The sequence below is a fragment of the Macaca thibetana genome, chromosome 18, assembly GCF_024542745.1.
Source record: "Macaca thibetana thibetana isolate TM-01 chromosome 18, ASM2454274v1, whole genome shotgun sequence".
Lineage (NCBI taxonomy): Eukaryota > Metazoa > Chordata > Mammalia > Primates > Cercopithecidae > Macaca > Macaca thibetana.
Genome location: NC_065595.1, coordinates 22377761 through 22954476, shown reverse-complemented (window position 1 = coordinate 22954476; position 576716 = coordinate 22377761). Strand labels below are relative to the sequence as shown.

The following is a 576716-nucleotide window of genomic DNA, read 5'->3' as shown; positions in this document are numbered from 1 at the left end:
CAAGATTAAAAGTGCTGGATTTCACAGAAGCTAATTCCTAGAACTGATCCATGGAAAAAAGATATTGCTCCCTAGGTGCTTTTCAATGGAGATCTCTTTGTCTTTGGAATAGGATGGTTCTCCCTATCTTTTCAGGTAACTTTAAACTCCAAGAGAGAAGAAAAAATACAGGAGCCAGTCCCAGGCTGGGTCTCTATATGGCAAGTTCTTTCTCAGAACAAAGTGAGTTAGAATAAAGAACAAATACTCTCCCTTCTAAGAGGGAAACAGATTCTTCCAAATCCCACCCCAGCCTCCTTGCAGACTCCAGGAGCTTAGTCCTAGAGCTTGGGGTGGGAGCGAACCCTATCTCCCCTTGACACAGTGGCAAACTATGAACAATGGGGCATAGATTGTGGAGTCAGCTAGGCCTGGCCTCAATGGCTAAAGTCCATGCCTGCTATACAGTAACTATGTGACTTTGAGGAAGGACCTGAATCACTCTGAATTTCCAGGGTTGCCATTTTTCATGATGGGGACAAGGCAGTGACATTTGCAATTTTATCAGGGTTGGATTCTAAAGTCAGTGCCTAAGGAAAGAATCCCTGTTGGTGGGAGCTACCCTTGAAAACCTCTGAAATTGGCCGGGTGTGGTGGCTCACACCTGTCATCTCAGCACTCTGGGAGGCCAAAGCAGGCTGATTGCTTGAGTTCATGAGTTCAAGACCAGCCTGGGAAACACGGCAAATTCATTTCTCTACAAAAAATACCAGAAAAATTAGCTGAGCATGGCAGTGCACACCTGTTGTCCCAGCTACTCAGGAGTCTGAAACAGGGACATTGCTTGAGCCCAGGAGTTTGAGGCTGCAGTGAGCTTTGATTACACCACTGCACTCCAGTCTGGTAACAGGGTGAGAACTTGTCTTAAAAAAAGAGAGAAAATTTAAACACAGAGACATGTACAGCGGGAGGGTGAGATGAGGACACGGGAAGTGGCCATCTACAAGTTAAAGAGCACCTGAGGCTACCAAAAGCTAGGAAAGAAGATAGAACACATTCTCTCTCACAGCCCTCAGAAAAAACCAATCCTGCCTTGATTTTGGACTTCTAGCCTCAGAACTGTGAGACAATAAGTTTCTCATGTTTAAACCATCCAGGTTGTGTTATCTTGTATGGCAACCTCCAGGAAGGTAATACATACTTGCATGTGTACAAATCAAATGTACCTTTGATGAGACTCACCAGAAATACCTTCCTTGTAGAGTTTTTGTGAGGTCAAATGAGCTAATGTGTATGAAGTGCTTAGTTTTACACCTAGGACTTATTAAATACTCTGTGAACTCTTACCCCGTTCATTCAGGTAAAGAGCCAGGAGACCTTTGGTGTCAGTCCTCAGTGAGTGGGTAGGTAAGGGACAGCTCTCTGGGCCTCAGTTTTCTTCTGGGCAAAATCAAAGTTTGGAGATGTCCCTTTCCTTCCAGCCCCGATGCTCTGGACATCCACAACACTTGGAGCTACAGGACATCAGACAGGATGCGACATCTGAACTTGACCTTGAATGGGCCACCAGGGCACTACCTCTGTAAATATTTCAGGATCATTCTATGCTGGGCCAGAGGCTGACATACAGTGACTTCCTTGGGCTTCTTTTACAGAAACTAAAACATCAAAAGGACAAAACTCAGTGTCTTAAAATTGATGCCTAATACCTCTCCCTTTCCCATCCGTTCACTACCATTGTTTCACTTCTCTGGTTTGTGATGTCTGTAGAGAAAGTTCTTTTTTCTACTGATTTATATTTTTTTCAAATAGAAAATATGAATTCTACTGTGTTCTAAAAAGTATTCAGCTAAGTGAGGTTGAAGGATTGGAGTCCCTTCCCCTAAGAGCGTCCTCACTCCCTACCCTGAATCGCCATGTTCTAATTCCTATGACTTGTCACCATAAACCCTTGGACATCAGCAGAGCCAGGTTCATCATTAGCTGGGACCAGGGCAGGATGAAAATGTGGAGCCCTGGCCAGGGGTAGGGAATTCAGTCTCCCCTTCTCATAGGTCTGGCTCTTCACCAGCTGGAGATAGGCAATCTCCAAAGGACTGCAATTTCTGCTCTTGGACATGCTCAGTATCTGAACTGGAGTTGAATGAGACATTCCAGCCGAGCCATCTGCCAAATGCAGATGGCCCTTCCAGCCAGGATAAGGATGGCTGTTACCCCAGATGCTGCAGGGCACACACCTGCCTTCTGCCCTCTCCGCACCCACACTCCGGCCCTGCCAGAGGCAACACCTAGATGAAGGGTGGCAGTGGTTGAGAGGAGGGGAGGCAGAAAGGGAGCAGGAGGTTGGGCAGGGCCTGAGATGCTAGGGGACTGGGGAATGTGCAGTGAGAACCACTCCAGGAGAGGCAGGGAGGCCATGAGAGGTGGCCTTGTGCTGGACTGAGGTTCCAAGTCCCCAGCATGTGCTCCATTATTCCACTGGACAAATTCCGAAACAAAACAATTAAGAATTTCAAGACTCGGCAACCACAGATCATCAGATCCCAAACATGAGTCCTTTCTGAGTGCAGGGCCCTGTGGGATGCATGGCTGAATGTCCTAACATACCCATTGTTCAAAACAAAGGTGGGGAGGTGCAGGCATGGGTTTTAGAGGTGGGACAGACCTCAGTTCAAACTCTGATTCTCCTGTTTCCACCCCGGGTGATCTGAAGATGGGGATGAAGTGCATACCAAGATGGCTGACCCTCAGTAAGGGCTCACGAAGAGGTAGCTGTTACTGATAGAGGGCTGGGTGATATAGTTTGGATATTTATCCCTTCCCAATCTCATGTAAAATATTGATCCCCAGTGTTGGCAGTGGGTCCTAGTGGGAGGTGTTTGGGTCATGATGGTAGATCCCCCATGAATGGCTTCACATCATCCTTGCAGTAATGAGTGAGTTCTTGCTCTATCTGTTGCTACGAGATCTGATTGTTAAACAGTCTGGCACATCCTTCCCCTCTTTTCTCTTGCTACCTCTCTTTGCCATATGACCCGCCTGCTCCACCTTTGCCTTCCCACCATGAGTAACAGCTTCCTGAGGCCTCACCAGAAGCTGAGCAGACGCTGGTGCCATGCTTGTACAACCTGCAGAACTATGAACCAAACAAATCTATTTATAAATTCCCCAGCCTCAGGTATTCCCTTATGGCAGCGCAAAATGGACTAACACACTAGGTTTCCAACAACTATGCTTCAGGAGCCAGGTGCAAAGGCTGGCATCCACACTTACAAGATGCTCCTGTGAATGTGGTAGGAATCCAGGAAAATGAGAGAAGAGAAATTTAGACAGACACAGAGGAAAGACTACACAGAGACCAGCTTATAATGGGCTGGAAAGATCAAAGGATACCATGTTTCTGTTTAGTGCGCAGGAAAGTAAAATAGCTGTGGGTATCACTTGTCAAGACACACTTTACTTTGGTCTCTGAAAATGAAAAAATAGACATCCGCTCGGGGTTGGGGGATGGGAATAGGGACAATGACAAGAAATAATCCATCATTTGGGGAAAATGAAGCTTATCTGTGGGTTTACTTATCCATTTGAATATAGTCAAAATGCTCTGGAATCCAGTGAAAGCAATCACGGTGATGGATTTTTGCACTCTGTCACACAGTGCAATTAAGGGGTAGGATCCAGCCAATATCTTAAGGCTATTAAGAGATTCATATGGAATCTGGCCATGCTTTCAATGACTTGGATGAGGTTGCATCTCATTTGTGGTGCCCTCACACAAAACATGCCTTCACCATCTAGCCCTGGTCTGGTCTATGGGCACCCTGGGCACACTAGCTCAGGCCAGATGCCGGAGGAGGAAGGTGACGGCAGAGGAGTGAGAGAAGCCTGCCCAGCCTGCTCCCCTGAGACTCTGCAGCACTTTAATACATCACTATTGTGGCCCCTGTCACCTCTGACAGCAAATATGATTTTAGCTGTCAGGCAGCTGACAGAAAACAAAACATAATTTACAGCCAAATTTGGCCTGCGGAAGCGCACACCTGGCTCCCAGAGGTGTGAGCTATGTAAACACACCCATGGGCAGGGTTTGGCTGGGCCAGCAAAGGATGGGTGCAACACCGCTCCCAGGGCTCAGCAGTGCTTGCTGTTGGAGGAAGGGGAAAATGGGAATGTAGTCACTATTTCTTATGACTATAATTTCTGAAATATACTTTGAGAATTTTATTACTAATAATCCATTCTGCCATAATCATACTGTTGGCAATAAATTTCCTACTGAAATAAAAGACCATTTTTTGTGAATTCCAGGGGGAAAATGATAGTTTATTTTTTTCACTGTCTGCTTTGCCGATTGAACCTTTTAAAGTGACTTGGGGAATTTTCCTGTGCCCTTGGAAAAGGACACAATTTAAAAGTCCCAAATTCTCATGCTGGCTGCTTGGAGTTGGAGGGGATCAAAAGGGAGTAAGACAAATATCTGGGAAAGGATTGAAACTTGAAGATGTCAAGATTCCTTTTCATCTGGGAGCAATGAGCTCCCAGAACTGAACAGTGTGAGTGCATATATATATGTGTGTGCCCTAATGGAAGCAAATTTGCATCAAAAAATAACTAGAATGAGCCAAACAGAGAGTAGGAGGTCGCTGTTGGAAAGTGGAAAATGTTGCACGGTGGATTCTCTTCAAGGATGCTCATCAGCTTCACTGGGCTCTGGGCACTGACCCTAGAGCTGGGAAAGTTGGCTTCTAGTTTGGTCTATTCTTGATTCTTTGTACAACTACCATTTCATATAGGGTGGTAATGAAGCAGTCAGGAGCTGGATCAGACACACCTACCAAATTCAAATTCTGGGTTCATCACTTACCAGCTCTATGACTTTAGATAAATCACTTAACCTTGGTAAGCCTCAGCTTTCTCATCTGTTAAATGAAGATAGAAGTATACCCACTGCAGAAGATGCAGAATTAAAGGAGATGAAGTATGCTGAGGTGCAAAGCACAGTAGTCAGCACAAAGTAGTTGCTCAGTAAATGCTACTATATGTGTTATTCAGTCACCCATCATTTAACAATGGGAAGACATTCCAAGAAATGCAACATTAGGTGATTTTGTTGTACAAACGTCATAGAGTGCACTTATATACACCTAGATGACATAGCCTACAAAACATTCAAGTTATATCATGTAACCTATTGCTCCTAGGCTACAGACTTATACAGAATGTTACTGAACTAAATATTGCAGGCAATGGCAACACATTGGTATTTGTATATCAAAATATAGAAAAGGTGCAGTAAAAATATAGTATTATAATCTTATGGGACCACCGTCATATGTATATGCAGTTCACCTTTGACCAAGATGCTGTTATGCAGGCCATGACTGCACGTTGGTTCATCCAACAAAAGCAATAATTGAGCACCTCTTATGTGCAAGCACATACAACTACATAAAGGTTAGACATATAGGTCCTGCTTTCAAGGAGCTCTGCAGAGGAGCAGATAATACAAGGTAAGAAGATGTAAGACCCAGGAGAGGATCATTTGGACAAAGTGCTCTGGAATTGGCAAGATGGGGAAAGAAAATGAGTCAGGGAAATTGTGCATATCAATTAACCTGTTTTTTCATCTCTCTACCTATAAAAAGGAATAATGACCCTCTATTTTCTTACCTCTTAGAGTTGGCAGGAGGCCCCGAGCAAATTATAGACATAAACAAGTGTTGGAAAATGCAACCCACTCTCAAAACCAGAGTCTGACACAGGTGATGGTGACAGTGACATAGGTAAGAGTGAGAAGAGTTCTCAGAAACTTCGTAGATTGGTCGTTTAGATAAACCATGGGCAGTTCCAGGTGCTCCAGCTTCACAGAAGATAACCTGGGGCTTGAGAATTGTGTCAGGATTTCAAATTCCCAACTCCACTGTAGTGCAGGCTCTCAAAAGAAGCACATTTGACTGAGCACACCTTAGGAGAACTTGAAATATTACATGGAAAAGTGGTACAGGGTGTAAACTTGTCTCTCCCTGAATCCTCCCCCTGCAGAAAGGGCTGCTATGAACCACTCAGGGAGCTTAAGAACATAGATAAGAAACCCAAGTACAGTCTATGCAGCCACCAGCCCTTACAATGACACTGGTCTGAATCCCAAGTTTGATTATTAATAGCTGCAATTTTGCGTAAAAATATATCCTCCTGTTTGTGTATTGTCCAATAAAATATGTATTTTCCATGCCTATTTATATGTGTTGTGAAGAGATAAAGAAGGAGAGGGTCTGTTGATAAATATGGTATAGACACAGATTGTTATTGCACTAGTATGTTCATTTCATCCTTGACAAACATCTATTGAAGGGTGTTAGAACTGTGTCCCCCAAAATTCAGACATTCAAGTTCTGGCCCACAGTACCATAGAATGTGACTGCATTTGGAGGCTGAGTCTTTAAGGAAGTAATGAAATGAAAATAAGGTCATTAGGATGGGCCCTAAGTCAATCTTACCGGAGTCCTTATAAGAAGAGATTTGGACACACATCTTTTAGCTTTCAGAATTGTGAGAAAACAAGTTGCTGCTGTTTACCACCCAGTCTGTGGTACTTATTATGGCAGCCCCAGTAGATGAATGCACAAGGCTACTATGTGCTGTGTGCATTGCTAGGCATTGGAGAGGCAAGAAAGAGCAAGACCCTGTGCCCACTTCTGAGCCAAAGAACTGAATTCAAAAAACAGTGAGGTAGGCAAATGCTTACAAATACAGCGGGGCTGATGCACCCGGAAGCCCCAGCAGGAAGCAATGGGCAAACAGAAGGGAGCACGGATAGGGTAGCACGGAGGGCTCCTGTTGAAATGATTCAGACCCCAAATTGTGGCATGACCTGGCTCATTCCTCATTCCGAGTTTTGTGTTGGCTAATCTTTAATTAATGAATCACATCTCTTGGTGTAGAGGAATGTTATTTACCTACTGGACTTGTCCTTTTTTTTTTTTTTTTTTTTTTTTTTTTTGGCAGTAAATTAAGCATTACATTCATGAGACTGCAAGGTCTCTTCTCGTTTTCTAATTCCACTGAGCAGCCTGGTGAGAGGCAAAGCCAGCTGCCATTCCAGACAGTCAATCAATGAGCTCAGGAATGTCCATATGGAGATAGCAACAAGGCAGAAGGAAAGACGGCAAGGAGGGAGGGAGGAACAAAGGGAGGGAAGGAAGGATAACCTTTGTCCAAATTTCTCAGAACTCCAGAGAAAAAGGCCATGTCCACAGAAAGCCCAAACATCTAAACATAATGTGGGTAAAGCCAATTGTTAGAATATTTGGTCTACAAGCAGCTGAACAGACACCACCACCCGGAGGTTTCTGCATTCGTCCTGGATGTATAGTCTTCTTACCCAGACTCATCCCGAAGAAGTGGAGTGTCTCAGGGAAGTGAACACAGATGAAGGCAGACATTGAGCCCCTTTTCTCCTTAATCAGAGGCCAGAGGACTGTGCCCCTTTTCTCCCGAAATAACATCACATCAAGCTACTGCTGTCAGCTGAGCCCAGACCCACCCACCAATATGTACACCTGTATCAGCCACCCATACTCTGTTCCCACCAGCAGCATGGGTTTCAAGAGCACACGGAGGCTTCCAAGAGCACAATCCAGCTGGTGGTCTTCAGACTGTCAGTGCATAAGTAGCAGCAGCAGGTGAGTTAAACAAGCAGATTCTCAGGACCCATGCCAATGATCAGTTACCTTAAAAACAAATACTCCAGGCCGGGCGCGGTGGCTCACGCCTGTAATCCCAGCACTTTGGGAGGCCGAGGCGGGCGGATCACAAGGTCAGGAGATCGAGACCACGGTGAAACCCCGTCTCTACTAAAAATACAAAAAATTAGCCGGGCGCGGTTGTGGGCGCCTGTAGTCCCAGCTACTCGGGAGGCTGAGGCAGGAGAATGGCGTGAACCCGGGAGGCGGAGCTTGCAGTGAGCCGAGATCGCGCCACTGCACTCCAGCCTGGGCGACACAGCGAGACTCCGTCTCAAAAAAAAAAAAAAAAAAAAAACAAATACTCCAGTCTGGAGTGGAGGGCAGAGGCCACTTTTTTTTAATACTTTAAGTTCTAGGGTACATGTGTACAATGTGCAGTTTTTATACATAGGTATACATATGCCATGTTGGTTTGCTGCACCCATCAACTCATCATTTACATTAGGTATTTCTCCTAGTGCTATCCCTCCCCCAGGCCCCCACCACCCAACAGGCCCCAGTGTGTGATGTTCCCCACCCTGTGTCCAACCGATTTCATTGTTCAATTCCCACCTAAGAGTGAGAACATACGGTGTTTGGTTGTCTGTCCTTGTGATAGTTTGCTCAGAATGATGGTTTCCAGCTTCATCCATGTCCCTGCAAAGGATATGAACTCATCCTTTTTATGGCTGCATAGTATTCCATGGCATATATGTGCCACATTTTCTTAATCCAGTCTATCATTGATGGACATTTGGGTTGGTTCCAAGTCTTTGCTATTGTGAATAGTACCACAATAAACATATGTGGGCATGTGTCTTTATAGTAGCATGATTTATAATCCTTTAGGTGTATACTCTGTAATGGGATTGCTGAGTCAAATGGTATTTCTAGTTCTAGATCCTTGAGGAATCGCCACACTGTCTTCCACAATGGTTGAACTAATTTACACTCCCACCAACAATGTAAAAGCACTCCTATTTCTCCACATCCTCTCCAGCACCTGTTGTTTCCTGACTTTTTAATGATTGCCGTTCTAACTGGTGTGAGATGTTATCTCATTGTGGTTTTGATTTGCATTTCTCTGATGACCAGTGATGATGAACATTTTTTCATGTGTCTGTTGGCTGTATGAATGTCTTCTTTTGAGAAGTGTCTGTTCATATCCTTTGCCCACTTTTTGATGGGGTTGTTTGTTTTTTTCTTGTAAATTTGTTTGTGTTCTTTGTAGGTTCTGGATATTAGCCCTTTGTCAGATGGATAGATTGCAAAAATTTTCTCCATTCTGTAGGTTGCCTGTTTACTCTGATGGTAGCTTCTTTTGCTGTGCAGAAGCTCTTTAGTTTAGTTAGATCCCATTTGTCTATCTTGGCTTTTTTTTTTTGCCATTGCTTTTGGGCCAAAGGCCACATTTTTTTAACAAGCACTAGGTGATGGTGATGGGCAGGACTTGGAGAAATACTCATCCAGCAGGACCCTTTGAAATACAGATGAGCAAATTAAGGGTGCAAAAGGTATGATGACTTACCCAGGACCACAGAGCTGCTGGTGGTGAAAGCCATCAGAACTCTGTCATGCTGACCAAAAGTAATGCTATCAACTCAAGACAGTCCATTCGGTGGTCCACAGGGCTGTGCCTGTTTTCCCCACTGCCCAGGACCTCTCACCACTTCCCAAAGTCTTCATTACAAAATGGAACAAAATCAGAGGGAGATTAGAGTTTGGGGCAAGCATTCTCTGAATGAACATTAGGAGTGCTCTAAACCCTTAAAATATCTCCATTTTTTTTTTCTGTCCCCATCTCCTGTCTATTGCAGAGGATTTGCATCAGTCAACTATGTGGTATGTGTGATTGCTGGAATGAGCAAAAGGCTGGTCTAAGACAGATAGTCAAATAGTCACATAAATTTTAAGAATTAAATTCAAATAATTTCAACATGTGTGCAATTAATACTTTTGCTTCTAGCAACTTCTTTGTATGGCAAGGTAGTACCATAAGCTTTAGCGCACAAAAGACCATTTTAAACACATTCGTTTAGGGTTGAGAAAATAATCTTTTACAAGATTATCAGAGGACTCCAAGAGGAGGGGATTTCCTCCTCGTGTGCTTGAACTTGAGAAGACTTTCAACATAATGGTTGACATATAAAAGACATTTATAATAATTACTTAGGCACTAATGACAGTTTGAACAATAAGAAGCCTTGGTTCCAAACTTCCTTGATCAGCAGTGTTTGCTGTGACTAAGGGCCCTATAGACGGCAGGCATTGACTTTGCTTAACCTTTGCACTTGTAATAAAAATGCAATAAAGTAATTGGTTAAAATAAAGACATGTCTGATAAAGAGTATTTGCTTTTTAAGGTAACTGATTAAAATAGAAGCATATCTGATAAATGAGTTTATGGGGGCGGAAATCCATGCCTTGCTAATTAGTCAAGATTCTGTTTCCTACATGGACTTTTTTACCCCTTTGATGAGAAATGAAGCAGTGGAACGATGAAAATGCTGTACAGTACTAACCAATAAATAATACGTGTGTTCATCAAAGAATAGGCAGTTGTTCACATGTTTTAAAACGTCCTTGCTTCACAACACCAGAAGATACAGCATTCAATGGCCTATTCAATCACAAAACTGTGCTTCCCATCAGGACACCAATATACTTTGACCTTCTTTGCCATAAAGCTGAGGACACTGACAGGAAGAGCAAGACTCTCTAAATCTCCCCATTACTCAATTCATTGTGATCCACCCTAGAGTTGAAAATCTATGACTGTCTTGATCAACCTTATTTCCCTTGAGAATTTGCTCAATGTTACTTCCCTTTAAAAAAGTTCCAATTTTAATTAAAATTTTATTTCTTAACTATTAAATATATGAAGGACGACATTCTGTATAATTATGAGCAGACCAGAACAAATTACACATCGAAATAGTAATAAGAATGACAAGAACAAGGGTATCATAAATAAGCAGGCATTGATTGCTCACCTCTCTGTGTCCCCCTAATAGCAGTTAATGAACCTGGAAGGCAGCCATATTGACTCTGGGCACTGTACAGAATAGAGGCCCCCAGGACCCAGGAATTCATGCTCCCTGAGCTGCTATGGGCTAGCCCCTAGTGACTAACTTTAATGCAGGTACTTGAGGTTACAATCTTCTGCTGGGATAAACCGCTTGATCCAATTTGGGAGGAGCTACAAGTTAACAGGTCTGTGGGGACCTGTTCTTAGGGCAAAAGAGCTGTTCTTTACAGAACCCAGCAAAGGGAGAGAGAAAACTCTCAAGTCATGGTGCAAGCTTGCCTGACACCCAAACCTGGGAGCATCAGATAACGGCTGCAGACAAGATAAGCCCTCGCCTTCATGATCAATTGGTACCTCGAAAGTGTCTGTATAGATACAACCCTCTTCTGGGAAGAAGAATATCCCCCAGAAGAAACCTTTTAAATGCCCAACACTTCCAAACCTGACTGTGTCATGCCTTCTCTTTCTCTCAGGGTTAGAAATAAATGCACTTTCTAAAAGACTTGCCTATTTACTGAGGACTCTCAATTAACCAGAACCCACCTAATTAGAATTTTTGTTTAACTGGATAGTTCCCTCTTGAATAAAAGTGTTTAATAATTCAAATAGCAAACATTTGCATGGTACCGACCATGCTCCAGGCACTCCACTAAGCACATTACCTCTAAGCTGCATGATTACCCGCAAATATGAGGCAGGTGCTACGATTACCCCAATCTGGCAGATGACAAGTCTGGGGCTCAGAGAAGTCGCTGCATCTTTGCCCAAAGGAATGGAGAGTGAGCCCTGGCCTCAGAACAGGGCTTCTTAAGTTCAACACATCCTCTATTTAAAAAGGTGTAATTCTGACTCCAAGGCTGGACTTTTCAAAGCCCAAAGAAAACCTAGAGGCTTGGGAAAGTTTTGAAAACATTAGGTGTTGAAGTGAACTGAATGATGAAACTTCAGTTGCCCCAGAAATTCAATTAATGTGTCTACCCCATTAATTAGCTGGTTCTCTACAGTCCCTCTACATGGGCCCCCCCACCCTGGAGTTACCCATCTCAAAATGTCCCCCACATCTAAAGTGACTTAGCAGAAACACTCCTAGCCAGGCACTAGAAGATTTGGAATACAGCTAGATGTTAACATAGAATGCCCAGACTCCCACTCCAGTTCCCAGAATTATTTGAATGTCACTCATACCAAGCTGGCCTGAAAGGAAATCTCAAAGATTTCTTTAATAGACTCTCAAATGATTAAGATTGGGTTCTGTTTTCTTCACTTCTAGCCTTAAAAGAAGAGGCCTGACCACCAAGCGGCCTTTTACTATATCACCATGCCCTGAAAGAGATAATGTAACTATTTTATCACCAAGGAGAATAACTAGAGCTGTGAAAAGGGCTGGTGGAATTACCATGTTAAAGGAAGTAAAGTCGTTCTCTACTCCTTTCCCAATGAATACTGAAACACACTAACCGTGTCCATCAATAATATGTAGTAGCAATATATAATATTAACACATTTACTGAACACATTTATGTTCCAGGATCTATTCTAAGTCCTATATGAATATTATATCATTTGATTCTTATGAAAACTCTATGAGGTAGATTATATTACTCTACAGATAGAGAAACTGAGGCACAGAAATGCTAAGTAACTCATCTACAGATAGTAGATGATGGAGGATTGAGTCTTGGCAGGCTGACACCAGAGCCTAGGATGAAATTAGATTCTTAATGAATAAATATAAATTTGATTAATTGAGAGACTCCCATGTTTTGGTTGGTCACCTTGTACCATAAGTGCAATGCGCTGAATGTTTCTGTCCTCCCTAAATTCATATGTTGAAATCCTAACTCCCCTTAAGGTGGGACATTTGGGAGATAATTAGATCACAAGGGTGGATCCCTCGTGAATGGATCTGTGGCCTTATGAAAGTGACCCCAGAGAGCTCTCACCCTCTTTTCCACTATGCGAGGACACAAAAAGAAGATTGCAATCTCCAACCTGGAAGAGGACCCTCACTGGAACCGACCATGCTGGCACCCTGATCTCAGACTTTCAGCCTCCAGAACCGTAAGAAATAAATGTGTGTTATTTATAAATCACCCAGGCTATGGTACTTTGTTAGAGAAGCCCAAACAGACTAAGACAATTAAGTACACTGTACATATTAAGTCCCTGAAAGACAAACATTTGTCTAGTTCTCTGATAAGGCTGGAATGTCTAGTTACACAAACATGAGGCCAACCCCTCCTGGGAGAAACGAAGGAAGATGAGAAGACGGAGTTGCTGGAAGCTGGAGGGCAGAGTGCGGCTCTGTGATGATGCCTGCTCCAAGTCTTCACAGAGTCCCAAGGGCCCAGATGGCATCACATTTTGTGGCAGACACAGGTACCTGGACTACCTCTGGTCTGGGTACATGTACATTCTCTGTACATGTCCTCTGAGGTCTGAGAAAAGTTGTCCTCTCACTCTACTGGTTGTAGCTGAAGTCAGAAAATTTGGGGACTGGAAAAAGTCTTAATTCCTTCTCATGTTTTTCCCTGCAGGTCGAAGGGTACAAATGTGAAAAACGCATCTCAGAAACAGTCTTGCTTTCCTAAAGTTCTTAAGAACTGACAGGGAAATTAAATGACAACAATGTTCTGGCTCATATTCACTGGGGACTGGAAATCCACTTTTTACAAATCCACTTTGAGATGTCCCCAGGCTGCCCAATGTCCTCCTGAAATGCCTCTTCCTCCTATGGTGTGTTTTGCACCAACTCCCAATGTTTCAGGCTCTGTAGAATCCACCAAGGTTGCTTTGGTGATGCTCAGTGCTAACCACGTCCTTCTTGTCTGTGGATCTGAAATCAGAAGCCAGTGCTACCCAGAAGGACTGCCCCGACCTGGCCTTCTTTTGTTGGGTCTCCACATGCTACCTACCAATTCAGGTACTTTGTGGAAGACTCTGCAGAAAAACTCAGAGATGGCAACTCACCTGTGTTATCATCACCTGTTACTTTTCTCCCCTTGAATTGTGATGATCAACCTAAGCTTTTGGAATTGACATTTTAGTCAAATGCCAATTTCCAAAATTGTACATCCACACAAATGGTTAAAACCAAAAGACAATAAATATATTAAAGATGCGCATACTCTACCCAAATGGTTAATTCCATGGGGATTCCTTAAGAAAATGTTATTTCCAACATCTGATGGAGCTAAAATTACAGGACATGTTTATCTTGAGTGATACACTCCATTCAAAGACTTTTCAGTAGAGATTCCTAGGTCTCTGAACCCCAGACAATGTACCTCTCTATTGTAATCTTCTCTGTAGTCCATTTTCCTCATTATGCCAATTCTCTGACCTCTTCCTCTCTAAGTATGCAGTTAATAACTGAGGACAAAGATACAAAGGCTTACAAGTGACCCCTACATGATTCTAACTCAACTTGGGGGCAAAGAATTGAGTCAGCCAGGCCTCTGATTTGCCCCTACACCACAGGATTACCAATTTGGTGGATACTATATTCTAAATTAAATTGTTTTCACACTAAATTGAACAGCTCCAGCATCAACCAGGGCATGAAGAGTGTATTAGGATTAGTTCTTGTCAGTAACTAGGTTAGGTTCACTATAACTTTTTAGGCCTTAGAATGGAACAGTCCCAGCTGTAAAATGTTTACCCCAACCACTCATAACCATGCCCCTGTGTGACTACCCTGTGTGTCCGTGAGTTTTTCAACAGCTCCACTGTTCCACTGACCTATTTATTTCTGGCTCTCAATTCCTTTTGCAGCAAGGGAAGAGAGAAAGTGTTTTAGCAACAGTAGCCTCATAATCCTAAATCCTTCTGAAGAGGAAAGTGATAATAATTAAATGCAATTTTACTTATGTTAACCTATTCATGGATGCAGGAATCAACTCGCTAGGGAGTTGCTGGCAAACCACAAAGAAATGAACAGCAGATTCTTCTTTCCCAGGCCCCTGAGTTTTTGACCAGCCTCCCTAGGATTCTCCAGGTTCTAAATGAGCCATGAGAGGGTTCCCAGGGGTTTCCTGGAGTGCAGAAGCAGGTGGAGAACTGCAATTAAAGCTCAACTGAAGGCGCAAACACAAAGACAGTTTAAGTTCAAAGTGCTTCCCCACCCTGGCAGTTGCTCAGGTGGGAGTAATTGAGGACAGGGAGGAAAGTGACAGGTGCTAGACGCCAGCCTAACAAGAACAGGCTCGAACTTTGAGGATCTGCAGGGCAGGAGAGCATTGCTCATCCTCTTTTCAGCAAAGTGCAAAGAGCTGCTGTGTGCTTGCAACGTAAAGTGCACTGAAGATGCGCCTAGATGTGGGACTTCAGAGAAGAAAAACTAAGATGTGGGCCAGACAGACCTCCCTCCTCCAATCCTTCTAAATCCCAACGATACTCAACAAGCTGATTTGGAAAAATGATTTCCTTTACCCTGTGCCTAATGTCCTTAAATGTGAAAGGATGTTGCCATTCCCAGATGTTTTAGACAATGTTGGGAGAACAACACCAAGGCCATTCTTTTTACACCTATAACGCATTCTTTTTACACCTATATTTTCAAATTCTTCTGGGAATTACGCTTCTCATTTAAATTGAGCCATGGAGAAGCCATGAAACTAGCCTTGCTCACCCAGGCAATGTGTACTCCAAAGCTGATCCAAGACCAAGAGGCATCTGGGGCTACAGATTCCTCTTCACCTTCTTTTTTAAAGAGGAAATAAATTGAAAAGCTCACATTAACCCCACTTGTCTGAGGCTGATAGAAGACCCTACAGAAGAAGAACCACAGAGTTCAGAAAGGCACACTCCCCACCTTTCCTGACTTCTCCCTTCTACCTCTTCACATCACAATCCCATGCATTTATCTCTTTCAAATGAAGGAAATAGCACTATTAACCTATCAGGAGTCCTTGACTGATTGATTGAGGAAAGCTAATTTCATTGAAATAAGCTCGACCTCTAGAACCCAAACTGTTAGCAGCTCGATCCTTGGAAGCCAGTAACTGCTCTATCCCATGGAATCTCCAGTGTCATACTATATGCAAACTGTCAGATATTTTCCTTCTATGTTGGGCATATGAATCAAATTGGATCATTGTCTCTACCCTTCCTTGCTCTTCACACCTTTAAAGCTCCCCAAGGAGAAGGATCTGTGAGTTTTCTTGGTTGGTAGCAGAGCATGTGGACATTGTCAAGTTGCCTTGTAAGAATTGAATTGAAAGAATCTGTAAAGAGGGAAGGAACCAGAAGAGATGATTTAAACAACCCTTTCCAGTTCAGTATTCCCTAATTCCATGATGCCTTTGAAAGGAATGCCCATTTAAAGTCTCCTTCAACTGGAGGATTTAAGACCTGGGATTCACATGCTGCTTCTCAGGAAGTGGGTTTGGAACAAAGACCTAGGCTTCCAAAGTTGGTCGATGAGCAGAGGAACCAAGGGCAACTGACAGACAGTAAACATCTTTTAGAGCAATTTGAAGCAATTATTATGTAACTTCTGATTCATCAGAGATCCAGCCCACCAACAACAAGATTTTTAAAAGGAATTTGAGGCTGTTCTGCTGTTTAACATGAAACACAAGACAGAAATTGGTGTCACGGTCTATGTCCTTGTTACTACAAATAAGCAGGTACGCTTCTCTCAAAATATCCAAGGCTTTTGTTATAGAGCCAAAATTGATCAAAGGTTACTGCAATCTAAAAACAAAAGAAAGAAAGGGAGAGAGAATTCTCCAGTTGCCCGGTTGCTAAGCAACCCTAGTCTGTTCTGGTAACTGGGTCTGGGGGTCTTTGCTTTCATTTGCAGCTGACTTTCATTCCATATATAATATATACCAGCATGTTTATTCTCCTGTAAATGCCCAGCAAATAAAAAGCGATAAAGCCCTTTCACTGAAATTATTCATGTGCTAAAAGCTTTCATCCACATCACTGGTGTGACTGACAATATCATACCAGCAAGCTTCCAGAATTAGTTCTTGTTCTGGCTTTGTACTCCTGGGCTTTCTTTCTTTAATAAAAGAAAAAGAGCTACAGTTTTATTTAAGCTTTCTATAGTCTGGCATTACAGCTCTTCAGTACCAATGATTAAGATGTCATGTCTATTCCAGGCACGTTTATTCTTCTAGTGGTTGTCAACTTTCTAGAGAAAGTACCTTTTACGTGATTTTTTCCTCTTTAAAAACTTTGGTTTGCCTCTAGGACTGATCTGCAAGAGAGAATTTGAATGAGTTACTTGTCCATCCTGGGAGCCTTTTAAGGAAATCCGAATGGCATATAACAACCTCAGCACTGTTTCTCAAAGTGAGTACCAATGATCACTTATATCAAAATCAATATTCAGGAGTCAGACCTGGGAATCAGATTTTCTCAACCATCACCCATCATGCTCTCCTTCTCATCAGGCGATTTTGATGCATGCCTACATTTGACCATTTCTGACGGAAAGAATGCCTACATGGTTTTATTTGCACAAATTAATCAATCCTGGCAAACTTTATTTTAAAATCAGAGATGGGGGGTGGTGTCTCTTCAGGCAAAGGCTTTAGGGTCCCTCAGAAATGACTGACTCTTAGAACTAACACCGTAGGCACTGGCAAGCAGACTGGCCCCCTCTTGCCAGGGAAGGATGGCCTCCCACTAGACAGAAGCCTGACAGTAAAGATGGTCACACATGTGAGGCCTGGCTGCAGGCCACACACACAGAAGGGGAAAGCTTGCTGGTAAACTGTGTTGCTGGCCCTTTCGCCTTTCCCTTTAACTAAAGATTGTGCTTTGACACTAAAGATTAGTACCCAAAAGTATATGTAGCGGGTACAAATTTTCTAAGTCACAAATTCAAGTGTGAGAAGGTATCACTTTTTTCCCCTCTAACAGGATTTGATTTCTCTCTCAATACCCTATTTCTACCAGATGGCCAGAAGCACAGTCTTATTAATTCAGGGAAAACACTGTCGAATTTGGTGATATCTCTACCATTTCAGGTTTAAAACTCAGTGCCATTGAGGATTTCCCACCCTCTCTTGTGCCTTCCTGGAGCTGATCCTACACTCCAGGAAAGGAGGGAGCAGGCCTTGTGCAATGTTGCTGTGATCTCCGTAGAAGTGAGTGGCTTCTCTCTCTCTCGGCCTTTGCAGCTATCATGGGTGGCTCATCCTCCCTGGTTCTGGCCACAAGAAGATCCCTTGCAGGCTGGCCAGCTCTCATTCTCCCACAGAGAACCCAGAGATTAAGCCGATGTCCTCCTCTCCACATACCTCCTCCCATAAAACGTCCACTCTAACAATACCCACCCTGATGGTTTGGGGGACTTGTCTATGACCCTTGCTGGGTCCCCAGGTATTGTTTTGGAAGTGAGTCATGCAAGTCCTCTCCACTCTCAGATTTCCAAATTTTAAAAGGAGTTTCAAGAAGAAGGAGGAGTCGGGTGCCTTGCCCTGAACATAACTCCCTGTCTTCCTTCTCATCAATTTCTTCTTCCCTCCTCCAACCTAAAGTTTCCACCTCCTTGTTGGGGTGAACAGTGGGGAAATAGGTGGCTCATATCAGAAACCGGGCTCTTAGATGATTAAATCTAAAAATGATAGGGATGGAAATGAGTGAGGGGTAAGTAAAGGAATTGCAGGAATAAAAATGACCACCTGCAAAAGATAGCCCTTTCCATCTTATCACACCACATGTACACTAGGTCCCTGGCACTGCATTTATTGTGCAAAATGAAAATACGCTGTCAACAAAAATACGTTTAAGTTTACTAAGACTTTTGGTTAAGATGGAGCTCCTTGGTTAAGTATCCAGTGAGGTGCCTCTGCAGTAGATTTCAAAGTTTTTGTTATTTTGCTCTCAAGCTGTGGCAGTCATGGAGACTTTTGAAATAGCCTCCTGGCTGATTGATTGTACTACCATGGTTACATGGGAAAAAGCTCCATCTCCAAGTGACTCAAGCTAAAGAGAGGAAATTACCAACTTGCATAATGGAGACATGTGGAGGTTTCAGGCACAACTGGATCAGGAAAGGCAAATGATATTATTAGGGCTCAATTTCTCCATTTCTCAGCTCTGCATATTGCTGCCTGATCTCATGCTATGCAAGATGATTGATGGTAGCTCCAAATTCACAACCCCATAGCTGAACAATCCCAGTGGAAATAGGGATTGACATAGCTCTGGCAGAAAAGTCCTGGGAAAGGTTCTCCCCTTCCCCAGGACTTCCCCAGAGGTAAACTCCCAGCTCTGCACTAACCACTGGGCCAGGGGCATGGCTGTTTGGACAAAAAGGAACAGGTTCTGCTCAAGAAGAAGGAGTCCTGTGGCCAGGTGAGAAGGAGTGTTCTGAGCAATTAGCACTAAATGTTCAGCACCCTGGAGACCTCACCGCTATTCTTTCACCTCTTTGTACCAACAGAGCTGCTATTCCAAAGCATGAATAAAACTTCATAACCCCTCACCTCAATAGGCATTTCCACATTTAATAAACATTTATTGGACACCCACTCTGTGCCAGGCTCTGGCCAGGTCTTGAAAACAACCATTAGCAAATAGATAAGGTCCTTCTAGGTGGGAGCCTACTTCTCAAGACACTCCTCCTAAGCTCTGATTTCTGTCTGTCTCTCCAGCCCCATTTCCTTTTCCAGGCCAACAGTCACCAATTGCAGCTATAGGGGCCTCACCCCCACCCCATCTGCTCCAAGTTACACTGTTAGTCTGGACCAGGTTTTCTCGTCATGTATGCAGTAAATACTTCCCATCTGTTCTATCTTTCCCACCTAATTCATCCTTCAAGGCCAGCTCAAATGTCTCCTCTTCCTGGAGCCATCCCTGATTGCCATCTGGATTAATTGTTCCTCCCTCTGCACTTCCACAGCACTGGAGTTCTTATGCAAGTTGTGCACGTCTTCCATCCTGTCTGGTATTCTGGTTATTTGCATGACTGCTTTCTCCAATGGACTGCCATCTCTTGAAGGTCATCATGTACCTTTAGCCCCTGATTCCCACCCCAGAGCCCAGCTCGATGCTATGCATATAACAGGCACCCACTAAATACTAGTTAAATGATACAACAAAAGCTAAGCAAAAAAAGTACTCCAGTGATACCTGTCCATCAATCTACCCTCCCCTTCGGCATTGGCTGATGTTGAGCCAGGCCACTGTGTGATGCACACATAGTTATAATATATCCCTGAGCTCCTCTGGTGAAACAAATGTGAACATTGTCATCAGTCTTCCCACTTCTAAACATGCTGTCCCAAAACCTGGTGGCAGAGCAACGTGACTGAAGATGGGGCAGAGTCTCTCCTGTTGCCTCAGAATTCCAGTGAAGATCTAACACTGAAGACAAAATGTGTTAAAATAGTCAACATTCTTAGCTCAGAAAACTAGCAGTTGAGTTCCTTCTTCCTCAACATTCTTAGCTGAGAAAACCTCTGGCAGTTGGGATCCTTCTTCCAGAGCTGACAGGCATCATTTTAAAAACATCCCTATCACCTCCAATAACCATTGAAAAATCATTGAACTGTAAGAAGGGGTTAGTGTTAGGAGAAGCACATCCTTTCTAAGGATGGGAAAGGAAAACGAAGTGCTTCCCCTCCCTGATGCAAGAGAGGCAGCTTCATGAAACTTCCTTATGAAAATGGGAGTGTCTGTAGGAAGAGGGACTCTATTTACATAACTCGGGTCTGAAAAATAGTCTCTGCAAAACCTCATAAAGACAAGATCTCAACATCTTCCCAGACAACCCATGTGATCTCCCTTCCCTTGTACTTTCCAGGCCTTTTGTGAACTTTAGCACATTGGAACATGTTTGGCCTCCCTCAAGATACTGTGAGGCCAACCGGTGGTGATATCCAACTCTCATACCGCACTTTATACTCTTCAAAGGCTTTCACATATATAGTTGCTTGTTTAATTCTCACATATATAGTTTCTTATATAATATGTTTTCACATATATAATTGCTTATTTAATTCTCACAGGAAACATAATTTACCCTAGATCAGACAGACAATTTAGGTGGTATCACCTAGAACCAGCCATCCTAACTCCTGAATCAGCAATTACTCCTTCCGCTGGAACATGCAGATATGTTCCTGGGACTGTCTTTGGGCAGTGCCAACACAGATGTGCAACCACTGAGCAGGCCTGTGTATGACTGTCTGGTGTAGAACTAGTTATCTTCCCATCACTACTGCTTATTCAACCAAATCTAAAGCCTTTTTTGTTAAAAGAATGATATTCCCATAGGCAGAGTATGTGATCTATACAATCACAACAATTCATATCTAGGAAGATTCTACTTTGTTTCAGGCACTGGGCTGACATCTGTTCTCTCTTATCTTTTCAACATTGAGAAGTAGATGTCATGATCTGTCCTTTATAGATGAAGAAGCCAAGGCCAACACTCCTCTCCCAACACTGGACATCTGTGATTACTGGGGCCATGCTTGTCAGGTGTCTAAAACTTCCTGTAGGCTACTCCTTTGGGTTGCATTGTTGCCTGCAGAAGGTCGTCATTCAAATAAAAACCAGTTTGCCCAGAGAAAGCACATAACAGACAATCAGGAATGAGGAAGGCCTTGAGGAGATGGGACATTCAACAGATGCATGTGATGAAGGAAAAAGGTTTACAGGAAGGATTAGGGGCTCAGCTAGGTCTGAATAAGATTCCACAGTGAGACCAGGACCCCAGCGTTAACAGAAAGGTAGCTGAAAACCAGACATAGTAGACTGAGAAGGAAGCTTCCATTGGTTCAGGTTTGCCCTGAGCCAGTCTTCTTTTACAGAATCTATCATTGAACAAATTCAAATCTGTGACTACCATAGCGCTTCTTCTCTTTCTAACAGGTCCCCACAGCCACTAGCCTAGGAGTAAAAAGAATTCTCTTCCTGAGGGTTGCCATGACCAGCATCCCCAAAGAAATCCTGCAAGGCTTCGCAAGCTTCGAGTGGTTTAAATAGTCATTGCATCCATACATTGCCCTCTTTCATCACCACCTTTTATGCAGCATTAATTATTTTTCCTTTTCATTCATTGAAAAAGCTTTCAACCAGAGAGAATCCTAATTAATTTGAGGCAAGAATAATTTTTCCTACATCTTGCTGCTTCCAGTCTGTGATTAAAAGGGGCAATTTCAAAGTGGCCATCTTCAAATCTCACATATAATATTGAGTGGTTCTGCTAAATAGCCTTCAGATGTGCTGTTCATGTGTTATTTTGATGAGAGCTGGCGATGGTGTTAATTTCTGATAGAATACTACAGAATGCTGGGTCCTCTTTTTAAGAGATATCTTTGTGTAATGGGAAGGACTCTAGCACCTCATTTCATCAGACTCAGTTAAGTAACAATGTCATATATTGCTCATGGCCTCTCCTCTTCTGTATATTCTCACACAGGTTGTATACCACATACCACATAGTATACAACTTTATGGTATGGCTTCTTTCACATACCATATATTTTGCCTTTCCAACTAGAACATAGTCTATTTCAGAGTGGGGCCAAGCTTTTTCCTAACATAACAGATTGGATTATCTTGATTAAAAGTATCATCTCAATTTTGCTAGCTTGACTAGAAAAGAGAGATCATTTAATTTTTTAAAAAGAATCTTGTACATGGGCCAGGTGCAATGGTGCATGCCTGTAATCCCAAAACTTTGAAAGGGTGAGGCAGGAGATCAATACCAGCCTGGGCATCTTAGTAGAACCCAGTCTCTACCAAAAAAAAATTTTTTTTTTCAATTAGCCAGGTGTAGTCCCAGCAATTCAGGAAGCTAAGGCGGGAGGATCACTTGAGCTCGGAAGGTTGAGGCTGCACTGAGCCATTATGGCAACACTGCACTCTGGCCCGGGCCACAGAGTGAGATGTGAGATCCTCTCTCTCTCTCTCTCTGTCTCTCTCTGTCTCTCTCTCTCTCTCTCTCTGTCTCTCTCTCTCTCTCTCTGTCTCTCTCTCTCTCTCTCTCTCTCTCTCTCTCTCTCTCTCTCTGTCACACACACACAGAGAATCATGTATGTTTCATGGCTTCCATGGGGGACTAGCACTGGAAACAGAAAGCCATTCTGACCCCAAGAGGTGGGCATGCTGGGGTTCAAGTCTGCATGTCATCTGCAGTTAGAGGGTCAGCAAAGCCAGGGTAAAAGAGAAATTACCCAGGGAGAGAGTATAAGGTGAAACAGGAACAAGAGCCTGGGGTAGTTTTTGAGCAATACTATTCAGTGGCTACATGGAGACTTCAGCAAGAAGCGTTTCTGTGGAGTGATGGGGGTAGAAGCCAGGAGAGGTAAGATATGAAAGCAGGGTAAAGAACTAGAAACAGCAAATATGGGCAAGCTTTTTTTTTTTTTTTTTTTTTTTAACTTCAAGTTCTGGGATACATGTGCAGAACGTGCAGGTTTGTTACATAGGTATATGTGTGCCATGGTGGTTTGCTGCACCTATTGACCCATCCTCTAAGTTCCCTCCCCTTGTCCTCCTCCCCACAACAGGGCCTGGTGTGTTGTTCCCCTCCCTGTGTCCATGTATTATTGTTCAACTCCCACTTATGAGTGAGAAGATGCAGTGTTTGGTTTTCTGTTCCTGCGTTAGTTTGCTGAGGGTGATGACTTCCAGCTCCATCCATGTCCCTGCAAAGGATATGATCTCATTCATTTTTATGGCTACATAGTATTCCATGGTGGTATATATGTACCACATTTTCTTTATCCAGTCTATCATTGATGGGCATTTGGGTTGGTTCCACGACTTTGCAATTGTAAATAGTGCTGCAGTAAACATATGCGTGCATGTGTCTTTATAGTAGAATGATTTATATTCTTTCAGGTAGATACCTAGTAATGGGATTGCTGGATCAAATGGTACTTCTGGTTCTAGGTCCTTGAGGAACCGCTATACTGTCTTCCACAATGGTTGAAGTAATTTACATTCCCACCAACAGTGTAAAAGTATTCCTATTTCTCCACAGCCTCAGCAGCATTTATGGTTTCTTGACTTTTTAGTAATCACCATTCTGACTCGCATGAGATTGTATCTTATTGTGGTTTTGATTTGCATTTCTCTAATGATCAGTGATGTTGAGCTTTTTTTCATATGCTTGTTGGCTGCATAAATGTCTTTGAGGAGTGTCTGTTTATATCCTTTGCTCACTTTTCGATGGGGTTGTTTTTTTCTTGTAAATTTGTTAAAGATTCCTGTAAATTCTGGATATTAGACCTTTGTCAGATGGGTAAATTGCAAAAAAATTTCTCCAATTCTGTAGGCTATCTGTTCACTCTGATGATAGTTTCTCTTGCTGTGCAGAAGCTCTTTAGTTTAATTAAATTCCATTAGTCAATTTTGGCTTCTGTTACCATTGCTTTTGGTATTTTCATCACAAAGTCTTTGCCCATACCTATGTCCTGAATGGTATTGCCTAGGTTTTCTTCTAGGGAAAAATATGGAACACTTCATGAATTTGCATGTCATCCTTGCACAGGGACCATGCTAATCTTCTCTGTATCGTTCCAATTTTAGTATGTGTGCTGCCAAAGGGAGCAGAGCCCAGCTTTTAAGAAGTGTGTCAGAGGTTCCAAGATGGCCGAATAGGAACAGCTCCAGTCTACAGCTCCCACCGTGAGCGACGCTGAAGACAGGTGATTTCTGCATTTCCAACTCAGGCACCAGGTTCATCTCACTGGGGCTTGTCGGACAGTGGGTGCAGGACAATGGGTGCAGCCCACGGACCATGAGCCAAAGCAGGGTGAGACATCACCTGACCCAGGAAGCACAAGGGGTTGGGGAATTCCCTTTCCTAATCAAGGGAAGCCATGACAGACGGGACCTGGAAAATCGGGTCACTCCCACCCTAATATTGCACTTTTCTAACAGCTTAGCAAATGGCACACCAGGAGATTATATCCCGTGCCTGGCTTGGAGGGTCCCACGCCCACAGAGCCTTGCTCACTGCTAGCACAGCAGTTTGGGATCAAACTGCAAGGTGGCAGTGAGGCTGGGGAGAGGCACCCACCATTGCTGAGGCTTAAGTAGGTAAACAAAGCAGCTGAGAAACTCAAGCTGGGTGGAGCCCACTGCAGCTCAAGGAGGCCTGCCTGCCTCTGTAGACTCCACCTGTGGGGGCAGGGAATAGTTGAACAAAAGGCAGCAGAAACTTCTCCAGACTTAAATGTCCCTGTCTGACAGCTTTGAAGAGAGTAGCGGTTCTCCCAGCATGGAGTTTGAGATCTGAGAACAGAAAGACTGCCTCCTCAAGTGGGTCCCTGACCCCCGAGTAGCCTAACTGGGAGGCATCTCCCAGTAGGGGCCGATTAACACCTCATACGGCCGGGTGCCCCTATGAGATGAAGCTTCCAGAGGAACAATCAGGGAACAACATTTGCCGTTCTGCAATATTTGCAGTTCTGCAGCCTCTGCTGGTGATACCCAGGAAAACAGGGCCTAGAGTGGACCTCCAGCAAACTCCAACAAACCTGAAGCTGAGGGTCCTGACTGTTAGAAGGAAAACTAACAAACAGAAAGGACATCCACACCAAAACCCTATCTGTACGTCACCATCATCAAAGACCAAAGGTAGATAAAACCACAAAGATGGGGAGAAACCAAAGCAGAAAAGCTGAATATTCTAAAAATCAGAGCACCTCTTCTCCTCCAAGGAATGCAGCTCCTCGCCAGCAACAGAACAAAGCTGGACGGAGAGTGACCATGATGAGTTGAGAGAAGAAGGCTTCAGAAGATCGGTAATAACAAACTTCTCTGAGCTAAAGGAAGATGTTGCAACCTGTTGCAAAGAAGCTAAAAACCTTGAAAAAAGACTGGACAAACGCTAACTAGAATAAACAGCATAGAAAAGACCTTAAATGACTTGATGGAACTGAAAACCATGGCACAAGAACTACATAACGCATGCACAAGCTTCAGTAGCCGATTTGATCAACTGGAAGAAAGGGGATCAGTGATTGAAGATCAAATGAATGAAATGAAGTGAGAAGAGAAGTTTAGAGAAAAAAGAGTAAAAAGAAATGAACAAAGCCTCCAAGAAATATAGGACTATGTGAAAAGACCAAATCTACGTCTGATTGGTGTACCCGAAAGTGATGGGGAGAATGGAACCAAGTTGGAAAACACTCTTCAGGATATTATCCAGGAAAACTTCCCAACCTAGTAGGGCAGGCCAACATTCAAATTCAGGAAATACAGAGAATGCCACAAAGATACTCCTCGAGAAGAGCAACTCCCATAATTGTCAGATTCACCAAAGTTGAAATGAAGGAAAAAATGTTAACGGCAGCCAGAGAGAAAGGTTAGGTTGCCCACCAAGGGAAGCCCATCAGACTAACAGTGGATCTCTCTGCAGAAACCCTACAAGCCAGAAGAGAGTGGGGGCCAATATTCAACATTCTTTAAAGAAAAGAATTTTCAACCCAGAATTTCATATCCAGCCAAACTAAGCTTCATAAGTGAAGGATAAATAAAATCCTTTACAGACAAGCAAATGCTGAGATATTTTGTCACCACCAGGCCTGCCTTACAAGAGCTCCTGAAGGAAGCACTAAACATGGAAAGGAACAACCAGTATGAGCCACTGCAAAAACATGCCAAATTGTAAAGACCATCAATGCTAGGAAGAAACTGCATCAACTAATGAGCAACATAACCAGCTAACATCCTAATGACAAGATCAAATTCACACATAACAATATTAACCTTAAATGTAAATGGGCTAAATTCTCCAATCAAAAGACACAGACTGGCAAACTGGATAAAGAGTCAAGACCCATCAGTGTGCTCTATTCAGGAGACCCATCTCATGTGCGGAGACACACATAGGCTCAAAATAAATGGATGGAGGAAGATCTACCAAGCAAATGAAAAACAAAAAATAAAAAGCAGGGGTTGCAATCCTAGTCTCTGATAAAACAGACTTTAAACCAACAAAGACCAAAAGAGACAAAGAAGGCCATTACATAATGGTAAAGGGATCAATTCAACAAGAAGAGATAACTATCCTAAATACAGCCAATAAAGGAGCAACCAGATTCATAAAGCAAGTCCTTAAAGACCTACAAAGAGATTTAGACTCCCACACAATAATAATGGGAGACTTTTACACTCCACTGTCAGCATTAGACAGATTCACGAGACAGAAAGTTAACAAGGATGTCCAGGAATTGAACTCTGCTCTGCACCAAGCAGACCTAATAGACATCTACAGAACTCTCCACCCCAAATCGACAGAATATACATTCTTCTCAGCACCACATTACACTTACTCCAAAATTGAACACATAGTTGGAAGTAAAGCACTCCTCAGCAAATGTAAAAGAACAGAAATTATAACAAACTGTCTCTCAGACCACAGGACAAAGTAGAACTCAGGATTAAGAAACTCACTCAAAACTGCTCAACTACATGGAAACTGAGCAACCTGCTCCTGAATTACTACTGGGTACATAATGAAATGAAGGCAGAAATAAAGATGTTCTTTGAAACCAATGAGAACAAAGACACAACACACCAGAATTTCTGGAACACATTCAAAGCAGTGTGTAGAGGGAAATTTATAGCACTAAATGCCCACAAGAGAAAGCAGGAAAGATCTAAAATGGACACCCTAACATCACAATTAAAAGAACCACAGAAGCAAGAGCAAACACATTCAAAAGCTAGCAGAAGGCAAGAAATAACTAAGATCAGAGCAGAATTGAAGGAGATAGAGACACAAAAAACCCTTCAAAAAATCAATGAATCCAGGAGCTGGTTTTTGGAAAAGATCAACAAAATTGATAGACCACTAGCAAGACTAATAAAGAAGAAAAGAGAGAAGAATCAAATAGACGCAATAAAAAATGATAAAGGGGATTTCACCACTGATCCCATGGAGATACAAACTACTATCAGAGAATACTATAAACACCTCTATGCAAATAAATTAGAAAATCTAGATGAAATGGATAAATTCCTGGACACATAACCCTCCCAAGACTAAACCAGGAAGAAGTTGAATCTCTCAATAGACCAATAACAGGCTCTGAAACTAAGGCAATAATTAATAGCCTACTAACCAAAAAAAGTCCAGGACCAGAAGGATTCACAGCTAAATTCTACCAGAGGCACAAGGAGGAACTGGTACCATCCCTTCTGAAACTATTCCAATAAATAGAAAAAGAGGAAATCCTCCCTAACTCATTTTATGAGGCCAGCATCATCCTGATACCAAAGGCTGGCAGAGACACAACAAAAAAAGAGAATTTTAGACCAATATCCATGATGAACATCGATGCAAAAATCCTCAATAAAATACTGGCAAACCGGATCCAGCAGCACATCAAAAAGCTTATCCACCATGATCAAGTGGGCTTCATCCCTGGGATGCAAGGCTGGTTCAATATATGCGAATCAATAAACATAACCCATCATATAAACAGAACCAAAGACAAAAACCACATGATTATCTCAATAGATGCAGAAAAGGCCTTTGACAAAATTCAACAGCCCTTCATGCTAAAAACTCTCAATAAATTAGGTATTGATGGAATGTATCTCAAAATAATAAGAGCTATTTATGACAAACCCACAGGCAATATCATACTGAATGGACAAAAACTGGAAACATTCCCTTTGAAAACTGGTGCAAGACAGGGATGCCCTCTCTCACCACTCCTATTCAACATAGTGTTGGAAGTTCTGGCCAGGGCAATCAGGCAAGAGAAAGAAATAAAGAGTATTCAATTGGGAAAAGAGGGAGTCAAGTTGTCCCTGTTTGCAGATGACATGGTTGTATATTTAGAAAACCCCATCATCTCAGCCCAAAATCTCCTTAAACTGATAGGAAACTTCAGCAAAGTCTCAGGATACAAAATTAATGTGCAAAAATCACAAGCATTCCTATACACCAATAACAGACAAACAGAGAGCCAAATCATGAGTGACCTCTCATTCACAATTGCTTCAAAGAGAATAAAATACCTAGGAATCCAACTTACAAGCGATGTGAAGGACCTCTTTAAGAAGAATTACAGACCACTGCTCAATGAAATAAAAGAGGACACAAACAAATGGAAGAACATTCCATGCTCACGGATAGGAAGAATCAATATTGTGAAAATGGCCATACTGCCCAAGGTAATTTATAGATTCAATGCCATCCCCATCAAGCTACCAATGACTTTCTTCACAGAACTGGAAAAAGCTACTTCAAAGTTCATACAGAACCAAAAAAGAGCCCGCATTGCCAAGACAATCCTAAGCCAAAAGAACAAAGCTGGAGGCATCACGCTACCTGACTTCAAACTATACTACAAGGCTACAGTAACCAAAACAGCAGGGTACTGGTACTAAAACAGAGATATAAACCAATGGAACTGAACAGAGCCCTCAGAAATAATACCACATATCTACAACCGTCTGATCTTTGACAAACCTGACAAAAACAAGAAATGGGGAAAGGATTCCCTGTTTAATAAATGGTGCTGGGAAAACTGGCTAGCCATATGTAGAAAGCTGAAATTGGATCCCTTCCTTACACCTTATACAAAAATTAATTCAAGATGGATTAAAGACTTAAATGTCAGACCTAAAACCATAAAAACCCTAAAAGAATACCATTCAGGACATAGGCATGGGCAAGGACTTCATGTCTAAAACACAAAAAGCAACGGCAACAAAAGCCAAAATTGAGAAATGGGATCTAATTAAACTAAAGAGCTTCTGCATAGCAAAAGAAACTACCATCAGAGTGAACAGGCAACCTACAGAATGGGAGAAATTTTTTGCTATCTATCCATCTGACAAAGGGCTAATATCCAGAATCTACAAAGAACTTAAACAAATTTACAAGAAAAATATCAAACAGCCCCATCAAAAAGTGAGCAAAGGATATGAACAGACACTTCTCAAAAGAAGACATTTATGCAGCCCACAGACACATGAAAAAATGCTCATCATCGCTGGTCTTCAGATAAATGCAAATCAAAACCACAATGAGATACCATCTCACACCAGTTAGAATGGTGATCTTAAAAAGTCAGGAAACAACAGGTGCTAGAGAAGATGTGGAGAAATAGGAACACTTTTACACTGTTGGTCGGACTGTAAACTAGTTCAACCATGGAAGACAGCGTGGCGATTCCTCAAGGATCTAGAACTAGAAATACCATTTGACCCAACCATTCCATTACTGGGTATATACCCAAAGGATTATAAATCATGCTGCTATAAAGACATATGCACATGTATGTTTATTGTGACACTATTTACAATAGCAAAGACTTGGAACCAACCCAAATGTCCATCAATGATAGATTGGATTAAGAAAATATGGCACACATATACCATGGAATACTATGCAGCCATAAAAAAGGATGAGTTCATGTCCTTTGTAGGGACATGGATGCAGCTGGAAACCATCATTCTGAGCAAACTATCGCAAGGACAGAAAAACAAACACCGCATGTTCTCACTTATAGGTTGGAATTGAACAATGAGAACACTTGGACACAGGGTGGGGAACACCACACACCGGGGCCTGTCATGATGTGGGGGGAGGGGGAAGGGATAACATTAGGAGATAAACCTAATGTAAATGATGAGTTAATGGGTGCAGCATACCAACATGGCACATGTATACATATGTAACAAACCTGCACGTTGTGCACCTGTACTCTAGTACTTAAAGTATAATAAAAAAATAAATAAAAATAAATTTAAAAAAAAGAAATGTGCCTACCAGCTGGGCATGGTGGTTCATGCTTGTAATGCCAGCACTTTTGGAGGCTGAGCTGGGAGGATCACTTAAGTTCAGGAGTTCGAGACCAGCCTGGGCAACAAGCAAAACACTAACTCTACAAAAAGTGAAAAATTTAGCCAGGCGTGGTGGTGTACGCCTGTAGTCTCAGCTACTTGGGAGGCTTAGGTGGGAGGGTGGCTTGAGTCTGGCAGGTGGAGGTTGCAGTGAGCCATAATCACACCACTGCACTCCAGCCTGAGCAACAGAGCCAATCCCTGTCTCAAAAAAAAAAAAGAAGTTTGCTTACAAAGCGGAGGAAAGAACAAGAGTGGTAAATGAATGGCACTAGAATATAGTAAGTTTTCTCTCCCATGTTTAGAATGAGCCCATCATATAAATGGAAGGTTCTACAGATATGATTATAAAGAGCATCTTCTTTAAATATGTACACTCCCCCATCCCACCTCCACATATGCACATGTGAACCCTGAAAGATCCAATCCTTCAAAATGGATCCCGGCCGGGCATGGTGGTTCATGCCTGTAATCCTGGTGCTTTCGGAGATCAAGGCTGGAGGATCGGTCACTTGAGACCAGGAGTTTAAGACCAGCCTGGGCAACATAGTGAGACTCCATCTCTATGAAAAATTTTAAAATTAGCTTGGCACGGTGGTGCATGTGTGTAGTCCCAGCTGTTCAGGAGGGTGAGGCAGTATGATTGCTTGAGCCCAGGAGTTCAAAGCTGCTGTGAACTATGCACTACTGTATTCCCACCTGGGTACCATTCCTTCTGAAACTATTCCAATCAATAGAAAAAGAGAAGCCCACTTGATCATGGTGGATAAGCTTTTTGATGTGCTGCTGGATTCGGTTTGCCAGTATTTTATTGAGGACTTTTGCATCAATGTTCATCAGGGATATTGGTCTAAAATTCTCTTTTTTTGTTGTGTCTCTGCCAGCCTTTGGTATCAGGATGATGCTGGCCTCATAAAATGAGTTAGGGAGGATTTCCTCTTTTTCTATTTATTGGAAAAATTTCAGAAGGAATGGTACCAGTTCCTCCTTGTACCTCTGGTAGAATTTGGCTGTGAATCCTTCCAGTCCTGGACTTTTTTTGGTTGATGCATAAAAAATTAATAATAATAATAAAATAAAAAGATGGATTCTGAGTGGTTAACTGCACCTGAATTCAAAATAGGGCAAGCTCTATTCTGTACTCTGAGTTCCTAGAAAAACCACATTTGCATAACTTTGGTACTTTTATAGCTGCCTGTTCCTGCTTACACCATCTGAACTAACCAGTAGGTTGTAGATCAGTGACCTACAATGACCAATCACAACTCAGCATTAACCAATCAGAACTAAGCAAGTCTACATCCTTCATTTGCATAAGCAAATCAGATTGGGAACCCAAGTAGGAACTTTCTCTATAAAAGACCACTTCTCCCTTTGTTTTCCAGACTGCACTTCAATTTTTTGCTGAAGGCTGCATCTACCTATTGCATCTATGAAGCACTTCAGTACTTGGTCTTTCTAGCAGAAAAATTCTCTGGATGAAAAAGTAAAATCCAAAGTTACTGATTTAGCATCACCATCTAGCCCAACTATTGTGGTTGGTGGGCCAGTCACACAATGACACTTAAAACGCCTCTCTGGAGAAGCACAGGGCCTCCTTCCACAGGGAATGATGGACCCAATCCCCTGATGCAAGCACTCCCAGGACTCACACGGTCCTTGTCCCATGAAATCTCAAAGGGCTAATTCCACCAGGCTCCAAAGTTCTGTGCTTTTTGTCTCGTATACAAAGACCCCCTAGTACTTCCTGTGTATTTTTAAGCAGTAGTTTGCACCATCTATTTTTAAGTCGGACGGACAGGTCCGGGGGAATTGTGACTTGCCACTAACAATGGCAGAATTGGGCCTGGACCCCACACACCCCAAGGCAGCACCAGGATCCTCCTGCAAAACAGACAGGCTGCTTCATTCCCCTCTTTTGGTGACGACAGCTTCATTCTTGACTCGCAGCAAACATTAACTCAAAAAGCTTTGATAGGTTACTTGTCCATACCATAGCCACACCCATTAAATTACAAATGAGGAAAACTGAGGTGCAGAGAGGATCAATGACTTGGCTAAGTGCACTGAGCTGGAAGTAAAACCAAGATCTGGCTGGGCGCGGTAGCTCACACCTGTAATCCCAGCACTTTGAGAGGCCAAGGCGGGCAGATCATGAGGTCAGAAGTTCGAGACCAGCCTGATCAACATGTTGAAACCCCATCTCTACTAAAAATACAAAACTTAGCCAGGCATGGTGGTATGCACCTATAATCCCACCTACTCAGGAGGCTGAGGCAGGAGAATCACTTGAACCCAGGAAGCAGAGTTAGCAGTGAGCCAAGATTGTGCCACTGCACTCCAGTCTGGGTGACAAGGTGAGACTCCATCAAAAAAACAAAAACAAAACAAAAAGCAAAAAACAAGACCTCCCACCCTCAGACCTGCATATTTTTGTTTGCAACAAGCACCGGCATGCATGAGTAACAGACAGGCCTGGTGTATCCCAGTGGCTCAGCGGAAAGGAGTGAAGACCCACTTTCTTAAAAACCTCAGAGCCCTCTAGAGACATGACATTATCCAACGTACTCCCTCTGGAAGAGCCCTGAGCTTCCTGAGCTATAAATATTGAGTCTTGTGAGGTTTCCTCTCAGAGCTGAGGTACAGCTAATGAAGTTTCACATTCGTGCTGAGTTTGACCTAAAAAAGAAGTTTAAACTTTCAGGCCCATAAAAATGAGGAGTTTTTTCTTGCCCCAATCTCAATGAGCCAACAAGGCCTTTCAAGAAAGAAATTCCCACAAATGGAGACTGTTGAGGCATCAGTGGTTACTTCTGATCACCACGGAAACCCCCAAACCACTACATCCCTGGCTTCCACAGGGGTAGGGCTGTCTCACCCTCCTACTCCATCTTCTCCAAAGATGGGATGCTGCTGAGTCCACCAGCTTTTATCAACCACTCAGCACTTAAAGTCTACTCCCCTCATGTTCAGCTCAACTTGGTTCCTTTGTGGTCTTCGCTACCGCCAAGACCCAGTTTTTGGCAGTCTAGAAGATTTCAGTGGCTTACATTTTTCCTTTTATCCCAACTTCTCAATGGCCTACAGCCGTCTGTTCCCTGCCATGATCCCAGGGAGTTCCACCTGAACATCCTGAAACTCCTCCTCAGTTTCTGTGGCAGGTGCTCTGCAGGCTGCACTCCCAGCCTCTCCCAGCACCTCACTCTCCACGGCCACTTTCACTTCTAAGATCTTTGTCTAAAGCTTTCAAGAAAATTAAAGGGCAAGCTAGTTACACAAAGTAATGTGACCTATGCCCTTTAGGCCCATCGCCTCGCCTGCTTTGCTGCCCATTCTCCCTAAATCTTTGCAACTTGATCAACCTGATTGTCTGTCACCATCACATTAACCGAAACTGTATTCTTTAAGGTTAAATCTCAAGTGCTTTGTCTAACCACCCTGCTCTCATTTCTGAATAGCATTTGACACAGTTGACAACTCCCCCACCAACTCTTGCCCTCCCATGCATTCACACAGGTGCACACACAGGCACACAGACTTCCTTAAAATTCTCTCCCTGGTTTTTGTAGCTTTCCCTGCAACCTTCTTGCCACCTCTCTCTTTCCAGTCCAATGATTTTCAAACCTTTCCCCTCACAGATTCTCCATCTTAACATATCAAAAACCAAACTCATGGTCTTTCTTTGAGACCTACCATCCTGGCTCTTGAGTTTCATTACCGTCTTCCAGCCCACCAGACCGGATACCAAGGAGTCATCTTTGTCTCCTGCTATTCTCAACCCTCACATTTAATTAGTCCCCAAGTCCTGCCAATTCTTCCTTCAAAACACCCCTATACTAATACCATCATCTTCATTATCACTCTGTTCTCTCCTTTCTAATCCATGTGGCCCATCTCTGCTAGATTAACTCCCTTAACACACGCGTCAAGCCTCATCAATGGTGATTCCTATTTCCCATATGAAACTAAAGTTCTTGCTCTAAACTTAAAATGCCTGAACATGCTGGTCCTATCCTGCTCAATTACCCTGATTTCCCATTACTCTAAAGCATGAATTCATTGCTGCAGTCAAACTCTACTTGTTACACTTCTCCCTTCATGCAGATGAACATGATTTGCACTGCCACCACCACCACAGACGTGAGCCACCACATCTGGCCAAAAATTATTTTTTAATGATCTACACCAGTGACTGGCTTGAGGGTAGGAAGAAGGATTCTGGTTTTCTAATAATCCCCCTCAGCCATCCCTCCCTTTCTTTAACATGAATAACTGATGTTTCTTCAATTTTAGGTAAAAGCTGTGGAGCCAATACAGGTGCAGCATTCCCTTCTACCCATTGGCAATTCTGGAATCTCCCTTGTTCTGTTAATAGACCAAAAAGAAAAAGTTGTTATTACATTGAGTATTTACTGACCACAATGTAATACAGTTAGAAATCTACAACAAATAGATAACCACACAAAAAAATCTGAAAACAGATTTTCAAATAACTCCCAAGCTTGATAAGAAATACAAGAAAATTACAAACTGTTCACAACTCAAGAACACTACATGACAAAACTTATGGGATGCAGCCAAAGTGGTACTTAGAAGCCAATGAATACCAATAAACAAGTTTACTAGCACAAAAGATTGAAGTTAAAGGAACTCAACTTTCAAATCAGGAAGTACAACAACAACAAAATGATCCAAGGAAAGTAGATGAAAGGAAATAAAAATAATTTTAAAAGAAATTATAAATTAATCAACAAAACCAAAACTTGTCCTTTGACAAGACCAACCTTTAGCAAATTTCACTAAGAAAGAAAGAAAGTATACAAACACGTTGGGCCTGAGAAAAGCAGGAAGCTAAATTTCAGCCTGAATTTCAGTTACAAAGCAGGGAACTGCAGTCTCAGGCAAGTTTCTTAACTTCTCAACACAGACCCACCATCTGCAAAACGCAGGTAACAAAAAAAACAATTCCTACCTCAAAAGTTGTTGTCACAATTAGATGAGATAGCATATGCAAAGGACGTAGCACAATGTCCGGCTCACAGAAGCAGACAATAAATAATGCTATCATAATGACATTTTAATGTAATAAACCTAGACGAATACAGCAGTAGGTCTTGGTCCTGGGTTTGCATCAGGATTACCTGTGATGATTTTTAAAATTCATGATGAATAACTATTTTTATTATTGGGAAAGTCTAATTTTCTCATCACAGGAATCATTTTTTAATTCACCAGACTCTATTGTCCACACAACTGTGTTCCACAGATACACCCAAACTTGGAGATTTCTGATTCTGTCATCTTTTTTCCCAGGCATTTCTTTTCTGATTTTTTCCCATGTAAGCTTCAAGGATAGGAAAGCTTGACACTGGAAAATTTTCCAACTTTTTCTTTTTCATTTCTTATTCCTTATGAACAAGACTCCATATTCAATGGTTAGATTGGGCACCAAAATACATCACTCAAAATAAAAAGTGTTTTAGTTTGGGTTTCCTTAGAAGCAATCCCTCAGACAAGAGTTTTTGAACATGCAGTTTATGTGAGAAGTGTTCTCAGAAAGCATAGTAGGCTAGTGGGAAATTGAGCAAAGTAAGCAAAGGAGGCCAATAAAGTTCATGAATGCCCAGGTTGCCACTGTGGGAAACTGAGACTCAGTGCCTTTGAGGGCCTCTGGGACAGTGAGTAGAACACACCTCAGAATTGTTCTACTCAAGGAGTGAAGAAGCTTAACCACCAACTTTCATTTGGCTTGGGTTGAGGGGGGCTCTTGAGCAATTCACTCCAGTTGCAGAGAAAGCCCTCAAGCAGAATCATGTTTGCTTGCAGGAGGAAGCCATTGGCCTTTAGGAGACTCAAGGGGCTATGGGCTTCTGCTACAGAAGCCAACCAATGTCAACCCAATGCTCATGCCTAGGGTAGCTTGTGCCCACATTGAGGGGTGAGCAACATACTTTGGAAATTCTTTCATGCTTCCCTTCTATGCCAGATTACCTTTTATTTAACCATCCTAGTCTTTAGGAAGCTCTTCACAAAGATGAAAAGATTTGTGTTTTTTAATAAAAGGACTTGGAATTTAATATAAGTGATCTACAGGGTGCTTCGTGACATACATGCTACTAATTGCTCCCTTACCTTTTGTGTTACCCTGTTCCAAAATTATTGTTTCTTAAAAAAAAAAAATCACAGAGTTATCTGTGTGATTGAATGGTGCATGTGATCATGGAAGGTCATGATATGGGGAGGTTCCAGCATATTTAGCAATTAATACGCCATGCTCAGAGATCTTCAAGAGTATTTGCAACCTTTTTTAAAATTAATCTTCACAGAACTTCTAACAGCAAAAATAGCACTCACATATTTTTTGCTTTTAGGAATCTCTCAGAAGTCTCTCATCACTCTTAATCCATTTTTTCATAGCTTCTGCTATAATTTATTTTATTTTATTTTACTTCATTTCAGTTTTGAGAGGGAATCTCGCTCTGTAACCTAGGCTGGAGTGCAGTGCCGCGATCTTGGCTCACCACAACCTCCGCCTCAGGTTTAAGTGATTCTCCCACCTCAACCTCCTGAGTAGCTGAGATTACAGGAATGCACCACCATGCCCAGCTAATTTTTGTGTTTTTACTAAAGACAGGATTTCACCATCTTGGCCAGGCTGGTCTCAAACTCCTGACTTCAGGTGATCCACCTGCCTCGGCCTCCCAAAGTGCTGGGATTGCAGGCATGAGCCACTGCACCCGGTCTTCTGCTATAATTTAAACGTGTGCCCTCCAAAATTCAGAAGTTGCCATCGTGATAGTATTAAGATGAAGGGCCTATACACAATGATTAGGTCATGAGGACTCCCTGGTGAATAACTTTAAGGCCTTTATAGAAGAAGCTTCAGTCAGCCTTCAGTTTATCTCACCATCCTGCCATGTGAAGATACAGGAAGAAGGTCCTCACCAGATGCTAGTGCCTTGATCTTGGGCTTCCCAGCCTCCAGTACTGTGAGAAATGAACTTCTGTTTTTTACAGACTAGCCAACCTCAGGGATTCTGTTAGAGCAGCACAAGCAGACTAAGATAGCTTCCTTACAAGACCAAGAATGTAGGTGTCCCCATTTTAATATTGGAACACTGAGGCATAGAGAGGTAAAATAAATTGCAACAGGTAGCAAAAGGTCTCTTTATTATCATCCTCACTTCACAGGACTGTTGTTTCCTCTGCTGAAGAACTGGCTGTGGCTGAATTCTCTCACCAGCTTTTGGCAAGGTTGGATCTGAGCATGATGGCCCATCCCAATAGAAGCAAAGCCATAGCTTATTGTGGGGACAGAGGTAAGTTCGGAGCTTCATCAGAGAGCCTTGGGACATGGGATGTGCCTTGGAGTAAACTGGACTCACTTCATAAACAAAGATATAAAAACTTCTATTTCCCAAAGAGAGTTTTACTTCACTTTAAAGAACTAGGCAGTCTCAGTTGCTTAAACTGCATCCAGAAGGCCCCATGGGAAGTGTCTTCACAGTCAGGTTAAAAGCTTTCTGCTGCACAATGAGACACCATCCATTGAGTTTACAATCCCACCAACAGTGTAAAAGTGTTCCTATTTCTCCACATCCTCTCCAGCACCTGTTGTTTCCTGACTTTTTAATGATTGCCATTCTAACTGGTGTGAGATGGTATCTCATTGTAGTTTTGATGTGCATTTCTCTGAAGACCAGTGATGATGAGCATTTTTTCATGTGTCTGTTGGCTGTATGAATGTCCTCTTTTGAGAAATGTCTGTTCATATCCTTTGCCCACTTTTTGATGGGGTTGTTTGTTTTTTTCTTGTAAATTTTTGTTTGAGTTCTTTGTAGGTTCTGGATATTAGCCCTTTGTCTGATGAGTAGATTGCAAAAATTTTCTCCCATTCTGTAGGTTGCCTGTTCACTCTGATGGCAGTTTCTTTTGCTGTGCAGAAGCTCTTTAGTTTAATTAGATCCCATTTGTCAATTTTGGCTTTTGTTGCCGTTGCTTTTTGTGTTTTAGACATGAAGTCCTTGCCCATGCCTATGTCCTGAATGGTATTACCTAGGTTTTCTTCTAGGGTTTTTATGGTATTAGGTCTAACATTTAAGTCTTTAATCCATCTTGAATTAATTTTCGTATAAGGAGTAAGGAAAGGATCCAGTTTCAGCTTTCTACTTATGGCTAGCCAGTTTTCCCAGCACCATTTATTAAATAGGGAATCCTTTCCCCATTTCTTGTTTTTCTCAGGTTTATCAAAGATCAGATGGCTGTAGATGTGTGGTATTATTTCTGAGGACTCTGTTCTGTTCCATTGGTCTATATCTCTGTTTTGGTACCAGTACCATGCTGTTTTGGTTACTGTAGCCTTGTAGTATAGTTTGAAGTCAGGTAGCGTGATGCCTCCAGCTTTGTTCTTTTGACTTAGGATTGTCTTGGAGATGTGGGCTCTTTTTTGGTTCCATATGAACTTTGAAGTAGCTTTTTCCAGTTCTGTGAAGAAAGTCATTGGTAGCTTGATGGGGATGGCATTGAATCTATAAATTACCCTGGACAGTATGGCCATTTTCACAATATTGATTCTTCCTATCCATGAGCATGGTATGTTCTTCCATTTATTTATGTCCTCTTTTATTTCACTGAGCAGTGGTTTGTAGTTCTCCTTGAAGAGGTCCTTTACATCGCTTGTAAGTTGGATTCCTAGGTATTTTATTCTCTTTGAAGCAATTGTGAATGGAAGTTCATTCATGATTTGGCTCTCTGTTTGTCTGTTACTGGTGTATAAGAATGCTTGTGATTTTTGCACATTAATTTTGTATCCTGAGACTTTGCTGAAGTTGCTTATCAGCTTAAGGAGATTTTGGGCTGAGACAATGGGGTTTTCTAAATATACAATCATGTCATCTGCAAACAGGGACAATTTGACTTCTTCATTTCCTAACTGAATACCCTTGATTTCTTTCTCTTGCCTGATTGCCCTAGCCAGAACTTCCAACACTATGTTGAATAGGAGTGGTGAGAGAGGGCATCCCTGTCTTGTGCCAGTTTTCAAAGGGAATTTTTCCAGTTTTTGCCCATTCAGTATGATATTGGCTGTGGGTCTGTCATAAATAGCTCTTATGATTTTGAGATACGTTCCATCAATACCGAATTTATTGAGTGTTTTTAGCATGAAGGGCTGTTGAATTTTGTCAAAGGCCTTTTCTGCATCTATTGAAATAATCATGTGGTTTTTGTCTTTGGTTCTGTTTATATGCTGGATTACGTTTATTGATTTGCGTATGTTGAACCAGCCTTGCATCCCAGGGATGAAGCCCACTTGATCATGGTGGATAAGCTTTTTGATGTGCTGCTGGATCCGGTTAGCCAGTATTTTATTGAGGATTTTTGCATCGATGTTCATCAGGGATATTGGTCTAAAATTCTCTTTTTTTGTTGTGTCTCTGCCAGCCTTTGGTATCAGGATGATGTTGGCCTCATAAAATGAGTTAGGGAGGATTCCCTCTTTTTCTATTGATTGGAATGGTTTCAGAAGGAATGGTACCAGCTCCTCCTTGTGCCTCTGGTAGAATTCAGCTGTGAATCCTTCTGGTCCTGGACTTTTTTTGGTTAGTAGGCTATTAATTATTGCCTCAATTTCAGTGCCTGTTATTGGTCTATTCAGGGATTCAGCTTCTTCCTGGTTTAGCCTTGGGAGAGTGTAAGTGTCCAGGAAATTATCCATTTCTTCTTGATTTTCTAATTTATTTGCACAGAGGTGTTTATAGTATTCTCTGATGGTAGTTTGTATTTCTGTGGGGTCGGTGGTGATATCCCCTTTATCATTTTTTATTGCGTCTATTTGATTCTTCTCTCTTTTCTTCTTTATTAGTCTTGCTAGCAGTCTATCAATTTTGTTGGTCTTTCAAAAAACCAGCTCCTGGATTCATTGATTTTTTGAAGGGTTTTTTGTGTCTCTATCTCCTTCAGTTCTGCTATGATCTTAGCTATTTCTTGCCTTCTGCTAGCTTTTGAATGTGTTTGCTCTTGCTTCTCTAGTTCTTTTAATTGTGATGTTAGAGTGTCAATTTTAGATCTTTTCAGCTTTCTCTTGTGGGCATTTAGTGCTATAAATTTCCCTCTACACACTGCTTTAAATGTGTCCCAGAGATTCTGGTATGTTGTATCTTTGTTCTCATTGGTTTCAAAGAACATCTTTATTTCTGCCTTCATTTTGTTGTGTACCCAGTAGTCATTCAGGAGCAGGTTATTCAGTTTCCATGTAGTTGAGCGGTTTTGATTGAGTTTCTTAATCCTAAGTTCTAGTTTGATTGCACTGTGGTCTGAGAGACAGTTTGTTATAATTTCTGTTCTTGTACATTTGCTGAAGAGTGCTTTACTTCCAATTATGTGGTCAATTTTGGAATAAGTGTGATGTGGTGCTGAGAAAAATGTATATTCTGTTTATCTGGGGTGGAGAGTTCTGTAGATGTCTATTAGGTCTGCTTGCTGCCGAGATGAGTTCAATTCCTGGATATCTTTGTTATCTTTCTGTCTCGTTGATCTGTCTAATGTTGACAGTGGGGTGTTGAAGTCTCCCATTATTATATGGGAGTCTAAGTCTCTTTGTAAGTCTCTAAGGACTTGCTTTATGAATCTTGGTGCTCCTGTATTGGGTGCATATATATTTAGGATAGTTAGCTCTTCCTGTTGAATTGATCCCTTTACCATTATGTAATGGCCTTCTTTGTCTCTTTTGATCTTTGATGGTTTAAAGTCTGTTTTATCAGAGACTAGTATTGCAACCCCTGCTTTTTTCTGTTCTCCATTTGCTTGGTAGACCTTCCTCCATCCCTTTATTTTGAGCCTATGTATGTCTCTGCATGTGAGATGGCTCTCCTGAATACAGCAGACTGATGGGTCTTGACTCTTTATCCAGTTTTCCAGTCTGTGTCTTTTAATTGGAGCATTTAGTCCATTTACATTTAAGGTTAATATTGTTATGTGTGAACTTGATCCTGCCATTATGATATTAACTGGTTATTTTGCTCATTAGTTGATGCAGTTTCTTATTAGCCTCAATGGTCTTTACATTTTGGCATGTTTTTGCAATGGCTGGTACCGGTTGTTCCTTTCCATGTTTAGGGCTTCCTTCAGGGTCTCTTGTAAGGCAGGCCTCGTGGTGACAAAATCTCTAAGCATTTGCTTATCTGTAAAGGATTTTATTTCTCCTTCACTTATGAAACTTAGTTTGGCTGGATATGAAATTCTGGGTTGAAAATTCTTTTCTTTAAGAATGTTGAATATTGGCCCCCACTCTCTTCTGGCTTGTAGAGCTTCTGCCGAGAGATCTGCTGTTAGTCTGATGGGCTTCCCTTTGTGGGTAACCCGACCTTTCTCTCTGGCTGCCCTTAAGATTTTTTCCTTCATTTCAACTTTGGTGAATCTGGCAATTATGTGTCTTGGAGTTGCTCTTCTCGAGGAGTATCTTTGTGGCATTCTCTGTATTTCCTGAATTTGAATGTTGGCCTGCCCTACTAGGTTGGTTGCCCTACTGTATGATATCCTGCAGAGTGTTTTCCAACTTGGTTCCATTTCCCCCTCACTTTCAGGCACCCCAATCAGACATAGATTTGGTCTTTTTACATAATCCCATATTCTTGCAGGCTTTGTTCATTTCTTTTTCTTCTTTTTTCTTTAGACTTCTCTTCTCGCTTCATTTCATTCATTTGATTCTCAATCGCTGATACTCTTTCTTCCAGTTGATCGAGTCGGTTACTGAAGCTTGTGCATTTGTCACGTATTTCTCGTGTCATGGTTTTCATCTCTGTCCGTTCGTTTATGGCCTTCTCTGCATTAATTATTCTGGTTATCAATTCTTCCACTCTTTTTTCAAGATTTTTAGTTTCTTTGCGCTGGGTACGTAATTCCTCCTTTAGCTCTAAGAAGTTTGATGGACTGAAGCCTTCTTCTCTCATCTCGTCAAAGTCATTCTCCGTCCAGCTTTGATCCGTTGCTGGCGATGAGCTGCGTTCCTTTGGAGGGGCAGATGCGCTCTTATTTTTTGAATTTCCAGCTTTTCTGCCTGGCTTTTTCCCCATCTTTGTGGTTTTATCTGCCTCTGGTCTTTGATGATGGTGACGTACTGATGGGGTTTTGGTGTGGGTGTCCTTCCTGTTTGTTAGTTTTCCTTCTAACAGTCAGGACCCTCAGCTGTAGGTCTGTTGGAGATTGCTTGAGGTCCACTCCAGACCCTGTTTGCCTGGGTGTCAGCAGCAGAGGCTGCAGGAGATAGAATACTGCTGAACAGCGAGTGTACCTTTCCGATTCTTGCTTTGGAAGCTTCCTCTCAGGGGTGTACTCCACCGTGTGAGGTGTGGGGTGTCGGTCTGCCCCTAGTGGAGGATGTCTCCCAGTTAGGCTACTCAGGGGTCAGGGACCCACTTGAGCAGGCAGTCTGTCCGTTCTCAGATCTCAACCTCTGTGTTGGGAGATCCACCGCTCTCTTCAAAGCTGTCAGACAGAGTCGCTTGCGTCTGCAGAGGTTTCTGCTGCTTTTTGTTGTTGTTGTTTAGCTGTGCCCTGTCCCCAGAGGTGGAGTCTACAGAGACTGGCAGGCCTCCTTGAGCTGCTGTGAGCTCCACCCAGTTCGATCTTCCCAGGGCTTTGTTTACCTACTTAAGCCTCAGCAATGGCGGGTGCCCCTCCCCCAGCCTTGCTGCTGCCTTGCCACGAGATTGCAGACTGCTGTGCTAGCAATGAGGAAGGTTCTGTGGGCCTGGGACCCTCCTGGCCAGGTGTGGGATATAATTTTCTGGTGTGCCCGTTTGCTTAAAGCACAGTATTGGGGTGGGAGTTACCCGATTTTCCAGGTGTTGTGTGTCTCAGTTCCCCTGGCTAGGAAAAGGGATTCCCTTCCCCCTTGCGCTTCCCAGGTGAGGCGATGCCTCGCCCTGCTTCAGCTCTCGCTGGATGGGTTGTAACAGCTGACCAGCACTGATTGTCCGGCACTCCCCAGTGAGATGAACCCAGTACCTCAGTTGATAATGCCGAAATCACCTGTCTTCTGTGTTGCTGGCGCTGGGAGCTGGAGACTAGAGCTGTCTAGCTCTCTAGCTGTCCCCCCGGCAATTTTAAAAGAAAATGAAATCCTTGGCATCTGTTGAAAACTGATTTGAGACCGGGCGCGGTGTGGCTTACGCCTATAATCCCAGCACTTTGGGAGGCCCAGGGTTCTATATTTTAATTAAAACTTTAAAAAAATAGTTGAAAAATACAAACAAAAGCCCACTCCCAAATCCAAATAAATTTAGAATATTTAAAAGAATGTGCCACAGATTATAAATACAAATCTAAAAAGTTTTCAAAAATATTTTGATCAAAAGCAATATCCTTAGAATAACTACATAACCTCCCTCTTTGAGCCTCCCTGGGGTGTGTGTTCAACCAGGCTTATTAAAACCACAGTAAGAGTTGGTGTATTTTGGGGTCCTAACAGGGCAGACCTACCAAATCCAAATGAAGTTTTCAGTTCCTACTAGACCCTTGAGACCTGTGTAGACACAGCCTTTAGCCAAATGGCTTGTCTTCTCAGTCTAAGGCAGGTGAGTACCTGAAGTCCTCTGACTTCAAACCACATATTTAGATGTCAAATTCTTTTTTACTATTTGCTATTTGGAAAGTATGTAATGTACCCCTCCACCTTAAAAAAAAAAAAAAGTTATTATTTTCTGTTTGTGAAAATGAGTTATCCAAAGGAGAGAAAGGCAACGAGGCACAAAACTTGCAGGACATGAGCTTCTACAGAGCATTTGGGGTTGAGAGGTTATCCTCCTTGATTACAGATAGAGCAGGGGTCCCCAATCCCCAGGCCATGGACTGGTACCAGTCCGTGGCCTGTTAGGAGCCAGGCTGCATAGCAGAGGGTGAATGGTGGATAAGAAAAGTTTCATCTGCATTTACAGCTGCTCCTCATTGCTTGCATTACCTCCTGAGCTCCACTTCCTGTCAGATCAGCAGCAGCATTAGATTCTCATAGGAGCACAAACTCTATTGTGAACTGCACATGTGAGAGTTCCAGATTGTCGGCTCCTTATGAGAATCTAACGCCTGATGATCTGAGGTGGAGCTGAGGTTGTGATGCTAGTGCTGGGGAGTGGCTGCACACACAGATTAACAGTAGGAGGGAGGTTTGACTGCTCAGAGACCATAATAAATCAACTGCTTGCAGATTCATATTAAAACACTATCAATGAGTGGCAAGTGACAATTAAGCTGCATCTGGTGGCAGACTTCATAGTGGCAAGTGAGTTGACGTACTTCAGTTGTACAGCTGCATCTGGTGGCCCTAAAAGCATATTTGAGACAAGTTCAAATCTCCATATGATCTGGATTAAAGTCAAAGTAGAATACCCTGAGATTGCCACAGAAGCACTGAAAAGCCTACTTCCATTCCCAACATCTTATCTTTGTGAGGCAGGGTTTTCTGCAGTGACAGCAAACAAGATGAGATGATGGAATAGACTAAACATAAGCAACACACTTCAGGTGTCGCTGTCTCCCATCAGCCCCATATCGGACTGCCTAGTTGCAGGAAAACAAGTTCAGGGCTCCCACTGACTCTGCATCATGGTGAATTATGTAATTATTTCACTATATATTGCAATGTAATAATAGTAGAAATAAAGTGCACAACAAATGTAATGTGCTTGAATAATCCCAAAACCATCTCTCCCTCCACCCACCACCCAGTCCGTGGAAAATTTGTCTTCCACGAAATTAGCCCCTGATGCCAACAAAATTGAAGACCACTGAGATGGAGGGCATTTGTTTTTTGAAATATAAGTTACAAACAAAAGTAACAGTAATTCTGTGATTTGTAGTATCCCTTTAACTTTGCAAAGGGTGGGCATATCCACTTATGCACTCATTCAATGTGCCTTTACTACAGAGTCATATTTTATGAGGAGCAATAGGTTCTGAAGAAAGTGCATAAGGTCAACATTGCCCTTATAAATCCCTTAAGTAATTGTGCAGCATACACGGTCTATGCATTCAGAGTTGGCTCGTGTTTAGACACCATGCTGTACAAACATGTGCTGTACAAACACTGGGCTGATGATCACATCCAGCACCACAACGTGCTCACTCTAAGCAGAGAAGGGGACAGAGACAGACAAAAGAAAACCATGAATTGAGTCTCCTGTTTCACCCTCTCTCACCAGAGCAGGAGTCCACGCACTTTTTCTGAAGAGAACCAGAGAGCAAATATTTTAGGCTTTGTGGTCTCTGTCACAAGTCCTCAAGTCTGCCATTGCAGCACAAAATTAGTCATGGACAATAAGTAAATGAATGGGCATGGCTGTGCTCCAATAAAACTTTATTTCCAAAAGCAGGCAGTGGGCAGGGTTTAGCCCACAGCCTATAGTTTGCAGCCTGTTCTTCTTGACATATACCCATTGCCTGGGATTGGCAGCAGAGTAGCAGGCACTATTTAGATTGTTTTCTTTCTCTATTTCTCTATGCAGCTAAACTTACAGAAATGAAATACACAGATGATGCAAGCCTATTATACTGAACATCTGTGTCAGGAGCCATGTGGAGTGCTGAGACATAGGAAGAACAATATCTTGCCCTCACAGGGGTCTTAGATGACTGTGAGCTGTCCATCCAAGGTTCATAGTCCTTCTGCTTTTGTCCTGTAGAGTTGTCTCTGGGGAGCAGCTGCTTGCGGCCTCCTTTGCATCTAGGTGGAACTGTGTGACTATCCTCACCAGTGAAATGTGCGCAGAAGTAACATGAGCCACTCATAGCGAAGATGGTTAAGAAAGAGCTGTGCTCCTCCACACATTTATCCCATTTTCTGGCTGGACTTATACAACTCCAGGGGTCTAAGGAATGACAGAGCCACTAGATAGAAGGAGCTTGGGTCTCTGGATTCCTAAATGGAGGTACCCATCAATCAAGCGGTTGATAAATGTACTTCTATTGTAAACCTCTAAAACTTGGGGGTTTTAATTGTCATGGCCACTAGCAGTACCTTAACTAGAGCAATAGTCCAGCAGAGAGCACAAACTATGAAAACTGTCATCACTTAGGTTAGTGAGAGCTGTATAAACAACGTGCTGGGAGGGTACTGAGGAGGAGTGATGGGAGAGCAACTTCTACCTGAGAATTCATGCAAGATACATGAAGAGTCAGTGAGACTGGAAGCATCAGCTAATCCATCTTCACAAACGACCCTTTTGACATAATAGGACTCTGAGGTTTGGAGAGGTTAAATGACTTGGGCAAAGTCACTGACCATTGGCAGAGTCAGAACTCCTGACTCAACTCTGGTTCTCTTTTCCCTGCATGACACTGTCTCAAACCCATAATCTGGAAGACTGATGGGATGGGCCAGGGAAGAGTTTGACCAGAAGCTGCATCCTCTGTTCCTCTCCACCAGACAGCTAGCGCCCTGTTTCCAGAGGCAGTCCTACTCAGGGATTCATGAATAAACCAGCTCCTTTCCTTCCTCAGGAGCCAAGCAAATCAGGACACATGAATTTAGGCTGTAGGAAGGGTCTGGTCCACAGGGCGGAGGTGCTCCCTGCAGCGGGACATCCATGCCCATGGCAGAGGCTGACTGACCCACTCACCGTCCGCCAGCAAGACAGGCAGCGTGGGAGTCGGAAGGCAGACAAGAAAATGGAGCACGGCGGGGGCTGGGGTTGGGGGAGAGATTAATGGTTTCTATTTTTTACCATGAAAAAAGATTTTTGACATTAAGTAGAAGAATTTTAATACATCTGCACACACCAAAAAGCCAGTTTCCCTGATGTGGCTCTTCCTGGCATTCTTCCTGGTGAGATAAACGGCCCACACTTCACCTTGCTTTTCCTCTCCCTTGAGCATCTCAAAAGCAGATTTCTTCTTTTCTCCTATTGAAACAACCAGGCCTTGGCTCAAAGGGCTATGAACCACAGGATGAATAAGTACACACACACACACACACACACACACACACCCCACTGCACACCACAAACATGCAGCTATCCAGGACACTCTGTTTTTGCCCATTTTAATTATGCTGAAAACAAATCCATCTCCTTTGCACTCATGCAAGTGTACAACATAAGATGTTTTGCAACTTCATATCAGATAAAAACTGGACCTAAACCCACAGGTCTGTTTTAAAGAGCAGCAGAATTTCAACCAGAGCAGATTGAATTAAGGCAAACAGCTTTAAAAATATATTAACTATTTTAATTCTTTCTCCCCATTCCACTTCTCATCCATTTGTATCCACACACACAAACCAGTCTGACTGAACACACTTCAAACCAGCTGGAATACGGGTGGGTAAATTGATGTGACCTTTCTGGCCATAGGTATCATACAACTTTAAAATATACATTTCCTTCAACTAGTAATACTACTTCTATGAATTTATCCCAAGAGAATAATCACACAAGCATGCAGAATTTTTTTTGAAACAGGGTCTCACTCTGTCTCCCAGGCTGGAGTGCAGTGGGGTGATCTCATGAACGTTCAAGTAATGTCCATTCATATAATGTTCATTTTTCTTTTCTATGTTCTCGAATTGTTTTTCATCAAACAAAAATTACTTATACTACAAGAAGTAATAAAATAACTAAAATAAATGAATAAAATGGAGCATAGTGACGCAAAGGAACTTTTGATAACCAAGATGCCAACAGCCGCTGCAGCGTTCGGAGCAGAGTGGCCTAAATGGACATGGCCGGTTCAAAGTACGCTGCTAACTGACGTTTAAGCCCCCTAGTCCTGTACTTGGGTTGCCAGGGCCCCTTGTCATGAGGCTTCTTTGAGGATTTATAACATAAATATATATTTTTAAATACAATTATAGTAATTGGAAGACGCTTCTATTCTACTCTTCCCTATATAGGCAGAGAGGGGAATAGGGGCCCTAGAGAGAGGGGCTTGCCTGAGTTTTTGTTGTTGTTGTTGTCGTTTTTAAGCAGAAGGAGCAGAGAGAACAAAGAGTAACCTGCAGTCAGCAGGTCATCTGATGGATGCCCTGGCCATCAGAGAGGGGCCCGGAGCACCATGGATCCTGGGAAGCCATCCAGGAACTGGCCGGCAAGGAGAGCTCCCAAGTCTGAGTCTCCAGGCTGAGGAGCAAAGGCTGCCTTGGTGGCATTAAAGAAAGGTTGCAAGATTCATCTGTTTAATCAGCGAGCTCCCAGATGATGCTTGGAGTTTGATATGGATCATTCCTGCCTCTCTCAGATCGATCAACAAGTATTGATTGAGTGCCTACTGTTTGCTGGGCTTGACGCTAGGCATTTTGGGAGATGCAGAATGAGTATAGAACAAGGTCTCTGTCCTCTTCAATTAGCACCACAAGCCCATGCGTAGCAAAGTAGAAACTGCCTGAGTGTGAAGATGTGAGCAAAAGAAATGTGGGCGACAGAGCACACTGAGATCAGTGAGGCCAGGAGAACTTCAGACAAAAGAGGTCAGACTTGGAGCTGGATTCAGGAGAAAGGAATATGACTGGTAGAGGAAATACGAATATGTATTACAGTAATGCTGGCTACATTAACAAACACTCTGAAATATCAGTACATTGACACAATAGAAGGTTATTTCTAGCTCACATAAAGTCCTTGTGGCAGTGGGGATGAGAGCCAGGACTCTTCTCCATGTAGTCATTCAGAGTCCCAGGCTGCCCAGAATTCCACTATCTTCAATGCCTGCGTATTGAGGCCAGCCGGAGCCTCAACATCCAGCTAGCAAATGGAGGAAAAGGTGGGCAGGAATCTCATGGGAGGTTTATGTAGTCCGGGCCTGCATATGGCTCACATCACCTCTCCCACATCACATTGGCCTAAAGTCAGTTTATTGTCCTGCCTAGGTGAAAACAGGATGAAAGTGGGGTGCAAACCTTTGGTGGAAGGCTAGCCACAGTAGACAAAAGCCAGAGGCAGGACCCAGCATGGCCAAGTGTGAAGCTGCAGGGAGATGCCCTGTTGGAGACCAAAGTCAAACATGGACAAGGAGAGGTCGGGAGGAAAGAAACAGACTCTAGCAGCAATTCTAAGAGCAAGACCCTACCCAGGCTTCTGATCCCAGACAAATTATAAGTCTGGAAAGTTTAACTCAGGCAGAGGCCTGCATTGATGACCAGCACAGTTGGGTTTGGGGACTTGAATGACTTCAGGGAGGGCCTGTGCTAATACCTAATATGTCATGATGGCCACTTGCAGTGTCTCCAACAGGGCCCAATACCCCTCAGCACTACAGGGTTGGCCAGGAATGCCAAGGAGTTTGCAACCTCTTCTTTCAACATAACTTAGGTTTTAGAGAATGTTCACGTTCCTGATGCCAATCAAAGAATGTTCACTTTCCTGATGCCAATCAAAGAGACACCATGAGGAGCCTAATTGGGACAGAGGGTCTTGGGGGTTCCTTAGATACCCTGTGACAACCTGGTGAGTGGGTTTTCAAGAAGGCTCAAAGCACCCTATCCCTGAAGCTATGGGGGACCTGCCTGTGAATATTAGCTCTAAAAACTCATTGAGATTTAAGTCCCACTGTATCCCAAGGCAAGAGTGGTGATGAGGCGTTATCCTACAGCTCTATGAGTTCCTATGTTTATGTTATTTTTCAGTGACGGCACCGTGGATAGTGGCTTCAGACAAGTCACCAGACCTCCCCAGGCCTCACATTTCTATAAAACATGTAAGTTTGACACCATGATCTTTAAGGATCTTGTCAGCTGTGGCATTCTGTGGAAGTGAGTTCTTTCCACACAGGAAGCCCACATATGCCTTGATAAGATCTTAGAAATTTTAGAATTAAAACACAGAAATCAAAATGGGTGGGGAGGGGGTCAGAACTTTAGAGGTTATTAGCCTAGCACTTCCCAAAATGTGTGTTAGGAATATTAGTTCTGTAAACTAGGATGTGTGAGTATGTGGTTTGTCTGTATCTATACCTATATATATATATACACACATATATATATACACACACACATAAAACATATATCTTTATATGACATATACATACATATCTTTACTGTATTTCTATATATACATACCATATGTGTGTGTATACAGTATATATATGGTGTAAAAGTTGACGTTCATACTCTTATGCCAATATGCCAAGCACTGTGCAAAGAGTTTTTCATGCATTGGTTCTTTTATTCCTCGCAGCAACCATGTTGTCACCACTATCCCTATTTTACAGCTCAGGAAATTCATGTCTAGAAAGGTTTAGCCCCTGCCCAGGGCCACAATAATTCTAAGTAGAAGGGGAAGATATAAACCCAACCATGTCTGACTCGACTCTGTGCTTTCAGCCATTACACCCTGCTGCTTCCTGAAAGTCTTTGGTCACATCAGTTTGAGAATTGCCAGCTTAACCAAAAGTTAAATGGGTCTCTTTGCTGTAAAGGTTCGCAGAGCCCCTGCCTGATTCTCACAGCGCGCACAGGGTGACATGGGGGTTAGGAGCTCAGAATCTGAGGTGAGATTGCATGGCCTGGAAACCAGCTTCGTCCCTTACTGGCTGTGTGACCTTAGGCACATCGCCTAGCCTCTCTGTACCTCATCTGTAAAATAAGAATAACAACAGCATGTGCTTCATAGTTGCCTGCAAGGGTTAAATAGTTATTATGTTTTGAGATCAAAACCAAGTACTATTTAAGTGATGGCTATTACTAGAGTGGGCAGTGCTGTTGCCTAAATTGATCCTTGAGCCCAGTTCTCACGTAGCATCTCTCGGGGGTGGTGGCATGAACTGGGTCATCCTTCTCACTTAACAGTGAGGAAGCTGAGGTGACAGGCCTGGCTCAGGGTCACATAGGTTGCTAATGCAAGAGCCAGCTGAGCTAGAGGTCTGGTCCCCAGACTCCCAGCCAGTGTTAGCCCCCAAAACCCACCCTGCCTCTCTCTAGCAGATTTAGACATTTTCTGCAAATCTAGTTACAGAATTGTAGCTAAACATAAAATCACACAGTGCTAGCTCCTCCCCCCTCCCCACCCCCGCGCCGCATTTAAAGTGTCTATCTAATGTCCAATGCAGGAACTCGGTTTTACTCAGAACAAAAGCGACGTGGAATAAAGTCCTCTGCAGTGGCAGCTGTGTCCCCAGAGGGTGGTCTCTCTGACAGTCTCACTACTCCGGCCTTTGAGCTGCCTAAGGCAAAATGACACTATCCACCAGGAGCACTGGGCATTTGCAGCCACTGACATCCCGACATCTTGCAGCTGGGGCAGCTGTCTCTGTCGTAGCTCCGCCCAGAGCACGCCCTGGGAGCTGGGTCTGCTCACCCCACAGAAAGGGAGAGAAAGAAGGAAGGAGGAAAGTAATCCCTCTTGGGATCTACGGGGGAAGCATTTTAGAAAATAGAAAGGATTAAATGTGACAATGATCATAAATTAAAAGTAAAATCAGATAGGGTTTAGGATGAAAATCATCCTATTAGGATGACGTCCCTTCGATTTTTATGATTTCTTTGTGATGCTCTATGTATCTCACTGCTCTGGTTTGTGCAACAGGAATGTGTAGGGTGTGTGTGTGTGTCTGTGTGTGTGGAGAGAGAGAGGGAGACAAAGAGTGAAAGCAAGAAGGGGAGTGCAACAGAGAGCTGGAGAGAAGCCTTTGAGCTTCAGGGTTCCGTTCTGTCATTCTTTCTCCAGCCAAGGCATTGTTTTGTTTCACCTGCTCCCAGTGGTTTAGTTATGTCTGCCTGTCTGTTTAAAAGGTCTGAAATAAGCACCCAACTTGCTATCCTTTCTTCATCTTGACTGTACATGAGAGGGCTCATAAGTTCAGGTACAATATTCTCCTTTTTGCACTCTAGATAAAAAATATCTTCCTTCCTAGGTTATTGATTACTATTGATTACTTATAAGGTTCTGAGTACAGTGAGAATCTCCGTGGACCAGTGCTCCAGTGTACATCACTGCCTCTTAAAGGCAGAAGACTCTGAGCTCACTGCCTACTGAACGGTCTACAGCTCACTGCCTACAGCAACGGTCTACAGGCATTGGCTTGGTTAAGAGACTCAAGTTAATGGATTTCACCCATAAAGTCTGTGAGGTCTCCTTGCCTGGTCTTGTCCACTTCTGGGCAGCAGACACATGAGAGAGGTCTTTGAGCTGCTGAGAAGGAAATATCGCTCTCAGGCCTGCCCGCCAAATAATCACAGCCCGTGACCATTCAGCCTTTACAGTGGATGCTGCATACCTACAAACTGATGCAATTAAGTAAGAGTTTGCTGGGATCCTTCACTTGAGCTCAAATAAAGTAGTTTTCCTTTTATACTAACCAAAAAAGATACTAAATAGGTACATTCTATTCATTGCTTTCAAAATATCCAGGAATTTCTGACTGAATGAAATCATATTACTGTTATCCCTCTTTTGATGACTTAGTGCTATGTGTAGATTCAGGCAGAGTCTGTACATGGCATAGAGATGAGAAAAATGGGAAAATGCCAAGAATGTCTGACCTTGTCCAATGCAACTCTGTACATCTGTTATTATTCATCTCTCCCAAGAGATGTTTTAGGATCAGCAACACCTACTGTGCAGGTGGTCACAACTGAAACAGCTCAGGGGCAGTCATTTACTCAACAAGAGTTCATTGAGGACTTACTATATGCTAGATATTGTGCTAGATACCAAATACCCAGCTACCAAAAAGAAGGATAGAGTCCCTGTCTTCCGGAGTTCTCATTAAAGATTTTGGGAAGTGGGACCATAACATCCCTTTCCCTGGTTAGGCAGGTGAGGATATAGAGATCCAGAGAGAAAGGTGAGGATACTGAGACTCAGGTTGCCTGAAGCTACCTGCATTGAGTTCCTGAGCTAGACCTGAAACCCAGGTCTACCAGCACTAGGCTAGGCCCTGACGCAGCATGCTGCATGTCACCTCGCATTGAAGAAAATGACCCCAGTTGACTTCCCTGTGCCTGTGGCAAGCGGCTGGTCAGAGGGCCATGACAATGGGGATCCAAAGGAAAGTCACATTTCAAAATTATGATGTTGCCGTGGCTTCTGCTTTTTGTGTGCTACATGAACATGCAAAGTTATCACCAGCTTCCAAAGGGCAGCTGCTGAGGGCTGTTGATTACAAATAGCAATTTAAAAGGCAAAAAGGTCCTGAAAATATTTATAGAAATTGCTTAAGAAAAGTATCTTTTCTAGACGAGAAGAGACCGGCTCTTTTCAGATCCCAAGGAGCTTACAGACAGAGTAAAGAGTGAATTGACCTGCGGTGGGGCTCAGGGTGGAACTCAGCATGGAAATCACTCGCATCGAATTTCTAGGCCTCCAGACCATCAGTGTCCCCCGCAACTGAGATCTGGAAACTAAAGAGCCACAGAGGTGCAGCACAAGAAGAGAATAAATAATGATGCAAGCTATTATTTGTTAAGCACCTTCTGTATGCTTGGAGTTTCATTACATCAACATGTCCTTAAATTTCATCACAACCCTGCGAGGTGTGTATTAGTTACCCAGCCAGTAAGTGGTGGGATGTGGCTCTGCACCTGATGCTAATGATCATTCTTTATCCACTGCACAGCAATAATATGGAGAAGTTTTCCTGGGAAAGAGTGATGGGAACAAGGAAGGGGGCAGAATTAAAGGAAGGGGAAAGAGAGAAGGCTCAGATTAAGAATTAGCAATATTTAATGAGCACATGCAACACATAAGCATTCTGCCAGGCATCTGCTACAAGGACATCAGGTAAACGAGTACCTTTTGCCATCCCCAACCAGGTTGTAGGCCCAGTATTCACCCATTGCCAACCCAGGAACTATGGCAACATCCATGACTGCTCCATGTTCCTCATCCTCCACTTCCTGTGACTCCCATTTATCCTTCTGTGTGCGATCTATCTGCTCTGCTCATTTATAGAATGAAGATAGTCAGGTGCCTACTTCATTCATGCAATAATGTATAGATAGCAATTAACACAGCAAGTTCTCAGTAAATGTTAGTAGCCATCATTACACTTTCTTTACTAGTATGTTGAAATAATAGTGAAACTGACACCTGAGTCTTCCAAGAATAAGATCAAATGCAAGGAGACCTAGGGGTGGGTTTGAGGCCAATTGGTCTACCCTCTTTTGGTAAATACACTTTGTGATTCCAAGTATGTGCATTTTTCCCATGTAGAATTCCATTCTCCTATCTTTTCAGCTCTTTTAATTTCTTCAAGACCTAAGTGACATGCAAGCATTCAAGAAATGGACATCCAGACAGCGTATTTTTAGAGCAGCATTGTCCAGTACAAATATAATGTGAGCCACATATGTAATTTTAAATTTTATGGTAGCCACATTAAAAATAATAATAATTATTACTTAAAAATTTTATTTAACCTCACATTTCCAAAAATTATCATGTTAACATGTAATCAATATCAAAATTACTAATGAGGTATTTTACATTATTTTGTTTGTGTAAGTCCTCAATATCTGGTGGTTATTTTATACCCACAGCACATCTGAATTTGCACTAGCCACATTTCAGTGCTCATAGCCACATTTGTTTAGTGGCTACCATTTTGGACATTATACCTTTAGAGAAAACTGACACTACTCCTTTAAATATCATAACATCTCCTGCATTAATTGTGGGTGTGAGGGTAGATCATTAGAGTAGCAGGTGGGCCTGCTGGTTTCTCTGCCCCCAGGGAATGTGTAAAGAAGGAGCCTGTCCATGGCCAAAGCAAATCATACAAACCCATCTAAGGCCCTGCTGATAATACATTCATAGAGTTTCACACCCCAGCACACAAACAGGCTCTGGCTAAATAGGCTTTTCAAAATACTTTCAGATCCGTAACCACTCCTCCCCAAAACCAGCTTCACAGAGACAATACCTCTGCCTCCCACCACACCCTTTGAAAATGAGCACCAAAAGCACCCACTTTCTCTAACTTCCTGATAAGGACACAGATTTGAATAATTTCTTCATTCTTTGCAGGTTTCCTGGGCACCCACTGTACTCTGAGCATCATGCTAGACGAATAAGGCATGGCTTCTGGCCTCAAAGCTTCAATAGGGAACACAAATAATATTAAGAAAAGCCTTTTGGTCTCTTTTGGAATTCTAATCAGAATGATCATGAATGTGTGCTAGAATGGGAACTTTTATGGCTGCCTGGCCTGAGAACTTGCTTCTACTCTTAGTTTTGGTTTTCTTTGTTCATTTTCTGTATACTTCCTCTCCTCCAGGGTACCTAAGTCAGCTGCCCTTCACTCGTTACCACCAGGAAAGTACCAAGTCATTCACAAGGGATACACTCCCAGGACCAAAATACCTCCCATTATGTACCCTCTCCAACACTGGGTGGTGGTCAAATTTCAACATGAGATTTGGAGGAGTCAAACACACCAAACTATAGCACCTGTCTTCATGAGTCAGTTACGATCATCATCCATTTTACTGTTTCTTTTGTGGACACTTTCATGAGTCTTCTGGGAGATCCTTCTGGATAGAAGGAAAATTTAAAGGCAAGCAGAGCTCTTGATTATTCTCAACGTCTTACAGGTAACTGACCACAGTTGTCTCAAGGCTCGTCCTCATGAAGGAAAAGGGTCAGAGGCAGCGCTAGGGAAGCATCCCTTCTCCAGATTAACTGGGTGGCCATGGCTTTGTGTAGGTTCCCCAGGGCCACTCAGATAGCCTGGAGAAGGGATGCTTTTCTAGCTCTACCTCTGACCCATTTCCTTCATAAGGACCATCACGCTCCAGTGGACAGGGGCATGAAACTGGGGAACACAATTTGGCTTCAGATAAACTTTGTTTCAAATCCCTACCACCACTTCCCTATGATGCAAGCTTGAGAAACTTATTTTCCTCCATGCATCTCGATTTTGTTTCTTATAAAAGTTTTCTTAACTTTTATTAAATGGTTTAGTTCTTGCCATTCCTCATAACCTACCCTGAGGTCTTCTAAATTTCTTTCAAAGTGTAACTTATAGTCCTGATGACATAGCTAATTTTTAATTAAAGTCTTTATAAATGTAAAGTTACAGTCAATACAGGATATGGTCACCATCATTGCCTTTTTTCCTCTTTCTGAAACGGGGATCAATAATAATTGCCACTCAAACCATACCTTTAATAAGTAAATGATACCTAAAATATATAAAGAGCTCCTACAACTCAATAGTAAGAAAATACATGACTTAATGAAAAAATAAGCAAAAGAACCAAGTGGATATTTATCAAAAGAAGATATACAAATAGCCAACAGGTATATGGAAAAAATACTCAACATCACTAATCATCAGGGAACTGCAAATTAAAACTACAATGAGATATTACTTCACATCTGTTGGAATAGTCATTATCAAAAAGACAAAAGATAGTAAGTGTTGGTGAACACGTAGAGAAAAGGGAACCCTTGTATACTGTTGGTGAAAATGTAAATTGGTATAGCCATTGCAGAAAATAGCATGGAGGTGGGCCTCAAAAAATTAAAAATAGAAATGCCATCTAATCCAGCAATCCCACTGCCAGGTATATATCCAAAGGAAACAAAATTAGTATGTTGAAGAGATAACTGCAATTCTACATTCTCTGCAGCACTATTCACAATAGTCAAGATAAGGGATCAGTCTAAATGTCTGTCAACAGATGAATAGATAAAGAAAATGTTATTTTATACACACACGCACACACACAAAATACAAGCAAGCCAGCCTTAAAAATAAGGACATCATGTCATTTGTGACAACATGGATGAACCTGTAAGACATTATATCAAGTGAAATAAGAAAGACTTAGAAAGATAAACCAAATGTGAAATCTCACTTATATGTGAAATCTAAAAAAGTTGAACTCATAGAAGCAAACAGTAGAATGATGTTTACTAGGGCTGGTGGAGGGAATTGGGGAGATGTTTTGCAAAGGATGCAAAATTTCAGTTAGACAGGAAGAATAAGTTCAAGACATTTACTGTACAACATTGACTATAGCTAAAACAATGTATTGTATACTTGAAAATTGCTAAGAGAGTTTAATTGTTCTCACAACAAATAAATAAGTATGTGAGATAATGTATATTCATTAGTTTTATTTCACTATTCCACAACATATATGTATTTCAAAATATGCTGTATGCACTAAATAAATATAATTTTTATTTTTCAATTTAAAAAACAAATAATAAACAGAAAAAAATAATTTCTACTACTTATTAAGCATTGATATGTGACAGTCACATTATATTACTGAATCTACCAGCAAGTCAATGATGAAAGAACCTCCATTTTGGAGATTCTGTATTCATTTGACAGATAATTGTTGGACAACTACTATGTCCCAGGCATTGTCCCAGGTGCTAGAAATAAGCATTGAGCAAAACTATAATTAAACTTCTCCCCTCATGAAGCTTACATGCTATTTGGGGAGAGAGACAATAAGAAAAATATATAGAATATCAAATAACAATAGGCCCAATGGAAAAAATTAAGCAAGTTAACAATCATAGCTAGGGTGGTAAGGAAAGTTCTCGCTGAGAGGAAGGTGGGGGCAAGCCATAGGGATACCTGGGGGAAGAGCATTTCAGACATAAGAAATAGTGAGGGCAAAGGTCCTGAGGCAAGAATGTTCTCTTCATGTTTGGGGAAGAGCAAGGAACTCTGTGGCTAGAGAGAAATGAACAAGTGGAGATGTGAAAAGAGATAAGGTCAGAGGCATAACAGGAAGTAAAAATGCAAATCACATAGGGCCTTGAAGATCTTTGTAAGACTTTGACTTTTACTCTAAGATGGAAATCTGTTCAAAGGTTTGGAGCAGAGAACTAACAGAATCTGAAGTGCATTTTGAAAGGACCATCTGACTGCCACGCAAAATAGGGAGGGTAGTAAGAGGGAAGCACAAAGTCCAGGAAATGGTTGAGTCCTGGATACACTGCTATGGAGAGCCAACAGGATCTGCTGATGAATTGGACATGAAGTGTGAGAGAAAGAGAGAATCATGGCTGACTCAAACGTTTTGGCCTGGGCACCTGGGAGGATGCAATTGGGATCCAGAAGCTGAGACGGGGAAGTTTGGAGGTGAAGATCAGAAGTTGAGTTTCAATGATGGTGAGTAGAGCCATTAAGTTGACTGTTGGATCTGACTCTAGAGTTTGGGATGAGAACCAGTGTAGAAATAGAAACTCATGGGTCATCAGCATATTGAAAGTTATTGAACTTAGATAAGATGATCAAGGGAGGAAGGGAAGAGAGAAAAGACAGGAGGTCCAAGGACTGAGCCTGTGGCCCATGCCAACATTTTGAAGTTGGCAAGATGGGGCAGATAGCAAAAGATTCTAAGGAAGCGCAGTCAGTGAAGTGGGACAGAAGCCAGAAGGTTGTGGTGTCCAAAATATCAAGTGAAGAAAGTGTGTCCAAAAGAAAAGAAGGAGAAACTGAATAAAGTGCAGGTGTTGTGGCAAATAAAATGAGGACTGAGTGTGGATTGTTGGTTTCAGCGACATGGAAGTCATCAGTGACCTTGACAAGAGCAAGACCTTCGGATTGTTAGAGGGTAAAAGCCTTATGATGCTGGATTCAAGAGTGAATGGAGGTAAGTGATTAGATAGCAAGTGCAGTCACTCTTTGGTGTCCATGAGGTATTGTTCTAGGGCCCCCTACAGATACCAAAATTCACAAATGCTCAAGTACCTCGTATAAAATGACATAGTATTTGCATGTAACTATGCACATCCTCCAACAAATTCATCTCTAGAATACTTATAATGCCTAATACGAGACCTACATATCATGTCACTCATATGGATTCAGCACAGTACTCAGCACAGGGGAAATTCAAGCTTTGCTTTTTGGAACTTTGTGAAGGTTTTTTCTGAATATTTTTGATCATAGTTGGTTGAATCCATGAATGTGGAACCCATGGATACAGAGTGCCAACTTGTATAGACAACATTTCAGATGTTTTGCTGGAAAGAAGAGCAAAAACGTGAGGCAATGGCTAGAGATGGGCAAGAGAGTTTTGTGTTTTATTAAGGATGTGATAAATTACATGTTGACATGATGATGGGACTAGCCCAGCAGGGAGGGAAAAAATTGATCATGCAGAAGAGAGAAGGACAATCTCCAGAACCATGTTCTCGAAAAGGGAAGTGGGGATGAAATCCAATGCACAAATTGAGGTTTTGGACCATAGAGGAAAAGAGATTGCTCATCCCTGGTAAGATGAGGAAAGGCAGTACTTTCTGGGCACTGATGCATAGGTGATTGGATTTGGTGATGGAAATGTGTGCAAGTTTCTCTTCTGCTGGCTTCTACCTTCTCAGTGAAATAGCAAGCCCAGGTCATCAACTGAGAGAGGAGATGGGGAAATTTGAGAAGAGAGAGTGGAAAATAGTGAAATATGAAATAGTCGGAATGAGTGAACCCTGAAGATGTAGAAAGACTGCTTCCTGGAAGTTACTGGTCATGAATTCAAGTTGAAACTAGTCAGTGTGGCTGCATGTATTTCTCCTGTCCTGTTCAGTTGTGTAGTTGTGAAGCAAGGACACAGTTGGATTTCATTAGGGTTGGGCTTTTGAGAGAGAGTAGCTAACAATATGAGGATGTCTGTAAGGATATAAATAGAATGATGAGCCATGAAAACTTAAGGTGGGTGAGGAAGGGAATGAGGACATGGTGGGGGAGGTGAAAGACAGTAAGAAAGTGGTAGGCTCAGCCGGTTGTAGTGTTAAATCAAGTTTAGCCTACAGCTGCCTCCTTGCATATTTTAAGTCCAGCCTAAAGGTTTCTCTGTACATCATGAACTGTAACCTAAATAGAATTGTAAATAGACTATAGCCTATTCTTGTGCCAATCATTGAGTTTTGGTCAATCAGTTGTGGCCAACTGTTCAAACCGTGTTCAAATAAGACAAACACCATCTGTAACCAATCCGGCTGTTGCTGTACCTCACTTCCATTTTCTATGCATCACTTTCCTTTTTCTTTCCATAAATCTTGTTCCACCACATGGCTGCGCTGGAGTCTCCGAACCTACTTTGGCTCCCCAGGCTGTCTGATTGATGACTCGTTCTTTGCTCAATTAAACGCTTTTAAATTTAATTTGGCTAAGGTTTTCCTTTTGATAGTAGGTACTGGGCAAGAAGCATTATCGAATTTGGGGAACAGAGAGAATGAACTGACACATGTGATATGGTGGTCACAGAGCGAGATGACTAGAACTGAGAGACTGATGGTAATGACAACCAGAGGTATGACTTGGGAGGACTGTAGGCAGGAGAGTGAGATGAATCGGATGCAGGGAGATTAAGAATCAGGTAGGCTAAGGTAAGAGAGGATCGTCTAGTAGGAATTATGGCAGGAATATTATTGGAGAGAGTAATAGCAAGCTGGGAGATAAAAACTTCAAGGAACACAGGGGATGATTGTGGGGTTTGTGAGTGGCTGCAACATGGAAAGGAAGTGGATGGCAGTGTAGGGTGACATGAGATCAGAGCCAGGACTTTAGAGAGGCAACCGGCGTAAGATCTAACAGCACAGACTGGAGCCAGTCTGCCTGGGTTGGCATGCCAGCTCTGGCATTGATTAGCTCTATAATCTCTCTGAGTCTCACTTTCCTAGTCTGTAAACTGAGGACAATAATAGGACCAAACCATAGCACGTTGTGAGGACTGAGTGAGTGCAGGACCCTCTCAGTACATGGTGAATGTCATCCATGTTTGTTGCTCTTGTTACAAAGGAGGAAGACAGAGGATGTGGAAACTGAGGTGCCCAGCAATATTTTAATAAGCTGTGCAAGGTCTCTCATGTGGTAGGTTGTTCTGAGACCTCAAACTCAGTTCCATTCAGCTCTGAAGTCCATTCTGAACCTCTAGGCTCCACAACTCCAATTTTTAATGAAAGACAGTTACAGTCACAGCACGGCCAACACATGTGACCCCTGGTCCCCAGACTGAGCAAACTGTGTGGTATATGGGAGAGTCCTTTGCTCCCTCCCCCCTCTCCCTCTTTAGCGGCCTGCTGCCCCTCCACTCTGCCCACCTTCCCCTACAGTCCCTGGTGGTGTCCCTCCTAAAGCCCTCCTCTCAGGAAAACATCTGATATTTATTCATGCTAAGATACAAAGACTTGAAATAAGATGACTCATTTCCCCTAGACCTTAGCTTTGAAACAAAAGGAATCAAGTACAAATAATGGATTTCCCTGATGAGAAGGAGGCCTCTCAGAATGCAGCTGGGCCTTCTAGGATCCCCTAAAAACCCTGCCCTGCTTTTCCTCAGGGGGTTCCCCTCATGACTGACAACATTGACCTGTTGAGCAGCTGCTGACAGACAGATGTGAGTGCGGCACTGTGATCTCTGGGGTGGACCCTGGAGGGCCAAGAAGTGGGGGTCAGCCATAAGAACTGAAGTTAAGTGCCCTCACAGGAAATCACCTGGGCTCAGAGACACACAGCCATTTGCTGAGATTACAAAGCTGCTTACTGGAACCCGGGTCATCTGATGTCCAGCCCTGAACTCTGTACCCTGCCCCACACAGAGGGACAGACTCAGGAACTGACAGCCAGACAAAGGATAAGGGTTTTGTTATCCACACTTAAAACACCTTTTTTCATGAAAAGAAATGAAGTTGAGCCTTCCCCCTCACTTTGCTACACAGAGTTTTGTCAGTGCACTGTATGCTGTGAGGACCAAGTATAGTTTTTTTTGTGAAAAAAATAACATGGTTATTAGAGACTGTGAAGGAAACAATCAAAAAGCTGAGTTAGAGGCAGAGCAGAGAAACTAAATTGTCCTTCTCCTCTCTGCGGCACTTCCGGGCTATCCACCCAGGCTGGGAGGAGCAGTGCTCCTTTGTCTGTGCCCTGCTCCCAGGTACAGGTGGCCTGGGGTGGGGAGGGGTCTAGGTGGATCAGGCAGATACAAGAATGTAATGGGGAAGGAAGGAGAAAAGGGAGAAGAAAGAAGGGAGGGGGAGGGGAAAGGAGATGGAAGGGGAGGAGGGGGAAGAAGGAGGAGAAGGAAGGGGAGAAGGAGAAGGAAGGAGAGCAGGAGAAGGAAGGGGAGGAGGACAGAAGAAGGAGGAGGAAGGGGAGGAGCAAATGAGGAAGAGGAGGAGAAGGAAGGGGCAGAAGAGAGGAGGAGGAAGAGGAGGAAGGGGAGGAGGAGAGGAGGAAGAGGAGGGGAGGGAGAGAAGGTAGGGAGGAGGAGGGGAAGACATGATGATAGTAAGTGCTTATGTTACCATGCAGAGTGCCAGGTACTCTCCACTCTCCACAGCACTTTGAAGCAGCTGTTTTTATCGTCCTCACTTTACAGATACAGAAACTGAAGCACAGGGACATTAACAAAATGGGAAATAAATGTTTCCTGGCCAGGGAAGAATGTGGAAACTTTGTCATTCACTTCCATCTCCTGGTCCCTCCTCATTGGTGCTTGACTTTAGCACAGAAACATTACTGGGTATATGCCCAAAGGATTATAAATCATTCTACTATAAAGACACATGCACATGTATGTTTATTGCAGGACTGTTCACAGTAGCAAGGACTTGGAACCAACCCAAATGTCCATCAGTGATAGACTGGACAAAGAAAATGTGGCACATATACACCATGGAATACTATGCAGCCATAAAAAAGGATGAGTTCATGTCCTTTGCAGGGACATGGATGAAGCTGGAAACCATCATTCTCAGCAAACTAACACAGGAACAGAAAATCAAACACCACATGTTCTCACTCATAAGTGGGAGCTGAACAATGAGAACATATGAACACAGAGAGGGGAACATCACACACCAGGGCCTGTTGGTGGGGTGGGGCACTAGGGGAGGGATAACATTAGGATAAATACCTAATGTAGATGACGGATTGATGGATGCAGCAAACCACTATTGCACACATATACCTATGTAACAAACCCACACATTCTGCACATGTATCCCAGAACTTAAAGTATAATAAAAGAGAGAGAGACATAAACTCGCTATCCTTGCTTTCTCAACTCCTGATTCCTCATCACTCAGGCAGCTTCAGCCCCTGACTGCACCCTTAAAATGATTTCAAGTGAACTAGTACTGGTTAACCCAGGGTTCCCTCCTCACCCCTCTTGCTCTCTGTCACTCTTTCTGTGTTTTGTTGTTGTTGTTGTTGTTGTTGTTGTTTTGGAGGCAGAATTTTGCTCTTGTCACCCAGGCTGGAATGCAATAGTAATGGTACAATCTCAGCTCACTGCAACCTCCGCCACCCGGGTTCAAGCAATTATTGCACCTCAGCCTCCAGAGTAGCTGGGATTACAGGCTCCCACCACCACTTCTGGCTAATTTTTTAATTTTTAGTAGTGATGGGGTTTTGCCATGTTGGCCAGACTGGTCTTGAACTCCTGACCTCAGGTGATCCACTCACCTCGGCCTCCCAAAGTGCTGGGATTACAGGCTATGCTTGCTCTTTTGTTCTCTCTTTGAGACATCCCTGAACAGCCCCTCCTGTGCCACCACTGGGGATGTCCTCTTCCTTCATCAGTGATTCTGAGGTCTCCTACTTCCCTGAAACTCTGCCTTGGCCACTTTCACTAGTTCCTCTTCCTATGCATATCTCCTAAATTAGCACTTCCCAAAAGTTTTAAGAAAGTTTTAAGGGCACAAACAAAGATTTTGGTGTCAATAGTCTGTTAAAGTCCCAACTGTACCTTCAGTTAGTTGTGTGACCTTGGTTAACCTACTACTACAGGGGCTATTACCACTCCCTGTAGGAGTTCCTTATATATTTTGGATATTAATTCTTTGTCAGGTGTGTGGTGGGCAACTATTTTCTTCCATTCTGTAGGTTGCCTTTTCATTTTGTTGGTAGTTTTCATTGCTGTTCAGAATCTTTTTGTTTGTTTGTTTGACGTAATCCCACTTGTCTATCTTTTGCTTTTGTTGCCTATGTTTTTGGTGTCACATCCAAGGGATCATTGCCGAGACCAATATCAAGAAGTTGTTTTTTCTGATTTCTTTCTTTTTTTCTTTTTTCTTTTTTTTTTTTTTTTTTTGAGACGTTGTCTTCCTCTGTCGCCCAGGCTGGAGTGCAGTGGCGCGATCTCGGCTCACTGCAAGCTCCGCCTCCCGGGTTCACGTCATTCTCCTGCCTCAGCCTCCCGAGTCGTTGGGACTACAGGCGCCCACCACCACGCCCGGCTAATTTTTTTGTATTTTTAGTAGAGACGGGATTTCACCGTGTTAGCCAGTATCGTCTCGATCTCCTGACCTCGTGATCCACCCTCCTCAGCCTCCCAAAGTGCTGGGATTACAGGCGTGACTCACCACACCCGGCCTTTTTTCTGATTTCTTCCAGGAATTTTGCAGTTTCTGATCTGAGGTTTAAGTATTTAACTCAATTTGCTACACAGGTACCATTTATTGCAGATTCCATCCCCATTGTTTATCCGTGGTACCCTTGTTGAATATCATCAGTTGACCATATATGCATGGATTTATTTATGGGCTCTCTATTCTGCTTCATTGGTTTATATTTCTATTTTTATGCCAGGAGAATATTGTTTTGATTATTGGAGACTTATAATATAATTTTTCATATTTTTAACCTTTTTTATTTAAAGATCTTTTTTTTATTTCTCAGTCAGGCCACTGCTCTTGATGACTATTATGTATTCTTTTCTCAATGCTTAACTTATTATCTAATCAATACATTGTGTATATTTGTGGGTGACAATTTACGTTTCAATGTAATATAATTTAAAATCAGAAAGTGTGATGCCTTCAGTTTTGCTCTTGATCAAAATTACTTTGGCTATTTGTGGTGTTTTGTGGTTCCATATGAATTTTAAAATTTTTTTTAAAAAAATACCATTGAGATTTTTGTGGGGATTGCATTGAATCTATAGATTACATTAGGTTTTAATGATATAGATACTTCCAATTCTTGAACACATGATAGCTTTACATTTATTTGTAAATGTAGTGTTCCAGGTCTCAGAGGAAAAGGTCTTAGTTTTTCACCACTGAGTATGATGTCAGTTGTGGTTTTTTTAAATATATGGCCTTTATTGCATTGAGGTAAGTTCCTTTATACCTAATTTGTTGAGAATTTTTATCATAAAAGGGTGTTGAATACTACCAAATGCTTTTTTTTCTGCCTCTGTTGAGACGACCATGTGATTTTTATCCTTCATACTGTTAATGTGATATATCACATTGACAGATTTGCATATGTTGAACCAACCTTGCATCCCAGGGATAAATTCCATTTGATCATGTTGTATGATCCTTTTAATATGCTGTTTAATTTGGTTTGCTAATATTTTGTTGAGGATTTTTACACCCATGTTATCAGAAATATTGACCTGTAGTTTTCTTGTGATATCTTTATCTGACCTTACTATCAGAGTAATGCTGGCCTCAGAAAAAGTTTGAAAGTCTTCCCATTTCTAATTTTTGGAAGAGTTTAAGAAGGATTCTATTAACTCCCCTTTAAATGTTAGGCAGAATTCACCTGTTAAGCATCTCATCCTGAGTTTTTCTTTATTGGAAGGTTTTTGGTTACTGAATCAATCTGTTCATTTGTTATTGGTCTGTTCAGGCTTTCTGTTTCTTCTTGATTCAGTCTTAGTAGGTTGTATGTTTTTAAGAATTTAGCCATTTCTTCTAGGTTGTCTAATTTGTTGGGGTATAATTGTTAGTAATAGTTTCTTATTATCTTTTTATTTCTGTGGCTTCAGTTATAATATCTCCTATTTCATTTCTGATTTTATTCGTTTGAATTTTCTCTTTTTTCTTAGTCTTGCTAAGGTTTTGTCAATTTTGTTTATATTTTCAAGGAACCAACTTAGTTTCGTTGATTTTTTCTATTGTTTTTTTCACTCTTAACTTCATTATTTATACTCTAATCTTTATCAGTTTTTTTCCTTCTGCTAATTCTGGGGTGAGTTTGATCTTTTTTTTCTGGTTTCTTAAGGTGTAATGTTAGGGCATTTATTGGTATCTTTCTTCTTTTTTAGTATAGGTATTAGTCACTATAAACTTCTCTCTTAATACTGCTTCTCTTATATCCCATAAGTTTGTTACTTTTTTTTCATTTTTGTTCATCTCAAGATATTTTCTAATTTCCTTTTTGATATCTCCTTTGACCCAATGACTGTTCTAATTTCCACGTATTTGTGAATTTGGTGATTTTCCTTCTGTTATTGATTGTTAGTTTCATTCCATTGGGGTCACAAAAGACACTTTGAATGATTTTAACCTTCTTAAACTTGTTAAGACTTGTTTTGTGACCTAGCATGTTATCTGTCTTGGAGAATGTTTGGTGTATGCTTGAGAAGAATGTGTATTTGGCTGCTGTTAGATGGAATGTTCTGTACATGTCTGTTAAGCCCATTTGGTCTGTAGTATTATTTAAGTCTGCTGTTTCCTTATTGATTTTTTTGTCTGGATGATCTGTTCATTACTGTACTTGGGGTATTGAAGTATCCTATTATTGTATTGCTATCTATTTCTCTCTTTAGATCTGTTGATGTTTGTTTTGTGTATTTAAGTGCTCTGATGTTGAGTGCATATATATTTATAATTATTATATCTATCTATTGAATTGACTCTCTTATCATTATGTAATGACCTTCTTTGTCTCTTGTGACAGTTTTTGACCTAAAGTCTACTTTGTCTCATATAAATACAGCCACCTCTGCTCTCTTTTTATTACCATTCGCATGGGATATCTTTTCTCATCCCTTCATTTTCTCCCTATGTGCGTTCTTAAGTTCAAAGTGAGTCTTTCGTAGCTAAGAGATAATTGAATCTTGTTGTTTTTATTCATTCAATGACTATGTCTTTGGATTGGTGAGTTTAATCCATCTTATATTTAATGTAATTATTAATAAGTAAGAGCTTACTATTGCCATTTTGTTCATTATTTTCCATCTGTTTTGTAAATCTTTTGTTCCTCTCTTTCTCTCTAGTTTTCTTTTGTGATTTGATGGTGTTTTTGGTAGTGATATACTTTGATTTTTTTTTTCCTTATCTTGTCTGTATCTGCTATGGATTTTTTGGGAGATTGCCATGAGGTTTGCACAAAACTTTTCATTGTTATAGAAGTCTATTTTGAGATGGTAACAATTTAATTTCAATTGCATACAGTAATTCTACACGTTCACTCTTTTGCCTTCACATTTTGTTATTAATGTCAGAATTTACTTTTTATGTTGCTTATTCTGTAACCAATTTTTGTGGCTATTCTTAATACTTTTGTCTTTTCACTTTTATACTAAAGTTTAAAGTGATTTCAAGCCAATTATCAACTATTCTTTCTGGATTGTCTCATTTCTTCCCACAGCATTGGCTTATGATTTCCCACTGTTGACTCCTCACTGTTCTTCCCATCCCTCCACACCCTTCTGGCCTCCAGACCTACATTTCCAATCATCTACTGCTAGTCTTCTCCATCTAGATATCCTGCAAGTTTACCAAAGTTGATTAAATTAATTACACCTCCCAACACGCTTCAGCACTGCACTCACCAGGCTTCAAACCTGACCTTCCTCCTATACTCCTACCTTGGTTAATATTGCCAGCACACAACCAGCCACCCAAGTAGGAAACCATCTTCCAATCAACTCTTCATATCCAAGTGGCCATCATGCCATCATGGGTCTCCAGTAAAAGTGTATCTTGGATTTAGTCCCTCTTTCTGTTTCATTCTTTATACATGAGGAGACTCAGGAGGCTCAAAATCATACCTCCCTATATACTGACAGCTATCTCAAATGCCTCCAGTAGGATTTTGTTCCTTTTAGCATCAAATGCAAATACCCATAAAAGACAGTGAGAATACTGGGTCCCTGGAGTAGACAAAATACCTTATTGAAGAAAAAGGCCCCAAACACTAGCTTCTTCATGATACTATCTCCAGATGACCTTAAAGAGATCCAATAGCTCCAAAATCATGAATTTTGGAGGCTCTGATGCAACCATCTCCACATTTTCAAATCAAAGAAGAAGAAGAAATCTATCCAACCTCTATCTATCAATCTTTTTTCATTCACTCATGCATCCATCCATACATCATAACAGGTGATGAACAATGGGCACAAGCCACCATCTCTGGAATCATAAAAACTATTCAGAATTACAGAAATAGAGAGAGATACAGAGATCATTACATTTCTTTATATTTTACATGTATAGGCTGCTTTTCACTTATTGGAAGTCTTCTGTGTATTGAGTGCTATCATAAGCATTGAGGATACAATGATGACTATACGTAGCCTTGGTCTTTGCTGCTGTGGAGCTACTCAGAGGGATGGGGCAGAAAATCAGGACATGGCTGAAGCTGCCCTTAACTCACACTTTCCATTCCTCTCTTCTGATACTAGTTTTCTCAGTTTTGAGATAAGGTAGGGGAGTGAAGGAAATAAAATGCCATTGGAGTATTTAAATAGAGCAACGATGTTAAAATGAAGATTGATCACTAGCACAGGTGGAACAGTTCACTCCTGTCTCAACACACTTTTCAATCCACCTCTACTCAGTGCTAAGAGTCCCAAAACAGAACAAGAGGGGAAGGCTCCTGGGGTAAATGGTATTAGGACAGGGAAGAAAGGAGGCTTGACTCAATGACTCTGTTTTTCCCCACAGGGCTATGTTGAGATGCAACTGGGAACCACAAACAAGTTCAAAGAGAATCAGGAGAGAAGGCCCCTCTGCATCAGAACAATTAGAACAAGTGGCTGGCCCCTTGCAGCACCTGATGGGATTCTGGTATACCCCCACCCATGCTTTTGACAAGGGAATTCTATCTTTCTCCTAAAAAGTGATGTTTACCAAGGGATTCACACATATCGGCCATTCCATGCCCCATTGTGCTTGGATTTTGCTCTCCAACCTTGTCCCAGGGGAGGCCTGGACCCTGTAGGGCAACACCACACAGCTCCTGGGAAAGTGAGAAATCCAGCTGTCTCCAAGGACCACATGACTCAAACAGCTATTTTGCTGGATCACTGTACTAAGCAGTGTGGGAGATAAATCCAAATAGAAGCCTAGTGGCTCAGCCCCAGTGTGATGGCCTCAAGGCAAAGCATAAAGTTTTTTCCTCTAGCCAAATATAGTCATGTGTCACTTCACAACTGGAGTATGCTCAAAGAAATGCATCACTAAGTGATTTCATCATTGTGTGGACATCATAGAGTGTACTTACATAAACCTAGATAATATAGCCTCTTACACGCCTAAGCTATACAGTATTATGTATTGCTTTAAGGCTGCAAACCTGTACAGTATGTGACTTTACTGAATGCTATAGCCAATTGTAACACAGTGTTAAGTATTGGTATATCTAAATATATCTAAACATAGAAAAGGTACAATAAAAATATGGTGTAAAAGATAATAAATGGTACACCTGTATAGAGCACTTGCCAGGGATGGAGCTTGCAGGACTGGAAGTTGCTCTGGGTGAGTCCATGAGTGACTGGTGAGTGAACATGAGACCTTGAACATTACTGTTCACTACTGTAGACTTTATAAACACCATACACTCAGACTACATTAAACTTATTTAAAAATATTTATCTTTCCTCAATTCCAAATTACTCTTAGCATACTTCAGCTTTTTTACCTTATAAACTTTTGAATTTTTAGCTTTTTTATTCTTTTGTGGTAACACTTAGTTTAAAACACAATATATTGTAGAGCTGTACAAAAATACTTTCTTTACATCTTTATTCTATAAGATTTTTTTCTATTTTTAAATCCTTTATTTTTAACTTTTTAAACTTTTTTTGTTAAAAACTAAGACACAAACACACACATCAGCCTAGGTCTACACAGGGTCAGGATCATCAAGATGGCATAGGTGATAGGAATTTTTCAGCTTTGTTTTAGTCTTATGGGACCACTATATATGCAGTCCATTGTTGACCAAAATGTCATTATATGGTGCATAACTGTATTAAACTCCTAGCGGACCTTCAACTCTGCAGAAGATTACTCAACAGACTAACACTTAATTGAAGCTTTGTTGTTTTTAATTTAGTTTGACTTTAGACACATGGTCCAACTTGGCCTTGGGTCTGGGATTTACCAGTGCCTCTCATTCATTTCATCATGTTGATTACCACTGACTTTTCCCAAATTCTGTTCTCCATAGTAATATGTGGCTCTACTATGGTTCTCCCACTTCCTTTGATGACATACTAATATTGAAGGGGAAATGGAAGCCCTAGTTCTGAATGTTATGATCCATGATTGCCCCTCTGTCATATCCAGGGCTGGTAGGCTATGAAGATGGGCCGGGGGGGATGTTGTCAGCAATCAGGGGTAGGCATGGCAAGGACTGTGGAAACAGACCTGGTTGAGGATCTGCCTCCAGGATATAAGTGGGTCAGCCAATGGCCAGGAGGCAAGAAGCATGACCAAGTCATCTCCTTGCAGGTCTGAGAAGGCTCAATCTGGTCAGTGGAGGCTGTTGACAGAGCTGAAACCACAAGGAGATTAAATGAGATTGAGTACAAGGTTATAGGCTCAATATGGAACAGGAGATTCAGGCAGGGGAACTAAGGCAGAGTCCAGGGGTTTGGGGTAGGTTAATATGGGAAAGAAGGGGGCAAAACTGTTTATTTTGTGAGATCTGTTCTATCCTTGGCAGCTAACCTAATTCTGGTCCCCTGGGCTGATGTGCCAGGTCTGCCTCAGTCAGGGTTATCTGTTGTCTGGATCAGGGCTGAGCACATGGACAGCAATGGCTCTTGCACAGAAGTGCGATGGAAGAAGTGGCTAATAGCAGCAATTTGGGGAGCCAATTATGTGAGCATCAGACCTTCCCCAGATACCCCCACCTCACTGGTGGTGAGGAGCTCCCCATATGTTGCCAGGGGAGTCTGGCTGGGACTCTAATAGTGAATGTCCTTTATTACCTGCAGTTTGGCAGGGAAGGAACAGGCAGGAATAGACCAAGGTTCCTATAAAGCTACAAATACATCATCTCAAAGACTGACCCATTAAATGACTGTAGCTTCTAACATCTTAGTCTAATTCAGTTTCTCACATTAACAGCTTACTCTCATCAAGTCCCCAAAAAGAATGGAAGCCAGGACAGATGAGTTTGATAAAGATGGCAATGGTTCTCAGCCCTGGTGAGACATTAGAATCACGCACCCCAGTCCCAAAGTTCTGAATTAATTGATCTTGGCAGGGGGACCCAGTATATATTTTTAAAGTCTCCTGGGCAATTCTAATGTGTAGTTGGAGTAGCAACCCTCTGATTTAGGGCACTGTGCACTTCCAGGGGGAGGGAGGAAGTATGGAACAAAGGAGCCCAGAGTGAAAGGAGGTCATGGGAGACTAGGAAAGCTTCCTCCCATCCAAAGAGTTTGCCCAGTGTCTGTCCTGCTTTTGGGTCCTTAGGCCACTTCTAAATCTTTTCACTTCTAATTATTTCCCAGCAAACCCCGTCTCCTTCCCCAGCTCAAAGCAGACTGCTATAAAGGAAAAAGGAGTGGAGTAGACTAATGTCTCTTTGTTAAGAAAGTTCCACAAGCATTGTTTTACTGCTTTATTTGGAGTCTGATTTTTTAATAAGACCGGGCAAAAATGGGCATTAGTATTCGTATTAATCCATTTTCATGCTGCTGATAAAAACATACTCAAGATGGGCCAATTTACAAAAGAAAGAGGTTTAATGGACTCACAGTTCCACATGGATGGGAAGGCCTCCCAATCATTGTGGAAGGTGAAAGGCACATCTCACATGGCAGCAGACAACAGAAGAGAACTTGTGCAGGGAAATTCCCCTTTATAAAACCATCAGATCTTGTGAGACTTAGTCACTATCATGAGAATAGCATGGAAAAGGCCCACCCCCATTATTCAATTACCCTCCACTGGGTCCCTCCCACAACATGAGAATCATGGGAGCTACAATTCAAGATAAGATTTGGGCAGGGACACAGCTAACCCATATCAATATTCCACACATCCACAGATATGGATCCACACATCCATATCAATGTTCCATACATCCACAGAGGTAACCCTGGTATTCAAGGAAAAACAGCACATAGCAACAGACCATTCACATTAGGATTACATTTGGTGCTTTTTCCCCCCCAACAGTGTTTTTGTAATTGAAATCATCAAATGGGAGCATTAAAAGGACCCTTCAAGGCCATCTGGTTCATCAGCCCATGCACCCCATGAGGAATCAGCAGGGCTGCATTCAGGAGACATGAATTTACCTTTACCCCAACCTGAGTTTCAGTCCCAGCTTGGCCACTTGCTAGCTGAGCCACCTTGGGCATGTAACTTATGTTAAGGTCCCTCAGTTTACTTGTCCATAAAATGGGACTCATGATAGCTGCCTCCACAATGCCACAGAGTGGTCGTGAAGAAAATGAGCCAATGACAAATATTGGTCCACTTCCCTTACTAGAATTTTGAATATTGAATGCGATATTTGATCCTCCCACCATCACCACACACAAAAGCATTTTAGCACCATCAGTTTCTGTCATTAGCATTTGGGATGTTCTGTGGTATCAACCTCATTTGATGAAGTTGACTAATGGGCTACCTAGGTAGAAGCAGAAAATATCTTCTCCTAGCATTTTGCCACAGTGCCAGGAAATTCATCATTATTGCTATGCCTTAACTAGAAAGCAGTATGGTTAATAAAAAAAAAAAAAAAAAAGGAAGGGGACCCACACTCGGAGTCAAAAAATTAGGTTCTGATCCCAGTTCCACAAATGTGTAGCTGTGTGATCTTGGGCAAACAACTTAAACTTTCTGAGTCTCAGTTTTCTCATCTAAAGATAAGGATGATAAAACTTGCTCTGCCCACCTAGATATGATGAGGGCCAAATGAAATTGTATATGGCAGTAGTTCCCAATCAGTAGCAATTCTGCCTCCACCCGACCCGAGGTACATTCGGCAATATCTGGAGACACTTTTGATTGTCACAACTAGTGTGGAGAAGGAAGGGATGCTGCTAAATAAACATCCTGTGTTGCAGAGGACAGCCTCCCACAGCAAGGAGTTATCCTTTCCAAACTGTCAATAGTCCTGTGGTTGAGAAAGGGCTTTGTAACTTTGAGAGGCTCAGGTGTCATTCTTAAACGACAAGTACCTATGAGGAGATTCACCGTGGCATTCAGAGTCATTGCCACCTTCGTTCAGCTAATTTCTCAGACCCCTTTCCTACAGGACACAGAACTAAGTGGAGGGCACACCCCTCTAGGAAGTCTTGCTTAGAGCAAGAGTGCAGGGCTTAGCAGGCTGGCCCCTATGGAGGGCAGGTCTCCCGCCAGCCAGGGACACTTAGAACAACCCAAGACAACAAGGGCTGTGAGCACAGGGTGGTTAACCCAGCATCTTCATGTAGGTTTTTCAAAGATGCCTCAAACCCAACATGACTCATATCAAATTCATGTTCATCCCACACTCACTCCTTCTCCATGGTTCTCTGCATCAGCAAATGCTACCACCCTTCATTCATGAGTTTGCTCAGGCCAGAAATCCAAGTATCTATGGATTCCATCCACTTCTCTACATCACCTACTCTCTCTCTCTCTCTCTCTCTCTCACACACACACACACACACACACACACACACACACACACACACACACACGCTGCTTAAAAGCCATCCAAATGCTTTTCGGATAAAGTCCAAAATTTTTAACACAGCCTGGCCCCTGGCCTGACTCTCCAACTTTATTTCTCAGCATTCTCCTCACCCCTGGTGCTAGCCAATCAGTTGTGGCTTATTTTAGCTCCTTGAAACCACCATGCCACAGGGCCTTTGCACATTCTTACCTAAATCTTAGACACTCTCCCATTTTCTTCCCCCAATTAACTCCTACGCTTCCTGCAGATTTCAGCTTCCAGCTTCAGCTTCCAGTCATTACATTTTTAGGGAACTGTTTTCTGACCTCCTTGACAAGCCAGTTCCCTCTGTTAACCCTCTTATGACCCCACCACCTCTCCTCCATAACCCCTACCCTGCTGGTAGTTTACATTTGTAAAAGTCTTGGATCAAAGTGCATCTCCCTCACTAAAGAAAACATTCCACTAGATTTGCTAACCATCATATTCACCACATAGCACACAGTGCCTGCCACATAGCAAGAAATGTATAAATATTTGTTGAATACCTGAATATGGATACCAAAGGCAAATTTGAGGCCAAATATAAAACAAACAAACAAAAGGCAGAAAAAACAGTCTTAGGTTCATTTTAATTTTTGAACCTCTTTTGTGCCAAGACTAGCTTTTGGCCTAATGGAATATTTTTATGTTAAAGTGTCTGAAATGCTGTCTGATGCTTCTGAGCACACTTAGGCAAACATGTCTGGTACAAAGAGAGATTATCAGGCAATCTGCTTTCCCCAGCACCAAGTCCTGTTCTCCTTGGGCACATCCCAGCAGCTGCTGTATCCACACACAGTCCTTCTCAATGATCTTTTTCTCCCGGCCCTTATCGAGGCAGCTTCAAGCTAGGAACAATGTTCCCACTCAGCTATCAGGCTGATCCTACATGGGGGTCCTTTTTAGGAGATTCTCCTTAAAGTTATCTGACAGACCTGTACTTTCCTCATCTGTGAAATCCATAACTAGCAACAAAGCAGGAACCAGCCTCTGCCCACCAAGGCCCACGGGGGTGGCTCTGCAGGTGAGGGGATGATTCTCCCGTCTCCCGTGTGGTGGAGCCCACAAAGGGAGTCTAGGCTTTCTCTCTGCATTCTACTCCAAAGGGCAGTTCTCAGATATAGCAACTGTGAGTGATATATTTTCCTGGAAAAATACTGAGCTGCTGTTCAAATGAGATTTAAGCCAACATGAAAGATGGAATGTGCTATTTTTTTCTTTCCTAAGGTCCTCGATGTCACATCCAGCAAAAGCAGGTTGCCCATATCATGGCAATTATTGTCTAAGCTCTTATTTTGAACAAAAGGAAATTTTGTGTGTGTGTGTGTGTGTGTGAGTGAGAGAGAGAGAGAGAGAGAGAGAGAGAGAGAGAGAGAGAGAGAGAGATTGACCTGGGGAAGGAGAGGCAAGGAGGGAGAAAGGAAGTAGAAAGAAGAGGCAGACAGCAGAGAGAGAAAGAGGAATGATGAAGGGAAAGAAAAAGGAGTTCATTCCAGGGAATATTTTTTTATTAAATTCCAACACAAGGAAGCTCTGTGTACATGGGCTCCCCGTTTTCTCCTTCTGAAGCCTGAAGGCAAACCAGGATGCTGTGTCAATTACAGAAAAAAATCAATGAAGATACTGTTCAGGAGTCCTTTTCACCATTCAGTGCGGATGGTATCCTTCACTTTCTAGCACTGATTCATTTACTTTCAGCCTCTCTGGGGGCTGCTGACATATTGCTATCTCTGAAGAATCTGAAGCAAAATCACCTTTGTTTCCTACTGCAACTTGTTCCTCCGTGCAGTTCGTTAGAGGAGCTACCACATGACCTCCCTCGGATTGCAGGACTGAAGGGTAAGACCTTGCTGGGCTTGCCATGGGCTTTGGTGCCTCCCTCCATCAACCTGCCATCTCCCACTGAGGCACCCAGGGCCCAGTAAGGCCTCCAGCCTGTAGGCTAAGAGCCTCATGAATTTTCAAACCCTGTTTCCTCTACTGTGTCTATCTGGACTCTAAAACAAATTCCTGCTGCAGTACTAGTACCCTCCTACCTCAATAGCATTGTAGAAGGCATCTTCTAGAGAAATAAAACCTATTCCAAAGCAATGGCATTGATGAAGGAAGCCCAGGCATTAAGACACAGAACATCCCTGAAGCAGGCCCTGGAAGTGAGATATGGAGCCATCTGCACAACTGGATTTCCACTATGACAGCGCCATTCATTTGAGTTAAGTAATGCCCTTCTCTTTTGGTCCCATTTTAGGTTTAGAACATTTCTAGAGAGGTTAAGCCTTCAGTCCTTGTACTAGTTTCTTATTGCTGCTGTCACAAATTATCACAGACTTACAGCTTAAAACAACACACTTATTTTCTCTTACAGTTCTAGATTTCAGAAGTCCAAAATGGGTCAGCAGGACTGCATTCTTTCTGGAGGCTCTAGGAAAGGATTCATTTCCCTGCTTTTTCTAGCTTCTAGAGGCTGCCTGCATTCCTTGACTCATGAACTTCCCTCTCCATTTTGAAGGCCAGCACATAGCATCTTCCCACATAGTGCTCTCTCTCTCTCTTGCTCTCTCTTTCTCTGTTATCACATCACCTTTTCTGGCTCTGTTTCCTTTGTCACTACCTTCTCTATCTTTACCTTCTTATGAGGACCATGTGATTACATCAGGCCCATCCAGATAATCCAGGATAATTTCCCCATCTCAAAATCCTTCAATTAGTCATACCCGCAAAATCCTTTCTGCCTGTAAGGTAGTCTGTTCACAAGTTCTAGGAGTTAAGACATGGACATTTGGGGAAGGCATTATTCTGTCTGCTACACTCCCCACCTTTTTAGTATAAGCAAATAAGGTCACCCAATTTCTTCCCAGTTGGTGATAGAGATCAGTGGAGAGACCCAGGAGCGGGCTAACAGGGGAATGAATGGTGTGCACTAAAAAAGGGGGCAAAGAGCACAGAGTTGAGAGGTAGAGGTGGAATAGCATTGATTTCATTGATTTTTTTCTTGACTTTATGAGTCGTGTAGAAGGATTGTCAGCTAAAATGTTGCTATAAATTTATGGTGTGCGTTCTCCCCACCTCACCTCTACTCAAACACAATGATGACAGAAAAAGTGAAATCTGATTTAAAAAATTTAAAAGACGCAAAACATCCCCACAGACCAGGAACAACAACAACAACAAAAAAACAGAAACATGGTTGAAGCACCAGGCTTGATGGGCCTCGAGTTCAAAAGGATGTACTTGTTACCGAGCAACCAATGGGCTGACGGCTGCCTGATGTGAAGCCAATACCTTGGCATCAGCTTTTCAGCAAAGAAAAGCTTTATTGCAAGTCAACTGGCAGTGAACAGGAGGAAATGGTCAAATCTGTCTCCCTGAGCTGGGAGCTGGGTCGGGTATTACAAGCATAGCACAATGAGGTGTGACCTGATTGGGTCTTATAATAAGATGATGCCAGGGCTCCATCTGATTGGATCCTGAATCCTGTCATTCAGGGTCTCCTTCTTAATTCAGTTCTTGTGCCTCCATCTTAGTACTTAGATTCTGCCCATGGTTGCATACTTGGTTCATCTGCTCATGTTCCAATTACATGAGCTTCAACCTGGAGGTCCATGGCAACTGCAAAACAATTCACAACTTAGTCACATAAACATTTAACTAAATCGGTCTGGTGTGGCTACATACTCAGTCAACTGAGAGGGTAGTCTCTGTGGAGTTAAAGGGGCCCAAAGTTCCACAAGGTGAGGCTGACACTGAAACCAGAGATGGGCTGGATGTTCCCTGCTTGTGAAAGGGATAAGAAAAAGTTTTCCAGACACTCCTGCCAGGTGCTGATGCTGAGTTGAAGCTGTGCACACCTAGGGAGGCACAGCTTCCTAACCAGGACCTGGGCCAAGCCACCCACTGTCTCGGTGAACACTTTTGAGATATTGGCAATATTACTATGGGCTGGGATTCTCAAGCCAACAATTATTTAGTTCTGATAGGGTGTTCCAAAGGGCCAAACTGCTAGACAGAACAATCATTCTGGTTATTACTGTTGCATAGCAAATCACCCAACAATTCTGTAGGGTAAAACAAGTCATTTTACTTTATTAATGGATTATGTAGCTTAGGAATGCAGACAGGGCACAGCAAAGATGTCTAGAGCCTCTGTTGGAGGTGGCTCAATGGCTGCAGGCACCACCTGGAGGCACCTTTGTTCACATATCTGGAGGTTCATGCTGGCTGTAGTTTGGGACGTTAGCTGAGCTGTTGGTTGCCCTCTACATGTGTTCTCTCTGTGAGGGCTATTTTGGCCTTCCTGATAGCATGGTTGCTGTGTTCCAAAAGTGAGAGTGAGCATCTCAAGAGAGCAATGTGGAAGTGCATGGCATTTCTTTTTTTTTGTTTTTTTTTTTTTTTTTTTTGAGGCGGAGTCTCACTTTGTTGCCCAGGCTAGAGTGCAGCGGCACAATCTCGGCTCACTGCACGTCTGGGTTTCAAGTGATTCTCCTGCCTCAGCCTCCTGAGTAGCTTGCATTATAGGCACCTGCCACCATGCCCGGCTAAATTTTGTATTTTTAGTAGAGATGGGGTTTCACCATGTTGGTCAGTCTGGTCTTGAACTTCTGACCTCAAGTGATCCATTGGCCTCGGCCTCCCAAAGTGTTGGGATTACAGGCGTGTGCCACCGCCCAGCCAGTTCATGGCATTTCTATGGTCTTGACTCAGAAGTCACAGTGTCACCTCATCATAATCTATTGATTGAGGCAGTCACAAAAGTTGGTTTAGGATCAACGGGAGCGGACACAGACCCCATCACTTGTGAGGACCTTTCATCAGATTCTAACACAAGCACGTAAGATGGGACGTATTTTTTGCCTAATAACTTGCTGAGAAGTTTTGAGATACCAGAAATATTACTGTGGGCTGGGATTCCCAAGCCAACACTCCAACACTTAGTTCTGATTGAGATACCCCAGGAGGCAAGTAGAGATACCTACTAAAATATTAGATAGAGAATAGGGGATGGGAGGGAAAACTTCCGCCTCACTCAAAATGAGTCTGCAAACTAATATTCCAAAACCTGAAATGTAAAATAATGCTAAAAAAAGTAACCAGAAAAATCAACAATTGAGAGATGAAATCACTTCACAAAAAAATTTAAATAACTGAGCAATAAGAAAATGATTTTTTATTAAATACTTCTGTGATAATATCCTGAAATAATGAAAGAAATAGTATCTATTAAAAATAATAAGAGATTATCAAATTAGAAAGCAGAATTAATCAGAACAGGTGACTATAAAAGGTAACTGCAGGAGTCTTAAAAAATAAACCACAATGGATGAGATAGCTCTAAACTTGATATAGTAAAAAATATAATTAGAAAAGTTAAATATAGGACAAAATAATTTGCTCATAGTATACAACAGAGAAATAAAAGGATGAAGACACTTAAAAATGTTTAGAGGGAGAGCTTCAGTTGTGGTAATAGTATTATTATATCTTGTTTCAGACTAACTCTGTCACACACAACAATTATAAACTCTGTAAAAAATATTAAACACTTGAAGACACTGAATAACACCAAAAAGCAGGCAAAATCTGGAAGAGATATGTCCCTTGAGAAGCAGAGGCCATGTTGGATGACATATAGCCATTTTCAGTTGAGAGCAGACTGCAGTCCATACAGTGAAGAGTCACTAGATCTCAAGCAGAAAGCTGCAGTCTTAATAACTTCAGGTGTCAGAGAATAGAGTTCCAGGGCAGCTGGAAATTAGAGAAGGAAATCCTGGAAAGGAGGGAGTCATGGTATGTGGTGCCAAAAATCTGCATACAAACTCCCCTTAAATTATTGGCTTACCCCTAAAATGCATATTCACAATAAGGATTCTAAAAAGACAAGCAGAAATCAAGTTGAAATGGTAAAATAACTAAGCAGAGATATCAGATGCCCACCCCAAGAGAGTGAGACCTATCAAGTTGGGAAGGCTTGCTAAACACCTTGAACTTTATACAGACACTCCATCTTACTAAAGGCAAAACCATGCCTCCACAGGTTCAAAGTGATCAGTCAGTGATTTAACTCCACGTTAGAATTCTTCAGAGGAGGGTAACAGAATTCAGTCACCACAACATATCATCACAATGTCTAACATGCAATCAAAAATCACTAAGCATGTGAAGACATAGCAAATGTGACTAATAGTCAAAAAAAAAAAAAAAAAAAGTCAGTAGAACAGACTCTCCCTCCAACCCCCAGCCCCAATGATTCAGGCATTTCGATTATACAAATTTTGATATTTTTCTACAATAAAATTCTGCTTAGCAAAAGGAAAAAAAATGGACTACTAATACATGCAACAACATGGTTGAATCTCAAAAACACTTTAAGTGAAATAGACCAAACACAAAGATATATGCTGCATGATTCCATTTATGCAAAGTTTGAGAACAGGAAAAAACTACCCTATGATTAAAAAAAAACAGAACAGTTGTCTGTAAGAAATGAGAATTGACTAAAAGGAGGCATAAGAAAATGTTCTTGAAGATGGAAATGTTCTTAATTTTGATTGGGATTGTGGTTTCACAGGTGCATACACTAATCAAATAGTACACTTAAAATCTATGCATTTCAGTGTGTACAAATTTTACCTCAATTTAAAAGGTAAAAGAATAGTGGGGAAACATAGAGGATAGACTGAAAAATTTGAAAACACGTGTAATCAGATTTCTAGAAGAACTGAAGAACTGATGGCAAGACAACACTCAAAGAGGAAATGGCTAAGAATTGATGAGAGATACTGACTCCTCAGACTGAAAGTGTACACCAAGTGCCAAGCACAATAAACAAAGATAAATCCCCACTTAGACATAGCATTGTGAAACTGCAAAACATTAAAGATAACATCATAACAGCTATGAGAGACAGGGAGAAAGAAAAGATTTTCTACAAAGACATGCTCATTAAACTGACCTCAATCTTTTCATCAGCAGCATGGATGCCAGAATACAAGTGAATAATATCTTCAAAGTGTTGAAGGAAAATGTAATAAAAGCCATATACCTTGCTAAGTACCATATACCTTTCAGAGTCAGGGCAAAATAAATACTTGTTAAATATAAAAAACTAATAGTTTTGGTTTTTTTAACCACTCACATGCTCCCTGAATAAACTACTAACGGACATTTTCCAAACAAAAAAAAAAGCCAAATTAGAAGCAAGGTGTGGGGCTAATCAGAGAACTCAGAAATAGCAGAACATATTGGCAACTGCCACTAGCTAGTAACTACAGTCAGTCAAAGACACTTTTAATATTTTAAAAGGTAATTAATACAAAAGTAATGAGTGTTCATTGTAGAAAATTTGAAAAATACAGAAAATTATAAAGAAAGCATAAAAACCACCCGAAGTCCAGCACTCAGAGATCACATTGCTGTTTCCACTAGTCATGTACCCAAAACTGAGAACCTGTACCAGTGCATGTTCTTTTCAAGAAGACATTTAATGACATACATTATTGCATTAGATGATTATTCCACAATGGATATAAACAATCTGCCTTTTGATTTGTCCCTGTATTTACTATTTTCCATAATGTTGCTATAAAAAAATCTTTGTGCATACATTTTTGTATGAGTCACTGGCTATTTTGTTAGGATAGATCCCTAGCAAAGGCAGTTCTATAAATTCTGTCTATTGTAGCAAGACCTGGCCTTGTTGGAGCAGATGGAGCATTCAGTTCCTCTCAAATGAAAGGCGTCTGGGCAGCATAAACAACCCTGTATTGAGAAGCCAAGATGGGATTTTTTATCTATCCTTGGCACTGACCAGGCCAATCAATTGCTGCTCTGAGCTCCAGGATCCTCATATGTAACAACGAATTTAGGTAGAGCATTTGGCAGGTCCCTTCCTGCTATAACCTTCTACACCACCCAGGCAGATATCCTTCTGCTCAAACCGCCAATAATAAGGCCTGATCATGTCCAAAAAGAGGCCCCCTTTCCCCAGAAAAGGGTCTGGCTCTACAACAGTGGAAACATTCTCCCTAGTCCCAGCTCCCAGGGCAAGTGACACCATGAAGCAAGATCTGCTTGCAGAGAGAGGTGAAGCTGAAACCACACCCCTGGGTGGGATCAGATTTCCCCAGTAAAGACTGACCTCGACACCCAGAATGTGCTCCTGGCCCAGGGTGCTGTGCTGGAGGCCAAGTCGGCTTCTCTCACATGCTCACTGGGGCTAGAGTTGGCCTATCTCCTCGGCCTCTGGCCCTTCAGGTTGGACAGACGCACGAGCAATGTTCTGGTGCAGCGCTTCCCACAAGCAGAAGATAAGAAGACAAATCCCTGAGGTCTGAAAATAATGCATAAAAAAGACCTACAGCAAAAGAGAAAAGTCTGTTTTTCACTTTAAAATGCATGTGCTTTTTCTATCTTATTTCATAAAGTTTCTGTATTTATTTTAGTGTAGAAAACGTTTTCCCCACTCTTCAAGTAAAATTGATACCCCCAAGAAGATGCGCCACATTCATTGCGCGGCTTAAAATAACCCCAGCACACACAACACCCCCCACCAGTGGAAAGTGCAAGTAGCTGGGTTAGAGAAGCAGGAGTTTCCTCTGCCTCCCACCCTCTGTGCTTGCTCTCAATAGCCTGGCTGTCCTCAACCTCAGCACTGTTTCCGGTCCTCAGCCTGGAGGCTACTCCATGTTGTCTCTCCTGTTTTTTTTCAGTGGTCACATTTTGAAGATGCTGAATGTATAATTCTGAAAACCAGCTGTCCCTGAATGAGCTATGCCTCGAAGTAACTCCATAGTTGGTGACAGGATGTTTCACGGTATAGGACTATTCCACATAAGTGAAAAAAAAAATAGATTATCATCATCTTGCAACCCTCTAATGAATTAAAAATCTGGGTCATGATCATCAATGGCGGCTCACACCAAACGGGAGACAACCAGACACCTTGGAACTGCTGACACAGCACCGCCTATAAAGTACCCCAGGCAAACAGTGGTAAGATGAAAAAGTAAGTCAGGAGTATATGAGGAGGTGCAGGCTGGAAATATGAGTTTGGAAACTTTCAGCATGAATAAATGTTTAAAGTCCTGAGCTTTGAATGAGCCATGGGTTACGTTCATCTAGGGAATTAGTATAAATAGAAAATAGACTGAGTTCTGAACTCTGGGGTCCTCAGACCTCTGGCTGAGAGGCTGGAGAAATGAGGACAGTTCAAAAAATAATTCTGAAAAGTCAGTGAGGGAGCAGGAAAGCCCGTAGGAGCAGCAAGTCCCTAAATCCAGAGACAAACCTATTTCCAAGACGGAGTGATCGCAAGTGTCCAGTGATGCTCACAGCCTAGTAAATTCAGTACTGAAGATGGGCCATTAGATTTAGGATCTAAATATCTGACCTCATGCTACTCCTGGCTTCTGATCTCTAGCTGGAGTCTTGCATGACTGAATCCAATCTAGAGTCAGAGGGCAAGGGAGCCCACAGAGGCAGTCCAGAATGGAGAGGGGCTATAGGAGAGCACCCAGGAGACAGCTGTCACAGGAACCTCGCCTCCTTCAATCCTCGTCCTTTTGGAGCACAGACTTCAGAATTGTAGGGACTGTGTTTCATTAGAGCCAGAGTCAAGCTATCATCACCATCTTCATGTTCTTCATCTTCATCATCATTCTTGTTTACCCAAAAGGAATCTTAATCATTCAAGGTGCCTTGTTGCATTGTGGCAGAGCCAGGATAACATCCCAAGGCTTTGGACTCCTGGTTCAGTACATTGTACCATCTTCCCCGACATCTCCCCAGTCACCCTGCTCCTGTGACCACATGGATGATTTACATTTATTCATCAGTTAACCCATTCTTGTGGCTGGAAGTTTAAAATAAGGACCCCTGCACAGAAATCCCCCAAGTCTGCACACTCTGTAGCTGTTTGTTCTTTCTTTTTCTTTTTTTTTTTTTTTTTTTTTTTTTTTGAGACAGAGTCTCGCTTTGTCGCCCAGGCTGGAGTGCAGTGGCGCGATCTCAGCTCACTGCAAGCTCTATCTCCCGGGTTCACGCCATTCTCCCCACTCAGCCTCCTGAGTAGCTGGGACTACAGGCGCCCACCACCGTGCCTGGCTAATTTTTTTTTTTTTTTTTTTTTTTTATTTTTAGAGACGGGGTTTCACCGTGTTAGCCAGGATGGTCTCGATCTCCTGACTTTGTGATCCACCCGCCTCGGCCTCCCAAAGTGCTGGGATTACAGGCGTGAACCATCACACCAGGCCTGTTCTTTCTTATTTGTACCACCATTCTAAAGTCCCTGGAAACTGGGAACACAAGGGCCACACTAGGTCCTGATGAAATCCCAAGGTGAGTGGGAACTGTCATTACCAACAAAGAGCTGCCTCATCTAAGTGGCCTCTCGTTTCAGCAGGACACTGTGTGCTGTTGCCATGCCTGTGCCTGCTGCCAGCAAAGGCTGCCGTCCAGATTGGCTCCTTTCTAGACATGTGCAAGGAAATGCCCTGGGCAGGCAAAGGCTCCACTGATTTTGAGATGAACGGGCTGTTTTCCGGGGGTTGATCCCAGGAAACATGAAAGTGGAGACCACCTGGGGCTTCAGTCCACCCTGTGATGTTATTCTTGAAGATTAAGATAATTTAGGAAGAGTAATAAAAAATGTGAGCTAATATTTGTTGTGTGTTTGTGATGTCAGGCACTGTTCTAAGCACTTTGTGTGTGTTTTCTGGCTGAATTATTGGAATAGCTTTTGGAGGGACATGCAGCTATTACCCTCACAATCCAGTTACTCCACTGCCCCACTCATCTGGATGACTGTGTCACTCCTCCTCTCTCCCAAAGCTGCATGTGTACCACCTTCCTCATTATTGCTTTCATCTGATGACTCCACTGAGAAAGTACTACATCTGGTCTTATTTCCAAATTAGGCCACATTCACAGATATTGGGGGTTAGAACATCATATATTTTGGGCGGGGACACAATTCAACCTACAACACTGTCCTAAAAGTTTGTGCCCATTGAACTGCAGGCAACACCTGGGAGGTGCTCACAGATTAAGCAGAGTGGAGCACCATAGGGGGAGTCAAAGAAAAGGCTGTGCTGGCCAGGCGCGGTGGCTCAAGCCTGTAATCCCAGCACTTTGGGAGGCCGAGACGGGCGGATCGCGAGGTCAGGAGATCGAGACCAACCTGGTTAACACAGTGAAACCCCGTCTCTACTAAAAAATACAAAAAACTAGCCAGGCGAGGTGGCAGTGCCTGTAGTTCCAGTGCGTGCTGGGAAGGAGGCCTGAGCCTTAAGCCCAGCAGGAAACACATGAGTACAAGTGAGAAGCTGGGCTTCAGGAGGAAGATGGAAGTGGGTTGAAGCCCAGCTCCCCCATTTGCTGCAGTGAGCCTTAAACTTTTCAAGGAATCACAGATGCTCCTCCCTCAGAAAAGTGCTCACACACACACATACACACAAACACACACACACACAACTGAGCTTATGATTTCAGGGGTTCATGGTTCTCAAACACCTGAATCTCAGAAGAAACCCAACTTCCATGCTTTGTGACATTAGGCAAGTTACTTAGTCTCTCCGACCTTCAGTTTCTGCACTGATGACATGGGGATGTGGTCATTACCTGCAGGCAGTTGGGAAGATGTGTGAGAATTCAGTGCGGTGATATCTGCAGTGCACGTGATGCAGTTCTGATCTCCAGGGGCCCCAGGGAATGGCAGTCATTGCTCGTGGCTCTCTTGCCACCCTTCTTTCCCTCCCTGCCGCCTGCTGCTCCTGCTTCCTGGGCATGGACTCTCATTTCCCTCCTTCTCTCCCTCTCCCATTTGGACTGCAGATCTTCAGCCTATTGAGCTTGAAGAAGGTGGAAGCTGGGGCAGAGAAGAAGTGCAGGGTGATGAGGCGATGTCCTACTGCTCTCATCCATTACCATTAGAAGCATCTCTCTGCAAGACGTCCCAGCTGACATGGACTGGGAACCATATTTTTAAAAAATAAACATCAGACCTTAAACAACATATCATGGGCACTGTGTCAGAATATCTCTGGCCAAATTAAACCCCAGCTTAACTGGTGTGAACAATATGGAATATTTGATTTTCCTTCACATAGCTAGAGGTTCTGGTGAATGGAAGCTACAGGATCAGTTAGTTCCATGGCTCATGACATCCTCAAGGGCCCAGCTCCTTCTGCCTTTCCACTGTATTATCCTCGGTGTTAGCTTTGTCCTCAGCTGTCTCCCTTCATGGTCACAAAATGGCTGCCATTGTTCCAGATCTCCCAACAAACACAATGTTCAGGGGAAGAAGAGGGACTGCTCTTCCTTGGGTCTTATTTTAAAACTGAGGTAATCTTTCTCAGAAATCCTCCCAGATAACTCCCTTCACATCTTGTTGGCCAGAAGGGGCTTGCGCTCCCCTGAGAGTATGTGGAAACAATATGGAATTAGGATAGTGGGATTAGACTCATCATAAATTAATCTTTTTTTTTCTTCTTTTTTTTTTTTTTTTTTTTTTTTTTTTGAGATGGAGTTTCTGTTGCCCAGGCTAGAGTGCCATGGTATGATCTCAGCTCACTGCAACCTCCACCTTCTGGGTTCAAGCGATTCTCCTGCTACAGCTTCCCAAGTAGCTGGGATTACAGGCGTGCACCACCACGCCCAGGTAATTTTTGTACTTTTAGTAGAGACAAGGTTTCACCATGATGGCCAGGCTGGTCTTGAACTCCTGACCTCAAGTGATCCACCAGCCTTGGCCTCCCAAAGTGCTGGGATTGCAGGTGTGAGCCACCGCAGCTGGTCCCAGAAATTGATCTTAAGAAGAAGATGGGTGTTAGAGCATCCACCGACAGTGCCTGTTACAGGTACCAATCAGGAGGCTCAGCATGTTCTGAGGTAATAGAAGATGCAGAGCTTGTGGATGAGTCGAGTTTCAATGCAATGATCCAATTGTGAAGCACAGTATGCAAAAGATTGCTTAATCCTAAATTGTAAATTAAGGGGAAAATGTATCATTAATGAGAGCAGACAAGAGAATAGCCTAATTCTAAATCTTTATTGGAGAGTGGAGAATGAGGGCAGGAAACTGGGGATGCTTGCTTAGGGGAGATGTCAATAATAAAGTGAACACATCTTCAGCATTTAGTATATGCCCAACACAATGCTAAGTGCGTCACATGCATTAACTCACTGAACCCCTTCATTTGTCCCGTCATAGTTACTGCAAGTTCCCATTTGGTGGTGAGAAAACTAACCCACAGAGAGGTTAAGTAACTTTTCCTAGGTCATTAACTTGGTCCACTGGTCCTTGAACTAACTTGATTCTGGTTGACTTCAGCCCTATTCTGTTACTTAATCCCTGGCCATTCCTCCTTCCTAACCTCATAAAACAAAACTTTCTAAGAAGACAAATATGAGTTCCCCAGATAGTAAAGCTGGAGAAAGGAAGTTAGGAAGTTCAGGCAGAAGGGGCAACAAATCAGGGAGATAAGAAGGATCAAATACACCCCCTAGAAAGGTATTAGCAGGTTTAGGCAGGAGGCAGTTAGGACCTCTGTTAGTTGGTCCAAAAATAAAGGAAGAAGCAAATTGAAAAAAAAAAAAATTTATATATATATATATGTATGTATGTGTGTGTGTGTATATACATACGTGTGTGTATATATATATGTGTGTATATATATATAATTTTCAAAAGAGGAAGTATTAGTATTAACATTAATATAATTAATGATGGATGAGTGTTGCCAGAACAGAGTTTCATGTCATCAGCCTTAAGAAAAACTGAGTTTCTATAAAGGATTCTTGGGATTTGGAAATGAATCTAGAAAGCCACTCAGTGTCCAAGAGAGTTGGCTCACAGGCCATACTTGTAGTTCCTCCATATCTGCCAGTCAATGTTTTCCATTCTCTGCCTCCATGTTCCAGAGGGAACTAGGAGCCTTCTTCCTTGGTCACCACACGGGCTATTGAGCAATGGGTGGGCGGACCACAGTCATGGGTGTCACAGCCCAGAACTGCTTCTCACCAAGGGCCATGGGCAGGGCAGAATCAGCTAAATAGATCCTAACACAAGGCAGGATAACAAAGAAGGGAGAGTCAAAGCTGACCCAAAGAACTGGGATGATGAGGTTACTGGAGGCAGCAAAGTGGATGGAGAACATTTAAAAGAACAGTTTGTAGGAGGAAGGAAGGTGCTCAGCTTTGAATAGTTGGTTTTGAGAAGACGATGGTACATCCAAGAGATGGCATTAGAGGGGCAGAACTAGAATGCACGGCAGGACTATATACACAGAGATGAGATTCAGTCACATTGATATGACCATTCATTCCGTTATTGAGCATGTATCTGGCAGTGTCCTAGGTTCTAGAGCTGCAGCCATGATTAAAACAAAGCCTCTGCCCTTGCGCAGCATGCAATCGAATATCCAAGCCCTTGAAAAGAAATGATCCTCTGCACAACTCTCCATACTATTTTCTGTATCCTGTGTGACCACGTGAAGAAAAGGGTGAGGCTGAGTTGGAAAAACACAACAAAGATGGTGAACAAACAAAAACTGAAACAGGGAAAGTGCCATCAGAGAACAGAGAACCGAGAAAGTGTCATTTTATGGAAGCCAAAAGAGGAGTGAGTTTAAAGAAGAAATTAGTATCAAATGGCCCCAGGCTAGCAGCAAAGAAAAAAGTCATTGAATTTGACATGAGGGTTGCCATTGGTAAGCTTCTAGCAATGGTTTTTGATTCTCACTGTGCATCAGAATCACCTGAGGAGCTTTGAAACACACAGATGCCTGGGAGCTAATTTCAAGACCCAGACTCAATTGGTCTGAAGTGGGACCTGGGCATCAGTATTATGTTTCAGTGATTCTGATGACGCTGAGAGGCAGGTAGAGTCAAGAAAACACTGCTTTAAAGAAAGGGATTCCAGCAAATGTTCATTGGCTCCATTTAGCCTTTCCACAACATGTACATAATTCAAAACATCAAGTTGTACACCATAAATATATACAGGTGTGATTTGTCAATTTAAATAATTAATTAGGGGAACTCTGACAAGGAAAATAAGAAAGTGATTCTTGTAGAGTGATAGCAGTAGAAGCTAAATTGCAGAGATTTTTAAAAGGGTGTATTTTTTTCATAGAGAGACTAGCAGTCTTAACATCAGACATGGATGTTTAGCCTCAGTCTCCTGCCTTACTGTGTGATTTAACCTCTTTGTGTCTTATCTGTGAAATCAGGATAGAAATACTTGCTGTGCCCAACTCACAGTTTCCTTGGGAGGTCAAGATGGGATAATAGATGTGAGAGTACTTTGAAAAAAGATTGAAGTGCTATAAAAAATGTAAGATTTATATGGTTGTCAGATTTTTTTTCCCCAAAGATGGTCCTGAAGATAGTGATTATCAACTGTAAAGACCTAAGTGGAACGAGCATCCCTTTCCACACTGAGCTCACAAAGTCAGCACCCTTTGATAAATGCTCACAGCTACTATCTAAAGGTCTAATGCTGTTTGCAACTCTCGCTTTTTCACAGCTAGCTTTGCACTGGATCTATAATAGATGCAGTGTCCATAGTCTTGCAAATTCTGCCTAAAATTGCTGAACAACACAGCCTTCTGGCATAACACTAAAGTTGAAGAATGCTGCTGTAAAGGTTAAAAAGGAAGTTTACCGTGATAAGGTCCCCATTAGATTGTCAACCCTGTGGTTATAGAGAAAAGGGAAAGCAGAACAGATTGAGAGACATCTGTAAGAGCAAGCAATGCTGCAGGATCTGAAGAGCCTGCTTTCTCAGGCAGATGGTGAAGGGTTGGCAAAGATCTGAGCCAAACCCAGCAGTTTTTTTCAGTGACCACCTTGAGGTCTACTTGAGTACTTGGATACACCCACCTACATAATAGATGCCATGCTGGGTCTCCAAGAAATGAAGCAATACTTCTCTCAATCTTCTGCAAACTCTGACTGCCCTTGGGGTAACACCTGTACCCAGGTGAGCAGTGGAACTTCTTTGTGGTGACTAAGGTCCAGGAGAGAGGCTTTCTTTAATCATAGATTATCTTAGATATGAAGAGTAGGATTACAAAGTGCTTTCTACTCACTTTCAGGCTGACATTTTCCTTAGGGGAAAATACCAAAAAAATAAATAAATAAATACAATTCTTTGCCAAGGTAATAGCATACTTAATAGTTGAGCTTCTTTTTTCCAATTAGCAGCTTGAATTCAGAGCAAAAAGAAAACGAAGGACAAACTGCTAACTAGGAGTGAAGCCAGGTGTCAGATAACTGGAGAAAGCATCAGAGGTATCCCGGGGAAGATCAGTTACCTTCATCTCTCCTCTGAGCCTGCCCTGGCTCCTTCTACTCTGGTTGCAATTAGGACAAAGGTGCTAATTACATTCTCCACCTGCAACTCCTCTGCCGTTCTTCACCCAACTTCTTCCACCAGCAGAAAGGCTCACTTCAAAGTTGCCCTTTTCCAAACTGAAGTACAGACACCCAAGCCAGCCACCCCCTCATCTTACACCACCTCCAACAGGACTCAGAGCTTTTTTCATGTAAAACTGTAAAACCACAGTGCAAAATGGGATTTTGAAATGAAGATGTAAGGCTGCTTCACAAGGGTACATGGATCTTCTTATCCAGTGAAAAGTCACTTTCCCTGTGCTCAAACATCCTTGTAAAAATCTTACCAGGAGGAGAAAGTGGTACAGAAGCCAATGGAAATACCAAATCCATGGCTCCTTTCTTAATGACAAATAACTACTTTGAAGAAGGATCCTTCATGCCCCAGGGTACAGGAGCCTAAACCTCTGACTTGGGAAGAAATGAGGAATAATATTGTAGTCATTCAGTCCTATATTAAAATCTCATCATTTAAAAAGCTGCTGTGATCTTGGCCAAGTTATTTAACCTCCCTATCTTTCTCCTATATTAATGGAAAAGAATAAAAATATTATCATACAGCATTATTGTGAACATGATTTGAGATAGAACATGCAGGGCCATAATATCAAACATGGTGTAACTCAATCTTTTTTCTTCTTCTACTGAGACTGAGTTTTTCAATATTAGAAAGTCCAGTGACCTCCTTACTATGTGAATTCCCTGTGAACACAAGACAAGAAATCGCAGCCTGGGGTATGTGCTTTTAATTGGAGCAGGGGGCCCAGAGCCCGGGGAAGGAGGTGCTTAGCAGTTTATTCTTCAACAATTCCTATCATTTCCTCTGTGGAAGCAGTACTCATCAATAAATCAGCAAGTGACAGGACATTTTTCAAAATTGCATGGAAATGTTACCATTTTATACTGTTATAATGATATACAAACAAAAGCGTATTCTTCCCCTGCTCTCAAACATACGTTGTTGACAATTATAGTTTCAGAAGCACAAGGCACAAAAACTGCCCCAAAACTCAAGATGAAGGCTAAAATTAGATTTTTTTCAAAGACCTCCCCTGACAGTACCTCGTAATGTTATTGTGGCTGTTGTAACCATGGGTGATTGCCTATACACACAGTTGGTGCAATGAAGAGACACAATAGCTTAAAACTAAACTGCAAGATTATTTTTCAAGTAGCTTCTCCAAGTATAATACCTTAGCTTCTAGAAAAAGTAATCGTTGCTAACATTTGAAAAGTCAGAATTCTATGCAAGGGTCTGGGAGATTAACACAATTGAGCATAATAGCTCCTTTCAAACCATTTCCTAGGGACTAGGCTGCAAAAAGCCTTAAGCTTTAAGATGGCTTTCCAAATATATTTTATTTATTCGATGAAGAAAAAGACTATTTGAAGTTTCCATATTCCTTTCACATACAGACACTTCACTGAGCTTTAAGAGATGCATTCGTCTGTAGGCGCAAAATGAGTAATTCCCCAGCTTCTAGAAAATGCAATCAGTGCAAACATCTGAAATGTTAAAATGTTGTGCAAAATGTCTTTTGTAGAAATATAGGGAAAAAAAAACCTGAAGTAAATATCATTTTAAACTGGTCTCAGCATTTATGTTTAAAAATGAATACATACTCATATGCTTAGTATCTGATGCATAGATCATCTCCGGACAGCAACGGCAGCTGCTTCTTGGGAGGGTAACTGAGGCCCTGAGAGATAACAGTGGGAGGGCGTTTGTTCACAGTGCATCCTTCCTCGGCTTTATATTTTGTACTGTGTGTATGTATTAATATTAATCTAACTTAATCTAACTACTTAATTTAATTAAACATGGCCTCTTCAATAAGCGAGCCAGCTCATCCATCCCAGTGGGGCAGATCTTTCTCCACCATCAGTACTGGATGCTGACCTTCTCCCTGGCCTGGACCTCAAGGATGCCATACAGCAAACTTCCCTGACTTCTTTTCACTCTGAGGACTAGGTGGGTGCTGTGCTGGCACTAAAAGGATACAATGAAAATAAGAGGCTGTCTCAGGGCAGTCTGCACAGGATGGCTAGCCCTCCCTTCCCAGGCTCCTGCCCTACTCGGCTTTCTCCAGAGACCAGAAGAGGCCTCTGCATATCTTATGTACCACTCTGGTCCTTTCCTTGTTGCCCCCACCCCTCCACCCTTGCCAACGTGTACTTCCTTCCTCAGGAACTCTGAGACACAATGAAAAAGGGAGAAGGTGAAATTCCCTCTTCCTCTGGGCTCTGGAGTACCAGAGAAATACATTGGGGCCACATCCTCTTCTGGAACACACTAGCAATATGACCTTGATAAAGTCAAGCTCACTGAGCCTGATTCTGAACTCTTGAAATGGTGGTGGTCTTTATATCCTCAGGGGAATGGAATAGAGATTGAGTGAGATCAGTTATGTAAAATGCCCAGCGTTATACTCAACACATAGCATGTGAGCAGTAAGTATTGGATGATATCATCGTCATCATTGGCAGTAGAAGCAATGGTAGTTCTCGCCGCCAAAACATGATTGTTTCAGCCTCGCAGGCCTGTACACATCTCCAGCTCTCTGTCCTGGGACTCACTTACATGCAGTGTGGATTAGTGGAAAGGGTGGGCTTTCCAGCCAGAGGCACTTTACCTTGAGCAAGTCCTTAACTTATTTTAATGTCAATTTCTTTAACTATAAAGTGCCCACTCATAGGAGTGGAGCAAAGATTATAGATAATATCTACAATGCCCTAGCACCTAAGTACCCTACATACCTTGGCTGTTTTGACTTTACTCCAAGGGGCTGATCTATTTACTGGCTCCTGTCACGCCTTGCCCTCTTCAGCCTCCACATCTTTGTTCAGTTCTCTTGCCCTGCCTGCCCCATCCTCTCTTTCCATCTCCATATCTGGAAACTTTCATGCTTCTGTTTCATCTGAGATTTTATGACACTTTATGTGACCACAGTGACTTTTCCCACCATTGAATTCATAGACTGCTTATATTCTATAGGGAAAGAGGAGGTGCAAATCCAGAAGACCCCAAGGCCCTTCCTCTGAGTCCTCTGTTAGACTTATTAGAAACCAAGGTGCTTGGCAACAGCCATCAGAAAGGATTCCGGTCACATGCAGCCAAAGAGCAGCTCCTCAGTGGACTCCCTCTGAGTTCCCCACACGATTATCTCCGTGCTGTCTGGGAAGGGTCACTTGCCCTCCCGAAAGTCAACTCCCTAATGCCTTATTCAGGGGTGTCTCATAACATAAAATGGCCAATTGGTTCATTGATAAATTAAGGCACACTGGGGCCTCTAGCACATGGACAAGCTGGAGGGCCACGAGGCGCATCGGCTGACATCCACAGGAGCAGCTGGTGTCTCACCTCCCCACGGGCCTGGCTCCAGCTGCTTCGACATCCATTCAGTGCAAATCACATTGAGTCATTCCTCTCTGTGAACTTTAGATGGTTCTGAGCAGTGCTGCGAGAGGATCCTGAACAAGTCCTTATCATGTCCCACAGGCCCATCCTGATCTGACTCTAACTAGCTTTCTGGGCTCTTCTCTTACGGCAGTCACCTCCTACCTCTTGCTCTTCCCCAAGCCCACCATAATCTTTCCTGCTTCTAGTCTTCCCTTTACTTGGAATGGCCTTTCTAAACTTCTGTACATAATGAATCCTACTCGTGCTTTAAAATCCAGCTCAAACGTTGCCCTCTATGAAGAACTTTGCTAACCTCCCAGACAGAGTGTGTTGCCCAGTTTTCTCAGCAGTCCTCTGGCGTGAAGCTTTTCGCGTAGTACCTCTGTTATGTTTACATCCTTCTCCCCAAAAAGACCATAAGCATCGTGCATCGTGGGGTCAAGGATGATTTTATAACCCCTGAGTCTGCCAAGCATGGTGTCTGATAACCGACATTTCATGAATGATTAAAGAAAACAGAAATAAATGAATGAATAAACAATGCTGTTTTTGTTTTGTTTTGTTTGAGACAGCCTCATTCTATCACCCAGGCTGGAGTACAGTGGTGTGATCTCAGCTCACTGCAACCTCTGCCTCCTGGGTTCAAATGATTCTCCTTCTTCTGCCTCCTGAGTAGCTGGGATTACAGGGGCCCGCCACCACACTCGGCTAATTTTTGTATTCTTAGTAGAGACAGGGTTTCATCATGTTGGCCAGGCTGGTCTCAAACTCCTGACCTCAAGTGATCTGCCCACCTCTGCTTCCCAAAGGAACAATGTTGTTTCTAACAAAAGACACCAGCTTTCCTGGCCTTCCCACCTAAATGGTTCCTGGAAATTGATCTTGGCCAATATGGGTTGGTGAGGGGCTAGCCAGGGAGCTGAGTCATGTTTGCAAAAGGTGGGCACTCATGAGAGTGGAAGAAGGGAAGTAAGTTCCTATGTCTACAATAACACTCTCCTAGAAAACACTAAATCTGGGGCATTTTTCATTTCTGTGATGCTTATTTTCACTCTCCTATACTCTTGCACAGGGCTGATTTCCAGTGAAATTTGATAAGTGATATTTTGTAAAAATGTCCTGATGTTTAAAAATTATTAGATAGCTACAATCTCAGGCCTGAAAAATCCCTTATCCAGTAGCTACAGCTGTTTTTTGAAGCACCACCACCAAAATTATTTCCCTGGTAATTATTGAGCAATCTGTTTTCACCCATAAGCCTGGCACATGTAATAAGGATGACTGCCTGCCTGTTTATTTTCTGGCTAATTTGGTCCCTTTACATCATATGACCTTCAGTGGCCTGTATGCAATATGAAAATCATCCTCCTAGGACTTTCTTTAGAAGGTTCACAGAGATGTGCTAAGCATAAGTAAGACATCAGTTTTTAAATCCAGGCAAAGCAAACCCATATCAGATGTCTCAGGAAAGCCTGTAATGCTGTTTTTCTTTTTTTTTTAGTTATACTTTATGTTCTGGGGTACATGTGCACAACATGCAGATTTGTTACATATGTATACATGTGCCATGTTGGTGTGCTGCACCCATTAACTCATCAGTTACATTAGATATATCTCCTAATGCTATCCCTCCCCCCTCCCCCAACCCCACAACAGGCCTCAGTGTGTGATGTTCCCCTTCCTGTGTCCAAGTGATCTCATTGTTCAATTACCACCTATGAGTGAGAACATGCGGTGTTTGGTTTTCTGTCCTTGCGATAGTTTGCTCAGAATGATGGTTTCCAGCTGCATCCATGTCCCTACAAAGAACATGAACTCATCTTTTTTTATGGCTGCATAGTATTCCATGGTGTATACGTGCCACATTTTCTTGATTCAGTCTGTCATTGATGGACATTTGGGTTGGTTCCAAGTCTTTGCTATTGTGAATAGAGCCACAATAAACATACATGTGCATGTATCTTTATAGCAGCATGATTTATAATCTTTTGGGTATATACCCAGTAATGGGATGGCTGGGTCAAATGGTATTTCTAGTTCTAGATCCTTGAGGAATCGCCACACTGTCTTCCACAATGGTTGAACTAGTTTACAGTCCCACCAACAGTGTAAAAGTGTTCCTATTTCTCCACATCCTCTCCAGCACCTGTTGTTTCCTGACTTTTTAATGATTGCCACTCTAACTGGTGTGAGATGGTATCTCATTGTGGTTTTGATTTGCACTTCTCTGATGACCAGCGATGATGAGCATTTTTTCATGTGTCTGTTGGCTGCATAAATTAAATGTCTTCTTTTGAGAAGTGTTGGTTCATATCCTTCGCCCACTTTTTGATGGGGTTGTTCGTTTTTTTCTTGTAAATTTGTTTGTGTTCTTTGTAGGTTCTGGATATTAGCCCTTTGTCAGATGACTAGATTGCAAAAATTTTCTCCCATTCTGTAGGTTGCCTGTTCACTCTGATGGTAGTTTCTTTTGCTGTGCAGAAGTTCTTTAGTTTAACTAGATCCCATTTGTTAATTTTGGCTTTTGTTGCCATTGCTTTTGGTGTTTTAGACTTGAAGTCCTTGCCCATGCCTATGTCCTGAATGGTATTGCCTAGGTTTTCTTCTAGGGTTTTTATGGTTTTAGGTCTAACATTTAAGTCTCTAATCCATCTTGAATTAATTTTTGTATAAGGAGTAAGTAAGGGATCCAGTTTCAGCTTTCTACTTATGGCTAGTCAGTTTTCCCAGCAGCATTTATTAAATACAGAATCCTTTCCCCATTTCTTGTTTTTGTGAGGTTTATCAAAGATCAGATGGTTGTAGATGTGTGGTATTATTTCTGAGGGCTCTGTTCTGTTCCATTGGTCTATATCTCTGTTTTGGTACCAGTACCATGCTGTTTTGTTTACTATAGCCTTGTAGTATAGTTTGAAGTCAGGTAGCGTGATGCCTCCAGCTTTGTTCTTTTGACTTAGGATTGTCTTGGCAATGCGGGCTCTTTTATGGTTCCATATGAACTTTAAAGTAGTTTTTTCCAATTCTGTGAAGAAAGTCATTGGTAGCTTAATGGGGATGGCATTGAATCTATAAATTACCTTAGGCAGTAGGGCCATTTTCATGATTGTTATGCTGTTTTAAAAAGGGAACTGAAGAGTTTCTTGATCTTCGCTATTCTCTCCAAGAAAATATCTCACCCAAGTATGTCCTTTCCTATGCACTCTGTAGCAGGACATATACAGCGTCAGAGAAAAAGACACTAAAAACGTACCCAAGCTGTTAGCTCATATTTATTAACTGCTTAATATAGGCCAGGGTGCAAGGCCTTTATATGCTTTGTTTAATCTTCCCCCAAACCCTGGGAGACTTTTATCCCAGTTATGCAGATGAGGAGACTGAAATACAGAGAAGTTGTAACTTACCCAAGGTCACCTGGCTATGTATGCCAGAGTAAACATTTATTTTAATTGATACATAATAATCATACATATATAGGTACATAGTGATATTTTGATACATACAATGTATAGTGATCCCATCAGGGTAATTCGCATATTTGTCATCTCAAACTTGTATCATTTCTTTGTTTTGGGGCATTCAATATCTTCTCTTCTAGGTATATGAAAATATATAATACATTATTGTAACTATAGTCATCCTATAGTGCCATAGAACACTAGAACTTATTCCTTCTATCCAGCTGTAATTTTGTATCCTTTAACAAATCTTTTATCCTCTCTTCCCCCTACACTTCCCAGCCTCTAGTATTCTCTGTTCTACTTTTTACTTCTTTGAGATCAGCGTTTTTAGCTTCTGTGTATGAGTGAGAACATGCGGTGTTTAACTTTCTGTTCCTGGCTTATTTTACTTAACATAATGTCCTCCAGGCTCATTCACGTTGCCGAGAATGACAGAATTTCATTCTTACTTATGGCTGAATGGGATTCCATTATGTATATATACCACATTTTCTGTATCCATTCATCTGCTGTTGAATACTTGGGTTGATCCATATCTTGGCTATTGTGAACAGTGTGGCAATAAACATGGTGGTAGATAACTCTTTGAAATACTGATTTCTGTTCCTTTGCATAAATGCCCAGTAATGGGACTACTGGATCTTATGATAGTTCAATTTGTAGTTTTTTCAGGTACGTCTGTACTGTTCTCCATAGTGGCTATACTAGTATGCATTCCCACCAACAGTGTATAAGAGTTCCCTTTTCTCTGCATCCTTGCCAACATATGTTATTTTTTGTGTTTTTGATAATACCCAGAGTATGCTTTTGAAGTCAGGTCTTTCTGACTCCAGAGTCTGAAGGTGTAACACTACCCCGGGTTGCCTCTCCATAGCATGTTCCCTGATTTCTTGTTCAAGAAGATTTTTTCTAATAGGTGTCATTCCTAGATGGCTCTCTTAAGATCTTACTCCCTTTTGGCATTTTACACCTTACTTATACAATCATTTAAAAAAAAATAGCAATTCAAAAAAATACAATTCAAGTGTTCATCATATCCAGGCATGCAAGCCTTTTCTAAATTTTTTTAAATAATAAAAAAGTCCCACGGAGGGAAGGAGACTATTTGTGTCCTTCTGACACACACTTTTAGATTTTGGTCAAAAAGTCTAGTGGGTGCAAAGTGACCCCCTTTGTCATTAGAAACAAATAGGAGCATTCTGTGTGCTACTGTCCACAACCACACAGATATGTTTCCCAAGGGAGCTCATCAGGTCTTCAAACATTTAGCAAGCATAACGTGTGTGAGAGACAGTATTGGAGAAGGAAGACAAGCCTTGCTCTGCAGAAGCTTACAATCCAGGAGCTCACCCCTTCAAGGAATTTACAGACCCCAGACAGATAATAACATTAGGTCCATGAAAGCCCACAGGGCAAGAAGTTCAGGAGAGAAAGAAGTCATAACCACCTTGGAAAAATCTCAACTTGTTTTATCAGAACTCAAAGGCCAATTTCTCACCCCTAGCTCTCTTCATTAGCGCTTATTGACCAGTATTAGGGAGTACTAAGCCAAGAGTAAAGCTAGGGTGGCAGAGGCCATAAGCTAATTGCAAAGGACAGAGTTAAAAGAAACATGCGAGTTTCCCCTGAGCACCTAATTGCATGACTGAAAATGGATTAATTTGTATTTCTAATGGATATTAAAACAAGAAACATGTGAATATACTAAAACAAATTTAAGGTCAAGCAACGCAAAGTGTTAGTGCGTTTTCCTTCCACTCTCAGAGGCAGCCTCTCTTATTTGGTTCTTGGGCTCCTTCATAAAAAGATCTGCGTTTTTTAATGGCCTCAGCTTCTGGAAGGCTCAGGCCACTTAGTCCATCAGGAGGCCAGGCCCGAGGGATGGGTCTGAAGAGTGGGCAATGGAAAGTTAAACCAGGGCTGACTTCACCAGGCCGTCAAGTCAGGGGCAAGCACATTGTCCTTCCACTGGAAGACGGAAAGGGGAGAGGAAGGCAGGCCCTCCCTACTCACAGGTCACCTGGCAACTTTGCTAGGCACTACCCAACCTTTAGGGATAAGTGAAGTATGTCGTGGGCATAAAAGGCGGACAGGGGAGTCATTCTGGCAAATTCCAAGAAGGTTTTAAGGGCTCCCGAGGCAGGCAGGCCCAGTTGCTGTTTGGAACTTCCTTTGGGGTGGAGGGTCGGGGGGCAGAGGGCCAGGGCCCCCGCATGAGGGGACATGCTTTTAAACAGCTGCCTTCCAAAAACCATTCTCCCTGCTTCTCTGAGAAGCACCCAGCTGTTGTTTATACTCTAGGACAGCAAATCCGGTTATTTGTCTCCCTATTCCGTGATATTATAAAGTAATGAATGGTCCATTAAACTAAGTTTGGGATCTCGTCTCCCTATAGCCACCTCGCCGGCACCCTCAGCCGGGGAGGCCGTAGGCGCAGGCTGCAGCCTGTCAGCCTCATTCCCCCTCCCTCCACCACCTCCCCCTACTCCCTCCCTCTCCTGCACCCCCTCCCCCCGGTTATTTGGGAGATTAGAGTTCATTAATTAAATTCTGTGCTTAGATCGAACTGTAACATTATTCCAATCACATTTATCTTGCAGGCGGCGGCAGAGATGGCAGCCTCGCTGGAAACGCGCGGGGGAGCCTGAGCCGGCTGCCGGGGACGCACGGCGCTGCGCGCTCCTTCGCCACGCCGCCGCGCAGCCCCTCCATCTTCCTGCTCGGCGCCCGGCCCCGCGCGCCCCTGCCTAGGGGGTCCCGCTGCTCTCTGGGGCTCCTGCCGGCTCCAACCCCCGGCCCCTGTCGCCCCCCCCCCCGGGTCCCCCTCCTCCGCCACGCGCGCGCGCGCGCGCACACACACACACACACGCGCGCGCGCGCGCCAGCGAGCTGCTGGCCGCTCAATGGACCGATTTCCCCGGTTTCCCTGAACCCAGCCCAGCCCGGGATGAGAAATTGCAAAATGGCCCGGGTCGCCAGTGTGCTGGGGCTGGTCATGCTCAGCGTCGCCCTGCTGATTTTATCGCTCATCAGCTACGTGTCCCTGAAAAAGGAGAACATCTTCACCACTCCCAAGTACGCCAGCCCGGGGGCGCCCCGAATGTACATGTTCCACGCGGGATTCCGGTGAGTGCGGGCCTCTGTGTTAGCGCCCTCGGGAATTTGGTTGCTGGGGTGTTTGGGGAAGGGGAGACGTGGGGGAGGGGTGTTTTGGTTTCTCCGAGACTCTTTGGGCCAGATAACTGCGCGGTCTTTCCACTCCTCTCTCTAATTCTCCCTTCCCCCTCCCTGGTTTTTTTTTTTTTTTTTTTTACCCCAAAGCCCCTAGAAACCGTTGTCCAAATCGATGTGATTGCATTTCTCGTATTCTTTCTCAGCATCCCTTCCCTCATTTCAGAAATGGAGGCTGGGGGAGGCTTTCAGGAGGGTGAGGGTGGAGGGAAAGACGGTGTGTGTGTTCGGGAGGGGGTGGCGAGCGGAGATGGACTGGCGTGAGGGGAGCGCCCTCCCCGCGCCCTGTCCTCAGACTCCGCGGGCCGGGCCCGGGGCGGTGCGGGCGGTTTAATGGCGCAGGCGCCGGACTCCCCTCGCGCCCTCCTCCTCTCCTCCCCCAGCCCTATCAAAGGACACGCGGGTTTATTCTCAGGAAGCCCCTGGGGCGTTCTCCCTCGACCCTTTCCCTCGCTGCCACCGCCCCCACCCCCTTTCCGGGATTCCTGCATCCCCCGCCCCCTGCGGGAAGCCAGCCTCGGGAGGGCCGCCCACCCTCGCCAGGTCGGAGTCACCGCCAGGCGCTGGGCCGAACTGAGAAGGCGCCAGGCGCAGCTTGACGCAGCTCTGCGAGAGCCCCCGCCCCTACCTGTGACCCCGGGAACTCCCCCAGCGGGGCATCCTGACGGGCAGGTGACAACTACAAAGTGCCACCTGTGGTCGAAGCTGGGACCGAGGCGAGGAACCCAGAGGAGCCCCGCTTGGACCGAGGAGCGGAGTTGGCCGGCGGCCCCCCGGGACCCCCAGCCAAGTTATAGGAAGTGAAATCGGACGTGGGCTCGGGAAGGAAGAGGTTAAGGCAGGAACCACCCCCAGCCTTTCCCTGGGTGTCCGGTTTCCTCTGCCCTTTCTCCAAAAATCAATTCTCTGGGGCTGCAAGGGCGTAGCGGGTCAGGCTGGCGGGGCGGCCGCTGTCCGCGGTGCTGATTCCGTGGTCCTCGCAGCGCCGCGGGCTCCAGCCCTGCGCCCGGCGTGCGCCCTGCTCTCCGCATGACGGCCATTTTATGGTCTCTCCGGCACCCGGAGGGATGGACAATGCAGATGGGGTTCCCTAGTTTTCTTTCTTTCTCTCGGGTGTGTGTGGGAGCAGAGGGCGGACCAAATGAGAGGGGCTCCGGGGCGGAACGGAGCCCGCGCGCGTGCCAGCCGCCGCCGCCCCGGCCGCTGGACTTTAATGGCTACCTTGGCTTCCCTGAGCTGAGGCCAGCACGTTTGTCTGTGCTCATGCTCCTCTCCAGGTCACAATTTGCGCTGAAGTTTCTAGACCCGTCATTTGTGCCCATTACGAATTCTCTCACCCAGGAACTCCAAGAGAAACCTTCTAAGTGGACATTTAATCGGACAGCGTTTTTACTTCAAAGGTAGGATAGGAGGAAAAGATCCAAAAGGTGCTTTTAAGAATTCTAGAGCTCGAAACAAAACAAAACAAAAACAAGCAAACAAAAACATCTAAAACAACAAACATCTATACCCCCCACCCTCACCACCAGGTGTATCTGCATTGTTTTCTTGGCATGACTGCCCAAAACAATGATCAGGAACCTTCTCCTGAGTATGTAGTGTCCTGTCACAAAAAGGACACATCAGGACCAATTTGAATAGAAAAAAAAAAAGGGTATTTCACTTTGGCTTGATTGAGCACCATGATTTACAGGTAACAAGTCTGGCAAGTACTGCCAAAGCCATCTATTTTTCAAAAACAGACAAAAGGTTAGTTGCAAAAAGACCACCCAATGCATTTTCATTCCGTCCCTGAAAAAAACTTGAAAAATAGAATAAAATGGTATTGTTTCATTGAAACACACAGAAAATGCCATAATCTGTCTCCATCACATTACTTGTGAAAATGCTGGCCCAAATGTATGTAGGTATTTAACTATGGTTTTGTTTTGGTTTTGCCTGTTTTCATTGTCTTTACAGCTTTACTTATTGTAAAGCTAACTAACTTAATTCATACTAATTGTAGCAGTTTCATTTTATACACGTAAGATGGTTTTGGGGTTTTGTTTTTTTAGGTGGAAGGAAGAAGGATGAGATTTGTTAAAATGTATTTATTCTACTCAGTGATTCTGGTCTACTCTTAGCAAACCACAATAACTCATTACTCCTTCCTTCACGGTGGGATTATTATACTGCTAAATGGGATGTGAGCCATCTAGTGTATTCATTAGAAGTGTGAATACTTATTTTACGAACCACGCTATTTAGGGAGTTGTGTTTTGGTCTTAGCATTTCTAGTATTGCTTGTTTTCTCTCTTTTACAAGTTTAATCTACGGGCAGAATTAAAACAAATTCAGTGGATATTCATGGTCTCATGAAAATACTGTTTAGATGAAAAGTCAACATACAGTCATATGATTAAGATTAACATTTTAAAAATACTTATGTTTAATTACAAATTAGTTCATGAAAATTGATCAATTCTAAAACTCTGGAAGTGTTTTTTTTTTTTAATAATTGGGAGGGTTTTAATTCAATGTTAATTTTATGGACAACTCGGAAAATTTTTATGGGTAGAACACATTCTAGCTTTCCCCAGAACATGTTTCTAACTCAATAAAAAATATTCTTCCCACACTAGGCCATGTGACCCAAATGACCAGTCAGAAGAATATTTCTTTCTCAAAACTTCCCTCATTTTAATTAATTAGATAATCTTTAATTAAATTTTTTCCAGTAGCATTTAAAATCTGCCTTACTTTTTTAACAACTTGTAAGAATGGTACTGGTAACTTGGGAAATTTCAAAGATTTCAGTTGCTGTTGCCTCTGTTTTGAAGAATAAAGTCATTTTTAAAATAAAATTCCAAGCAATGTGATGATATGCAAAGCATTTCATTTCATTCCTGCTACATTTTAGGCAAAAGTTATAAGAAATTCAGTGGGATTACTTAACATTGGAGAATCTAGCAGCAAGTAGCATGTTACTGGTCTCTCTTGAATATTTTAAATAGCTAAAACTTTAAGAAGAGATACTTAATTTTACTTAAAGCTCAATATGAAAGCAACCTGAAATTAGTTCTAAGTATCAATCTTGCCTTGTTTATGTAGTGAATTGTTAGAATATGGACGTATTTTCAGGATTTATAATAGCCTTGTCTTCTAAGGATTAGATTTCTTTTTTTTTTTTTTTTTTTTTTTTGAGACGGAGTCTCGCTCTGTTGCCCAGGCTGGAGTGCAGTGGCGCGATCTTGGCTCACTGCAAGCTCCGCCTCCTGGGTTTACGCCATTCTCCTGCCTCAGCCTCCTGAGTAGCTGGGACTACAGGCGCCCGCCACCACGCCCGGCTAATTTTTTGTATTTTTAGTAGAGACGGGGTTTCACCGTGGTCTCGATCTCCTGACCTTGTGATCCGCCCGCCTCGGCCTCCCAAAGTGCTGGGATTACAGGCGTGAGCCACCGCGCCCGGCCAGGATTAGATTTCTTCAACTAAATTGTGTTTTTATATAATCAAGTAGAAAAAACCCCGTTTCATTATTCAGAGGACCTTAATGAGATTATCATCTCATTTGTATTAAATATTCAGCTACACCCACTGCTATTACCATCTTCTTTTTCAATAATATATAGTGCTGTCCTGACTCATATCTATTTGGCTCTTATTTGGACACCAGTGATATTTGATACTCTTTGAGCACTGCAGTCCAGTAGCAAACAAGTAGACCCTACTTGTTTGTGCATTAATGTGAGCTATTTCAGGCCTGTGTAAATTGTCTCCCTGTATTTTCTGACATAATTTGCCCTATACCTCCCTGCTGATCAAATAAGATACACTCTTCATGTAGAGCAGAAAACCAAGGTATGGCAGCTAAAACTGTAAGTTACATTTACAAGCCTCAAAGAATACACCCAGAAACTGACTGAAAGATTAGAATATGCATAGATTGTGAAGCAGTCCTCCCTTCAAGGACCACAATTATGTATGTATAATCTTTTTTGGATTCAATGAGCCTAATATTCCCTCTGAATGAAATGTCAGCATAAGACGTAAGATGAAAAATCAATTCTTCTGAATGGAATGCTTTTCATGAATTTTTTTTTTATTTTAGGCAAGAAATTCTTCAGCATGTCGATGTAATAAAAAATTTTTCTTTGACCAAGAATAGTGTTCGGATTGGACAACTGATGCACTATGATTATTCCAGCCATAAATATGTTTTCTCTATTAGCAATAACTTCCGGTCACTGCTTCCAGATGTGTCACCCATTATGAACAAGCATTATAATATTTGTGCTGTGGTTGGAAATAGTGGGATCCTGACAGGGAGCCAGTGTGGACAAGAAATAGATAAATCAGATTTTGTTTTCCGTTGCAATTTCGCTCCTACGGAGGCTTTCCAAAGAGATGTTGGAAGAAAAACCAACCTTACCACCTTCAACCCCAGCATCCTGGAAAAATATTACAACAATCTCTTGACTATTCAGGACCGTAACAACTTTTTCCTCAGTTTAAAAAAGCTTGATGGGGCCATTCTTTGGATCCCTGCATTTTTCTTCCACACTTCAGCAACTGTGACCAGGACATTAGTTGACTTTTTTGTTGAACACAGAGGTCAATTAAAAGTCCAACTGGCTTGGCCGGGAAATATAATGCAACATGTCAACAGGTGTGTATATTTTATTGCATTTTACTCATATTCCGCCAGATGGCAAATCAATGTTGTAATCTCTTGGGGGTGGGAGCCATCCAATTCATTAGTTGTTGTGGTGAGTTTAGTAGTAGTTAGAAGAAACTCATACCTTTTGTAATGAGTGAATGAATTAATCATTCTAGCTAAGAAGTTCCATCTACCCACAGCTGGTAACCAAGTGTCAGATGGAAGGATTGGTGCTTCATCAGTTTCCTGTCTCTTCTCTGTCTTCTCCCTTAGTAGGGCTATGGAGCAGTCATGGAAATCACCACAAATCAAGAATTTTCTCTAAATAGATAACTATATTCCAAGAATGCCAAAGGCTAAATTAGAGACAAATCAAGTGTTTTTTTTTTTTTTTTAGAAACAATGAAGTTGATTTAAATTTATGTGTTTTGTAGATGTTCAAGGTTAGCAAAACACCTAGATAAATCATAAATTGCACAGTCTGCCTTTATAATCTGGTATTTTAGGACAAAAACATGATAAAAGTATTCTATAAGCATATTGTTACCTCTTGGAATTTGATAGACAGATCAGTCAGAAATGCAATATTTTCATCTAGTCTGGTGATTTTCAATTCTGGTTGTATATATAATCACTTGAGAGCTTTAAAAATACTATTGTCTAGGCTCTGCCTCAAGAGATCCTAATGTAATTTATCTGGTGGGCAGGGAGGTGGAGACCAGGTACTTGGTATTTTTTAACAACTCCCCTGATGATTCCAATATGCAGTCAGAATTGAGAACCACTAGTCCAGGGCATTTTATAAAACAAGATTAATTGTAGAGTTTTTTTTCTTTTAACTCATCTGGAGAAAATTATCTCAACTTCAGTTTCCCCTATGTAAGTAGCCTCAGTGTCCTAACATAGCCCTAGATATTACTATAAGTTGGGGTGGGTTCTGGGACACCTGGTAAACAGAGAATTCTGAAGATCTTTGTTCCACAATAGATTTTCCCCATCTTGTAGCCTCCTAAGATGTAAGATCTGTTTAGTTGACCTCTCATAGGAGGAGGAATTACAGCCTAATAAACTGGTTTGTATCTCAGTGGTAGAGTGATGCCATAATTTATGGTCCAAACTGGAACTTTTTCTTTGAGAGAAAGAGGGTGCTATTAATAATTGCAACACAGATAACTGAAAAACTAGGACTGTCCTAGTTCCCCAGGATATATGGTCACCTTTTTAAGTGGTAATGTAGCCCAACTCCTAAGTTTAAAGATGAATCAATTAAGGTGCAAGGAGCAGAAGTTATTTACCCAAAGTCACTGCCCTAAATGAGCAAGACCAGCGTTAGAAGTCAGGTCTCCTGCCGACCTGTCCCATGGTCTTTTGATCTCCTCATTTTGCTCCCCTTTTGTTCAGTTTAAGTTTGACTACACCGAAAGGGTTGTCAGAGTCATTCTAGCTCCTTAGACAGGAATATGAAAACCAAGATTGAACTTTTAAATCTCATCTGAAAGGGGAAAGGTTCACCTTTGAAATCTTCAGATAGTGAATAAGAAACTACATGTGCTTAGAAACTTCCAGAAACTATCCTGTGTGGCTGCCTGCCACAAAAGTGGAGTTAATCATAATGTTTCACAGCCACTCAGGCCTCAAAAAAATACATAGGTTCAATGAAAACTGGAAGGAAATACAGTCCGCAGAAATCTGACTAATGAACAGTTTCATTCTGCCTGCATCTCCAATGATACACACACCACAGAGAAGCCTCAAATATTTGGTGGTGTCAGCAGGAAGGTTTCTGAGTATTAATATTATTTAAATGTGGAAGGACTAATAACTATAACTTATTATTTACATTTAATGTATCTTACACACTTTCTGAATTTAAAAAATGTAGCATGCCAGATTGTGGCATGCTGAAGATGGGCTTGGGAATCCCTAGTTAGAAGACAAAGAAGCAAGGAATACAATTTTTTACAAGAGAGAAGAAAAATAAGCCTCCACAGTCTTTCTAAACCCCGAATGAAGGGCTTATTTCTAGGTTTGAGAAAGGAAGGGACAGAGGAGTTTCCCTTAGATTAAACGACCTCCTTTACCCTAACCAAGAGCCCTTTATGTAAAAAAAGCACAGTCATTCTTTTTGGTGGCCTTCTGTTGTGTCACCGCTGAGTCAGAGCCACACCACTCTTTAGAAAAACCCAGGGGCAGCTTCAAAGGCCAGCTTCAAAGGTGTGCAAACAGTATGATCCCAGGAAATCCCACGCTCAGAAAGGCCCAACACTTAGCTTAATACTTTGCTCTTGCACTCGAAATTTTCAATACTTTTTGAACCAAGAGTCCAAATTTTTATTTCTTGCTGGATCTCACAAATTATGTAGCCAGTTGTTCCCAGAGGTTGTTTTTGGTTGCCCAAAAGATCATTTCAAAGCAAGCACTATTTAAGTTACATTAACAAATCCACTACCCAGCCCAGTCAGATTGACCTTGCTGATTGAAACCTTCATCGCCGACCTTTGAATCCACATGTACTTATTGTTCCACAGGTACTGGAAAAACAAACATTTGTCACCTAAACGGCTGAGCACAGGTATTCTTATGTACACCCTTGCATCAGCAATATGTGAAGAGATCCACTTGTATGGATTTTGGCCTTTTGGATTTGACCCCAACACAAGGGAAGATCTTCCATACCATTACTATGACAAAAAAGGAACCAAATTTACCACCAAGTGGCAGGAGTCCCACCAGCTGCCTGCTGAGTTTCAGCTGCTGTACCGAATGCATGGGGAAGGGCTCACCAAGCTGACTCTGTCACACTGTGCCTAAGAACTCCGAACGGAAAGTGCCAAATGGCTGTTTAAAAAGTGCCCCAAATCAAATCGAATAGTCTTCAGAATAGAACCCTAGAGAATGTCTTATAAGGATTGTCTGCCATTTAAAAGGAAAGATGTCTTTTCTCTTTTGCACTGCTCTTTTAAGAGTTTTAGCAGATTTAGCAGGACAGATGCACTGAAGCCACATGGTTTAGACTTGATTGATAAAGGGAATGCTGCATTTGGAACTATGCTGCTAACGAAATGGTTTGAAGTATTTTCATGTTTGGATTTTAATAATAAACTGCCTCTCATTTTCATGAGGACTAGAGCTATAGTTTCTGCAGCTCTGCTCAGATAGTCCTCATAATCAGAGGCCTCGGGCCAACTGGGGCAGGATCTGTTTTGCTGGTGGGATCAGACTCTGAAAAATGGAAATGTAAAAAACTGGTTTGCATATCTCATCTTCTATCTATTTCCTTATCTCTGTCTCTGTCACCATCTCACTCCCTTTCTCTGCAACTAATCCCTGCCCTACCACCTTGCAGTTTAATAGTTTGCTAGGAATCCTATTGAATTCGCTTTGCTTGTATGTGTTGCATTTGTACTTGATGTGTTTAAGGTTCTGGGTAACTTTGATGCTTCATGTCAAAATGAGCAATCACGATGGACCCCCTTGTGATTCCTTTTTTAAAAAAAAAAAAATGTCTCCGATGCAGTCCTCACCAGTCCATTCAGTCATTCTACAGCAGGATGGTTGGTCCCTCTGTGGTGAGTGGGATATAAGGCAGTGCATCTTTCATGATCACACAGAAAGCCTATGTTGTGGGTAGCATTGTGTCTCTTGACATAGGCATTGTTATGGCAAATAATAGCACTGTGGCCACATCTGTAAGGCCATTCCAGCCTAAGTTTAGTGCCTCCCATAATCCCAACCCATGCACTGGGCTGCGTGTGCTCTCAGAATATAGAGGCAATGAATTAGCTTAAGACCCTGGGACACATAAAGGAAAAGGAAGAAGAATATTTAGAAGTTGTTATGGAATTCTGTGTATCCCAAAGTGTGGTAACCGTGTTACCCATTCCAGCTGGGTTAAAGTGGAGGAGGAGCTTGGCCAGGCCAGGCTCCCAGGTGACTAGTGCTGAGGTGTGATCATTTTCCGTATCATTCTGTGCACCACCACCAATGCAGAACCATTTGTTCTCTTTGAGAACACTGTAGCACTGGATATTCCCTCTTTCCACTGAAGTCAGATCTATACAACTACAAATTAAGCACTTCAAAAGAAAAAGCCATTGTGCAGTGGCAAGAGTTGGAATCCAAGATTATGTAGACCTGCGATGAAGGAAGTAGCTGGCCATTGTCATTTTCTTTATTTCAGCCTTGTGAGTAGAAATCAAATCATTCCCATCCCTGGCTTTTTACTGAGCATCACTTTGTTCTTCCAGTTCAGCCCAAAGTCTGGCCAAGTTGATGTTAAATTTTAATAAGAGTTTTTATCTTCTTTCCAAATGCCAGTCAAGCATATTTGTTATGCATTTGAGCGAGGTAGCTCATTCTTTTCCTGAAATCTCATCCAGATTGCCTGCAATACGACAAATAACTCTAAAAAATGTGCTGTAGTTCAGTGATCAGCTCATTGCCCCTCTTTAGGAAGGTATGATCATGCGTAAAATTAAACCAAATATGGTAAGGAAAGACACTATCCTTATGCTCATGTTCTGCCTGGTCCTAAACCTGCCTTATTATTCTTTTCAGAAAGCAATCTAATTAAAGCAGCTTGCATAGATCCAGATACTAACTAATGAAAGGAACACCAAGTTCAAATGTGTTACCAATTGTGACACACGTTACAATATATTTATTAGAGGAGACATTAAAAACATTTTTTAATTCAGTGGTATAATTTGATGGGTATCATAACCACACTGTTTGTTCCCTGTCCCTTTGAAGAGGACTGTACTAACATCCTCACACTGTGCTCTGTTGGGATCACTGAGAGATTGACAACTGACAGAAGTGTTTAGTTGGCTGTTCCTGAGCACTTAGTTCATTTGGTTATAGCTAAGTGATATTAATGCCAATATTACATGGGCCAGATTCTGACTCTGGAGTTTTAATCCCAATGTGCCCGTTAGTTTTCACTAAATATAAATGCGTAGACACTATAAACCAAGAAGGTTAAAAGAGGAAAAGACCAGAATCTCTAAAAAACAGTTTATTGTTCTGTAGTAGACAATTTAAATTTTATCTCATCATAATGCCCAGGATTTTTATTTAAGTTCAGGGAGATTTTTAAAATCTCATTGCACTCTTGGCTCCATCTTAACCTTAGAGTGGGAGGACTTTCCCGTCCCCCACCACCGTGTTATCTATCATTTTAATGAAAACTCAAAATAGTGAGGAAATGAACTTCTCTTCAGAACCTGCGGGGTTTAGAGATCAGGCTCATCTCTGCTTATAAGGAGGACTTTCTGGAGATGATCCCAGTAGATCACCCTTCTCTTTTGAAGAACAGCAGCTTCTAGCTGATCATGCAAAATCTCTGTTTTTAAAGACTGTTTCAAAGATTAAATCTATACAACCACTTTTATGACCAAAAAAGTTGGTGTGTCCCAAGTGTCCTAATTAGAAAGGCAGCTGGCTTTCCTGCAGCTCCCAGGCTTGTGTAGTCAAGTGCAGTGAACTGGGCAGTAATCAGCTCAGGACCATTGGCTGTTTCCTCCTCATTCAGCTACAGACACATGCCCTGGCTTTTGCATTGACCTTGCTTTGTTGGTTCTAGACTAATTATATCCTTTTGTCAGAGCCTTTCCCTTTTTTAGGCTACTCACAACAGAGTCCACCTTCAGCTATTGGAATACATTTTACGATAAAGCCCCCAAGTCTTTCTACCCATAACACCAACACAGAAAACCAATTAAGTTGCAGAGGGGGGAAATAATCACAAACTTTTGGCAACCTGCTTAATGCTAGACCCTCTGTTTTCATCAGTTATTCTGAGTGTCATGTGCAGACGCAGATCCAAGGGAGACAGGGTTAAATGGTGGTGTAGAGAATTCCTCCCACACCCCAAAAAATCTTTCCAATATTTGATTATTAAACTGTCTATCATTCTTCCACCTTGTGTCTGTGTCTTAAGTATCTGTGACTATTGTAAAAGTGCTGTATGGTTAGTAGTGTGTGCCTGGCAGTGCTGACTATGACTGCTGTGCCATCTTGTCTGTGACCTTGATGTCAGGAACCTGGCCATGGGGCTACCAGCAAGGATGTGCAAAGGAAGAACTGCTGCCCCTGCCCTCAGCCTCCTTATGCCCAAGCCACTATTTATCCATGAATGTGAATGCCAAGAGAAACCTAATTTGGTTGGGAAGCCAAGGAATGGGAGAACATTTCTTCTGATTTGAGTCAAGGCACTAATTATTAGACACTCTCAGACAGCAAAGCGGTATTGACCTGAGGTCAAAGGAAGCAGGGACAACACTGCAGAATGCTAGGACACTGGAAATTAAGAGGCCTTCAGCTTTGCCAGTCTTGATTCTTGACTTTACAAATGAGAAAATTGAGAAACAGAGAGGCTAGGTGATTTGCCCCAGATGACATAGTCAATTAGTGGAGAAATTATGATTCCTCCTCTAGTACTTCTTGGCCTTACCAGCATCAAATGAAGCTGGGCTCACAGGGAAAGTGAGTTTTGGTCTGGGATCTGCAGGGCACATAAAATAAGTTAGAATGGCTATAAAAGAGGAAAAAAGGTTCTCCCCTCCCTCCCAAAAATTACTTCCCAACACAGAACAATAAAGGAAATGCTTATGTGGGTATGCAGCTGTCCACCAGTTATTACCTACCTTCTCCCTGAGATGAAAGAAAACACCCTTGGCAAATCATGATTTGATAAATAACAATTCAGTTACTGGTGGTTCATGCTTGACAGCTGGAATCTTACCCAATAAGCTATTCATCTTAATAAAACCTTGTTTAGTAATGTATATGCATAATTTAGAAGTTGAAGGCTGAAAATTGTTGTGTACTTCTCCATATATATATAACTTTCATCGGGGTCCCTTGAGTTAAGAAATGCCTTCTATTTTATAGGTAATCTCAACAGCAGACTTTGAAATATTGTGTTTGGTTCAATATGCTAAGAAGATAGACAAATAATAATAATTTTGTGAGTCTTCATGTGCAAAATGACAAACTGAGCAATTTTCTGTATAATTCTGGATTCTTAAAACCTTTTTTCCCATAATTGTTTGAATGCACTAGGCACAAGTTTCTGCTTAAGCCTCTACTTCCCCTGGAATGTGTAGAACTGTCATTTTGCTTGCAAAGGGGCTATGTGTTTGTGGCTGGCAGCCCAGATGGAGCACCCTGGGTGTTGGGGATTGAGGGCACCTTGGCCAGCTGATTGACCTGTCTGGACTCTGTGGCCCAATTAATCAAGGCCACAGATCAGTTGGTACTAAGCATCAAAATGACTCATTATGCCCCTCTCCGATCGCTTTGCCACATAGATACATTTGAAATGGGAAACATTTTAGAAGTCATTATTGTATTATATATTGTCGTGTTATGCAGTATTTCTGAAAATTTATTTTTATTGTGATGACTTATGATTGAAGACGTGTATGAATAGATGTTCCTCAGTGAAGCCTATTCTCTTGTTGTTGATGACAGTGGCATCAGAGTGAAGAGCTGTTGCTGAGTAACTGACTTCAGTTTAAGGTTACCCTGGGGTTCTGGGGTTAGGACCCGGATTATGCAGCTGATTCCCCAGCAAACACAGCTGTATGAAATAAGCAACTCTTCAAAATACAATTCTTGCCACTCACTCTGGACCTTTGATTCATAATGTCCTGGGATAAGTCCAACTTACAAAGATTCCCAGGTGATTCATGTGGCCAGCATTTGGAAACCAATAATATATACATTGGGAGTCATATATACCATTTTGAACCAAGTAGCTAAAGCTTATCTGTCCTTGTGTGATTGGTTTCACATATTCCTTGAGGTTATCATGGTAAATGGCAATATAGACACAGTCTTAGTGACTCAACAATTCAGCTGTTTCAGCTGAATTGACCAGTTGCTAATTTATAAGCAAATAGTAACTGATCAATTTAGTCAGAATGGATGCAAGCCCAAAGACAAGGTGGAAAGCATAGCTTTAATATACAGTTTATCTCAAGGCCAGCTCTTCATATTTCCCTCTTTATATTTCAAACTAAGAGACAGATCTCAGGTCACTCATCTTTAGAACTGGTGAGAATGAGAAACAGGGAACTTAAATGATACATTCAGATTCAATTTGGAAGTCATTCCCAGAGCCTAAAATATTTATCTAAGGGGTCTGATTTATCAACCTCAAGTAGTATCCAGAACACGAAGGTATTCAGGCTAAAATGAAACCAATCAAAAAAGGAAATTCAAGAGGCTCCAGTTCTAAGACCAACCCAGTATAACAAGGGTGATCAGTTATCACTTGCAGCCTTGTACCACCTCTGTTGGATAATGTGCCACCATCCTAATGAAGCTTTGGCCAGACTTCTTTCTATAGCTGTGCACATAGAAAGGCTTTACACAACAGTGATACCAAAGAGTTCCTTTGATTTTCCTTCTGTGTGATTCTCAGACAGTTTTAGCTCTTTGGTGTGCTGCCAAATGTTTAACAACTGGCTCTGGAAAACAGTGGAACCCAGATTTTTAGCACCTACCAATTTCCATGGTGTAAATACTCTCATCCCAGCCAATTTCAAGCTACTAACTTAATGTCAACCAGCTGAAAACACAACAATATGTTTTCAAGAGCCAGTATAAGTTGGCTCCAATACAGCTTGAGCTGGCTCCAGCACAGCACTGCCTGAACAATTTTTAAGTCAGTGAGTACCAAATAGGAGAGGCTAGCAGAGGCTTTGGAGGGACTTTCAAATGTCCGCTCCACCAAGGGGAGCATTTCCATGTTGGTTCGTTTTACTGATTTTTAGTGAAACAGCGTATTATTGGGTCCTAAGGTGTTCAGATATTCCACGTGACTCTTAGGAACCTCTCAACAGACTCCCTGGTAGCTTAGGAGATTACCAACTGTGGCTTTTCTAATTTCTAAGGGTGACCCTCCAGGAAAACATTCTTTAATTTAACTACCAGTTAAAATCATGTTTGTCTGATCTTTTTAAAAAAATCTATACCTATAGTCCATCACTTGTTTCCCCAACTTTGTCATTTTCCCTATCCACTTGCCCCTCATCCTTCTGACATAGTAAAAAAAAAATTACAGGTACCCACAAAACAGTGCCTGCAAAGGAGCAGGTGAAGAACAAGGCACCCAGTAAGCTCACTTAGCCCCACATATCTGGAAAGGCTCTGAGGTTCCAAGGTCTCTACCCCACCAGGGGACACCCAGTAAACATCATGCGGAGAGTTTAAGTTGCACTCAGCTGGAGTTGATTTGCCCTCAGAAAAGTTTCCAATGGTCAAGAAATACCACTGGGTAGGAATATCTCTGAGCAACTTCATTGCTGACTGGGCAAACTTTGTAGGATAAGGTGTCATGTGATGCTTTGCAGTTAGCTAAGCTAATGTTAGGCTGGACCATGAAAAACAAAAATCAACTAACACGCATTTGGCCACTGCAGTCCCCTGGCATTGAGCAATAGAGCAACTGTGCTTTCTCACCACTAGTTGTGAGTGTACTTCCAACTGAGTATTTAGAAATCAGAGATTGGGCGTGGTGGCTTACACCTGTAATCCCAGCACTTTGGGAGGCCAAGACGGGTGGATCACAAGGTCAGGAGATCGAGACCATCCTGGCTAACACGGTAAAACCCTGTCTCTACTAAAAATACAAAAAATTAGCCAGGCGTGGTGGCAGGCGCCTATAGTCTCAGCTCCTCAGGAGGCTGAGGCAGGGGAATGGCATGAACCCGGGAGGCAGAGCTTGCAGTGAGCTGTGATAGCGCCATTGCACTCCAGCCTGGGCGACAGAGCAAGACACCGCCTCAAAAAAAAAAAAAAAAAAAGAAAAGAAAAAGAAAAAGAAATCAGATACCCTGGTAATCCACAGAACAAGTTTTGTTTACAAATTGGAAGTTTTTCTGGTAGAAGTCATTCTTATGTGGGCTTCATTAAATCTTTTGGAAGGTAATGTTCGGAAAAAATATGCCTGATTCCTAGGACACAGTGAGTGGTCATAAATTGCTATCTGCATGTAGTAAATCAAAATTAGATAATGAAGGACCAACTCTACTTTCCTTACTGTAATAAAATACCCTACAGGTTCTGTAAGGCATTTCTAAACTGGAAATGCTTGAAACGCAAGTTGGACATTTTCTATACTATGTGTAAAATGCCAGGTTATACTTCTGTTTTCTTTCTTCCTAATGGTCATTGAAATGAGCTTGTTTCTCTACATTGAGCAAGCTACATTTTATTTTAAATGAGTCAGGCACACGTTCAAATGTTTGTCTTTATTCCCACGAAATTGCATGCAGCCTGAGCACAAGTATGCCTTCACCCTCTGGCTCTTTTCCTGACACCAAAGAGAGAAGTCCGCAGCTACAAGCACAAGGGACTTGTGTTTTATTATGAACAAATTCACAAGAAAACCATTACTTGAGGAACCAGCCACTCTCATAACATTTTCAGTCTTAGGGAAGAAAATTGTTAGGGAAGAAAAATTGGCAGACAGTGGGAGAGAGGTTTGGTCAACGTGCATAAGTGGAATAAAGTCATTGAAGTACTTGCAAAAAGAAGAAGGAGATTTCCCTCTGAAATATGGAATCTAGACCATTTTTTAAGAGAATAACTGTACCCCATGTTAGAAATGCTCTTTAGCCATATTTCAAGATCCAGATCTGAACCCATATTGTACAGAAAAGCACAAGAGCCCTTACAGCCAAGAGCCCTGGGAGGAGTTGATTGACAGGCTGAGATCCAGTCACCAAGCATCATTAGTTAGCAATGAAGTTCTCCCAGGACACCAAACAAATGTATTGAAACATCATAATATACTCTCATTTACTCACATGGGACAACCACCTAAGTCCATAGCAAAACTTTACAGATCTAGATGCTATCTCAAGTCAGGATTCCAGATCAACATCCTCCATGTGGAGATGAGACAATTGAGGTTCAGAAAGTTAGAGTGACTTATTTGCCCAGCTAGCTAACTGGAATTAGACTCTAGGTCTCCCAACCACTGATTCTGCTACTCCACACTGTGCTGCTTCCATTGGTTACATGGACATTGACAATTCATTGTGAAAGCATTAATTAGAAGTCAAGACAAAAGAAATGTTTGTGATATCTTCTCTTACTTAACATACTTTGGTTTCACCATTTCATTTTAGCATTTTAAAGTATAGTGTGTCAGTATAGAATGAAGAACAAAGCTCTTTAAGAGTAATGATGAAACCAAAAGGTAAAAAAGTAGAAGAATAGCAAATGTAAGTTATTAAATAAATGAGCAAGTATGTGTCAGGGAAAATAAATGCTTCTTATATTGTTAATACCATGATTCCCTGCCCGCTCACCCCCTCACTCACACACTTGATGCATTTGTCTTAGAAAATGCCATTTTGAGATACTGGTATTGAAGACTTCCCTCTTTCCCAACTCTATCAGAAGTTCTCTTTCTCTTTGGAAGAAGCCAAGGGCCTTACGAATCAGACTGACCTCTCTTGTGACAGGCAGCCTCGCCTGCCCTTGGAAACAAGCTGCCAGACTGTGAGGGCCACAGAGACCCAAGAGAAGCCAGCACTGCTAGACTGAGGAACTTGTAAATATCTTCTGCCTTCTTGGTGAACAAGGACAGAGGCAATTGTGTGTATATTGTGACTGTAGTTTGTGAAGAAAATGCAACGGTTTGCTTTGACAGCTCCTCAGATGTACTTGTTAAGTGTGAATGTGCCTGCCTCATTGCCTTGTGTTCCAAACACAGTACTGAATGCGTTGTTTTTAAATAAACTGTTTTGTTGTGCTTTGGGAAACACTGGTGGTTGTTTGTCACATTCAGAAGACCTCCCCCCGCCACACACACACACATACATGTGCTAACACGTACTCACATTTCATCCAGTGAAGAGATTGAATACTTCCTTCTGTTTTATATTTTCAGCGTTTTGAGGTCCTTTCCTTGGAAATTTGTAGGACCCCAGAAAGGTTGAGCTTGGCTGTCTACAGCCACGAACAAGCAGGAAATACTCAAAGTCCCCACACATAACTTTTCCATTGGTCCTTTAAATGCTAATCATGTGACAGGCCTGAACATTATTGATAATAATACATTACTCTTGAATGTTACTATTACATACATCATTTTATTTAATGAATAATCAGGTGAGGGAGAGATGCTGAGGGAGTTGTCCCTGCTGTGCAGTTAGTGACAAGTCAAAATGAGAACTCAGCCTGACTCCCAGTCCAGTGCTCCTTTCTCTGTACCTTTCACCCCATCCCAGGCTCTCTCTAGATCACCTCCTCACAGAAACTTCCCCAACTGCTACTGTTAGCCTCTATCCCTTTCCCTGTGCTGGTTTTCTTCATGCCACTTTTTAAATGATACTATTAACTTGTTTACTCAATGTTGATCTGTGTCATCCAATATATTATAAGCTCTACCTTCAACAAAGCAGGAAACATTGCCTGTCTATTCCCACTACACCCCCAATGCCTAGAACAGTGCTATGAGCTAAGTAGACTCTCAATTGATATTTATAGGATGGATAGATGGAAGAATGAATGGACAGATGGGGGAAGGAGAGATGGACAGATGGATAAATGGATGGAAAGGTACACCATGGCGTCTGTGTAACACTTCAACTCTTTCTCATCCTCCTCCCCATCTTTGTACCCACACCACAGACACCAAAAGTCTTAACTTTTCTCTGACTGTGCTGCCTCAGATAGCATTGTGAACAAAACTCAGTAAGCATTTATGGACTCAAGGAATGAACGAACAGTCCTAGGAATTATTTTTCTCAACATCTGTGCTCCAATGTCAAAAATGTCTCAGCATATCAATGCACAGAAACACATCCTGTTCTTGTTCCTGGTTGATTTCAATTTCCAGAAACTCAAGTAGGGTAAAAAAATATGTCATGATTGAAAGCATTCCACCTTCAGTAGACAATGGTTGCATCTGAGAGGTCCTGTGGGTCTTTAATTCAAACATAAAATCCTTACTGTTCGCTGCACATAATACTGGGCAAGATATGAACAGGATACAAAATTAGCAAAATCACAGTGATTATCCTAAGGAACTTAAAAAATCTTCTTGGAGAAATGGTGCAACATACTACAGGAGTAAGTGTATCTTATAAAGAGAAAGAGAGAGACAGAAAGAAAAAGATAACCCCATAAATTTGAGTGAAGACAACAAAAGTTTTAGAGGTCAAATGTAATGCTCAGGGCTTATATCTTCTGAAAACTATTTGCCTGGCTGATGATCCCTGGCAAATACACACACACACACACACACACACACACACACACACGCATGCACACACATACACAAATGGTAAGTTCTGAAACAAAACACTTCACAAACTTCAGCAAAACATGAAATTGACACCGAGTATATTGCAGGCTCTCTGCCTGGAGCTGATTAGTACAAATTACATTTTTAAAGTAGAAATGTTTTTTTCTAAGAAAATACATTACCATAGCTTGATCAAGACAAGAAAGAATTTTTTTAGAAGAGATACAAAGAGAGAGAACCCCCCCTTCATAGAAAATCCAACCTAGCCCAAGGCCCCCAGGCCAGTAAAGATGCTGGCCTTCTGATTCCATCTAAGCAAGAGTGTGAGTTCCCCCTCGGACTAGGTTCACATGCAGGTTGAGGATCCAGGGCTGGCTGGTATCAGCTTTAGCTCCAGAATCATTCCCCGTTTTGAGTGTGCAATTCTTGGTAAGTGAGGTTGGCTCAAGGAATATGATGCTCTGAACATTAACTCATACTGCTCAGAATGGCAGCGCTGATCAGGAACTTAGAGATTCAGTCAATTCAATGCTCTCATTTCCAGATGAAGAAACTGAGGCTTGGGAAGAGAAAGTGACTTATTTAGATATGCTCTCCTAGTGAGCAAAATAGTTTAAGTACCTTATCAGTTTTTATAAAAAGACAAAGAAAGTTCTTTTTTATATCAACTACAAATTCTCAACTCAAAAGTATTCAAAATGACAGTCTGCTCATTTCATTTAAATTAACTTATTTTTATTATTACTAAATCATCAAAAAAATTAGAAAATAAAGATAAGCAAAAGAATATTTTTAAAAGACCTAAACCTTTCATCTGTTTTTTTCTGAGTGTGTGTTTGTTCTGTACAATACATACTATTGTGTTTTCTAGTTTTTTCTCACTTAAAATTATATCAATGACATCGTTCCATGTCATTAAATATTCTATGATAAACTCAAAACATGAAAGCACTATAACTTATTTAACCTCTTCCTAATTACTGTTTTAAATGTAGGTTCCTTGCAACTTTACACTGCTATAAACAGTGCTCTGATGAACATCTCTGGAATTAAATGTTTGGTTATTTCCTTAGATAAATCCCTTGAAGTGGATTTTCAAGAGGTATGAACAAATTTTGTAACAAGAGTCTTTTTCAGGAATATTTGAGAAAGAGCTCAATGACCAAATTTCTAAATCTTTATTTTCCTAGAAAACTTACCAACATTTTAGAAGAAAAACATGTGTCACCATTAAGGAAGACTTCCTTAACAGAAGGATTATGCATTTTTGTGTACTAAATAAGCAAAATAAATAAGCTATTGTTGTGTGCTTCTTCAATTCAGTTACCACATCTCTTGTTTAGAATCTGGGAGAACTTCACACACTCAAGACAGAAAGCCTATCCAGTTGCATTATCATTATTAATCAAATAAGAAGCATCCAGGACCATCTGGAAGAGACGGACCTTCAATACAATGATAGACAGCTCTTTTCCTTATTCTGAGAGTATGTTTATTGCTTACTCAATCCTACCAACCTAATAATGCTTCCAATTCACATTAAGCCCAAGAAGTCAAAATGAGGAGGCTGAACTAAACAACCTACGTGGAGGCTACACAAATCCTGTACATCAGTTGTTTTTGTTGAACCTCTTTTAATCAATATTTCCACTTCTATAGGAGAGATGTGAATTTGTTTTAAGCAAATTCAAACTACAAACATACAGATTTTTCAAAGCAGATATTATTAAGGGTAGCCAAAGCAGTCACCACAGGATTCCCTATCTACCACTGTCGCTCTCTTAAGTAAATCTGTATTTCTGCCCAACTAAAAAATTGTAAATATGGCCGGGTGCGGTGGCTCACACCTGTAGTCCCAGCACTTTGGGAGGCAGAGACGGGCGGATCACGAGGTCTGGAGATCAAGACCATCCTGGCTAACACGGTGAAACCCTGTCTCTACTAAAAATACAGAAAATTAGCCGGGCGAGGTGGCGGGCCCCTGTAGTCCCAGCTACTCGGGAGGCTGAGGCAGGAGAATGGCGTGAACCCGGGAGGCGGAGCTTGCAGTGAGCTGAGATCTCGCCACGGCACTCCAGCCTGGGGGACAGAGCAAGACTCTGTTTCAGGAAAAAAAAAAAAAAATCGTAAATATATTTATCTTCGTGGGCCTTATGGCTTCTGTTGTAACTCCTCAGTTCCACTGTGCAGCACAAAAGCAGCCATAGATGATATATAAATGGATGAGCATGGCTGTGTTCCAATAAAACTTTATTTACAAAAACAGGCAGCAGCCAGATCTAGCCCATGGGACCACAGTTTGCCAACCCCTGCTTTAAGAAACAAGCTCCTTACTGTATGTAAAATATTTCATTTGACCTTCAGCGTATCAGTCTCCCAGGGTGGCCATAATTAATCACTGCAGGCTGGGTGTCCTTTTTTTCTTTTTAAACAGGGTCTTGCTGTGTCGCACGGGCTGGAGTGCAGTGACATGATCACAGCTCACTGCAGCCTCAACTTCCCAGGGTCAAGCGATCTACCCACCTCAGTCTCCCGAGTAGCGGGGACCACAGGTTTGCACCACCAGGGCTGGCTGATTCTTTTATATTTTGTAGAGATAGGGTCTCACCATGTTGCCCAGACTGGTCTCAAACTCCTGGGCTCAAGCAATCCTCCCATCTTGGCCTCCCAAAGTATAGAATTACAGGCGGGAGCCACTGCACCAGGCCTGACTTGGTGTCTTAAAACAATAGAAATTTACTCCCTTGAGGTTCTGGAGGCCAGAAGTTTGAAATCAGCGTGTCAGCAAAGTTGATTCCCTTTGGAAGCACTGAGAAAGAATGCATTTCATTCTTTTCCCTTGCTTCTGGCAGCTGCCAAACCCTTGTCATTCCTCGGTTTTTAGAAGCATAACTCCAGTCTCTGCCTCCATCTTCACATGGGTTTTCTGTGTGTCTGCGTCTGCTCCCCTTCTCTTCTAAGAATTTAGTGCCCATGCAAATCCAAGATGATCTCATTTCAAGATTCTTACTTTAATTACATCTGCAGAGACCCTTCCCTCTGGAAGACATTCTGAATGTCCAGGTGGACATAATCTTTTTGGAGTCACAATTCAACTCACTACATCCATTTACAACAGGACCCCTCCACCAAATAATTCAAGGACTCACAGAGTAGAGCTCAGGGAGCACAATTCAGTGACACACAGACTCGGATGTACTCTAGATGTGACTGGTCCCCTTCAGAGGTAACAAATCTACCTTGCAAAAGTCAAACAGCATTATTGGGTGATGGAAGTTATGTCCTCAAATTATATTTTATAAAACTTTCCACTGTATTAGACAGTAAATATGTGTGCTTCCAACAACAGATTCAGAAACAAAGCAAACACCACCTCCAAGATCAACAAATTCCAAAGATGTTCCTAATATACAAGAATTTGTGTCCCACACCAAAGACATGCTCAGAGCCAAGGATATTGATCTCATATGAGTTTTCCAGCTGGGCTGCATGCACCAAGTTGAAAAAAGAAAACATGGATAGAGAAAATATGAAAGTTGATCAACCTATGACATGAAGTGATAAGTTCAGAAAAATGTCTAAAATGTTTCAGTGGACACAGTTGTTCAACATCTTAAAGATCAATTTAAAACTCATTCTCATCTTTGAAGCAGGTATCACAGATATATAGATATAGATTTAAACAACTTTAGTCACAAACACTAATATGTCTGATTTAGCTTCCAGAAACCTTTGTGACCAAATCAGCAAACAAAACCTATTGGGAACTAAGGTGGAAATTTAGTCGGAAATAATTTTCTCAGAAATGGAACACATTGAAACTATCTTTAACAATGTGTAGAAAATAGAAACAGTAGCTGATTAAATGACTTAAAGGAGAGAAAAGTCAGAATTCAATAGGAAATCAGAAACTAAAATGTCCACAATACTTGTTTCCTCCTATTGGAAGTACTGTGTTCTTCAAAATGAAACATGAACAAGAAAATTTTCTGCCTTCAAGTATGTCAATACCAGAATGGCTGCTTGGATCCTTCATCCTTAGGAGACAAAAGTATATGTAATGTGAAGAACTCTAAGAGGACATGGCCTAACTGATCTTTCCTGGAGATAGCCTAGAGTATCCAGATTGGAGGCGCACCACATCACATACCCCCAACCTGGGTATCTAGACCAGGGAAGTATCGTCTTGTGCCAGGGACCACTACATGGCTTATTTGTTCTCATTCTTTGATCCAGCCCTAGGAGAAGGTATTTCCATGTGATGGATCCAGCAAACACTAGGGGAGGGAGAAGGGAGGATGGAAGAGGTAAGTTCAGTAAATCTTTGGTACAAAAGGAGAAGGGTGGGGTTGATCTGGATGTTATCTAAAGAAGAGAATCATGAACTACAAACCAAGGACAAAGGATTATTCTCTTAGCTCTTTGTAATTCCCTGTGTTCCTTATTGATGAATACCTAGACTGTTTCCATGTTGCAGGTAGAGTTTCCTCTCTGACAGCCCCTTTAAATAGTCTGTTATGGGCCGGGCACGGTGGCTCACGCCTATAATCCCAGCACTTTGGGAGGCCAAGGCAGGCAGATCACGAGGTCAGGAGTTCGAGACGAGCCTGACCAACATGGTGAAATCCTGTCTCTACTAAAAACACAAAAATTAGCCAGGTGCAGTGGCGGGCACCTGTAATCCTAGCTACTTGGGAGGCTGAGGCAGAATTGCTTGAACCTGGGAGGTGGAGGTTGCAGTGAGCCAAGATCATACCATTGCACTCTACCCTGGGTGACAGAGCAAGACTCCATCTCAAAAAAAAAAAGTGGTTTGTTATGGTCTGAATGTTGGTGCTCCCCACCCTATTTCATATGTTGAAATCCTAAGCCCCAAGGTGAGAGTATTAGGAGGTGGGACCTTTGGGAGGTGATTAGATCATGAAGGTAAAGACCTCATGGATGGGACTAGTACCTTTATAAAAGGGATCCCAGACAGTACCTTGCCCCTTCCACCATGGGAGAGCACAGAGAGAAGGTGTTGTCTGTGTATCAAGAAGTGGGCCCTCACCAGACACCAACTCTGCCAGCACCTTGATCTTGAACTTCCCAGCCTCCAGAAGAGTGAGAAATACATTTCTATTGTTTATAAGCCAACCAGTCTACTGTATTTGTTATGACCACTCAAATGGACTAAGACATGGTCCCAGGATGCTGCTTCAGGGAAATCCTCCTCTATTTATTTCTTTCTGCCTACACTAACCTTCCTCACACATAGACCCTGTAGTTCCCTCTCACTCAGCTCCCGGCTTGGTGCCCCCTTCTCCGCTGCCCCTGTATGGATGTAACTCCAACTCCAGATTTCACCTTGTTTTGTAACCAAGATCACTCTTGAGACGCACAAGCCACAATCTCAGTCTTATTACGGTGCCCCCCAAACCTAAGCCAGGCCATGGGAATGACTGACCAAGCCCACAGCACCCCAATAACCAAGCCCATTTCGGAAGAGCAATCAGACAATTATCAGAATAATCCCAGGAGCTGGGAACTAGAAATCTAGCCTCCTCTGCTGCCAGTTTAGGGACATAAAGAAGCCCAAGGGATAAAATAGGAAGTAGCATGGTGATGAAGAAAGAAAAATTAAAAGAGAAATTAACTGAGTCTCTCTAGGTAGGGAGAAAGTATCTGTAGAAAGAGAGTCAAGAAGCTGGAGTGGGCAGATTCCTGATAACATCATAGACAAAAATGCATCTTCAAAAGCATATTCATGATTTTGCATTTCTAGCAGTGTTTAAGTCAGCCACATGAATTTCTGCTGTTAGACCACTGAGATTTGGGGCTTAATTTATTCTCAAAGCATAACCTAGCTTATCCAGATTAATACAATACCTTAGACTTTAACCTTTCAAAAACAAATATGACCAAAGGATGGTTTGCACATAGAAACTGCCCTAATTTAACCTATTGGTATCCAGCTACAGACCTGACCTCCCCTCAGTAGGCTTTCATTCCCCACTCCTATTCCCTCCTCTTGATGTGGAATTATTCTCCGACTCTGCCCTAAAGTCCCCACCATGGATGTCATTCCTTGTATTTGTTGCTTCTTTGGACTTTAGCTCATCTTGCTTTGGATTTCTGCTGTGTACCTTGTAACCCAACTAATGTAAGTTCTCTGGGGGCCAGGACCACCTCCCCAACCTCTTCATGTCCTTTACTCTGATGCATTCATAGCAGGCACACAGTGTTTGCTAACTACACAATTGCTGAGATGTACCTGTTACTCTTCTTACAATCATGTCTGTGAAGTCCCTGTAGCAGCTCCTCCTGTCTCCTTGGCAGTATCAGTTCTATCAACAGAAAGTGTCTCATACAGTTTCAGAAACAGGAGGATAGTGTAGCTCGGTTTGTGGTCTTTGTACTAAACAGCAGATTGTAGGATAATTTACTCCTCAGTGATTGGCCTGTCTCAAGCCCAGCCAGAAAGTTCTGTTGTCGTCATTATTGCTTTTCTTCAAAAGTAAATTGCTCTGAGAAGTCAGCACAGAGTATGATGCTAATAGAATACTAGAGATAGTTTTCATGAGTCTACAGATCCAGAAATCCCTTTACCTTCCAATGTTCGATCATGACACTTCCCTCTTATCCCTTTAATTAGCATGTTAATTAACAATGGCTGGCTGGGTATAGTGGCCCACACCTGTCATCTCAGCACTTTGGGAGGCTGAGGTGGGTGGATTGCTGAGCCTTGGAGTTTGAGACCAGCCTGGGCAAAATGGCAAGACCCAGCCTAGGCAATATGACGAGACCTCATTTCTACAAAAAAATACAAAAATTATCTGGGCATGGTGGCCCACACCTGTAGTCTCAGGAGGCCAAGGTGGAAGGATTCCTTGAGCCTGGGAGGTCAAGGCTGCAGTGAGCTATGATCACACCACTGCACTTCAGCATGGGTGACAGAGTGAGACCCTGTCGCAAAAAACAAACAAACAACAAAACAATGGCTATCTCTGCACGTTGAGATTTTTGTGCCTTTCTGTATTTTGTAAATTTTCTCCAGTGAACATTTATTTTTATGATCTGATTTTATGATTTATGAACATTTATCTTTTGCCTTCTCCCTCTACCCCCATGCCTCCTCTCCCCCACTCCCCATAAAACCTGATGATTTCATTCAGAATACAGTTAAAGACATGCTAAAATTCCCTCAGGGGATATCAAGTCCTCACCTATGGCTCAGTCCTAGCAGTAAGTGACCACCCTGACTGGGTAAGTACTGTGATGGGCATCTTCATCCATTGACAAAAATGTTCAGCCAAACAACAGAAGCTAAGCAAGAGAAGTCAATAGGCCCCTACACTTGTATGGCTACACACAGGAGTCTCAGTCTCCACAGAAAGTTGTCCCAAATCACCAACTTGGGCTGGATGCCAGTGGTGCCCCCATTAAGATTCAGTGTCTTCCTGGTGGGGAGACCCAAAGTGGGCACCAGCAGCTCCATGAACCAGGACTCAAATCAGGGAGCAGGAAGGAAATGAACTGGTCAACACAACCCCAGCCTGCTTCTTTCCACTACTTAGAAACAGGACAGCAAGAGATGATACTTTCCAGGTGAACAGGCACCAAAAGTGTGGGTTTCTTAGATTGAGAACCAGAGAATATTTAGAATATTACCATTGGAATTTAGAATGGAATTCAGACATTTCAGAGGCTCAGAGAAGCAAAACGATGTCTCTTAAGTCACACAGCTTGTAAATGACAGAGGCAAGACTGGACTCTAAGTCCCTTGAGACCTCAAGTAAATTATGCTTCAATAGGAAAGAAAGAAAATCCAGCCTATAGATGTGGAAAAACACAGCAATGTTAGCAGTGTCTGTGGTCATGAAGTCACAGAGATGCAAGATTGGACTCTAAGTCCCTTGTCATGTAAAGGCATGACATCACACTAGAAAGAGCACAGGGATATCAGAACCAAGTCTGCCTCACCTTCCTGGGACCAGAATTGCCCCCTCCTGGTTCCTTAGCCCAGGATAGATCCGCTGGGTCATGTTTGGGTACAAAGAGATCCTATATAGCAGCCCAGAAATTGGAAGACTGCTTCCTGTTTTATCTAACAGGCTTGATTTATTTATAAATAAACTTATTTATAAGAGTCTCTGTCCTCCTAACTCTGAGCAGGATGTCTGTTTCCCCTTCTAAATTCCACTTCTCTCCCATGATCCTAAGGAGGGTCACTAACTTTTGGAACATTATCCAGTTGCCTCCTAAATATTTTCTACTCCCTATAGCACTTATATACACATGTATATTACTTATTAGATGCCTTCTAGGACTGAATTCTAATATGTCTCCTTTAGTAAATTGAATCCCATCAACTTGATGTTCTAATATTTCAGAATGGCTAGAACCTAGTCACTTAGGACCTTTTCTTCAGTCCCTTCAAATCTTTGGCAGCCAGAAGTGACACTAATAGTTTTTATTCTCTATGGCTCTTATAAATACAGATTAATCCATTGCCTTTCAAGATTTTTTTTAAAAGGTGACTGTTGTAAAGAAGATTCATTATTTTCATATTATCAGAGCAGGGGAAAGCAGGATCCATTTTTCATCCTATTGAGAAATTAACTTCATTTTAACAATAGTTTTTGAACCTAGAAATGTCAATGTCTTCTTCTTAGGAAGTCTGTATTATTTCACAGGCATGGAAGGCAGCAGCCCATAGACTGGAAGGACTGGAGGCCTTTCTAAAATCCCTCTCACTGCTGTGCAATATCGGCCATGCTGATAGATCCTGATGTGGCATCAGATCAAACGGAACCCCTGAGATCACTCATACGACCCAACTCCTGGATGCAGACTGTCACCTCATATAGCCTGAGACATTTTAGAAATGCTTAGTTATAGAGCAGCAATTCATCCCTCTTTTCCCAGGACAGGAGCAGTTCCCAATTCTTGTACTGGCATAATTATCAATAGAGCTTTATTTGATTCATTCTAATGTCATGATTTGGGCAATATATAATAAAATGGTCATCCTGTTTACTGACCATCTACTCTGGCCACTTCTTTTCATACAAGGGGAAACTAAACCCCAGGGAAATGAATGACAGATATCAGCTCCCAAAGGGAGGTGATGGCACCAACTGACCACCCCTAAGCACCAGCCAGCCAGGCTGTACTGGCATCTCCATGACTTGATGACTACAGACACTCTGCTAACATTGCTTGTTTTTCCATATCTATAGGCTGGATTTTCTTTTTTTCCTATTGAAGTATAATTTACATATTTAAAATACAGATTTTAAACGTTCAGTTTCATGAATTTTAACTCCCAAAACAACATACAAAACATTTCTGTCAATCCTGAAAATTTCCACTGGGCCCCTTTCAGTCAATTCTCCCATCCTAAAGGAAAACATATTCTGATCTCTGGCCCCACAGATTATTTCACCTGTTCTTTGACTTCATATAAAAGGAATCATACAGCTTATAGGTCTGGAAGGGGTGGTGGAGGGAATGTAATCATTATAAAATATACCCAGTTAGAGCCTTTTCTCTAATAAAGGCCCACTCTCCAGAGGAAAATATTTTGCCAGGGCCTTATACCAGCTGGGGGAAGAGAATTTCTCCCACTCTAGCCTGCTGTAGCCTTTCTGTCTCACCTGAGAGAGAAAAAAATTGCAATCCACAGAGCTCAGAACTTCAAGAAAATAGATTAGGAGTGGTGCAGTCAGGGAAAGGAAAGGAAACTGGAGGGAAAAAGATTATGACTGAAGAAACACTTGTGAAGTTTGCCTCTCTGAGACACAGGCCCACTAAAAGACTGAGATTTAGATTAGAGAATGTTCTTTCCTACATATACCTTACTACTACACCAGAAGAATACTAGTATTAAAACAGGGGCGTACAGCCGAAAGAGCCGCAAAAACATAGGCACTGTCTGAGAAGGAGGACTTAGGCCCACAGTCAAGAGGACACAAAAACAAGGATAATACAAGAAGCTGAAGCCTCTGGCACGTGTGACTACAGCACATATTAGACACAATCCAAGTCTTAGTCAAATTAACATAAATTCTCACACTAAAGGCCTATTTAGGTCAGTTTCTATTACCCAAAGCAGCATGCTTGGCTTTCAAGAAAAAAACTACAAAGCAAAACAAAATGAAGAAAAAACAGAATCCAAAGAGACAATCATTAGGTCAAGAGTCAGAAATAATACAGATGTTTGAGTAACAGGGAATTTTAAATAACTATGATTATTATGATAAGGACTCTAATGGAAATAAAAAACAACCTCAAAGAACAAATGGGTAATGGTAGAAATGGAAACGCTAAGAAAGAATCAAAAGGAAATACTAGAAAGTAGAATGGTGGTTACCAGGGGCTGGGAAATGGGGTTTAGGAGATGCTGGTAAAAGGATATAAAATTTTGGTTAAATAGGAAAAATAAATTCAAGAAATCTATTTCACAACATAGTGATTATAGTTAATACCATGTATTGTATTCTTGAAAATCACTAAGAGATTTTAAGTTTTCTCATCATAAAAAATGATAAGTATGAGGTAATACATATGTTAATTAGCTCAATTTAGCCATTCCACAAGGTATATATGTTTCAAAACAACATGTTGCACATAATAAACATATGCAACTTTTATTTGTCCACTAAAAATAATTAATTATTTTTAAAAGGAAATGCTAGAAATCAAAAATGCTGTAATAGAAATGCAGAATGCTTTTGATGGGTTCATCAGTAGACTGAACATAGCCAAGGAAAGAATCAGTGAGCTTGAAGATAGGTCAATAGAAACTTCCCAAACAGAAATACAAAGAAAAGAAAGAGTGAAAACAATAGTAACAATAACAGAACATTCAAGAACTCTAGGACAATATCAAATCGTGCACCACATGCATAATTGCAATACCAGGAGAATAAAAATGTAATGAAACAGGAGAAATATTTGAAGTAACAATTGTTGAGAACTTTCCAAAATTAATGACACCAAACCACATATCTAGGAAACTCAGAGAACACGATATTGTTCAGTTCTGCTACTTTATCACTGATTTTTCTGTCAATTGTTGAGGGGGTATAAAACGACCAATTATGACTGTGTCTTTGTCTGTTTCTCCCCTTAAAAGGTCAATTTTATGCTGTAATATTTAAGTTATCTCATTAGGCATAAGTACATTTAGGAATATTATATTTTTTCATGAATTGGTCCTTTTATCATTATAATATATCCCTCTTTACCTCTGGTAATACTCTTGACTTGAAGTCACTTTTTAATATATTAATAAGTAATATATTAATTAGCTACACAAACTTTCTTATGCTTAGAATATGGGTGGTATAGGTTTTCCAACCTTCTACTTTTGATCTGTTTATATCTTCATAAAGTGTGTTTCATGCAAAAATTCATTGATTGCATGTGTGTGTGTTTATTTAATCTAACAACAAAGGTCTTTTATGTAGGATATTCAGATAATTTACATTTAATGTAAAGTTTATTGGAAACAATATATTTGGACAGATGCTTCATCAAAGAAGACATGCAGATGTCAAATAAGCACATGAAAAGATGCTCAACATCATTAGCCACTAGGGAAATGCAAATTAAAACACAATGAAATGCCACTACATACTCATTTAAGTGGCTAGCATCAAAAAAGCTCACTACCCAAATATTGGTGAAAACACAGAGAAATTGGTTCTCTCAAACACTGCTGGTGCAAATGTCACATGATACAATCACTTCAAAAAACAGTTTGGTAGTTTCTTAAAAAGTTAAACATATATCTACTCTATGATCTTGCCATCCTATTCCTTTGTATTTACCCAAGAAAATAAAGCACAGGTCTATACAAAAGTTTGTGCACAAATGTTCACAGCATCTTCATTTGTAGCAGCCAGAAACTGTAAATAACCAAAATGCCCGTCAGCAGATGAATGGATAAAAACACAGTGGTACAGCTCTACAACTGAATACTATTTAGCAATAAAAAGAGAGGAGCTAGTGATAGGACCACCAACCTAGATGAGTCTCAGTGTAATTATGTCAAGTGAAACAAGCCAAACCTAAAAGAGTGCATACTGCATGACCGTATTCACATAAAATTTTTGAAAATACAAACTAATCTGTAGTGACAGAGAGCAGACCATTGGCTGCCTGGGAATGGAAGGGTAGGTGAGGAGGGTTGAGAGGGAGGATTACAAGTGGACAGAAATAAACTTTTGGAAATGGTAGATATATTCACTACTTTGTGGTGAAGGTTTCATGGGTAAATACTGATGTCAAACTTATCAAATTTTATACTATAATATTTGCAATTTATTGTTATGTCAATTATAGCTCAATGAAACTCTAATATATTTTTTAAGTTATTTGGAGTCCAGTTGGTTTCTTATCCCTGCCTTTGGTGTGTTCTCCCCCTGCCACTGCCCTATTCTTCTTTCCTAGGAAAAGCTCATCACTTTCTGGGTTATATTTCCTTTAGGTTTCTTTCCATCCTTGGCTCTCTGATCTTTTATAGTAAAGTTTATGTAACATACGATTTATAATTTTAACAATGTTTAGGTGTACAGTTCAGTCGAACTAAGCACATTTACATTGTTTTGCAACCATCACCACCATTCATCTCCAGAACTTTGTCATCTTCCTGAGCAGAACTCTGTCTCTGTTAAACAATTCCCATCTCCCTCTTTCCCCGACCCTGGGCAACCATCATTCTACTTTCTGTCTCCATTAATTTGACTACTCTAGGTAACTCATATAAATTGACTCATAGAATATTTGTCCTTTTTTGGCTGGCTTATTTCACTTAGCATAATGTCCTCAAGGTTCATCCACGTCGTAGCATGAGTCAGAATTCCCTTCCTTTTTATGGCTGAACAATATTCCACTGTATGCAAACCACATGCTGTTTATCTATTCATCCATTGATGAACACTTGGGTGGCTCTACTTTTTGTCTATTATGTCTGATGAGTTTTTTAAGTTATGGTTTTGTAGCTTATCTGGACTATTCTTCTTTTTAAGGTGGAAACAGTGGTATTTTGCAACCTTCTATTCCCTGACAAGAATTAGAAGTCCTCTATATATTGAGTCATAATCTCATTTTTTAATCTGGCACAAAATCCTAGAATTGAAAAGATATCCATGGCCTATCAAATAAAGAACAATAACAAATCATAAAAAAAGCCGTAAGTAATAAAGCCTCCAATTTATAAAAGAGTTTATGTTTTTCAGTGTCTGTGATGAGATACCTGCAGCACAAATAGGTATGCGGTCACAGCTGGGTAGAAGCTAGAATTTACATGCTTCAATTCTTAAGTCTAGTTGCTCTCCTGCAACATTGTGTTGTCTCCATAGCATTAGTGGGAGATGTAACATCAAATTGAGACATGATTTCACCAATTAGTCCATTTTTAAATAAACTAATACGTAAATTTAACAAAATTCCAATAGAAATTTCAACCAGATAATGGTAATAGAAGGCAGAGATCAAGGCAAAGGCCAACTTAACTTGACAAAGTGACTATTAAGCTCAGCCCGAAGAATAACCATGAAAAAAAAATCCAAAAATTATTGAAAAACAATTAGTAATGAATGACTAGCCTTGGCAGATATTAAAACATATTAAAAAGTTACTATAATTAAAAGTGTATTGTTAGTGAAGGAGTAGACAGAAAAATCAATATGTTCTGTTCTTGAACAGAAATTATGAAAGTAGATCCAAGAATTCAGTACCTGATTATAATGACATTTTAAATCAGTGATTAAACAAACGGTATTGAGAAAAATTGGCTAAGCACCTGGGAATGAATAATAAGAATGTTACGGTCATTCAGGTTTCCATATCTAAAGAGAGGTTGTTGTTGCCATTCTCATTGTACTGTTGCTTTTAACACAATCTCTCATGTTTCCATTAATATAATCTGTCCCATTGTATTTATTTTTTTTTTGTTTCATTCACCAGGAAATTTTTACCAGATCACTCAAACATTTAGATAACGAATCACCTTGTAAATAGTCACCCAAAGAAAGCAACGTTTTTTACTGGCAAATTTTTACAAATTGGGATTTCTTTCATAGTACAAGCTGCAATGGGAAGGCGAGGGAATATTCTTTAGATATTTTCAAGACTGACATATTATTTGCAAATATTCAACAAACACAAATTAAACTCATTCTATGGGTCCATCAGTGTGCTAAGTCCTGAGGATACAAAAATGATAAGGCTCAGTCCTCCCTTCAAATTGCTGTTTAACCCATCAATTATGTCAATAGACTGTCTGTGATATCATCACCAATTTGCTCATTGTTAGATCACATTGGTTATAATAATAAGAGCTCATTGGGTAAAAATATGAAATACTAGGCAAAAATCTAAAATTCCAGAAAAAGTATTCAATATAGCTTTTGCTTATTAGATCTGTGCAGAGATTAAGCAAGATTGTTAGCATCTGATACCTGTGTCTGAGGATGTTCACTCTAGCAGATCTGCTGAACAAGATGGATCCTGCAGTCTTTCCCCCCTCGCCCCACAAAGCAGACACAGCTGGATGCTTTATCATTGCTCTACCCTCTCCCTGAACGAATCTGACAAGCTGATCACATTAGGCCATGACATACAAAATATGGCATAATTGTAGACTGTAATCATCATGATGATAGCTGACTTGATAAGAGAGGTCAAATCCCATTTTTATATCCTGAATTTCTAAAATATTGTTTCGTCAAAAAAATCAATTTCTCATTTTTCTAGCGTTAACTTGAAAAGGGTATAATTGATCAAGCCTAAATCCCTTATATCACCCAGGACTGTGTGAAAGGCTCAGACCCAGCAAGCCACTTGAGTTAGGGCCCAGTGAACAGCAGTTGTCTCCAGCATCTAACACCCATGGGCCTGAATGGCTTCAAAGCAAGAACACGTTTTACATCCTTTGGTTAAGACTGTGGGGAAAACACAGGCTCATGGAATATAGATGCTCAGCTGGCTCATTTGGGTTTTGTGGTCCAATTTGTGGATGAGATATTTATAAAATCCGGTGATTACAATGCCATCTCATTAACATTCGTTAAATGAAAACCACAAAGTGCAGGATGAGAACTCCAGTCTGAGTCTGAGGGGAGAGGGAGGAAGAAGATGCATAGGGAGACTAGTTTTGCTACCTCAGCACACGCTTAAAGAGAGACCTGAGACAGAGGACCTCTCCCACTTCCTTTAAGTTAGACACTCACATGACTGAATGACAAAGGGAGGGAAGAGGTAGGAGGGTCACTTTTCCAAGTCAGTTTTGTTCCATCTCTGTGCAAACCAAATCGAAGTCAAGGCCAACTTGATTTTCCTATGAATTCAAATTATCCATTCCTTGTAACATTTAGCCAAGGAGACATCTCCTCCAGGATGTCTGCCTAGATTACATTTGCCCCCATGAGATCTTTGCATGCTCAATGAGGCTGTGTGGACTGGACTCCACTCACAGTATTTCAGCACACAGCTGCTGTTCCTGCCTTGTGACTAATTTCTGCCCCCGTCCCTGTGGGGAGCAGTGTGGCTTCACAGAGAGAACCAAAACTATGCTGTCAGAAAAGCCTGGATTCCAGTCTCAGCTCTGGCACAAATAGTCCCAGAACTTCTGATAATAGCCACTTTGCAAGAATGACACAGGGGCAAGGATTGGTGGAGGAGAGATTATGCAAATTCTACAATATCTATCCAGCAAGTGGGCACTCAAAGGTAGTTATAATTATTATTATTTTATTAATATTGCTGACTTTTCTCTTTTAGTCAATCTCAAAGTCACAGGCGGTTTAGATAATGCATTCTATGTAGACTCAGCAATAGGATAATTCATTCAGTGGACAGTCAGTAAACACTAAATAAATGTATGAATGATGCTACATCCACCAGGAGAACATTTAAAAGTTGGGCTCCATCTTCAGTGATTTATCAAATTTAGTGATTACGGCTACGCTGTGTGCAGAGGCTTTACTCAAGGACTCTGCAAAATTTTCAGACAGGTCTGTCTTCCTTCTTTGCCAATTATATAAAAGTCTAGATCTCCAGTTTTCTTCTCTCCTAACACCCTACTGCACCTAGTCCCCATGACAGGCACAAATGCACATGCACGCACACACATGCACACATGCATAGAGCCAAGATTGAGTCAATGGTGCTGACTCACTACATGGGGAGCCAGAAACTTCAAAGGAATATGCAGGGGCAGAGACTACCGGACTTTTGCCACACAGTCAACCAAAAATCCCGACCCATGTCTGTATCTTTTGTGTATTTGGGAATGACAGGCAGAGGGCCATCAGCTAGAAAGAACTGTTTCTGTGACTTTAATTCCATGGGGCCTTTTGTGCTTTTCTTCTGCAGACCAGTGCTGCATGTATAATTAACCCTCTGCAGGCTGAGTAACTGAAGCTGTCCAGTAGAAGTGGAAGACTGAGGCTGTTCTCCTGAGGGCCAAATAGAGACCAAGAGGAGGAAGTTACCAGTGCTAAGACGATTTTCTAACCCTACTAGCCTGAAAGCAATAGAATAGGCTGCCTTGGGAGATAACAAAATTTTCAGGATGATAATGACAGGAACTGTTGGAGAGACTCTTGCATTGGGAGAAAACAGAAGTGGCCAGCCTTTAGGGTTCTTCAACCTTCTCAGATTCAGTAAGCAGGCACCACTGAAAGGCCAGGAGGCAGAGGTAAAGTGAGCACCTTTGAAGCAGTAGTTTTGGAGCCATTAAGAAGCTACTGCGCTTCCCTGTTAATTATGTCTAGGTTCATATGAGAGAGTAGATTGTTATACACAGAGTCACATCATTCTATTCATTAAATCCTTTCACCAAGGGAGGAAGAGGTTTGGAGAAAATATTTTGTTTTATTTTTCAGCACAAGAATCTTAAAAGCCTTGACTTGTCACTTAATGGTTCCTTCCTTACAGCTGGAATATCCTTAAACTCCCTGTTCGATCTTCCAAACACACATTCCCTTTGTCCCTAGGTTTCCCTCTCAATTCCACCCTATGAAGCATAAGTAGAATAAGCAGCAGACAGCCTGGTATGATTTTAAAGGAATGCAAATTCCCTTGCATCCAAAGTCTAGCTCTGAAAAGACTGGTAACAAGACCAGAAGATCTAAATGAGGGCAGGGTTGGGGAGGAAGCCAGTATGCAAGGTGAAAAATGGATCATAGAGTTAAGAGAATGGCAAAGCCATGAGAAGCATCAAAGTAAGGGAGGGGAGCTGAGTAGCCAACAGTTCTAGAGTAGAGTGAAAACACTTCCTGAGTGGCTACTTTGTTCTGAGTACTGCACAGTGTACTGAAATGTCAGCCAGGTCTGTGCTCGCTCACTAACTCAGCTTACTCACGGTCAGGTATTTAAGTCCATCGGCTCTGGTTTTCTCCTTTGTTTTGCCAGGGGGTTAAATGAGATAATTGTGCACAACATAGTCCTTGGCACATACATGTCATTTTTCTCACCCTCCCTTTACCCTAGTTCTACAATTTGACAAAATTGACTCTTGTATTTTTGCTACAGGTTCCAGCTGTTCCAGACAACCACCCTCCCCAAAGCACACTCAATTTCAGGAAGGTGCAAAATTCTACTAGCCCTGGGCCTCAAGCAAGCATCCATCTCCAAAATCTCAGCAGAGCGGTCCTGCAGCCATGCTCAATGGTAAATACTATTTTTCTTTGAAAATAACGACAAGGGGCTGAGCAAGATAGCAGAATAGAAGGTTCCACCTATTGTCCCCCCTGCAAGGACAACATTTAACAACTTAACATTTAACGATTTAACAACTATCTACACCCACAAAAAAGCACCTTCATAAGAATAAAAAACCAGATGAGCAGGCACTGTACCTGGTTTAACTTCACGTTGATGAAAGAGGCATGAAAAGGTAGGAAAAACCATCTTAAATAGTCGCTTGCCACCCCTCACCCTTCTCCATGCAGCAGTGGTGTTGTGTGGAGAGTAGTTTTGCTTGCTGAGGAGAGGGAGAGTACAGCAATTGTGAAGCATTGAAATCACCGGTGCAGAAAGAGAAATCAGACCAAACTCAGTTGATACCCACACACAGATAGGGCATTTAAACCAGCCCTAGCCATAGGAGAATCACCGATCCCAGTAGTCAGAACTTGAGCTCCTACTAGCCTCACCGCCACAGGCTAAAGTGCTATGGGTACCTAAATAAACTTGAAAGGCAGTCTAGGCCACAAGGACTGCAACTCCTGGGAAAGTGCTAGTGCTGAACTGGGCCCAGAGCCAGTGGACTGACAGGGAACATGACTTACTGTGAGATATTAGCTGGGACAGTTAAGGAAGTGCTGGAATCACCCCTCCTCTAACCCCCAAACTGCACAGATCACAGCTCCAAAGAAGACTCTTCTTTTCTTCCACTTGTAAAGAGGAGAGTGGAGGGTGAGAAGGACCTTGTCTTGCATCTTGGATACCAGCTCAGGAACAGCAGGATAGGGCTCAAGTCACAGTCTTGAGGCTCCCTTTCCAAGTCCTAGTTCCCAGATGATATTGCTAGACACACCCTGGGCCAGAAGGAAATCTGCTGCCTTGAAGGGAAAAAAAAAAACCAGTCCTGGCAGGATTAATCACCAGCTAACTGAAGAGTCCTTGGGCTCTGAATAACCAGCAGCAATACCCAGGCACTATATAGAAGGCCTTGGGTAAGACTCTGAGACTCACTGGCTTCAGGTGACAGTCAGCACATTCCCAGCTGTGATGGCTACAGGGTGAGACTCTTTCTGCTTGAGAATAGCAGAAGGAAAAGGAAAAGGAACTTTGTTTTTCACCTACGTACCAGGTTGGCCACAGGAGGGTAGAGCACCAAGTAGGCTCTTATGATCCCCAATTCCAGAACTTGGCTCTTGGATGGCATTTCTGGACCTGCCCTGGGCCAGAGGGGAGCCCACTGCCCTAAAGGGTGAGAGGGTGAGATCCAGGACAGGCAGCATTTACAAGCTGACTGAAGAGCCCTTGGGCCTTAAGGGAACATCCGCAGTAGTCTGGCAGTACTCCCCATGGGCCTGCGGTGGTGATGGCCATGGGGTGGGGCTCCTCTGCCTTTGGAAAAAGGAGAGAAGAGTGGGAAAGACTGCATCTTGTGGTTTGAGTGCCAGCTTAGTCATAGTACAATAGAACACCAGGTAGACTTCTAAGGTTTTTGACTGTAGTCCCTGGCTCTAGGATGGCACCACTGGACCTACCTTGGGCCTGGGAGAACTTGCTGCCCTGAAGAGAAGGACACAGGCCTAGCTGGCTTGACCATCTGCTGACTGTAGAGTCCCAGGACCTTGAGCAAACTTATAGGCAGTAGCCAAGGAGTGATTACTGCAGGCCTTGGATGAGATCCAGTGCTAGGCTGGCTTCAGGTCTGACCCAGTACAGTCCTAGGGGTGATAGACACAGGGGTGCTTATGTCACTCCATCCCCAGTTCCAGATGACTTAAAACAGAAAAACAGACTTCATTTGTTTGGGAGAAGGTAAGGGAACAGAACAAGAGTCTCTGCCTGGTAATCCAGGGAATTCTTCCGGATCTTGTCCAAGACCATCGAGGCAGTACCTCTGTGAGCCTGCAAAAACCACAGCCTTACTGGGCTTGGGGTATCCCAGCTTAGATCACAATACCCAAGTTCTTTCAAATATCTGGAAAGCCTTCCCAAGAAGGACGGGTACAAACTAGCCCAGACTGCAAAGACTACAATAAATACCTAGCCCTTCAATGCCCAGATACAGGCAGACAACTACAAATATCAAGACCATCTAGGAAAAAAGAAAGCACCAGGGACCAATCCTGGAGAAACAGAAATATATGACCTTTCAGAAAGATAATTCAAAATAGCTGTTTTGCAGAAACTCAAAGAAATTCAAGGTAACACAGAGAAGGAATTCAGAATTCTACCAGATCGGTTTAACAAAGAGATTGAAATAATTTTTAAAAAATCAATCAGAAATTCTAGAGCTGAAAAATGTAATTGGATTACGAAATAATACATCAGAGTCTTTTAATAGCAGAAATGATCAAGTAGAAGAATTAGTGAGCTTGAAGACAAGCTATTTTAAAATACACAGAGGAAACAAAAGAATGAAAAACAGTGAAGCACACCTACGGGATCTAGAAAATAGCCTCAAAAGGGCAAATCTAAGCATTATGGCCTTAATGAAGGGGTAGAAAAAGAGATGGGGTAGAAAGTTTATTAAAAGTAATAATAACAGAGAACTTCCAAACCTAGAGAAAGGTATCAGTACCTAAGTACAAGAAGGTTGTAGAACACCAAAGAAGGCTACCTCAGGCATTTAATAATCAAACTCCCAAAGGTCAACAGAGAGAAAGGATCCTAAAAGCACAAGAGAAAAGAAACAAATAACATACAATGGAGCTTCAGTATGTCTGGCAGCACACTTTTCAGTGGAAATCTTACTAGCTAGGAGAGAGTGGCATGATGTAGTTCAAGTGATGAAGGGAAAAAACCTTTTACCCTAGGCTAGTATATCCAGTGAAAATATCCTTCAAACATAAAGGTTTTCCCAGACAGATGAAAGCTAAAGGATTTCATCAACACCAGACTTGTCCTACAAAAAATACTGAAGGCAGTACTTTAATTAGAAAGAAAAGGATATTAATGGGCAATAAGAATAATCTGAAAGTACAAAGCTCACTGATAATAGTAAGTACACAGAAGAATACAAAATGTTATAACACTTTAACTGTGGTGTGTAAACCACTCTTCTCTTAAATAGACAATGAATCAATCAAAAAAATAACTGTGACATCTTTTCAAGAAAAAAACAGTCAATAAGACATAAATCGAAATAAAATGTTAAAAAGCAGGGGGACAAAGTTAAGGTGTAGTGTCTTTATTAGTTTTCTTTCTGCTTCTTTGTTTATACAAACAGTGTTAAGTTGTTATCAATTTAAAATAATGGGTTATAAGATAGTATTTGGAAGCCTCACAATAACCTCAAACTAAAAAATATGTGATGGACACACAAAAAGTAAAAAGCAGGAAACCTAAATCATATTGGCCAGATGCCTGTAATCCTAGCATTTTGGGAGGCCAAGGCAGGCAGACTGCCCGAGCTCAGGAGTTCAAGACCAGCCTGGGCAACACAACAAAACCCCATATCTGCTAAAAAATAAAAAATTATCCAGGCATGGTGGCATGTACCTGTAATCCCAGCTACTTGGGAGGCTGAGGCACAAGAATTGCTTGAACCTGTGAGGCAGAGGTTGCAGTGAGCCGAGATCAAGCCACTGCACTCCAGCCTGGGTAACCAGTGAGACTCTGTCTAGAAAAAAAAAAAAAATCATATCACCAGAGAAAATCACCTTCAAATCACCTTCACTAAAAGGAAGATAGGAAGGAAAGAAAGAAGGAAGAGAAGGCCACAAAACAACCAGAAAACAAATAACAAAATGGTAGGAGTAAGTCTTCACTTATTAATAATGACATTGAATGTAATGGACTAAATTCTCTAATCAAAAGACATAGAGTGGCTGAATGAATAATTTTTTTAAAAGACCCATTGATCTGCTACCTGGAAGAAATACACTTTAACTATAAAGACACACATAGACTGAAAATAATGGGATGGAAAAAGATACTCCATGCCAATGGAAACAAAAAAAAAAAAAAGAGATATACTTATATCAGACTAAATGTATTCCAAGACAAAAACTATTAGAAGAGACAAAGAAAGTCACAATATAATTCAGCAAGAGGATATAACAATTATAAATATGTATGAACCCAACATTGGAGCACCCAGATATATGAAACAAATATTATTAGAGTTAAAGAGAGAGATAGACCCCAATACAATAATATCTGGAGACATCAATACTCCACTTTCAGCACTGGACAGATCTTCCAGACAGAAAATCAACAAAGAAACACTGAACTGAATCTGTACTGTAGACCAAGTGGATATTTACAGAATATTTTATCCAACAACTGCAGGATACACATTCTTTTCCTCGGCACATGGATCATTCTAAAAGATAGAACATATGTCAGGTCACAAAAGAAGGCTTAAAACTTCAAAAACTGAATTAATAGCTTTATAGCTATAAAAGTGTTTACATCAAAAAAGAAGAAAAACATTAAACAAACAACCTAACAATGCATCTTAAAGAAGTAGAAAAGCAGGAGCAAACCAAACCAAAAATTAGTAGATGAAAAGAGATAATACAGATCAGAGGAGGAATTAATGAAATTGAAATGAAGAAAACAACACAAAAGATCAACAAAATGCAAAGTTGTTTTTTTGAAAAGCTAAAATTGAGAAACCTTTATCCAGGCCTAAAAATAAAGAGAGAGAAGATCCAAATAAATAAAATCAGAGACGAAAAAGGAGACATTACAACTGATACTGCAGAAATTTAAAGGATCATTAGTGGCTACTACGAGCAACTCTATGGCAATGGATAAATTCCTAGACACATGCAACCTACCAAGATTGAAGAAAAAATGGATAAATTCCCAGACACATGCAACTTACCAAGATTGAACCATAAACATATCCAAAACCTGAACAGACAAATAACAAGTAACGAGATTAAAGCCATAATAAACTGTCTCCCAGTAAGAAAAGCCTGGGACCCAATGGCTTTACTGTTGAATTCTACCAAACATTTAAAGAAGAATTTATACCAATCTTACTCAAACTATTCTGAAAAATTGAGGAAGAGGGAATAGTTCCAAATTTATTCTGCAAAGTCAAGTGATACTCAAACTATTCTGAAAAATAGAGGAAGAGGGAATACTTCCAAATGTATTCTACAAAGCCAGTATTACTGTGATACCAAATCAGACAAAGACACAAAGGAAGAAGGAAGGAAGGAAGGAAGGAAGGAAGGAAGGAAGGAAGGAAGGAAGGAAGGAAGGAAGAAGGGGAAAGGGAAACGGAAGGGAAGGGAAGGGAAAGGGGAAGGGAAGGGAGGAAAGAAGGAAAGGAAGAAAGGAAGAAAAAAGAAAGAAAGAAAGAAAGAAAGAAAGAAAGAAAGAAAGAAAGAAAGAAAGAAAGAAAGAAAGAAAGAAAGAAAGAAAGAAAGAAAGAAAGAAAGAAAGAAAGGAAGGAGGGAGGGAGGGAAGGAGAAAAGAAAGAAGGAAAGAAAGAGAAAAGAGAGAGAGAAAGGAAAGGAAAGAAAAAAAGAGAAAAGAAAAGAAAAAGAAAGAAAGGAAGGAAGGAGAAAAGAAAGGAAAGAAAGAAAGAAAAGAAGAAAGAAAGAGAAAAGAAAGAAAGGAAAGAAAAAAGAAAAGGAAAGAAAGAAAGAATTACAGGCCAATATCTCTGATGAATATTGATACAAAAATCCTCAACCAAATAAAAGCAAATCAAATTCAACAATATATTTAAAAGGATCATCCATCATAACTACCAGTGGGATTTAACCCTGAGATACAAGGATGGTTCAACATACGCAAATCAATTAGTGTGATACATTATATCAACAGAATGAAGGACAAAAACCACATGATCATTTTAACTGATGCTAAAAAAGCATTTGATAAAATTCAACATCCTTTCATGATAAAAATCCTCAAAACTGAGTATGGAAGGAAGATACCTCAACATAATAAGAGCCATATACAACAGACCCACAGCTAGTATCATACTGAATGGGAAAAACTGTAAACCTTTTCTCTAAGATCTGGAACATGACAAAGATGTCCACTTTCACCACTGTTATTCAACATAGTACTGGAATTCCTTGCTAGAGCAATCAGACAAGAGAAAGAAATAAAAGGCACCCAAACTGGAAAGGAAGAAGCAAAATTATCCTTGATTGAAGATGATATGATCTTCTATTTGGAAAAACCTGAAGACTCCACCAAAAAACTAAGAGAATTGATAAACAAATTCAATAAAGTTGCAGAATACAAAATCAATACACAAATATCAGTAGCATTTCTATATGCCAACAGTGAACAATCTGAAAAAAAAATTTAAGTAATCCCATTTACAACAGCCACAAATAAAATTAAATACCTAGGAATTAACCAAAGAAATGAAAGATATTTATAATGAAAACTATAAAACATCGATGAAATAAACTGAAAAATGCCAAAAAATAGAAAGACATTCCATGTTCATGGATTGGATCAATATTGTTAAAATGTCCATACTACCCAAAGTAATCTACAGATTCAATGTAATCCCTATCAAAATACCAATGACATTATTTACAGACATTGAAAAAACAATCCTAAAATTTATATGGAACCACAAAAAAACAGGATAGCCCAAACTCTCCTGAACAAAAAGAACAAGACTGGAGGAATCACATTACCCAGCTTCAATTTATACTTCAGAATGACAGTAACAAAATAGCATGGTACTGGCATAAAAATAGACACATAAACCAACAGAACAAAACAGAACCCAGAAACAAATCCACACACCTACAATGAACTAATTTATGGCAAAGATGCCAAGAACATACTCTGGGGCTGAGAAAACTAGATATCCATATGCGGTAGAATAAAACTAGACTCTTATCTCTTGCCATATACAAAAATCAAATCAAAATGGATTAAAGACTTAAATCTATGACCTCAAACTATGAAACTACTACAAGAAAACATGGAAGAAACTCTCCAGGACATTGCTCTAGGAAAAAATTTCTTGAGTAATACCCCTACAAACACAGGCAACCAAAGTAAAAATGGACAAGTGGGATCACATCAAGTTAAAAAGCTTCTGCACAGCAAAGGAAACTGTCAACAAAGTAAAGGGACAGCCCACAGAGTGGGAGAAAATATTTGCAAACTACTCATCTGACAAGAGATTAATAACAAGAATATATAAGGATGTCAATCACTCTATAGGAACAAAATCTAATAATCCAATTTAAACATAGGCAAAGGACTTGAATAGACACTTCTCAAAAGAAGACATACAAATGACAAACAGGCATTTGAAAAGGCACTCAATGTCATTGACCATCAGAGAAACGTAAATCAGAACGACAACTTATGTCCAGTTCTAGATGAAAATGGGATGAACTAGAATAACTTCCCCAGTGGTAAGGAGTCTGGACTACTAACAGTTCAAGTATAATTGTCTTTATCCAGTTGAATGGACCTCATTCATTCCATGAACAAATATTTATAGAGCACCTACTATGTGCCAGGCACTGGTGTAGGTGCTGGGGATACAACTGTGAATCAAACATAAGCTCTGATCTCTTGGAGTTCATATCTTAGCAAGGAGACAGACAATAAACAAAGACAAAAAGAAAGAACAAAGGGAGGGAGGCAAAATGCATCACTACCTAAAATTAAAAGCTGGGGTCATATGTTAGAGTGACTAGATGACGTGAATGACAAGCAGCCAGCCATGCAAACATCTGGGTGACAGCTATGAGTTCTTGCCTCAGGTTTCATAGAATCATGTACTTTTCTTACTGAAAGGGACCTCAGTGATCAACCTCAATACTCCATTTTTTTAATATAATGAAATTGAGACTCAGGCAAGTAGCATGATGTCTCCAAAGTCACTCTGAAAATTACACAGGGACTTCCCTGTTTATTTGAGAGAAGGCTTAAACAGACAAAATGATAATTATTCAACAAACATGTATTGAGCCCATACTTTTTTTTTTTTTTCCGAGCACTGTGATGCCCACTCTAACTTCTTCAGAGGAAAAGGAGAAATACACAAGTGAAGTAAGCAGAGAGCCTTCTGTACTAACTGCAGGCCTGACCATTTGATACAAAGTAGCAAAGACAAAGATTTACATGGGCTGATTTACCCCAGGAGGCTGAATAGAGGAGGTCGGATGAGTAGGATTTTGATAAGCAGAAAAGGCGGGAGGGCGAGTCCATCAGGAGAAACAAACCAAATCAGTGCAGAAAAGAGGAAGAATGGGGCGGGGAGGACTGAGGGAAACTAGGGAGTAGTTGAGGAGGGGTGGGGCATCAAGACTGGGGATGGTGACACCTCAAACACAGAGAGTTGGGGGAAGAGGAGTTGTAAGACACATAAACATCACCAGGCTACCCTTTGCCCATCACTCAGTACCTATCACCTTCCAGTTTGCAGAGGTGCTAACATTTGAGGTACTTAAACTCATCTTGATCCTTTTTTCTCATCCCCTTCACTTTTTCTTCATAACAGATGCTGCACTGGGTACCCTACACATACCAGCTCAAAATAATACCAGTTATCCACTCATTCATTCAGCACTTCATGCCTCCTGTGTGTCAGGCACGAAGCTAAGCACTTTATAAAGAATATGTCTTGTAGGCCTCACAGTAACCATATGAGATAGGCACTAGTCATTACAATCTTAGCTAGCAAACTGAATCTCAGGCAGGTTCAATAAGTTGCCTGGGGTCACACAGCTGGAAGACAGTGGAGCTAGGATTTTAATCTCTGTCTTTTGAACACCAAAGCCCAAGCACTCTCTAATTGTTACTATGAAAATATTCAAATACAAAATTATATAGAAAGCAAAATCAAACTTTGCCTCCTTCATCATCTAGCCATCAGCCAGTCCTACCTGCCTGAAGACTAGAGGTATTTTGGCTACTTCTGAAATTCTCTTTTTTCCTCTTGTCAAATTTCCCAGATGTAGCTCAACTATGGACAACTTGTACCAACATTTGTTTCACAAGCTATTACTAAGTCCTCCACACAGGAAATATGGAATGTATTTCTGCAGGTCCTTGAGCCTTTGCAGGTGGCATAGTACTATCAGTATCATATCTTTCTGAGACACACAAAAAATAATTGGTTAAAAGATGGAAGTGGAACAACAGGGATGAGGCATGAACAAGTTCAGAGGACACATGTAAGCTTCATGAACAGGTGGTCCAGGCCCACATGTCCTCCACCCCTGCTGCCCCAGCATCATTCATTCACTGTGAGGGAGTCCTTCAGGACCAGCTGATGTAGGAGAAAAAAGGCTGAGTTACTGCTGCACTTCAACACACTCTTGGGTGACCCAGAAGCCTGCAATGAAGGCAAATCTTCCCAGCAGTCAGAGCTTCAGGTGTTGCCCCATCACCCACCTTACATGGGAAAATAAGTGATCCAAGGCTAGGCTATACAATAACTTATGGACAATAGCCTAGCTGGTTATTCAGAGGTTTGGCAGATCATTTGGAAGACTGAGGACAAGAAGGTCTAGGAAGAGGCATGTGAATAACCTATAGGAAAAGAATATGAATGATGAAAATCTTTATATTATTTGTTGATTCTCATTACATAGCATCTCTGGTGGAAGACACCAAACCACCAACTTGACAGAATGAATTGGCCAACTGACTTCAGCCTATTTTTTTTCATCAGCCACCCCAGTGCTGGGACGGTGCTTGATCACACTTAGTAGCAGTAATTGCACGAATGAAGCCTATGCATGGCCCCAGCTTACCAAAGCTACTTGCAGCTGCTACTTGCCACTGTCATCACCAAATGTCCAGCCTGCCAGCAATAGAGACCAGTGCTGAGCCCCCAGTGGTGGTACCATCCCTCAAAGAGATCAACCAGGCATTTCGTGTCAAGTCAACTACATTGGACCTCTTCTACCCTGAAAAGGGCAGCAATTTATCTTGGCTGAGATAGATACCTATTGCAGCTATGTGTTTTCCTTTCCTGCCATTAGGCCTGGACAGTACTGCTATCCAATGATCTGCAAGGTGTTTAATGCACCAAGATGGGATTTCACAAAACACTACCTCAAGACCCAGTGACCCATTTTACAGCAGAGGTGGTATTACAAAGGGATACATGACCATGGAATCCACTGGTTCTATCACATACTGCACTACTGAGAAGACACTGGCCTGAAAGACCAGTGGCATGCCCTCTTAATGATACAGCAAAGGGGCCATTTTGGATATTATACCATGGAAGGATGGTGCACTATCATCTAGGACTCATCATATACCTTAAATGACCTATATGATTCTGTGTCCCCAGCAGGTAGAATAAACAGGTCCAGGAACCAAGAAATGGAATGATTTACCAACAGTGCATCCAGTAACCCTCCTGGGATATTTGTTTTCTATCCACTCAGGGTTAACCTCTGTCAATCTAAATATTCTAACTCCCTAAAGAGGAACACTTGTACCTAGGGACATAGTAAAGAGTCCCTTTGAACTTTAAGCTACAGCTGCCACTCAGTTACTTTGGGATCCTCATACCAAGAAACTAGCAATAAAGTAAAGAAATCAACCAACCACCTAGCAAGGGTAATCGACCCTGCCCAGCAGGAGGGGCTTTGCTTCTGCCACACAATAGAAGTAGGGAAGAATATGCTTGGCAGTCAGGTGGTCCACTAAGAGGTGTCTTGATGTTTCCATGCTCACCATGTAACGGTAATGCATAAGAATAGCAACCATAGACTGAGAAGTGCACAGTAACTTGAGGCTCAGGGCCCTCTGGGATGAGGGTTTCATTACTTCCAGCAGGTAAGTTACCTAGACCAGCACAGGGAGTAGCCAGAGTTGAGGGGAATGAGTATGTTTTTAAAAAAAGGAGGAGGGCAGTAATAAACCTTGAGACCAAACTGCAGCAGCAAATGCTGTAGTATTTCTCACTAAACTTTCACTTGTAAGCTCCCAGGAAACCAGACCAATCAAAATCCAATAGAAGATGTTCCCAAACATAGCGCAGTTATTATAAGAAGTAAGTGGGTTTCAGCGACATGAGGGCTGGATTGGGTGCACACTAAGGAGATCTCCACCCAGATCCCCTCTTCAGTACAGACACACTCAACCCTTTGCTGCTAAGAATAGTGAGCGCTGGGGACTCACAGCTGAGTTACCCACCAGCAATTACCTCTGCTGCAGGGAACTGCCTCATCCAGGATGACGGCCCCTCCTAGGGAACAGCCTATGGCCAATGACTGGCTTATGAAGGGATACGAAGGTCTGGCCCCATGCTTCAAATAGGATTAGCTCTAAGAGGCTGTCCCAGCTCCAAACCTCTGTGTAGAGACACCCGAGACTTTTTTTGCCACAAGAATACAGGTCAGTTGCTTCATCACCTTACAGATGTATATCCTGAAAACACTTGCAATAACTTCCTGTGTCAAGTCTATTTCAACTCTGTTTCCAAGTCTGTTTCCCAGTACCCAGTCTCAGGCAGCCTCACTCACACCCATTACCACATGGCGCAAGCAGAACAGCACTGGAACGGAGAGCAGGAGAGTTTATTATCTTGGCCCCGTCTCCTTTAAGTTCTCCGTTATTCAAACCTACCTACCCTCTCAAAACCTAGGTGGGTAATCCTCCCTCCATGCCTCATTTTGAATCTATGAGGGTACAGAGATTATTAAATAAACACTTTGCAAAACACTCTGCTCCTTCTAACAAAATGGGCCAGTAAGACAGTAAGGTAAGGACAAATGTCAGAAAGTTCACATGCTGGTGTCATCACAGACTGGTTCATGAGAAAGGGATAAGAAGACTAGTTCATTAAAGTCAAATGACGCTGTGAAGGTCATTTAACCTCCATGACCCTGTTTTCTAATCTATTTTAGAGGCTTGTTCTGACTACCCTCAAAATTTTCATGAGACTCTTCTTGGTAAAGATAACAATACCTACCTCATGGGCTTCTTAGAAAGACTAGTTAAAATCATATGTTACAATATGTGGCACATGGTAAACACACCACATATGGCTAAAATCCAATGATAAAATGCCTGCAAATGACTTTGAAAACTCAAACATGCTACAAAAATGACAGTAATTATTATAACAATGCAACATATTTAATATGTAATGTTTTACCTTTTTTCAGAGGGTTGGCATTGTGTCTCTAATATGAATACGGTTCTTTTTTTCCGTTTCTTTTAACTACAAAGCAACTAGTGCAGTGTATGCCACTTGATAATTGCTTAAAACCTTTTGCCTGACTTGCAAGGCAGGAATCAGTGAGTAATACCATGCCTTGGTAACCTGTCACTGCTAGGAAGTGCTTCTGTAATGTTCTGTGGAAGAGAGATTTTTTATTTTTTGCATTAGACTTGAAAAGGGGAGAAGAGCTACATTTCCCCAAACCACCTGAGACATCACACAATGATTTCAAATGTACTTCTATTTATCTGAAAGTATTCTATTCAAGAGTTACTTCTAACCACCTGATATTTCAGGGTGCTGGTATATGTGCACCCGTTTTCCTTTGCATTTTATTAAATGAGAAATCAAGGATTGTAGCTATCCTATGCTCAAACTTTTTAATGGAATCAAAATCCTCTAAGATTATCTTAAATCCGGGTAATATTTTTAAGTGGGACCTGAATTTAGCCAAATAGCTGGGTGGTTTAGAAACATGTCTATCTGTCTCCTTAAAGTGATTCCATGAATTTGGATCTCTGTGTCACTGATTCACTTCAATGTTGGCATATATATTATGAGGAAACACATTGATAGAAATTCAAGAAACCCTCAAATAAATGCCAATATGTCTCTAGAAAAGGATGATTTAGACAGCCCTAAGCTAAGTATTCCCTTCTCATGAGTGAGGCTAACTTTTTCCCTTATCCTTCATCTCTCTCTCTTTATCTATTATTAGTGTCCCAGTCTCTGCATCAACCAAACAGCTTTCTTTTCCAGAGTTATCTCAAATCTTACTTTCTACTGCCTTTCTAATACACATTAATTTCCAGAACTCATTTCACTTGCAAAACTTGGAATGTCCCCCATATAAATAATCACTGCAAATGCCAGGAGCTTTGTTCAGCTTGATTTCTCCCCCACAGGACTGAGACCAAAGCATGAGCTGCCACCTGTTATCATGGAAAAAGTTGTAATCATTATAGAATAACTACCTAAGATACTCTGTAGCATTTGGTGTTTGAATGACAGGTCTCTATTTCACAGAAGAAACATACTACAGAATTTTTTTCACTCATTCCTATTATAAAATGTTGTTTCTTCACATTAATGATCTATATCGATATTACCCTGGAAGACCTATAAAATTCACTCATACTTGATTAATTTGAGGCACTGATACCCATGAATCACAGCAGCCATATCTCAAGCTGAGTTTTGCATAGCACCTGAAAACATATCCTTGAAGAGTTCCATTCCCTGAGTTACTGCTGTATGCCAGAACAACATGAGAGAAGCATTAGTGCTGAAGTCTTGATGGTTGAGTCTATGTTCCTTTTCAGGATAGTGCCTGTTTTTTCACAAGATCTTCACAGTATGGGTTGAATCACTGCATTGTTATAGCCAACATTTGGCCACTCAGAAATCTAGCCACCACCAAAATATGTCAGTTGCAAAATTATCATCAGTCTTGTCTTGTCTGACTTTAGTCTTCGAGATGGCTGAGGGTGTGAGGCAGGGGGATCCCTGAGCCAAGACCAAGAACTGGAATAGAATACGTAATAGTAGTCCTTGCTTTGCCACTTACTAGCTGTGAGTTTCATTAGCCCATTGACCTTTCCTGGCTTCAGTTTCTTCACAGATAAACCATGAATAATAATGGTTGCCCTGTATTCTACCACAGTGGATTGTAGTGATACATAAATGAGATAAAGTATGCCATAATACTTTGAAACTGTAAAGTGATATAAAAAATTATTATTATTAAATCTCCAGCAATAGGTTCTTATCACAGCCATAGCTGGCAGGACGCTATTCAAACCTAGAGATCCATTTCTTCTCTCTCTCTCTATCTATTTCTCTATCTACATACTAACTACTTATCTATCTATCTATCTATCTATCTCTGTCTCACCAGATAAGGGAAAAGTTTCCTCAATTAGAGGGTATTTGCTTCAGAATTAATGTTATATGACTTGTAAATTACATTCAATAACAATAGTTCACATTTGTAGAGTCTCCTTCCTATTGCAAAGCACTTTAAAACTGTCACCACCTGGAATTTTCACAGTAAAATCTGTCTTGTCTCATTCAGTTTTGTATTCCAATGATCAGCAGAGTAATTTAAAAATGTTTACATCTTGATCAAATGAATAAATAAATCCAAAAGAGAGAGAGAATTGACTAGGAAGCAGGAGAACTATTTCTAGTCCTGTCGCAGACAAGTGACTTATCCTCTCTGGATGTTATATACCTCATTAGTGAAATGGGGATAAGTACAGCTTGCCTCCTAATGCAGAAAGCTAGAAGGGAGTATAATCCTCTTATTCTATAGATGAAGTGAGGATAAGTGACTTTATGCCCTGGAGTTGGTAAATACTTAACGTAAATATATGTTACACCTCACAACACATTATTGTTTTGTGTAATCAATGTTCACTTATTTACCCACATATTTGTTATTTCCAATGCTCTTCACTCCTTCCTGCATTTGTTTCCAGATGTCATCATTTTCCTTCTGCCTGAAGAGCTTCAGAGGTCTGAGGGCAACAAAATCTCTAGAATTGTATTTCTTTTGCCTTCACATTTGAAGGATATTTTTTCACTGGGTATAAAATTATAGATCAGCTGCTTCCCCCAGCACCTTAAAGATGCCATTCCATTGCCTCTAGCATTCATATTATTATTCTGCCAATTATATTTTTGAATTATTTTTATGCATTGTCTTTTTTCATGGACTTTCCAAAAAATTTGTTAGATGAGAGTTTTCTCTGTATTTATCCTTTTCAAAGATCATAGAGCTTTTAAAACTGTTACTTGATGCATTTCATCTGTTTTGGAGGATTTGGGGAATTATGTCTTCAAATATTGCTTCTATCCCAATTTTTCCCTCATTATATTCTGGAAATCCAATAATACATGTATTAGGCGTTTTCATTGAGTTGAGTAAATTTTGTATACATGTTTTTCTATATTTACACCCTTTTTCCCTTTCATGCTTTAGCCTAAATGTTTTCTACTAACCAGTCTTTCGGCTCCCCAAGAGAGTGACTTGGATGTCTACCACCACCTGCCAATAATGAGGCAGTCTTCCTACTCTTCCCTGGGAAATGTCAGAACAAACTAGCTAAAACAAATGTTTAAATAAGATCCAAAGTCTCATAGCACAATACTCAAAACATCCATGTTTCAGTGAAAACTCACACAAATAACAAAGAAAATATCAACATTAATTTTAAAATAAGAGCAATAGTCACCAACACTAAGATGACACAGATGTTAGAACTGTATAACAAAGATTTTAAAGAATCCATTGTAACTATTCTTCACTGAGCAATTATAAACATGCTTGAAACAAAAGAACAAATCACCTCAAGAAAGAAACACAAGACAATCAAATGGATTTTTTTAAACTCAGTGGATGAGTTAGACAACAAAGTAGAGTGGGTACAGGAAAGAACCAGTAGAACAGAAGATAAAACAATAGAAATTATCCAATCTGAACAACAGAAAAAAATAGACTGGAAAAAAATAAATAGAGCCCTAGGGACACATGGGACTAAAACGAAAGAGCTAAAATTCATACAATTAGAGTCCCAGGAGATAAAAGGGCAGTGTTGAAAAAGTACTTGAAGAAATACAGCAAAAACTTCCAAATTTCACAAAAGACATGCACTAAAGATTCAAGAAACATAGTAAACCCCAACAATATAAACCCAAAGAAATCCACACTAAGACAAATCATAGTCAAACTTCTGTAAACTAAAAATAAAGAAAAAAATCTTGAAAGCACAGAGAGAGAAATGTATCTTGCCTATAGAGAAAATATCATTCAACTGGCAGTGAATTTCTCATCAAAAATGATGGGAACCAGAAAAAAACATGGCACAATATTTTTCAAGTGCTGAAAGAAAAGACTGTCAACCCAGAATTCCATATCTGCATAAAATATCCTTTAGAAATGAAAGATAAATCAAGGCAATCTCAGATGAACATAAACTAATTTTTTTGCCAGCAGGAATGGCTTTTAAAAATCCTCTAAGTAGAAATACTATTAGAAAAGAAAAAATATTGGATTATCAGAAAGAAATATACAAAAAAGCAAAAATATGAATAAATATATTAAATTTTTCTTCTACTCTTCTCAAAATTATGGTTGACAGTTGAAGCAAAAATTATAACACATTCTGAAGTAGTATTAAGTAAATGTAAATGAAATATTCAAAACAAATATAAATGGGGGAAGGTAAGGTATGTAAAAGAAAGTGAACTTTCTACACTTCACTTGAACTGGTAAAATGTCAACAATAGCAGGCTGTGATAAGTTATATATATGTAATATAATACCTAGGGCAACTGCCAAAACTATATAAAGATACAAATTTTAAAATGTAGTAGATAAATCAAAATAGAATTTTAATAAATTTTCAAGTAACACACAAGATTATCAGGAACAAATAGAAAAACAGACAACAGAAAGCAAAAAATTAAGCACAATATCAATAGTTACATTAAGTGTAAATAATCTAAATATATCAATTAAAAGACAAAGATTAGATGAGTGGCTTAAAAACCATGACTACAGGAATTCGAGACCAGCCTGACCAACATGGTGAAACCCCGTCTCTACTAAAAATGCAAAAATTAGCTGGGCATGGTGGTGTGTGCCTGTAATACCAGCTACTCAGGAGGCTGAGGCAGGAGAATTGCTTGAACCCAGGAGGCCGAAGTTGCAGTGAGCCAAGATTGTGCCACTGCACTCCAGCCTGGGCAACACAGCGAGACTCTGTCAAAAAACAAAAAAAAACCATGACCTAACTGTATGCTGCTATCTACAAGAAACGCAATTCAAATAGTAATATAATGAAATACATTGCAAGTAAAATGATAGAAAAGGATATATCGTGTACATATTAATCAAAGAAAGCAGACATGGCTATATTAATATCAGATATAGTAAATTTCAGAGCAAAGAAAATTACCAACAGGAGGAACATTACATCATGATAAGGTCAATTTAACAGGAAGACATAGCAATCCTAAAAAGTTTTCACCAGACTCAGAGCTGCAAAATATGTTAAGCAAAAACTGATAGGACTGAAAGACAAATAGGTAAGTCCACAATTGTATTTGGAAATGTCAACACCTCTCTCTCTCTCAATAACTGATAGAACATCTTTTTAAAATGAGCTAGGATACAAAACTCAGTAATATCATCCACCATTAGGAACTAATCAGCACTTATAGAACACACCACTCAAAAACAGAAGTATACACATTATTTTCAAGCATTTATGGAACATAAGCCAACATACAATATATCATGAGCCATAAAGCAAACCTCAAAAAATTTAAAACAATTGGCCAGGTGATGTGGCTCACGCCTGTAATCCCAGCAGTTTGGGAGGCTGAGGCGGGCGGATCACCAGAGGTCAGGAGTTCGAGACCAGCCTGGCCAACATGGTGAAACCCCATCTCTACTAAAAATACAAAAATTAGCCAGCATTGTGGTGGGCGCCTGTAATCCCAGCTACTCAGGAGGCTGAGGCAGGAGAATCGCTTGAACCCGGGAGGTGGAGGTAATCGCGCCGAAATCACACCATTGCACTCCAGCTGGGCAACAAGAGCAAAAATCCATCTCAAAAAAAAAAAAAAAAAAAAATTTAAAAAAAATTGCAATGATAGAGTGTGTTCTTTGTTCATAAAGGAAGTAAACTAGAAATCAATAACAAAAGTAACAGGAAATCTTCAAACACTTGGAAACTAAATGATACACAATTCATTAAGGAGTCCAAAGAAAACGTAAAGATACACAGAACTAAATGAAAATGAAAATTCAATATATCAAAAGATGTACGATGCAGATAAAGCAGTGCTTACAGGGAAATTTATAGCACTAAATGCTTACATTAGAAAAGAGGAGAAGTTTCAAATCAATAATCTAAACTCCCATCCCAAGAAGTTGGGAAAAGAAGAGCAAAATAAACCCAAAGCAAGCAGAAGGGAGGAAATAAAGAGCAGAAGTCAATGAAATTGAAAACAGAAAAGCAACAGAGAAAATCAATAAAACAAACAGCTAGTTCTTTGAAAACAGATCAATAAAACTGACAAACCTTTAACTAACAAAGAAAAAGAGACAGAAGGCACAAATTACCAATATTAGGAATGAAATAGTGGATATCCCTTCAGACCCTGCAGAAATCAATAGTAAGAAAATCATACGAATAATTCTACGCATATAAATTTTAAACTTAGATGAAATTTACCAATGCCTCAAAAAGCGCAAATTAACATCCAGTATGAAATAGATTGAATAGTGCTTTAACTATTAAGAAGATTGAAATTGCAAGTTTAAAATTCTCAAAAAAGAAATCTGCACGTCTAGGTGATTTCATCAGAGAATTCTACTAAATGTTCAAAGAATTAACATCAATTCCTTTTTTAAGTTTTTTTTTGATTTTTTAATTGACAAAATTGCATATATTTATGGGGCACAACATAGTGTTTTGTTGTTGTTGCTGTTGTTGTTGTTGAGATGGAGTCTCGCTCTGTCACTCAGGCTGGAGTGCAGTGGGGCGGTCTCGGCTCACTGCAAGCTCCGCCTCCCGGGTGCCCGACATTCTCCTGCCTCAGCCTCCTGAGTAGCTGAGACTACAGGTGGCCGCCACCACGCCCGGCTAATTTTTTGTGTTTTTAGTAGAGACGGGGTTTCAACATGTTAGCCAGAATGGTCTCAGTCTCCTGACCTCGTGATCCGCCCGTGATAAGATAATTTTTGTGAGTCACCGCACCCGGCCAAAATGTTTTGATATATGTATACATTACAGAATGTGTAAACCAAGCTAATTAACATATCTATTACCTCACATACTTATCTTTTTTTGTGGTGAGAATATTTTAAAATCTACTCATTTAGTAATTCTCAAGTATACAACGCACTGTTATTAAGTACAGTCACCATGTTGTGCAATAGATCTCCAGAACTTATTCTTCCTAACTGAAATTTTATATCCTTTGACCAACACGTCTCCAGCCCACCTTCCACAAGCCCTTGATAAACACCATTCTGTTTTCTACTTCTATAAGATAATTTGTGTAGATTCCATATTTAAGTGAAATCATGCAGTTTTTATCTTTCTGTGTCTAGTTTATTTCACTTAGCATGTCTTCCAGATCATGCAGTATTTATATTTCTATGTCTGGTTTATTACCTTAGCATAATGTCTTCCAGATTTATCTATGTCACAAATGACAGGATTTCTCTCTTTTTTAAGGCTGAAGAGCATTCCATTATATATATTTATCCCCTTTTTTAGGATGAATATATATATGTATATATATTCACACACACACATATATATATGGTGTGTATAAGTGTGTGGGGGTGTGTGTATATATACACACACGTATATGTCTGCTCGTTATCCACAACTTTGCTTTCTGTGGTTTCAGTTACCCACAGTTAACCACAGTCCAAAAATATTATATACAATAAGATATTTAGAGAGAAGTAGAGAAAGATCACATTTACATAACATTTATTTAAGTATACTGTTGTAATTGCTCTATTTTATTATTATTGTTGTTAATCTGTTGCTGTGCCAAATTTGTAAACACTATCATAGATATGTATATATAGGAAAAACATAGTATTTATAGGGTTTGATAGTATCAAAAGTTTCAGGCATCCATCCACTGGAGGTCTTAGAATGCATGCCCTACAGATAAGGGGGGACTACTGTGCCACATTTTCTTTATCTATTCATCAGTCAATGGATCCTTAGGTAGATTCTGTATCTTGGCTACTGTGAACAATGCTACAATAAACATGAGATTGCAGATATCCCGACATATTAACTTCATTTCCTTTGAATATATATTCAGAAATGCAATTGCTAGACTATATAGTCATTCTGTTTTTAATTTTGGAAGGAATAGCCATTTTTTAAATAATGGCTGCACTAATTTACCTTTCCACCAACAGTATAAAAGTATTCCCGTTTCTTCACATCCTTGTCAAATTTTATCCTTGTCTTTTTGATAATAGCCATCCTAATAAGTGTGAGGTGGTGAATTAAACACCAATTCTGTGAAGTCTCTTCAAGAATGAAAGAACAACTCTCAATTCATTGTATGAAGCTAGTATTATTCTGATATCAAATACAAAGACAATATAAAAAAGGAAAACTACAGACCAATATCCTCATGAATTTAGATGCAAAAGTCCTAGCATCAAAATATTAGCTAATGGAATTCAGCAGTATATAAAAATAATTAGACACCATGACCAAGTGGGGTTTATTCCAGGGATACAAGGCCAGTCCAATACTAGAAAAACAAAATAAATCAATGTGACCAACCATATTAACAGGCTAAAGAAGAAAGATTACATTATTATATCAATCAATGTATAAAAAGTATTTGACAAAATTCAACCTCCATTCATGGTAAAGCTCTTACAAAAATAGGAATATAAGAGAACTTCCTCAACTTGATAAAGAGAATCTGCAAAACCCAACAGCTAACATTAAACTAAATGGTGAAAGACAATGTGTTTAACCCTAATATTGGGGACAAGGGAAGGATAGCCACTCTCACCACTCGTATTCAATACAGTACTAGAAGTACTAGCCAGTACGACAAGGCAAAAAAAAAAAAAAAAAAAAAAAAAAAAAACAAAAAAAAACAGTTATACAGATCAGAAAGGAAGAAATACTTTGATCCTTATTTGCATGTGTCTAAATGTTTGTATAGAAAATCACAATGAATCTATTTTTTTAAATTAGAACAAGCGAGTTCAGCAAAGTTGCAGGAGACAAGGTAAACACACAAATCCATTGTATTTCTATAAATAGCAATGAATATATGAGTATCAAAATTTTAAATATAATACTATTTATAATTTTTGTCACCCAAAACAAATAAAATTATTGGAGAAAATGTAACAAAATATATATAGGACTTGTATGCTGAAAACTGCAACACTGATGAAAGAAGACATAAATAAATGAAGAGATATGTGTACACAGATTGGAAAACTCAACATACTAAAAGATACCAATTCTTCCAAAACTGATGTATAGGTTTAGCATAATTCCAACCAAAATCCCAGCAAGATTTTTGTAGATACAGACATGATTATCCTAAAATTTATATGGAAAGGTAAAAGAATAAAACAGATAAAATCATTTTTTAAGGAAAGAATAAAGCGGGAGGAATTATTCTGCCTGATTTCAAGATACTGTCTAGCTACAGTAATCAAGACAGTGTGACATTGGTGAAAAGATAGACACATAGATCAATGGAACAAAATATGGAACTCAGAAACATACCCACATATTTATACCCAATTGATTTTTCACAAAGGTGCAGACACAATTCAATGGAGGGTAAGATAGCCTTTTCAATGAATGGAGCTGAAACAATTGGTCATCCACAGGCAAAAAATAAAATTAAGAAAAGACCTAAACTTCACACCTTATACAAAATCAACTCAAAATGGATCACAGACTTAAATGTAATATGTAAAACTAAAAAACTATAAAACTAAAGAAAAAAATGTGAGAACATCAGGCTCTAGGACCAGGCAAAGTACTCTTAGCCTTAAAACAGAAAGTATGGTCCATAGAGAAAAAATTAATAAATTGGACTTTATCAAAATTAACAATGTTTGCTCTGTGAAAGGTCCTGTTAACAGGGTGAGTAAACAAGCTGCACACTAGGAGGAAATATTTGCAAATCACACATCTGACAAAGGACTACTATCTAGAACATAAAAAGAATTCTCAAAATTCAACAGTAAAAAACAAAAACAGGTAAAAAAAATCCAGTTAGAAAATGAGCAAAGGTATGAACATTTACTGAAACACATACACAGATGACAAAAAAGCACACGAAAAGCTGTCCAACATCATTAGTCACTAGAGAAATGTAAATTAAAACTAAAATAAGACATTATATACTTACCAGAATGACTAAAATGAAAGTATCAATACCTAAGCTGGCAAAGATATAGAGAAATTGAATCACATATTGCTGGTGGGAAAGTAAAATGGTACAGTCACTCTGGAAAAAAGTGTAATTTCTTTAAAACGTGAAATATGCAACTACCAAATGACCTAGCAACTGCAATACTGGGCATTTATCCTAGAGAAATGAAGATTTATGTTCACACAAAAACCTGTACATAAATGTTCATAGCAGCTTTATTCATAAGAGCCAAAAACTGGAAACACTATTCAAATGCTGAATAGTTAAACAAACTGTGGTACATTTGTGCCATGGAATATTAGCCATAAAAAGGAGCATATTACTCATATACACAACAAACTAGATGGCTCTCCAGAGAATTAAGCTGAATAAAAAGCCAGTCTCAAGGGGCTACATGCTATATGGTTGCACTTGTGTAATATTCTTGAGACAACAAATTATAGAAATGGAAAATAGATTAATTACTGGTTTCCTATGGATAATGAGGGAATGGATATGTGAGGGAAGTGAGCATGGCTATAAAAAGCCAATGCGGGGGATCCTTGTGATGATGGACATTTTCTGTATCCTGATTGTATTGATGTTAATATTCTGATTGTGATATTGTACTTAGTTTTGCAAGATGTTTTCATTAAGGAAAACTGGATAAAGTGTAAAAGGGATCTCTGTATTATCTCTTACAACTACATGTGAATCTACAGTAATCTCAAAATTAAAAGTTTAGTTTAAAAAATTGGGAAGTATAGAGTTACCAATCACTTTGATGGGAAGACTGTGAGAGCAACTTTGGGAAGTAGAAATCAAGAGTGCTTAGACAAGTTGAGTTTTAGGTCATTATTAGAGACCCAAATATCAAGTGAGCGGTTGGATATATTTGACTGGAGTTCAGAAAATAGTTCTGGACTCTATATGTAAACATGAATATCATTGGCAAATCAATGTTACTTAATGCTATGGAAGATCTCCTTACATAAGGAGGAAAAGAATATAGAATCAAAACAAGAGAGAATCTAAGATCAAGCCTTAAAAAATTCCATCATTTAGAAGTCAAATAAAGGAGATAGAACTAGCAAGTCTGGAAAGACCGACCAGAGATGCAAGCAGAAAAGCATGTTGTCACAAAATAACAGTCGAAGGGTGTTTTGGGCCAGGCGCAATGGTTCACACCTGTAATCCCAGCACTTTGCGGGACAGAGGCGGGCGGAATGCTTGAGCCCAGGAGTTTAAGACCAGCCTAGGCAACATAGCAAGACCTCATCTCTACAAATAATAAAAGTAATAATAATAAAATAGCCAGGCATGGTGGCACACCTGTAGTCCCAAATACTCTAGAAGCTGAGGCGGGAGGATTGCTTGAACCCAGGAGGTCGAGGCTGCAGTGAGCTATGATCATGCCACTGAACTCCAGCAAGACCTTGTCCAAAAAAAAAAAAAAAGTGTTTCAAGAATGCAAAGGTGTCATACACAAACTGTAGGTGAGAAAATACAAGATAATGGGACCAGACTTATAACAATGAAATTGCCTAGTCTCTGATTTGCATGATCTAATGCAAAACCTTCTGTGCAATATTTAGTCTTTTTGTTTTTCTCATTTTTTTTTCCGGACATAGGAGACAGAGGAAAATCATAGGCTCTCTTTTTGGCCCCAGTCTCATCACCTCAACTGACACTACTTCCTAACAAAAACATTCCATTTTTTTTAAGGCGGGGCTTACACTTACTCTCCTTCATGTTCATCTCTTGGACTCAACCTCTGCTGTCCTCTGCTATTCTTCTACATTCATTATCTCCTACCATTCTGTCCCTGCTCACACTGTGTGCAAACATCCTAAGTACATGCCTCACTGGTTTGTTCTTCTCAGCCTCTTTTGGTATTCTCCTTACATTTCCAAAGAGTTCCAGATCCTTACATTTTCCCTATTTAGATCCACTCTCTAGATTATCTCAACCAGTCCTATGGCTTTCACATGTCACCTATACACAGACAACTCTTAAAATTTCTGTCTCTAGCCCCAACTTCTCACTTTGATTCCTGACTTATATCCAATTGCCTGCCCAATATCTCCTCTTGAATGAATATTAGACACTTATAGTTAACATGTACAAACACTTGATTTTTCCCCATTCCCAACTTGTTCCTCTCTGTCTTCCCCAGCTTTCATGGAGCTCCCTAATAAATGATGTGATAGTTTTAAAACATGGTCCCAAATTCTTTGATGTTCCAATGTCCCCTCCTCCTTAAATATGGAATAGGCCTGTGATAAATTCTAAACATAGAATATGGTGGAAGTGGCATTATGTGACTTCTGAGGCTAGGTCATAAAAAACCATACAGCTTTTTCCCGGCTGTCTTAGAATGCTAATTCTACGGACACTTCCTAATGGAATACTCCTTCTTAAAGCCCAGTCATCATGCTGTGAGAGGCCCAAGCAAATGGAGATAGCAAAAATGACTGTTGTTTAAGTTCACTACTTTGGGGCATTTTGTAGTGATAGAGAACTGGAACCGATGGAACTGATGGTAGCTTTATTGTTTCAATTTTTCAGACCAAAACTCTAAAGTCATCCTTGACACCTTTCCTTTTCTCACACTCCATATCCAAACCATTAGTAAATCCTGTCAGCTGTCTCTTCAAATGTGCCCTAAGTCTGACCAATTATCACCAATCTGACCAATTCTGACCAATATCTCATCTACAAAGTGAATCTCTCCTAGGCAGAGATTCTTGGTGGGAAACAACAGAAACTGACTCAAGCTAATTTTCACAGAAAAATATTAGATAAAAGGAACCCAGATTACTCACAGAATAGGCTGAAAGGGATAAGAACCAAGTTCAGAAAATGATCTGAAATGAGTGGGGGACAGGTGTAAGAAGCACAGCCAGAGAACCAGCTGGGTTGATGAGTTGCCTCTGTTGGACACAGAATGCACCACCACACTAGTGCAAGTTGTAGGCTGTCTCCACACCATGGAGATCTGACATCCAAGGAGGTATCTTTTTGGTTGGTTCTAAATGACATTTCCGAGTCACAGCTACCAGGGGATGGGGAAAAAGAGAGTTTGGGCTTTTTGGATTTCATAGTAAGAAATAGGATCCTATCTTCCATAAAAACTCATTTTACATTTCACAGTGCATTCTCTAAACACAATAAGTGGGTACAAATTCTGAGCAGCCAAGTAAAAGTGAATGTCTAAGGGTTGGGTGAGGAGAAAATGAAACATTTTCTATCACAAACAGGCTCCCAATGTATGTTAATGTGTTGGAAATATAACTATATCGTGAATTAAAGCCTTGGATTCAAGTCCTGTTCTACCACTTACTAAATGTGTGACCCTTAACCAATTCCTTGAGTTCCCAGAGATTAAGTTTTTTCATCTTCAAAATGGGAACAATAATATCACTCCCACTTATCTTACGTGCTGTTTTGAGGATCAAATGAGTGTGTGAATACTTTGAGGAACTCTTAGTTCTCATTCATCTTTGTAACATGGTTGCCGAGCTTAAGGCCAGTCTGGAGTAGGTGTTCCATAAATGTTCCCTCAAGGTCCCGAATTAGCAATAACTACAGAAAGGATTTCTAAAATGAAAGCCATTAATTAATTTATGCAAATAAATCATCTATATAGGCCAGAAAAGTATGATCTTGTCATCCAGGGCCAGTCATTTTGTTTGTTTGTTTGTTTATGACAGAGTCTTGCTCTGTCACCCAAGCCAGAGGGCAGTGGCGCGATCTTGGCTCACTGCAACCTCCACCTCCCAGGTTCAAGCAATTCACCTGCCTCAGCCTCCCAAGTAGCTGGGATTACAGGTGTGTGCCACCATACCCAGCTAGTTTTTATATTTTTTAGTAGAGACGGGGTTTCACCTTGTTGGCCAGGCTGGTCTTGAACTCCTGACCTAAGGTGATCTGCCCGCCTCAGCCTCCCAAAGTGCTAGAATTACAGGCATGAGCCATCATACCTGGCCCAGGACCAGTTTTAAGTAATATCAAGTATGCTTTGGGAGGAGGCCCTGATACTGATCATTTTTGCCACTGGCCTCTTTATAAAATAAGTATAGAAATAGCAAAGCAACTTATTGCTTCGTTATATAGTACAAATTTGGCTCAAAGAGCAAATTCCTTCTGTGACAAATTTTAGGGACTCATTAATAGTTCTTGGGAATTATTGTATCATGGGGAAATTATACAGCTTATTGTCTAGATCTCTGGCCAATGGATTCAAGTTATCCTGAGAAAACAAGAACTATCAAACTATAGGATAACTAAGAATACAAGTGCACAATCTCTTAACCAAATCCTTTAGAGATAGATGCTTTAGAATTGAGAATTTTTCAGATATTTGAAAGAATTTAGTGGTAAAAATTATACATTACATAACCCCCAGCAAAGTCTGGGGCAGCACTTTCTCATCAAATACAACAATATTTCTGCACAGGTATGTGTGAATACTAATTCTAAGTGGAATAAAGACTGTAAAAAGGCTGAGTGCAATGGCTTATGCCTGTATTCCCAGCACTTTGGGAGGACAAGGTGGGCGGATCACTTGAGGTCAGGAGTTCAAGACCAGCCTGGCCAACATGGTGAAACCCTGTCTCTACTAAAAGCACACACATACACACACACACAAAATAGCTGGGCGTGGTGGCATGCACCTGTAATCAGGGCCACTCCAGTGGCTGAGACATGCAAATGGTTCAGGAGGGAGGCAGAGATTGCAGTGAGTGAAAGGGCGACTGAGGAGGCTCTATTTAAAAAAAAAAAAGACTATAAATAGCTTCATATCAGTTCAGTTATGGTTACTTCAACATATGAAATTCAAAAAAACGTTTTGGTTTTTAGAGCTTTTTGGAATTTTAGAAATGCAGACAAGAAATAATTATTTTACTTTTCATAAAGATAGTTTTATAGCGTTTTGAGATAGAAAATGCTCCACTATGTACTTTTAAAGTCTTTATAAGCTTGAATATTAATATTACTCTAACCCTTAAAATTATCTACATGAAATTACTTTCACAATATCATTTTAAGTTTTATTTTTAATTGAAAAATAACTGTACATATTTAGGGAGTATAACATGATGTTTCGATACATGTTTACATTTTGTAATGATCAAATTAGAGTAGCATATTTGGCAACTCAAATATTTATCATTTCTTTGTGATGAGAATACACAAAAACCTCTTTACTATTTCAAAATCTATAATACATTGTTATTAGCTATAGTCGCTCTACTGTGCAATAGAACACCAGATTTTATTCCTCGTATCTAACTGTAATTTTGGGTTTATTGACCAATGTCTCCCCTTTCCTCTTCCACTCCTCTCCCCCAGCCTCTGGTCACAATAAGGTCTTATATGACAGACCCACAACTAGTATTACACTGAATGGAGAAAAGCTGAAAGATTTTCCTCTAAAATCAGGAACAAGACAAGGATACTCACTTTCTCCTCTTCTATTCCACATAGCACTGGAAGCCTGGAAGTCTTAGCCAGAGTAGTTAGGCAAAAGAAAGAAATTAAAAGTATCCAAGTTGGAAAGGAAGAAGTTAAATTGTTCCTGTTTGCAGAAAACATGATCTTACATATATATAAAAAAAAAACCCTAAAGACTCCACTAAAAAACTATTAGAACTAATAAGCAAATTCACTAAAGTTTCAGGATACAAAGTCAACATACAAAGTTCAGTAGCATTTTCATACACTAACAGCAAAAGATCTGAAAAAGAAATTTAAAAATCCTATTTATAACAGCTACAAAAAATAAAATACTTAGAAATAAATGTAATCAAGGAGGTAAAAGATCTTTACACTGAAAACTATAAAACATTGATGAAAGAAATTGAAGAAGACATAAATGGAAAGATATTCCGTGCTTATGGATTGGAAGAACTAATATCGTTAAAATGGCCATGCTGAAAACCAAACACTGCATGTTCTCACTCATAAGTGGGAGTTGAACAATGAGAACACATGGACACAGGGAGAAGAATATCACACACTAGGCCCTGTCAGTGGGGTGGGAGGCTAGGGGAGGGATAGCATTAGGGGAAATACTAATGTAGATGACAGGTTGATGGGTGTAGCAAACCACCATGGTACATGTATACCTATGTAACAAACCTGCACATTCTGCACATGTACCCCAGAACTTAAAGTATCATAATAATAAATTAAAAAATTAAAAAATTAAATTTTATTATAAGTTTGAATAAGGCAATAAATCAATTAAATCATCTTTAAGATATAATTTTTTTTTAAATGGCCTTGCTACCTGATATGGTTTGGATTTGTGTCCCGGCTCAAATCTCATGTCAAATTGGAGGAGGGGCCTGGTGGGAGGTGACTGGATCATGGGGGTGGATTTCCCCCTTGCTGTTCTCGTGATAGTGAGTTACCATGAGATCTGATGGTTTAAATGTGTGTGGCACTCCTCCCTTCTCTCTCTTCTTACTCCACCATGGTAAGATATGCTTGTCTCCCCTTCACCTTCTGCCTTGATTGTAAGTTGCCTAGACCTCCCAGCCACGCTTCCTGTATAGCCTGTGGAACTGTGAGTCAATTAAACCTCTTTTCTTAATAAATTATACAGTCTGAGGTAGTTTTGTTTGTTTGTTTTGTTTTGTTTTTTTCTGAGACAAAGTCTCACTCTGTTGCCCAGGCTGGAGTGCAGTGGCACAATCTCAGCTCACTGCAACCTCTGCCTTCCAGGTTCAAGCGATTCTCCTGCCTCAGCCTCCTGAGGAGCTGGGATTACAGACATACACCACTACGCCCAGCTAATTTTTGTATTTTCAGTAGAAACAAGGTTTCTCCATGTCAGTCAGGCTGGTCTTGAACTCCCGATCTTAGGTGATCCACCCACCTCGACCTCCCAAAGTGCTGGGATTACAGGCATGAGCCACCACACCCAGCCCAGGTAGTTCTTTATAGAAGTATGAAAATGGACTAATAACTAATATACTACCCAAAATGATCTACACATTGGTTGCAATCCCTAGAAAAACACCAATGACATTCTTCACAGAAGTGGAAAAAACAATCCTAAAATTTGTACAGAACCACAAAAGACCCCAGATAGGCAAATCCATCTTAAGCAAAAAGAAGAAACTTGAAGGTATCCTACTAACTGACTTTAAAATATACAGCAAAGCTATAGTAACCAAAACAGTATAGTACTAACATAAAAACAGACACACAGACCAGTGGAATATAATTGAGAGCCTAGAAATAAATCCATGTATCTACAGCCAACTGATTTTCAACAAAGGCACCAAAAGCACATAAAACTGATATTCACATGCAGATTAATGAAATTAGACTCTATTCTTTTACCACATACAAAAATCAACTCAGAGTGAATTAAAGACTTAAATTTCAGACCTGAACCTATGAAGCTTCTGGAAGAGAACACAGGGGAAAATCTCCATGACATAGGTCTGGGCAAGGGCTTTTTGGATAAGACCTCAAAGCACAATTAACAAAAGTAAAAACAGACAAGTGGGATTACATCATACTAAAAAGGTTCTGCACAGCAAAGGAAACAATCAATAGAGTGAAGAGACAACTAGCAGAATGGAAGAAAGTATTTGCAAATCAGATATCTGATAAAGAGCTAATATCCAAAATATATAAGGAACTCAAACTACGCAATAACAAGAAAATAAATCCTATTTTAAAATGGGCAAAAAACTTGAATAGACATTTCTCCAAAGAACACATACAAATGGCCAACAGATACATGAAAAAATGTTCAAAGCAAGCCAAAGCTCTCTAAACATCAGAAAAATGCAAATTAAAACCACAATGATACATCACTTCATGCCTGTTAGGTCGGCTATCAGCAAAAACATGGAAGAGAACAAGTGTTGCTAAGGATGTGGGGGAAAGGGAACCCTTATACACTGTTGGTAGTATTGTAAAGTTGTAAAGTAGTAAAGTAGTATAACCATTTTGAAACAACAGTATGGAGATTCCTCAAAAAACTAAATATAGAATTACCATGTGGTCCAGCAATCTCACTACTGGGTATACGCCCAAAGGAATTGAAATCAGTATGCTATAGAGATGTCTGCACTCCCATGCTCACTGCAGCACTATTCACAGATAGCTAAGATATGTAAACAACATAAGTGTTCATCAATGGATGAATGGATTTTAAAATGCATTATACATATGAAATGCAATACTATTCCCCTATTTCAAAAAAATAGGAAATCCTGTCACTTGAGACAACATTGGTGAACCTAGAGGATAATATATTAAATGAAATAAGCCAGGCACAGAGGGACAAATACTATATAATCTCCTTCATCTGTGGAAACTAAAAAAGTTGAACTCATAAGTATTATTCTTTTTAATGTTTTAATTATTCTTTTTAATGTTCAATTCAGCAAATCCTGGGATTCAACCAAAGAGATCATCTATTTCAACCTGCCGCCTAATTCAGCTGATTCCTACTAATAGCATCCTAGCCAGGTAGTCAGTTAGCCTTTGCTAAACAGTCATATGAGTGAAGAATTCACTCCTTCATGGGGCAAGCTGCTGTCCTCTAAAACAACTTTAATCATTGGAATCAAAATCAGCCCCTCTGTCACTTTTACCCTTTGGTCCTAACTCTCACTTAGAACAGGAAAAACTACCCCCTCTGCCACGTGACAGCTATGCAAATATTTGAAGTGGCAGCCATGCACCACATTATTGGCCTCTTCTCTAGGCTAAACATTTGCTCTAACTCTTCCACGTAAAGCATGGTTTCCTCTTCCCTCACATCCTAACGACCCATGTAAGCGTTAGTTTATTGATATCTATATTAAAATTAGGTACCTAGAGTTAGATTCATCTCCAGCCCAGAAGACAGGGAATTTGCTACCTTTCTAGCAAGTTGTATACCATATTTCTAGTAATGCAGCCTAAAAATGCATTATCTTTTTTTTCATGCTGCATAATACTGTTGAGTCATTTGCATTTATAGTAGATAAATGCTTCCATCTTTCTCACATGCATTCTTGTCACAATCCAGGAACCTCCCTTGATTTCTATTTTTTAGCTTAAATAAAGGGCTTTATATTGGTCCTTGTTAAATTACATGATGTTGGTTGTAATTCTAACATGCATATTCCATTTTGAATCTTGATTTTGTCTTTCAATATGTTAGCTATGGTTAAAATATTCTCTCTGTCATCTAAAAATCTGATGAGCATCCGTCTAACCTTCAGTAAAGACTTTGCTAAAAATATTGGACAAGATAGGGATCAAGAGCGTCACAGCATTCGACTAGAGACTTCCCCCCAGGATGGTATCCTCAAGTGCTTACTACCTAAAGAGCCAATAATCCACATAGATCAATAGCAGTACCAAGCTTTAGATACCATGTACCAAATGAAGAAGCAAAAACAAACCATAGACATAAAAAAAAAAAAGAAAAAAAAATCCCACCACCATCAGAAAAGCTTCCATACTTTAGTAATTAATTTCAAACACAACTCTGGCTACAATAGGGTATTTAAAAAGATGTCTTCCCTTTCTCAAAGAATTAAAAACAAAACAGCCATATGATACAGCAATCCCACTACTGGGTATATATCCAAAAGAAATGAAATCAGTATGTTGAAGAGATATCTGTATTCCCATGTTCATTGCAGCATTATTCACAATAGCTACACATGAAATCAACCTAAGTGTCCATCAACAGATAAATGGATAAAGAAAATGTGTTGTGTGTGTATATATATACACACAGTGGAATACTATTCAGCCTTTAAAAAAGAGGAAATCCTTTCATTTGCAACAACATGGATGAACCTTCAGAATATTATATTAAGTGAAATAAGCATAGAAAGACAAATGCCACCTGATCTCACTTACATGTGAAATCTAAAAAAGTCAAACTCATAGAAGCAGAGAGTAGAATGATGGTTACCAGGGGCTGGGAAGTGGGAGTGGGGGAAGGGAGACATTGGTCAAAGGATACAAAATTTTAGTTAGACAGGAGAAACAAGTTATAGTGATCTACTATACAACATGGTAACTCCAGTTAATAACAATGTACATATTGTATACTTGAAAATCACTAAGAGAGATTTTTTTAATATTCTTGACATTAAAAAAATAAATATGTAAGGTGGTACAAATGATAATTAGCTCAATTTAGCCATTCCACAATATAGACAAATTTCAAAACATCATGTTGTAAACCACAAACGTATAAAATTTTTGTCAGTTAAAAATATGAGAAAAAATTCTTTCCTTCCTGAAATGTGTGTATATACACACATACATATACTGTGTATATATATATTACATGTATAACATGTATATACAAGATATATAACATAACATCTATATACACACACACACACTAGGATCACAACACAAAATGAATTTCCTACTATGGGTCTCACCCAGAAAGTTTACAAACACAGTATTAAAGTATGAGTGGGATTTGAAGTAGCACAGAGGAGAGGAGAAGCCAAGGAAAAATCTTACCCCATTAAGGATGAATAAATTCCTATAAAATGTAACTCCTTCACTGACCACTGTACTCACCCCACCCCAACTACCACCACTGTAAGCCACCCCAATATGCAGAAATCAATATTTTAAGTATATATATTTTTAAATGATTGTTTGGTATTCCAAGGTATTTCTCACTTTTAAAATTGGTCATATGAGGGCTCAGTTACAAAGCAAGTAACTATGGTTTAATATGCGTTCATTTGATGGACACCCAGTTTTTAAAAAAAAAACACCAAGAATACAAATACAAAATATTCAGGGTTTCTGCTGTTTGCTTATATTGTGTAACAAAACTAATGTTAAACATGACCCTCGAAACTGTCCTGGCATCCTTCAGTCAGATACTATGATAAGTAATATGAGCCCATAGTAAATTTCACTATAGTTCCACTTGGAAGAAACAAGGTCTAAACAAGGATTTTACCCCATCAAATACTTTTTCCTAACTTCTTGGATGGGAATAACATAAAATCTCTTCAGAAGAAATACCCACTCAAAAATCTATAGTAAATTTTAAAAAGTCACATAACTCTGAAGCAATTCTGGCTCAGTGATCACTTCAAATTATGACTGTTTCTGTTCCTCTCTCTGTCCTCAGTTTCTTTTGCCTTTCTTGGTCCGAAAATACAGAGAGGAACCAAAAACTCAGTACATAATTTGAAACTAAAAGCAACAAACCCATTCATTGAAGTATAATAGGTCATTTGGAAATAAAATTCATTTTTTAAAAAGAGAATCCTTGTTTGGAATCCATTTTTGGAATATGAAGTCAATCATTATACCTTTATCCCATCAGAAATAGCTTTTTAAGGCTATAACCCCCAAAACTATCTGGATTAAGAATTAAAATATCTAAAGAGCCCATAGGAAATTAACCCAATCATCATTAAAATCCCATTTTAATAAAAGGGGAACCATATCAAATCAGACTTTACATGTGGAAGGGACCTTGAAGAGCATCTACAGAAGCAAATGCAGGCTCTCGGTCACACAGCTAGACAATAATAAGATTGGGACCAGAATGCAGGCCCCGCCTCTTGATCCAGGACTTGTTTCCACTGCATCCTTGACCTTGAGAGGGTGATGGAATAGACCTAATTCCTCCTAAACCGTCATTTATAACTTCCTCTGACCAACATCCAACCATGTCAAAGAGAACAAGAAAAAACAAAAAAACAAAACAAAACAAAAAACAGGTGGAAACTTAGTCCATTACTTTGAGATGGGATCTGAATATTTTTTCTCTTTATACAGAAAATGGAGTTATCATCACCACCTCACTAAAATGTAAGGTTCATGAGAACAGGGACCATATCTAACTTACTCATGGTTCTCTTGTGAGCACTTATGTGGTGACATATTTTTGGGTGCTTTTTATTTATTTGTTTTTGTTTTTACTGCCCACTATTCAAACACTCTATTTTGAGGTGACTCCCTAAAGTGTGCAATACAGGTGAAATGCAGTGCCCCCTTCTCAGTCCCTGGCAGCTAGGACTCTTGTATATGCTCTAGGAGAGGTCACACCCTAATTGGCTCTTATAGAAGTGACACAAAAACATAGGACAGTGTGGAAGTTACTCTTAGCTGCGGCAGCAGCAGAGACAAGTGGGTCAGCAGAGGCTCCCTAACCAGTCTCCTGCAGGGCATGATCTTTGCTTTGTTCCTATTCCTAGTCTCCCTTGGAACTAGGAATTGGTTCCTGCTTGACTCTCCTGCCTTCCTATCACTTCTGTGAATTATTTGGTTTCTTTCTCAGACGTTCTTTCCTACTTGTTTGTCTAAGGCAGCTTCTGTTGCTTGCAACCAAAAATTCGAATAGGCACATAGTAAGCACTCAAATAAGTCTTAAATGAACATAAAATTAATGAATCATTATCATAATTTTTGTAGAACACTTCACAATTTCCAAGCACTCTCTCATATCCTAATTACTGCACCTGGTTACTGTCTCAATTGTCTTCCAGTTAAGTTATTAATATTTAACAAGGGCAAATCCTTCTTGATGCAAGAGTCAAGTTAAAGAAAATTTTAAAAATCTAAACCAGGCTTAGACATGATTTTTCCAAAGTATGCTATGCAATCTCATGGTATTAGGTACCACTATGAATGGTATCATTTAAGTAAAAAGGAAGCCTAAAAAATGAAATTTAGAATACAAGCTGGGGAGTAAGAACTGGAAAGTATAGGGCATGAAATAAAATTTAAAACTTTTTGAAGGAGGCTGGGTGCGGTAGCTCATGCCTGTAATCCCAGCACTTTGGGAGGCCAAGGTGGGTGGATCACCTGAGGTCAGGAGTTCGAGACCAGCCTGGCCAAGATGCTGAAACTCCCATCTCTACTAAAAATACAAAAAGTTAGCCAGGCATGGTGGTGCGTGCCTGTAATCTCAGCTACTCAGGAGGCTAAGGTACGGGAGGCAGAAGTTGCAGTGAGCCAAGATTGCACCACTGCACTCCAGCCTGGGCAACAGAGTGAGACTCTGTCTCAAAAAAAAAAAAAAAAAAAAAAAAAAAAAAAAGCTTTTTGAAGGAAATTTGATATGCAAATAGTTGCACAGAAGAGATCTAGAAATGGTAACTGAAACTTCAAATATGAGCTGGCATTCGCCAGATGCAATAGCGTCAAAGAGCTCTAGAAAAGAGCACTGAAACTTCAGATAGGAGGTTCACCCACCACTCATCAGGTGCAGTGGGTGTAGAAATGGTTCGGTGTGGAGGTCTAGAAATGAGCACTGAAACTTTAGATAGCAGCTGGCATTCACCAGGTACAGTGGAGGCAGAAGCGGTTCAGACACTGAAGGAGCAACAACATCTACAAAGGCAAAAACTATGTCCTTTCAAAACACAAAGAATTTTTGCTTTAATCATATAGCTCTAACCAAGGTGGGGAGGGTTGTGAATTCTTAAAAATGTCTCCACTCACCCCACCTCACTTCACTAGAAATTGAAGTCAACCATAACCCACACCCTTCTCCAAGAATTAAATGGGAAATTTTATAATTACAAATGGTATTTCAAAACTTGATGTTTCAGAATTCCATTAATAATTCCACTACCTTGTTATCAAATTATGTTGATAAAGTAAAGAATTTGACACAGTGCATCCTATTTGGTCTCTGTCAACACGAAGTCCCCACACCAGGTTTCCCCAGTCTGATAGTTGGAAAACCGTTACAAAATCCATTAGTCCATCTCAGTAAGGGAGACAGGAAAGGCCATTTTGCGTGCAGTGACCTATCCTAAGCCCCATGGATTATGAAGCAGGAGATGTAGTGGCGAGGCTCCCTTTTTACTCTTTGTATCTGATCTCCAAGGAGTCAGTGCTCAACTCTTTCCAGGATAAAGTCTGAAGAACACATTTCACCAACAAAAAAGATAGTAAATACTTGACTCGTTTCAGAGAGAGAAAAATATGAAACACTGAGGATGAAGCGTTTACATCTTTCATGTTTTTGGACAACACAGTCTATATGTTTCCTGCATAATTTATGATTTCTTTAAACTATAGTATTAAAAATAATTTCAAATTGTAATGAAAAGTCATTTGGCTTTAAAACCACCCAGGAAGAGGATATCAAATGCATATACTAAAAGACTACGATGCGGCTTCCAGTGCTTTTCTGATATAGATCATAATAATTTAAAAAGGCTTTTGTCAGGCTGTCTGAATACATCAAATACTTCCTCATTTCTGTGTCTACTGTGAGACTCTAACTATAGTGGCTTCTCTAGCAGGTATTCTCCGCGCAACTGTGCCAAATCGCTCTGAGGACACGCAGATTCTCCTTCTCAAAACAGACATTCCGGACTGGGTCCTAGAACAGGGAGAGGGGCGTTGACCCCCCACTGCCCTCTGGTTCTCCGCGCACCAGGACTTGTTGCTCCGGCGGGAACTCGCGCGGATCCACCGGCTCGGCACATCCTGCCTACAAGGAGGGCGGTGTGTGCTGGGAGCTGGGCCCCGGGCCGAGTAGTCCGTGCCGCAGCGGAGAGCTCCGGCCAGCGCGGCCTCACCAGCAGCTGACCTTCGCCCGGCCCGGCCCGGCCTGGAGCCCGGCCGCGGCCTCCCTAGGCCTCTCTAGACCGGGCGCCGGTTCAGCGAGGACCGGAAGCGCCTGCCGCCCTCCCTTCCGCCTCCAGGCCGCGGGCGCCAGGCCGGGAGCGGGCTGGGGATGCCCTGGGAGTGCGCCGGGGGCCGCCCTCTTCCCCGCAAGCCCGGAGGGGGCGTCCCTCCTGCCCCCACCTCGTCTTCAGTTCCCCAAGTGCTTCCGCCGCCGCGTGGATAGGAGAACAGACCCGAGCCGGGAGCCAGGCCTGCGGCCCCTCGAGCACCAGCCACGTCTGGCCCGCCGGGCCTAGCGCGGAGAGAGGCCCTGGGGCTTGGCGGCCGGGGCCGGGAGAGGTCGCACGGCCGAGGACACTCGAGGGCCCAGGCTGCCTCCCCGCCCTTTCCCGCCCCTCCCCTCGGCCCTGGAATCAATAGTGGCCGCTGACTTTTCACGACAATTGCAGCTGTCTAATTCATCAGCGAATAATTAAATCAGAGGCCGCCGGGCCTGCCTGGAGTTGGAGACGAGGGGTCGTTCCTCTCAGATCCTCTCAAATTGGGGAGCCAGTGGGCGGCGCGGAGGGCGGACAGGCCTCGCCCTGCGCGGAGGCTGCGAGAGTCGCCTGGGCCCGGCACCATTCCGAGTGTAGGGGGAAGTAAGCCCCCAAGTGTGGGGAGCAAAAGGGAGTACGAGGGCACAGGCGGGGGCCCCGCCGAGGCTGGACTCCCTGGTCAGCCGGGCTCTCCTGACCGGTGCGTGGTCCGGGTGCCCGGCGTGGAGCTGCGGCCGTGGGGCCCGCAGACACCCTCCTCGCTCAGACTTCGCGAAGGGCGCGGAACTCCACCCTAGCGAGGCGCTTTGCCTTTGAGGAAGATGGAGACGAGTCGGGAGAAGCGCCTAGAAACCGCATTGATTTAGACATCAATCCTGGCCGGCTCCCTCCGCCTCCTGAGCTGCGGGGCCGCGCCGCCCGGTCCCCAGAAGCGGGCCTAGGGGCCGCCGGGCTCCGCCGAGCCGGCGAAGGTAGCGGCCTGCGCCGCCACCCCGCGCCCGCAGCCTCGACGCCGCCGCCGCCACGCCAACAACGATTCCTCGAGGCCAACAGGTTACTCACAGTCCTCCGAGTCTGCAGCGCCGTCCGCGTCGCTCTCCCAACCCGGTCGGCGGGACGCCCTCTGAGCTGGTGCTCTCTCGAGGCCGCCGAGCCCACTGAGCCCGGCCGGGGCGCTGGTTCGTGTGAGCCGCGGGGAGCGGGTCCCGCTTCTCCAACGACCACGGCCCCGGCGGCTGCGAAACGGCCACCTCCGACCCTTGAGTCCGCCAGAGTCGCTTTCCGTTCCACGTTTGCAAGCAAAACATTCGTAATAATGACATCGAGGCACTTTTCCAAACTAAAATGATCCTAAAATAATCTGAATGTACTCTGTTACTTTTGATCGTGTTACCCCAAAAGGTCAGCTCAGATTCACTTGGTTCTTTAATTTCTTTGGGAGATGATACTCGAGGAATCTGAAAAAATATACGATTTTTAAAAACGATCTGATTCGCATACCTATTTCAACCTCTCGGTTGGCTTTGTTAGTTTCCAAATAGAAATATCACCTTTTGAAATCGGAGATATTTCTCAGGTTTAAAATCTAGTCAAGTCTTTTTTTTAATACTCCGTATGAAATTTTTTCCATGGTAGCTAGACAATTGAAATTATACACAAAGATTTTTTAACTCTTGGGTTTTCATTGGAAGGGGAAGTAATAGTTTTTGTACTAATGCCTAAACAATACTGAATCTTCAATCAAAAATTATTCCCAGAGCAAATAAATGATAGTTTTAAGAGGGCAATAAATAAAAGCAACACCCGTGCTTTTTGTCTCAGGGCAACTTGAAAACAGCTCCACTTTCAGGGAGTTAAATTTGTCCTTTTTACAATCAACTGCAACTTTTGCCTTCCTTTGGAAAGGACAACAAAAAGATTTCACGCACAACTTGACCGGAACAAAAGGACATCATGCCAGTTTTTCTTTTGTGGGATGACAACTGGAGGAAAGGAAAAGTTTATTTTAACCATACTTGAGTCATACTTTTGGAACGCTCCTTTAAAAAGAAAATGTGATGGCAGATCTCACAACTTAAAAATCGAAGCTATGGGGCTTTGGGGCAGAAGGGACAAATAGCGGGAACAAAACTGAAAGTCGGTGAGGAGAAATTTTGTCTTCGTTCTCAAACTATGTTGCCTATTTAAAATGCAACTTTCTTCTAGAGCAAAATCCCCGTTCCCCTAAGAGCTGTGCTCCCCCCCCCTCCGCAAAAAGAAGCCCTTGGGTATTTGCAGGTTCGAATCCTCAACCTTCCCTCCTTTGAATTTCATCTTCCCAAAAGAGTAGAATTATTTCTCCCACCAGCTTCTGCAGCGTTAGCAGCCGAAAAATCGGGTGGGTGGGGCGTTGCAGAAAGGGTCTGCAGTTGGCCCCGAATTCGGAGGAAGGAAAGTCCCTGGAAGGGACTGCAGTTCCAGCCCCCGGTCCTGGGGACCGGTCCAGATCAGAGGCCCTGCCACCCACTTCCACCCAAACTGCTCACGGGAGGGGGCTGTGGAAACCCAGAAAGGGCAGGGAGCCGAAGAAGCAAAGAAATGTATGTGTGTGTGCGCGCGCGCGCGCGTGTGTATGTGTGTGTGTGTCGGGGAAGTAAGCGGTTCCCGAAGACACAAAACTTCAACAGTCCCCTATCTATATGGGTAGAGGAGGGCGATCAAGGTCGGCCGCCCTGGTGTTCTTTAAAACTAGACAGGTGGACGCGCTAGCAGCTTAGCTAGGCAGAGCTGGGATTCCAGTTTCCCCTGCAGACTGACACTCCCTGGAGCAGGTGCCAAAGCTCTTTGGGGTGGGGTCTCCTCCCCTTTCCCCTCCCTCAAGCCTGCCCACTCCCGGTGTCTGGACTACGGAGGAAATTGTGGTTTGCTTCCCGCGGCCCTACTCTCCACCTTCTAATCCAGGTGCTGGGCTTGGGGCTCCGAGAGAACCTTCCCACAGCAGGCAGGGCTCCTGTAGCTTCTTTTTCCTTTCCCTAAGAGGCCGGATGAGGGTGAGAACAAGACTGACAACCCCACATCTGTCCCTGCCCCCACGCAAAGTATCTTTTGTCAACCAAAAAGTTAAGGGTAGTCCCCTGCCAGCTCTGCTAACCTGGCGTTTTGAATTTTAACAAGATTAACGGAGAAGCAGGAGACAAAAAAGGACGCATTTGGCCTCACCACCTAGAAAAACAAACAAAAAACTTCCCAAGATCCAACTGCAAATTTGAAAAGTGACGGTGAATTTCTGAGCTGAGAGGCCAAAGAGAGTTAGTGGGGCCGGGCTTCGCTTTTAGTTTTATTCTCCCTAGGCTCAACCAGCCCGAGCTTTCAGACAGAAGAAAACTGAAGCTAATGAAGATCTCAAACACAGCCACAATTCCGAGGGCCCCTTTTCCGCCACAAGCACCCACTGTCCCATCTGCACGTGTAATCACAGACACTTGCCGCGTCTTCATCACCAGGGGATCCCAGGAAAGGGGAGAAAATTCTCTGTCGTGAAAAGGAACCTTGAGTTATCACTACTATTATTTGTGTATAGCGACCTAAGAGTTTCCTTGTCCTCTTCAAATTCCCCTACAATATTGAAACAGCATTTGTTGTCCCATTCTTACAAATGCTTGAGGCCTTTCTGGAAAACCATTACCATTCAATGGCTAGAAAATTGCTCTCCTTCCTTAAAAAAAAAAAAAAAAAAAAAAAAAAAAAAGGCAGGCGCAGAAGCAGCTACAACAGACAACAAAAACTTTCTCCTGCATAATCCTCGCCCTCAGAATGACAAAGAAATGATATTGACTTACCCCCGAACGGATGATGTGTTTGATAAGGGGGGGGGACCTTTTTTTTTTTTTTTTTTTTTTGAAGATTTCTGTTGAGGAGCTGCACAGACAGCTGCAATTCATGGGCGACGCTGATTGCCAGAAACGCTATGGATTGGCATGGGGTCTGCAGCTCACAGATCCCTGATCAATACCCCTACACTCACACGCCAGATGGTTTGGGGAGGGGCAAAAATAAAATAGTCCAAATCAACCCACCATTATGTTTTTTTGTGTGTGTATTGCTCTGATAAACCTAGTTGTAGCATAAATGTGTTCTACCCTGACACAAAACTTGACAAGATTTCAAGCATTGGGGTAGAAATTAGCAGCCCTCCTCTACCCTAGATTTGGGTCGTGGTTACTGTTTTATACTAAAAACAAAGCTATTGGGCCCCTTATGCAGATTGGGTTTACTTGTAGTCTGTTTATCTTTTTCCGTGAATAATTTATAAAGTCTCTCTTTTAATTGAATGTTCACCTCTCTGTGTGTGTCTCTCTGTACCTAAAAACAATTTTAATATGGAAAACACATATGAAAAACTCCGATAGTAAATATTTTTATTTTCCTGCAATTGCTAACTCAAGTTCAGAATATTTTTTTTTTCTTTTACAGTGCAATAGCCTACAATAGCCTTGTTGTCGAAGCTGCATTTTATTTTCATGCTTCTTTTGACCCATTTAAGTTTCTGATCTTCAAGAAAATTGGACCTGTGAATGTGGCATGCTAAGTAAAATCCAGGTCCTGATATAATGCTTGGTATAACTGTTTGTCCAGATTCTAATAGCCATGAACTAGCACTTATCATACCACATTTCTATACAGTGTGTTTGGAAATCAAATGCTGGTGGGGAGGGGGGAGAAGAGGAGTGTGACTTCAAATTAAAAGACAAAATTCCAAGTTGCAGAACTTCTGAAGGTTAAAGTATGGATGCTAAACAAGGGGCAGTTAGAAAGCAACTTTCCCTTATATTTTCTTAAAGAACTATAGAGAAAGAAACATCAAAAATATTTCAAAAAATACTTAAAATTGTATTAGTATTGATACTCCAAAAATTGTCTTGAAGTAGAAAATAAATATTGTTCTTTTTTAGAAAGAAACAGAAAAGGGCATCCAAACCTAATTCAGTAAAAATTAGGGTGCTCACTAAACAAGCACATCCATTTTCCTTTTAAATGGATTTTGGGTTGAAACATAAAACCTCAAACCACCATTAGAAAAACAACGTGAAAAATCTGCCTTAATTCTAGCCCAATGAAATTATACACAAAGAAGCCAATATGATTTCATGATTTCCCTGAGATCGCCAATATTGATCGAGGGAAGGCGGAGGGATGGTGGGAGTGAGGGAGGAGGGAGGGAGGAAGGAAGGAAGCGAGGCAGAGAGAAAATGCAACTCACCTTTCTGCTCCCAGGCACACCGAAATATAATTCCCAAGAGCAGGTTTATCTTGGTGTCCTGGCAAATAAGTTTAACATTTTGAAAATTTATTTAAATGGCAATTTATATATGTAGGTTTCTGTATGGAGGAAGCATCAGCTTAGGGTAACTGGCCACTCCTTGAGCCTGAAGCCAGCGTAACAGCAGAGGCTACCTTAGCACTGGGGCATATCAGACCCACTACTTCCCAGTTCTGCTTCTCTCCTGCTTCTCTCCCTGTGCACTCGTGGACCAAGAGCAGGTTGCACTCTCGTGAACTTTTGTTCGACTCAGTATTATATTTCAAACATTAACTAATTCAAATCATCCCAAGTGTCCAGCTGCCATATATAATAAGGTAGGGAGTGCGAAGAGAGACAGTAGGAGGGGTTGAGGAGGAGAGGAAAAACAGACAAACCAAAACCTGAGTTATTTTACCTGTCTCCTGTTGTGACACTAGAGATGTGAGCAACCAGAAAAGTATGTCTGGCAAACCAGGGGATCTGCCGCTTTCTTACTCAGGCTTTGATAACACAGAGAAGACGCTATTTGAAAGAATAATTGGCAGCGTATTGGCCAGAGCTCAATAAAGTTGATCTATGAATAACGTCACTGTAAATTCATGTGACAGGGTGGGGGTGGGGGTGTTGCTCTGAAGCTGGAAGAAAGAGGAGGGTGGCAGAAAAGGTCACTGAGGCTAAGAACTGTTTTCCAAATGAATTAAATCTTTCTCTAGCACCAAGAAGGGACATACAGTATTCCGAGCTGTGCCCTTGTTTTCTTATCAAGTTTTCTCTAACAGCTGGAAGTGGTTCAAGGGGGCTGTCTTAAGGAGACCCCCTGCTCTTCTTTTGACAGCTGATCAAAAGAAAATAGGTCACGCTTCTCAAACTTATGTCCACCCTGTCCTTAATTACTGTCTCTTTAAACAAAGGCAACATCTGCGCAACCTCAGCTAGCTTGAATCTTCGGAGGCAAACAGAGCGCAACCTGCTTTGGAAGAATCTGTTACTTTTAAGGCTTTATGCCGGGGGATTGGCCTCTCTGTCTTCAACCACCCCTCCACCCCCACTCGGGCTGCAGAAATCTCCAACTCCTCTGTCCCCCAGTTCCACTCCCACCTCCAGACCTGGGGTAGCTAAACAACGGAAATTCTAGGAAGACGTTGGTGCACTTTTTAAAGCCTTGGCTTGCGAGTGTGCTCGGGCTGGCCGGTTGCTGGCCTTTCCAGAAACAAGGTTTGAATATGCAGATGTCAGCCAGGACTCCTTTTCGGCTGCCCACCGCCGTTCCTCTCTCGGGATTCGAGAGAAGCGGGTGTGTGTGTGTATGTGTGTGTGTGTAGTGTGTATTAGGAGAAAGGTCCGCGGGTGCCGTCCCAGCTGGTTTGCTTACTCTCTGCCCCCGGGAGAAGTTTGCTCACTACGGACACCAGCGACCCTCCTCACCTCCACCCCCCTAGTTCTACACTCTCCCCACTTCTTTCCAAGTCGCTGATGCAGAAAGCACTTGGTCACCTTGAAACGGCAGCTCCCGGAATTCTAGTTTTGTTTTGCAATCTAGCAGGGCTCTTCGGAAGCCTCATAACTGAGATTTATGGGCTCACCGGGTAATTAAATGATGTTATTGTGTTACCTTTGCATGCGTTACGGCTGCCCGCGCCGCCCGTGGGCCGCCGGCCGCTCGCAGCTCGCTGGCGGCGAGGGCGCTACAGTTCCTCTGGCCTCATAGATTATGCACTCCCCGGCCTCGGGAATTTACCGTGCATTAGAACACATTAGCGCCTGCATTTTAAAAGGCTAAACTAGTGGCTCCCAGCTAGGGACTCTCGGGAAGTGGCTTGTTAGCGACGAGTGTTCGTCTACACTGGCACATAGCGGAGTCTTTTGCTCCCGGCTTACTCGCCTCCAGGGAAGCTTTGGGGTGAGGCGAAGGCGACTGAAGCAATGCCCCTTCCCCCAGATCGCAGCTGCCCAGGGGGAACACAGCGCGGCATCTTTCACCGAATCTCTCTCGCTCGCACTCCAGCCTCCCTCTCTCCAGCGACCCCCCCTTCCCCTCCCTCCCTCTCCTTGACGTTTGATTCCAGTAGCAAAGGAGGAAAAAAGGCACCGAGCCGTCAGCCAAACCTGAAAAGCGCCGCCCCGCCCCCTTCACAGCCATTGGTAGCTTCCCGTAGAAGGCCCGCCTCCGGGGGTAGATGCGGCCTTGGAGTGGCTGCGCGTGGCGCCCGTCGGGCGTGGCCCCGCCCCAGGTCCGGGAGGGTAGGTTGGCTGCCCCGGCGAGCGGCAGAGCCCTTCTGGACAGCTCCCGCTCACCCAAACAGAAGACGTCGGCGCCGGAGCGGGCTCGGACATGGCGAGGCTGCGCACCGGCCCAAGCAGCGGGGCCCGGTGATCCCTCCCTCCCTCCCCGTCCCCTCCCCTCTCCCGCACACACGCCCCGTCCGCCCCCACCCCGCCCCCACCCCGGGCGAGCCCGCCCGCAGCCCCGGGGCGCACACCCGCACGCGCGCTCCACTCCACTCACTCCCGCACTCCCGCGCCCCCCGCCCCGACTCCCGCGGCCGAGCCCCGCCACGCGCGCCTTGCCCGCCCGCCGGCCGCCCCCGCCGCCCCTGCAGCCCCAGGGCCCCGATGGACTGAATGAAGGCTGCCTACACCGCTTATCGATGCCTCACCAAAGACCTAGAAGGCTGCGCCATGAACCCGGAGCTGACAATGGAAAGTCTGGGCACTTTGCACGGGCCGGCCGGCGGCGGCAGTGGCGGGGGCGGCGGCGGGGGCGGCGGGGGCGGCGGCGGGGGCCCGGGCCATGAGCAGGAGCTGCTGGCCAGCCCCAGCCCCCACCACGCGGGCCGCGGCGCCGCTGGCTCGCTGCGGGGCCCTCAGCCGCCTCCGACCGCGCACCAGGAGCTGGGCACGGCGGCAGCGGCGGCAGCGGCGGCGTCGCGCTCGGCCATGGTCACCAGCATGGCCTCGATCCTGGACGGCGGCGACTACCGGCCCGAGCTCTCCATTCCGCTGCACCACGCCATGAGCATGTCCTGCGACTCGTCTCCGCCTGGCATGGGCATGAGCAACACCTACACCACGCTGACGCCGCTTCAGCCGCTGCCACCCATCTCCACCGTGTCTGACAAGTTCCACCACCCGCACCCGCACCACCATCCGCACCACCACCACCACCACCACCACCAGCGCCTGTCCGGCAACGTCAGCGGCAGCTTCACCCTCATGCGCGACGAGCGCGGGCTCCCGGCCATGAACAACCTCTACAGCCCCTACAAGGAGATGCCCGGCATGAGCCAGAGCCTGTCCCCGCTGGCCGCCACGCCGCTGGGCAACGGGCTAGGCGGCCTCCACAATGCGCAGCAGAGTCTGCCCAACTACGGTCCGCCGGGCCACGACAAAATGCTCAGCCCCAACTTCGACGCGCACCACACTGCCATGCTGACCCGCGGTGAGCAACACCTGTCCCGCGGCCTGGGCACCCCTCCTGCGGCCATGATGTCGCACCTCAACGGCCTGCACCACCCGGGCCACACTCAGTCTCACGGGCCGGTGCTGGCCCCCAGTCGCGAGCGGCCACCCTCGTCCTCATCGGGCTCGCAGGTGGCCACGTCGGGCCAGCTGGAGGAGATCAACACCAAAGAGGTGGCCCAGCGCATCACCGCGGAGCTGAAGCGCTACAGTATCCCCCAGGCGATCTTCGCGCAGAGGGTGCTGTGCCGGTCTCAGGGGACTCTCTCCGACCTGCTCCGGAATCCAAAACCGTGGAGTAAACTCAAATCTGGCAGGGAGACCTTCCGCAGGATGTGGAAGTGGCTTCAGGAACCCGAGTTCCAGCGCATGTCCGCCTTACGCCTGGCAGGTAAGGCCGGGGCTAACCAGGGGCCAGGCTGCTAGGAAGAGGGCTCCTGGTCCGGTGCTTGTGGCCCAGGTCTGCGCCCCGAATCACTTATCTTGATTCTTTCCTTCTCTTTCCTATACACTTCCTCTTTCTTCTCGTTTTTAATTTCTTCTTCCATTTTCTCTTTCTCTTCTGCTCTTCCCCTACTTTCTCTTCTCCCTTTTCTTTTTCTTTCTTACTCTCTCCTTGTCCCTGAGCTTTCATTGACCGAGCCCGCCCCCGTTATATTCGCCCTCCTCTCAATGTGCCAACCTTTGCCCTCTGTCCGATCTTCCCAGGTACTGGAAGGCGGGATGGGCGTGTGCGTTTTCCTCTAGGAGGCCTGTCTTTCCAAGACTCACAAAAACCGGAACCTGCCCTTATTCAAAACCCTGTGCACTTTAAGTCTTTTTCAGACAACGCATTTCAATTTTCCGGGCTGGCTAGTCTCCCTGTGCAGAGGCAGTTGAGAGGCTTTGCTCTGCAGAGGCAAGAGAGCTCTCTACTCTCCCACCCACCATATAGGCAAACTTATTTGGTCATTGGCCAAAGGCACAGCCTTGCCCGCGCGGGGAACCGGCGGCCAGGATACAACAGCGCTCCTGGAGACCATCTCTGGCCTTGGCGTTGGGGCAGGGACACTCTGACCGGGCTTGAGGGGCTCGGGCCAGCTCCAATGTCACTACCTACAGCGAGGGCAGGGTGTAAGGTTGAGACGGTCACATTCACCGCTTTGGGAGGACATGGGAGAAGAGACTGAGGTGGAAAGCGCTTTGCCTTGCTCACCGGCCGCCCTTGCCCCGGTCCCAGCGTTTGCTGGGATTTGCCGGGGCTACGGGAGGCACTGGGCGCTCGCGGGAAGAGGTGCCGAGAAATTAAAAATTCAGATTAGTTAATGCATCCCGACCACGGGCTCCAGGCTCCGCCTTTGCATTAAGCGGGTGCTGATTGTGCGCGCCAGGCGACCGCGGGGAGGGCTGGCGGCCCGCGGGAGAGGACGGGTAGAGGCGCGGGTTACATTGTTCTGGAGCCGGCTGGGTTCTTTGTGCCTCCTCTAGCGGCCAAGCTGCGAGGTACAGCCCTCTATTGTTCTAGGAGCACAGAAACCTCCTGTGTGGGCGGCGGGTGCGCGAGCTGGAGGGAAAGATGCGGTAGTTACTGCGACTGGCACGCAGTTGCGCGCTTTTGTGCGCACAGACCCCGCGCGGTGTGCGTGGCGACTGCGCTACCTCTAGGAGCCAGCCACTGGCCCAGAGGGACAAAATGTCCAGACGCCCCTCACTGGGGAGGACACACTATACCCTATTACAGGCCAGGGTGGGCGGCTTCTCATGGACCGGGTGGAGGGGAGTATCTTTTAGGATTGGCGGGCAGTCTAGGGGAACAATTCGTGGTGGCGATGATTTGCATAGCGCCGATCTTGGGATGCGCGCGGTTTCGAGCCGACCTCGCACAGCTCCCTTCCGGAGCTGCGAGCTCAGGTTTCTACCCCGGATCCCCAGGGCTTTCCTCGCACCGCTGAGCCCAGCTTGTGGGGTGCACTCGACCGATGCCCGACAGGGCTGGGGAATGTGACAGGCAGCAGGTTCACCCCGGCTTGGGGAAGAGGCGTTTCCGCTTTGACAGCATTTTCCTTTGCCGGCTGCTGGTGGATTCCGATTCCCAGTCGGTAATCGCCCCGCAGTGTAGATCTAAGAAGGTAAAGAAAACCTGGTTTCCCTGCAAAGAGCCTCCCCCAAATTGGCGGACTCCGGATACTTTGAGTGGATTTAGAAATGTATGTAATCTTTCTCCTTTAGTTTATTTTTCATTCTCTCCTACAGTTTTCTCTGATTTGCTGTTGATTCGGGGCAAGATAAAGCAGCCAGTAGAGAGTAATAATAATAGCGGCGGGAAATAAACTGGAGGCTTACTGTTAGTTCTTAACATTGTAGTACCCCTTTGTCATAGATCCCCCCAAATGTCCCAGGCCCTTTCCAGTGGGTTTTAGCACCCGCCGGCTTCTTGGCACTGGGAACCAGAAGGATGGTCTTAGACGGGTACAGTTAAAGGCAGGATGACAGCTATTCTACTCCTGCTCATCTCAGAGTGCTGCCGCCCCCTCATGCCTGTCGCGCAAAGAACACAGCTTTTAAAAAACACGTGCCTTCTGCCCATATAGGTCTGAAAGTGATGTGGAAAGTAATGCTTCGCCTGTTAGCGAGTTTCAGCTTTTAAAATGACCCCAAGCATTGCCGAGACGAGAAAGCGTGGCATCCCGGGGGTCTTCAGCCCCACCCGCGCCCGTGGTGCAAGTCTCCAGGGGCAGGCCCGGGAGAGCACTGCCCACGCCGCTAGATTTTCCACAGAGAAGCGCTGAAACCGCCTTCGTGGGAGACAGAATGCCTCTTCCAGCGAGTGAAAAAGGCCTGCTGAGGACCCCGCTTTGCTCGAGCATTCAAATGTGTGTCTGTTTTATTACCCTGGGTTGAAAAGGGACAAGAGCTTTAGCCTTTTTATCTGGCCATTTTATCAGCAACTACAAGTGTGTTGAGTGGTTATTATTACATAGGAGGCTTTTCAGTTTGGGGTCAGTAGATCAGTCTCTTCAGACACTGAGGCAGAAGCTGGGACTGGTAAGTAGGTATTATGTGCTCGGAGTGCTAGGGGACAGGAGCAAATGGAGAAGAAAAGCGGAGCCTTTATCCGCCGGGAGTATCGATCGGAATCCCGCCGGGACGCCGCAGAGGGCCCTCGCCGTTGGGCCTCGGGGGTTTAACAAGCCCAGCGGCTCCGCAGGCGGCTCGGCCGGACTCCCGTGCCTGGAAGACACAGTCCCTGCCCCGCTACCGCCAAACCTGCCTCTTCTGTTTCTCTCTCATAGGTTATAGGTTCCCTTTCTCTCTCATTTTGGCCCCGTCCCCGGGTCCTGCCAAACGGCCAAGCAGGCTGGGGTTTAGGGGGCTCAGAATGAAGAGGTCTGATTTGACCAGCGCACCCTTAGGCGAGGTACTGCCGGTCACAACAGAGGGAGGTCCTTCCTCCCCAACCTGCCGGTGTAGTCACAGCCAAGGGTGGCACTTGAAAGGGGAGAAAACTTCGGAGAAACTCAGATTGCCCCAACATTAGATTTCAGAGAAATTGACTCCAAATGCCCGGATTCGTTCGGAAAGGGCGGCTAGGTGGCAAGTGGTTGCAACCCCGCCAGGTCGGGCCTTCGCAGAGGTTCCCCAAGACTAGCCCTTGCAGGGCGGTTTTCAGCAACCTGACAAGAGGCGGCCAGGACAAATTTCCGCGGGTTCGAGCACACACTGTCAGGCGTTGGGCCCCAGAGACCTCTAAACCAAGCACAAACAAGAAGGGAGTGAGAGAACCCAGGCGAGAACTTGAACGGGCGTCCCACTGAGGAAAAGCGAGGCCTCGGTGGCAGGCATGGTTTCTTCTGACGCCCGAAAATCGAGCGGAGCGCCCGACTACATTTCCTGCAGAGGTTTCCGCCTCCAGTGAGCCCGGATCCCCCAGAGGCCTGCCGGAGGCTGGTCTCCAGTCCCCGCCATAGTCCGACGCACGGCCTTCTCCTGGCAGCAAGCTCCCAGCGGCCAGTCTGAAGCCAATTCTGTTCAGGCGGCCGAGGGCCCTTAGCCAACCCACCATCATGTCGCCTGGGCCACCTGACGCCCGCAGCGGTGGGACACGGCCCGGGCAGTGCTCAGTGGCTCCTGCTAGGGGCACCGCGTGCGTGCTTGTCTTCCGCTGCGCCCGGGACGTCCTTGGGTGACACGGGCCGCTGGGCACCTCCCAAGCCGAGGAAAGCGGACCCCCTTCGCAGAGTTTCGCGCCCACCCCCTAACCTCCCACCTCGTCTGTGGCTGCTCGGGCTCCCGACTCAGCCCACCTCTCCTGGCGGTTTAGTTAGGGATCCGAGCTGGAGAGGCTGAACTCAACCCGCGCCAGTACGGAACAGACGATGTGTTTGCCTGCTAGCTGCTTGGATGAATAATTGAAAAGTTCGCTGCAGTCTCTGCTTCGTCAAGTCCCGGGTGCCGGGAGAACACCTTCCCAACACGCATCAGGGTGGGCGGGAGCGGGCAGAGGAGGCGGGACCCGAGGGAGGAGAGTGAACCCGAGCAGGAGAAGCAGCTGAGGCAACCAGGCGCCCTCGACGCGAGAGGCTGGGCATTTATTTTTATTCTAGGCTTTCCACTGTGTGGTTATGTCACTTTCTCAAACAAATGTGTATATGGAGGGAGATCGATGCTGATAATGTTTAGATGATTAAAAGAGCATTAATGCTGGCAACAATAACGTAAACGTGTGGACCCAGATTTCATTGATCTGGAACTTGATCCGGCGCGTTTCCAGTAAGCCCGACGGCGCGCTCTTCCCAGCAGAGCGCTCGCCAGCGCCACGGCCCCGCGGCTTTCCAGCGGAGCCGCTTCGCCAGCTCTCCGCTGGTTCTCCCGTGTGACCGCAGCTCCTCCCACGCGAGGCCCCAGCCCGTCTCTACTTCCCCGAGGTTTTCTCCTCCTCTCGCGGGGCTCCAGTCCCTCTCCACGCCCCCACCCCCACCCCGCCCCTGTGCGCACTCGCAGCTACTAGCGCTTCCGGCGGTCCCCCTGGGCGGCTGGTTCCGCGAAGCCAATGCGTGGAACGGTGCCCGAGGCTTCCTAACTATCCTGTGCTTGGCCGTTGCCACTGGGCCCTTGTTCCCAAGCCCAGGTTTGAAAATGACGTGGCTAAAGCTGCCTGCTAACGGCGGACCTTAGTCAGCCGCAGATCCCCTCCCATCCTCATCGGTTCTCGTACTAAAAAAGGCTCACGCGCAGACTTTTTACGCAGGTGCATTCGTTGGACAATTAAACGTGGCCCTAGTAACAAAAGCCTGAACTTCATCCCCCCCGAATAGCAGGCTGTGCGCTGGGCTGGTCGGGTCTAACTGGGAGAATCTTGTGTCCGACCTTGGCTGGTACAGGAAGTAAGAGAAGCAAACTGGGGAACCCCTGTCCCACCCCTTGCCAACCCCTGGACCTCCTGGGCCGAGGCCTGGGTCACTGGCCCATCGCGGGTGAGGAGGCGTCCTGTGGGACACCTGCATTGACTGGAAAAGAAACAACTTTAAAGGTCTTCCTTCCTGCTTGTGAGGGAAACCACCACACCCTGCCAACCACTCCCCTGGCCAAATGGTGGCTTGTTTTTCCAGAAGGAGCACTAAGGTGAATTTTATGAAAAAAAAAAAATAAAAGAGCAGGGACCAAAGTAGGGATAGAATGAGAACTAATCGTTCTGGTTTTTTTGAAATTCTGAATCCCTCCTGTTGGAGAAGGCTGAGCTTTTCCAAGAGCGGATCTCAATCAGGAGGGAAAGCAGTGTTTTCCAGCCTTCTCCAAGAACAGTAATTAGTAAGAGGAAGGAAAGGAGAGATGGGAAAGCAAATCGTGCATTGTTCTGCTTTGAGTTGAGACAGAGGGTAGGCTGGTGTTTCTTCCTCATCTTCCCACCAGTGTTCTTCCTTAAAGAAGGGAGCTTTGGTACACCACCTTGGTTCCTAGTCAGAATGTGCCCTACCTGACCGTTTTAAACTACAGATATGTAGTTAAAGATAGCTGGGTAATCAGATATGTAACTAAGGAGGAGGGTAGGTGATTTCCCTTCGGTCTGGCAGACAACTGGCTCCCTCCCCACAGCCCCCACTTGAAAGACTCCTAGGCTCTGGGAGGAGCAAGTGGACCTTTAGAGGATAGAATCATAGACTGTCTTCCACTCCCATCTTAGAATTTCAAGATTGGGCAGGATTCCTGTTGAACGGTGAGGGCCGGGCAAAGAATAAACTGATTACCCCAGATTCTGTGTCCCTACAAGGCACCAGCAACTGCTTCACTCTCCTCTAGAGCCAGGTCTGCCCTGAGCAATAGCACCCTAGGCCAGTTTTACCATCCCAAGCGCCAGACTTCAGCCCTGAGGGAAGGAGAGCCAGCCTCTCCTGCTGTCTTCAAACTGAGGCTTCATTTTACAGTCACCCCCTGATGTGGGAGAGAGCCTCCCCACCAGGTTTTCTGGCCTTTAGACACTTCTTCTCTTCAAAGAAGAGACCAGAGGAACAGGACTGAAGAACTCTCAGGAAGAAAGTCCTGGGCTTCACACTCTATGGCTACTGGCTGAATTTGGCAGAAAGTATCTTCATGAAAAGTGGTATCATGAAGGGGGATCCCTGGAGCAAGGAAGACCTCAAGGGAGAAGCAGAGAGATTTAGTTTCTGGGTTCTTGCCAAATGAAGGGAAATTAGGAGGGAATAAATAGAAATAATTGCCTGGATAAAGGGCCCTGGGGAGGAGGGTGAAGATGGAGGCACCCTAGGCCTTAAATTTCATCTAGACCCCCTGGGCTATGCTGACTTCCGACCCTTTTAGGGACCTTTGTTTTTCCTGACTTGGGAAAAGTTCCTTCTTCCGGGGAGACAACTCTTTACTTAGAGGGGAGAGTCCATGATGAGGAAGCCCTCTGGGGTGATTTATGCTGTCAGGTACAGAGCTTCATCAGGTTAACTCACCCTGTGGGGCCCTGTCATCCCTTCTTATCACCCAGGCTTTTTCCCTAAAAGACCTCAGTGCCTTCGGGGGAAAGGCTTTTTTATTTCCCAGTCTCATTCAAGGCAATGGCTGAAAAATGTACATAGGTTTTTCTATGGGCAGGTGGGGAAGAGGTAGGGAAGTAGATTGGGTGACCCAGCCCATCTAATGCCTGACATGGTGCAGATGGGCAAGACTTGGAGTCTGGCTGTGGGCTGTGCAGATAGAGATGGCCTCACATTGGGAGCAGGATTCCTAGAAGCTGTGGATGTTTATTATGAAAAACTGTCCCACACAAATTGTCCCAGAGGGCAGGGAGGCTCTGCATTCCACCTCGGCGCCTCTTTCACCATTTGAGGATCCCTTACGCTTCTGTAGAAAGCAGACTTTGTTTGGGTTGGAAGCACACCTCCAGTGTAATTTAATCAGCATTGGACTTTGGCTCTTGTAATCAAATATACATATACTTTCTCCTGCAGGAAGAAAAATAATTTCTCTGTAACTGGTATTGACTTGAAGTCATGTAATCTCTGGAAAGCATCACATTTTTAAAGGGAAAGGTAAAATTAAGGAGAAAAGAACCCACAGTGTTAGTGGTTTGCTTTGTCATTACTAAGAAGAGCCAGTTATCTCTTAAGAAAGGGCAGAAGAAGCATTCCTAGAGCACATTCCTAGTGCTGCTCCAATTGTAGATATTTCATTTACAGTTTTCTCTGTGCAGTCAGCCTCAGAGATGGTTAAGGATAGGAAACTAGGTTGACTGGCTCACCAAATTCTAGAATGTGGGCTTTATTACTTATGTTGCATTGACATCCTTGAAGGAACCTGTTTGACAGCTCATTTTTCTGCCCTATTTGGAGAGGCCACAGGCAGCAGCAGCTCCTTGAGTTCCAGCAGGATCTGGGTGGGTAGCAAGCCTTTTCTTTAAAGGGTGATTGGCAGCCATTGTCAGCTTGCTTCCCACTCCACCCCAGTGCCCTTGAGCATGAAGCTCTGTGCTAGTGTGTCCCCCTGGAGCAAGCTTGGAGTGCCCACCCCCCAGGGTGAGGTTCTGGGCTTTGCCCAAGTTGAGTCTGTTAGGGAATCTGTTGTAAACACAGACCCATTGATTTGCATTTGTCAGAGAGTAAAGTTAAACCAGTGAAAAGAGAAGCCCTTACCCTTTTATGCAGGGCCAGGGAAACCTTTCATATTGATCCTATCGATCCAACCTTTCCCTTTAAGGAAACCACATAGTTAAAGACCCTCGTTCAATAGATTTACCCTTCGTGCTTGTGATATTCCTTTAAGTGTTCTCATCTAGGATAGCTGGGCATTAAGCCCACACTCCAAACCAAACAAAAATGAAAAGGGGGTGGAAAGAGAGGGGTCAGGAGGCAGAATTGTGGGAAGTGAAATTAAATCAAACTGAAATGTGTAATGACCCAGTTGGGGATGTTTTCCTCATTCTTCTAAAATGACATGCAGGGATAAAGACAAAATAGGTGCATTTTGGCATCTTTTTTTTTTTTTTTTTTTTTTTTTTTTTGAGAAAAGGAAATCTGTTTATATGACTAGAGTAAAAATGTCTCAGGAACATCATTTTCTACTGTAAAATTATTTCAACTAAACCACCAGTTTGCTTTATTTAAGCTGGTTCACTTAAAAGCAGTGATGTTGCCACAATTATTTTGGCTCCTTTGTAGCAAATCAGAAAAAGGATTGTCCCCAGAAATGCAATATTTTGGACTCTGTATATGAGCATAAGCACCGAAGTCACTTGAAAAGAGAGGATTTGGAGTTTTTATGTTCTGCTGAAAGTGGGAAGCAGGGTGTAGAACTTCTGTTGTAGAGCAGAGTAGATGGAATAGGAATTGCCAGATATTGCTCAGTATCCCTCTTGCTTGCAGATATAAAAATGAAAGTCTCATTTGCCTCCAGAACCACCGGCACAATCCATTTCATTTCTTCCCTGACTTTTTTTTCCTCTCTAAATAACATGCATTTGTGATTTTTTTCAACACAGTACATGAGCTATTCCTAATTGGCTATCTCTTGGGTTGTTTTTGTACATTCATGTTTGTTTTATGTGATTGGAAAATATTAATGATTTTGTAGGTGAGCTAATGTATTTATCTGCTGAGTGAGTTCAAAGGGCAGAGTTCAGCTATGGTTCAGGTTAATTGAACAGGAAGCAGTGAGCTCTCCAGGCTGTGTTGAACAAGGGATCAGTCCCTTAAAATATCACACTCAGCAAACACAATTTCACTGTCTTCATCCTAAGGTCTGATGTAAGAGGCTCAGATCAACTTGGATCACTTGTTTAAAAAACCAAAGCAAAGCACAGTAACTGCAGCAAAACCCTGGAGTCCCCCTCGGGGAAGAAGAGTTTTCTCATTGGCTAATTGCTTTATTGGTAGCACTGACCTGCAGAGCAGCTGCAGGAGCCTGGAAGAAGGCTTAGGCCTCAGAATAATGTGCTCCATTAGAACAGGGCAAGGCATTTTTTGTTTACTCAACTGGAGCTCCCTGCAAAGTGCCATTAACCCTGGCCCAACTGCTTGTGTGCTGCAAAAGCCAAAGGTCACGCCAGTCAGTCTGTAGGCTCAACAGCTCTGCCCTGGTAGGAAGGTTGGGGGCGCATCCTGCTGGCACTGCCCTCCCAGGGGCTTGGGCCAGCCCTCTGGGCCCTTTCCAGAGTTTTGACTAAAGCAAGCAGTTGCATAACTAGTTTACATTTCTCAACTGCTGAATCATGTTTTGATGATTAAATAGTTTTGATCTCAGCACCATCAATCACACACATACACAAAATCCCCCCACTGCCCCTCTATTTTCTATTTATGCTCCCTTCATTACTGTGCATTACAGTAAACAGAATTGTGCAAACGGTGCTTTTAGCAGGAATACAGTTCGGATAAGTGCTTGAATCAAGGGGAAGACAGACCTCCAAACATGGCTGGGGGGCTGTTTGATGGAAGAAAGGTTTCAAGTGGAGCCGGGGAGCACAGTCAGGGCTTCCACCGCCGGCAGGTGAACTAGAGTGCCACCTGCCGGGAGTCTTCTAACTGCACTAAGCCCTGCACCTTCCACAAGGTCCAATCCCCTTCCTTCACTTTGTTCCTAATATCCTTGTCCCCATTCCCCACCCTCCAGATCACTACCCATGCAAACATTATCTTCCCAGAAGTAGCTTAAAGGGCTTTTTCCTGGTCCTTTGAAACTCTAACCTCCGCCTCTTCTAATTCATTGCCAAGGAGAAATCAACAGTTCTGCTGTCTTAGATGAGGTGATTTGCCTATCCTGCACATTGAGGTAATAGTCTCCTGCTTAGTTGGGCTGTGCTTGGGGGAGGAGAAGCAAAGAAAGCAAAGAATAGCCGTGGGAGGGAAAACGAATGATTATGTGTGGAAGAAAAATGGCTCCGTTGATTGTGCCAGTGAGGGCTGTGCCAACTGTAAGGTGTTCTGCAAAGATAAAATATTGTACAAAGGAGAGAGAATGGGAGAGAATTAGCGTCTACAGGGAGGACATCGAGAAAGAGATATGCCAAATCAGCAAACTAGAGTTGGGCTTTGTGAAATCCCCTGGAAAGAGAAAAAGTGAACCAGCCGTTTTGCAATTGCAAAGAAGTGAGCCAGTGAACTAGACTTCGAGCCAGAATGTGGAGCTGGCTGTAGCTCTGTGGGTGGCAGCTATTTCCACACTTGCTTCACATAGACCCCTGCCTGGAGCCCCTGGTAGCAGAGCGCCTGTGGCTGGGTTGCTGCCTCCACACCCCGGCGCAGGCTTCAGGACCACGAACAGCGCCATGGAGGAATGCTGTCTGAGTGAGTTTCCACCTCAGCCTACACAAGGGAGATGAACCTGCTACTGGGGTTAAATCCAGGCAAGAGCTTGACCAGTAACTCCAGCTCTGTAGGTCTCAGCGCCCCAGTGCAGGGCCTCATATTTTCCTCTGGAGCCCTGTGGCTTTTCGGTTCTCTGTGTGAGATCAGCAATAATAAGGGGAAGAGGAGGCGGCGTCTAGGTGAGAAGACAAAAGATGCTGAACGACTCTTTCCTTCTGAAGAGGAAGAGCATTTCCACCGCTGGGGGGCGGGGGATTGAACTGTTTTTCTCCATGTTGCTGCCTTCTGCAGGCATGATTGCCACCCTCAACGGGATATTTTAGATTTAGGCTTTCCCTTCGAGTGTTACTGTCTGCCTGCCCCCATGCCCCACCCCCCAGGTATACACAAATGGATGTTTTTGTTTCCCCAGTTGCCTGCACTTGATTTTTGAAAGCATGACTTTCATTACATTTAACAATATTCTCACATTATAGCAGCAGTAATGTCACAGGGGGAGCCAGCTGTGGAGCATCACCACCTTCGATTAGAAACTGGATTTGATTTCTTGAGAGCCTAGTGATGAGGGTCTTTTTAAGAAAAGCCTTGACACTGCTTCTGCCCCTGACCCCCTCCAAAGGGCCAGAGATGTTGAGTGACTTCCTCCAGGCCACACAGTGGAGTCATATGGCACTGGCCAGGATGAGAGCTGACAGTAGGCACTGACCCCTGACTCTGGCCTTTTTCAATCAGTTGCTCTGCTTTATTTCTGTTTTTATTCCAGAGAAAAGAGATAGGAGGGTCCTTTTGGTCTATGAGCATAACTCACATCTCTTTGGGTTTTGAGTAAAATGGCCCTTGACTTCCTAAAGCTAATTAAAATGTAAAACTTTTGCCTTATTTCAAGTAACTTTAGTTCAGACCTAATTTATTGCTAAGGTGGTTCTCAGGGAGGTGGAGCATTGGAACAGAAAAGTGTGTCTCATTTAAAAGTCAAAGGTGTGATAAATGAGAATTTTTTTCCCCTGTGACAATTTATCTTCAAGTTCCAGGTGGCTCTTGTGTAAAAGGAGGGAAAGTCCAGCCCAAAACAAAACAAACCTGGTAGAGCATTCAAATTTGATGTTGAAAAAAAATTGTTTCTGTGTGTCTAAATGCCCAAAATTTCGTTCTAAAAATGAGCAGGAACATATCTGAATCAGATATAAAAATGGGTGTTATATATATTTTGTAAGCTTTGACTAAAGAAGTTTCTTCCAGCTGTGTAATCTTTGAATCTGTGGATGTGCCTGTCTCAGGAGTTGTTGGGTTCCACTGTCAAAACCTTTTCCAGTAAAACATGGATTTGGCAACAATAAGTGTAGCCTTTTTGGCCCACTTTATATGCATCACTGCATCTTACTAAAATGAGGCATTACGCTCTGCAAGGACTTGTACTGAATGCATTTCCTTTGTAATGAACTCAATATGCTTTTGAAAAGATATTTTGACAGAACTGCCACATAAACAAGACCTTTTATATTATCTGTTTTGACTCCAAATACTGAAAAATATGTGGGGTACGATAATTTTATGCTTTTCTGAATTAGTGCCATAGATCCCCAAACCTAAAAGATGTAGGGGAAAAATTCTTCTTGGATGCAATTGCCTCCTAAGTTCATTTAAGTATACCAGAGTTCATTTCAGTTCATATTCAAGGGACAAGAGTGAATTCTGTATTCACTTTCAATGACTAACCCTTCTCATCCTTTCTTTCATTCTTCTGAAGAGGAAGAGGTGCACTTCCTGTTGAAGACCAAATCCTCTCCTGCCTTCTCAGTACTCCATGCTTCCTGTATGTAGATGTCCCTGCCTTTGTGAAGTTTTCTCTGTCCTCCTAAATTGGGATCTCCTTGGACCATCCCTCCCTTTGCATTTATAACATAGATAGGTATCGCCTGCTGTCTTGTCAGTGTTGCCCATTAGATTAAGATCCAGAAGAGGAGGTTAGATACAGCATACAGGAGGCAGCCAATAAATATCTGTTAATAAGTTAATAATAATTTTCTTTTATATGACACTGTTTCTACCCATTGTATTTCCCCCGTATTATTGTAGATGGCATCTGAAAAGGAATCATCAGCCCCAGCACATCATTTAGGAGAAGCATTTCACAATGGCAAGTTCTCATCAATGTGACTTTCCTCCCAAATTACGATATTATAACCATGTATTAATTCTAAAGGGAATCTCAAAGTAGGGTTGAGTCTTATCCAAATCTTCAGATTATTGCCAATGGAGCAAGATATGTGAAATGATCATCACTAGACACTAGACTAGGGACCCATTTTGCCAGTTGGCTCTAGTTCCCCCAAAGTAACCCTCCCCAGTCAGTCAGTTCTCCTCGTTTTCCTGCTCAGACATTATCCTCACTGTCCCGTCCATGTCTTTGCACATTTTGTTCCTTCTGCCTGGAATTCCTTATCTCATCAATCCCTCTCCAGGTCTTATCATTCCTAGCCACCTCCAATCCTCCTTCTCTGAAATCTTCCCAGCTAACTTTGGCTCATTCCTTTCTCTTTATTTCTGAACTCGACTTGCAGTCATTGCAAATGACAGAACAGCCTTGTTGACTCTGGTCTTACACTGCTCTCTAGGTCTTTTCTGTGTCTCCCTTTCTTCCCCATGGCTCTGGAGGGGAGATAGCATATCTTTGAGTTCCCCATAGCTGCTGGTCCGTGGTTGAACCCACACCAGGCATTCTTTTTTGAGTAAGTCATTTGATGGCCTCCTATCTATCTTTACGGAAGCCCCTAATTTCAGTCACTCAATGGGAGAATAGGTTGGGTGTGTTTACTTACATCTATCATTCTTTTCTAGCTTCTTCTCTTGAAAGGGGGTATTCTTCTCTTATTTTGCTTTTTGAGCCGGAACCTCACTTTGTCACCCAGGCTGGAGTGCAGTGGCGCAATCTCGGCTCACTGCAATGTCCATCTCCAGGGTTCAATTGATTATCCTGCCTCAGCCTCCTGAGTAGCTGGGATTACAGGCACCTGTCACTACGCCTGGCTAATTTTTGTATTTTTAGTAGAGACAGGGTTTCACCATGCTGGCTAGGCTGGTCTCAAACTCCTGACCTCAAGTGATCCTCCTGCCTTGGCCTCCTAAAGTGTTGGGATTACAGGCGTGAGCCACTGCGCCCAACCTAAAAAAGGGGTATTCTTTTCTGTAAATGTTTTGGTCATTGATGGAAGTGTTGGCTTACATAATTTAAAATGGATTTCTGTGTTAATCTGAAATGAGACATAAGCTTAATATAGAGAATACAGGGCTCGTGATGTCTTGGTTAATAGCAAAGGTTGTTCTGCTTCATACAAAGTGCAAAATTTTACCCACCTCAGGTGCCAGCAATCATATCAGCAAATCAGAGAGACTACCTTCCTATTTTAAGTCATTTTAATTATCAGTAAACTAAACTTGCATTTAAACAACCGTTACTTGAGATACTACAAGTGCTTAGGTTATTAATAACTTAAAGTTACCTGTGAAGGAAAAAGCCAGAGGTTAATATTTTTATGTTTTTATTTTTATTTTATATTTTATTCTTTTCCTTTGATGAATCCATTGCTGCCTACACTGTACTGAACTAAGTAGTTAGGAGTGAAAATATATGAACTAGCCCTTGTGCCTCTTTGATTTTACTGTACATTTAAGATTTGAGTGGATATATCCTCACTTACTTTTACGAAATCCATATGGAATTGAGTGAGAACAGAGTTTATTATTATCTCAACTTTAGTTAGAAACTGAAACTAAGATCATTTATTTGCTATACATCTCATGCAGAAATTATATATTGCCTTGTGATATTTCATCTTTTTTTACAGTTATGTTTTGACATTCATATTACATGAGTAACCAATTATGAAGACTAAGCATTTATGGACAGAATTTAGTGTTAAAGCATTCCAGATTTTTATTTTCTGTTGCCTTGAATTGAATGCATTGCTGTGCTGCATGATAACTGGGTAAACAATTGACCTGTGTGACTGTCATTTTTGTGCCTTGCATAACCAAACCAAGTTTCCTTTGACACTAAGGCAGAGACAGGCAGGGTTGAGCTGGGCAGGAAGCAGCTCTGAGGCCTCCCTGAAGGGCCTTAGACTCCCAGTGTGGGAGTCAGAGGCCACCCTGTTCTCTGGCTACGGCACCATAGCCTAGACATGGCTGGCACCAAAGGCTATACACTTCCTTCTTTAGCCTCCTTTTCTGCCCTCTTCCTAAAGGAAGCAACTGGGACCAGAAAGAGTCCATATTGCTAGCACTGCTCCTCCCTAACCAGTTCTCCATCCAGAGCCTTAGATTCAGGTTTGCACAGGCAGATTCTGGAAAGTCCATTGAAAGAGCAGGGTGCAGAGTAAATAGGTAATGAATTGGAGGGGAAAGGGAGGACAATTCACAGCAGAGACAGGTGGGCTTTTCTAAGTGGATAAGCTACACCAACTCAAGAATCCAAGTATTCCACCCCTGGAAAGCAAGAGGTGAAAGCAAGTTGGTTCCATTGGTGAAAGCAAGTCACCTGCCTGAGTCCAGAGACAGGGTGGAAAGGCTCTACAAAGTTACATGGCAGGAAGCATGGGCACAGAAAAGGCAAGCATGAGGAATTGGAGGGGGTTTTTGGTTTTTTTTGTTTGTTTGTTTGTTTCATTTTGTTTTGTTTGCATTCTACCTCATGCTACGTATTTTAGCTCATTTATTATTGGAAGATGCCCCTGCTATAGTGATACATGAACATCAAGGATGTCCAATAGTATAGGGCTAATTTTGGCAACAGACAGAAGATAAGCGTAGGGGTATTTCACATTCATAAGTAACAAACCTATGCCCACTTTGACAGGAACCATGCCTCTTTGTACTGTGACTGTTTGTGACATGCTTGATCTTCTCGACTAGATCATAGCAAGCAGGGACCCTGAGCTTTGTTCTCTTGCATCTTCCCTTTAGCCCCACCACAATGCCTAACATATAGTTTGCACTTAGTAAATATGCAAAGCTAAATGATCCCCAGCATCTCACTGCTCTAGTGTCCCAATGGGAGATCCCCTCAAGCCCCACCAGGTGATTGCTTGTAGCTCAACCTGTATTTTATTTTATTTTATTTTATTTTATTTTATTTTATTTTATTTTATTTTATAGACAGAGTCTTGCTCTGTCACCCAGGCTGGAGTGCAGCAGTGCAATCTCGGCTCACTGCAACCTCCGCCTACTGGGTTCAAGCTATTCTCCTACCTCAGCCTCCCAAGTAGCTGGGATTACAGGTACCCACCATTATGCCCAGATAATTTTCATATTCTTAGTAGAGATGGGGTTTTGCCATGTTGGCCAGGCTGATCTTGAACTCCTGACCTCAGGTGATCCACTCACTTTGGCTTCCCAAAGTGCTGGGATTACAGGTGTATGCCACCATGCCTGGCCTCAACCTGTATTGTAAAATAGGGTTTCAGTTTAAACTTTTAAATTTTGTTCTACTACAATAATTACCAAATTCCAGGGGAGCAAGGTCCAAGCCTGTTGCCTACAGAAGTTAAGGCATCCAATTCAGATCTCAATTATTCTGTGTCAAGAAAATCTAAACAAGGCGAACACTGCTTAGGGTTTACCAATGAATATAGAAACAAGTTGGAAGTGATATCAAAAAGATCAAAAGGTTCACTCATTTATGACTTGAACAATGTCTCAGTTTTTTTAACCTTAGGTTCTACATCTGGAGAATACTTTTTTAAAAATCATAAGCAGTGTTAAAAAATACTTGGCAGTTTTGTCTTGATTCTTAATGTGAGTGTTAAGGGATGCCGTCCATTAGTGAGTACACGCCAGATCATGTGTTTATTGCATCCTCCTTCTTCCCTGCCTGCCCCTAATGATCTGGTGCACAGAGGGCTACTTGAGCTGACTTATATGGATCTCAGTTGCTGTCATTTATGCATACTTAATTCAGAGAGGTGATCACATTGATTTCCAAGCCCCAGTTTTTAAGACACTGTACTCACGTAGATATCTTAGCTGCTCTATGTTGTCTGAAAAGGAAAACATTTTAAGCCTTTGGAAGTAATTTTGATGGACATTTCATTGTGTTCTATATTACTCACATAATTAAATTTCCTTCACGTCAAAGTCTGTTTAAAATTAAATTGAGAAATATTTTTGAGTTCCATCGGGCAGATAACTTTGTTTAGCTAGATTCGTTCTGCATACTTATGAAATGGCATCCTATGAATCAATACCCAGTGCTCACAGTTCCCCTGAATGTGAAGAACTGGCACCCTTAGTAGGCAGTTGTAGTCTCCTGTAATTCATAACAAGCTGTCCCTAGTTATTGAATGTGTTTACCCTGTAATTCCAGAAAGTCCTTGTGTTTTTATGCCTGTGGTTTGGCAGACTGATTTATTCAGATGCTGAGCATTGTGAACTAAATTCATAACTTCTTTTCATGCATTAGCTGGAGTCATAGGACTCTTATTTTACAGACTCACAGTCCAGCTCATAGTGGCTAGCTTTCTTTGGGTCATACCAGAGTCTTATTTGCATGGCCAAAGGGGTAGAATTCCAACTTGGGTTTGAAAGCAAATAGGGTAAATTGTCAGAAGATGTATTCCTGTATGCATCTTTGGAAACAAGACATAGGAACGAACCCTTATTTTTCAACTCTACCCACCCTGCTGAGGACAGAAGAACAAGCCCTCCTCATCTTTTAACCTGCCTCTCCTTGAGACAGCCATTCCATTAAATTCTATGGCAAGGGAATCTATGGTGTTCAAGCTGTAATTGAAGAATTGGTATTCCATAAACGCTGCTTTAATTTAAAAAAAAAATGTTCCAAAGAACTGCTTTTTGTTGCATTGTTAATTAGCCTTTGAACATTTTTGAATTCATTATAACCTTCAAGGTCTGCCAAGGTCTTTATGGTTTCTTGTTTATGGTTTTGCCTCTAAATAACTGTAGGTACATTGTAACGCTATTGTGAGCCTTAAGTAAGTTAATGCATATAGATGCTTAGAACAACTGGTAAATAGTAAATACTTGCTAAAATAGCTGCCATTATTATTGATTGATTAATTTTCTGTAACTTCTCCATATATCAGCAGGAAATTTGGCCTGAGTCACCAACGTTCCCATAGTTTTTATACATTAAGAATATTGCCTGGCATTGTCAATGACAGCATGAGCCAAACAGATCCAGTTCGTATCTGAGCCATCATTTACTAGCTCTGTGATGTCAGGCAGGGGACTACTCTTGAAGAGCCTCAGTTCCCTCCTCTGTAGGAGGAGGACAAGGTAGGTCCTGACATTATCTAGTCGGTGTACAGATTAAATGAGATGCCATAGGGTGTATGGCACCTGGTACATTGCCTCCTACCTCCTCAGTTCTGCAGTTAACATCCTATCACACATGGGCACATCTGCACTTCAACATAATTTCTTTGTCATTTTCTCAGGTGAGATTTAGGATGAGTGAGATTGCCAGACTCTACACTCATCACTGGGCATTCTCTTTGCAAACTGGCCAACTATGCAGCTGGACTATTTACTCCCCACCCCCAGTGTCCTTTTAAGACTCCCTTAACAATTATGGGCATTTTGCTAAGCTCATGCTTAGAACCCAGAAGTTGACTGTGCACACAGTAGATTCTGACTGAATCCCTACAGGCTTAGATTGGAATACAGTGCACTTTGCAAGTGTGGTATGTATTGAGCAGACATTCTATATTTGATGGAAGTTCTCATATAAAAATGGCAACTAAGCCAACAAAGCTCAAATCATCTGTCTCTATAATGATCACAGGTTTGAGAGGTCTTATCAGAAAGTTATTTTTATTGATGCCCACGTGGTCATGAGATTAAAAATGCTAAGGAGAATGGCTTCCTCTTTAACCTCTTTTCTGTTTTTGATATGTCTGGGCCCTGCTTTTTTATCTTGTTCCCCAAATCCATTCACTTAGGTTCTGACTTGACTCCCCGGAGAGCTCCAGTTTTGGTTTATACCATCATCTTTATTCCCAAATTAGGATCCTTACAAGGAAAGAGAAAAGAAAGAAAACCTATAGACATCCAGATGTTGCTTTTTCTGAAGTAGTAACTTTATTTGATAATATTTTGAAGGCGTGGGCCACTGAATTCTCAGCATGCAAGTTTATTTAAACAGTCTCTAGTATCCCTTCCTGACCCCAAATTACTTTCAAGCATTAATTGTCCTAGTGGTTTCATGGCCACAGTATTTCATATTCATTAGTGTTTTCATGAAAAATTATAACACTAATTAGAGTGGCTTCCAGTTAATTCACTTGGTGATTCATTACTCTCTCCTTCTTGGTGATCTGCATGTGGTCATCCTGGAGAAAGCATCCAAGGGTAATTGCAGCTCTATTCCCTGAGTGATTGCCTAATGCCATTAGTTCTGATCCACAGGAGCATCTCGGGCAGCTCTGATGGGGTCTGATTATAGCTGCACCCTCGTCCAGCCCTTTGGATTCAGGGAGAAAGGGAAGCCTGCAGTGAGGACTGGTCCTCCGGAGGGGTCTAGGGAAGCAGAAGGGAGGGACGTCTTAGAGAAAAGGAAGTAGGAGCAGGGGAGGGAGTTCAGGGATTTGAACATCACTTTAACATCATCTAGAACCTGGGGTAAGGACAGGATAGAGTAAAATCTGCCCTGATAATTTGCACAAAGAGTAAGAAAGGTGGTTTCTCTTCAGTTTCAGCAGACATGTGGCCAGGCACTGAGCTGGAGTTTGGAAACCTGGTTCCCTCTCAGAGCTCTGACATCCAGTTCTTCCAATTGAAAGTTTATTTGACCTCATTCCCATTAGGATGGCTGCTGTAAAACAAAATGAAAACAAAAAATAACTAATGTTGGCAAGGATGTGGAGAAATTGGAACCTCGTGTGCTGTTGGTAGGACTGTAAGATGGTGTAGCCACTACGGAAATAGTATGGCAGTTCCTCGGAAATTTAAAGTGTGAATTATCACATGACCCAGAAATACCACTTCTGAGTATATACTCCAAAAGAACCGAAAGCAGGGTCTCAAAGAGATATTTGTACACCCATGTTCACTGCAGTGTTATTCACAACAGCCAAAAGGTGGTGGAAGCAATTCAACAGTTCATAACAGGTGAATGGATAAACAAAATATGGAGTTTTCATACAGTGGAATATTATTTAGCCTTAAAAAGGAAGGAAAATCTGACATATACTACAATATGAATGAGTCTTGAGGATACTAAGCTAAGTGAAATAAGCCAATCACCAAAAGACAAATACTGTATGATTTCACTTACATGAAGTATCTGGAATAGTCAAACTCACAGAAATGGAAAGTACAATGGTGCTTGCCAGGTGCCTGAGAGAGGGAAATGGAAAGTTGTTTAATGGGTGTAGAGTTTTAGTTCTGCAAGATATAAAAGTTCTGGAAATTGTACAAGAATGTGAATATACTTAACACTATAGAGCTATAACCTTAAAAGTAGTTAAAATGGTAAATTTTGTTATGTATATTTTACCACAATTTCAAAGAAAGATTGTTATTTATATTATATTGCTTGCTCAATTTTTAAAAAAATTAAAAATAAAAACAAAATAGAAAAACAAAAAGCCAGGTGCAGTGGCATGTACCTGCAGTCCCAGCTACTGGGGAAGCTGAGGTGGTAGGATTGCTTGAGCCTGAGTTCTGGACTGTAGTGCATCAAGCCCATCAATGTCCACACTAAGTTCAGCATCAATATGGTGACTTCCTGGGAGTGGGGTATCACCAGGTTGCTGAGGGAAAAAACAACTACTGCCATGTTGCTTTCACTTCTTTTGGAGTATATACTCAGAAGTGGTATTTCTGGGTCATGTGGTAATTCACACTTTAAATTTCCGAGGAACTGCCATACCATTTCTGTAGTGGCTACACCATCTTACAGTCCCACCAATAACACACAAGGTTCCAATTTTTCCACATCCTCACCAACATTTGTTATTTTTTGTTTTCATTTTGTTTTGACAGCAGCCATCCTAATGGGGATGAGGTCAAATAAACTTTCAATTGGAAGAACTGGATGTCAGAGCTCTGAGAGGGAACCAGGTTTCCAAACTCCAGCTCAGTGCCTGGCCACATGTCTGCTGAAACTGAAGAGAAACCACCTTCCTTACTCTATGTGCAAATTATCAGGGCAGATTTTACTCTATCCTGTCCTTACCCCAGGTTCTGGAAGATGTTAAAGTGATGTTCAAATCCCTGAACTCCCTCCCCTGCTCCTACTTCCTTTTCTCTAAGACGTCCCTCCCTTCTGCTTCCCTAGACCCCTCCGGAGGACCAGTCCTCACTGCAGGCTTCTCTTTCTCTCTGCATCCAAAGGGCAGTTGTGTTTGCTCAGTAGTGGGATACTGCCTGTGAATAGCCACTGTACTCCAGCAGCTTAAAACTGCATTTCTTAAAAACATTTTTTATCAAAAGTTCTGCCACTCCACTATTCACAATAGCAAAGACTTGGAACCAACCCAAATGTCCATCAGTGATAGACTGGATTAAGAAAATGTGGCACATATACACCATGGAATACTATGCAGCCATAAAAAAGGATGAGTTCATGTCCTTTGCAGTGACATGGAGGAAGCTGAAAACCATCATTCTCAGCAAACTATCACAAGGACAGAAAACCAAACACTGCATGTTCTCACTCATAGGTGGGAGTTGAACAATGAGAACACATGGACACAGGGTGGGGAACATCATACACTGGGGCCTGTTGTGGGGTAGGGGGCTGGGGGAGGGATAGCATTAGGAGAAATACCCAATGTAAATGATGAGTTGATGGGTGCAGCAAACCAACATGGCACATGTATACCTATGCAACAAACCTGCACATTGTGCACATGTACCCTAGAACTTAAAGAACTTAAGGTATAATAATAAAAAAAAGTTCTGCCACTCAAAGAGAACAACATTAATATTTTGCTTTTATTAAAATTATTTTTAATTATTTAAGCAATGCATTAAAACACTCTACTTATAAAAATCCAAACATTAACGATCAGAATAAAGTCCTCTTTGCCCGTCTCCTTTAATACCAATCTTCTTCATTACTTCCCAGCAGCAATCACTCTTCTGGCTACAAAGAGCAGGTCTGCCAATCCAGGCACATCCAGTGCATTTATTTACCTACATATGCACTCATATAAATTGTATAAATAGGTAGGTAGAAAGACAGATAGGTAGATACCATAGATTAGCGCATTGTTTTCACATAAGTGGCATCACACTGCATGCATCATTCCAAAGCTCCCTTCTTTCCTTCGATAGTATGCCTACCTAGCTTGTACATATAATTGAGGTTCTCCCAACCCACATTTATTGCATAGTGTCCCATGGCATGGCTATTTTCATTTATTTAGCCATTTCTGTATTGATGGGCAATTAGGCTGTTTACCATTTTTGGTTGTTTGCATTATTTGCTAAGCAGTGATGAGTGAACATCCTTGTACATACCTCCCTGTGTACCCATGGGAATGTTTCTGAGGGTGGACACTGAGAAGCAAAGTGAGAGGTCATGGAGATGCACATACTGTAATTTTGATAGACACTACCACACTGTCTTTGAAATTGGCTCCCCATCAGCAATGGAAGAAAGAGCTCCTATTTCCCCCACACTTGCCAAAAGTTAATATATTAGCCAGTTTACTTTTTTTCATGTAGTTGCTGGATTTAAAAATAACATTTTGTGGTTGCTTAATTTTGTTATATTTTTATGATTTCTAGTGAGTCTTGAGTAGTCATATACTTGCTGGTCATATATATTTCCTTTTCTGAGCATGTCCTGTTCATATCCTTGTTTGGGCATTGTTTTTTATATATTCTGGATGCAAATTTTTGCTTTACACATTACAAATATGGTCTCAGTTCTCCAGTTAAAAGGCATAAAGTGATTGAATGGATAAAGAAACAAGACCCATCTATATGTTGTCTTCAAGAAACCCACTTCACCCATAAAGGCACACATCTACTGAAAGTGAAGGAGTAGAAAAAATATTTCATGCAATTGGAAACCAAAGAAGAGTGGGAGTAACTATACTTATATCAGATAAAATAGACTACAAATCAAAGACTGTGAACAAAGACAAGGAGGGTCACTATATAATGAGAAAAGGGTCAATACAGCAAGGGGATATAACAATTATAAATATCTATGCACCCAACACTAGAGCTCCCAGGTATATAAAGCAAACATTAATAGATCTAAAGAGGGGATAGACTATAATATATTGAAAACATTTTATTCCATGGTATTATTTTGAAACTTAATAAGGATTCTTTTAACTTTGATGTGTCAAATTAATCTTTTTTTATTATTTATTTTTTATGAGACAGAGTTTCACTCTTGTTGCCCAGGCTGGAGTGCAATGGCGGCACAATCTCGACTCACTGCCACCTCTGCCTCCAGCGTTCAAGCAATTCTCCTGCCTCAACCTCCTGAGTAGCTGGGATTACAGGTGCTCGCCACCATGCCTGGCTAATTTTTGTATTTTTAGTAGAGATGGGGTTTCTCCAGGCTGGCCTCGAACTCCTGACCTCAGGTGATCCACCTGCGTCAGCCTCCCAAAATGCTGGGATTACAGGCGTGAGCCACCGCGCCCGGCCCAAATTAATATTTTTGTTGCTGTTGTTTTACTTTATGTGTTTAGCTTCTTGGGTCATTTTTATTTATTTTATTTATTTATTTTTTTAGAGGCAGAATCTCACTCTGTTGCCTAGGCTGAGATGCAGAGGCCCAGTCATAGCTCACTGCAACCTCAAACTCTTGGGCTCAAGCGATCCTCCTACGAAAGCTTCCCAAGCAGCGAGGACTATAGGTGCCTGCCACCACATCTAACTAATTTTATTATTTTTTTTTATATAGATGGAGTCTCGCTGTGTTACCCAGGCTAGTCTCAAACTCCTGAGCTCAAGCAATCGCCCCGCCTCAGCCTATGTGCTGGGATTATAGGCATGAGCCACCATGCCTGGCCTTGGGTCATTTTTAAACATTTGAATCTTTATTCTTTAATTTGTCTGAAGTTACTTTTTATAAATTATTGGAATCTATTTCTTTTAAATCTCAAATGGATAGCCAACCAATCCAACAGTTTCTGAACAATTCATCTCTTCTCCCTATTTGAAATGTACTACTATCAGTTTCTGCACTCCATTCTGTTTTATGGATCTACTAATTTCTGTGTCAACATCATACTATTTAAATTATTTTTGCTTTATAATATATCTTGAACTCTGATAGAATACATTTTCTCTCCTCATCTTCTGTTTCTACATCTTCTTAGCCTTCCTTGTATTTTCACTTTTCCATAGGAATTATAGAATCAGCTTGAGTTTGTATATTATTTTGATCTTCTCAATTATACAGAGGGCACAGAGTTCTATTTATTCAAATCCTTTTTTTTTTTTTTTTTTTTTTTTTTTTTTTTTTTTTTTTTTTTTGAGATGGGATCTCACTCTGTTGCTTAGGCCTGAGTACAGTGGCACCATCACAGCTCACTGCAGCCTTGACCTCCCTGACTCAGGTGATCCTCCTGCTTCAGCCTCCTGAATAACTGGGACTACAGGCACACCCACCACACCTGGCTAATTTTTTGTATTTTTTGTAGAGACAGGGTCTCACATTCTTGCCCAGTCTGGTCTCAAATGCCTGAGTTCAAGTGATCCTGCCACCTCAGCTTCCCTGGTATTACGGCGTGAGCCACCATACCTGGATCCCAAATCTTTATTTATGTCCTCAGCAAGTAAAAGTAAGTTTTAGTTTTGGCCTTTTTATTTTTTGGTTAGAGTTATTTCTAGTTATTTGTTACTGTTGTGAAGGTTTTTTTCTGTTGTGCTTTGGTTTCATAGTTCTTTCTACTCGAGTATCCTAACCACTATAGTTTAGCATTGCTGTTTTTTTTTTTAACTTCATATAAACAGACTCACTATATGTGTATTTCTTTGTATCTGATTTCTTTTTTCCAACATTGTCTTCATGCTGTTATGTGTTGCTGCATGTAGTAGCGGTCATTCCTACTTTTTCATAACTCTATAATATTCCACTAAACTCATATGCCACAATTAATTCTCCTGTCAATGGGCATTTGGATTGTTTCCAGTTTTATTACAGAGCTGCTCTGAACATTCTTGTACATGTACATGCATCCTAATGTACTTAACCATACATTTCTGTGGAGTTTTCTTAATTTGAGTTTCTTCAGAAGCAGATCCTGAAACAAGAATTCAAGTAAGGGTAGTTTATTTGAAAGGTGATTCCAGAAAACACTAGTAAAAGATTGGAGAAGCAAGACAGAGAAGGGAAGAAGCCCAGTAAGAGTCACTTGCATGAAACACATTACTAGAGTGGGCAACTGGAGCTTAATCCTGCTGAGTAACTCTGTGAAACTCCATAGAAAACATGCCTTAGAGTTGTTCCAGCTGAAGAACAAGGGTGCTGGGGTATTTAACTGGCAGCTCCAATCATTCACTAATTGAGGGAATCTCCTGGACCCTTCCCCAGCCCTTCTGGCCTGCACTGCATGTGGGCATGCACTGCATGTGGGCCTGCACTGCATGTGAGCCTGCTCTGGCAGCCAGAGAAAGCCCTCAGGTGAAGAGCTGAAGGTACTGGCAGTTAGAAGTTGGGCTGGCGTGCCCCACAGTGGTGAAGGCCAAGAGAGTGTGGCAGCACATGACAGAGTTTGCTATAAGAGAGTCTTTCCATGCGCAGAATTTCTGGATCATAGGGCACATATATATTCAACCATTGTGGATACTGCCAAACAGTCTTCCAATCTGTTGTCCCATTTTGCGCTCTCACCAGCAGCCTAGGAGAACTCCCATGGGGTTGTGTCCTTGCTGGCTCTTGGTATTGACTTTTACATTTAAGCCATTTTGGTAGGTGTGTAATGTTGTCTAATTTGCAGTTCCTGGATTACTGATAATTTTGAGCATCTTTTCATGTAATTTTTGAAAATTTGGATTTCTTCTGTGAAGTGCCTATTCAAGTCTCTGGCCTGTTTTTCTATTGGAATGTTTGGCATTTCCTTATTGATTTCCAGAAGATTTTATATATTCTGGATTCAGGCCCTGTGGCAGTCATATGTGTTGAAAATATCTGTGGCTCTCCTTTTTACTATCATTCGTGTCTTTTGAAAAACAGAAGTTCTTAAATTTTTTTAAGAGACAGGGTCTCACTCTGTCACCTAGGCTGGAGTATAGTGGCATGATCATAGCTCGCTGCAGCTTTCACCTTCTGGGCTCAAGCAGTCCTCCTGCCTCAACCTTCCAAGTAGCTGGGACTACTATAGGTATACACCACCACTGCCAGCTAACTTCTTAAAATTAGTTTTTGTGGAGACAGGGTCTCACTATGTTGCCCAGGAGAAGTTCTTAATTTTCATGAATATATAAATATTTTTCCTTTAGGGTAGTACTTTTTGAGTACTAAGAAACCTTTCCTGTGATTATGAAGAATTACCCTATGTTATTTTCTTTTTCTTTTTTTTTTTTTTTTTTTTTTTTTTTTTTTGAGACAGAGTTTTGCTCTTGTTGCCCAGGCTAGAGAGCAATGGTTCAATCTTGGCTCACTGGAACCTCCGCCTCCTGGGTTCAAGGGATTGTCCTGCCTCAGCCTCCTGAGTAACTGGGACTACAGGCATCTGCCACTGCACCTGGCTAATTTTTGTATTTTTAGTTGACATGGAGTTTCACTGTGTTGGCCAGGCTGATCTTGAACTCCTGACCTCAAGTGATCTGCCCGCCTCAGCCTCCCGAAGTACTGGGATTACAGGCATGAGCCACCGTACTCGGCCTACCCTATGTTATTTTCTAAAAACTTTATTGTTTTGCCATCCATACTAAGATCTGTAATCCATGTAGAGCTTATTTTTTGTGTATGACATGAGGTAGGGATCAAGAATTACATCGTGCCACGATGCCTATCCAGTTATTCCAGCTCCGTTACAGGAGAGAACACATGTTCCTCATGTTCTGCATATCCAATCTTGTCATTGAATCCAGTGTCCATATGTGTATGGAGCTGTTTCTGGGTTTCTGCTCTTTTCCACTGGTCTGGCGTTGTATGTCCTTGTTGCAGTATTATACCATCCATTGTAGCCTCATTAAAGATCTTGGTAGTTGAAACAGAAAGTTGTCCTACATTGTTCTTTTTCATCTAGAATAGCTTAACTATCCTTTGATTTTTCTGCATTCCCAGTTAAATTTCAGAGTCAGCTTGTTAAACTCAAGCTTTCCTTTCAAGAGGAAAGGAAAGAAAGAAGGAAGGAAGAGAGGGAGAGAAATCTGCTGGGATTCTGATTAGAGATTTTATTGTACCTGTAGATCAATATGGAAAGAATTAAAACTCTTTACAATATTGAGTTTTCCAGTCAATTTACTTAGGTGTTCTTTAATTTCTCTAACAAAGTTTTGTAGTTTTCCCTGTCAAAGTCTTATATACCTATTGCTAGATGTATTCTATGTACATTCTTGATGTTTTGATCCTATTGTAAATGATATCATTTTCATTTACTGTTTGATGTGTTATAGAGAAATACAATCAATTTTGTCTACTGACTTGAGTCTTAGAATCTTACTATATAGAGAAATACAATCAATTTTGTCTACTGACTTGAGTCTTAGAATCTTACTAAATTCTCATACTAATTCTAACAGTTCATCTTGTATTCTCTTGGATTTTTAAGTACACACAATCAATATTGATTTTCTATATTCATCTTGAAACTGGCCACCTTACTGAACTTTCTTATTAGTTCTAGTAATTTGCCTTTCAAAATCTTGAATTTTCTAGGTTACAAAACCAAAAAAAAAAAAAAAAAAAAGCCCTCATATTAACTTATAATTAAGAGGATTCTGTTTCTGGCTGAAGACACTGTTAAGTAAAAGAAGTATGGAGTCACACTACCTGAATTTGAATCCCAGCCCATTATTTACTATGTAATTTTAAGTAATTTTCTTAATCCTCTGTATGTTGGTATCATTAATTATAAGCTGCCTCATAGGGTGGTTGTAAAAATTAAATGAGTTTATACACTTAGAATTGTGCCTGTCAAATAGTAAGCACTCAACTTATATAAGCTTTTGCCATTTCATCAGTTTCCTAAATTCCTTTATAAATTTTCTTTCTAAATTTTCACTTCTCATTTATTTTTTCTTATTTTATTGTATTGGCTCCTTTTCCGATGTAACACTGAATCATAGTGGTGCTTATACACCTCATCTGAAATTTTAACACTTTGAAACATTTCTTTCTAGTTTTTTTTGTTGTTGTTATTTTTTGGGTTTTGGTTTTTTTAATAGGCATGTTGTTTTGTTTTGCTTTTCATGTTTGATGTATCTGAAATTGTCTTTGACTGGACTTCCGAATCTGGTGGTAAACTATGCAAGACAGAGATACTTTTCCAAAGGAATGTCTTTTGTTCAAACTGTATTATTCACATAAAGATGAAAAGTAATGATGAAACAATTTGTTTTTAAACATCGTGATTTGGTTGTGAATGGAGACACCGATCCTTTCTCCTTCCTGCAGATTCATTAGTGTAGTCTTAACGAAGAGGTGCTCTTCATTCATGTAATAAAACGTTTTAGGATGTTTGGAATGAGCTCAGGGATATTTGTAGCCACATAGGGTTGTTGGCCAATTCTTTTTTAAGACAATATCACATTCTTGAGCTTTTAAGTTTGATTAAATTCTTAGTAAGCTAGAGTATGTCTTCAAGTTAGTTTTCTTTTCATAGAAAGCCTATAGCTAGAATTTTTGAGTCATTAAATAACTAAGAAAGCCTTTCTACAGGAAAGACCACCTGAACTGCATAAAATTCTAGCATTACCTCCACAGTGTCAGTTTTGCTCTTAATTTCCTCCAGTGCCACTACTGTATTTCTCATTTTCTTGCAAAGTTTAAAAATCTTACTCCTCTTTTTTTGGGGGGGAGTGGGGAGAGGGTTGTTTGTTTGTTTTGAGACAGGGTCTCGTTCTGTCACCCAGGCTGGAGTGCAGTGGCATGATTGCGGCTCACCACAGCCTCAACCCCCTGGGCTCAATCCTTCTCCCTGCTTCAGTCTCCTGAGTAGCTGGGACCACAGGTGCACACTACCCACGCCTGGCTAATTTTTGTACTTTCTGTAGATACAGGGTTTCACCATGTTGCCCAGGCTGGTCACAAATTCCTGAGCTCAAGCAATCCACCTGCCTTGGCCTCCCAAAGTGCTGGGATTACAGGCATGAGCCACATCCTCTAGCCCATCTTTTATCTTACTACTTTTTCATGACATATGGTTACTTACAAATGGCTGTCTGTTTTCTTCTTAATAATTTTCTGTTTCTGTTTCATAAAAGCCACCTCTTTTGCATCATATCGTTATATCAAATGATTCTCTAAAATGTTCTTTAAGTTTCTAGAAGATATTATCGGTTAAATTTTCTCTGGTTTTCGGATGAGGATCCCTTTTTGTCTTCTACTAGTTTTTCAATTGTCTCTTTCGTCCTGTTTATTCATTCTCAAATGAGAAGAGACTCATTCTGGCTTGCCATGGTCAATAGAAAGGGTGTATGTTTTGCTCATGACCTCCTTTCTGGACGTTAGTGCACTCATTCTCTAAGCCCTATACTAAATCTTAGCCAGTTGATACACCTAACCAAGCCTCCATCTAACCAGCTTCCTTGTTGTGTGGCCCTGCTGAACTGATGTGCACTCATCTTCTGCATCCGATCCTGGGATACTGAAAAGCTGATCAAATGGAATACACATGACAACCCCCAGTATACTGCACGTCGAGGGTTCCTCTTGTCCCTGTGCTCACACTGAGTGCTCTGGAAACTACTTCTCTGAGGCAGTGATGTACCAGCCTTGGTGTCCCTCCTCTACCCTGCAATTTTTTTTTTCCTAGTTGTTTTCTGAGAGTTGCAGTTCTTAACTGGCAGGCGGAAGGGAGTGGGGAGCACTCTGGCTCTTTCAAAAGGCAGCACCTACCAAGTAGATGGATGGCTGCTGAATTTAAATTTCTTAACAGTTAGAGGACACAGGTGTTATTTTTTCAATCCTGATGTCCCTTTTCAACCTATTTCCATTGGCCTTGTGTTTAGGTAAAAATTCTCCAGACCTCCCAAAACAGACTGACTGCAGTCCTAGATTTTGGTGTGCTAAGTTTTATGTTTCGTTATAGGACTTCGAGACGATTTTAGTAGGAAGTTGAAGAAGCTGCCCCATGCTCTCCTAGCCATTTTAAGCAAGATGTAATATCTGGAATTAAATATTTGTTTTTAGCAATTCACCACTTCCTGGATGGCTTGCAAGAATGCAGCTTGGCAGCAGAGCTAAAGATCCCTCTTTGCCAGGCTTCTGCATAGGCAGAAGAGATGACCAGGAACTGTGATTTCAAAGGCTGAGTGCCCCAAATGATTTATTCTGATAGGAAGGTGGGACATAAAAACCCCACTGGACTAGACAGGAGGGAATATGGGTTCTCAGGGCTGTGTCACTGCATAGGTGACCTAGCTGGGGTTCTGATCTCTTATTTCTAAAAACAAAGTTAGACCAAGTGCTCTTTAAAATCCTGCCTTTCTAGAAGTCTGTGGTTTTACCAGCTGGCCTGGACCATCTGCTATTAGAAGCCTGTTCTTTGAGGCTTCTCATGTTTGTTAGCGCCTCTGCTGGAGGAAGGTAAGAGGAAGGTAAGAGGTTGTTAGCGCCTCTGCTGGAGGGAGGTAAGAGGTTCATCTCCACTTGGTGTGCAGGCTCCAGTGTGCTTCCTACAGGCAGCACCTGTGGGCAGCTACGGGGGCCTGAACCTTCCCCTGGGAGATTTGCCCGCCGGGGGCACTCTGGGCCTTTGTCAGGCCCCGCCTCCATATAACAAAGTTGTGAGACATCCAAGAGCCCTCATTTCCTGAGTCCCCTTCAGTGACTTTGTATTGAAAGTAAAAACAGAGACAGGAAATACAACTTGTTTTTTTCAGAGAATGTCTTTGAAGTTTGGGAACGCAGAATGGTCACTGTGCAGTCTGCCTCCATCCGACAGTAAGTGGACACTGGGGAGTTGCTCTAACGCTTGTCAAGACCAGCTTGCTCAACACCCAAGTGAAAGCAGAGGCGGCGGTGTGGAGAAAGAGCAGAGATTTGCCGTTTATCATCCACGTTTCCTTTTTTTTTTTTTTTTTTTTTTCCCAGACGGAGTCTCTCTCTGTCGCCCCGGACTGGAGTGCAGTGGGCAATCTTGGCTCACTGCAAGCTCGGTCTCCTGGGCTTGTGCCATTCTCCTGCCTCAGCCTCCTGTGTAGCTGGGACTATAGGCGCCCGCCACCACGCCCAGCTAATTTTTGTATTTTTAGTAGAGACGGGGTTTCACCGTGTTAGCCAGGATGGTCTCGATCTCCTGACCTCGTGATCCACCCACCTCAGTCTCCTAAAGTGCTGGGATTACAGGCCTCATGAGCCACCATACCCAGCCCTTTTTTTTTTTTTTTTTTTAAAGACAGAGTCTTGCTCTGCCACCCAGGTGGGAGTGCAGAGTGGCGTGATCTTGGCTCGCTGCAATCTCCGCCTCCCGGGTTCAAGTGATTCTCCTGCCTTGACCTCTCGAGTATCTGGGATTACAGGCACATGCTACCACACCCGGCTAATTTTTTTGATTTTTAGTAGAGATGGGGTTTCACCATGTTGGTCATGATGGTCTCGATCTCCTGACCTCGTGATCTGCCCGCCTCAGCCTCCCAAAGTGGTGGGGTTACAAGCGTGAGCCACCTTGCCTGGCCTATCATCCACATTTTCTAGACGAGAGTAAGAGTGTACTACAGGAAATCCCCCCAGGGTCAGAGATTTGTCCTGTGTCAGAGGTGAAGCCCAAGACACAGCTCACACCAACATTCCAGGGCAGTGCCAAGCCTCCCAGGCTCCAGGCAGCTCAGAACTTGGGGACTTTACCCTCACCCTCCAGCATCTCCAGAATGAGGGGAGTGTATATGTGTGCATCGCGCATGGCCCCTTTTGCCTTCTTGTTCCTTCTCTCTCCTCTCTCCTTTTTCGTCTTGCTCCGCCATTCTCCCGCCCACAGTATCTGCTCTAATAAGCCAAGCGGCAGTGCTCCAACTAGCCCATAGGCGGTTCACACTGGAGTACCTTGTGCAGGATAATTTGCCAAATGGGTTAGAGGTCTGTCTTGCCAAGGCTGTGCATACACCCACAATTAGAAGGGAGTGAAAGGAGGAGGGGAGTCTAACAACCAAGAATGGCTCCACATCCATTTGCACAGCATCCACCCCGTCTCTGCCCTTGGCCTCCCAAATGGATGTTGGTCTGGGCATCACTGGCTCCACTGCCTGTGTGTATTGGCATCTGGTACATGAAGACCAAGTTTCTGAGGAAAGCCAGCTCTCAACCTTGAAACAAAGGCATTAGGTTTCTCGTCTCACTCAGGTCAGGCACGTTTGGAGAAATGAGGGCCAAGTTAGAGTTTAGTTCTAGGGGTGGTTGGAGGCAGAGGGCAGGTTCATGGTACTGGCTCCATGGTCATCTGAACCTAAGTGACCTTTGGTGATGCATCAGAAATCACAATGAAGCAAGGAAACCTGCAAGGCATCTAACTGGGAACTATGTATAGTTTCCAAAATTTAGGGAGCACAAAATAATCCAATAAAGATTTTAAGACAGCCCCTCCCCCCGCATCAAGGCCTGGCTCCTCCCAAGTGGGTGATCAGTGCTTCTGGCACCAGCTGGCCCTGAGTGGTCAGTGGAGCTGCTTAGAACCTGAGCCCCAAGTTTTGTGTGTTAGGCCCCCGCTCCCAAGGTCCCTGTGGCAATGTGCTGGCACCTAATTATTTGCGGACCCTGAGAAGCATGCATTGCTGAGATTTACCAGCATTTATGACTTACTGAACATCAAATATTTATTAGCAGAGGGTACAGTTCTTCTATTTTCTTTCTTCCTTGTTTGAATTCAAGGAATCTTATGGTTTTTATTTTAAAGGCTCTTGATCATGCAGATTCATTCCAAAGGAAGGGTGCTCTCCTGGACACCATCACCTCTCCATAGTGTTGTCATTCTATCAGTACTGAAGGGCCACCAGTTCACAGCAGGGAAGTAAAGGGGGGTTATTTCCATTCTTCTTACCTCAAACAAGCCCAGGGAACAAGCCCAGAGGTACAAATGTGAACCTACTTTTGTAATTGATTTTTCCAACATAACCCCAATTGACTGCCTTAGTTAATCTTTCCAACAGAACTGCAGCCCCTATGTCCTCCCGGGAGAGTGCCCTCCTTAGTGGAAAGGGTCATGCTCTCCACTTTGCACAAGCCTTCCTAGGAGGGGAGCTGCGAGCTCTTCAGCTGAAAGGTGGAAAGGCCTCTTCTGCAGGCATACTTTTCAAACCTGCATCCTTGGAGGCTGAGTGTTTGCTGACAAATGCACACCCTAGATGGTCTCTCTCCCTGCCCCCACCCTTGCCCTGGCAAGATCACATTGAACTATTGAGGGAAAGTATTTACTGAATGCAGGGAGAATAGAGCACGTCTGCATTATTTATGAGGGGCTAACAATGCCCATCATATGTAGAATGTATTTGGACATAAATTAGTGATGTGAGGAAACTCCAGTGGCCCAAAACCTATTAGCATCTCTGACACATATGTAAAAACACGTCGTAGTCTAACCTCTTATATGAGGCTGGGAACTGGCTATGAGACAGCCTCACAAAGAAAACAAACATCTTTAACCTTTTGTTTGCCATTAGCCCTCTGGGCAGTTTGTCTACTATTAAGTGAGACTTGGAATCATGAATTCTTAACCTCTCCTTACACACCTTCTTTCTGCTTTCTCTAAGGAAGGAAGGAAGAATGTGCACATTTCCTGAGTGTCTATTGTGTGCGAAGTGTTACAGCAAACCTCTTGATGTCCTGGAGTGCTGGGCACCCCCACTCTATAGGATCAGGAAACTAAGGCTCACAGTCCTGCAGCTGATAAGTGGCTGACAGGCAGTAGGAAACAGGGTCTTGGCTTCCATCTGGGCTTCTTACAGTCCATTTGACTCACCCCTGGGCAGGAAGGCAAAGGTCGTTCTTGGCTTCTGTATCAGTTATCTGTCACCACAATAATGCTGCAAAACATAGAACCACAACATGGGTGGTATAAAACAATAAAAATCTATTTTTGCCCAGAAGCCTGTTTGTTGGCTGGGTGTGTCTGCTGATACAGGCTGTGCTTGGCTAATCTCAGCTGGACTCAAGTGTGCATCTTTGTTCAACTGCTGGGTCAGCTGGGGCTGGCCCGTCAAGGATGGCCTGGGCCAGGACAGCCCATCCAAGTTGAGTGGGGAGTTTCAGTTCCAGGGCAGCCAGGACTGGAGGATTCTGACCCATTGTTGAGTTGCTCTTACTTCACAGGCTTCCCAGAAACTGTGGAGGCTGGGAAGGGGTTTTCCAAGATCAAATCCAGGATCCAGTGCTAATTGGGTCACCCTAAAGAAACCCGTTTCCTTCACCAAGAATAAAATGGGAATCCATACCTCTGCCCCACCTTCCTGTCAAAGATGTTGTGGAAAGAAATTCCCAGTGGGGGATCCAGACTTTGGCTTCAGCTGGGACTCACCTCACTGTGCCGTCAGTTCACTATGTGAAACTGACAACCCTGGACTGGACAAAACACTGAGGTTCTATGGCTCCGTGAGGAGGACCAAGCTAAGAGAGACAAAAGATGTTCAGGTGCCTTGAAGAGCTAGCACCACTGCACCTGTGGAACCAGGTGTCAAGGTGACATACGATTCCAGGGTAATTCCCCAACCTGTATCTGCCTCCCTGAACCAACCAGATACCGTCCCCCTTACCTTACCCTCCACACCACACACACGCAACCGAAGTCACTCTACCCTGTCTCCGGGAATGGGCCCTCCCTCATCTCTCTCCTTGCTTCCCCTCCCCACGAGCACAGAGGCCCTGGCTTCCAACACCCCATTATTGCTCAGCATCCAAATAGCCAAAGACCTTGGTTACTAGAAGGAAAATGCACGATGGGTGAAAAGCAGCCTTTCTGGCCAGAGAAGCTACTCGGTTACTGACCACGCAGTTGGCGGCAAGGCCCCTCCCCAAGCTGAGAGAGAAGGGAGAGCGCAGGACCCCACGGGGCCTTTCCTGTCCCCTGTGATGTTCTGTGGTCTCACACAATCCCTCACCCTGTCCTGCCTCCCTTTGCATCCTCTCTGGAGGGGAATCATCCCTGGCTTGATGAGCATTGCTGCACTACTCTGACCACACACCTTTGTGCTCCCCGTGGGTAGACGATGGACGGGGCCAGGGCCAGTTAGTCCGGGTGTCAGAGGGCAGCTGAGCTCCTAGAACACCCAGGAGCAGCCACTCTGGAGGCAAAGTAGACCTGGCCGCAGGATTGGTTTGGGATGGGGAAGGCACGGAGAAAGGGTCAGTTGTGAAGAGACATTGTCTCTCTCCAGGTTAGAGCTGGGGAAGATCAGCTACGGGGAGCAGCACATTCTTAGAAGTGCACTTTCTTTGTCCTGTTTCTGACCTCCTGAGGGACAAAAGTCCAGTGGCCGCCAGGGAGAAAGCAAGTTGGTGTCTCAAGATCTCAGAGAGGGTTTGTGTCCGAGGCCAGGGCTTCCCTTATCTTACCCTGGGAACCCAGTGGTTTGAAAAATTTATCTACCAAGGAACCTATATTTTTAGGCAGTAGCTGTCTGCCATCCTTGTCAATCACAGATTATACACAGATGTGTACATGCCTGCCAGTACGAGGTCCTGGGCCACAGGACAAAACCAGCATGACCAATCTGAGTCAATATTATTTATTTCAAAAAATGGGGAAAGGCACTATAACCTGCATAGGTAGCCTTATTGTAGGTAAACAAATGACTCCTCTTCGTCTTTGAAATGGAAGCGAGTGCTTGGCGTTCCACGTGGTCCTACATAGGACCTGCTTCCCTGTGAGAGGGAGGGAGGTCAAGAATGGCTGAGGGCTTTTGGGGTCTACACCCACCTCCCCATCAGGCAGTGGCACATCAGCTCCTGACATGCCCTCCCTGCTTTCCTCCTAAAAGAGAGAGGAGAAGAAACAGATCCAAATGGTCTAGACAGGGCTGGGCTAACCTCGCACCTTCCATGGCAGAACTGGCTTTCAGCAGCTGGAGTCCAGGAGACCCTGACCAGCCTGTGACTGTGTCAAGACTGAATCCATCAGTGCCACTGGAACACCTGCTGTTTCGTTGGGTTTCTGTTGCATCCTTGGGTTGGAGGGAGCTATTTACACTTTCCTAGCTGTTCAAAAATGGGCACATGTCAACTATAGAGTGTAGTAACTGAACAGCACCAAAGTCATTTGTGCTCTGCTTGTGCCTGCAAGCACACCTGGCTCCACAGCCCGGGTCTGAGGATGCTGAGGTCAAAGCCTCACGCCAGCTCCCAGATGTCATCAGATCTGTCTAGTTTTTCTTAGACTTTCAAGGCAGGTGTTCTCCCTCCTGTTCTTATTTTCCTTTAGCTCCTGACCAACTGCTTTTGTCAAAATCAATGGCTGGCAATTGCTAGCTATAAAACCCTGGGCAACATATGGACATACTGCCTCATTATTTGGAGTATTTGGACTTGCCATACACTTCTAGACTGCAAGCTACAGCTTTGCATTTGCTGCTGTGGCATCTGGTGGCTTCCGAAGGCTGTTGGGAAGGCATAGGCAGGGTGTATTGATCTGCGCTCTCTGTGCAGTTTGCTTCACGTTAAGTCTTTAAAATTTTTTCTTACATTAAATATGTGTGTATACATATATATTTAATTTTAAATATATATATCTCACACAAAATAGAATCTGACAAGCCAATGTAAACCTGTACCCATACTGTCTAATCACCCTATTAAAAGCACAAATACAGCATTATCTGAAGAATAATCAATATTGGTATGAAAATTGAGAGCTATGTGGTTAATCCAAAGGAGCGTGAATTGACAGAGGATCTCAGCCAATGTTTGCAGGAGATATTTGCCTGGATTTTGTTATCAGGAGATTATCATGCTTCACTATTTATTCAGAATCCTCCAGATGAAGGCTTGGCACCAGTTGTCCCCGGGGTAGGGTCAGGGACGGTTGTCCAGGGACCTGAAGTGGCAGTAGGGGCAAACAGAGTGACTTCTACATCTTAAAAGGGGCTGCAGAGGTTTATAGAAGCACAGATTCCAGAACCTCGCCCCACATGGTGAAAATCAGAATTTCTGGGGATGGAGACCCAGAGGCTGCCCTGCAAAGAGGTCCCCTCTGATGTGCAGTCGGGTATGGGTGCCGTTCCCTCCGAGAGAAATGTTTGTTCTTTCTTTCCCCAGGTCTGCAGCAAACCTGGGATGTGGTGTCAGTGCCTTCACTTATACTCCAAGGTCTCCATGTATTTCCTTTTTAAATGAAAATCATTTTGCCTGATTTGCCTAGCTCAGAGTTACTGGGGTAATACAATGGGAAGGAAAGTGTGAAGTGAAGATGTACCTGTTATCTCACTTAAGCCTCTCTAGAGTTGAGCAATTATTTCCTTATTCAGATGAGGAACACAGGCACCAAGAGGCTAAGTAATTTGCAAGGCCCCAGGTCTTAGAGGTGGGGAAGCCCAGGTTTGAATCCAGAGCTTTCCATTGCATAACATGCTCCTCTGAGACTAGAAATCAGGCAGACCCTTGCAGCTCAAATTGAGGCATGTGGACCAGCAGCATCAGCATCACCTGGATGCTAATGAGAAATGCAGAATCCCAGGCCCTGTCCAGGCTGACTACATGAGAATCTGCATTTTGATGAGCGCTCCAGATGATTCCTATGCATCTTAAAGTTTAGCAGCACTGCTGTAGAGGACTTCAGATTGAGCAACAGAGAGTAGACCTCAAAATAAGGTTCCCCTGCAAAGGTTATTTTTGTTTGTTACCACCACACAGGAATCATCAGAATCCAACAAAAATATGAAGTCCTCACAGGAATGAGCAAAGAAGGAATCATTACCAGTAAGCTGTTGGAAGAAGGATGGCAGTGAGCAGTCTTAGCCCTTCCTGTCTGAGCTCCCATTGCAGGGGAAGTGCTCCTCATTCGAGAAAGTCAAAATGCCCCAAGAGAATGAGTTTTAAGATGAAAACAAATTGTTTTTATGTGGATGTGTTGTGTGTGTTTAATTTTTGAAGACAATATGAATACTTTTAGAAATGAGAGGAGGAAAAATCGGGAAGAAAGAGTTTAGCCAAGCTGATACAGCCTAGCAGCTTTACCATTCAGGAGCTCACCTCTTCCTGCCTTTGGAGAGTATCAGTGCATTTTGATTATTTCGGGAGTGACTCCTTTATATTACTTTATAGCACACGGTATCCAGCAGGGAGGGCGGCCAGTTAGGTAGAAGGAAATTCAGCTTCCAAGTATCTCTCCCATAAGTGTTTGTCCTCAGGTTAAATCCTGTCTTAGTCTGTTAAGGCTCCAGTAACAATCACAACAATAAAATACCATGACTTACCGCTTATAAACAACAGAAGTTTGTTTCTCACACTTCTGGAGGCTAGGACGTCCAAGATTAAGGTGCCAGCGGATTCAGTGTCGGGCAATAGTCTGGGTCCTGGTTCATAGAGAAGTCTTTCTCACTGTGTCCTCCCACGGTGGAAGGGGCAAGAGGTCTCCCTCAGGCTTATTTTATAAGGGCACTAACCCTATTCATGAGGGCTCTAACTTCCGGCCCAGTCACCTCCCAAAGGCCCCACCTCTTAATACCATGACCTTGGATGTTAGGATTGCAACATACGAATTTTTGGGGGGGACATAAACATTCAGACACCGTAGCAGACCCTCCACATAAGATGCTGCCTGCAGAACACAATTAGGAAATGCTGTGCCCAAAAGCCAGGGCTTTGAGAAGCATAGGAAAGCACCTGAGTAGCACCCTGGGTGCCAGGCTTGGGGGAATGTCAGTCCAGTGCAAAGGGATTCTCAACCTCTGGCCAGAATATCCAGTGGGATGGATTCTGAGGATGACTGCCCTATCTGGGCCTCTGCTCCTTCCTGGCCTTTCCCCAGTTCTTTCTCTTGAGGCCACATTCTCACCACACCCCTAGGGGAGCTGGGACTTATTTCAAGTGATTTTTTTTTTTTTTTTTTTTTTTTTTTTTTTTTTTTTTTTTTTTTTTGAGATGGAGTCTCGCCCTGTCACCCAGGCTGGAATGCAATAGCATGATCTTGGCTCACTGCAACCTCCACCTCCTGGGTTCAAGCGATTCTCCTGCCTCAGCATCCCAAGTAGCTGGGATTACAGGTGTGTGCCACCACGCCCAGCTAATTTTTTGTATCTTTAGTAGAGATGGGGTTTCACTATGTTGGCCAGGCTGGTCGCAAACTCCTGACCTCATGATCTGCCTGCCTTGGCCTCCCAAAGTGCTGGGATTACAGGTGTGAGCCACCACACCGGGCCATTTCAGGTGATTGTAACACATGTTCTCATGTTTTAACATTGTGATTTATAATACTGTATTTAATCTTTATGGGTCACTTTTCTGAGCCACCGAACCCATCTGTGAAGTGTACAGATTCCCTGAAAGAGTCAAGAAGTCATTTGTCCTCATTTTCCAAAACATTCATTGTATCCATGGCTCCAAAAAGAATCAGTCAGGAATACTACAGAGGCCCGGTTGCTGCCTTCTAGGAACTTGTAGGCTAAGGGAGAGGTTGTGACACATAATGTCCTTGACTGCATATGTCAACCCAGGCATGGATACTCATTTCTGCTAAATCAAAGAGACTCCACATATACTAACATATCTACAAGCCTGAAGTCCTATTGTAGTGTTGGGCTTCTTCCCCTACCCTCTTCCCCTGCCTTCTTGTACTGGCTTCCAATTTCAAACTAGCCAAATGAGAACTGGCTAAACCAATTTTTCTAGTCTTTCTCTCCCTTGGTCTTCTGTTTTGTTTTGTTCTAATTTTTCAAAAGTCTGGACGAAAGGAATTTGGGTTGGGATAATACCATCATTCTGTCACTTCTAATTTCATTCTGTTAACAATTTTTAGAGTCACCTGGGTAGAAGCTTTGATTTTGAAAAACTACGCACTTTTAAGTTTTGACTCCAGAAGGTAATTTCAACTCAGCTGTAAACAATTCGAGAGGGTGAATATGAAAGAGGAACTGCCTCATCAGGCTTCCCCCACCCCGGGGTCTGGAGTCCTCCCTGCCTTCGTGGCACCTGATTTCGGAAATAAATAATTTCATTTATCTCTGGATAAATGGTATGCTGGAGGAGAGAGGAGGTAAAAGGGAAAGACAACCGCAGTTAGTTCAAAACCAGACTGTGAAACAGCCCTGCTGCTTTCTCCTTTCTCCCATCCCCCACTCACTCACTGATGCCTTCCATCACCCGGAGATTACGGGAAAGGTTGGTTATTGACAGCTGGGCAATTTGCACAATAAAGTTTAACGGTTTACATCTCTCTGTACAACTTTGTCAGTGTTTTCCATGGATCACGTTCTCGGGTGAGCCCACTGACTCCTCTCCTTCTTCTCTTTCCCTTCAAGCGTGCAAACGCAAAGAGCAAGAACCAAACAAAGACAGGAACAATTCCCAGAAGAAATCCCGCCTGGTGTTCACTGACCTCCAACGCCGAACACTCTTCGCCATCTTCAAGGAGAACAAACGCCCGTCGAAGGAGATGCAGATCACCATTTCCCAGCAGCTGGGCCTGGAGCTCACAACCGTCAGCAACTTCTTCATGAACGCCCGGCGCCGCAGCCTGGAGAAGTGGCAAGATGATCTGAGCACAGGGGGCTCCTCGTCCACCTCCAGCACGTGTACCAAAGCATGATGGAAAGACTCTCACTTGGGCACAAGTCACCTCCAAATGAGGACAACAGATACCAAAAGAAAACAAAGGAAAAAGACACCGGATTCCTAGCTGGGGCCCTTCACTGGTGATTTGAAAGCACAATTATCTTGCAAAGAAACTTCTATTCTAGCTGTAATCATAGGCCAGGTGTTCTTTTTTTGTTTTTAATAGCTATGGAGTCCAAGTGCAAGCTGAAAAATTAATCTCTTAGAACCAGACACTGTTCTCAGCATGCTAAGCACCCCAGAAACCCAAATGGGGCCTTCCTGGAGCAAGTTAATTCCAGTATGGTGTCAGCCAGGCTCAGGATTGCTTAAAATGTCATCCGTCCCACTTCAGGTCCTGTCAGCTTCTTGCAGAGTTCCTATGACTAACAATAGGAATTTGGCCTATGTAAGGACTCTGAGTTTAGGCTTCCAAGATACAACAATGAGAGAAGAATCTAGCAACAGGAATGACCTCATTTGTTTTCCACATGCTTAGCCTCATTATACCACGGTATGTCCAAGTTCACAGCCATAACATAAAAAAACATCAGAATGGTAATTACTGAGCACAAGTTTTAAATATGGACGTTAAAAAAAATCCAAGGACCTGTTTTTCCAACCCAGGCATCTTTTCATTAAATGATTTAGAAAGCTTTAAGTTGATCCAGCTTACAATTTTTTTTTTTCTTTACCTCCTGGAAATCTTATGTGGTCTTGGATCCGTCAAAACACCAGTCAGTTCACTTGAGCTCAAAGTATCAAGCACAACAAAGATAAATAGAAGTAAGGAAGGTTCTGGGTTCACCACATCTGCATTTTTACCACATCTGGATTGTGAAGTCATTAGGGAATTGATGAGAATATGGCTTCAAGCACATTTTGCAGTTTGCTACAAATTCTGTTGTACATAATGCAGACGCACACTCAGGAGGCCAATTTAACTGTTAACAGTACATGGAGCAAATGCAGCATTTTAAAAGATCTAGGTTTTTTTAAGATCATTAATGTGTCCTTCTTGGTTGATCAGTCATCTGGTCCCTCCTACTGTGCGTTATGACCACCACGTAATCCATTCCCACTCTTTCTGATTTGGGGTTTTCCCTCATCCATCCCATTTAGTAGGGATGTTTTCCATGTTTTCTAGCAAGAAAAAGAAATCAATCAATCAAACCTGCATACATGTTACTCATGACTGTCATCTAATCCTTAATCTCTTCTGTTGTTGAATCATCCTTGCAAAACAGCTGAATAAATCTGGAGAAAACACAGCACACCAAAGAAGCAGAATACTGCAAACCAAAGACATTTATGACTTGTCATTTTCTAGCCTAAAAATACTGTGATTACTTTTAGAAATCAGAAAACCTCTGCAACTCTGAATGGCATTTGGCGCATCATCGGGCTGAATGGACCAGCTACGCCAGGGACGTTAGCCAAGCCACCCAGGGGAGTGGCTTTGCCACACCCGTTGTCACCTTCCCATAGCAAGTGGAAGAGCGCCCACAGAACTCTGAGAGATTGCGGAGGTCACAATGTGCATATTTACCAGTGAATGGCCCTGGGTGGGGCCACATGGGGGTGTTCAAAGCAAGCCAAACGCTGCAATGATTCTTTACAGACACTTGAGACTGACTTTTTTATGAATTACTTAATCGAAACCAAAGAAACTTTTTCTGCACCTACTTCTGCAACAAACAAAACTGTCCCATTAAAATGAATAAATAAATCTGTAAATCATTGGAAATCACCACCGATAAGAAGGAAGCACGCCAGAAAATAAACGAAAACCAAAAAAAAAAACAGCGAGACACACTGTGTTCAAACAGACCTCTTGGGACATTTTCTGGAAGCAGATTTTAAAGAAAGGGTTGAGACAAAGATAGAAATAAGGAAGAGCCTCAGTGGCTGCTGCTTCATTTGACAACTCACGCGGTAATCTTAAAGTTGAAGATTGTCTTTAATTTGTGCCTATGCAGTTTTTCAAAAGAACACGGAACAGAGCAACAGAAACCTCAACAGCTACAATACCAAAGATGAGGATTTCTCACACCTTTTGTTTCAGTTCATTATCTCCTCTTGCCTGGCTAAAATACTAATAGCGCCATTGATCTGTATAAAGGTAATCAATTATGTTTCTCTGAGCAACAAAAGGAAAGGGCCATTTATTTGATTTTATTGTTTCCCTTTAATTTTGTTTTATGGTTTTTTACCCCAACATGGAATCTCTCAAAAGTTTCCATGGACTCCAAGTTTCAGATGTTGGGATATTGAACAGTTCTCTGCTCAGCAGAGAATAGGGAATAACATTATCACTTGAATGTTCTTTGCTTAACCCTTAGACTTGGTTCCTTCTATGTTCAGAGTCTCATCATCAGGGGAGGGAAAGGGAGTGAGGGTCAGGGATAGGGTTCTTGGTGATGCATCCTCTCCCGAGCCACAGAACCAAAGAGTTTATAGAGGAATTTATAGCCTCGTTTTCACGTGATTGCTACATCCTAACAGGGCTTCATTTGGGGGTGGGGGGAAACATGTAAAAATGATTGCCAGTTTCTACTTTTCTATTAGCTTTTTAAAAATCAGCTGTAAAGTTGCATTTCTAAAGAAAGATATATATAATATATAAAATACATATATAGATCAACTTGACATTGGTGATAACCAAAATTATTGCTGTCCAAATTCATGTCTTGTTTTCGTCCAGTGCTTCATTTGTTAAGTATTCGGTTCAGAATTTTTCTCATTTCTCATGCCATTCCAGAGTTAATTTGCCACTGTGGATGATTTGAATTATTCAGATCTCTATGGAAGTTTCTGGGAAAGGTATAAAGTCAAGATCAAGCTTTTTAGCACTTAACCTGTTGATAAATGGATCCATGGTGTAAATGAGTTTTATTTGTATTCGGAGTCATCTCTATTCTATCCCTCAGCCTCAATTAAGGTGGTGAGTGAAGTACATCCAACAGGCTCGGCCCAGCACTGGGCCCTGACAGTGGGGTGCTCATCTTCTGTAACTGTTGGGAAGGCTCAGTGGTCCATTTTCACCAGTTAAAGAATATGAGACCAGCTCAGAAATCTGTTCTCCAGGAGCTGCCCTGTCCCATCTGGGTGTGCCAGACCCCCTCAGTGAGCAGATACACCAAAGGGACTTCTCGTAGGGGAAGTCCAACTCCTGTTGCAATGGGTTGATAGATTTCCTCAGGGTGGTAATTACCAATTTGTATTTTGACAAGCCTATGTGCAACCACAGCTGGCACTGGGGTGGGCGGTGGTGTTGGGTGGGGTGGGGGAGAGTGTCTCAATCCTGGAGAGAAAATATAAAGCAGGTTTTGGGGAGACTCCTGGAGTCCTGCCCCTGGAGAGCCCCATTGTTGTTCTTTGTGCCACCTCCTCATTCCCGCTGTGTGGGTCTCCCTATGCAGGAGCTGTGAGAGAATGTGACCTCCACAATTTTTATAATTCATCCTGCCTAGGAGATTGTTCCTTGGCTTTTCCCTTGTGTCCCTTTGTCCTTTGCTCATACTCCATGTTTCCTTTGTCAAAGGACTAAGAAAAGAGCATATCTCAGCAGAGGAATGTTCCCATGTGGGTTGATTTCAACTAGACTATTTCTAAATGAGTCCTTGTGACATGTGTCCAATGGAAATGATTGCTCTTTTCCAGACTGGATTGAGGAATGGAGCCTGCTTGATTTGGTTAGTGATTCTTTGACATAGTAATCTCAGCATTTGGGTCTCCAGCATCCTCTGAAGATGTCTAGACCAGTAGAGGCTGCCTTTGTGACCTGACATTTCAACATTGGTCAAACCAGTCCTCTGATGATCAGAAGAACATGTCATAATTGTTACAAAAAAAAAAGAAGAAGAAGAAAGGCAAGAATTTCCCCCCAAGGAGCTTTGATAAATGTCTCATACCAGATAATGTCATACCAGAGAGAAGTGCTTGCTTTTAGAAAATTATTTACACACATGTATATGTGTATCTATATAGTTACATGTCAAAATTTTAAGCCCTGTAAAATTTCAATTTGTTAGAAATCTAACAGAAAAAAAATTCTATATTGGGTAATACAATTTAACTCAGTGAGTTTACTCAAAGATTTTTAAATTTAAGTTAATAATTTCAGAGAAAATAACCATTTGGATTTGGTTATAGTTTATGATCCGTTACCTCAATCCAAGGAAAATTTCAGGCATTCCTCAGCCGTCAGCAAAAGGGACAGTGTGAAGGAACAGTTCTCAGCCAAATTTCACATTCTTGAGGCAGCAGAAATCAAAATACTCACAGCCATTGAGTGGAAAAACAATTTCCTTTATTCCTTTACACAGATAGGCTTGCATTGTTTTTGTTTTAATGTGATTTTGGTACTAGGGATGTAATGATTGAATTCCAGGAAATAATACAAAAACAAAACAGAGCCAATGCATTTCTTTTTTTAAAGGAAACAGCAACAACAATAAAAATTCAACACCAATATTTAAAAGCTTTTCCAAAATGTAAAAGAAGTGTTTAGCTCGCACCATGCATAAAGGTGCAGGCTAGTTGAGCCAGGAAGCATGGCAGTTCCTCTGGAGAAATCCAGAAAGAGTAGCTTCTAAGCTCCCTTTCCCCCTGCAGGCTCTCAGCAATTGTAGGCTTTAGGAAATCCAAAATAATTTTCAATTCAAGCTAAAATAAAATCAACATTTGGAATGTAAATCTGATACACACACACACACACACACACACACACACACACACATTTTTCTAAGTCAAACAACCTATTTCAAAACCAAAAATACATACCTTTTGGATAATCAGTTATTTTCTTTGTCTATACTGGGCACCCACCTAGTAGTGCCAGTAAATTCAAGTTGAACAGATTTTTTAAATCATTGTTATCTGGGTATAGAGGGAAACTTCCCCACTTTTGAAAATGTTTGTAGAATTATAGGAATGTCTGTTTGATTATCATTACCAAAGTGTGATGACAGTATGCCTTTGTAGTGAACTCGGATTTTCAGGAGTTTGAATAGTTGGATATTTTAAAGTCTAAGAAGAAAAGGCCTGTTTCCAATGTTGAAGAATAATGGACTCTATTATAAAGTGGAGAAAAAGATGATACATGTGGTCAAGGTTGACCACAAGGCCCAGACACAACTACCTTGGCGATAACCTTCTAGATTTGTAACAGGTTAGAGGTGACTTTTTGTTTTTGTTGATGCTGTGTGATTCAGACTCCTTAGCCTAACCAGGAAGAGTAAGTGGAAATGTTAGATGAAGAAGGAATAGAGCTGGTGTATCTATAACTTTCTGATATTTGTCTGCCAAACTTGATAGATTAGTAATTTTGTATCTTTAGCTAAGACTAAGTCACCCCTGAAACAAACTAGGAGATTCTAGTTTTAAAATAAGGCCACAAAAATCCTTACTGAATGAAGAATGGCACCCCAGTTGGTTGTATAAGTCTCATAAGATAATGAAGTTGGCTTTAAATATGGATGTCTCGATGCCTATTTTCTATCAATGATTTCTTTGTTTCCAAGGTCAGGGAGGGACAGAGGGGAGGGTTTATCTGTTTTAGAAAGTCTCAGAATACTTATAAAATACAAAAGTAGTTATTAAAATATATAGGACCTCACATAGGTAGACACATAACTTACCATTGAGGCTGATGGGCTGTTATGTGAATCACACAGGACCTTAAATGAGGCTCATTATTCTCAGACACCAAAATGATTCTGACAGCCTGAAGCAGTTATTGCTAGAGCCCAAGCTTTCCTTAGAAGTTTTGGAGTTAGGTTGATTGGAAGTAACCAGCTAATACCTTTTCTAGTGGAGAAAAACACATTGCTACCAGCTTGTTCATCGCATAGAAGTCTTCCACTCTGCTCCATTTTTAGCAGCAGGCATTTCAGGTAGCATAAACCTTGGCAGATAAGTGTGCCTAAAGCTTATACAGTCTGTCCGCTTGGATGTATACAAATTTAGATACATATTTTAACATGTATTCTCATAGATGACTTTACAACAACACACGTTACCTATAGGTGTCTAGACTGTGTACATACAAGTGTGTACAGACATGCTTCATACCTTTATACTGTAATCTGTTACAATAAATAAATTTTAAATCATCATTTAACATGTATGTGGTACTTTTACAGTGTACATTGTTTTTGTTATTTATTGTAACATTGAAAACCAAAATGCAGGGAAAACAAAAGTATCCCAGCATCTTCATCCTGTACACTTGGAATTAATTTCATTTGGGCATATCCAAGATAAACTCAACTTTCAAGAAACCTTCTATATTATTTAATTATCTGTGTTAGGATGACACCTATGCTTGATGACTTCGGTTGAATAGCTTTATTCTGGATCTTTCATAACTAAAGCTAAATCCAAAGACCTGAAAAAGGACAAAAAGAAAAAAAGAAAAAAACAAAGAAAAAGAAGAAAAAATAGTAAAGTTAAGCGCAAACCAATGGGGAGACAGTGGGCTCTGGTTTCCAGGGTTGAGACAGTGCTACTGCGGTCTTGGGGAGACTGCGTTAGCTAGTGGGGAGTGGTGATTTTTTTCATGCTTGTCACATCTAAATGGTCTTTAACATGAGAAAGTTTTAGAGGTTATAATTTCCTGCTTTGTTTTTATTTAGACTATCAAAAGAAGTTACACATGTTGTCATTCAAAAAATGAAGACACCCTCTGCCCCGCCCCACAGAATGTTTTTTATCTTGTCTCTTTGGGTTATGACCCTACAAGCTAAGTACCATTAATGTAATTAACTTATTTAAATTAGTTTCTAGTACATAAATGTATAAGATTTGGGTATTTAATCATCCTTCCTTAGTTTGATTTTACTCTTTGTACTTATTTATCAAAACCTAGACCAATGGTGCATCAGAGATGCAAAATTCTACTTGGAATACTCTTGAAGTTTAGTTTGCTTTATAAAGCAGTGAAATTCTGTTACAGACAGGGAAGAAATACAGGTTACAAAAAGAGAATGTGGGATATTCTTCCCTCTTAAATTAACTTTTAAAATAGTCTAAGTAACACTTATTAAATTATTTAACTTAAGTTTGTAGCCCCACCTGGTACCAGGCGAACTCCACCTCTAATTATTGTGGCCCTTGGAGCCTTCATATTGTAACTTATTTATTTAACTTATTCAGCATCTGTGAAAGGTGCACTGTATAGTTTATATTTTTTATTTAAAACGACAGAGAGCACTGCAGTTTGTTTGCTGTCAGAACAACAGAGCAAATTTTGTGGACAAGCAATGACTATTCAGCCTGAACCTGTGCATTCAGAACACATAAGCCGAGACCCTGCTTCACCAGCCTGGATTTCGGGGCTTCTATACAGAAACTGGAAAAATAAATTTTAAAAAAATCATAAACAAAAAGAGAAACCCTTACACTAGCTGCTTCCAAGAATGAACTCTGTGTGTATGTAAAGCAACAAAACAAAAAAGGAGAAAAACAAAAAGCAGAAAAAAGAAAAAAAAAAAAGGAAAAACTTTCTATTTCTAGTGAGAACCAAAGAAGGCTACCTCACTGACTTTTTCCATTTGTAATTTTAATCGTGTTGATGACACCAAAGATACCAAAGATTTCTTTATCTGTGCGGTCTGCATTTTGCTTGTGCTCTTTTATGATTTGAACGATTTTCTCTGACATATGGTATGTACAGCCACAGCTCAGATACCCCAAAGAAATAATTATCTATGCGACGGCGGCTGCTAATTTGGAAAGGGATGTTTTCTGTGTTTATCTTATTTGTTTGCTGTCCGCTCCACACGTTCAGGATGTGAGTTCGGATGCTGCTATAATTGGATTCCTTAAATTCTGATTCCAAACTGGGGAAGGAAACTGGTTGGAAATGGCCTTCAGTCCTAGCCATGGCCTCTATCCCTGCTGGGACCTATCACCGTAAAGATTGCCAATTACTGAACCACGGAAGCTCTGACCATTGAGTAGCTGACCTGGAAGAGACCTTAGGAATCATTTAGCCTAAGCCCCGGTGGCCCAGAGGAATGAGATAGTTATCCAAATCAAATAACTCTTGAGAGTGAAAGCCCACACACACCTCCTGGTTCCTGCCCCAGTACTCCACCTATTGTGCAGTGCTACCTCTGCATGAGAGTGGTCCCACACTGACAAATAGGACCGTGGCAATCCTTTAGCAATGACCAGGGAGCCTGGGGTTTCTCTCTTAACATTTTCAGCCGTAAAATTAGTCACAAGCATTTTCAGCGTCCCGTTAGTATCTCAGCATAGTCACATATGATCAGTTGCTTCGTGGAGGTGGTCTGCCTTGAAATACCAGGGCTCATACAGGGGTTTTTGCCCTAGGAAAAACATGTTGATCCCAACAGTGTGATCACTTTTGAACCTCTCCATTACAAAGCGTTGTATAAATAACTTTTTAATTCAGTGGGAGGAGAAAGTTCATTCTTGGCTTGTTGGCTTTCATTATTATGGGTACTTTAAAGTCAATATTTATCAAGAAAGAGAACTTGACCACCATTGGCACTTGTGACATTTTAAGTTCTTCAGCCTTTTCCTTTCTAGTTGTAGGTGTTTACATTTCATTTCTAAGCCAACTCTGTATCTATGAGAGAAGTTTAAGGTTTACATCATTTGATACTAAAGGGTTATTCGTGGTAAATGAAAAATGAGCCCAAAATTGCAGAGGAATATGCCAGTTTAAGAAATGGTTAAAGTTGCTTCTCTCTTTCCTTCTTACTCATGAAATTAATTGGTCTTCTTCAAGTTTTTTTAGATTCCATTAAATGGTTAAATCACTATTAAGAGCTGTTTGTCAGCGTCATTTGTGTGTTAGCCAATGAATCTGTCTCAGCTTTTGACCAAATGGGTTTTAGACACATGCAAAGATCTGCCTCTAGTCCATATAGCTCTTTTTGAGTGCTAGTATTTTGCATTTCACATAATGTAATTATCTTTGAGCTTTTAAAGAGACCATTTAGACAAAGAAGCAAAGAGAGGAAGAGACCAATCAACTCATCAGTTCCATGCATCAACAAAGCATAGCTAGTAGAGGAATATAGATGACAGATTGACAAACTGTAGGAAACACTGTTCCTCTCTTTCTGAAGTTTTCAAGCGCCATCCTATGTGAAAGTTCCCTCCTGTCCAAACAAGCTCAAAGCCCCATCTTCTCCCTACACAAGGCAGACCCATAAGGCCTTCCTTCCAAAGAGCACATTGCTTTGGTTTTCTTCCTAAATTCCTATTGGAAGTAGAACTCTCAGAATCCCTGGGAGACAAAGCAAAGATGACTTAATTCATTGAGCAGCAGAGCTCTGTATAAGCGAACATCACCTTCCCCAACTTTCCTACTGCCACACCCATACGAGAGAGGATCTAGAAAGAGCAATGGCAGCCTGAACACAGAAAACATCCCCACTTGGCAGACCCCTCCTCAGCAATCCCCCCAGCCTCATGCTTCACTTGCAAAGTGTGACATAACCACGGGACGAGTGCCTTGCTTGAACCAAAGCAACGATTTAGCCAGTCTGGACCTCTCTGTGCTTTTTTTAATTCTTCCTGTGAATACCTCAGCTTCAACTGGGCCTCCATACAGTCAGTTGGTGGGCTTATTGTACTGTGGTGCTTTGCAATGCAACCCTGCAAAGAACAAGATTTGTACTAATACCAAAGGTTCTTTCTCTATGTCTCCTCCTCTGCCTCCCTTGTTCTTCCCTTTTTTCTAGTTCTTCACGGTTCCAAAGCTTTACTATGAACCCGGGCATGTTGGCAATGCAGACCGCGCAATTCCTTACCGAATTTTCTCAGATATACCTCATAGACAATAGTGTTTAGAGTAATGTTATTATAGCGTATGTAATAAATTATTCACTGTTTCTTTTGGTAACTGTGATTTAAAAAACGAAAAAAGAAAAAAAAGCTTTATACGTTTTAGGTTGTGCTTTTGTAATAGACGAAAAAGGTGCGCTTAAAAAGAAAATGTATGTTTTCTTTTCCCCTTTGGATTTTATTTATGCTGGATTGGGGAAAGTTGCAGAATGAGCCCAAAGTTTACAGTTTCATATTTTGCTGAAGAAACAATCTGTGTTCATTTGCTCTGTTGAAAAGAATAATTATTTTCTACATTTGTGCTACTTGGTCTGAACAATTAATTGTTCTGTGTTAACAGTGTAGTATTATAATTAGCAACTGCCAATCAGTGCTATAATTTTATGCATGAGGCTAAAAATTTAGCAGTGTGATGCATTGTGGTCTTAATAGCAGCATTTTTCATTTTGAACTAGATCTCCCCCTTTGGTTCAATGGACTTTATGCATGGGCGCCTATTGTTTGTTAGCAGTTGTGGAACAGTTGTGTATACATTAAACTGTGAAAATGTACACAGTTCAGCCTCAGACGGTGGTAATATTGGTTTTATTGGGAGATATCTCACCTCGAAAATACCCTTTACATCTGTTGGGATCTGAAAATGAATCACATTGAATTGGGTTCCAACTTTATAATGAGAAAAATTATTCCAAATTTTTGAGTTAGCCAATTTGCATTCCACAAATTGGGATCCTCATAACCCAGATATATCACCATATCTGAGAGGGGTTTGAAAGCAAATATTGAAAAACTCACCTTTGCGTATTTAATTTCCACCAAAAGGAGTTATTTTGGCTTTATGCTCATGAACTTAGATCTAACTGGTCATGTATATGGAGGTGCAAATTCATCCACCTGTGGCCCTCTTTGATCTCTGCTTGGGAATGGCTATTTTTGACTGTGTGTGGTTTCTTCTAGTATTTTGTGATCAGGTCAGCTCACAGTAGAAACTCAAATGGCATCAATATTTCTAATTCTTCTCTGCCCAATTCTCTTTCGTCCACTCTACTGGACATTCCCACAAACTGTTCCAGTGATTTGGGCAAAAATACGCAGCCATTTCCCAAAACTTCACATGTGCAGCTATCATGGCTCTCCCTCCCTAGACTTGGAGGTGACTCTCACTTAATTTTTACCTGCCTGACAATGTTCCATCTACCTTCTAAAAGGGAGTATAAGAAGTTTTCAAACCCACTTTAGAAAAACCATCTTCTTTAAATCCTTCAATTATCTGAGGTCTCTGTATGTCAAAAGTGTTTTTCAGTTGCAGGGGATTGGGCAAACTTGTTCTTTCTTATACTTGGGTTCAAAGACCCATTCTCGAGTTTCATATTTCCCAAACCAACATGCTTGACATAAAGCCAAATCAACTGCCAAGCACACTTTATTTTGCATAGGAGCATGCAGCCTAGGAAACCTTGGTTGAAAAGCAGCAGTCTGCTATGCAAAATATTGGAAATCACTGACAGTATAGCATTCATATTATCTGTGAGAGTGTATTGGGAACATGCTCTCATGAATAATACAAAGAAACACATTTTTATTTGGTCTTATAAAGTAGATTGTGGTAATGTAAACTTTGATATATAGTCTTTTTATTTTTCCCTTATCTGCCAAAGATGGGAACAGATATAAGAATTTTTCAAATTGGCTTTTCTAAGACAGTTGATGATTGTAATAGTGTTTAATCTTACAGAAAGCTTTATATGTTCTTCCACAATAAAATTGATATTTGTTTCAGCAAAGTTTTCCTGACACTCACAAACCCACAAACTGTTCCTCTTAATGCTGATATTGTAGAATCTACAAAGTTCAAATCCATTTTTGATCCAAAGAAAACAGAGGGGTATTTGAGACACGAGTATACCCAGCCCTTTTTTATCACAGGCAATGCATGGGTCTGCTCGTTACACTTTGCCAAGAAGTCTTATGAAACCCAAGGTATATTTTGTTATGCCATTTTGTGTCTTTTTTTTTTTTTAAACATTGTGGAAAGTGGTATGTTGAATCAAGTGTAAGCTGAGTTTTCCAGACAACTGAAGTAGCTACATCGTGAATGTTATTTTGTTATTAAAGGGTTTTTACTCAATGCTTTGTGCCAATGGATGTCCTTTTCCTTAGAGACACAGAACTACGAAATTACCTCAGCTTGGCCTGATTTTCTCTCCTCCCATCTTGGGGAAACATGGGCCTGGCCTGGGAAAAGGCAGGTCATGGGCTGGAAGGTAGGTTTTGATCCTAGGAAGAGATCTCTATCTGTCAGCTTTAAAGAGAACTGGGCCAAAAATCTCTAACCTCACTCTCTCTGGACTCCAACACTTCCCTGCAATCCCTTGGTCTTGAGCATGTGCCAGCATGAAGGCAGACTCCAATTCATACATGAAAGGCAAGAAAAAGAAAATAGTAACCTTGTATCTTCTGTGGGCCACCAGGCACTCACCTTTCCCCACCTTGCACTCTACCCAGTCAAGGCTGTTGCAGCCCATCTGGTGGTTTACCTGGGACATTACCAAAGGCTTCTTCTTCCAGCTGGGTTTGCAGAGGATCCAGGTCCCCTCCATCCAGTGGGGCTCTTCCACATCAGAAGTCCCCTTCCCACCATCCTCTGCATCCTGTTTAGCTATCCCATCTATACCTTTTGGAGATGATTATTTAGAAAACAAAGAAAGGTATGGAATGGGTTTCCTATTGTTTTCTAGGTTGTATTTTAGCTATTCTCAATTCTTTGATCTGGAAAAATACAAGAGGGAAAAGGAGACCCCACTGTCTCCCTGTGCTTTGCTCCCATCTCAGGGGCAGGGGCAGTGCACATTGCCTATGCTGTTGATCTGTCTTAGGGGACAGGCTGAATCACAGCTATTGCCCCAGCCAAAAACACGGCCCATCAATGCCTACTTTATCTCTGCTTGAAAGTCCTATTCAAAAAGTTGTAGAGTTTGAGGTTTTTCCCCCCCATATCTTTTGCTTTGGTCCAATTTGGCCTTTAGCTTAAGAGTCAGCTTTATCTCTAGGAAAGTTTTTTCAGATTATGACAAGGAACCTGCCACCTGGGAAGAAAAGAGTCCAAAGACTATCTAGCAACTGGATAGGTAATCATACCATTAACAGATACTTCCTTGAAGGTAGAATATTATTTCCTTTCTTTACCATTTTGTGTTACACAAGTCCAAGTGGTGCCAGCAAACTTCTTAACATGAAATGTTGCAAAACACCTGGCATACTGAAATTTCTGAAACAAAACCACAAGCTTCACATTGATAACTTGATAAATAACCACTGAAGTTTAGATGCAGGGACTGAGATGATACAGGAAAATCTTGGTGTTGGTTTCTCTTTTAATTCATATCTTCAATCACCTAACCTTCCCTCAATCCAAGAGCAGTTCAGTCTTTTCTTCCCAGGTCTGGGATGCCAAAGAACTTCATAGGAAAAGATAATTAAGGATTGACCAGCATTTCAATTAGTTTTCTTCTTCTTCCTTTGCATTTCTCAAAAGTATTCTCCTGGACCAGAGAGAAAGAGCTGGTCCATTATTTTTTTCATTCTTTCTATTCAAATATTTCCACCCAGATAATACTTTATTAACACAGGTACTGTAGATCCTTCCTTGGTCAGTGAATTATTACAAGAGGATCTATCCTTCCACCAAAGTGAGTGAAAACAAATTCCAGTATCTTTTCTTCCATCCAGTTTTGTTCTCAGAATCCAAGTCAGTCCTGGCTCTTTTCTCACTTTAGGTCCTGGCCTCAGATGTGTTTATTTTTGCTATTTAAAAATACCTTTAAATTTCACATGCTGGCCTGCAGGACTTGCATCCTTTGTTCTATACTGTTGACTGCTTGATGTTATTGAAAGGTGACTATAATGAAGGAAGAAAGGAGGAGGTGAAGAGAGAAGAATTTGTCCCAGATCTGTTTAAAGTTTTAAAATTTTAAAAAGGGACGCATTAAATTATGGGAAAATGGCTGTAGAGTGTGAGCCTCCTTTGACCATATGCTCAAAGACCGTACTCTGCCACCTGCCTTCTAGGTAGCTATTCTAGAAACTCAGCCCTTTAGTAGAAACCCAACTACTTTTTATAGGTCTCTTTCCAGATTCCAAAAGGACAGGAGATCAGAGAGTCACATATACACCTCTTGTTTTATTTTCTTGCTTTCACAGGTGTTATCTCCAAGAAAATCGTAGGGAAAAACTTTAAACTGTTCTTTTCAGTTGATCCCTTTGACATCACCTCTCATGTTTAAAATCAGGAATACACACCCCTAAAATTTGCACTCTCTTCTGTTTTGAGAACGAAAACCCACACACAAATCCACACTATTATCTTTCACCCTGAGCTATATTTCCAAAGCATATTATAATCCAGATTTTGCCCCATCTCAAACGTGTTAAGTCAGACTGTGCTGAAAGACTTTCCAGGGACGGTCAACAGGGTATATGTTCAGTGGCTGCCCTGAAATCCTGGTGGGGATGAGGATCACACTTCATCATCAAGGGGATGCCAACCCCCTGATAAGTTCCCAGTCCTTTTGGAAGATTTCTTCGAATGTTAATTGCATTTTCAATTTTGCTCATTTCCCACCCCAATGTTTTGTCTGCAACATCGCTTACACTGGATTCTTTCTATTTTTATTCCTATCATTAAATGGTAGTGCTGTAAATTCTGCAATTAATGTTAAATAAACTGCTTTAATTCATTGACCATGGCTCAGATGCCTTCTTTCTCTTTTCATGGAAGGAATTAAGCACTTTTCCCCCTACTGCATCCCATTGTGGTTTCATTAAAAAAAAAAGTAAAGTTGTTCTTAGTGAGACTACAATTTCTATCTCTGATAGTATGCAAGACACATCTTATAATCAACAAACCTGTTATCCTTGTTGTAAATCACGAAAGATGAGAGATGCTCCATAAAAACTATCTTTTTTCTTAACCTATTAACACTTTAGAGATAGCCTGTCCTACACTTATCTTTGCACAGATTTTGTATGAGGTCACATATGGTGAGTCAAAAGAAGGATCATGTTATTGTCACCTTATGGAAGAATCAAGAAAAACAGACGGAAAATAAGGCCTCATACAGAATCTAAACCCTGCCACAAATTAGTTGTATGGCTTTGAGCAAGTCATTTAGACCCTCTGGGCTTCAGTTTCTCCACCTGTACAAGGTCAAGGTTAAACCTGGTTTTATCAAAAGCCCCTTCCATTTTGCATTTGCCCCAGATTTTTAAAAATATTAACATATTTGTACAGATTTTATCTTGGCTTATTATATTCTCTAAGTTAATGAGTTTGTTTTTTTATTTTATTTTATCTTCTGAGATGGAGGCTCGCTCTGTCACCCAGGCTAGAGTGCAGTGGCACAATGGCTCACTACAACCTCTACCTCCTGGGTTCAAGTGATCATCCCACCACCTCAGTCTCCAAGTAACTAGAATTACAGGCGTGCACCCAGCTTAATTTTTTTGTTTGTTTGTTTTGTATTTTAGTACAGACGGAGTTTCACCATGTTGGCCAGGCTGGTCTCGGATTCCTGACCTCAAGTGATCTGCCCACCTCGGCCTCCGAAAGTGCTGGGATTACAGGTGTGAGCCACCTCACCCAGCCCATCTATTCATTTTAAATTTAGATATCTGAGATTGGAGACTATTATTCTAAGTGATGTACCTCAGGAATGGAAAACCAAATATCGTGTGTTCTCACTGATGTGGGAGCTAAGCTATGAGGATGCAAAGGCATGAGAATGATACAATGGACTTTGGGGACTTGGGGGGAAGAGTGGGTGGGGGGCAAGGGATAAAAGACTATCAATATGGTGCAGTGTATACTCCCCAGGTGATGGGTGCACCAAAATCTCACAGATCACCACTAAAGAACTTACTCATGTAACCAAATACCACCTGTACCCCAATAACTTATGGGAAAAAAATTTAGATATCCACAAGATTCAAAGGAGTCCCATTGGGTTAACCCTTGGTCTAACTCACCTATAACCCAGCCCGTGAAGCACTGAGTGTCTTCATCTAGACTGGTGGTTTTCAACCCTGGGTGCACATGAGAATCACCCAGAGAGCTTTTACAATATACTCTACCTAAGGTCCATCCCAGATCAATTCATCCAATTCCACAAGGGTGGGCCTCAAACATTGGTGTATCTGTTAGCTTTTGCTAGAGTGAGTTAGTGGGAACAAACCACTCTAAAACATAGTGGCTTAAAAAACAACTGTATTTATAACTCATAATTCTGTTGGTTGTCAATTTGGGTTGGTCTCAACTGGGTAGTTCTTCTGATTGGGCTGGGCTCACTCATGCATCTGTAGTCAGCTCCCCAGTTCGCTGGGGGCTGGCCAGTCTAGGATGGCCTTAGTTTAATCAACTGAGCTCTGCTGTCCTTTATCATCCAGCAGGCTGGCCTGGGTAGGGTTCCAGGAGATCAAGTGAATCACACAAGACCCCTTAAGACCAAGGCATGGAACAGGTATGATCACTTCTGCTGCATCCTACTGACTGAAGGACACCATAGGTCCAGCCTCACTGGGGTAGGAGTGAAAAGAGATTCCTTTAGTCAAAATGCTTTAAGTTATTGGTAACTGCCCTTGCAAATCCATTCTCTCACTTTTTTCTTCTCCCTGAACTCTTCCCTCCTTAAGTGATGCTAGGAGGGGGGAAATCATTTGCAAGAAGAAAATTAAAAGGAATAAATCCGTGTGGACCCATGAAGCATGAGGAAGCATTGGTCAGTCCACGATGGTTCACTGAGCACAATTATTTCTAGAATTAATGATGGTGGTTGCCAACCGTAGAGGCAGCCACTATGCTGTCACCTCCAGAATCCTCCTTCCTTGATCTGCACAACAATCATGCGGGGGACATAGGCTAGGGCAGGGTGCAGCAACGTCAGAACCAAGAGGCAGAATTAGCATTCAAACTCAGATGTCAGAGTTGACCCCGTGCAACTGGTCACTCGGTGCTGCACCATGGAGACCTGGAAGTTAGTAAGGCATGCTTCCTCGGGTTGCAGTGATAGAACATACATTACCAAGCCATTCCTGCTATGGAGCCATATCAGCTATATTCCAAATAAGTCACACAAACAACAAAAAAATGCTGAGAGTTCAGAAGAAATGGGGATAATGCTAAACAGGGCTAGTCAAAAAAAGGGCTCTCTCATTTCATTAAGATTTCCAAGTACTACAGTTTTATTACTAAATCTGAGCATAACTCAATGCATGACCAAGTTATCTACGTTTGTAGGAGTAGATTACATTTCTGCCCCCAGGTAGTTGCTCCCAGGTAACTAACCTAACTACCCCAGGTAGTATTTTTCTCAGATTATCAATATGTAAGTGTCTGAATCATGCCTCCAGGAGTACTTCTAGCTCTGATTTGAGAGAGAAACCAGCGGTTTGAGTCAGTCATGTCTTAGGCCTACGTCTTACTGATATGTGGCTCTGGGAAGGTCATTTAAATTCCCATCTATAAATTGGGGATAAGAATATCAACTGTACTACTGTTCTGCCTGGTTCACAAAGTTGTGTGTATATATGAATATATCGCTATTAAAGACAACCAACATTTTATAAAAGAGAAATCTGAGGCTCAGAGAGGTTAGGATAATTGGTCTAGGTAATACAGTAGTGGAGCTAGGATTTGAGCCAGGATCATCAGCTTCAAAGCCCACCTGAAAGTGTCAACTAAACATGAATTCCCCTAGTGACATGAGAAAGCTGCATCGTGGCACTGTGGCGATGCATGCCACAAGACCTAAGCCATTTCTTAACAATTAGCTTTGACAATGGAAGTGCAACTAGTAGAAGAATTTATAAACTTGCTGGTTTTGCCCTGAATTGACTATTCATAAAAATTGTCATGCACCGACTAAGCCAATTTGGTTATGCACAACATTTAGGTTCTTGTGGTAGCTAATGGTAGCCACCCAAAGGTTTTGAGATGGGCAAGAGTCAACTACTTCCCCACAAACTTCTTGCCAGATTTTAAAGAAAGTGGGTCTGAGACTAAATGTTGCCACATACAGGTATTTACTTAACATGCTTAATTTAGCAAATCAGTCACAGAACCACACATACCACTCACTGTGGGAGTTTTGTGAAGTGTGAGGTCTCTGTATTATTGGGAGTCCTAACCATATTCCAGATAGACCTAGGAACATTTTGGAGGCAGGCTTTCATTAGTCCTTGGGCAGCAGCAGACAACAGGTAATATTCTAGACTGAGGACTGAACACAGGAACTTTTAGGGATCAAACCTCTCCTGTATCCCCTAAAGCAGGCTAAGGGTTTCACTGAAGTCTTATACTCTGTGCATGCAAGAGAGTAGAGTTAGGGCTTCCCCAACCCACCTATCTCAAATACCTTTGATTTTTCCAGTCACCAGAATCCATTTATAACATTTTCCATGATACAGTGATAGGTGACTGTCGAAGTGGACTGAGATGTGGATGGCTGAAGCACTGTTAGTGACCATCCTGCAGTGAGAACACTCTGAGGTAATGTTCACCAACTCCCTGTTCTCGGTTAGGATGATTTACTGCCCCCAGATTACAACTTGAACAAACAGACACATGAGTAACACCAAGCGGTCTGTGCCAAAGTTTATTAAAATAGGTCACAGTCATTGCAACAAAGAAAAAACATAGTCCCTGTGTTAGAAAAGATTGAAGACAATATGTTAATTTCAATATTATGACACTTTATGTGTGCATTTATTCATCTCATTTTTCCTGCAGCCTATAGTGCAGGCATTATTATTATTCCCATTGAATAATTAAATGCTAGAAGTTTAAATCATCTTCCACTGCCTCACCTAATAATAACAGCTTACATGTGTAGATATTTACTATTGCTAATTATTGTGCTGAACTTTTCATGATTTATCTCATCTTGTTGTATCTTGTGAGGCATGTACTGTAATTATCCCCACAATACACATGAAGGAACTGCTCTTTAGAGAAATAAAGTAACTTGCTTCAGGTCACACACTAGACAGGCTGACTCAAAGGCTAAGCTATTATTCGTGTTGAGTTTTCCTTCAGCCAATGGCAGAGCTTATCCTAGTACTCACTGCTTAGGACTCTGACTCATGTGTTCTTTCAACATTCTGATTGCTAAGCAGCTGATGTGGGTAGAAGTGAAGGTAACTAGTGCTAACACCCTTCCAGCATCTCCAGTACCAATGCATTCGCAGCTGTGATGCTGTGGTTTATGGCTGCTCAGAACTTGCTCACATTTCCAAGTCTTTATTTCACCGTTGGAAAACTCCATTCAGGACATGTGTGTGGAACTCCATGGAGCTTACAACCAATGATTTGGGATGTCCCAAACCACACGGAAGCATACAGAAGTGCAGGTAAGATATCACTGTTGGCTGTGCATATTCACAGGATTGCAAGAGCTGTCACATTGAAACCAGATAGAAAGAGCCTGGTATTGGCATAAACTGTTGGCTACAAATACATCTCCAAACGGGGGCACTTTGGGTAACCTCATTTGAGCTTTAAATGGTCTCAAAAATCATCATTGCCATTGTTGTCATCATCATCTTCACCTTCACCACCCTGGCTGAATTTTTAGGAGACCAGTAAATAACACTCCTGCTTTCTCTTTCTGAGTTTAGATCGAATAGAAATAAGACACAAAAATGAGAGCCTTTTTAAAAATCAGCTTTATTGGTAAAGCTGATTCCCCGCAAGTTGAGCTTCCCCCCAAAATCTGCAGGCCAACTCTTTCTTCACCCATCATGGGGAGGCGGGGAGGAGTTACTCCAAAGAGCACTTCCAATAAACCTCCACATGTAAATTTTGGCCTCTCAGAGTCTGCTTCCCAGGGAACCTAACCCAAGGCACCCATTTACATGCCTCCCCTTACTCCACCTCTTCCCAGAACTGGCCTATCCTACAACTAGAGACATTCATTTCCTAAGGAAAAATGTGCAATATAAAATATCAACATTCTCTAAGATCTGCCGTGAGAAGGTCAAATCAGAACCATGGACAGCCTCCAAAACCATCCTCCTTCCCATGCTTAATGACTGCCTGCTGCTCCTCAGCTGCCTCCCTCTGGCTGGGCCTCTTCTTGCTCAGCATTCTACAGCAGGTCCAGCAGAGAAGGAACAACAGTCGAGAGTGGACCGTGTAATGTTTCTACTCAGCAGGGTTAGAGCAGCCCCCGTCTCTCCTCTACCCACAGGGAAGAGCAGGACAGAAGACAGGAGGCCCCAGGTCCTTGTCCTTGATGGGCTGAAGAAGGACGTTCATGGTCCACTGTACCAATGAGGCAACTATTATCCCATCAGATAAGCAGTTGCATCTTCCAAACCCAATCTGGCCATCTAGCTACTCAGGATCAAGCTATGCTCAGACATTTCTTTCAGGGACAGCTTTCAAAAACCACAAGTCTAAGAACAAAGAATGAGTTTGTATCTCCTGCATGCAAAGTGGAAAACCTTATACACACACAGAATGGACAGTAGCCTTTATGGAATATGACATAAAAGTGATACCTGCTCTAATACTGTGTCTAAAACCCTACCAATCACAGTGTATTGGGGGGAGGGGGCATTAAATATTGTCCTTTTTGGGTATTCACTTTTGTTTATCTTTCTTTTAAAGTACATCTCTTGCATATATATATGCAAATATATATATATATATATATATTTCCCTTTTTAGCCTCGTTTTTTACATAGGTAGTTCTCAACCAGGGGCGATTTTCTCCCAGTGGGACATTTGGATTTCTCCCAGAGACAATTTTTGTTGTCACAGCTGAAGAAGTGTTGCTGGCATCTAGAGGGTAGAGGCCAGGGATGCTGCTAAACATCCTATAATGCGCAGGATGACCACGCACTACAAAGATTCTCCAACCCCGAGTGTCAGTAGTCCAAGAATGAAACACTCTGCTCCATACACATTTCCTTCTCTCATAGCAATGTTATCATTTTGTTTGTATGTGTTCACATAGAATCTGCATTGTAGGGTGCATGTATTTTTAATTTATGTGACTAGTATTATGTTAGATCATCTCACTCTACCTTATGGTTTCTACTCATCACCCTGTTTTTGAGGTCCATTTATATTACCACGTGCACTGTGATGCATTGCTTCTGGGTTCTACATAGAAATCCACAGAATGCATCGCCACATTGTTCCCAACCATCATCTCCAGCAAGGGATCCCCAGGCTGCCTCCTACTCTCTACCATCATAAACTTTGCTACAGAGAACATCCTTGTGCATGCTTCTATATGGCCCTGAGTGAGAACATCTGTGGGGTAAATACCAGGAGTGGAACTGCTGGATATCAGGTAGGTGTATTGTAAACTTGACCAGATATTGACAAACAGCTTTCCAGAAAGACTTTCCCAGTCCGCACTCAAACCAGCAGGCCATGATGCTTCCTAGATCCCTCATTTAAAAGGTACTCTTCTTGAAAATGCACATAACCTATGCTAAGATTAGCATATTAAATCACCATTACCTTCCATATGAATCTATCAGACCATCTTCCTCACAGGAAGTAGCTTCGGTGGCCTGGGTGTCTAGGCTAGAAAGGCTTCAAGTAGGGGATGTAAGTAGAAAGAAAAGTGGGAGGACCCAAAGACAGACCCTCTCCTGCCCTCTGGGAGAATTTTCCTCGCTCCTGAATTTGCTGCCATTCATTTTAATGGATTGTTTGATGTCTTCCATTATTAAACTTTTTTTAACTTTTATAACTTCAACTTGAAGGGTGTTTTCTTTTTCCATAAGCAGTCTCAGCCTAAATCAAGGTGAAAAAACCTATAGAAATAGAAGCACGCAGGGTTCAGACTCTTCTGAGAGGCGTACATGCTCATCATGGCACTGCTCCTGCTTCCTCAGTCATTCAGCTCACCCGTGGGACACAAGGATCAATAAAGCGATAGAACCACAAATAACACAGGCCTATCAGCAATATATTAGCAAAGAGTGTTTAAAAGCAACTTCTAAAGAAGATTCAATAGCATTCGATTCCAAAGTTGGCCAACTCCAATGTCCTGAAGCTCAAGTTCATTCCTACCGAGTTAGCAAATGATGGACAATAAGCCTAACTGTCAGACAGATGGGCCTGGACTGCTGGGAAGACCATTTGGGGATGTCAGAGAGGTTGGACTGACAACACAGAGCCCCCGGGTGGGTCTTATGCTCTCAATGGCAGTGCTTTTGAGGGCCAAATGTCCTCAGAGGTGGGTCAGGACAAAATCTTCTCTAGAATACATAGCTCCTTGAGGTAAGAGAAGGGATTTTGCAAAACCCCATTACGTTCTAATTTTTTTTTTTTTTTTTTTTTTTTTTTGAGATAGAGTGTCACTCTGTCGCCCAGGCTGCAGTGCAGTGGCACAATCTCGGCTCACTGCAACCTCCACCTTCTGGATTCAAGTGATTCCCCTGCCTCAGCCTTCCAAGTAACTTGGACTATAGACATGCACCATGACGCTGGCTAATTTTTGTATTTTTAGTAGAGACAGGGTTTCACCATGTTGGCCAGGATGGTCTAAAACTACTGACCTCAAGTGATCCACCTGCTTCAGCCTCCCAAAGTGCTGGGATTACAGGTGTGAGCCATTGCACCCAGCCTCTAATATGTTTTTCACCTCAGAACAAGGAGTAGCCACTAGGAAATCCCTTTTTGTCCACTCCCATGGGTCATTAGGCAACTGAGCTGAGCCCTAAGGTTCTCAATGAGCTCCAACCCCCTGGGGGTTTATGACCAAAAGCAGAACGCCTGCTCTCTGCCAGGTATTGGACTTGATGTTCAATCAGGCAAAAGGTAATATATATAAACTACTACAACTGGGCCTCACACACGGTGTGGGCTCTCCAAGTGATTGCTATTCTTATTGTTGATCATCATAATTGTCATCATGATTATTCAATCCTAGATTCTGAGGATTCAAATGTCCGTAAGACAAAGTCCTTTCTTTCAGGGAGTTTGTAGATAAGTAGTGCAGAGACATATAAGAAACCATTAAAAAAATAAGCATGTAGAATAATAAATGAAAGTTATAAGTGCAGTGGAAGAAACAAAGGCCTAGAAGAGAGAATTCGGATACTGCATGGAATTGTAAATGGGATTAAGCTGCAAAAAAGAGGAAATGCTGATGGGCACAGTGGCTCATGCCTGTAATCCCAGCACTTTAGGAGGCCAAGGCAGGAGGATCGCTTGAATCCAGGACTTCAAGGTTACAGAGTGAGATCCTGTAAGCAAAGCAAAGCAAAGAATAAAGAAAAGAAAAGAAGTAAAGAAAAGGAAATGGTAAAGGAGAGGAGGGGAGGAGAGGGGGAAGGAAGGGGAAAACTGGGTCCCGTGGCTTACACCTGTAATCTCAACACTTTGGGAGGCCAAGGCAAGGAGATCACTTAAGCCCAGGAGCTCCAGACCAGCCTAGGCAGCATAGTGAGACCCCATCTCTATAAATAATACAGAAATTAGCTGGGCATGATGGCACATGCCTGTAGTCCAAGCTACTTGGGAGGGTGAGGTTGGAGGATTGCTTGATTCCAGTAGGTTAAGCCTTCAGTGAGCTGTGATCACACCACTGCACTCCAGCCTGGGTGACAGAGTGAGACCTTGTCTTGAAAATAAAAATAAATAAAAGAAGAAGAAATGAGGAAATGCTATGGCCTGTGGTGGTAGCTTTGGGCTGTGTCTGCTTAGATCTTGATTTCCCAGAGTTTTCTTCCCTGCTTATTTGGGGGTTCATATGAACATAAGAGACATTTTGCACAAGAACTGGAAATCAAAAGTAAATCAGCAGGCTTTTTTTTTTTTTTTTTTAATCCTAGGAAGCACAGTGCAGGGCACTGGTGACTGGTGCTGTCACAGATTACACGCGCTGTCCCCAACCCCCTTGCTGGTGCAGGGCAGCAGTCCACCCTGCAGCTCCTGCCCTTGCTCCTCCTTTAGCTGCTCCAAATCCTGGTCTGGTGACAGCAGCTCCATGAAGGGTGCCAGCTTTTTCTGTAGCACCAGCATCATGCAAGTTGGCTGTCAGGAGGCAGGGAGGGGCAGATGTGGATTCCAGCTCTTCCGCGGAGTTCCCAGTCATTCTTCTTCCCCCCAGTTCACATTCTTTGATTGCTTGTGCTTTTGCTGCCATATCTAAGATCCCCTAATCCAAGATCATGAAGAGTTACACCTGTTTTCGAATTTTATAGGTTTAGCCCTCACATGTACATCTTTGATCCACTTTAGTTTTTGTATATGAGGTAGAGGTCTAGCTGTTGCATATTTTCCCAGCACCGTTTGTTGAAAAGACTGTTCTTTCCCCATGCATTGTCTTGGTAGCTGCACTATTCTACATTCCCACCAGTAACACTGAAAGATTCCAATTTCTCCACATCTTTGTCAACATTTGATATTGTCTGTCTCTCTGATTATAGCCATCCTAAATGGGTGTGAAGCCTTATCTCATTCTCATTTTCATTTGCAGTTTCCTAGTGGCTGACAATGTTGAGCATATTTTCATGTGGACATTGATTTTTAAAATAAACTTTATGTTTTAGAACAGTTTTAGGTTTGACCAGGTACAGTGGCTCATGCCTGTAATCCCATCACTTTGGGAGGCCAAAGTGGGTGGATCACTTGAGGTCAGGAGTTCGAGACCAGCCTGGGCAACATGGTGAAACCTCGTTTCTACTAAAAGTACAATAAAAGTAGTTGGGCATGGTGGCATGCACCTTTAATCCCAGCTACTCAGGAGGCTGAGGCAGGAGAATTGCTTGAACCTCCGAGGCAGAGGTTGCAGTGAGCCGAGATCCTGCCATTGCACTCCAGCCTGGGCAACAGAGCGAGATTCTGTCAAAAAACAAACAAACAAACAACAATAACAAAACAAAAAAGTTTATTTTAACAACAATAACAAAAAACAAAAACACAAAAATTGCAAAGATAGTACTGAGAGTTCACACATACACCATAACCATTTTCCACTATAATTAACATCTCACATTAGGACAGTACATTTGTTACAATTCATGAACCAATAATGACAGATGATTATTAATTCAAGTCCATATTTTTTTCAGACAGATTTCTTTTGTTTTTACTTAATGTTCTTTCCTGTTCATTCCATGTTATATTTAGGCATCTTATCTCCTTAGGCCCCTCTAGGCTGAGACAATTTTTCAGACTTGCCTTATTTGTGACACTCTGGGCAGTTTTGAGGAGTACCAGTCAGGTATTTCATAGACTGTCCTCCTATTGGAATTTATCTGCTGTTTTTCTCATGATTAGACTAAGGCTATGGGTTTGGGGGCTCCCACAGAAGTAAAATCCCGTTCTTATCACATCATATCAGCGGCATACACTATTGACATGACTTACCATTGTTGATGTTGACCTAGTCACCTGGCTGAGGTAGTGCTTGTCAGTTTCCTCCACTGTGAAGTTACTCTTTCCCCATTCCCCTTCCTTACTGTCCTCTTTGGAGGGAAGTCCCTATGTGCAGCCCACACTTAAAGAGTGGGCTATCTTTCTTCTTTTCCACCTTCTGTCCTGCGTTTCCCATCTTTTCAAAATCTTCAGCTCAGCTCAATCCTAGACAGGGGCGAAGAGTTCATTTGCAGTGAACAGAGCCACAAGCTGCTTCCCTTCCTCCCTTTGGCTTTGCCAAGCTTGGACTCAGCAGAAGCAGCCCCACCTTTGTGAAAAGCTACCTGTTTCTATATATCTCCCATTGCGATGGAGACAATGGTGTCAGAGTTCCTACAGAAGTTCCAATCTCAGCAGTTTTGTCCAGCATTCCCTAAATATGCTCCAATCCTCAGCTCAGGAAGAAAACAAAAATTCATCAGATCATTAATGTGCATGCACACATGCACACACAAACACACACACACACACACACACGTGTGATGTAGAGCAGACCCTCCACAAAATTCTGAAGCAGAAGGAATTATCTTTGATGTCCTCTCTCTTGCCTTTTCAGGCTCTCCCTAGAGATGCCCCATGAAAGCCCCCATCCTGGCCTGTTCTCCAGTAGCCCCGGATCTCTTTGCCTCTCCTCCTTCCTAAACTGGGAAACAATAACAAGCTAATTAGTGGCTGGGATTGTACACTGTGTCCAGGACGGGCAGAGCGGTATGGAGACACCAAACTCTCGCCAGGGGAAGAAAGAGGCCAGGCAGGGTGGGTTGGCAAAAGCAATGATTTTTAATTCATTCACCTATTATTTCTTGAGAACTTTGAAACTTTCCTACCTCTGTGCTTTCAACCTATAGAAAACGCAGTCATCATCGAACAGTGAAAAATTGATTCTGCCTCTAGGAGTTTCTATTTAGCCAGGGGATCTAGAGGCAGCTTTAGATTTACATTTCTATCACATCCTCTCCAAGCCTGATTAAGGTAACCTGTGCTTCCCAATTGCCCCGTTATTTTTCATAGTGGTTACCTTTGGCTTCTCACATTCCCACTCCAAATCCATTTTGGAAATACTAGTCATTTCTCAAAAACTTAGGAAACTTTTTCCCTGTGTGAAGTTTTAGAAAAAGGTTTATTTTCCCCTCCAGGCTTATTTTACTTGGCTGAAGTCACTGGAGACAGCATAGACTTTGCATTTTTATCAGGCCTCTTTCAAATGTGCTGGCACTGCAGTTGAATTTCAATGACTGCATTCAATGATTTGCAATAGAGACTATCAAAAATGCCCGCTTCCAAAGCTTTCCTGTTGAGAAAAGTCCAGACAGCACAGCATTTACTGTCTATTTATTCTCAAGATAAGTACTCTGTCTTCTTATTCTTTTCACAGATAATTATGAGCACTCTCATTTGGACCCAACATCTGTGTTAACAGCCAAAAACACACAAAAAGTTAATCCACTTTCCTTCAGAAGCTCATAATCCAATTGGGAGTCAAGGTACACACATAATATGGTTAAATAACATTCTAAAGTCATGTGAATGTGTCTGAAATAAGTACTCTAGGACTTACACATCTACAGTAGTCAACTTATGGGACAAAGCCCTCATTCCAACAGTACTGCCATGGCTCAAAATGTGTACATTGGCTACAATTAATGAACCATCCAATTACAATTAATGAAAGATCCGATCAATGGATCTTTCATAGGGCTAACTGCAGTGCTTGTTTAACAATCACAAAAGAAAACCAGCTTGTCTATTTCAATGTTAGAGCTTGGTTTTGTGGTTGCTTTTAATATTATAGCTTCCTGTTTGATCACCCACTTTCTTAAGCTTTGACTAGAAATGACTTTAAACTATAGTCAAAATAATATCCATTCTCAAAGGAGTATTTTTCAACCTGTTTCATTCTCAATCCACCAGCCTCCTGCCATCTTGATTTCTATCCAGTCTAGAGCATGGAACTGAATCTCTAGTGACACTCTGCCCAAGCTCTTAACTCCTTTGCTTCTGTGGGCTTCCATTCCACGCACATGGAAACACCCTTGTCTGGGATTCATCCCACTTTCTGCCTCCTTGGCTTTACACCAGGTCCTCAGAAACTGGGAGTTCTCCTCGGCTTCTCTCTGTCCCTCATCCTTTACCTGGTTGGCGACATTTCACTTGCTCAATATCTCTCAGATCTGCCTCTTTTTCTGTCCCTCTGCCACTGCCCTGGCTCAAGGACCCTCATCCATCATTTCAATGTTGGATCTTTAAAAAGTGTCTTGACTGATCTTTTTGCCTACAGGATGGTTTCTCTCCAGCTCAGTGTCTACATTGCAGCCAGATCACTTTTTCTAAATCATTAATCTGATTTTGTCACTTCCTAAAACAATTCCAATAATTCTCCAATAAACATTTTAGGATAAATTCCAAAGTCTTAGTGTGTCTCTCATGGCTTTTCTTGATCTGAAATCTGTCCATCAGCCCCACCTATTACCATCCAGTCTCCCACTCTAGAGCCACTGACTGGTACCTACAGGCCACAACCACTTGTTTGCCCCTAGCCCTTTATATACCCTCTTCCTTCTTTCTGGAATACCTTTCATTGACTGATGAACTCCTAGTCACCTTTCAAGGCCTATATTTGGATTGAAGGTCTCTCCTATGCCCTTCCATGATCCTTCCGGTTGGAGGTCTACCCCTTGACTTGCTATCGTCCTCATTGCACTGTGAGTTGCTTGGAAGTAAGTGCTGAATTTTACTCCTTTTCATATCCCCAGAATCTAGCATGATGTGTTCCACATAGCTGTACTCAAAAGCGTTTGCTGCATAAGTAAAAGATTTGATGCCATGAGGACATTCAAAAGGAAAATAATAGCTAATACTTATAGAGAACTCACTATGCACTAGGCACTGTCCCAGGTACTTTACATGTAGTATCTCTTTTTTTTTTTTTTTTTTTTTTTGAGATGGAGTCTTGCTCTGCCACCCAGGCTGAAGTGCAATGGTGTGATCACAGCTCACTGCAACCTCTATCCCACAGGTTCAAGCGATTCTCCTGCCTCAGCCTCCTGAGTAGCTGGAATTGCAGGCATGTACCACCACACCTGGCTAATTTTTGTGTTTTTAGTAGAGACAGAGATTCACCATGTTGTCCAGGCTGGTCTCGAACTCCTGACCTCAAGTGATCTGCCCTCCTCGGCCTCCCAAAGTGCTGGGATTACAGGTGTGAGCCACTGTGCCCAGCCGTGTCTCATTTTAATTATTACAAGAAACTCTGAGAGAGGAACTGTTGTTATCCTCCATTTCATAGATGACTCACAAAGAGTTTAAGTAGCCTGCCCCAAGTCACAGTGGGCTGCAAGCTTTCAAAAGGCAATTCCAAGAGAAAAATTCCCAGGACCGCCTTCCCTCCCTGGTAAGAGACTGCACCAATGACTGCATTATTGGTTACTGATGATGTCACGCTATTTGCAGCTCTTGCCATCAGGTACAGACAGCCTCTCAAGAACACTGAAGTTATCATCTAAAATTACCTGTGCTGAATGATGCTTCCAAAGATCTCTGTTTGAGAAGAATAAAAGCAGCAAGGAAAGGTGGGAGTAGGGTAAAGATGATTCTTTCTAGAGTCAAGGTGACTAAGCCCCAGTTCACAACAGCCAATTTTCCAACTGATTCTTGCCTTTTCCTATATGAGCTGGATGATTGCTCCATCACAGAACCTTAAACTTACTTTGCTCAGGCTTCCTCAGCATAAGGGGTTGGAAAAAAAGGCTTTGTCACAGTAGGGGACTTTCCACATTTGCCAGAGAAGATCAAAATGAGACAAAGGATGAGTATATGTATGCCCCCTACCTTCTCACTCCTCTATGGTTATTTGATTTTCTGCAGATCTTAGAGCTCCAGAGAACTGATTTTCTGACCATTCACAATGCCAGGACATTTTAGTTACAGGTAAGTTGATAAATTCATCCTCTTGCTCTATGTCTGTGACGGGACTCAACAGTGACTGCATGTCAACATATAAAGCTCAACAAGGAATTTTATGAACGTCAACAAGTCTCACAGCTTCTGCCCCCAAGATTTTTTCTGACTCTGTCTACTGCCTTCTGACCTCATTTCCCCTCCCTCCTCATCAAACTTTCGGATGTTCATCTTCTAGCTGGTCTTGTTCCTTTCTCATCTTCCCTCCCTTCCCCTAAGACATTATCCATACCACAGCTAAAGTTAAAATCACAAAGCACGGGTCTGATTATGGCGTTCTCTTGCTCTGAAAACCTGAAGTCTCTTCAGTTGGCTACAGAATAGTGTAAACACTGTAAGTTGGCATCTTTCCTGCTTCCCAGCCTCCTGTCCCACTTCTCTCCTTCTTGCTTCAGCCATGTGTCACCGCTTACTTCTCCCCAAAAACTCCTATGCACTTTCTCAACTCCCTGTATTTTCCCACTGCCTGAGAATATCCTTCTCTATCCCATTTGCCTATTGAGGCACTCACTATCAGTAAAGGAAGACTAGGTAGTTCAGACAAATCCTTCCTCAGGAAATAATGAGGAAATCTGGGTGAAATACAGAAATATTGTATTAAAAGCATCAACAACCCCTAATAAGATGGTGAAAAACTGCTAACCAAAGTGTGGGAGTGGCCAGGCACCTGGAGAGATAAACATCGCTTGGGGAAGCTTTCACCTGGGAGCCTGTGCTGATGCGGAAGAGGTGAGATGCTGGGCTGTGCTTTCGGCAGCCTCTCAAAAGTTAAGGGGACAAAAGATAGACTGGGGCCTACCAATGGCTAGGATGCTTAAGGACTGCACTGCAGGCATTTAGATACCTGGAAGTAAATCAGTCCACATGTGGTCATCTGTTCAGCCAAGAAAGTGTCAAACCTTGAGTGTGCATCAAGTTTGCTGCCCAAAACTACTAGCATCCCCAAGGATTGTGGCAGAAACAAACAAACAAACATCTCTCTGGGGGAAGATAACATCATATGAGGTCATAAAGATTTCTATAAACAGTCTTTCAAACACAATGCCCAGCACACAGTCAAAATAACCAAGCTTCTCCAGGAGTGGGGCAAAACCAGAAACTAACATTAGACTCTGATAACTCAAGGGTACATATTGTACTTCTAGAGTAGCTTCTCATGAATAGAAAAGAAGAATGGAATACTTTTTAACTAATAAGGAGAAAAAAATGGAACAGTAGTATTAATAATAAACCCAAAAGAAGGCAAGAAATGAAAAAAATTTTTAAAAAAAGGGAACACAGAGCAGGGGGCACAAATTGAAGAGCTATTCATCATTCAAGGTGCAGCTCAGATATCCTCTTTTTCCCTAACAATCCCTTATCTCCTCCCCCCAATCCAGTGCTCTCTTCATACTTTATTTAGATTTCTACCATACCATTTATCCCATTGTGCTGTAATTGTTCAAGTGTTTAGTTGTATTTTGCACACCTTGAAAGGAGGTGTTCTGCCTATTCATCTTTGTATCTTCAATGCATAGAACAGGGCTTGGCTCACAATACACATTCAACAAATACATTCTGAAGTAAATTTAGTTGAAATGAACTAACTAAAATAATACTGAGGTGTGATGCTGCTGGAGCTGTCGGTGATTGTTCCTGCCTGCAGAGAGGGGCACCTGGCTCAAGGAGGCTATCACGTTACTTATTTCCCATATAGAGTATTAGTACAAAGAAGTGGTGCTAGTCTTCCATAACAATTAGGTTGGGCACTGTGGCTCACCCCTGTAATCCCAGCACTTTGGGAGGCTGAGGCTGGAGGATCACCTGAGGTCGGGAGTTCGAGACCAGCCTGACCAACATGGAGAAGCCCCGTCTCTACTAAATACAAAATTAGCCGGGCATGGTGGCGCATGCTTGTAATCCCACCTACTTGGGAGACTGAGGCAGGAGAATCACTTGAACCCGAGAGGCAGAGATTGCAGTGAGCTGAGATCGCGCCACTGCACTCCAGCCTGGGCAACAGGAGTGAGATTCTGTCTCAAAAAAAAAAAAAAAAAAAAAGAAAGAAAAGAATTAATATACAGGCCAGGCATGGTGACTCACACCTGTAATTCCAGCATTTTGGGAGGCTGAGGCAGGCGGATCACCTGAGGTCAGGAGTTCGAGACCAGCCTGACCAACATGGTGAAACTCCATCTCTGCTAAAAACATAAAATTAGCTGGGCATGGTAGCTCACGCGTGTAATCCCAGCTACTTGGGAGGCTGAGGCAGGAGAATCAGTTGAACCTGGGAGGTGGAGATTGCAGTGAGCTGAGATCGTGCCATTGCACTCCAGCGTGGGCAACAAGAGCAAAACTCCATCTCAAAAAAATAAAAAGATTTAATATACAAAGAAAATAAGAGATAATTAGATTTCCTTTTGTATCACACACTATACAAGTATAAATGGTGATTCCAGAAACCATCTTCCATCGCACATGGGGAAAGTCACGTGAAAGTGGGGCAGTGCACAAAGCAAAGCAGAACCAAGTTGGTGAGAGAGACAGATCCCTGGAAACCCTGTTTGAGCCTCTGGATTCAGCTATGACTGAATATATATCCACCTTGACTTCCTTGGCTAAGAGCCGATAAACTCCCTTTGTTGCTTAAGCTAATTTGATTTGTGTTTCTGTGGCTTGGAATCAAAAAGAGTCCTAACAAATACAAGAGACTTCTATGAGAAATTCTACATATGAAGGCTTTTGCACTAACTTGTATTGGGATCGGCAACAAGGTATAGATGATCAGAAGACACTGGAACACCGATAGATCTGACTGTAAGGAACATAAAAACTCAGTAACTGATTTTTTAACAAACAGTTTAGAATTCATGCATTCAAATGTGTATTGATTCTTTCATAGTAGCTACCTTGGAAAACCAAATACTTATTCCAACCACTTGGCAAGAACTAAGTGAAAGGGCAAGAGTTTCTATGGAAAAGGCCCCCAAATTAGAAGGAGCATGAGGTTTAGAGGCAGGTGGAAACATGAGAATGGGAAGGATCAATCCTAGGGAGAGGGGATCCAGGGACCATCCCACAAAGAGCAGCGAGGTCCGGAACTAGCCAAGTGCCAGCAATCAGCTCATTGTCCAAGGACTCTTGGAAAGTGGGGACCTGAGTCTCTGTTTTGAGTCTTGGAGACCTAGCTTTGCTGGGGCCCACCATTCCCTGGCCAAGGCAAGGCCTGATGATGAGTTAGGTTGGAGGGGCAAGGATGCCCCTTCTCATGGGAGAGCTTGGAGACGTGCCCAGACACTGTGGCCTCTGAGTGCTCATGCTGCTGAGAATATGCAGGGCCGACGAACCAACACATTAAGGCAGATTAGCTTGGGACCAGAAGCATGAGCCCTGGACAGCCCAGAGAGCCCTTGAATTTCCTCCCTTCCCCGAAGAAATGAGTGAGGATGCTATAAATTTCCTTATTCCATTTTCAAAAGCCTCAGTGAAAATTTGCTTCCTCTCTGTGTCCATCTCTTTGACATGTATATACACAATGGCCCTGACAAGAGAAGTCCCTCTCTTGTATGTGAGCTGCCGTCTCTCTCCACACCACCCCGCATGAATGATGATACAATATTTATTAAGGCTTAAATAGCACTGTTAAGTGCACATGTTGATTTAGAATGATGGAGTGTGTCAGTGCACAGAACAGGAGCTCAGCCACAGACCAGGGACCCACAAAGACAAGGAGATACGTCATTAGCTAAAGACCCAAGCTAGCAAATGTCATCAGCAGAGACAAACAAGTCCTTAATTAGAGCTTTCTTTATACCTATTGTTAACACCAATTTTTATAAGTGTATTTTCAAAAATAATATAACATTATATATATAAGGTTAAAAAAATTAAACTGTACACACTGGTATGAAATAAAAAGCAAACACCTATCTGCTGTCTCCCACGCAAGTCCTATACTTTGGAAGAAACTCTCTTAAGCTTTTTTTTTTAATTCTTCTGGTAAGTTACCACCATAATTCTAAACAATATGCATAGATTTCAGTTTTTGGGCTTGCCATGATTAGATAATATCAAGTCACTTGCACTATTTAATAGAGGAGGAATTTAGTTCACTTGCAATATTTTCAATCATCTCTCTCGATTTTGAGTTTCATTTTATCATTGTATTTGGTTCTTCAATTAGTTGTCTTTTTATTTTTAAATAATATACATAATCCTTTATTTTTGTCCCATCTCCTTTACACAATATCTCTTGCCTCATCCCAAAGTCAAATGAAGAAGGTTGCACCTACACTTGCCCTTCCCCTTCTTGCTCACAACTTGAATTCCCCTAGCTTGAGCATCACGTACACAGTGTCAATCGTTAGACGCACATTCTAGTCTATAATTGCCTTCCGTTTTGATTATAAAAATTGAAACTAGCAAACATTTAGTTATAACTATGTAAATGTGATTATATAATTATTGATCACTATAGAAAGAGTATAATCAGATCCACTGAAAAGGAAATATGATCATATGTTGCTAGCTGACTCTCTCTCGAAGAATGTTCCCAGGAGAAGGTCAAATGGATTCTCTTTTCTTACATTCCATCAATTGCTCAAAACCAGGCCACATTTTTGCTGATTTCACATTTGAACCAAACCTTTCTTCTCTGGTTTTTCAGGGTTTTTTTCTTGGCATTTCAAATTGTGCTTCTTCTTTCCTAAACAGAGGGGGAAAAAATACACCTGTTTCTTTCCCACTGGGCTGGGATTTTCTACCTTTTTCATTGTCCTGCCTGTTAACTGACCCCCATTCTATGCTAGAAGTTTTATTCAGAGTCTTCTGACTTCATATTCTGATTTGAGCCATGTTTCTAGACCTGTTGTGGAAGTGTCCCCCGAGATTCCTCTCTGTTTCACACCTAGAAACGTGGCACTGTTTCTTGGACCATGGCTGCGGCTTTCTCTCCTAGACTCTGGATGATTGGTAGATAAAGATCCTGAATTCACTCTGAATCCAGCATGGCTGGAAAAGTGCTTATTTCACCTTCATATTTGATTAATAGGTTGGCTGAATATTAAATTTTGATTTAAGATCTTTTCTTCCTCCAATAAATTTAGACTATAATATTTTGACCAGGCGCTATGGCTCATGCCTGTAATCCCAGTGCTTTGGAAGGCTGAGGAAGGAGGATTGCTTGAGGCCAGGAGTTCCAGAACAGCCTGGGCAACATAGCCTGGGTCTCTATGTATTCGCTGGTTTTCATGCTGCAGATAAAGACATACCTGAGACTGGGCAATTTACCAAAGAAAGAGGTTTATTGGACTTACGGTTCCACATGGCTGGGAAGGCCATACAATCATGGTGGAAGACAAGAAGGAGCCAGTCACATCTTACCTGGATGGCAGCAGGAAAAGAGAGGGTTTGTGCAGAGAAACTCCCAATTTTAAAACCATCAGATCTTGTGAGACCCACACACTATCACAAGAAGAGCACAGGAAAGACCCAGCGGGTCCCTCACACAACATGTGGAAATTATAGGAACTACCAGATGAGATTTGGGTGGGGACATAGAGCCAAACAATATCACTCTACAATAAAAAAATAAAAATTTAATAAATAAATAAATACTATAATTTTCTGTCCTCCTGCTTTTTTATGGAAATCTGAAATCAATCATACCCTCATTCTTTTTTTGCGGATAATCTCTCTCTCTCTTTTCCTGTCTCTCTCTCTCTCTCTCTCTCTCTGGATGCTGCTAGAATGGCAATGTATAATGGAAATACAATGTGAGCAACATAAGTAATTTAAAATTTTCTAGTAGTCACATTAAAAAAGTAAAAAGAAATAGGTGAAATTAATTTTATAGTGTATTTTTATTTAACCCATTTCTGTATATCCAAAATAGTATTTCAACTTGTAATCACTATTTTTAAAGTTATTATTTAGATATTTCACATTATTTTTCTCATCCTAAGGCTCTGAGATCCGTGGGTGTTTTACTCTCACATCACATCTCAATGTGGACCAGCTGCATTCAAGCACTCAGTATCCAAACATGACACCTGGCTACTCTGTTGGACAGGCCCAGTCTAGAATCGTCTCCCTATCTCTGTGGTGCATTGCTTCACCTAGAGATATGGGTCTGTTTTCATTTTCCTGCTCAGAAATCAGTGCACTTTTTGAATTTGTAAGCTTCTGTTTTTCTTTAACTGTTAAGCTCACACTACTTCAATTTATGCGTTCATTTCCTCTTTCCTCCTGTTCTTTCTCTCATCACTTTAATGCTGGATCTCTTGGAATAATATTTTGTCTCTTAATTTTAATCTCATACTTTTCATATTTTCACTATTTTGCTCTGTGCTCTAAGAGGTGTTAGCAAATTCATCTTCAGTCATTTTATTACATTTTCAATTTTGGCAATTTTATCTTTAATTTCCAATTACTCTTGTTTGTCTTCTGGAGATTATTTTTCATAGTAGCCTGCTCCTTTTTTTCTTCTACTTCTTGTTTCTTCTTAAACAAAAATTTTTTTTGAGACAGGATCTCCCTGTGTCACCCAGGCTGGAGTGCAGTGGCATGATCACAGCTCACTGCAGTTTTGACCTCCTAGGCTCAAGTAATCTTTCAATTTCCGCCTCCCTTGTAGCTGGAACTACAGGCATGCCCAGTTAATTTTTTTTTTTTTAGAGATAGGGTCTCACTGTTTCGCCCAGGCTGGTCTCAAACTCCTGGATTCAAGTGATTCTCCTGCCTCAGTCTCCCAAAGTGCTGGGATTACATGTATAAGTCACTGCACCTGGCCAAAAAAATTTTTTAATTTACACATAATAATTGTACGTATTTATGGGGTACATAGTGATGTTGCAATACAGTGATCAAATTAGAATAATTAGCATATCCATCATCTAAAACACTTATCATCTTTGTGTTGGGAATATTCGATATCATAGTAGCCTGTTCTTGTTTTACAAATCTAGATCCCGGATCTCTCTGAGGAGTCTAGGAAGATTTTTAAAGTTCTCTCCATTCTTGAAATACATTTTTCCATTGGGTTTTGTTGTTCATGTTAATGTTAGTCTTCTCTTGTGTGCAACTTGTATCCTTCATTGTCTGTTGACCTTGGATTGGCAACATTGGCTACTACGCATTCATCTGCATGAATGAAACACTGAGTTGACTAATATGGGAAGCATGGTGGGCTTCCTCCAAGAAGGTGTACATTTCCACACATGACCTCACCTCTTACCTGATTTGGGATGGTTGTGGTGGCTGACAGTCAACTCAGCTCTTGAGACCTGGCACCTCCTTACACCCTTTTCTCCAACCCAGGGCCACAAATTTAAAAAGGCTTTATAGGTGTATTAGTAAGTTTTCACACCGCTATAAAGAAATACCCATGACTGGGTAATCTATAAAGGAAAAAGGTTTAATTGACTCACAGTTCCACATGGCTGGGCAGGCCTCCCGAAACTTACAATCATGGTAGAAGGCAAAGAGGAAGCAAGCGCCTTCTTCACAAGGCGGCAGGAGAGACATAATGTGAAGGAGGAACTGTCAAACACTTATAAAAACATTAGATCTCATAAGAACTCACTCACTTCCATGAGAACAGCATGTAGGAGACTGCCCCCATGATCCAGTCACCTCCCACCACGTCCCCTCATCGACACATGGGGATTACGGGGATTACAATTCAAGATGAGATTTGCATGGGGACACAGAGCCAAACCATGTCAGTAGGGCACCAGCATCCACACAGGGAGCTCTAGCCTTCTCTAGGCAGCTCAGTTCATTCTTAGATACAGCTCTGTTGTGATTTATTTATTGCATCTCTTACAGAAACTAGAATCTCTGGGCTGTTGATGCTGTCCCCACTTTCATTCTTAGTGCCATTATGGATTTTTCATCTTTAGATATAGATATCTTTACTGTCCTTTCACTGGAATTTTGCATTCATCTGCTATCTTGCACTAAAGGATCAATTACCTTTAAGGGAACTATTCCTCCTCCCCTAAAGCCATTGTTACCCACAAGATAATGAACAAGGTTTTGGCTTTTGAATTTTATTTTCTATTGCTACTTGTGGCCAAACACAGTGTTTTACACTGACGAACAGTGATCCATCACAACAGAAATTTAAACACACATGGGTATCTTCTAATTTTCCTCTCCGGAAGTTTTTGTTTTGTTTTGTGAGTTGGAGTCTCGCTTTGTCACCCAGGCTGGAGTGCAGTGGTACAATCTCGACTCACTGCAACCTCCACCTTCCAGATTCAAGCAATTCTCCTGCCTCAGCCTCCTGAGTAGCTGGAATTACAGGTGCTCACCACCACGCCTGGCTAATTTTTGTATTTTCAGTAGAGACGGGGTTTCACCATGTTGGCCAGGCTGGTCTCGAACCCTGACCTCAAGTGATTCACCCACCTTGGCCTCTCAAAGTGCTGGGATTACAGGCATGAACCACCATGCCCAGCCCAGAGTTCTTAAATTGAAACTTTTTTAATGAGATGTGTAGAGATATGACTCCTGTCTTCTCCCTTAATGATCAGTGTTTGGTGGAATTGAGAAGTGAGGGTTTTTCTGTAATGTGCCATCTACAATAGAGTGGGAAAGCACTGGTCTAATGGTGAAGGGAAGTGGATTCCAGTATCTGCATAGTCACTCTCAGTTCTGGCGATGGCCCCCAACACTGTGCCTCAGCAGCCTCACCTGTAAAGAGGACATAAACACCCTTCCTGCATGTCTCACAGGGCGGATATGAAAAGGAAAAGAGCTGGTGTGCTGACACACACTCAGTACTCACTGAGTATTCGTTCATTGATTAAACGAAGGTTTCAAGGCAGGGATATCTTATTAAGGGTGTGGCTGCTCTGTGGCTGAAGGCCATCAGAGATGATCAACCTCCTTGCCAGCAGCCAGCTTGGCATGCAGAGTGGACCAAGCTCTGCCATCTCTCCCAGAGGTCTTTCCAGGATGATTTTGGTGATCACTGCAAAAGCAAAGATACACTAATCACCCTGATCTGATCACTGTACATTATATGTATGACATCATCACTCTGTAGCCCATAAATATGTATAATTATTATATGTCAATTAAAACTTTATTTAGAGCAAAGATAGCCCTGTTCATGGCCTTCCCCAGCTTGCTGGCCACTGACCTTGAGAAGCCAATGGTTTCTCATAAGATGGAAGAGAAACAGGAACAGCTTCCTATGTTAATATACCATGAAGGCCAGGGAGCTGATGGGAGGCTGGGGATTATGAAGGGCCTAATCTCATACTCTTCATTCAGACACAGGGGACCAAGTGGCTCTGAGAGGGAAAGGATGTGCTCAGTTAAGTGACAGAGCCAAGACTAGAGTGTTTTGTACTTGTGTGTAATCATCACAGATGCCATCACCCAAGACCACACCTCACCCTAAAGCTCCATTTTGAAGCACTTCTTGGAGCGGGTATCTCTTCTCACCATTGCCAAGCTGGGTTTGGGGAAGCTGCCCTAAACCCACCTCAAGCCCAAGAAGGCTTTGGACCCCAAATCCATACAAACACCTGCTGGAACTCACAGTTGGAAGACATCTCTTGGAGAGCAAGTTCCACTTGCCCAGTCCCCAGGCCACTCTTTTTTACAGTGATCTCCAAAGCCTCTGGACCCAGCTGCCAGCTCTACTCCCAGCTCTGAGGTCCCCCCTGGCAGGAGCACACATGCCACCGCTTTGCACCAAATCCCCAAAGTGCCCAGCACATTCTAGGCTCCCACTGTCTCCAAGGGACCCTAGGGCCCTGCTAGAGAAGGGTAATGGCAGGAAGCCATAATATATTAAAACAGCAGATTAAAACAAACAAGAGCATTTTGGATCGTATTACACATCACTTTCCTCACGTCTGACAACAGAAAAAAATCAAAGGCGGTAAAAGACAATCGTAGACCATAATGGTCTAATAACTTGGTGATAAAAGTGCTTGTGGGAGCAGCGTGGGCGTCGGTGGCTCCGGGTGCAGGAATCAAAGCCCTCTTCCAGATCCACAGTGGTGTGCTCAGAGGCATTACTGCTTAAGTGCTCGTTTAAGACTTCCTCCAAAATGCAGTGCACTCGCTGGAGAATCATAATTAGGCCCCAACTGTGGGCCATATTCACACATTGTGCATCATTCTTAAAGATGACAGAAAAAAAAATTACCCAGGGCTATGTGGCATGGATATTAGATCTTTTACCATTGTCCTCCATGAAAAAAACAAAAAACAAAAAAAAACCACTTAATAATCTCCCGTCTAGACTCATAGCATTTGAATACTAAGCAATATGACTTAGTTTTATTTTGAAATGGAAAAAGGAAAGCTAAGAAAACGGAAGGCTGTGAGCAGCGGAACTCTGGGGTTTATTTTACAGCCTATAGGTGTGGTCAAATCCATAGGAAAGTGGAGTGTAAGGGATCTTCCACTCATGAGTCACTGTCCAAACCGAAGTCAGACCAAAATTCCAGAAAAACCTCAGATGGCGTTAGACAAGAGTATACCAGCCCAGATCTGATTAAACATTTGGAACATGTCAACTTTTGAAAAACACTTTCATTTATTTATTTATTCATTTATTTATTTATTTATTTTATTTATTTTTTCAGACAGGGTCTCACTCTGTTGCCCACCTGGAGTGCAGTGGCAGAATCTCAGCTCACTGCAACCTCTGCCTACTGGGCTCAAGCGATCCTCCCACCTCAGCCTCCCAAGAAGCTGGGACTACAGGCGAAGAACATCGCAACCGGCTGTTTTTTGTATTTTTTGTAGAGATGGAGTCTCGCCATGTTGTCCAGACTGGTCTTGAACTCCTGAACTCAAGCAATCTACCTGTTACTTAGCATCCCAAAGTGGCCTGGCTGTCATTTAATAGTCTGTATGCTGAAAGAAAATGCCACAAAAATGTGCAGCCACTTTTCCATATCTCCTCCCCATTTCCTTCCCTACCTTCTCAACCCAAGCCCATTTCCAACCCTACGTTTTGGCTCATGGGAAAGAGCTTTCTAGGAATTAAGTAACAAATCTGCCCATGACTCACGTTCTCCATGTCAGCCTCAGTGCCCGGCTCACTGCTGCCTTTGTCCCCAGGCCAAAGGTTTCTTGGGAGAACTTCGTTCAGGTCAGGTCAGCTACCCAGGAAAACAGACCTAAACCTGAATTCAGGTCATCCTCCTCGTTTTTAATTTGAACTCACCTACTGCTGTCATTTTTTCATCTGCTTTTTAAAACTGATCCCCACCCCCAAAAGTGGCATCCATTTATTGTTTTTTGTTGTTGTTTGGGGTTTTTTGTTTGTTTGTTTTCATTTTTGTTTTGAGAGGGAGTCTTACTGTGTCACCCAGGCTAGAGTTCAGTGGCACCATCTCGGCTCACTGCAACCTCCACCTTCCAGATTCAAGCAATCTTCCAACCTCAGCCTCCCGAGTAGCTGGGACTATAGGCGTGCACCCTCATGCCCGGCTGATTCTTTGTGTTTTTGGTTGAGACAGGCTTTTGCCATGTTGCCCAGGCTGGTCTCTAACTTCTGAGCTCAAGCTATCCACCCCTGTCAGCCTCCCAAAATGCTAGGATTACAGGAGTGAGCCACCACGCCCAACCTATTTATCTTATTCTATTCACATAGATTTATACATGTGATTTATAGATTTATCTAAAAATAAATTGCATATTTTCATGACAACTCTGGGTGGCCAGTGATGGATTGTTATTTTTCACTTTATAGATTCTAAAATCTGCATTTTAATAAGAGCCTCATAGCTAATAAAGGAGGTATTACAAGTCAGTGAGAAATGAATGAATTATTTGAATGTGATTTGGAAAAAATTCACTCTCTTGGTGGTGTAAACATCTAAATCCTTATCTCACATCATAAAATAAAATAAACTGACATATTAAAATTATAATACCTGAAAAACTTGGAAAACCATAAGAAAATGTAGATAAGTATTTATTTAATCCTTGCATTGAAAGAAGTTTCCAAGTATAAAATAATGAAGGAAATCACAAGGGAAAGGACTAACATATTAGATCACACAAAGATTGTAAACATCTAGATGTCAAAAAATTACAAGCAAACAATAAACTGAAAAAATATTAGCCACATACATGACAGGCAAAAGGTTAATATTCTTACTATACAAGGCATTCATACAAATCAATAAGAAAAAAGAAATAGAAAATGGGTAAAGGTTATGAACAGATAATTTACAAAAGAGAAAATACAAATGTTTGGCTAATACACATAAGAAAGCTACTCAGCTACAAAAGGAATCCAAAAAATTAAAAATAAAGTCACCAGAGATAGCTTCCTGTTTATCAAACCAGCAAAAAATAGAAATATTAATAGTACTGGATACTATAAAAGTGAACTGAGAGAGGAATATAAATTATATGACCTTTCCGGAAGGCAGTTTGGGCAATGTGTATCAAGAACCTTGAAAACACTCATGTTTTCTGACCTGGTAATTCCTTTTTAAGGACTTCATCCTATAAAGTAATTAAAAATGTGGGCTAAGCTGTTTGTAAAAGATAATCCTTAGAGAGTGAGTTATACCAGCAAAATATGGGAACAATGTCCCTCACCCAGAGAGTGGCTTAAATTTTAGTGCATCTATATAATGAAATATTGTAAAGACATTAAAATTGAAAAATAATTTTAGTGACAAGGAAAAATACCTATGCACTAGTGTTAAATGACAAATGCTGCCTGCAAAATAGTCTACAGCATCTTAAATATATAAATATATGCCTAGGAGAAAGAACTGTAAAGTGGTATCATCAGTGTTTACCAGTGAGCTGAAGAATAGTACATACTTTAAAAAACACTTTTCTAATTTTCTACAATAACAGGTATTTATTTTATAATCAGAAAAATAGAACTGAGAAAACTCTTTTTATTTTTTCATACTGATACTCCATTTATGTTTTTAAATTTTTTATTTTAAAATATTTAACTAACAGAGATTGAATATACTCAAGGTCTACAATGTGATGATTTGATATATGTAGACATTGTATAATGATAACCACGATCAAATTAATTAATACATCCATTACCATCTGTCCATTAGATTTTCAGCACTTGGTCATCTTATAACTAACATTGAACCCTTTGAGCACGTCTCCCTGTTTTCTCCAGCCCCCAGCCCCGGCAACTGCTGTTCTACTCTCCACCTCAATGAGTTCAACTTTTTTAGATTCCACATATGCGTGAGATCATACAGTATTTGTCCTTCCATATCTAGCTTATTTCACTTAGCACAATGACCTCCGGGTTCATCCATGTTGCTGCAAACAAGCTTCTATGTTTTCAATGAAAAAGTTTCAAAAAGGTAAACACCATAATGCAATTCCACATCTGGTCACATGAATCCATAACCACAGTTTTATCTGCCCTGTGAATTTTTCTTTTTACAGTAAGGACAAAACATACAACTACAAAGCCCACAATACTTTAAAATCACTTCTGAGTTGGTCAGTATACATAATTGCAAGTATATAGTTATTAGTAATCAGTCCTAATTAGTGTTTCTGTGTTTTGCTTTGTCTATTTAATATGATTTAATATTTAAGTGCTCATGTGTCAGCATAGTCAACATGTGTAACTTGTTGACAGTGTGGCAATCACTGCTATGTGTTCATCAGACAATTCCCCTTTCACCCCGGGCTTATAGCAAGACTACATTTCCCAGCCTCCCTTGTAGTTAGATGTGGCCATGTGACTGCGTTCTGACTCCTAGAATGTGGGTAGAAGTAATGTTGCCTCCAGACCTCTGAATCTGGCTCGTGAAACCTCCCTTGCAATCCTCTGTTCTCACTCTCTTCCCTCATGGATCTATCAGACACAGGGAGGAAATGGTGGAGCCAATAAACACAGAAGCCTAGGTCCCTGAGTGATGGCATACGGAAACCTGTCTCCCCAACTGACCTACATTGAGTTGCAATGTGTGTAAGAAATAAACTTTCTTGTGCTAAGCCACCAAGGTTTGTGGTTATTTGTTAAAGTAGTTATCCTACCCTAAGCCCAAAGATTTAGCTACTATCCCATTGTCTTGACAGATCATAGCGCTTAACCACTTTCCTGTCTGGGATATTTTCATTGTTTCTAAATAATGCCATCATCATCTTTGAACAAGATTATGGTTTTTCTTTTGCTTCTTTTGGCTTATGCTTATGGAGTAGATCTCCCAAAGTGGTATTACCAATGCATCATCAGGGGATAATGTTGATAGTTCTTGATACACTATTACCAGACTGCTTTCCAGAAATATCGGAGCAAAGGAGTGCAGCATCCCTAATGCATGGTGTTTCCCACGTCCCCAGCAACACTGGGTTTATTATTTTTAGCTTTGTTTGCCAATGCTGTGGCTCCAACTAGAAAGTGCTTCCAAGGTCATTTACACTTGCAATACTTAGTGAGAGTTCCTGTACTACAGAGTATGTGACAGATAATATTTTGATCCACGAACCTCACCCTACTTACTAACCCCTTGGCCTGCCCTCTGGTATAGGCAGCCGCAGGGACATTCACATGCCTTGCATTAGTGAAGTGATGACATTGCAAAATACAGTAAAAGGAATCAAGCTTTCACTTCTGTGTTACAAAATAGGCTTCTGGAAACTCACAGCAGAGACCATAGTTTTAAGGGGGGAAGAAGCTTTCTGTATTTCAAAGCCCGGCTTTTGAGCATAAGAAGCCTCAGGCCTGAAAGACTCAGGGCATACGGTTTAGGCATAAATAATAGATTTAGGAGAATATGTGATCAGTCAGAGCCAGACAGCCCTGCCCCAGGCTGGATAAAGTTTCTCTGGATTGAGGCAGTGGAGGGGTAGAGAAGGAAGAAGAGGCTTAAATGGTGGGTCCTGAAGGCAGAAGGCTGCGACAGGAGCAGCAGGGGGCAGATGGACGCTGCATCCCCTACACTGCTTGTGTCCACGTGGTGCAGTGGAGAAGGCTGTGTGCAAATGCCAGTCATTCAGGAGGGGTTCCTGCACAGGCGCCGTCCTGAGCACTGTGGATGCAGCAGTGAATGAAGAAGACCAAGTCCTTGCTTCTGTGGAATAACGTTCTAATGGGGGAAAATAGATGTCAACAAATAAACAAATATGCAGGCATGCCTCACTACAGCGCGCCTCACAGACATTGTGCGTTTTACAAATTGAAGGTTTGCGGCAACCATGCATGGAGCAAGTCTGTCCTGGCCATCTTTCCGACAGCATATGCTCACTTCATGATTCTGCGTCACCTTTTGGTAATTTTCGTAATACTTTGAGCTTTTTCATCATTATTGTATCTGTTACAGTGGTCTGTGATCAGTGATCTTTGCTGTTACTATTATCATTGTTTTTGGGTACCACTAACCGCACCCATACAAGACAGCGAACTTAACAGATGAATATTATGTGTTCTGACTGTTCGGCCTCCCTATACCCTGAGACACACAAATATTGAAATTAGGCCAATGAATAGCCCTACAAGGGGCTCTAAGTGTTCAAGTGAAAGTAAAAGTCACACAACTCTCACTTTAAATCAAAAGCTGTAATTAAACAGTGAGGAAGACACACTGAAAGCCAAGACAGGCCAAAAGCTAAGCCTCTTGTGCCAGTTAGTCAAGTTGAAAATGCAAAGAAAAAGTTCTTGAAGGAAATTAAATGTGCCACTCCAGTGAACATACAGATGATAAGAAAGCGAAACAGCCTTATTACCGATGTAGAGAAAGTTGTAGTTGGTCTGGATAGAAGATCCAACCAGCCACAGCATTCCCTTAAGCCAAAGCCTAATCCAGAACAAGGCCGTAAATCTCTCCAATTCTATAAACACTGAGAGGAGAGGACAAGAGAGGAAAGGAGAGGAGAGGACAAGAGAGGAGAGGAGAGGAGAGGAGAGGAGAGGAGAGGAGAGGAGAGGAGAGGAGAGGAGGGGAGAGGAGAGGAGGGGACAGGATGGGAGGGGAGGGGAGGGGGAAGGAGGCGGAGGAGGAGGAGGAGGAGGTGAGGAAGAAGAAGGAGGAGGAGAGGAAAAAGAAGGAGGAGGGAAGAAGAGGAAGAGAAGAGGAGTTGGAAGCTAGCAAAGTTTGGTTCAGGAGGTATAACGAAAGGAGCCATTTCCACAAACATCAGCACTTCAGGTAAAGCAGCAAGTGCTGATGGAGAAGCTGCGGCAAGTTATCCAGAAGATCTAACTAAGATTATTGATGAAGGCAGCCACACTAACAGATTTTCAATGTAGATGAAACACCCTTATATTGGAAGAAGATGCCATCTAAGACTTTTATAGCTGGAGAGGATAAGTCAATGCCTGGCTTCAAAGCTTCAAAGGACAGACTGACTCTCTTGTTAGGTTCTAATGCAGCTGGTGACTTTAAGTTGAAGCCAATGCTCATTTTCCGTTCTGAAAATCCTAGGCCCCTTAAGAATGATGCTAAATCTACTCTCCCTGTGCTCTGGAAATGAAACAACAAAGCCTGGCTAATAGCACATCTGCTTATAGCACAGTTTACTGAACATTTTAATTCCACTGTTGAAACCTACTGCTCAGAAACAAACAAACAAACAAAAAAACCCTTTCAAAATATTTGACCATGCACCTAAGCACCCAAGAGCTCTGATGGAGATATATAAGAAGATTAATGTCGTTTTCAGCCTACTAACACAAAATCTATTCTGGGGCTTATGGATCAAGGAGTAATTTTGACCTTCAAGTTGTATTATTTAAGAAATACATTTTATAAGGCTATATAGCTGCCATAGTGATTCCTCTGATAGATCTGGGCAATGTATGTGACTCACTTTATCATAATATTTGCTTTATTGTGGAGGTCTAGAACTAAACCCACAATATCTCTGAGACATGCATATATATATACAGACATATACATATATATGTGTGTGTGTGTGTGTGCACCTGTGTGTGATACATGTGTGTGTGTATGCATATATGTATATGATGTCAGTGGTGATAAGTTCTCCGAAGACAAATAAAACAGGACAGAGAGTGATGGATGGTGGAATTATTTTAAATAAGGTGATCAGAGAAGGCCTTTCTGAAAACATGATATATGAGCAGTTGAAGTGGGAAGGGAGCCCTGAGCATATTTGGGCATAGAGCATTCCAAGAACAGCGAGTGCAAAGGCCGAGACAGAAGTGTGTGTTGGCATTGCCAGACCTCTAAGAAGACCAGTGTGGCTGGAGCACGTGAGAGAGAGGGAAAGAGATGGTGGGAGGGAGAAAGTCAGAGAGAAAGCAGGTAGGCCAAGGCACGGTGGATAGGCTGTCTGGACAGACAGGACAGAGGCAGCCTTGGTTAACACAGGGCTTGTCTCCTTTCCTAGCATGGTGTCTAAGTCCTAGAGGGCACTGAGGGGTCAAGGCAATGAGAGTAGTGTGCCTTGGGGGACAGTGTTTGGATGTGGTTGATGGTCCTCGAGGCCTCCACTGCATCCTCCTGGTTCCACACCACTAGCCTCTATGTCCACTTTCCACTGCCTACCTCTGGGCCTTTTCTAAGCCACAGCAGACTGTTGGCTTTCCCCATACCTTTGCTTGCAGGGTGCTGAGCACAGTTCAGAGGAGAAGCTGGTCTTGGGACCCTGGCGTCCCTTTTTCCCCTGCTTTGCATCTGTGATGGTTAATATTGTCAACTTGATTGGATTGAGAGATGCAAACTACTGTTCCTGGGTATGTCTGTGAGGGCGTTGCCAAAGGAGATTAACATTTGAGTCAGTGGGCTGGGAAAGGCAGACCCACCCTCAGTCTGAGTGCACACCATCTAATCAGCTGCCAGCAAGGCTAGATTAAAGCAGGCAGAAGAAGATGGAAGAGTAGATTTTCTGAGTCTTCCAGCCTTCATGTTTCTCCTGTACTGGATGCTTTTTGTCCCCAGACATCAGACTCCAAGTTCTTCAGCTTTTGGATTATTGGACTTACACCAGTAGTTTGCCAGGGGCTCTCGGGTCTTTGGTCACAGACTGAAGGCTGCACCATTAGCTTCCCTACTTTTGAGGTTTGGGGACTCAGACTGATCCATCACTGGCTTCCTGGCTCCTCAACTTGCAGATGGTCTATCGTGGGACTTTACCATGTGATCCTGTGAGTCAATTCTCCTTAATAAACTCCCTTTCATATATGCATATATCCTATTAGTTCTGTCCCTCAAGAGAACCCTAATAATTAGGGTTCTAGCATCCTTGCTCCTACTTAAGGCCACACTACTGCTGGCTTGGCCCACCATCATGTATGTGCACCAGTTTCAAAATCCCCACACCTTCCTTGAGCTCAGGAATTCAGGCTGAAGTCAACTGATTCTGTGAAGAAGTAACGTGTACATTGAAATATGAATTAAGGCCAGGCATGGTGGCTAACGCTTGTAATCCCAACACTTTGGGAGGTCGAGGCAGGAGGATCACTCGAGGCCAGGAGTATGAGACTAGCCTGGGCAATATAGCAAGACCCCTTCTCCACCAAAAAAAGAAAAAATAGCCAGGTGTGGCAGCACATACCTGTGGTCTCCACGTCTGGGGAGGCTGAGGTGGGAGAATCACTCGAGTCCAGAAGGTTGAAGCTGCGGTGAGCCGTGACTGCACCACTGCACTCCAGCCTGGGCAACAGAGTAAGATCCTGACTCTAAAAAAAAAAAAAAAGAAAAAAAGAAAAGAAAAGAAAGGAAAGAAGGAAGGAAGAAGGAAAGAAGGGAGGGAGGAAGGGAGGGAAGGACAGAGGGAGGGAGGGAGGGAAAAGAAAAGAGAAAAGACAAGACAAGAAAAGAAAAGAAGACAAGACAAGACAAAAAAAGAAGAAAAGACAAGAAAAGAACCTTCCACGGAAGTTAGTTGCTAAAGCAAGATAAATCTCTCACTAGGTGAACATGGAAGAGGAGTTTTTCCTTTTAGCAGCTTCTTACCTATTTCTCCACTCTGGTAGGTGAGCACGCGCGCGCGCGCGCGCACACACACACACACACACACACACACACACACACGCATGCACACCAACACACCCCTGCATGCTCCAGAAGAGCAAGGATCTGGAATCCGGCCCCAGCTATCGACAGATGGCCACTCCTATTCTAAATGAACTGCCGGCCTGGGCCTCCCTTTCATCTCAAAGGCCATTTGCCATAACCTCATTCATCTGCACAGACTGTCAGATTCTCTCTCCTGGACTTCTCCTGTGACCTTCATTTTATTCTCTGCTCGTGCCTGAGTGTGGCAGCTGAACCGGATTGATTAAAGTTTTAGCCCTGTCTTGTTTTAATTCAAGAGCTAAACTGAGCATTTAAATGAACTCACAGCAGGACTGACTGGCAGGCTTCTGGAATCTGGTTAACATTCCTCCTGAGGCGCTCTCACCCGCCTTATCTCTGCTCTGTGTCCGGGTTGGTTTCTGGGTGAAGTTCACTGTTGGTTAAAAATGACATCATCGGAGCAAGTGAGAGTAGATGAATGTTCACTTCCATCCATCCATCACTGGAGCCTCTGGGTTCATTCAGTATGCACCAGGCACGGTTTCCCTCTACATCCCATAATTCATCCATGGGTCTAATGAACCAAGATGGAGTTTGTCAGTTTCCCCCAGTTTGACTAGATGGGACAATTCTTTGGTGCTCAGAATCTTTTATCCTATATAGTGAGACTGTGAGCAGAAGAGAGAGCAAGTCCCAGCACAGTGACATAAATGTCAGTGCACATCCGTTCATCATTTCCACCTATAAACACAGTGCCCTCAAGAGCTGGGACACTGAATCCACACCCTTTCTTCTGCAGGTCTTGGTCTGATTGCTGTTTTTCAGGGAGTCACTTGTCCTCTCCATTTGGTTATCCCGCTGTAATTGCCTGTGGTTCCTGAGACAGAGGAAGAAATATGGGCGGACAGGTCTAGGCATTCATCACCCAGGGCTGGATCAGGCATATAACTTCATACCATGCCCCCTCTAAACTCTCAAGGGCCTTCTCATCCATCCATCCATCCACCCACCCATCTGTCCATCCATCTGTCCATCTGTCTATCCATCCATCCATCCAACCATCCATCCATTTATTCATATATTTAATTCAGCAAGTATTTATCACTTGCCTTCTATGTAACAGGTACTGTGCCAGATGCTGGGATTTTTAAAAACATACCCAAGAGGTTGTTCTTATTCAGGGATGATGTGTTAGGCTGTTCTTGTATTACTAAAAAAAAAAAAAAAAAAAAAAAAAAAAAAAAAAAAAAAAAAAAAAAAAAAAAAAACCTGTGCTGGGTAAATTATAAAGAAAAGAGGTTTCATTGGCTCACGGTTCTGCAGACAGTACAGGAATCATGGTGCATAGTGCCTGCTTCTGGTGATGGCCTCAGGAAGCTTCCACTCATGGCAGAAGGTGAAGAGAGAGCAGGCATCTCACAGGGTGAGAGCAGCAGCAAGAGAGCGAGTGGGGAGGTACCACACTGTTTTAAACAACCAGATCTCACATAAATTCAGAGCTAGAACTCACTAGTCACCAAGGGGATGGCACTAAGCCGTTCATGAAGGGTCCACCCTCATAAGCAAACACCTCCACCAGGCTCCACCTCCAACCCTGGGGATTACATTTCAACAGGAGATTTGAAGGGGACAAATATTCAAACAATATCATATGGTAAGGCCAGCAGATTAGGAGACGACCACCACTGAAAAGATCGTTTGTTACTTATGGTTCCCAAGAGAAGGGGACATACCATGTCACACCATTCAGAGCCACACAGGGAGGCACCAGGTCGGGTCAGGAGGCAGGAGTGAGGGAAAAGCATGGGCCAAGTTTTTTCTTCATTTGTGGTTCTCAAGGGAAGGAACGGGCGAGGCAGGGCAAGCCACTGAGCAAGTTTAAGATTGGATAGGCTGAATAACTTCAGCAGGCTCTGCGCTATCAGGGTGGTCCCTAGTTGAATGGTATCTGGCCCTGGGGTGACTTTGGACAGGAAGATGATGTCTAGAGTTTCCTAAGCCTGATGAAAGGAGCCAGTTTGGGGAACGGACTTGGGATGAGTTGGTTTGCATATCTAAGGCATCTTGCAGGCAAGTTGTTTGCTGCCTGTAGGAAATAGCCAACCCTGGGAAGGGCAGTCCCTTCCTGGGTCCACAGGGCCCCAAGATGTCAAAGCATCCTAAAATACAGAAAACGAAATCGTGATTAATACATAGCGTTTCAGAAAATGATGTCTGCCCTTAAAGACTTCACAGACTTCAAAACAAACAAGAGTTTCATAGCATATGGCACCAGCTGTGCCAGTCACCTTTGGGGATGTCTGCCCAGCCACGACCTTCCCATTTGTGGGAAATACACCCCAGATGTAACGGTGGGTTCCTCAGTGGCGGAGCAGCTGTATAGTTCATCGCCCATACCCCTGGCATGGCTAATTGGATCAAGATGGACACGTGGTCCCAAGCTCAGCCAATCAGATTTCCTCTCCCACTAATTTGGGATTGTGATTCAGAGACCAGTAGACCTGTGCTGACGGGTACAGCAGCAGGTAAACACAGGAGCCAGGACACAGTCTGACTTCACCATATATATATCTGCAATCTCCAACCCTGGGTGCACATTGGAGTCATTGGGAGTTTTAAGAAATACTGAGGCCAGAGTCCCAATTCAGACCACTTCAATTGGAATCTCTGAGGGTGGGGCCCAGGTGTCCGAGTTCCTGTCCCAAGCCTGACTCACTCCTCACACCCACAAAAGTGAACTGTTCTGGGCCTGCGTCCCCCCTCCAGGAGTACCACCTCTGGCCCTGGCCCCTTCTTGTTATATAGAAGTGACACAGGACTATGCTGTGATGGGTGTGGATGTCCCACACACACACAGACTCATGGAGCACAGCAACAGGGAGGGGGCATGCTTTAAATTGACACATGACATTCGTGCATGTGCATGGGGTGCATATGATCTTTGTTACGTGTGTAGAATGTGTAATGATCAAGTCGGGATATTTAGACTCTCCATCACCTTGAGCACTTATGGTTTCTATGTGTTGGGAACATTTCAAGTCTGCTCCTTTAGCTATTTTGAAATATACAATTCATTGTTATTAATTACAGTCACCCTACTCTGCTATTGCACATTAGAAATTATTCCTTCTAGCTGGCGCGGTGGCTCATGCCTATAATCCCAGCACTTTGGGAGGCCGAGGTGGGCGGATCATGAGGTTAGGAGATCGAGACCATCCTGGCTAACACAGTGAAACTCCGTCTCTACTAAAAATACAAAAAATTAGCTGGGCGTGGTGGCAGGTGCCTGTAGTCCCAGCTACTCGGGAGGCTAAGGCAGAAGAATGGCATGAACCTGGGAGGCGGAGTTTGCAGTGAGCCGAGATCGCACCACTGCACTCCAGCCTGGGTGACAGAGCCAGACTCCGAGACTCCGTCTCAAAAAAAAGAAATTATTCCTTCTATCTAACAGCACATTTGTACCCATTAACCACTCTCTCTTCATCCCCTCCTCCCCTACATACACACAAACCCTTCCCAGCCTCTGATAACTATAATTCTACTTCCTACCAGAGGGAGCATTTTCCTTTTTTAAGACGGGGGCCTCACTCTGTCACCCAGGCTGGAGTGCAGTGGCACCTCCTTAGCTCATTGCAGCCTCCAACTCCTGGGGCTAAGCAGTGCTCCTGCCTCAGCCTCCTGAGTAGCTAGGACTACAGGTTCAAGCCACCATATCTGGCTGACTTTTTTAAAAAATCTTTTTTTAGAGACATGGTCTCAATATGTTGCCCAGGCTGGTCTCAAACTCCTGGCCTGAAAGCCATCCTCCAGCCTCAGCCTCTGTATTTTTCCATTTTCGCACTGCTGATAAAGACATACCCAAGACTGGGAAGAAAAAGAGGTTTAATTGGACTTACAGTTCCACATGGCTGGGGAGGCCTCAGAATCATGGCGGGAGGCAAAGGCACTTCTTACATGGTGGTGGCAAGAGAAAATGAGGAGGAAGCAAAAGTGAAAACCCCTGATAAACCCATTAGATCTCATGAGACGTATTCACTATCATGAGAATAGTACGGGAAAGACCAGCCCCATGATTCAATTACCTCCCCCTAGGTCCCTCCCACAACATGTGGGAATTCTGGGAGATACAATTCAAGCTGAGATTTGGTGGGGACACAGTCAAACCATATCAGCTTCCCGAAGTGCTAGGATTACAAGTGTGAGCCACTGTGCCTGGCCCAAGGGGAGCACGTTAAATCAATGGTCTCCTGCTCAACTTCTGATAAAATGAACGTCCATCAAAAGAACATGTGCAGTGCACCCAAGAAGTCAATACATCAATTAACCAAGAAATATTTTTAGAAAGAGAGATGAATAAGAGGAAAGACAAGGTTCCTGGCCTGGAGGAGCCTTTAGTCCAGCTGGAGAGGGCTTTCGATGTTGATGTAGATATGTACACATAAAAATATGTATGCATATGTACAGTCTACTTGATTAACATTACTAAACCAAGCATGATACACACTGGAAGAATGGCACTCCGTGTGATCAGAAAGGAAAGATTCCCTGGGCTGGGCTAGTCCAGGAAGACTTCCTAAAGGTCGGGGTATTTAACCTGGTCTTGTGAGGAAAGGTGAGTTTCAAACAGGCCCATGGCCCAGGGTAACCAGCTCTGTAGGTGCTTGAAGGACAGCCATCCTCCACACTTGGTGTGCAGAACAGGTCCCCATCAGAAGGCGTTCTCAGCCTCAGCCTCGGGCTCCGTCCCCCTCTTTCCCCACAGAGTGAATTTTTTAATCACTCAAGCAAACCAGAGAAACTCAGAGGCTTGAACTAATAATGGTGGCCCAAGTCCAAGCATAGATAAGGACCCAGGTGAGGTCCTCTAACCGCTCAGAAAGCAGGTGTCAGGAGACAAAGGGGGTGATTGGGTAACTAGGGGAGATAGGAGACCTGGACTCACCCCTGCACAGATACCACCTTTCAAAGACATGGTGCCTCAAACACTGGAACCCAGATCCACTCACAGTCAAACTGTAACCCTTCTTTAAAATAGCTGCTCTAGGGAGACGGAGATGGAGAAGAGCTCTGCCCTCACTGCTCACTCTTCCCACGAGCTAAGCCTAAATACTGAGGGCCTAGACTAAGAATAAAACCCAGTCATGGCTGGGCGTGGTGGCTCACACCTGTAATCATAGCACTTTGGGAGATCAAGATGGGGGGACCGCTTGAGGCCAGGAGTTCGAGACCAGCCTGGGCAACATAGTGAAACCCTGTCTCTACAAAAAATAAAAATGCAAAACTTAGCTGAGTGTGGTAATGCACAACTGGAGTCTCACCTATTTGGGAGGCTGAGGTGGGAGGATTGCTTCAGCCCAGGAGGTCAAGGTTGTAGCGAGTCATGGTAGCTCTGCTGCACTTCAGCCTGGGCAACAGAGCTAGACCCTGTCTCTAAAAGTAAAATAAAATAAAACCCAGTCATTCCAAAGAAAATGTCTTTCCTCTATTTCCATAATCACAAATCCCTCCCCAGCTCTAGAGGAGCTAGCCACCCCGTGAGCTGTCATCCCTCTGAGTCTCTTCTTCTTTCCCTCAGCTGATCCCTTCACCCTCCCATTCTCCCTCTCTTTATCTCCCTATCTGGACCCCTTATTCCTCAGCTGCAATTATTCGGCCTGCAATTCCTGAGCATCCATCTGGCACTGCTAAGCCTTCAAACCCACAGCCTCAGGTCTGAGTTTCAGGTCAGGAGTGTCCCTTTCTCCTGCCCTTTGTGGAAGCTCAAATTTCTACACATCCACTTCTTTTAAAATATCCCTTCCCTTCACTTGGTTTGGGCATGAGAATAACATCCGGGGACAGATGTGTCTGAATCATCCTGACTTGGGGCTTGGTTTCCCCCTCTGTGCAATGGGGAGTGAACCCTGCTGTCTCTCTAAGGATGACCCCCCGCACACACCCCATCCTGAGTATGAGCTTTTTCCAGGACGGCAGGTTATTTGCAGCTGTGGGCTTTCCGCCACACTTGCTTTGCTGCTTCCTGCTGCTGTGAAAGATTTTCCATGCCACTAGGGAGTGTAAATCCTCCTCACACGCATTTTTGAAACACCTTGGAAACCTCTGCATAAATCAGTAGAAGTTCATTTATGGTTTTAGAATATTCTGGCTAATTTATCTGGTTCGGATTTATTTATCTGCAATTTCCAAGCTGGGCCCTGTAGGGCTCCGCTGCATTTCCCTTGCATGTTTGTTTTGACTGGCCCTGAAATTTGAGCCGGCCACAAGGAGACCTTTATCATTATCCAAAGAGATCTTCCCCTTCCCAATGACATACTCTTCGGAGGTTTGATTCCAAGCCAGTGCTTCTTCCCCTTTTAAAAAACCAACAGCAAAGATAGAGCTCTTCCTTCCAAACCACCAGGTCGCAGCTCTCGGATTTCAGCCTTGCCCTGATGTCCTTCCTGTGAGTGTGAACTCTGCTGTGCCAGCATGTAGGCCCTCCCAATGCCCTCCTGCTGGCCTTACGTGGGCCAGGGCAGGCAGTGTACAGTAACAGGGACCCACTGGTGGTGATGCAATGAAAAAAATAGCCCAGCAGTCTGCATGGTTGAGCTTTCTGGGGCTGTCTTACCAGAAATCACTGTAGAAACATATGGCTGACACTGTTAGCAATTATCCCAGTGTCCAGCCCCAGAGGCGTTTTTATATCCTTCCTGGCTATGGTTTGAGATTTCGTTGTTTGATGCTCCCTGAATTTTGCTCTCTCAGTATTTCCTCTACCCTGAATCATGTGGCCAAGCCTTAAACTCCTGTCCTTTGAGGACAATCAGAATGACACCTTTAGTGTTTGTGCCTTATTTTATGGCCTGATGATCTTGTGCCCTTTAGAGTTCAAAGGTCACATCAGGCAGCAGGCCGGGAGGTTTTTGATGTGACCTTTGAACCCCAGAAAACAAAAGAATGGAGGCCCACAGAGACCATCCATCTAAAAAACGATCCTATAAAGAATGCAACTCAATCAGCCCGGAGCATGCAAATCACATAACATTTTTATGGAGCACCCTGCTAAATCCAAACTTACAGCCAGAAGAAGGGACACAAACCCCATGATCCCAACACATAAATCAAAGCTTGAGAAAAGCAAAGACATGAGTTTACAGCTGGCTAAGAATGGAAGGATTTGCAAGATGTGATTTATACATTTGTTTCCTCCCTTCCTCTCACCCCCTGTCTATACACAAACACACACTCACACACACGCTGGTCAATACCACAGCACCATAGGGAAATCCAGCATTTTCCATTCCAAAGGTTTGCTCTGTGCTAAGTCTACCATGGACAGACATGGGAGAGCAACTGAAGGCCAAGAGCTTCCTCCTTGGCCACCAGAACCATCCTCAGAGACAGGCAGAAAGTCCATAGGGCAGAAAGCCAGACATGGAAGATGAGGACTTGTCATATAGGTAAAAGACTGGCCCCACAAAGAAGGCTACATCCTGTAGAACAGATGTCACCTTCCCTATGACACAGATTGTCCCTCAACGGTCCTTAATACCTGGCACACATGTCCCCAGGGCAAAGGCCAGACTAATTTCTGAATTGATGAGAAATAGTTAGAGAGCGGAGCAGGAGGTGCTCCTGTTTTTCATGACTATTGAAGTTTTGGTTTTTTAAAGAAGAAATATTGAAGTGTGTTTCTAGATGTCTAGATAACACACTGATGTTGGGTAATAGATCTTGAGAAGTCTGCCAAGTACGTCTGTAGTAGAAAATGTTCCGTGGAGAGTGAAAAAGAGATCCCCTTTTAAATGAAGATTGAGTTTACCATTAAAATGTGTCTTCTTTTCCTTTTTTTTTTTTTGTTTGTTGTTGTTGTTTGTTTGTTTGTTTTTGAGACGGAGTCTCGCTCTGTTGCCCAGGCTGGAAGTGCAGTGGCGCAATCTCGGCTCACTGCAAGCTCCGCCTCCCGGGTTCACACCATTCTCCTGCCTCAGCCTCCTGAGTAGCTGGGACTACAGGCACCTGCCACCAAGTCCGGTGAATTTTTTGTATTTTTTAGTACAGACGGGGTTTCACCTTGTTAGCCAGGATGGTCTTGACCTCCAGACCTCGTGATCCACCCGCCTTGGCCTCCCAAAGTGCTGGGATTACAGGCGTGAGTCACTGGGCCCAGCCTTTTTGTTTGTTTTTTAGACAAGATCTCACGGTGCCACTTAGGCTGGAGTGTAGTGGCACAATCACGGCTCACTGCAGCCCTGACCTCCTGGGCTCACATAGTCCTCCTGCCTCAGCCTCCCAAGTTGCTGGGACCACAGGTGCATGCCACCACTTTCAGCTATTCTTTTTAACTTTTGTAGAAATGAGGTCTTACTTTGTTGCCCAGGCTAGTCTCGAACTCCTGGTTTGAAATGACCCTCTTGCCTCAGTCTCCCAAAGTGCTGGGATTACAGGCATGAGCCACCGTGCCCGGCCTTTGTGTCTTCTACAGTGAAACTGAAAAATTGTGTAGGTGCATCTAGATCTTCATCATGGATGTTGCATCTGGAAGAATCTCTGCTCTATCTCATCCAGGTTCCTCCTTTCTTTTTAACTTTGCACCAGGTTATAATGTCTCTGGGAGCTATGAATATATTTTTAAGTCTATCTGAACAGTAGCACACCTGTGTCTAATAAAAATGTGTCCTCAACAGTGGCACCCCAAAGCAATTTCAGATGAAATAAGAATCCTAGAAAGAACCCTAGAAAGAAAAAATCCTGGCCTTAGAATTGGAAGACCAACTCTGTGTGACCTTGGTCAAGTCACTTCACCTCTTTGAGCTCCCATTTCTGAAAGTTGAATGGTCCTGGTGCTTTCTGAGGGCATACTCTGCACAGGCCCTGCCCAGGTGCCAGGATAACCTCTATCCTGTCAGATTTAACACTGTATGACGTTTCTGTTTCCGAGGCATCTTACTTAGACACAAAAGAATGAACTAAACAGCTCCTCCTCTACCCCCGTTCTTTAACTCGGGGATTTCACAACCTGTTTCCTACTCAGGAGAGGCAAAAGGCAACCCAGTGGACGAAGCCCCATTTTCCAAATGATTCCTAAGCCGCAAATATGATGTTGAAATGTTCTGCAAAATTCTCCATGCAATTTTGGAAGCCCAGTCTAAGGAATATATATGACTGCTGCTTAAGCTGCTCAAAAATAAGATTAACCAGGGTCTCAGAGTCTTTCTGGCCCAAGACTATTGTGGCTGGAAAAGCAAGGAAATTATCCTGCCTAATCTCGACCTCTACACATTCCACACGTGCTCTGGACAGGGGCTAGGGGACACTCACCAGAGGTCACAGGGCTAATTAGGCATAGTCAGGACCAAAGCTCAAGTTCCTCCAGTGCCAGCGCACACTAACAGCTACCCCAGTGCACACTGGGCCATGGCACTGGCTTCTTACCCGTCATCTTGGTTCATCTCTACAACAAAACTGTGGGTAGGTGTTACTATCGCATGTCAGAGATGAGGCGCTAGAGTCCTGGGAGGTTCAGTTACTTGCTTAAATCTCATAGCTGATTCCTGGGCTCCAGCTTGGAATAAATATCTCTTGTTCAAGCTTTGTCCTGTGAGCACAGAGATTGGGTTACTGAGGAAGGCCAATGCACATTAGGTCCATATGCAGAATACATGGGAGCCGTGACTGGGCTCAGGCTTTGTCTGATTCCAGGCCTGTACTTGTAAGCACCCACCTCAGCCCTGAGACCCCATCTGTAAGCCACAGCAGGGAGCCTCACAGGCAGAAAATGATGAGCCCACAGAACCTAAGCAGGAACAGTCTCAGGGGAAGGGAAGAAGGGGGCATGCAGTGAGTTTAATGGTGCCCCCCTAAGAGATCCTAACACATCCTAACCCCCACAACCTCTGAATGGGACCTGTTTTGGAGAAGACAACTTCTTCCCTGGATCATTGTATCCCTGCTTCTTCCCTGGATCATTGTATCCTAGAAGCCCAGTTTGAGGATGTGAATAGCAACATCTACCCACAGCTTTGTTGTAAAGATGAATAGAGATGATGTGTAAAAAGCCAGCACTCTGCACTGGCATGATCATGCAAGGAAGTAGCCATTATTACAGGCTGGGAACGGAGGAACATCTGCTTCAGTCTTGACTGTTCCTAACTAGCCATGTATACCTACTTTTCTCATCTGTATACTGGAATGAGCATCAGCCCTAACTAAGCGGCAGATTTAAAAAGGAATGGCACAGACTACTTCTCAGGCTGTGAACTGGGGACATGAATGTTTTAATTGTCATCCTTGACACTTGATTCCAGTGTTTTCAAACATTTTCCCGGTAAAACAGAGGTCAGATCCTCCTTTGCTCATGCTGCATTCAGGGGCCCAGACAGCACTGTTCTGGTGGCCAGAGATGACCTGCTTGGGAGCTCAGGCCACCTCAGGCCACACCTGGCTTCACTCCAGGCTGAAGAAACTGGTAAGTTCCAAGCACACCGAGGAACCTCCCCAAGCACGAGAGTCAGGACGTCTGCCTCACATACGTCATATTTTTTCTATCTAGTCAATATATTTAATAAACCCAATTTTTTAAAAAAAGTAATTGAGTCTCAATCCTCAGAAGCAAATCCTGGAAATATGGAAGTATTTGAAGATGCCGCCACAGCAGATAAAAGGAAAGTAGAGGTGTTCAAAAAATAGCAGCTTATGCTAAGATTTTTGATAAAATGAAATCCCCGTAATATAAAATTCCCCAATCCATAGTGAGTTAGACCTCTGACAAGGAAGAGAGTCAGACACTGCTTCCATCTATGAATCATGCTAAGAAATAACTACCTCTGCTCGGATGCTGAAAACTCCTTGTGAATATCTAGTTTGGAAGAAATATAAAAGCCCTACTCTCCTCTGATTTCAGAATAAAACTCTTTCTTCCTCCATCCTCTGACTCCCACAAACTTCGGGTGCACACACATGCACGCATGCTCACACACGCGTGCGCAGACATACGTACACACACACACACACACACACACACACACACACAAACACACACAAAATGAACCAAGAAAGGAAGGAAAAGAGATCAGGAATGAGAGAGCCCACTAATGGATTGGCTTAAGTATAGAACAACATCCCATCACTGTTCTAGAAAATAATCAATCGAGCACTTAATTTTAAACATAAAAGTAAGCTGCCAGGAGACTGTTAATAGATAACCAAATAAATTAACAGCTGTAGGTGGGATTTGAAACCAGGTCAGATTTTCCCCCAAGCTCCAGGCCCTATGCCTACAAAGGGCCTCACCAGCTCGGGCACTTCATCTCACACTGTTTCAAAGTGGGAGATCTCCTTTTAGCCAATATCCCTTCTCAGCGGGCTTGTCACTTCAGGGGATTGTTCTTTGTGCGTCTTCCATAAATTTTATAACACCACTACTTTAAAATATTGATGGGCAACTTGGCCTTGGCCCAGGCCCACAGTGGGTTAGCATGGACATGAAAACCTTCAGGAGGGTAGAAACAGGAAGAACACATTCCCCGCTGCCTTTTCGTAAGGGACAATTGTGTAAGTGCGGTGGTTACCTGAGCTGGAGGCCTGCCCAGCTTTGATGGATGGCTCTGCCCTCTGGGAGCCTGCTGAGAGCTGTTTGGGGACAGGAGGGCACTCAGGACACACTCAGGCAATGCTGAGGTACCTGTAGACCCGCAAAGGGTAAGTAAAATTCACACATAATCCCCCAAGTTCTTCCAACCTGAAACTCAACTTTTTTAACACTCAGACTCTTCGCAAACTTATTGATAAGTAAGAACAAATGGCTTTGTCATCTGTCTCTTCTTCCTATGCCCATCAATACATTCTTCCCATAACCCTATCAAAGCAAGTGACCAAAAGTAAATGGTAACAAGGAACAGAAAGAGCAGGACAGGCCGGGTGTGGTGGCTTACACTTGTAATCCGAGCACTTTGGGAAGCTGAGGTGGGAGGATCTCTTGAGCCCAGGAGTTTGAGTCCAGCCTGGGCAACACAGGGAGACACTATCTCTACAGACACACACACACACAGAATTAGCTGGCCATGGTGGTGCACCTATAGTCCCAGCTATGGTTTGGATTTATGTCCCTACCCAAATCTCGTGTAGAATTGGAGGAGAGGCCTTGTGGAAGGTAATTGGTTAATGGGGGCAGATTTAACCTTGGTGTTCTCATGGTAGTGAGTCCTCACAAGATCTGATGCTTTAAAAGCACGTGGCACTTCCCCCCTCGTTCTCTCTCTCTCCTGCCGCCATGTGAAGAAGGTCTTTGCTTCTCCCTCGCCTTCTGCCATGACTGTAAGTTTTCTGAGGTCTCCCAGTCATGCTTCCTGTTAAGCCTGCAGAAACTGCAAGTCAATTAAACCTCTTTTCTTCATAAATTACCCAGTCTCAGGTAGTTCTTTATAGCAGTGTGAGAACAGACTTATACACCCAGCTACTTGGGAAGCTGAGGCAGAAGGATCACTTGAGCCCAGGAGGTCAAGGCTGCAGAGAGCCAGGATTATGCCACTGCATTCCAGCCTGAGTGACAGAGCAAGACCCTGTCTCAAAAAACAGAAACAAAACAGGACAAGAGAACTGATCCCCTAGATTCCTGCCATCACACTCTCTTCATAATACCCCCAGAAAAAAACTGTAACACCACTAAGAACAATACAGCAAAAGTATGCTAACCAAATTAATACAAGTTCATAATCACCACCATTTATTGGGCCTTTAACACACATACATACACTCATGCACACACACATATCTCAGGCACTGCACTGTACTAAACACATTACATATGTGCTCTCATTTCATCCTTTAAAAAAAATCTGCAAGAATATCCTTTGATTCAGACAACCCACTTCCAATAACTTTTCCTATGGATATGATCAAGGATATGCCCGAAGATTTTGTCTATAAGGATATTTGTCAAAACCATTGTTTAGTAATATGTCATGACAAATAAGACATATCCATGAGATGTTAAGTGAGCAATACGGAGTATAGAAGAAACATATGAGTATTTTTATAATTTGAAAGTATGCATAAAATATGTGGGGTTAGTTTCATCGAAGTGTCATAAGATAATAGGTAATTTCCCCTTTTTATGTATCTTACTTTCTACATTTTAAAATACCTTTTAGTAAGAAAAATATATTTTAAAATTATGACCTAGGTACCATGTCCAAATAGTCATAGATGTTAATGAATAATAGCCCATTACAGATACAAAGCCCTTTCTAGTCTACACTCTGGTTTTACACGTTGTTAGAGATTATTCTCACACCATCTTTTCGGGTGGGCAGAGCGGATGTCTTATAATGCTAAAGATTTTTAAACATACAAAAAATAATTAAAAGGCTGGGTGCAGTGACTCATACCTGTAATCCAGCACTTTGGGAGACAGCCAGGAGTTCAAGACCAGCCTGGGTAATAGAGAGAGACCCCGTCTCTATAAAAAATAAAATAAAATAAAAATTACCCTGGTGTGGTGGCATGGACCTGTAGTTCCAGCAACTCAGGAAACAAGCAGGGGGAGCCCAAGAGTTCGAGGCTGCAGTGAATTATCATGGCACCACTGCACTCCATCCTGGGACCCACAGGCAGGCACATTCAGGCCTCTCTGAAGAGAGGCTGCCCTTGGCTGTGGTCCACAGGGTGTCTACTCCAGGCTCCCAATGTCCATTGTCGCAGTGCTCCAACTGCCGTGAAAATAATCTGCCTTATCACTCCTTGGACTCCCCATGCTCCCATTACTTCTTAGGTTCTGTAGGATTCCGCTCTGTTCAGGACAGGAAGGGAGCAAGGTGGGGGAACAATCCAGAGTACATAGTGAGTGAGATCTCTGACAAGGAATAGAGTCAGCAATGTGCAGCCACTGGCTCGTGCTGGCTCAGGAAAGCCAATCTTTAACAACTCTTCCCAACTCTATGATCAGTAATATCATGTTGGTAGCCTGGAGCCAGCAGCAATGGTAGTATTTACACCATGGAAATCAGCAAATGCTACAAATCAGGGTTCTCTTTTCTCCCAGAGAGCCTGTGATTAAACATTGATCAGCACACCACTGGATGCAGTCTCAGAAAGAAAAATTCATACATTCAAATGAAGGTCAATCCCTCCAAACCCCTGCTTTAATTAAGCAGGACTACAGCTGCACAGACTAAGCAGGCCGTGAAAGTTGTTTTAAAATAACATATTATTCAGAAAACTGTTTATGTATTTACAAACCTTGCCAATCTACCCACTCTCCATCCCTCCTTGAGGTCATTTAAGTTTGTTTCCTTTTGCTGTGTTTCCCCCAGAGTCAAAGAAAGCCCACCTAGTACACTTCTTTTGTTTCTAAACTTGATGGACCCAAACAGTGGTTGAAACAGACAGCCAAGCTCTGAGCATGGACAGAAGAATGTCCTGCTCACCACGGCGGTACCTACGTCTGTGTCAGACAACCCAGTCTTGCCCCGAAGTCAGACTTCCCTGAGCCGAAAGCCTTGATAACATGTTTGCCCCCTGTCCTCTGGTTTCCCAGTCGTTGGGCCGCCTTCACTGGTGCTTCATGAACAGTCTCTACGCTGTACTTGAGGACGACTCAGCTGGGAGTGAAACATGATCAGGAGATAATTTGGCCCAGATGGCTCTAATGCAGGCAGGAGCATTTGGCTGTGCATATCCTCAGTCTAGGGAAACCCATTTAAGTTTTTTTGAGAAGGGAATGTAACCAAGCAGCCACATACCCTCAAAATGCTACCTCATGTTTTACAGCTGCAATGAGATGTCGGATCATGCTCCTGGAGAGACATTCGGCTCTTAGGAAGGTAAAGCCAGGCTAGCCTTTGCTGCTGGATGCCACCATGGCTCGGCTCGGTACTTGGCCTTTGGGGGATTCAGAAGGGATCGGGCATAAAACCTGGAAGATATTCCTAGGTCCTGAGGATCAAGGGATTGCAGCAAAGGATAACACCGCAACTGGAAACAGGAGAAAGCATCGCAGAAACAGAGTGAACCAGGAGTTCAGAAGAGGCCCAGGGAGAGGCTTGGGGGACACAAAAAGGTGAAGTGGCTGCTTAGAGTAGCTGTCTTTATTTGCATCAAGCTGTGAGGCATAGGAAGGGGTTAGAATTCACTATTTGACACAGTTTTTCTTTTCTGTCATGCAATTGACAGGAGAAAGATACAAATAAAAGAAGCTGCTTGTCTGCGGAGTGTAGCTTGGGGAAAAGATTGCTTTGCTTCAGGAAAAAACAGGACTGTGCAACCCAAGGCTCTAGAGTATGATGGCGACACGTTGTGAGAGGGTCTCACCAGTGTTAGTGAAAAGGTGGGCTGCCTTCAGGGGCCAGCTGGAGCTCTACGGCTCTGCACACAGTGTTCCGTCTCATTCTCTCCAGTGTAGTTATGGACGCTGTAAGGTGTAGCCCTCCCAGAGACCACTTGGTTCCCCACTGCCTAATCTTGAGAATGAGCAATTCATGCTCCCCTGAAGTGGGTGCTTCCCCACTGCTGCGTTGGTCTTCCCCCGTGACAAGTTTCCAGGGCTGGATGAGATGACAAGTAAAAAGTGGACTTTTCAGACAGACCTATGTCATCGGAAAGATTTTGTCCCTTTTAGCCCTCTGGCTGGAACTTGGATTGGGAATCACTTTCCATGGATTCTGTTAGTACTACAGGCCCATGGGTTTTTGGTGAAGACAAATGGAATCTTACTAAAAAGACTTATGCCCCTAGTCACTGTGGCATAAGTAACTTTTGTTCCAAATAGGCAGTGATTATAGAGAGAGCTCCCTCTCTATATCATGAATGTGGAGAACAATACAAGTATGCAATCCATAGATATCATTTCTATCATCCCAGAAAAGTTCCCTTTTAGGCAGCAGTGTGCTGGTAAATGGTGACTAACCAGCTATCTGAAAAACAATCTATGCATATATGTATGTGTGAGAGTACGTTTACTATAAATTTTACTTATCTAAAAGATGTGGAACACCCAATTTACAAATAATAATAAAATACACAATACGCCTTCCTATAACTTCCATATAGCCAATTCATCCTCAGAGAATGCTTTTGTTGATTTTTACCAAGCTCTTGTATCTGCAACCAACCTGTGGTTGCAATTGATCAACAAGCACAGTTCACACATATTGACGTTTTGTTTACATTAATGAGCAATGCAAATATGAAACAACTTCTTTGTATGCCAATACTTCACTTGGATAAATTGAATAATAGTTTTCAGATAATGGAAGACTATTCAAGTGTTCAAGTGTTTGTGAATATCACAATGTAATGGTTGCAGAAACAATTATGTATTGCGTTATTAACGTTTTTCCCATCACTTTCCTAAGTCTAAATAATCAACAACAAAAAATAGGGTGAAATAATTAGAAAGCAATGAATTTTGAATGTTACCTTTGTTTTTAACATAACTTAATTTGAAAGTTATTATTTTAATGATTGTTAACTTGAAATTTTAACAATGGGTTCACAAGTCAACATGTCATGTGCCTGTGCAATCAATTCCATGCCATATGTACACTTTTTTAAAATAAGGAAAAGGTAAGAATACAGAATACTCCATGGATTCTCGAGGTTAAATCTATTCTTTCTTAACATGACAGGAAAGTAAAGCTTTGACCCGCAGGGGAGACTGGAGAGGGGAAGTTGGCCTGTCTGTTCCCATTTCAGGAGCAGGCTAAGAGTGTGTTTCTGGAAACAAAACTGTCAGAGTGAAGGCTCACAAGAAATCAGAAACAGGACCCAGATCTCTGCCCAAGGGCTTCTAACAAAGGCTCAAAGCAGGCTTTTTTCCAAAAATGTTTTTAATTCCAACATCCATCTTAATGGCCTACTGTAGCCTAATTTAGCCAATAGCTGTTACTCTAAAAATGGAAGCTAATGATTCCAGCTAAAAACAATGAAGCCGGTACTATCACAGCATGTTGTAAGAAACTGATTATCACAGGGTGCATTTTTCACTGCCTTTTTCCTGAAGAAAGGCTTAATACGAGTCCCACATCAAAAGCAAAAGCATTTCTTTCTCTCATGGGACCCCAGGATATTAGGAATGTGTTCTCTAGAGGCAACCACCTCCCAGAACTACTGTTTGGCAAGAGGCATCACACGCATGGAGCAATGGTCTGGCTGAAGGGCACCACCTGCTATTGCTCATCATGTTCGCGCCATTCAACAAATGTTAGCAGCATCAGTTTACTTCTTTGAAGCACCCGCAGGTACCCACCACTTGGCTCAGTGCTATATAGCTCTACACACTTTATATTTTGCAAAATACGTGCATATGGAAAAGAAGCACAACATTTAAGGCAAAGATCAGATAACAGTCATATTGCACAAGTGTCTAGCTGGACAAAATTGGCAAAAAAAAAAAAATAGAAGGTTTGTAAAATGATCAAACGTTTAGATATGCAGGATAAATATGTTCTGGGCATCTAACATACATAATGAATACAGTTAATAATACGTTCAAGTACTGTGAACGGTTGTCCTTCTATATCGGTGGGGATTGGTTCCAGGATTCCCCACAGATACCAAAAGTTATCCACGCTCAGGTCTCCATTTTGCTATTAACAACTGAGAAGCTGAATAATCTTAATTTAGGGCATTCATTTCCGAGTGAGCTCGGAATTTTCTTATTCCAGCTTGTGACATCTCAACGAATTTCCCATTTCCACCTAACGTTGGGAGCCACGTTCCTGGACCACCTTCAGGATTCTGGCAGAAGGGGTTTCAGGTGAGGTGAGAAGGTTACGAGGCGAACTGGAGGTTCCTGGCTGATGCACCTGCGCCTTCACGCGCCCCCGTGTGCACACACAGACGTTCGCTTTCTTACAGCTGCCAGCTTTAAATTCTGCCTTCCCGCTGTGGTTGTGCAAGGTGGTCCTTTGCCGCATCGAGAGGAGCTCATACGGCAGAGCCCCTAGGAAAGCAGGTGCCCTCGATCACCTACACTCTGAGCAGGGGCAGGTCTTGCTGCTCACTCCACTTGGGGTATGGTTGCAGCCTACTCTCTCACCCTTTGTGGGTAATGATAATACACTTTGGATAAACACAATGGCATCAGATTGAGCAAAGGATCTCTTTTACATGCCTTAAGTTAGGGTTTCTTGAATTAAATACCCAAGTTATGAGAAAGATTAACCCACCTCTTGCATCAGCGTGAGCTGGAGGTGAGACATGGAGTCAAAGATTATTCTGTAACTTTAATGAGTAGGCCGGGGGCGGTGGCTCACACCTGTAATCCCAACACTTTGGGAGGCCAAGGCGGGCGGATCACGAGGTCAGGAGTTAGAGACCAACCTGACCAAGATGGTGAAACCCCATCTCTACTAAAAATACAAAAATTAGCCGGGTGTGGTGGCGGGCGCCTGTAATCCCAGCTACTCAGGAGGCTGAGGCAGAATGATACTTTGAACCCGGGAGGCGGAGCTTGCAGTGACCCGAGATCACACTGCACTCCAGCCTGGGCAACAGAGCAAGACTCATCTTAAAAAAAAAAAAAAAAATTTAAGGAGTGCCCTGCCAGGTTTGAGACTTGCACAGGGGAGTGCAGTAGTGCATGGGGCCTGTAGCCCCTGTATTTTGGCCAATTTCACCCATTGGGAATGGGAACATTTACCAATGTCTGGACTCCCATTGTATCTTGGAAGTAACTAACTTACTTTTAATTTTACAGGCTCACAGGCAGAAGGGACTTGACTTGTCTCAGATGGGACTTTGAACTTGGACTTTTGGGTTAATGCTGGAATGAGTTAAGACTCTAGGGCACTCTTGGGAAGGCATGATTGGTTTTGAAATGTAAAAAGGATATAAGATTTGGGAGTGGCCAGGGTGGAATGATATGGTTTGGCTCTGTGTCCCCACCCAAATCTCATCTCAAATTGTAATCCCCATAATCCCCACGTGTTGAGGGAGGGACCTGGTGGAAGGAGATGGAAACATGGAGACAGTTCCCCCCATGCTGTTCATGTGAGTTCTCACAAGATCTGATGGTTTTATAAGGGGCTCTTCCCCGCTTGCTTAAGCTCTCACCTGCTGCCATGTAAGACATCTGCTTCCCCTTCTGCCATGACTGTAAATTTCCTGAGGCTTCCTCAGACATGCCGAACTGAGTCGATTAAACCTCTTTCCTTTATAAATGACCCAGTCTCCAGTATTTCTTTTTTTTTTTTTTTTTTTTTTTTTAATTTTGGGACAGGGTCTTCCTCTGTCACCCAGGCTGGAGTGCAGTGGTGCAATCACACCTCACTGCAACCTCAAACTGCTGGGCTCAAGCAATCCTACCAACTCAGCCTCCCAAGTAGCTGGAACTACAGGCATGTGCCACTACACCCAGTTAATTTTTACTTTATTTTTTGTAGAGTCAGGGTCTGGTCTTGAACTCTTGGGATCAAGCAATCCTCCAACCTCAGCCTCCCAAAGTATTGGGATTACACATGTAAGGCACTGCACCCAGCCTCACATTTAAAGGGCTTTTAATAATGAGTTCAGGGCCAGGTGCAGAGGCTCATCCTTGTAATCCCAGCACTTTGGGAGACTGAGGCAGGAGAATCCCTTGAGCCCAGGAGTTCAAGACCAGCCTGGACAACATGGCAAAACCCCATCTCTACAAACAATATAAAAACGTAGCCCGGCGTGGTGGTGCACTCCTATAGTCCCAGCTACTTGGGAGGCTGAGGTGGGAGGATCACTTGAACCCAGGAGGTGGAGGTGGCAGTGAGATGAGATTGCACCACTGCACTCCAGCATGGGTGACATACCAAGACTCCATCTTAAAACAAACAAACAAACAAAAAACCACACAGACACACAATGAGTTCATTTCTCCTGATATGAAGCAAATTTTGAGTGTAAAAATTTATTTTGATTTTTAAAAAAGTAGTTCAAGAATGCATATTCTTTAGAAAAGCACTGTACATGCAGGGACCTGGGCTTTGTCATCACCCTGGCAAGCTAAACTGCCTTATCAACACTGTCCTTGCAAAAGTTTCTGTAGAAGTTGATTCATCAATTAAAAGCCAGATCTGTACATATACAGCTTGAAGAAACTGCCAGTAATTCCCTGCTAATTACCAGGGCAAACATTTGTATTTCAAAGTTGACCAACAGGATGACAATTCTCAAAGCTCTAAAAAGATTTTGTCCTACCAAACGCTAGCCTAGTGTATGACCATTACCCATCCATGGTTAGTAACAATCAAAGGCAACACTTCTTACAATAACAAATGCCATGAGCAGCGATCTCAATAAATCCCTCTTTGCCTGTCGCTATAAAAGCTGGTCTGGTCCCAACTCAGCATCAAAGACATTAGTTCAGACAGCACAGCACTATCTATTCAGGTTTCCTTAGCAAATAATTGCTTCAGATATACTCGCAAGGGCTCCTGAATTGGAGTTTTCTGCATCATCTCCATAAAAATATTTTTTCACGTCTATTTTTTCATTGAAGAATTGAAGCAGACCCTTGGGAAGTTTCCTTAAGGAGAGAGAGTGGCTCCAAAAATTACCTTCCTTCCAGCACCACACCACTAACCCAGAGAATTCACCTCATGGTGGGATGGTCACTCAAAGTCTACTGTGAACCTAATCCCCAAAAAGGCTAGAGGAAAATCCTAAACAATTACCTATGCCTTGTATCTTTCTCTAGAAACACAGTCTACTAATAGAAAAGCCAATTTGAAATTTTAAAAACGTAGACGCTACTCAAGAGGGCTGTCATCAATGTGGGAAAACTATTAACTCAAGTGGATGGCATGCTTCTTTTCCTGCATTAAAAAAGCTCCTCACATTGAATAATTTTGATTTAGATCAGTTTTGATTTAACAGACAGCATGAATCAAACTTAGTTAAAACCTTAATGATGTTGTAATATTTATTAACACAGCCAATTCTCAATATAGAAGATTTATGAATCTCCTAATACTTCCAGTTTATAAACTGGCTTTAAAAAAATGCTCTTTTGAAGAACAAAGTTTCAGGGTTTGGAGGAAAGAGAAAGTGATCTTTACAAATTCTTCATGGAACCACCAGGGATCTTTTAATCCATTTAAATACAAATATAGATCAGATTCTGATCTGATATTATTTCTATACTTTTAGAAACACTTTTCACTCACAAATCCAAGGTGACAATGGCATTAAAAATATCTACAGGAAAGGACTAGCATGAAATACAATATTATGATAATAGTTATTTCATTAAAGTGGTTACTTTTCTGTACTCTTCATGTGTCCCATTGTATGGCTATAAATTTTTATAATAAAAAATTGTAAATTAAGAAAGAATTCAAGTGAAGTACTGTTGACCTTATAAAATAATTCTGAAAACAAATGTATAGAAAGAAGGCATTCAACTAAGAGAAGATGCTGGATGGAAAGGCTTGCAAGGTCCCGGGAGGAGCTCCAGGGTGAAGCTCATCGTTAGCCTTTCCAGCAGCACTGTCCTTGGAGACCAGAAGCAGTGGGAGCCCCTTCCCTGTGGCACCACAGACTCCCACCAAGGCACGTATCATGAACACTGTACTGGCACACGTTTATTAGCCTTGGGTGTATGGGGAATCTCAGAGCACTTCTGCAATCTGTACTTGATTCCTTTTTACACTGAGGAAAGTGAGATTAATACACAAATACCAAGATGACCAATGAATGGTAGCCTCGCTGGCAACAGCAGCCATTGCAGGTAACCAAATTGCCTCCATAGCACTCTGTAACCCATGGGCTTAGGGAAAGATTAAGTAACATTTCTTTTTCAAATTCACTTCAAATACTCAACTATGTTCATTTAAAAAACAGCAACTATATGCACAAGACTAAACAGATCTCATTCACACTGCCAGCCCACAGACGGGACTCTCTGTACTCTTTCAGGAGGCTTTTGGGCAAGAAAGCCAAAATCTCTATTTAAAATAGGTGTGTCTAATACGATACATTTTTAACTCATTTATTAAAGGTCCTAGTGGACATTCCAAACTAGTAACATACCTAGAGAGAGAAAATACAAATGCTTACTGTATAGTTATACAAAAATAGAAATCCATCAATAGAGTCCAATCCTCAAGAAATCACACAATTTGTACCCAAAGGCTGTATATATATCAAGGAAGGATGACTTCCTTCCTTGATCTCTAATAACATCCTCTCCACATCGGAGGTATCTGGAGGTTGGGCGTTTGCCTAATGCCACAGGGTCCACCAGTGGGGTCACAGCTGCTGGCTGGTGAAGAAGGATTTAGTCTCCCTGCAGACAGGATTGACACAGAGCGGACAGCTCAGGGTCAGCTGCTTGGAACACAGCTCGTTTGACTGGATGTGCGAATGCACCAAGTCGGCCAGGGCCTGGAAGACAGACAAGAGGCAAAGAGGCATGAGAAGCACAGGGTCTGCTCGTCTGCCATGCCCCCTCCTCCAGCTGCCCAGGTCAGCACTCTGGCTTGGGGTTTCTTTTCATCCGAGTGGTGAGCCCTTTGAACCAAATTCTACAGCATCTTCCTTTCCTGAGAATCCTCAGCTTAGAGAAAGTTAAAACAGAGATTTCAGGAAATGAAAACCTCTTACCCCACCCACTAGGCCTTTTCTCTGGAAAGCAGGTTTTAAATCAGACATAGTTATAGGTGGGTAGAAATCAGAAAATTGGGGCTATCTGAAGGAAAAAAGACTGAGCAGATAAGGAATTCGATTTTATTTTTGTAATTAATTGGAACTCCAAATGTTCTAATATGTGAGAAAAACCAATATTCTGCAAGAGTTTCTCAGAGGATTACTCTCTGGTATGTTCTACTAAAACGGTTGTAACACTGTAGATACCTTAGAGAACAATGGATTTCCATTAAGAGACTCAGCTCTTCTGATGTTTTCAACTCCACACTGAATCAAATGAGAAAAGGGAGGAAAAACACAGACATACTTTATTTTTCTTTTTTTTTTTTCCAAAGAAACTGCTACAAAAAAATAAATACACACAGACACACACACACAATTCAAAGTCTGACTTCAACTGTTCACAGACTGCTCATTAATGAAAAACAGTCACGGGGTGGGGCTGTATGTTGATTCTGTTATCATAAATTATTCCTCAATTCTTATGTCCTTCCCCTTCCCGTTACCTTCCTACAGGTGGTTTGTTTGCAAATCCTTTTTGTGGTTACACTTGATGAAATTCTCAAGCAATTTTAATCTGTTTGCCATTCTTTTTTTATTCTTTTTTACTAGTGCATAATTTTACAGACTTTAAGTAGAATGTTGCTTTAAATATAGTTTCATACTTGTTTTGATCCCAAGTGCCAAAATGAAGTAAATTAACTTATTGACTATAAAATGTATATTGGACCTACACTGGATCCAATTCAGAGTTGGGTTTAAATATATATATATACACACACACACACACACACACATATATACACACACACACACATATATACACACACACATACACACACACACACACATATATATATATTTTTTGAGATGGAGTCTTGCTCTGTCACCCAGGCTGGAGTGCAGTGGTGCGATCTTGGCTCACTGCAACCTCTGACTCCCGGGTTCAACAGAGTCCTTTCTCAGCCTCTTGAGTAGCTGAGATTACAGGCACCCACTACCATGCCTGGCTAATTTTTGTATTTTTGGTAGAGGCAGCGTTTCACCATGTTGGCCAGGCTGGTCTTGAACTCCTGACCTCAAATGATCCACCCGCCTCAGCCTCCCAAAGGGCTGGGATTACACGTGTGAGCTACCAAGTCTGGCCTGAAATATATTCTTATGGAGAAAAATCTAAAGGAAAACAATGGGAGGATTGTTTCAGTACCATCCCTACTCCTGGCTCCAAAAATAGCCACTGCCTAATAACTGAAAACAATCTAATCATGATTTACTCAGGTAGTTAGGATTCTTCTCTCTCCCTTTTCTTCTGATAGCTTTTCAGTTACTTGATATTTTTTATTTATCTATTTATTTATTTATTTATTTATTTATTGAGAGGGAGTTTCGGTCTGTTGCCCAGGCTGGAGTGCAGTAGTGCAATCTCAGCTCATTGCAACCTCCACCTTCCAGATTCAAGTGATTTTCCTGCCTCAGCCTCCCGAGTAGCTGGGATTACAGGCACGTACCATCACGCTTGGCTAAGTTTTGTATTTTAGTACAGATGGGGTTTCGCCATGTTGGTCAGGCTTGTCTCAAACTCCTGACCTCAGGTGATCCACCTGCTTCAGCTTCCCAAAGTGCTCAGATTACAGGTGTGAACCACCACACCTGGCCTCAGTTACTTGATCTTTTAGATTAGCATTAACATCAGGAGACTGGCATGGGAAAAACATTGAGATTCAGCAAACACATGGATCTCAACTGAAGAGGCTATATTCTCAAACTTCATATAAAAGTCAGTTACAACAGAATAACCAGTGTTGGTGAAGGGCATTCTCCAACAATGTTGATGGGAGAGTCGTCAGCGATACACTAACTAGAAAAATATATATCCACACTGAAATTCCGTGTGTACCTGTAGTCCCAGCCACTTAGGAAGCTGAGGAGAGGATCACCTGAGCCCGGGATTTTGAGGCTGCAGGGAGCTATGACTGTGCCACTGCACTGCAGCCTGGTTGAGAGAGCCAGATTTCATCTCTAAGCAAATGTATAAAATCATAACAAATTTAAAATAAAAAATTGTTTTCCAAATATATTGGTATAAACTCTATTTTCACTGAAGTTTTAGCAAGTTCACAATTAGCCAGCTCATGGAGAGATACGGAAGGCATCTTTCAACAAAATCCATAGACAATGCTGCAACCACTTCTTAGCCAATTACAACTTGCCTGCAAATCCTGTGTCAGAACCACTGACAAGAAACTTAGGTGCTCCCTAACTTCACCCACGTCTGATTGATGTCCAGCATGGAAATTCAAATTCCATGGGGGTCGGGTGTTGGCTCAAGTTCTGCCCCTACCCACTCTCCCCCCTGCCCTCCACCTGCTGCCCAGTCCCAGAGAGGGTGAAGTCTCCTGCAGGCTGGGCCTCCATCTATCACACATGGGGTGACCAGGGCCAGAAACTCTGGCAGAAAGGGAGAAAAGGGTGTCTTGGGTCCCAATGCTTCCACACTTCCCATAAAAATAAAGCTATAAATTCGACATAGGTTTTAGGCCGGCTCTCAAAAGGCAGGACATAGATGAACAATAGTTTTTCTCCATCCTGCATGACAATTCACATCCATCTCATATTACAAGACACCGAAGATGGTATTTGTTATTTCAGTAATCAGATTGATCACAACACGGCAGCAAACAGCTAATTAAGTGAGTGCATAAAAGAGGCCAAGGAAATCACACCACACATTGCTTCCACGTTCATTTCACGCTCTTCTCTTAAATGACAATGACTCCTATATGCCTTGACACCCAACAAGAAGCCATGTAATAGCCCTGAGTAAAGGTCACTATTAGGCAAAGAAAAGAAATTATAAAACAATAAAATGTTTTCCTTTGGAATTAGTGAGAAGTACATTTCTTTTTTCTTAAAGAAGTGTAGTTGTTATTACTTTCGAGTAGCCCAGTAACTCAAACAAAATGATGTCAGCCACAGTGATCCCTGGGGCACCTGGTTTAAGGAAAGCACAGGTTTCCCCTTCTACTGCATGGAATTTACTCAATGTGTTGAGATTATTACTCAGATGAATTATTATTCAGGAGAATGAGGACACCGTACATGCAAACAAATACAGTAAACAATATTTTGAATGACACATTAGTTAGTTGCAGAGAAAATTTCCTTTTAAAACAAGTCATGATGGGATAAAGGCAGATGGGTGCATTTACCTCCTTGGCTAAAACTTGAGAGTACTCGATGTCCAGCTCATACAGCGTTTCAATATGGTCACTGGTAAACGCTATCGGAACCAAGAGGATATTCTTCCTCCCCCTCTCACAAAGCCCTTTGATAGATTCGTCTGTTTGAGGACCCAGCCAGGGCATTGGACCAACCTATGCAAAAGGTAGACGAATGCGTAAGTGGGCCATGCCTCCTGATGGTCTGTAGTACCCGTTTGCCCCCCTGGGCACACGCACTGCCCACTGGGGGCAAGAGCCACTCTTTACACCTGCTTGAATGGATTTTGATATTTTCACATGGAAACTTGAATCCTAGTAGTTGCCTCAATATAAATAAATAACAGTTTCTGTCATTGCAGCTAAAAGTAAAATATTAAACCAACGGAACTCCACAAGTCACTTGATTTCCCCTTCTATCTTACTCACTTGCAGATTCTTTCTGCCCACGGTGAGCCTTCAGGTTATGGAAGAGCCTGTCTATGTGTAAGAGCCAAATCTAACCATTTTACAAGTCATAAAATAAATTTTACCAAAAGAGCTGGCTGCCCGCCAGTGTGGAAGCCACCTACCTTGGATTGCCACACCAGTCGGTAGGGGTTGCAGTACCCCAGCCTTTCCATGACGTTTTGGACAGTGGCGCTTACCTCCTGAGGATATGGGTCGCCTCTGTTGACCACCTGCAGTGGAGACACAATGGGTGTTCAGTCATTAACACTGGGAAGGCCCCGAGAGCCTCTGACTATGTGCTGACATGGTGTGAGCGCTGGAACAAAGTCTTCCCTTTCTGTCTCCTGCACCAATGATGACATGGTCTGAGTTCAATCACCAAACTTCCTTAGTTCCACTTCATCATCAGCCAAAGAAAAACACCGCACTCAGTCATCTCTAACGTCCCTAAGAGGGTGGAGAATTCTATGTTCCATGTTATTCATGGGAGACTCACAAGATCTAACTAAGGAGGATGGTTCTCTCTCCCTCATCTGAAATACGAAGAGGACACAGAGAAGCTGGGCAGGATGGGAACTTCTACGTGGTGGTCATGTGAGTAGCTGATTTCACAACAGGAACTGAAACAGTGCTGCACGGACAATGTACAGAACGGCTGGATTTACAGTAAACCCTGGTGGAATTAGAGGAGGAAAGCAGCAGCACATCAGTGCAGGTTACGGGCACCTCCAAGAGTATGACCCACACCTTCCACTTCCTCTCTCCCCACCCTTCCTGTAACAATGCACAACAGGCAAACACTCTGTGCACAGCAAATGTTTCATACACGATCCCTTGTTAATACCTTTGAAAATTTTCAATGCAAATTTTAATGCTTTAAACATTCACTGTGTACTGACTCCCTAGCCCTCACCTGGCTTTATTTTCTTCTATAACATCTATTATATGCTAATCTACCATACCATTTTCGTATGTATTATGTTTATTACCTTTTCTCCCTACTCTCTGCAGACAAAGATTTTTCTGTTTTCTTCATTCCCATACCCTATGATATGGCTGGAAACAGTGACTGGAATATAGCAGGTGCTCAAAGAATACTGGTGAAATGAAGTATACTGACAGGTCGGGCACAGTCGCTCATGCCTGTAATCCCAGCACTTTGGGAGGCCGAGGCGGGCTGATTGCCTGAGGTCAGGAGTTCGAGACCAGCCTGACCAACATGCTGAAACCCTGTCTGTACTAAAAATACAAAAATTAGCCGGGTGGGGTGGCACACACCTGTAATTCCAGCTACTCGGGAGGCTGAGGCAGAAGAATTGCTTGAACCCAGGAGGCAAAGGTTGCAGTGAGCCAAGATTGCCCCATTGCACTCCAGCCTGGGCGATAGAGCAAGACTCCATTTCAAAAAAAAACAATTACATATATACACTGACAAACTATTTTATGATTATTACTACTGGTCTGTTTAAAAGCCATGGGAGGCATAAATGTAGAAGGAATGAAGGAAACACAAAGTTGCCAATAGGACAGCAATGCAGTAATTGCTACAAACATGATCTACCCATGGATGCTAAGATTAGGGGCAAAGTATAAGGAATAACCGAATCTCTATATTGTCTCAAAGTATCTCCTCCATGATATTTTTAATTACAAAGAGAAAAATAGTAATTTTAGGATGGATCAACACAGCAGACACACCCTTAAACAAGTGACCCGGGATCACACATCACCAGTAGAAAAGCACATTGACATCACAGACCCCCGGGTGTGATGCACAGAGGAAGGCCCCACAACCCTGTGGGTTCTTGCCAATGATGCATAACTGCAATCTAATCATGAGAAAACTTCAGACAAACCCAGATGGAGGGATGTACCACAAAACAACTGACATCCTAAAAATGACTCCTCAAAAATATCAACGTGTGGCGGGGCGTGGTGCCTCACACCTATAATCTCAGTGCTTCGGGAGGCTGAGGTGGGTGGATCACCTGGGTCCAGGAGGTCGAGACAAGTCTGGGCAACATGGCGAAACCCTGTCTCTTCAAAAAATACTAATATTAGCCAGGTGTGGTGGTGTGCACCTGTAGTCCGAGCCACTCAGGAGGCTGAGGTGAGAGGCTCACCCAAGTCTGGTAGGTTGAGGCTGTAGTGAGTCGTGACTGCACCACAGCACTCCAGCCTGAGTGACAGAGTGAGATCCTGTACCAAAAATAAATAAATAAACAAATAAAATCAAGGTGATGAAAGAGAAGCCAAGTATCAGTGTTGGTAGCGGTACAATGGCTGTGTAAGATGTTAACACTGGTCTCAGTGCCGGTAGCGGTACAATGGCTGTGTAAGACGTTAACACTGGTCTCAGTGTCGGTAGCTGTACAATGGCTATGTAAGATGTCAACACCGGGAGAGGCTGAGTAGAGGGTAACTCTGCACTGTCCTCACCAGTTTTCTGTAAGTCTAAAAATTTCTTCAAAATAAAAAGTTTTAAAAGTTGTCAGAAGTGAACGTAGGGGAAGAGTGTGCTAGATCATTGTTCTTTCTCACCTCTCCAACTGTCCTCCCCATACGTGACTTATCCTTATGACATCACAGCATTTCCCGGTCCCACAACAAGGCTCGACCAGCAAAATAACCTGGAGGCAGCGTGCTCTGCCCCCAGGTGAAAGAATAAGGAAGCGAGGCCAGGGTGAGAGGAGGCAAGGCAGCACCTGGAGTCCCCACATACAAAAATGGGTTTCAGCTGGGCACAGTGGCTCATGCTTGTGATCCCAGCACTTTGGGAGGCCAAGGTGAGTGGATCACTTGAGACTGAGACCAACCTGGGCAACATGGTGAAACCCTGTCTCTACTAAAAATACAAAATTTAGCCAGCCGTGGTGGTGTGTGCCTGTGGTCCCAGGTACTCAAGAGGTTGTGGCAGGAGAATCGCTTGAACCCAGGAGGTGGAGGCTACAGTGAGCTGTGATCGCACCACTGCACTCCAGCCTGGGCAATAGAGCGAGACCCCGTCTCAAACAAACAAACAAACAAATGTGTTTGCTTTGGGCTGGTTCAAGAGCTTCCCTTCTGGCATCTCAGGCGAGGTCTCACCTTACATAGGATGAGGCGGCAGGAGGATGGACATGTGAAAAGGACTGTATGACACCAGAAAAGGAAAAGCAAACCCATTAAAATAGGCCGGCTTCCAGAAGAAAGGAATTTATCTCCAGGGCCTCCTACCGCCCACCCACAGCCGAGAAAATGAGTAGAGGATCTGCAAGGGCTTGGCCCTAGTGGCCACCAGGGGGCGGTAAGGCCCAGTTACAAGCGTGGCCCAGACACTGAGGCTGGCTCCATTCCCGACGTTGTTAAAACCTCAATCACACCTATGAAGATGTAATTATCCACCTCTCTGGCTTGGAAAGCACTGGTTTTAGGATACAATGCCAGTTCTGAGCAGATGAAACTGGTTACTTATTCCAAGCACTTCTATATATCATACAGTACACTAGCTTGATCATTCTTGTTTCCAACAATATAACAGCTATGGCACAGATTGTAGCATCTGGATGAATAGCCTAGAGTAATATGATGAACTAAGGAGCAGCCAGACCCCAACTTGATCCTCTATATTCACTTGCAAAAATGTGGTCCTGAGTCTTAGCAAACTGCAATGGCTGCCTGGAATTCAAACAGCCCCTAATAAGTCCATCCAAAAGCATGGGACTGAGAGCGCTTTGTCTGAATGGAGACCCTTCCACTCAACACACAGAAACATCAAGCTGAGCTCTGCCGACAGGGCAGGCAAAAGCAGCCTTCTCTTAACTGTCCCACTTATTAGAAAGTCTTATATATGAATATATCTTCAAGTTATCGTTTTAAAGAAAAGAGGAGCCAGGTGTGGTGGGGCTCACACCTGTAATCCCCGCACTTTGGGAGGCCTGGGTGGGTGGATCACCTAAGGTCAGGAGTTTGAGACCAGCCTGGCCAACATGGTGAAACCCAGTCTCTACTAAAAATATAAAAAATTAGCCAGGCATGGTTGTGGGTGCCTGTAATCCTAGCTACTTGGGAGGCTGAGGCAAGATAATTGCTTGAGCCCAGGAGGCGGAGGTTGCAGTGAGCCAAGATTGCGCCACTGCCCTCCAGCCTGGGCAACACAGCAAGACTCTGTTTCAAAAAATAAAAGAAAAGAGGAAAAGATCTACTTACATTATTATAATTTGGATTCATTGTTATGAGGTTTTAAGAAGTGAGGCTAGGTACGTTAGCACCAAGTCTGAGATTTGAGAATTCATTCTTGCACTGGGCTTAGGACATAATGGAAGCTGGACCCATTTCACACATTTAGCAAATGAAATCACCCAATCCTCTGTCACTAGGTCATCCAAGAAAATGTTCGTACTTACAGACATCGGCAGTGAGTGGGCAGAAAACAGAATGACCACCTCGCTTCTCTTCTCAAGTGGAAAATGGTCCAGTTCCTTTAGAATATGATCTGCAAAGCACTGAGGGAGTAATAACAAAGGAGGATAAAGAGGAAGGGGAGAAAGAAATGGAAGGAAAAAGAAAATATTTTTAAAATGAAGCCTACACCAAAAATCTCAGAGCAACCCTCAAAAAATCCGAACTCTCTTTTTAAAAAAATTGCAAACAGTCCAGCCTCTCAGCATTGGTTTATCATCAAAATGGATCATAACGGTTTCAGGGGGCCTAGGGAATTTGCTGGGAAACTTCTAAAGCTCGCTAATGGCTCACTGCAAATGCGGGCTGTGGATCTGCTTCCCCTCGGGAAGGACAGGGCACGCTTCCAGATGGAAAGGAAACACAGATGGGAAGGAGAAGTTGTTTTAAGACTTCTCATTTGCTCTGTTAGCAGGAAAACAGCTTACAGCGTCTTTCTAAAGCCTCCTTAGTTTGGCTTTCAGACATACCACATTAAATACATTAGTCAGGAATAGGAGGGAAATAAGAAAATACTGTTCTATTTTTATAACATTTTCTTCTGAGCCTCGTATCCCCATCAAGTTAAGTTTTATAAAAACCTTCACAACAACAGATGATAGGTGATACCCACCCATTAAATTCACAGAGTGAGGAAAGATGTGGTAAACTTAGGGGCTCATTCAGTCACATCTGTGGAACTTGGGAAAGAACACGGTTCCTGCCTCTCCCTCCAAACCTCTGTCTACCAGACCAGGGAGCTCCCTTCGTTTAGCCGGCACTTTGATTCACGTCGATAGGTGCTGAAATACCAGAACTGAAGGGGCTTTCTTTCATCTTATACTTTAATCATTCTGTCATTTAGCTTATAAAAAATGCTACAAAACACACAAATGGGTCAACTGACAAAATCAGAATATGAATGTAGATTAAGTAAAAGTTTAAATATATTTATGTTAAATTTACTGAAGTTGAATGTTGTACTGTGGTTATGTAAGAGAATATTCCTGATTTTAGAAAACACACATTTAAGTGTTTGGGTTTAGAGGATGATGATATATGCATAACTTATTCTCAAAAGGGTCAGAAAAAAATCATGTATATACAAACACAGAGACACACACATACATACACACACAGGGCATGTGAATGATAAAGCAAGTAGGAGATACATGTTAATAACACATCAATAGGCCAGACGCAGTGGCTCACGCCAGTAATCCCAGCACTTTAGGAAGCCAAGGCGAGAGGATTGCTGGAGCCCAGAAGTTCAAGACCAGCCTGGGCAACATGGAAAGACCTAATCTCCACAACATTTTTAAAAATTAGCAGGGCATAATGGCACATGCCTATGGTCAGCTACTCAGGAGGCTGAGGCAGGAGGATCACTTGAGCCCCGGAGGTTAAGGCTGCAGTGAGCTATGATCCTTCCACTCAACTCCAGCCTGGGCAACAGAGTGAAACCCTGTCTCGAAATACTAATAACACAGTAACATAGGTAAAAGAGTAGATGAGAGTTCCTTATACTGTTCTTAATCTTGTAACTTTTCTGCATATCTCAAATTATTTCCCAATTGTCCTTTGTAACTTTTTAAAAACTATAAAGGACAATTGATCAGAAACATGTAAATCTGCACTTGTTGGTATTTTGATATATCAGTGGTCAGTGAAAACTATGGGATAAGCAAACTATTCCCTAATAAATATTGAGATATTATTAATCTTTCCAGAACTCTTGAAATTTGGCAAATAAATATCCTAAGGCATAAAATGGTACCTAAAGTTCAGTTCCCTTTTCAGAATTTATAATGCAAATTCTCAGTAAATGTGATAGGATTAGATACAAACAAAACCAATATTTTCTGGTCTTTGCAGTGTTTGGAAACTAAGGATGCTCAGAAAGGATTATTTTTGGGCCTCAGCCTAGAAAAGGAGGCCCACTGCAAGGTTTATACAGGAGTCTAGAACATAAATTTGCCCCAATTAATCCAACAGCTAGATAAATACCAATATTAGAGAAAACAGTAATAAAATGGCTATTTGGAGCAATCACTACCTATGCCAAGTAGAAATGTGGATTCGAAACAGAATTTGTAGTTTTAAACTGTATTTTTTGTTTTAGTATAGGGTTTTGTTTTCTGGTTTCCAAAAATGTCATATCATATCCAAAGCTTAGTGCTTTTCTTTTCTTGGCTTGCAAAGCTGCAAGTAAAAACACAAATCATACGGCCTGCAACAGCCTCTAAGCTGTCTTCAAAACTGAGGCGCCATGGGTAAGGAGAAGTGCTATTTAAATCACCTAAAACCCATCTGCGGTATTTTCCAGGCGCAACCTCTCTGCAGAATGAAAGAGGCACCGAGCCTCTCAGAGCCTTCAATCACACCATCTAGGAGGGTGGATAAATGCCTCTAAAATTCCCTTTCATTTTATGAACAGAGACTTCCTCAGTTAAGAGACCTTTCCATCGTTCTGCTTCCCCCCTTTTCAAAGGGCTGAATTTTAATGCAAATCTAATTACTCACTTGATCAGGGCAGGCAGATGCTGTGCAGATCCCTCCATTCCCTGCTACCACATGTCAATGCTGACCTGAAACCCCCCTCCTTTCCAATCGCAGGCCTCCCAGAGCAAAACCCAGGCTGCTGGTGCTTCAGGCAGTACTGGCTGGACCCAGCAACACAGCCGTCAATGGTGCACACAGAGACCACAACTACACCCACCCCTAAGGGTAAGCTCCTTCACTTTTTACTTAAAATTGGATTTCAACCCAAGTGTTAACTCTTTATATGCCTAAGGAACACTGCTCTGGGGAGAGCTGGCCTGATTTCAATGATGTCTAGCACCATCTAGTGGTCACAGATTTAAGTGATACCAGGCTTCTAAAGCTGTTAGTAGGGTTTTTTGCCAAGAGTCAGAAAAGGTTCAGGGAGTGAAAAATAAAATGGATAAAATCTAAATGACTTAATATTTCCCCTACCTAAAATAACTCAAAAGCAGAAACTTCTACTAGCAGAACAAAATTATATTTGCCTAATTTAGGGCAATATTTTACCAATTGCCCTCTCATTTTTGACAGGCAGAAAAGAATATAGTAACATCAGTTCAAAGCTATTAACTTTAGAACTGTAATTTTAATTTATTCTCCTAAAATCAAGCATCTGTTAATAAAAATATTATATATATATATAAATTGTACAGAAGAAATATGAAATTTAATATGTAAAACTTTATTGGAACATTCAATTTATTTTCATGTCTCAGAAAATGTAGATATATTACTTTTACATTTTAAAAATCTTTTGACATTTTAAAGGATTTAGAAAATAGAAAATTTAATTCGTTGGTCAGTCATTCAGCCTACAAATGCGAGTTAACTGAAACACCATGCACAATCTTTAATGCTCTTCGGGTCATAGGAAACACAAAACTCAAAATGTTGTTCTGTTATGGTTTGGGACTAATAGCATTAATCTGAAGAAAGAAGACTCTAATCATTTTAATCTTTAAATGTATTTTCTCTTTTCATAATAAATCAAGAATATAATACTTTTATTTAATCCCTAACACACAATTTAAGCAAAGGAACAGTAAGGCTCAGAAGGACATCCACAAACCCAGAAGGGACAAGAAGCTGATACACACTAGATGCTGGGGTGACAGGCAGCTGGCAATTACTGGCTTACCTGGATGAGGAGGTGATGTGTGGGCCACCTGTCAATAGTGCTCCACTTCATCGTGGGCTTCCGTCCCACTTGATTATAGTACCTGTAAATGGCATTTAAGCTGCTGCCTGAAATATACAGAGGCCACTTAGTAGATGCATTTTGATTATGGTGAAAATAAAAAACAGACTCGTAAAGGTAGTATATATAAGTTCAAAGCAGGTAACTGCTTCTATACTGAATCAGTCTAATTACAATCATTTCAATACTCTAAAATGCATATAGATTTAACTACCCTGCAAATGAAGATCACTAAAAAGCAATCAATTTCAATGGACTTTCAAAGATTATTGATGTCAGTTCTAGTGAAAAACAAGATGACTGCAGAGTTATGAAATATAAGCAGTCATATTTGCAGGGACCAAGTCTTACAATTGAAAGTATGTTGGCCAGGCGCAGTGGCTCACGCCTGTAATCCCAGTACTTTGGGAGGCCGAGGCTGGTGGATCACCTGAGGTCGGGAGTTTGACACCTGCCTGACTAACATGGAGAGAGCCTGTCTCTACTAAAAAATACAAAATTAGCCAAGTCTGATAGTACACTTGTAATCCCAGCTACTCGGGAGGCTGAGGTAGGAGAATCGCTTGAACCCAGGAGGCGGAGGTTGCGGTGAGCCAAGATCACGCCATTGCACTCCAGCCTGGGCAACAAGAGCGAAACTCCGTCACAAAAAAAAAAAAAAAAAAAAAAAAGTATGTTATTTTTTTTTTCAGTTACAAAGGTTATCAATCCCATTATAGGAAACGTATGGGATGGGGAAGAAAGGAAAAAAGAAACTGACCATTATCCCAGCATGCTAATTAGTCATTGTTTTACTCTAATATGGTTTTTTTCTTTATAGATGTTTTGTTTTACAAAGTTGTAATTTTTAATACATATGCAATTCTGCATGCTGAGTATTTTGAGCATCTTTACTTAATATTAAGAGATAAATATTTTCCATGTTACGATAAAAGCTTTGTAACTATTGTTTGTTTGTTTGTGAGGCGGAGTTTTGCTCTTGTTGCCCAGGCTGGAGTGCAATGGCACGATCTCGACTCACTGCAACCTCTACCTCTCAGATTCAAGTGACTCTCCTGCCTCAGCCTCCTGAGTAGCTGGGATTACAGGTATGTTCCACCATGCCCGGCTAATTTTGTATTTTTAGTAGAGACAGGGTTTCTCCATGTTGGTCAGGCTGGTCTCGAACTCCCAACCTCAGGTAATTGGCCCGCCTGGGTCTCCCAAAGTGCTGGGATTACAGGGGTAAGCCACCGCACCCAGCATAACTATTGTTATTAATGGCCTCATGATAAGGAGAGAAAATTATTGAGGTTCCTGTGAGCTCTCATTCCCTAGAATAAAGTAAATGGACACCAAATCGTTACAAGTAATCTAATAAACTTATATTCTATAAGAGAGAGATGGAAATCATGAAAATTCAAAGCCAAAACGAAGGTAGATGGTGTCAACCCAATGCAACCTTTTCCTGTCTAGGGGAGTTAGCATTGGGGTCACACCCGAATCCTATGAAACCAAGTCTAACACACAGCCTCTTCCTCAATCTTAACAAAGGGCAAGTCCCGAAACATTTCTATGCTTTCCATCACCAACCCACTGGGCTCTCTAACTATAAGAACTATTAGTTAGCTTTCCAATTTAAAATGTTAGGAGAGAGCATATTTTAAATCAAATATACTCTCAGACTAAGACTCAACTTCCAAAACGAGAAACAGGTTCAATTTTGGTGAGTAGAGTACAGAAGAATTCAAATGGACTCCATTCAAGGTTCAAAAACAAGCTCTCCAGAAATCAAAAAGTTGTCACCACCATATTCACATTACAGACCACACTTCACAGGTGGATATCATTTTCATATGTGCAAGAGGGCATCTGGACATACGTGTAAGGGAGCATCTGGCATTAGCTCTTTCAGGTTGTGTGGAAATATTCAACAAACAATCCAAAGAAGTCATTAAGAAGGAGAAAAATGTGACTGAGAAATTCGTTTGTGATGAAGACATACGCTGGCTCTGCCACAATAGTGCATGTCTAAAAGATCCAACAGATAAACAGCACCTGAGTGGCCTCGAAGAATTCATGTACTTCCCTAAGCCTTCCACAACTTGGATAGATGGATGTACCTGTCCTTCTATGAGATACACTCAAGGAAAACTAAGCACATGCTGAAGGTTTGCATACACTGTCACTTGTTAGAGCCAGCCCTGAAATACAAATCATTGTCAATCTCCTGTCATGTAAATAATAAACTTCTTAATTTATCTAATTGTGAGAGCAGCCATTTACATATTGAGGTGTATTTCTTAAAACAAGGCAAAAGTAGAGCTTAAAAATTCATAAAATCTGACTCCTTCTCCAGTAACATATGACCAGACATTTTGAAGTTGTAGTGGTGCATTTCAAAAAGAAAAATAATAATTCAGGCCGAGTGCGGTGGCTCACGCCTGTAATCCCAGCGCTTTAGAGGCTGAGGCGGGTGCATCACTTGCGGCCAGGAGTTTGAGAACAGCCTGGCCAACATGGTGAAACCCATCTCTACCAAAAATACACAAATCAGCTGAGTGTGATGGTGCGTGCCTGTAATCCCAGCTACTCAGGAGACTGAGGCAGGAGGATCGCTTGAACCCTGGAGATGGAGGTTGCAATGACAGAGCAAGACTCTGTCTCAGAAAAAAAAGAAAGAAAAGAAATGATAATTCCAACTCTTGAGGGTATCTGAGAACTCAGGCATTTTAATGGGTTCTCTGAACAAATATTTGAGGCACATAACAAGCTTTGACTTTTTTCAATAGCCTTTTGATTCTCCTTATGGTTATAGAAATGATAAACATTAATATCCGAAAGCTATTTGGGACTAAGACTGTGCTGACCTCAGTCCTTGCAAGGGAATGCAAACAAATGTATCTGTGGGTGACGGCAGCAGCTTTGCCTACAATGAATGATACAGAGATTGCCAAACACCGATTATTCCCCAGCTCCAGTTAAATATACAGAAAACAAGAAGCAGTAACATTTTCCAAAATCAAGAACACAGAAAATTTTGCAAAGGGAACCCCAAACTGGGCTTTAGTTTTACCAGCAACCAACTCATAACTGAAGCACAACAGCAGCAATAAAATACCAGTATTTCCCATGTTGTATGGGCATCTTTGCTTTTAAAATGCAGTTACAATATTTGCTACATCAGTAAGAAAATCTGGGTAGCCATAAAAAGGTTTATCACACAAACCTAAAAAGAGCCTTAAGGTTCATTACGGATCCATGACGCAATGGCATTAAAGCACTGAACACTTACAGCTACTGCCTACCACCCCCCATTTGTAATTCCCAGCCAAGTGGCCAATAATTCAAGGGACAGATGGACCATGAGATTTCAAATGGACTGACCTGAACTCTCGTGTTTAAAGAAGACAGGTTGAATTTGCCATTCAAATTGCAAATGATTCATCCTTCCCTCCAGTAGTACTTACACTCCTTGGTTATTTTTGCCAGCACCGTATCTACCTTTCTACTGGCAGAGAGATGCCCTTACCTGTGGTGGAGCAGCTGTACTGTGGATACTGTGTGAAAGCAATAGCCCTTTCTAGGCCATCTCTCTCCATCTCCTCAATTGCTTCTTCTGTTAAAGGATGGACGTACCGAAATCCAATATAGTATTTGTGAGGGGCTATTAGGAAGCACACGTGGAAAGGAGAAAGTGTTAATCTCTATATAGATTCCTCAGAGTCACCGAACATAATGCAATGCCCAGAACAAAGAACAGTTCATGTAATTTCCTATGGCACTGACGGTGGAGGCAAGTTTAGCATATTCCTTGGATCGTATCCACTCTTCAGCTGGTATGTGGACTTTTAATCACAATTTTCTGGGATCAGCACCCCACCCACACATCTTTACTGCACAGTGGGTTTTAAAACTCAAACTTCTCTTCCTAATTCTCTGTTCTTGGCTGGCCTAAGAAAGTCTCAAGAGAAAGGAGGAAAAAACAACACTGATTCTAAAATATAACTTCCTCTTGCATACCAGATACTATGGTAGACACTGGGCATTTTTTTTTTTTTTTTTTTTTTTTTTTTTTTGAGACGGAGTCTCGCTCTGCCGCCCAAGCTGGAGTGCAGTGGCTCGATCTTGGCTCACTGCAAGCTCTGCCTCCCGGGTTCACGCCATTCTCCTGCCTCAGCCTCTTGAGTAGCTGGGACTACAGGCGCCCACCACCATGCCTGGCTAATTTTTTTGTATTTTTAGTAGAGATGGGGTTTCACCATGTTAGGTAGGATGGTCTCGATCTCCTGACCTTGTGATCCGCCCGCCTTGGCCTCCCAAAGTGTTGAGATTACAGGCGTGACCCACCGCGCCCGGCCATATTTTTTTCAATCATTTAAACCTGATTTTTCAGATAAGGCAACAGAGACTCTGAAGGTTAACTGAACTACCCAAATTCATACCTTGCAGGTGGTCGAGCTGGAATTAGAGCCTGGGTCTCCCGACCCATGCTCCTCACTCCTCCCAGAAGCCCCCTCACCCGACTCCTATTACCCAGTTCCCTGAAACCCCAGGCCAACTCGTTTATACATAAAAAAAGAAAGAGTTCTTGGATATGTAAAAAAATTCATTGATAACAAATGATTAAAATGATTCTCCTCACTACACATATAAAACAGTGCTTAATTTGGAGGTGCCACATGGGATTGAAAGTCATCGTTCTTGGTACCTAAATGGCCCATGCCTGATGCATATCCTCGTGTTCTTTCCCTGTCCCTTCCCTGTCCTTTCACTAATACTCTCCTCTATCTTTTTTATCTTCCCGCATCTTCCTTTCCTATGGTTCAAAAACATCCACACCACATAATTGCTTAAGCATGTATAAAGTCATAAAACTACAAGTTTCCTAAACTTACTTAGTCTTGTTTCCTTGTCTTTTCATAGGATTACATATAACTTACACTCAGGGATGACAGTGAGAATCACTACATGAATGTCAGGTAATAATAAGACCATGATAATGTTACTGTCCAAAGCATTAGCAAGGGGCTGCAACTATGAATGTGACATAAATTGCCACAAGAAACATTTAGGTTAAAGTGAAGGAAAAGACGGGAGTTTATCTCATTTAAACATAGATATATACAAGGATGACATTCCTCCTAACTTGACCCAGAGAACTATGAGCCAATGGAACACATTCCCAAGGGAGAAGCAGAATGCCCTTAGGCGAGAGAAGCACATGTGCGCACAGAAAGACTGGTTGGACTCAGTAGTCTCTGGTTGGGGACTGCAAAAGAGAGGAAGGAAGTAAAACTGAATCATTTTTAGTGCTCTGTCCATTTTCAGGCCACGAATTTCATGCTGCCTTGCATAAAATGATCACTAGCAATTAAAATATATCAGAGGAGGGTGGCCGGGCGCGGTGGCTCAAGCCTGTAATCCCAGCACTTTGGGAGGCCGAGACGGGCGGATCACGAGGTCAGGAGATCGAGACCATCCTGGCTAACACGGTGAAACCCCGTCTCTACTAAAAAATACAAAAAACTAGCCGGGCACGGTGGCGGGCACCTGTAGTCCCAACTACTCGGGAGGCTGAGGCAGGAGAATGGCATGAACCCGGGAGGCGGAGCTTGCAGTGAGCTGAGATCCGGCCACTGCACTCCAGCCTGGGCGGCAGAGCGAGACTCCGTCTCAAAAAAAAAAAAAAAAAAAAAAAAAAATATATATATATATATATATATATATATATATATCAGAGGACATGATCCCATAAGCAAACTCCAAATGACTTAATTGTTCAAAGATTATGTGCTTTGTGCTAAAAACTGCCAACTATTACAATACCATCAAAACCCTTGAAGCAACTCTTGGTGATCTGAGCTGAGGTTTAGCAAGCAAGTGGAAACTGTTTTCGAATCTACTTTGAAACAATACAATGATCAGAATGACATCCCCAGTGCTGCAGGTCAACTGGCTTCTCACATTTTCTTTTCACCTGTCCAGTATCTGAAGATTACAGTCTAAATGCCTGGAGTCTGGGAGTGCCTCAAATCGTGCACACTAAGAGGTAGAGGGGCTGCCCTTGCAGATAAAGACACAGCAGGTGGCCACATTTTAAAGTGAGACAGAGGAAAATACCCTAGAAAGAACTGATAATGTTTTCTAAATGCTTTCTAAAGACAACCTGTAAACACATATTGTAGAAAAAGCGGCAATGTACTCTCCAACTGCGCATATCCTGAAGAACTAACAAACAGTGTTCACGGAGGCCCCTTGTCCACCAGGGTGGGTTTCACACAGAGGCTGGCTGTCCCTGGAAGGACGCAGGGACGGGAAGCAGCATCTCTGACGTTAACCAGCGCCACATCTCATGGGCACATCTGGCCGGAGTGAGCCCAAAACACATCACTCACTGGCCTAGCCTAGGTACCCTCACAGCAGCCGTCTAATGTAAACAGTCTTCAGCAAGAACTACTAAAAGATAGAGAAACTAGATTTTTAAACAGCAAAACTTCATTAATTTAGCATATACAATAGTTCAAATGTCCGATTTGTACATGATTTTTTGAAAGAAAAGTTTGAAATACGTAGCAAATGCTTCTTAATTTGTATCAGATCTGAACCCTGTGCTAATCATGAATTAAAAAGCTCACGTATATTGAATTTTTGTCATGTTAATGCCTTTCAGGATTATCTCATTTAATTTTCACAAGGATCTAGGAGTTGGGTTCTATTACCAACCCCATTTTCTAGCTGAGGCTTAGTGAAGTAAGTAAACTGCCTGAACCAGAGCAGGGAAGCCAGCACCATCAGAGAAAAGAACCTATACTCCAGCCACACTGCATCCGGTAAAGAACAGAATTATTTCATGAGTCACTAAAAGCAGTTACAAGCCAAACAGTTAAACTACAATTTGTATAGCATATTTGAGATTTAGACTTTCCATCACATGATTACACTTCTCATCTATTTCCGTATGTATTCTCTACATTTCTGCAATGCAACTACATGAAACCACTTCCTGATATAACTCACTGTCTTAGTTAACTGGTCTATTCTATGAAACCAGCGCAAGTCTCAAAATGTCCACACTGGCTACCAAGCAACAACCACTTCCCTAAAAAATGACAGCATGAAACGTGTTTATCTGTTTGCAATTATCACATTTTCTGGCCTAAAGAGAATTTTTCTTAATAGAAATAAATGAATAGACATAGTTCAAAAGTAAACTTTACAACTGTATAGGAAAGAAGGGATCAGAAGGGAGGAGAAATGAGAAGGAGATGGAGAGGTACCCCCAACAGCCTCGCCACAGAGACAGGAGGTGGCGGGAAGGATGCCCTTCTGTCTATTCCTTTTTCAAGTCTGACAACTCTACCAGGACTTCAACTCCTGGGCTCACGCAATCCTTCTGCCTCAGCCTCCCACACAGCTGGGGTGTACCCCACCCCCATGCTTACTAGCGCTCTTTATAATGATGGGTACTACAGTAACATAAAAACAGGAAAAATGGGAACCTTTCTGCCTCCTCTTCCCACTGAAGACACCATAGCAATTGCAAATCTGGTTCATAATAAACCTTTTTTTTTTTTTTTTGAGACAGGGTCTCACTCTGTTGCCCAGGCTGGAGTGCAACTCTTGGTGCAACTCTTGGTGATCTGAGCTGAGGTTTAGCAAGCAAGTGGAAACTGTTTTCGAATCTACTTTGAAACAATACAATGATCAGAATGACATCCCCAGTGCTGCAGGTCAACTGGCTTCTCACATTTTCTCACGATCACAATGGCGTGATCGTGGCTCACTGTAGCTTCAACCTCCCTGGCTCAAGCGATCCCTCCACCTTAGCCTCACAAATAGCTGGGCCTCCAGGCGCGTGCCACCATGCCTGGCTAATTTTTGTTGTTGTTCTTGTTGTTGTGTGTGTGTGTGTAGACAGAGTTTCACCATGTTGCTCAGGCTGGTCTTGAACTCCTGGGCTCAAGTGATCCACCCGCCTTGGCCTCCCAAAGTGCTGGGATTACAGGCATGAGCCACCACGCCAGGCCCACAAGAAATCTTTGATCGGGATAAACTGTTAATGACTGGAGTTTGTTCTCTATCAAGTAGGTGTGAATGGAGGGCTGACATTTTAAAGGTGCACTGCGGCATGCACGGAGGAACTGCATAAGAAATGCCCTTGAGCCACAGCTGAAAGTAGGAAGCAAGCCAAATATGCAGAAGCACAGTTGAACGATTTTCCATGTGAGGTGATCTGAGAAGGGGCCAGGACCCTTTGTTATTTTGTGCCATGGGAACCAGTGGACTCTGAGAGCCGCTGGAGTGGACGCTTGCTCAGTGATGTCAGGAAAGAGTGAAATGCTCCTTTTGGTCCTGCCTAGTGGAGCTGTTCTCCTTGAGGGTTCCCAGTGTCACACACCTATCCTGATCCCAAAGCTCTAAGATATATTTGCAATGAATGTAATTCATGTGTCCTAAGATGTACATGTTTTTGGTTTTAACATTTCTCATATCAGTCCAGTTTATAATAGATGGTGTCTTAAAATTAACTGGTAGTGCTTTTGTGTCTTAGTATTATACAAAAGCAGGCTGTCCTGCAATCAATTGTGTCTTCAATGTGTTTAATACGGCATTTTTACTTCATCCATGCATTTAGTGGTTCATTCTGCACACTACTATTCTGGATAGAGGTTCTCAGATGTGCACAATCCTCTTTTTGGTGCCACATCCATCGAGGACCTTCAATACCTTATTATGGTGGTATCCTGAGAGCTGACAGCATCACTGCAAGTTGCTTAATGTCTTGTGGCTTCCACGATAGCTAGCTAATACTGCTCTAAATATTCTAATTAGCTGTCCAACCAGAAAGAAAAGGCAATAGCAGCAGACTCAATTTATTTCTCAAAGATTTCTTTCCAGCATAATGATATATGCATCTTTTATTTATGGTATGTTGCTTATGCCTTATACTCTACTTCAACTTAACAAACATCTCGAACTTCCTTTTGAAACTCATGTCCCAAATCCTTAGGTTTTTTTCACTTGTAATGTAAGAAGTCATAGCAAAGGCTAAAGGTCAAGGGATGCCTGGAGACCTAAATTAAATGACCATGTATTACATAGAAACACCACAAATCGAGTTGCCAGTACATATGAAGCATTTAGCTTCTACTACTGTTTTGAATTTCATAACTACTTTGAAAGAACTAATCTAGTTACATGTTAATGAAGAAACACCATACCTGTGTTGGGGGACAATTCATCCAGCAGCTTCACCATACCCTCTCCCTGCTTGGAAGTCCATATCTTGATGGGGGACCCGCCTCCAATCCTGCGGTACTGCTCTTGAATCTTGGGGGTTCGACGTTTGGCGATGAATGGTGCCAGCTTACTAAATCATTTAACACACAGGTAAGTGGATTTTATTCCACCTTAGCAACCTGAGAAATGTTTTCTACTCAATAAAAAAAAAAAAAAATAAGCAAAATTTTAGAGAGCCTAACAAGATTAAGCCTTTAAAATAGAAGCTTGAGGTCACTGACAATAGCCAGCTGTCTTGTTGTAGATTATGGAGCTAAAGCTAGACCCGCTCTGAGGAATACCCAGTTGTGCTCCACAAGTTGTTCCAGTAGCACACCCTGAAGATTCAGGACGCACAACACCCACGCGGAGAACCCTGGATGTGTGCTAGCTACTAGAGTAACACATTTTGATCCCACACCTAATGAGAACTAGGATATAAGACAAAGGCAGTATACATTTCTCTTAATTTAAAAAATAAAGTCCATTAATCTTATAGATACACTTGCATATAGGAGCAAAGATGTATACACAAGACTATTCACTATATTCACTGCAATACTGTAAACAACCTAATTGTCCAACATGAAGCACGGATTAAACCAATGAAGTTACAGCCATATCATGCAATTCTAAAGAGTAATCAAAAAATGAGCCAGACCTATATATCGATATAATGTTATGAAACAAGATACAGTGTTAAGTTTAAAAAAAAAAAAGGAAAGTTTCAAATATAGTACATAAGTACCTTCACATTTGTGTAACAAAGTGGGGGAGGGTGTGTGTGTGTGTGCGTATGTATGTCTATACTTGGATATGCACAGACTATTTCTGGATGTAACAGAGTTGACCTCCAGGTGGGTAACTGGGGGTGCAAGGGGAAAGGGACATTTGCCTTTTACTGTAATTACTTTTATACTATTTGTAGTTATCACATGCATGTATTAATTTTTCATTACAAAAATCTATTTTGAAAGAAAAAGGAGAGAAGGAAGAAGGGAAAGAAGGATGAACGGAAAAGAAGGGCAGCAACAATCCATATTTATAGTACAAATGAATAATAATCATTGCTTCCCTGACTGTTAATCAGCCGTTAAGTGCCAAGGACAAATACATTTTTAAAAATCTTTAAAGGTGCTTAGGCTATGTCAAGTAAACCGCAATTTCCAGGGCTCTGGGGAGCAAAGGGCTCAAGGAGAATCCTCACTAACTTATTTGCTCTCTCCCCTTGAAATTTTCTGATATCATATCCTTCTGATATCCAATAGAAAACAATGCTGCTGCTTTAACCATTACCAGATACGCATTAAAACAATTTACTGGTTTGAAACTACAGAATTGAGAGACGCATGTCAATGCAGTGCCAAGGTTATAATCAAGTCGAGGTGTTTATATGGATCTCACTTCTGAATAGGAAGCGTCATGAGGTCTCGGTCCAAGAAGAGTCTCAGAAGGAAGTCGTGAACATCTCCGAGGGTTTCGGGGCCTCCCATGTTTAGCATTAATATTCCAGTTTTGGGCTTCCTACATAAAATAAAATACAATGGTTGATGTGTCACACTTCTGATTTTCTTCCAGGGTGGAATCTTGGTTCAGCCAGCAACCCTTATCTAACCTGTTCCGTACAAAGGTAAATACTACGGCTCTTTTCACTGCCATCACACGGATACCTATTCAGGGACATCTGTGGCCTCCAGTTCCTCATGGTCCCAGCTCAGACGCGGACCTTTGTCTTTTGGCTTAATCCATGATATCAGTCTTCACTCAGCTGGAAATGTTTCCCTTTTAAAGTCTCAGCCGGAACAGAGATTGAATCTTTAGGGACTGGGAGTCAAGGTAGAAGTCTAAAATTGTCCTGAGGCTAAAGCAGTTGTACATGTGAATGCCATGCGAATACAGAGGTTACCCGACCTCTCCCAACTTCAGGTTTCCTCATCTGGAAAACACAGCACCCACCACCTACTCAAAATGCTGTTTTGAGAAGTCAGTGGTAACAGCTTCAGTCACTTAGCACGTGCAGGCACATGGTAAGTTCTACTCTACACAGAGCAGGGTTACCCCCTAATTTTAAACCTCCACAGTCTAATACCAGCCCATCCCCACTCTTGCATCTACTCTTGTCTCTTTAGTCAATGATTAAATTAAATGAGTACTGACTGAAATTATGTTTTACATTTTATTGTATTTTTGAAATGGAGTCTCACTCTGTCACCCAGGCTGGAGTGCAGTGGTACGATCTCAGCTCACTACAACCTCCGCCTCCCAGATTTAAACAATTCTCCTGCCTCAGCCTCCTAAGTAACTGGGATTACAGGCACCCGGGCTAATTTTTGTATTTTTACTAGAGATGGCATTTTGCCATGTTGGCCAGGCTGGTCTTAAAATCCTGACCTCAGGAACCGGCCTCAGCCTCCCAAAGTGCTGGGATTACAGGCATGGGCCACCGTACCAGGACTGACTGAAGTTATTGCTTGTTCCTCTGCTTCCTTCTCTAGGACCTCCCTCTATTCCTTCACCTGTGGCTCCTGTTATGATAAACTTCTCCTCTCCATCCTGCATGTAAATTCACTGCTAGATAATTCCTGCAAGAACCGGTGCTAACATTCAAATTAGTCCCAGGGTAGAGAATCAACCACTGAATGAGCAGGAAGAAGCAAAAAGAAAGCAGAGCTCCATAACAAGTTTTAGGTCAAGCAGTTTCTGGAAACTTAAAAAAACAAAGTACTAGGCAAAAATGTAAACCTAAAATCCAGATCAAGCTCCGGAGTCAACACAGCCCAAAGCGAGCCAGGCCAGTAGCTCTCCACTCCTAAGCCCCTCCAGAGAGCAAGGCGAAGCCGGAGCAGGACCAGGTGCCTCTGGCACGCTGGCAGGAGCCATCAGAAGACCTTGTGTGTCCCCATGAACAGGTAGCCATGGGATGGCAATAACTGGGGAACTAAAGAACAAGGAGCATTTCTTCCATTCATTCATCTTTTTTCATTTTTAAAAATAGAGATATAACTCACATACCATAAAATTCACCATAATCTGAACAATTCAGAGGTTTCTAATCATAAGGAAGGGCAGGAAACCACCACAACTATCTAACTCCAGGACATCTTTACCCCACAAAGAATCTTTGAATCCATTAAAGCCACTCCCCATTCCCTCCCTTCTCACCCCTGGCAACCACTAATCTACTTTCTGGGTCTATAGATTTGCCTATTCAGGACATTTCTGGGTCTATAGATTTGCCTATTCATGTCATAGCATGAATCAGTACACTTCACTCCTCTTTATTGCTAAATAATATTTCATTATATGGTTGTACCCTCTATTCACTTTCAATATAGCAGCTGAAAAATAACCAGCCTGAAGTTTATCTAAACACCGTTATTACGAGTGCTGAGGGGTCCACTTCCTGAATCTCCTGTACCAGACCACGTCTGACTACAGCAGCGACTAAGCCGACGCTGCTGAGACAGAGCCTGTATAGAAAAACATTCTTTATGTGCTTGACAACTAATGATACTATGATGACACCTTTTGTTCTTTTTTTTTTTTTTTTTTTTTTTTTTTTGAGACAGGGTCTCACTCTGTCGCCCAGGCTGGGGTGCAGTTGCACAAACAAGGCTCACTGCATCCTCGACCTCCCGAGCTCAAGCGATCCTCCCGCTTCAGCCTTCTGAGGAGCTGGGACCACAGGCACCTGCCTCCATGCCTGATTACTTTTTAAATTTTTTTAGAGAGACGGAGTCTTGCCATGTTGCCCAGACTGGTCTCCAACTCCTGGCTCAGGCTCCCAAAGTGCTGAGATTACAGGTGTGAGCCATTGTCCTGGGCTTATGATGACATCTTAATGGGTAATTTTTAAACAATTATTAACAACATTTGGCAATAATGTAAGGCAGCAGCGTATGTCAAATGTAAACGGGTGGAAACTTTTCTTGATCAAACCTATTGGAAGTGAATGAGGTAAAAATCTGATTTCTCAACCTAATTTTTCAGAATACGAATCAATTCCTGGGGAAGGAGAAATATGGCATTACAATGAGGTCAGGGATTTTCTCATTTAGACCCCATTATAAAGATTAACTAAGGTCCCTTTTCACATCATTGTCTTCGACCAGGGTTTCTCAACCTCAGCACTACTGACGTGTGGGGCTGGAGAGTCCTTTGTTGTAGAGGACTGTACTGTGCAATGCGGGAGGCTTAACAGCATACCTGGCCTCTACCTATAGATGACAACAGCACACACCCCACCCCAGTGTGACAACCAAAAATGTCTCCAGACATTGCCAAATTTGTCCCAGGAGGCAAAAATGCCCCCTTCCCCCTACTGAGAATCACTGTCTTCGAGGAAGAGGGCTTCATCCCCTTTTAAAAAACCAAGCAACTGCAGTGAAGATGTGGTTGTTATATAACTCTTCCATGCTCAAGTCCTACAACTGCATTAACAGGGGTGTGTTGAGTTTTCTTTCCTTGATATTTGAAAATTCCAGATGCATTATTTTGTGATATTCCTTTAATCTTTCTACTTAGACCACCAGTCTTCTCCTGGGATCCTGTCTTTCGCCCTCAAAATCTGTGACTCACAATAAATTAAGTGCATTTCCCATGGATCGCTGCCAGTTAACAGATTACTGGTTAAAAAACCTCAGGCTAAAAGATTTACCCAAGCCACAGACAGTATCAGTGTGCAAACGGGATTTAGAGCTGTTTTTCATCTATAACACCTGAGCTCAGAACAAGAGTGGCTTTAAAGGGGATGCTACTCTGCCCTGCTCACGGTTTTGCAAACCCATGTTGATCTTACACATTAAAGAGATGCACACGACTTGAAAATACCTAAATACACACGCACTTAATTCAAAACTGTGTTGTGCATGATGAATAGCGCATTAGTAAGTCCTAGTCTGACACCCCTCTATTCTAGAATGTGAAGTGAAAGCTTTAGTCAAGGGCCTCCATCGCCTCTCCTTCCAGACAGAACACACCTGAGACCAAGGTCTGAACGTTCATGTTCCGTTTGTTTAAACATAAAAGTGTATACAGCAAAATATATTTAAAATGTCTCACTTGGAAAGGTTTCAACATTTTGCCATTTTTATATCCCGGACTCTCAAAATACAAGGTTTTTCCTTGAAATATTAAATGTACGTAACAGAAACTTAAGCTTGTCAATTCATAAACAATAATTCTATTCTACTCTATATGGTCAGCCTCAAGAAAAAGTAATAAGATCCCAGCTCTTCATTGAACCTCTAAGACATGATTGACCTGTGGGTCTACGATGCCTCTAGAACAGAATTTGGCGAACTACAGCCCAGGCACTAAATCTGTGTACACACATACACCCCTACTGCCTGCTTTTGTAAAGAAAGTTTTACTGGAACACAGCTCCCCTCATTGTTTATGTAATATCTGTGGCTGCTCTCACATTACAACAGCAGAGGTGAATAGCAGCAAAAGAGAGAGTTTGGCCTACAAAGCCTGAAAAATTTACTGCCTAACCCTTTACAGAACGAATCTGTCAACCCCAGCCTAGTGTAGTGTCTACCCTAGTACTGCAATCTAGTCCAGCCCAAGCATTAAGCAGCACAATGCCTTCATAATGTCTGCCATCAGAATAATCCACAAACACACTCATTGCTTCACCATTTCTAGTATTAAAAAACTATAAATCACCTACACGTCCCATAATGTTGGACAGGGTAGTTTATGACTTAATAAAATACTCTTCAGTTACCAAAATAATATAGACAAATATTTATATGATGATAAATAAAAAGAGGGCATTATAAATATATGATGTATAGTACGGTCACATCTTGCTAAATACATAGAGTGAATCTTAATAGTCATACAGACAAAATTGGCCTGGCTGGTCGTTCACACCTGTAATCTCAGCACTCTGGAAGGTTGAGGCAGGAGGACTGCTTGACCCCAGCAGTTCAAGACAAGCCTGAGAAATACAGTAAGACCTTGTCTCTATTTTTTTTTTTAAGAAGAGAGAAACAAAATATTGGGTGGTAAGACCTTTCATAATGTTTAAAGTATTTTTTTCCCTATCTGTATTCTCTAAAATGATCCCATGTATTTTATATAAATATGATCTAAAGTTACTTAGTAGAACTTAAAGATTTTCATTTAATTTTAATAATATTAAGGCTACTTATATTAATGAGTTGCCACTAGAATAACACACAAATGAAATAATTTTTCTTCCAGGATTCCACATTGAATCGGTTCTTCAGTTTCTATCAAATCCCAACCCTCAGTACTTATGGCTTAAGTGGGGAGAGGGGCTGGGAAAGGTAAGGAGAAATGGAATGGGTCCTTCTTGGCAGGCTGCCAGATGAAGAAGGTATCCAATGCCCATCCCCAAGTAACCTCAGGTTACACAGCACTAAATCATCATACTTATGATCATACAGCAGAAAATAATAAACACACAATAAGAAAATTTTGGTTTTGGCCAGGCACGGTGGCTCGTGGCTCATGCCTGTAATACCAGCACTTTGGGAGGCCACAGCAGGAGAACTGCTGGAAGCCAAGAGTTCAAAACCAACCTAGGAAGCAAAGTAAGACCCCATCTTTACAAGAAAAAAAAATTTTTAATTAGCTGGGTGTGGTGGTGTGCACCTGTAGTCCTAGCCACTCAGGAGGCTGAGACAGGAGGATCGCTTAAGCCCAGGAGTTCAAGGATGCAGTGAGCCATGATCACACCACTGTAGTACAGCCTGGGTGACAGTGCAACACTTCTCAGAATAAAAACGGTGGCTCATGCCTGCAATCCCAGCACTTCGGGAGGCCAAGGCAGGTGGATCACTTGAAGTTAGGAGTTCGACAGCCGCATGGCCAACATGGTAAAACCCCATCTCTGCTAAAAATACAAAATTAACTGGGTGTGGTGGCATACACCTGTAATCCCAGTTCCTTGGGAGGCTGAGGCAGGAGAATCGCTTGAACCTGGGAGGTGTAGGTTGCAGTGAGAAAAGATCAAGACACTGCGCTCCAGCCTGGGTGAAAGAGCAAGACTCCTTCTAAAAAAAAAAAAAAAAAAAAAAAAAAAAAAAAATATATATATATATATATATATATATATATATATGACTGGGTGTGGTGGCTTATGCCTATAATCCCAGCACTTTGGAAGGCCGAGGCAGGCGGATCACTTGAAGTCAGAAGTTCGAGACCAGCCTGGCCAACATAGTGAATTCCCATCTCTACAAAAAATACAAAAATTAGCCAGGCATGGTGGTGTGTGCCTGTAATCCCAGCTACTTGGGAGGCTGAGACATGAGAATTGCTTGAACCCGGGAGGTGGAGGTTGCAGTGAGCCAAGATTGTGCCACCGCACTCCAGCCTAGGTGACAGAGTGAGACTCTCTCAAAAAAATCAAAAATTATATATATATAATATATATATATATTATATATATTATACACACACACTCATACCTGTATAATTTTCATCACACAATGTGTGATCTAGGAGAAAGGTCATGGAGTTAAATAGGTCCTAGCTACTTTATCTCGCTCTGCCTGATATTAAAGGGTGCTGTTTCTATGTACTCATCTCGGTAACTTCCCTTTATAGAGTCTTCTGTTGCCTCTGTACAGAGGAAGACTTGGGAGCAGTTGTGACTTCTGTTACTAAAGAGGACCCTTGCAACAATGCCATGCCTGCTGCCAGCCACCAGCAACAGAAGAGGTGAGGTATGAAACATGTACTTCACTTCTTTAATTGATGATAAATCATATTACTTCCTTTATAATTATGTTCACTGTGTTAAGGGATGAAAAACAATACTCTAGTTTCCTATAGAAATTCTTGGTAGATCAGTTATTCGTTATCCTGTACAGAACATACATTTCATAGGCATAATTATGTTAGGTTCATAAATACATTTCCAGCATATATAATTTCTGTTATATGACATATTCCAGAACCAAATTCTTAACACAATTTGCAGACTGTACTCAACTGTGTCTTTTAACAATAGCCCTGTTGCGAGGAAAGATCCAGTGGGGAAGGAGGGTGTAAAATCTGTGGTTTAACAGCTGTTGAAAGGAAGCCAAGAAAATAGCACACCGCTCCTTCCACACTGGCTTTTCCCAGCACCTTTCCTCCTAGGCAGCTTGGGTCTACTGGTGTCTGCATCAATAAAGAGAAATCCTTATTTGTACCTGATGTTAGACTCATACCTCTTCTGCGGTTGAACTTGAGGTTTTGCATGCTGGGCATGCTGGGCTGTTTCTGTGGCGGCGGCTGCTGCAGCTGCACCTGACTTCCACCTCCATGGCTGACAGACCCTCCAGCTGCTGGATGCCACTGTGACAAAATTAAAATGCTCGCATGAAATCTAGCCGGAAAGTAATTTCTTCTGAAGAAGTCCTCAGAGCATAATTCCTGGATTTAAAATTTAAAGAGATGCGATGGCAGAAATGATTTTCCTAGCATTTCTCTGCCGGCAGGTAAAGGCACTTAAGGCCTGTCCAAGGGGATGGGGTGGAGGATCGCTCCCCTAGGATGGCCGATGAGAGCCTGCAGGGAAGCATTTTAGAAACTACACACACCTCCTCTCCCCACCTCGGCTGCAGATGTTGATACAATCCCTCACAAGAAGCCCTGTACGAGACCAACATGACTGAGAGTAGCGTGCTGCTCCTGTGGAAAGAGAAGGGGATGCAGAAAAGGTGAAAAGCCACCAATTTCAGGAGTGGCAACTGGGCCAGTTTTCACATAGCTGCAGTTCTCCCTTCTGCCTCCAAGCCTTCTTCAGAAAGCACTGGTGCTGAGAACCCAGTACTGCCCTTGAACCTTGACAAGGGGCCTCTGTTTCCCAGGGCCTGTTTTAGCCCTCCTCCCACTGCACCCCACCCCGCGGGGTATGCAGTCTCTACCACCAAGGAGACATGCCCCGCCAGGAGTCCACATCCCACGTACCAGACCAGGCTCCCAGTGCCCCAGGATTCCCTGTCCCCCAAGCTCCACACCCACTCCCAGGGTGGGTGCAGGCATCTTTTCTGGATCCATCCTCCTGAGGGAGGTTGTGCCATCAGTGTAGCAAGTCTTGACCTGAATGGTGGCCAAGGGATAGCCGTTTGCAGGAGCAAGAGTGGAACTAGGCATGCAGACCAGAGAATCCATCCAGGCTGTGGGCGAGACTCCTCACAAGGCCAGAAAGAGCTGGCGGCAGGAAGAGAAGCAGGAAAGTGTATGAATCAGAGGCAACTCTCCAAAGGCCTCTGCATTTCTGCAGGAGCTCAGAGTTCAAGAGCTCACCCTTCCAGGTCGTGATCAAGGTCTATTTGTCAGCATAGGAGGACAGAACATATTTCCCAGTTTGGTAGCTTGCGACATCCCACATACCATATATGTGCCTTCAAGTATACCCTTGTCCTGGGCCCCACAGGAGGTGGCAGTGGGCCTGAAGAACCCACCTGAATTGAGGAGTCCGTGTGCCATACTCAGCTGTCATATGAAGAGTACTAGTCCTTAAACATCCAGTGAAATGAAACTGAAGCCATAGAGGATGTACTGAAGATGGCCATGTGAGAGGGCGGTTACTATGGCGCCTGGTGCTATGCACATGACCTCTTCCCCATTCTCAAACCGGTCGGTTAGAAACCAGCTTGCCATCAGTCTCCTTCTGCCCTCCTCCTCCTAACAGGCAAAGGTGCCCTGAGGAGGAATTTAGGCTGTGGGTCAAGCAGCTCTGACTCTGAATTCAGCTCTGCCACTTACTAGCAATGTGACCTGGGGCCAGGTCTTCCTGAGCCTGAGTTTCCCGATCTGTAAAATGACACCTTGCTACAGGGATTCTTGTGAGGAGGAGAGCAGAGGAGTGAAGCGCTCTGCAGCATCCACCATGTGATTAGTGCTGGCGTTAGTTTCAATTGACAGTTTCTAGAGGATGGGAACTATACCTGCTCTGATGTTATCACCTAGCATGTCTGTGAAATAGAAGAGAATGATATCTCCAGGCCCTTAGATTTCCAACCATCCAGATTGTGCACATTCCCAGCAGAGCCAATTATGTGAGCTTATGCTAAATAATCTTTACTAACTCAAAGTGGAAGTGCAAAGATTCCATAAAGAAGTTCAATTCCATCTGGTTTGAGTTGGTGTTTAAAAAAAAAAAAAAAGAAATTCAATTCCAAGGCTCAAACCAACTCACATCTCCTTTTTTACATAAGTTTAATTCTGAACTTCATCATGGGATTTAACCAGGTTCCTAATCATGCTGCAATGTCCCTAATTCCTTATATGAGTGAGACTGTATCCGATTCCATGGGATATGAGAATAAAACCTTGGCATTCCACAATTTGACTGCTGGTATAAGTTTAGCATCCCAAATGTGAAAATCCAAAATCCAAATTGCTCCAAAACCTGAAACTTTTTGAGCGCTGACATGACACTCAAAGAAAATGTTCATTGGAGCATTTTGAATTTTAGATTTTCAGATTTGGACTGCTCAATCGGTAAGTATATTCCAAAACCTAAAAAAATCTGAAATCCAAAACACCTGTGGTCCCAAGCATTCAGGATAAGGGGCACTCCATCTGTAATAAAATGACATTTCCTCCTTCAAACCTAAAAAAAGGAAGGAGTTCCAGGTGTGGTGGCTCACACCTGTAATCCCAGCACTTTGGGAGGCTGAGGTGGGAGGATCGCTTGAACCCAGCCATTTTGGGGCAGCTTGTACAACATAGAAAGACCCTCGTTTCTACAAAAAATTTAAGGAGTTAAAAAAAAAAAAAAAGAAAGAAAGGCCGGGCACAGTGGCTCACACCTGTAATCCCAGCATTTTGGGAGGCCGAGGTGGGTGGATCATGAGGTCAGGAGATCGAGACCATCCTGGCTAACACTGTGAAACCCCGTCTCTACTAAAAATACAAAAAAAAAAAAAAAAAAAATTAGCTTGGCATGGTGGTGGGTGCCTGTGGTCCCAGCTACTCAAGAGGCTGAGGCAGGAGAATGGCGTGAACCCGGGAGGCAGAGCTTGCAGTGAGCCGGGATCGCACCACTGCACTCCAGCCTGGGCGACAGAGCAGGACTCCGTCTCAAAAAAAAAAAAAAAAAAAAGAAGGAAGCGGTGGGGAGGGATTAGATTTTCCAACTAGTAGATGAGGATTTCCTAGTAAAATCTGGGAGCTAGTAGCTTTTCAAGCAGCTTAACTATTACCATGTCCTACTTACAAAATTATGTTCTCCATGGTTCACCAGATTCTCAGAGAGGAGAATGATATTGCTACCAAGGGACCCTTTCCACTCAGGTGAGTTAATACACTCACCCTTCAAGGACTCATCTAAAATACTCCTCTCCCCTAATGATCTGAAGATTCTAGAGAAATGAAGAGTGTCTCCTACCAAACAATTAGCATTTGTCCAGGCTAAAGGAGTTTAAAGCAAACATTCAAAGGGCCAACTGAGACTCTGGAAAAGACTCAGCTCACAGTTGAAGAGAATCTGATGGCACAGGCAGCATTGAGTGGCGTAGAGAGTACGTGTTCGGAAACCAGAGAGATCTGAGCAGAAATCCCACACGGGACCAAGAGGCTGTATGGCTGGGCCTGGGCAACTCACTGAGATGCTGCGAGTCTCACTTTTCTCATCTGCAAAATAGTGATAAGGCTACTTCTGCAGGGCTGCTGTGAAGATAAGAGGGGAAAAATATGTCCAGCCCCAACAGCAATGCCTTGCCACACTGCATGTGGTTAAGCAAAGGGGTGAAGAATATCCAATAGTACAGACTTGCCCATTTATGAACTAAGACCAAGTAATTCTGCCCCTCCTCCTTACATGGATAACTGGTCTACCTTTAGAAGGCCTACAAACAGGCCAGGCACGGGGGCTCACACCTGTAATCCCAGCACTTTGGGAGGCTGAGGCGGGAGGACTGCTTGGGCCCAGGAGTTTGAGACTAGCCTGGGCCACGTGAAGAGACCCTATCTCTATTATTTTTTATTAAAAAAAAAAAAAAAAAAAAAGAAAGCCTACAAACAATAAAAATGATCAAACCAAGAGATAAGCAGCAAAACAGAAGATGACAAAAGAAAACAAAACTCCGCCGGGCGCGGTGGCTCACGCCTGTAATCCCAGCACTCTGGGAGGCCGAGGCGGGCAGATCACAGGTCAGGAGATTGAGACCATCCTGGCTAACACAGTGAAATCCATCTCTACTAAAAATACAAAAAAATTAGCCGGGTGTGGTGGCACATGCCTGTAGTCCCAACTACTTGGGAGACTGAGGCAGGAGAATCCCTTGAACCTGGGAGGCAGAGGCTGCAGTGAGCCGAGATCACGCCACTGTACTCCAGCCTGTCAACAGAGCCAGACTCCATCTCAAAAAAAAAAAAAAAAAAAAAAACGAAAACAAACAAAACAAAACAAAACAAAAAAACTTCATAACTCCTGCAGTGGTGAACACCTGTAGTCACAGCTACTTGGAAGGTTGAGGCAGGAGGCTCACTTGAGCTCAGGAGTTCAAGACCAGCAGCCTAGGCAACGGTGAGACCCGGTCTCAAAAAAAAAAAAAAAAAAAAAAAAAACTTCTCTCAAAAAACAAACTTCATAATTCCTGGACAAATCCAATAGGTGATCATTCAAAAGTATACCCATGACTTAAGAAGTTCGTAAGTTAATAAGTATCAACTGGTTCTTCAAAACCAAATTAACATTTTGGATCCTTGCAGGTGAGGCAGAAGAGAGTAAAAGGCGAGGTACACAAGTACTGAAATCTATGATGGCCCTTTTCTATCACACAGGAGATGAAGATTACTTCAAAAGTACTTATAAAGTATGCACCATTTTTAAAATTAACAACAGAAATAAGGTTCTATATTGTAACTATCAATAAACATAGTGGGTGCTTCAAAATATTGGTTAGTTGCTGATATGGAGCCAAAATGTTCTAATGTCTTTTATGTAAACCCTAAAACTCTTTTATTATCCTAGAATTTTTTTTTCTAATTACATAAGACAATATATGCTCAGCAAAAAAAAAAAAAAGTTTGGAAGGCCAGGCACACCAGATCATGCCTGTAATCCCAGCTACCAGGGAGGCTGAGGCGGGAGGATCACTTGATCCCAGGATTTCAAGGCTGCAGTGAACTATGATGGCACCACTGTATACCAGCCTGGGCGACAGAGCAACACTCCATCTCTTAAAAAACAAAACAAAACAAAACACGTTTAAAGTTTGGAAAGAAAAAGGCACCAAGAAAAAAAATAATTCATATAGATAGCTAAACAGACAGACAGATAATATATGGCCCACCCCAGGAAGCTTATTAATTCTGTAATATGCTAGATACATAAAGTATAAAACTTTGCTTTTCCACTTTTACTTTCAGAACTCATTTTCAGAAATACTCCTCAATGTTTTCTCACACAGAAGTTGATTTTTTCCTATCAACCAAAATGATGATTATAACTACACCTTCAAATCAAAGTCTGTAACACAAATAGACTCCAAAAGTATTTCTGCTAGAGTTTCTGAATCCTTCCACTTTTAATCTAGACTACAAATAATTTAAAGTTCACGTATTGTTCCATGACCTCAAATCTAAGGCCTGTCAGACTTCATTTGCCACAGGAAAGGTCAATGAAAGAAAAGATTAGTTCAATACTTCTTTCGGCCCCACGACTGGCACTGTGCTGCCTCTTCTTTAAAAACAATGTCCTTTGTCCCCCAGTGCCTTTAGTGAGCTAGCCTCATTGTACACTGGGTTCTTATTATTTTCCTAACAAAGCCACCTCTAATGAGATATGGAGGTTCAGAGGGGATTCTCTCCACTCCAAGTCGGTGTCAGACTGATGAACTTCCTAGAAAAATATGTCCGGTCTGTGTCCAGTCACCGTTCAGATGCATTAAATAAGCATCTTATTTGTGGCAGCCTTCTACATGAATGGCTAGACATTTTGAAGATGCCTGTGTACCTACTGTGTGCCAGGCAAGGTGCTCATGTTCAAGGCAAGCCTTAAAAAAATTAGGATTTCAATGTACATTTACCAAAGCTCTGGCGAAGTTAGGTGCCTTGTTCAAGGTGTCACAGTTGGAAATGCTGTCCCAGCCAGGTGGGTGAGACCCACAGTCCCATCAGCTCATCCTGCGGTCACAACCTATTCACGGTTTGCATCAGAAACATGGGAAGCTGTTCCTGGGTCTCACATGTTCTCCAAATATCTCTAGAAAACAGCAGCCCAGGCTGCCCCACGGTGGGTCCTACTGCCAAGGAGAAGTGGGCATAGAGGGACCAAGGGCCATGGGCTTTCCTCAGCAGGGAAGGAAATGCAGGGCAGATGTCCATGGTGGTGATGATGACGATGCCTTCCTTACTGTCCTCTACGGCAGGCCCATAACATACCTTCCCTGGTGTAACCTTCTCAACAGTCTGGTTATTACAGGCGACAAAAACCAAGGCTCTAGGAAATTCCAGCCACGGCTGCAAGCCACCCAGCCGACCGATGGGACTTGAACCTGCGCCTCCTGGATCCAGGCGCCCTCCCCGCGGCCCCCCGAGCCCTGAGTGCTGCCCTCACCCCTCCCTTCTCCGCGAAGCCCCTCGCCCGTTTGCTCGCAGTGCCACCACGGCCGATCCCGAAATCCCCGGGACGCGAGGGCCCCGGCTCCAGCTGCCCGCTCTGCCCACGCCGTCTCAGGGACCCTGGCCCTGGCGGCCGCCGCGACAGACCCACTTACGCGGATCGCGGAGCAGGACGCCCGCGGCGCGCAGGGCCGCAGCCATGTTTGCGCCGAGTGAAGGCATTGCCCGGGCAGCCTCGGCCCGAGTGGGGGCTCCTCCCGCGTTGGCGCGCCCAGGTGTCCGCCCAGCAGCGGCCGAGCGGGGCAGCGCTCCCCACGCGCGTCCCCGGCCCCCTGACCTCGCGCCCTCCCGGCGCGCCCGTTCATTCGCTGCCGGGCCGGGGCGGGGCCTCGGGGGCGAGGCCAGGCGGGGACACGCCTCTCGCGGAGAGCCCGCCCCAGCTGGGCGCTGCTCCCTGCTTGAAAATGGGCCTGGCGGCTGAGCTAGAAGCCCACTCCCCACCACCATCGCAGGTCACTGCAAAACCTGCTGGACTCGTATTTGCGCTGGACGGGTGCCCTGGTTGCATCTGCCAAGCTAGACAACTGAGGATCCTCAGCCATGACTCAGCAAATAACTTTTTTTGACGTTTCCTTTACTATTATTTAGATATAAGGATGCTTTTGCCTCAGTTCTCCAGTTTGCCTGCCTAGTCACAGCACAAGTGTGCAGATCCTGTTTTGTTTTGCTTTATTTTCAAAACAGAAAAAGGGATTATTCAGTTTATCTGCACCCTCTCTGTGTAGCAGAATTTGACAGGTGAGACTCACAGAAGAGCATTAGGAAAACTGAAGGCCAGCCTGGCAAGTGCATTTCTTGGAGGGACGGTATGATGAGGTTTGTCTGTATCATATCCGCGCACCTTCCCAGGTTAACCACCTGCCCCGCCCCCAAGGTCGCACACTGAGACCACAGGGAGGAACAGGTGCACATTTCATTCCTACACCTCCGCCAGCCCACCCTGCCCATATATGTTCAATGCGTTGTGGAGTAGGAAACCAGTCCTTGGTACAGAAAGGTCTCCGGCATCGGTATTCATTGAACAAATATTGAGCACCTACTATGTGCACTGGGAAAACAGTAGTGAATAGAGCAGACGGGGGTTTACATGGGGTTAGGGGAGACACAGAAAATAATCACAATATGTAATATTTTGAATGATGGAGCCTTCCACGGCCTCCCCTCCTCTTTTTCCTTCTCAGGACAAACGAAGAATGAAGCAAGGTAAAAGAGATGGGGTAGCGTGGGGGAAGGGACTAATGCAATTTGAAGCAGGTGGGTCAGAGTTCACACACATTCGAGCAAAGGCCTTATACACATTTGAGCAAAGGTGGCAAGCCATATGGAACATTCAGGGAAGATGGAGTCTAGATTCAGCTGAAACCCAGTTTTCTGTAGCTTAAATATGTGCTACTGATGGAATTAGTTTATTTCTTATTAAAGTTGGTCCTCCTGATGGTTATTAGGCCAATGCAAACTGTCAAATTAAATGGATAGCCTTTCATATTACCTACATGATCTTCATATCCAAGCGGATGTCCTGAGAAAAGCACAGTAAAACCTGATCCAGGTATCAACTCACCTTCCTTATATGTGTGACTAATTCTCTACCCTCATAACAAAAATTACAGTCTTCTTAAGTTGCCCTTTAAAGAGGTAATCTTCATGGATAACATACTTCTCTACCTACAATCTGAACCCATTTTTGTTGTTGTTGTTGTTTGTTTTGTATTTCTAGTAGTAACAGAGTTTTGCCATGTTGGTCAGGCTGGTCTTGAACTGCTGACCTCAGGTGATCCACCCACCTCGGCCTCCCAAAGTGCTGGGATTACAGGCGTGAGTCACCGTGCGCGGCCTGAACCCATTTCTTCTAAAGAAACTAAATTAAAAGGCTTCTCATATTGCAATACTGTGTGCCAGAAGTGTAGGCAAGGCCAGAGAATAAAATGGCCAGGGGTGTTAGACGTCTGAGCTATGAAGGCTCTTCTTGTCCCCTCTGGGAGGCCCTGGAGAAGTCATCCTCTCCATCCAGGGTGCTGGGCCCCTCCTGCTGGGTGCAGATAAGGGGGCTTCTGGTCCCTCCCAGGCAAACGCTGATGATTAGTGACAAGGCATAAAGATGCCAAGTCTCACCAGTACAAAATCAATGGCTGGCGCAGGTTAAATTTGTTTCTGTCCAGAAATGATTAAGGAACTAGCAGAACATACTTTATTAAATATTTTAATGAATCAGCATCATTTCATTTCTTTTATTCACATCTTGTACTTTCATTTTTACTGACTTCCATTTTTTATTTTTTCATTAATTATTATTATTATTATTTTTTGAGAGGGAGTCTCACCCTGTTGCTCAGGCTGGAGTGCAATGGCGTGATCTTGGCTCACTGCAACCTCTGCCTACTGGGTTCAAGTGATTCTCCTGCCTCAGCCCCCCTGAGTAGCTGGGATTACAGGTGCCTTTATGACTTTTAAAAACTCATTCAAGATTCCTCATGTATAAAACCTCCTGGTGGCACATATGAAGAACTCATAGGTTATAACTGAAAACAGAACTTCCTTCTTTTTCCCCAACAGAGAGTACCATAACAATTGTTATTCCTAATCTATGGCTTATTTCTCACAAACATTGAATATAACAGCTCTCCAATAAGTACATTTTTATGTTCTTATACAGTGAAAGCAGATAAAATGTGCTTTATGTTGGTCCTTTTCAAAACTGGTAGAAAACAGTCCTTAACCCAGAAATTGTGAACTCTAAATACAGGCTTACCAGAAAAGCCCTTGAAAGGCTAAAGAAATTTGCAGAACCATATGACATACATAATATGAATTTTTTTCTAACAACGTATTTTTAACAAAATTACACACCAATTCCATTAGCAAACAGAAGGCTAAAAAGGCACAGTGTCTGGGCTAACAGAGATAAGGAGCACCCCAACCAGGAGGCAGAGGGTTTGTCTGAGGCCTGGTGACTTCATTAGTGAATAAAGCACTCACCTGTCACAGACACCACTTTGAGTGCAGCCTGTGATCCTAAATAAAATGAATTTGTTGGTTTCAGCTCAGTGCTTCAGGGAAAAGGGTGGGAAATCTCTTCATTCATTATTTGCCATGATTGGCACCTCTGAGCTACACAAACTAAATTTAGATTATTCAACTCTGATTCCTTAATCAGAAAAAGAACTGGGGAAGGGAGGAATCAGGAGGGATTCAGGTCAAGAGAAACAGTGGCTGCATGTGACAAATGGTAAGCTATAATGATTACTCAGAGAAATCTGATCGATTGTCCCTAGAATCATTTTACAACAAAGAGGCCACAAAATCCAGGCCAACATGCCACACGTTTTGACTTGCCCCTCTTCACCACGCAAGCCTTCAGCCCAGTGGTGGTGACAGGTTTATTAATCCATCTGCCCATATTTCCTGACTGTCTTACCATGAGCAAAACATTAGGTCATGTGGAGGATAAAAGAGTGAAAAGGAAAACAAACAACACTCTCAAACAGCTCATTCGCTTATGAAACAAACGTATGGGAGACTCCATTCTATGTCAGGCACGTAGCAGGCAATGGGCGTGCAGCAATGAACTGGACGGTCTCTACTCTCATGGAACGTACCTTCTAGAAGGCAAGGCAGATGATTGTTTTACAACAAAGATGAAAGGCATACAACATATTGTCAGGTATGGCTAGGGTCTGTGGAGAAAGCTAAAGGAGGGGGAGGAAGCGAGAGAGGCTGCAACTGCTCAGGTCAGTAGTGTAGTCAGGACCAGCCTGTCTGCAAAGGTGGCATTTCAGCAGGGACCTGCAGGGAATGAGGGCGTTGTCTGGGGAAGGGTTTGCAAGCAAGAGAGACCAGCAAGCGCTGGAACACATTTGAGGCTTGTATTCATTTCCTACGGCTGCTGGAACAAAATACCACAAATGTGTTGTCTTCCAGTTTTGAAGGCTAGAAATGCAAAATCAGGGTGTCAGCAGGGCTGTGCTCCCTCTGAAACCTGTAAGGGAGAATCCTTCTTTGCCTTTTTTAGCTCGTGGTGGTGGCAAAAATCCTTGACGTTCCTCAGCTCGTAGATGCAGCACTCCAACCTCTGCCTCTGCAGTCACAAGCCGTCTTCTCCGCTTGGAAGGACGCCAGTCATTTTGGATTAAAGGCCTACCCTAATAACCTCGTCTTAACTTGACTGCGTCTGCAAAGACCCTGTTTCCAAATAAGAGAGTTCATGTTTACAGGTTCCTGGGGGCTGGGATGTCACCGTGTCTGTTGGCGGAACACAACTCAGCCCCATAACAAGGCTATCAAGGAACAGCAGGGAGGCCACATGGCTTGAGTAGGGGGGCGGGAAGTAGGGGAACCAGGGCCGAGTGATGTAGAACTTTGTAGGTAATGAAAAATTGTGTCTTCTGAGTGACCTCCATTTAGCAGAGTGATACGTGCTTATGTTTTAGAAGGTTCACTTTGTCTTCAGTATGGGGAATAAACTGAAGTTTCTGAGCCAGTCTTCACTTACACTGCGTGACTAAATGTGCCCATCGTGGCCGGGGGCGGTGGCTCATACCTGTAATCCCAGCACTTTGGGAGGCTGAGGCGGGCGGATCACCTGAGGTCGGGAGTTTGAGACCAGCCTGAGCAACATAGAGAAATCTGTCTCTACTAAAAATACAAAATTAGCCGGGCGTGGTGGCCGGTGCCTGTAATCCCAGCTACTTGGGAGGCTGAGGCAGGAGAATCGCTTGAATCTGGGAGGCAGAGGTTGCAGTGAGCCAAGATTGCGCCATTGCACTCCAGCCTGGGCAACAAAAGCAAAACTCTGTCTTAAAAAAAAAAAAGTGTCCATTGTTTTTTGTTTGCTTGGTTTTTAGCTTATTCATACTGAGTGTTTTTTCCAGAGTTCTCTGCTTCCTGGGTGGTGGAAGGGTCCCTAAGAGGCCTTTCTGATTTGCTTCTTCCAGGACCCAGCGGTCCCACCAGTCTTAGACCGAGTTTGTGTGAATATCTCAACTTGGTTGTCCTCTTCCCTGCAGGTGTATAAATTCACAGCCAGGGAGAGGCATTCCCCAGAGCCCTGGGAAGACAGCAGGCTTCCTTGTGCTTCTCTGGGCTAGAGGGCCAATTTTCTGCATTACTTTTCACAGAAGTGCCGGGCCTCTGCGGCCCTGCTTCATGGAGGGGTCTGGTTCTAGCTCCACCTTCCTATGGCTGCATGGGCATTCTAAGAGCTGGGCACATGATGTGTTCACTGTGAACACTCAGGGAGTTGCTTGCTTATGATGTATGCCTTTTTCTGTATAAATGCTATACTTTAATGAAACTTTTTTTTTTTAATCCGGCTGGGCTCAATTCTCCCAGGAGCCCCGATTCCTAACCTAACAGCTCTGACTTTGAGATTCTCTCTAACCCCTCCCCTCCAATTCTGATGCCCAGAGATGTTCCTTTCTCACTTAGGATTTTGAGGGCAAATGGATGTATCTAGTAAATCTGTTTATAATGCGGTAACAAGAGGTGAGCAGAAGTTTCCCTGATAAAAGTGAGAGAGGGTTTCAGGCTGAGAAGATGAAGGAAGGCTTTCCATCAAGGAGGTATCAGAACTTACAATAAGAGGACTGAGATAGGCTGAACGTGCAGAGACAGCACGAAGGTGGAAGAGCACATGAGAACCAGGAGCAAGACCTTCACTTGGGGCCACAGCACGGGGTATGGCGAGGACTAGGAGAAAAGGCAAAAGGACCAGCCTGAATGCACTGAGGGCTTGGCCCTTCATAGGCCAGCAGAGGCATCAAGAGCCGTGACAGGGAGGTGAGCAGCTGCTCAGGGCTGTGGCAGAGAATACTGAGCAAGCAGGGTGTGGGTCACAGGACGTAATAGGGGCCAGGCAGGGAGACCGAGCTGGACAGAGTGGCCACAGGTGAGGATCGAGGTATTGAGCAGAGTGGCAATGGAAGTAAAGATGGCAGAGGAGCAAAAGGTATGGAGAAGGCCAGGCCCAGTGGCTCATGCCTGTAATCCTAGCACTTTGTAGGCTGAGGCGGGAGGATCACTTGAGCCCAGGAATTTAAGACCAGCTTGGGCAACATGGCAAAACCCCATCTCTACAAAAATTACAAAGATTAGCTGGGCATGGTGGTGTGCACCTGTAGTCCCAGCTACTCAGAAGGCTGAGGCAGGAGGATTGCTTGAGCCGGGGAGGCCAAGGATGCAATGAGCAGTGATCATGCCACTTGCACTCCAGTCTGAGCAGCAGAGTAGGGCCCTGTCTCAAAAAATACATTTAAAATTTCTAATTAAAAATAATTTTTTAAATTTAATTTAAAAAATATGGAGAAGTTGAGAGGATGGGCACAGGTTATGACATATTAAGATAAGAAACAGGCTGGAATCAAATAACTCCAAGGTTTCTGGCCTTAAGGAGGCCGAAAAAGAGAAACATATTAGTTAGCAGCGGAGCTAGTTTGAGACAAAGCTGAGGGCTCTTTGTCATTGCTGTTCTCATTTTGTTTTGTTTCTAACCGCATATATTTTATGCTGCAGGAAACAAAAGAAAAAGAGGTACAGTTTTGTTTTGTTTTTTTTTTTTTGAGACAGAGTTTCGCTCTTGTTGCCCAGGCTGGAGTGCAGTGGCACAATCTCGGCTCACTGCAACCTCCGCCTCACAGGTTCAAGCAATTCTCCTGCCTCAGCCTCCTGAGTAGCTGGGATTACAGGCGCCTCCCATCACACCCAGCTTATTTTTTGTATTTTTAGTAGAGACAGTGTTTCACCACACTGGTCAGGCTGGTCTCAAACTCCTGACCTCAAGTGATTCACCCTCCTCGGCCTCCCAAAGTGCTGGGATTACAGACCTGAACCACTGTGCCCAGCCAAATTTTTTTAAAAACTTTTAGTGGTCATCGATGTAGCAATAATGATTGAAGCCAGCCATTCATTCATCATTTCTTCAGAGCCTGCTATGTGCCTTGCATAGCCCACCACTGCCCATAAGCAGCTTATACACCAGCAGAGAAGCAGCTATCTAAACAAAGAGAAATAAAAAGGTACAGAGGTCTGTTCTCGGTTCCATACAGCGGCAGGAGGCGAGGGGCAGGGCTGTCAGGACAGCCCCGAGGGAGAGGCTGCTGGTGCCCCGCATCATTTCCAGGAAGAGGGGGCAGCTGCTAGGGGACAAGCCTTGCAAGTCAGGAGAACAGCAAGCACTGTGACAGCAAGATATGTTCTGCAGCTGCTGGTTGGTCAGCGGGAGGGGGACTATCTGAAGGATTTAGCGAGGCGAGCACTGAGTCCTGGAGGCGGGCAGGGGGCAGCTCACAGGGAGCCTGGTGAGCCAGGGTCAAGGTCTGGGCTGGGTCCTGTGTGCCACAAAATTAGGCCGGGCGCGATGGCTCAAGCCTGTAATCCCAGCACTTTGGGAGGCCGAGACGGGCGGATCACGAGGTCAGGAGTTCGAGACCATCCTGGCTAACACAGTGAAACCCCGTCTCTACTAAAAAATACAAAAAAAAAAAAAAAAAAAAAAAAAAAAAAAAAACTAGCCGGGCGAGGTGGCGGGCGCCTGTAGTCCCGGCTACTCGGGAGGCTGAGGCAGGAGAATGGCGTAAAAACCAGGGAGGCGGAGCTTGCAGTGAGCTGAGATCCGGCCACTGCACTCCAGCCTGGGCGACACAGCAGGACTCCGTCTCAAAAAAAAAAAAACCAAACAAACAATAAAGTAGCTGCAACAAGGAAAGTCAAGACAGGCTTCTGGGTCACACACACATTTAGCCCGTTGGAAAAGGAGTCACAATAACTGTAACGGCTTCCATTTATTTATTTATTTATTTATTATTTTTTATTTTATTTTTTTTTTTGAGACGGAGTCTCGCTCTGTCGCCCAGGCTGGAGTACAGTGACCGGATCTCAGCTCACTGCAAGCTCCGCCCCCCGGGTTTACGCCATTCTCCTGCCTCAGCCTCCCGAGTAGCTGGGACTACAGGCGCCCGCCACCACGCCCGGCTAGTTTTTTGTATTTTTTAGTAGAGGCGGGGTTTCACCGTGTTAAGTGCCAGACATTGAATCACTGCAACTGGCTTATAAAGAGAAGGCACCACCCTATTTTACAGATGAGGATAACAGAGTCACAGAGGTCCCCTGACTTGCCTGAATCCAGCTAGCAAGGGACAGAGCCAGTATTTGGACCCAGGTATGTTTGGCTCCCAAGCCGGGGCTGGCTCCATACCTTCAGCGTGCATCTCACAAGAGAAAAGATGACAGAAAACAAGGGTCAGGTCAGGCGTGGTGGCTCACACCTGTTATCCCACACTTTGAGAGGCTGAGGCAGGTGGATCACTTAAAGTCAGGAGTCCAAGACTAGCCTGGTCAACATGGAAAAACTGCATGTCTACTAAAAACACAAAAATTAGCCTGGCATGGTGGTGTACGCCTGTAATCCCAGCTACTAGGGAGGCTGAGGCAGGAGAATCACTTGAACCCAGGAGGCAGAGGTTGTAGTGAGCCAAGATCACACCACTGCACTCCAGCCTGGGCAACAGAGCAAGACTGTCTCAAACAAAAAAAAGAAAGAAAGCGGGGGTCAGAGAGCTCCTATGGAGTTCTCACCACTCACCCAGGTGTTCCTGTCACCGATGTCTTGGATTTGTTAGAGGCACTGTAGGAAGCTATGAGACAATTATGAATTCAAATTTGTCAGTGAACCTGAATGCACTAAGGAAATTCTTTTTTAACAGACATAGTCAAAGAATAATAAGTATCTACCCATTCCCATAACCCAGTTAAATTTCACTTATAACCTTTCAGAGTTATATACTGCTTTTTTCCCCATTTACAGAGAATTCATCATTCTCCTTGCTATTTTTTCCTTCCTAATAGCTAATAACTGAACATTTCTTCCCTTTTGTTTATGCCCACTCCCTTTTGATTGGTCTTCAAATACAGAGTAATGACCTCTGGGTAAAGATGGGGCTTGAACACAGGGGTATAGTTTCACTCGCTCCCCAAAACCCCACTAAAATGACGGTAGGGGTTTTGTTCATGATGGTTCATATTTTTTGTTTGTTTTTAAGCACAAACCTAAAAGGATGGGAAAAAAGAAAAAGTGAACCACAATAGAATTTTTAAAGCGGCAGCAGATGAATAAATACTTAATGTTTTAGCAGACCCAAGAAAATTGAATCCTAAGCTGGCCATCCTTAGACAAGAACCATCCAGATTACACTAGGGCGCTCGGGACTGGCAATAGCAGTTACCACTGGAAGTAGGGATGAAAGGAGATGCTAGAATGAAATATACCGAAAGTCTATTAAAGCAGGCTGGGCATGGTGGCTCACTCCTGTAATCCTAGCACTTTGGGAGGCTAAGACAGGAGGATCCCTTGAGCCCAGGAGTTTGAGACCAGCCTGGGAAACACAGGGAGACCCTGTCTCAAAAAAATAAAATAAAATAAATAAAATAGTCTGTTAAAGCAGCAGATTGCCTAGATTCCCACCCTGCAGTGGGGTGACTGTTCCCCCAGAACCCCCAAAGCCAACTAGATGTTTGGTTCCTGGAGAGGTAACCGAGGGCTATGGACTGCAGATCCCAAGCACAGCTGAGAGCAGGGCGACCACAGAAAACAGCTTAGTGAACTGTACTAACTGAAGGTGCAGAGACCCAGCCCTCTTCTTTTTCCCTCCACAGGAAACCCAATCAGCCTAAGAAGAAAGACCTAACAGACAATGGCATGGGCCTCCCCTGCTAGCCCGCCTAGGGCAGATAGCTTACAGTAAGGCTCACATCTATTCCCATGCTTGGAGCATCCAATGGACATTTTAATCTCCTATCCTGAATTATCTCTGAATTATCAGCAGATAACCAAGCAGCACCTGCCATCTGAAGAAAGCCTCTAACAGGAAAACCAGAGACCAAACAAAGCAGAAAAAAAAAAAAGAAAAAGAAAAAAGGCAATCCAACATGGAGGAAACGGGAATGATACAGGAAGAAAACTAGAAAACTTAGATAAAAAAACTAAAGATAGAACTTTCTGAAACCAGAATAAGGATTTTTTTTTTTTTTTTCTTTGAGGCGGAGTCTCGCTCTGTCGCCCAGGCTGGAGTGCAGTGGCGCGATCTCGGCTCACTGCAAGCTCCGCCTCCCGGGTTTACGCCATTCTCCTGCCTCAGCCTCCCGAGTAGCTGGGACTACAGGCGCCGCCACCACGCCCGGCTAATTTTTTTTTTTGTATTTTTAGTGGAGACGGGGTTTCATTGTGTTAGCCAGGATGGTCTCGATCTCCTGACCTCGTGATCCGCCCGTCTCGGCCTCCCAAAGTGCTGGGATTACAGGCTTGAGCCACCGTGCCCGGCCCAGAATAAGGATTTTTAAAAATATATTTTTACTATGGCTAACAGAAATACTCAATCAAAGGACTGGGGAAGAGTTGAGGACAACTCCCCAAATTAGCAGCTCAATAAAGAAGATGGCCAGGCGCGGTGGCTCACGCCTGTATTCCCAGCACTTTGGGAGGCTGAGGCAGGTGGATCACTTGAGGTCAGGATTTTGAGACCAGCCTGACGGACACAGTGAAACCCCATCTCTACTAAAAACGAAAAACAAAAATTAGCTGGGCATGGTGCCATATGCCTGTAATCCCAGCTACCTGGGAGGCTGAGGCAGGAGAATTGCTTCAACCCAGGAGGCAGAGGTTGCAGTGAGCTGAGATCATGCCATTGCACTGCACTCCAGCCTAGGCAACAAGAGCAAAACTCTGTGTCAAAATAAAATAAAGATAAGGGCCAGGTGTGGTGGCTCCCACTGTAATACCAGTGCTTTGGGAGGCCAAGGTGAAGATTGCTTCAAGCCAGGAATTCAAGACAAGCCTGGGCAACATAGGGAGACCCGATCTCTACAGATAATTTTAAAAATTAGCTGAGTGTGCTGCATGCACCTATAGTCCCAGCTACCCAGGAGGCTGAGGCAGGATCACTTGAGCCCGGGAGGTCGAGGCTGCAGTGAGCTATGATCATGCCACTACACTCCAGCTTCAGCGACAGAGTGATAATTTGTCTCAAAACAAGAAAGAGAGAGAGAGAGAGAGAGAGAGAGAGAGAGAGAGAGAGAGAGAGAGAGAGAGAGAGAGAGAGAGAGAAAGAAAGAAAGAAAGAAAGAAAGAAAGAAAGAAAGAAAGAAAGAAAGAAAGAAAGAAAGAAAGAAAGAAAGAAAGAGAAAGGAAGGAAGGAAGGAAGGAAGGAAGGAAGGAAGGAAGGAAGGAAGGAAGGAAGGAAGGAAGGAAAGGAGAAAGAAGAAAATTGAAAGGAGGAGGTCTAGTATGTAGCAGTTGTAGAAAGAAAACAAAAAAAAACAGAGGGGAGATCTTTAATGAAATAATTTAAGAAACTTTTTCACAATTGAAGGGCATGACTTTCTGTATTGAAAGGGCCAATTAGAATGGATAGTCTCAATACATATTACCATGAACTATCAGACACTGAACTAAGCTCATGTATCAGAATGCTTAGGAATTCTCAGTAACACCACCAGAAAGCCAAACTTCAAAATTCTGAAGGAAAAATTTTATTATTATTATTTTTAGAGACAGGGTCTCACTCTGTCACCCAGGCTGGAGTACAGTGACACAATCATGGCTCCCTATAGCCTCAAACTCCTCAGGGCAAAAGATCCTCCTGCCTCAGCCTCCCAAGTAACTAGGATTAAAAGTGGGTGCACCATCACACCTAGCTAATATTTTAATTTTTTTGTAGAGACTGGATCTCGCACCAGTCTGGCCAACATGGCAAAACCCCGTCTCTACTAAAAATACAAAATATTAGCCAGGGATGGTGACTCGTGACTGTAGTTCCAGCTACTTGGAAGGCTGAGACATGAGAATCACTTGAACCTGGGAGGCGGAGGTTGCAGTGAGCCAAGATCACGCCACTGCACTCCAGCCTGGGTGACAGAGTGAGACAAAAGAGACCAGGTCTCAAACACCTGGCCTCAAGCAATCCTCCCACCTTGGCCTCCCAAAGTGCTGGAATTACAGGCATGAGTTATTGCACCCCACTAGAAAATGTTTTCTAACCCACAATTCTTTACGGAGAGTATGTGAAGATAGATTTAAAACATTTTTAGACAAAGAAGGTCTCAGTGAATTTACCTTCCATGAACCCTTTCTCAAAAATTACCGGACAGTCGGGAGCAGTGGCCCGGGCCTGTAATCCCAGCACTTTGGGAGGCCGAGGCGGGCAGATCACCTGAGTTCAGGAGTTTGAGACCAGCCTGGCCAATGTGGTAAAACCCCGTCTCTACTAAAAACACACAAATAAGCTGGGCGTGGTGGCAGACGCCTGTAATCCCAGCTGCTTGGGAGGCTGAGGCAGAAGAATTGTTTGAACCCAGTTGGTGGAGACTGCAGTGAGCCAAAATCGTGCCACCGCACTCCAGCCTGGGCAACAGAGCCAGACCTCGTCTCAAAAAAAAAAAAAAAAAAAAAAAAAATTACCAGAGGATGTGCCCAACCACAATGAGGATGTAAACTGAAAAACACAGGAAACAAGATGTCCAGTACAAAAAAAAAGGTGAAGGGAACACCCAGGATGGTAATGAAAGATCTCAAGATGACAGCTGTGTTCCTAGAGGGCAACTCGTTCAAATTAAAGCAGGCAAAGGCTCCAGAAGACGGGAAGAAGTAACTGATAGGCAACCCAATATATGCGAACATCTTTTGTGATTGAATTATTAAAGGAAAAAAATAAGACAAATTTATTATAGGGAAAATAAAAAGTTGGGCAGAAAGAGAAAAGCAATTATTGTGAACTACGCACCCAACCAAAATTATAATTGAACTAAGTTGGAAATATGACGACATGGTTTGAATGTTTGTCCCCTCCACATCTCATGTTGAAATGCAATCTCCAGTGTTGGAGGGGGCGCCTGGTGGGAGGTGGTGGTCATGGGGACGGATCCCTCATAAATGGCTTGGTGCTCCTCATGAAGTGATATGTAAGTTCTTGCACTGAGTTCACAGCAGATCTGGTTGCTTAAGAGTGTGGCACCTCCCCCATCTCTTGCTCCCTCTCATCATGTGACATGCTGGCTCCCCCTTGGCCTTCTGCCATGATTGGAAGTTTCCTGAGGCCTCACCAGAAGCAGATGGCAACACCATGCTTCCTGTACAGTCTGCAGAACGGCAAGCCAAAATAAACCACTTTTCTTTGTAAATTACCCAGCTGCAGGTTATTTCTTTATAGCAACCCCAAAACAGCCTAATACAGTTGGGGAGATGAAAAGGGTGAACACGAATGGTGGGGATAGGAAAAGGAAGAAATGAAATAGTCGTATGCCAGAGAAGGGCAATAAATAACGCCTAAAACTGAAAAATCAATGAATATAAGTCTGTTATTTAGCAATATGGAGGTAAATACTGAAAAAAAGCTAAAACTTTTGAACACCATTTCTGTAAGTTGGGGTACTAAGACAAGTTATATCCAATCAAACTTGACTTTGACTCTAGAAACTAGTCTTTGTCCCACATACCAAGTTTATCAATCTCTTCAAAGATGTTCCTCACCTGATCATCACGTTGGTTACGATCCATAAGGTAGAAGGAAACTGAATCATTAACCAGCAATTTCCAAATACTAGAAATTGCAGTATTTGTATATCATGACATCCCTTCTTTTTTCCCAGAAGGGCTGGATGAAATATACTGATTCTATGGCAGTTCAAAATTCAAGCTTTAAAGTTTCTCAGCCCTGCTTCAGTGTTCCCATTTCAACTACAGAGATTAATATGAAATCAAGAGAGAACCTACAGCAATAATAAGAGAGGCTTAAGGTGGAGTTTAGGAGTAGGAGGAAGTTACCTGGCGACTGTCCACCTCACTGTGCAACAACCTCCCCTGGGGAGCTTTTAAAAAATACCCTGGTCCCATTTCTGAAATTCACATTCAACTGGTCTGGGGTAAGGCCCAAACACCATTATTTTTGAGGTCCCCAAATGACCCCAATGTTCTGCCGAGATTGCTTCTTCACAGAGTTGAACTACTCTACGTATTAAGGACATTTTTAGGAACTGTTACGAGGCAGCAAGATGGCAGGGACTGAACGGCAAGGTGGGAAACTGGGTCACTTGAAATGGCTGAAGGACATTTAAGAGGGCAAGCTGATACTTAAGCAATTGAATTAGCCTCCTGATTTGTCTCCAAAACTGAGCAGGTCACACAAGTGCCAAAGGTGAAGGGGGCTTTTGGTATAAAAAACAGGGAGTTTCAGGGAGAAAGTCATGAGATGGGGAGTCCTGAGAGGGTAGGGTTGTCTGTGAGCTGTCCAAGGAAGCGGGATGGCATCTGTGACACCTGGATTAGGGTAGTAACTACACAACGAAGGAGTGAAGTCCACACCTGTGAGGTTTGCTGCTCACCGTGCTCAGTCTCTTGGCCTGAGGTCACGACCTTAACTCTCTTATCCATACCTTATCCTGGCTCTCCTTTAATATTTTAAAACTCTCGACCTGTTTACACCATTAAAATTTAGGCTGAGCCTAACCTCTTCACTTAAATTCTGATAAAATGAATTGCCTAGTTCAATCTATAGCTCATTCACATTCTTCCAAGCATTTTTTATTTAAAGATGCAGGCCGAATAGATTATAAATGCCTCATTTCTTCCTTTTCTTTTTTTTTTTTTTGAGACAGAGTCTTGCTCTGTCGCCCAGGCTGGAGTGCAACGGTGCGATCTTGGCTCTCTGCAAGCTCTGCCTCCTGAGTTCAAGCAATTCACCCACCTCAGTCTCCTGGGTAACTGAGATTACAGGCACCCACCATCATGCCTGGCTAATTTTTGTATTTTTGTAGAGATAGGGTTTTACCATGTTGCCCAGGCTGGTCTTGAACTCCTGACCTCAGGTGATCCACCCGCCTTGGTCTCCCAAAGTGGTGGGATTACAGGTGTGAGCCACCACGCCCAGCCTAAATGCCTCATTTTGACCTGTCATTTCACTTAATTGCAAAACAGGATAAAATCTAATGTCTCCAAAAGTAACACAAAAATGATTACAAAAAAGATGTAACCATGACCCACATATCTAATTTTAAAAAATCATTCCTTCTCATCACCATGTAACATTAGCAATACCTAAATTTAGTAGTACTTAATTTCACATATACACATCAAAAAAAGATAAAATAATTGCAAAAGCATGAACTAATGTGACAGAGATGTTTAGCTTTAAGAAAATTATGCCAGCAAAGAGTTTTTACGGATGTTCATTTATTGACTGCTGGGAATACAGCCTATTGAGAATATATGACATGCATTTGGTGGAAATGAAGCCATTCAGTAAGCCTGCTGTGAGTTAATAAGGTAGCACAGATCAGATCTAAGGACATGGTGGGGGCAACTCAAACAGCCACCGACAATTGTTATTAAGATTCCAGCTACAAATCCTTTTGGAACTTACTCTTAATTACTCAGGAATTACCAGGAAAGAGGGAACATCAGTCTGCCTCTTTACCTTAAACTAATGCTAAGAGGGATATTGTGAATCACTAAAGAACTCTCCCCAAAATTATGCTCTTACTTAAAATCCTTTAAGGCAATTCTGTTTTTACAAATTCTTCCATATCAATTTGTATGCCTCAGAATTATAAGCAGCTATGCAGACTTAGAAAAGATTAATAACTGATACAAAAGACTATCATTTGATTCTAGTGTCTGCTGCTGAATTATACTGTGTTCTAATATGAGCAGATTTTTATACCATATTGCCAATTTCCTCCCCCAAGATTTTTGCTTTAACTCATTAATGCAATAAAATAAATCAAAGAATTCCAGGTACACTTAAAAGCACAGATAGATTAAGTTACTGGAATATCTTACACCATAATCTAAAATTGTTGAATTATATATACATATAACTTGAATAAAATGAATAACTTGAATAAAGTGAATAAAATGCTGGAATGTATCCCTAACTACAGTTTCATGCCAGGTATTTCCCCCAAACTTCATAATGGATATTTTTTCTTACGATGATAACCTTAACTCGATGTTCAGGTGATTTGAGGTACTTTTTATGGTAGTAGAAAGAAACACAGACAGAGAAAACCCCAATGAAACAGAAAAACGAAGATTCTGGCTTTTTGTTTTCTTTTTTAAAGAGCCTGTTCCTTTCATAACCTTTCCTCCACACTTCTGGAGAAATTGGTTATGGCGTGCAGCGCTGGACAAATCGAGGGTATAAGCACACGTCTCGGATGTGATACCTATTCAGAATCCATGTTAAGAATCGTTCCAAGCCCAAGCCATATCCTCCATGTGGACACGTGCCATATTTTCTCTGTTTAAAAAAAAAGAAAGAAAGAAAGAGGAGTAAATACTTAGTTAAAAATTTCATCTGAGGTAGTTAAGATTTTCCACCATGAAAGGAGTTAGCTCACTGTGGTTAAGAATTCAACTATGGCCAGATTCAGTGGCTTGTGCCTGTAATCTCAGCACTTAATCTCTGTGCCTTCATGAACCATGTGTAACGAAATAATTTGGTATGAAAAATCAACCAGGGAATAAGTACCACCCTGGAAAGAAGAAATTCTTAAAAACTTTTAAAATAAGTCAATGTCTCTTTATGAGAGGAAAATGAAGAAGGGTACTAGATACTGGTAGGATCAATTTTTTAAAACTCAGTTGCAATCAACAAGCCAGGCGTTAAACAGGTTTTCCAATGAAATCAACATATAACTTGGCCAAGACAAAGCTGGCAATATTCACACACCACATTATTATAACCTGGAAGCTGAACACATACAGCTCATTCAAATACCAAAGTACTACCCTGAATTCTCCCCTTTAAAAAATTTCAATATATACAGAATTATTACAATGAAAAAAATTTTGAGTGCTTAAAAAATTGGTTTTACCTGATCTGTATACCAGTAATAGGGAGCAGGGTCAATCCCTTCCCTTTTATAACCTGCCAGTATTTCTTCAGCATCGCTGGTACGCATTGAGCCTCCCACAATCTCACCAACATTGGGCATCAACACGTCGACCTTTAAATGTAAGTGAAAGAAGATACACAATTACTCTCAAGCGATCAGACACAGGATTGCTCTAGAGTTCAAATGAAAATTACGATTAAGCTCCAAGGGCTAAAGGAGGCACTATGATTACGTAATATTCAAATATTTACATTTCTCTAATTTAACCAAGCATGTTAACCTCAATCAGGGGAGGGGGAAAAACCCAACGTCTTTAACTATTGTCATTCTAGATAGAGAATGATATATTTGCCATGAGCTGTATCTGATTCCAGATGACAGTCCCCATCCCCTTAGAAAGCAAAATTATGTATCCTGGCTAACACGGTGAAACCCCGTCTCTACTAAAAAATACAAAAAACTAGCCGGGCGAGGTGGCGGGCGCCTGTAGTCCCAGCTACTCGGGAGGCTGAGGCAGGAGAATGGCGTGAACCCGGGAGGCGGAGCTTGCAGTGAGCTGAGATCCGGCCACTGCACTCCAGCCTGGGCGACAGAGCGAGACTCCGTCTAAAAAAAAAAAAAAAAAAAAAAAGAAAGCAAAATTATGAATACTCTTTGAAACAGAAACTGACAGATTCAGTAAGACAGGAATCCTCAGGACATCGCTGCATGTAGAAGGACTTGATCTCCACGGGAAATCGACACAGCAAGATTGGTTCATTAATGGTGTCTGTCATCAGTCTCTCAGGAGCTTCTGGGATATCCTGAGGTTAAACAAGACTTCATTAACATTTACAACTTAGATTGCAACAAGACAGAAGCAGCTCCTTCACCCTGTACCAGTCCTTCCTCCTATCAATTCAACAGAGTAGAGACACACCTACCCTTAACCCATACACATTTGTGTAAAGAATAATTTCTTTCAGAAAGAAATAAACATATTCTTAAAACTCAGTTATTTAATGAAGTGTAAAAGATCTGTCTCCCTTGACAGCATATCTCAAGCACTATGCTGCTTGACGAAGGAAAATCAAAAAAACAAAAACAAAAGCCAGCCTCAAGCTGTAACTAGACACAGCTCAGTATTTTTTTCAGTGGCCTGTTTTGTCTAGCTCTGAAGCAAATGAGGTCCACTTAGTCCCATAAGGCATACGGTAATCATGAATGCTCTAGAACATCATTGATCTACACACAGAGTATATTACTAATGACACTAATCTTTAAACTCTCTGTTATCTGCCCTTCTTTCCTGTTGTAATTAATCAGTTATGCCTTCAATGACAGAAAGGCACAATCATGAGACAAATAACCAATGTCAAACTGGTAAGGGTAAGCACACCTGGAATAGTTAGCCAAACAATGTTAGATGATGACTCAAGCTCATTAGTTTCTCTCTCAAAACATCCTTCCGTACCACACATAAAGTTAACACATAAGTTAAAACTGAAAAGTCTTGTCCCAGTAAAAACGGATTGAGAGAACTGGAGAAGACTCGTAGATTTGTTTAATGAAGAAGTGAAATGGAGGTAGCAATCACCCAGCACACCTGTTTTCAAGCTCCGGGCCCTGGAGCCCTTGCGTCCTTGGAGACGCCGAGAGGCAACAGGAGATGAGCAGGAGAGCTCTAGTCTCTCAGCTTGCATCTGCATTACACAGCAGGGTTCTGCATAAGATTTAGTTAGGGGAAAACAGGTCTTATTTCATACCCCTCAAAAGCCTGAAGGCCATGTATCTACTCTAGTGTCCTCATGTGTGTGGAATAGCAATGTATAGTAAATGCTGACAGGCTCCCCTGCCATTGTCCTGGCTAGGCATTTTGCTCCTGTAGTCCCCACAATCTTACAAAATGGATGTTACTTCCAACGTAAAGATAAGGAACCTGAGAGGGGGTCACTGGTCTTCAGTTACACAGCACAAAAGAGGTGGGAGCTAAGCCCACCTGGGGGGCTTCTGACTCCACAGCTTGTGTTCCTTCCACTCAACTACACTATTTTACTAAGTATTAAGTACACTAAAAGTATTCAAGTTCTCAATACAAAATTTTGTCATTATACATCATAAACTGAATTCACAGGCTGGGCACAGTGTGGCTCACATCTACAATATCAACACTATACAGTGTGGCTCATGCCTATAATCTCAACACTATAATCTCAACACTCAGGAGGCTGAGGTGAGAGGATTGCTTGAGGCCAGGAGTTTGAGACCAGCCCAGTCAACAAAGCAATACCTCCATCTCTTTAAAAAAGAAAAAAAACTGAATTCACAGAAACAATAAGAGTGCTTTACATAGACCTAGTATATTGTTTCTATTAATTCCTTCTAAAACCCAAAAGTAGTAGCAGCTACACACATTTCAACTGTAAAACAATTAGATGTGCAAATATTATGTAAGTAATGGTTAAATGCATAGGAAAGAGGGCCTAGCATAGTGTTGAAAACTTGAACCGGACGCGGTGGCTCACGCCTGTGATCCCAACACTTTGGGAGGCCGGGGTAGGAGGATTGCTTGAGCCAAGGAGTTTGAGACCAGCCTGGGCCAACATAGGGAGATGCCATCTCTACAAATAATAAAAAATTAGCTGGGCGTGGTGGCTCACATCTGTAATCCCAGCACTTTTGGAGGCTGATGTAGGAGGATCACTTGAACTCTGGAGTTCAAGGTTGTAGCCAGCTATGATCGCACCCATGCATTCCAGCCTGGATGACAGATGGAGACGCTGTCCCAAAGAAAGAAAACTTGCAATCCAAGTGCATGCTGGGAGAGTGGTTCTCAGGCAAAACCGAAATGCTAAGTTTATCTGGGGCACTAGGCTACCTTTTCCAACACCTTCTCTCTTGGTTTTGCATTTTTAACCAATGGCTATCTTCTTTCTCATCTTCCACATTAAGGAGCTTTAAATCACTGTTTTGGGGGAGGTGATGAACCTCTTTTTAAAAGCAAAAGATACATTCTCCAGAAAAAAAATATACATATATATCTATATACCATCATTTTGCATGTGATTTCAAAGGCTTCACAACCTTCTAAAGCACTCCTGCCAGCCTAGAGAATAAGGAGAGTTTATAAGCTGTGGCCAAGGAAGAACAATGAAGGAAGAGGGAAGAGGCAAAGCAGGAGACGTGAAGGCAGCTTAGAAACTCACACTTGGCCAGGAGCGGTGGCTCACACTTATAATCCCAGCACTTTGGGAGGCTGAGGCGGGCGGATCATGAGGTCAAGAGATCGAGACCATCTTGGCCAACATGGTGAAACCCTGTCTCTACTAAAAATAATAAAATTAGCTGGGCGTGGTGGTATGCGCCTATAGTCCCAGCTACTCGGGAGGCTGAGGCAGGAGAATTGCTTGAATCCAGGAGGCAGAGGCTGCAGTGAGCCGAGATCATGCCACTGCATTCTAGCCTGGGCAACAGAGTGAGACTCTGTCTCAAAACAAACAAACAAACAAACAAAAAACAAAAAAAGAAACTCACTCACACTTACTGGACGCTACAGAACTGGCACTGTCCTAAGGCTGACTCTGTTAACTCAGTGAATCTGCAGGCAACCCCATGAAGCAGGTTCTGCTGTTACCATTTATTTGAGGACAGGCAGATGCCACCCACATTACTAGTTCATTAACCAGAAGAAGAGAACTGGAGCCCAATCCCACCTTGGAAACAATGAGAGAAAGGAATACATACTTCTCCAAATTCATAGAAAGTTCCATCTTCTTTCTTTATATCATGTTCTTTTAGCCAAATGATAGCATCTGAATAGTTCATCCGTTTGAAAGGCCGTTTGGGGGGCTGAAAGTTCTATAGAAGAAAGGAAAAATATAATGTGTATATACGTAAATGTAAACATTAACACTAAAATTTCCATTAAAAACTATTATTATAAAATATTATTATTATAAAATATTACTTCAGTTAGGGGTGGTGGCTTATGCCTGTAATCCCAGCATTTTGGGAAGCTGCGGTGGGCAGATCACTTGAGGTCAGGAGTTTGGGACTAGCCTGGCCAACACAGTAAAACCCCATCTCTACTAAAAATACAAAAATTAGCTGGGGGTAGTGGTAGGCTCCTGTAATCCCACCTACTCAGGAGGCTGAGGCAGGAGAATCGCTTGAACCTGGGAGACAGAGGTTGCAGTGAGCAGAGATCGCGCCACTGTACTCCAGCCTGGGTGACAGAGTGAGACTCCGTCTCAAAAAAAAAATACATATATACACACACACACACACACACACACATATATATAGAAAACGTCAGACTAGAAAACTATGTAGACATTCCTAAAATGGAAAACATGAGTCTCTTCTTACATAACTGAAAACATTATAAAATTATCGACAATGACTAACATCAAATTCTAGTCTTCAAAATAATTAGTCACTTATTTCAGCTCACCAAGCCATCAAATCTACAAAAACTGAGGATGACGACTTCATTGTCTTCCAAAAAAGGACTGTAACTTTTTCTTTCCATAAACACTGCACCTACCGGGTTGAGCTCATACACTATGCTCCCTGCAGGAGACTTCAATATTCGATCTACCACATCACAAACCAAGTCCTCCAACCGGTTCAGGAGGTCATCAAAGGTCAGGAAAGGACACTCAGCTTCCACGTGAGTGTACCTGAAGAACAAGACACTAGTTCAGAACTGCTTTTCTCCTGCACTGTTTTTTCCTCCAGCAAGGCTTTTAACATCGGGAAGCTGTCCATAAAATTCCAACAATGCTACCAATTCCCAGCTTTGCAAATTAGCTGTGGACTCCCCTCTTCTCCACTGAGTAGCAATTTCCTGTTTGTTCCTTCATATATAAAAGATCAAGTCAAAGTGAAAAAAGAGACCTTAGCTATGATCTAAGGTGGCAAAACTTTGTTACATGTTCTTCCGTTAACCACTTAATGTATCAGTTTTTTGTTTTTTTTTTAAACAGACATAATTTACCTACACTAAGATTTCTTCTCTAAAGATATGAACTAAAAAGAAATAAAAACAAAAAGGCAATTTCATACTCAGCCAGGTGCCTTCGTGTTCTGGACTGCTCTGCCCGGTATGACTGCGCAATACAAAAAACATCTCCCAGGGCTGGGAGGCAGGTCTCCAAGTACAACTGAGAGGATTGAGTCAAAAATGCCTCTTCTCCAAAATAGTTAAGCTTGAAGAGTGTGGCACCACCTTCTACTTGTGTTTGAACTAATGATGGAGGAGTAATCTGTTCAAATGCAAAGAAGGAGTAAATCAATGTCTATCGTGAGCACCACTATTCAAGTTTCAAAATGGCAAAAAACGTATTGTTTGCAAAAGCTGACGAACACATACTTACTTCATGGTACCCCCTATCAAAGAAGTGATCTCTAAAGCACCTGGTGATCATGGATCGCGCTTTTAGGATTTTGGACATGTTTTCTCCTCGGATCATCATGTGTCTGTTGTTGAGCTGGACGTCAACGTCGGACTCCTCATTGATCAGGTTGTCAGCTCCTCCAGCAGGGGCCAACCCAATTAGCTCCCAGAAGTCACAACTCAGCTCATGGCCACCTGGAGCCTGCATTTTTAAAAAGTGGGGTCCAGAGAAAGAAGGAAAAGGAAATAAAAAATTAACAGTATTGAGGATTTTAATTTATGTCAAAGTTTTGGTAAGCTGAGATTTTTAAGAACCTCATAATTCTCTTACTTTAGTTTTATATTGATATTTTTATGAATATTCTTTCTGGATACACACTCACATACACACAAATATCTTTTTTGAGATGGAGTCTCGCTCTGTCGCCCAGGTTGCAGTGCAGTGACACAATCTTGGCTCACAGCAACCTCTGCCTCCTGGGTTCAAGTGATTCTCCTGCCTCAGCCTCCTGAGCAGATCCACCCACAGTGTGGATGGGCATCACCCAAACGGCTACCAGCCTCGCTAGAAAGAGCAGGAGGAAGAAGGTGGAAGTGCAGACCTGCCAGGTCTTCCGGCCTTCATCTCTCTCCCATGCTGGATGCTTCCTGTCATCGAACATCAGACTCCAAGTTCTCCAGCTTGTGGACTCTTGGACTTACACTAGTACTTTGCCAGGGGCTCTTGGGCCTTCGGCCACAGACTGAAGGCTGCCCTGTCCGCTTCCCTACTTTTGAGGCTTTTGAACTTGGACTCAGCCACTACTGGCTTCCTTGCTCCATAGCTTGCAGATGGTCTATCGTGGGACTTCATCTTGTGATCTTCTGAGTGAATTCTCCTTAAAAACTCCCTTTCATATATACATCTATCCCACCAGCTCTGTCCCTCTGAAGAACCCTAATACATATGCCAAATGTACAAACCAAGACACTGGAAAACAAACCAATAAATAAACTATTCGTTCACCCAGTGCAAAACTCAATCCACTCACCTGCTTGCCCTTTGGGGTAAGATTTAGCATTCCATACACTGCAACACTGCTCTCCGTGGACAACAGTACTCCATTGTAGCACTGACACTATAAAAAGGTCAAAGCTCAACTTTAGTTATTCACATTGATTTAAAAATTCTACCATATAGAAAATCAAAGGGATTATTTACAAACAAGTTATCTGATCAAATACTAGTAAAATAAAGAGTGAGATGGCCACATATTATTAATATTAAAATATAGCTATTTTTGTGGAAGACAGAGGTTTATCTATACATACACAAATACATGTAAATATAAACATATACATGTAAATACACACTTTACATACATATGAATAAACAACACTGACCCACATCACTTAAAAATATCTGGACAGTTTATTTATTTATTTATAAAAATCTAGACTATTAAAGTAACATACAGGTTGGGCACAGTGGCTCATGCCTGTAATCCCAACACTTTGGGAGGCTGAGGTGGGAGGCTCACTGGAGCCCAGGAGTTCAAAACCAGCCTGGACAACAAAGGGAGAGAGAAATAAAAATTAGCTGGGTGTGGTGGTTCTTGCCTATAGTCCTAACTACGTGGGAGGCTGAGATGGGAGAATTGCTTGGGCCTGGGAAGTCGAGGCTGCAATGAGCCATGATGATGCCACTGCACTCTTTTTGAGAAACCCTGTGTCTCAAAACAACAAACAAACAAACAAAAACCATACAGAGCCCATCTACACTATAATCACTTCTTACTAAAGTCATTAGGAAAAAATTGATAGGGGACTCTGAAAGGAAGAAGTCAGGCTGCCAACACCTGAACCCACTAGTCAAAAAAAAGACAACCAGCCAGGCATGGTGGCTCACACCTGTAATCACAGCACTTTGGGAGGCTGAGGCGGGTAGATCACCTGAGGTCAGGAGTTCAAGACCAGCCTGGCCAATATGGCGAAAACCTGTCTCTACTTAAAACAAAAAAAATAGCTGGGTGTAGTGGCATATGCCTGTAGTCCCAGCTACTCGGGAAGCTGAGGCAAGAGAATCACTTGAATCTGTGAGGCAGAGGTTGCACCAAGCTGAGATCACGCCACTGCACTCCAGCATAGGTGACAGAGCAAGAATCTGTCTCAAAAAAGAAAAAAAAAAAAAAAAAAAAAAACCACACCTTACGTGCCTCTTGACGTGATGCAACTAAAAGAACGTAGCTTTGCCCAAGTAGTTGTGCCAAAAAACTGAACCTAATCAGACTTAATCTGCAACTTCCAATTTATAAAAAATACAGAGACTAGAAGAACATGCTAAAGAACACCACAAGGATGCAAACAACCAAATCCGGAATGTGAGAAGTTCCACAGGACAATCCACCAGGGTTTTCCCAACAAATCTATATCAGTGGGTGGGTGAGAGCAGAAAAGAGCATGCAAAGGGAGCAGCAGAGTTATAAAGAAAATGTCAAAGTCATATTACTAAATGCAGCATGTTAATCTTGTTAGAATGCTCATTCCAATCAACCAACTATAAAAAGGCAGTATGAACTGGTAAGAATCTGGATATTAGATCATATTTAGTAGTTGTATTAATTTGGTGGAGGGTGTGATAATAGTAGGTGACTATATTATCTGTCCTTCTTTCTTTCTTTTTTTTTTTGAGACAAGGTTTCACTCTATTGCCTAGGCTGGAGGGTGGTGGCATCGTCTTGGCTCACTGCAACCTCTGCCTCCCTGGCTCAAGCCATCCTTCCACCTCAGCCTCCTGAGTAGCTGAGACTACAGATATGCACCACCACACCTGACTAATTTTTGTATCTTTTGTAGAGACAGGATTTCACCATGCTACCAGGCTGGTCTCAAATTCCTGGGTTCAAGCAATCTGCCCACTTCAGCCTCCCGAAGTGTTGAGATTACAGGTGTGAGCCACCATGCCCAGCCACATTATTTTTCTTAGAGATGCATAAGCATGTGTATTTAAATGATATGATGTCTGAGAGGCACTATCTTACCAGGATTAGCCATATACTGGTAGTTACAGAAGCTGGGTGACGAGCATTTGAGGATTTTTTTATATGGTTCTATTTTTTAATGTGCTGGAAATTTTCCATAAAAGTTTTCTTCCCCTAGCCTTATTAAGGTATAATAAACAAATAAAAATTGCATGTTTATAGTATACAATGTGATGTTTTGATTTATTGACATTCATTGTCAACAAAATAAAAATTTTAAATAAATGTATAGATTCTAGAATTCCCAGAACAACAGAGGAATCTACTGAAAACATCTAATTTTCAGGCATAAGTAAGAGAAAATATTTACCAACTCATCCGCCAAGACACACTGAAGATAACCTGTACCATCTCGCAACACCAGAAACATTAAATTCTTTCCTAAAAATGAGAAATAATAATTTAGGCAGACTGTTCTCAAAGCACCAAATTTTATATATATATATATATATATATATATAAAAATAATTTTAAAGATAGGGTCTCACTTTGTCACTCAGGCTAGAGTGCAGCGGCACAATCACAGCTCACAGCAGCCTCCTGGGCTCCAGCAAACCTCTCACCTTATCCTCCCAGATAGCTGGGACTACAGGCACATGCCACCACACCTGGCTAATTATTTTGTAGTGACAGAGGTCTCACTGTGTTGCCCAGACTGGTCTCAAGCTCCTGGGCTCAAGCAGTCCTCCTACCTCAGGCTCCCAAAGTGCTGAGATTACAGGTATGAGCCATTGCACCCAGCCATGACTTAATCTTATCTAAAGGAAACTCCAAGGTTAAACACTGAAGTTCAGACCTCCCACATGGCTCCCTACCTGTGAAGTAACCACTGGTAATACCACTACTCAGTATTTGTAAAATATTTTATTTTCAGTGTTTTAGACTTTCAAATCCTACATGATCCCCAAGATCCATACAACCAGGGGAAAGCAAGACAGAAGGCAACATGAGTTAAGGCATTACGCCTTATCCACCCTTGAATCCCCTGCAATGTCTGGTGTAGTACTGTGCACTCAGTGGGTGATGCATAAATGTTCTTGAACAAAATCACTTTTTCTTATTTATGTCTCAAAGGTCCATCACTGAAATCTACTTAAACATTTCATTTGTATTTTTTGTTCCCTCCTGACCGCTTTTTTTTTTCAGAGGGAGTTTCGCTTTTGTTGCCCAGGCTGGAGTACAATGGCATGATCTCAGCTCACTGCAACCTCCGCCTCCCAGCTTCAACTGCTTCTCCTGCCTCAGCCTCTCGAGTAGCTGGGATTACAGGTTCCCACAACCACACCCGGCTAATTTTTGTATTCTTAGTAGAGACAAGGTTTCACCATGTTGGCCAGGCTGGTTTTGAGCTCCTGACCTCAGGCAATCCACCTACCTTGGCCTCCCAAAGTAGTGGGATTATAGGTGTGAGTCACCGCACCTGGCCCATCCCACTTTTTTTTTTTTTGAGGAGTCTCGCTCTGTCGCCCAGACTGGAGTGCAGCGGCTGGATCTCAGATCACTGCAAGCTCCACCTCCCAGGAGGTTTACGCCATTCTCCTGCCTCAGCCTCCGGAGCAGCTGGGACTACAGGCGCCCACCACCTCGCCCGGCTAGTTTTTTTTGTATTTTTAGTAGAGACGGGGTTTCACCGTGTTAGCCAGGATGGTCTCGATCTCCTGACCTCGTGATCCGCCCATCTCGGCCTCCCAAAGTGCTGGGATTACAGGCTTGAGCCACCGCGCCCGGCCCCATCCCACTTTTTAATGAAAGATTTGCTAATCCCTCACAATAAATAGTAAAATTAATAATATTTATATATTATAATAATAAAAAGGGAAAGAGGAAACAAAATGTCAGAACCAAGCGAGAATGCAAATACACTGTTTATAAGAGTCAAAACTATGGCCAAGTTTCAGACTCAGATGTAAACTTCCTATGGTAACACCCCTTGGTTTTTGCTAAATAATTAAAACTGGTCTCAAACTCCTGACCTCAGGTGATCTGCCCACCTCAGCCTCCCAAAGTGCTGGGATTATAGGCTTGAGCTACCACGCCCAGCCAGATTTCCAGTAGTTCTTATTGCTGATGAATTTTTCTATTATTTCCTTAGTGATGGAGCTGGGGTTTTTTGGCTACATTCACCAGCCCCTTCCTCTACTCATCTCCTTTCTCGCTCTGTTGCTCAGGCTGGAGTGCAGCGGTGCAGTTTCTGCTCACTGCAACCTCTGCCTCTTGGGCTCAAGCGATCCTCCCAATTTGACAAATACTTGACAAATATTTACTGGACATGTCTTCATCACTGTAATTGCTAACTGTTAAAATAGCATTTAAAAATTTTTATACTTTCAATAGTCATTTTAAACAAGAACAAATTTAAGATATAAATCACTCTATCCTTTAAAGCCAGGTGAGGTGCTATGTGCCTGTAATCGCAGCTGCTCAGGCTGAGGCAGCAGGATGGCTGGGGGCAGTTCTAGCCAGCATACCAAAAAACAAAAAGAGGGCCGGGCATAAGCGCTCATACCTGTAATCTCAGCACTTTGGGAGGCCAAGATGATGGATCGCATGAGGCCAGGAGTTCCAGACAAGACTGGCCAACATGGTGAAACACTGCCTCTACTAAAATTACAAAAAATCAGCCAGGTGTGGTGGCAGGTAACCTGTAATCTCAGCTACTCAGGAGGCTGAGGCAGGAGAATTGCTTGAACCTGAGAGGCGGACGTTGCAGTGAGCCAAGATAGCACAACTGCACTCCAGCCTGGGCAACAAAGTGAGACTCTGTCTCAAAAAAAAAAAGGCAGAAAAAAACCCTTGCAAATCTGTGTTTTTCTTCATCTAAGACCAGAGATATTTAAAAATTAGAAAGAAGGAAAAGCTTTGCCATTTACCTTGCCTACGCAGCCTGTGGACCCAGCCAAACACCTTTACTCTTTGGCCTCTATATCCTTCTAATGCACTAATCTTCACCTGTCAAATTGAAATAAATAACATTTGTTCAATAATGTCATTTATACACACCAACTTTTTCACTACTATTAGACAGACGGTAGTAAAGTGTTAAAAATCACAAATGGTTCAAAACTGGAGACAGCCCCTCTACTGCAGGTCAGAACCAAACACATTTCACTGTATTGGAGTGGTTTAAAACAAAAAAACAATTCAAGTCTTTCTTAGGGTAAAACTGGTAATGAGAAACACCCAGAAGAATTTCACGTATTGCTAGATGAAATTAATTAATAAATGAATTCATTTGTCGTAAGTGGAGCACTTGCGTCCCACAATAGCAACAATCCCAGTCCACACGGAACCTTTTCCGTGACCCCACAGTTCTTCGATACCTTCCAGAACCTGGTATCTAAACAAGGCTAACTTTTGTTTGGGGGATGAAGGAGAAAGGAGATGAGTAGAGGAAGGGGCTGGTGAATGTAGCCAAAAAACCCCAGCTCCATCAATAAGGAAATAATACAAAAATTCATCAGCAGTAAGAACTACTGGAAATCTGGCTGGGCGTGGTGGCTCAAGCCTGTAATCCCAGCACTTTGGGAGGCTGAGGTGGGCAGATCACCTGAGGTCAGCGGTTTGAGACCAGTCTGGCCAACATGGTGAAACCCCATCTCTACTAAAAATATAAAAATTAGTCAGGCATGGTGGCGGGCACCTGTAATCCCAGCAACCTGGGAGTCTGAGACAGGACGATCACTTGAATCTGGGAGGTGGAGGTTGCAGTGAGCTGAGATCTCCCCACTGCACTCTAGCCCGGGTGACAACAGCGAAACTCTGTCTCATAAATAAATAAATAATAAAATAAAATAAGAACTACTGGAAATCAAACCATTTTCATTCATAGTCCAGCAATCTATTTGGGTTCCAGAAAGAACAGAAGGAAGAAGAGTGAATCTAATTTCACAATTCACAAACTTTTACTCTATTTAAACAAACATGAAAATCATGGATTTCAACCTCTTCGTTTTATAAGCAAACTGACACTAGAGAGGGTTAAATCACTTGACCAACATCATGAAGCGCAGTCAGGCCTGGGTCCCCCATCTGCTGGCATTCAATTGGGACAGAATTCATTCAACATGCATTTACTTGACGGTGTAATAAAATGAACCCCTAAAGAACTAGCCTCATAACTCTAAAACATTATTTCTCTATGTCCCTTCTGAAAGGAAAGTAGGCCAGGCATGGTGGCTCATGCCTGAATTCCCAGCACTTTGGGAGGCTGAGGTGAGAGGATCCCTGGAGCCCAGGAGTTTGAAACCAGCCTGGGCAATATGGGAGCCTGTTTCTACAAAAATTAAAAATAAATAAAAGTTAGCCAGGTGTGGTGGTGCATGCCTGTGGTCCCCGCTACTTGGGAGGCTCGCTTGAGCCCAGGAGGCAGAGGTTGTAGTAAGCAGAAACTGCACCACTGTACTCCAGCCTGAGCAACAGACCGAGATTCTGTCTCAAAATAAATAAATTAAAATTTAAAATTAAGAAATAAAAAATAAAAGGAAAGTAAAAACAAAATGTAAAGGAACAAACCACATGGCATGCCCCTCACACACAGAAATAATGATCTGAGGTAGCCAAGTCCACGGTATTTGAAAAGATAAACAAACTTACACACTTTGGCTCTGGGAGAGCTGGATCGTTTTTAATGGTAATCTTCTTTGCTTCTTCCAGGTTCTTTTCTCTTCGTAAACTATCTTCTGCCTAATTTTAAAGATGAAGCAGTTGGTTAACATTGTTTCCAGAGTTCTAACTTTAACAACGTTCACTGTGGCAAGTTCAGGACTCACCTCTTTCTTTTCCCGGGATTCACTCTTCATTTGTTCCCTATGCCACATCTTTTTAATGTTCTTCAACTGTGATTTAGAAATAACATTCCACCTCTCATTTTCTTTTTGTGAATCTACGTAAATGGTAGGAAATGGTTCTTTTCCTACTGTCATCAAAGCCTTGGGTAGGGAGGAGAAAAAAAGACAGTTCTTGAACATCGTACAACACTTAAAATCAAAATAACACCTCAAGTATAAGGCAACTTGAACAATCTAAGCATAAAGACCCCAACAACCAAAAGCTGATGTCGGCGGAGTGACTGGTTGAACATTTAAGCAGCACACTGGTTGGCTGGGCATGGTGGCTCACGCCTGTAATCCCAGCACTTTGGGAGGCCGAGGTGGGCGAGGTCAGGAGATTGACACCATCCTGGCTAACATGGTGAAACCCCGTCTCTACTAAAAACAATATACAAAATTAGCTGGGTGTGGTGGTAGGCACCTGTAGTCTCAGCTACTCAGGAGGCTGAGGCAGGAGAATGGAGTGAACCCAGGAGGCAGAGCTTGCAGTGAGCCGAGATCGCGCCACTGCGCTCCAGCCTGGGCAACAAAGCAAGACTCCATCTCAAGAAAAGAAAAAACAAAAGCAGCACACTGGCTAAAGCTCAAGCTCTGAGGTCCTCTCACAAACAATTCCAGCAAGTTCGGGCATACACTATACAGTTCTCCAGGACAAGCAGACTACAAGCAACAGATCTTAAGTGGCTGTAGCAACCAGCACAGATATACAGACAACAGAAGAGACACCTGACAGCAAAAGCCAACTGCAGGTGACATCTAAAACGTAGTCCTCTGTGAGAAATCAGAGAAGTGTCAGACATTTTTGAAACTTTCAACAAAACAATGGTTAAGAACACAAAAAGGGGCTGGGTGCAGTGGCTCACGCCTGTAATCCCAGCACTTTGGGAGGCCGAGGCAGGAGGATCACAAGATCAGGAGATCGAGACCATCCTGGCTAGCACAGTGAAACCCCGTCTCTACTAAAAATACAAAAAATTAGCCAGGCGTGGTGGCAGGCGCCTGTAGTCCCAGCACTTTGGGAGGCCGAGGCAGGAGGATCACAAGATCAGGAGATTGAGACCATCCTGGCCAACACAGTGAAACCCCGTCCCTACTAAAAATACAAAAAATTAGCCAGGCGTGGTGGCGGGCGCCTGTAGTCCCAGCTACTTGGGAGGCTGAGGCAGGAGAACGTCGTGAGGTGAAGCTTGCAGTGAGCCGAGATCGTACCACTGCACTCCAGCCTGGGCGACAGAGTGAGACTCCGTCTCAAAAAAAAAAAAAAAAAAAAAAAAAAAAAAAAAAAAAAAAAAAAAAAAAACCCCAAAAAGCTAAACTCATTTAATCTGAAAAATTCCCACACTGTAGAATACCTCTTTGCAACAATGGAACATATCAGGCATTGCTGTGTTACATATCATTTGATAGTTTATCGTTTGTGGTTTTTAAAACACAGTTGAAAATATATAAAAGATGAATACTTTAAAGCCTCAAATAATCTTTCGAAATCTCTTCCAAGTTATTAAACCAAACAAGAAATGCAATGAATTACTCTCTTGTTGCAAGATCTGCAGCCTGTAAAAACGGACTTTTTCTCAGTTCTATGACTGCTGCAGAGAAAGAGGGAATCTGGATCTTTTGAAAACATTCAAGGGCTGGGTGTGGTGGCTCACGCCTGTAATCCTAGCACTTTGGGAGGTTGAGGTGGGCGGATCATGAGGTCAGGAGTTCGAGACCAGCCTGGCCAATATGATGAAACTCCGTCTCTACTAAAAATACAAAAACTGGCCAGGCGTGATGGCACACGCCTGTGGTCCCAGTCACTCGGGTGGCTGAGGCAAAAGAATCTCTTGAACCTGGGAGGCAGAGGTTGCAGTGGACTGAGATCGCACCACTGCACTCCAGCCTGGGTGACAGTGCGAGACTCTTTCTCAAAAAAAAAAAAAAAAAAAAGAAAAAAAAAGAAAACATTCAATAGTCCATCCTTTTAACAACTAGACATTGTAAGAATACATGTAGGGGCTGGGCGCAGTGGCACACGCCTGTAATCCCAGCCTTTAGGAGGCAAGGTGAGTGGATCACCTGAGGTCAAGAGTTCGAGACCAGCCTGGCCAACATGGTGAAACACCATCTCTACTAGAAATAATAATAATATTTAAAAAAAATTAGCCAGGCATGGTGGCGGGTGCCTGTAATCCCAGCTACTCAGGAGGCTGAGGCAGGGAGAACTGCTTGAATCCAGAAGGCAGAGGTTGCAGTGAGCCGAGATCACGCCACTGCACTCCAGCCTGGGCAAGAACGAAAGTCTGTCTCAAAAAAAAAAAAAGATAGCCATTGATTAAAATGCAAAACCAGGAGAGAAGGTCCCATGAATACATCTAAGTCCTTCAGAATTCACTTACTACCCGACAGTCTGTACTGATCCCTCCTTTTGTATCACTGAAATTGAAAGAGCCAAACTATCAGTTCCCAAATCAGAATGCTACGCTTTTGTTAAGAGTGACATTCTGCAAACGTTCATCTAAACAGTGTTGCTAGTTTTTGGGAGCTGCAAAATGAGGCAACCAACAATCCAGAAATTAAAGATTTCCCCTTAAGAGTGGTTAAAAAGTAAAACCCAGCCAGGAGTGGTGGCTCACACCTGTAGCCCCAGCACTTTGGGAGGCCAAGGCAGCAGGACTGCTTAAGCCCAGGAGTTTAAGACCAGCCTGGGCAACATTTGTAGACCTCATATCTACAAATAAGAAACACATTAACTGGGTGTGGTAACATGCCCCTGTGGTCTGGGCTACTTGGAAGGCTGAGGTGGGAGGATCCCTTAAGCCCAGGGTTGAAGCTGCAGTGAGCCATGATGGTGCTACTGCAATCCAGCCTGGGCAACAAAGTAAGATCCTGTCTCAGAAAAAAAAAAAAAAAAAAATTAAAAACAAGTACCCATGTATGACACACCAAAGTATAACCATATGGTATGATCTACAAGAGGAGAGAGGAGAATGCTCCCAGGTTAGGAGGACTTGACAGTAACTATAAATGTTGTAACACAGTTAACAAAAGGGAGGCACAGAAAAAGGAGGGTCAAGGCACCGCTTTTCCTAACATACTTCAAGGAAGGAACTTTGTTGTTGTTGCTGTCCAGGGTGCAAAGCAGTGACACAATCACGGCTCACTGCAGCCTCAACCTCCTGGGCTGAAATAGTACCCTCATCTCAGTCTCCCGAGTAGCTGGGGCCACAGGTGCATACCACCATGCCTGGCTAATCTTTTTTTAAAAAAATTTTTGTAGTTGGCAGGGTGTGATGGCTCACTCCTATAATCCCAGCACTTTGGGAGCGTTAACATCCTATCTTTATTTTTTAAATTAAATTTATTTAAAAAGTTTTAAGAAGTTAAATTTTTTGTAGAGATGAGGGTCTTATCACGTTGCTCAGGCTGTTCTCAAACTTCTGGGCTCAAGCAATCCTCCAGTCTCAGCCTCCCAAAGTGCTGGGATTACAGACCTGAGGCACCAAAGCCCAGACCCAAGAAACTTTTAACCATCTTCCTTATGTGGCAGTTGTAGCCAATGGATTCTAGCATATGAGTTCACAGCTAAGTCCATGGTCTATTTTAAGAAGGTTGTCTTAGGCCACACTTTACCCTGATACAATCAACTACCTAACACCCACGTTGTGAGTCCAAGCCCCCCCCCTTTTTTTTTTTTTTTTTTTTTTTTTTTTACTTTTGAGACAGGGTCTCAGGCTAGAGTGCAGTGGCACAATCATGGCTCACTGCAACCTCCACCTTCCAGGCTAAAGCAATCCTCCCACCTCAGTCTCTGGAATAGCTGGGACCACAGGCACGCACCACCATGCCACGCTAATTTTTATGTTTCTTTTAGAGACAGGATTTCACCAAGTTGCCCAAGCTGGTTTCAAACTCTTGGGCTGAAGCGATCCATCTACCCCAGCCTCCCAAAGTGTTGAGATTATAGGCTTGAGCCACTGCACCTGGCCTGAGTCCAAGTTCTTGACAAACCTCTTTGAGAATGAGCTAAACTCATTCAAGGATTCTAGATCCTGAGAAATAATTGCACGTTAATAAATTGGCATTCTAGCTTCAAGCTCCAAGTCATGAGTCAGCTCCAAGAATCCATTCTTGGTGTGCTGGTATCAACCAGGTCTTGGAGTCAAATCTCAGGATCATACTCTGAATTGTGGTAAATTCACCAAAAGTCCTCTCAGGAGCCCCCTGGTCATGAGCTCACTGTGATTGAGGAAAGATAACTTTTATCTTTACAAGAATTGAAAATCCAGCAATCTGACTCATTGCAGAGAAAGATTCCAAGAAGCAATGCCATGTGGTAAAAAAGAAGATACCTTTTTTTTAAAATGTTAAAGTAAGTTTAGACTTCCATCATCTAACAATCTTAAAGTCACATATCTGTCCGCATTCCTTACTTTCCCTTTTCTGAAAATTCTCTTTGGAACTCAGGGTTTGAAATTAAATTCTTGACAAGTCACACGATAATTGACATAAGTCATTAATAAATGCAGTCTCATTTTCCTAATGAGAAGAGACTCTACCTTTAGACCAGTTTTAAATGGTTTCTCCTTGGTTCCATCTCCCGTGGCATCGCATCCCTCTCGGTCAGAGACGTACAGCTCTGTTGTTTGACAAAATGAGGGTAAGTTGTGGTCTGACCATTAACTATTAGTCACCTTACTACTTTATTCATTCCTTACCTTTGTAAACAGAACAAGCATCGATTAGTAAAAATTACTGAGGTCCATAAGAAATTAATATCCTAATTATTTCCCCACTCCATTTCAATAACATCCATCTCATTAAAAACATTAGTTAACAATCCAGGTTTTCAAAATGAACTCTGATCATTTCACTTTGTGATATTTATTCTATCCAACTGGACACCCAAAAATAAAACAAGGGCTTTGAAGTTGGTCAGACCTATGCTGGAATCTTCGATTTTGTACCTTAAAAGGAAGGGTGATTCTGGAGAATTTACTTAGCCTTTCTGAGCTTATTTCTTTATCTATAAAATAAGAAAAACAATCCCCATCTTGAAAGGCTGTACTGAGGATGAAATAAAATAACACATACAAATCAGATATCCCAGTGCCAGTTTTTGTAGAGATGGCAAATAAACACCAGCTCCCTCTGATCTTCAAAGGAAACAGAAGCTCTGAGGTTGGAAAATTTCAGGCCTCACAACTAGTAGGTCTGAACAGTGACATCCATACAGGTCTCTCTCTTTTTTTTTCTACTGCACAGTATGGTCTCCCCGGAAACCTCAATAAAAAAATGAGGCTGGGAGAAAAACAACTGGAATCCTAAAGCCTCTTCCTGACGATCACTTTGAAGATCTGCGGGAGTAGGGGCTACCCTGTGTCTGAACCCCTCCCAGCGCCTGAGTCTCAGCGTAATCGGGATGTTTCTCAGCGGCGCAAGGGCAGGGCCCGGAGCCATCGCCAGTGCAGCCCGGGAGAACGACGGACTCGGGGAAGCCCGGCCTGGCCCTTCAAGTCCCGGGCCCAGCGAGGGCCAGGACCCTCCCTTCCTCCCTGTAATCGGTCCCCAAACATTCGCGGGGCGCCCACTCTAGTACGCACTAAGGAAAGCGCCGGAACCCGGATGGAGCAGAGTTCCTGCCCCAGGCAGGGAACACCGCGCCACACGAGTCTCACCCACCTAGCACCATGCCTGCAGTGGCCCTGGTCACCTCCAAGGACATAGACTGCAATACCGCCAACGTCTTGCCACGCCGACGTGCACCAACGGCTTCCGCGACTCCGGCGTTGCATCAGAGAGCGCAGAGCAGAGACCGCCTGCGTGAATCAACCGACCGCCGCGGTTCCATTGGTTACGAGAGGCGGGCGAGCGGCGCCGGGGCCGCCATATTTGGTGAGGGCAGAGGCAACTTCCGGATCCGGAGACGCACCGCCCCACGCGTTTGCGCAGGTCGGAGTGCACAGCCTGGCCCGGGGCTGCTTGGCCCTGGAGACCCTGGCACAGCGTCACTTTTGCACTCTTCCTTCCCCACCTCCCCAGCTTTCCTTTCTGAACCTTTCAATTCTGTCCCAGCTGGAGGCGTGCGGTTCCTCTTGCAAACCAGACCAAAGGATGTCACCCCGATCCCCAGATGCTGGAGGCTGGTTGAGTTCATGTCACCAGCAAACACCATGCCAGCTGCGAGACTGGGTGCGCGGCGGTGGAGGGGACGCAGCGGGATGCGTTAACTTTCTCACCTCCGTGAACCAACGTCTCTCGGTGTTCAGGACAGGAACTATGGTGTATGTTCATTTAAAAATTACAAGGATTACTGTTAGGGAGTCCATAATAATGTGGTGGAAAAGAACAAAAGGGCTTCGGAATACAAACCTGGGTTCTGCCTTTTACTAACCGTGTGTCTTCAGATAAATTATCTAATCTGAATGAGCTTCATTCAGCGAGTTTGGGGACCGATTGCAGGGAGGGAGGGAGGGTCCTGGCCCTTGCTGGGCCCGGGACTTGAAGGGCCAGGCTGAGCTTCCCCGAATCCGTCGTTCCCCCAGGCTGCCATGGCGGTGGCTCCGGGCCCTGCCCCTGCCCCGCTGCGAAGCATCCCGATTGCGCCGAGACTCAGGCGCTGGGAGGGGTTTATCTGTGTCTTCAGATAAATTACCTAATCTGAATGAGGTTCAGTTTCTCTGTTTGTGAAAGATGATGTAAGTTCACTGCCCGGGCATGTAAGAGGTGCTAATAAAGGATCTGTCATCATTTTCAACTTTTTTTTTTTTTGGTGGTTTTTTTTTTTTTTTTTTTTTTTTTGGAGACTGGGTCTTCTCTGTTGCTCAGGCTGGAGTGCAGTGGTGCTGTCATAGCTCACTGCACCCTCGAACTCCTGGGCTCAAGCGAGCCTCCCACTTCAGCCTCCCAAGTAGCTGGGACTATAGGTGCACGCCACCATGCCTGGCTCGTTTATTTTTATTTTTATTTTTTATTTTTGTGGAGATGGAGGAGGGGAGGGGTCTCTCTGTGTTGCCCAGGCTGGTTTCCAACTTCTAGGATCAAGTGATCCTCCTGCCTCAGCATCCCAAAGTGCCCGGCCCTTTATTCTCTATTTAGTGGACTACCAGGGTTTGTCCCTGAAGCAAAAGAAAACCCTTTTTTTATGAAAGGTCCTCAAAAAAATAACTCCATATATAGGTTCAGGGCCTATCAAGAATATGAACCAGGTCCAGGCGCAGTGGCTCACACCTGTAATCAACCCCAGCACTTTGGGAGGCCAAGGTGGGTGGATCACTTGAGGTCAGGAGTTTCAGACCAGTCTGGCCAACGTGGTGAAACCCCGTGTCTACTGAAAATACAAAAATTAGCCAGGCGTGGTGGCACGCGCCAGTAATCCCAGTTACTCAGGAGGCTGAGACAAGACAATCACTTGAACTCGGGAGGCAGAGGTTGCAGTGAGCCGAGATCGTGCCACTGCACTCCAGTCTGGGTAACAGAGTGAGACTCCATCTCAGAAAAAAAAAAAAAAGTACCAAATACTATTCCTAAGGAATGTTTCACCTAATTTTATGAACTTCTCTCTTTTCCTCTTTGCTGAATGTTTTCTGTTGGCTCATGAATTAGTATCAATTGCTGCAAAGCAAATTATCCCACACCTTAGCAGCTTAAAACCCCAAACATTTATTACCTTAGCAGTTTCTTTTGAGACAGTCTCAGTTCTGTCACCCAGGCTGGAGTGTGCAGTGGTGCAATCTCAGCTCACTGCAACCTCCACCTACCAGATTCAAGAGATTCTCCTGTCTCAGCCTCCCAAGAAGCTGGGATTACAGGTGTGTACCACTACACCTGGCTAATTTTTGTATTTTGAGTAGACACGAGGTTTCACCATGTTGGCCGGGCTGGTCTCGAACTCCAGACCTCAAGTGATCTGTCCACCTCGGCCTCCCAAAATGCTCGGATTACAGGCCTGAGCCACCACGCCAGGCCCTACCTTGCACAGTGTCTGATGGTCAGGAATAAGGTAGTGGGTTAGCTGGAGGTCCTGGCTCAGGTCTCTCATGAATCATGCTGAGGGCAGGGTCTGCAGTCATCTGAAGGCTTGGGTGGGTGGGATCTGCCTCCAGGCTCAGTCACAAGCTGTGGTCAGAAAACCTCAGTTCCTTGCCAGGTGGGCTCCCCGTAGAGCTGCTAATGACACAGCCGCTGACTTCACCTAAAGCAGGTGATCAGAGAGAGAGAGAATATTAGTTACCTTTGTTTTATAATAAATTACCCCAAAGCATCAAATGGCATTTGTTATCTCACATTTCTGTGGACTAGGAATCTGGGCACGGTTTAGCTGAGGACTCGGAGCTGAGTCTCTCCAAAGGCTACAGTCAGCTTAACTTGAGATTCTTAAGTCTCACCTGGGGTGGATCCCCTTCCACACGCACTCAGGTGGGTGTTGGCCAAAGGTCTCCCTCAATTCTTTCCACACAGGCCTCTTGCTTGGCTAAAGCCAGCAACCAAGATGGAATTTAGAACCTTTAGTTGCCTGATCTCACAAGGGATATATCCCAATACTTTTGCCATATTTGATTAATTAGGATCAAGTCACTTGGTCCAGCATACACTCGAAGGAAGGGTATTACACATGGGCATGGATGCCAGCAGGTGGGAGTCATGGGCCATGAAAAGGTCCCCACTGCAGTGACCAAAACTGAGGTTTCAGTGCCTTTTCTAACCTGGCTTGTTAGGTGAAATGTCATTGTCTCTGCCATATTCTACTGGTTACACAGACCAGCCCTGGAGGTGAATACCAGGGGTGCAGCTCACTGGGTACTATCTTAGAGGCTGCCCACCGTAGCCTGTCCAGATGAATTTCTCCACTTCATCCTGCTCTGCCCCAGAGGCTGACTCATGTGAACCACATTGATGGGCTCCCTCGTTCTCTGACTCCTGATCAGCTGCAGCCAATGGGGAACACTTGTGGAAGAACAGAAGTGGGATGTGAGGTTGGGGTCCTTATTCCCCTAGCTCCTCATTGCAGGCTGGCTGCATCCTCACTTGAGGGCTGCCGCTCCTGCCAGGTGGCACCAAGAGATTCATCTGAACTGCCCTTCATGAATTTAGTTTCATCTGAACATTAAAACTGAATTTACTGGCCGGGCATGGTGGCTCACATCTGTAGTCCCAGCACTTTGGGTGGCTGAGGCAGGCAGATCACTTGAGGCCAGGAGTTCAAGACCAGCCTGGGCAACATGGCAACATCCCGTCTCTATTAAAAATACAAAAATTAGCTGGGTGTGGTGGCGTGCTCCTATAATCTAGCTACTCAGGAAGCTGAGGCAGGAGAGTTGCTTGAACCCGGGAGGTGGAAGTTCCAGTAAGCCAAGATCAGGCCACTGTATTCCAGCCTTGGTGACAAAGTGAAATTCTGTCTAAAAAACAAAAAAATAAAAATTGAATTTACACAGCAACATTCCGTTGTGAAATAAAAAGTGTATGTAGAACTGTACAAGCAGGCTGTACAAGAGGGTCATTTAAATTCCCACTTCTGCCTCAGCCCACACCTATAAACTCATAGGATTTCTCTATGTCCAGTTAGTGCAGGATGGAAAAATGGGCCTAGTGTTGACATCTGCATAATATTCTGGCACGTGCCAGACATGAACAACCAGTCTACTCTAGCCTCACTTGGAAGAAGCCCTAAAAAGACAGTGGTGAAGCTGGGCGAGGTGGCTCACACCTATAACCCCAGCATTTTGGGAGGCTGAGGCGGGCGGATCACCTGAGGTCAGGAGTTCGAGACCAGCCTGGCCAACATGGTGAAACCCCATCTCTACTAAAACTACAAAAATTAGTTGGGCGTGGTGGCAGGTGCCTGTAATCCCAGCTACTCAGGAGGCTGAGGCAGGAGAATCACTTGAACATGGGAGGCAGAGGTTGTAGTGAGCCAAGATCACACCACTGCACTCCAGCCTGGGCGACAAGAGGGAGACTCCATCTCAAAAAAAAAAAGACAGTGGTGAAGGGAAGTCATCTCAGATGGTGGAACTCTGAGCACTGTGCCTGGTTTTCCACTTCTCAGCTAAGTAGGGATGGCCTGAAGGACCAGGCCGGGAATGGTGGCTCGCGCCTGTAATCCCAGCACTTTGGGAGGCCTAGGCGAGTGGATCACCTGAGGTTGGAAGTTCGAGACCAGCCTGACCAACAAGGAGAAACCCCGCCTCTACTAATAATACAAAAATTAGCTAGGCACAGTGGGACATACCTGTAATCCCAGCTACTCAGGAGGCTGAGGCACAAGAATCGCTTGAACCTGGAAGGCGGAGGTTGCAGTGAGCCAAGATTGCACCATTGCACTCCAGCCTACACAGCAAGAGCAAAACTCCATCTCAAAAAAAAAAAAAAAAAAAAAAAAGGACTGATGGACACTGGCTCGAGGGTTGGCCAGTTGATCAGGGACTAAGAAAGAACAAGATTAAAAATTAGGTACAGGAGGTCTGGTGGGGATGTGGATAGACCTTTTTGAATGGGCATTGAATGTGAAGATTTCTTGTCCTCTGCAAACATCCATCAGAAGGCATTCGGTATGGAGGAGGTCTCTGTCATCTGTGGATGTTGGACTTTTCCTCCCAAAACATCTCAGTTCTTGCTCAAAGAGCCCATATGCGAAGTGGCTATAGTAACAGGATAGAGGGTATGCATGTGTTCAGCCTCATGAACTGCCCTTCATCCTGGCTGATCTGGCTGGCCACTGTCACTGTTACGTGCCCAGCCTGCCAACAGCAGAAGCCAAGTTTGAGAACCTGATAGGCCACGATTCTTTTTTTTTTCTTTTTTCTTTTTTTGAGACAGAGTCTCACTCTGTTGCCCAGGCTGGAGTGCAGTGGTGCAATCTTGGCTCACTGCAACCTCTGCCTCCCTGGTTCAATCAATTCTCCTGTCTCAGCCTCCCGAGTAGCTGGGACTACAGGCGGCCACCACCACACCTGGCTAATTTTTGTACTTTTAGTAGAGACGGGGTTTCACCATATTGGCCAGGCTGGTCTATAACTCCTGACCTTGTGATCCTCCCGCCTCGGCCTCCCAAAGTGCTGGGATTATAGGCGTGAGCCACCGCATCCAGCCAGGACACGATTCTTTAGGGGGACCAGCTGGCCACTTGACGGCAAGTAAATTACATCAGACTCTTGGAGGAGGCAGCAATATGCCTCCCAGGTATAGACTCTGTCCACATAGGGATGTGCCTTCTCTGCCTGCAGCACCCACATCTATGGACTTACAGAATGCTGCATGTGTCTTTACGGTATGCAGCATCTCTCACCCTGGGACACATTTTTAGTAAAGAAAGTGTGAAGCCGGGCGCGGTGGCTCAAGCCTGTAATCCCAGCACTTTGGGAGGCCGAGACGGGCGGATCACGAGGTCAGGGGATCGAGACCATCCTGGCTAACACGGTGAAACCCCGTCTCTACTAAAAAATACAAAAAACTAGCTGGGCGCGGTGGCGGGCGCCTGTAGTCCCAACTACTCGGGAGGCTGAGGCAGGAGAATAGTGTGAACCCGGGAGGCGGAGCTTGCAGTGAGCTGAGATCCGGCCACTGCACTCCAGCCTGGGCGGCAGAGCGAGACTCCGTCTCAAAAAAAAAAAAAAAAAGAAAGAAAGTGTGACAGTGAGCTCATACCTATGGAATTAATTCGTGGTCTAACCATGTGCTTTGTGTTAGATTATTATATAAAGTAATCAGACATGCTCCTGTGAACCCAGAAAATCAGAGACAGGTCTCAGTTAATTTAGAAAGTTTATTTTGCCAAGGTTAAGGGTGCATCCATGACACAGCCTCAGGAAGTCCTGATGACATGTGCCCAAGGTGGTGGGGCACAGCTTGCTTTTATACATTTTAGGGAGACATGAGACATCAATCAATAGAAGAATTACATTGGTTAGGTCTGGAAAGGCAGGACAATTTGAAGCAAAGGCAGGAAGACTCGAAGCACGGAGGGGTATTCCAGGTCACAGATAAGTGAGACACAAACGGTTGCATTCTTTTGAGTTTCTGATTACTGTTTCCAAAGCAGGCAAGTAAGATGTGCATATATCTCAGTGAGCAGAGGGATAACTTCGAATAGAATGAGAGGCAGGTTTGCCTTAAGCAGTTTCCAGCTTGAGTTTTCCTTCATAAAAAGGAAAATATTTTCGGGGTCCAAAATATTTTCTTTTCACACTCCCCTCTCCCATACAGAAGGAATATACTTCCCTGCTTCATTTCTGCTGGGCTTAGCCATGTGCATTTACTTTGGCCATAGGATATTGGCAGGTCTGATGCAAGCAAAGGTTTACAATGTGTTTGTGCAGTTGATCTTGTGTTTTTGCTTCTGCCATTATTAGGGAAGCTGGGGCCTGGGAAGGCCAGAGTGACACCATTTTCAGTTCAGCTCCATCTTGAGACTAAGGCACATTCCTTGCCAGTCATGACCCATGGTCATAAGATGTTTACAGTCGAGAAAACAGCCTAAAGATACCTGCAAGGACACAATCCTGTAACAACAGAACGACCCGATGTCCCAATACTCGCAATATATGCTTTCAAGATAATTATAGTTATGCTTACTTACACACTAAAATGTCAAAGACAGTTTTCTTTACATCAACAAAATAATAAATTTTGTCATGCTGTCAGCCCACATGCACATAGGTACAGCCTTTACATAGACAAAACCCCTATATAAGAAAAAGTTAAAACAGGTGGGGCGCAGTGGCCCAGCAGTTTGGGAGGCCGAGGCGGGTGGATCACCTGGGGTCAGGAGTTTGAGACCAGCCTGGCCAACATGGCGAAGCCCTGTCTCTACTAAAACTACAAAAATTCGCCGGGCATGGTGGCAGGCGCCTGTAATCCCAGCTACTCAGGAGGCTGAGGCAGGAGAATCACTTGAACCCAGGAGGCAGAGGTTGCAAACCGAGATTGCACCACTGCACTCCAGCCTGGGCAAAAGAGCAAGAGTCCCTCTCAAAAAAAAAAAAAAAAAAAAAAAAAAGAAGGAAAGAAAAAGTTAAAACAAAGATGGGGCATTCCTTTGCTTGCTTCCTGAGGATACCCTACTCTAATGGAGGAGCTTTCAATAAACTCTCACTGCACCCTGCAACTTGTCTTGAATTCCTTCCTGCGTATAATTCAGGAGCCCTCTCTTGGGGTCTGGATCAAGACCGCTTTTTCTGTGAACAATCACCATGAGAAGAACACGCCCTGACTGACCCACCGGTCCAAGGAAGGTGAGAGACATGGAGAAGACAGGGACCAGTCTTCAGCTTGAGGACACGTCCAGCTGAACTCAGCCCACATCAGTGACCTGCAGATGCATGAGAGAGAATAAACGATTGTTGGGTTAGGCCTCTGAGTTTGGGAGGCATTTTGTTACACCTCTTTATTGTGGCAATAGTAGACTAATACATGCTCTATTATCCAGAAGTATGTGGCCTAAAATAATAGTTGAATGGCCAGGTGCGGTGGCTTAGGCCTTTGGGAGGCCACGGTGGGAGGATCACATGAGGCCAGGAGTTCAAGAGCAGCCTGGGCAACATAGTGCGACCCCCGTCTCCACAAATTTTTTTTTAAAATTAGCCTGGCATGGTGGGCGCACGCCTATAATCCCAGCTACTCGGGACGGCCAGAATGAACAGCATTGTTCGTGTCTCTTCATTCCGATTCTGGCCAGCAAGGGGCGGCCTCCCGCTGCGGTGCTTGCTGTTAGGTCTCCGCGCCCACTCATATTTGCGCTCAAGGTCGCTTCACCGGCCCCCCCTTCGCTCTTCCAGGCGCAGGATGAGCGTCTCTGTTCTTTTAATGTGGCGTCCCCCACAGGCCACCGTACCTGGCCGCCGGCTCGAGGTTAGGGTACTTGACGCCTGCGCCGCCATGTTGTCTCCGGGCCACTTCCGCGTTTCAGGCGCGTTGTGCTGTATTTCTTACTTGGTCCTGCTCGCGGCGCCGCGCCTTTGGGTGTTGGGGAGTCTGGGATGGTGGGGAGTCCGGGGCTCGCCCTAGTCGCGGGGACACTGCCTTCCAGGAGCTGTCCTCAGGCAAACTCACAGACATCTTCAAAGAGCCTTCCTGGACATTCTGTTTTTTGCTCCTCAAAACAGGCTTCGGAAAGAGAACAGGCAAACATCTCTGCGAGCGCCCCTAGGGCTCCGTTCCCTCTCCCAAGACCGGGAATCGAGGAGGGGGTCCAAGCCGAGTGCACTTAATTAACAAATCAATGAAACAGTTGGAAAATCTCAGTAATATTTTACATGAGATCGAGGGCGGTGACTCACGCCTGTAGTCCCAGCACTTTGGGAGGCCGAGGCGGAGGTGGAGGGTCGCTTGAGGCCAGGAGTTCGAGACCAGCCTGGGCAACATGGTGAGCTTCCCCTCGCCCCCACCCCTCTACAAAAATTACAAAAATTAGCCGGGCTGATTGGCATGGGATTGTGGTCCTGACTACTTAGGAGGCTGAGGTGGGAGGATCGCTTGAGCCAGGGATGTCGAGGCTGCAGTGAACTGTGATCACACCACTGCACTCCAGCCTGGGGCTACAGAGAGAAACCCTGTCTCTAATTAATAAATAAATTATAGATAGATGATAGATGCAATAAAAAATAAAATTGGCTTGTAAATGGCAAACTAAAAGTGGGAATTATCATTACGATGAAACTATTAATTTGAGGAACCGAAAACTTAACTTTCTTTTTCCTGTAGTTAAGTTTAAGCACTGAGATTTGCTTCAGTGATTCCCAGGCTGCTTCGTTATTGCCAGCTGCTTCCTTGTAAGCACTTTGTCTCTCACTAAAAAAATTACAATTATTTTAAAGTCCCCCTGGATGCTCACTCTTTAAGGAGGGTGAACAATGGTAACTCCTGTACAGTTAGAGCTCTGAATGAAGCCAGAGAGATGCATTCCATAGATCACAGAACTCATTTTCTGGCTTGGTGAGCCTGGTCAAGTTTCTTAACCTTTCTAAGCCACAGATGTTTCAATTGTAAAGTGATAATAAACCATAGGGCCTTCCCACAGCCCCAGATCTCAGCAAATTACCAGTCTTTTGTTTCAAGCTATTAAATGGGTGCTGTCTGACAGCCCTCCCTTGACACCTACACTCTTGTGCTTTGGCATCCATCCTTTCCCTCTAGTGCAATGCAAGTCGCATCCTCCCTCTGGCTAGCCTCTCCACCTATCTTCTGGATCCCCCACACCTCTCCAATCTAATCTCCACACTCCAGCCAGGGCGAACACTTTCAAATATAAACACAGTCATTTCATTCTCTATCTAGCAACCTTTTCCATGGACTTACTTTTGCTCTCAGGGTTCACCTCAACATCCTTACAGGCTTACCAGGCTGTGTATGCTCTGGCTTGCCACTGCTTCTTATTTTTATTTTTCTTCTTTTTTTTTTTTTTTTTTTGAGACAGAATTTTGCTCTTGTTGCCCAGGCTGGAGTGCAATGGAGCAATCTCGGCTCACCGCAACCTCTGCCTCCCAGGTTCAAGTGATTCTCCTACCTCAGCCTCCGGAGTAGCTGGGATTACAGGCATGCACCACCATGCTGGCTAATTTTGTATTTTTAGTGGAGACGGGGTTTCTCCATGTTGGTCAGGCTGGTCTCAAACACTTGACCTCAGCTGATCCACCCACCTCGGCCTCCCAAAGTGCTGGGATTACAAGTGTGAGCCACCACGCCCAGCTATTTTTTTTTTTAATTCTTTTGAGACAGGGGTGATCCTCCCACCTCAGCCTCGAAAGTAGCTGGGACTACACGCACACACCATCACACCTGGCTGATTTTTTCTTTCTTTCTTTTTTTTTTTTTTTTTGTAGAGACAGGGTTTGGGGAGTTTTGCCCTGTTGCCCAGGTTGGTCTCGAACTCCTGGGCTCAAGGGATGCGCGCACCTTAACCTCCCAAAGTCTTGGGATTACAGGCGTGAGCCACTGCGCCCAGCCCTATTGCTTTTTAAAGGTACAATTAACTTTAGCCCAGGCTAGCTGCTTCACGGAATTGATCTGGGTATGATGTGGGATTTGGGATAGCTGTTAAGAAAGGTGAAGACAGAGTCAAATAGAGAAGAACATTTTCTCTATAGAGGTGGGGAAACTTTCAAAGCAGAATTAATTGTGTCCTCTAAAAGCAATGAAGTCCTCTTGGTTAGCTTGAAGAACGATCTTGTATCAGTTTATAGAAATTGAGACTTTTTTTTTTTTTTTTTTTTGAAACGAAGTCTCACTCTGTCCCCCAGGCTGGAGTGCAATGGCATGATCTCGGCTCACTGCAACCTCCACCTCCCAGGTTCAAGCAATTCTCCTGCCTCAGCCTCCCGAGTAGCTGGGATTACAGGTGTCTGCCACCATGCTCGGCTAATTTTTGTATTTTTAGTAGAGACGGGGTTTTTCCATGTTGGCCAGGCTGGTCTCGAACTCCTGACCTCAAGTGATCCACTTGCCTTGGCCCCCCAAAGTGCTGGGATTACAGGCGTTAGCCACCGTGCCCAGCTGGAATTGAGAGTCTTAAGGGGTCTCTGGGGGTCTCAGAAGCTCAGCTGATGATATTTTGGTTAATCAGATTTGGGTTTTTGTTTTGTTTTGTTTTGTTTTTTGCTGTTAGGTCATAAAAATATTTTCACCCCAAGCCACAAAATCCTATAAAATAGCTCATTCTTGGGCAAATTCAGTAAATATAAAAGAGCCCTTTTGAGTTTCTATTTACTCAAGATGTTTGCAGTGATAAAATCTTGATGTAAATTTTCTAGAACTTTCAAAGCTCCTTTAGAAACAGTCCTTTGTGTTGTTTTTATTAAACTCTTCGATGAGCACAAAGTTTTTATGTTTTTCACACAAAATTTAAATAAGAAAGCCGAAGGTAGGTGGGAACCCCCAAATGGATGGTAACAGAAAACCTCCGATAGCATTTCCATAGATTGGTTTATTCATTATGCAGCTTGGCTCAGCAGAACCATTTTATAATGAAACTGCAAGATGACTCCCAGTGGGCAAATCAACCTCTATTCTAAAGGTTGATTCTTATCAACTGGGAGAATTGATTCCTGATGAGAAATGCTAGACAAAAAACCCTCGCACGTTCACTCTACAAGCCAGATCCAATATCTTTAATCCTCTCATGGAAAAGAAACAAGGAGACATTTTAGGGCTTACAACAGCCTTCCAGAATAATTGCAACAGTCTCGGCATCAGGGGCCAAAGGAATATTGACATCTTTCCAACTGGAAGTCATAAACAGGTTATCTGGAGTGAGACAATCTATATTTTAAACTTGGCCAGAGCACCTTGGATTTTGGAATTTTTTTTTTTTTAAACGGAGTCTTGCTTTGTCGCCCAGGCTAGAGTGCAGTGATGTGACCTTGGCTCACTGCAACCTCCGCCTCCTGGGTTCAAGCGATTCTCCTGCCTCAGCCTCCCCTGTAGCTGGGACTACAGGCATGCGCCACCATGCCTGGCAAATATTTTTGTACTTTTAGTAGCGATGGGGTTTCACCATGTTGATCAGGCTGGTCTCCAACTCCTGACCTCAAATGATCCACCCATCTCAGCCTCCCAAAATGCTGGGATTACAGGCATGAGCCACCGTGCTAGGCCAGCACCTTGGATTTTTAACCACCATCCTAGATCAGGAAGTTTAAATTTCTCTCCATATTAAAATTTTCCTTCCTCATATTTATTAACACATTACTATTTGATTAATACAAATTATTTGTTAATACAAATACATTCTATTTGATTCACGTTTTGAAGCAAAATTCCTGATAATTTTAAAATTGTGAGAGTTATTTCTTTCTATGTATCTTATTGCTAAGGTCATCTTAGCTGATAATTAATTGGACAATATGGTGGTAAATCCATACTGGTCTTTGACTCTGAAAACAGTCTTTCAAATTCCACTGGTCCTTTCCACTATTTTGACACGACTTTAAGTTGTTACCCAGACTCTTCTGAGGGCAAAGAATATGTGTGTGCATATAAATGGCCTAACAAAACACACCACTCTGTCTGTAGCAACAGGAAGTCCCCATCTCTGGGCACTGGCAGTCCCCCAAGAGGACAATGTGAAGAGCTGCGGTTGCTGCTCTAGGGAGAAGCTTGTGGGCTTGGGTGAGTCTCAGTTTGGGAGGCTTTGTGACTTAAGCAGGAAAAATATTAACTCAAATTACTCCTTCTGGCCTAAAAATCATTTCTATTTTTTATTGTTTAATTTTTGAAATAGAAAATGTGTCCATATGGTTCAGTATTTTTAATTTTAAAACTATGAAAAGATAATTCAATATTTAAAGGTCTCACTCCTCATAACAATTTTCACTAGTCTCTTTTTTTTTTTTTTTTGAGACGGAGTCTCACTCTGTCGCCCAGGCTGGAGTGCAGGGGTATGATCTGAGCTCACTGCAAACCTCCGCCTCCTGGGTTCAAGCGATTCTCTGCCTCAGCCTTCCGAGTAGCTGGGATTGCAGGCATCCGCCACCACACCCAGCTAATTTTTATATTTTTGGTAGAGACAGGGTTTCACCATGTTGGCCAGACTGGTCTCGAACTCCTGACCTCGTGATCCACCCGCCTCAGCCTCCCAAAGTGCTGGGATTACAGGCATGAGCCGCCATGCACGCCCTACTAGTCTCTTTTATATCTAGAGATTCTTGTTGAAAATATGACTATATTCCTCTCAATCTACCTCCTTTATTCCTTCCTTCCTTTCCTTAAAACAGCTTTTTTTTGGTTTTGTTTTGTTTTAGGCATAAATAATATACAACAGCCTGAGCACTGTGGCTCATGCGTGTAATACCAGCACTTTGGGAGACTGAGGCAGGCGGATCACCTGAGATCAGGAGTTCAAGACCAGCCTGGCCAACACGGTAAAACCCCGTCTCTACTGAAAATACAAAAATTAGCTGGGCATGGTGATGCATGCCTGTAATCCCAGCTACTCAGGAGGCTGAGGCAGGAGAATCTCTTGAACCCAGGAGTTGGAGGTTGCAGTGAGCCAAGATGGTGCCCCTGCACTCCAGCCTGGGCAACAGAGTGAGACCCTATCTCAAAAGGAAAAAAAAATATATGACAAAGTGCACACATTTAAAATGTGCAATTTGATATGTTTTAACTTATATGTATACCTGTGAAACCATCACCACAATTGGGGATAGGGAACAAATCCATCACCCCAAAAAGTTTTCTAATGTATTTCCCTAGTGACTAATGATGTTGAGCATCTTCTCATGTGCTTTTTTGCCTTACCTATATCTTCTGTGTTGAAGTGTCTGTTCAGATCTTTTGTGAGGACAAAGTACGGTTCCAGGTAGGGATCCGAGTTCATTTTTTCGCATGTGAATATCAAATGTCCCGGCACCATTTATTGAGAAGGCCATCCTTTCTCCACCTCATCGCTTTTGTAACCTTGTTCAGTATCAGTTGTCCACTGATGTATGGATTTATTTATGGACTCTATTAGGTTCCATTGATCTACCTGCTCTCTTTAAGCCAATACTATGCTGTTTTGATTGCTGTAGCTTTATAACAGTTTCCTCTTTTTTGGCCCTAATTTCACATTTATTTTATTTTTAAAATTTTGACTTGTATTATAGATTAAAGGGTATATGTGCAGCTTTGTGGCATGGGTAAATCGGATGACTCTGAGGCTTGAGGTCCCAACGATCCTGTCCCCCAGGCAGTCAGCATAGTACTTAACAAGTGGTTCTTCAGCCCATGCCAGTAACAACTTTCAAAATCAAGTCGTGTTCTTCCTCCAACTTGTTTTTCTTCTGCAGAGTTATTTTGGCTATTTTAGGTCCTTTGCATTTCCAGATGAATTTTAGAATCAAATTATCAATTTTTACCAAAAAAAAATCTCATGGGATTTCAACTGGAATTGCATTGACTCTACACATCAATTTAATCGCCTCCTCTTTTTTCTTTTTTATATGAAAGGTTGTCACCACATACACAGTTCTGTACCTGACTCTTCACACTCCACAATGAATGGAGATCTTTTATTCTTCTCCCTTAGCTCCCATTATAGTTTCATTGTATCCTGTTATTGGGATGGAACTTATTTCATTTAACTGTAGTTAAACTGATGGATTGCTAGCTTACTGCCTGCCAATATTTTGATTATACAATCACTGTACATGTCATTTCCGTTGTGGGCAAATATATCTGCAAGATGAATTTGAGAAGTGTGATTGCCAAGTCAAAGGGAATATACACTTAAAATTTTAATGGCAAGGACTGAGCGTGGTGGCTCACACCTGTAATCCCAACACTTTGGCAATCTGAGGCGGGCGGATCACAAGGTCAGGAGATCAAGACCATCCTGGCTAATATGGTGAAACACCATCTCTACTAAAAAAAAAAAATACAAAAAATTAGCTGGGAGTGGTGGCACGTGCCTGTAGTCCCAGCTACTCGGGAGGCTGAGGCAGGAGAATAGCTTGATCCTGGGAGGCGGAGGTTGCAGTGAGCTGAGATTGCACCACTGCACTCCAGCCTAGGTGACAGAGCTAAACTCTGTCTCAAATAAAAAAAAAAAAAAAAAAAAATTAATGGTTATGGCTAAATTGCCTTTCCTAGAGTTTCAATTTATATACTTTTCAGTAATAAATTAGAAGGCTTGTTTTGCCACAGCCTTAACAGTGCATTACCAAACTTTCTTGTTTTTGCCAAATTAATAGGTGAAGATGGCTTGTCAAAATCATTTTGATTTGCACTGCTTTATTTCGGGTAAGTTTAAAGATCGTTTCATGTGTTTAAGAGCCATTTGTATTTCTTTTTTTTTGAGACAGAGTCTAGCTCTATTGCCCAAGCTGGAGTGCAGTGGTGCAATCTCAATTCACTGCAACCTCCACCTCCCAGGTTCAAGTTATTCTCCTGCCTCAGCCTCCCTAGTAGCTGGGACTACAGTTGCACACCCAGTTAATTTTTGTATTTTTAATGGAGACGGGTTTTCACCATGTTAGCCTGGCTGGTCTCGAACTCCTGGCCTCAAGTAATACGCCCACCTCGACCTCCCAAAGTGCTGGGATTACAGGGATGAGCCACCGTACCCCGCCCCATTTGTATTTCTTTTTCTCTGACTTTTTTTTTTTTCACAACCTTGACTGCTATGGCCTGAAGGTTTGTGCCCCCTTAAAATTCATATGCTGAAATGCTAACCTCCAAGGTGATATTAGGAGGTGGAGACGTTCAGAGGTGATTAAATCAGGAGGGATTATGTCTTTATAAAATAGTCCTGAAGGAGCTTGTTGGCCTCTTCCACCATGTAAAGACAGAGTCAGAAGGCACTATTTGCGAACCAGAAAGCATTTCCTCAGCAGGCACCAAATCTGTCAATCCCTTGACCTAAGACTTCTAGCTTCTGCCAGAACTGTGAGAAAAAATTTCTGTTGCTTATATAAACCATACAGTTTGTGGTATTTTGTCACAGCAGCCTGAACTAAGACTTGCACACTTTTTCTCCATTTTGCCATTTGTCTTTGCTTATACCTTTTTTTCTTTTTCTTTTTTTTTGCCATAATGGGGGTTTTAAAAATATTGACGTATTTGAAATTATTAGCCTTTCCTTTGAGGCTTTAGATTTTTAGTCTTAATTAGAAAGTCTTTCCCCACTCCGGTATTTGAATTTCCTCGTGATTTTCTTCAAGTACTTTTATGAGTTTTTTTTTGTTTTACATTTAAATCTCTTTATTATTTGGAGTCTATTCTACTACAGTGCATGATATCTAATTTGTTTCCCTCTTGTCTCAACACCATCTATTTAAAAGCCCATCTTTCCCCCACCCACCTTTGATGCCACTTTATATAGTAAATGTTCACGTGTTTGTGTCTATTTCTGGATTTTCTATTCTGTTCCGTGGAATGTCTGTGTCATCATGCATCAGAACCATACCACTGAAACTGTTTTTCAAATTACAATATGGCGTAATATCTGGTAGGAGTAGTCTCACCTCATTGCTTACAGTTTTCTGACATTAATTTTTCCATATGAACTTTTGAATCAGCCTATTACAGGAAACTGTTGGCATTTTTATGAGGAATATATGCCATTTTTAAATTATTGTAGGGAGAATCAACCCTTTCTAGTATGATGTGTTTTTTTTTTTCTTTTTGTTTTTTTTTCTTTGACACGGAGTCTTACTTTGTCACCCAGGCTGGAGTGCGGTGATGCAATCTCGGCTCACCACAACCTCTGCCTCCTGGGTTCAAACGATTCTCCTGCCTCAGCCTCCCAGGTAGCTGGGATTACAGGTACATGCCACCACCCCTGGCTCATTTTTGTATTTTTAGTAGAGATGGGATTTCACCATGTTGGCCAGGCTGGTCTCCAACTCCTGGCCTCAGGTGATCCGCCTACCTCAGCCTCCCATAGTGCTGGGATTACAGGCATAAGCCACCGCACCCAGCCTCAATTTTGATGACTTTCCCTGATGACTAATGATGTTGAGCATATTTTCATATGCTTATTGACCATTTATATCTCTTTTTTTTTTTTTTTTTTTTTTGAGGTGGAGTTTCTCTCTTGTTTTCTAGGCTGGAGTGCAGTGGCTTGATCTCGGCTCACTGCAGCCTCCACCTTCCAGGTTCAAGCAATTCTCCTGTCTCAGCCTCCCGAGTAGCTGGGATTACAGGCACATGCCACCATTCCCAGCTAATTTTTGTATTTTTAGTAGAGACAGTGTTACATCATATTGGTCAGGCTGGTCTCAAACCCTGGACCTCAGGTGATCTGCCTTGGCCTCCCAAAGTGTTGGGATTACAGGCGTGAGCTACCCACTGTGCCCGGCTATATCTCTTCTTTGGAGAAATATCTAATCAAGAAAATCATTTTTGCTGTTTCTTTTTGTTTGTTTTTTTCTCTGAGATGGAGTGTCACTCTTGTTGCCCAGCCTGGAGTACAATGGCGTGATCTCGGCTCACTTCAAACTCTGCCTCCTGGGTTCAAGTGATTCTCGTGCCTCAGCCTCCCAAGTAGCTGGGATTACAGGCGTCCACCACCATGCCCTGCTAATTTTTATTTTTAGTAGAGATGGGTTTCTCCATGTTGGTCAGGCTGGTCTTGAACTCCTGGCCTCAGGTGATCCGCCCGCCCGGGCCTCCCAAAGTGCTGGGATTACAGGCGTGAACCACCACGCCCGGCCTTTACTGTATTTTTTAGCAGAAAGAAAATGATTGCATTACAGTGGTTATTTTTAAGGGCCCCAACCTCCACTTTGTCCTGAGATCTACGTTGTATTGTTTTCAGTGTTTTGACAGGCCTTTTCATTTTTATAAATGCCCCAGAAGTTATAGTGCAGCCCTAACTTTCTAGCAGGACTCTTAGGAGCTGACGGTTTTCCTAAGTTTCATTCACATCACATGAAGGCAGCAATTGTTAAAATATATTTCGATTCCATTAGGGTACATTTTGCTATCACATTGAAGTCTCTCAAGAATCATTTTATTCCCATCAGATGTTGTTACTGAGCAGTTTCTGGTGCTGAACATGAGTAAGAACCTTTAGGTGGTGCTCTTTGATTGAAAACATTTATCCCTCAAACAACTTAAATACAGAAGTATATTGCAGGAAAAAGTGACTTTTATTTTTTTAGGGATGATCTCCCAGGTTTACTTGATTTTCCTGCCATTTATATTGCAGAGGCTAGTAATTTGCCCATCTCCTCCAACCCCAAGCACCCCAAGACTGATATTTTTCTATCACCTGCTGCTAATTATGCCTCCCAAAGAGTCTCCCATCTCTGACGCAGAGAGAACCTTCTTAGTGGGGTCATGGCTTCCCTTGCATCCAAGAGCTGTCTGTCCCACAGCCTGGTCAGACTCCCGCAGCCTCAAACCCCAGGTCTCCCATCCACTTCCTTACTCACTCCTCTTTCCTCATTTTTCTGCCAACGATTCATCATGTATTTCTAGGACTCTCTGCTCACTTCCCAGCCCTTACTTTTTTTGTTTTGTTTTTTGAGATAGAGTCTTGCTTTGTCACCCAGGCTAGAGTGCAGTGTCACAATCTCAGCCCACTGCAACCTTCATCTCCCAGGTTCAAGTGATTCTTCTGCCTCAGCTTCCCAAGTAGCTGGGATCACAGGCATGCACCACCATGCCTGGCTGATTTTTTTATTCTTAGAAGAGATGGGGTTTCGCCATGTTGGCCGTGCTGGTCTCGAATTCCTAACCTCAGGTGACCTACCCACCTTGGCCTTCCAAAGTGCTGGGATTACATGCGTGAGCCACCATGCCCAGCCCCAGCCCTTACTTTTGGTTGAGGGTTACCTTTCCTTTCATTCTGGCTAAAGAGTTGAAGTCAGTTGGAAAAACCCAGAGTTAATCCTTTTTTTTTTTTTTTTTTTTTTTTTTGAGAGAGTCTCACTCCATTGCCCAGGCTGGAGAACAGTGGCACAATCATGGCTCACTGCAACCTCCGCTTCCTGGGTTCCAGCAATTCTCCTGCCTCAGCCACCAGAGTAGCTGGGACTACAGATGTGCACCACCTCACCCAGCTAAGTTTTTGTATTTTTAGTAGAGCCAGAGTTTTGCCATGTTGGCCAGACTGGTCTCGAACTCCTGGCCTCAAGTGACCCACCCACTTCAGCCTCCTAAAGTGCTGGGATTACAGGCATGAGCCACCATGCCCGGCTGACCTCCCTAACTCTAAATCTTTACCCCTCTGTCTCTAAAGTCTGACCAACTTTTTAATTCTTTTAGAGACAGAGTCTTGCTCTGTCACCCAGGCTTCAGTACAGTGGCATGAGCAAAGCTCACTGCAGCCTCAAACTCCTGGGCTCAAGTTATCCTCCCACCTCAGCCGCCCAAGCAACAGGGACTACAGGCACATGCCACTACACCCAGTTTTTTTTTGTTGTTTTTTTTTTTAAAAAGACAGAGTCTTGCTATGTTGCCCAGGCTGGTCTCAAACTCCTGGCCTCAAGTGATTCTCCTGCCTCAGCCTTCCAAAGTACTGAGATTATAGGCGTGAGCCACAGTGCCTGGTCCTGATCACCTTTTCTCCATCACTTCTTCCCTAACACTTAGTTTCCCTGTCCCTGACTTTCTCACCACTAAAGGACCCCTGCATTCCTCTAGAAACCTTGTGGGACTAGATTCTTCTGTCACATACCCTATTCTTAAAAATAACAACAACAACAAAAGCCAATTTAAATACTTTAGAAGATTATACTTTTCAAAGATTTTACTAAATCATTTTTTTAACAAAATATACATTAAATCTCAGATTTACAGAATATAGAAATAATTTATCCAAAGAAATTTGCATTTTAAAATTGTTAGTATTGCACCCAACAGTATGTCTTTGACACATTTGCATTGTCAATCTTTCCCACAATTTGCGAAAACAGGAGAGAAATCTGAAACTAACAGAATTACACAAGCTAACTTTTCTGTAAAAAAAAAAAAACTTACAATTTTTTATTTACAAGGAAAAGTTGTAAACGTTCAGCATTTTACTTCCACAGAATAAAAAGCCATACATTCTTTTATCAAACCTAGAAAATGAACTATATACACATTGTGATTACCTCATAGGAATTCAACGGGACTGATATTGTGAACATTCACAGCCCGATGGTAAAAAACAGAATTATTGAACTATGGAAACTAGTGTGTGAAAGACACAGAATGAGAAAAATGTCTGGAAAAAAGTTACTTTTACCTCTTTGAGGAGTTTCCATAATTACCTAAAGTTATCTTCAAATTTAAAAGGACATACCATTCCCCAGTCTTAGGAATGTGGCTGCCAATAGCCTTTTCTCTCAAGACGTAAGACAAGTGAAAAAGAGTGAGGTCTCTGTTCAAGTCCCTTATAAAATACTTTACATATAGGCAGGCACAAAAGTTTGCTTTCCAAAAGAAAGCTTTACAAAATATTCTGCAATTTATTACTGATATCCTCAGTTTTTAAAAACGCTTTTTTTTTAAGCCCAGAAATATTTAGATGCTTTAAAAAATAAGAGTAGGGAATTAAATCATTTGGTACTATGGGAAGCTGCTAAAATAATATTTGATAGTAAAAGTATGTAATGTGCTGTCTCACCCAGTAGTAAACCAAAAATAAACTGAAACTTTATGGAATCTGAAGTTATTTTCCTTGATTAAATAGAATTATTAAACCAATATGAGGAGAACATGAAACCATGCAATCTACTATCAACTTTGAAAAAGTGATTGAACCACTTAGCTTTCAGATGATGAACACTGATGTCATTTGTCGTTACTACTATAAATTTAAAAATATGTTAAGGTGGCCTATGGAGGGTAAAAAGGAGCCTCCGGGAAATTATGCTGAAGATCACAAAGGAAAATGTAACTAATTTTATAATACAATACCATTTGAACTGAAATACAACATGCTTTATAATTCTATTGCCCTGGATTGAGACCGGATTAGAACGTTCCCTTTCAACCATAGTGTACATAACCAGTTGAATAATAGGACTTTTATTATTATTAAAAAAAATTTTTTTGGAGATGGAGTCTCACTCTGTTGCCCAGGCTGGAGTGCAGTGCCACGATCTCGGCTCACTGGAACCTCCACCTCCCAGGTTCAAGCAATTTCCAGCTAATTTTTATATTTTTAGTAGAGATGGGGTTTCACTGTGTTGGCCAGGCTGGTCTGGAACTCCTGACCTCAAGTGATCCACCCGCCTTGGCCTCCCAAAGTGCTAGGATGACAGGCATGAGCCACCGTGCCCGGCCTATTTTTAAATTTTTCTTAAGACATAGTTTTGCTCTGTTACCCAGGCTAGAGTGCAGTGGCACAGTCTTGGCTCACTGTAACCTCCATCTCCCAGGTTCAAGCGATTCTCCTGCTTCAGCCTCTCAAACAGGTGGGATTACAGGTGCCCACCACCAAGCCCGGCTCATTTTTAATTTATGGTAGGGACAGGGTTTCACCATGTTGGCTGGACTGGTCTCGAACTCCGGGCCTCAGGTAATCTCCCCTCCTCAGCCTCCCAAAGTGCTGGGATTACAGACATGAGCCACCACGCCCAGCCCAATAATAGAACTTTTAAAAGTCCTATTTCTTGGCTCTGCTATTTAATAGTTCAACCCAAGGAGTTTGTTATAAAGGTTATTTATTGTCTTTATTTTATTTTTATTTTATTTATTTATTTTTTTTTTGAGACGGAGTCTCGCTCTGTCGCCCAGGCTGGAGTGCAGTGGCCGGATCTCAGCTCACTGCAAGCTCCGCCTCCCGGGTTCACGCCATTCTCCTGCCTCAGCCTCCCGAGTAGCTGGGACTATAGGCGCCCGCCACCTCGCCCGGCTAGTTTTTTGTATTTTTTAGTAGAGACGGGGTTTCACCGTGTTAGCCAGGATGGTCTCGATCTCCTGACCTCGTGATCCGCCCATCTCGGCCTCCCAAAGTGCTGGGATTACAGGCGTGAGCCACCGCGCCCGGCCAAGGTTATTTATTGTCTTCAATATCTTTGTGACGAATGCAATTCACACACACACACACACACACGAAGTCCTGAGAATCTTTCATAAAAAAATAGACGTGCTCTGTGGCCGCGTCCCGGCCTGGGGGTGAGGGATCAGCTGTCCCCGGTGCGCCTGTACTCCGCGGTGCCATCGGCCACGATGGCATCAAGTGGCGAGCGCTTCTTGCGGATGCTGCGCCCGGAGGAGATGAGGTCCGCGTAGCCCCGCTGGTGCGAGAAGGCGTAGGCCGAGCGCCGCGATGACACGCCCCGGCGGAACACCTGCTGCCGCCGCTGCCACTGCTCCTCCGCCTTCAACCGCTTGCGATGCTTCTGGATCTGCAAGAGGGAGAGATGGGGAGGGATGAAGATAAGGTCCACTCCAGGGAGGAGGCCTGGCCAGACGCCTGCCCCATTTTGATGCAGGCAGCTCTGTCCCCACTTTATAGTGTGTGTGTGTATGTGTGTGTCTATATCTTTTTTTTTTTTTTTTTTTTTTGAGATGGAGTCTCGCTCTGTCACCCAGGCTGCAGTGCAATGGTGCGATCTTGGCTCACTGCAACCTCTGCCTCCCAGGTTCAAGCAATCCTCCTGCCTCAGCCTCCTGAGTAGCTGGGGTTACACGCGCTGCCACACCTAATTTTTGTATTTTTATTATGTTGTATATTTAGTATGTATTTTCACCATGTTGGCCAGGCTGGTCCTGTCCTCCTGAACTCCTGACCTCAAGTGATCTACCTGCCTCGGCCTCCCAAAGTACTGGGATTACAGGTGTGAGTCACAATGCTTGGCTATATCTGTTTATCTATGGAGAGCTATATTGACATATAGATATGATGATATAGATCTATATCCATCTCTCTATAGTTATACATAGATTGATCGATCGTTCTACCTACCTACCTGGAGATATATATAGAAGCTGAGGGAAGGTTATCTAACTTTGCCAAGGTCACACAGCTAGAAAATGCAAAGCCGAGATTCCCACTCCCCGGAAGCTAGTGCCCTTTTCTAGTTCAGACCAGATGGGTACAGCCAAAGAGAAAACTCAGTAGGGCCTTTCCGGGTTGTTACTGTGTACTGTTGGAACTGCAAAAGGGAGACCCGAGGGATACTGAAGGTTGCCTCACTAGCCTCTGCTCTCTCCTTTCTAATGGAAATTGATTGTGTTCAGATCACCCCCCCAACCCCCCACAGCCACATTTCTCATGGGCGGTGGGCAGGTTGATTTCCTTTACTAAACTAGTCCAGAATGGGCAAGTGACCTAATTTTGGCACATGAGACCTGAAGGCACTGTACTGGGGCCCTTGGGTGAGAAGTTCCATGGCCCCTAAGGAGCTACAGAATAGTATCTTATCTCTCCCCGACACTGATATGTCAGGATGTGATGCCCAGAACTGCTCTGGCCATCTTCCAGCATCCATATGAAGCTAATAATGAAGGTTTCTGGGAGGAGAGATGGCAAGAACCTGCCCAATCCTTTTTTGACATTAAGTTGCTCAATCCGCTGGGCCTGAAGTCTGCTAATGATTAATGATGACGCACTACTGTAGAGATATTTTGAGTCACAGATTTCGGTTCCTTGTAGCTCAAAGGGTCCTGCTACAGAAGGTACATTTTTATTTAAATAAAGAAAAAAACCCAATCTGATTTGTATGACAAAATGTTAACACAGTAATTGTTAAACTGAGGGGATAGATATACGGGGCTCATTATTCTATTCTCCCTTTTTTGTTTATGTTTGGTAATCTTTGTATTAAAAAGAAAGTACACTAAATTCCCAATTCCAAAAGACTTATTTGTGAGATAGAGTTAAAGAAAGAGAAACAATCATGAAAAATCATTCTTACAAAACTTCCCATGAGCTTAGAATTTTGCAGGAAAGGTGCTGTTGGGAAACGCTTTGGTTTCTGTGAGGGACAGATTTGGGAGAGGACTATATTCGATATACCTTATCACTTTCTGATGGCCAAATGGTCATTGACAGGAATCTGATGGCAATGACGGGCAGTAAGCACACGGCAACGGTCAGGATTATAGTTAACCAAATGTATGGCTGTCTCAGAGCGTTTGAAGCTGTGCCTGTAAAGAACATGGCAAATGAATCACTGTGGTCCCTTTTTCCTAAGAACATAGTTAATATTTCACGAGGTGCGGTGGCTCATGCCTGTAATCCTAGCACTTTGGGAGGCCAAGGTGGGTGGATTGCCAGAGCTCAGGAGTTTGAGACCAGCCTGGGCAACATGGTGAAACCCCGTCTCTACTAAAATACAAAAAATCAGCTGGGTATGGTGGCATTCACCTGTAGTCCCAGCTACTCAGGAGGCAGGAGAATTGCTTGAACCTGGAAGGCGGAGGTTGCAGTGAGCCGAGATCATGCCACTGCACTCCAGCCTGGGTGACAAAGCAAAAGCAAAACTCTGTCTCCAAAAAAAAAAAATAGTTAATATTTCATAATCTATAAATAGATCATTTATGGTAAAGTTTTACCACCAGATTGGACTTCCCAAAATATCCATTATGACTCAAAGAAAAGACATTTTAAAATCAGACTAAGCAAAGCAAAATTGGGAAGGTAAATTATTTGAAACAAGGCAAATGTACATAAGTGAGCAAATAAGGAAAAAAAGCACATTTGTTGACATTGCATTGATTAAAAATGCAAAGTTAGGTGATCAAGACTTCTGACTTTTTTTCTGAGATAGGGTCTCACTCTGTTACCCAGGCTGGAGTACAGTGGTGTTATCATGGCTCACTGCAGCCTCAACTTGCTGGGCTCAAGTGACCTCCTACCTCAGTGTCCTAAATAGCTGGGACTATAGGTGTGCACCACCACACTTGGCTAACTGTTGTATTTTTTGTGGAGATGGGGTTTCACCATGTTGCCCAGGCTGGTCTCAAACTCCTGAACTCAAGTGATTCGCCCACATTGGCCTCCCAAAGTGCTGGGATTACAGGCATAAGCCACGGCACCTGGCCTTCTGAATTTAAGGATTTAAAAAAGCACTTTTCAGCCGGGCGTGGTGGCTCACACCTGTGATCCCAGTACTTTGGGAGCCCGAGGTGGGTGGATCACCTGAGGTGGGAAGTTCGAGACCAGCCTGGCTACCATGGTGAAACCGTCTCTACTAAAAATACAAAATTAGCCGGGCGTGGTGATGCATGCCTGTAATCCCAGCTATTTGGGAGGCTGAGGCATGAGAATCACTTGAACCTGGGAGGTGGAGATTGCAGTGAGCCAAGATCGTGCCACTGCACTCCAGCCTGGGCTCCATCTCAAAAAAAAAAAAAAAAAGCGCTTTTCAATTTTAGTTCTGGTTTGAAACTCCAAATAATAAAAGCTATAGCACTACCAGGCTGGGCGTGGTAACTCACGCCTGTAATCCCAGCACTTTGGGAGGCCGAGGTGGGCAGATCACCTGAGGTCAGGAGTTCAAGACCAGCCTGGTCAACATGGTGAAACCCTGTCTCTACAAAAATACAAAAATTAGCCAGGATGAAGGCAGGTGCCTGTAGTCCCATCTACTCTGGAGGCTTGAAACCGGGAGGTGGAGGTTGTAGTGAGCCAAGATTGTGCCACTGTACTCCAGCCTGGGTGACAAAGCGAGACTCCATCTCAAAAAAAAAAAAAAAAAAAAAATGCTAGTACTGCCAGTACCTGGTGTTTTATACAGATCATGTCATTGAATCAGTTCTGAGAGATGGGTATTATCCCTGTGTCACATAAGTAAATTGTGTTATGGAGAAGTTAAAAAGTTTGCCCAAGCTAACAAAACCAACCATGGCAATGCCTGAATTAAAACCTCCTTCTGCCTGACTGGAGCCGTGCTTTTCCACTGCAATTTGTTTTCTGAATTTTTATGTCAGATGAAGTAATAATTCAATTCAATAATACAATCACGTAATCACAGACATGACCCAATTTTCAAAATCAAATGACCATCTTTTAGAGCCATGTTTCTCATCATGTTTTCTGTACTTACACTCTCAGTTTGTAAAAACAATGGTCTTGGCCGGGCGTGGTGGCTCAAGCCTGTAATCCCAGCACTTTGGGAGGCCGAGACGGGCGGATCACGAGGTCAGGAGATCGAGACCATCCTGGCTAACACAGTGAAACCCCGTCTCTACTAAAAAATACAAAACACTAGCCGGGCGAGGTGGCGGGCGCCTGTAGTCCCAGCTACTCGGGAGGCTGAGGCAGGAGAATGGCGTAGACCCGGGAGGCGGAGCTTGCAGTGAGCTGAGATCCGGCCACTGCACTCCAGCCTGGGCGACAGAGCGAGACTCCGTCTCCAGAAAAAAAAAAAAAAAAACAAAAAAACAATGGTCTTTATTTATTTTAAATGTGGTTTTTACCCTGCTAAGTGTGTATGGTATTAAAAAACTCCCTATGGGAATATGCTAAGTAACTGGGTTACTAGTATTTTAAAACACAGAGTTAGTAAAGGAAATCACAAAAAGCTGAGCTGAATCCCAAGAAGGAAAGGGTTACCACAGCAACGGACTTTTACAACCCAACAACTAGTCATAAAAATCTAAATCTTTTACAGGGAAACTAGTTTTTTTTTTTTTTGAGACTGAGTCTCACTCTGTCGCTCAGGCTGGAGTGCAGTGGCACGGTCTCGGCTCACTGCAAGCTCCACCTCCTGGGTTCACGCCATTCTCCTGCCTCAGCCTCTCGAGTAGCTGGGACTATAGGTGCCCACCAACACACCTGGCTAATTTTTTCTATTTATTAGTAGAGATGGGGTTTCACCATATTAGCCAGGATGGTCTCGATCTCCTGACTTCGTGATCTGCCCACTTTAGCCTCCCAAAGTGCTGGGTTTACAGGCATGAGCCACCGCGCCCGGCCAGGGAAACTAGTTTATGGGGATTGTTTTTCATTGTGAGTCCAAGCTCTCTATTCAAAATAAGAAGCTCATGAATTCCAGTTCATAATTAATTTTTATTAATATTTTATATTTATAATATTTATGATATTTTTATCACTTCAAATTCATTCTAGCATTTGTCATTTTGTTGTATATTTTATGCAATTGTAATCATTGGTCACGTAACTATTTTGTTTTCTATCAATTTACTTATTGCTCTGCACACATATTTCTTATTTGTCTCTTTTTTATTACTTTATTATTATTTTTTTTAAGAGACAGGGTCTCGCTATGTTGCCAGGCTGGTCTTGAACACCTAGGCTCAAGTGATCTTCCTGTCTCAGCCTCCCAAACTGCTGGGACTATAGGGGTGAGCCACTGTGCCTGGCCTGCGCACATATTTCTAATAATGTTGACCACTTTTGAATTCTAGAATTTCATCATACTGGTATTTCATGGTATGATTAGCCAATTTAATAATATTCTTAGGTCTTGGGTTATTTCCATTTTTTCCTCTTGTTTACAATTAGAAATGTTATGGTGGAGCCATCTGTACAAATTAGCTTTGCCAAAACTTCGTGTGTTTTATTATCTTAGGATACTTTCCCCAAGTAGAAATACCTGGCCAAAATGTGTAAAAAGTTTCATAATCCCTTATGCATTTTCAGATGTTTGGAAAACTTAAAATATATTTCAGTGTTACCAGCAATACTTGTATACTCACTTTTCCAAAAACCTACCAATACTAGGTTTTGGGGATTTTTTTTTTAAGAAAGGGTCTCACTCTGTCACCCAGGCTGGGGTGGCATAATCATGGCTCACTGTAGCCTCGATCTCCCAGGCTCAAGCAATCCTTCCCACCTCAGCCTCCTGAGGAGCTGGAATCACCAGTGTGTAGTGTGTACCACCATGCCCATTAATTTTTTTTCAATTTTTTTTTGGGGGGGGTAGAAACGAGTTCTCCTTATGTTGCTTAGGCTTGTCTTGAACTCCTGGATTCAAGAGATCCTGCTGTGTTGGCCTCCCAAAGTGCTGGGATTATAGGCATGAGCCACCACATGTCGCCCCAATATTAGGTTTTATGAGAAAGAAAGAATAGGCTTTTATTTAGCCTTTTAAGTCTTAAGTTATCTAATTCAACCATGTACAGCGCTATTGTAAAGCTATTTTAATTTGTTTTCCTCCCATCACGTTACGCACTTTTAACGCACCATCACCACTTAATTTCCAGACAGAACATTAATTTTTCACTAGCAATACTTAATACTTTGTATATATTTGTTTTGTTTTGCTTTGTTTTTTTCTTTTTGAGACAGGGTCCCGCTCTGTCAGCTGGGCTGGAGTACAGCAGTACGATCACCACTCACTGTAGTAGCTGCAACGTCCAGGTCAAGCAATCCTCCCATTTCAGCCTCTCCAGTAGCTAGAACTACAGGCATGTGCCACCATGCATGGCTAATTTTTTTTGTATTTTTTGTAGAGATAGGGTTTTGCCATGTTGTCCAGGCTGGTCTTGAACTGCTGGGCTCAAGCAATCCACCTGACTCGGCCTCCCAAAGTGCTGGGATTATAGGTGTGAGCCACTGCGCCTGGCCATTCCACCTTGTATATTTTATTACTTACCAGAAGTTATGTCAAAATCTAAACTACTGACATTTGTCTGTACATTTATTTTTGGAATTTTGAAAATACCAACCTGTAAATTGAAACATAGATGGAAAGAGAACATGTATTCCAGCACTATGAAAGTCAAACATGATGCCAAAATAAAGTGCAATGCTTCCAAAAATTGAAAAAGCATTCACAAAAGTCCAATAAGAAGTATCCAAGCCAATCTGTTGAGAAACCAGAGAAAAACAGCATTCATTTTGGGGAGTTAGCAAGAAATAAAGGATCTAACAATCCTGAAAACAGAATTCAGCACGTTAGGCATGATGTGACTTGAATACTGGACCAGAAACTAAACCATCCTTGACTCAGGCAAGGAATAGAAAATGTGCTTGGTATAAGAGATGAAAATAGCATTTATATTTTGTAAGTGGCACAGGTGCAGTGGGAGTCAGTTGGATGTGCACGCCACCCTATATACAGAAATATAGATAGGTACCAATAGACACTGAATACGGCCAATGCAAGCCACGTACCTGGAAATTGACTGTTATTACAAGAGCAGAGGCAATGGTGACAGCAAAAGACTGGTAGTCAGAAGGTGCCTCTCCATCCTGCCCTACGGTTTGCAGATAAGCTCCAAGAGGTATGAAGAAGAGGATCATCGATGTTAGGACCCCATGCAACAAGCTTACGAAGAATCTCTTATAGTTGAATAGTAAGTCTCTTTGTCCCACTATGTATAACCCAGGGAATCGGAGGCTCAGTTTGTCACTCACATCCTTAAGGAGAAAACAAAATGATGATATTTGATTCATCAGGTCAAAGCAGTCAGAGATACATTATAATGAATATCTCACAAAAAGTTGCAGCCTGCTGTTAAATTTTAGGAAGGCACAAACTAGACAAGATAATCGATCAATCCTGCAATATTTGTGGTGTGCAGAGCTCCACCTCATTGTTTAGACCACCATTACTTAATATTTAATTTAGAGATGGGCTAGGTATAAGTTTATTACTTTGCTACTTATGAAAAGAAAACAAATTAGTAATGTCAAAAAATATTTTTTTTCCTGAGTGAATTTTTACCTCCTGAGGCTATTTTTACCTCCTGAGTGAATATATATTGTTGCAAATCCTTTGGGGAAAAATTTTCTCATGCAAGTTGATGAGTTAATTATAAATTATTATTTTTTAGTCTTTATAGTACTTCTTTTTAAGAATTGGTATTAGATAAAAATATACACTGGCTACATACATTTTGGAAAGGATTTAAACTTACTTTAAAATGAGTAAATTACTATTGTAGAGACATATTGGACTCTCAGGTGCTTTTTTTTCTTTTCTTTTTTCCTTTTCTTTCTTTCTTTCTTCCTTTCTTCCTTTCTTCCTTCCTTTCTTCCTTTCTTCCTTTCTTCCTTTCTTCCTTTCTTTCTTTCTTTCTTTTTTTTTTTTTTTTTGAGACAGTTTGTTGCCCAGCCTGGAGCGCAGTGGCACAAACATAACTCACTGCAGCTTCAACCTTCCAGGCTCAAGTGATCCTCCCACCTCATCTTCCCAAGTAGCTGGGACTTCACAGGTATGCACTACCATGCCTACTAATTTTTAAGTTTTTCTGTAGAGATGGGGTCTCCCTATGTTGCCAGGACTGGTCTCAAACTCCTAACCTCAAGCAATTTGCCTGCCTCAGCCTCCTAAAGTGCTGGGATTACAGGTATGATCCACCATGCCTTCAGGTATCTTCAGAGTAAGGTCTTACTGTCTAAAAGGAACATAACAAATATATGTGCCAATGAATTCAACCCCAGTCACAGAAATCCTCTTTTCTCTCTTTCTGTCTTTTTTTTTTTTTTTTTTTTTTTTTTTGCCTTAGAGATGGGGTCTCACTTTGTTGCCCAGGCTAGACTTGAACACCTGGGCTCAAATCATACTCCTGCATCAGCCTACTGAGTAGCAGGGACTACAGAGAAATCCTCTTTCCTTACTACAAAACAAGAAGCATAGCCTTGACCCTTGATGCCTGACAACAGAATTATAATAGGGTTTGATCAGAAAGAAGTAAACCAGAAGAATGCATTGAAACATTTGCTTGGGACTTCTCTAACGCGTGCTCATCTGTCCTGAAGTGTCCCTGCTCGTGCGAGGCTCCTACCTGGTCGAGCAGTCCCATGAGGAGCACGGGCAGGCTGGAGTATAGCACGTTGTAGAGAGTGATGAACCAGTCCTCGTATGCAGTCTGTGAGGGGGGGACAGAGGCTCCACGTCACCAACAAAGACACATGCCAGCCTAGTTAGCACATACTCCTCTACTTCCTTTATTTAACATTTTGTTTGTTTGTTTTAATAGAGATGGGGTCTTGCTATGTTGCCTAGGCTGGCCTCGAACTCCCGGCCTTAAGCGATTTCCCCTTCTCAGCCTCCCAAAGTGTTGGGATTATAGGCAAAAGTCTATGCGCCTGGCCTGTTATCACTATTTTTTTTTTTTTTTTTTTTTTTTTTTTTCCTGACACAGGTCTCACTCTGCCGCCCAGGCTGGAGTACAGTGGCACAATCTTGGCCCACTGTAACCTCTGCTTCCCAGGTTCAAGCAATTCTTCTGCCTCAGCCTCCCAAGTAGGTGGGATTACAAACACACGCCACCATGTCTGGCTAATTTTTATATATTTTGTTGAGACGGGGTTTCACCATGTTGGCCAGGTTGGTCTCCAACTCTTGACCTCAGGTGATCCGCCCACCTCGGCCTTCCAAAGTGCTGGGATTATAAGCATGAGCCACTGCACCCAGCCCTGTTATCACTACTATTAATGGCAAGGTAACATGAAAAAATAACCAAAGATAAAGACAAAAGCATACAAGCAAATCCCCTCCTTTTTTTTTTTTTTTTTTTTTTAAAAAAAAAGACAAAGTCTTGCCCAGGCTGGAGTGCAATGGCACAATCTTGGCTCACCCGCAACCTCTGCCTCCCGGGCTCAAGTGATTCTCCTGCCTTAGCCTCCCGAGTAGCTGGGATTACAGGTGCCTGCCATCACACCCGGCTAATTTTTTTATTTTTAGTAGAGACCGGGTTTCACCGTGTTGGCCAGACTGATCTCGAACTCCTGACCTCAGGATATCTACCTGCCACAGCCTCCCAAAGTGCTGGGATTATAGGCATGAGCCACTGTGCCCGGCCAAACCCCTTCCTTTCTAAGGCAAAATGTTTTTACAGCACCAGAAACATTTAGAGAAGTCATGATCATTCTTAATTATGCCCCAACTGCAAGGAGACACAGCCCCAAAACTACAAATATAGAAGAAACAATTTGGTTTTTCAGAACGAGAATTTTATTCATTTAAGAGCTCTACTTAGTAAATGACAATAATAACAACAACATTACATTACCTGTGCAGAGTAGCCATTGAAGAAGGAGTACCAGAAATGAACCAAAGTAAAGGCAAAGTTTTTGTAAAAGAAGTATCGTAGGAACTTGCACATCCTTATGTAAGACCACCGGCCATGCACCAGCAGTAGCCTCTGCAGATAGCGGAACTGAGCAAAGGAATAGTCACTCGACATGACAGCTTGCATTCCTTCTTGTCCACTTATTCCAACGCCAATGTGGGCAGCTATAGGGCAGAGGGAGAAAACACTGTGAATCATAAGCCGATTGTGAGGCAAAACATCAGATGATAAAAAGGTTTCATAGCAAACAAAAAACAAAGACAGACATTGATGGAACAATAATACAGAAGCTCTTGCTCACCATCCCTCGCCCCCAGCTCTTGAACTCAACTCAAAGTCAGTTACAAGTTGCTAAACAGAGCACATAGTAGGGCCTCCATAAATATTTGGGAAAGGATCTCATGTGGGTGGTGAATTCCATTTGGATTATCTGCCCAGATCACAGCCATCCCTTCCACCCACAGGGTGAGCCCCAGGCACCCATGTGTACACTGTGTCCTTGCCTCTCTGGCAGCAGCTGTATCAGTCATGGGCAGATACATAATTTGTGGTAGGTACTACAAATCGGCTCCCCCAACTTGATTCCACCATCTCTCTAATTAGAGAGATGGGAAAGGAAATAAAAACCCTACATTTCCCAGACTCCCTTGCAGCTAGGCTCTTTGTGAATTAGGTTCCACTGTTTAGATCCACTTATGACTTGGAAGCAGAAGTGAATCGGAGCCCAGCATCCCTTCCTCTTTTGGCATTTCTGCAGCAGAGCTCATATCTACTTTCCAGCTACCTGAATGTTGACAGGCTTCTTAATTAGAAGCTCTTTAGAGGAACCTCTTACCACTTACCAGAAGGGTAGAAGCTCTTCTGGTCAGTGACCCAGCCTAGAACCTGCTTCTGTAGACCATCCAGAGCTTTTGAAAGTACCTAGTCCCCTGTCTTAATCATTTCTTGCTTAAATACCAACTGAGGTCTGTTTCCCATGCTAAACCCTGACTGACAGAAAACCCAAGTTGAGCCAGTCTCTCTCTTGATATTCTGGAATTAGAAGTCAGTTATTTTGTGTCTAGAATTTTAAGGTCTAAATTCTTGAGGTAAAAAATAGTTATATTTCTTTCTCTCTCTCTCTTTTTTTTTTTTTTTGAGATGAAATCTTGCTCTGTCACCCAGGCTGCAGTGCAATGGTGCAGTCTCGCCTCGCTGCAACCTCTGCCTCCTGGGTTCAAGCAATACTCGTGCCTCAGCCTCCCAAGTAGCTAGGATTACAGGTGTGTGCCACCACACCCAGCTAATTTTTGTAGAGACAGGGTTTCATCATGTTGTCCAGGCAGGTCTTGAACTCCTGAACTCAGGTGATCCACCCACCTTGGCCTCCCAAAATGCTGGGGTATTACATGCATGAACCACTGTGCCTGGCCAAAATAGATATATTTCTTCCTGAAGATTTCTAAGGGGCAGAGAAAAAAACTAGGAGGGGAGAGTTGTGGGGAGAAGGGAGAGAATGGAGGGAGAAAATGGGGAGAGAGAATGAGGGGAGAGTTGTGGGGAGAAGGGAGAGAATGGAGGGAGAAAATGGGGAGAGAGAATGAGGGGAGAGAAGGGTGGGGAGAAGGGAGGGAGGGGAGAGAGGGAAGGAGGGGAAGAAGAAGGAAAGGGAGACAGAGGGGGAGAGAGAGAGATAGACACCGGGTTCCTGGTGCAAATCTATGTCCTTGTTCCAGTATCTTCCTGAGGCCTAGCTGCTTCTTGGACAACAGGAGGTGTCTTTGTATCTTTTTAAATAAATTTACTTTTTTCTTTTAAGTTCCAGGATACCTGTGCAGAACGTGCAGGTTTGTTACTTGGGTATACGTGTTCCATGGTGATTTGCTATACCTATTGACCCGTCCTCTAGGTTCCCTCCCCTCGCCTCTCACCCCCCCAAATTTACTTTTTTCTTAAGCTAGCTTTGGTTGTTCTCCAATACTTGTAATCAAAAGAGTTTTAACTAAGAAACTATTAAACTTTCAAAATCTTATTCATGGCCCTCCAGGACCTTAAGACATTTTTTTTTTTCTTTACAGGGGGAAGGTTTGCAGAATGTATAAAATCCTTCAAATAGTCATAAATAACACTTTCAAATTAGAGAATGATTAGTTTTGTCTGGGTCTTAAAAGTAATGAATGTGAAGATAGACAAGATCATTTAGAAAAGATATGTTGGAGAACACAACCTATTGTTACTCAGACCCTGAACAGTGGCTGCAAAGCTGAGGCGTTTCTAACTAAAAAGAAGCTTCAAAAATCCTGCCCTAGTTATAGAACACAAGGTCTGGCAATTCAAAACACAACTGTGATGATGTTTCCAAACCTACGTTTTCAGTAACACTTTGCAGTTCTAAAAAAACAGAACAAATTGCATCTCATATAATATTTACGATCTCTTTGAAAACACACAAATATTTCCTATGACCAGCATGGTTGCCAAACTGTGCTTTCCTGCCAAACCATGGCCTTTTCTTTCCCGAACAAGCCACCGAGGAAAATGCTGAGATTCTCTTGGCTGATGCGGCTGAGGAAGAGGAACCCCTGTCCCAGGCCCTGGTCCTGCCCCAGTCCTCAACTTTCCCACTGAGGAGACGAAGGACAAATGTGAAATGAACACTGTCATAGTTCCCAGGGCAACCAAAAGCACTGAACAGATACACTACAAGGTGACATTGGTCTTTTTTGTAATATTTAAGTATAGGCACTTAGAGTTTCCTGAAATCTCAAATGGGGTGTTAGGTGATTCACTGGTAGGCACTCCTTTATCATTCCTTAACAAAAAGATTATTTCCTCACTGCAGCAATAATCCCTCTTGCCGTTTTTTGTTTGTGTTTTTTGTTTGTTTGTTTGTTTGTTTGTTTGTTTTGTGAGATGGAGTCTTGCTCTGTCGCCCAGGCTGGAGTGCAGTGGCGCGATCTTGGCTCAGTGCAACCTCTGCCTCCCAGGTTCCAGTGATTCTCCTGCCTCAGACTCCCAAGTAGCTGGGATTACAGGTGCCCGCCACCATGCCTGGCTAATTTTTGTATTTTTAGTGGAGACGGGGTTTCGTCATGTTGGCCAGGCTGGTCTCGAACTCCCAACCTAAAGTGATCTGCCTGCCTTGGCCTCCCAAAGTGCTGGGATTACAGGCGTGAGCCACCATGTCCCACCTTGCCTTTACCTCTCTCCTGCTTCATGTACATTCTCAGGGTCTAAGACCAAGAAAAGACAACATCCACCCAGCTGGTATGAGATATCTTCAGGTAGGATAGAGGGAGAAGGCAGTCTGTGATAGTCCTTGGATCCTTGCTAGGGGCAAAAACATGGTGGGTCATGATTCCTTCACTTCTTCCAGACTATACTGCTAAACATGAATGTTAGCAAATGCTCAGATTATTTTTTGACACTTGAATTTCACTCGACTACTTTATGACCAACAATTTCTCTGTGTGTGTGTGTGTGTGTGTGTGTGCGCTTTTGTGTGTGTGTGCTTTTTTGTTGTTGTTGGGGAAAGGGTCTTGCTGTGTCACCCAGGCTGGAGTGCAGTGGCGCAAACATGGCTCGCTGTAGTCTCAACCTCCCAGGCTCAAGTGATCCTCCTGTCTCAGCCTCCCAAGTAGCTGGGACTACCTGTGCATGCCACCATACTTGGCTAATCTTTCTGTATATTGTTCTTGATGCAGTTGGAAGAAATGACAGCTTTTACAAAGTACATAAAGGCACTAATACTACTTGTATTAGTTAGTCTAAGGAGACCCCCAAAGTTTCCTATATTATTATCCCAAAGGGATGCTCTACAACTTACATATAAAAGTACCTGGGACAAGGTGCGGAGGCTCATGCCTGTAATCCCAGCACTTTGGGAGACTGAGGCAGGCAGATTGAGCCCAGGAGTTCGAGACCAGCCTGAGCAACATGGCAAATTCCCCACTCTACAAAAAACATAAAAATTAGCTAGGCCTGGTGGCTCATGCCTGTAGTCCCAGCTACTTGGGAGGCTGAGATGGGAGGATTGCTTGAGGCCAGGAGGTAGAGGTTGCAGTGAGCCAAGGTTGTGCCACTGTACTCCAGCCTGGGTCACAGAGGGAGACCTTTTTAATTTTTTCTTTTTTTTCTAAATGCACCTGGCATATAACAGTGCTTAATAAAAATTTTAAAACAACTTGAGGAAAACAAGCCCCTCTAAGATTATCTATGTTGACTTTGTGCAATCCCTCTCATTGCTGAACTCAGAGGAACAAAATGTTTCAAGCCTAAGTCACATAATCAGTTGATAAATCTCCAAAGCAAACCCGTCCCCTTCCATTATCTAGAAGACTACTTTCTAACTGAATAAAAATCATGTTTGACTTGTCCTTTTGGCACAGCTAGTTATGTTAAAGGTACGTAATGGAAAATAAACTAGAGCTGGCTGGCTATGGAGGAAAGAGATAGATCTAATTCCAAGCAAGCAATACCATTTGCATGGTAGGGCAAGCACATGCAAAAAAAAAAAAAAACCCCGTGTGGATGAATTAAACTGCTAGTGACGACAGACATACGCACTGGTAAAGAAGGCAAGATGACATACATCATACAGCTGACTCCTGTTGAGGAAGATAAAGTTGGAATATTCTTAGTATACATCGAGGAGGAGGAGGAGACTAAGAAAAGAAAGAGACTCATGAGCCACAAAATAGACTGAAAAGTCTAGTTATATATAATGCATTTAAGCACCACAGGAACATGCAATTACCTATGTACAGTCAGGTAATACTTCAGCTCAGTGATAATACGACAGAGCTGGAGGTGACATTGGGGATTATTTTCTTTTCCGATGAGAAAACTGAAACCTGAGCATAAGCCCGAGGTGACACCAGATTTTGGCAATAGGATGAGGATGAATATCCAGGTCATTAGTTTAAGTATTTTTATTACAAGATACTCCCTTATAGTAACAGAGGGAGGAAAAAGGAACAGGATTCAGACATAGAGATGAGGGCCGCGGGTGTGGTTCTGCAAGCTTTAATACCAGCACAACTGTAGTTCTGCAAGGCAGGACTCAATCTTTTACTTGTGTGGACTTAACTTCTAGCATCCAGCAAAAGGCAGCCTTCTAGGGAGGTCAGGAGGATGGTGAGAAAACATGGAAGCTTTTCTTCAATGCTAAAACTCTAAACTCACTCCAGGTGACCCAATGATGAAGTTCCCACAGATTTACCAAAGGTAGGAAGAAAGTACCAGAAAGAAATGCTTAGGTGAAGGAGAATGACATTGTCAAAGCAAGCACCAGAGCTCAACAATTTGTGTCTTACAAAACTTATTAAATATCAGGGTTTTGTTTTGTTTTGTTTTTTTGAAATGGAGTCTCACTCTGTCGCCCAGGCTGGAGTGCAGTGGCGCAATCTCAGCTCACTGTAACCTCCGCCTCCTGGGTTCGAGTGATTCTCCTGCCTCAGCCTCCCGAGTAGCTGGGATTACAAGTGTGCACCACCACACCTGGCTAATTTTTGTATTTTTAGTAGAGATGGGGTTTCACCATCTTGTCAGGCTGGTCTCGAACTCCTGACCTTGTGATCCGCCCACCTTGGCCTCCCAAAGTGCTGGGATTATAGGCGTGAGCCACTGTGCCCAGCCAATATCAGGGCTTTTAATAAACCCGAAATATGGGATAGAGGGGAAAAAATACACCACATCTATGTAAAAGAAGAAAAATATAAGGATAAATTCCCCCCTCCATAGACCTTATCTTCCTCTTAGCATCCTTCAGGAGCCCTGTTAGCGATACTCTTTCCTCCTGATGGGCTATGGGCTTTCTGGGGGTAGGGTCACAGGCGTTGTCATGGTTAAGTTGCTTTATGAAACATCTGTTCTATGAAAACTAAAGCTGTAAAATCTACCAAGAAAAAACCACCCCCTACACATTCCAGCCATTTTTCCTCTCCAGCACGTTGGGCCCCACTGGCCGTCGGTGCATGACTCACTTTTGATCATGTTCACATCATTGGCCCCATCTCCGATGGCCAGCGTAATGGCTTTCTTGTACCTCTTCACCAGGTCCACCACCATGGCCTTCTGCTTGGGGGTGACGCGGCAGCAGATGACTGCGCTGCACTCGCAGGCCAGGTCCACAAAGTTTTTCTGCTGCTGCTCTTTCTTAGCTTCTAGCCTCCTTTTACTTTGGGTCCGCATCCGTCTTTCTTCTTCTGTTCTTGGGAACTTCAGCTTCAGAATCTTACTTCTCTTGGTCTTTTTCTCGAGAAGAATTTCATTCTGTGAAATCAGAGAGGGAAAAGGTTACATTCATTTTAGTTTTACCCCAGGAGTACCATTCCCAAGATTTAAATTATGTGAAGGATAATTTTTGGGTTATATCACTGATTGTATTTGACAAACAAATTTGATTTTATAATCAAAATATGTATATGTATGTGTATACATATATATACACACACACACACACACATATATATATGTATTTTTTTGAGACGGAGTCTCTGTTGCCAGGCTGGAATGCAGTGGCACGATCTTGGCTCACTGTAACCTCCACCTCCCAGGTTCAAGCAATTTCCCTGCCTCAGCCTCCCGAGTAGCTGGGACTACAGGTGTGCGCCACCTCGCCTGGCTATTTTTTTTTTTTTTTTTTTTGTATTTTAGTAGAGACAGGGCTTCACCATGTTGGCCAGGATGGTCTCCATCTCCTGACCTTGTGATCTGCCCACCTTGGCCTCCCAAAGTGCTGAGTGTACAGGCGTGAGCCACCGTGCTTGGCTATATATATATATTTTTTTTTAATGGAGATGGTGTCTTACTGTGTAGCCTGGGTTGAAGTGCAGTGGCTATTCATTCACAAGTGTGATCATTGCATGCTGCAGCCTTGAACACCTAAGCTCAAACCACCCTCCTGTTTCAGCCTCCAGAGTAGCTAGGACTACAGGCGCATGCTACCACATCCAGCTTATAAAATATATATGCAACAAAAATTTAGAAAATCCAACAATCTATAAAGAAGAAAATGAGGCCGGGCGCGGTGGCTCAAGCCTGTAATCCTAGCACTTTGGGAGGCCGAGACGGGCGGATCACGAGGTCAGGAGATCGAGACCATCCTGGCTAACACGGTGAAACCCCGTCTCTACTAAAAATACAAAAAATTAGCCGGGCGAGGTGGCGGGCACCTGTAGTCCCAGCTACACGGGAGGCTGAGGCAGGAGAATGGCGTAAACCCAGGAGGCGGAGCTTGCAGTGAGCTGAGATCCGGCCACTGCACTCCAGCCCGGGCGACAGAGCGAGACTCCGTCTCAACAACAACAACAACAACAAAAAAAAAAAAAAAAAAGAAGAAAATGAAAAATACCCATTAATTAATAAACCAAGATAACCACTTTGACCTCTTTGGTATACATCCTTTCATATATCATATACTATTAAGTCTTAAACTTGGAAAAATCGCACTTTCATGTATAGGCTAAGAGACTTTTAGGTTGGCAGTTAACATGTGAAAGCATCTAAAAGTGGCCCCAAAAGAACTTCTTTCTTCTGAGTTAAAGGCACAGATACACTAATGATACATACCAACCAAGAACCAGTGATGATTAACGCACGGTTTCCACCGGGTGGAAAAAAACGTTCCTGCACAGGAGGTGCAAACTTTGCATAGACTCCACCTCTATTCCTCTGGTTTTCCATCCTTGCATGGAGAAGAGAACTAGGGGAAAGCAAATTTAAGTGTTTAATAGGCCCTTGATTCTGAGATAATTTTGACTTAAAAAAAAAGTGACAAAAAAACCAAAGTTTACCATCTTAACTATTTTTGTTTATTTTATTTTCATTATAATTTTTTTGAGAGAGGGTCTCACTCTGTCACCCAGGCTGGAGGGCAGTGGCATGATCATGGGTCACTGCAGCCTTGACCTCCCAGGCTCAAGTGATTCTCCTGCCTCAGCCTTCTGAATTGCTGGGACTATAGGCACACGCTATCATGCCTGGCTAATTTTTCTATTTTTTGTAGCAATAGGGTTTCGCCATATCCCAGGCTTTGGCCATTTTTAAGTGTACAGCTTAGTAGTATTAACTATAGTCACCTTGTTATCCAACCAATCTCTAGAACTTTTTCATCTTAAAAAACTGAAACTCTATACCTATTACACAATAACACCTCATCTCACTCACCCTCCAGTCCCTGGTAACTTCCAGTTTACTTTCTGTTTGAATGAATTTGAGCACTCTAGATACCTCATATATGTGAAATCAAACAGTATTTGTCTTTTTGTGACTGGTTTATTTCACTTAGCATAATGTCTTCAAGGTTCATCTATATAACATGTCATAATTTCCTTCTTTTTTAAAGTTGAATATATTCCATTATGTGGAGGCACCACATTCTGTTTATTCATTCACACAATGATGGGCACCTGGGTTGTGTCCACCTCTTGGCTACTGTGAACAGTGTTGCTATGAACATGGGTGTGCATGTATCTCTTTGAGATCCTGCTTTCAATTATTTTGTGGATATACCCAGAAGTGGGATTGTTGAATTATATGGTAATCCTTTTTAAAATTTTTTGAAGCATCACCATACTGTTTTGCATAGTGGCTGCACCATTTTATATATTTCATCAACAACACACAAAGGTTCCTTCAACAATGCTTATTTTCTATTGTGTTTTGTTTTTGATAGTATCCATCCTAAACGGTGTGAGGTATTATCTTGCTTTGGTTTTGATTTCTCTTCCCCTAATAGTGATGATGAGCATCCTTTCACATGTTTATCAGCCATTTGTATGTCCTTTTTGGAAAAATGTCTACTCAAAGTGCTTTACCCATTATTTTTTTTTTTTAGACAGAGTCTCCCTCTGTCACCAGGCTGGAGTGCAGTGGTGTGATCTCAGCTCACTGCAACATCCGCTTCCCAGGTTCAAGCAATTCTCCTGCCTCAGCCACCCAAGTAGCTGGGACTACAGGTGTGTGCCACCACGCCTGGCTAATTTTTGTGTTTTTAGTAGAGACAGGGTTTCACCATATTGGCCAGGATGGTCTCAATCTCTTGACCTCACAATCCGCCCGCCTCAGCCCCCCACAGTGCTGGGATTACAGGCATGAGCCACCGTGTCCAGCCAGCCTTTTTTTTTTTTTTTTAACTGAGTGACATGTAATTTTACTAAGTCTTGATTCGTCCACCATGGGGGGGCACCATGTTGTTGGTAATTCACCATTTTTCAAAGACAGCTAAAGGAAGATACAGTTGAAAATGTATACACAGCAACAGAAGAAAGGCAATCTTAGGCCAGGCACTGTGGCTTATACCTGTAACCCTAGCACTTTGGGAGGCTGAGGCGGGCAGATCATCTGAGGTCAGGAGTTCCAAGCCAGGCTGGCCAACATAGTGAAACTCTGTCTCTACTAAAAACACAAAAATTAGCCAGGCATGGTGGTGGTGCCTGTAATCCCAGCTACTTGGGAGGCTGAGGCATGAGGATCACTTGAACCCAGGAGGTGGAGTTTGCAAAGAGACAAGATTGCACCACTGCACCCCAGCCTGGGTGGCAGAAATAGTCTTTTTCATTAAAAAAAAAAAAAGGAAAGGCAATCTTGATCTGAATTAGAATACTGGCTATTGTTTATTAGGAAGAAACTTATTTTCATATAAACAAAATTATATCTGTGAGAAATTCTCAGTGCTTTATATCAACAAATTGAATGTTTATGTTAAAATGATATATGTGACAAGGCCACATATAACACTTTCATGTGATAGAAAAATGAGTCATGAAACTTTGGAGTGGAAGGGACCTTAAATATCTTGTCCAATCTCTTCATGTTACAAATAAGGAAATCAAGCCAGAGGAAGGTGATGTGATTTGCCTGCTGCGAGTTGATAGGAAGAATGGAATGAGGACTCAGTTATCTTGTAACTCCTGGCTCAGGACTCTTACTATTACACGCAAAAAGCCATTGTTCTTCTCCTTCCAAAGAAGGTTTCTCAGCCTTGGCACTCTTGATGTCCTGGGCCTAATAATCCTTTATTTTATGTGGCCATCCCTTGCACTGGAGGATGTTCAGCAGCATCCCTGGCCTCTACCCATTAGAAGCCAGGAGTACTTCTCCTCCACAGTTGAAACAAACAAGTGTCTCTGGACAGTGTCAAAAAGGGTCCCTGGAAGGCAGAGTCACTCCCCACTGAGAATCATTGCATATAGTAATTAACCGAATTACTTGAAACCCAGAACTAAAAGTAAACTCATTAAGCATTTATTTGTCTGTTGCTACCTTTTTTTTTTTTTTTTTTTTTTGAGATAGAGTCTCGCTCTGTCACCCAGGAGGGCTGGAGTGCAGTGGCACGATCTTGGCTCACTGCAACCTGTGCCTCCCAGGTTCAAGCGATTCTCCTGCCTCAGTCTCCCGAGTAGCTGGGATGACAGGCACCCGCCACCACGCCCGGCTAATCTTTGTATTTTTAGTAGAGAGGGGTTTCATCATATTGGTCAGGCCCTCAAACTCCTGACCTCGTGATCCACCCGCCTCAGCCTCCCAGTGTGCTGGGATTACAGGCATGAGCCACCGTGCCTAGCCTGTTGCTACTTTTTTTTTTTTTTTGAGACGGAGTCTTTGCTCCGTCACCCAGGCTGGGGTGCAGTGGCGCGAACTCGGCTCACTACAAGCTCCGCCTCCTGGGTTTACGCCATTCTCCAACCTCAGCCTCCCGAGTAGCTGGGACTACAGGCGCCCGCCACGCCTGTTGCTACTTTTTTAAAACCTAAAAACACTAAGGGGCATGGTTAATGTGCCTCTACTCAGGCACACAAACTAAATCAGTTCTAAATGGAACTGAGTTAGATCATAAGGCTACTGATTTTGTCTAATTTAACGGAACACCTAATATACTAGAACAACTAGAAAACACTTTATCACCGTCATGAGAAATAAGATGAATATTGACCATCAATTCCCTCATCACTTTATCACACCCCACAAGTGTGTATGTTAACAGCTTAATCTGACCTCATGCTGGCCTGAGAGAGGTGTTGTAGGGAAAAAGCTGAGGAACTGTCAGGCCATCAGTAAACGCAGTAACTGTGTGCAGCGTATTATAGCTTCAGAACAAGACATGGCTTTTTCATCATACATTTCCAGGTCTGCTGCGACTCTGATTTAAAGCTAACAAATGTTTCAGCATATGCTGACATTTGAATTATCAGGCCTGCCCCACCTAGACTAGATTACAGAGGACCTACATGATGTAACCCACCCACACATTTCCTTCCGGGCAAAAGCTTTTTTTTTCCTTTCTTCTATTTCCCTTTCAAAAGTAAAAGTTCCTAGAAAAAGCAAAACAGGACTATAAATTCATATTAATTCGCTAGGAATATGACAGGCTCACTTCCTTTTCCAGTAGGTGAACAGAGAAGACTTTTTTTTTAATGAGAGAGTTTCGCTGTTGTCACCCAGGCTGGAGTGCAGTGGCGTGATCTTGGCTCACTGCAACCTCTGCTGCCTGGGTTCAAGTGATCCTCCTGCCTCAGCCTCCCGAGTAGCTAGATTACACTTGCCAGCCACCACACCCAGCTGATTTTTGTAGTTTTAGTAGAGGTGGGGTTTCACCATGTTGGCCAGGCTGGTCTAGAACTCCTGACCTCAGGTGATCCACCCACCTCAGCCTCCCAAAGGGCTGGGATTACAGGCATGAGCCACTGCACCTGGCCTGAGCTAAGAAGGAATGGAGAAAAGTGGCCTCTGAAGGGCCCCAAGTTTCCCTAAAAGTAAAATCTGCTCAAATTTAGGCTGAACCTTGATTACTTGGAACTGCCTGTTGTTGTCTTGCTTCATTTAAACTTGAGGAAACTGCCCCAAGTGACATATCGTAGCCCCTATTTCTCCATATCTGCTATCTTCTACAGACAGCCTTGCATTTGAAAAGATGAGCTCTTATGTAATTTCATACTGCAGGCTTTTACTCACTTAATATCTTCCCCATAGCAGATGGTGGTGTCTTCAGTCAGAAGTTCACAAGCAAATCCTATATTTTCAGCAGTTTCTACAATAGAATAAAATTAAGTCAATGTCATTCCTGCTGTGTTTATTTTGTGTTTTTGAGACAGCATCTCACTCCCATTGCCTAGACTGGAGTGCAGTGACACGGTATCTGCTCACTGCAGCCTCAACCTCTAGGGCTCAAGTGATCTTCCCATCTCAGCACCATCCCCAGCCCCCAAGTAGCTGGGACTACACAACTCGCTACCAAGCTACCAATAGAAAATACTTTTGTATTTTTTCTAGAGACAGGATTTCGTCATGTTTGCCAGGCTCATTCTTACTGTTGAACTGAATAATTGATTTTACCTAGTAATGATAATTTTTAGTTCATGAACATAACCAGATTCACACAAATATGCTGTTTTTCTATAGCGATCTATAGGAATCACATGCAGAAAAAAAATGCTGTTCTCTATAAGAAAACAAGTGAAAGTCAAAGTCTAATTTGAAATGTTTTCAATAAATAAAATGTGCTATATTATCAAACATATAAACTGGTTATTTAATAAACCAATGTTCACTAAATTACTAAACACTTTCAGTTCATGGTTCAATTACTCTGTTATTGGCAGGGGGAGGGGGGCAGAGGGAAGCATAATAATTTCCACCAACCCTTACGTGAAGATTTTTTTCTTCCTTTTAAATTACCACCCAATTTGGCATTTATTTAAGGTCAGGGCTGTGCCTCCTGTAATTTTGCAGAGTGTATAACCCACTGACGATTTCAGAGCAAGAGACGTTATTTGATTTCTTGTGGAAGGCTTGCAAAGTAAAGTGTCAATACCAAACAAGTGCTTGTTGAGTTCTAAAGTTAAAAAATTAAAATCGTTCTTTCCTTAGGTATACAATTTTATTGCCAAGCAATAAAATTGGCAAGAAAACCGAAGTTACTGTTCAGCACTTTGTATTGTTCTACTCTGTACCCACCAAATGTCAAAGCACTGGAAGGACAGGGATAAGAGGGATGGCCCTTTCAGGACGGGAGCCCATGTCTGGCTGGAGAGATAAGACCAATTATAATCATCAAGACATGGCCAGGAGCTAAATTATGAGGAAGAAACTGCTGCTGAGGGGGACCAGGAAGGGATGCAGAAGGGTGTGCTGGAAAAACAGAGGAGAGTTTCTCAGAAAAAGCATCTTCCGCCCAAAGAAACAGTGTTTGTACAGGATGAAAAGTCTGAGGAGGTCATCTTGGGCAAAGGAAACGGCAGCTATAAATATTTGTGAATTAACAGATATGCTTCCCTGCACAATGAATTACCCTTTTTGTCTCCAGTAAGCACCCAGATCTTAATGTCAGCTTTTGCAAGTTTTGAAATGGTTTCTGGAACTCCATCCTGTAGCTTGTCTTCAATAGCTGTAGCTCCCAGGAGCTAGAATGTATATTTAAAAAAAAAGGGGGGGGGGATTAGCAAATAAACCAAAAGTTTTCTGTAATTACAGGTTGCCAACCTGTAAAAAGAAGGGCAAATTATACTTCCTGGTTGCTGCTCTCCTGGTGCCAATGGCCAGTGTTGACAGGGAAGGCTGCCATGTTTCTCAATTACTGCAAACCAACACAGCTAAAAACATTTTCCCTAAAGGATGAACTATTTAATTTAGCAAGATAAAAATGCAAGTACAAAATCAAGGATGTTAAAAATACTTTCCTTGTGTATTTGTGGGCACCCGCCACCACGCCCGGCTAATCTTTGTATTTTTAGTAGAGAGGGGTTTCATCATATTGGTCAGGCCCTCAAACTCCTGACCTCGTGATCCACCCGCCTCAGCCTTTACACTGACATTAACCAGTTGCAACACTAGCTATTTGTTGAATATTTTCCACTGATCTAAACTCTATGAAAACTATGTATTAAATTTGGAAAACTTTTAGAAACAATATATTTTTCTTATTTCAAGATTTTGCAGAATATGAATTGTTTCAGTAATTCCCCCAATGTAATAAGTATTAGATGCAGATTCGTTATTGTTTAAAAATTATAATGAATTTTAATAAGTGATATACAAATTATGGAATTGAATTAGAATCTCTCCTAATGTATTTTGTCTTTTGGTTTCTCATAATGGCAACTTCTGTTCTGCTCCTATTTTGGTGAACAAAAGAAATTACCTTCTTCCATTGTGCCAGTGTCAAATGTTGAAGTTGCAATTATCTCTTAAGCATGAGATCAAATATTCAATAAAACTTAATAAAAATTTCAATTCTGCTTAGAATATCAAAGAAAAAGTTATTAAGGCTAAAACTCACAATTAAGTCTTTTTCAATCTCCTCATATACTTTATCCAGAGCTTCGTCCCGGTTGGTGGAGGCCACACTGGCAGCCATAAACTTTTTATTCCATTGTGCAAATTCTTTTTCTTCAATTTCCTTGTAGCAAAGGCATAGGGTTCTAAGAGTTTCATTTGCAAAGATCTGTTTTATTTAAAAAAATAAATCCACCAATGCAAAGAATAGTTAATTTTATGTAATTCAGGATCAAGTATGAAATTTTACTTTGAAGTAATATACTAACAGAATTTAAAAAGAGACCATTAAAGATGACGGATTCTGTACAAATACATTTTAGAGAGGGGATTAAATGTCACTTCTTTTTTTTTTTTTTTGAGACAAGGTTTGGGTTTATCATCCAGGCTGGGATGCAGTGATGCAATCCTGGCTCACTGCAACCTCTGCCTTGCAGGCTGAAGTCATCCTCTCACCTCAGCCTCCCAAGTAGCTGGGACTACAGGTGTGCACCACAACGCCTGGTAACTTTTGTACTTTTTTTGTAAAGACAGGGTTTCATCATGCTGGTCTTGAACTCATGAGCTTATGTGATTTGCCCAACTCAGCCTTCCAGCATGCTGGGATTATAGGCATGAGCCACTGCGCCCGGCCTAAACGTCACTTTATAATAGACTTTGCTTTTCTAAACTTCTGTAGGGTCCAGGACTGTACTTCTAGTTTCCAAAGGGAAAAGTTTGTCTTTCTTCTAAGTCTTCTATTACCTTTCTCTTTTTCTCTTAATGATTTTTCTCTTAAAGATTTTCTCTTTTTCTCTTAATGACTAGGAAAATATCAGACTAAGGGAGCTGCCTTGTAGTGTAATGACGTAAGCATGAACCTGACAACTTTATAACTTGTTCCAACAAACTGTGATACGAGTCCAATCACCTATGAACTCTCCACCAAGCATGATTCCCTCAAACCAATTCTAAAATACAGAAGCCATTATTAAAGCTGAGGTCAAACCTTTTAATGGTAAAGAGTATCTGGCAATTTTTCAATGGTGAACGATTTGAACATTTTCTTTTTTTTTTTTTTTTTTTTTTTCCTTTTTTTCTTTTTTTTGAGATGGAGTCTTGCTCTGTTGCCCAGGCTTGAGTGCAGTGGTGCAATCTCGGCTCACTGCAACCTCTGGCTCCCGGATTCACGCCATACTCCTGCCTCAGCTTCCTGAGTAGCTGGGACTACAGGCACGCGCCACTGCGCCCAGCTAATTTTTGTATTTTTAGTAGAGATGAGGTTTCACCATGTTGGCCAGGATGGTCTCGATTTGTTGACCTTGTGATCCGCCCGCCTCACCCTCCCAAAGTGCTGGGATTGCAGGTGCAAGCTACTGTGCCCAGCCCGATTTAAACATTTTAAGCAGTTTCAACAAGAACAAGTAAATATCTCATTACTTTATAGTCACATCTTTTTTTTTTAATTAAATTAAATTTTTTATTTTTTGAGACCAAGCTTTGCTCTTGTCACCCAGGCTGGAGTGCAATGGTATGATCTCGGCTCACTGTACCCTCTGCCTCCCAGGTTCAAGCGATTCTCCTGCCTCAGCCTCCCAAGTAGCTGGGATTACAGGTGCCCGCCACCACACCTGGCTAATTTTTTGTATTTAGTGGAGACGGGGTTTCACCATGTTTGGTCAGGCTGGTCTTGAACTCCTACCCTCAGTTGATACACCCACCTTGGCCTCCCAAAGTGCTGGGATTATAGGCGTGAGACACCACGCCTGGCCTATAGTCACATCTTGTCTAGCCAAGATGGCAGAAGTGGTTCAACTGGTTGAGTATTTGCTTTCAAGATTCTTTGGAAGGTTCTGCATTTATTTGATTAGATTGTCATCGTTCATATCCTCATAAGATCTCATCAGTTTTAAGTGCATCAACATCAGTATATAATCTTAAAATGTGACTCTATCTAGGAGACAATATATTAATCAGGCTCTTCTCTGAAGGATGTTTGGGTGGTTCTAAAACTCAATCGATCCTTAAAGCAAAGGGGAAAAATCTCCAACCTTTATTAAGTACCTCCTAGGTGCTAGCCAGTATGGAAGATGCTTTCTCTTGCAATGGTCCTCCAAGATAGGAATTATCCCTTCCCTCTTTCACAGGGGGAATTAATGATTCACATGATATATCTACCATTTTTTCCAAAGACACAAGCTAGTAAAGAGGCAGGGACACCAGGTCTGCCTGATCTCCTCCATGCCTCCCTGCCATTGTTGTACCAAACAACAGTGCAAGATCCAGAGATATTCTGAGTAGTGGCAACATCACGGGACTAAACATATAGACAGCTTCCTAAGGACTTGGAAGTAATTAAGATCAAAGTGATTTTACCAACAAAGCTATCAAAAGTCAATGATCCAACACATTGCTCTGTCATCCTGCCACATATGAATGCTTTCCTTCCTTCACACTACACCTTGAAGTTAGTGGAGTTCTTGGGGGCCACATACATAGTAAGACTACAACCTAGTATGGTTGTGTAGCTTGCTCAAGGTCACTGGAAGAGAGCTAAGTCATTCTCCTGCCTCAGTCCTATAGACCCTGAAGACCCACATGCTGGGAGAAGGCACCACGGTGATATCCCAGAAAGTCAGCGGTAGGGGCAGAACTGGAACCCAGATGGCTATATTTCTACTTTGCTGCTCTTTCCACCCCAACTATTCCAAAGCAAAGGGAGGGTCAATAGTTAACATACAGCTTTCATGCAAACTTAACAGACAGCGTCAGAGAGTAAGATCAGAATCCCTTGCAGAAAGAATAAAAGTGGAACTTACATCCAGGGCATCCTGTGTTTCTTGCTTAGTAGGATTCATTCGATGTAACCGTTCATAAATAACTGTGTCAGCACCTTTACAGTAAAGCCTGATATTGCCTTCTGGGGTTCTTACTGGCAGTAAAAGAAGGAAATAAACACAACAAAGTTTGATTTTTTTAATATATATTTTTTGAGACAGGGTCTTGCTCTGTCGCCCAGGGAGGAGTGTAGCAGTGTAATATTGGCTCACTGTAGCCTTGACCTCCCAGGTTTGCAATCCTCCCATCTCAGCCTCCCGAGTAGCTGGGACTACAGGTGCATGCCACCATGCCTGGCTAATTTTTATTTTTATAGATATGGAGGCCTCACTATGTTATCCAGGCTGGTCTTGAACTCTTGGGCTCAAGTAATCCTCCTGCCTCAGCCTCCCACAGTGCTGGGATTACAGATGTGAGCTACAGCACCCAGCTAAGTTTGATTTCTTAATATAAAACTACATTTACAAAGTTAATTTGAAGTGTTACTATCTCATAATTCACTATTAGCTTAAAACCATCAGTTCCTCTAGAAAAGTGTTGCCTTCAACAAAACTGGTAAGTCATTATCTACATTGAATATAATAGTGAAATAAATATAAAAATATTCCTTCACAGTCAGCTCTGTTTTTCATAACCTTAGTTATTCTTCCAACAAATATTTACTGATTCCCTACCATATGCTATGCCATGTGCTAGTTACTTTCTTTCATAGAATTTTTCTCCATCCAACCAACAGGAAGTTTCTTACCTATGAACTCACAACACTTACTGCCTTTAATACTTGGACCACAACACCCCTCCTTGTGATCTTTTTATTTTTTTGTTTTTTTGATTAATGCAATAATTGTAATACATCCCTCATTGCTAACTAGATTTTAAGTCAAGGTAGATGGCAAGCATGATAATCAGTCTAGATCTGTGTGAGGGACACAGAAAGCATTCAGTAAGTGTGCCTAAGGAGAGTGTAATAGACAGTTAAACCTATATATTTTTATTGGTTAAAAATTCAGTCATAGTGGAGAAGGCTTGTAGACACCACCTTAACCAAGTGATCAAAGTTAACATCTCCAATAATGAGACAAACCAATAATATATACCTTCTGGCCAGGCAGGGTGGCTCATGCCTGTAATCCCAGCACTCTGGGAGGCCAAGGTGGGCCGATCACCTGAGGTCAGGAGTTGGAGACTAGCCTGACCACCATGGAGAAACCTTGTTTCTACTAAAAAATACAAAATTAGCCGGAAGTGGTGGCGCATGCCTGTAATCCCAGCTACTCAGGAGGCTGAGGCAGGAGAATTGCTTGAACCTGGGAGGTGGAGGTTGTGGTGAGCTGAGATCATACCATTGCACTCCAGCCTGGGCAACAAGAGTGAAACTCAGTCTCAAAAAAAAAAAAAAAAATATATATATATATATATAAAAAATATATATACACACATATACACACACATATATACATATATACATATATACACATATATGTATATACACACATATATACACATGTGTATATACACACATATACACGTATATGTATATATACACACATATATACATATATGTATATATACACACATATATACACATAAATATATACGTGTGTGTGTGTGTGTATATATATATACACCTTCTGATGTGATACTTAAAGAAGAGCACAGCATCACTTACGGACTCTTCCTGCCAACAATGTGTAACCTAGCTTTAATCATGAGGGAATATCAGACAAACCCAAGTTGGGGAATAGCCTATAAAATAACCAGTGTGTGGTTTTTAAAAATGTCAATGGATGAAAGATCAAAAAGAGATTGAACCATCCTTGACTCAGAGTCATGATCACCTAACGTAACCTGTGATCTTGGATTGGATCCTGGATGAGAAAAACAAAGAATGAACTTCCCTAGTAAAATCTGAAAAAGTCTATTGATTAGATAATATTGTATTGTGTTAAATTTTCTGGTTCTGATCATTGGACTGTATATATAAGTGAGTGTTCCTATTCTTAGGAAATACCTACTATGGTATACAGTATAGTATTTAGGGGAAAGGACATTAGGCCTGCAATTTAGTCTCTTTTTTATATTTTTATTTTCTTTTTTTATTATGTAATCTTGCTCCTTCTAGTGCAATTTATTCTCAAATGGCTCAGAAAACAATAATCTGTATGTATGTGTGTGTACATATATATGTATGTGTATATATAGATATATATATAATGAAATTATATATATATGGCAAATGTTAACAATTGCTGGATACGGAAGAGTATGAGAGTTCTTTAAACCATTCTTGCAACTTTTCTGTAAGTTTGAGATTATTTCAAACTTCAAATTTAAAGCAGTTCAGTGGTAGGAAGTGATTTTCGTCTTCACTTGGTGGTCTGCTATGTGCCTGCATTGCAGGCATGATTTTGATTCATAAGCATAGCCTTGATTTTCTCAGAAATCTTTTCCTGCTGAGCCCTCCCTTCCCTGCCATCAAGTACAGAAGACAGCACTCAGAGGTGCTCAAAAAATAAAAGAGCTTGTGTTGTTTAAAATAAAAGACTGCTACAAATGTCCATCTGCTACTTCAGAAGCGTTCCACCTGCCACCCCAGATTCAGCATCTGGCAGCCCACATGGTTAAAGAATGTCAGCAGCTGTAATCCCAGCTACTCAGGAGGCTGAGGCAGGAGAATCGCTTGAACCCGGGAGGCGGAGGTTTCAGTGACCTGAGATCACACCACTGCACTCCTGGGTGACAGAGCAAGACTCCATCTCAAAAAAAAAAAAAAAAAGAGAGAGATTAAAAAAGAATATCAGCAGCATTTGCAAGATTCAGAGATACTGCGGCTGTCCCTTTGAGTAGGGAACACAGTGAAGAATGAAGAAAACAATACTAGTTTCAAAAAATCTGCAGAAATCTCCCAGGAGCCAAGTAGCTTGTTTGCTGGCTGCTTTATCCTGGTGCCATTCAATACAATGGGCACAAGCAATATCTAAATGAGCGATTCATAGACAGACTCTGAGGGGGACTTACCAATGATAGACATTCGCTTCCGGTCACTGTTGAAGTCCAAAATGGCAAGAACATTATAAGTCCTTTCAGTGCCCAGCTCACTGATGGTGATGGTGTTCTGGGTCCTGGCGAGGAAGGCAAAGCCGAAGTTCCTGGCAGCGTTTACCAGGGCACCTTCATCTGGAGAGGCTGCCTGGTAGTTGAGCTGACCTAACAAGGAAGCGAGAGAAATCCCAGAAAAGCTGTAAAACCAAATGCAGAGCTCGTTGTTGAGGCCTCCGCTGAGGCTCCTGTGGGGGTCAGCTGGGCTGCAAAGCCCAAAGCATCCCCAGGAAAACAAGTCATTGACTCTGAAGGGTTATGCCAAGATGGAAACTTCTTTGTTTTATCTTGACTTATAAACAGTAATACAAACTAAAAGGGAAACACTGGCGAAGAATGGGGGAAAATTCCCATAATCCCACTATCCACAGGAAAAACAACAGGTGTCGACACTTTATCATTCCTTCCAGCGCCTTTTAAAATGTCTGTATCTGAAATTGTTTCTATCAAGCTGAATATACATTTACATCTTGATTATTTTAATGCTGTATCTGAGTATATTGCCATCCCTTTTTAAATTCTTTATAAACATTTGAACAGATGTAAACATGTTATCATTTTCCCATTACAGACACTTAGTTTATTTCCAAAGTTTTTTACTCTCAAAAAATAACATTTTAATAACCCTTTTGTATGTGTGCAAAGACTTTTCTGTTTCTTTTTTCCTTTTAGAGACAGAGGTCTCCCTATGTTGTCCAGGCTGGTCCTGATCTCCGGGGCCCAAGTGATCCTTCTGCCTCAGCCTAATGAGTAGCTAGGACTACAGGCGCATGTCACCACACCTGGCTTATTCTCTTTCTTTCTTGTTTTTCTGAAACAGGGTCTCACCCTGTTGCCCAGGCTGCAGTGCAGTGGCACGATCATGGCTCACTGCAGCCTCAATCTCCCCAGGCTCAGTGATCCTCCTACCTCATCCTCCCAAGTAGCTGGGATTACAGGTACATGCCACCACACCTAGATAATTTTTTGTATTTTTTTTTTTTTTTTTTTTTTTTTTGAGGCGGAGTCTCGCTCTGTCGCCCAGGCTGGAGTGCAGTGGCGCGATCTCGGCTCACTGCAAGCTCCGCCTCCCGGGTTCCCGCCATTCTCCTGCCTCAGCCTCCCGAGTAGCTGGGACTACAGGCGCCGCCACCGCGCCCGCCTAATTTTTTTGTATTTTTAGTGGAGACGGGGTTTCATTGTGTTAGCCAGGATGGTCTCGATCTCCTGACCTCGTGATCCGCCCGTCTCGGCCTCCCAAAGTGCTGGGATTACAGGCTTGAGCCACCGCGCCCGGCCATTTTTTGTATTTTTTTATAAAGACAGGGTTTCACCATGTTGCTCAGGCTTTTCTCAAACTCCTGGACTCAAGTGATTCGCCTGCCTCGGTCCCTGAAGTGTTGGGATTACAGGCCTGAGCCACTGCCCCGGCCCCTGGCTTATTTTCTAAGAGCAGATTCCTATTAGGAAAATACTGAGCCACAGAACACCGACAATTTAAAACTCATTGGTATACATTACTAATTTGTTTTCCAAGAAGGTTGTACCAGTTTATCCTCCCTCTGAAAGAGTATGTTTTCTTTCTTTCTTTTGTTTTTTTGAGACAGGGTCTTACTCTGGCACCAAGGCTGTAGTGCAGTGGCACAATCTCAGCTCACTGAAGCCTCGACCACCCCTGGCGCAAGTGATCCTCCTACCTCAGCTTCCCAAGTAGCTGGGACTATTGGCGCATATCACCACGCCCAGCTAATGTTGGTATTTTTTTGTAGAGATGGGATCTCACCATGTTGCCCAGGCTATTTTTTTCTTTACCATAGCCATATTCTCCTTATAAAAAAACAAAACAAAACAAAACAAAACAAAACACAAAACAAAAAAACACAGGCTAGGTGTGTTGGCTCACACCTGTAATCCCAGCACTTTGGGAGGCTGAGGTCAGGAGATCGAGACCATCCTGGCTAACATGGTGAAACCCTGTCTGTACTAAAAATACAGAAAGCTAGCCAGCCATGGTGACGCGTGCCTATAGTCCCAGCTACTCGGGAGGCTGAGGCAGGAGAATCACTTGAACCCAGGAGGCGGAGGTTGCAGTGAGTCGAGATCGCACCACTGCGCTCCAACCTGGTGACAGAGCAAGACTCCATCTCAGAAAAAAAAAAAAAGAAAGAAAAGAAAAGAAAAGTTGAAACCAACCAACCAACCAACCAACCGACCGACCAACCAACCAACCAACCTTAGTTTGATCACTATCCGATATCTTAATGTTTAAAAGTTAAATAATGGGAAATTGTCTTCTATTCACAACTACATTTCAACAATAAGAATAAGCTAGGTTCAGTGGCACATGCCTGTAATCCCAACTATTCAGGAGGCTGAGGCAGGAGGATCACTTGAGCCCAGGAGTGTGAGGTTATAGTGATCTTTGATCATTCCACTGCACTCCAGCCTGGCAGACAGAGCTAGATGCAGTCTCTTTTAGGAAAAAGGAAAAAACCAATAAGAATAGGAATAAATCTCACAGCCAGATACACAAAAGAGTACATATGCTACATGATTCCACTTATATAAGCCAAAAACTGACGAAGCTAATCTGTGTTATTCGTAGTCAGGAAAGTACTTTTCTTGGAGAGTTAATAACTGGAAAGGAATGTAAAGGGAATTCTAGGGGGATTGACAAGGTTTTTTTTTTTTTTTTTTTTTTTTTTTTTTTTAAATCTGAGTGCTCATTACAAGAGTATTAGTTTGTGAAAATTCATTGAGTTATATACTTATGATATGTACGTATCTCTGTATACGCATGTTGTACTTCAGTAAAAAGTTTAAAAAATACTCTGCCTACCCAAGATCTTCTATTTTTCTACTCTAGTTATTTTGTCTCAAAATAGAAGGAAAAGCATTTCCATGGCCAGATGACTTTGGACAGAAAGAGCATTTAGTTTTCCAGAATACTTTGACCAGGATGAAGGCCACAGATGCATGAGCAGCTGTTTATCCCCTAGTCTCACTTGGAATCGTCAGTGCTCTGGGGTAATGGTGGCAGAGAGAGCTAAACACACCTCCTTCCTTCACAATTGGCTCAGAAGATTCACTCTTTAAGTCAGTATTAATCACTTCCTAATTAATAATTAAGGATGACACTTTAGGATGTCTCTATATTAGTTCACCCAGAAAGTCATTCACTAGAAGCTATAAATGCACTTCCTAAATCCGGCCACGTAGCAAACATATACAAGTGCCAGAGGGCAAAGTATTCAACCAGAGACAAATCAGCAGCGGTGAGAACAAAGCCTTTCCCTTCAGCAATTTAAGCTGGCACAGCGATATATGGCATAAGTGACAGCAAATGCATTTCCAGTAGAAAAAAGAAACAAAATAATAAAAGGTGGTAAGGTTCCCACAAGTAAGACAATCATATCTAGAGCAAACACCTTAATCTTTTTATCATTAAAGAAAAAAGAAATGTTTTCCATTACCTTCCGATAATGGAGTCACAGAATTGTAGACTAACAGAGATGGGAAGAATGTCAGAGACTTGGTCCAAATTCCAACCTTGTGACTGCTGGAAGACACTTGGACTAAAAAACTATGCAGCCATAAAAAAGAACAAAATCATGTCCTTTGTCACAATAGAGATTAGGCCATTATCCTAAGCAAATTAACTCAGGAACAGAAGACCACATACCTAACACATGTTCTCACTCAACATTGGGTACTCATGGACATAAAGATTGCAAAAATAGATAGTGGGGACTTCAAGAGAGAGGAGCGAGGGAGGGCAACAAGGGTTGAAAAACTTATTATCAGGGCCAGGCGCGGTGGCTCACGCCTGTAATCCCAGCACTTTGGGAGGCCGAGGCCGGTGGATCATGAGGTCAGGAGTTTGAGACCAGCCTGGCCAACATAATGAAACCCCGTGTCTACTAAAAATATGAAAACTTAGCCAGGTGTGGTGGTGTGCACCTGTAATCCCAGCTACTCAGGAGGTTGAGGCAGGAGAATAGTGTGAACCCAGGAGGCAGAGGTTGCAGTGAACCGAGATTGCACCATTGCACTCCAGCCCGGGCGATAGTTCGAGACTCCATCTCAAAAAAAAAAAGAAAAAAGAAAAGAAAAAAACTATTCTCTGTGTTCACTACCTGGATGATGGGATCAATTGTACTCCAAACTTCAGGATCATGCAATATACCCATGTAACAAACATGCACATGTATATCCTGAACCTAAAATAAAAGTTGAAGGTGTAAAAACAAACTAAAACAAAACAAAGCCACCTTCCTAAGAAAACTCTTTATGGCAAACTCTTTATTTATGGCACATTTAGAGGCAACTAGAAAGACCTTCTTTGTGTTTCACACACAATTTGTGACTCGTGAAATTGATGTAATCAAAGAAAGATGCTCCAACCACAAATCCTACCTCTCAGTTCTCATTATCCTGATTCCCTAGCCTCAGGGTAATGGTGGCAGGAGAAAGCTAAATGCACCTTTCTTCCCTCCTTCATGACTGCCTCAGCTGATTCCCTCTACTATTTTTTTGAGACGGAGTCTTGCTTTGTCACCCAGGCTGGAGTGCAGTGGCACGATCTTGGCTCACTGCAACCTCCGACTCCCAGGTTAAAGCAAGTCTCCTGTCTCAGCCTCCCGAGTACCTGGGACTACAAGTGCCCGCCACCATGCCCAGCTAATTTTTGTATGTTTAGTAGAGATGGGGTTTCACCATATTGGTCAGGCTGGTCTTGAACTCCTGACCTCAGGTGATCCGCCTGCCTCAGCCTCCCAAAGTGCTGGGATTACCGGCGTGAGCCACTGCACCCGGCTCACTCTAATTAAGTGACAACAAACTACCTGGCCGGGCATGGTGGCACACACCTGTAATCCCAGTGCTTTGGGAGGCCAAAGCAGGTGGATAGACCAGCCTGGGCAACATGGGGAAATTCCATCTCTACTGAAAATACAAAAAGTTAGCTGGGGTTTGGTGGTAGGCACCTGTAATCCCAGCTACTCAGGAGACTGAGGCAGAAGAATCGCTTGAACCTGGGAGGCGGAGGTTGCAGTGAGCTGAGATTGTGGCACTGCACTCCAGCCTGGGCAACAAGAGTGAAATTCAGTCTTAAAAAAAAAAAATCCGGGCACAGTGGCTCACACCCCATAATCCCAGCACTTTTGGGAGGCCAAGGCTGGAGGATTACTTGAGGTCGGGAATTCAAGACCAGCCTAACCAATATGGAGAAACCCCGTCTCTGTTAAACGTGCAAAATTAGCTGGGCATGGTGGAGCGTGCCTGTAATCCCAGCTAGTCGGAGGCTGAGGCAGGAGAATCGACTGAACCCAGGAGGCGGAGGTTGCAGTGAGCCAAGATCATGCCATTGCACTCCAGCCTGGGCAATAAGAGTGAAATTTGGTCTCAAAACAAAAACAAAAACAAATAAACAATAAAACCCTACCTCTCAGATGTCTTTTTGTCCTCAATCCTCTCACCCCCTTTAAATGATTTGCCAAGTGTCTCCCACATTCATGGCTTTGTCATCCTTCCCAAAGACCCCATGCTAATACAAACCTTCAGCCTCTGTGCCAATCTCCAGTGCCTGCCTGCTTCAGACTCTCGCACCCAATGTGATGCGCAAAACTCCTGAGACAAGCTCTCTGATCATTGATTCAAAACCTCCAGGTGAAGTGAAGGCTTCCAAGTCTTCCACACTCTGCTCTCACATGACCTCTGTGCAGGCGGGAGTCTGCAATGGCCTTAAGGTTCCCATCCTAGGGATGTACATTCACTTTCTCCCAGTCAGACAATCAAGCACTAATCTAGGTACTGCTGTGAAGGGAATTTGCAGATGTACGATCCTAATCAGCTGACCTTAAAAATAGATTATCCAGGTGTTCCTGACTTAATTAGATGAGCTTAGCACAGACCTCTTCTTGTGGGGAGATTTGGAGCAGTATGAAAAAGGCTCAATTTAAGGGAGATTCTCCACTGCTGGCTTTGCAGATGGAGTGGACCAGCTGGCAGGGGATGAGGACAGTCTCTAGGAGGGGAAAGCAAGCCAGCTGACAGCCAATAAAGAAATGGGGACTTCAATTCTACAAGCATAGCGAACTGAATCCTGCTGCAACCACACTGAATGTGGAAGACACTGAGCTCCAGATGAGAACATGGCCCAAACTTGATTTTAGTCAGATGCTGAGCGGAGAACCCAGTCATGCCATGCTAAGAATTCTGCCCTACAGAACCGTAAGCTAATGAACGGGTGTTTTCAGTAGCTGAGTTACACTAATTCACTACAGAGTAGCAGAAAACTAATGCATGTGGCCGGGCACGGTGGCTCACGCCTGTAATCCCAGCACTTTGGGAGGTCAAGGTGGGCAGATCACTTGAAGTCAGGAATTGGAGACCAGCCTGGCCAACATGGGAAACCCCATCTCTACTAAAAATACAAAAATCAGCTGGGTGTGGTTGTGGGCACCTCTAGTCCCAGCTACTCAGGAGGCTGAGGCATGAGAATTATGCTTGAACCCGGGAGGTGGAGGTTGCAGTGAGCTGAGATCGTGCCATTGAACTCCAGCCTGGGTGACAAGAGCAAGACTGTCTCAAAAAAAAAAAAAAATTGGAGGCATAGTCCTCAAGGTCCTTTCAAGGGATCCTTTCCTGGTACTTTATGGTTAAAAGCCAAAATCAATTTCTCTAAGCTCCTGCACTAGAAACGTAACATGTCTCTATTCTGTACAACCCTTGACCTCACCTGACAGTGGACAAAGAGTTGCAATAGGTTAGGCTGGAGGGACTTTGTGTTCTTGTTTTTTTTTGAGACCGAGTCTTGCACTGTTGCCCAGGCTGGAGTGTAGTGGCATGATCTCGGCTCACTGCAACCTCCGCCTGCCAAGTTCAAGCAATTCTCCTATTCAGGCTCCTAAGTAGCTGGGATTACAGGCACATGCCACCATGCTTGGCTAATTTTTTGTATTTTTAGTAGAAACGGGTTTTCACCATGTTGGCCATGCTGGTCTCCAACTCCTGACCTCGTGATCTGCCCGCCTCGGTCTCCCAAAGTGCTGGGATTACAGGTGTGAGCCACCACACCCAGCCCTGCTGGAAGGAACTTTGTACATCCAACCTTCTTACTACAACACCGAGGAAGGTGGTTCTCAGACAGGGACCCAAACTGGACTGACTCATCTCTAGCACGTAGTCCAGGGCTCTTCCCATAATATCCCACTGGGGAAAAATAGAATAGGGACTACAGGATGAATTTACATTGGCCTAAGTTGACCAGTTAGCCCTTAAAATACTATCATGTACTCAGAGAAGAGTACAACAATTGTACTAATGAGTCAAAACCAAAGAGAACCAGGTGACTTTGTAACGTCATACTTTATGCTTACAGACTGAGTAAAATTGGCTTGGCGAGTCAAATAGACTTTGACCTCTGCTTCCATGATTCATGACCTGGTATCATCCCTTTCTATCTTTCCCCACATTGTCTGCTGATAAACGCTTCCATGTATCCACCCTAATCTGAACTCTGTTACCTTGCTTCATTGCAATATTAGATTCATCTTTGGAAAATGGGTTTCTTTGCAACTTGCTGAAAAGTATCACATACAGCTTCTATACATTTAGGTGTTTTTTGTTTTGTTTTGCTTTTTGTTTTTTTGAGATAGGGTCTCACTCCATCACCCAGGCTGGAGTGTAATGGTGAGACTATGGCTCACTGCAGCCTTGACCTCCTGGGTTCAAGCGATCCCCACCTGAGCAGCTGGCACTACAGACATGTGCTATCACGCCTGGCTAATTTTTGGTATTTTTTGGTGAGATGGGGTTTTGCCATGTTGCTCGGGCTGGTCTTGAACTCCTGAGCTCAAGCAATCCACTCACCTCGACCTTTCAAATGCTGGGATTACAGGTGTGAGCCACCATGCGTTGGCCTACACATTTAGTTTTTATGCATATTCCTTCTCTAGAAATTTCATACCTGCTACATATGAAACATCAAGGTTGAGAAGAGAGACTTATGTATGCTGCACTGACTGAAGTAAAAAGTGGAAGATGTAGTGAAGTGGATGAAGTGAATGAATGAAGTGAAGGCAGACTATGCTTCATTACAGAAACACCAAAGGAACTCCTTTTGCTCTTTCTATAAAGTGCACGTGTGTCTATATAACTTATCATTATGTCTATTTGTGATAAAATGACTAGCTTTCCTTGATATAGGACAAACTTGCTGTGACAAAGCTGGCACAAACTGCATTGAAGGATTCTGCAAAGGAACTTACAAGTCATTCCGCTTGTTCCCATGAAATTCACATTAATTATGCTCCTTTAAATGGAAAAGGCACCCAGAAGAGATCCAGGCTGAGGCTGATATTATTTCAAACCCAAACTATAACAGAATCTAGTAAATAAGAGCATATATCTAAAATTATTTGGTAGAAAAGATTAGTCAAGTTCAGAGTCCATTTCTGATATAGATAAGGCTTGACTTTTCACACTCAGTAAATGCTCAGTAATAAATGTGCTAAGAAAAGTTAGATTCTTCTATCATAATTCAAGTATCAATCATTTCAATAAGATTTCATTTGCAAAGTGAAAAAAATACACCTGGAGCCATAACTATGAATAAGATGTAAATTTTCAGGGACAAGAAGCTTGTTTCCTACTTTGCTCTTCCATAAACCCTCTAGCGGTAAGTGCTGAAAAACATTCACTGCATTCGAATATGCGACAGATTTGTACTACTTGACATGCATTTGAGTCATAAGCAGGAGTTACCCGGAAACAAAAAACCTGGTCTCTAATGCCTGAGATGCCAGAGAAACACTCACCGTCAGTCCTATCCACCATGACCGTGTGGCAAACTGCGAGCAAGAAGAAGAACTGTCGTACTTCTGGCTCTTTCCCCGACTGGATTTGCTCAATAAGATAGTGGTCATAAAATGCAAGCTTCCCATCAGCATATGTATTCCAGCTAAAATCAACTTGCTGAAAGAAATGGAGAAAAACAAAATATAATTTTATAAAATATTTTTCACTTAACACATGACATGAACTTTCCTTGAAAGGCAAGGTTTCAATTATGCAAAAACCACCTTAGGATTTTAGCACATTCTTAAATGTCAAGAGGCTCACAACTGTCTTCAATAAAAAGATACTTTTTTTTTTTTTTTTTTTGGAAACATATATGACCATATATGGGTCTCACTCTGTCACCCAGGCTGGACTGCAGTGGCTTGATCTCAGTTCTCTGCAACCTCCGCCTCCTGGGCTCAAGCAATCCTTCTGAGTAGATGGGCCTATGGGCGTGCACCACCATACCTGGCTAATTTTTGTATTTTTTTTGTAGAGATGGGGTTTCTCTGGTTTCACACTCCTTGACTCAATTGATCTGCCCATCTCAGCCTCCCGAAGTACTGGGATTACAGGCATGAGCCACCAGGACCAGTCAAAAAGGTACTTTGTGGTGGACTAGACTCTGTTCCCCCAAAAGATATGCTGAAGTTCTAACCTTGGTACCTATGAATGTGACCTTATTTAGAAACAGGGTCTTTACAGATGTAATCAACATAAAATGAGGTGACACTCAATTAGGGTGGGTCCTAATCCAATGATTGGTATCCTTATTAGAAGGGGAAGTGTGGACACAGAGACACACAGACACACAAGGGGACACCATGTGACAACAAAAGCAGAGATACAGAGTTGTGTTTCCAAGTCTCCAAGCCAAGGAACACCAAGGACTGTGGACAACCACCAGGAGCAGGGAAGAGGCAACGAAAAGAGTCTGCCCTAGACCTTCAAAGGAAGCATGGCCCTGCTGGGACCCTGACATCCCTAGCATCCCAAACAATTCTTCAGCTTAAAGGCCTTACCTCTATTTTGTTATGGTTGTGTTGAGAGGCATCCCGATGGTCCCCTGAGAAACAAACAGGACAAAACAAATTGATTCCCCGCCTGTGTCCAGAGGCCCCTCCTTACATGGCTTTGCTTATGTAGTGGTGGAGGGAAGACCATATATGGCCTGGACGGGCTAACATTTTTATTATCTGGCTCTTTACAGAAAACATTAGGTGACCCCTGGTCTAGTTATTCAAATACTGGTGCCTGTCCCTCCCTACTACTTTCTCCTAGGGGCCTGGGTCATATCCTTTAAAATGCTTTACCTCCCCCAAGTCAGAAGGATCCACACATGTGAGCCACGTCCTCAGCCCCTCAGTGCCCCACCATCTTCACTGATACTCCTTATGAGAAAAGGCACTCACGGTGTACAGTTTCCTACAAGTAGGAAGTATATATGCATATCCCTATATCATTTTAAACAATTGTGTTTTTAAGTCTATTTAAAATAGAGAACACTCTATTTGAATCTAGTATTAACCTTAATATTATTTGTAAATTTACAGAAAATTAAATTTCTAAATGTTTCAGAAAATTAGAACCGAAATCAACTTTTAAAACTATTGGCTGGGTGTGGTGGCTCACGCCTGTAATCCCAGCACTTTGGGAGGCTAAGATGGGTGGATCACCTGGGGTCAGGAGTTCAAGATCAGCCTGGCTAGCATGGTGAAACTCCATCTCTATTAAAAACACAAAAATTAGCTGGAAATGGTGGTACACACCTGTAGTCCCAGCTACTCAGGAGGCTGAGGCAGGATAATCACTTGAACCCGGAAGGCAGAGGTTTCAGTGAGCCAAGATTGCGCCACTGCACTCCAGCCTGGGTGACAAAGCGAGACTCTGTCTCAAAAAAACAAAAACAAAAACAAAAACAAAAACAAACAAAAAAAACAATTGTAGGCCAGGTGTGGTGGCTCATGCCTGTAACTCCAGCACTTTGGGAGGCTTAGGCAGGTGGTTCACTTGAGGTCAGGGGTTCGATACCAGCCTGGTCAACATGGTGAAACCCCATCTCTACTGAAAAAAAAAAAAAAAAAAAAAAAATTAGCCAGGGGCGGTGGTGTGCGCCTGTAATCCCAGCTACCCAAGAAGCTGAGGGAGGAGAATCATGTGAACCTGGGAGGTGGAGGGGTTGCAGTGAGCTGAGATCGCGCCACTGCACTCCAGCCTGCGTGACAGTGAGACACTGTCTTAAAAACAAAAACAACAAAGAAAACAAAACAACTGTAGTGAAATACACATAATAAAATTTACCATCTTAACCAATTTTTGGTTTGATTTTTTGAGTCAGGGTTTCACTCTGTCACCCAGGCTGGAGTGCAGTGGTGTAAACCCAGCTCACAATAACCTTGATGTCCCCGGGCTCAGGTGATCCTACCTCAGCCTCTCAAGTAACTGGAACTACAAGTACATACCACCATGCCTGGCTAATTTTTGCATTATTATTATTTTATTATTGTTTTTTGTAGAGGCGTGTGTTTTTCTTTGTTTGTTTGTTTGTTTTTGAGACGGAATTTCGCTCTGTCACCCAGGCTGGAGTGCAGTGGCACAATCTTGCTCACTGCAACCTCCACCTCCCGGGTTCAAGTGATTCTCCTGCCTCAGCCTCCTGAGTAGCTGAGACTACAGGTGCCTACCACCACGCCCAGGTAATTTTTGTATTTTTAGTAGAGATGGAGTTTCATCATATTGGCCAGGCTGGTCTCGAACTCCTGACTTGGTGATCCACCCACCTCAGCTTCCCAAAGTGCTGGGATTACAGGCGTGAGCCACAGTACCTGGCCAGAGATGGGATTTTGTCATGTTGCCCAGGCTGGTCTCAAACTCCTGGTCTCAAGGGATGTGCCTGCCTCAGCCTCCCAAGGTGCTGGGATTGCAGACGTGAGCCCCTGCACACCAGCCAACCAATTTTTGTTGTTGCTGTTTTGAGACAGGGTCTTGCTCCGTCACCCATGCTGGAGTGCAGTGGTGTACTCACTGTAGCCTTCAACTCGCAGGCTTAAGGGATCTTCCTGCCTCAGCCTCCCAGGTAACTGGAACTATAGGCATGCGCACCAAACTCTGCTAATTTTTTTAAAATTTTTGCTTTGTTACCCAAGCTGGTCTAGAATTCTAGGCCTCGAAGTCTTATCATTATAGGCATGAGACACTGCACCCAGCCCATTTTAACCACTTTTAAGCATACGGTTCAGTGGCATCAAGTATATTCACAATGTCGTGCAGCTATTTCATCTTGCCAAATTGAAACTCTGTACCCATTAAACAGTAACTCCCAATTCCCCTGACCCCGGCCCCTGGTAACCATCATTCTACTTTGTCTGTATAAATTTGATTATACTAAGTACTTCATATAAGTAGAATTATACAATATTTGTCCTTTTGTGACTGGCTTACTTCACTTAGCATAATGTCCTTAACTCATTTATGCCTAGTGTTCCATTATTGGAACACTAAGCATGTGGGAGTTATTTATATCCTACTGCTCAAGGTCATCACCAAGTTCTGATTGCAAAAATTCAAAAAAATTTAACCTCTGGCATAAATGAGTTCAGGTTCATCTGTGTTGTAGCATGTGTCAAATTTTCCTTCCTTTCTTAGACTGAATAATATTCCATTGTGTGTATCCACATTTTGTTTATCCATTCATCCACTGATCAACGTTTGGGTTGCTTCTATCTTTTGGCTATTGTGAATAATGCTGTTATGAACACAGGTGTACAAATACCTCTTTGAGCCCCTGTTTCAGTATTTTTGAGTATATAACCTGAAGTGGAATTGCTGGATCATATAGTAATGAGACTTCTAATTTTTTTCTTTTTTTTAAGACAGAGTCTCGCTCTGTCGCCAGGCTGGAGTGCAGCGGTGCGATCTCAGCTCACTGCAACCTCCGCCTCCCGGGTTCAAGCAATTCTCCTGCCTCAGCCTCCTAAGTAGCTGGGATTATAGGTGTGCGCCACCACCATACCTGGTTAATTTTTGTATTATTAGTAGAGATGGGGTTTTGCCACGTTGGCAAGGCTGGTCTTGAATCCCTGACCTCATGGGATCTGTCCGCTTCACCCTCCCAAAGTGCTGGGATTACAAGCATGAGCCACTGCCCCGGTTGTGATCCCACTTCTGGCTGCTGTCCTCTCCCACGCATGTGTCCCCAGTGCTGTCCATGGTGCTCCTCTGGTGCTCAGCTGGAGAATGGTCCCAGCAGCAGGACTCTGCATTGGGAGGGCACCAGCAATGCCAGGAGACAGGCTCTGGTCCAGCTAGTGCCCTGCACACGGCAGGCAGCCCCACTCCCCCAGAAAATGAGTGACAGCTTCCACTCACCGTATATCTGCCCGTTGATACAGCACTTTTTAAAGGTCATGATATTTTGTGTGAGTGTCCCCGTCTTATCAGAGAAGATATAATGGATCTGCCCGAGCTGTTCATTGAGTGTGGTGGTTCTAGCTTTTGCAGGTGTGTCCTTCTCAGCATAGTACATTTGCAGGTCCCAGTTGATGAAGTGACTCTGTCCAAGACGAATCACTTCCACGCTAGGAAGACAGAAGAGTATTTTCCGTAGGGAGCTCAGATATGAGTGGCAAGTAGTAGAGATTTTATTCTCATTGTACAGACAAGAGCAAGCTGCTTATTTACTGCTATGGTCTGAATGTTAGAATCCCCCTCCAAATTCATATGTTGAAACCCAGTCCCCAATTCAACAGTATTGAGGTGGGGCCTTTCGAAGGTCATTAGGTCACGAGGGCTCCACCCTTACGAATGGGAATAGTGCCCTTAATAAGGGGCTCAAAGGAGCTTGCTTGCCCCTTCTGCCATGTGAGGATGTAGTTGGAAGGCACCGGCTGTGCCTATAAAGCAGAAAGTGAGCCACTGCCAGACCCTGAATCTGCCGATGCTTTGATTTGAGACTTCCCAGCCTCCAGAACTGTGAGCAATAAATTTCAAAGATCTTTTGTTACATCAGCCCAAACTAAGCCCTCTCCAAGGAGACCAGCCATGCACTCAGCCTCTGGTTTCTCCTAACCACATGCATCATTCTCAGGCGTCAGGGTCAAGCTGATTTTAGACAAGTAATTTCCATTCAAAATTGCTCAGTGAGATTTGCCACTCACTCCTGGGCACATTTAGCCAAGGCACCCATGTTCAGAATCCACAGCCCAGCAGAATGGATGACACAGCAACACTGCAGACAGAGCAGTGGACACAGCAAGACTGACTCTTCTCCCCCATTCCCCATAGCACCCAGGGGCACTGGGATGGTCGCGTTCACCTTTGCCCTCAGTGGTAGGGCAGAGGGAGTGAGAATATCCTAGGGTACAGACTCCTCTGCGCTCTCAAATAGGGCAAAAGGCTTTTGGCAAATACCCCAAATCGTGATCCCTAAATTATGATAAGGTTATAGAATATCCAAAATAAGATATTATAAAAGGATCATGTGAATTTTAAAACTGTAAGGGACATTACCTATCTCAGTTATAAGGAAGCTGTTTACATAGCCCGCAATTGTTAGGTGGGCAAAGGAAGTCCATAACAAGTTAAACAGATGGAAAAATAATGCTCTCCCCACTTCTTTCCCTTCCATAAATATTTCTTAAGTGCCTACTATGTACCAGATACCATTCTAGGTGCAGGGGACGTGTCTGTAAACAAAACAAAGTCCGTTCTCTTAAGGAGGTTACTTTCTAGTAGAGACAGACAAATATATAAACTAATAAAGAGAGGCTGTATCAGAGACAGAAGTTCTCTGCGGAAAATCAAAGCAGAGGCCAGGTATGGTGGCTCATGCCTGTAATCCCAACACTTTGGGAGGTTGAGGTGGGCAGATCATGAGGTCAGGAGTTCAAGACCAGCCTGACCAACATGGTGAAACCCCATCTCTACTAAAAACACAAAAAGTAGCCAGGCATGGTAGCATGTGCTTGTAATCCCACCTACTAGGGAGGCTGAGGTAGTGGAATCACTTGAACCCGGCAGGCGGAGGTTGCAGTGAGCTGAGATCGTGCTACTGCATTCCAGCCTGGGAAACAGAGCAAGACTCTGTCTCAAAACAAAACAAACAACAAACAAACAAAAATCAAAGCAAAGCCAGGTAAGGAGATATGAAGATCTCCATGAAGGAGAAGTGGTCAGAAACAGAATGAATCAGGAAAGGCCATGGTAATAAGGTGTTGTCTGAGTAGAAGCCTTTTTAGTGAAAGGGGGGCAGATAGATACCTACATAAGGATGCTCCTGGCAGAGAAAAGAGCAGGTACAAAGGCCCTGTGGCAGGAAGAGTATCAAGGGGCCAGAGTGGCAGAAGCACAGGGAGGTGGGCTGAGATGCAAAAGGTACGGGCAGAGTGGAAGGCTGAGCACCAGATCACACTTGGGGCCTTGTGGGGTGGGTTTATTCTGAATGAGGGTTGAAGTCAAAGCAGAGATACTATCTGGAAGAACTTGCTCCAGCATGTTTTCTTTTTTTTTTTTTTTTTTTTTTTTTGAGACGGAGTCTTGCTCTGTCACCCAGGCTGGAGTGCAGTGGCGGGATCTCAGCTCACTGCAAGCTCCGCCTCCCGGGTTTACGCCATTCTCCTGCCTCAGCCTCCCGAGTAGCTGGGACTACAGGCGCCCGCCACCGCGCCCGGCTAGTTTTTTGTATTTTTAGTAGAGACGGGGTTTCACCCTGTTAGCCAGGATGGTCTCGATCTCCTGACCTCGTGATCCGCCCGCCTCAGCCTCCCAAAGTGCTGGGATTACAGGCTTGAGCCACCACGCCCGGCCTCCAGCATGTTTTCAAAGGACCTTTATCTCCAAGAAAATAAATCATATTTGTCATGTGACATACCTTTATACAAAATTATGTATACAGTTTCTTTTATAATACACATTGATAGTTTTAGGCAAAATTATCTGTGTAACAGTTCCCTTGACAAAGGTAACACTCATCTCAGTTTTTCTCAAAGTAGCCGTGGAACGGATGGCTGCCCCAGGGCTTTCCTTCATGTTAGAAGAACAACAGTAACTACATGTAATCAAATTAAAAGTAAAGCAAATGCACATATAATGACACTAAAATAAAATAAATGCCTCTAATTATAGGTGTGTATGTGATCCCTATGTCTCTGGGCTATTCTTTATCAGAACTAAGAATGAACTCTGGCTGCTGGGTTTATTCCAAAGCACTAACCCTCCCAAAAAGCTCTCAAAGTCAGTTTGGCCAAGGGCAGTGAACTTTCCTATTAAAAAGAGAAAAATCCCGGGCGTGGTGACTCACGCCTGTAATCCCAGCACTTTGGGAGGCGAGGTGGGCAGGTCACCTGAGGTCAGGAGTTCAAGACCAGCCTGGCCAACTTGGTGAAACCCATCTCTACTAAAAATACAAAAAAGTAGCCAGGCGTGGGTGGTGGCGGGCACCTGTGATCCCAGCTACTCAGGAGGCTGAGGCAGGAGAATCGCTTGAACCCGGGAGGCGGAAGTTGCAGTGAGCCAAGATCATGCCATTGCACTCCTGCCTGGGCAACAAGAGTGAAACTCCATCTCAAAAAAAAAAAAGTAAAAGTGAAAAATTAAGAAATATCACCAAATCAGCTGCTTACCACTTATCAGAGATATATGCCCCTGACTTTGTTGTTGTGATTGAGATTTGAGATGAAAAGAGAACATTTTGAGAGGTTGATGAAGGACAGGAAATTTCTTTCCTACCAGGAGGTAGTGGCCAGAAAGCACAAGTTCTCCACCTTAGGTGTGGCAGATGATAATAAGGAAGGCTCAGATAAGAGGTGAGGACCACTTTCGAAAGGGAAAACTAAGTTTTTCCATCACATGCTAAATCTTCCCCTCCTCCCAGGTTCTTTCTGAAGTCTGGGCTTTGGAACCCGGTGTGAAGGGAACCTCACTAATAAGACAATGACTACAGGAGTATCAATCGATCTTTGAAATTCCCTAGCCTCATCTGCAAACAGGATGAGATAAAAGGTGCCTGGCACAGAGTGGATACTCAAATGTTAATTTCCTTTTCCTCTCTTACCCTCAGTTCTGAAATGAATGAGATTTTCTTACCTGTTCTTTGTGACCTTTGAAACAATGATTGTTAGAAATGAAGGCACTACGTTGGGAGAAGGTACAACATTCTTCCATTAAAGCAAAATGCCAGAGAGGACAGCCTTACCTGACATAGAGAGAGATGGGTACCATGGTATTGAGAACAATGATATAGCCCCAGAAATTGAGGAATCCACGGTAGGAGGGTGTAAAGTCTTCTCCATCATAGAGGTACCAAGAGTAATTGCCCACCTGTGCTTCCCAATAAGCATGGCCGATGGCAAGACCAGCAGAAAGCAGACTAAGAACAACAAAGATCTAGAAGACAGAAAACATTTAAATGCATTCTGAAGATGGATTTCCAACCTCTTGCATTTCCTAGATGCTAATTAACTTTACTCAATACTTCATACGTTTGAGAATTTAGTAGTCTGTAAAAATAATGTATGTCAAATAAAAACAGCGCCAACATAACGCTTTGAAAGTCTATTTAATTGCTACGATTGATTGATGTATCCTACATCTCCCACAGAAGGTGAGGTTTTGTTCCCAAAATTATCTTTCAAAAGAGAAGGTGGTGTCTTATATTCAAATCCTTGAAGAGTCTTATATTATAGGGCATTCTCTCAATTATGTTTACTTTGAACAATAACATACTGTTTGGGGAGGATATCTTACTTAGCATGAAACAACTTCCAACAAGGCTGAATTGGAAAACTGGAATGCTTATAGAAAATATTCAACAGATTTTTTTAAAGACAGTCTCACTGTATCGCCCAGGCTGGAGTGCAGTGGTGCCACTGTGGCTCACTACAACCTCCGCCTCCCTGGTTCAAACAATTCTCATGCCTCAGCCTCCTGAGTGGCTGGGATTACAGGCATGCGCCACCATGCCTGGCTAATTTTTGTCTTTTTAGTAGAGATGAGTTTCACCATGTTGGTCAGGCTGGTCTGGAACTCCTGGCCTCAAGTGATTTGCCTGCCTCAGTCTCCCAAATTGCTGGGATTACAGGTGGCCCTCGCCCAACCAGAATTTTTTTTTCAGGCTAACAAAATTTCACCTATATTTGGGCCATTATTCCTTAAGGTGTAATGTCACAAGTATTGCATAACATTGTAAAATAAGATTTTAAGAAGCAATATGATAAGTATTATGTTGTAGAAGTTATGAGCATATATTTATGGAAGGAATAAAAAGTCAACTCTGCTAGTGGTACTCAGAGATTCGCAAGTGGGAATAAAATTCCAGAGACAAATTTAAATTTCTGAACACAGACTCCAAAAGTGCTGTATCTCACAACTTTGTCATGGAAATAGCAGAGTGCCAACAGGCTTTTGAGAGTGCCGCACTCATAACCACAACCATGACACCAGCGATGACTGTGAAAAGTTCAAATACAATTCTCATGAAACGAGAAAGCAGGGGAAAAGGTTTCTTAAATTATTATTTTTATCTGATTTTAAATATGTATATGCAATCAAAGAGTAAGTATTAGAAGTATGCATTCAAATTGAACTAAATACTTGAAAAAATTTTCATTGGGAAATAGAAGGAGTGCTTAATATTTGGGGTCACCACATGGGCAGAAAAGAGCGAACATAGCAGGTCTGAGACTGCTTCCTCCGAAGCCTGCTTGCAGGGTTTGCCCTGGGCTGGTATCTGGTAACTTAGATGTTTGGAGGATTTCCCGGTTATTTTTTATTCTCTGATGAGAATAGCTCATGGGCTGGGTGCAGTGGCTCATGCTCGTAATCCCAGCACTTTGGGAGGCTGAGGCGGGCAGATCACTTGAGGTCAGGGGTTCGAGACCAGCCTGGCCAACATGGTGAAACCCCATCTCTACCAAAAATACAAAAATTAGCCAGGTGGGGTGGCGGCTGCCTGTAATCCCAGCTACTTGGGAGGCTGAGGCAGGAGAGTCCCTTGAACCTGGGAGGCGGAGAGTGTAGTGAACCAAGATCATGCCATTGCACTCTAGCCTGGGCAGATGGGCGAAACTCCATCTCAAAAAAAAAAAAAAAAAAAAAAAAGGAAAAACTCATGATGCCTAACTGTGCAAACAGCATGGTTTATGCTGACCATCTGTATTCTTTTGGGGAGTCCAGAGTTTTTTTGTTAAAAACCCTTGACACCGAGTCTCTCATGGGCTTCCTTGGTATAGACAACATTTCACTTGTGGTGTCATTAATTGCTGCTGGGAGAATTAAGTGCCTATTGTGTGTGTGGCTTGGTGGGGAGTGCCGGCGGGATGGCAGACTTTTGGAAGCTTGCGCCTGGTTTCCTTTGCACTTTGCTCCATGAGCCTCTGGCTGATCTTGCTCTGTGTCGTTTTGTTGTAATGAGTCACAGCTGTGAATACAATGATGTGTTGGGGCCTATGAGTCCTTCCAGTGAATCATCAAACCTGGGAGTGATCTTGGGGGTCCTCGACATACTTTATTTTAAGCCTTGCCTTGTATTTGGAGCTATACAGTAGATGTTGCGGGGTGGGGGGGCCAGGGGAGGTTTGCTTCTAAGAGAACTGCCTCTATGGGAAAGTAACAGCAATGAAATCAACCCTACATTGATTTCAGGAGCCCAGCTTCACTAATTTATCTAGGGCTTCCGGGTTTTCCAGTTCCCGTCATCAAAGCACTCAGGGCACCCTACAACTGAAATTTCCCTTCCCAAGGGGATTCTCCTGTTAAAAGTGTGGCATTTCTGAGAAAAAGTGAGGTGTTTTTGAGAAAAATCCCTTCTTCCTGCATTTGAAGCTTGGAGTGCCCAAGAATTTTTCTGTTCCACCTAAAGAGGTAAGATTTCTTTGTATTAGAAAAACATATAATAATATTAGCGCAAAAGACAGCAATCTAGATGAGAGATCTACTGAGATGAAAAATAAATACCGTGTAAACCATGTAGTTCATCAAGTAATCAATTTTAGTTCTTTTAAATCTGGTTTTCCCACTATTCTTCATTATTTTAGTGTCAGCACCTGAAAATAGAAAATTCAATGTAATTATCAATTGGGAAAAAAAATCAATTCACTGGCCCACCAATTAAATTACTCGTCTTGGCCAGGCATGGTGGTTTACGCCTGTAATCCCAGCACTTTTAGAGGCTGAGGTGGACAGATCACCTGAGGTCAGGGGTTCGAGGCCAGCCTGGCCAACATGGCAAACCCTGTCTCTACTAAAAATACAAAAATTAGCCGGGCATGGTAGCACATGCCTATAATCCCAGCTACTCTGGAGGCTGAGACAGGAGAATCACTTGAACCCAGGAGGCAGAGGTTGCAGTGAGCTGAGATCGCACTACTGCACTCCAGCCTGGGCTACAGAGTCAGACTCTGTCTCCAAAAAAAAAAAAAAAAGGAATAGCTTGATGGAGAAAGGACAGAAAAGCAATTCCCTCCTTTAAGTCTTTAAAGATCATAGCTGATTAATTTCCCAAGAAACTCTGAAAGTACCTGCAAAAATGACTAAGCCATGGCAGAAATCGGTGTTCCTAATTACACAGCCACGTAACAAAATTTTATCAGCATCCAAAGGAAAACTTGTGTTTCTCCAAAATAGTGTTCCCGTAAACTTATCTAGTCGGTTATTGGGTTCTTCACATTCAACAAGACCTTTTAAAAATATAAGATTCACATAATTAATCACATACAAAACTCTTTCTGGTGTTAATCAATAGGAATTGAACCAAGCAACTAAAATTTAAAGCAAAGTAAGACATGTTTTGTACAAACCATCAAATGTTGCCAATGTATCTTCTCTTTGGAGGTACTGGTCTGTGATTTCAAGTGACATCTTAAATTTTAAATTGGTTTCTCTAAAGGAAGGGGGAAAAATGAAAGAATTAAATGAACAAATTTTCGAGTTCGAAATGGATGTTAATTATCCAAAGTTACATTAGCTGTATCTGGATATGAAGGCTAAATAATTAGCTGTTTCTATTTTCAAACTCTGTTCACCTTGGAATTTCAGGCTTGGATAAAGTTATGCCCTGAACTAGAGAACATTTCCGACCTTGGGAAATGTTGGTTCCCTTCACTGTTGTTGTGAAGGTTAGCACAGAGGTGCCCACAAACATCCTTCTCACTGACTTGACCTTTACCACCAGCGGGGACTACCAAAGGGCTATTTGAAAAGGTAGCGTCTAATATTTAATCATATTAAGATGATTCTATAACACGTATTTGTTACAGAAATTCTGTTTCGCCTCTGTCAAATTCTTTTCCAGAGTGAATAACTGGATCACATGTTTTTGAAAGACAATTTCCTTTGGAAAAGGAGGTGGTAGCTTTACTCCCAATTGCCCCACCATAGTGCAAGGTAAGGTCGTGGGTGAGCACAAGGGCAGGCTGGGGACAGGGTGAGGCTGCCTTCTCATGACTGATGGCTTTATATAGGATTCAGGAACACTCGGGAATTTCCATGGACTAGGTAAGTTCATTCTCAACCTCACCATTCTGTTCTGACAGGGCATATTAGGATCTTATGTCTTTGTAAAGCTTTAGAATCTCTCACGGAAATAATAGCAGTTTTATAGTTCAGAATAAACAGTCAGTTGGGCGCGGTGGCTCATGCCTGTAATCCCAGCACTTTGGGAGGCAGAGGCAGGCAGACCACTTGAGGTCAGGAGTTTGAGACCGACCTGACAACACAAAACTCCATCAGGCAACTGCCCAGACTCCAATTTGGGTATAGCCTCAAGGCCTTAAAGGGAATGCAGTGTCTTTGTCAGTTAAGTCTTTACAATTAAGAAGTGGTTAATTGGTTTTTAACCAATTAGCCTTTACAATTAAGAAGTGGTTAATTGGTTTTAAGTTTTTCTCAAAAAAAAAAAAAAAAGGGTGATAGATTTCCAACAGTCAATTGACTGATCTATGAAGCAAAGACAGCCCTAGTTTTTTGTTTTTTGTTTTTTTAATTGAGACGGAGTCTCTCTCTGTCGCCTGGGCTGGAGTGCAGTGGCGCGATCTCGGCTCACTGCAAGCTCCACCTCCCGGGTTCACGCCATTCTCCTGCCTCAGCCTCCAGAGTAGCTGGGAGTACAGGCGCCCGCCACCATGCCTGGCTAATTTTTTGTATTTTTAGTAGAGACGGGGTTTCAGTGTGTTAGCCAGGATGGTCTCGATCTCCTGACCTCGTGATCTGCCCGCCTCAGCCTCCCAAAGTGCTGGGATTACAGGCGTGAGCCACCGCGCCTGGCCAGCCCTAGTTTTCAGTCTCATGATTTCGGCTCTCTGTAAAGCAGTGTATGCATATCTGGAGCATGAGGCACGAGGAGCAGAGGGAGCAATGTCCTGACTCTACCACTCACTGTGTGACCTTGGACAGGCTGCTGCACCTCCCTGGGCCTCTGATTCCTCATGGGTAATACAGACCAGTAATATTCATCTCACATGGTCATTTAGAGGATTAAATGAGCTAATATGTAAAGTGCCTGCAACCTCGTGAGCACTCAATAAATGCCTTGAAAACTGGTCAGAAAACTGGTCAAAAACAGAACTTTATTCTCTCTTAAATGATAGCATAGTAACCAAAACCAACACAAGAAGAATTCAGAATTGCCTACTGAGGCCAGGTGCAGTGGCTCACGCCTGTAATCCCAGCACTTTGGCAGGCCGAGACAGGCAGATCACTTGAGATCAGGAGTTCGAGACCAGCCTGGCTAACATGGTGAAACCCCATCTCTACTAAAAATACAAAAATTAGCTGGGTGTGGGGGCTGGCGCCTGTAATCTCAGTTACTCAGGAGGCTGAGGCAGGAGAATTGTTTGAACCCAGCGGGTGTGGAGGTTGCAGTGAGCTGAGATAGCTCCACTACACTCCAACCTGCGCAACAGAGGGAGACTCTGTCTCAAAAATAAGTAAATAAATTGCCTATTGGTAAAGACTTTAAAAATCTGTTCCATTCTCTGACACAGATAATAACCTCAGTATTATTCATATCTGTCTGGACACTGCTCAGCAGTTGATAAAGGGCTCAGACAGATATGCACCTGTCTGATCCTTTTACCTTCCCTGAGAGGTGGTGACAGGCAGGTGGGTAGAGCTCTGCTTCACAGAGGGGCAAAGGTGAGATCGGTAGGGACAGGCAGCAGGTGGCAGAGGCAACGCCAGATACCAATCCCTCTGGTCCAGAATGCTCCGATTTCAATGGAATGAATGTGCCTTCAAAGGCCAGCTTTAAATGAGGCCCATTGAGACACACTTACCCATCCAGTTCTGCTGTTTCCACATAGCAGAGGCTGTTAGGCTCAGAGCTAGACAGCAGGAGAATGTCAGCCTGTCCAAAAGAAAACACACCGATAACACCGAGACCCTGAGGGAGAAGCTGAGCGCAGGGGCTGGGGGAGAACAAGGAACGAGAGAAGCAGAAGTTGGTCACTTACTGGAACAAAATCATTTTTTTTCAGACGAATGACGTCTCCAACTTGAATGTCTTTCCATTTGGCAACTTTGAACCTAAGGATTAAAAATAATGAGGACTTATTGAAATTTTAAGTTACAGGCAAGGGAATTACTATTCTTTCTGGATGTTACAGATTCTGGAAAATGTGTAAGTCACAGAGAAAATGATAAAATTTTGCTTTTTCATGACGTAAACATATTAAGTGGGCATGAAAATCGTATTGACCTCTGAAGGAAGCAATGATGATGACTTTGATATGCTCTTTCCCTCTACGTCATGTAAGGAAGAGTTTATGGGGGCCACTTATGTGTGTGGCAGGGAAATACTTGCCACCGCCTTTTGTTTTTGCTTATGTCCAACTCGCCTCCCTGCTGTGTTCCTTCTCAGTGACCCATCACTTGCTCCGTGCTGGTCCCGGGACAGGAGCACCTACGTTATGGCACCCACGTGGGCCTGCCAGAGTCTTCGTGGGGGCTTCAGAGCTTGCCTACTCTCTACTGTTTAAATTATCTTTATTATTTATTTATTAATTATCATTATTATTTTTTATTGAAACAGAGTCTCGCTCTGTTGCCCAGGCTGGAGTGCAGTGGCACGATCTCAGCTCACTGCAACCAGTGGCATGATCTCAGCTCACTGCAGCTTCTGCCTTCTGGGGTTCAAGAGATTCTCCTGCCTCAGGCTCCCGAGTCGCTGCGACTACAGGCACGTGCCACCACGCCCGACTAATTTTTGTATTTTTAGCAGAGATGAGTTTTTACCATGTTGGCCAGGCTGGTCTCGAACTCCTGACCTCAGGTGATCAACACAGCTGGGCCTCCCAAAGTGCTGGGATTAGAGGCATGAGCCACCTCACCTGGCCTGTTAACTTCTTAATTGTAAAGGCTTAACTGGCAAAGACACTGCATTCCCTTTAAGGCCCCGAGGCTATACACAAATTGGATTATGGTCAGTTGTCTAATGGAGCTTTGTATTGTCAGCACAACTTGTGTTTACACAACTCCTTCAGCCTCCCTAGCACATCATCTTCAGGGCTTTGCTCAGTCTTGACATCTTTCCCCACATTCCCTTGCTAAAGTGACTTTTGCCTTCCCTGAACTGTCAGAGCATTTTGTTTTTATCATTTTTTATTCTGATATGGATTTTATTAGAATGATGTGTGTAGGTGTCTCATCTTCTGTCTTGACCTGTAAGTTTCTCAAGGATACTGTCCTGCCTCCAACATGCAGAAAGTGCTCCATAAGTGTTTGTTAATTTAATGTAGTCAACTGTAACGAAAGCACCAACTCAGCGATCAGTAATGAGTTGTTTTTTGAGCAAGAGCCTCCAGGCAGAACTGCAAATTCAAGTGCTAAAAATAGTAACTAAGGCCTAATTCCAAGACTTTTTAATGTGTCAACACTGAGGAAAATAACCTGACTTACAGCCGTACTTCCACCCTGTATAATTCAAATATAGACTATACCAAGCTATAAATATGTTTAGGTGGCTTTTTTTCCCTTGCAAATAAAAAAATTATGTTCCAAAGTTACCTTTCAAGTGTCAAAAGACAAAATCACAACAATTTAAAGATCTTAATTGGCTTTGTTTACAATTCTAGGATTAGGAAACACTTCATTCAGTAAAACAGAATAAGTGTCCCAATGAGCCTAGCAGAAGAGGTTGTTGTTGTTGTTAAGACAGGAGTCTCACTAAGTTGGCCAGGCTGGCCTCGAAGTCCTGGCCTCAAGTGATCCTCCTGCCTTGGCCTCCCAAAGTACTGAGATTACAGGTGTGAGCCACCGTGCCTGGCCAGCCCATATGTTTAGCCTGTACCATAGCTACTACACTGGTAAAGACGAGCTCTGGGTTGCCTTGAATTGGAAGTCTAGGGTGCATGTCTGGAAGGGCCATGGCTTGAGCAGCCCTTGCAGTGGGGTCACAATTCTAACAGAATTGCCTCCAATATTTCAGTATTCAGAATTGCCTTCTAATAGCCCTGCCAAGAAGGTGCAGGCCTATCCATTTGTCATTTCAGACTTACATAAATAGACTTACTTCTATTTTAAAATTTCAGAAATATTGAAATGTAAAACATCTACAATTTCGTTTATTGAAAGATAAGCCAAATTTTTTTTTTAATCCTGGAGTTAAGAATTGTATACCAAATTCTTGTGACATTAGGGGAACTGGGGCATAAACATATATTAAAAATGTGTTTTAAATCTCCAGGTCATTTTTGGCCATAAATGAATGGCAGATAAACATATAGTGATTAGATGTCTGCCTCCAAATAAATTAATTTTATTATTATAGTAGGTTCATTATGTCCACTGGGTATATCGTTTGTATATGTGAAAATCTTTAAAACAATATTATAGTTTAAAACTTTTAAAAGTGTTGATATGTTAAAAATGTTAATGAATATTTCCTATGGAATTTAGTACCCAAAGTAGTCATCTTTTTATCTATTTTTATCACTATCCTTATTAGATATATTATAACAGGGGTACATACTCATTAAAAAGATAATTTAAGGCCAGGTGTGGTGGCTCATGCCTGTAATCCCAACACTTTGGGAGATCGAGGAGGGCAGATAACTTGAGGTCAGGAGTTTGAGACCAGCCTGGCCAACGTGGTGAAACCCCGTCTCTACTAAAAGTACAAAAATTAGCTGAGTGTGGTGGTGCATGCCTGTAATTCCATCTACTCGGGAGGCTGAGGCAGGAAAATTGCTTGAACCTGGAAGGTGGAGTTTGCAGTGAACCAAGATCGTGCTGCTGCACTCCAGCCTGAGCGACAGAGCGAGACTCTGTCTCGAAAAAAAAAAAAAGTTAATGTACTAATAGCCTTCTACATTGTAATAATTATCTCTGAATATGTTTCTAGGCAGAATTGTGCATTACATCCTTGAAACTCAGTTACTAATTAAAGAAGACACAGTACCTGCCATTCTTAATGACTTCACACGTCCTATTGTTGATTTCCTTATCCATTTTATGGCGAGCCTTGAGAAGGAAGATGGGGAAATGCTGTTTTAAACATCTCAATACAGAAGGAAGGCATGAGAACTTAAAGTCAATTCAAAGCAATGAGTAGAAGGTTGTATGAGAAATCCTCACCACATCGTCCACCAGGTCTTTGATTGCGGTGACGCCCAGCACCAGAAGCAGGGGCACTAGTGTGGTGTACCAAGCCAGGGTAGAGATTTGAGGAATTGCCTAAAAGAATAAAAGGGCTTATGTGTGTGTCCATGAAGGCATATCAAGCTTACAGGTAACTTATTGCTAATTCTAAGCTTGCTAATTCCAAGTCTCATCTCCGTCATCACATAAGTCTACATCCTGCAGAGTGTGTAGGAAAGGCTCTTTAAGCATCTGGACAACCTCCTTCTAGTGGTTCTCTCTAGCTTCTGGACACCTGGAACAGAGCCTAGAGGGCAGTGGCTCCTGAAATCATCTCATTGCGACCTTAACTGGACACCAAGGAAGTTTTGTATCATGATACCTAAAAGAGAGTTGCTCTAAATTTTTTGTGAAAATTATATTTAACTGGGGGTGAGGGGGTAGGAGTGGCAAAGGAAAAGTCTCGTCTTAACTTTTTTTTTTGAGATGGAGTCTCCCTCTGTCACCCAGGCTGGAGTGTAGTGGCACAATTTTGGCTCACTGCAACCTCCACCTCCCAGGTTCAAGTGATTCTCCTGCCTCAGCCTCCTGAGCAGCTGGGATTACAGGTGTGTGCCACCGCACCTGGCTAATTTTTTTGTATTTTTAGTAGAGATGGGTTTTCACCATGTTGGCCAGGTTGGTCTCGAGCTCCTGACCTCAGGCAATCTTCCTGCCTCAGCCTCCCAAAGTGCTGACATTACAGGTGTGAGCCACCGTGCCTGGCCAAAGTCATCTTAATTTTTAAGGAATGCACGCATAGTAGGTTCTGCACTGCAGGTTTCTCAGCCAGTGGTTTCTGAGGATCCCATGTTAGAGGCAAAGATGGCAGGAGGTACTAGCTGCCTCTGAAAGTGAGGGATTAGGGAGAGTATCTCTGAGGGCATTAGAAGAAAGTGCTTCCTTCATGATCATCACTATTGGCCTATCCGAGAAAGTGAGATGGCCTTGCAAGAAGCCCTACCTCCATCAAGATAGCCTCTAAGTTTGAATAAAGATTGGGACACAAGTTTAATAAAGTTATTTCATAACCGTCCTCCTGATCAGTGGGCTATATAAGGTAGTGGTTAAAATGACAGGCTTTGAAGTCAACTCCTAGATCCAAGGCTTAGTCAGCTCTACCATTTATGGCTTATGGGACTTTGAGCAAGTTACTTTAGCTTACTAGGCCTCAGCTCTTCTCTGCAAAATGGAGGTCACGCCAGGCCTGACCTTCTAGACTAGAAGAATTAAGTGTAGTGACAACACAAGTTAAGAAGCTACCTACGGCTATTACTGTTACCCTAATTTGGATTGCTGACCTTAAGAGAAGATAACTGGGCCAGATGTGGTGGTTCACGCCTGTAATTCCAACATTTTGGGAGGCCGAGGTAGGCAGATCACCTGAGGTTGGAAGTTTGAGACCAGCCTGACCAACATAGAGAAACCCCATCTCTACTAAAAATACAAAATTAGCCAGGTGTGGTGGCACATGCCGGTAATCCCAGCTACTCAGGAAGCTGAGACAGAAGAATGGCTTGAACCTGGGAGGCAGTGGTTGTGGTGAGCTGAGATCACACCATTGCACTCCAGGCTTGACAACAAAAGCGAAAGTCCATTTCAAAAAAAAGAGAAGATAACTGGGGTACAGTTGGAAGACAGAAAGATCCTTCTTCCCATATCATGGTGAATATGTGAAACTCCTCTCCCCTGCTAGAAGGAAGTAAGGAAAAATGGCCTACTTCCTATAGAGCTGCACCTTAGAGTTTGCAGTGCTAACCTCTACACACAGCTGTCTAAGCATCTCCTTTGATAACAGGGCCATCCTTTACTATCTGACTTGCAGGTCTTTCAGTTTCCTAAATCATTGCGTATCCATTTCTCCTTAGTATCGCCTCTTCTTTTTCCCTCCTCTCCACGCATCCTCCATCCCCACCTAGACACACATTCTACCCCATTTTCATAAAACCTTAGAGGGTCAATCCCAGCAGGTGTAAGTTTTCCAAATCCAACGCTTGCTGTAAAGAATCTGGTAAAGTACCAGGCACAGTGGCTCATGCCTGTAATCCCAGCACTTGGGGAGGCTGAGGCGGGTGGATTAACTGAAGTCAGGAGTCTGAGACTAGCCTGGTTAACATAGTGAAACCCTGTCTCTACTAAAAATACAAAAATTAGCTGGACATGGCGGCGGGCAACTGTGATCCCAGCTACTCAGGGGGCTGAGGCAGGAGAATCGCTTGAACCCAGGAGAAGGAGGAGGAGGTTGCAGTGAGCCAAGATGGTGCCACCGCACTCCAGCCTCGGCAACAAGAGTGAAAAAAAAAAAAAAAAAAAAAAAAAAGAATCTGGTGAAACCAGGTGTATATTCTGGGCTTGAGCTTTGTAATCTGCACAGCAGACACTAAAGGTTGATTCTGGCGCTAACTAGTGTGTGTGGAGTTCCCTCGATTACAGTTAAACTCATGCTCTCCGGATAACTGGATCCTTTGCCACAATTAGGAAAAAAAAAAATTTAAGTAGGCCTTTTAAAATGTAAAAACAGTTCACAAAAATAACTTACTGAAATTTATGACCAAAATTTTAATAAAAAATCAACGATCTTTTTTGGGGGAAATTCAGCATGTAAATACAATAATAAAAGACAAGCACAAAAATAGGTTTAACGTTAAGGTGCAAATAATTTTACAAAGTAAGGATTTTATTTATTTATTTTTTTTGAGATGGAGTTTAGCTCTTGCTGTCCAAGCTGGAGTGTGATGGTGGGATCTCAGCTCACTGCAACCTCTGCCTCCTGGGTTCAAGCGCTTCTCTTGCCTCAGCCTCCTGAGTAGCTGGGATTACAGGCGCGCACCATCATGCCTGGCTAATTTTTTGTATTTTTAGTAGAAACGGGGTTTCACCATGTTAGCCAGGCTGGTCTCGAGCTACTGACTTCAGGTGATCCACCCTCTTCAGCCTCCCAAAGTGTTGAGATTGCAGGAGTGAGCCACCACGCCCAGCCTTTTGTTTTTTCTTTTTTTTTTGAGACAGAGTCTTGCTCTGTGGCCCAGGCTGGAATGCAATGGCATGATCTCGGCTCACTGCAACCACCGCCTCCCAGTTTCAAGTGATTCTCCCACCTCAGCCTTCCAAGTAGCTGGGATTACAGGCATCTGCCATCATGTCCTGCTAATTTTTGTATTTTTGTAGACATGGGGTTTCACCATGTTGGCCAGGCTGGCCTCAAACTCCTCACCTAAGGTGATCTGCTCGCCTCGGCCTCCCAAAGTGCGGGGATTACAGGCGTAGGCCACTGCGCCTGGCTGGATTTTAGTTTTATTCACTTCAGGGATAGCAGTTTTAACACCAATATCAGTATAACATGAAATTTTTAATAATACAGAATTAGAATAATATTTCCATTTGCTCCCTTTCCCTGTTCATATGGCACTGATTGAGCTGGTTCTGTGTATGAGGCACTGTTCCTTTATATACAGAACCCTGATGCTAATATAAAACACTTTCAAGATTATTCGCATTATATGTGTCTACAGCTTAAATGTTATTGAGTCACTATAATTCAAACAGATTTAAGATAGCAAAAGGCATTACCTGTAAGATAAGAAGAACCAGGAAATATATATTGGCTGATCTCTTAAATTGCTCAAACAGATTCATTGGTATAAAGGTAAGTGCGTTGTACTTGTATGTTTTAATTGCATTATTCTGTTGGAAAAAATAAGAGTCATTCTAAATGATGCTGTATTTATCACAATGTATACACATCTGCAAAAATCACTAAGTCCCACAGCTTACAGTGACAAAGGAACATAATCTATCAGAAAGATATTGAGGATTTTGGCTGAGTGCGGTGGCTCATGCCTATAATCCCAGCACTTTGGGAGACCGAGGTGGGTGGATCACTTGAGCCTAGCAGTTTGATACCAGCCTGGCCAACATGGTGAAACCCCATCTGTACTAAAAATACAAAAATTAGCCAGGCGTGGTGGTGCACACCTGTAGTCCCAGATACTTGGGAGGCTGAGGCAGGAGAATCACTTGAACCCGGGAGGCAGAGGTTGCAGATCGTCCCACTGCACTCCAGCCTGTGCGACAGAGTGAAACTCTGCCTTATAAAAAAAGAAAAGAAAAAAAGAAAAGAAAAGAAAAGAAAGATGCTGACATTTCGTTTAAGCTTTTAATTCTAGCCAAGCAGCCAAGCCTCACAATGACTACTTGGAGTCTTATGACTGAGGCAGTAAGAAGAAACATACATCAGACTGTGACCAAATAAATCACGCTATCAGATTCCTTGACCCATTGGAGACTGTTAGAAAACAGGGTAAAGGTAGACAACAACATGGCAAAAGCCAGGAAAAGTGACGCTTTTATTTAAGTGAGGAGACAGAAGACCTACTACGTAAGAAAGAGCAAAAGGTACTGTAGTGGGTTGCATTGTGTCCTGCAAAAGGTATGTTCAGGTCTTAACGCTAATACCTACGAGTGGGATCTTATTTGGAAATAAGATCTTCGCAGAGACAATCAAGATGAAGTCAGACGTGATTAGGACAGGCTCTAATTTAATGAGGTGCTTATTCGGACTGGGGTCCCCATAAGAGGAAAGCTGCCACACAGACACACACAGGAAGAGTGCCCCTTGAAGATGGAAGCAGAGATTGCATTGACTTCATCTGAAAGCCAAGGAACTCCAAGGATTGCCAGTGGCCACCAGAAGCCAGGGGAGAGGCAGGGAACAGATTCTCCTGCAGAAGCTCCAGAAGGAGCCAACCCTACCAACACCGAGATTTCAGACTTCTGATCCCTGCATCGGGAGAGAGTGAACTTCTGTTGTTTTAAGCCATCCAGTTGTGGTACTCTGTTATGGAGGCCCTTGGAACTAGCCAATGGTCTCGATCTCCTGACACACCCATCTTACAACATTTTAAGCCCACACTGTTGTTTTAAATAAAACACACATCTTTATTACTTTATTATTATTGAGACAGGGTCTCACTCCTGTCACCTAGGCAGGAATGCAATGGCACAATCTCAGTTCACTGAAATCTCTGCCTCCTGGGCTCAAGCGATTCTCCTGCCTCAGCCTCCTGAGTAGCTGAGACCATGGGCACATGCCACCGCGCCAGGCTAATTTTTGCAATTCACGTTTAATCTTTAAGTATTCTTTATCACATTCCAAAGGTAATAAGTATTTCTGAGTCGAAAATATGTTTAAAATCTCTAAATCCATTCCAGGCAGAGAGGGGGAAGATAAGTTCTTAAGAGATTCCTTTGAAACCCATTACTTTCAAACAGGAGGCTTCTGTGCCGTCATTGTATATTCTTTCATAAAACATTTTTAGAGAGCTTAAAATTTAAAAAAGAGAGACAATTTCAATCTACATAATTCTGTTTTGTTTCAAGTCACCCTCTACGCACCCCAAAGATAAACATCAATAAAAATGACATTCTATAGAAATAATAATGATTATCAATAGCCCCAGGCAGGTGGTTACATAGAAGGCAGGTATAGCAAGAAGGTAGTAAGCATGCCAGCTACTGGAAGAAACTGCATTTTAATAAAAACAATTCAGAAAGTTAACAACTCACCGCATATTTACTCTTCTTAATACAAAAGAACTTTGTGTTCATAAAGTGAGGTTGTCCATGATACTTGCGATCATTTGCTTTGACTTGCCATGTACATTCTTTATAAAAAAGGGAGAGAAGTTCATAAGTACCAAATTAACATGTTGTTATGAGTTGAATTGTGTCTTCCCCAGATTCAAATGTTGAAGTCCTAAATCTCCATCCCTCAGAATGTGACCTTATTTGAGGAAACTGCTCACTGCAGATGTAATCAAATGAAAGTGAAGTCATTAGAGAGGACCCTAATTCAACATGACTGATACCTTTACAAAAAGGGAAATTTGGACACAGAGATAGACGGAAGACAATGTGAAGTCACAGGGAGAAAATGGCCATCTGCAAGCCAAGGAGAGAGGGCTAGAACAGACCTCTCCCTTGTAGCTCTCAGAAGAAATCGATCCTGCTGATACCTTGATGCCTAGAGGAAGGAATAAGCATGCCGCTGCTATGAAAGCTGAGGCAAGCATACTATAAATCAGGAAGAAAATGAGGAAGCAGGCCGGGCACAGTGGCTTACGCCTGTAATCCCAGCACTTTGGGAGGCCAAGGTGGGTGGATCACGAGGTCAGGAGTTCAAGACCAGCCTGGCCAAGATGATGAAACCCTGTCTCTACTAAAAATACAAAAATTAGCCGGGTGCAGTGGTGGGCACCTGTAATCCCATCTCCTCAGGAGGCTGAGACAGGAGAATTGTTTGAACCCGAGAGGTGGAGGTTGCAGTGAGCTCAGATTGCACCACTGCACTCTAGCCTGGGCAACAGAGCAAGACTCCATTTCAAAAAAAGAAAAAAGAAAAGAAAGAAAACGAGGAAGCACCTCTTTGGCATCAAGTTCTCCATGAACATGCATGCTGGATGAAGCTCCCTTGAGTGACGCACATAATGGAGTGAACTAGGTTTTGACGAATCCCCACCAAATTGGCAGAGAGGAGAAATGAATGATGGATGTGGCACAACTATTTGTGGAGATAGGAATATATTCAAAGACACTTGAAAGTAAAAAATTACAAAAATATCAGTCTTAACAACTATAATAATAAAAATATATACGTTTGAAAATATCATATTTCACTTTTAAAATAATGTATTATCCTTTTTTTTTTTTTTTCCTTTGAGACAGTCTCACTCTGTCACCCAGACTGGAGTGCAGTGTGTGATCTCGGCTCACCGCAACCTCTGCCTCCCGGGTTCAAGCAATTCTTCTGCCTCAGCCTCCTGAGTAGCTGGGATTACAGGTGCCTGCCACCACACCTGGCTAATTTTTGTATTTTTAGTGGAGACGGGGTTTCACCATATTGGCCAGTCTGGTCTCGAACTTCTAACCTGGTGATCTGCCCGCCTTGGCCTCCCAAAGTGCTGGGATTACAGGCATGAGCCAGGGATTACAGGCGTGAGCCACTGTGCCCAGCAAAATGATGTATTTTCTAGACTCCTACTCCAAAGGAAATACAGACTATATGGCAAGAGTAACAAGTGTAGGCCAAGCATGGTGGCTCACGCCTGTAATCCTAGCACTTTGGGAGGCCGAGGAGGGTGGATCACTTGGGGTCAGGCATTCAAAACCAGCCTGGCCAACACAGTGAAACCCCACCTCTACTAAAAACACAAAAAATTAGTGGGGTGTGGTGGTGTATGCCTATAATCCCAGCTACTTGGAAGGCTGAGGCAGGAGAATCTCTTGAACCTGGGAGGCAGAGGTTGCAGTGAGCCGAGATAGTGCCGCTGCACTCCAGCCTGGGTGACAGAGCGAGACTCTGTCTCAAAAAAAAAAAAAAAAAAAAAAAAGAAAGTAACAAGTGTAGACTATTGAGGAATGCAAATAGTTAACCTGATTGCTTTTTTAAAGCCACAATATCACTATTGAACATTTTTCTCGCATCATTTTGGCTGCCTTTCATCGGGTAATCATAACAGTTGTGTTATTACAAATGAAAATGTTCCTGGTATCTTTGTAGCTCAAGTGCAATCTTATCAAAAGGGAAAATAAAAATGGAAATATAAAGCCACTCATAAGCACTGTAATCATGTATGCAATCAGAACAGCGCCTTCCACTCAAAAAGGAGATCTCAAAGTAGGTAGACAAGATCTTATATAAGGTACTCTTGAATCCATTCTATTTGGTGGTAATTTGCAAATGCATGCACTTTTCACGGTTTACTTTAGCTCACAGATGACTTGTGACACATCCCAGCCACCAGTGTTCTAGAACACTGTTCAGAACCACTGTTCCAAATTTCAGGAAGGCTGAGAAGAACAACAGACAAGATTCTTCAAGAAGACAGAAAAGGCCAATAAGGGATTTTTTAAAAGTCAATTTTAGAAATACTCAAGCAGAAAGAAGAAACTGCCCTGTCAAGGAGCTGGACATAAACAGCTTTCCCACCCTGCCTCTGGTCCATCCCCCTTGTGGCTCTGTAAATTGGCTTCATAATTAAGCCATCAGCTGGTGGTAGCTCTGACTGGTCCCAGCACTATATCCTTATCCCTGGCCAATTTGGTTTGGATGATTCAGACAGAGAGGCTGGCATCTGACCTCGAGTAGGAGCAGTGAGGGGTTACCAGAAATGACCTTGATCTCTTAATTTTACACTTCTGCCAATACTGTGGGGAGCCTGGAGAAAGTAACCAGTATGTCTTCGTCTGCAATTGAACCACAAACACGCTTTTACTCAATTTTAGAAATCTGACTGCAGTCAAGCAATCAATAACCCTATTTCCAGTTAAAGATCCCTGTTTGGCCTAATTCAGACAAATCAGGGGACAAAGAAATTGATGTCTACTCGGTTCATCTATGAGTTTAGGCTAATTGCTTGAGCTGTATTTCGATGAGATACCATGAAAGTATGAAAACAGAGTTCTGTGGACAAACACACTTGCAGAAGACAGCACGTTGCAACCCTCTCTTGGAAGTTCAATGGATTTGCTGGTACATTAAAGGCTGTGAGAAAGCCCTGTAGCAAATAAACTGATTGTATTTTATAAGTTAAATGTTTCAAAATGCTTTAATATTTAAAATAGCTTTTCTAAAATTAATATAATCCCAGGCACTTTTAAAAAAATCACAGAACACCTGTTAACATGAGTCAAGAAGTGCTGCACTGACGCACATGCCTTTTGGAAGGGCAACAAAACAGCACGCAGAGGAATTGACCTTTTTGAGCAAACATTTATTTTAAGTGTCTGCTTGGAACAGATAACTTTACTGGACACTTGGACTACAAAGATAATTTACAGAAAAAATAGGCATCTTGCCCCATTTTCTTTTTTGTCCTTTCTTTTTCTTTGTTCTTTTCTTTTTTTTTTTTTGAGAAGGAGTCTTGCTCTGTCGTCCAGGGTGGAGTGTAGTGGCGCGATCTCCGCTCACTGCAGCCTCTGTCTCCCAGGTTCAAGCAATTCTCCTATCTCAGCCTTCCCAGTAGCTGGGACGACAGGCGCACACCACCATGCCCGGCTAATTTTTGTATTTTTAGTAGAGATGGGGTTTCACCATATTGATCAGGCTGGTCTCAAACTCCTGACCTCAGGTGGTCCACCTGCCTCGGCCTTCCAAAGTGCTGAGATTACAGGCTTGAGCCACCATGCCTGGCCACTTTTTCTTTTTCTGTTCTTTTCTTCTTCTCCTTTTTTTTTTTTTTTTTTTTTTTTTTTAAGAGATGGAGTCTCACTATGTTGCCCAGTGCCTATGCTGGCCTCAAATTCCTGGGCTCAAGTGATCCTCCTGCCTCAGCCTTCAGAGCAGCTGGGATTACAGGCATGCACCACACTGTGCCTGGCTCATCTCATTTTCTAGAATGGATATATTGACAAAGAAAAGAGAAGAAATAAGAAATGTACCAGCAAAAAATGCACCTTCACCATATGGCCCTTTAGCTAAAAGCTACAAAGCTAACAAGGGTGTGTCATCAAAACCATCCATGTACATGTAGAGATGATTTTAACAGCTGCCACGTGACATGTGGCTCAAAGTCAGCCCGAGTCTACTAAATGGTTGTGTTGTCAATATATTTAAATGTGGCTACGTGCTCTCCACAGTGTTCCCATGATCACCACGTCCTTTGATCACTTCCATCTGGAAGAGCAGATGAGTGCAGCCCTCCCCTCATCCTCTCTGTGCTGGCACCAAATGCTTGCTTACAGACCTACCAACAACCAAGAAGCTGCGCCGGTTGGTACACACTGCAGCAAACAAGGAAAACAAGAAGATAAAAAGTCTAACATCAAAAGAAGAAGAAAAAAAACAATAGAAATAATTGAAGAGAGAATGGGTAAAGGACATGAAAAGACAGTTCATACAAAGGGAAATTCAAATGCTGCTCTCGCTGAGGATGGAGTGCAATGATGCAACCTCAGCTCACTGCAATCTCTGACTCCCAGGTTGAAGAGATTCTCCTGCCTCAGTCTCCCGAGTAGCTGGGATTACAGGTGCCCACCATCACGCCTGGCTAATTTCTGCATTTTTAGTAGAGACCGGGTTTCATCATGTTGGCCAGACTGCTCTTGAACTCCTAACCTCAGGTGATCTGCCCACCTCGGCCTCCCAAAGTTCTGGGATAAAGGACATGAGCCACTGCACCTGGCCTCAAATGACTCTTAAACCTGTGAGAAGATACTCAAGTTCCTAAAAGAGAAATGCAATTCTTCACAGAGATAGTAGTTTTTACCCTGTAATAGCAAAATATTGGCACATGGTAATGGTTGGGATGACATTCTAGGTTGAAAAGAGAGCAGAGACACAGACGCTCCGAGGTAACCTTTATGGAGAGCAATTTGGCCAGATCTGAAAATTTAACACGCACATATGCACTGAGCGAACAATCGCTTTTCTAGGAAATATCCCCCACGTACCTACTGCAGGGCTTTTCAATGCAGCCCTATTTATGAGAAAGACTAGAAACAACATAAATGCCTACTAGGAGTAGCCAGTTAAACACGATTACAATAAAACCCTGTGCAGTGCGCAAAAAAACGATGAGGTGACCCCATAAATATGATAGGAATGACCTCCAAATTACACTGTTAAGAGGCAAAAGCATAAGGGTATCTGCCATCTTGTGCTTTCAGCTATGTGATGCACAGAATTCATACACAATATGAATGCATATGTGTACACACATACGCACATGTATGTTTCTGCATATGTGTATGGGCATATAACGAAACAAGTTTGTAAGCATTCTTTGTGCATGCAAGCATGTGTATCTCTCTGGAAGGATATATTTTGAGAAACTGGTAGCCGTAGTTTCTTTTTGTTATTTTTTTAAAAGACAAAGTCTCATTGTGGCACCTGGGCTGGAGTGCAGTGGCAAGTGGCATGCTCACAGCTCACTGCAGCCTCTGAACTCCTGGGCTCAAGCGATCCTCCCACCTCAACTATGGAGTAGCTGAGACAAAAGTGCACCTAATTTTTAAAAATTTTTGTAAATATGAGGTCTTGCTTTGCAGACCAGGCTGAACTTGAACTGCTGCCCTCAAGCTGTCCTCCTGACTTGTCCTCCCAGAGTGCTGGGATTACAGGTGTGAGCCACCGTGCCCAGTCCAGCAGTATTTTTTTGGAAAGGAAACTGCATGACTGAGGGACAGAAGAGGCAGGAAGGAAAACTTCATTTTCATTCTGGACCCTTTTCTTTTTTTTTTTTGAGATGGAGTCTCGCTCTGTCACCCAGGCTGGGGTGCAGTGGCCGGATCTCAGCTCACTGCAAGCTCCGCCTCCCGGGTTCACGCCATTCTCCTGCCTCCGCCTCCCGAGTAGCTGGGACTACAGGCGCCCGCCACCTCGCCCGGCTAGTTTTTTTGTATGTTTTAGTAGAGACGGGGTTTCACCGTATTAGCCAGGATAGTCTCGATCTCCTGACTTTGTGATCTGCCCGTCTCGGCCTCCCAAAGTGCTGGGATTACAGGCTTGAGCCACCGTGCCTGGCCCATTCTGGACCGTTTTCTAATTGGATTCATTTACATGTATTACTGTTTTAAAGCAATGTTTGTGATTCCACTCCTTCCCTCTATTGGCTTATATATATAGCGAATATGGAGAGGAGCAAGATGGCCAAATAGAAGCTTGCGCTAATTGTAACTCCCATAGGAAGTTCAAATTTAACAACTCTCTACAAATAAAAAAGCACCTTTAAAAGAACCAAAACATCAGGCACTCACAGCACCTGGTTTTAACTTTATATTGTTGAAAAAGGACTGAAGAGGGTAGGAAAGATAGTCTTGAATTGCCAATGCCATCCCTCCCCCAACCCCAGCACCAGGCTTTGCATTAAACTCCGTGCTGCACTATTACAGACAGTAGAAAGCAAAACCAGGCTGAACTCAGCTGTTGCCAGACCATAGAGGGAGCATTTAGACCAGCCCTAGCCAGAGGGAAATCTCCCGTACCTTGGTCAGAACTTGAATTCTCGCAAGCCTCGTCACCGAGGGCCAAAGTTCTCTGGGGCTCTAAATAAACTCGAAAGGCAGTGTAGGCCAACATGAACGACAACTCTTAGGCAAGTCCTAGCGCTGAGCTGGACTTGGAGCAGTTGACTTAGCAGGCACATGACCTACTGAGACACCAGCCAGAGCAGCCGGCGGAACGCTTAGGCGGCCGCTCCCTGCCAACCTCACTGCTCCAAAAGAGACCCCTTCCTTCTGCTTGAGTTGATGAGAGGGAAGAGTAAAGAGAACCTTGTCTTACATCTTGGATACCAGCTCAGTCACAGTAGGATAGGGCACCAGGCAGAGTCATGAGGCTATTTCACGCCGTAGCTCCCAGACAACATTTCTAGACACATCCTGGGTCAGAAGGGAGCCTGCTGCCTTGCAGGGCAAGGACCCGGCTCTGGCAGTCCATCACCTGCTGATGAAAGAGCCTCTGAGCCCTGAATAATCAGTAGCAATACCCAGTTAATATCCGAGGCTGCGGGCCTTAATTGAGGCTGAGACGTCCTGGCTTTAGGTGTGACCCAGTACGTTCCCAGCTGTGGTGGCCATGGTGAGAGATTCCTTCTGCTTGAGAAAAGCAGAGGGAAAAGTAAAGGGTACTTTGTCTTGCACTTACTTTATTTATTTATTTATTTTCAGAGATGGAGTCCCGCTATGTTGCCCAGGCTGGAGTGCAATGGTGTGATCTCAGCTCACTGCAACCTCTACCTCCTGGGCTCAAACAATTCTCATGCCTCAGCCTCCTGAGTAGCTGGGATTACAGGTGTGCACTACCATGCCCAGCTAATTTTTTAAAAATTTAATTTAATTTAATTTAATTTTTGAGACAGAATCTTGCTCTTTTACCCAGGCTGGAGTGCAGTGGTGCAATCTCAGCTCACTGCAACCTCTGCCTCCCAGGTTCAAGCAATTCTCCTGCCTCAGCCTCCTGAGTAGCTGGGATTACAGGTGCATGCCACCATCCCTGGCTAATTTTTGGTTTTTTTTGAGACCGAGTTACACTCTTGTTGCCTAGGCTGGAGTACAGTGGTGCGATCTTGGCTTACTGCAACCTCTGCCTCCCGGGTTCAAGTGATTCTCCTGCCTCAGCCTCCCGAGTAGCTGGGATTACAGGCATGCGCTACCATGCTTGGCTAATTTTGTATTTTTAGTAGAGACAGGGTTTCACCATGTTGGTTAGGCCGGTCTCAAACTCCTGACCTCAAGTGATCCACCCATCTCGGCCTCCCAAAGTCCCGGGATTACATGCACCACCGTGCCCAGCTGTGTCCGGCTAGTTTTTGTATTTTTTGTAGAGATGGCGTTTCACCATGTTGATCAGGCTAGTCTCAAACTCCTGACCTCGTGATCCAACCACCTTGGCCTCCCAAAGTGTTGGGATTACAGGTGTGAGCCACCACACCCAGCCTATTTTTTTTTTAATTTTTTTATTTTTAGTACAGACAGGGTTTCACCATATCGGCCAGGCTGGTCTTGAGCTCCTGGCCTCAAGTGGTCTGCCTGCCTCGGCCTCCCCAAATGCTGGGATTACAGGCATGAGTCACTGCGCCCAGCCTGTGTTGCACTTTAGGTACCACCTTGGTCACAGTGAGGTAAAGCAACAAACAGGCTCTTGGGGTCCCTGAGTCTAGGCCTTAGGTTCTTGGATGACACCTCTGGACTTGCTTTTTGCCAGAAGGGAGCTCACTGCCCTGAAGGGTGACTGAAAGCATTTACCACAAGCTGACTGAAGAGGCTGTAGGCCTTTATTGAACATCAGCAGTAACCTGGCAGCCCTCCTCATGGGCCTGTGTTGGTGGTGAAATGGGGAGAGGCCCCTGAGCCTATGGAAAGGAGAAGGAAGAGTGGGAAGGACTGGCTAATGGTTTGAGGCCAGCTCAGCCACAGTAGAATAGATAGGACACCAGGTAGATTTCTAAGATTTTGGACTCCAATCCATGGCTCCCAGATGGCATCTCTGGATCTGGCTACAGCCTGGGGGAACACACTGGCTTAAAGCTAGCCTGACTGGTTTCAAGACCTGCTTATTGCAGAGCCCCAGGGCATTGAGTGAACATAGGCAGTAGCCAGATCACGGTTAGAGTGGGCCATGGTGAGACCCAATGCGGTGCCGGCTTGAGGTCTGACTCAGTACATTTTCAGTGGTGATGGCCACAGTGGTGCTTGTATCACCACACCCCTAGCTCTGGGTGGCCCAGCACAGAGGGACAGAGAGAGGGAGAGGGGGAGAGGGAAGAGGGGAGAGAGGGGGAAGGGGGAGAGAGAGATAGTGAAAAAGAGAGAGAGAGATTGAGATTGATTCTGTTTGGGAGAAAGTAAGCAACAAGAACAAGAGTCTGGGCTTGATGATCCAGATAATTCTTCCAGATAGTCTGCAAGAAATGCAGTGTTACTGAGCTTGAGATGCCCCCTAAGGCAGATATGGGTTTGATCATAATATCCAAGTTCTTTTGAATACCCGGAAATCTTTCCCAAGAAGAATGTGTATAAACAAACCCAGACTGTGAAGGCTACAGTAAATATCTAACTCTTCAATGCCCAGACTGATGAACATCCACAAGCATCGAAAACATGACTTTACCAAACAAACTAAATAAGGCACTAGGGGTCAAGCCTGCAGAAACAAAACTTCATGACCTTTCAGACAGAAAATTCAAAATTGCCATTTTGAGGAAACTCAAAGAAATTCAAGATAGTACAGAGAAGACATTCAGAATTCTATCAGATAAACTCAACAAAGAGGAAACTCAAAGATATTCAAGACAACACCAAAAAAATTAGAATTCTATCAGATAAATGTAACAGAGATTGAAATAATTAAAAAGAGTCAAGCTGAAATTCTGGAGCTGAAAAATGCAACTGACATACTGAAGAATGCATCAGAGTCTTTTAATAGCAGGATTGATTAAGTGGAACAAAGAGTTAGTGAGATGGAAGACAAGCTATTGGAAAATATGGTCAGAGGAGACAAAAGAAAAAAAGAATGAAGTACACCTACAAGATCTAGAAAATAGACTTTAAAAAGCAAATCTAAGAGTTATTGGCCTTAAAGTGGAGGTGGAGAAAGAGAAAGGGGTAGAAAGTTTATTCAAGGGGGTAATAACAGAAAACTTCCCAAACCTAGAGGAAGATATCAATATCCAAGAACTAGAAGGTTGTAGAACACCAAGCAGATTAACCCAAAGAAGACTACCTCAGGCATTTAGTAATCAAATTCCTAAAAGTCAAGGATAAAAGGAAGGATCCTAAAAGCAGCAAAAGAAAAGAAACAAATAAAATACACTGGCACTCCAATACGTCTGGCAGCAGACTTTTCAGTGGAAACTTTATAGGCTAGGAGACAGTGGCATGACATATTTAAAGTGCTGAAGGAAAAAACTCTTACCCTAGAAAATATATTTCAAGCATAAAGGAGAAATGAAGACCTTTCCAGACAAATAAAAGCTGAGGGATTTCATCAACACTAGATCTGTCCTACAAGAAATGCTAAAGAGAGTACATTAATCAGAAAGAAAAAGGATGTTAGTGAGCAATAAGAAATCACCTGAAGGCACAAAACTCACTGGTAACAGTTAAGTATACAGAAAAACCCAGAATAGTGTAACACTGTGACTGTGATATGTAAAATACTCTTCAGTAGAAAGACTAAAAGATGAACTGATAAAAAATAGTAACTAGAACAACTTTTCAAGACATAGCACAATAAGATATAAATAGAAATAATAAAAAGTTAAAAAGCAGAGGGAGGAAGTTAAAGTGTAGAGTTTTTATTAGTTTTCTTTTAGCTTAAAATAATGAGTTATTAGACAGTTTTTACAAACCTCATGGTAACCTCAACTCAAAAAACATACAATGGATACATACAAAATAAAAAGCAGGAAATTAAAGCATACCACAAGAGAAAACCACCTTCACTAAAAGGCAGAAAGGAAGGGAGGAAAGAAGGAAGAGAAGACCACAAAGCCACCAGAAAACATAGCAAAATGGCAAGAGTAAGTCCTTACTTATCAATATAACATTGAATGTAAATGGACTAAACTCTCAATCAAAAGACATAGAGTGGCTGAATAGAATTTTTTTTTTTTTTTTTAAAGACCCAATTATCTGTTGCCTACAACAGATACTCCACCTAGACTGAAAATGAAGGGATGGAAGAAGATATTCCATGCCAATGGAAAGCAAAAAAGAACAGGATACCTATATTTACATCAGACAAAATATATAGACAAAACTGTAAGAAGAGTCAAAGAAAGTCACTATATATTGATAGAGAGGTCAACTCAGCAAGAGGATATAATAATTGTAAATATTTATCCACCTTACACTGGAGCACCCAGATATGTAAAGCAAATATTACTAGAGCTAAAGAGAGTTTTAGACCCCAGTAAAATAACAGCCAGAGACATCAACACTACACTTTCAGCATTGGACAGATCTTCCAGACAGAAAATCAACAAAGAAACATTAGACTTAATCTGCACTATAGACCAAATAGATATTTATAAAATATTTCATACAACAGCTGTAGAATACACATTCTTTTCCTCAGCACATGGATCATTCTCAAAGACAGAACATATATAAAGTCACATATATGACTTAACAAGTCATATATAAGACTTAACAAGTCTTAAAACATTCAAATAAATTGAAATAATATCAAACATCTCTGACTGACCACAATGGAATAAAACTGGAAATCAATAATAAGAGGAATTTTGGAAACTATACAAAAACATGGAAATTAAACATGTTCCTAAATGACCAGTGGGGTCAATGAAGAAATTAAACAGGAAACTGAAAAATTTCTTCAAACAAATGATAATGGAAACATGATACACCAAAACCTGTGGGACACAATGAAAGCAGAACTATGAGGGAAGTTTATAGCTATAAGTGCCTACATCAAAAAATAAAAAAAACTTCAAACAACCTAATGATGCATCTGAAAGAACTAGATCTGGGTGCAGTGGCTCATGCCTGTAATCCCAGCACTTTGGGAGGCCAAGGTGGGCAGATCACGAGGTCAGGAGATTGACACCATCCTGGCTAACACAGTGAAACACCGTCTCAACTAAAAAATAAAAAAAAATTAGCTGGGCATGGTGGCAGGCACCTGTAGTCCCAGCTACTTGGGAGGCTGAGGCGGGAGAATGGTGTGACCCAGGAGGCAGAGCTTGCAGTGAGCCGAGATCGCACCACTGCACTCCAACCTGGGCAACAGAGCGAGACTCTCTCTCAAAAAAAAAAAAAAAAAGAACTAGAAAAGCAAGAGCAAACCAAACCCAAAGTTACTAGAAGAAAAGAAACAATAAAAATCAAAGCAGAGACAAATGACATTGAAGCAAAGAAAACAATACAAAAGATCAATGAAACAAAAATTGTTTTGTTTGTTTTGGTTTTTTTTTTTTTTTTTTTGGAGACAGAGTCTCACTGTTGCCCAGGTTGGAGTGCAGTGGTGTGATCTCGGCTCACTGCAACATCCGCCTCCCAGGTTCAAGCGATTCTTGTGCCTCAGCTTCCTGAGTAGCTAGGAGCAGCCAGGACTATAGGCAAGTGCTACCACGCCTGGCTAATTTTTGTAGTTTTAGTAGAGTCAGGGTTCCACCCTGTTGGCCAGGCTGGTCTCAAACTCCTGCCCTCAAGTGATCCACCTACCTCAGCCTCCCAAAGTGCTGGGATTACAGGTGTGAGCCACTGTGCCTGATCAAGAAGTTAGTTTCTTGAAAAGATAAGCAAAATTGACAAACCTTTAGCTGGACTACCAAAAAATAAAAAATAAAAAAAAAAAAAAAGCAAAAAAAGAGAGACCCAAATAAATGAAATCAGAGCTGAAAAAGGACACATTACAACTGTTACCACGGAAATTCAAAGATCAATAGTGGCTACTATGAGCAACTATTTGCCAATAAATTGGAAAATGTAGAACAAAAGGGATTAATTCCTAGATAGATAAAACCTACCAAGATTGAATCATGAAGAAATCCAAAACCCAAACAGACAAATAACAAGTAACAAGATCAAAGCTGTAATAAAAAGTCTCTCAGCAAAGAAAAGCCCAGGACCCAATAGCTTCACTACTGAATACTACCAATCATTTAAAGAAGAACTAATACCAATCCCACTCGATCTATTCTAAAATATACAGGAGGAGGAAATACTTCCAAACTCATTCTACAAGGCCAGTATTACCCTGATGCCAAAACCAGACAAAGACACATCAAAAAACAAAAACAAACAAACAAACAAAACCAAAAAAACCTACAGGCCAATATCATTGATGAATATTGATGCAAAAATCCTCAACAAAATACTAGAAAATCAAATTCAACAACACATTAAAAAGATCATTCATCATGACCAAGTGGGATTTATCCCAGAAATGCAAAGATGGTTCAACATACACAAATGAATTAATGTGGTATGTCATGTCAACAGAATGAAGGGCAAAAACCATATGATCATTTCAATAGATGCTGAAAAATAATTGATACAATTCAACATCCCTTCATGATAAACATCCTCAAAAAACTGGGTATAGAAGGAACATACCTCAATATAATAAAAGCCATATATGACAGACCCATAGCAAGTATCAAACTGAATGGGGAAAAACTAAAGGCCTATCCTCCTAGATCTGGAACATGTGAAGGATGCCCACTTTCAACAGAAGTGCTAGCTAGAGTCATCAGACAAGAGAAAGAAATAAAGGGCATCCAAATTGGAAAGGAATAAGTCAAATTATCCTTGTTTGTAGGTGATATGAGCTCATATTTGGAAAAGCCTAAAGACTCCACCAAAAAACTATTAGAACTGATAAACAAATTCTGTAATGTTGCAAAATACAAAATCAACATACAGAAATCAGTAGCCTTTCTATTTGCCAATGAAAAACAATCTGAAAAAGAAATCAAGAAATTAATCCAATTTACAATAGCTATGAATAAAATACCTAAGAATTAAGTTTACCAAAGAAGTAAAAGATCTCTGCAATGAAAACTATAAATTGATTGCAATGATGCTAGAAACTAAAGAGGACACCAGAAAAATGGAGTGATAGTCCATGCTCATGGATTGGAATATTGTTAAAATGTTCATACTACCCAAAGCAATCTACAGATTCAATGCAATCTTTATGAAAATACCCATGGCAGTCTTCACAGAAATAGAAAAAACAATCCTAAAATTTGTATGGGAACCACAAAAGACCCAGAATAGCCACAGCTAATCTAAGCCAAAAGAACAGAACTGGAGGAATCACATTACCTGACTTCAAATTATACAACAGAGCTATAATAACCAAAACAACATGGTATTGGCATAAAAACAGACACATAGATCAATGGAACAGAATAGAGAACTCAGAGATAAATTCATCATCCTCAGTGAACTTATTTTCAGCAAAGGTGCCAAGAACATACACTGGGGAAAGGCAGTCTCTTCAGTAAAAGATGCAGGGAAAAACTGCATATTTATATGTAGATGAATGAAAGTAGACCCCATATCTTGCCATATGCAAAAATTGAATCAAAATGGATGGATTAAAGAATTAAATCTAAGACCAAACTATGAAACGACTACAAGAAAACCCTGGGGAAGGCCAGGCGTGGTGGCTCATGCCTGTAATTCCAGCACTTTGGGAAGCCAGGGTGGGTGGATCACGAGGTCAAGAGATTAAGACCATCCTGGCCAACATGGTAAAGCCCTGTCTCCACTAAATACAAAAAGTTAGCCGGGCATGGTGGCGCATGCCTGTAGTCCCAGCTACTTGGGAGGCTGAGGCAAGGGAATCTCTGGAACCCAGGAATTAGAGGTTGCAGTGAGCCAAGATCGTGCCACTGCACTCCAGCCTGGTGACCGAGCAAGACTTGGTCTCAAAAAAAACCCCAAAAAACAAAAAACACACACACACACTGGGGAAGCTCTCCAGGACACTAAACAGGGCAAAGATTTGTTGAGTAATACTTCACAAGCAAGGCAACAAAGGCAAAAACGGACTAATGAGATCACAAGTTAAAAACCTTCTGTAAAGCAAAGGAAACAATCAACAAAGTAAAGAGACAACAGAAAGGGAGAAAATATTCAGGCCACTGAATTCATTTTCAATGATAGATTCTTCCCCTTGTCTCATCCCAGAACCACTCTATATCTGCAGGGACTGGGTCCAGGCACCTAGAGAGTTTGTAAAAATTCCACAAGAGGTTCTGATGTACAGGCAGGACTGAGAACCTCCAGTTAGTGCAAGGGAGAGTGTCTTCCTATGGTGACTTCTGTCATTAAAAATCTACTTCTGAACTTGGGCTGCAAAGTAGCAGGAAGAAAACCAACAGCTGAGTTAGGTTTCCATGAGCAAGAGATTCGTACCCAAGGTTCAATCATAAATTACATGACTCGAAAGCAAATTCTCTAAAATGAGCATGTTGCCCAAGATCTTAAAAATAAATAGAATAGACTGGGCACAGTGGTTCACGCCTGTAATCCCAGCACTTTGGGAGGCCAAGGTGGGCGGATCACCTTAGGTCAGGAGTTCAAGACCAGCCTGGCCAACATGGCAAAACTCCGTCCCTACTAAAAATACAAAAATTAGCTGGGCATGATGGTGGGCGCTGGTAATCCCAGCTACTTGGGAGGCTGAGGCAGGAGAATCGCTTGAACCCGGGAGACGGAGTTTGCAGTGAGCTGAGATTGCACCACTTCACTCCAGCCTGGGCAACAAGAGCGAGACTCTATCATATAAATAAATAAATAAATAAATAAATAAATAAATAAATGAATGAATAAATAGAATAAAATGAGATGGCACAGTATCACCACCCTTCCCCATCAGTAATCACTCAGTGCAGGAACACCCCTCACCCCGCGGCTTTACAAGCTTCAATTACTCGTGTCCTTAGGCTATGGAGGTGGATGGCAATTTACAACCAATCAGAGAAAGAAGGAAATTAAGTAGCCAGAGTAGACTACCAAATGTGGTATGTGCCAAAAATGGAAAATGCATCTTATTAAGTGGAACAGCTCCCTCAGCACTTTTCACAGATTCCCTAGGATATCCTATGATTGATATGTTTCAATGAGCCGTCTTTATCTGTGTGTTGGTTCCAACTAAATATTAATTCATAGACGCTCTAAAGACCCCACATTCTTAATTTCAGATTATTTTATGAAGATATCACTTTAAGGCTGGGTGCGGTGACTCACGCCTGTAATCCCAGCACTTTGGGAGGCTGAGGCTGGCGGATCACAAGGTCAGGAGATCGAGACCATCCTGGCCAAAATGGTGAAACCCTGTCTCTACCAAAAATACAAAAAATTAGCCAGGCATGGTGGCACACGCCTGTAATCCCAGCTACCCTAGAGGCTGAGGCAGGAGAATCGTTTAAACCCGGGAGGGAGAGGTTGCAGTGAGCCGAGATAGCGCCACTGCACTCCAGTCTGGGTGACAGAGAGAGACTCCGTCTCAAAACAAAAACAAAAACAAACAAACAACAAAACTCCAAAAATACAAAAACTAGTGTTTCCTAGAACACATGCTGAGAAGTGTGTTCATCAGGAAACGAAGGAGCTCATCCCATAGCACTGAAAACATTGCTGCTCATTTCTGAGAATCTTTGCTCCATCTTTAGACAAAGGGTAAAGTTACTCCACTCAAACCTGTGGGCTTATCTTTCTCCATGGCACATTCTAACAGCATGTTTGTGCCTGTCCTTCTTTCTCACAAAACACAATAAAGGTCCTTTTACTGAAAAGTACTCCGAATGGGTCTCTCAAAACACTTGTTTAACAGGAAAGCTTAGTTGGGCTAGGGGATTTCCTTTCTTTAAGAAAAAAGAAAGCAACTTCTACAATCCTCATTAAAGAAACGAGCGCGGTTCAGGCCGCTTAGGCAGTGCTTTGCTGGAACGGGTGCTGGTCCCTGGTGATACTCAGCCTGGTGGTACCTCGCCGGGTGACTCATATTCTGATGTCTTAAAGAACTGATCCTCTGCAGGAAATTATTCAGGATGTGAAATGTCAAGAAAGACAGATGATGATTAAAAAAAGAAAGAGAAGTCAGGGTTACACTGAACTTAATTGGGAAATTGTCGAAATGAGAATATGGCAGGAAAGGAAAGAGGAGGAAAGAGGGATGAAGAGGGCAAAGAGAGGAAGGGAGGAAAGAGGGAGAGCAGACTGGCTGTGAGGGAGGCAGGGCAGACGGGAAATGGGAGGAAAGAGGTCTGGCATTTACTGAACATCATCTGTGTGCTTGGGAAGGGCACAGAGAGGTACTAGAATAAGAATTTTTGTAAAAAGTCACAGGCAAAGTCATTTGATATGGGTTTTGAGAAGTGAGAACCACCCACATCCCCTAGGAATATAAACCATCCTTGGAAAACACGACTAAGATTCAAAACTGAGAATTTTTTTTTTTTTTTTTTTGAGATGGAGTCTCGCTTTGTCACCCAGGATAGAGTGCAGTGGTGAGATCTCAGTTCACTGCAACCTCCACTTTCCAGGTTCAAGCGATTCTCCTGCCTCAGCCTTCCGAGTAGCTGGGATTATAGGCGTGCGCCACCATGCTGGGCTAATTTTTGTATTTTTAGTAGAGATGGGGTTTCACTATGTTGGCCAGGCTAGTCTCGAACTCCTGACCTCAAGTGACCCAACTGCCTCGGCCTCCCAAAGTGCTGGGATTACAGGCATGAGTCACTGTGCCCGGCCAAGACTGAGCTCTTTTAATGCCCATATGCCGAGAGTAGAAATCTACAAAACATATGACCTGCAAACTGAACCATCAGGAAAGGACCCTAACCACCAGAATGGGCAGGCAGAGTTGGTAAAAAACAGGGGATGAGAGTTTCCACCCACTACATGCTTCTCTGACATTTCTGCAGGCACCCAATCCCGGTCCCTTTGCTGTGTCCCAGACTACACGTCTGATGGCGTGCCACCAAGCACCAAGAGCGAAGTTGACCCTTGACCCCATGGAGCCAATTCTCCTGCCACCCCATCAGATATCTACATTTGGTAGAGATTCCAAAATTGTGATAGGAGACTAAGCAGTGCAGTTGTGGGGGAAAGGAATGAGGAAGAAGCATATTTTATTCACTGTTTGGGCAATCAACTAGAACTTCCTTGTAACTTGTCCGGCTGCTTCAGCTTTAGCTAGTTCACCAATATCCAGTCTGGACCTGTTATGACAGAGGCCACCTTCCTTTTCAGGTGGGTGGGAATTCCATTTTCTTTCTTTCTTTCTTTTTTTTTTTTTGAGATGGAGTTTCACTCTTGTTGCCCAGGCTGGAGTGCAATGGTGCCATCTCGGCTCACTGCAACCTCCGCCTCCTGGGTTCTAGTGATTCTCCTGTAGTCCCAAGTAGCTGGGACTACAGGTACATGCCACCACACCTGGCTAATTTTTGTATTTTTAGTAGAGATGGGGTTTCACCATGTTGGTCTGGCTGGTCTCGAACTCCTAATCTCAGGTGATCCACCCACCTTAGCCTACCAAAGTGCTGGGATTGCAGGCGTTAGCCACTGTGCCCGGCGGGAATTCCATTTTAACTCTGGTCAAATATCATGATTTTAGTACCTTCTGCTTCAGGGCAGAAGGCACTTAAGCTCAATCCTCAACAGCTTGAAATTAAATCCAGAAACCCACTGTAAGAGGTAATGCATCTAAATGTTTACTATGGAGAGGTAGGGGACAAACGACATACAGGAGTCAATGGCCTCCCCAAATTTAGGTGAGATGGGGCTCCCAAGGGTACATGCACTCCCCACACTGAGAATCTCCCCACAGGGAGAACAGAAACAGGAAGAATCATTGCAGAAATGGGATTTCATGGCATGTCACATTTTCTACAGGTGAAAATTATTAGAAAAAAATAGCTCATCCAGGTAGCAGAACCCAAGAAAGAGAAACTGGGGGGGGGGGTTGGCATGGGGGAAAAACAGGCTTCTAGAAAACGTGCAAGGGCAGAATGGCAGGAACAGAGACCGGAACACTATGATAATGATTTCTGTGAATGTGATGCTAAGGTTGTTCAGTTAGAATTTTAGGGAACACCGTGGAAGAAATATTTTCAGCCTGATATCAAACCTGGGGTCCAGAGAGAAAAGTCTCAGCTTGCTCATGGAGAAGAGCTACAAGAGAAGCACACATCTGTTTGCCAGGGTGGGAGAACCAGTAGCAGATGAAATAGAAAAGCCACAAAGGAAAAGGTGTTATGGTAAAAGCAAGCCAAGTTCTACTGCCCTCAGTGATGTACTGTCTATGGCTACTTACGCACAACATTGGCAGAGACCACGTGGTCCACAAAGCCTAAAATGTTTACTTGCTGGCCCTTTACAGAAAAAGTTTGCTGGCCTTGGTCTAGACCCCGCCTCTGATGCTGACCTGACCCGGGGCAGACCATACATACATACACACACACACACACACAAGGGTGGTTATTTATATAACTCATACCGCCAGTTTAACAATACCAATAGTAAACATCTAAAGATTGATTGATATGTATCCTTTAAAAATTTCTGGGTGCAGTAACATGCAGATTCTTGTACACATAACTCCGTTTTAAGAATATATACACTGGCTAGGCATCCTAGCTCTCATGCCTGTAATTCCAGGAGTTTGAGAGACTGAGGTGGGCGGATCTCTTGAGCTCAGGAGTTTGAGACCAGCCTGGGCAACATAGTGAAATACCATCTACACACACAAACACACACACAAATACAAAAATTAGCTGGACATAGTGGTGCATGCCTGTAGTCCAGCTACTCAGGAGGCTGAGGTAGGAGGATCGCTTGAGTCCAGGATGTCGAGGCTGCAGTGAGCCAAGTTCATACCACTGGACTCCAGCTGGGGAGACACAATGAGACCCTGTCTCAAAAAACAAACACACACACACAAAACAAACAAACAAACAAATATACACACTAACAAAGACCTTAATGTATTTTCTCTGCAGAACTTGTCAGATATGCTTTCCCAGCCCTTCATATTAAGCACAATGGGTACTTGTCCAAGCCCATCCACCATTCTGTCAGTCGCATCCTAAGAAGACATCAGAGAAGATTCCCTCCTAGACCACACAAAATGGACCGATCATCTTTGGCACGTGTGGCCATGACCCACATGAGGATTTATAAGCAACCTAGTCACCGGGACTTCATGTGGTTACCTTTTCTGAATGGCTCCTGGTTCTCCTCCGCTTCCCTGTTGACTCGGTTTTGTTCTGGTTCAACAGTAGACCCCTGGTCATCAAGTTCATCTTCTGTTTCATCATCACTATAGGGAACCACTTCGTCATTAGGCTGAGAATCCTCATCAAATGTCGTTTCTGAGTCTCTTTCTGTACTCATTCTGCCGGCAAATTGGAACTACCTGCTTAAAAGGAAAGAGAAATCAGAGTGGATTATGACTCTTGCCCAGTTTTTGGTTGAATCCTGCCTGTATCCCGTTACAATGCCCCTTTTACAGAACATTGTCTTACTGACATGTAAATATTCTGGAATAGTACCCCCAAATTCAACTTAACATGCAAATAAGAACAAAACCATTCAGTACTGATTAAATGCTTGGGTAAGATTTTTAAAAAATATGTAACTGCAAACCTTTTATTTTTAAACAAGGGTATATATATATATATATATATTTTTTTTTTTTTAAGGCAATATTTAAAATTAGGGGGTCTCTACCCAATGAAATAAATTTAGTGGGTAACAATCAACATTAAACTAAAATGAAACAGACTATAAAATATCTGATTATAGCACATATAATAAGAATAAGTACTGCTTGATAACACAGTTGTACACATTCACACGTTTATTTGCATTGTGGGTGTTAATGGAGTTGAATTTCTTCCTGTGGATTGCTGGCAAAGTTGACAAACCACTGCTCTAAGATATCTGGTTTCTGCTAACACTAACATTCCGAGCCTTTGTTCTGACACAACATTTTTAATATAACCTTAGATCTTCCAAGTTTACTGACTTCCCAGGAACACTCCCTAGCTTTTCTATCTTCCCAACTACCGCTGCCCACTCTGTATCTGCAATTTGTGCTTGAGCATCTACCGCATAAGATGACTCCAAACAAGTGCGAAGAACAACCTTAGTTATATTTATTTTAGGAAAATATTTACACAAATACCTCAGGTTACAGACACACAGCCTGACATTTACATAAGCATCACGGTGCCGTGTAGTCAGTAGTGTTAATGACAGCAGCTCACATTTATTTTGTGTTAACTGCATGCCAAGCCTTGTACTAAGCACTTTATAGACATGGGCTCATTGAAACTTCCCACACCACCATGGTGAATAACAGTCTTATTGTTATTCCTACCCAGCAGAGGAGAAAAATCAAAACACTGGAATGCTAAATAACTTGCACAATAATTATTAAAAATTTAAGGCAGCCACGCACTGTGGCTCACGCCTGTAATCCCAGCACTTTGGGAGGCCGAGGTGGGTAGGTCAGGAGATCGAGACCATCCTGGCTAACACAGTGAAACCCCATATCTATGAAAAATACAAAAAATTAGCCGGGTGTGGCAGCGGTCTCCTGTAGTCCCAGCTGCTCGGGAGGCTGAGGCAGGAGAATGGCGTGAATCCGGGAGGCGGAGCTTGCAGTGAGCCGAGCTAGCACCACTGCACTCCAGCCTGGGCAACAGAGCAGGACTCCATCTTAAAAAAAAAAAAAGGCAAAAACAACTGCTTCACAAGGAGAGGTCTACGCTCTATTTTTGTATTATGGTTTATGATATATTTTGAACGAAAATTGCCTCAAGTAGAACTATGTAGCTGATTGCACGTTTTGCACCAAATCTTAGACCTCTAAAATAATTTTTACATTCACAAATGCACACTTACGAAATTTTCAAATATTTATATGAGGATTTTTGCCAAGTATTATGTAAAACAGTAAAAGCCAAAAGCAAGCTGGGTTACAATTGTCGACTATATAAATAAATTGTGGCATCTGATATTCTAGGATAATGTGCAACAATTTAGATGATCAGAAGAGTATTTGATGACATTGCATTAATGACCTTAATAGGTAAGTTATTAAGCCATATGTATAGCATACACCCAGTTATTCACACACACACTTGTTCATTTTCCAAAATCTCAACAATTGACATACATTATTTTATTATTATTATCTTTTGAGACAGAGTATTGCTCTGTCGCCCAGGCTAGAGTGCAGTGGTGCAATCTTGGCTCACTGCAACCTCTGCCTCCCAGGTTCAAGCAATTCTCCTGCCTCAGCCTCCTGAGTAGCTGGGATTACAGGTGTGTACCACCACGCCTGGCTAATTTTTGTATTTTTAGTAGAGACAGGGTTTCACCGTGTTGGCCAGGCTGGGACATACATGATTTTAAGTGAGATGATGCATGCAAAATGCTCAACTCAGTGCATAGCCTACAATAAGTACTCAATAAACATTAACCATTAATTTTTCATATACTTCTTGGTGATTTGTATGTTTCCTTTTGAAAAATGTCTATTCATGTCCTTTGCTCACTTTTTAATGGTATTATTATTATTTTAAAATATTGTTGGCATTCATTACAAAGAATAACTTAGATTCTATTGCATGATGCTGTACGGTGGCACAGTTCTAAAGAGCCCTATAGTCACAGAGGCAGAGTTCCTAGCACTCCCGGTCCTCAGCACCTCAGGCCATTCTCTTCCGCCTTCAAAGAATATTTACTCCCCAAATCCATAGTCTTTACCTCTGGCCTTAGCTTTTCAGTAGCAAGCACAAGCTTTCCTGGCAGTACTTACAATTTCATTGGTTATGCTTATGCTTTCCTGGTTATATGTATACTTTCCTGGCAGTACATATACTTTCATGGTTTATACTATTTTAAAATTATTTTTTATTAAATGGAGCTAAATTTTTAAAAAGTCATCTTTTCCACTAAATCGGCATCGCCATGTTAAATCTAAATTTCCCTACTAAGTCTTTCTTTTCTTTTCTTTTCTTTTACTTTAAGTTCTAGGATACATGTGCAGAACACACAGGTTTGTTACATAGGTATACATGTGCCATGGTGATTTGCTGCACCTATCAACTCGTCAGCTAGGTTTTAAGCCCTGCATGCATTAGGTATTTGTCCTAAAGCGCTCCCACTCCTTGCCCCACCCCCCTGCCCCCGACAAGCCCCAGTGGGTGATGTTCCCCTCCCTGTGTTCATGTGTTCTCATTGTTCAACTCCTGCTTATGAGTGAGAACATGCAGTGTTTGGTTTTCTGTTCCCGTGTTAGTTTGCTGAGAAAGATGGCTTCCAGCTTCATCCATGTCCATGAAAAGACCACGATCTCATTCTTTTTTATGGCTGCAGGGATTATTTGTTTTTGAGTTGTTTGAGTTCCTTGTATATTCTGGATACTAGCCCTTAGTTGGATGAATAGTTTGCAAATATTTTCTCCTATTCGACAGGAAACATTGCACTCTGTTGATTGCTTCTCTTGCTGAGTAGAAGCTTTTTAGTTTAATATAGTCCTATTTGTCTATTTTTGTTGTTGTTGTTGCCTGTGCTTTTGAGGCCTTAGCCATAAAATCTTTGCCTAGACCAATGTCCTAAACATTTTCCCTATGTTTCCTTCTAGTATAAAGTTTTATTAGTTTTTTTTTTTTTTTAAGAGAGAGATAGGTTTTCACTCTGTCATCCAGGCTACAGTGTAGTAGGACGATCATAGCTCATTGCAACATTGAACTCTTGGGCTCAAGGAATCTTCCTACCTCTGCATCCCAAGTAGCTGGGACTACAAGCACATGCCATCATGCCATTTTTTTTTTTTTTGGTAGAGATGGGGTCTCACTGCATTGTCCAGACTGATCTTGAATTCCTGGGTCAAATGATCCTCCAGGCTTGGGCTCCCAAAGGGCTAGGATTATAGGTGTGAGCCACCATACCTGGTCCCCTTTAAGTCTTTTATTATTATTATTATTTTTTTTTTTTTTTTTTTTTTTGAGACGGAGTCTCGCTGTGTCTCCCAGGCTGGAGTGCAGTGGCTGGATCTCAGCTCACTGCAAGCTCCGCCTCCCGGGTTCACGCCATTCTCCCGCCTCAGCCTCCCAAGTAGCTGAGACTACAGGCGCCCGCCACCTCGCCCGGCTAGTTTTTTGTATTTTTAGTAGAGACGGGGTTTCACCATGTTAGCCAGGATAGTCTCGATCTCCTGACCTCGTGATCCACCCGCCTCGGCCTCCCAAAGTGCTGGGATTACAGGCTTGAGCCACCGCGCCCGGCCCCTTTAAGTCTTTAATCCATCTTGAGTTGACTTTTGTGTATGGTGAGAGACAGGAGCCCAGTTTCATTCTTTTGCATGTGGAGATTTATTTCTGGGTTCTCTAGTCTGTTCCATTGGTTTATGTGTCTGTTTTTTTGCCCATATTATGTTTTGGTTACTACAGCCTTGAGATTGATATATATATATATAAAACAATGTGTATATATATACATTGATATATATATCTATATTAACAATATAGTTATATATATAACAATATATTGATATATATAGTTATATATATAACAATATATTGATATATATAGTTATATGTATATAACAATGTGACTCTGAAAGTATCATATGGAAACATTTTTTATTGTTGCAAATTATACGTAACAAAATTTACCATTTTTGCCATTTTGTTTTGTTTTTCTCATTGCAGCCTCCTGGGCTCAAGCAATTCTCCCCCCGCCAGCCTCCTGAGTAGTTGGGACTACAGGGACAAGCTGCAACATCCAGCTGATTTTTGTATTTTTAGAAGAGGCAGGGTTTTGCCATGTTGCCTAGGCTGGTCTCAAACTTCTGGGCTCAAGTAATCTACCTGCCTAAGCCTCCCAAAGTGCTGGGATTACGAGCATGAGCCACCATGCCAGGCCTTGTTTCACCCTATGTTTTTTTTTTTCAAATTTCTTAAAGGTGTACTATTGGAGAGTTTAAACTTTTTGTTGGTTGGTCGATTTTCTTTCTCTCTCTCTCTCTCTCTCTCTCTTATTTTTTTGCATCTCAGATGACACAAACCATTGTTTGTTTTCTCAGACACGGTTTCACTCTGCCACCCAGGCTGCAGTGCAGTGGCATGATCCTAGTTCACTACACTCTCAAATCTGTGGGCTCCAGTAATCCTCCTACCCTGCTCCCCAGCCTCCTGAGTAACTAAGACTAGAAGCACGAGCCACCATGCCTGGCTTTTTTTTTTTTTTTTTAAAGAGATACGCTCTCCCTATGTTCCTCAGGCTGGTCTCAAACTCTTGGTCCCAAGCGATCCTCCCATCTCAGCTTCCTTTTAGCCATTTTCAAGTGTAGGGTTCTGTGGCATTAAGTGCATTTTATACAAACATTTTGTAAGTTATCCTTTTCATCATTGCTTCCAAACTGCCAGGCATCTGGATATTAACACTGTCTCCAGCCCTGTGAGGTTGAGAGAGGAAGCAAGCACAAAGGAATGGATTTGACAACCCACATGTCCGTGACTCAAAGCAAGCAAGGCCTTGCACAACCAACTCGCCACCCACACAATCTGCACAGGCTCAGTGAGAAAGCAGGGGCAGGGAGCTCTACACTGAGAGTGAAGAAATGTCCTCAACTTGACTTCTCTACAGTGTGCATGTGTGTGAAACACACACACAAGGGACGAATTTGGCTGTGTCATTTTAGCGTACCAAAGAGAAAAACAGGGAGAAATCACTTGTTTGAAGCCCTAAATGACATAAAGAATTTTTTCCCAGGTCTAAATAATGATTCCTAAGGTCAGGTGCTGTGTCCGGTATGGATTTGGAAACTTGATAATGTCCCTCACTGTCACTCCAGGACACTGCAGACAGGTGTGCATCTACTCAGCACCCAGGAAACACCTGCAAGATGCAGAGTACTACGCTAGGCACAGGGAACAGAGCCACTGACTGACTGCGAGTTTTGAGGAATACAGATAAGTCAACTATTAAAGCTAGGAAACAGGCAGGGTGCAGTGGCTCACGCCTGTAATCCCAGCACTTTGGAAGGCTGAGGCAGGTGGATCACCTGAGGTCAAGAGTTCGAGACCAGCCTGCCAACATGGTGAAACCCCATCTCTACTAATAATACAAAAAAATTAGCCAGGCGTGGTGGCACATGCCTGTAAGCCCAGCTACTTGGGAGGCTGAGGCGGGAGAATTGCTTGAACCCGGGAGGGTGGAGGTTACAGTGAGCCAAGATTACGCCACTGCACTCCAGCCTGGGCAACAAAATCTAGTTAGAGGGATCTGGTAGCATTTCCAGGGAGAGGTGATGGTGGCCATGGAGATGGAGAGGAGGGGATGAATTGGAGGAGTATTTGAGGCAAAAATGACTGGCTTTGCTGTTTTATAGCTTTATTTTATTTTATTTTATTTGTTTATTGGAGGTGGAGTTTCGCTCTGTTGCCCAGGCTGGAGTGCAGTGGCGCGATCTCGGCTCACTGCAACCTCCACCTTCCGGGTTCAAGTGATTCTCCTGCCTCAGTCTCTCGAGTAGCTGGGATTACAGGTGCCTACCACCACGGCAATTTTTGTATTTTTAGTAGAGACGGGGTTTCACCATGTTGGCCAGGCCGGTCTTGAACTCCTGACCTCAAGTGATCTGCCTGCCTCAGCCTCCCAAAGTGCTGCACCCGGCCATGGACTGGTGTCTTTAGAAGAGGAGAAATAGACACATGATCTCTCCTTCTCCATGCACACAGAGGAAGGGCCATGTGAGAACACAGCAGGATGGCAGCCAACTACAAGCCAAAGAGAGGCCTCACCAGAAACCAACCCTGCTGGCACCTCCATCTTGGACTTCCAGTCTGCAGAACTGTGAGAAAATAAACGACTGTTGTTTAAGTCAACCAGTACATGGCATTTTGTTATGGCAGCCCAAGTGGATTAACACTAATCCACTATGGATTCCCATCACTTTAAATTAAGTCCAAACTCTTTTCACGACTCTAAGGGCTCTCCACACTTCTATACCCTCCTTCTTGCTCACGATTGCTGAGCCCCACGGCCCTGCTTTCAGCTCCTCAAGCAAACAAAGCATTTCCTGCCCCAGAGCCTCTGCATATGCTCTTCCTAGTACCTGGAATGCTCTTCTCCCAGTTCTTTGTATGACTGCTATTTCTCACTCTTATTTTACTTTTTATTTTATTTTATTTGAGACAGAGTTTCTCTCTTTTTGCCCAGGCTGGAGTGCAATGGTGTAGTCTAGGCTCAGCACAACCTCCGCCTCCCAGGTTCAAGCAATTCTCCTGCCTCAGCCTCCCAAGTAGCTGGGATAACAGGCTGGGATAACATGCCTGGTTAATTTTGTATTTTTAGTAGAGACAGGGTTTCTCCTTGTTGGTCAGGCTGGTCTCAAACTTCTGACCTCAGGTGATCTGCTCACCTTGGCCTCCCAAAGTGCTGAGATTACAGGCATGGGCCACCACGCCCGGCCGATTTCTCATTCGTTAGGTCTCCACTTCAGTGTCCTCTTCCACTCATGGTATTGAACAGGATTCTGCCCTCCTCTTCCTGCTACCACTGGCCCCCTTGAGCACTTACATTTCTGTTTCCTTCCTAGCACTTGCCATGATTTGTAAATATGTATTTGCTTTTATTTATCTGCCTCTCCCACCAGACCATAAGCGCTACAAGAACAGACTGGTCTGTGAATACTCAGTGCCTACTACACAGTTGACACCGAAAGATCTGGGGAAAGAGCAAATCAACTTTTAATAAAGTCCTCAAGGGCTCAGAGAGTTGTCTGACACCGAAGTTCTTTACCGTCTTTACACAGGTCACACCTACCACATGGTAACAGATTCACAAAGTCACTGGACTAAGGATGAAAGATCGAGGGCAATGATGGGAGAGAACAGCAACAGCTAAGTTCAGAAGTCATACAAGATGGAACTTTTTAGGAGTCTGAGTCATTTGAGGCCATCCAAAAACCATTGCCCAAGATTTTACCATGTACAGAAAACTAAACCAGCCTTCTGGTAGGGTACTAAAGATATCACAGGTGAGGACCGATCTTTCTTGTTCATCACTAGCCCCTACCAGAGTCTGTCATATAGGAGGCTCGTTTGCTTCTGTCCTTAGGAGGCTTGACTAGACCAGACTATAGTCTAAATAAGAATTGGCAAATTATAGCCTATGGGCCAAATTCGGCCCACTAACTGTTTTTTAAATAAAGTTTTATTAGAATACACCCTTACTCATTACTGACATACTACTGGCTATGATAGGTTTCTTCTTTTTTTTTTTTTTTTTTTTTTTTGAGACGGAGTTTTGCTCTTGTTGCCCAGGCTGGAGTTCAATGGTGCGATCTCAGCTTCACCTCCTGTGTTTGAGCAATTATCCTGTCTCAGCCTCCTAAAATGCTAGGATTACAGGTGTTAGCCACCATGCCTGGTCCTTCATCATTTTTTTTTTAATGGCTTTTAAAGTTCACAAGAAGAAAGACTATTTCTGAAATGTGTTTTTCCTCATTTTGTTTATTATTATTATTAAAGACAATGCTGTAAAATATTTAACATATCATAATTTATAAGTATGAATTATATTTCTATATGTTCTATGCTATATGTGTTTCTTACTATATGTTCCATACTAAATATAAATTACTACTCTAAGATGGCCCCTGGTGATCCCACCTTCTGGTGTTCACATCTTTAATTCCTTGTGAGTGTGGCATACACATGAGGTGCTTTGCTTCTTTTTTCTTCCTTTTTTTTTTTTTTTTTGGTGTTGGTGTTGTCATTGATACAAGTTCTTGCTCTGTCACCCAGGCTGGAGTACACTGGTGTGATCAAGCTCACTGCAGCCTCAATCTCCTGGGCTCAAGTGATCCTCCCGTCCCAGCCTCCTAAGTAGCTGAGACTATAGGTGTGCACCATCACACCCAGCTAATTTTTTTGGTTTTTAGTAGAGATGAGGTCTTGCTAGTTTGCTCAGGATGGTCTTGAACTCCTGAGGTCAAGCAATCCTCCCTCCTTGGCCTCACGAAGTACTGGGATTACAGGCATGAGCTACCGTATCCAGCCCCTTTTCCTTCTTTCTTCTTCTTCTTCTTCTTTTTTTTTTTTAAATAAGCCTGAGTTCCTGAACCTTGCTTCTTTTTTGTTTTTGAGATGGAGTCTCACTCTGTTGCCCAGGCTGGAGTGCAGTGGTGTGATCTCGGCTCACTGCAACCTCCGTCTCCCGGGTTCAAGCAATTCTCCTGCCTCAGCCTCCCGAGTAGCTGGGATTACAGGAGTGCGCCACCATGCTGGGCTAATTTTTTGTATTTTTAGTAGAGACAGGGTTTCACCATGTGGGTCAGGCTGGTCTTTTAACTCCTGACCTTGTGATCTACCCACCTTGGCCTCCCGAAGTGCTGGGATTACAGGCATGATCCACTGCCCCCAGCCTTGAACCTTGCTTCTAACCAATAGAATATGGTGCAGGTAATGGGATGTCACTTCCATGATTATGTTATAAAAAACCATGACTCCCTTCTTGCCAGTCAACTCTTTCCCCTTCCTGGCTTTGGTGAAGCAGCTGCCCTAGGGAGAGGCTCACACGGCAAGACACGAAGTGAGCACTGACCAACAGCCAGCAGGGACTGGAGTCCTCAGTCCCTTAAGGAATGCAGTGAATTTTGCAATCACTATATGAACTTGGAAGCAGATCCTTCCTCAGTCCTGCCTTCAGATGAGACATCTGGCCGGGCTGACACCTTAATTGTAGCCTTGTGAGAAATCCTGATATGGAGAACCCAGTTAAGCTGTGCTCAGACACTTGATTCATGGAAACCATGAGATAATAAATGCATGTTGGTTTAAGTTGCTAAGTTTTGGAGTAGCTTGTTACACAGCAATCGATAACCAATACAAATACCATTAGTCACAAGTAATAATTCTAGGGTCAGGCACTCAATGTGGCCACTATTATTCCCAAGGTATTCCATAGAGCTCCCATCTAAAAGGCAGCAGAAATCTTCTCTATTATCCTAGTTAGTCCAGACCCTGTTTGGAATCTGCCCAGTATTCTTTTATTTACTTCTTTGAGACAAAGCCTCACTCTGTGGCCCAGGCTGGAGTCCAGTGTTGTGATCTCAGCTCACTGCAACCTCTGCCTCCCAGGTTCAAATGATTCTCTTGCTTCAGACTTTCCAGTAGCTGGGACTACAAGTGCATGCCACCACACCTGGCTGATTTTTGTATTTTTAGTAGAAACGGGTTTTACCTTGTTGGCCAGGCGGGTCTCGAACTCCTGACCTCAAGTGATCTACCCACCTCGGCCTCCCAAAGTGCTGGGATTACAGGCATGAGCCACTGCACCCGGCCAATGCTCAGTATTCTTGAAAGTAAAATGACAAACTTGATGACAGTTGTAATTAGATAAAGAATCTCACGAAGCAATAGTAATAAAATGTATCTAAGATCTACATTAAATTTAAACTTTATACTATTATAGAAACAGCATAATTACAGTTCCCAGCAGGAACAGGATTACATTTTTTTTCCTCCCAAGGCAGGACCGAAAAAAATCTAGAAGCCTGGGATAAATAACATAAAACTAAGGGATCAACAGTATCAATGTAGTGGGGACAATTCAGCCAGGATCTTTACACATGATAGAAAAGGCTGCCCTGGGTCCACAGCTTCACCCCCTATTCCTCAGAAAGTCCACCCCAGAGCCCTTTCTCACAAGGGAAGATTGGCTGCCTGGGTGCGGCGGCTCACACCTGCAATCCCAGCACTTTGGGAAGCTGAGGCAGGAGGATAATTTGAGGCCAGGAGTTCAAGAGGAGTCTGGGCAATATGGCAAGACCCCATCTCTACAAATAATAATTTAAAGAACTAGCTGGGCACCTCTAGTCCCAGCTATTTGGGAGGCTGAGGCAGAAAGATCGCTTGAGCCAAGGAGCTCAAGGCTGCAGTGAGTTAGGATCATGCCACCGAACTTCAGGGTAGGTGACAGAACAAGATCCCGTCTCTATTTAAAAAAAAAAAAAAAAGCCTGGCTCTTGTTTCATTCTGCACAATTTCAATGGCGGTCATTAGAAAAGATACAGGGGAAATTTCAACACCTTGGCCTTTCAGAGATGAGCAGATTTTTCATTCCCCTGGCTAAGGTTCAAAGGATTTCTTAGTCCAACATTGCCATGGGCTCCCAGCATTTCCTAGTAATATTGTATTTCTTCTAATCCATATAAGGTAGCCCCTTCCAGGACAAAGGATTTTTCATACACGTTGTCTCATGCAATTGTCATGGAATTATGCTGAGGCGAGTCGCCAGGCAATGTCATTACCTTCTTACTAATGAAAAAACTGGGGTGGTTTCAAAGCTTGCCCAAGGTGATTTAACTCCTAGCTATTCAGGCGCTCTCCACACACATCCCAGCTCTGCGCTCTCTGTGGTACAGTGAACGCAAATCGTGGATTCAGACTGGAATACAGGCTTTGCCCAGGAAGCATCAGAGCCTGCTCCCACTCCCAACATCACCTGCTTCCCTCCCTTCCCCACGCCTGCTAACAACATCATTAATCACAAGAAAACCCTAAGCAAAGGAAGAATTTGACAAGCAAAATCAATCAACCTTTGAGGCCCACAGGCAGATCTATCCCACGCTAATGAATTCTAAAATGTAAAATGCTTCCCAGTGTATGCCACCGAAGAGTGAAGTGAGATCAATCATTATTTCCTAGGCGGTTTTTGAGCTGGGCAACCTGGGAGTCACAGAGGTGAGCAAGAACTTGGGGTGGGTGGGAGAGAGATACTAAGGAACCAAAAGAAAAAACTCAGAGGCAGGAAAATGCAATGGAAAGGCCCAGCACCAGTACAGCTGGGAGATGTGGGGGAAAGAGCAGAGCTGGGGAAAGGTCGTTTTGGAGTCACCTTCAAAAGTAAGGTGGCCCATGCAGCCTTGACAAGGCTTTATTCTAGGGAGTGAGAGGGCCCGTGGAAGGCAAAAGAAAGAAATCTGATCTGCACAGCGCTCATCTGACAGGGGGAAGAGTGTGAGTAGCAGGGAAGGTAAGATCCTAGGAGGGAGACTGTTCAAAAGTCACCCTCGAAACAGCATCTCCTTGTCACAGTTTCTTCACCGGGAACACCAAGTGGTTCCACCTTATTACCTCCACCATCACACTCAGCAGCAACACTCAGTGCGTGAATCTAACCACAGCAAGAAGAAACACAGGTCTGGGCCAAACGCGGTGGCTCACGCCTGCAATCCTAACACTTTGAGAGGCCAAGGCGGGCTGATTGCCTGAGGTCAGGAGTTTGACACCAGCTTAGCCAACATGGTGAAACCCCATCTGTACTTAAAATACAAAAATTAGCTGGGCATGGTGGTGTGCACCTGTAGTCCCAGCTACTTGGGAGGCTGAGGCAGGAGAATCGCTTGAACCCGGGAGGCGGAGGTTGCAGTGAGCCAAGATCACGCCACTGCACTCCAGCCTGGGCGACAGAGTGAGACTCTGTACCAAAATAAATAAATAAATAAATACATATATAAAAAATAGAAAAAAGAAATACCGGCCTGAATTGGGGTGGTGGCAGCTAGAAAAATGTGCTTAAAATGAAGGCAGGGTGGGGCTGCCATTCTTTTGTCTAGAAAATGAAGGGAAAAAAAGTAAATAAAAGACTGGGCTGGTTCCCATAGGATAAGAATGCTGTAGTTCCCCAGATGTTTATTTTGGAGACTCCGCCTCAATCCACAATGTACTTTTTATAGTAAATAATGAAAGTTACCAGGATAAAAGCCTTGTTATTTTTATATTCAAGCGTCATCCTTACTTGTTAGGGACAATGGTCTCATTTTTACCCCATTACTATTGACTCTATAATTAGGCTTTAAAGTTATATTCACATTTGAATAAAACAAAGTCATAGGAGCTTTATAATTGACAGCTACTTGGAAGCAAACCCTCCAGGGTAAAATAAGTCTGTCAAGCTGAATTCATTTTAATGTTAGAAGAGTCACCAAGCTATTAATACAAGGATTGCACTCCCGAAAGACATACGAATCATCATAGCTTTCTGGAACAAAATATAAACTTTGAAACTTTTGATCTACAGAGAGACAACTTTTACCCATCCAGACTCACTAGGAATGGCTTGTTTGAATGAAAAGGCAGTAGAAGAGGCAGATAAGTAAATAGAAATAATAAACACATAAAATGATACAATAAAAGATTACTCTTACTAGTAATCAAAGAATGGCAAGTTGATGAAAACATAGACACCATTTTATGCCTATTCAGTTGACGCTATTCAATATTTTCTTTTTCTTTTCTTTTTTTTTTTTTTTTTTGAGAAAGAGTCTTGCTCTGTCGCCCAGGCTGGAGTGCAGTGGCATGATCTTGGCTCACTGCAAGCTCCGCCTCCCAGGTTCACGCCATTCTCCTGCCTCAGCCTCCCAAGTAGCTGGGACTACAGGCACCCGCCACCACACCCGGCTAATTTTTTGTATTTTTAGTAGAGATGGGGTTTCACCATGTTAGCCAGGATGGTCTTGATCTCCTGACCTTGTGATCTGCCCGCCTCAGCCTCCCAAAGTGCTGGGATTACAGGCATGAGCCACCATGCCCAGCTACTATTCAATATTTTCAGTGTCAGCAGTGGAGATGAATGAATCCTCACCCACCTTGCTACTGACCTTGAAATTAATATATACATTACTGATGGCAACGCTTTATGTACCCAAAACACTAAAGATATATTTGAAGCAATCACCTCATTTACAGAGCCTTTTCCAACAGGAACACTTCAATAAAAGGACTCTTACTCAAACTTTTTTTTTTTTTGAGACAGAGTCTTGCTCTGTCACCCAGGCTGTAGTGCAGTGGGGAGATCTCGGCTCACTGCAACCTCTGCCTCCCAGGCTCAAGCAATTCTCCTGCCTCAGCCTCCCAAGTAGTTGGGATTACAGGCATGCACCACCATGCTTGACTAGTTTTTTTATTTATAGTAGAGACAGTGTTTCTCCATGTTGACAAGGCTGGTCTTAAACTCCTGACCTCAGGTGATCTGCCCGCCTCAGCCTCCCAAAATGCTGGGATTACAGGGCTGAGCCACCGCACCTGGCCACAAATTTTTTGATTGGCATCATTGGTTATAAAAAGCAGAAATGGAAACCACATGAGTGTCCAACAAGATCTCATGGTTTTACAATTTTTTTTTTTTTTCTGACGCAGGGCCTTGCACTGTCACCCAGGCTGGAGCTCAGTGGCGTGATCATGGCTCACTGCAGCCTCAACCTCCTGGGCGTCAGCGATCCTCCCACCTCAGTCTCCCCAAGTAGCTGGGACCACAGGCACATGACACCACAACTGGCTAATATTTTGGGAAAATTTTTGTAAAGACGAGGTTTCACTGCATTGCCCGGGCTGATCCCAAATTCCTGGCCTCAAGCAATCCTCCCACCTCAGCCTCCCAAGGTGTTGGGATTATATGCATGAGCCATGACACCTGACCTACAAATTTTTACGTTTTAGTGTAGCTCTTAAAAATAACAGCTATTTGTAATAACACTATGAGATCAAACATAGGAAATGTTTTACAGTATTAACCGTGGGGGTGAGGCAGAAATCAGAATTGTGTTCTATAACTGCAGCTTTGTAAATAATACGTTTGTTTTTAGAGCTAACATTTGCACTGAAAGATACATAATTCTCTGTGTGTTTTTCCTTCCAAAATAATCAGCAATTAATAATAGCTATCCACCCCCTATATCCAAACACTGCTGAGCAATTGCTCATATACTGGGTACATTTTGTGCAATTTTTACAGCACACACAAAAGGAAGGGCTTATCCTCATTTTGTGGGCTTAGAGAGGTTAGGTGACTTACTTCTCTAGGGTCACATATTGAGGTTTCTACCAGGTCTGTTTGTCCCCAGCTCTCTTATGATTTGTCCCAGTGCTGTTCAAAGGGGGTGAAAAGTTGGATCAGGCGATTAGGATTATGCCCACTGATGCTTACTTTTTTTTTTTTTTTTTTTTTTTTGAGACAGAGTCTCACTCTGTCACCCAGGCTGGAGTGCAGTGGTGCGATCTCTGCTCACTGCAACCTCCGCCTCCCTAGTTCAGGCAATTCTCTCCTGCCTCAGCCTCCTGAGTAGCTGGGATTACAGGTGCACGTCACCACGCTCAGTTAATTTTTGTATTTTTAGTAGAGACAGGGTTTAACTGTATTGTCTAGCCTGGTCTCAAACTCCTGACCTCAAGTGTTGCACCTGCCTTGACCTCCCAAAGTGCTGGGATTATAGGTGTGAGGCACTACCATGCCCGGCCACCGATACTGTCTTAATATCATTCTGTCTCTTTGTCAATGATTACTAAAACAAAAATGGTAGCATGGAAGTGGGTTCATGGAACCCAGTGTCCATGGTGCACGGAAGTGAGCTCAGAAGGGATGGTTTACATGTCAAGGCAGAAGAGATGAAACTTGCCACATTTTGTCCCTTGTATTATATCTTTCCGGTACGTTAGTAAACCGAAGATTCCATCTCCCTCCTAAGGATGGTGAGCTGCACGACATGTAGTCTGGGTCCACCTTTTCCTCCAAGAGCCCTTTCTGATCCTCAGCAAAGATCCCCAACCATTGCTTAGCACTAAGGACAATGCACCTTGAGTGCCCTGGAGAGGGGCCAGTGACAAAGACAGCTGGAGAGGGGCCAGTGACAAAGACACTGACAAAGACAGTCAGTGGCCCTGGCTGGGTGCAGTGGCTTACACCTGTAATCCCAGCACTTTGGGAGGCCGAGATGGGTGGATCACCTCAGGTCAGGAGTTCAAGACCAGCCTGGCCAAACATGGTGAAACCCTATCTCTACTAAAAATACAAAAATTAGCTGGGCATGGTGACAGGCACCTGTAATCCTAGCTACATGGGAGGCTGAGGCAGGAGAATTGCTTGAACCTGGAAGGCGGAGGTTGCAGTGAGCTGAGATCGCACCACTGCACTCCAGTCTGGGTGACAAGAGCCAGACTCCGTCTCAAAAAAAAAAGAAAGAAAAGTCAGTGGCTGTCCCTAGTGATCTGCATCCAAAGCTGTGGCTTAGCTGAAAATGCTAACAGATGCTCTTAAAATTCCCACATGGCACCTTTTCATATGTAAATGTCTGAAATTTCCAAATATTTATATGTAAACACGTTCCAAAGCTTAAACAGACACTAAGGTGACTGGCATAGTAAGTATGATTAGGGCACTTACTTGGTATCTTTTCTAGATACTACCATGGTTTCCTGAACATCTAAGACTGGTCAACAGTCTTACCTCTCATTCCATCTGAAGGTTAACACCTTTACAAATTCTGGGTCTGAGATATTTAATCACTGTCTCTTGTGCTGTATTTCAAGTCAGGTTAGAGTTCTCAACTTAGATTACAAATTCTTCCAAGGCAGCAGAGTTCACATCCTAAGTTTTTGACCAAGATTCTACTACAAACATATGGTTAATATTTTATAGGTCCCTTGGAAATATTTGCATTTGGCTTGAAATACCTACAGAGCTTCCTACCAACAGTCAGCAATTCTATCTGTTCTGGCTTTCGGAGTTTGAACAGGTCAAATAAAAGGAGTGTGTCCAAGCTTCTCCTACAAATCTATCAGTTTAAGGACCCATGGTAAGACTTCTGATGTAAGGCTTCTGAAACTTCCCAGGAAGTTTTCCTAGGATGACGGTGCGTGCGTTTACAGAGAGCTAACTATGTGTTCTCTGCATCAGGCTCTGCACTATGTATTCGCATTAGCTTAGTTTGTTTGTTGAGGATCGAATTATTATCCCCATTCTACAGATAAAGAAACCTAACTGAGTAGATTGCAAAAATTTTCTCCCATTCTGTAGGTTGCCTGTTCACTCTGATGGTAGTTTCTTTTGCTGTGCAGAAGCTCTTTAGTTTAATTAGATCCCATTTGTCTATTTTGGCTTTTGTTGCCGTTGCTTTTCAATCATCCATTGATCCCAAGTAGTACCAATTTATTAGGAACAAGAAATGTGACCATATTATTTGTTCTGAAATTACAAATAGTGTCTTATATAAAATCATTAATAGCCCAGAAACAAAGTCAAAAATCAGTTAGACTGTATTGCAAGTTTCTAATATTAATCCTCAATAAAGATTTTTAGAAAACCAAAAAAAAAAAGAAAAAGAAACCTAACTGAGAGGTTAAGTTCTTTGCCCAAGGACATACGAGGGGTAACAGGAATAAAATCCCTTGGAGACATGCTGCCACAAGCCAAGGAACTTCCAGAAACTAGGAGAGAATCCTGAAACAGATCCTTCCCCAGCACCCTCACAGGGAAGATGGCCCTTCAAAACCTTCATCTTGAACTTCTGGCTTCGAGATTTGTGATACGATAAACTTCTGTTCTTTAAGCTGCTCTGTGTGTGGTACCTTGTTACAGCAGCCCCAGCTAACTAATATATGGCTTTAATGTGTAGCTTTAACATTGCAGAGGGCTTTTCAAATTCCTTAATTGCAACAAACAGAGGCTTCACAGTCAGGTACTGCAAATTTGTTACTTGATGTCTTTAAATTCTGAATCCACCTTTGCCAATGACTATGTACACAAAAGGAAAAACTGTGGTTACCTTTCATAACAAGTTATATAAATAAGACCTAAATGACCATGTTTTCTTTTCTCTCTTCTAATTACCCAAAGGTTAAGCATGCTGTTTTAAAGTTTAATTTAATTTGATTTAATTTTGCAGCTTACCCAGGTTTAAGAGTTATTTGCAGAGAATAACCAGAAGGAACTGCAACTGGTGTTTAATGCAAATAAGGCCAGGCTACTGAACTAGGGATGACTCATGCAGGCCTTGTGCAAACATCTATTTTGATTTGCATTTAAGAGAAAAGGTACACCTGTAAAAGTATCCAACATGTATTAAAATATCTTTGAAATGTTTTGGAGTTTTCTGTTCCACCTCTTAAAAAACGCATGACCCCAGGAAAAATGCTAATGTATTCTAGAACGTTTTCTGCTGTGATATTTTCTCCTCCCAATCAATGTTTGCTTCCCCTTTAAAATCTCTGTGTACTTTCATGGGTGCGGTAGCACATGGTGATGAGGGCTTGGGTTTGATTGGGTAATGCTCACCCCATCTCCAGTCCCTGCCCCACAGAGGCAAGTAGTACAGAGAATATATATACATGATTCTGACATAAAATACAATGTAAAGCCAACCAAAATGTTTGCGTATTTTTTGCTTTTCCACATTCCCCCTTCTCCATAGACCTAGACGTCAATCAACCTGCATCTCCTATAAAGAGAAAATGACTTTCTTGAATGCAACTGGACTCCAGTGATAAAGAAAACAATCCTCTTTAACTTTATTGTTATCAAACTACTATTTACGACTTTTATCTTACTCAATTAATGCTATTATAAGCTCTTATATATTCAACATGTTATTAACCTGAAAACTTACCCCCAAATTAACCTGATTTGGGTGAAGACTCCCTATAGAACTCTGAGTTGAGTCAGGAAGATTGATCCATTATTTAGGAAACAGAGCTCACTGTCATTGTCCCCTGTAGGTCTGGGGACAAAGCAAGCTCTGGCTGAATTGTCTAGGGGATTCTCTCCCTTCCAGCAAACTCATCTCCTTCCTACCCCACCTCTACTCTTGTGAGCAAACCCTCGGCTGTCCATCAATAAATCAATGCCAGGGATAAATTCCCAACAATAGCAAATCTAACTGGTCTGAACTCGATATTTTAACACATTGATCCTCCTGACTTCCCAGAGCTTTTTTTAAAAAGAAAGGAAAGAAAATGGAATTAGTGTAAGAATAGAGAGAAGAACATTAAGGATAAACTAGGGGTTTAGGGCCAGGGGCAGTGGCTCACACCTGTAATCTTAGCACTTTGGGAGGCCAAGTTGGGAGGATCACTTGAGGTCAGGAGTTTGAGACCAGCCTGGCCAACACAGTGAATCCCCATCTCTACTAAAAATACAAAAATTTGCCGGGCGTGGTGGCGTGAGCCTGTAATCCCAGCTACTTGGGAGGCTGAAGTACGAAAATCCCTTGAACCTGTCAGGTGAAGGTTATGGTGAGCCAAGATCATGCCACTGCACTCCAGCCTGGGCAGCACAAATGAGACTCCATCTCAAAAAAAAAAAAAAAAAAAAAAAAAAAAAGAAAAACAGAAAAAAAAGAAAAGAAAGAAAGAAAGACAGAATAAACTAGGGGTTTAAATAGTCCCTAAATTGGCAGTCAGAAATAAATCAGGAGTACCTGCACACTGCACAACTCAAAGAAAATTACTGAAAAGCCTTTAAATGTCACATGGATTTGAACTTTACTATTAGATATCTGGGGCTAATTAACATATTTTCAAAGATGTTTTAAAAGCGCTGTGAATAGACTGTGCTCTGGATTTATATGATGCCATCCTTTCAAATATTTCAGTGTTGTGACATAGGTTCTTTTGCAGTATTCATCAATGAAAACCTGGGCTACACTCAAGATCAAAAGCTGGTGTTTGGGCCACAAAACAGGTCACCTCCAAGTGCTCCTCAGCTAGGCCTGCCTCGCATGTCTGTTCCTAGGCTCGTTCTGGCTATGGCCCCATCCATCCTCAAAGTCCAACCTACTCTTTTCCTCCTTCATCTTAAGAGATCTGTCTACAGTGAATTTGTGTCTTAGTTTTCCAAAGCTCAAACCTCACGCACAGAAACAATGTTGCACTAACCACGACAACTAACTTTGTGCATGTGTCACATGAGTATTTAAATATTATCAATGTTTGGCTTGGGCACGGTGGCTCACGCCTGTAATCCGAGCACTTTGGGAGGCCAAGGTGGGTGGAACACTTGAGACTGGACTTCGAGACCAGGCTGGCCAACATGGTGAAACCCTGTCTCTACTAAAAATACAAAAAGTTTAGCCGGGCGTGGTGGCGCACACCTGCTGTAATCCCAGCTACTTGGGAGTCCGAGGCACAAGAATCGCTTGAGCCCAGGAGGTAGAGGTTGCAGTGAGGAGAGATTGTGCCACCGCACTTCAGCCTGGGTGTGAGAGCAAAACTATCTCAAAAAATAAAATAGAATAAGAAAATAAATATTATCAATGCACGTTATGGTTTAAACATTAGTAATTTAGGCTATCAATAAGGAATTTTGGGTTGTGCCTGTGGCTCACACCTGTAACCCAGCACTTTGGGAGGCCAAAGCAGGAGGATCACATGAGCTTAGAAGACCAGGCTGGGCAGTATGGTGAAACCACAGCTCTACAAAAAAATGTAAAAACTAGCAGGGCACGGTGGTGTAGCTGTAGTCCCAATTACTTGGGCGGCTGAGGGAGGAGTATCACTTGATCCAAGGAGGCAGAGGTTTCAGTGAGCCAAGATACTGTCTCAAAAAAATAAAAAAAATAAATAAAAAAGGGAATTTAGTTTGCTGTCTGGACCAAACACAAAATACAATTACACTCACCATATTCTGAAATCAGAATCAAGGACTCTCAAGAAACGGCTTCCATAAGTCAAATGGGGATCTGCAAGGCTTTCAAATTATCTTCAAAATCTATTTGATAGACATTTCTGTTGTGCTTCATTATGGAAATTACTAGATTTTCATACACGCGTTAGAACTTGGAGAGGCTCTATCTGCTCTGGCCCTGCCCGTTGCAGGCCCCACCCTAGCTCCAGCCACCTTCTGCCCACCTCACAAGTACACTCACAAGGGCAGCTAGGCACCTTCATTCCTTTTCCAGGTCCTCAAATCCCAATGTAATGGCTTTATCATTTGTGCTTTAACAACTTATTGCCTGAACCATTCTTTGCATTATGGCTTGTACTGTGGTTGTTTTTCTTTCTAACATAGTAAAAATCCAAAGGTGCAGGCAAGGCATGGTGGCTCATGCCTATAATCCCAGCACTTTGGAGGGCCGAGGTGGGCAGATTGCTTGAACTCAGGAGTTCAAGACTAGCCTGTGCAACATGGTGAAACCCCATCTCTACAAAAAAATACAAAAATTAGCTTGGAGTTATGGCGCACACCTGTGGTCCCAGCTACTTGGGAGGCTGAGGTAGGAGGATTGTTTGACCCCAGGAGGCAGAGGTTGCAGTGAGCCATGATTGCACCATTACACTCCACCCTGGGCAACAGAGTGAGACCCTGTCTCAAATAATAATAATAATAATGAAAATCTAAAGGTGCAAGACCATTGCCTATTCCTCTTATTTCTCAAGTGGGGCAGAATCAAGAGATGGTGAAAGGCTCCTGTCTGAGGATAGACAGACAGGGGATGAAATCCCAGCTCTAAGGCCTACCACCTGCAGAAGCTTGGGAAAAATATTCTTACTAAGCTCCCACTTCTCCATTTATAACATGAAGATAATGGTTACCTTACAGGGTCCTCGTGAAGCTTAATCTTGATCCCATGTAAAGCCCTTAGCAGTGGGCACAGTATGTGGCCCCAGATATCCACTTAGTGAGGCATTCCAGTGATGCGTTTCATCAGAAATTCAGTAAGACACATAGATATAATTCATAATATTTCCTCCTTCAATAAAACTTAGTTTATTATTAACTATTGTAAACCTGAAACATCAGGGAACTTAAGTTTTCAAGTGAAAAACAGAGTAGGAAAACAATAAAAACCTTTATAATTGCACTTCACAGCTTGCAAAAGCTTTTCACATACCATTAACATATTATCTATAAAACATCGTTGAAAAGTAGATTATTTTCATTTTATTCTCTGCAATAGCTCCATTGTCCAAAACAGCATGTAACACACAGTAGACCTTTCATAAAGAACTACCAAATGTAGAATCGAGCTCGGAGTTCAAGGCTGTATCCAGATTCTCAGAAATGATAAGATGTAGAGGAACCAGAACCAGATCTTAGCATCTGAATCCAAATCCTGCATCCTTTCCCCTCAATCACACTGTCTCCTGCCCCCAGGGTAAGGTTTCACAGAACTGTAATTATTTAAGACATTCTATATTTTCTAGATGACAATAACTTCAAGATAAGTGGAGTGCTTAAAAAACCCCGATTAAACGACAACAAAAAAAGATCACTCTTGTGTCAAAAAGGAAGAGACAGCCAGTAATATAACTACTTTGATACACATTTTTGCTTTCCTCAAAGTATACTCAGCAAACCACCTTGATTTTTCACCTGTATGAACAAGTGAAACAAACCAAATTTCAAAACCAGGTTGAATGGAAAGATGCATTGGTTGAACTTGCTTGGAAATAATATGAAGAGAGAGGAAGTGGACAGATCTATAGATAAAAACAACATTGGCCTTTGCCATGAACAAGGGGGTTCATTTTCCTATTTCTACATACATTTGAAATCTTTCTAAATCAAAACAACACCAATAACAACAACAACAAAAACTCTCCTTCAAATAAACCAGTGTATTAACATTAGGTCACCATTGTGTAAGGCACATGTGTACTAATCACTAACACAGGCTCTGAAGGGAACACATGCTTTGTGCAGCCATTGGCTCCATCTTGAAAACTCAGATATTAAATAATTTTTTCATAGACAGTTAGAAGGAGATTATTTTAAAAAATGAAATATAGGCCGGGCACAGTGGCTCATGCCTGTAATCCCAGTGCTTTGGGAGGCTGAAGCAGATGGATCACCTAAGGTCAGGAGTTCATGACCAGCTTGGTCAACATGGTGAAACCCCATCTCTACTAAAAATACAAAAATTAGCTGGTTGTAGTGGCGCACTCCTGTAGTCCCAGCTACTCGGGAGGCTGAGGTAGGAGAATTGCTTGAACCTGGGAGGCGGAGGTTTCAGTGAGCCAAGATCACACCACTACACATCACCCTGGGCTACAGACAGAACAAGACTCTGTCTCAAAAAAAAAAAAAAAGAAAAAAGAAATACTCCTGAATATTTAATAAAATGAAAATGTTATAGAAAACCATGTTTTATGAGTTGGGGCCACTGCATTTGCACTGGACTTGAGGAGGCATATTTGCTCTTTGGTTAAACAGGAATATTTAGCATTTACTTGTTTTTTTTGTGCATTACAATTTTTTTCTTTTAAGAATCAGTTTCGGCCTGGCACAGTGGCTCACGCCTGTAATCCTAGCACTTCGGGAACCTGAGGCAGGTGGATCACTTGAAGTCAAGAGTTTGAGACCAGCCTGGCCAACATGGTAAAACCCTGTCTCCACTAAAAATGCAAAACTTAGCCAGGCATGGTGGCACATGCCTGTAATCCCAGCTACTCAGGAGGCTGAGGCAGGAGAATTGCTTGAACCCTGGAGGGGGAGGTTGCAGTATGCCAAGATCGCACCACTGCACTCCAGCCTGGGTGACAGAGTGAGACTCTGTCTCAAAAAAAAAAAAAAAAAAAAAAAAAAAAAGGTTATGAAGTAATATTGCTGTTCTTCAGTTTATCATCTATAAAATGAATAAAAACAATAGCAGCTGCCTTTTACAGCTGCTGTGAGGATAAAATGATTCAATATATGGAAAGGTCTGGAATAGGGCTTGATCCAAAGGAAGTCTTAGTAACTATTAGCTGTTGTTATTCTTATGTGAGAGAACTAAATACTAGGAGAAGAAACCCATCACCAAATTGACACTTCAGGGACAGCTGAGAAGTTACTACAGCCCACGCCGGGGCTCAAATTTACTTTCGTGTGTTGAATCATTAATAGCAAGGGAAATACCTAACTCGTAACCTACTGTGCTCAGGCCACAGGAAAATGTCACCCTAGTAGTGAGAGAGACATTAAATATTTTACTCTACCAGCTGCTCAGAGCAAAGCAGCCTGGGGTGTATCCATTACTGCCTCTTTCAGATCTCCTGAAACATGTCACAAACCCCAAACTCTGGAATTTCGAATATAATATGAACAAAGCATCTTAGAGTTGGTATCTTTGCATAGTGAGTAAATGTGGGATTTTTCAGAGTGATAAAGTGTTTTTGTTTATGGTGTTTGTTTTTTTGAGAAATAGAAATTGTCTTTATATCTGACACCTCTGCCACAATATCCAGTGTATATCTTGCCAGTAAGAGACACATTACACCAGCCAGCCTAAAATAGTCTCAGGTTGTTTACCAACAATGTGTAATTGTGCATTGGAGAACCCAGAGCTGAACGTATTCATATATTCATGTTACACTCCCATCAGAACTGCCTTATTAAATGGTTCTAATGCTAGCATCGTACATAAATGGTAAAATTCATGCATTATATAACAACATCAACATTTGGGAAGGGAAAGATTATAACAGACGCTGAATCTTTTAATTTTTTCTCTACCAAGATAAAAAAAAATCCTTGATATGTGCTTGCTTCGGCAGCACATATACTAACATTGAAATAACGTAGACAAGATTAGTATGGCCTTTGTGCAAGGATGACAAAAGAATTCATGAAGCATTCCATTTGTAAAAATAAAAAAAAAAATTAAAACCCTTGATAAAATGTCCTGCGGTTTTGACAGTTTCACACTGACTGCTTAATTAAGTTAATTCTGGATTATGTGTGTTGACTGACTGATGTAGTCATTATCGGTGAATCCCAGGCTGGTCTCCCTTTCTGGTCAGCTGCCTGGCCTCACCGAAGTTTACATAGGCAAACTCCCAAAGGGAGCTTTTAACTTTTAACTGTTTAAAAAGCAGTTAGAGGTGATCAATATTCTAATTGTTTCCAGGTCTTGAAAACAGAGAATCCCATATTCTCTCCTGTTCTCTACACAGTCACAACAGTGCGATTCCAATTCCATTCAGTCCCCAGCCATAACATAATTAACAGCGCAGCTCCGCCAGGGACAGACAGATGAGGAGGGCTTGCGTGCGCCCAGACACCAGGCTCCCTGCTGAACCATTTGAGCTTAAGTTACGTAGTTCATTATCCCCCTTTACCCCTAAATACTTCAGGGATAGTCTCTCACATTCTCTTACATAACCACCGTAGAATTATCAACTTTAGACAATTTAACATGAACAATAACATTCACAGTTATCTAATAGTCTGATTTTGTCATTGACCCAATGATGTCAGTTATAGTATTATTTTTCCTCCAGCACAGGATGCAGTCTAGAATCAGGTGTTACTTTAAGTAGCCATGCCCTTTAATCTGAAACATTTCCACAACATATATATATATATTTGAGACTGAGTTTAGCTCTATCTCCCAGGCTGGAGTGCAGTGGCACGATCTTGGCTCACTGCAACCTCCACCTCCCGGGTTCAAGCTATTCTTGTGCCTCAGCCTCCCAAGTAGCTGGGATTACAGGTGGCCGCCACCATGCCCAACTAATTTTTATATTTTTAGTAGAGACAGGGTTTTACCATGTTGGCCAGGCTGGTCTCTAACTCCTGACTGCAGGCAATCTGACCACCTTGGCCTCTGAAGGGGTGGCCTGCCCCTCCAGACCTGTGGGCGTTTCTCATTAGGTGGAACTAGAGACTTGAGAAAAGAAATGAGACACAGAGACAAAGTATAGAGAAAGAAAACGTGGGCCCAGGGGACCGGCGCTCAGCACACAGAGGACATGCGCTGGCACCAGTCTTCGAGTTCCCTCAGTATTTATTGATCATTATCTTTACCATCTTAGAAAAGGGAAGTGGCAGGATAATAGGATCATAGTAGGGAGAAGGTCGGCAGAAAGACGTATGAATAAAGATCTCTGTGACATAAGTTTAAGGAAAAGTGCTGTGCCTTGATATCCATATGTAAACATCTCCATAAACCTTTTTAATGCATAAAGAGCAGCATTGCCGCTAGCACATCCCACCTTGGGGTTGGGGGTAGGGTCACAGATTAACAGCATCTCAAATACAGAACAAAATGGAGTCTCTTATGTCTACTTCTTTCTATGTAGACACAGTAACAGTCTGATCTCTCTTTCTTTTCCCCACAGGCCTCCCAAAATACTGAGATTACAGGGGTGAGCCACCGCGCCCAGCCTCCACAACTTGTATTTGTCATTTACAACACTGACATTAAAAGATTATGGTATTCCTTCTCTCTCTCTCTCTCTCTCTTTTTAAACAGAACCTCCCACCTTTGGGCTTTCTCGGTCATTTCTTTGGGATTGAATTCAAGGTCTCTGTTCTTGCTGGAACATCACATAGGTGATGCTGTGTCCTTTCAGATGTGACATCTGGAGGCACATGAGGTCTCCGCCCCTTGTCAGTGATTGCATTTTGATTTTATACTTTGGTCATGTGGTCAACGTGTTGTTTGATTTCTCCACTGTATATATTTTTTGAACTTGTAATTTGTGGGGAGACACTTTTAAGACATCGCAAATGTCCTGCTCCTTATCACAATTTCCTCCTAAACGTGACATTCATGGACGGTACTCCCCTGATCCAGTCTCTACTACAATGGCCATGAAAGGACGATTTCACAGCACCCATTCCCTCCACGCACATTAGTCAGCCTGGGCATGCCGCTGTAAGCATAGCCTCCCTACTTTCCGCTTATCAGTTAGTAATTAATATGGATGTGTAAATTCCTATTTTTTTTCCAGTGGCATATAATTCCTTACTGTCCATAATTATTTTGGTGTCCACATGGTCCCTGGTTTGGCCAATAAAAGCACTTTCAAGCTAGCACCTGTGTCCTTGTGACAGGCTCCCGTCATTCTTTCAGCATGTCCATACCGTGTGACAATAACAAGATGTTCCAGGCTCAAGTTGTACCTCTCCTGCCCCAGCCTGTAATCAGCCATTTCTTCCGGTAGCCCTGGTTCCTTTGAATGGGAAATGATAATAGAGACCAAGATCTTGGCACTTGATGTGCTTGTTACTAGTGGGGTGGCTTTGCTTCTTGGTCCTTTGGAGGACAAGCTAAGTAAAAAAATATATACACACACACACATACATATACACTTATGCACACACGCATGCTACATGGGAATGCTTATACATGCATGCATTTCAGAAATCAGTTCATACCTATTCCTCCAATTCCAATTGATTCCCACAATGTTCTTTTCCCCCATCTCCCATTTCGTATCTATATGTTCCTTCTTTCTCAGTGAGAACCCTGGCTCTCCAAAACAATAACTCATTTGCTCAGTGCTAAAATACACCTAAAGCTGTTTCAGAGTTGCTTTGCCAGTATCACTACATAAAGTATACCGTAAGAATTTAACATTTCTTTGCAAGTGTCCCTCATCAGCCAACTTTAGACAAGATGGAGCATATATCATAGAATACTGTGACAAGATGGAGCATATATCATAGAATACTGTGACAAGATGGAGCATATATCATAGAATACTGTGACAAGATGGAGCATATATCATAGAATACTGTGCTCATAGCTCCCTGGATTATTTGTTTTTCCCCTCTTCACTGTGGTTATGGAATTCATTTGAAATACAGTTGGGTTTCTTCATTTCATGTTGCTCTCAGTTTTAGAGTTTCTCCTATCCCTATTATATATATATATACTAATATTTAAATATAACTTAAAAGAATAGGGATGGGGTCTCACTATGTAGCTCAGGCTGGTCTTGAGTGGGAGGAGCATTTGGTCCTCAGCTCAAACGATCCTCCCACCTCAGTCTCCCGAAGAGCTGAGATTATAGGCATGAGCCAGCGAGTCTGGCCCCATCCTTGATTTAAATTTATGTTTGAATATGTAGGACATAGGCTCCCCAAAGCCAAAACTATGCAAAAGGGTGTCTTAGAAAAGTAACCTTCCTCACATAATCCCTTCTCCTTGTTCCCAGCCACCCTTTGTTGGTGATCGACTTTACTGTTTTCTGTTTATCCTTTCTGTGTGTTTTATAAAGATAAGAAGATAGGCCAGGCACGGTGGCTCACTCACTCCTGTAATCCCAGCACTTTGGGAGGCTGAGGTGGGTGGATCACCTGAGGTCAGGAGTTCAAGACCAGCCTGACCAACATGGAGAAACCCTGTCTCTACTATTAAAAAAAAAAAAAAATTAGCTGGGTATGGTGGCGCATGCCTGTAATCCCAGCTACTTGGGAGGTTGAGGCAGGAGAATCGCTTGAACTCAGGAGGCAGAGGCTGTGGTGAGCCAAGATTGTGCCATTGCACTCCAGCCTGGGCAACAAGAGCAAAACTCCGTCTCAAAAAAAAAAAAAAAAAAAAAAAAGAAGATAGTTATATTTTTCCATATGTTTCCTTTTTTCTTTTACAAAAGTAGAATATATATGTTCTTTTGCACTTTGCTTTTCCCACTTAGCAATATCTCCTATAATCACTAGAAGTCACTTCTCAGGCAACTGTTTGCAAGTAGAGAAATATTTAGTCTTATGTCTGTGTATAAATCATTTTCCTGGAAAACTTTTTAAAGAAATCCATAGGCTGGTCATGGTGGCTCACGCCTGTAATCCCAGCACTTTGGGAGGCTAAGGCGGGAGAATCACAAGGTCAAGAGATTAAGACCATCCTGGCCAACATGGTGAAACCCCATCTCTACTAAAAATACAAAAATTAGCCAGGCGTGGTGGCGTGCCACTGTAGTCCCAGCTACTCGGGAGACTGAGGCAGGAGAATCACTTGAACCTGGGAGGTGGAGGTTGCAGCGAGCTGAGATGGCGCCACTGCACTCCAGCCTGGGCGACAGAGTGAGACTCCATCTCAAAAAAAAAAAAAAAAAAAAAAGAAATCCATAGATCCCACCATGGCTTACTTCCCTTTCTTTCTCTGTTTTCCAAGACAGACGTCTTTATCTACCACCCTAGGTCCTTAAAGTCTAGCTTTCCTTAACTGGGGTAAATTACTGCAGTAAATTTATCAACCTCTAGGCAAGATATTTATGACTCCAGGGACCTTCCCTAGGAAAAATTTCAATCTAAGGTGGTAGCTCCAATAGTAGCAACTAAGTAAATATTCACTGAAAATTTTTCAAAAATCACCTTGTGAACCTTTAATCCCTGACAGATAATCTGGTAACTCATGGTAAGTGGTTATCAAAGAAACCAGGAAGGGCTGGGCGTGGTGGCTCACGGCTGTAATCCCAGCACTTTGGGAGGCCGAGGCAGGCGGATCATGAGGTCAGGAGATGGAGACCATCCTGACTAACACAATGAAACCCCATCTCTACTAAAAATACAAAAAAAAATTAGCCGGGCATGGTGGCGGGAGCCTGTAGTCCCAGCTACTCTACTCGGGAGGCTGAGGCAGGAGAATGGTGTGAACCCGGGAAGCGGAGCTTGCAGTGAGCAAAGATTGCACCACTGCACTCCAGCCTGGGCAACAGAGTGAGACTCAGTCTTGAAAAAAAAAAAAAAAAAAGTTATTTGGATGACTGAGAACAGGCCACCATCACTGTCAGGAAACTCCTAGTCCTGCCCCGTGCAAGCCAACTGCCAACTGCAGCTTAATTGTCTCTGACTGGCAGTTGCTACCACTCTCCTACCATTCCCATCATGTAGGAGAGCTGCTAGGAGGTCCACTCACTTTGTCACTAGCACCCAAGTTCAAAGGCACTAGAAAGAAGCTATCACTCCAAACCCTCTACACACCAGCAAGAAGGAGGTTGGTACTGCAGTACCTGGATATTCCAAGTTGGCCAATCTCTCCAAATCTCTCCAATATACAAAGATCGGGGGGTGGGGGGGAAATGACTAAAAATTATCCTCCCACATAGTGATTTTAATTCCCGGTAGAAAGCCAAAGATGAATTCAGTACAGTAATATCATGATTAACAAAGTCTCAGGATTAACATTGCATAAACACAATCACTCTAGAATAATGCCTGGGTGGATGAGATACTTGAGTAGCTTCTGCTTCTACCTGTCCTAGATCCAGCAGAGGGAAAGGGCCTGACCCTAAGGCCCTGCCAGCTGGGAACAGAGTCTGCAGCCCCAGAGATGCCTGAGGAACCCCCTCTGTGGCCAGCCCATCTCCACCTTCGCCTTGCTCTTCCACCTTCACCAAACTGAACATGGTTTCTTTTAAGGGAAAGAGCAGTTAGTGGCTTCCACAAGATCCAGTCTAAGAGTAATGCACCTTCTGGCACTTAACCCAAACCTCCTGCAACCTCTTCTCATCTTCATGAAGCTTCTGACAAGGAAATGTGGCTATACTATATCCTCCTCTTTGTTCACCAAGGTAATAAGGAAGATACTTTTTATTTTTTTATTTAAGATGGAGTTGGTTGGGTGCGGTGGCTCACGCCTATAATTCCAACACCTTGGGAAGCCGAGGTGGGTGGATCATGAGGTCAGGGGCTGGAGAGCAGCCTGACCAACATGGTGAAACCCCGTCTCTACTAAAAATACAAAAATTAGCCAGGCATGGTGGTGGGCGCCTGTAGTCCCAGCTACTCCAGGAGGCTGAGGCAGGAGAATCGCTTGAACCCAGGAGGCAGAGGTTGCAGTGAGCCGAGATTGCATCACCGCCCTCCAGCCTGAGCGACAGAGTGAGACTCTGTCTCAAAAAACAATAAAATAAAATAAAATGAAGCCTTGGATGGAGTGCAAACTGTCTGAGAAATCCTTTGAGAGTGTGTGGTAGTAGGAATATGAAGTAGATAAACCGGCTATTCTGATTCCTATAGCAGTAGCCATTACTAACCCTGTAAGTAGGGGTATTCGTTGTATGGCTCTGCATTGACAGACTTGAGCTTTGAGGGGTATTGATAAGGTCTGATTTCCTGGGACAATGTTAATGTTGGGACTTCGACAGAAGAAGGTGCAGGTGCCTGTCCAGTTAGTGGGGAGGCAGATATAGGTTGATGTTCCTCATAAGAAGAATATGCCTTGGCTGGGTAGACATTTAGAAATTTACTCTGGGGGCTTTTAAAGGAATAGGGCACACCATTTTTTCTTTACTATTTCTATCTCTCTTTTTTGACTTCTTCATTGTGTCTTTCTCTCTTTCTCTCTGACACCCTCTTTTTCTCTCTGTCTCTTCCCCCCCCCCACCTTTCTCTTTCTCTCTTTCCTTTCTGCTGCCACTGCCAGCTGCTTATGCTGCTGTTCTCCCTTCTCCTTCCCCTTTTTGATGGCTCTGGCAGTGTAAGACTGACACCTTCTTCGGTTTTTGCACTGCATGCAGTAACTCCATGATTTCCTTGTGGTATTTAATGGGGGTTCCTCGAGGTTAGGAACTCCCTTTCTTTCCACACTGCAGCATGGGCATGTAGGATTAGATAAGCATACTTGCTAGCTGTATACACATTTATTCTTTTTCCCTTTCCCAGTTTTAAGGCTCAGGTAAGTGCCACTAGTTCTGCTAACTGGGCACTGGTCCTGGGGGAAAAGGCTTACTTTCAAATACGGTTACATCACTAACTATGGCATAACCTGCCCTTCGTATCCCATTCTCCACAAATGAGCTTCCATTGGTATATAGGTTAAGGTCAGGATTAGCTAAGGGGACTTCTAAGAGACGATCTCGGGCAGCATAAGTCTGGACTATAATTTGTTGGCAGTCATGCTTGATTGGTTTCCCATCCTCTGGGAGAAAAGTGGCAGGGTTGAGGGCCACGCACATGTGTATTTGAAGCACCGGTCCCTCAAGGAGTAGCGCCTGGTATCTAAGTAGGTGGTTATCTAATAGCCATAAACTTCCTTTGGCACCTAGTATGCCATTTACATCATGAGTAGTCCAGACAGTGAGATCCTTTCCTTGTGTTATCTTGATAGCCTCTGACACTAAGACAGCTAGTGCTGCAACTACCCTTAAACAGTGAGGCCAGCCTTTTGCTACTACATCAGTTTCCTTACTTAGGTATGCCACTAGTTGTGGGGTTCTCCCACGAGTCTGAGTAGGGACTCCAAGAGCTATCCCTGCTCTCTCTGTGACACATAAAAAGAAGTTTTGTCCTGTGGGAAGGTTTAAAGCTGGAGCTTGTACTAGGGCCTGCTTTAAGGTTTTGAAGGCTGTTTCTGCCTCTGGTCCCCATTCTACCAGATGAATATTTGCCCTCTGGGTTTCCTTGATTAGAGTATAGAGGGGCCTGGCTATCTCGCCAGGGATCCATAGTCAGCAAAATTCCAAGGAACCCCTGCAACTGTGTTAATGTCTTAGGGCAAGGATAAGCCAGTATAGGCTGTATTCATTCCTTGCTGAGGGCCCTGGTCCCTCCGGCTAAGATTAGGCCTAGATATTTGACCTGCTGTAGGCAAAGCTGGGCCTTCGACCTAGACACCTTGTACCCTTGATTAGCTAGAAAGGTCAAGAGATCTAGAGTAGCCTGCTGGCATGAGGCTTCTGAACTGGTAGCCAAAAGTAAATCATCCACATACTGAAGAACCAGAGCGCTTGGACTTGAGAGTGGCCTAGATCTTGGGCCAGTGCCTGACCAAACAGATGAGGGCTATCCCGAAACCCTTGGAGCAAGACTGTCCACCTAAGTTGGGACGTGTGGTCTGTGGGATCCTCAAAGGCAAAGAGAAACTGGGAGTCAGAGTTCAGGGGAATACAGAAAAAGGCATCCTTGAGGTCCAGAACAGTGAACCGTTCTGCTTCCGCTGGTATTTGAGAAAGCAAGGTATAGGGGTTGGGTACAACTGGATATAGAGGAATTACTGCCTCACTGATGCGTCTAAGATCTTGCACTAGTCTCCACTGACCATTTGGTTTTTGTACTCCTAAAATTGGGGTGTTGCAGGGATTGCTGCATTTCCTTACTAAGCCTTGAGCTTTTAAATGTTTAACAATATCCTGTAATCCTTTATGAGCTTCAGGCCTTAAGGGATATTGCCTTTGATAAGGAAAAGTGTTGGGATCTTTTAACCTGATTTGGACTGGGTGCCCTTTCAAATTGTCCTTCCAATGCCCAGACTTTAGGGTTGATTCCCTCCTCAAGCAGGGGACAACAAATGGGTAACTTGTTCCCTATATTCATGTAGATAATAGCTTCAGCCTTGGCTAATATATCCCTTCCTAACAAGGGTGTGGGGCTTTCAGGTATAACAAGAAAGGCATGTGAAAGAGCAAAGTCTCCCAATTACAGCTGAGTAGGTGGGAGAAACACCTGGATAGAAGCTGTCCCAGGATTCCTCGGATAGTAATGGACCTTGAGGACAGTCATCCAGGACAGGAGATTAATACTGAGAAGGCCATGCCAGTGTCCAGGAGGAAGTCAATTTCCTGGCCCTCAATGGTTAAACATACCCGGGGCTCAGTGAGGGTGGTGACATGAGCTGGCGCTTGCCCCGGGCACCCTTAGTCCTGTTGTTGGAGCATCTGGTTGGGGGCTTCTGACCCAGAGAACCCTCATCCTCTGGGGCAGTGCACCTTCCAGTGATTGCCTCGGCATAGTGGACAGGGACGAGGGGGCAGCTTGTTTCTCATTGGACAATCTTTTTTAAAGTGTCCTAGTAAACCACGCTGATAACAAAGCCTACCGGGTGATTGGCCTGCTCCATTTTCTGTCCTCTCTGAACCACCAAGGTTTGTTTGTCTGAGGGCCATGACTAAGGCTGTGGCCTTTCTCTGATCTTGCTTTTCCTTTTGGGCCTGTTCCTCTTGGTCCCTATTATGGAACACCAATGTTGCCAGGTTTAATAATGCCTCCAAATTTCGTTCAGGGCCCAGGGCTTGCTTTCGGAGCTTTCCCCTGATATCTGCAGCTGATTGGGTAATAAATTTATCTTTTAGAATCAAGTGACCCTCAAGTGATTCAGGTGACAGGGGAGTATATTTTCTTAAGGCCTCCCGTAGCGGCTCGAGGAAGGCAGAAGGATTTTCTTCCTTTCCCTGAGTTATGGTGGACATCATTGAATAATTCATGGCTTTTTTCCTAATTCTTCTTAGTCCTTCTAGAACACAGGTCAGCAGATGTTTACGACTCTAGTTCCCATGATCTGAGTTGAGGTCCCAGTGGGGATCCATACTGGGGATGGCTTGCTGACCGGTAGGAAATTTAGCCCTTTCTTCAGCTGTCATTCTATCATTTACTTGACTAAGATAACAGGTATCTCCAAACTCTCAGGCTGCAGCTAAAACCGCATTCTTTTCATTAAAGGCCAGGGTTTGATCTAACAGTAGCATGACACCTCTCCAAGCGAGGTCGAAGGTTGGCCCTAGACCTGTAGGACATCTATGTACCTATCAGGGGATCATCTGAAAACTTCCCAAGGTCTGCCTTGATCTGCTTTAAATCAGAGAGGGAGAAGGGGACACGTACCCTGGCTGGGCCAAATTCCCCTCCCTCTACAGCTTGAAGGGGACGTAACCAATAGCCCTGGGGGTTTTGTGGTCCTTTGGATATTTCTTTGCTTATTTCCTTCTGGGCAGGGGAGATTAGAGGAAGATTATCATTTATAGGAAGGGGAGCTATAGGGAGGCTAGGATATGGGGGTAAGCTGAGAGGTCCTCCTGTGGGATGTAAATTGTAAGCTTTGCAAGGTTGTGTATTCTCCCTCAATAAAAAGAAAGTTTGGACATAAGGTATTTCACTCCATTTGCCTTCCCTCTTACAGAAAAGGTCAAGCTGCAGGATAGTATTGTAATTTGTACTTCCCTCAGGTGGCCATTTTTCCCCATCAGAGAGAATATTGGGGCCAAGCCACAGTGTAGAAAAAAATGAGCCACCTCTTTTTCAGGGTTTACAGGTCAAATTGGTCCCAATGGCTTAGGATGCATTTCAAGGGTGAGCCTGTTGACGCCTGAGTGTTTCCCATCTGAAAGACAAAACCGCCCGTGGTTTTGGTTTGTTTTGTTTCTCCCCCTGCCCAAGAACCCGCAAGGATCCCTGGACCCTGCTGATCAGAATAGTTGTGCTCACTGACACAGCAGCAGAAACAACTCCTGCCCAAGAACCCACAACGGTCCCTGGACCCTGCTGATAGGAAGAGTTGTGCTCACGGACACAGCAGCAGACCACATGGAGGACCGAGGAAGATCGGATTTAGTGGCTCTTACTGACACATTCTCAAAAACCTGCACCTTGCCTGTCCTCCTAGACCACAAAGAGGACTGAGAAAAATCAGATTTAGTGGCCTTTGCCGACGCATTCTCAAAAACCTGTTAGAGTCCTAAGCATTCTCCTGTTAGTATTGGGACTTTACCCCTGTCCTATGAAGATGTTGTGCCCCAAAAATCAAGTGGAGGCCATAACCTGAGGGAGGGAAGGGATCTCCAGGGTTGGAAGAGTGGCACCTTTTGTCCTCACTTATATGAATAGGAAGGATATAATTTCTGAGGCTCCCCATATCCTAGCTTCAGGAATAGCTTTTGTTAGGCCTGCTTGTCTGAGAAGGGATCCTAAAATTCCAGGTAGTCCCCCCTACAACGGGGCTTTGGGCAAAAATTATGTCTTTCTGATTGGTGAGCCCAAGTGCCTCAAGAAGGTAACAGAGTCCTGGAGTTTATACTAGAAGTTGTTCTTATAGGAGAAAATAGAAAAGCACCAGAGACAGGGAGTGATTTTTAGAAGCAGGACTAGCCTCAGAGAAGAGAGAGGAGAGGAAGTTTGTCTGGCAGGCATTAGGACCCAGGGGTGCAAGGGTCAGGATAGATAGGAGAGATGGGCGAGTCTCACTTGGGTGACATGCCTTTGACAGTTCTGCTCATGGCCGCGGGGTCAACCAACTTGTTGTCGGGACCCTGGAGCTGCATGGCTTTCCTCTCTGTCAACCCTCGGCTCAGCCCAGAAGTACAGGAAAAGCGGAAGCTGGTTCTAGGCAAATCAATGCTCCCAACTCCAAAGAGTCAGGGGTTGTTTGAGAGCCCTTTCCCAGAAAGCCTGATACCCGTGTCTTTAGCCCAGCGGCTGCGCTAGTCACTTTTAACTGGCCGACAGGTGCCTGGTATTTAGCCCCCGAAATTCTAAGGAAAAATAGGACAGAACAGCAAGCGAAAGGGGTCCGTTGGTGCCCACCACTCGGCGATAGTAAATGTCCCACTGCTTGGAGGAGGTGCTGAGAGCGAGGGCTGCTAGCATGTTGTCACCTCTCATTATCACACAATAAGTGCTCAATGTATGGGTTTTAATGACCAAGTAAATAAATTTAAGAAAGTTTGGAAAACTTTCTCTTCCTCTGACACAATTCTTCTCTTGTTGTAGTTGTTGTTGTTTGTGATGAAGCTTTGAAAAATTTCTTTTTCCGGCCGGGCGCGGTGGCTCACGCCTGTAATCCCAGCACTTTGGGAGGCCGAGGCGGGCGGATCACAAGGTCAGGAGATCGAGACCACGGTGAAACCCCGTCTCTACTAAAAATACAAAAAATTAGCCGGGCGCGGTTGTGGGCGCCTGTAGTCCCAGCTACTCGGGAGGCTGAGGCAGGAGAATGGCGTGAACCCGGGAGGCGGAGCTTGCAGTGAGCCGAGATCGCGCCACTGCACTCCAGCCTGGGCGACAGAGAGAGACTCCGTCTCAAAAAAAAAAAAAAAAAAAAAAAAAAAAAAAAGAAAAATTTCTTTTTCCATAATACAAACACATCAGTCTCTCCCTTTAGCTCCTGCTTCCACTCCTCCTTCACTGTGCTAAAGAGATACTGAGTTCTTCCAGATTTTTGCTTAGCTGCGTAGTTTCCGAACTCAACAGACTCTCCAGGTAGGTAGTTCCTGCACAGGGCTTTCCTGTCACTGGATCTATGACTTGTCCAACTTTGAAAACATTCTTGGCCAGTTCATGTTTCACATGCTTCATTCATGGGACAGGTAAAGCTCTGAGAAGCATGATATCCCCAGCTGTGCACTGCCAAAGGCCATCATGAACAAAGGAGGCTTTCCACTTATTATAATACTTTAATAAATAGGGATCCAGAACAGGCGTGGTCACTCTTGCTTTAGCAGTCTTTTGCATTTTTGTCCCAATCACCTTTCCCGACGAACTAGAGACATGTGGCTTTGGTCACCTCCACCATGACTGTGCAGCCACCTGATCCAGGGAGTCCTTCCTTCCTTCCTTCCTTCCTTCCTTCCTTCCTTCCTTCCTTCCTTCCTTCCTTCCTTCCCTTCCTTCCCTCCCTCCCTCCCTCCCTCCCCCCTTCCTTCCTTCCTTCCTTCCTTCCTTCCTTCCTTCCTTCCTTCCTTCCTTCCTTCCTTCCTTCCTTCCTTCCTTGTCTTGTTCTGCAGCCCAGGCTGCAGTGCGGTGGTGCAATTTCAGCTCACTGCAACCTCCCCCTCCTGGGTTCAAGTGATTCTCCTGCCTCAGCCTTCCCAGTAGCTGGGATTACAGGCTCCCGCCACCACACCTGGCTAATTTTTATATTATTAGTAGAGATGGGGTTTCACTATGTTAGGCAGTCTGGTCTCAAACTCCTGGCTTCAAGTGATCCACCTGCCTTGGCCTCCCAAAGTGCTAGGACTACAGGTGTGAGCCACCATGCCTGGCCTGACACTATTCTTGGATTAACTTTTCACTTTCAGTTGTCAAAAAGCAGAAAATAAGTGTTGGTGAGGCTGTGGAGGAGTTGAAACACTTTTGCACTGCCAGTGGCAATATAAAATGGTGCAGCCACTATGGAAAATAGCATAACGGTTCCTCAAAAAATAAATATAGAATTACCATTGGATCTAGCAATCCCATTCTGGGTATATACCCAAAAGAATTGAAGGCAGGAATCTGAGCAGATATTTATACAGTAGACCCATGTTCACAACAGCGATATTCACAAAAGCAAAGACGTAGAAACAATCCAAATGCTATCTGATAACTGGATACACTAAATGTGGCATAGAGACAAGGAACTATCATTTGGCCTTAAAAAGGGAATCCTGGCACATGCATCCTATGACATGGATAAACCTTAAAGACATTATGCTAAGTAAAATAAACCAGTCACAGAAGGACACATACTGTATGATTCCACTTATGTGACGAATGCAGAGTAGGCAAATTCAGAGACAGAAAGTAGGATGATGGTTGCCAAGGGTTGGGAGTTGTTTTATGAGTGCAGAGCTTCAGTTGGAGAAGATGAAGAAGTTCTGGAGGTGGATAGTGGTGATGGTTGCACAACCATGTGAATGCCCTGAAAGACACTGAAGTGTACAATTAAAAATGGTTGGGTCAGGTGCAGTGGCTTGTGCTTGTAATCCCAGCACTTTGGAAGGCCAAGGCAGGCAGATAACAAGGTCAGGAGTTCGAGACCAGCCTGGTCAATATGGTGAAACCCCATCTCTACTGAAAATACAAAAAATTAGCCAGGCGTAATGGTGGGCACCTGTAGTCCCAGCTACTTAGGAGGCTAAGGCAGGAAAATCGCTTGAACCTGGGAGGTGGAGGTTGCAGTGAGCCAAGATCGCGCCACTGCACTCTAGCCTGGGTGACAGAGCAAGATTCCATCTCAAAAAAAAAAAAAAGGGTTAAGACCGAGCACAGTGGCTCACACTTGTAATCCCAGCACTTTGGGAAGCTGTCTGAATCATCTGAGGGCAGGAGTTTGAGACCAGCCTGGCCAACATGGTGAAACCCCGTCTCTACTAAAAATACAAAAATTAGCCGGGCATGGTGGCAGGCACTACGCAAGACGCTGAGGCAGGAGAATAGCTCGAACCTCAGAGGTGGAGGTTGCAGGGAGCTGAGATCACGCCATTGCACTCCAGCTCGGGCGACAAAGGAAGACTCTATCTCAAAAAAAGAAAAAAGAAAAAAGGAAAAAGAAAAGTTAAGATGGTAGATTCTATGTTGTGTATATTTTACCACAATATATATTTTTCTTTTCTTTCTTTCTTCCTTTTTTTTTTTAATTTTTTCTTTTTTTTTTGAGACAGAGTTTTGCTCTTGTTGCCCAGGCTGGAGTGCAGTGGTGCTACCTCGGCTCACTGCAACCTCTGCCTCCCGGGTTCAAGTGATTCTCTTGCCTCAGCCTCTCCAGTAGCCGGGATTACAGGTGCCTGCCACCACACCTGGCTCATCTTTTGCATTTTTAGTAAAGACGTGGTTTCACCATATTGGCCAGGCTGGTCTTGAACTCCTGACCTCAGGTGATCCACAGGTGGGAGCCACCGAACCTGGATGACAATAATTTTTTTTAAAGTGCTCCGTTGTTCTTTATCTCCTTTGGAGAAAGAAGAGATTTAAACTGATTTCAACTAAAAAAATTCCTGATCAGACAAGTTGCCAAAAGAATAACTGGGATTTCTTCTCTGGCTGTGTTTCTCAAGTATCTAGCCAGGCAGTGTGCTAAAAGCTAGGGACAGTGGCAAACCAAAAATCACGGATCCTACCTTCATGGGGCTAAGAGTTCAGCCCAATGGCTTTCAAACTTTAGCACATATGAAAAATCCTCTGGTGGGCTTGTTGAGGACAAATTGCTAGTCCCTATGCTCAGGACTTCTGATTCAGGAGGACTGGGCTGGGGTCTAAGACTCTTCATTTCCATCAAGTTCCCAGGTGATGCCAGTGCTGCCCACCCTTTAAGAAGCTCTAGGGCAGGAAGAGGGACTCGTAGGTAAATAAGCAGTTTCAATCAAGTGTGCTGTGATGGGAATCCACTCAGTACACATAGTAGGTAAAGGCACCCATCTGTCCTAGGAGAGGTCAAGGAAACCTTTCCCAGAGGAGGTGGTGCAGAAATTGAGATATAACCTGAGACCTAGAGGACATGTAGGAGTCAGACAGGTGCACGAAAGGGATAGAGCATTTCAGGTGGAGAGTGTCCGATTTGCATAGGTCTAGAGGTAAGAACAGCCTGTTCTTTTTTTTTTTTTTTTTTTTTTTTTTGAGACGGAGTCTCGCTCTGTCGCCCAGGCTGGAGTGCAGTGGCGCGATCTCGGCTCACTGCAAGCTCCGCCTCCCGGGTTCACGCCATTCTCCTGCCTCAGCCTCCCGAGTAGCTGGGACTACAGGCGCCCACAACCGCGCCCGGCTAATTTTTTGTAGTTTTAGTAGAGACGGGGTTTCACCGTGGTCTCGATCTCCTGACCTTGTGATCCGCCCGCCTCGGCCTCCCAAAGTGCTGGGATTACAGGCGTGAGCCACCGCGCCCGGCCAGAACAGCCTGTTCTTGAAATTGCAAATCTTTCCATGTCATGGGCAGTCAGAGAGTGATGGGGAAAGTAATGAGTAAGGAAGAGAGAGGTGAGATCTATCAAAAAGGGCATTAGGAGCCTAGAGTTTATCCACAGGGTAACAGGAAGCCAACCTCAGGCAGGCTTGCAGCATTCAAGAATTGAAGCTCTAAGAACTAAGGTGAGCTCATCGCCTCCGGGAGAAGGCATAGGTACAGTAGAGTCGCAGTCTAAGCATGTGGGGAAGGGGGCAGTGGTACAGGCCCCTCTAATTCTCGGACCATCTCACACAATCCAAGCTCCAGTTCCTCAGAAAGCCTTCTGCTGCTCAGGTAAGAACAACCCAAGGCCACTGTGCCATCCAGTACAGTGGCCACGAGCCATGTGTGGCTATTAGCTAAAATTAGAAGCCAGATCAGCAGTCGCACTAGCCTTATTTCAAGTGTTCAACAAGCCACCCGTGACTAGTGGCTAGAGACAGAACACTTTCGGGCTGGGCTCGGTGGCTCACGCCTGTAATGCCAGCACTTTGGGAGGGCGAGGCGGGTGGAACACCTGAGGTCAAGAGTTTGAGACCAGTCTGGCTAACATGGTGAAACCCTGTTTCTACTAAAAATACAAAACGTTAACTAGGCATGGTGGTGTGCGCCTGCAATCTCAGCTACTCAGGAGTCTGAGGCAGGAGAATCGCTTGAACCCAGGAGGCAGAGGTTGCAGTGAACCAAGATCGTGCCATTGCACTCCAGCCTGGGCAACAACAGCGAAACTCCATCTAAAAAAAAAAAAAAAAAAAAAAAAAGGCAGAACACTTTCATCATCCCGGAAAGTTCCCTAAGCCAGCACTGGTCCAGGAAATGAAGTATAAGCGGGATTAGATCTAAGACTTGCCAGGCATTTCGGTTCTACTGCCTGAAGCCAGCAACCAACTGGTTTGGGTCTTCATTCATGAAAACACACACACATACAAATATATACACACAGAGCTCTAAATTGATTTTTTAAAAATCTATAGGGTATAAAGCTAGACAGTTAACGATTATACATTATGTACAATCTACAAATATCCTAGATGTCACTTTTGTAATGAGATATAAGGAATTCTGGCTGGGAGCAGTGGCTCATGCCTGTAATCCTGGCATTTTGGGAGGCTGAGGCAAGCGGATCACCTGCAGTGAGGAGTTCAAGACCAGCCTTGCCAATATAGTGAAACCCCGTCTCTACTAAAAAATACAAAAATTAGCCAGGTGTGGTGGTATGTGCCTGTAGTCCCAGCTACTGGGGATGCTGAGGCGGGGAAATCGCTTGAATCCAGGAGGCGGAGGTTGCAGTGAGCAAAGATCATGCCACTGCACTCCAGTCTGGGCAACAGAGTGAGACCCTGTCTCAAAAAAAAAAAAAAAAAAAAGAAAAAAGAATTTTCTTAAGCCACTAGGAAGAATCCTAGAATCATACCTATTCTCCAAAGCTATCCATAAATCCTAAAAATAACCAGTCAAGGGAATTGAGAGAGGAAAATATAGTCCAGATTAGAATTCTAAAAGGCCATTTTTACTGTTTATGTGCAAAACAAAAAAACAAAAACAAAAAAACTAAGCTTTTAAACCTTTCTCTATTGTGTATTTTACTAAAGTCAGTATGAAGGATTCAAAATATTACATAGCTAATCCTTACTCTAAGTTCTAAAAATAAAACGCAAGAGATAGTTGCAAGCCAAGCTGGTAACAAATCCCTATGCCAAGGATAGAAGTGGAAATTGATGCAAGGAGGAAATGACTTATGCCGTAAAATGAAACACACACCCAAGAGAAAGGCTTAACCCTTGGGCTGACCATAGCAGCAAACACTGTAACCAGTTAAAAAGCCCAAGAAGCCAGAGGTAGATGATAATTTTTACAAATAAAAATTCAGAGATGTTCTTATTTTCCCAGCTGCTCTGCAAGGACTTGACCAGCCTGGATAAAAAAAGCCCACCTCCCACTTCCCGTGAAGGATCAGGTGGGCAGCTTCGCATTGAGTAAGGTGGGTGGCTGAGTATCCCGATCTTGATGGTGAGGGACAGGTGGCTTTGGGAAGCACACTCAGACAAGACAGCTTCCTTGCTCAACCGTAGTCTGACCCAGGCATATTAAGGGGAGGAGCAGCTCAGAAAGAAAGCAGAACCAAGTGTATGCATTGCTCAAAACCTCTGATGGCCAGGAAGGCTTGGCTGCCATTCCCCAGAGCCATGCATTCTGCCTGCCTCACATCTCCTCCATCCTCAGAGCCGTATCTCCTCCTGGGCCTGCCCTGCCAGATCTGACTGGCTCCCTTCTCCCTGCTCTGCTCTTAAACCCCTTCCTTGGGTTCAAATAAAGCTAGTTCCTCTAGAGCCTTTCTAGGTATGCCCATGGACCTTCCCACTCCAAACCCACTATGAATGGAAGATCATTCATTCACCAATTCCTCGTTTAGTTAAAACCAAGACCCACCAGCAAGAAATTCAGTGCAAGGCTCCTTGGAGGTGCTGGGGTAAAGCAAGAAACTGCTAGTACTTCATTAAGCCAGCAGGCAACTGGTTGCAGCCTTAATTCATGAAAACACACACACTTTCCTCTAAGTTGATTTTTAAAATGTCATAAATGCCATCGGACTATCTCAAATGGCAAGAAACAGCCAAAGATCACTCCAGAGTAGATAATTGAGATGGGTGTGGGGAAAGTAAGCTCATTCAGGAGCACTGAGCCCAGGGCATCCCAAATGCACAGCAAATAGTAGATCTGATCGAAGAACCTTTATTTGTAATTCTGATTTCATAATGTATTAATGATAGCACCAGCTAGCATTTATTGAGCCAATGCTATGTGTCAAGTACCATAGCAAGCATTTAACACACACAAATGCATTTAAATGTACAAGGATCCAATAACATAGGTCTTGTTATTCCCCTTGTGTAAATGAAGACACTGAGGTCAAGAAACTTGTCCGTGGTCTCACAAGTGTGAAGTCGAGCCCAGATTAAAACCCAGCTAGCCCAGCACCCTGCTCATAAAACGCTCATGCTGAGAACTGCTGAACTGCTTTTGTTTTTTTTTTCTTTTTTGAGACAGGGTCTCATTTTGTCATTCAGGCTGGAGTGCAGTGGTGCGATCTCAGCTCACTGCAACCTCTGCCTCCCAGGTTCAAGCAATTCTCCCGCCTCGGCCTCCTGACTAGCTGGGACTACAAGTGCGTGCCACCATGCCCAGCTAATGAGAACTGCTTTTTCTTGCACTCAGGCAGAAGTGCCTCAGCCTAGCAAGCCTCCCTAGGTGCCCACCCACCCGAGCTGCCAATGGGAACTGTAGTCCAAGATTTCACATTTCAGTTAGATGTCTCAAAATTTGTTTAGATCTGTCCAGAGCAGTCCACAAAATGCCACTTGCCTTGACAGGCCTGTGTTCTATATGCAATGGCACCACAGAATTTAGTCACTATGTGTGATGCCTCCACCCAGTTTGGGATTGTCCTCACTCTGTGAGACACAAGGCTTCTTTCTCCTGCCTCCAGCCAGCCCACCCTCAGAACAGAATACCCCTGGAGCCAAATTGTTGAGGCAGGAGCTCCAGATGGGTAGAAATGGGATAGAAGAGAAGGAGAGTCTGAGACAGGGACCTTGAGATGCACAGCAAGCCAGCCAGTGGGGAGGCTACCCCTGGAGGGCAAACCACACGTAGGGTCAGGTACACTGGGGCTCGCCTACTGAGGCAGATCGCAAGTTCATGGCAACATACCTGTAGGTGAAAACGTGTCAACATGCCCCAATGTTAAGGACAGAACAGCAAAGGGACAGTCAGATACGAGTTAAAGTCACCATTCTGCTAGGAACATGGATGTGAATTTTGTTTGTTTTGTTCTGTAATGGAGTCTTGCTCTGTCGCCGAGGCTGGAGTGCAGTGGCATGATCTCGGCTCACTGCAACCTCTGCCTCCCAGGTTCAAGCGATTCTCCTGCTTCAGCCTCCTGATAGCTGGGATTACAGGCACATGCCACCACACCTAGCTAATTTTTGTATTTTTAGTAGAGACGGGGTTTCACCATGTTGGCCAGGCTGGTCTTGAACTCCCGTTCAAGTGATCTGCTCACCTCGGCCTCCCAGAGTGCTGGAATTACAGATGCAAGCCACTGCGCCATGCCTGGACTTGAATTTTTGTCAGGAAGAGATCTGCAATTAATGCTGATTGCAACTGATGGCAGAATTAAGATGGTAAGTCTTATATCACAACCACTTCCTAAAATCAAAATGGAGCTGTTTCTGTAGGAGTCAGACTACCTCCTTTAGAGGATATGGGAGTAGTCCATCATGCATTCAGACAGTTTTATGAAGCGTATATAGTCTACCTCTCTCAGCACTGGGTGTGGGGCATCTCCTATTGTTAGGCAATTCCCTTACTTCCTGATCCTTCAATTCACTTTTTAAATGGTCTGAGATTACCAGGTTTCCCTTGCTCAAGCTTCCAAAAAATCAGGCTGACAAGTTACGTTTGGGCATCTGCTCTTCAAAAGCCAAAGGCAGAGTTTTCTCTCTGTTAAATAATGAGCTGTCCAGGCATATTTTGATTCACTCAGGTCACACACAGCAGCAGGAGGCTCTGCGTGGTGACTCAGGTCTAAATTTTACTGTAGTCCTACAGGTTAGAAATCAATGAGCTGATCAGAACACATCCAGTTTCCAAAGATATGAGTGGCACCATCAATATAAATTAGTTCTCTAGTGATGTCAAAGGGCACACTTAGCAGTGCTGTCGGAACAACCTGAAAAACCACATTCAACAGGGAACACAGCCTAAGGCACACAACTCATGATAAATACCTGGGAGGAAACCAGTTAGCTCTGCCTTTAGCTGTTCCCACCTCAGTTTTCACAATTAAAGCTACAATCAACATACTGACTATTTGGCAGACATCTCTATAATGTTTATACTCCTAAAAAACATATTATATTGGTTAACTGAACCTACACAATACTTAGAAATCTCCCTAAAGTTATCCTAAAAACAAAACAAAAGCAAAAACTTTGCAAGCTTTCTGAGTTCAAACCTGTAATTTTGTTACATATCAGTGCTTTATAAAAGAGCTAAGATAATTAAAGGAACAAGCCTTCTAAAATGTAAAATTCCATTGTTCCTCTATTACCCACCCATCAATCCAATAAACAAATTATGCATTATATATATACAAAGTATATACAGTACTTCAAGTATATATGTATATAAAGTTACAAAGTATCTAAAGTAACACATGAAATATACACCACATCCTCATAAGTGTGTAGTCTATGCATGAATAGTGGCAAATAAACACCTTACCATGACATTCACCATGAGTATTGCTAGCGGGAGAAGTGGAAGAGAAAGCAGTCATTATACTTGATGGTCAGGGATGGAGAGAGAGAGGAAGGTTGTTGAGTTGGCCTTGAAGGTCAAATCCCAAGCCGGGCCACTATCTGGTTGGGAAATAGAAAGTGAGAGGAGAAAGGCATTTCTGGAAAGAAATCCCTGGGGGCAAATATTCTGCAGCACTGAAGGCACGCAGGATTAGTTTAGAGTTACTAAAGCGCCGGTAGACAGGGGAGGAGGAGGAAGAGAGTTGAAAGAGGAGACTGGAAAGCAGACTGAGGCAAGGCTGGGAAGGCCTTGGGTGCTAGAGGTGTTTGGAATTTGTGTGCTAAGCAGGGAGAGGCCATTCGAGTTCCCCCGTGCATTGAGTAAACACCACCTCCTGACGCTGTGACAGGTATTCAGTTAGCTGCTGGTGAGGAACGTGGCTCCTGTCCCTGTGAAGCTTAAAGTCTGGAGTAAGGTAAACCCTAAGAATTCAGACCACAGTAGCATGTCCACTGTGATGGAGAAGAAACAGGGACAATGAGGACATAGAGCAGGGAAGGGGGCCTAGGAAGCTATTCTGGAACAAGTGAGTTGGTCCCTGAAGTTGAAGCATCTGCAGAGGTAAGGAGGTGGGGAGCAGAAGTGCAGGAACTGTCTGTGCAAAGAGCCTGGGGCCTCTACAGCAGAAACTGTTCTAATCAGATTTGCATTTTAGAAATGATAACCCTAGGCTTGGCGCGGTGGCTCACGCCTGGAATTCCAGCACTATGGGAGGCCAAGGCTCTACTAACAAATCTCTACTAAAAATACCAAAATTAGCTGGGTGTGGTGGTGCACACCTGTAATTCCAGCTACTCAGGAGGAGGCTGAAGCAGGAAAATCTCTTGAACCCAGGAGGCAGAGGATGCAGTGAGCCAAGATCACACCATTGCACTCCAGCCTGGGTGACAGAGCGAGACTCTGTCTAAAAAAAAAAAAAAAAAAAAAAAAAAAAGAAATGATAATCCTGACCAAGGACTCCAGGAAGAGATGGTGTTAATCTGTGCCAAGACAAGATTGCAGAAAGTCCCTGCCGTCCTCTGGCGACAGGGGCTAAAGGCAGAGGCTAATAAGGTGGTGCAGGCAGAAAGGATGGGATTTATGGCAGAACTTTCGGAGGCAGAGGCAGCATTTCACAACTCACTTCATCCGGGCAGGGGGTCCGGGAGGAAAAACACTTTTTTCAAAGTGCCAATTTCTAGCCTTAGTAACTGCTGCAGGCAGCTGAACTCTGCAAAGGTTCTTATTTGGCCCCGACATTCTATACGCACTTATTAGCATTTTGTTCAAGAAGAGGGTGGTGCCCCCAAATGTTTCCATATTGCCAAAGGAAGCTAAATTTCAAACTTCAAGTGTCTACTCAAACCTAAGACTGAACCCCTCAATTTCCCTCATAACTCCATTATCCCCCAGGCTTGCTCCCAGCAGTAAGTAAAAGGCAACCCCATCTCGCAGGTGCTCATGCCAAACACCTAGAGTCATGCTGGAGTCTCATCTTCCCTCCTACCCTGCTCCCTGTCCATCTGCAAGCCCTAGGCTCTGCCTTCCAAATGTTTTCAGAACCTAAAACCTCTCCCTACCTCCCTGCAACCTGCTTGGCTGAAGCTCTGCTCTCCCTCACCTGGATTAGAGGTAGCCCCAGAAAGCACGCCCTTCGGTCTAACTGCAACACGGGGGGCAGGCTGATTCTTTCCAAAGGTAATCAGATGGAGTTACTCCTTGGCTCGAAACCCTGCAATGGGTTCTCACTTCTCTCAGAGTAAAACCCAAAATCTATCTGCCCTCTTTTCCTCTCACCTACAGCCACCCTGGTGTCTCCCTGGTCCTGGAGCTTGGGGCCACACAGTACCTGCTCCTGTACCTGGAACACTCTTCCCCAATAGCTCCTCACCTTACTGTCCTAGCTCTAATGTCACCTTTTTAGGAGCCCAATCAATCACCACCATATTAAAACCCCAGCCTTTCCGGTCCCCCTTCTTTACATTGTTGTCCATAACACTTCTCATCTGCTATCAGACTTTAAAATTTATTAGGCTGGGCGCAGTGGCTCATGCCTATAATTCCAGCACTTTGGGAGGCCAAGGCAGGTGCATCACCTGAGGTCAGGAGTTTGAGACCAGCCTGGCCAACATGGCAAAGCTCCATCTGTACAAAAATACAAAAATTAGCTGGGAATGATGGTGCGTGCCTGTAGTCCCAGCTACTTGAGAGGCTGGGGCGGGAGAATTGCTTGAACCTGGGAGGCGGAGGTTGCAGTGAGCTGAGATTGTGCCACTGCACTCCAGCCTGGGCGACAGACTAAGACTCCATCTCAATAATAAATAAAATAAAATTTATTTATTAATAATCTCTTCTGACCAGAATGTATACTCCCAGAGCGAAGGGATTTTAGCTTATTTTGTTTAGCTACATCCCCAGCACCTAGAAGAGAGTACAATACACAGTAACTATCTTACAGATGTTTGTTGACTAAGTGGAAGGTCATCTTATTAATGAGGCTCCCTGAGTCACCTGGACAAAATAGTAAGCCCTCACCTCTTTTGCCCTTCACGCTTATTTATTTTTCCTTGCACATATCATCAACATGTGATAAATGTTAATACCACATATTAGTGTGTTTATTCTCTTCTCCACACAAGAATGCCACCTCCACAGGGGCAGGGATCTTGTCTCTTTTCTCTTTGCTGTATGATGAACACCCAGGGCAGTACCTGGCACAGAGGAGACGAGAAAGAGAAGGAAGGAGAGAGAGGTCAGGTGTGATGGCTCATGCCTGTAATCCCAACAATTTGGGAGGCCACGAGGGGTGGACTGCTTGAGCCTGGAGAGTTTGAGACCAGCTTGGGCAACACGGTGAAACCCCGTCTCTACAAAAAGTACAAAAATTAATTGGGTGTGGTGGCATGTGCCTGTAGTCCCAGCTACTTGGAAAGCTGAATAGGGAGGATTGCTTGAGCCCAGGGGTCAAGGCTGCAGTGAGCAATGATCATGCCACTGCACTCCAGCCTGGGTGACAGAGGGAGACCCTGTCTCAAAAAAAGAAAAGAGAAAGAGAAGGAAGGAAGGGGAGAGAGAGGAAAGAAAGAAAAAGAAAGGAGGAGGGAAGGAGGAAGGAGAGAGGGGAAATGGAGGGAAGGGGAGAAGGAAGGAGAGAAGCAGGAAGAGAGGGAGGAAAGGAGAAGGGAGGAAAGAAAGAAGGAGACAGGGAGGGGGAAAGAAATAGAAAGGAGGAAGGAATTCTAACTCCATATTATCAAGGTCACAGATGAGTAGCCTAAAATAAGAAATTGGTTGTTCTACCTAGAGCAAGAGATTCTGTCAGGGAGCAGTGAAACAACTAGGCTTAAAAAAATTTTTTTTTTTTGAGATGGAGTTTCACTCTTGTTGCCCAGGCTGGAGTGCAATGGGCAGTCTCGGCTCACTGCAACCTCTGCCTCCTGAGTTCAAGTGATTCTCCTGCTTCAGCCTCCTGAGTAGCTGGGATTACAGGCATGTGCCACCATGCCCTGGTAATTTTGTATTTTTCGTAGAGATGGGGTTTCTCCATGTCTGTCAGGCTGGTCTCGAACTCCCGACCTCAGGTGATCGCCCTCCTTGGCCTGCCAAAGTGCTGGGATTACAGGCGTGAGCCACTGCGCCTAGCCTAGGCATTTCTTTAAAATCTATCCATTCGTGTGCTCCTTTAGTCAAAATAAAAGGCAATGTCTAGTAATGATGCCAGGATAAGGAGTAGGCTACATTGGATTCTAATCAAAGGAGGCATGAGTCACTGAAAAACCATCATCATTTGTTGGCTGCTTTCTTCCATAGTTTCTGAACAATAAATAAGAAGGATTGGCCAATCTTGTTACTTGGCATAACAAACCAGGTAAGCATACTTGATGATTCAATTCCATTTGGAACCGATACTACACATTAAAGAAACAAAACTAACATTGGTGTTCAGCCGAGTTCTGTCCAATGAGCCTTTGCCTCCACTGTGTCGTGCTGGGCATGCCGCTACAATTTTAAAGGTAATGACTGTTATAGTACCACCTCGTATTCATGTGATTCACCTGAGTCAGGCTTCCACCACTCTTGAAAGTCATTTTAATTATCTCGTTTAATGACCTTCAGGAAGGAAACAGAGACATGAAGAGGTTAAGATAAGTGACGAGGTCTCAGGGCCAGGCAGGGAAAGAGTGACTTGTTCTGGAGCCTGGGAGTCCACCCACACAACCAGCCACAGTCCCCCAGATCTGCCTGCTCTGGTGAGAGAAAGGAGGGGACAGAAAACAGCAAGCCCTTTCTTTCCCCCTCACATCTGTTCTCAGGACTCATTTCCTGTCTAACTCAGAGTCACCTTAGATCCTTGTAAGTGACTGGAACCAAGTCACCAAAAAAAAAAAAAAGCAATTGTTTTTCAAAATATGAAGCCTTCTTTGGGAGAAGTTGGCTAGAAAACATGGGAGAAAAGGCTGGAACAATTGTCTGGGACGTTTTCTAATATGTTATTTTCACCCCCTCTTCCCTCAAAGGTCAACAAGATACTCCATTGTGGAAGCTTCCTCAAAAGCTGTTCATGTGGATGTCTTCAATACTCCAGATGGCTTCTCTAAGTCCTACTCCAGGCCGATCGTCATGCAATCTGTTATCTTCCTTTCCATCTGTTTTCTCAGGCAATTTTTTTTTTTTTTTTTTTTAATAGGGTCTCACTGTTGCCCAGGCTGGAGTGCAGTGGTGTGATCACAGCTCACTGGAGCCTCGACCTCCTGGGCTCAAGTGATTCCTCCCACCTCAGCCTCCCATGTAGCTGGGATTATAGGCATGTGCCACCACACCCAGCTGAGTTTTACATTTTTTGTAGAGATGGGATTTCGCTATGTTTCCCAGGCTAGTCTTGAACTTTTGGGTTCAAGCAATCTGCCCATCTCAGCATCCCAAAGTGCTGGAATTACAGGTGTGAGCCACAGTGCCCAGCCAGACTAAGTTCTAATCTATTGAGAGTTGGAATCCAAATGCTGGAATCCAATGCAGAAACTATGTAAGATTTCAATCTGTCACATGTCTACCATCTTCCTGAGACAGGCCATTGAAAGTCAAATTCCACTGTCATTTGTTTCAGGAGAAAAAAGATATATGAATGTATATATTTGTAAACACAAAGATGATTTCTAAAAAGATAACCAATAAACTGGTGATGGCCAGTGCCTTTGGGTAGGAGAACTAGGTAACTGGGATAAAAGGAGGCAGGAAGACTGACACTTTTTTTTTTTTTGAGACAGGGTCTCACTCTGTTGCCCAAGCTGGAGTGCACTGGGATCTCGGCTCACTGCAACCTCCGCCTCCCAGGCTCAAGCAATCCTCCCACCTTGGCTTCTCAAGTAGCTGGGATTACAGGCCTGTGCCACCATGCCTAGCTAATTTTTTGTAGTTTTTGTAGAGATGGGGTTTTGCCATGTTGGCCAAGCTGGTATGAACTCCTGGGCTCAAGCGATCCTCCTACCTTAGCCTCCCAAAGTTCTGGGATTACGGGCGTAAGCCATGTCACCTGGCCAAGACTGACACTTAATACCCTTTTGTACCTTTTGAAGGTTGCACCATTTGCATGTATTACTTATTCCAAAAATTAAATGAAAAAACAAAATAATAGGTGGAACAAAACCGAAGCTCGGAAACTGTGGGAGCCCTTTATCAGGAAATAACAAACATGATGGTATCACATCTTGACTTTTCAGTGATGGTTGACAACAGAAGCATTTACCAGGTAGTGAGCTCCCCACATGCAAGCGGCAACTTTAATTGTACTGTAAATCTTTGCCCTTACCTTAGTTATCTGTTGCTGCCTAACAAAATACCCTGAAATTTAGCAGTTTGAACCACAAGTATTTATCATCTCTGTTTCAATGGATCAAGAACCTGGGTATGGCTCAGGATCTCCTTGCAAGGCTGCAGTCAAGGTGTGTGCCAGGGCTGCAGTCATCTAAAGGTCTGCCTGGGGAGATCCACCTCCAAGCTCACTCACAGGGTTACTGGCAGGATTCTGTACTCATGGGCTGTTGGCCAGAGGCTAGCTTCAGTTCCTTGCCATGAATGTCTCTCCATGGGGCAGCTGGCTTCTCTTACAGCAAGTGAGAGGGTGAGAGAGCAGCAGCAAGAGGAAAGTGGGATGTTTCTGTGCCCCAGCCTCAGAAGTGACATCCCATAACCGTGGCCATATTTTATTCACTAGAAGGGCATCACTAGGTCTAACCCCTGCTCAAGGGAGGGGATTTCCCAGAAACAGAAGAAATCACAAATTACACTTAACAAGAATCCTGAGATATTTTAGAAAGGTTCCAAATTTGGCCAAAAGAAACTTGAGAAGGCTCTTATGGACCAAGCATAAGAAGTCTAGCAGGGCTGGGTGTAATGGCTCACGCCCGTAATTCCAGAACTTTGGGAGGCCGAGGTGGGCAGATTGTTTGAGCCCAGGAGTTTGAGACCAGCCCAGGCAACATAGCAAAACCCCATCTCTACAAAAAATACAAAAATTAGCTAGGCATGTGCTTGTGGTCCCAGCTGCTCTGGAGGCAGAAGTGAGAGGATCGCTTGAGCCTGGGAGGTCGAGGTTACAGTGAACCGTTGCTGCACCACTGCACTCCAGCTGGGTGACAGAGTGACACCCTCTCTCGGACAAAAAAAAAAAAAAAAAAAAAAAAGAAGTCCAGCAGCAGAGAGAAATGACTTCACTCAAACCAGCATCGAGAGAGGCAGATAATTAGGAGCACTCACAGACAGAGCTGAAAGGCTCCCAGAAGGGGCAAAAAGAAAATGTAAAATTAACCTTTGAAATCCAAAGTTGGTGTCAGGTATAGCCTAATGTTCACTTTTTAATGTTAGCAACACCGAACATGGTATTTCTACTTTATTTTTGGTATAATTATCCATTCTTAACTTTTGTAATGAAAGAAAATACAGGGCAGGGCGCAGAGGCTCACACCTGTAATCCCAGCACTTTGGGAGGCCGAGGGGGTGGATCCTGAGGTCAGCAGTTCGAGATCAGCCTGACCAACACGGTGAAACCCCGTCTCTATCAAAAATACAAAAAAATTAGCTGGGTGTGGTGGCGGATGCCTGTAATCGCAGGGACTTGGGAGGCTGAGGCAGGAGAAGTGCTTGAAAACCCAAAGGCAGAGGTTGCAGTGAGCCGAGATTGCCCACTGCACTCCAGCCTGGGCAATAAGAGCAAAACTCCATCTCAAAAAAAAACAAAAAATGAAAAAAAATAACATAGGTAAATTAACACTTATAATATTAAACAGTCTCTTTTGGCTAAACCTGTCATAAATCACCACAGCATATAAATAAATGCTAGAGCTTAGATGGTGAATAAACCAACTGGCCTTGAAGCCCATGTTTCTAATTCTCATAACAGATTTATTATGAATCTCAAATTTCACAAATTTGTCTATCTATGTAAAATTGTTTTGGAAGATGTCAATAAATGTAGAGAAATGTTTAAAATCTGAAGCTAGAAAAAGGTAAACATTCGTTTTTAATCTTTTGCTTACTTGAGTAAACCCTTGAAAGGATTCAAAAATATCCAACTTGTGAAATTTGTTTAAAGTCCTTTTAAAATAAAAATGCATAAATGTATAATTACCTCTAAACCTAACTGAAGACTTTATAGAATTCACCCAGTTTGAAAACAGAGGTCTTCTGGCCTGTCTCCCAAGTCACTATGCACAGCTGTGGGAAACATCCTGTTGTATGTTTACATATATTAACAGCTTCGGGAATTTCACAATTAAAACTATGGTGGGCTGGCTTCCAATTCAGGCAGGCAGGTGTGGGGGTGTGGAGAGTGGGCGAACCGGAAATGAAAACAAGCTTCTCGAAAGATGGAGGGAAAGGAAGTCATAATTACTTAGCAATCAGGAGTCCATATAGTTTGCCACTTCTAAACGCTGGAGGGATTTCATTTAAACTCTAAGAAATACACTTGTTCAATCCTTACATTTTGCAACCTTCAAAATCTCTTAATTGGCTTCAACCAAGAGGTTGCCTGATGGAGGTGATATTGTACACGATATGTAAAAAACCTTTATTTTTTCTGTGGACAGTTTCACCCCAGTAGAAGCAAGCTGTGGTTTCACCTTTCTCTCTTTTGTTTTTCCAGCATGTGCCCACCCCTCCTCCTGACATAACTGATTAGGAAAATGATTTCTAACTGGTCAAGAGTCCAGTCTCGACAGCCACGTCTCTGGTTCCGTCAGAATTTCTACAGAAGACAATTTCCTTGTCTCAGCAAGGTATGTATGATATATGTGGCCTGGTCAGTGGCCGGCTGCTCAAACAGAGTTGTGTTTGGGTCAGTCCACTGTTTAAAATGTTAAAATCAGACATGAAGACCGTTCACATAACCACTGCTGGTCAGATATGAGTAATCTCCAAGAACACCAAAAAAGGAAGCTTAAATGCTGATTGGCCTTCTTCAAAATCACTTGGGAAACTCCAGAAAGGGAAGGGATAAAACACAGGAACTTCTACTTTTTTAAAGTCTCCCGAGGTGATTTTTAATCCTCAGAAGATGGGACTGAGTTCCTGATCTAGGTTGAAGTGTAATGTGAATTCCATTCTTGCCAGTAGGTGAGTTACTTTGATCATTATCTTTATTCTTGAGACTATTTGACTCCATCTGGAGTGCGCTTTGTTGAGTTTTGGCAACACTGTAGAGTTGTTAAAATTATAAAACAGAACCACCTGTTTTTGAGCTATATAGGTTATTAGAAAAAAATCTCCAAAATTCTTTATTTTTACAAGAGGAATCCAGAGCTCAGAAAGATTAGGGGAGGTGAGAGTGCTGAACTTGTATTTAGTCTCCCTGTGCCTCAGTGTCTCCATCTGTAAAGTGGAAATTAATATATTCATTAATTAATCAGTTATTGAATGCCTACTAGGTTGTGGACTCTAGGGATGAAGAAGATATGGTGATCTCTCACCATAACTTAAATCCTAACACAAACTGTTACAGTTCAATATGGGAAACATAGGCAGGTACAGTGGCTCGCACCAGTAACTCCAGCACTTTAGGAGGCCAAGATGGGAGAATAACTTGATGTTGATGCCAGGAGTTTGAGACCAGCCTGAACAACATAAGGAGACCCCCTGTCTGTACAATATTTTTTCTTTTTTAATTAGCCAAGCATGGTGGCACACATCTGTAGTCCTAGCCACTCAGGAGGCTGAAGCTGGAGGATGGCCTGAGCCCAGAAATTTAAAGCTGCAGTGAGCTGTGTATAATCAAGCCACTGCACTCCAACCTGGGCAACAGAGCGAGAACCCATCTCTAAAAAACAGTAATAATAATATTTAAAATACAGTAAATGCCAGGAGAAGACAATATGCTCAGGTTGCAGTGGAGGCTTAGCAAAACCATACCTAACCCAGCCTGGGAAGCACATGGGAGGCCTCTGCCATAGGCCAGAAAGCTGCTGCAGTGAAATCCATTTAATTGGAGAATGGAGCAGAAAGGCAGAAGATGCAAAGATAACCTGCTGTCTATAGAATTTGCGAAAATAAGATGAAGCAATGGTTTGCCAGTAGCAAATAACTACACATATATGAGCTATGAAATTAAGTAAAACTAATCAAGGCCACCCACAGCTGCTGCATTGCAGACGCCAATCCAGCATCCTTAAGTTACACTATTCATTTATTTCCATCATTTTCCCCACAGGTTTATATCTAGACATTTCCATAAACCCAAGTAAATTTTTTATGCGTGTAGGCATCCTATTAAGAGTCTACTCTTTATAGGGTGTCTACTTTCCAAGCTGTTCTCTGTCTTGACTATGCATGAGAGAATCAGCCAGGTTTATCCCAGATTGGCTAATAAGACTCTCTGGCAAGGAGAACTCAGGCATCAATGTTTTTGATGCTTCCCAGGTGAACTTGAGAATCTCATTTATCAAAAAGTCAAGAATGAATGGCGCACATACACACAGACAGAAAATTCTTCAGTCACCTCTGGTTTATGCATTTTTAGAAAGGCTCCAGATAATGTGAAATCTATTTGTTTGAGCCTTGACTATAATATGATTCTTTTAGGAAAACAGATTTACTGTCTAAATGATACCTGGCTCAGATTAATTCTAGTTTGTTTTTTTTTTTTTTTTTTTGAGACAGAGTCTCACTCTTGTTGCCCAGGCTAAAGTGCAATGGCACAATCTTGGCTCACTGCAAACTCGCCTCCTGGGTTCAAGCAATTCTCGTGGCTCAACCTCCCAAGTAGCTGGGATTAGAGGCACCCACCACCATGCCCAGCTAATTTTTTTATATTTAGTAGAGACGGGGTTTCACCATGTTGGCCTGGCTGGTCTCAAACTCCTGAGCTCAGGTGACCTGCCAGCTTAGCCTCCCAAAGTGCTGGGATTACAGGCGTGAGCCACCGTGCCCAGCCTAGTTTGTCTTTTCTAAAGATGCACTGGCTGATGGGAGGCAGGGACATTCCTAGAAGTATGATAGGTGACAGAGAACACACTGTCCAGGTTAAGAACGTTCTACAGAGAGACTATAAAATAGAAACTGTAAAGATTACAGGGGAAAGAGGGCATCTGATGGAACGCAGGCATGGATAAGATAATATTTACGTATCTTTATGTTTAACAAAAGTGCTAACGTGCTTACTGTGGTCCTCTGAAACTGATGACAGGCACACAACAGGGTGGACACATATGGTTTAACAAACAAGTCTTTTTTATGTATTTATTTCCTTTAATAATACAGAAAGACTGCGGGGGAATAAGAACTTTAAAAATATCAAATATGCCTGGTAGATGCTGCCTTAAGTGAAGCAAGACTCCTGATATTCACAAGAAGAGACAATATAAAAGGAAACTGAGGGCCAGGCATGGTGGCTTATGCCTGCAATCCCAGCAATTTGGGAGGCCAAGGCAGGTGGATCACTTGAGGTCAGGAGTTCAAGATCAGCCTGGCCAACATGGTGAAACACCATCTCTACTAAAAATACAAAAATGAGCCAGGCATGGTGGCGTGCGCCTGTAATCCCAGCTACTCAGGTGGCTGAGGCAGGAAAATTGCTTGAACTGGGAGGCGGAGGTTGCAGTGAGCTGAGATCGCGCCACTGAACTCCAGCCTGGGTGGCAGAGCAAGACCCCGTCTTAAAACAAATAATAAAAGTAAAACTAAAAAAGGAAATTAAGCATTGAAGAAAACACAAAAGCTGTCTCCTCTACCATACATTGAAGGGCACATGGTGACAGAGCTGTTGTCATTTCAACAGTATTTCTGGGCTTCCCCTGTTCTCTACATCCTTGCTACTCAAGAAAGAAAGAGGAGCAGAGGGCATAACTCAGGAGGGACTCCTACTTTAACTTTAACTGGGGTGGGCAGAGACTACGCTGAAGAAATGACACGTTAGCCAAAAGGCAAAAGATAAGGAGCCGTTCAGAGGAAGAGCTTTTCAAGCGAGAAAGCAGCAAATCTGAAGTTCCTGGGACAGGAAGGGACTCATCATGCTTCAGAAACTGAAGTAGAAAAAGAATGGAATTTGCAGGGGGAAGCCAGGGTCGGGGCAGGCTGGGCATGGTGAGCTGTGGAGAGAAGGTGGCTGTTGTTAAAACCACAGCATGAGCTACTGAAAGGGTTGGCAGGATCTGAGTGGGTACTCTGGTTTGGAAGGGGCGGGGTAGAAACGTAGCCCTCATGTGAGAAGGCTACTGGAATGGTCCAGGAGAGGGAGGATGACAGCTTGAACCTCGTGGATGGCAGCCAAGATAGAGGTTATTGGGTGGAGTCAAGGTCTTCCAGAGGTAGAAGCAACAGGCCTTGGAGATGGATTGGAAATGAAGGCGGGATGCAGTCTGGAAGAGAAAGGGGTCAGAGATCGAGTCCAGGCTTAAGCCAGAAGGCTTAAGCACCAGCTAGAGGGGTATCATCTTCTCAACTGATGTCAGAGTTCAGTGCTCAAGGTGCTGTGTTTAGGGGCATGCAGGAGAGTATGAAACGTGCCTATGACTAAGTCCTGTGGGACCATAGTGTTTTAAGAGGACTCCTACCCATGGTTTAGGGTAGAATTCCTCAACCTCAACCCTAGTGACATTTTGGGTAAGATACTTCTTTGTTGTGGAGGCTGACCTGCATATTGTAGGATATTTAGAAGTATCCCTTGCCTTGACCACTAGACAGTTGTAGCATCCTGAATTGTGGCAACTTAAAATGTTCCCCAGGGAGCAAAAGTCACATCTGGTTGACTAAGTTAGGTATACTTTTACAAAGTCTTTAATAAACTGCTGCCTGTCTTCTGTCTCAAAAAGTTCACAGGCAGGCCAGGATAAGAGCTTGACAAATCATTTCAACTTTCTCATGTTCCGGCTTTGTTGACAAGCACCTAAAATTGACTTTAAAAAACCAGACCTAGTATTAAGGTGGATGCTGCCTCATTGAATTGGGAAACAATTGGAGTTATACTAACCCCAAAATACACAAGATCTTGAAAACTCTATCCTTTGTCTTTTGACAACAACATAAACCCAAAATAGAACAATGAGTGGATACAGCTGTTAGCTGGTTTTTCCCCTGTATGTAAATATTTCATAGCTCAGAGTTACGGGATGGCGTTTATTTCCAAGTACCATTTGTAAAAATATCTCTAACCCAAAATAAAATGCCACAAGAGTCCATTTGTTCCCAAGTAGATGCTTAAAAAAATTCCTGGTATTTTTGTTACGTTTCCAAAATATGGCAATAAGTACCAAAAGTTAGTGCAAAAATCTTTAAATATCTATTTTTGTTGTTGTTTGTTTGTTTTGTTTCTTGAGATGGAGTCTTGCTCTGTTGCCCAGGCTGGAGTGCAGTGGTGTGATCTCGGCTCACTGCAAGCTCCACCTCCTGGGTTCAACTGATTCTCCTGCCTCAGCCTCCTGAGTAGCTGGGATTTCAGGCACACGCCACCACGCCTAGCTAATTTTTGTATTTTTAGTAGAGATGGTGTTTCACCATGTTGGCCCGTCTGGTCTCAAACTCCTGACCTCAAGTGATCCACTGGCCTCAGCCTCCCAAAGTGTTGGGATTACAGGCGTGAACCACTGTGCCCGGCTGTAAGTATCTATTTGTGTTTGTGACTATTTTACTAAGTTATGAAGTCTAAGAAAGAACTTGATTATTCTCCTCTGGCAACTTAGGAAGGAGTAAAATCATAAAATTCACTTAATTAGGCTACGGTGGATTCTTTTTATTGTAGAGTCACTATAAAAATAGCCAACAATTATTGGTTCGATGTTGTTCAATGGCCTTCTCTCTCGTAAAACGTGCCTCTAATAATGGCAGCTAATGCTAGTGCCTCTCAGTGTGGAAAGGCATGTTTCTGAGTTCACTATTTAATATGTAATTATAGAACAGCTGCTACAATTTAAGAACTGCGCTGGGGGCTGAGCTACAACATGAGTCTTGCCAAGGTGCTAGTCTCACCGAGGTGGCCACTAATGTAAACACAGACAAGTAGACCAGCAATGACAATATAACTCAGGGATGCTACACCCCTGGGCCCACATCTGTCCTGCTTCTCACCTGCTCAAGGTGACAGGACTAAGGAATCCTAACACACCTTTTCCTGCTGTGGCTGGACATGACCTCAGAATCCTGCTCATCAAACACCTCTTAGCCAGGGATTCTCAATCTGGAGTAGGCACGAGAATCACCGGGAAGTTTTGTTAGGACACTGACTGCTGGGTCTTAACCCTAGAGCTTCTGAGTCAGCGAGTCTAGAGTGTAACCCCCAGTTGTGCTGATATGGCTGGTCCAGGACCATATTTTGAGAACCAGTGTCTAGGCAACCACCACTGATCAAGCCACATCTGAGATAAAAGCCAGCTACCACCTCCGAGATGGTACCACCCATGCTAGGATGAGAATGGACAGGGAACCACCAGAACAAAGGAGAGGTCCCTCACCTTGGTGTGGGAAAGCGAAGGAATCAGAAAATCTTCCAGGAGGAGGTAGCACCTCCTGGAATATTTGCAACTATACGATGCTCAGAGCTAGTCTAAAAATGTGCCTGTAACAGTCAGAGAAACAAGCAAAGAAATTAAACAAAAATCCCAGGATCACCTTTTAAGTGGAGACCAATTGGTCCAGGGCAGAGGAGGGGAGAATCCACTAAATTTAACATAAACAGGACATTCAAGCTGAGAATGTTGCTGGGTATCTTCTAATCTAAGCCCTTTTATTTCTTTTTTTCTTTTTTTTTGAGATGGAGTCTTGCTCTGTTGCCCAGGCTGGAATGCAGCGGTGCAATCTCGGCTCACTGCAACCTCTTGAATCCCGGGTTCAAGAGATTCTCCTGCCTCAGCCTCCTGAGTAGCTGGAATTATAGGCACGTGCCACCACACCTGGCTAATTTTTGTATTTTTATTGGAGACAGGGTTTCACCATGTTGGCCAGGCTGGTCTCAAACTCCTGACCTCAAGTGATCCACCCACCTCGGCCTCCCAAAGTGCTGGGATTACAGGTGTGAGCCACTGTGCCCAGCGAAGCCCCTTTATTTCAATAACACAATGTGTTCCTCTACTGGTTCATGGAAACTAGAAACGCAAAAAAATGTTAAAGGGTGTTTTTAAAAATTAAGATTTGCTTGAAAGAGATATTATTATCTTTTTAAATGCCTAGTAAGGGGTATTGAAATATAGCAGATATGGAGAACAGTCTCAACTTGGAACAGAAAAATGACCCCTAACAACTTAGAACTTGGACAAATTTGAGAGTTTACAAAGACTGCCAGACAGGATGTTATGTTAGAAATATATTTAAGCGATATTAAAATAAGTATTCAAATATAAAATTTTGAAGACAAGAAACTTTGTAATATTCATATTAAATTCTAAGGGTATTCTGGACCGGAAATCATTGTATAATGCCTAAGATATCATGGTAAACAAAATTTTACAAGCAAATAAAATGTAATTTAGTTCTCACAATGGTCACCAATCTTTATATACCCTTAGTCCTCTGCCAAGTGCAATTAAAGCCGTTTTATGCTTACTGATTTCCTTATGACTCACACAAAAAAATCTAAAAGACGACAACTTCATCTGATAAAAAGTGGGCCTAAGAGTTCCATCTAGAACACTGCAGTGGAGCTCCATCTAGAACACTGCAGTGGAGCTCCATCTAGAACACTGTGGGTGGAGCGCCATCTAGAACACTGTGGGTGGACCTCCATCTAGAACACTGTGGGTGCAGCTCCATCTAGAACACTGTGGGTGGAGCTCCACCTAGAACACTGTGGGTGGAGCTCCATCTAGAACACTGCAGTGGAGCTCCATCTAGAACACTGTGGGTGGAGCTCCATCTATAACACTGTGGGTGGAGCTCCATCTAGAACACTGTGGGTGCAGCTCCATCTAGAACACTGCAGTGGAGCTCCATCTAGAACACTGTGGGTGGAGCTCCATCTAGAACACTGCAGTGGAGCTCCATCTAGAACACTGTGGGCGGAGCTCCATCTAGAACACTGCAGTGGAGCTCCATCTAGAACACTGTGGGTGGAGCTCCATCTATAACACTGTGGGTGCAGCTCCATCTAGAACACTGCAGTGGAGCTCCATCTAGAACACTGTGGGTGGAGCTCCATCTAGAACACTGCAGTGGAGCTCCATCTAGAACACTGTGGGTGGACCTCCATCTAGAACACTGTGGGTGGACCTCCATCTAGAACACTGTGGGTGGAGCTCCATCTAGAACACTGTGGGTGGAGCTCCATCTAGAACACTGCAGTGGAGCTCCATCTAGAACACTGTGGGTGAAGCTCCATCTAGAACACTGCGGGTGGCGCTCCATGTAGAACACTGCGGGTGGGGAGCGTTGGCCCCGCTATACCATTTCCTCTTGCAATTTTAGCTTCTTTGCCATGAGCTTCTTTTTCAAAGCCGGCTTTTAGAGTCCGTTGATTGCTGATATTTACTGATTTTTAATTTTTAAAAAGTCTATTCCTTTAAAATTGCTCTAAAGTTTGTCAAACCTTAGGGGTTAGGTACCTTTTTGAATGTCAGTATTTTTTCTGGAGGTTTAACATCTATCAAAATGGAGAAAAAATATCTTTGAAATAAATAAGCCTCATTTGAAATTTTGCAGATCTTCTAAAGGGACCTATATAGTATCCATTGTGTAGACATAACAGTACTGGATAAAAGTGAATATTAGTCCCAGATACTTGGGAGGCAGAAGCGGGAGGATCCCTGGAGCCTAGGCGTCTGAGGCTGCAGTGAGCCATAATTAGACACTGCACTCCAGCCTGGGCGACAGAGTGAGATCCATCTCTAAAACAAGACAAAGTGAGTAGGGAATGAACAAAATAAAACCTATTATATATCCCTGCTACCAGAAACACATATATTTTATTGTCATCTGGACCTACAATGCTTGAAATTATTTACAACCTGTAAATCTTAAAATTGGAAGCTTATGACAAATGAGGTCACAGAGAGGCATGGAATTACAATGAGAGGGTATCCTATAAAACATCAGGTCCATCATTTGAAGCACAAAAAAATTGGATCTTAGAAAATTAACCGGCCGTGCGTGGTGGCTCTCAACATTTTGGGAGGCCAAGACGGGAGGATCACATGAGGCCAGGAGTTCGAGATCAGCTTGGCCAATAGGTGAAACCCCATCTCTACTAAAAACACAAACAATTAGCCAGATGTGGTGGTGCACATCTGTAATCCCAGCTACTTGGGAGGCTGGGGCATGAGAATCGCTTGAACCCGGGAGGCAGAGGTCGTAGTGAGCCAAGATTGCTCCACTGCACTCCAACCTGGGTGACAGAGTGAGACGCTATCTTAAAAAGAAAGAAAAAGGGAGAGAGAGAGAGAGAGAGAGAGAGACAGACAGAGACAGAGACAGAGAAAAGAAGGAAGGAAGGAAGGAAGGAAGGAAGGAAGGAAGGAAGGAAGGAAGGAAGGAAGGAAGGAAGGAAGGAGAAAAAAGAAAAGAAAATTAACTGCTCATCACTGAACTAGAAGTTAGGAAAAGAGTACCTAACCCAGTTTCTGGCACCACCCACTCCCCCAAACCCTGCTTCCCTTGTGTTTCTCATCTGTTCCATGGGGATAATTCCTGTCCTGCCAACTCCCAAATGAGGAGATTTTAAAACTATGAAGTGCTTTAAAAATGTAAAGAATTGCTATTATTAGCTGAGGTCAGCCAACCATTCAGTGACTCACCAGAGCTGACATCTCCTGGGCTTGTTTCCCAAAACCGGGCTGCTGTTTATTGCAAATCATAGTTATTGAAGATGGAAAAAATATCACAACACAGCCCTTTAAGGAGAATAGGAAAATCAGTCCACCTCCCACTCTCACCCCCAAATGCAACAAAATGCTTGGCAGATCCAGGAGTTTCTATAAGGAGCTTGAATATACAGGAAGTCCACAAATTACAAATGATTTTGTGTTCCAAGAGTTCATTTCTGGGTGGGTTACCAGATAAAATATAGGACACAGAGTTATGTTGGACATTAACATAAAGAACGCATCATTTTCAGTATAAGTCAGCCTCAAACATTGCATAGGACATAGTTATACTAAAAAAAATTACTGACCGTTTGTCTGAGATTCAAACTGAACTGTGTCCTGTATTTTTATTTGTTAAATTTGGCAACTCTATCTCTGAGTCATTTGGATCGATTTTCCAACCTTCCCCTGTGAGTTCTTGGAGAGAACCTTCGCCTTGTGAGTCTGGAAACACGACTGCAATTTCTGGTTTTGTCAATTACTAGTTCTGAGACTTCAGGCAAGTTATAATTCCTTTGTTTGCAAAAAGAGACCAGGAAATTAATACACCATGGGCCTAAGTGGGTCGATACAACATGTGGAAATACAGTACATTAAGCACAAAAGCAGCACTACTTTGTTATACCACCCTACACACGTGAAAAGAGTGATTTGGTTTTTAAGTCAGGCCACACCAGCCAATTTTAAAAGTCGGTTTTCTACAAGAAATTCCCTGGCTTTAGCAAGTTCCTGTACCATACAAAGAGCCCCTTTCCCACATATGAGAACGTTTTGAGCCATGTATGGTGGTCTCGTCCACTAGGCAGCCCTGCATCAGCCCTCCACCCTGTCATCTTTGTCCATAAAGCAGGGCTTGTGACTTTGCACAAATGCTTTTTTTTTTTTTTTTTGCTCACATGTACATACTTTGAGGCCAAAACATAGTTGATTACTTTACAAAAATTAGTCCAAACTAAAAGGCTGATACCAACGATAGGAAGCACTGGCTTCTGAAGCGCTTCCAGCATCCACAAGCAGCTCCTTAAACTCAATCCTATGCTGCAATTCCCAAAATTGTGTCTCCAGCCCAGACTTCTGAATCACCAATGCTTGACCTCCGACCACACCCAGGTGTCCCAGCAACTCAAACTAAACATGATCGAAGCTACGTTCATCTTCTAAAACTACTCCTTCCCTCAGTGACACCATCACCTTTTGTCACTTATGTTAGAAATCTGAGAATTATCGACAGTTCTCTTCTACGTCTTCAAATCCAGCCCATCACGAAGACCAGGATTCCCCTTGTGAAGTGCAGCTCCTACCTTCCACTTCTCATCCCCACTCCCATTATCGGGCCCAAGCCCCCACCCCCTCTCTCATGGACACTGCAGCAGCCTCCCAAATTTCCTCTCCTTGCTTCTGGCCTCATATCCTGCCCTACTCCCCCCCTCCCACCCCCGCAAACAACCCATTCCCCATATTATAGTCTCTGGATTATCAGCCAAAACCAGGAATCAAATCACATCACTCCACTGCTTAAAAATATGTTAGTGACTTCCTATCAGGTTCTCTGCAGTTTGGTGCCTGCCTCCCTCATACAATGGCAGCCCGAGCTGTCACCCCCGGTATTCTGGCCTCTCACAATTCCTAGAGCACAGTACTAAGCTCTCACCCACCCCAGGGCCTTTGTACATGCTGTTCCCATTGACTGGACCACTCTTCCCCTGACTGGTCCCTTCTTATCCTCTAGGTCTCAACTTAAGTATAACCTCCTTCAAGAGGCCCCACTCCCTGGGCCATTTTTAAAATTATGCTAAAATAGACAAAGCATAAAATTTACCATTTTAACTACTTTTATTTTATTTATTTTATTTTTTTGAGACAGAGTCTTGCTCTGTTGCGTAGTCTGAAGTGCAGTGGTGCGATCTCTGCTCACTGCAACTTCCGCCTCCTGGGTTCAAGCAATTCTCCTGCCTCAGTCTCCCAAGTAGCTGGGATTACAGGCATGCACCACCACACCTGGCTAATTTTTGTATTTTTTAGTAGAGATGGGGTTTCACCATGTTGGCCAGGCTGGTATTGAACTCCTGACCTTAGGTAATTTGTCCACCTCAGCCTCCCAAAGTGCTGAGATTACAGGCATGAGCCACCACGCCCGGCCTTTAATGCCTTCTAAGTGATATTAAGTGCATCCACATGATTCTGCAATTACCACCACCACCCATCCCTAGAAATTTTTAATCTTCCCAAAGTGAAACTCAGGGTCCATTAAACACTAACTCCCTATTCTCCCCTGGCCCCAGCCGCTGGCAACCGCTGCTCAATTTTCTGTCTCTATGAACTTGACAATTCTGGGCACTTCGTATAAGTGGAATCGCAAAATATTTGTTTGTCCTTTTGTGTCTCACTTATTTCATTTAGCATAATGTCTTCAGAGTTCATCCATGTAGCATGTATTAAAATTTCCTTCCTTTTTTCTTTTTCTTTTCTTTTCTTTTTTTTTTTTTTTTTTTTTTTTTGAGGCCGAGTTTCACTCTGCTGCCCCTGGTGGAGTGCGGTGGTACGATTTTGGCTCACCGTAACCTCCGCTCCTGGGTTCAAGTGATTCTTGTGTCATAGCCTCCCGAGTAGCTGGGATTACAGGTGTCCACCACTACGCCTGGCTAATTTTTGTATTTTTAGTAGAGACAGGGGTTCACCATGTTGGCTAAGCTAGGTCTCGAACTTCTGGTCTCAAGTTGTCCCCCAGACTTGGCCTCCCAAAACGCTGAGATTACAGGCATAAGCCTTTGTGCTCAGCAAAAATTTCCTTCATTTTTAAGGCTGAGAGATATCCTAATCACATGGATACATCAATTCTGTTTATTCATTCATTTGTCAGTGGATGCCTGGGTTCCTCCTAGGCCATTTTAAAGTAGGTCCTCATTATTCTCTTAGAAATATCTTATTTTTCTTTAAGGCCCTTATCACAGATTATAATTCTAATATCAAATTGTTTCATGTCTCTTTTGTTCAGTATTTTGTTTAGTCTCTATCTCTCATCGAACTCTCAACAACCCTGTAAGCTCCCTGAGGGGAAGGGCACGTCTGCTTTGTTCCTGACTGTATTTACTGGCAGTACCTGGCAATGTAGTGGGTATTTAATAAGCAATTGTTGAATCACTGAATGAAAGAAAATCACTAGGCCACCAGAAGGCCCCTTGTGTTTAGAGTCACTGTGCACTCTGTAATCAATTGTGAAGGTGAGCAAATGCACACTTACATCCACACACACATATTTGTAGCTCTCTGGGCACAAAACGTTCCTTTTATAACATGTCAGTCTGTTTGCAACTAGCACACATTTCCATTGCCTGTGCATGTTTTCAAGAATGTATCATGTGCAAAAGTAGCTAGTGTGTTTGACAATATAAAGAAATTAAGTATTGACAAACAATACAATATGGATGAAATTTTTTATTAATTTTTTTTTTTTTTTTACAATTTAAAAAAATTGCGACAGGGTCTCACTATGTTGCCCAGGCTGGTCTCGAACTCCTGAGCTTGTGCGATCTGCCCACCTCAGCCTCCCAAAGTGCTGGGATTACAGGTGTGAGCCACCGTACCCGACCATAATATACACTAAAAACATTATGCTAAGTGTAAAAAGATGATCACAAAAGACCACATATCATACGATTCCATTTACACAAAATGTCCAGAATTGGCAAACCCGTAGAAGCAGAAGGTAGATGAGAGGCTGCCAGGGCTGCAGGGACAAGGAGATAAACGAGGCACAGCTCAAAGGTACATGATTTCTCTTAGGGGGTGATGAAAAGGTTCTAACACAGATTGTGGCAATGGGTGCACAGCTCTGTAAATATACTAAGAACCACTGAATTGTATATTTTAAAAGGCTGAATTGTATGGTACATGAATTAGATCTCAATATAGTTGTTTAAAACAAAAAATCCATGTGTATGGAGATGGGGAGTGGCTGGAAAGAGCTTAACCTCCCAATTAGGCAAAAGACGAACAGGATAGGGAAGGGGACTAGGGGCTTGTGAGTGGCAATATCTGCGACAGCCGCCCTGGCAGGACAGCCTGTGGGTTACAGGCCACTCTCCTGTCAATGAAGTCAAGTCCTCTGCTTCCTGAAAACCGACTCTCTTTTCTAACAATGCCCTTTCCTCCAAACTAGGAAGACAGGCTGATGGTAAACACAAAGTTCTCTGAACCAAAGCCTTATATGTATGTTTCTGAGGAGCCTCTTTATAACCTAGTTGCAAGTGATCTGAACACAGCCCAGCGAATTTCCAGCATTTGAAACTCAGATTTCCTTTTGCGACCCAGGTTCTGCCAAGAAGGTTATCTTTGGCTCCTCTCTCTCTCACACCCCACATCCAATCTCTCCGGAAGTCCTGTTGGCACTTCGATCTATCAAAATAAAAGTTGCACTTATGCCTGTGTCCGATCCCCTTCTCTCTGTGTCCTTTCTTCTCTGTCTTTCTCAAGAATCTGACATTTCAGCTCCACAGCCACCATCCTGGCGGACACTACCCCCCTGGCAAAAGCTTCCACCCTCACTTGCCTGGCTTTGTCTCCTGCTTGAACTCCTGGATTGGGAGCCTTCTGCCCGGGCGGGTCTTCACACAGATCATGCCACTCCAAGGAGCAATGCCCTACACTGAGCCGCCATCTTCCAAGAAATCAAAGCCAAAGTCCTTACACAGCCTGGCAAGCTCTGCAAGACCTGGCTCCCCTTCCTCTCTGCCCTTACCTCCTTCTTCTCCTTCCCTTCCCCACTCACTCATTGGAGGAACAGCTAGATAAGCCAAGCACTCTTAACCTAGGGCCTCTGCAGCGAGTTGGCATTAAACAGGAAAGTGGGTGGACACCTAGGGATAGTATTTTTGGTTGGCTTCAAGCTTTGATGAGTTTTTGTGTGTTTTGTTTTACTTTAAAAACCTGCTTTTTAAACACGCAAATCTTTATTTGACTAATTTTCAGGGCACAGTATGAGTATAAACTCATATGAGAGTCTATTGTTCTCTAGAAACTACAGATTAAGGTGTCTTTAACAGATTGACATCTAATTATTACATAAAGGCGTCTGGCTTTTATACCAGGACACCTAGAAGCACATTGTTATAGAGGTGGAACATTGGATAACTCTGCCATGCTATAGTCTGTAACTGACCTTTTGCCTTGCCATGGATTCTACCCTAAGGGGAAAAACAACTTGACATTATTAAAATTAAAAAAAAAAAAGTCAATTCTATGGAATGTCATCTCTGGAAGGTGGCTGTGGTTAGCAGAGATGGCCAGATGGTGGGGCTACAACCCCGGGGCTTTTACACCCACCCTGACACATAGGAAAGAGTCACCCATAGCACAGGCCAGTTGGATGATAGAATGGCATATGACAGGCATGTGGTGCGTGCCTGTAATCCCAGCTACTTGGGGGGCTGAGGCAGGAGAATCACTTGAACCTGGGAGGTAGAGGTTGCAGTGAGCTGAGATTGCGCCATTGCACTCCGCCTGTGCGACAGAGCGAAACTCCGTCTCAAAAAAAAAAAAAAGAAAAGAAAGAAAGAATGGCATATGACTGCCAGCTCAGTGAGAGCAGCTGCAGGTGAAAAGGAGAGGCATGTGCTGCCTTCAGGTGTCTTCAACACCACCCTGCTCCCACATTCCCTGCATTCTTATTTCCATGCTACTCTGGAGGAAAGCATGGTAATAAATACTATAATATGTGGCCCTGCCCATCTCATTTACGAAGGATACATTTTACCAAACTGAGTAAAGGGGGCTCAAAAACTGACATGAACAAATAGATACATGTATGCCCAGGTCCATGGCAGCATTAGTCACAATAGCCAGAGGTGGGCCAGGTGTGGTGACTCACACCTGTCATATCAATACTAAGAGGCAAAGGCAGGAGGATAGCTTGAGCCCTGGAGTTCAGTCTGGGGCAACGTATCAAGACCCCCATCTCTACACACCCACACACACACACACACACACACACACACTTTTTTTTTTTTTTTAAATTAGCTGGCTGTGGTGGTGAGTGCCTGTAGTCCCAGACATTTGAGAGGCTGAGGCGGGAGGATGGCTTGAGCCCAGGAGTTCAAAGCTGCAGTAAGCTATGATCAGAGCACTGCACTCCAGCCTGGGCAACAGAGTGAGACCTTGTCCTAAAAAATTTTTTTTAATTGAAAAAATTCCAATAGTGAAAACTACCCAAATATCCATCACAGATGAATGAGTAAACAAAATGTGGTATGTGCATACAATGGAATATTATTCAGCCCTAAAAAGGAAGGAAATTCTGACTCATGCTACAACATAGATGAACCTTAAGGACATTCCACTAGTGAAATAAGCTAGTCATAAAAGGGCAAATATTGTGTGATTCTACTTAACCTGAGGTACTGTAGAATAGTCAAATTCATGGAGCAAGCAGAATAGGAAGGAAATAGGAAGAAAGGGGTAGTTACTCTTTCGTGGACAGTGTTTCTATTTGAGATGATGAAAAGTTCTGAAGGTGGATGGTGGTGATGGTTGTACAACAGTGTGAATGTACCCAATGCCACCGAATTGTGCACTTAAAAAGGATCAAAATGGTAAATGTTATGTTATGCATATTTTACATTAAAAAAAAAAAGATCAGGCACAGTAGCTCACACCTGTAATCCCAACACTTTGGGAGGCCAAGGTGGGCAGATCACTTGAGGTCAGGAGTTCAAGATCAGCCTGGCCAACAAGGTGAAACCCTTTCTCTGCTAAAAATACAAAAATCAGCCCAGTCTGGTGGCCATGCCTGTAATCCCAGCTACTCGGGAGGCTGAGGCAGGAGAATCACTTGAACCCAGGAGGCAGAGGTTGCAGAGAGCCGAGATCGCACCACTGCATTCCAGCCTGGAGGACAGAGTGAGACCCCATCTCAAAAAAAAAAAAAAAATTCCCATGAAATATACTTCTACACTAAGAAGACAAGATCACGAGGAACCTCTCCTCCTCTCAAAGTTGTACTGGTACAAATCAGGGCACAGATTTTCTTTTAATTCTTACAATCTTTGTAGTCTGATGAACTTCACACACCTAAGAGTCCTTATTGTAACAAAAGTTCTGGAGGTTGCTGGGTGCAGTGGCACATGCCTGTATTCCCAACTACTCGGGAGACTAAGGTGAGAGAATCACTTGAGCTTAGGAGTTGGAGACCAGCCTGGGTAATATCTTGAGACCCTGCCTCTAAATTAAAAACAAACAAACAAACAAACAAAAAAACTGGAAGTTGTTATAGCATCTGGAAGTTGATACAGCAGCTACTAGTGCCTGACTTAGAGGACTCACACTTTAATTTTTCAATATAAAGATAGGAGCATTATTTCCCAGCATGAAATATACAAAACCTACCCATCTCCCCGATGAGTGAATATTTAAACCACCCAAGTCAAAGGGTTACCTATGTTGTTGTTGTTGTTGTTGTTGTTTGTTTGTTTGTGTTTGAGACAGAGTCTCACTCAGTCGCCAGGGTGGAATGCAGTGGTGCAATCTCAGCTCACTGCAACCTCTGCCTCCCGGATTCAAGCGGTTCTCCTGCCTCAGCCTCTGGAGTAGCTGGGACTACAGGCGTGCGTCACCACGCCCAGCTAATTTTTGTATTTTTAGTAGAGACGGGGTTTCACCATGTTGGCCAGGATGGTCTCGATCTCTTGACCTCATGATCTGCCCGCTTTGTCCTCTCAAAGTGCTGGGATTACCGGTGTGAGCCATGTTCTTATAGAAAATGTTAAGTGTTCCTCCTGGATTTACAGATCATGCACAGAAATCTCAGAGGATCATGTCAGTAATTCACTAAGTTCCAGGAAGAGAAAATAAGGATTTGTACACAAATCACACCACACTCTATAAAATAAATAGTGCATCCAATCCATGGAAGCTTCCCTAAACAGCAAGAAGAGACATTCTGATACTAAGTGAAGGACAGTATTTGGTGCCTGAGGGTTTCCAAAGAGGATTTTCTAGTGCAACTCAATTTTAACAAAGGTTAGAAAACTGTTTTCAAACACTACTTGCACTAAATCAAACAAACCGCAACTCCGGTGGAACGAAAGACACTCGGCAGCAAAGTAACAAAGCCATAAACGACAGCCCTGTCGATAAAGACCAAGCTACTAGCCAAAGGTCAGGCTCCACAGTACTCAATGCAGAAGTGCCAGGCTTCCCAGTCACGCTGGGGGGATGGTGGCCTTCGCCACTGAAAGGCTGCCCGGGAACACAGGTGACCCTCCTCTCCAGGAGTCAATGTCAGACTGACAGCTGGTTTCCCACTCCATCCCCACCACAGCTTCCAGGCCCATTTGTCACCTATTAAATGCAAATATACTAGATTGAAAGACTGATAAAGAACACAGATCGGCCGGGCGCGGTGGCTCAAGCCTGTAATCCCAGCACTTTGGGAGGCCGAGATGGGCGGATCACGAGGTCAGGAGATCAAGACCATCCTGGCTAACACGGTGAAACCCCGTCTCTACTAAGAAATACAAAAAATAGCCGGGCCAGGTGGCAGCGCCTGTAGTCCCAGCTACTCCGGAGGCTGAGGCCGGAGAATGGCGTGAACCCGGGAGGCGGAGCTTGCAGTGAGCTGAGATCCGGCCACTGCACTCCAGCCTGGGCTACAGAGCGAGACTCCGTCTCAAAAAAAAAAAAAAAAAAAGGAACACAGATCTTCCCAGCAGAAGTGGTCTGGGCTGTCCCCCCGGGACCTAAGGAAACCATCCCTCCATGCAAAGAGGGACAAGGTCCCTAGCAGAAAGAGAGCAAACACCCGATCTGCTTGCTTGCTTGCTTGCCTTCCTTCCTTCCTTCTTTTTTTTTTTGAGATGGAGTCTCGCTCTGTCGCCCAGGCTGGAATACAATGGCAAGGTCTCAGTTCATTACAACCTCTGCCTCCTAGGCTCAAGTAATTCTCCTGCCTCAGCCTCCCGAGTAGCTGGGACTACAGGCACATGCCACCACACCCAGCTAATTTTTGTATTTTTAATAGAGACGAGGTTTCACTATGTTGGCCAGGCTGGTCTCGAACTCCTGACCTCATGATCCGCCCACCTCAGCCTCCCAAAGTGTTGGGATTACTGGGGTGAGCCACTGCGCCAGGCCTCTGATCTGCTTTCTCACCAAAGAAGAAACCCAACTCAGGCCCTCTGTGAACCCCACAGACTTTCATGAAGCAGAGAGGTATACCAAGGTTCTCTGTCATTAGCAATGCCTACCCAGGATCCACAACTAAGAAAACCACAGAGAGCAATGAACCTTTCAAGAAGCCACAGGGTTCAGAAACTGTCAAGTTTTAAACAGAATAGTAATTAAAAAACAAAACAAAAAAAAAACAGGAGTGTGGGTCAGGCATGGTGGTTCACACCTGTAATCTCAGCATATTGGGAGGCCCAGGCGGGAGAACTGCTTGAGCCTAAGAGTTCAAGAGAAGCCTGGGCAACATGGTGAGACCCTGTCTCTACAAAAAAAAAAAAAAAAAAAAAAAAATAGCTGCACACTGTGACACACACCTGCGGTCCCAGCCACTTGAGAGGCTGAGGTGGGAGAATCACCTGAACCCAAGAGGTCAAGGCTGCAGTGAGCCATGTTCGTGCCTCTCCCCTCCAGCCTGGATGACAGAGCAAGACCCTGTCTAAAGTACATAAATAAACAAAAATTAAAAATAGGAAAACAGGAGCGTGGAGGATGAGGGAGAGAAGAGACAACTGAAATGAGGGGTAAAGGGGGCTCAGGAGCATTCCTTGGGCTTCTACCCTGCCGGAGGAGGTAGCACCCAGGTGAGACAGCAACCAGGCCCCCTCACAAGTTCTCCTGCAGGGTTAAGAGGCAAACGAGCACTCTGGTCCTCTGAGCCACCTGGGCTTAAGAACAATAGTGTAGATCGGAGATTAGAACCTTGCCCCTGCTCTGGGGAACTCTGTCTTTCCAGTGCCTGGTGCAAATGGGCACTGATGTTTGCAAAGTAAATACTAACTTGTAGAATGATTCCTGTTTCCTACATAGCCCAGGAGAAAGGCAATGACTGGGTGAGTGATATTTACAAAGTCATAGCAACAACACAACAATGTATTAATGACTACCTTTTACTGAGCTGTGTGCTAAGTCCTCTACCTCAGCTATCTCATTTGGAACTCATCACAGCCTTGTGAGGCGGTACTATTATTATCCCATTTACAGATTAGGAAACTGAAGCCTAGAGAGGCAAAGTAACTTGCCCTAGGTTATGCACCTAGGAAGCTATGAGGCCTGCGTTTCAATCCAGGTCAAAGGCCTCCAAGCCCGGCAACCTCTGTTTCACTGCTGCCTCTGGACTGCTTGCAGGGACCAGTTATGAAACGTATTTCTCATTGTGGAAGGGTTGGGCAGCAATTTATTTAAAAGTGCAATGCATTTATAAGTATCAGGGAAAGTACTAATATGGCCTTAAGATTCAGATGATAAAAGTTATCTGTTTTTTAAGAAAATGAGGCATGGTGCAGTGGCTCATGCCTATAATCCCAGCACTTTGGGAGGCCACTTTGGTGAATTGCTTGAGGCCAGGAGTTTGAGACCAGCCTGGCCAACATGGTGAAACCCGTCTCTACTAAAAATACAAAAATTAGCTGGGCATGGTGGCACACGCCTGTGATCCCAGTTACTCGGGAGGCTGAGACACGAGAATCGCTTGAACCAGCGAAGAGGAGGTTGCAGTGAGATCACGCCACTGCACTCCAGTCTGGGTGACAGAGCAAGATTCTGTCTCAAAAAAAAAAAAAAAGAAAGAAAAGAAAAGAAAATGAGAAACAAGACTGATATGTACACATACACACGTATATATACATGCACATATCTATATACATACATGCACATATATATGCTTTCAGAATCTTCCTCCACAATACCAGGTCTTCAGTGACAGAGGACCTCAAAAGACCTTAGACTAGGTATTACTTTTAGCTGAGCACAGGAATGGGGATTCAGGAGTAACTTGGTTAACGAAATGAAAAGATAACCTATCTTCTTTTTATGTTAACTTCTGATAGCAAATTAATTTTTACTTAATAAGTAAGAAAAAGCCTACAGGCATGAATACAGTTAATCTAACGAAATGTCAACAGACCTGAAAACTCACAAGATACCTGAAGACACCACAAAGAAAAACTTTCCAGGAGACTAAACTAGAAGCAAGTATAGAAACAAACTCTAAAATTAAGTGCTTAAGCAATTTAAAAGGCATCTCTTTTTTAGAGAGATTTGGGACATAAATTGTTCTAGGGCCAAGCACAGTGGCTCATGCCTCTAATCCCAGCACTTCCCAGCACTTTCGGAGGCCAAGGCAGGAGGATTACTTGAGGCCAGGAGTTTTAGATCAGCCTGGGCAACATAACAAGGCTCTGTCTCTATTTACTTGATTTATAAAAAAATTTTAAAAAACAACTTGTTCTGGTACCTAAAAAGCAAGTTCCTCTGCATTCATGAGTGCATCGGTTTCTTTTTCAGTGACCGACGCCGAAGAGCAAAGGTAACTCGTAAAAATCTCTCTAGAGTTATAAGAATTACCTGCATTCTGAGAATGTTGCTTAATAAAAACTAAATTGGAATTTTAATTCGTAAAGCAATAAAATATTAAAAATATACCAGATACTGGCAATAATAGTATTTTTAGATATCAGTCTAATAAAGAAAGTAAGAAACCAACATTCAAACACTATGTATAAAGAATATTCATATGTTCTCTGATTTAATTCCTTCAACAATCCAAAGAGATTGATAGTATCTTCTGCCCTCAACAGAGGTTCAGAAAACTTAAGAATTCATTTAAGTTTATACAATTAGCAATTAAAAGAACTGAAATCTGTGGGCATCTAAATTCGTATGTTTTCCACTTCTCCTTGCTTCAAAAGGAAGGAAAAGAAAGAGGAAAGAGGAGTGGACGGAAGGAAAGGAAAGGAACATTCTATAGCCAGATCTGGTAGTGACTCCATTAGCACTAAGATCCCCTAGACTGAAAATCAGATTAAACATAAAATCAGTCCTGAACTTGCCTTACTACCGAAGACTTCTTTTTGCTAAGCCATTTGCTTTACCACATTATTATTTTAAAACCTCTATTAAACAAAAAACAAAACGAAACCTCTCCCAGTTCTATCACTAGGATGTACTAACAAGTGCACGCAGCTGTGTATGTTCCTTAAAATCCATAAGGAAACCTTGAAAGGAGCCAGAGCTGACCTCACACAGGTGGCATCTGTGTTGGACAGTAATAACCACACGAGTCTTGCTCGGCCCTTTATAACCCACACAAAGAATCACTAAAAGTTACTAAAATACAGCCACTGGAAAATGACAAATGCACAAAGCGGTTAATGTTCTTTCCCAAAATTATAGCAAGGAAAGCTCCACTACATAATGGAAATCATTAAGAGGATTCAGAGGAGTTAACTGCAGGCAGGCGGGAATTCTCCCCCAGAAAGTAATCAGCTAACAAGCATTAATCATCTTGTGCACAGTCTATGCATTTATAATAGGGTTTAATAAAGCCTTCAACAATAGGCCCAGAATTAATGAATGGCTTCTTAGGTCTAACACAAAAGTATTCCTTAGCCGATGAAAATTAGCGCTTCTCCTTCACATCCGCTGTTGTGTCCCCCATTTTTACGGGCTCATATTCACTATCCCTAGAGGCTTTATCACGCCTCGTATTTTTAGTTTTTTTCCTGAAAGCAGTTAACCTTCATCGATAACCTATCGTGTGCTGGGTGATCTCCAAGCATCCCACTAGTGTTTTCTTTTTAATTTCCCATGGGTAGGGGCAAAATTTTGAAGGCAATAGAACCAGGAAGATGAGAGCGAATATTTTCCCACGCCAACAGGGAGGCCAGTTTCCGGCAGAGGGACTCGGCGGTGTGGGGAGCTACCCAGGAAGGGCTTGCAGCCCCCCAGGGGCAGCGTGTGCAGGCCAAGGGGGTCGGGTAGGGTTGAGCGGGGACTCACCCGGCAGAAAGGCGGCCCAAGTCTCCCTTACTTTTGCGTGTCAATCCCTCTCTCCCATTTTGCATCCTTACTGCACCTCAGTCTCACCCGTACGGCTGTCACGGATCTGCGCTCCGAGCCTCCCCCCACCCCCGCCCAACCCCGGCAGGGAACACAGGCACACGCCTCCCTTGGAAAAGTTAGGCGGACACTTCAGGACTTTTCTTTCACTTTGGGGAGAAGGAAGAAGTTGGAGAAGTGGGGGCGGGGGGCGTGAAAGCACTGGGCCATTCTCTGCAACATCTCCCCGCGCCCCTCCAACAAGTAGTCCCTCTGCGTGCACACAGCGAGGTGACAGCGCCGGGCACCAAACTGCTGAGGGAAGGAGATGCCTGCAGCCATCTCAGCTGGGCTGGCGGACGCGACCCGACAGTCACCGGAAAAACAGTGTCGGTTTTCCCCATCACCTCCCCTCCCCATCCCACAATAAAGCGCACGGAAGCTGTCTGCGCGTACCCTGCCCTGCCGCAGGAGCTGAGGAGGAGAGCGATCTCACCCCTCCATCCCTCCGGCAGGTGGGCTGCGGTCAGGTACGTTTGGTCCGCAAGTCCTTTTCGGACACATTGGTATCTGCTCCCACAGAGCGCCCCAGCAGAACCTGGTCACTGGGGACTCCCAGAGGGGCGGTAGCCACGGCACAGAAGCCAGCGGCATCCCCCAAGGAGCCGCAAGCCCTACCTGGCTTAACCCCCGGACGTGTGTGTAGCTACCGATCGAAGAACCCAAACACCCCGAGAGTTCCCTCCTCTAGGCAAGTGAAACCCCACGGAACTCTCCGCAGCGCTGCCCGCCCAGCTGGCCGTGTCTCGCAGTCCCCGAGGCCACGGGGGCTCCCAGAACCTCAACCCACCTGTGCGGGCTTGGGAGTACTAGGGCGCGGACAGCTGCTGCCGCCGCATCCCTTATCTCCAAAGTGCGGCGGGAACGGCCAGGGGACCTGCAGGACACCGCCGGGCCAGTGGGCTTGAGGAGGTCCGGGGGCCCCCGGCGCCGCTCCCCTCCTTACCTGGCGCTCGCTGGGCCCCGGCTGGGGCATCCGCCGGGTGCCCGCCGCTCCGAGCGCTCGCTGCGCACCTGGCCGCAGACACCGCCCGCTCGGCCCCAGCCCTGGCCGCCGCGCTAGCGCTGCATGGCGCACGGGGGCTGGCCGGGGGCCCCGGGAAGCGTGTCCAGTTGGCGGCGGCACCTCCGGCTCTCGTGGCTCACCAGTGGCTCCTCCGCCTTTCCCCGCCCCGCGTCCGTGCACCCTTCCTCTGCAGCCGCCCTTTTCTCTCCGCTCCGCGGGACCGGCCAAACTGGTTTCTCCGCTCGGGGAGGTGCCTCTCGTCACCCTCCAGCAGCCGCAGCCGCCGAGCCCGGCTGGGGCTGGGGCTGGGGCTGGAGGCGGGCTCGGCCTTCTCCCCTCCCTGTTTCCCTCCCCAGGGCGGAGAGGGGCTGGACTGCAAGCCCCGGGGCGGCCCGAGGCGGCCCAGGTCCAGCTCCTGCCCCACGCCCTCCGTGAGTCCTGGAGTCAGGTGGGCACCCGCGTCAGTCTTCCGAGTCCAGCCCGCGACCCCCTTGCCTGGCCCAGCTTGAGACCTGGCTGCTGCAGCCGCTCTCGGCTCCCCGGGGGCCGCACTCGCCACCCCGCCTCTCCAGCCCAGCGTCACTTTCCCGCCGCCCTTGGCTGACTTGGCCGTCACCCTGGGTCGAGGACTGAGCCAGCCTGGAAAGCTGGCGGGGCCGCAGCGCGCCCGGGACCTGAGCTCCCTCGGTAAGGAGAGCTGTGTCCTCTTGATGCCAAGTCACGTTTGGGGACCGGTCATCGAGTGCGCGTCAAGGTTCGCCGCGTGGAGGGTGAAGAAAGAGGCCGCACCTCAAGATTTCCAGAAACGTATCCTGTGATTGCAGCCAGCAGGCTTTCTGCCGAGTCCAAACGCTCTCAAGTGTTTTGGGGTTGGAGTCAAAAGGAGTTAAGGTGCGGCACGTGAACCACGCAACGTAGGTGGAAATTTTGGACTCAGTGTCTCGTCGCTGACTGGTGTCTGAGCGGGTGAATCGCGCCTCCCCGACAGTATAGACATTACCCTCCTTCTTGAGTAGACTTTTACGGCTCCCCGACTATGGACGGAGTCGTTGAGATAAGAATTGAGGAAACTCAAAGATCAGAGTTTGCTTAAAATGCAGTAGAGGAACCAGGACTCCTAGACAGATTCCCAGTCACCTAGAGGCTCACATCTGTGCCCGAGAGTCCAGACTCCCAACTGGATCATCACAGAGGCTTCCTACAGGAGGCCGTGCTTGATGGAACTCAAAGATCCACAATTTTAGGGATCAGAGTTGTGTGGAGAGGGTATTCAACGGGTGGCCGACTGGCTGGATCTTGTCTGATACCAACCCCGAGGCTGCTCTGGGCTTCCTTTTCATGAGCCAAACTTGTTCTCTGACTAGTTGCTGGTCAATCACTCAATCTCTCCAGGCCTCAGTTTCCTCATTTGTAAAATGAGATTGGACCAGATAGTCTCTTCCAGCACTTCTTTTCTGAAGCTAACAACAGAACAAAGGTGCCGATGCAAGAGAACATGGGGCCTGTTGGTGACACTGGTTGATCTAAGACATTTAGACGTGTTTTTTGGTAGCACCTGCAAACCACTGACAGTTTAGGACCAGACCATGAACATGATCAAGGCTGTGTTTTAGCAAAAATAATAGGGAGACAGTCTAGAGAGGATAAGACTAAAGATGGGAGAATCACTTGGGAGGCTGGGACAACCACATACGGAGGGGTTGCCCGGGGAACTGAAAAGAGGGAAATTCAAGGGACACCACAGAGGAGAGATACGGCACAAAGTGGCCACAACCTGCAACTGACTGGGAGAGGGGAGCAATGGAAGGTAGGTCAGGTTCTCAAGACTGGGTTATGGCATGCAAGGAACAGCAGACTCCAAAGGAGGGAAGCCCTTTAGGAAGACTCTGCCCCTATCTGGATACATGCCAGCAAACCTAAGGAATCAAGAAGCGATTCCAGATTAAAGGGGACACCCCCTCCTTGCAGATCCACTACCAAGTGCTCAACCTGTCCAAGAAAATGTTACATAGAAGAGACTACACAAGGACGCATCCAATCCACACCTGTACCTAGGTCTGATCGGTATCATTCTGATGTCTCCATTTATTTACTTGTTTATTTATTGATAGAGACAGGGTTTCACTATGTTGCCCAGGCTGGTCTCAAACTCCCCAATTCAAGTGGCCCACCTGCCTTGGTCTCCCAAGGTGCTGGGATTACAGGCATGAGCCACCGCCTGGACTAAAAATACAAAAATTAACCAAGCTTGATGGCGGGCGCCTGTGGTCTCAGCTACTCACGAGGCTGAAGCAGGAGAATCAATTGAACCTGGGAGACTGAAGTGGCAGGCAGTGAGCTAAGCTTGTGCCACTGCACTCCAGCCTGGGCAACAGAGTGAGTCTCTGTCTCGAAATAAAATTATATTCTTTCATTCAACAAATATTTATTGAGTGCTTACTATGTGTCAGGCACTTTTCTAGTTGCTTGGGTACATCAACGAGCCAGTCAAGTATCTTTTTTTTTTAGACAGAGTATCGCTCTGTTGCCCAGGCTGGAGTGCAGTGGTGTGATCTCAGCTCACTGCAACCTCTGCCTCCTGGGTTCAAGCAATTCTCCTGCCTCAGCCTCCCGAGTAGCTGGGGTTACAGGCATGGCCACCAGGCCAGACTAATTTTTGTATTTTTTAGTAGAGACGGGGGTTTCACCATGTTGGTCAGGCTGGTCGTGAACTCGTGACCTTGTGATTCACCCACCTCAGACTCCCAAAGTGCTGGGATTACAGGCGTGAGCCACTGTGCCACCATCTTAAAAGGTGGCAAATGCTTTGAAAAAATAGAACAGGCTGGACTGGGAGAAGCTCCCTGAAGGAGCTGCCTTTTGGAATGCTGTAAAAAGTTGTATTTCTTGATCTGAATGGTAATTATATGAGTAGACACATATGCAAGAATTCATTGACCTGTATGTTTAAGATTTATACATTAAAAAATAATAGACCAGGCACGGTGGCTCACGCCTGTAATCCCAGCACTTTGGGAGGCCAAGGCAGGTGGATCACGAGGTCAGGAGTTCAAGATCAGCCTGGCCAAGATGGTAAAACCCCATCTCTACTCAAAATACAAAACATTAGCCAGGCATGGTCGTGGGCGCCTGTAATCCCAGCTACTCAGGAGGCTGAGGCAGATAATTGCTTGAACCCTGGAGGCGGAGGTTGCAGTGAACCAACATTGCCCCACTGCACTCCAGGCTGGGCGACAGAGCGAATAATAATAATAATAATAATAATAGAGCAGGATTAAGAGATTAGGAGTGGGAGGATGAGTCACAGTTTTAAATAATATGGTCAGGGTAGGCTTCTCGAAAAGTTGCATTTGAAAAAAGACTTGCAAGAAAGTAGAGTTTCATCTTTGATGAGACAAATCCTTTGAAAACCCATCTTGCATGGAACCCACTAGATGGAGGCATGTTAAAATCTTATCTTAGGCGCAGTGCCTCAGGCCTATAATCCCAGCACTTTGCGAGGCTAAGACCAGTGGATTGCTTGAGCCTAGGAGTTCGAAACCAGCTTGGAAAACATGGTGAAATCCCTTCTCTACGAAAAATACAAAATAAAATTAGCAAGGCGTGATGGCCCGCACCTGTAGTCCCAACTACTCAGGAGGCTGGGGTGGGAGGGTCCTTTGAGCCCAGGAAGTCAAGGCTGCAGTGAGCTGTGATTGTACCACTGCACTCAAGCCTGGGTGACAGGGCAAGACACTGTGTCAAAAACAAAACAAAAAAAAACACCCACACAACTCCACAACCTTATCCTAGAACATTTCCCCTATGTAAGTCTTCCGTGTCTTAGGAAGGAGGTTCTCAGAGTGCATCAGCTGGTGTTGCTGATGAAGGAATTAGCTCACCCGGAAACCGACCTGATCCCTTCTGAAAGAACCATGCCACATTTTGGGGTGCCTTGTCAGGGCAATCATTGGAAGTGTCTCACATGCAACAATTTTAAAATGCATCTTACATGAGTCACTGAGAGGTGACTTCTTTGTCCTGGCAGAGCCCTGATTCCACCAGCTTCAGCAACCCTTTCTCAGCGTTCTCAGATGGGATTGAATAAACACACTGGTTTTTATTTAGAAGTCACTCTCATTTAGTAACCAACAAGCTGCTGGGGGAAATCATGAAATGTAACAGAAACAGCCATTTCTTTTTACTTTTTATTTTTTATTATTTTTTTTTGAGACAGGGTCTCCCTCTGGCACCCAGGCCAGAGTGCAGTGGTGACCATTGCTCACTGCAGCCATGGCGCCCAGAAATAGCCATTTCTAAAAGAGGGTAACAATGATTTTCAACTTTCATAGTTCATAATTTCCTGTTTCTTTTTTCCCTCCTTTTCTTGGCAGCAGTCTTATGTACATTTGCATGATGTGGATAGGAAAGCCAGGGAGGTTGCCAAGAGAGCTAGCTCAGTTTTACTGAAAATTTATTTCCTGGAATTTTTTTTTTTTTGACAAGATAAGTGATAAAAAGATATGTTTAAAGGGAGGTGTTACTGCTTGTATTCAGTCTTTGCTAAGCCCAGTGGTCATTTAAGCTTAAGCATTTAATGCCAATGGAAAGATTCATGCTGCACTAGGTGCTATTGTAACCCATGCTTGGCAGTCAAGATTAACTCAGTTAAAAGTTCTTCACAGTCATTATCCAGACCAGCTCCAGAATTTTAAATCTGTTAAGATACCTCTTATGTGAATCTGTCCTAGCATTAAGTGACATTAGAATTTTCAAATATCTGCCCCATATCCTTCGAAATGGCTTTTAAAACAACAGATACAGATGATATATTCTATTTTCTCTGGCACAATGAGTTTTCCAACATTCCTTCTGAGTGACTGGGCTTTCCACTTCCTTTACTACTTAGTGACTTCTTTTTTTCTGACTAACATTTTAAAATAAGAAATTAGATTGCAAAAGAAATATTAAACATCAAGTAACTAAATGTGTCTCAATTATTTTGGCAATCACCCAGACTTAACATGCATAAAATGTTAGAGGAGGAATTATCATGTTATTAAAATTCACTTCCCTTTCTTTCGTATTCATAAGCATGCAAATGTGTAGGATTGTCTACCGTTCTTTTCTACAAGGAAGAGATTTTAATAAACTACTTACTGTCTTTCTTTATGGAAATGTAATAAACATTACATTGACTTGATGTTGATAATGTAAATCAGTTAAACTTAGTGAGTATAATTAATACAGACAGTTCATGAATAATTTTCCAAAATAACTTGCGATTGTTGTTTGTATATGTAGCCATGTGTTCATGTAACTGTAGGAAGTTTGTATGTATTATCTTAGGCTCTATTCTCATCATTTTCCATTGTGTCATGAAAACACATTTACCTTTTGGACTTTATTCCTCATCCTTCCTGACCTGTACCCTAAATGTGGCTAATTCCAGGCTGCTGTGAATAGAAGTTTAAACAGATTTTTTTTTTTTTTCTTGAGACAATCTCACTCTGTCGCCCAGGCTGGAGTGCAGTGGCACGATCTCAGCTCACTGCAACCTCCACCTCCCAGGCTCAAGTGATTCTCCTGCCTCAGCCTCCCAAGTAGTAGCTGGAATTACAGGCACGCACCACCACGCCCAGCTAGTTTTTGTATTTTTTTGTAGAGATGGGGTTTCACCATGTTGGCCAGCCTGGTCTTGAACTCCTGACCTGAAGTGATCTGACCTCCTCGGCCTCCCAAAGTGTTGGGATTACAGGCCTGAGCCACTGCTTCTAGCTGAAATTTACTAGATTCTGAAGAGCACTTGCTATGCCTTCTGTTTGAAATGCCCTACCTCATCTGCCTGATCCCGTCATCCTTCACATCTCAGTTCCCAAGTGGCTTCCTCTGGGAAAGCTTTGCCCTAGTCTCCCCCGAACTAACGAAAATTTCCAACATTTAGTTGGCTCTTGCTGTTTCCACAGCATTTTGCCCCTGACTTCTAGGGAAAGCTTCTCATTGTATTTTCACTGTTTACCTATCTCGTTCCTCACTGCACCGTGAGCCCATTAGACATAAAACTGAGTCTTCTTCTTTTGAGACGGAGTCTCGCTGTGTCGCCCAGGCTGGAGTGCAGTGGTGCCATCTCGGCTCACTGCAAGCTCCGCCTCCTGGGTTCACACCATTCTCTGCCTCAGCCTCCTGAGTAGCTGGGACTACAGGCGCCCGCCACCACGCCCGGCTAATCTTCTGTGTATATTTAGTAGAGACGGGGTTTCACCATGTTAGCCAGGCTGGTTTCGATCTCCTGACCTCATGATCTGCCCGCCTCAGTCTCGGCCTCCCAAAGTGCTGGGATTACAGGTGTGAGCCACCGCACCCAGCCTGAGTCTTATTCTTTTTGATCTCTTTTGGCATAGAGCATTAAATAGAGCATTCCAGGTGCTTACCAATTCTTATAGAATGAATGAATGGTTGGCATAGTCATAATTCTCAATAGTTGTATAGTGTTTTCTCCTGCTGATGATTTCTTTAATCACTTGTTATTCTTGGATGTTTATGCATTTACCAAATCGGTTTCCAGAAATATCTCATTTATCACAACCCACCACTATGTTAAGGGCTTCTGAAGGTCATATTTCTATCTGGTTTCTGTTATTTTGCAGGCTGTAATCTGTCCGTCTGTATTTCATTCTAGAAACAGTGTGCCTCAGCATACAAACAATTTTTGTCTTGTTAGAACTAGGATATGAGTAAGCCTTTGTTGCTATCACTGGAGTGATAAAAAGAAGGGTATTCAAATTCTTCCATAAAATCACAGGAGTGTACCGTGCGTATGAACATAGCCTTCTGTGTTTTCCTAAATTTCCAGTGAGCATGAGTGACTGTCCCTCCCAGTTAAAGAAAAGCAAATTAAATGCAAAGTAAAACAACGAGAAACAAATTTTTGCTTATCACATTGGCAAAGTTTTTTTTTTTTTTTTTTTTAAGTCTGGTGTTGCAAACACTGGCAATGTTTAGGAGGAAACAGGCACTCACATACTGTAGGTAGGGGTACAAATTATGCAACTTCTTTGAAAGGAAATTCAGAACTATATCAAAATTTTAAGATACAGGCCATGTGTCCCAAGAATTTATGTCTAGGAATTTATCTTAGAGATATACTTGAACATTTATACAAGGTAAATGTACACATATATTCATGCCTGCATGCCTTTTCTGCAAAAGACCAACAGTGGCCTCAGTGTCCATTCACAGAGGTTACTTCCATACAATAAAATACTAATCTGCCATTTTTTAAAAAATTAAGGAACTCTAGTTTATTTCTGTATACATAAATAAAATTAATGTGTACAATGTTTATAGGTTTCCATTTGTGTAACATACATAATATAATGTAATAAATAATATAATGTATAATGTATGTATATATTATAATGTATATTATGTATACAATATAATGTATATTGTATGCATATAATATAATGTATATTATATGCATATAATGTAATATGTATGTGTTATATATTCTATGTATGTGTAACATATGTTAATATATGTCACATATTACACACACATATGTGTATATATAGACTGAAAAGATACACAAGGAGTTAATAATGGTCCTCATCTTTATGATGGGAGACTAATTTTCACATATATGTTTGTATAGTTGAAACTATTTTATTTTATTGTATTTTTCCCTGCTTTTTTAAACTGTAGAACCTTTGTTTTTTACCATATTTCTGGATGTTTTCTTAATTTAATTTTTTTGGCAAAAAATACGCATACACACACACATACATATATTTTAAACTCAAATAGTACTTCAGAGTTTCTAAGGGAAGACAACAGTCCTGTCATTGCCCTCTTTTCTCAGGCTCAAATGATACTCTCCAGAGACACTCGTTTTAAACTTTTAGTTGGTTCTTACGTTCACTTTCTTTTCTTTTCTTTTTTCTTTCTCTTTTTCTTTTCTTTTTTTTTTTTTTTTTTGATACGAAGTTTCGCTCTGTCGCCCAGGCTGCAGTGCAGTGGCGTGATCTCGTCTCACTGCAACCTCCACCTCCCAGGTTCAAGCGATTCTCCTGCCTCAGCCTCCGGAGTAACTGGGACTACAGGCACCCGCCACCGCGCCCGGCTAATTTTTGTATTTTTAGTAGAGACGGGGTTTTACCATCTTAGCCAGGCTGGTATCATACTCCTGACCTGTGATCCATCTGCCTCGGCCTCCCAAAGTGCTGAGATTACTGGCGTAAGCCACGGCGCCTGGCACATTTATTTTCTTTCCCCGCCCTCCACAGGTGGAGTCTCCGTGTGTGTTGCCCAAGCAGGAGCGTAGTGGCACGATCTCTGCCCACTGCAACTTCCGCCTCCCAGGTTCAAGCAATTCTCCTGCCTCAGCGTCCCAGGTAGATGGGATTACAGGCCACCACCACCACGCCCGGCTAATTTTTATATTTTTTAGTAGAGGCGGGGTTTCACCATGTTGTCCAAGCTCATTCACTTTCATATTACTAATAACAAGCTCTTTTGGCCATGTCTTGATGTTTTCCCATTTTAGACATTATCTATTGAATTCCTCTCAGTGAGGCAGATTTAACTGGCTTACGAATCCCACTCCTGACACCCTCCCATACAAACTCTTGCTCCTACTCCAATTTCAAATCATAATTAGATTGCAACTTATAGCTAAATCAATTTTCAGTGGACACCTTATTATGACTATGGAAATAATGTTTGCAGTTAAGCCATGTGGTATAGTATCATTGCACTTCCTTTCTCATAAAGTTTCTTGGATTTGTGTTGAGTTAGTAATTGCCTTTCCCCTTCATGTACTTTGTCTTCCATGTGCCTATCACTAATTCAGTTCCAAAATTTCTCACATAACCATAAAGTGCCTCTCAGTATGGCCAGACACAAAATTCAGCTGTTTGCATTTTTTTCCCCATGAGACATTTCTGGCTGTGGACTGTGTCCTCTTTCTCTAGGATGGAATGATCACTGTCATGATCCTGAGAATTCATTTTTTGTTGTACTTGTTAGTTCTGGTGGAGCACATCTGAAAAAGAGAACACAAGAGAGAACTTTTTTGAGGCCTACGGTATCAGCTAGGATGCCTTCAACTATAAATAATAGTATTCTGGAATACAAATAAAATTTTTATTACTATTATTATCTCGTCTCTAACTCTCTGAATGGTTAGCAGCTCAATGATGTCATCAGGACCCAGGCACTTTTCATACCCTTGCTGTGCCTTCATCACAGCAATGATGATGTGTCCTCTTTAGGTCACAGGTGGCTACAGCAGCTGGCTAATTGCATTTGTCAGAAACTGGGTCATATCCTACTTACACGGAAGTCTCAGAAAATGAATATATATCATTCACATCTTCTATTGTGAGAACAGGTCTCAGACAATAGGAAAGAAGGGATTGGGGGAATAGCTGTTGGAGAAGCAACCCACGGGGCCTGCAAATCATGTGTATTTAAAAATGTGTTTTGTCTGCATTCATAGTTTGGCTGGGTATAGCATTCTAGGTTGGAATGCATTTTTTTTTCTTAGAATTTTGAAGGCTTTCTTTCAATATATTCTAGATTTCCAGTGTTGCTGTCAGATGCTTGATATTATTCTGATTCCCAATCCTTTGTATGTAACCAGCTTTCCACTTTCTGGAAGCTTTTCCTCTGATTCTAAAATATTACTGTAGTGTACCTTAGTGTAGGAATGCATTACTTTTTCTTTTTCTTTTCTTTTCTTTCTTTTTCTCTTTTTTTTTTTTTTTTTGAGATGGAGTTTCACTCTTGTTGCTCAGGCTGGAGTGCAGTGGTGCAATCTTAGCTCACTGCAACCTCCACCTCCCAGGTTCAAGTGGTTCTCCTGCCTCAGCCTCCTGAGGAGCTGGGACTGCAGGCGCACACCACCATGCCCGGCTATTTTTTGTATTTTTAGTAGAGATGGGATTTCACCATATTGGCCAGGCTGGTCTTCAGCTCCTGATCTCAGATGATCTGCTCGCCTTGGCCTCCCAAAGTGCTGGGATTATAGGCATGAGCCACCATGCCTAGCCTACTTTTTCAAAGAAAAAAGTAATGCAGTTTTTTAGGATGCATTTTTTAAAAAACAGCAACAAAAAGATTTGAATTTGGATTATCTTTCTCAGTTACACTTACTTTTATCCAACTGCAATTGGCCTGGGGTAAGCTTGGCAACAATGAAACATCTTTTCCAGGCTATTCCATTTGGAGTCTTTCTTGTTCTCTGGATCCCTAGACTTCTCTTCCCACCACTTGATGCCTTGCCCAACCTATCCTCTTCACATTTTCTTTACATTTAGAACTGACTAAGAGCATTGCTTACCTTTTAGAGCCAAGGTAGCTAATCTGATAAATTAATTCACAAAATATGATGATGAGCTCTCCTTACACAAAACATATAGGCATTTAATCACAATCTTCAATATTTTTATCACAAATGAATGAGTAAAAGGTGGGAATTTTGATGACTAAGTGATTCATATTTTCTCTCCTTCAAATCATATTTCCTAATCCGGTTCCTAACAGTTCTGAAACAATGCAGAAGAAAATCTTGGCTTTTTAAGGTATGCTTCATGGATAGCAGTTTAAAAATCCACTTGTGTTCAAATCTAAACAATCCATGACATCTGTGGGGCACCTGATCAAGAATTGCTCACATTCCATCTTGTGAGTCAAAGCACAGGATTGCTGTGCTTCTCTGAGTCCCAGCACTGAAGGCCTACACAAGCATCTTTCCTGTGACTCACCTAAGATACTTAATTTCTCAAAGATGTAGGCAATCAAATGCTGGCAGGTGATTGTGTGGGCTAACCTGTCTGGACCTCAGCTGTGCTGAGTGACAGTGATATGCATAATGATAGTTTTTAAACATTTTTATATTCAGCTTTCGGTTGTTGTTTTCTTTAACTCTAACACCTCAAAACAGGAGAATCATGTGTAAAACAAGAGAGACTGGATCAGCTGACATGATTGGCACAATGGATGGCCCCTGTGTCAGGTTTACCATAAACCTAGTGACACTTAAACTTCAGAGACTCTCCAAAACCTTATGCCTAATTTTACATTATTAATTTCATATATATTTTTTTGAGACAGAGTCTCACTCTGTTGCCCAGGGTGGAGTGCAGTAGCATGATCTCGGCTCACTGCAACCTCTGCCTCCTGGGTTGAAGCGATTCTCCTGCCCCAGTCTCCCAAGCATCTGGGACTACAGGTGCATGCCGCCATGCCTGGCTAATTTATTTTAGTAGAGACGGGGTTTTGCCATGTTGGCCAGGCTGGTCTCGAACTCCTGACCTCAGGTGATCCACCCAACTTGGCCTCCCAAAGTGCTGGGATTACAGGCATGAATCACCACACCTGGCCAAATTTTGTAATTTTTTTTTTTTCTTAAAGAACTTTCCTCTTCCTCAATTGTATAAACTTCAGCCCCCACGAAACCTGGTTTCACATTTGATAGGACCCAGAGCTTCACCCCTCCTTCCTCTCCTCTTCAGCCCTCTCCAAGGAGCCCTAGTCCTCTGTGGAACAAAAATAAAAGACAACCTGTGACTGGGCACAGTGGCTAATGCCTATAGTCCCAGCACTTTTGGAGGCTCAGGCAGGAGGATCACTTGAGGTCAGGAGTTCAAGAGCAGACTGGGCAACATAGCGAGACCCTGTCTCTACAAAAAAATTGTGTAGAGTTGGGCATGGTGGCATGTGCCTGTAGTAGTCCCAGCTATTTTGGAGGTTGAAGTAGGAGGATTGCTTGAGCCTAAACGGTCAAGGCTGCAATGGGCTTTGATGGTGCCACTGAACTGTAGCATGGGCAACAGAATAAGACCCTGTCAAAAGGGAAGGGGAGGAGAAGGGAGGGAAGAGGAGGGCAGGGGAAGGAAGGGGAAAAGGAAAGAAAGGAGAAAGAAAGAAAACAACAACTTCTAACGATTCCTGGACTAGGAATCAGGAGAGTTGGACACCTGTGCCTGCTACTAGCCCTTTGTGGGCCTCAGTCAGGTCACTTGGCCTTTTTCAGACTCCATTTCATCATCTGTAAAATGGGTATGTTTGACCTGATGATTGCTAAGCTCCCTTTCAAAACTAAGTCTTTGATTCTAAGTTACTAGGGCCACTTTCTACATTCCCTTACAATAGCTTCTATTCATGGGCTTGTCTCTCCCCACTGAGGTGCTGGAAAAACTCACCCTCTGATCTTCCGGGTCCTGCCCAGGCTCAACCCAGCCCCTCCCTCTTCAAGCAATGACGTCTGTGATTGTGACGGGACTGCTGTCTCTCCTCTCCCCATGATTTGCTGTCTCCGCTCCTGCTAGATGAAAGAGGAATGACAGGGTGCAGCTCTATGTGTTAACCCTTCTCAGAGGACCTTCATTTAAAATAGAAATTAATATTTCGTCTCAACGGCGTAACTCTTTGGTGGTGAAATTTTAGGCAGCAGTTGCAGTCAAGTCTGAGGAAGAGAGATTGTCTTGAGCTCTTGGAGCAGGCAGTGTTTAGACCCCCTCAAGCCAAAAGGGGCCACTGCCCATTGTTCTAGAACCAAAAGATGGACCCAGGTTAAAAGGCACAGAAGCCCTGTCAATGCGGGTGCAAGGAGACTTTCACTTGGAATGTCATTTGCACTCACAAAGCAGTGGAAGCTAATTGCATGGTGGAGGATGGAGACTTCACCTGCTCCACCATCCATGCTCCACTTTCCCCCAGTCACAGATCCTGATATAATTTGGTGGCAGCAGCATGCCCAGCTAAAGGACCATGTGTCCCAGTCTCCCTTCAGCGGCATGTGGCCATATGATAAGGTTCTGACCCATGAAGTGTAGGCAGAATGTTACATGAGACGTCCAAAGACTCTCTGAAAGTCCCGAAACACACCCTTTTCCTTCGTCTTCTAGTCAGCGATGTGACGATGATTGCTGCTAAGTGGTTGCCATCTTGGATCTGAGGGGACTTTGCAGATGAAAGCTATTTACTGAGGAGGTAGACCAGAAACATAAAAAGAGTGTGATTCCCTGATGACATCATGGTGCCACTCCCTCAGCCCAGACTGCCCCACTCTGGACTTATTTTTAAGTGAGAAAATAAAATCTTCATGTGTTTAAGCCAACTAGCTCTCAGTTCACTGTCACTCACAGCTGAATACATTCCTGGCTGGAATAAATGAGAAGACTAAGCTTTCCATCTTTTAAAGAAAGAACACAGTGAGTAAAAAACAGGGTAAAGTCTAGGAGAGATGCAAACAACCTTAAAACTCAACCATCCTCAGCAGGAAGATATAACATATTTATTTGTATATATATATAAAAAACATATTTTTATATATATATAACATATTTATATATATATATTTTTATATATATATAAAATATATGAAGTATTCATTCATTTAAACCCAGAATCTCAAAAATTCAGACAATCTATGGAAAGGAAAAATAAAATAAAAGCACTTTGGTATGAGCATTGGCGATTCCTGTTGCTCCCCCACAGGGTAGGAGATGAGAGGTTGGCCAGTCAGTGTGTGTCACCTCTGTGCACAACCTGGAGTTGTTTTGGAAGGAGGAGAGACGCTCAGAGCTTGAGCAATGCAGGCGTGATCCCTGCTCTAGGGAAGCATGAGGTCATCTGCACGTGCTCATTCATGCTTGCTTTGATCCCCGCAGTAGCGGACTCCTAGCACCTCCCTCAGACCCATATCTGTTTTGGCTGCTGTGGCCATAAAATCTGCACAAGCCTCTGTCACAGTGCTGAGGATACAACTGGCGAGCAAGCCTCAGTGCTGGCCCTGGAGGAGGTGAGAGCTCAGTGAGCCGAGAGCAAGGAAACAAGCCATCAGTCCCTGGTAGGACAAGTGTTCACGAAGGGGAAGGCCCGTGAGAAGACAGAGAAGGGGCTCTGACTCATTTTTGGAAGTCCCAGAAGGTTTCTTGGAGAAGGTGACATCTAAATAGAGACCTGGAGGATGAGTAGGAGTTTCTGTCCTTCCCTTAGTCACTGTTCAGTGGCAGCTGCTGTCACATGACAGTTCTTTGCCCCAGATCCATAGAGTGAAGTAGGTAGCAATGAAGTAGTTAGAAGAATACACTGCTGGGCCGGGCATGTTGGTGCATGCCTATAATCTCAGCACTTTGGGAGGCCAAGGTGGGCGGATCACCTGAGGTTGGGAGTTCGAGACCAGCCTGGCCAATACGGCAAAACCCCATCTCTATTAAAAAATACAAAAGCAATTAGCTAGGCATGGTGGCACATGTCTGTAATCCCAGCTACTCGGGAGGCTGAGGCAGGAGAATCACTTGAACCCGGGAGGTGGAGGTCACAGTGAGCCAAGATCATGCCATTGCACTCCAGCCTGGGTGAGAGAGCGAGACTCTGTCCCAGAAAAAAAAAAATAATAATAATAATAATAATTAGTTAATTAATTTTAAAAACAGAATACACTGTCCTCTCTTTTCCTTTCCTGGAAGTCTGAAGACAGAACCATCTCATCTGATCTGGAAGGAGTCAGGGCTAACATCAGAGAGTGGGGTTAAGGGCCAGGGAAGATGCTGGGTTAGGAAATGCCCATCTCAGCACCCTGGGGGTCATGCCCACTGGACTATTCAGGCAGTGAGCAGCAGTACATATGACCATGAGCCTTCTTCTCACACTCTTCTCTCCATGTGGCTTATTTTGGTAATAGCTTTATTGAGATATAATTTACTCCTTCCTGTAGGACATAGCTAAAAAAAAGAGAGAAAGAGATAATTTATATACTATACAATGCACCTCTCTAAAATGTGCAATTCAGTGGATTTTAGTATATTCGTAGGGTTGCTCAATGATCATCACAATCAACTTTAGAACATTTTCATCCCTTCAAGAGGAAACCCCATACCCTTTGGCTGTCACCCCTCAATTTCCCCAACCCTGGCGACCACTGATTTCCTTTGTCTCAATCGTTTTTGCTATTCTTAACATCTCATAGAAATGGAATCACTTACATGGTCCTTTGTCACTGATGTCTTCCACGCAGCAGAACGTTTCTGGGGCTCATCCAAGTTGGGCACACTCCTTCATTCCTTGTTATAGCCAAATTATACACACACCATTTTTCCTGTGTCTCAGACTGATGTCTGGGCCAGTCATCAATCCTATTCGTCAATTTGTTCTCCAAATGCGTCTAGAGCAAATACCATGTGATACCTATGGTTTTATGGCCCCCAAAGCTCCCAGTCCATCTTCTTGTCTCTGTCTCCATCATCACCATCCTGGTCTGCCATCGTCTGTCTCTGGGACCAAGGAGTTTTCCAAAAGTGAAATGTTAGCCTTCAACAATGACTGCCTGCCCCCAAGGACTCCCCATGGTCTCAGAATAAAGACAAAGCTACCTGGCATGGCTATCAACACTCCGCCCAGTCTGGCACCTCCCTCCACTCTGTCTCAACTTCTCTCTTTTGGCTCCAGCTATCCTGTCTTCTCTCAAACACTGTCACTTGCCACCTTGAGGCCTTGGCCTGGAACAGGCTTTATCGCTCACCTGGTTAAGGCCAGTTTACCCTCCAGGCTGCAGGTCAGTGGTCTCTTCCAGGAGAAAGCTTCGCCAAAAGAGTCTCATCATAGCTCTCACAATTCTAATAGCACTCTGTTCCTTTCCCATTCTGTCTCCCCTCTACACTGGAAGCCCTTTGAGGGTGGGCATTGTCTGCTTTTGCTCATCTTTGGCTTCCCTCTACCTAGCAGTGCCTGTATTAGAAATACAGAAAGGACATCCATACCAACATTTATAGTGTGCCCTGTAACCAGACACTTTTATTGATTTATTTTTTATTTTTTATTTTTTTTAGTTTTTTAAAATGTTATTTTAAGTTCCAGGATACATGTGGAGGATGTGCAGGTTTGTTACATAGGTAAACGTGTGCCATGGTGGTTTGCTGCACCTAACACATCACTTAGGTATTTAATGCCAGCATGCATAGCTATTTACCATGATGCTCTCCCTCCTTCCGCCACCCCCTCCCCTGCCACCCCACCGACAGGCCCTGGTGTGGGTTGTTCCGCTCTGTGTCCATGTGTTCTCATTGTTCAACTCCCACTTACAAGTGAGAACACGCAGTGTTTGGTTTTCTGTTCCTGCATTAGTTTGCTGAGGATAATGGCTTCCAGCTCCATCCATGTCCCTGCAAAGGACATGATCTCGCTCCTTTTTACGGCTGCATAATATTCCATGGTGTATATGTATCACATTTTCTTTATCCAGTCTATCATTGATGGGCATTTAGGTTGATTCCATGTCTTTGCTATTGTGAGTAGTGCTGCAGTGAACATATGCATGCATGTATCTTTATAATAGAATGACTTATATTCCTTTCGGTATATACCCAGCAATGGGATTGCCGGGTCAAATGGTATTTCTAGTTCTAAGTCTTTGAGGACTCACCACACTGTCTTCCACAATGGTTGAACTAATTTACATTCCTACCAACAATATAAAAGTGTTCGTATCTCTCCACAGCCTCAGCAGCATCTGTTGTTTCTTGGTTTGTTGATAATCACCATTCTGACTAGTATGAGATGGTATCTCATTGTGGTTTTTATCTGCGTTTCTCTAATGGTCAGTGATGTTGAGCTTTTTTTCATACGTTTGTTGTTGGTTGTCTTCTTTTGAGAATTGACCAGACAATTTTATAAACACTATCTCATGTCATCGTTATGCTAATCCTATATGGAAGTGATCTTCAGCTTCATTTTACCAATGAGATAAATGAAACTGTGGTAGTATGAATAAATAACTTGCCCAAAGAGGAAGCATTCCATCCCAGACCCATTGAATTCTCAGATCTAAGATCCTGCTAGGCTGTTTCTGGAATACAGAGCAGAAAATCCCCTCCTGTTCAAGCGCTAACTAGATAAGTCCTTCTTCACAAATGCCAAATAAGCACAGAAAAAGAGCAACAGGGAAAAGTTTATACTCCAAGGAAAAAGTCAACCCCAGACTGCAGGGATCATGGTGAGATTATATCAGGATTGGACCTTGGGGAAAGCTTCCTGATATTTGAGAGTGATTAAAAAAAAAAAAAAAACCCTCCCCACAGGTGGTCAGTTTGGTTCTTACTGGCTTGCTGGAAATAAGTTCTCATGTTTCTAAATGCAGATCCAGTATTTCCTTTGGAATGTTCTTACATTGTTTTATTTTTGGGTGTCAACCTTTTCATTTAGTTCAGCAAAGAACTCCTTGTTCATTTCCTTCGGGGGATTTTTTTTCCTCCTTTTTCTAAGGCAGCAGTACCTCTACCAGGAAAAACTGGTTACTAGTGCTGTCCCCAGAGGGTCTGCTGCTTTTGCATAGTTGTCACTGAGGCGTATCCACCGAAAGCTTCTCTGTCACTTTGAGGTCACCTAAGAGTATGCGAGTCAGGCTCGCTGGTGACCTCATCCTTCTGGCCCTATTCCAGCAGCTTAGCTTTGAGCTTCGTCATCACAGTGCAGAGCTGACTACTTGCTAACTAACGTGTTATGCCACTGATAGCCAGGAATTTCCCGACTGATGTTGAATGGGAAAAGGATGGCGGACCAGAACCCCTAGAAGGAGGTCATCTTCGTATTACAAAGGACAGCCCATTTAGGGGAGTGACTTTGGTGCTGTTTAATAGATTCCCTTTGCTCTGAAGCACCCTGGGTATGTTCTTCTATAATCAAAACAGCTGATCAGTTTTCTTACAGAGATCAATTTGCTCAAAAATAATGCATCTATGTATACAATGAGATACTATTCAGCCTTAAACAGGTAAGAAATTCTGACATGTGAATGAACCTTGAGAACATGATGCTAAGTAAAACAAGCCAGTCGCAAAAGGACAAATACTGTACGACTCCACTTATGTGAGGTCCCTAGAATAGTTACATTCATAGAGACAGAATGTAGCATGGTGTTTGCCAGAGGCTAGAGCAGGGGCCCCCAACCCCCAGGCCACAGACCAGTACGAGTGTCTGTGGCCTGTTAGGAACCAGGTCACACGGCAGGAGGTGAGCGGCTAGCAAGCGAGTGATGAGTGGCACTTCATCTGCGTTTGCAGCTACTCCCCATCACTCACATTGCTGCCTGAGCTCCGCCTCCTGTCAGATCAACTGCGGCATTAGATTCTCACAGGAACGCAAACCCTACTGTGAACTGCGCATGCAAGGGATCTAGGTTGTTCACTCCTTACGAGAAGCTAATACCTGATAATCTGTCACTGTCTCCCATCACCCCCAGATGGGACCATCTAGTTGCAGGAAAACAAGCTCAGGCTCCCACTGATTCTACATTATGGTGAGTTGCATAATTATTTCATTATATGTCACAATGTAATAATAATAGAAATAATGTGCACAATAAATGTAATGAGCTCCAATCATCCCAAAAACATCCCCCACCATGGTCTGTGGAAAAAATGACTTCCACAAAACCAGTCCCTGGTGCCAAAAAGGTTGGGGACCACTGAGCTAGAGAGAGGGGTTAGAGGGGAGTTCGTGTTTAATGGGGACAGAGTAGTTCTTTGGGAAGATGAAAAATGTCTGGAGGTGGATGGTGGTGATGGTTGCACAATTACGATTGTACTTAATGTCATTGAACTGTATACTTTAAAATGGTTATGATGAGGCCCAGCGTGGTGGCTCACACCTGTAATCCCAGCATTTTGGGAGGCCTAGGCAAATGGATCACCTGAGGTCAGGAGTTCGAGACCAGCCTGGCCAACATGGTAAAACCTCGTCTCTACTAAAAATAAAAAAATTAGCTGGGCGTGGTGGCAGGCGCCTGTAATCCCAGCTACCTGGAAGGCTGAGGCAGGAGCTTGAACCTGGGAGGCGGAGGTTGCGGTAAGCCAAGACTGCACCATTGCACTCCACCCTGGGCAACAAGAGCAAAACTCCATCTCAAATTTAAAAAAAAAAATGGTTATGATGGTAAATTTTGTGTTGTGTATGTTTTCCCACAATAAAAAAATAATGTGCTGCAGATGCTTCTCAAACTCGTGCCTGCTATCCTGCTACTTGTTCATCATTTGCATGTTGGCCTGCCACCTACCTTCTTGAGCCTTGTTCCTCAAAGTATGGTCCCTGGACCAGCAGCAGTAGCAGTTGGAAGCTTGTTAGACATGCAGCATCTTGGCCGGGTACAGGGGCTCATGCCTGCAATCCCAGCACTTTGGGAGGCTGAGGTTAGTAGATAGCTTGAGCTCAGGAGTTCAAGACTAGCCTGGGCAACATGGCGAAATCCCATCTCTACAAAACAAACAAACAAACAAACAAACTATATATATATATACACACACACACAAATTAGCCAGGTGTGGTGGCATGTGCCTATAATCCCAGCTACTTAGGAGGCTGAGGTGGGAAGATGGCTTGATCGCAGGAGCAGAGACTGCAGTGAGTTGAGATTGAGCCACTGCACTCCAACCTGGGTGACAGAGCCAGACTCTGTCTCAAAAAGAAGGAAGGAAGGAAAGAAAGAAAGAAATGCAAATGACTCAGGCCAGGTGCAGTGGCTCATGCCAGTAATTCCAGCACTTTGGGAGGCCGAGGTGGGAAGAGCATTTGAGGCCAGGAGTTTGAGACCAGCATGGTCAACATGGTGAAACCTGTCTCTACTAAAAATATCAAAATTAGCCAGATGCAGTGACGCACACCTATAATCCCCACTACTTGGGAGGCTGAGACATGAGAATCACTTAAACCCTGGAGGCAGAAGTTGCAGTGAGTCAAGATTGCACCACTGTGCTCCAGCCTGGGTGATAGAGCAAGGCTCTGTCTCAAAAAAAAAAAAAAAAGCAAATGATTTATATGCAGGTTAAGGTTTGTCGAGGGCTGTTCTGGACCAGTGGTGGGCAAGTCTGCAGGCACACTGGAATCACCCGTGGAGTTTCAAAATTACTGATTTGATTGGTTTAGTGTGGCCAGGCATCAGGATTTACAACTGCTCACATTAGAATTCAAGTAATTCTGGCCGGACGCGGTGGCTCAAGCCTGTAATCCCAGCACTTTGGGAGGCCGAGACGGGTAGATCATGAGTTCAGGAGATTGAGACCATCCTGGCTAATCTGGTGAAACCCCGTCTCTACTAAAAAATACAAAAAACTAGCCGGGCGAGGTGGCGGGCGCCTGTAGTCCTAGCTACACGGGAGGCTGAGGCAGGAGAATGGCGTAAACCTGGGAGGCGGAGCTTGCAGTGAGCTGAGATCCCGCCACTGCACTCCAGCCTGGGTGACAAGAGTGAGACTCCACCTCAAAAAAAAAAAAAAAAAAAAAAAAAAAAAAAAAAAAAAAAGGATTTCAAGTAATTCTAGCGTGCAGCCAAGGTTGGGATCAACACATCTGGATTCTCTTTTCTTCTAACATTTCAGTGTTTTCATGCTTTTCTCATCTCAGTGCACATTTGTTTCCTGGGACATCGTTTCTGCTTGATTCTTTTTAATTATTTAAATTCCTTTGTTAAATTTATCTGATAAGATTCTGAATTCCTTCTCTGTGTTATCTTGGATTTCTTTGAGTTTCTTCAAAACAGCTATTTTGAATTATCTGTCTGAAAGGTCATATATTTCTGTCTCTCCAAGATGAGCCCCTGGTGCCTTATTTAGTTTGTTTGGTGAGGTCACTTTTTCCTGGATGGTCTCGATGCTTGTGGATGTTCGTCGGTGTCTAGGCATTGAAGAGTTAGATATTTATTGTAGTCTTTGCAGTTTGGGCTTCTTTATATTCATCATTCTTAGGAAGGCTTTACAGGTATTCTAAAGGACTTGGGTGTTGTGATCTACATTTTTGGTCACTGCAGCTGTATCTGCATTAGGTGCTACCCCAAGCCCAGTGACACTATGGTTCTTGCAGACTTATAGAAGTACTGCCTTGGTGTCTTGGATAAGATCCAGAAGAATTCTCTAGATTGCCAGACAGAGACTCTTGTTCTCTGCCCTTACTTTCTCCCAAGCAAACAGAGTCTGTCTGTCTGTGCTGAGCTGCCTGGAGCTAGGGGAGGGGTGACACAAGCACCCCTGTGGCCACCACCACTGGGACTGTACTGGGTCAGATCAAAAGCCAGCACAGAACTGGGTCTTGCCCAAGGCTTGCTGTAACCACTACCTATGTTTGCTCAAAGCCCTAAAGTTTTCTAATCAGCTGATGGTGAAGCCAGTCAACCTTGTGTCATTCCCTTTGGGGTGGGAAATTCCCCTGAGTGGGTCCAGAGATGCTATCTAGGAACCATGGCCTGGAGTTGCAAACCTTAGAAATCTATCTGGTGCTCTATTCTACTGCAGCTGAGATAGCACTGAAACCACACACAAACACACACAAAAACGCTCTTCCCACTCTTCCCTCCCCTTTCCCCAGGCAGAGGAGTGTCTCCCCGTGTCCACCACTCACCACTCCCACAGGTGCATGGGGAAGACTACTTACTGCCAGGGCACCACCAATGTGCCCTTAAGGCCCAAGGGCTCTTCAGTCAGCTTGTGCTGAATGCTGCCAGGCCTGGGACCCACCCTTCAGGGCAGTGGGCTTCTCTCTGGGCCAGGTTAGGTCCAGAAGTGCAGTCCAAGAGCCACAGCCTGGAATTGAGGACCCCCAGAGGCCACCTGGTGCCCTTCTCCACTGTGGCAGGGCTGATACCTAAGCTGCAGGACCAAGTCCCCTTCATTCTTTTTTCCTCAAGCAGAGGGACCCTCTCCTCATAGCCACTGCAGCTGGGAATATGCTGCATCACATCTGAAGTCAGCACATCTCAGAGTCTCTCAGCCGGGCCCACAGCGCATACTACCTGGTTACCACGCTGATTATTCAGGGCTCAAGGCCTCTTTAGTCAGCAGGTGATGGATCCTGCCAGGACTGGGTCCTCCTATTCAAAGCAGCGGATTCCGTTCTGGCCCAGGTGTGTCTAGAAATGTCATCCAGCAGCTAGTGCCTGGAATAGGGGCCTCACGACTCTGCCCCGTGCCCTATCCTACTGTAGCTGAGCTGGTATCCAAGGTGCAAAACAAAGTCATCTTTACTCTTCCCTCTCCTCTGTTCAAGCAGAAGGAAGGAGTCACTTTCATTGCTGCAAGCTGTGCTGCCTGGGTTTGGGGGAGTACTCCCTTAGCACCCCTGGCTAGTGTTTCACTAGGGTGCGTGTCCCCACAGTACCCTGGCTCCAAGCCTAGCACAGCACTAGGACTTGCCTGGGATTTGTAGCCCTTGTGGCCTAGAGAGCCGTTTAGGTTTATTTAGGACCCCAGGGCCATTTAGCCCATGGTGGCAAGGCTTGCCAAAACTCAAATTCCAACCACTGGTATGGGCAATGTCCCTTTGGCTAAGGCTGGTCTAAATGCTCCCTCCATGGTCACCAGCTGAGTTCTGCCCTGTGTTGGCAGCACTGAGTTCTAATGAAAAGTCCCCCAGCCTCTGCATTCTCCTTCCCACAAGCACACAGATGCTCTCTCTGCACCGAGCAGCCATTGCTGGAAGACTGGGGAGGGGTGGCATCAGAGATTCAAGACTTTCTTTTCTACGCTCTTCAATGCCTCTGTCAGTGATATGAAGTTAAAACCAGGTATTGTGATTGCTCACCTGATTTTTGGTTCTTATGAAGGTGCTCTTTAGTGTAGATAGTTGGCAAATGTGGTGTTCCTATGAACAGAACGATTGCTGGAGGCTTCTCTTTGGCCATCTTGCTTTGCCTCCCTCCCTTGGGCGGCCTTCCTTCCTTCCTTCCTTCCTTCCTTCCTTCCTTCCTTCCTTCCTTCCTTCCTTCCTTCCTTCCTCTCTCTCTCTCTCTCTCTCTCTTTTGACAGAGTCTCGCTCTGTTGCCAGGCTGAAATGCAGTGGCGCGATCTCAGCTCACTGCAACCTCCGACTCCCTGGTTCAAGTGATTCTCCTGCCTCAGCCTCCCGAGTAGCTGGAATTACAGGCACGGGCCACCATGCCCAGCTTATTTTTGTGTTTTTAGTAGAGACAGGGTTTCACCATGTTGGCCAGGCTGGTCTCGAACTCCTGACTTCAAATGACCTGCCCGCCTCGGCCTCCCAGAGTGTTGCGATTACAGGTGTGAGCCACCACACCTTGCCACGAGCCACCGCGCCTGGCCAGTTATGTTTGAAAAGTCTGAAGTTCTGTTTGAAGTCTTGGCTGGGAGTGGTGGCTCATGCCTCTAATCCCAGAAATTTGGGAGGCCAAAGCAAGAGGATGGCTTGAATTCAAGAGTTCCAGACCAGCCTGGACAACACAGTGAGGTCTCATCTCTTTAAAAAAAAAGAAAGAAAGAAAAAAATTAGCCAGGTGTGGTAGCAAGTGCCTGTAGTCCTAGTTAGTTGGGAGGCTGAAGTGGGAGAATCACTTGAGCCCAGGTGATCAAGGCTGCAGCGAGCTGTGATCATATCACTGCACTCCAGCCTGGGTGTCAGAGAGAGACTCTGTCTCAAAAAAGAAAAAAAAAAGTCTCATCCTCTTGTTTTTTTTTCATAATCTAAATGCATGCAAGAGAGAGACTCCTTGTGACCTCGTTAATTGAACTCCTCATCAGGGCATGAAAAAATTTATATTGATTAGTTTTCTAAATAACTAAGACTTATTACTTTTGTGACCAAAAAAAAAAAAAAAAAAAAAAAAAAAAAAAAAAAAATTAAGCCGGGCGCGGCGGCTCAAGCTTATAATCCTAGCACTTTGGGAGGCCGAGACGGGGGGATCACGAGGTCAGGAGATCGAGACCATCCCGGCTAACACAGTGAAACCCCATCTCTACTAAAAAAAAAAATACAAAAAAACTAGCCAGGCGAGGTGGCGGGTGCCTGTAGTCCCGGCTACTTAGGAGGCTGAGGCAGGAGAATGGTGTAAGCCCAGGAGGTGGAGCTTGCAGTGAGCTGAGATCTGGCCACTGCACTCCAGTCTGGGCGACAGAATGAGACTCCGTCTCAAAAAAAAAAAAAAAAAAAAATGTAAAATTGTGATCATTTGGATGAAAATATCTAAAATGGGCCTGGCACCGTGGCTCATGCCTGTAATCCCAGCATTTTGGGAGGCCCAGGCGGGTGGATCACCTGAAGTCAGGAGTTCGAGACGAGCCTGGCCAACACGGTGAAACCCCATCTCTACTAAAAACACAAAAATTAGCTGGGCGTGGTGGCCGGTGCCTGTAATCCCAGCTACTTGGAAGTCTGAGGCAGGAGAATCGCTTGAGCCCAGGAAGTGGAGGTTGCAGTGAGCCGAAATCATACCACTGCACTCCAGCCTGGGGGAGAGAGTGAGACTCTATCTCAAAAAAAAGAAAAAAAAAAAAAAAAAGGAAACTATCTAAAGTGTATTTGTGTGTCCCCAATTCTTAATAGCAGGTCCATGGCTCATTCAATGGCTCATTCAATTATTAGTGAGTATGCTTAGGTGTCAGGATTCCTAGGACTCAGAAAATCAGGACAAGTGCTGTAATCACAGAGCTGTATCAACAGTGATAATTAATAGAGAATATTTGGTAACAGACGTGTTTAATATTAGATAAGGAGACTGCATCTGGACACTGAGGAAATCCTGGGCAACTTTAGCCAAATGAACACATTCACCTCACTTGTTATGCCTGAGAACTGAGTCCTTTCTCCACGAAAACAAATACAGACCATCTACCACATGCCAGCAACTGCTGAGGATCTAGAAGTATAATTGTGAACGAGGAGGTTCCCATTCCCACTGAGCTGCACCCTAGTCTAAGAGATGTGCAAGAAACAAATGATTAAACAGACAGAACTTTATAATGCGAGGTGTTAGTAAAAGCCATGAAGAGAAATAAAGCAGGATCGAGAGCTACTATTTTAAATCAGTGCTTCTCAAATTACCTGTGGTGAAGGACCAGATTTTCTTTTTTTCAATCTGTTTTGGACATTTTTGGTTTTTTGTTTTTGTTTTTGTTTTTTGTTTTTTGTGTTTTTTTTGTTTTGTTTTGTTTTGTTTTTGTTTTTGTTTTTGTTTTTGTTTTTTGAGAGAAGAAGTCTCGCTCTGTCGCCCAGGCTGGAGTGCGATGGTGCAATCTCGGCTCACTGCAACCTCTGCCTCCCTGGTCCAAGCGATTCTCTTGTGTCAGCTTCCCAAGTAGCCGGGATGATGGTGTGCACAGCCACACCTAGCTAATTTTTGTATTTTTTAGTAGACACAGGGTTTCACCCCATGTTGGCCAGGCTGGTTTTGAACTCCTGACCTCCTGATACAGAGCATAATATGGTTCTAAACTATTTCTGTTTGGCTCTAAAATCATTTATAACAGAGAAACCAAAATCACAAGGTAATAGAAATAGAAGAAGAAATTTTGAAGCATTGGATTAAGCCCAGGATATTAATTTTTTCACTTTTCTGCAAAAGGAAGCAAGTGATGCTGTATTTTCAAAATGTATCTTTAATCATTCGTCAGTAGGCAGTCCCAGCAATTTCTCCTGTAAAATTACAGGTCAATTTAAACTCTTTTTTGATGGAAAAAATATATTCCAGATCTAAGAATTTCCTATTTGTGTATCTTCTTTTGATGGAAAACAAAATTCAAAACATTTTGTCAAGTTCATAATACATGTGGTGGTAAATTTTGACAGACATGCAATATCAAGATTATCACCTATTTTATTGATAATTATGGAACATGTTATGACAATCTATAATCACAGCATCTGAAGGAACTGTACTGGCAAGCTTCTAACTTCTACTTTTGCCTTTTAATCTTTTGAAAAATATATTGTACTCCTTCCTTGCATGGGAATATTAAGATTACTCAAAATACTGATGATATCAAATAAATCAGCAAGATTGTTTTTACAATATTTACATATTTTAAAAGGTGGAACCAAGGCTGGGTGCAGTGGCTCACGTCTGTAATCCCAGCACTTTGGGAGGCTGAGGCAGGAGGATCAGTTGAGGTCAGGAGTTCAAGGTCAGCCTGGCCAACATGGTGAAATCCCATCTCTACTAAAAATACAAAATTAGCTGGGCATGGTGCTGTGCTCCTGTAATCCCAGCTACTGGGGAACTGAGGCAGGTGAATTGCCTGAACCTGGGAGACGGACGTTGTAGTGAGCCGAGATCGCACCACTGCACTCCAGCCTGGGAGATAGAGTGAGACTGCATCTCAAAAAAAAAGGTGAACCAACCTAGTTTTTTATCTTTCAGAGGCATAGAGTTTGTTTCATAGTTCAAACATTCTTGACAGATGGCCTCCTTTTGACAAACATTATACCTCAACATGCATACATATTACATATAATCAGCTTTCGTATTGTTACATGAAGATAATTATCTTAATTTTAACACATTAGCTTTTATTTAATTCACAATTCTTATGATAATGCTAACCACATTGACTTTTTTTTTTTTTTGTAGTAAGATGTTATGAAGGAAGCAGTATGTTGGTTTATATTCCAGTGTAAAATCCTTAATCTGTGTATCTATTCTAGAAAGCTTTTCTGTCATTGCAGCTACACCATCAGAACTCACTCCGATGTGAATCTTAAAGTGCTAACTACACTTAAGCCAATATAATCCTTCAGAGTTTTAAACATCTCGGAGCTACTTGTGTCTATAGCCAATTAAATTGAAAGAAATAATTATTTATTTGATAGCATCATCTTCAAATCACACATATACTTTAAAAATTGCCATTGGCAGCCATGTGTGGTGGCTCACTCCTGTAATCCCTTCATTTTGGGAGGCCGAGGCAGGTAGATTGCTTGCGCCCAGGAGTTTGAGACCAGCCTAGACAACATGGCGAAACCCTGTCTCCACAAAAAAAATACAAAAAAATTAGCCAGGTGTGGTGGCACACACTTTAGTCCCAGCTACTCAGGAGGCTTGAGGTGGAAGAAGTTGAGGCTGCAGTGAGCCATGATTGCATTGCTGCATTCCAGCCTGGGCGACAGAGCAAGACCCTGTCTCAAAAAAAGGAAAGACTGCCATTGGCAATATGTGTACATTAGTCAAGTTGCAATGAAAATACCAGCTTAATTTGTTCAGTTGGTTGGTTTCTGCAATTCCTGAATACACTGAGCTATAATATCATAGGAAAATGGTACCTGAGCTACCTTCTGTGTCCAAGATTTACCCATTTCCAAATAAACAACGTTGATTGGGACCCAAGCTAGTTACTACTGCTGGCTAAGGGTTGGCCAGCTTTTATTCCCTTATTTGTCCCCTCCCATGTTCTGTTTCTGTCCTATCAGAGGGCCCTTTTTTCAATCCTCCCACGACTGACTACTTTTAGACTCCTGCTGATTGGTGCATTTTGCAGAGCACTGATTGGTGCATTTGACAGAGTGCTGATTGTTGCATTTTACAGAGTGCTGATTGGTGCATTTTACAATCCTCTTGCTAGCTACAGAGCGCTGATTGGTGCATTTTACAATCCTCTTGTAAGACAGAAAAGTTCTCCAAGTCCCCACTCGACCCAGGAAGTCCAGCTGGCTTCACCTGGAGTCTCTGAGCAGAAAAGACTGGCTGATGGAGAATGCACCGAGTTTTATAGTCCAGTTTGAGGAGGCGTTGTCTGATTTAGTAGGCCTCACAGATTGGTTCCATCAGGTATGACATTTACAAAGCTCTTGGGGAAGGCTGGTCACCCTACCCTAATCTTCTTATGCAAATAGACTTTCCAGTTGATGGGGGCCATTTTGTCTGCTTCTTGCTGTACGCATGGCTGGCAGAGAACGCAAGATGGAGCTGCCATCTTGAAAATGTCTAGTCCTTAGTTCCTGCTGGCATGCATCTGTGCAACAAGCTGTCAGGTTGTTTGTCTACGTCTGCAGCTCAACTTTACCAGCTGCTCTTTGTTAGAAAATGATTTGGGGCTGCTTTTCATTAAAAGGAAAGCCCTCCCAAGGACTCCCATGCCCTTGCTATCTCCCTAAGTAATTCCTTTTTAACTCCTGTGTCACTACAAGCCAGCTTTCCTGGGAGTCCCCTAGTTTCTCTCCAGGGCCTAGGTCACTTCCTGCCCCCGCTGAATCTGTCAGCATCTTTTTGGTGCACTCAGGCCTCTTAGCTTCTCCTCCACAGTACAGCCTTGAATTAATCACCAACTTTTCACATAGTGAACAGATGTAGCCATTCCAGATCACTCAGGGTCTTCATTCCGAACCCAAATCACCGTTCTGTGCTTTAAACGATATCTCCCTTGCAGTTTGGCGTGGGCATAGGACTAAATTCTGGCCAGTGGGGCTTGAGCAGAAGTGATGCGTGCAACTTTCAGGTCATGCCCCTTGCCCCTTCGTTTCCTTCTGCAGGAGGGAATACAGATGAGTTGGCGGGATCAGGAGCAGCCATGTCGCACCAAGAGAAGATGAAAAAAGCATATGTTGCAGATTGCAAAGTAACTAGGTAAGCATTCGAGTCCCTAAAACTATTCCTGGTATTACTGGTAGCGGCATACTAGCTTGGACTTCTGTGTGTCAGAGAAATAAACCTTCATCTCACTTAAATCAGTATTATTTGGGGTCACTCTCTCTGTAGTAGGAGTAAAACTAGTATCCTAACTAATGTAACTGTCAAAAGAAAAAAAAAGTGAGGCGAGAAAATAAGGAATCAAGGAACAAAAGTCAAGTTTTACTCACTTCATAGTTTGGCTCAAAAGCAACTTTGAATATGTGAGAAATGCAATAAATAATCATGCATACAGAGAAATTCCTCAAGTGACAAATGCTTTTACTTTCATTTCCTCTCTTGAGAATTGACAGAGTAAGTTTCAGATGCATGTACTGACACTCATGTCAGTAACATCAGCTCAGGTTAGACTTTGGTCGTCTTATCCTTTTGACTACCTAAGGGACTCATGGCCAGTATATTTTACAGCCCCCAGGGCCAGTTTCTGAATTCTCACCTGAGAATGAATTCCCTAAGTCTGTAATGTTTCATCATCTTGCAACACAGATAAGCCTGTGTTTAGAGCAGGCTTTCCCGTATGAGTCTCTTTCACATTGGGGCTGAGTAGAAGGTGATTGACCTGCCTGAGACTTCATCAGTTTGGAGTTTATGTTCCACGTGGTGTTGGAGGGAGCAATGGAGGCTGTGAAATCAGACATCGTGCTTTTTGACAGGGTTGTTTGATGACTCGCCCAACCCATTTTTAATCTCAGTGCACAGTCTAGTTTCCCTTCTCCCGTAGCCTGATGCAACTGTGCTTGCTCTGTCCTTAAGCCTGTTGCTATTGTTATGTGGTGTCACTGAGCCCAACACTGTGTGTGTGTGTGTGTGTATGTGTATTGAAAGGGGTAGGAAAGCGAGGATGATTTTCAACCATTAAACCCTCAAGGGACCATCTTCTGAAGTCTGGCATCATCATTTTTGTTCTCAAGAACATTTAAGTCAAAAATAACAAGGTTCGTTTTGCTCATTTTCAAATCATTCTACTTGTTTGATGCAACTGCTGGCAAGAAGGTCAATTCTTTCTGTTGCCATATCATAATTCTAGTGTATTACAAAGAGATGGGGGCCGGTTATGGTGCTCATGCCTGTCATCCTAGCACTTTGGGAGGTCAAGGTGGGAGGATCACTTGAGGCCAGGAGTTCGAGACCAGCCTGAGCAACATAGCAAGGTCCCCATCCCTACAAAAAATTTTAAAAATTAGCTGGGCATGGTGACACCCACCTGTAGTCCCAGCTGCTTGGGAGGCTGAGGGAGGAGGATTGCTTGAGCCCAGGAGTTTAAGGTCGCAGTGAGCTTCAAGTGTTTATACCATCAATCATACCATTTGTGGCTTAGGAAACCCTAATATATTACATGGAGGGTAATGTAGACACCAAGAAAGTGATTGAAAACAATTTATGCCTAAACACATTTGTATTCTTTTTTGGAGAAACCTAGCAGACAAACTAAAAGCTACTAAGCAAATAAATCAAGGGACTGTATTTTACAAAACGACTCAATTATGCATCATTTAAAGAGCGTGGGTCCCTTGGGCACTTTAAACACGGTTGCGTTAGTTAAACAGTTGCTTCATTCAGATCCCTCTAGGAACGTGGGCAGCACAGGGGAAGGTGGGCCTCTGTTCCTACTGTGTGGTCCTGGTGGTCTGTGTGGGTGTCTTCTTTTACCGGGTTAAGTGATAAAAATGGTATCTTGTGCTCTTTTATCCAAGTCCAGGGAGCATCTTTGTGGGTGTGGCGTTGCAAGTGTACCTTTCTTCCCTGGGCTGAATCCACAAAGAAGAGAAACTCACATTTCTGGAGGCCTGACTAAGCCCTGGAATAAAATGGTTGCCTGAGAGGAACTGCAAGTTTGGGAGGCAGGGACTCTTTTTATTGTAACCAAGAGTGGAGTCCTCCATTTCTTTTTCTTTCTTTCTTTTTTTTTTTTTTTTTTTGAGACAGTCTCACTCTGTCACCTAGGCTGGAGTGCAGTGGCGCAATCTCGGCTCTGTGTAACCTCTGCCTCCTGGGTTCAAGCTATTCTCCTGCCTCAACCTCTCAAGTAGCTCAACCTCTCAACCACGCCCAGCTAATTTTTTGTATTTTTAGTAGAGACAGGGTTCACCATGTTGGCCAGGCTGGTCTCGAACTCCTGACATGAGGTGACCCTCCCACCTCGGCCTGCCAAAGTGCTGGGATTATAGGTGTGAGCCACCGTGTCTCGTGTCCTCCGTTTCTTTTACTTTCCCTTAGTCAATCATGGAGACAGTGAAGGCATAAAAGTGTTCATGTTAAAGACCATTTTGAAAATCCAGCCACTTCCTGTCTGTTACACTCCAGCTGCCTGTGTCCTCATCATGTAATGGGAGGATCACACTAGAAGAGCAATGGGCCACCTACTGTCTAATGTCACCATCCTCCTGCTGAGCTTGGGGAAAGCATCACTCTTTGCTCTGAACCCAGACCTAACCTCTGGATCTTGCTCTACGCCATGCTCCAGAAAGCCACCACTATCAATCTGAGTTGCCACAAAAATTCAATTTTTTGTTTAATAGACTTAGGATCTTCAGTGAAACTTACGGCCATCCCCAATGGTCACTTCCATCTCTAACATCTCATGACTTTATGAAAATAAAACAACCAGCTATAATCAGGGAGAGAACACAGTTAGGAGTTAGTGGATGAGGGTGAGGGTCATGGGTGAGTCCCTTCCCTTCTTAAGCCCCCTACTCTGTCCTTCAGATCTACATGTTACTGTCTCAGGGCAGGTTCCCCAACCATGTTGTTTGCAATGACAACTGTTGCCTCCCACCTCTAAGTACTCCCTACTCCACTTCCCATTTTATATCTGATCATTAGCATTTGTGATGGTTAATTTTATGTTTCGTCTTGATTGGATCATGGGGTTCCCAGATATTTGGCGAAACGTCATTTCCGATTCTGTCTATGAGTGGATCACCCTCGTCAATGGGCTGTTGAGGGCTGTAAGGCAGAGGAAAGGAGAATTTGGTCCTTTTTCTTTTTCTTTTTTTGGAGACAAAGTCTCACTCTGTCACCCAGGCTGGAGTGCAGTGGTGCGATCTTGACTCACTGCAACCTCTGCCTCCTGGGTTCAAGCAATTCTCCCGCCTCAGCCTCCCAAATAGCTGGGATTACAGGCATGTGCCACCACGCCCAGCTAATTTTTGTATTTTTAGTAGAGATGGGGTTTCGCCATGTTGGCCAGGCTGGTCTCAAACTCCTGAGCTCAAGTGATCCATCTGCCTTAGCCCCACAAAGTGCTGGGATTACAGGCATGAGCCACTTTGCCTGGCCCTGAATTTGGCCCTTCTTTTCTGCCAGACGACTTGAGCTGGAATATCAGTCTCTCCTTCCCTCAGACTGCAATTCACATCGTCAGCTCCCCTGGTTCTCAGGCCTTTGGACTCAGATTGAATGACACCCCTGGCTTTCCCCAGCTGCCAGCTTGCAGATGGCAGATGGTGGGACTTCTCAGCCTCCATAACCACATAAGCCAATTCCTTATAATAACTCTCCTTCTTTTTCTCTCCTCTCCCCTTTCTTATTTTGAGCTGATTATTTTGGGAAACTGCAACCACAGGAGAAGCTCTGAAAACAGTGGAAGTTACCCTATCATCCACATTGTCCCAGGAAGAGAGGATGACTCTAAGTCACTGGAGACGGTTATACGTTATTGATGGAGAAGACACTGACTTAAATCTCCATAACAAATCTTACTCTTATTTGCCAGTTTTTCCTGAGCATAACCAACTTTCCCTGCACCCTTCTTTTTGTTTCAGCAGACATGGTATTTAAGTCTGAGTTCAAAGCCACCACTTCAAAATTTACCAATTTCTCTGGGTATTCCCCTGTATATATGACACGAGGTATACATGTTCATAATCTTCTCTTTATTTGTCTCTTTTTAATCTGTTTTTTTGTTACAGTGGCCCATCCCAGCTAAGAACTATGAAAGATAGAAAATTATCTACTTCCCTACACTGATAGTAATGTAAAATAGTATAGCCACTCTGG

General features: G+C 43.0%; 5 protein-coding genes, 1 long non-coding RNA gene and 2 other non-coding genes across 18 annotated transcripts; 4 read left to right on the top strand and 4 right to left on the bottom strand.

The window, feature by feature from the left end:
• Positions 1-24154: 24154 nt before the first annotated feature.
• On the bottom strand, positions 24155-24261 carry LOC126941629 (U6 spliceosomal RNA). Its single transcript, XR_007721396.1, has one exon. It is a non-coding gene; the product is annotated as a U6 spliceosomal RNA (small nuclear RNA).
• A 74030-nt stretch (positions 24262-98291) lies between these two features.
• Positions 98292-136286, top strand: ST8SIA3 (ST8 alpha-N-acetyl-neuraminide alpha-2,8-sialyltransferase 3). 2 transcript variants are annotated; one of them, XM_050767126.1, is made up of 4 exons: positions 98292-100476; positions 101859-101981; positions 104670-105227; positions 107747-108677. In XM_050767126.1, the coding sequence occupies exons 1-4, from the start codon at positions 100298-100300 to the stop codon at positions 108027-108029; spliced, it is 1143 nt and encodes a 380-aa protein (XP_050623083.1). In that variant the 5' UTR covers positions 98292-100297; the 3' UTR covers positions 108030-108677. The 2 variants fall into 2 exon arrangements, with proteins under 2 accessions (XP_050623083.1, XP_050623084.1); XM_050767127.1 differs by lacking the exon at positions 107747-108677 and adding an exon at positions 136015-136286 and having other exon boundaries at positions 100217-100476.
• Positions 136287-180793: 44507 nt separating this feature from the next.
• ONECUT2 (one cut homeobox 2) lies at positions 180794-225496 on the top strand. Its single transcript, XM_050767186.1, has 2 exons — positions 180794-182021; positions 221956-225496. Exons 1-2 carry the CDS (start codon positions 180794-180796, stop codon positions 222240-222242), a joined length of 1515 nt encoding a protein of 504 aa, XP_050623143.1. The 3' UTR covers positions 222243-225496.
• A 46154-nt stretch (positions 225497-271650) lies between these two features.
• On the bottom strand, positions 271651-362469 carry FECH (ferrochelatase). 6 transcript variants are annotated; one of them, XM_050768059.1, is made up of 12 exons: positions 362466-362469; positions 328798-328976; positions 322276-322420; positions 315506-315625; positions 314044-314192; positions 308352-308486; positions 304781-304887; positions 301065-301163; positions 296802-296909; positions 296221-296385; positions 293219-293278; positions 290258-292750 (listed from the first exon to the last, which is right to left on the bottom strand). In XM_050768059.1, the coding sequence occupies exons 2-12, from the start codon at positions 328862-328864 to the stop codon at positions 292616-292618; spliced, it is 1290 nt and encodes a 429-aa protein (XP_050624016.1). In that variant the 5' UTR covers positions 328865-328976; positions 362466-362469; the 3' UTR covers positions 290258-292615. The 6 variants fall into 6 exon arrangements, with proteins under 6 accessions (XP_050624021.1, XP_050624020.1, XP_050624016.1 ...); XM_050768064.1 differs by lacking the exons at positions 290258-292750; positions 293219-293278; positions 362466-362469 and adding exons at positions 271651-275842; positions 283783-283853 and having other exon boundaries at positions 328798-329006; XM_050768060.1 differs by lacking the exon at positions 362466-362469 and having other exon boundaries at positions 322294-322420; positions 328798-329006.
• Positions 343894-426519, bottom strand: NARS1 (asparaginyl-tRNA synthetase 1). 2 transcript variants are annotated; one of them, XM_050768057.1, is made up of 15 exons: positions 426496-426519; positions 364471-364555; positions 363348-363427; positions 358747-358905; positions 358571-358660; positions 356848-356926; positions 354288-354358; positions 351989-352075; positions 350938-351159; positions 350627-350826; positions 350106-350241; positions 349304-349417; positions 346252-346383; positions 345560-345691; positions 343894-344982 (listed from the first exon to the last, which is right to left on the bottom strand). In XM_050768057.1, the coding sequence occupies exons 1-15, from the start codon at positions 426502-426504 to the stop codon at positions 344851-344853; spliced, it is 1728 nt and encodes a 575-aa protein (XP_050624014.1). In that variant the 5' UTR covers positions 426505-426519; the 3' UTR covers positions 343894-344850. The 2 variants fall into 2 exon arrangements, with proteins under 2 accessions (XP_050624014.1, XP_050624015.1); XM_050768058.1 differs by lacking the exons at positions 363348-363427; positions 426496-426519 and having other exon boundaries at positions 364471-364573.
• LOC126941448 (uncharacterized) lies at positions 372939-392789 on the top strand. Its single transcript, XR_007721306.1, has 3 exons — positions 372939-373153; positions 377526-377645; positions 392405-392789. It is a non-coding gene; the product is annotated as an uncharacterized LOC126941448 (long non-coding RNA).
• On the bottom strand, positions 383948-544352 carry ATP8B1 (ATPase phospholipid transporting 8B1). 4 transcript variants are annotated; one of them, XM_050768030.1, is made up of 28 exons: positions 544280-544352; positions 467925-468127; positions 448300-448397; positions 446305-446418; positions 442693-442791; positions 442517-442578; positions 439572-439644; positions 439395-439465; positions 436920-437002; positions 436641-436799; positions 436078-436166; positions 433319-433509; positions 429496-429704; positions 426150-426193; positions 425106-425262; positions 416227-416415; positions 413190-413302; positions 410396-410560; positions 409409-409520; positions 408073-408148; positions 403690-403822; positions 402102-402390; positions 396079-396302; positions 394849-394932; positions 393233-393478; positions 392785-392923; positions 388166-388296; positions 383948-386552 (listed from the first exon to the last, which is right to left on the bottom strand). In XM_050768030.1, exons 2-28 carry the CDS (start codon positions 468103-468105, stop codon positions 386328-386330), a joined length of 3756 nt encoding a protein of 1251 aa, XP_050623987.1. In that variant the 5' UTR covers positions 468106-468127; positions 544280-544352; the 3' UTR covers positions 383948-386327. The 4 variants fall into 4 exon arrangements, with proteins under 4 accessions (XP_050623987.1, XP_050623988.1, XP_050623989.1 ...); XM_050768031.1 differs by having other exon boundaries at positions 467925-468130; positions 544280-544326; XM_050768032.1 differs by lacking the exon at positions 544280-544352 and having other exon boundaries at positions 467925-468311.
• Positions 492026-492132, top strand: LOC126941651 (U6 spliceosomal RNA). Its single transcript, XR_007721417.1, has one exon. It is a non-coding gene; the product is annotated as a U6 spliceosomal RNA (small nuclear RNA).
• Positions 544353-576716: the final 32364 nt, after the last annotated feature.

Excerpts from the sequence above, each read along its gene's own strand:
- ST8SIA3 (XM_050767126.1), top strand. The coding sequence starts at position 100,298 with ATGAGAAATTGCAAAATGGCCCGGGTCGCCAGTGTGCTGGGGCTGGTC. Across the intron at positions 101,982-104,669 it reads ACAGCGTTTTTACTTCAAAG|GCAAGAAATTCTTCAGCATG; the intron begins GTAGGATAGGAG and ends TTTTTATTTTAG. Across the intron at positions 105,228-107,746 it reads ATAATGCAACATGTCAACAG|GTACTGGAAAAACAAACATT; the intron begins GTGTGTATATTT and ends ATTGTTCCACAG.
- ONECUT2 (XM_050767186.1), top strand. The coding sequence starts at position 180,794 with ATGAAGGCTGCCTACACCGCTTATCGATGCCTCACCAAAGACCTAGAA. Across the intron at positions 182,022-221,955 it reads GTCCGCCTTACGCCTGGCAG|CGTGCAAACGCAAAGAGCAA; the intron begins GTAAGGCCGGGG and ends TTTCCCTTCAAG.
- FECH (XM_050768059.1), bottom strand. The coding sequence starts at position 328,864 with ATGCCTTCACTCGGCGCAAACATGGCTGCGGCCCTGCGCGCCGCGGGC. Across the intron at positions 308,487-314,043 it reads TGAATTGTCCCCCAACACAG|CCCCTCACAAATACTATATT; the intron begins GTATGGTGTTTC and ends GCTTCCTAATAG. Across the intron at positions 293,279-296,220 it reads CTCAAGTTTTAGCCAAGGAG|TGTGGAGTTGAAAACATCAG; the intron begins GTAAATGCACCC and ends CATTTGATTCAG.
- NARS1 (XM_050768057.1), bottom strand. Across the intron at positions 352,076-354,287 it reads GTGTCTTGGCGGATGAGTTG|TGTCAGTGCTACAATGGAGT; the intron begins GTAAATATTTTC and ends ACCTTTTTATAG. Across the intron at positions 346,384-349,303 it reads CTTTCTATGAATTTGGAGAA|GATATCCCAGAAGCTCCTGA; the intron begins GTATGTATTCCT and ends GTTTAACCTCAG.
- ATP8B1 (XM_050768030.1), bottom strand. The coding sequence starts at position 468,105 with ATGAGTACAGAAAGAGACTCAGAAACGACATTTGATGAGGATTCTCAG. Across the intron at positions 429,705-433,318 it reads CCCATCTCTCTCTATGTCAG|CGTGGAAGTGATTCGTCTTG; the intron begins GTAAGGCTGTCC and ends CTGTCTTCCTAG. Across the intron at positions 425,263-426,149 it reads ACAACCATAACAAAATAGAG|CAAGTTGATTTTAGCTGGAA; the intron begins GTAAGGCCTTTA and ends CATTTCTTTCAG.